The sequence below is a fragment of the Eulemur rufifrons genome, chromosome 6 (genome assembly GCF_041146395.1).
Source record: "Eulemur rufifrons isolate Redbay chromosome 6, OSU_ERuf_1, whole genome shotgun sequence".
Lineage (NCBI taxonomy): Eukaryota > Metazoa > Chordata > Mammalia > Primates > Lemuridae > Eulemur > Eulemur rufifrons.
In genome coordinates, this window is record NC_090988.1 from 59,325,433 (window position 1) to 59,808,931 (window position 483,499).

Sequence of the window (483,499 nt, forward strand, 5' to 3'; positions counted from 1 at the left end):
ACTCTGGAACTTCTTGCCGTTGCTAGCAGAGGAGTCGTGGGGGTCTGTGGTCCCTTGCTCAGGGGGAAGGAAGCCTCTGCTCCCAGGCAGAGGTTGTGGGTGGCTGGCAGAGTCCAGGGCATCTCTCAGAGGACTGTGCCTGAGGTTCTAGTCCAAAGGATCCCAGCCTGTGTGCCACCCCCACCCCCCCCAGGATCCTACTTAACCACCCCCACCAACATCCCAGGGGTGTTACAGAAAACTGCGCCTGCAAGATGTCTGGGCCCCCACTCCTTGATTATATTAATGCCAAAATGTATTAAAGAAGCGTGGTAAAAATGCCATTCTAATTGTTTCGTACACACGCCACTGGGAGGGAACTGATTGGACACAGCTCACAGGCAGTATGTTAATACGCTATTTTCATATGATGATAGCTTTGCATAATCTTCCCTTCTCCCGGCTTTGCAGGGACCTGTTGTTAACCAAGCCCCAGGAGAGAGGGGGAAAGGCAATTTGACTTCAAGTCCACTCCCCGCCACATTAATTAGTCATGTGGCTGGGGAAAGGTGTGCTCACTCAGTACAAAGTAGACTTTATAATTTATACACCAGCTGTTTCCGTCCATTCTCCTCCCCGCCTGCCTCTAATGAAATCGTGTTACCAGAGAACTGACTGGCGTGAATTGAGCTTTTAATCCCATTGACCCTGGCCTGGCTGGTAGGGCCCAGGGGAAGGGGGGTGGGGCCTTTCAGCAAGGGGCTATGATGAGAAGACCCTCCGCCCCCCACCCCAGCCTGTAAGCCCACACAATGGAGCAGCTTGGCAAAGGCAGGGGGTGCTGGGAGCCGGGGGGCCTGCCTGGCTGAGCAGCCCTCTTGGGGATCCCTGGAGGCTGGGATGGCTCACATTTATTGCCTCATCTTCTGAGATCCAGCGAAGCACAACATTCTCATCTAGGTTGTTCCTTTACTTAGAGAACAGGGCAGGCCAGGCGGCACAACCAATGAGCTAATGCTTGCTTTTCTGGCCGTGGGGGTTGCTGGGAAAACAGAGACACGATTCCATGGAGGGAAGTGCTGCCTTAGTCCCCAGCAACAAACCTAAACTCTCCTGAACCACACCAGAGTCTAGGGCCCATTCTTGAGAGGAGGGACAGGGGTGGGGACAGGCCCCAGTTCTGGTTCCAGTCTGTGTCCCTAGAAAGGCAGTGCTGGGAATAAAGGTCAGAAGGATGCTTTTCTCCCACCACCCCCACCCAAAAGAAAAGCAAGCCGGGCCAGGCATCGGGAGCCACTCAGCCACTCAAGCAAATGCCTGCAAAGCAGGGCGCATTTGGTGAGCAGGGATAAACACGGCAATTAGCACCATGGCAGCCTCTTAAACAAACACATGGGACCAAGTCATGGGTGGGGGAGGTTCATGCATCTGTTGGAGGGGCCAGAGGCTAGACACGAGATTCGATTTGAGGGGAGCTGAAAATAAGGGTGATGAGGCTAAGCTGTTGGGGGTGGGCCAGATCTGAGGGTGGTGACAGAGTTGGGGCAGGTGCCTGGAGTATGGCTGGAAGGGGGCTGGAGTAGTGAATGATGGGAAGGTGGCAGTGGGGCATGGGATGTTGATGGGACGGTATGAAGTGGGCACGAGGTAGCTTCCTGGCTGCCATCTTTAACTTACTGGGAACCCCAATATCCTCACATGGATGTGAAGGCCTCTGTCTGGGAAGTCACAGTGAAGTGAGATGTGGCATCCCCAGCCCTCATGTCCCCAGGTGAGAGCCTGAGTGGGCATCCTCTACTCAGGCCCAGGTATACTCCAGGTCTCCTGCTCATTGCTGGGCCTTTGCTCTCACCTCTTCCCCATCTGGAGTGGCGGCCTCCTCTTCTTCCTGCTAAGTCCTAGATCCTTTAAGACTTGGATCCTATGTCACCTCCCCCAGCCAGGCTTTCTTAACTCCCCAGGTTGGTCTGCACTGAGCTCATCACAGCCTACTCCTTGATGTCAGGGATCATCTCTGCATCCCTCGCACCAGGCATGGGGCAGGACAAGGTGACCTTGAGCAGGTCTCCTCCCTTGGCTAGAACTCAGTTTTCTTATCTGTAAAATGGATTTGGTGATCTATTAGAGCCACTCTGGCTACCATAGAGCCCCAACTGGATTCCCTCAGACCTAAAACCACACACTCTGTCCTCATACAAGCAAGGAAACATTTCAAAGCCACTTGAACTGTGTTGTGGGCACCCAAGCTAATTTATTAGCTCTGAAATAGCCAAAGTACTTCTTTTGTTTAATGGCATTAAAAAAAAAAAAAAACTGTGACCAGTCCTCTTTTTAATGAAAGTGTGGGGAACATCAGGGGAACCTATCCAGGGAGAGAAAATGAAGTTGTCATTTTTCAACATAATTAAACTTGGTTTTCAAAAATCTTCTGATCTGAAATGTGAATTACGCTAATTACTTCTGGTGGCTGCCACATTGATTTCAGTGTTAAAGTTAATGGACTTAATGGACGTTGCTCTTCCCTTAGACGTGGCTTGGGGGCCTCTTGCTGAAGGTCCTGTTTGTCCACCATGAGGGGCCTCCTTGGGACCCTCTAAATCCTCTGTCACCAGCTTCTGCTGCCCGAGGACCCCATCAGGTTTGCTGCTCCAAGTCAGGCCCTGGCTCTGGGCCTGAGGCCTCAGGAGGACAATTGCTCTTTCTTCCTTTAGGTGAATGTGGGCCGGGCACCTACCTCACAGATTTAGGTCCCGTGAGGGGACACAGAGAAGGAAAAGGCAGGTGGGCCCTGTTTCCAGAGGGCTCACGGCCTAGAGGAAGCCTGATAGGACCCTGTGGAAGGCCTCAGGGCAGGCAGGGCTGAGGTTTGGAGCTGAGGTTTTCTGTCCTGAGAGGTGTGTGCGTGTGTGTGTGTGTGTGTGTGTGTGTGTGTGTGTGTGTGTTGGGGTAGGGGGATCCATGGGAGCAAAGAGGAGGGAGATGCAGAGACGAGGTCAGGGAGACCCACTCCCAGATGAGGGCTGCAGGGGCTGGCTAGGAAGGTGGAGTGCAGGGGTGAGTGAGGCAGGGAGGTGGGCCCACTGGGACAGGAGCAGGGTAAGGCACCGCCAGGCTACAGGGTTCTCCGTGGGCAGCAGTGGTGATGGCAGGGACCTTGGAGGCCAGGATGAAAAGCGCAGATATGGTCTCATGTCTTGGCCAGCATGAGAGAAAGCCCTGGCGAGACTGCACGCCCCGGCAGCTGGAGGACCCTCTCTCTCATTCAGGGAAGAATGGCTTTGGAGTGCCCTGGGGCGGGCCAGGTGGGCTGCCTCTGCTGGCTGGCCTGGCCACCTCTCCCAGTGCCTGGAGTTCCTCCACTAAAATGTCATCATAACTGAGAATTTGGGGTCCTTTCCTGAAGGTCTTTCTCCACAGAAGAAGCCTTTGTGGTCTCTTGACCAAAGGGTCACAAAGTATGGGGCACTAAGTTATAGTCCTGAGCAACAGCTGACTGTCACAAATGGGCCCTTGCTGGTCCCAGACAGATGCCCCTAGGGCAGAGGGCAGGCTCCCTCCATGATGCAGCCACCTAGGACACTGAGCAGGAGGGGCCCGTCACCCGTGGGGAAGTACCAGCCAGAGAGCCCTTTACTGAGGCAGGAATGCCGATGAATCACGAACCACTGGTGGGGCTTGTGGCCCCAGGAGGCAGCCCCGAGTCGCTGGCAAGAGACGTGGGCCTTGGGGAGCTGCCCCTGGAGGACAGGGGCTGGGGGCGTGGAGCAGGCTGGAATGGAGGCAGGGTCTGTAGGGATGGAGCACGGGGGCTTGAAGGGGGCAGTGGGAGATGCAGCTGGCCAGAGCCAGAGTGGGAAGGGCCTTAACTCCCAAGCTCAGTGTGAACTTGATCTCTAGGGGGTCTCTGCTCAAGCGAAGGACTGATCGGTCTAAGAAGAAAGGGGAACAAGAGGCTTCAGAGGGGAGAGATGAGGAGGCGGCTGCAGGAGCCCATCAGCCACGAGAAGGGCCTGATCTCATTCCTCTACCATCTCCCTCGACTTCCCCCATCAGACCGTCACCAAATTCACCTCACACTTTTCTCTCAAGTCCTCCTAGTTCTCCCCACCCTCGCCTCTCACCCTGACCCTCAGTCCAGGCTACCTCCTCTCTCTCCTGAATGACTAAAAAGCCCCCTCCCTGCCAACAGGCCACCCTCCATCCCTCAGACCCCCTGCCAGCCTGGCCCGGCTTTATGACGGGAGGTCTGATCTGCTCCTACCTTTTTAAAAAGAGTAGTGGCTGACACTCATGTAGCACGTGCTACAGGCCACCATTTAGGTGCATAGTAAATTCACCTAAAATGTTCTCTTTGTGACCACCTCCCACAGCACTCTGCTCTGCAACATTCCCCTGGATGGTTACATTAGAAATATTCTAAGTGACTTCAATATTTTGCACCTTGTAATAATCCTGTGAAATTGACACTATTATCAATCGCCAGGTTGCCGTTAAAAAACTGAGATCCAGATGAGTTAAGTATTCACTTGAGGTTACATGGCTAGTAGGCGGCCAAGCTAGGATGTGAACCCAGACTCTCTCCACTTCCGTCCCTGGCCCCTTCCTATCTGTTCCCAGTGACATAGTCAGAAAGATCCCGATCATGTTCGGGTCCTTACGATCACCTGCCCTGTGCAGCCTGGTGCCCTCTTCTCCTACTGCGTGCCCTCTCACTCCACAATGGCTTCATGGCTGTCCCTCGAATGTGCCTCAGGGCCTTTGCACTGCCTCTTCCTTCTGCCTGGGATGCCCTTCTTCTGTGCATCTGCTTGCCTTGCTCCTCTACCTCTTTCATGTCTTGCCTCAAATACTGCCTTCCCAGGAAGGTCTCTGGCCACTCTATTCAAAATTGTAACTCCTGCCCAACACTCCGTTTCCCTTCCCTGCTTTGTTTTTCTCCATAGCACTTATCGCCTTCTGACATATTGTATAATTTGTGTGTTGTAGTAATTGTTATCTTTCCCTTCCCACTAGAACGGAAACCTCAGGAGGGCAAGGATTTTTGTTAATTTTGTACATTCAAGTATCCCCACTGCCCAGAACAGTACCTGGTACAATAAATACTTTTTGAATGAATGAACCTTTACCCAGGTTGTCCCACCTCCTTAGACTGCCTTTCCCCATGGGTGCCTACAAGACTCAAACTCACTCTCTCTGTGACCACCTCCACAGCATTCTGCCATGAAGCATTCCTCCAGGAGGCCACAGCCCAGGAATCCGATCCTATGTAGCCAGCCACACACACACTGTCTGCCCCATGTGCTGTGACCTCTGCATTTGACTCATCACCAGTTGAGATGGGGGTACTCTGCTGAAGGGCTGGTGGGTGCTTGACTCAATGCTTCCTTGCTTCTCTGGGGACAGGGATGAGATAAACGTCATATAGCAGAGGTATATAGGAAATAGAATCCATCAGTTTCCCTTCCCTGTACCTATGGTTCTAGGCACACCTTTGTAGTTCTCTGGAACTTTGCTCCCTTGGTTTCTAGTTGCATTCCCAGGATCTTCAATTCTTCACTTCAAGTCCTAATCTTCAAACTGTTCTGTTTGTCCAACCTGACCCTGTTATCCCCTATCAATCTAACTCCAGTTTATCTCTTGGCCCAGAGTCTAGGTTAACCATGTTCAGTTGTGGAATTTGTACACTACACAATTCCAAGAGGGGGCATTCATATTGTAATCTGTGTAAATAGCACTCCCTGGTGCTTGTGTAACGCAAAATAAGCACAAGAATCAGACCTGCTGGACCCCCATTCACAGTGCCTTCGTGGACAATGTTTCCACTGAGATAGCAGCAGGGCTTTGACACCAGGCTGTTCCACTGGTGTCAGACTTTACCCAGTTTGCTGCCCACAACCCGAATTGTCTGAAGAGAGAGGAGGACTCTAGAAAGAAAGATCCCCTGGTTCTGAGTCTTTCTGCCCCTCCTGTGTGGAAGAGGCTAAGCCTGCAGGACAACATGGTCCCAGCTGCAACAGCAGCCCCTATGGACCAGGTGTTGAACCAGATGCTAACCAGTTTCTGGGCCCTATAAATTTGATGGAGAGACAAGAAGACCCAAGGGCAGGTACTTTGGGGATCACTCCTGGGCCAGCAAAGACTTCTTGATGTGGTATGATCATTCCTCATCATGCGGGGTAGCAAAAAAGTGCCCCCAGTCATCCCTCACCACCCCCATTTCCCACATCTACCACCCATTGCACTGGCTCAGCTCCATCTAGTGTGCCGCCCACATCAATCAAGATAGCCCATCAATTCCCCCGTCTTCCTCTTTGGACACAGCACAGACTCAGCCGTAATAAATATAATCACTTCCAGTTATGAATGTTAACCATGTACCAGGCACTTACTAATTCAAGTATGAGATGAGTCTATCATTATACCCATTTTACAAACAAATAAATTGAGGCTCATTGAGGTTATATGACTTAGCCCAACTCACAGTAAGTGTTGGAGTTAGGATCTGAACTCAGCTTGTCTGGTACCATGTCCCACCTGCTTAGCCACTCTGCTCTCCTGCCTCCAAGGCCTCTGCCTGCAGCACACCTGGGTGAGTATGTCTCCAAACTGCCCAGCATGCAGAAGCAAGATGTGGATGTTGGACTGTGCCCAAAGTTACAAGCCTGGGCAAAGTGTGGCCCATACGTAGCTGGATTGGGTGGGGGCTGTTCCTATGCGTGTTTGAGGGGCTAAGGAACAGATCATGGAAGCCTGGGCCTCTCTTCTCCCAACAGAAGCAAATGCCTGCATGAGTTTCTCATTGAGTGACTTCTCATTGAAGTCAGGCCAAATCTGCTCCCACACAGGGTTAGGTTGTTCCCCCTGTTGGCTGGAAATTCGACTATGGTTGATTTAAAATCCCAACACCTGTGTCCATCTTCTCAGCCTCTGCCATGATTACTGTCCCTATAAAGTTCCTAATCCCTGTACTTATGCAGTGTCCTTACCCTCTGACGGGCTGGCCCTATGTGAGCAGGGAGATTTGGTTATTATGTAGAAGAGTTATAATAAGAAATATGACTGCAAAAGCCAAGTCAGTTGAAATTGGACTATAATTAAATGCTTAGAAAATTCTATGCTTGGCTCATTTTAAAATCAAGTGCTTCTTTGTAGCAATTTCCTTTCTTTAATTACAATTTCCTGTCTAGTTTGACATTTACAATGCAATCTTGGGGGACATGTTTGTGATTTATTATTCCTGCTCCTATCAGGATATCACTGTGCAGAAATGAGTTTATAAAATAAGAGCTCAAATTATTATGGCCTTTGACCAATAAAGCAGGCTCATAATTTCAGGCCTGAGAGAAGATTACCATTTTTGACAACCCAAGGCAGAAATACTGGAGAGGGGGAGGGCACAGTTTGGGGAATTCGCTCCATGTTCAAAAACACTGCATTGTCTCCTCGGGGAAGGCCAGCTTTGGAGGCAGAAGAACGTATTAATAACCTCTCAAATTTATACAAGTCTTTGCAGCTTTGAAGAACTTCCACTGTCATTGATTCACATCATCCCTGGAAGTAGATAGGCAGGCGTCTCTGTCCCCACCTTACAGATGGGGAACCTGAAGTCCAGAGAAGTTAAGTGATGTGCTCAAGGTTACGCAGCATGAAAACAGGCATCTTAGAAACAACACTCAGGTCCAACCCAGCGAGCCCTTTTCCCATGATACGATAGCTGCTCCCAAAGGCTTGAGAAGCGACTTGAGACACGTAAGATGCCCTCAGTGCATGCCTGGGTAGGGAGCCCTTCTGCTTCCAGTGGCAGGAACTTTGACCAACTGCCAGGGCAGCATGTGGCCCATGACCTATATGTGAGCAGCCAACAGAGGCCACTGGGGCTATTGGCCCCAGCTGAAGAAAGAGGTGCCATCATCTCCTTTTTCCTTTCGTCTCAAGATGCTATCTAGAAATTTGGGAGTATCATTCACTATGGGCCCACATCCTGCTCTTTCACCCTGACCTGCGAAATGGGACTCCAAGGCCAGTGCATGAGGTTTACCTTTGTGTGCACATGTGGATGCACAATTGCTCAGCTATGTCTGTTCCTGATGTCTACCTGTGTTTAGGGGGAGCTGTGTAGGCACCTGTGCACATATGTGGGGGGTGCGTGTGGTGAGTATAGGCAGGTATGTGGGTGCTTGTGCGAAAGTGTGTGTTATCACCCCACCCATTCGGCATAATCTAAAGAGGAGAAGGCCAAAGTGGACACACAAATTAATGTGCACCCAAATCATGGAAGACTCAGTTTTAGTCCCTGGGAAGACCTTGAAGGGAATGAAGGGGAAGAGGGAAGCTGGGTCTCCTGGGGGCTGTCTGTGGACCCTTCATCCTTCCATTCGCTGGCACTGGCTGTGGTGAAGACTCAGTCAGCCCGGTCCCCAGCTGGGGGTGGGTGGTGACTTGTGTTCAGGTGGAGCTCACCTGCCGGCCCCTCTCTGAGGCAGGGGGCTCTCTGGGGAGTGAGCATCCCCTATGCTACTCCCAGGGGCCACCTGGCTCTGCCCCCTTGTCTAGAAGGGGTGATGCCATCTTGACGGGAGGGTACAGGAGGTAGGACAGGTCTGGGGACTGGTAGGAAGTCTGGTTGTGGACACAGAGAATTGGAGGCACCTGTGGGATATCCACGGTGTCCAGGAAGTGGTTGTACGTGTAGGTCTGGCACCTGGGAGAAGGTCTGACCTGGGCTCGTGGTTTCTGGCCCTCTGCCCTGTCCCCTTAACACTTGCTCTGTGGCTTTCAGCTTTACTGTCCCTCCCCAGCCTTGACTGTGATGGCGCAGACCCCTGAGGTAGGCTGGAGCCAGACCCTCCATGAAGACAGCAGGTGCAATAGGGCACGGCCAAGGTGGCACCAGCAGCTTGTTGAAGTGGGGTTTGTGGAGGTTTGTGGAGCCGCTGGCCTGAATTTGTTCATAAACAAGGCTTCTGGGGTGTGGAGCAGGGGCTTCCGGGGTGCTGTCTCCTGCCCCTCTGCTGGTCCCCTTCAGGAGTGGAAGCTGGGCTTCCATTTGTCTCACTTGAAAGGAGTCATTATGGGAGGTAAATCCCCGTCTCTGGGTTTTGGCCTCTGATTAAGTCTGTCCAGAGACTTGTTCGTTGCCTGTGAAAATCTCTTTATTACTTCAAAACAATTTTAAAGCAGAATGCACTAAGACTTTTTGAAGAAAGAGAAAGAATCACATCCCTACACTAGGATGCTGGTTGTGAAATTCAAATGGATGGGCCATGGCAATCCTCTTACAGTGCCTCCCCCACAGCAAACTCTGGGAGGCGGGGAGGGGCTCAGGCCCAGCGCTCGGAGTCCCGAGCAAACACCTGACCACTAAGCAAAGCACTGTTCTCCTGAAGGCCACCAACAGGACTGGCCTTGCCAGGGCAGCTCTGCCCTTGCTCCCCTTCCCTGCACATATGTACACACACTCACGAATTCGTACATGTGCACATGCACACACAAACACACATGCGCACACTGGTCCCTTCCTGTCTACAGTTACTTCCATCATCACATTGTTCAGGACGGGAGCCTGGCTGGCTATTTGATCCCTGCTCTTCACAGGAGAAAATCAAAGCTCAGACGGGGAAAGCAACCCTTCCAAAGTCAAACAGGACCAGATCTGAGGTCTTTGTCTTCCAAGGTCAGGACTTTTCCCTGAGAACTTCCCAGACCCATAGCATGTCTGACAATCCTCCTAGGTTCCTGACTCCATGAGGGAGGCCAACCAGGGCCCAGGTGATCCTGGGACCTTAGTGCCTCCCTACCTGGGACGGTGAGGCCTCCTACCCTACCCTGCCCAAAGAGACAAAGAAGCAGTGCCCAAGTGAAAGGTGCTACCCTAACCCCACCCCATCCCTCTCCTGCACTGGCCCTTTCAAGCCCCAGGACCAAGCAAGGAGAAAGGCAGGAGGAGATGGTTTCAAGAGCCTATAGAGATCATCCCTCCATGCATCCATCTTTCCATCCTTCCAGCAAGTTCAGCTACATGAGGTGACAGCAGAGAGCAAGGAGACCACAGTTCTGCCCTCAAGTTGCTCATGAATCTGAGAAGACAGGAAAACAGTCATTGCATCACAGTGTATTAAGTGTTGTGACAGGAAAATCACAGGGAGCACAGCTAGGGATGAAGACCTCCCGAGCCTTCGCAGGTGGGAAGGAGCCAGCCATGTGAGGAGAGGCGAGGGGTGTTCCAAGGGAGGAAGGAGAGTGGACAATGTGTGATCAGGCTCTTTCAACACGTTTGGTTGTGGGGCTACGGTAGGGAGGCTGGGGCCCAAGAACTGCCTCTGCTGAGTGCCCTCAGAGTCCATGGGAAACCTTTGCCTGCCCTGTCCAGAGCCCACAGCCCTTAATTCCACTGCACGTCCATTGCACTCCCACCACTGCATATGCATCAATGGGGTCTCTTTTCTAAGTGCTGATTAAAATATAACAGTCTCTGGGAAGAACGCTCCAAAGATGTGTGCCACCACACTTTAAAGCTTTAGGGATGTCATTTCCCTTAGAGGTCCTCAAGCAGGTACAAATTGCTCTGTTGCACTTGGGGCTCAAGCCATGGCATGTTTTCTTATTTTTCCGACATAAATTAAATCTGGTGCCAGCTAGGCTTACCAAGATTGGCAAGAGATCCAATACCAGTCATTTGTAGGGGTCTTCCTTTCTCCTCCTTTTTATTTCACAAGAACCTCAGTGGTTACACATCCCAGAAAACCAGAGAGGCCTTCATCCCCAAATATGGCTGCATTTACTCCTCATTTAAAGGCAGGTGGCTCTGCCGGGACCCACTTCCAACATGTTGGAACCTGGTGCTCTGTCTCCCACCTGCTCCCCCGCTGGAGCTAGAAGCATTGTCCCCAAGGCTTTCCCAGGGCCTAAAGGCAGATCCTCTGGACTGGACCACTTGGAGGAACCTCCCATCTGAGGCTCATAAATTGGCCTAGAGGCCTGGGGATCCCCTTTGGCCATCCAAAGTTTTGGGTTGTGGACAAGCCCAGCACTGTGCATCCTTCCACTGGCCCAATGGGAAGGGCCCGGTAGCCCACTGTCCCTTTGCTCTCCTGCCAAAGGCCCCGCTATCCTCTCCATTCTCCATAGGCTGACCCAGCTCTGTGACAATTCAGAAATTGTGCATTCAGTGGGAAGATTAGGCCTGATTAAGAAATTTGTGCTAACGAACTGTGCTTAATTGGATTTGGGAAAGGACATAAAATGGGCTGCTTGACATTCCAGGGTCCCCAGCAAAGTCCTGGGTCCTCCTTGGCTCCTCCCTGCCAGGCCAGCCACAGCCCCACCCCCCTCACCCCCCATGCCTCAGCCTTCGGCCTCTCAGCCTAGTAACAGAGAAGTTATCTGCCTAATCAGACTAATTAGCACTGGGGACACAAAGTCATAATCTACAAAGAATGCAAATGCCAGTTTTACAAAATGAAAACGCCATATGTGCAGTAATTAGCAAACCATGGGCACATTTTATAAATCATATTTATTAGTTTGTAAACAAATCAAGCTCTAAATGAAATGAAAGATGCCATTAACTGGGACTGCAGCAGTGGCAGTACTGAGCAGGCCTTGAACCAGGGGCCTGGGGGTGCAGCATAGAAGCTGACCCAGGAGCCCCATCTGAGAGCCCCCCAATCTTCCCCAAGCTTCCCCCTGCCCAAGACCCCCCGTGTGGGCAGCAGAGGTCTGTGCCTTGTGTGTCTGTGCCAAGACCCGTGGCCCACTTGTCCTCTCACCAGACCCCTGTCCCCCCACCCAGCGTCCCATGACTCTGGGTTGGTCATTCAACCAGGGCTTAAACAAGTGCTTGTTCCTGTGATGAAGACAAGACGGCATCTGGGCCCTCAGCTCAGCTCCAGGCGCCTCTTCCCTTAATTTTGGAACCACTGGTCTCTTTGTCCACTTACATATCTCTGGGGCTTGAGGAAAAGTGAAGAAAATGTCTCAATTGAGGGATCTTTTTCCAATGACTGAGGCTGTTGCCCTGCTTCTCAGCCTCTGTTATCCTTGGAGAAAAGGTTGGGGGTGGGGGCTCTCCCCGGCTGGTTCTCTCCCCTGCTGCACCAATGCTTTCTCCTGTCAGTCCAGCCAAGCTCCTACTTGCACTCGGCCCTCCGATGGGCACTCAGAGTGTTGACATGGAAACAACAGGGTAAGTCTCAGCTTTCCAGGGGCTCCAGATCATGAGAATGGTTCTCGGTGTGGACGGTGGTGGCCATGATTGTGTTCTGCTCAGCCCATAACCCCATCTCCTTTCTTTAGTGAACGGTTTCTCCTTTCCTTTGGAAACCACTCTTTCTGCCCCATGTGGCCATGATGAGGCTATCAGTCCAGGTGCCCTGGGAGCCACCCTCACGACATGACCCAGGGTGAACCAGTCATCATACTGTACACCCTGGACCAGTGACATGAGCTGGACCCATCACACTCTTTATCCACTTTCTCTGAATAGAGATGGGGAATTACCAACTTCAGAATGATACATTTGGTGCACACTTTGATCACCTGATCTGGTCTATACAGGAAACAATGACAGTAAATTATATAAAGAGAAAATGAAAGTTCACAGCCATGTTCAAAAGTAAGATTGATACCACCATGAGCCAGAAATGGAGTAGAAGTTTAAAAAGATAAATGGAACCAAAGTCATAATTTTGCTGGGTTCTGAGTCTAGCACCAAGCAGTCCAGCCCCAGTGGGTTAAAAGGAACTAAGGTGCTCCTAAGCAATGGAAGGAATAAAGACGCAACTGTGTGGTCAGGAACAAAAGCTGGCCGCCTGCTGATTCTGTAACCATGGGTGTGATATCCCCACTATATCCAAGCAAGCAACTTCAAACTACTATTATGAGACCTGGTTCTGGAGAGGAATGAGTGAAAACAGAGAAGAGAGAAGATGAAAAGGAGGAGGAGAATGCAAAGGAGGAGGAAAGGAAGGAGAGGGAGAAAATAAATCCCCACCTAAAATGAGCCTACGAATCAATATTCCAAGATATATGAAGGGATTTATTGCAAAGAAAAAAATCAGCAATCCAAACAGAAATTCATTCTAGATAAAATCAATTTGACAGAAGAGTGTGACAGAGACTTTAAGCATGTTAGGTAGTTCAAAGAGATAAAATGTTAAAAGTCTCATTAAAAGGAAACAAAAAATGTTACAAAATAAAAATTGGCAGAAATAACAAGTGGATATGAAAAAGAATCAATGAAAAATCTGGAAAAGGAATGATATAATCATTGAAATTAAATGTTCAATAGATGGAAGAAGCTCCAGACTGGGCACATTTAAAGAGAAAAACAGAGAATTGAGTTGGAAGGTACTATTGGAGAAATTCCCACAAATTTATTACAAAGAGACCGAGTTTAAGAGTGCGTGTGTGTGTGTGTGTGTGTGTGTGTATACACATATATGCAACTAAAAAACCCGGAAGTTAGATTGAAGAGCTCCAACACGCATCTAATAAAAGTTACAAAAGAAGACAATAAATAGTATAGAAGTGATTTGTAAAGTGATTATTGCCAAGAATTACCCAAAATTGAAGAAAAATGTGAGTTTTCAGATTTAAAAATCTTTCCAGTGTATTGGGTTACAAAAATGACAATAGATCCACATCTAGAAACATTATAGTGCAACTACAGAACCTCAAGAGGTCATTTTAAAAGATTATTTAAAAAGCTACTAGAAGGAAGAGACAGATGACAAGAAAAATAAAATTAGAACCAATTAGCAGGGTTAGCTTTACCAACAGTAGATGCCAGAAGAACATGAAATAATATCTTCAAGGTTCTGAGGAAAAACAACAATCAATCTAGAATTTTATACCCTGCTAATTTATTATCCACAAGTACAGACAAAATAAAGGCCCTTATAGATGTACAAAGACTAAGGTAATATACCTCAGTTACCCCTCACTGAAATAAGAACGTCCCCTTAGTAAGAAGAAAAGTAGACACAAAGAAAGCAAATGGGGTGCAAGAAGATATAGATGACCACAGGAAATGATAAAAACATGTTAGTAAATTCAATTAAATATTAACTATAAAAATAATGATACCTATATTTTACATGTTTAAAAGAATCTAACTTTTTAAAAGAAACTATTAATAACTTCTTTAGTTTAAACTAAACCTCTTGGCCGGGCGCAGTAGCTCATGCCTATAATCCTAGCACTCTGGGAGGCCAAGGCAGGAGGATTGCTTGAGGTCAGGAATTCGAGACCAGCCTGAGCAAGAGCGAAACCCCATCTCTACTAAAAATAAAAAAAATTAGCCGGGCATCGTGATGCGTGCCTGTAGTCCCAGCTACTTGGGAGGCTGAAGCAGGAGGATTGCTTGAGTCCGGGAGTTTGAGGTTGCTGTGAGCTAGGCTGACGCCACTGTACTCTATTCAGGGCAACAGAGTGAGACTCTGTCACTAAATAAACAAACAAACAAACTACATTTCTTAACAAAAATAAAGATAATCAAGTGAATGGGAATTTCCAATTTAGCACCACATGAAAACAAGAAAAGGAAATCCTCAGGACCAGAAACAGAGTGTATTTCTTGCTAGGATGGTAAGCAAAAAGTGATGCTGTAGTGTCCCGTGCTGCTGCTAGTGGACTTACAGGAAGTTCAAACACAAATACTAATATAAGTCACAGGAGCTGGTGGCTGGGGTCTTAAGATCCAAGCAGAGACTGGAGATTTAGCCTCTTGCCCATGAAAAGCACAGAGCTGGAACTAAGTCCCTTGTATGTGTCTGGGAGCACTGAATGCTGCCATCTATATAAAAATGGAACTAGAAAAACTAAACCCACAAACCCAGGGAGCAACAAGAAAACATATTGTATGCCTGGGACAGTAAATGGAGAAAAATAAAAGTCCATGAGAAGTTGAAACCCTGGGAATGGGCAAGAAGCAGGTATGAAATTCAAATGTATAGTACCTGGGTGGCATAGGGTCCACAAGCTGAGAGAATAAAAATTGGTTCAGGGGCCCCAGAAATAGCAGTTATGAAACTGCTCAGAAGGAATGTTTTGACAATTACATCACATGAGACTTCAATATAAACACAACCCTGCTAAAGATGAGCTCAATAAAAAGTTACAAACCGGCTGGGTGTGGTCGCTCACACCTGTAATCCGAGCACTCTGGGAGGCTGAAGCAGGAGGATCACTTGAGGTCAGGAGTTCGAGACCAGCCTGAGCAAGAGCAAGACCCCCATCTCTACTAAAAAATAGAAAAAATTATCCGGGCAACTAAAAATAGAAAAAAAATTAGCCAGGCATGGTGGCACACACCTGTAATCCTAGTTACTAGGGAGGCTGAGGCAGGAGGATTGCTTGAGCCTAGGAGTTTGAGGTCACTCTGAGTTAGGCTGATGCCATGGCACTCTAGCCCAAGCAACAGAGCAAGACTCTGTCTCAAAAAAAAAAAAAAAAAAAGTTTACAAACCACACAAGAAAATGAAGTTCCATGAGGGAGAATCAATAGAAAATAAGATGGTTCAAATATTCCTGATATTAATTTCATAAGAAGAGAGAAAAAAGAATGGGAGAGAACAGACTAGAAGAAAAAAAGCCTCAGAATTTTCTATAACTGAACAAAGAGAGGAGCCTTCAAATGGATTAAATCCCTTAAATCCTGAGGAGGATAAATAAAACAAATCCACACCTAGATACATTATGAGGAATCTTCAAAACATCAAATAAAAGAGAAAAGCAAATAGAGACAGCAGGATATCTAAAAAACTATAACAAAACAAACAAAAAACAGTTGGGCTGGCAGCAGACTTCTCAGTAGCAAAATTGATTCCAGAGGGCAATGGAATAACATCTTCAAAGCACTGAAGGCAAAAAACTGGTAATTTATAATTCATTCAGAGTAAAGGCAAAATAAACATATGAGGAAAATTCAGAAAGTTTACTACTCATGGTTCTCTCTGAACAAACAGCTAACAGGTATACCTTACTAAGAATAAAATCGAAACCAAAAGGAAGGAATGATGAGCAAATAAATTGGAAAACATATTTTGTTAATGTAAATAAGCACTGACTACAAAAAATAAAGACTAATTTTTGGAAGGAGTTAAAAACAGGGTAGAACTAAAATATTTTATTACAATAGCAAGAAGATGGGAAGGGGAATTGGAGTTAAAACATTTAAAGAAGGTTGTGTTATAGGAGGTGAATAGAGATACTGGTTCAACTCAGACTTTTAAAAAAATTATAACATCTAACTGGTAGCAAGAAGAAAAAGGTAATACAAGAACTCAATAAATCCAACTGAATGCAAGAAAGGAAAAGAAATAAAGAAAAAGACGTGATAAAAAAATTTAAAATTTGGTATAAAAAATATCCAATTTTACCAGTAATCACAATAAATTTAAATGGATTAAACCCATTTGTTCTGAGATATTATCATGAAAGATTTTTAAAATCTAGTTATAAGTTGTTTATAACAGACATAATAACTAAAACATAATTATAAGGAAAGCTTAAAAGTAGGATATGGAAAAGATCATAATACTAACCAAAAGAAATGAGATATAAAAACATTAATAGCAAGCAAAAGAGATTTTATGGTAAAAAAAAACCTTGAGATTTAAAGAAGATGAATGTTTACTGACAAGAGGAAAAATTCAGTAGGAATCTATAGCAATGCTAAACCTGATTGTTCATAATAATATAACCTTAAAAATGACAGAATTATGAGGGAAAATTGACAGAGTGTATTAAAATACATAGCAAAAACTGACAGAATTGCAGGAGAAATTGACAAGCCTGAAATCATAATGAGAAATTTTAACACTCCTTTTTCAGAAACTGATGAAACAGATAAAAATTAGTTAGAACATGTAGAGTTGAGTATCCATGCCTAAACTATACAATTAACATTCGTTTAATATACATATAGAAAATCTGTATCCACTAATTAAAGAGTATACTTTATTTTCAAGTACACATGGAACATTTAAAAAGTGGCTATTAATAGTCCACAAAGGAAGTCTTAACAGAGACTAAAAATTTGATATGGTAATAACACATTCTATGACTCCAGCTCCATAAAATGATAAAACAATAAAAAACTAGGTCCAAAAAATTCATTCATTTTCTTCATTGTAGTGAACTATACTATATGTATAAAAGAGTGTGTATAAATATATATGTATGATACACAGAATTTAAAGTGTAATAAAGTGAACATCTATATCTCTATCACCCAGATGACAAAACAGTATATTTCTAGCACTCAGAAACTCTGTGTGTCCCTCTCCAGTTGTATTTTCTTCCTTCTGCCTAAAGGTAACCACCAGCCTGACTTTTACAATACTCACTTTCTTACTTTTGCCTTATTTTGCTACTTATGTATGTATTCCTAAACAATATCAATTAGTTTTGATCTTTATATTAATGGGATTATGTTGTCTGTACTCTGCCTGGTGTCTGACCATGTGCTACGTATGGGGAATATAGGGATGGATTAGACATGGGTCCTGCCAACAAAATGATCCCATTTGGTTGTCAGAATGGGTAATTAAGACACAGTATGAAGCAAGCGATGTTAACACAGAGAAGGGGTGTCATCACAATCAGGTTGTGAAAAAGAGACACTTCTTAGAGGAGCTGAGATTTGAAATGAGTAGTAAAATGAATTTTCTTATTTTCCAATAAGACAACTGAGATGATAATTGCCATCAATGTGAATGCCAGGTGTAAATCCAGCCATTATCTTAGTCAAGATTCAAACGAACTTAGACAATAGAAAAAAAGCTTTAAAAATTTGCATAAAGTCCATGTGATGTGAGTTCAGGCATGGCTGGATCCAGCAGCTTAATCAATTGTCAGGTTCTCTCTCTCTCTCTACATTTCTCAGATAGGCTTTCTCTATATAGTGAATCAGATGGTCCCCAGAAGTCCTAGACTCACTTCCTGTCAGCTTAGCATAATCGATGGGTGGTGGTCTCTTTCATAAGTTCTAGTCAAAATTCCCAGAGAAGATTCTAATAGGCCGTGTTTGGGCCATGTTCACGTTCCTGCATTAATCACTGTGCCTGGAAGAATGGGGTGTTCTTACTGTCCTAGATCATAGACTTAGATCACAGACCTAGATCACTTGCCTATTTTCATTCAAACCACATGGAACTGGTTTCTCACATGAGAGAAGGATTCTGTTCCCAGAAGTGAGGAGAAACCCTAGGAAGGCCAAAACAACTGGAGTCCACCTGGAGTCTGAGAGACCACTCGTGTTTGAAATATACAAGCTGTTTTGTGTGTGTGACTGGAGGGGTCTGGTGAAGGGGAATATGGCCAGAAGCAGGCTGGGGTGTGGGAGATAGACAAGCAGAACACATGAACAACCAAGTTGTATTTCATCCTGAACATTCATTACAGGAGCTACATCGTGGCCAGGGGATTGGAGCAGAGGGTGAGGGGTTCAAATGCTCATGTTAGAAGCATCCTCTGGGGCCTGTGGGAGGGGGTCTGGAGTTCTGAGACTGCTATGATAATCCTGGGGAGAGGAATAAAGTGAGGTAGGGGACAAGGAAGCCCGTGGGACAGGGACAGGGAGTGATCAGGTAGGAAACTAAGAAAGAGGTAGAAACCATAGCATAGGGTAATGAAGGGTGGACGTACTGGAAGTTGGATTGAAATGTAGATGTTAAGGGTGGCTTATGCTTCAAGCTGTAGGCCTCCTTGGGGCCCCATTGCCTATGCCTTGACAGCCCCATTGAAGAGGGCTGGGACCAAGTGTGCGTGAGTGTGTGTGTGTGTGTGTGTGTGTGTTCCTTTTTGTTTTTCTCTATGGGATGATCTTCCACACATACCCCTGACCTCCCCGTCCCTGCTAGCCAGGTTCCCGAGCCCAGACTTCCTACTGGCCGGGACCAGCATAGGCTGATTCTTCCTGACACCCAGCCTGGCATGGGGGACTGTCCTGAGACATTCTCCTCCTCTAACTCCTCCCTTCCCGCCCCTGCCAAACCTTGCAGAGGAAATCCTAGAGAGGCTAGAGTGACAGAACCCATGTCCTGAGCGCCCCCAGAAACCACGCTTCAAAGGTGCTGCCCCCGTGTGTCAGGGGCTCTGCAATGCCTTATCTCCATTCGCCCTCACCACACTCCACGGGGAAGACGGTAGCAACATCCCCAACTTACAGATGGGGAAACCAAAGCCCAGAGAGGCAAATTGAGTTGCCTGAGGCCCCTAATTGGGATCAGAGTTCAGGTATAATCAGGATCTTGGGGGCCTCAGCCTTTCCGGGACTGTGGGGTCAGGAGGTGGGCAGCTGAAGCGGCAGGGCCACGAGTCTACAGAGAAGCAGCTGAGCTCGGATGTTCCTGTGCTCCAGGAGGAGCAGACCAGACGCTCAATTTTCCTGGGAGCTGGGCAGCCTCTCCCCGTGGGCCTGTGCTGCTGGGGGGCCACGCAGCCGATGGTGACAGGCCAGAGAAGGCTGGTGGAGATGAGGGGGAGACTGGAGGCGTCGGCAGCTGGGGTGGGTTAATGCCACTGCCTTATGAAGGACATTTTTCAATTGAGCCAGTAAGTGAAGGCCCTGAGCGTGTGCTCTGTCTCAGCAAGTCTACAGTCGGAGGATATGAACTGGCTGTGAGAAAGCCATCAGGGGCTGGCTATTCCCAAACTCTTGGAAGGCACAGAGCTAGATTTAATAAAAGGGGAAAATGGAACATTTTCATTAGCACCAAATTTTCCATTTAATTTGGACTTTTGCAAAATAAGTGGCCTAATTACTGCCATGATTTGAGCTCCTCGATAGGTTTTTCCTCTAAGAAGTTGCAGATTCCACACAAGCTCCATTCTCCAGAGCTCGCCCTTGTGCCACAGCCTCTCCTGTCCCTTCCCTGGAAGCAGCAAGGTGTCTGAGGCCTGAGCAGGGAGGCAGAGCAAGCCACAGGAGCGGGCATAGGGCTGCTGGTTCCCCTGAGCCCACATGGCCCTCCCTGCCCTCCTCTGCCCCCTGCTGAGCAGCCAGTGGGCAGGATCCATTCTGAGCCCTGTGGACCCTCAGCACTGGCCTTGCCTGAGTCTCAGGGTGGGGCCTGGGGGTTTGCTGAACTGAGGCAAGGTGACGATGGCTGGGGTTTGTCTTGTGCCCTCAGTGGTGCTCAGCCTGGGGTTCTGTCCTTGGCCTCTAGAGATGACTGCAGCCCAGCAGTCTTAGCACACGGACCACTTACACTCACCTCCCAATCTCAGCCCCAGCCCTGGGCTACAGCTCCCGTCCAGACCCTCAAGGGCACTTGCTGTCCCCACCTGCACCAAGCCAGGGTGCCTCATGCTGGAGCCACTTCCTTCATCTCTTCCCACACCTCCCCCATATCCCCCTCCCCCCACCTCAGGCCTTTGGCTTTTTGCTCTTCCCTCTGCGCTTGAAGAGAATCAGGGATTAAAGAAACAGAGCAAGAAATTGCTAAGAACTAGCCTAGCGGACGATCAGATAGAGTGACGGAGGGAAGGGCCCCTCCCCCAAGAGGAGCCTGGGACATCCAGCCTGAAGGGGCCCGAGAGACACGGGGTGTTCCAGCGGGCAGGGGCCATGTCCTGGGTGTGCACAGTGCCAGAAATCTTTCCCCCAGCTCTGGCCTAGACCCCAAGTCCTCTTTTCTTCCAGAGAACCAGTCCCAGTAAAGGTCTCACCACTGCGCCTGTTCTAGCAGCACAGCTCTTCAACCCCACCCCTCCCCCACCAAGGAAAGCAAACGCCTCTCCGGCTCCTCTCTAGCCAGACCCCGCTGCCCAACACCTCCAAGGGCTCCTGGCCCTGCCTCAGCCTCAGCACCCCAGTTATGGTCCCCCCTTTCCAAGGGAGAAAGAGGCAACTCCAAGCCTCTCATGGAAGAGCAGCTGGAGGGATGTGGGGAGATGCCGAAAGGGTCATCACTGGGACGCTGGCAAAACAAAGTAAGATGTTTTCTAGGGGAGCTGTGGGGACCTTCTGACCTACCACCCTCCCAAACACCTGGAGGTGACTCTTCGGCCCCTTAGTAGGGGCCAGGGAGGACACAGGGGAGTCGGGTATGGTTCCTGTTCTCATGGAGGGCTCCAGCTAGTGGGGAAGAAGTAAGAGATGTTCTTCCCATTTGTAGATGAAGAGACAGAGCCTCAGAGATGTTGGGTGATGTGCCTGAAGTCACCCAGCTGGGAAGTGGTAGAGTTGGGATTCGAATTGACGTACTTAAGGGCAGAGCCTATGTTTATCTGCTTTTTATCACCATAATGTTTACTCTACATACAACAGCATGCAACTTGATGGCTTTTTACATATGTGTACACCCATGTAACTATCACCCAGAGCAAGGTCTAGATTTCCAGCATTCCAGAAGGTTCCTCTGTGCCCCCTCCCAGTCAATATACAACCATGAAGGTCATTTCTATTCTGCAAATCCTGGCGCTTTTTTTATGGTGGAGGTTGAGGGATGGAATTTGTTGGCACAGAGGGCACTGGCTGCCCCTGGTGCCTGTGACTCAGCCGTTGCTGGAGGGATGGCATGGCCTAGCACCCGACTGGCACACAGGAGGAAACCCTGGCACTTTGGAGAGGGAAAAGAGGTGTTGTTAATAATATTGGGACAATAGGTATTAACAGGGGCTGTCCCAGTCTCAACTCTCTACCTGGCCTTGCTGTCTCCCAGCCCACAGAGAGAGCTCAGAGGCTGAGCCGAGGTTTTTGGTGGGAGCTGGGGGGTGGTCGCTCATCTGTGGCAGGACACAGGTCTGACCCACCAGCCCCTTCTAAGGGTACACCAGCCTGAGGACTCAGCCGGGGGGTGTGGTAGGTGGGGAGCTAAGATTCTCTGGAGACCTAGAAGAGGCTTCTTTTGCCCGGGGTTCAGGCTGGGCTTTCCTTAAGGGAGGACCTCAGAGACAGCTGGAAGGGATTAGGTGTCTGCTGTACGTAGGCTGTGGGGACTGTCAGGAAGCAGCGCCCCACACCCCTGCCCAGCCAACTGCCCCTAGAGGCCTTTCCAAGCCTGTGGGACCCCCAAACCACCGCCCTCCCACCCCACCCCACCCTGCATCCACTGGCCAGGGGGCAGCACCCAGGCAGGTCCTCCCTGCCCTGTGGCCTTGGCCCCGACCCCAGCTTGGCCTCTTTGTCTCTGAGCCAGGCCAGGCAGCTCAGTGTTAAAGCCGCCGGAGTGTCCAAGGAGACATAAAGAAAGTTTAGAGACTTTTAATTTGCCAGCACGGCTCTCCCGCCGGCCAGCAGGTTGAGCGTTTGTGGAGAAGGGCAGCCGCAATAAAGGCTTATTGTTCCTCCTCTGAACCACTGCTTGGTGACTCCTTTCTTAAGTGAGACAAAGGGAACCCAAGGCCCACAGGCGTCCCGAGGCCTGGAGAGCTGGGTCCACAATTAACTAACGTCCCCCACAGCCGTCCCAGAGCCAGGCCCTGGGGGTGGGGGCCCAACTCTGCCTCCGTCTGGGCTGTGCTCGTGGGAGAGGAGAAGCCTCTGTCCACAGAGAACCACACTCCAACAGGGACCCGGGGGCCCCAGGAGGCAGGACTCTGACAGGGAGGGGCTGCACAGGCGGAGGAGCAGCTGCAGGAGAGGCAGAGAGAGCTTCATTCTCAGGGTCCTCGGGTGGAGGTGTCCCAGGAAAGGGTCCCAACAGCCAGACAGGCAGCTCAGGAAGGAGGGAGTTTCCCGCCATAGGGGGTGTGTCAGCAGAGGCAGAAACCCCCCTGCCAGGACGGTGCCCAGAGTGGAGGCTGAGCAGGTCACTTCCAGGGCCCAAATGGCCACACTTAGGATCCCTGGCAAGCCCCTCTTGGCTGGGCAGGGAGGGGAAGACCTGTGAGAGGGAGAGGAATGTGGTGACCCCTCCAGAGACTCTGCACCTGAGGCAGCCACCTAGTGTTGCACACACCTGGGAGCCAGGTATCGCATGCCCCTGGGGAGTGGAGGCTGAAAGGTGGCACATGTGCCACAGCGCCCCTTTCTGGGAACACCCGACAGCATATCCCATAGGCAGCACAGCTCAGGGCCTAGAAGGGAGCCTGCAGTTTGTCTTTCCCATCCTGTGCTCACCCACCGTGAGGCCCAAGACCTGAGAAATGCATCCTGGTGGATGGTGATGATGGGAATATCCTTTTTTGCTCCCCATGGCCCCCTCTGGAGACTCCCTACTTTCACTGCCTAGGATATTAATGGCTTTGGAGACATGCAGACGATGAGTTCCGAAATAATGATATTTCAGGCCATGAGGCTGCTGGTGGGGGCTAGAGCCATCATGTACAGTTCTACATGGGGAACTGCACAAGGACTAAGGGGGAACACGAAGAATAGAATCCAGACTTTTCTCTGCTCACCAATCCATGGGTGCTCATGGTCTTCCCCTGCCTGTGGGAAGGGTACCTTTTTCTAATTTTAATATACACAGAGGCATTGTTTGTGTGTGTATATATATATATATAAATATGTGTGTATATATATTACTGCATATACTATAATATATAGAGGCACTGTAAGGGCTAGTGGAAGGCCTGAAGGGAGGCAGACATTTTTAGCCAAGAGGCAGATGCCCGGTCCATGAAGACTGGCCTTGCCACTGTTTGACTCTTCCCTCTCCAAGGCACTCTGACCAAGGTCACATTTCTGAAGTTTTTGTGACAGACCCAGCTCTGATGCCCCTGGGTTGGCACTCCTGGCCTTCCATCCCAGGCATGTGGGGCCTTTCTTGGGACTGGCAGCAAGAACAGGTGCCTGAGACTCTGACTGTCTGCACACAAGGCTACAGCCCCAGTTGTACCGAGAGCTGCTACCTTGGCCCTCCAACTTCCTGAAGCCTCTCTGCCTTGGGTAATTGGATTGGGGAAAGGGAGTATTATTTACTAGTCATGCGGACCTATTCTCTCAGGCCACCCCCCTCCCTTTTCTCTGCCTTGCCAAAGAACAAAGATTGGGGATGAAATAAATTTGATAATAACCAATAAGGACCCCCAGAGAAAATAAAACAGCTTTTATTAAACTTCTTCCAAGACCTTTTGTGCTGAGCGTCTGCAGCCTGTCTCAGTGGAGACTTCCAAGGCTTGGCTCCTTTCCCGGCCGGCCGGGGGAGCCCCAGCTGTGGCCCCCGTGGCCACCCTGCAAACACACGCAATCACTAGGGGCCTCGTCCTTCCCATCGCTGTCCTGAGTCAACTCTATTTGAAAGGCAAGTTAGAGCTGCAGAAAAGCCTCTCGGCTGTGTGTTGCCCGGCTCTGAGGTTTTGGTTGAGTGGCCTTCCCAGCCAGGCCAGGGCTCCGGGTGGCCGGTGCCGATGGGCCCCCAGCTCCAGAGGCGGCCGAGGGGAGGCTCGGGGCCTGCCGCCATTCATCCCCCGAGTCATCGCTCCAGGTTGAGTACGGCACGATTTAATGCTCCCATCCCTCCATTCCTGCTCTGCATGACAAATTGTTTTAATAAACATAAACCGGGTAATAATAAAGTCATAATAAGCCCGCGACTCACCTTATATCACTGCAGTTAAATCCTCCCATAAGCCGGCGCTGGTTACAATGACAATTACGGCCGGGCCAATCCGCAGGCAGGCCTGCGTGCGGACAGATTTAATATCGTTTGTAAATATGATTAGTGGGCTGTCATGTTATTGCAGGCTGCTATTTACATTTCTCTCCGGGGTTATACACTCCGCCAAATCAACATTAAGTAGTGGGTCTCCCTTTCCTTCTTAAATCATACATTCCTTCTGCCTGCGCCGGTCCCGCTTAATGAAGAAAGGGAACCTGACGGTGGGCGCTGGGCAGAACCCAGCCTGGCCTCGGCATTTTTCTGAAGACAGATGGGCACGGGGAGCCTCGGGAAAGCTCCGCCCGGAAACTCTGGTGGGTGCAGAGGCCCCGCCGCAGCCCCCTCCCCTCCCACCCACCGCCCCTGCCCCTCTGCCTGCCTGCTCGCTTATGAAAAATGTTCAAATAATGAATGGTTGTTGTTTACAGAAGTAATTTCATGCTACATTTCCATTATTGCCTGGATTTGTTTAGCTTCGCACACTACCCCATTGCCTACGATGAACTTTTAAGGAAATATTGCTTGCGTTTCCCGCTCTGCCGTTCCGCTTCTAATGGAAGCCGCTTGCATTTGAGACATATTGTGACACTTCATAACTGTGTGCAAATAAGCATCCTTAAACTGCCGGGGTCAATTAATCATTGTTGTACAGGCTGATCTGCTCTAGGTGCACCAGAATCTACCACCACCACCACCACCACCACCACCTCCCTCTAGGGGAGCCAGGGTGGGTGGGAAAGGGTGGAGGACTGGTGTGGAGGGTGCAGGGGACAGGGGAGAGCAAGGCCCACGGTAGTGCTTTCCAGATCACCCTAAATCACTGACGACAACACGGGTTTGTTCCTCTCTTGTCTTCGAAATAGTTCAGCGTGGGCCCATAGGCCAGAGTGTGCAGAGTAGCCACCGTGGGGAGCAGCCTGGAGGAATTGAATAAAAAATGAATACCATATGCCCCCTATGCCTTCTTAAGGCAAGCACTCGACAGGATTTAACCTTCTTGTGATGGCCAAGGTCACCGTTATGTTTGAAGGTGAAATATATTGATGCACTTTGAGGCTATTGTGGCTGCAGAATACCCCAGCGCTGTTTTCTGAGCTCCGTAGGTGGATGCATACAGTGTCTCTGTACCCTCTCTTAATGTCAGGCTATAGTTGTTGGGGTGTCTGTCCATGGCATCCTCACTTCCTAATGACATTCCTAATCTTCAGGGAGCTTGGAGATCCGGAAATCAACTTTAGAGCATGAAGAGTAGAAAACCAAACTTCGTGAATTTTTTGTGAAAGAAGATGAAATAGGCACTGGCTGAGAGCATGGGAACTCTCCTCAGAGCAAGGTTTGGGACATGCATTTTATTCAGAGCCCTTTGTTTCCTTCCTGATTCTCAGCTGAGTTGAAGCTAGGAGAGGGTCTAGATAGAAGCTATGAGAAGCTATTCCCTTGGGCAGAAGCGCATTTATTAATTCATTCAACAAACACTATATATGTTAGGCACCTGCTATATACTAGGCACTGTTCTGGGCACTGTGGATCACAGTTCCCAGTTCTTATGGAGTTTACACTTTAATGAAAGAAGGGCTGCTATGTATGGTCACACAGGTTGCACACTGCACAACTCTAGGAGAGTGGTATACCATGTACAAAGACTAAAATGTGAATAGCACTTCCTGAAATTGTGTGTCACAGCCCTGGGAGACAGAAAACAAAGACGTCAGATAATTTCAGAGAGGGACAACTGCTATGAATAAAATAGTATGGGGTATAAAACAGAAATTAATTAGGGTCATGAGATCACCTTCCTTCTTTGAGGTGATACTTGAGCTGAGATCAACACATACTTCCTCTTAGTGCATAGATGCAAATCCTTACAGACCCTATGTGCATGCACACCTGTGTACATTTTCCTCTTCATTAATGACTCCTGAATGAAATGATTTCTCCTTATAATGGCTCACAGTTGCCAAACTTAGTATAATGCACATTTATTATTTTAATAAAAAGAAATAAAGGTGTAGATTTCTTTTTAATGTCAAGGGAGATTTGAAAACATTTGGGGAAGATCTTCCTCCAAAGGGTTAAAATGATAAACTGTTGGTGCCTACATAGCCACATATTCCACTATCTGGAAAACGTGGGTAACTTGAAAAACTCATTCCCAGAGGGTTGAGTGTGTGTCCACGTAAGGAGAGGCAGGGATGGGTGTGTCCACGAGTGAGATGACAGGCACGCAGAGCCCCCCACACCCGGCTTTGGAGGCAGTGAGACACGGACCACAGGTTCTAGAACCGTGTGTTAACCAGGCATATCAGCCAGCTCAGAGATTAGGGATGGGACCACGGCCAGAGAACTGTCTTAGTCCCAGCAGCACAGAGGAAGCGCGAGACATAATAAAGGGAGTTGCAGGGCACTGAAAGTAGAAAATGCTGTTGAGTTTCCAGCACTTGGCTGCTCAGGGGAGCTCACCAGGTACAGCCTCACAGGCGGCTGTGTGCACCCTGGCGGCCCGCAGGGCCTCTGGCGCCCCCTGCCTGCCTTACTTGTCCACTCCCCGGGGCCAGCTCTCCCAGCCCAGCCTCCGCAAATTTGGGAAGTGCCTTGCCCTCTGTGCTAGGGGCCCGGCTCAGAGAGTGGAAGGGAGCCGACAGGGGGGCAGAAAAGTCCTGAGTGGCAGAGCTCTTGGCTCTGATATGTGTGAGCAGAAGTCAGATCACTGCCCACAGGCCGCTGCTACCCCAGTTCTGTGTCCCTACCCTCGCCAATCACTGGCTGCCACCGGGCACCCAGGTGGGCCCCTGTCACTTGAGTTTCCCCTACAGGAACCCAGAGCCATGTGGGAGGAAGGCAAGCTCCACCCAGGAGCAGAGAGCAGAGAATGGAGGCAGAGATGCCAATGAGTAGCCCTGGATACAAGGCCAGGGCAGCCCCACAGAACCACACCCCCCAGGTGGGGCTGCCGTCTGGGGAGGGGATATAATGCGGCTGTCCAGAGGGGGCCGGTGGAGTCGGCCAGGCCTGGACTGGCCTCCTGGCTCTTTCACTTCCCAGTTATGTGAACCCAGGCAAATCATTTACCTTTCTAGAGCCCGGTATTCCCGTCTGTGAAATGGAGATGTAGTTGTCGCCTCAGGGCTTTACTGAGAGGTTTCTATCAGGTAAAGCACTGAGCACCGGCTTGCTCTAGCGTGTGCTCATGGGTGTTGGCTAAAACAACAGGAACAGAGGGCCTGGGACAGGGCTGAGGCCCCGTCTGTTCCCCTGCCCTCGCTTTTCACTTAGTGGCCGGTACCACCCTCCCCTCCCTTGCCTGGAGTCGTGCTAGACCCCGCTCACGCCGCAGCCGCCCGGCCCTGCCCACTCCACCTCCTGAACATCCCTCATTCCCATCGCCTCGCTCAGCCCCGGCTCCACGGCTTCTCACGGGCTCACTGCGGGAGTTCTAGACTCCCCAGATGCACTCCGCCCTCTCCGCTGCACGCCACTCCCCATGTCTAGGCCACTGGGGATTCCATCACACTGGTTTGATGTCCTCAGCAGCAACCTTATTCCATATTTTCCTGTTCTCCTCTCTGTCTCCCCCAGGGGACAGTGAGCTCCTCGGATTTTCACCGGTGTGTCCCCAGTGCCTAGCACAGTGCTTGGGACAAAACAGGCTCAGAAAATGATGGCGGAGTGAATGAATGGATGGAGGCCCTGTGCCCTCCCCAGCCCCATCTCTGCTGCTACGTAAAACCAACACTTGGGACCTAGCACCTCGCCGCAAAGCCACGGAGGCATGAAGTGGTGGCCTGCTGGGGGTGGGGTGGGAATTGTGGAGTAGGGTGATGGGGCCAGGCTACAGAGGTCGGGGTGGCAGAGGAAGAAGAAATCTCGAGCAGGGGCTCCTTTGTGAAGAGCCTGGGCTGTCCTGGAAAGGATTCTTCACTTTATTCTGCAGGCAATGGGAGCTCATCGAAGGTTCCATACAGTTTGAAGACACGATTTGATTTCTGCCTCAGAAAGCTTGCTCTGGATTAGGGGGATGTGGAGAGACAGGAAAACCCGACAGGACATGCTCTGGTCCACCAGTTCCAGATGAGCGTGGAGGGTGGCAGGCCAGGTGGCGATGGTGTGGAGAGGGGAACCAGGGTCACGAGCAGGTTAAGGAGGTAGAATTAACAGGCCTTAACGACTGCTGACTTAGACTGAGGGGAAAAGAGAGAGGCAGAGGGCCTGGCAGACAGCAGTGTGATGGCAATGCCATTAGCCAGGACGCTGAATAGGGGAGGGAGGGCAGATTGGGCCAGGGACAGCGGGCCAGGTGGGAGGAAAGTGAGGGGCTGTGTTTTGAACATGGGTCCTCCACGTGAGGATGGCTGGCACCTGTTGCTGTGAGGGTGTGGCACCCAGGAGACAGCGCAGGGCTGGAGACACGGACGGGGCAAGTGCACAGTTCAGCCGTGGGAGGAGCCAGGGGCGGGACTAGACCGTGGGAGGGGAGTCCTCCCCCCTCCGTCCCCCCCCCCCCCGCCCCAGAGGACAAGGCCTGCATCAGAGCCCTGTGGACCATGCCAGTGGAGGAAGAGGAGAGAGAGGAGCAGAGAGGCAGGAAGGAGAGCGGAAGACCGGGGGTCATGGAAGGCGAGAGGGAAAGGACTCGGACGCCAGGGTAGCCATGCGGCCTGCAGAGACTTGGCAGGAAGGGAGGGGGCTTCATGGTGCATTGTGGGCAGCCAGGGGAAAAGGAAGCCTAAAAAGTGTTTTTTTGGTAATGATGGAGGAGACTTGAGTATACATAGTTGCCTATTAATTTATACCCTGCCTCTTTTCCAAACAATGAAGACAGTGAGGAAGACGGGATCATGTGTAGAGCTGGGAAAGAACACGTGTGTGGGGCCAGGCCCATGTCCTTCATGTCCCCTGAACCACAGGTCACTTCAAAGGAAGGCCTGCACCAAGAATGCTCCAGCATCAGGTACCATGCAAGAGTCCCAGCCACGATCAAAACAGGATAAAGTCAGAGCTCGGTGAGGTCAAGGTGGGGTCAGAGGGTGGGGTGGGGGTTGAGGATTGAGTCTTGAGCAATGGCTGAAGTAAGAAACATCCTGAAGTAAGATCAGAGCCAGCCACGGCTGTTCCTGTCTTAGCCACGTGGTATCCCTGCCTGCAGAGGCAGGTCCCCTCCCAAACATCCCCTGCCTGGGTTATCAGGCAGCAAAGGGCCTTTTTGGTTTGTGCAGGGTGACAGATGAGGCACATGCGGTACCACCCAGGCAGGCCCTTTCCTGGCTGTCCCACCATGTGTTCCGGCTTCTCCTTTGCTGTGTGGCCACCAGGGAGGAAGGAAGAGATAACTGCAGTGTTGCTACGCGCTGCAGATCTCGGGGGCATCCCTGTGGGCTCAGTTTCTGGGATTTGCTCATTGAGAAAGACTTTCATGCCCTACTTGTGGCTTAGGTTGCTATTAGGACCTCCACCCAGTGCCTCCAGGAATTGCAGTGGAGGTTTGGCTCTGCTCCTTACCCCTGTGGGACCTTGGGCAAGTTACTTAACCTCTCTGAACACCAGACTCCTCACCTGTAAAGTGGGGATAGTAGTAGCTCCAACTTCATGGTATCATTGTGAGGATTAAATAAGCCCCAGAATTTGCCTAGTACAGTGCTATTACACTATATAATTATAATAATAGCAGCTGATGCTTGTGTTGTACTTAATTTGTGCCAGGTGTCATTTTCAGTGCTTGACTTATATATCCACTTGTTTAGTTCTCATTGTAACTGTAAGGTAGGTCCCATTCTTATGCCCCTTACACAGATGAAGAAACTGAGGCTCAGAGACAGATCATACAGCTGGCAAGTGAAAGAAGCAGGTTTATGACCCCAGGTAGTCTAGCTTCAAGGTCTGTGTTCATAACCTCTGCGCTATTCTGCCTTTTTTATTAAAACAAGTGCTCAATAAGATGATAGTTATTTTTCTATTTTTAAAAATTATTTTTCCTTCACACACATATACACACTCCTGTACTCATCATCACACACACATCCATCTTTTTGTGAGCTTCCCAGCTGAGAACTTGCCTTCTGAGGCAATGGAAAGTCAGGTCCCTGGGATCATGCTGGGAGGGTCATCTCTGCAGAGCCTGTCCCCTGCAGGGAAATCAGGACAGTTGGGGCCAGGCTGCTGCAGCCCAAGGATGCCCACTCCCCCTATTGGGCCAACGAAGGGCATGAGCAGAAGCCAGAAGACAGAGAAGGCAGCAGAAGCCAAAGCCAGAGCCAGAGGCCTGGCTCTCGGTCAAGCCCATTGCAAGTATCAAGTAGTCCCTGGTGTCATATGAGGCCAGGCGGTGCAGCCTGGTCTCCACCATTGGGAACTGGGTTTCCTAGTTCCAGAGGGTGGATCAAGAAGAACCCAAGCCCTTCGTTACTCTGTGGTATGATTCAGGGGCAAAAGGCCTCAGTGCAGCCTCCTGGGGCAGTAGTAAGAGAAAGTGGATGTACACCCCTCCTCAGGGGCCTGGCCGAGTGGGCCTCTGGCCCTTCTTCTAACCTCTAGGGACAGGGAACTCACAGCCTCCTGGGGTGGCTGTGATCATCTCATTCATCAGCCCAGCACCACAATCCACCTGTCTGCAGCTCCTCCTGTCTGAGCCCACCTGGGCCCCTTGAAGCCTCTCAGGGCTCATGGGACCCTTATGCCTTTTACGTGCCTCCCTCCCAACCAGGTCTGGCCTGCACCAGCCAAGCCCCTGCCTCGCTCTCCCATCTCTCCAGACCACATTGGCCCAGTCACTCCTACAGCAACCAGACCTGGGACAGGAAGACACAGAGGCCTGAAGACCATGGTTTGTTGGAGTCAGCAAGAGCCAATTGGTAAATATTTAGGAATTTTGTAAGTCAGTTATTAAACTCTTAGTAGCTTAAAATCTGCCATGGTGGCTGGGCACGGTGGCTCACGCCTGTAATCTTAGCGCTCTGGGAGGCCGAGGAGGGAGGATCGCTCGAGGTCAGGAGTTCGAGACCAGCCTGAGCAAGAGACCCCATCTCTACTAAAAAAATAGAAAGAAATTATATGGACAGCTAAAAATATATATAGAAAAAAATTATCCGGGCATGGTGGCGCATGCCTGTAGTCCCAGCTACTTGGGAGGCTGAGGCAGAAGGCTGAGGCTGGGCCAGGCTTGCCTGTAATTATGGGCATGGTGTGTCCATGTTGGGGAGAGGTGGTTGGAGCCACCCCCACCCCTCAGGCATGCCTCTCAGAGGCTAAAGGGGAAAAGGGGTGCTCTCTTCATCCCCAAGAGGACAAGGAGTCTTCCCAGCATGACTGGAGCCACAGATATCTCTCTGGTAGACAGGGAGGTGGGGCTCTGGAGAGGGTGGTATTTCCCTTCTAGCCACTTTCTCAGTGCTTTGTGATTCAGAACCTACAGGAATGGGGACCCCTGAGACAAAGGGAGGAAGACGGTCTGCCTTGGAGGAAGCTGTGCTTAAGGTTGGTGCCCGGCCTGGGATTGGGATGCTGAGGGCAGGAACTGGACAGGAGGCCCCGGCCCTCTGTCCTCCTTCCCAGGGCCTATCAGCCTCCCCTGCCCCTCCACACCTGCAGACGCCTCTCCCCATGGTACCTTCTTTCTAGCCTGGGCCCTTGTGTCCCCCCGCCCCCATCCTCTTTGCTCACTCCTGGCCTGTCACAGGGCTTCCTTCCCTGCTCCTTGCACCTGCTCCTGCGCTGGCTCTGCGCACCTGCCTGGGCTGAGCCTGTGCCAGAAGCCCAGGTCCTCCAGGGGGCGACAGAGAGAGCACAGACTGAGCAGCCGGCAGAGCCCTGTTCTAAATTCATTTCTGTCCTTGACTGGGACAGGCCAGTGGCCCCTCTGGACCTCTGTTTCTACATTTGCTTATGAGGCAAGTGACTCACAGGCCTCTCCCTGTCAGGTGCACAGCTGAGCCGCTGCAGAGAATCTAGGGGGCAGGTGGGAAGGAATGTAGGAGGGTAAGCAGTGGCAAAGCCCGGCCAGGTGTGTGTGCCAGGGACAGCAAGGTGCTCTGGAAGCTGAGCTGGGCAGCCATAGCTCAGCTTCCCCACCCCTGGGACAGCAGACCAGTGGCTACAGCCTTGCCAGGAAGGCATGGTGGTGCCTGGTGGCCTGGGACCCTGGGACCCAGCCCTGGGCACTGGGATGTGAGAACCAGATGGTGCTCTGTGCCTGGAGGAGCCCAGCACCCCCGGGGCACCGAGTGCCCATGAATCGCCTCTCCCTCCTCTACCTCAGCTCTGTCTGACTTTAGGACTAATAGATTTGGGATTTGTCTTTGTAAAGGAATACAACCCCAGCCCACCCAGATGTCCGAATCCCGCATCCCCCTCCCCCCTCCCCGGGGAGGGCAGCAGTGTGAGTCCAGGGAGGGGCTGGCCCTGCCCAGGAGGCCTAGGAAGTCAAGGAGGCTGGAGGGCCCGGCTCTGGCCTCTGCCAAGCTGCACCAGGAGGCCCAGAGCGGTTTATTTGGATTTTTTAATTATCATTTTTTACTTTTTTCTCTTCATGAAAAAGTTTTAATATACACAGTAAATTAAGCCCAGAAAAAGGGAGGGGGGCACATTTCATCTTTAATCTATTTACTTCTGAATATTTAACATACAATTCTGGCACCAATCACCAAATTTAACTGGAAAATTACTCACTAATCTGTTTGCTTATTTGGAATAATTGGGTCGGCTGCCAGCGCGAGGATTTCCCCCCCTGTTTAATATCTCAGTTAGTAGTCCAATTTCAGCTTGGCGGCATAATTACTCTGACAGAGCTGTAGCCACGGGGCCTGTGAGTGGGGCTGCTTTTAAACCGTAAATTATGAAGGATTAGCATTTATGAATTTTAAATCAGGGCTGGGGTAGGAGACACTAAAGCTGCTTAACGCTGGGGAACAGCAGCCTCCACTCAGCAGCAGAAGCCGTAACCCTTCCGCTCCCAGGACGGGCCGAGGGACGTGGGCACCCGGGACACAGGGAGTGGTGACCCTGTGGGACATAGAGACCTACGAGTGTGGGACCCAAGGGACATGGGGAGTGAGGGGTACTGAAGCAATGATGAAACCCCCGGGGGTTAGAAAACCTGGGCTGATGTGGGCATGGAGTGGGGCTTCAGCTGCTCCCCTGGTCTGTGGGGTACAGTTTCCATCTGGTAAGCAACAGGGTTCAAATCCTCATTGCCTGAAGCTGGAAGTGATAACCAGGGAGTTGAGGAGGTCAATCCCTGCGGCCCCCAGCCCTCCACCCTCCAACAGGATGGGTCTCTGTTAGGAATCCCTATCTGGCCGTGAGCCAATCTGACCTGGCATCCTCTGCTCTGAGTGTGACTTCCTCATGTGCCCAGCTCTGCTGAGCTGTAGAAGGGCCATCAGTTCCTTCCTAGGTATGTCATCTGAGTTCTCACCTTCCTTCCCACTCTTCCTCCCTCTCCCCAACCCCCACCCCTCTCTGGCACCACAGTGGTGTGGATCTAGCTTTGAAACCAGACAGACCTGGTTTGGAACCTGGCTGTGTTCCTTATTAGCTGTGCACCCTGGGACAAGTTACTTAACCTTTCTGAGTCTTCATCCTAGTTCAGTTCAATGAAAATAGTAATTCCTACCCTGCAGGGCTACTGGGAGACTTTGTGAATTACAGGGGGTGCATGCTGGGAACAGTGCTTGGCACATGGCAGGTGATTATTGGGTCAGCTTCATAATCTTTGAGGTCTCCTCCAAACCTGAGTCAATGCCCTGTGTCCACTGCCCTCCCCCTGTCCCTCATTCCCTCAGCATTCTCAGAGCAGGGGAAACCTCAGCGTCTGGCCTCAAGACCCAACAGGCTCTCCAGGACTGGCTCCTCCCAGGAGAATCCTCTGTCCAGGGTCTGCCCCTCTGCCACTCAGCCTGGCCTAATGGGGGGCAGGGGGTGCCAAGGTTGGATCTCTGGCTTCTGCCAGACTCTGGGCACTGGTGGCCACTAGAGCACCTCCTGTGGCACCAGGCTGGCTGGGTTTGAACTCTCACTCTGTCATCCACTGGCTGGGAGTCCTTCAGCAGGTTATTTAGCCTCTCTGTGCCTCAGTTTCCTAATCTGAAAAATGGGAATAATAACAACAGTATCTCATCGTAGTGCCGATAAGAGGGTTAGTGAGTTAATCAATGTACAGTGTGCAGCAGCTGTGCTAGTTGTTATTATTTATTATCCTTCCAAGGGAGTGGCCCTGTCTGTGGGACCTGCCTGTTCTGAAGCTCCAGGTTGACTTTCCTGGGCTTGAGAGAGCTCCAGGTTGCTACAAAACAGGAAGAAAGGAGACAGGATCTGAGTGGGTGGGACATGGCCTCCTGGAACCCTGCTGAGGACCAACTGGGACCTCATGATGCTGTGTGAGATGCAGCAAGCCCTGCTGAAGCCAGACCTCCATCTGTCCCATATGCTGGCCATGGGGCCTTCCCATGACCTGCAGCTCTGGCAAGGGGCTTCTCTCTCCCTGGTGGAGCAGATCCCCGGGTCCAGGCCAGCTGTGGGGGCAGCAGAGGCTGGAGGGGCGGGAGAGAGAGCACAGGGGTGCCTCAGCCCAGAGAGGCCTCTGCGTGTGCCAGCCTCCTTCCCAAGTTGGCCCAAATCTCTGCCCTCCAGGGTTCCCAGGCCTGAGCTAGGGCAGGGCAGTGGGTGGCCAGGGAGGGAAGGGTGGGGGCCAGTCTGGGAGCCCGGCGTGAGGACGAGCAGCTGGGCCGGTGCTGGGCCTGGATGCCTGTCCCCTGGCCTCGCCCTTCCTGCTGCCCGGGACTGTCATGTGCACAGAGCCACAGGCTGCCACTGCCTTAACGCAAGTCCTCTGGCCATCACTTCCCCTTCTGGGCCTCACAGTGCATATCTGACAGAAGCGCAGGAGGGGCTGGCCCTGCCTATGGGTCTACAATTCAGGTTGGCAGCCTGCTAGCTCAGCAGAGTGGACACAGCACGTCACCTGCTCTCTGTAGAGGGGGTCCCATAGGCCTGTTCACAGGACCAGGCTGAGTGAAGTTTGGCTTCATGTGACATACCGGATGGATCTGGCTGCCCAATGTCATCCATGACCGTAGGCTTAATGACAGATCAAGCCCAGCCTGAGCTCCCCCAGCGCCGGCTGGCAGTCAGAGTCCCGGGGAAATATCGCAGCTACCCAGGGCGCCAGGGGCCCTCACACACGGTATTAATGTGCTTTATAAAAATGGCCTGCATGATAATTTTGCTCCAGTAAATAAATCCTTAAGTATCCCCCTCTCATCTCCACCGGCACCCCACACCATCACCCCAGGTCATCTGGCCCTTACGGACCACGATCGGAACGGAGTGAAAGGAGAAGGAGGCATGTGCCGCGGCCGCCGCGTGCCTGCACGTCCACGCAGAGGAGGGCGTGTTCCCAGGGGCCTCACAAGATTTCTGGCGCTGCTGGTCTTCGACCACGCTAGGATGCTTGATGGATGGGAAGTGCCTGGTTTGTCGAGTCCTTGCTGGGCTTTGTGATAACTCATTATATTTCTTTCTTTACAAATTGCCCCATTAGCACTCCTGAATTGAACGGAATCATAAAGCCAGGAGCATCCCAGCCTGGGCCGAGCTGGGGCCATGAATTACCTGTGGAGCAAAGGCCTGCATTTTGGGGAGGAGGTTGGGGGCAGCTGGCTGGAGCGGGCCCTAAATTCTGCAAGGGAAATGGGTTTGTTTTCTTTAAACTCAAGAGAATAAAAGACGTCTAACCAAGTCCCGCTGGATTTAAATAGCAAGATTTACCTCGCTGCTCATTGGCTTTCAAGGTGGGGGCTCTGATCCCTATTTGAGGGGTTAAACTCTAACCCCATTAAGCCATTTATGGAAAGCTGACCACCAGCGAGGGAGGCGGCCCCTCTTCCTGCAGCCTCCCTAAACCCCACAGATTCTGAAATTGGTTGTCACTCTCAGTCAGAGGATTCTAAACAAGTAGGCGCTAATCCCCTCTGTTAAGGAGATACTTATTTTGTCTGAAAAACTTCAAAGAGCCCATGACAGACACTCAAAATCAAAATTAGCATTCCAATGAGGATTTAAAAAATAATAATTCTTACAGTTCTGCCGAAGAGAGGAGGAGAGGTGAAGTGACTGGCCCGGAGGCTGGGGGAGGGAGGTGAGGACAGCATGCCTTTCATCTGCCCTCCCCAGGAGCTCGGGGGATCTGCCCCTGCCGGCTGAGATATGTGGAACCCCCTCTCCACCAAGGCGCGAAGGCTGGTCCACAGCCTGGACCCTCCAAGGTGGGCAGGAAGTGGCCGCTGCCCCCAGAGGATTGTGAGAGGAGGAGTCCAGGGCTTAGAGAGGACAGTGGTACCCCAGGCATCTGTAACCCAGCTGCAGCCGGAGCCAGGAGTCTGCGCCTGCACGGCAGGGCCTCCGCTCTGCGGTCTGAAGGCTGAAATGGTGCTCTCTGCTCGCAGGGATTGCAGGAGTGCAGGGACACTGACAGGTGTCCCGGGGCAGGCAGGTGGCAGAGGTGGAGCCGGGTGCCTTGCCAACACCCCTGCCCACGTCACAGCTGCGTGTGGGAGCCGCTGCAGGACAGGGTTCTGATACTGCTCTCGAGTTTCAGCAGCTTCTCGCCCAGAACCTGGTGAGACTCCCCCCACCCTCCAGGCCTGCCCTGTCCCTCTGCCTCACCCCACAACTGAGCACACCCCAGGAGGCCTCTCTCACCAGCATCATCTTGGCATTTTCAGCTCTCAAGGGACCCTGCTGCTCCAGATCCCCAGCCTCCAAGGCCAGGAGGAGCCACCATCTCCCGATAGGGAGCTCCTCCCTCCCAGTTTCTGGAGCCCCTTCCTTGCTGGAGTCGCTCAGGTGCCTGCAGGCCTCCCTGGGCCCCTGTGGCTCCTGGGCCAGCTCCCCCATGTGCTCTATTGGCTCCTGCCTGGGCTGCCTCCCGGAGGCAGGACCTATCAGTAGGCACAAGACTCCCTCCTGCCTCCCTTGGCCAGGCTACCCTAAGCTTATTTAGCGTCACCCCTGCAGGGAGGACCTCACACCTCAGAGACTGCCAGCGCAGGGACCATGGAAGTTCCCAGGACCCTCGGTCTGCCCCTTGTTCCCCCAGCACACACTGCTTTTCTGCATCACTCCCAAGATCTATCCTTCCCTCTCATCTGCCTGGTCCCCCACCAGCCCCTCTGCCCCGTCCAAGGCTAATAGGAACCAGATTCTGTCCATGCACTCACACCCTCCTCCAGTGTGTGGACCTGCTCTGCGCCTGGCCCTGTGCTAGGCACACGAGCACACGCCTTGCTTTTGGGATGCCTCTAGACACAGCAGGAGTGCTGGGCCTTTGACAAAGGAGCAGAGAACTCCATGGGGCGGGGACATCCCTGAGCAGGTGCCAGTGAGCTGGGTCTCAGGGCTCAGGAGGAAGTCACCAGGTGGGCAAAGGAGCAAAGGGTCTTGCTGTTGGAGAGAGCAGCCTGCAGATGCAGGGAGGCCAGGAGAGCCTGGGGCTGAGGGAGGACCCAAACCCACACCCTCAGCCCAGACAACTCTGGCACCCCTTCCTGATCCCTAGCTGAGGTCCCCAGGCCCTTTAGGGAGACCAGGCTGTCCTGGTTACCTGTTGTGGTAACAGTGTTGGACAGCACATGAACTTCAGAAGGGGAAAGAAGAGCTAGAAGGATCCCTCCTCTGCTCACCAGCGACACCCCGGTCACCAAAGAGAGAGACCCCTTGAAGGCACTACCTCCCCAGGACCAGGGCCATGGGCTCCTGGCACTAGGAAAGGCAGGAGATTTCCAAAGGTCCAGCTTTTGGCATTAACCATTCTCGAGGCAGATCTGGTCTCTCCTGAATGCCAGTGTCATCCCTGTATAAACGGCTCTGTTCAAAGCACTTGCACACCCACCGTCTCATGTCATAGGTGCCTGGAACATTCACACTCAGAGACCATGGAGAGCAGCATTGTTCAATAGAAATATATTGCAAGCTACACATATGACTTTCAAGTTTCCAGTAATCACATTAAAAAGATTAAGCTAATTTTAATAATATTTTTATTTAACCCAATATCATTGGGTTATTACTGGGTTTATAAAACACAAAACATTATCATTTCAACATGTAATCAACATAAAAATTATAAATGAGATATTTTATATATTTTTTTCATAACAAGTCTTAGAAATCTAGCATGTATGTTACACTCACAGCACACCCAGTTCCCACTAGCCACGTTTCAGGCTCCTGTGGCTGCATGTGGCTGGCGGCTACTGTACGGGACGGCACAGATACACACACACACACACACACACACACACACACTGGGTCTACAGAGGAGGACTCTGGGAAGGAAGGGAATGGGTCAAATGCAAACCAGGCTCTGGGCTGAAGTCCCCTGATGCCAGCTCCCAGCCCTCCCACAGCCCTGCTGGACCCTGAGGTGGCACCGGGCCCTGAGGAGGAAGAGCCCTGGGCTGGAGCTGGAGGTTGGCATCACGTGCTGAGCCTGCTGCTCACCTGGCCTCTCCTGACCTTGGGCAGACCGGGGACCACAGTGAACACAAGGCCTCCACCCGGCCCGGCCCTCCTGTGGAAGAAGGTCCAGTGAAGACATTTATAGCACCTGCTGTGTGCCAGGCACTGTGTTGTGTCTGGGGGCAGAGTGCCCACCCTGGAGGAACCTGCAGTCGGGATAGGTCGATGACAGCACAGCGTGATAAGGCCTTCCGTGGAGAAGGCATAGGGCACTGTGGGGGCATTGAGGACAGGGTATTTGTCATTCGTAGAGAGATAGGAAAGGTGATGCTTGAGCTGGGTCTGTGAACAAAGACAGAAAAATCTGCCCAGGGGCCTCTTTCTGCAGCTGGGACCCACACAGCTTCCTAAAACCCCAGGCCCCAGCTGTTCCTGTCAGGGTCAACAGCCCAGGTGAGGAAAGCCCACTCAGGCGGCACAAAGAGGGTGGCCCAGCCCTGCCCACAGTCCTGCTAGGCAGCCAAAGCCCTGCTTCCTAGAGATGGCTGGCACTGTGGCCTCCTCAGCAGAGCCTCAGGGGACTAAGACTCGGCCCTTCCCCTTTCCCTGCAGGTATTCCCGATTTCTTTGGCAGAAATTCCTGGTATAAGGGCCCAGCTTGGGCGGGAGGGCGTCCTGAGTCCTGCCTGCCACAGCCTGAGGTAGGAGCCGGCCTGCCTCCTGGGCCGAGGTTGTGCGGAGGGCTGTGGGCCTCTGCAGGCAGGGCCTAGCTGCCTCTTGCCCACACCGGGCCACCAAGCCCCGAGGCCGGTAATGAGCCTTTCCTGCACCGCGTGGCTCAGAGGAGGCCTCCCGGCAGCCTGGCCTTGTTCTCATTGTCCCGCTCCAGCCCAAATGCACCAGGCCCAGGCCTCAATCGCGATCAATGGGCCGAGGATGTGCTGACGAGGCACTTTCATCTTTTCTCAGGGCCGGTGTTTGAACTTCTCTGAGCAAGCGGCCTTCCCAAACGGGCTTGTTTTCTAAGAAGGCGGCCAATCTCCTTTTCCCTTGCTTCCTAAGCAGGCTGATCCTGAGAGTTATTGAGGCACAAGAAAGGAGATGTTCAAAGGCAAATCTAAATTACCGTCCTCTTCAAACTGGGGAAAAGTCTTATTAAGTCGCCTGCGTGTGAATCCCGGCCTATTTCTGTCTGCAGACCTTTCTTCCTTTGTGCCACATAAATGGACACATCTTATTGATTTTCTTTCAACCTGGATCACCTCCACGGCTGTGAACATGGACAGGCAAATCCCGCTCCTTCCTTCCCTGTGGGGCTGAGGAAGGACACGGTGGCAGCAGAGGGGCCCAGCCTACTGGGGGCTGCCATGCCCTCCTCCCCACCCGCTTCCCACCGTGCCTGCGTCCCACTGCACTCAGCACTCTGCCTGCTTAGGCACCGTGGGGTCACAGGGCCACAAGGCAGCGTGCAGCACGGAGCCTGGCAGAGCGAGCCAGAAGGCGATGCCTGGGACTGTCCCCTCAGCCTGTTCTCTCACTTCCTGTGCCTCCTGCCCTCTCTTCCTCTGTGACTCCCCCAGCCCTTCCTTCATCACTTTGCTCACTCCCTCCCAGCCCTGACCTCCTTGCTGACTACGCCACAGCCACTCCCACCCAGGGACTTAGCGTTTGTCCTCCCACGCACCAAGCTCTTCCCGAAGACATCTTCCAGGCTCAGTCCCTCACTTCCGTCAAGTCTCCACTCAAATGCCAACTTCTTGGTGAAACTGTCTTGAGCCTCCTCATTTAAAATTGCAGCCCCTCCCCCTGCACTCCCACCCTCCTCCCCCACTTCATTTTTCTGCACAGCACTTACAACCGACATATTGTATACTTTACTTGCTTGGGTTGGTTGTCTGTCTCCCCTCACTAGAATCTAAACTTCGTCAGCAGGGATTTTTGCCCATTTTGTTCACTGCAGTGGCACCAGTACTTAGAATAGCATTTAGTTTACAGAGGTGCTCAATAAATGCATGAAGGACCATCAAGGTGCATGGCAGGCCATAGGGGACCCAGCCAGGGCCAGCATGAAGGACCATGGCAGGCCATAGGGGGCCCAGCCAGGGCCAGCATGAAGGACCATGAAGGTGCATGGCAGGCCATAGGGGGCCCAGCCAGGGAGAGCACCCCTCTTCTGCAATGCAGGCACCAGCCTCCAGAGGGTGCCACACAGGGTGCCCACAGTGGGGTCTTTGCCTGGTCATCATTTCTACTCCAGGTTACCTCAGGCTCCCAGGAAAAGGGTCCAGACCCTTCCCTAGGCCTGTGGGTTGGCCTGGACACTGCCTGCCCTCAGAACAGATAGCTTCTAGGTCCAGGACAATGTCTCTGTCCCATGAGTCTCCTACCAGGGTGTTTCACCCATCGGACCCAGGTGGCCAGGATGGTGCCGCATACATGCTCTGGGCCCTCAGCTCCACAACCCACTCCCAGAGGATGGAGCCTCTTGTGGGGACCCCAGGGCTGCCACTCACCTCCCCTGCTACACCCTAGGCTGGGCAAGTGAGTATAATAATTACTGTATCAATCCCTGGCTGGACAAAGGGATTCCTAGCTCCCTACTTGCTCCCTGGGTGACTCTCTATCTCCTGACCTCGGTTTCCCCATCTGCAACATGGAAGGGGTGACCCAGATAATTGGGGACTCCTTCTTTTGTTCGCCTGACAGGCAATGGCCTTTTTATGTATCCATCGGTCTTGCTTGCTGAGTCATCTTTGAGGGCCAGAACTCTGTCTGATTTTTCCCCTTGTCCGGCCCAGGGCCTGGCTGAGAATAAGTTCTCAGTGCCAATTATGACTGAACGGACGAATTAAGGAAGGAGCAGGCCGCCGTGTGCAGGCCCATAAACGCGCAGCCCTCTAGCCCCATCATGGCGCGCTGGTCCCAGCCCCCAAACCCCAGCATCTGCTTGCCGGGGAGAAGCAGACAGACAGATGGAAGCAAGCGACGCCTGGGAATTCTTTGGGGGAAAGCAGCTCATTTCCAAACGGGAGGCTATAGGCTGTGGGAAGACAAAAAAAATTTCTCAAAATTAAACCAAAGGAGGGGTTTGGGGAGCGATGGGGCTCCGAGGGATTTATTAATGCACGCCTCCGAGTGATTCTTCCTCCTGCAATCCAGGCGCTGGGTTAGCACCGACTTCCAAATTATATTTAATTGGACAATTATTCAAACTGAAAAACCTGCACAGGAAACGAAGGCGGTCCTTAATAAACACCTTGTCTCCTCAGCCCCAAACAGGCAAGTCGTTTACTGACCCAAGAGGCACAATTTTGTCTTTGGTAAATTTATTTTGAAGTAATTGCCGACTCCGGGAGTAACCATTTTTCAAAGGGAAACTTGGCTCTAGCCAGCAGAATAATAAATTGTTCCCTGACCCGTGTGAAGCCTAATCCCATTAGAAAGATGTGCGCTTAGAGGGTGGAGGGCGGCGCGCGCAGGAGAGAGATGGCCCTGCACACCGCAGAGTCGCCGGATTGGTGACCCTGAGGAACCTCCTGGGCTGTCCGGGGCACAGCCAAGGGACCAACCCAGACTTTCGCTACAGGAGGCGCTGCAGGGGCTGGGGCAGGGGCGGGGAGAGAGGGCTAATGCTTCCCCAGCCACCCCGGACGCCTGGAGCCCAGCCTCTCTCGGGTCTCCTCCCCGACCCCGCCCCTCCGCCAGGTTAGTCCTCATTTCCGCTCTCCCAGGTCCCGCCTGGCCCCTGACCCCACCGCCACCTTCTCGCTGGCTCTGGTGAGGTCGCGCGGAACCCGGCCGCACAGGGCCGGCGCGCCTTTTGCGCGGGAGGCGCACCGCGCAGCCAGCACCTTGTTGAGCAGCTGAGGGCCTTGGGGAACCTGCTTTAATGAATAGAAGTGCGTTTATAAATAGCATATCCATATGCAAATGAGCACCTCCAACGGCCTGGAAACAGGCTGGTCTCTGATTGCTTCCATTTAAGCAAATACAGTTTATAAAAGCTGGGGTCTTTTTTTTAGGAGAGCAATGAAGGGGCTTCCCTTGATTTACAAAGAGATCCCAACGTGGTTTCTTCCCACACCACTCTCATGGTTTCCCTGAAACGTTCTTTGTTTTTGCTCCTGGGCTCCCAGATCGCTTCCCCAACTGCCCAGAGTCACATCCCTGAATTCCTTCAGGATTCCAAATAACTGTGACCTCGCCTGTTTAATGGGAGAAGAAAGGCAGGTGGGCAATATTCCCTCCATGTCCTGCTCCTACCTAGAAACAAGGGCAACAGCAGGAAGCGCCTAGAGAAGACCAGAGCCAAGGAACTGGTGTCCAGGGAGGGCTGTGTTGGCCAGGGGTCAGGACGGCAGGTCCTGAAGTCAAACCCAACTGTAGTCCTTGGCCTTCCTTTAGCCAACTGTGGTACTTTCAAAAGGCACACCTTTTGAAAACAATGATAATAGAGCCTAAATTGTTACGTCGTTGTGATGATGACAGCTAACCTTTTTTTTGAACACTTGCTATATGCCAACGACTATTCTAAACACTTCACATCCACTCACTCATTTAACCTGCACTGCAAGTCTCCAAGGTAGGTATTATTTCCCCATTTCACAAATGCGGAAAGTGAGACACAGAGAGGTTAAGTTACTTGGCCAAGAGCACACAGCTAGGAGGTACCCTTTAATGGATATAATAGGCCTGGCACACCATGAGCACTTTATAAATATTATTATGGTTATAATTAAGACCTGACCTTCCCTGTGTCAGTCCAAAGAGCAGAAGGAGGGTGGGCATTGTGTGGTCAAGAGAGCAAGTTGTCCCTGTGGAAAGCATTATGGAGGTATCTTAAACAGATTCAAGTAGACCTGCCATTTGACCCAGCAATCCCATTACTGGGCATATACCCAAAGGAAAAAAGGTCATTCTGTAACAAAGACACATGTACCCAAATGTTTATAGCAGCACAATTCACAATAGCAAAGATGTGGAAACAACCCAAATGCCCATCAATACATGATTGGATTAGTAAACTGTGGTATATGTATACCATGGAATATTACTCAGCTATAAGGAATGATGAAGATACGACATCTCTATGGTTCTCCTGGAGAGAGTTGGAACCCATTATATTAAGTGAAGTATCCCAAGAATGGAAAAACATGCATCACATGTACTCACCAGAAAATTGGTTTCCCTGATCATCACCTAAATACAAATCTGGGAACGACACCAATTGGATGTCAGACTGAGGTGGGGGGTGGGGGAGGGGATGGGGGTATGCCTACCAATGAGTGCATTGCGCACCGTTTGGGGAGTGGTAACACTTGAAGGTGCTGACTTGGGAAAGGGGGGGTGGGGAAAAAATATGAAACTATTGTTTTTAACTTGCACTGTTCACTTAATAATTTATCATGAATTAAAAAAAAAAAAGAACAGCAAAAAAAAAAAAAAAGAGAGAGAGCAAGTTGTGTGTCAGGGAAAGCATAATGAGGCAGGGAGGTGGGCACAAAAGCTCTCTCTGATACTTCTGGTGGGAGCACCAAGGCCTGTCCCCATGCAGCCAATGATTTACATAAGAGCCAAAAAGTATACAGGGAGAAGGACGTGAACTTAGATCACATCCAGTCATCTCCTGTGGGGATCCAGAGACAAAGCCCCAGCTGAGTGCTCTCCTGATGCCATGGAGGACAAACCCAGCCAGGGCACAGCCCCAGTGGGAACGCAGGTCACAGCCACTTAGGTGGAAGGGGAGCACAGCACGTCTGGCCACCCTGGGAGCAGTGCGTGCTGTGCCCCAGGGGAGGAAACCATCACAGATGGAGTCACTACCTGCACCTCTTGAAGCCCAAGCCACCCCGTTGGGTGTCCTCTAAATGGGTACAACATGGAGAGGGGAGCACCCCCTCACTTCACAAGGGAGGGCCAGAAGATGGGGCTGGGGGAGGGCTTCATTTGCCATATGACTGGCAGCAGATGCCTGGCACAGTGAGCTCCAAGGTGACTAGAGTGGTGGCTGTGGCAGTGAAAGCCTGGCAGGATTCTGTCTCAGCTGTCCCAGCAAGCACCAAATCACATAAGGTACTGCTGGAAGTCCCCAGACACACATGGGGAAGGAAAGTCTGCAGAGACCTGAACTGCGGAGGAAGGTGTAGGTGTTTTGTTAATGCCTGACACCCACATGGGTCACACAGGGAAGAACTTGCTAACTTCAGAGTCTAACAGCAAATCATGGCACCTGAGATGGAAATGAGGTTCCCCATCCCTGGAAGGGTGCGAGTGGAGGCTAAACCATTGCCTCCGGGGTAGCTGCAGAGGGCTTCCTGTCTTGTCTGGAGAGGTGTGAGGTGAGCCTTCCTGAGTCACCCTTTCTTTCTCTGCTTTCTCCTCTCTTCCCCTCTCCCCAGGTTTGCCAAATTCCCACCCAATGCTCTTTTGCCCTGAAGGTTCATGCCTCACCCATCGTTGGGCCCCCATATGTCTACAGAGTAGAAAAAAATGACAGTAAAAATAGCTAATATGTTAGGTTTCTATGTGCCACAGCTTTGCAGGTACTGACCCAATCACAGCCTCATGACGATGATCCAGTTATCCCCACTTTACAGATGGGGAAACTGAGCCCCGGAGAGGCTAAGTATACTGCTCAGTATCACGCTACTAGGAAGTGATGGCACCAGGATCAGACACAGCTGGCATGGCCCCGGGTCCCGACACTCAGCCCCACACAGGAGGGCTGCAATTCCTCACTCCTGGGCCCCCGTCCTCACCAAGGCAGGGGTGAGCCTCATAGCCAGCTCTCTCAGCCTGCCCCCTGCTCCCTAACACCCTCTTCCTTTCCACTGCCCCAGACAGATTATTCCAGAACACAGTTCCACCATGCCTTGACACTGGTATCAGCCTTTTGGTGGCTTCTTAACGCCCCAAGGGCAGCACCCCAGGGGTGCCCTTAGCACCCCTCAGCCTGGCCTCATCACTCACCACTTCCCCTCTCCCTCCCCGGACTCACCTCACACCCTTCCGTTCACCGTCAAAGGCAGGGCAATCTCATCACCAACTCAGCTTCGAATGTCCTTCCGTTGTCTTTCCCTCCTCAGGAAATCATGCTAATCCTTCACAGCCCAATCCATGGCTCCTTCGTCCATGCAGTCCATTCCAATCCCCTTTCTTCCTGTTTTGAGTTCCCAGGCAATAATATAAAAATAACACCAAACACTTCTATGGCACTTACTATGTGGCAGCACTATTTCGAGAGCTTTACCATTAATCCCATTCACCCTTACAGAGGTAGTTTCCACATCATCCCATTTTACAGATTAGAAGACTGAGCCCAGAGAGGTTAAGTAATGTGCCCAGGGTCACACAGCTAGTAAGGACTGGAGTTCATATTCAAACCCAGATGGCCTGGCTCAAGAATCTTAGTGGTTATTTCATAGGTTTGAGTGTTAGTTACAGGCCTGGATTCCTTCTAGGGTGTGGAAAGGAGTCCTTGGGCCTATGTCTATGTTCCTGCACACTCCTTTGCCTGAGAGCCAAATCCCCCAGTCGGCTATGCTGTCTCATTCAGAGCAGCTGTTCCCTGCAGGCCCTCACACCGGCTCCACCTTCAGCCTCCATCCCTCTCTCCCAGAGCCTGGGCTTTTCACAGCGTTTCCCATGTGACTCTGCAGCTGCCTCTCCCCTGCCTGGCAAAGGCCTCCAAGTTGGACCTGACAGTCCCCAAATCAGCTCAGGATCCCCAGCAGAAAGGCCACTCCAGAGACCCACCCCAGGACAGCTTGTCTCCCTCCAAATCTCTCCACTTCCCCACCCCCCTTCCCCATCCTGAGCCCCTGGGAGGGGTGAGGTTGGAGTCCCAGGACTCTGAGCATCTCCAGAGCGTCCCCTGAGAGGTCTTGCAGAGCCCAAGTTAAAATCTGTTGTCCTGCCATAGTTAACAGTCCAAATGTTGCTAACCCCAGCCTGCTAATATTAACATCACTTAGAAAGTTCTGGCCATTATTAGTTGTAAAACCACTGTGTCTACATGAGCACCATGAAAGGCCAGACTCCCTTATGCAAACAGAAGAGAATGTACCCAGGGCCTGGCACAGGGAAGATGCTATTAAACTTTCGTCTCCTTTCCTTCCTTCCACAAATATGCATTGAGCACTTGCTGTGGGCCAAGGCCCAGGCTGGATGCTGGGAAATGCTAAGAGACAGAACACTGATCTTCATGGAGTGGAGCTAACACCCTAATGAAGGAGACAGGCAGGAAAACGTGTCCATGGCATGTGGTTTGAGAGCCCTGGCATGGGGAAGCCAGGGAGGTGGGGAACATGGTCCCTCACTGGGAGGGTGTTGAGGGAGGCTCTTTGCCTGTGTGCCTGACGGGTGGGGAGGGTTCGGGAGGACCTTGAGGGCCAGGCTGGGGAGCTTGGCCTCCACCCGGGTGCTGCAGGGCTCTCCACAGGGGAGTGGCGTGGTGGAAGGTGAGCTGCAGCAGTATCCTTTGGTAGAGGAAGAAAGGGGTGAGGCTGGAGGCAGGGAGGCCAAAGAGGCCAATTAAAAGGGGCGGGGAAAAGAAGATAGAGACCTCTCTCCAGATAATGGCAGTGGGGACAGAGGGAAATGATGCTCCCAGCCACATTTAGAAGGCACCAGTCAATTACAGCTTGCATGTATTGAGTGATGACTGTGTACTCGGTGTTTGATCTTTGCGCTTTCTATTCATTATCTCCAATGCTTACAGCAACCCTTCAAGGGAGGTTCTATCAGTGACACGCTGGTGGAAAACAGATGGGCCCTCGAACTGAGTACTGTGAGAAGAGTTTAATCAGTGGACTATTTTTGCAGGTGTGACCAGGGTTAAGAACTATAGAGGACGGTGTTATCCCCTAGAGATGGGAGCAGTGGGAGGGACATTACCACCCCGAGGCCAGAACAGAGGAGGGGGAGAGGCTACAGGAACCCAGAGGGAGGAGCCACATGGTGCCACCTAGGAGGGGCTGCCCTTCAGTTAAGGGACTCAGGGGGCCCACAGTGACCCTGCAGGGCAGGAGTGGTGGGAGGAGAGCAACCATAACAACACGAAGCAGCCCCTGTGGTCAACCTCCTGGGCACAGGGCGGGGTGGGGAAGGGTGGCCCTGGAGGGGCCAGCTCATGGTCAAGGCCAGAGGGCGTGGGGACAAGTGTGGGGGTTGTGAGTGGGAGGAGGAGTCAGGGTGACCCAGGTTTCTAAGACAAAGGACTCACCGGCCACATGAAAGGGCCTCGTCCTGCCCCCACTCCACCCCCAAGCGCATCTTTCTGGGCCAGGCACACGACCCCTGGAGCCCCTTCCTCCATGGGGGATGGCATTTTGGGGACATGAACTGTCTGGGGACAGTGAGATACAGCAAGGCCCAGGCTCTGGAGTCAGATAGAACTGAGTTTGGCAGGCATAAAATTACAAGATTTTATACATTCAGATGTGCAAAATCATAGACCTTTATGTTCTATAATTCATCTCATCTTGCTCTTGAGCTCCTATTCCCACAGATGAGGGGAAATACTTTAACTCACCAATTAAAGATAGCTCAGCCTTTTCCAGTTTAAAAGAGTCTCTTTCAGGTTAACGCCACATCTTTTGCATAAACAGTCTTTCAAAATTCACACTCTGTCAGGACCAGTTCTCTCCTCTTTCAATCTCTCTTCATTCTACTTCCTTCCTCCTAACCCGGCAGCCGCTGCAGGGGAGCTCGCTCCTCTCACGGTGGCACCGGGAAAGGCATCTGGCCCTCCTGCTGCCCCTGGGGCTTCACTGGTCTCAGTGCGGCTGGAGACCGGCTCCTGGTGCCCCCTTGGGTGCAGAGCCCTTGAACCCTGTCCTGGCCCCTGGCGGTGCAGTCTGCACCAGCCGTGTAGAAGCCGGTTGTGCTGTGATAACAAACACTCCCCACATCTCAGTGACGTGCCACACAGCCTGAGTTCCTGCTCATGTCATCACAAGTCAGCTGGGGACTCTTTCCATATCAACACGTCTTTACTCCGGGCCCCAGGCTGATGAAGCAGCCACCGTCAGGGACATCACCTGTGACTACAGCCAGGAGAAAGGAGCATGATAGAGGGTTTCATGTCAGCAGTTGAACGCTCCACCCTGGGAGTGGCGCGTGTCGTTTCTGCTCACAACACTTTGAGCAGAACTAGTCACACGGCCCCACATGGAGCCAGAGCTCAGTCCTGCCCCATGCCGGGAAGGGGAGAGACACCGTAATACTTGGCAAATAGCACTGATGTTCCGCACCCTCCAATACCTGCCCCGACCCCAGGCCTATGTGAATCCACCCTCTCTCCCTGAAACGGGCCCGGGAATTCCAAAGTTCTCTCTCCCCAGTGTGCCTGAGTGTGGGGACACCCTGCGAGGCTGCCCTTCGGCTCACCTGCCTAGACGCCTTCCCCTGCCGTTTCTGAGCCACTGCCTGGGTGGTGCTTCCAGCCTGGCCCCTGTGGAGCTTGGAGCTTTCTGAAGGAGCTGGCCTGTTCCCAGGTTAGGCCCTGAGAGGAGAGGAGACACTGCCCCTTGCTGGGAGGGCCCCAAACCCATCTGGGCAACTGAGTCCCCTTCCCCTGTGCTTCAGCACCAGGGGTAACCAGGACAGCCATCACTGAGCCTTGCCTCTCTGCTTGTCATTCCAGGGGCTCCATCCACCTCCTCTACCTGTGCTGGGGGACTTGCTCTGTGTCATCCTCCACTCTCCTCATGCTGTGGCTTGGAGGAAAACTCTAAGATCCAAGGCTGCCAGGCTTGACTCAGTTGTGTGAAAAGAGCTCTTGGAACTTAGAAAACCTTTTCTCTCTCAATTAAGCTTGACTCTAGAAGGGTCTGGTTGTGGACCCAGAAGCCTGTGTGGAAGTCTGCACCTTGAGTCCACCTCTCTCTCTGCACTCCTGCTTCCGCAACCTGAGCAGCCCTGAAACAGTGGGTGCCTCTGGCTCAACAAAGGGACTGCTCCTGCCCCACCCCACGGTGGCTGAGGCATGCAACAGGTGCACTCAGGGGGTGACAGCTCACAGCTCACATCTCCCCTTCCTTTGGGGGGACTTTGGTCTCCTCCATGCCACTCTCCTGATGCCAGCCACCCTCATCTTGCACTTGAAGACTCGAAGAGTGGCTCTGGCCTTCAGGGAGGAAGGGATGGGCTGGACGGTGGGGGTCTATAGGTGACCAAAGACAGGGGTGGCCAGGCCCGTCACAGAGGAACCTCCACCAGAGCTGGGACAGGGTTTGCAGCCAAGTGGCAGGTGTGGGCTGGTGGCCGTGACTGTTGCAGAGAGAAAAAGAGGGAAGATGAAGAATTACTGTCCTTTGGAGATGGCAGTGCTGCCCACACTGGCAACAATGTAAGTGACAAGGAAAAAGGATGGGACAGAAAGGTCAGAACGCTGGTCTAGAAACAAGGGGAGGAAGCCCTAGGTGATCCCTGAGGAGGAGCTGACCCCAGGGATAGTATGCCTGGTCCTGTCCTCTCTTGGGGTCCCCAGGTGACTAAATAAGGACCCCCTAAGTGAGGAGTCCCCACATCCTGACACACACATAACCCCCAACTCTACCCTCATCTGGGACAAAACACCTTCCCTCCAAAACCAAGCACCAGTTCTATTCCCGAGTCCTGACTCCGCTCCTAAATCCAGCCTTCCCCTAAAACCTACCCCGACTGACCTCAGCCCCAGCCATAAGCCTCACTCTGCCCCTGCCCCTACTTTTAATGCCACCCTTTGACCTCAGTCCTGACTCAGGTCCACACTTGCCTTGACCTACATGTGTCCAGGGCCACGGCTTCACCAGGACCTGAGGGCCGCAGGGGACCCCTTGGAGCCGCCAGGGCTCTGAAGGGTTGAGGCCACCCCTGCGCGGTGATAGATGAGCCCCGGTGTTATCAGCACCGAGCGAGGGAGTCACTAATCTGCCTGCCTGTCACTTCACCATAATTTCTAAAGCACAGGAAACTGATTCCATCTCTCAACACCATTTGACTCTGTCCCTTCCCCAGGGGCTTCCCCAGGGCCAGGCCCCAGCAGGGATGTGGGTGTGGGAATAGTGTGCAGGGCTGCCAGGTACCTGCCAGTCTCCTAGACAGATGCCACTCCTGGTCCACTCGGCCTGGCCTCAGCGCTCCTGGCTCATCTGGCCTGGATGTCACCCTGAGCCCCTCTGTCACCTTGGAACTGAAGGAGCCAGGTGAGGCTCATGCCACGGGGGCTCCCTGCCCATGCTGTGTGTCCAGCCCCTCTGGAAGATGACAGAAATCCTCAGAGCTGCCCAGGGACAGAAGGCCGAGTCCTGCCCGCACAGGCAGGAGGGATGTAAGCAGGGCCTGACGTGGCTTCTGTCCCATCACCTTTCCCACTTGCAACTGTCCCAGCAAACTGAAAAAGAGCTGCCTCTACTGCTGTTAAAAGACCCCACGGACAGTGGGCAAAACTGGCAGGTAGTGGCCGTGTGGCCCATTTTAGAGCTGGGCATTGGTTTGAGGGAAAAGTGGCTCAGAAAGAAGCCTACAGCTAACAGGGAGGTGGGATGCTGTGGCCGGAGCCTGGCAGGATCACCCTCGGGGAACGGAGAAGGCTGAAGGCACAGCCCACCCAGAAGACTGGTGCCACCACGGACAGAGCTCTGGAGTTTCAGGCCCTGGACTTAGAGGCAGACCCTGTGAGAGCATAGGGCTTCCCACGCCTGGGACCTCAGCCTGTGGTGCCGTCAGGGGGTGGCCGCCCCAGGTGCGGGGTGGGCGTTAGAGCCTCCCCCACCCCAGGTCCACAGCCTCGGGACAGGCTCTCCTGGGGGCCAGTGGCAGGGGGACCGGGTGCCCCAGGCTGGCATGACAGAGAGGGAAAGGGGTGTTGACGGGAAGCTATCAGCTCAATAGAAGAAAAAACTTCCTAACCGTGACAGCAGCCAATTTAAAAGAAAATCTAAAAAGAAGACATTACATCAACTCTCTGATTGTTTGTGGGCTTTGAAGACTGCCTGTAAAACCTCCTCGGTAATTAAGTAGAATGACTCCATTTTGCCACATAAGTATGGTTATTGCTCCTGGGTGGCTGCAATTAATATAAAAGCAGATTAAGGAAGCCATCATCAAGGCGTAATGAGTTTTTAAATATTAATTAATATGTTAATAACCATTCTAGGTTAAGGGTGAGGTTCTGGTGCTATTAGAGATGATTTCTGCCAGGGACCCAGGAATACCTGCGTCCTACCCCACACACCACACTAGTGCCGGGTTCCTGAGGGAGCAACAGCGCAGTGGCAGCCGGAGCCCCGTCTCCCCAGCAGCCTCCCCAGCAGCCTCCCCAGCAGCCTCCCCAGCAGCCTCCCCACAGCTGTGCTGTGCCAACGCCGGCGCCCAGTGCAGCATGCTCTTAGCAGACCTGGGGGGGGCGGCGAGCACCTGGAACACGGAGCAGCAGCTCAGCGTCCTAAGCCGGGCCTGTCACTACCCCAGGTCTACATGTGGCTCCAGCACTTCAGAAAGGCCTGGAGGAAAGATAGAGACCCCCCAGGAAAGGCTCCAAGTCCCCTTCTCCTCCCAGCACCATGGAAGCAGAAGGGATGAGCAGAGGAGAGGTGGCCTCAGGACTCAGAGGGTGTGCCCTGCCTGGGCCAGCAAGATGCCATGAACCTGAGTTGGTGCCCACTCAGGCTGTGACCATGGTGCCATCAGTGTTTTGGGTTCTGACCAAGTAGCCTGGCAAAGCTGTCCTTCAGAGGAGCTGGGGGGATGGAGGTCAGAGGACAATCTGGGCCTGGAAAGGGGAGTGAAGCATGTCCTTCGCTAGTCACCCAGTTCTCGTCCCTCTTGACTTTTTGGTCTGTCTGGCAGGGGTGTGGCTGCCTCCTTGGGGTTCAATCAGCACCCCTTGCATACAGCGGTGCTCCTAGCTCCGATACCTACTGGCGCAGCTACAGCCCCCAAAAGCCCCTGAAATGGGTTAGAATAGGACATTAATGGACTCCAAAGTCATCCACATACTTAAGCCAAAAATTCACCACCACCCCCTTCTGTGTCCCCACCTCAAGTTACAACCAGCAGCACTGCTCCCCTAGTTCAGCAGAGGGTTCACAATGCACACCACAGAGAATGTGCCATGAAGCCTAAGCAGCGATGGAAAAATCCCCCCAAATTTGCCCAAATTTGCACCTCACGTGCTTCTCCCATTATTAAGTTCCTCCAGAGAAATGAACAACCAAAATGAAATCTCTTCCCATGTGTTGGTGTCCGAATTTCTCCCTTCCCTATTGTTTTTTGGCTGTCTCAGATAGAGAGGGTCCCCCTCGTAGGACGCCTGGGGGAGAATAGGGTACCTCTCACCCTTGCAGCCTGGATCAAGTTCTTCTGGAGTAATTTTCAAGGTTGTATTGAGCTAACTCAAATGCTCTCAATCTGTACCATTTTCCTAAAACTCCAAATGAGACGTCAGCCACAGCCCCAAATCCAGGCGATTTGGAACCAATTGTGTCCACCCTAGCAGTGGCCCTCCCCGGGAGAAGGGCTGCAAACCCTAGAGTGAGCTGCCAAGATGAGAACGGTGCGTAACTGTGTCCCCCTCAGTGAGGCTCGAGGATCATCCACCTCCCCTCCCACCCTCGTGCCTCCTCTGACTTCCTCATCCCTCCCCCATCCTTGCCTCCCCAGATAAAGTACCCTAAGGTGCAGCCCTAACAGCACCTCTGTGTCCTACTCTGAATGCACAGGCAACACCCAGAGCTAGACGCCTAATTTCTCAGCAGATCACCACTCCGGAGGGAACACACGTCTCTTGACAAATACCTTGTGCAGGTATGCCCCCTCGCAGCCCCCACAGCACGCCCTGCCCCACCCAGCTCAGGCACAGGTCTACAGAAGGACTTGGGAGACAGCTCAAATATTCTGTTCCAGCAACCTGCCGGCGGCATGAAGAAAATCCGGAATGCTGTGAACACAGAGCAGCCACCTTCTGTCCAGATGGCCACAAACTTGCTGGGACAAAGGGCTAAGCTCCTTGCCCAGTAGCCCCTTCCCCAGGAGCAGCAACCGGGGCTGGTGGAAGCAAGGGGAGCGCGGCAAGCCCTGCTGGCCAGCCCGTGTCAGCCAGACCCTGATTAGGGGAAGGGGCCAGGTGGGCTGCTGGCTGGGCACCAGCCCCTCCGCCGCTAGCCATGCTTCCATAATTGGAAGCCCAGCCCATGAGGGCTGGACATAGGCTTCACAACGAGAGGAGCCAGCCAGGCACAGCCTGAATGCTTCTGTTTCTGATCTCTTCTTGCAGAAAAATAGCAAAGCTGCTGGGGGCTGCCCGGCCTCCTGGAGGAGGGGCATGGGAGGTTCAAGCAGCACTTCCGCCTGCTAATTGCAACTTCTGATGCTCCAGTGGGGGCAGCAGAGGCAGGTGTGAGGGTGGGCTCTTCCCCTCCCCCCACTTCCCACAGAGCCCCTTCCCACGCTGCCCCCGCCGGGCACTTAGTGCTCTGAGGCCCCGAGGGTGCTGCAGAGAAGGTTCCTGAGGATTTTGGACTCAAAGTTCTGCCTCAAGCTGGGCAGGCCACATGCATTCAATATGGGGTGACTCATAATTGTGGAGGTTAATAGTCCACATGTGACTATTATACATGGAAATGTCGCTGTGTGACTGAGGAATCGAATTTGTAATTTTCTCTAATTCATTTGAGCAGGCACGTGGGGTCAGTGGCTACAATGTTGCATAGCACAGCTCTAGGCAAAAGTGAGCAAAGTGCTACCCAGAGTCCCCCCAGCCCCAGAGCCGGTTCCCAGCTGACTGAGCCTCTGAGGAGTGACTTGGCTGTTCTCTGACCCTGTCCTCGCAGCCTACCACACAGGGCTTCCTTCCTCTCCTTGTCCAGTCCGAGTAGAAGCCCCAGGCCTGGCCCTCCAGGTGCAGTCAAGGACTGGGGTTAGCAAGAGCAGACTTTGGGGCCAGACTAGAGCTCAAGTCCCTGCTCTGCCATTTACCAACAGCCACCAAGCTTTCCTGAACCTCCACTTCCTCACCTGCAAAATGGGAATAATAAGTAATATCCACTTAGGGTTACTGTGGGGATTGAATGAGTTAATACATGGTGACTTAGACCAGTGCCCAGCACACAGGAAGTGCTCCATAAATGGTAGTTTTTTTTACTATCACTGTCACTGTCATCATCATTAGTTAGCATGCAACCAGCGGTAGCTACCTATAGGAGGAAATATTGACAACTCTCTTCTGTAGGGAAACTAGAGACCTTAAAAATGCAGTTTGAGCCAGGAGTATGGTTTCAGATCTAACAGCTGCTGTGAATTGGGTGGGGGTTGTGGGAGGGATGCACACATTTAATGAGACCTGCCCATCAGTTACAGGAGTGGTTGGGCACAGAGCTCACCCCAGTGGGAACACAGGGGAGCCCACCGGGAGCCCCAACATCCACCTTTGACTGTGAGCCTGGAGCTCTTCCTGCCCACAGCTGTCCTGTGAGACCTGGGTGGCACTGGGCCTTAATGGGGAGGGGGAGGGGAGAAGGGTGCCCCAAGCTGCTCCAGAAGGGCTGATTGAAGAGTGACCCTGCCCTGGGGAGGGCAGAAGGGGGCAGGGCAAGGCATCCTGTCCTGTTGATGGTGGCCAGGCTTTCCTGGGTGAGCGGGATCTCAGACAGGGAGATTTAAAGGAAACCTGTGGCTGGGAGTGGACCTTAGGGCTGGGGGAGGCAGATTAGGAGCAGGAGAGCACCCAGGAGGTGGCACTTCCTATAAAGGAGCTAAGGCTTTTGGTGACACACCTGGGAGGTTCTGGAGAAAGTCTCTAAACTTTTCCTCCGTTCATAGCAATTCCTGTCAGACAGCCTGTGTGTGGGGAGCCTGAAGACCCTCATCTCTGCTGGGTCTGACAAACAGGGGCATCAGCGGTCACACAGCTGGCCCCTGGCTCAGGGTTCTGGGCAGTGGTGACTGTCATGGAGGTCCAGGGCCCTGGGTGAAGCTCGGAGTGCCTGGCATGGCCCTAGGTGCCCAGGGCCGTGACTGAGCAAGAGAGGCAGAAACCAGCCCCAAGCCCAACTGAGACAGAGGAAGCTGTCCCTGAAGGGGGCGGGGCCCACACAGCTGGATCGCATTAAACAAAATAAAGGTGGAGCTGCTGCACCCCCAGTTGTGGCGCCTGGACTGCTGGGTGCCCAGGCCCAGCTGTCACCCTCCTCCCAGCAGGCCTGTCATCAGACCCATTGGCTCCCAAGTTCTGAAATGAACTCTGCTCCAAGTAATTACAGCTCTTCAAGTTTCCCGTCCTCTGTTTAAAGAATTCGTCCTCTCGCCCTCAATGCCCCATCAGCTCCCTAATTAGCAGCGCAGGGCGCGATTACACATTCTCCGCAGCTCGCTGGGCCCAGCCCCCAAATGAGTGTTTGTGGACAGCTGGGAGCCCGCCTGCGGCTGCCGAGCCAGGAGTCAGGGCCCGGGAGTGTGAGCTGTCAGCTCCGTGATGGGGCTGGAGCTGGTCGCAGCCCCGCGGGCCTCCAGGAGGAAAGGCCTTGAAATATAAATGAAGATGAATATTCATATTTGGTTCAATAAGTGCCAACTATTAATATACATGTCTGTCGGGAAGAGGAGGCAGCGCGGAGCCAATTGTGCCGGGCATAATTGGGCTCCTAATTCACAATTAGCCTTGAGCTCCGGGCCTCTGCACAGCCAGAACTTGGGCTCGGAACCTCGGGAGGGGCCGGGGCCGCCTGCCCTGAGACCCCTCCCCATAGGAGAAGGCTGGGGAAAGAAGAGACGGCCTGCAACCCCCTCCAGGAACCCACGGGAATTGCAGCCTTCAGGTGGCCCCAGAATCACATTCAGGCCATGCACACTGCTCCTGAAAGCTGGGGCGCCCCTATGTCTGTCACCAGAGCCCCACACTAGGCAATGCCTGGAGATCCGCCGGAACCGAAGCCAGAAGTTGTAGGTGCTCAGGCCAGCTGCCCTCCACTCTGAAGCCTGGCTTCCCCAGGCCCAGCCCCCTCGCCATGTCGGCTCCTGGTGTCCCTCAGCCTCTCTTCCTCGTACTGGCTCAGAGCAGCTCTCTCTTGTTCCTCCAGACCCTGCCCACATGTGCTCCATTGTGACACAGCTGCCATCAGGCTTTCTCCATCCCCTACTTCCCCAGCAAATCACAGGCTGCCTGCAAGTGGCTGCAGAGCCACACTGAGCATTGCTCTCTCCTGGGACAATAGAGAAGACCCACATAGAAGATGTCAGGGTTTGGGGCCTGGGGCAGTCACAGCCCTAGGAATGAGCCGGGTCCCCCACCCACACCCAGAGAAGCTACATAAACCCCCTTTGAGCCAATAGCCCAGTCCTGCCTCCAGTGCAGGTGGGAGCTCCAGGCGGCCACTGGCTCAGCCCCAATCTGCTTCAACCAGGGCCAGGGGCCGAGGTCTGCCCTCCAGCCAAGGTCCGGCCTGTCAGGTTTCAATCAGCTACAGCGGCCATGGGAAATGTATGCTTAGGATGCAGACCCAGAGCCTTGGAGGTGCTGCTGCAGGAAGCCCGGAGAGTGGAAGGCTAGATGTCAAGGTTATCCAGGCACACTTTTGCCCGAGCAACGGCCAGAAATAGGCTGGAACAGTGTGGGGGAGGCCAGAGCTGTGACAAACCAGCTTGAAGGGGCTCCCACTGGCCAAATCTGGGGCAATCTGAACATCTAAATAAATAATGATAGTAGCAGTTTATAACCCACTGAAAGAAATGGGAAACCATGAATCCATGCTGACATAAGTGAATGAATTGAAAATTTAATGAGGGACGGGATATTTACATAGTCTCATAATACCTTCCCACATAGTTATTAATTACAAAGGACAAGAGTAATTTTACTGTGGAGAAACCGGGCAGACACCACCTTCCTCACCTGGTCAAAGTGAACATCAGTAATAGAACAAATCAAAACTGTGTCCACCTGATAGGGTGCACTGAGAGGGACCCCGCAGTCAGACCCCAGATGCCGGCCTGAATCTAATCTCTAGAAACGTTTGAGGGACATTCTACCAAATACTAGCCTGTCATCTCAAAAGTGACAAGGCCGAGAAAGACCAGAAACTGTCCCATATTGCAGGAAATGTGACAGCCCAGTGAGACGCACGATCCAGAAAACTGGCTCCTTTTGCTATACAGGACGTTGTCTGGTGAAACTGGGGTGGGGTCTAAACACTGGTAGTCTTGGGTCAGTGTTAACGTGCTGATTTTGCTGGCTGTGTAGGAGGACCCATGAATATGAAAGGAAATGCACATCACTTCCAGAGTGATGTGGTGTCATGTAGGCACCTTATTTTCAAACGGCTTAGGGGAGAAAAGTTACATGTATTGCACTTGCCACATTTTGTAAAGTTGAGGTTGTTTCAAAGTAAATTTTAAAAAGGGCAGGGAGAGGTCCTGGCCTGAGCTGAGGCCCAAAGCTAGGAAAAACAGGAGTGCAGACGCTCCTGTCCTCAGGGAAGGACCGGGTGGTCCGGTGAGGCTTGCTAAGTGGGGGCTGCCGTGGGCTCCACACCACTGGCCCAGTCACCTACCTCCAGCTGGTGGGCAAGAGAAGCAAGGATTCCTCTGGAAAGATCACGTAGAGCTGCTCCTCTCCCTTCCACACCCCAGGGGTGGGAAATGGCTGCCAGGCAATTAGAGGGGTTCTTGGGTGGATGTGGCCTGTGTTCCCCGAGTTTGGGGGCAGGTGCCCGACACCTTCCTGGAAAGTCTGAAGGCCAGAGGCCTGCTGGAGCTGCCTGTGCTGCAGAGAGAAGAGAACCCACCACTCTGGGTGGTCTGCACCGGCAGAATTTGGCTGGGCAAAGGCAAGGCCATCCCTAGGAGAGAGGGAACGGCCACAAGGCTCCGGCTTTCTTGGAGGAAGTCTCCCCAAGGAGACTGCCCTACAGGGCATGGTGACTTCAGGAGGTGACTCCAATAGGAAGGGCACACAGACAATGCCCATTTAGTAGTCCACAGTCTGTAGGCCAGAAGTCCAGCATGGTGTGATGGGTTCTCTGCCCAGGGAGAAATCAGGTGTCAGCTGGCTGCATTCTCTGGAGCTGGGGCTACTCTTCCAGCCTCACTCCTGCTCTTGCAGTTGGAGGATCACTCCACAGCCTTGGAGTACTGAGGTCCCTGTTTCCTAGCTGGCTGTCAGCCAGGGGTGCTCCCAGCTTCTGGAATCTGCCCAACACGTGGCCCCTCCATCTTCAAGCTAGCAACCGTGCCAAGCATCCTCCTCGTGCTTCGGCACTTCCTGACTTCCTTTGCTGCTGCTGACCAGAGAGAATGCTCTGCTTTGAAAGGGCTCACCTGACTGGTTCCGGCCCACCTGAACCAGCCTTAAGGGCAGCTGATGTGGGACTTTAATTACATCCACAAAACTCTTCTCCGCAGTGTTTCATTGAATAACTAGGGGTCAGGAATCTTGGGGGCCCACCTTTAGAATTCTGCTTACCACACATGGCCAAGCCCACACCCATGGGAGGGGAAGTATAATCCTGCTTGAGAGAGGGAAGTGAAAAGTGACCGAACCATCTAGCACAGTGTTCCTGGAAAACCTTCTGAAAACTCACTCATCCGTCCACTAGACAATCTTCAGCTGTCCCTGGGCCAGGCCTGGGGAAGGGGGTCAGTGCTTCTGGCCGGTCCTGAAGAAGCTCCTCACTGTCCTCTTCCCAGGGTGGCCCCACCAGGCCCAGGGACCCTCCCTAGGTTCCTTCCTTTGGCTCCCGGCCCAGTCCCACTCAGGTGGTGATCCAGCCTGTGCTTCGCCCCATGGTGTGTCCGTCCTGGCGGCCACAGCCCAGGCCTGATGGGCCCTCCCTGCCCTCAGGACTCCAGGAAGCCGAGGCCCAGCCCTTCACCCCGGCCCCCGCACCCCTGCCCACCCTCCAGCCCTGCCCTCCCCACTGCTCCCCTCATCCCTGACTCTCAACGTGCCAGGGTGGTCCCACCCTCCAGGCCTTCCATCACATGGGTCCCTCCTCCCCCAGAGCTTCGGGGCTCTTCTCTTAAAATTTTTTTCCAGTCCCTCAAGCCTAGGCGGTCTGCTCTGCTTCTTCAGGAGGCCAGGCCAGCCTCTGTCCCTTGAGCCCTATCTTGTCTCTGCTCCAGGGCTGGGTGGATTCCTCTGGAAGGACGAGGACAAGCTGGCAGGGTCCCTGGCCCACTGCAGCACAGTGGTACGTGGGGTGTTCCACCCCCATCAGTGTTGGACACCCTGCCCTGTATGAAGGGGGCATTAGGGCAGCTGCTCCACACCCACGCGGTCCCACGCCCACGCTCTCCTGTGTCTGCTTAGGCCACTCTGCTCTCTTGTACACATGTAGACGCCCACCCATGATGGCTTAGTGTCTGGGCTGCCTCGTTGTCCCGGGTGTGACATCATTTTAGAACAGGTCTGTCCATCCCTGGGGTCCAGAAGCTGGACTCAGTTTGAACAGAGAGGGTCATCTGGCTGCCTGAGCCCCGGCCCTGGCCACTCTCTGGCAGCAGAGGCTCAGGGAGGGAGGGCCGGGCCGGGCGGCTGAGGGGCTTTGAGAACAAGGTCACATCTCGGCAACCGAAAGCCAGTCGAGCTCCTTCCATCAAGTTTTTAACTAGAAAAATAGTGTGCCCATTGCTCTGTAATACACCTCTGGGCTTTTTATTATGACTTCATTTCCCCTTGTAATATTGGAACGTCTCTATAATTGTAAAAGTGTAATAGAATCTAATAGAATTTCATTTGGCGCCCGGAATGCTCCGTACCATGGCCGCTCATTCGGAGTGAAATAATGATGTCTAATGCCCACACACGGCTCCCCGTGACCTTATTCAATCTTGGGGCTGATCGGGAAATATATTGATTCAATTATACACTGATGACAAATGAACTCAAAGAAAGAGGAAAAAAAGGTCAGCATATATTTGAAAATGTAAATCTTAGCAATGTCTTTGGGGTTCGCCCAAAAAAAAAAAAAAAGCCATTTCAAAATGCCATTTGTGGCTAATAGTGTGGAGTTCCAGACTCCATTAGGGAGACGCGTCGGTGGCTGGGAAGGCATTAATGGGGTGTCGCTTCTCTAGAGCTAGGATCAGGCCCAAATCCTCCCAGAGCGGCCCCTGCCCTGCACGGCCTCTCCCCGAAGCTGCCTCTTCCCAGCAGCCAGACTGACCTTCCTTCCTTCTTTTCTTTTTTCCATCCATTCACTTTTCCTTCCTCCCTCTCTCCCTTCCTCCCTTCTCTCCTTCCTCCCTGCCAACAGGGCCAAGCCAGGGACCACATCTGGACAGAGTGAGGGCAGGGAGGGCTGTGGCAGCCTGGGCTCCAGGGAGGAGGGGCCCGCGCAGCAGGAGAGTAACAACGTGGCAGGGGTGAAGGGCAGCCAAGAAGCCAGGCACAGGAGGCCAGGGAGCAGCCAGAGCCAGCGGAGGACAACCGGGAGGGCTGGATCACAGGAGCCAGGCAAGCAAAGAGTTTGAAGAAGGAGGAAAAGTCCAGCCATGTCAAATGCTGTCACATTCTAGAATATGGAGCTGCATAAAATCCCAAGGCACTCACAGAATTTCTCCACTTAAAACAAATTATTTATTTAAGAATATCTTACGTAATAGTAAAGTACACAAATCTTAAGGGTACAGCTGATGATTTTTTTTTTTCTAACAAATGTACACATGCCTGAACTACCACCGGAACCACGATCTGGAATATATCCCACACCCCAGTGGCCTTCCTCGTGACCCGTCAGCACCCTGCACCCCCCAGGTAACCGCTATTCTGGTTTCTGTCCCCGCACATTAATTCCACCTGCTTTTGAACGTCATATAAATGGAACCATAAAGTGTGTACTTTTTTGCATCTGGTTTCCTTTCTCAGCATCGCCTCTGTGAGATGCATCCAGGCCGTTGCATGGTCTGGCAGTCCTCTCTTTGCACAGTGGTAGGAGATGTAAAAACAACCGTGCAGGTTGAATCATGCAAAATGATCTTTATCGGTGGGGAAAATTACGACTGTTCTGTGTCCTTTAAAGATTTTTTGTCAAAACATTAAAAACTCTCTTACTGTTGGTTATACGTATAAGGGGAAATGGAAAAAATAGTAAAACCAATCCTCAATTAGTACGCTGCACTTTAAAACATCAAAGACATTAAGAATTAAAGTGTTTTATTTCTTTGTAAGAGACTTATCTAGAGCAGTTTGAACAGTGCTTGTCATGTAACTTCCAAGTGTCTTTTCTGTGCCTTGGCCAGTTGTCATAGTGTTTTCTAAGTCTGGATCAGCTGCCACCATTTCTCATTTGTTGTTTTCAATGTTGGGAAATCTCTCTGAAAGCTCCTTTAGTGTGAAGTCTTTCCTGAGCGTCACTTTCTCTGGGGCATCTTCTTCCTTTCGTCACAACCATGTGCCTGGTTTACGTCGGGAAGTTCACCTTCGCCGAGTGCCTTTGCAGCATGTCGAGAGTCAGATGGTGGCCACGTCAACACTCCCACAGTCCGCTGCTTCTTCCATTACTCCATTTACTTTGATTTGAATTTCACTTCCAATGTGATCATTTTTCATTTCTGTGTTGCATTTTCACCTCTGTTAACCAATTCCTTCTTTCAGTCAGCGATATTTGTAAAATGCCACGTGGGTTTCTAACCTGGCAATAAGGAGGCAACACAGCTACATACTTTGCTGTCTGTGCGTGACATGAATAGCAGATGCCCAGTGTCTAATCCCCAGCCTTGGAAATAGTGACAGGATCAATCACTGATCGTGCTACATATCTGCTATTTATGGAGCAACCTGTGGACTGAGAGCCAGGAGTAAAGTTTGTACTTTATGCCACTACTTGGTTAACAATATGCCAATAATGTAGTAATTGGAATTTGAACCACCTTGTTGGGAGACTGGTATTATTTAACTGACCACGGTAACTGAAGCCATGTAAAACGCAGAACCATCTAAAACGCAGAGCCATGTAAAATGCAGACTGCCGGTGTAAGTAGTTTGTTCTTTATCATTGCTGCATACAACTTCATTGTATGAATAGGCCACAATTTCTTTTTCCCTCCTTTTGTTGATGGACACTGGGGTTGTGTCCAGTTTTGCTCTATTGTGAACGAGGCTGCTATGAACATTCTTGCACCTGTCTTTGTCAACATATGTACTCATTTCTGTTGGTTAAAGATTTCTCTACTTAGGGCCAGGTATGGTGGCTCATGCCTGTAATCTCAGCACTTTGGGAGGCTAAGGTGGGAGGATCGCTTGAGGTCAGGAGTTCAAGACCAGCCTGAGCAAGAGTGAGACTCTGTCTCTACAAAAAGTAGAAAAATTAGCCAGACGTGGTGGCATGCCCTATAGTCCCAGCTACTTGGGACACTTGAGCCCAAGAGTTTGAGGTTGTAGCGAGCTATGATGATGCCACTGCACTCTAGCTGAGGCAACAGAGTGAGACCCAGTCTCAAAAAAAAAAAAAAAAAAAAAAAAAGATTTTTCTACTTGGGTTCACCAGTGATTTCATGTGACCCCAGGCAGGCTCCTATTCTCAGAGAGCTGGGGCAGCTAAGCCACATCTGTAAAGAGAGAGGGGTCACGACCGGACTGAGATGGGAGGAAGGGCCTGCAGGGATCACCTGGTTTGGCCTGTCCCCTCCGCCTCCAGACCCACTTTACAGACTGGAAGAAAGACTCCAGACCCAGCGGGACTTGCCCGAGGTCACACAGAGACTCATTTCTCTGGAGGCCTGACTGTGCTGCCCTCAGGGGCAGCTGCTCCGGGCTGTGGGGCTGGGGTTGCCTTATTCTGGGGCAGCTGCTCCGGGCTGTGGGGCTGGGGTTGCCTTATTCTGGGGCTGCCGGGGTTCTCCCTCTTCCTCTCCAAGGGCAAATACCTCCACCCCACCCACAAGAGGGCTGAGGCCAAATCAGGTGTGAGGGGCCAGGAGGCTGCCGGGACCTCTCCTCTTCTCCTCTCCAGGATACCCCAGAAGCTGTCAGCAAAACTCAGCTCAGCCCCGCTGCCCCATTTAATTCTCATAATTAGCTGACAGCTCATTAGCAGCTCATTAGAAGCCCTGGAAATGCAGTGACAGTAACAAATTCAGCGCAGCCAGGCAGTCTGGGGGTGTCCCCAAGGGCCTGACCCAGCCTGGGCTTCTGGGGGGCTGCTGGGCAAGAGCTCAGCCTCTGTGCCCATGTCTGAGTCCTCAGAGTCTGAATCTCCTTCCTGGGATCCCATTCAAACGTCCTCCCCAACCCGCCCACTGCCACTTCCCAGCCCAGCTCCCAGCTGCAGAGCCCTCAGCCACCCCGAGGGGTCTCTCCTGAGAGGACCAGATGGAAGGAAGGAGCCTGGCTCCAACTTGGGAAGGGGGACCTCGAAGCCTCTAGGAGGCCCCCGAGAGCCCAGACTCTGCCCATCACTGGGCACCAGGCCACGCACTTAAGGCCCACGTGCCCCCTTCCGGCTGGCTGAATCCTGGAGCTCAGACTCTGACACCCTTCTCTGTCTGTCCCTCCAGCTCTGCTCTCAGCCTTTCTTCTGTGTGTCTGTCTCGGTCTATCTCCATTTATTCAACATTCATTAGGCACCTGCTCAGGGGCAAGTCAGAGGAAGCTGCAAAGATCAGTTAGACAGAGTGTGTAGGCAGAGAGCTCGTGCCACCGTGGGGAAGGAGAAAGTAAACAGACCGTCACAGTCCCAAAGGACAGTGCTGAGGTGGAGTAGACACTTCGGAAGCCTCAGAAGAGGGACCCCAGCTAGGCCGGGCTGGGGCCTGGCAAGGGAGGCTTCCTGGAGGAGGCAACATCTTGGAGGAGGAGCAGGAGTTTGCTGGGCTGTCTGTTCTCCCAAGGTCGCCTCTGTGCCTCGTCCTCCTCGCTGCAGCCCGGCCCTTGCCATCCTACAGCCAAGCCCCTCCACGTCGTGGTCTCAGTGCCACCAAAGGCCCCAGGACAGAGGACAGCGGCTGGGAGCACACCCAGCCCCAGAGACAGTTAGAGCCTGAGGGGCAAGGAAGGACAGAGCAACTTCTAGAGAAGGGGGGAGGCAGCGAGAACAGGAGGGGGAGGGGAGAGGAGGGTCAAATGAAAGAGTCCTGTATACCCAGGTGGCCCCACCTCCAGCAGGCCAGCTGACCCAGGCAAGCAGCTCATCTCCCCGGGATTCCATTTCCCCTCTGTGCTCTGTGAGGTGAGGCCTCACCATGGTCTGAGTGAAGGGACAGGGGCTCCTGGGAGGGCCACCAAAGATCAGGGCTCTGCAAGGGACGCCTGGACCCCAATCCTGAGCTCCCAGTTCCACCTCTGAGTGGCCATACATCTGCCACAGGGATCGATGAGAAGTCATTATCATTGCCACATGTTAATGATACCAATTAATTCTCCATCTGTGGGTCCAATGCAGCCTTCAGTGCTGAAGGTTAAAGGGAGGGGACTAGCTCAGGGTGAGTTTTCCCCTGAGATGACAGTTACAGGCCAGTTTGTGTGGCTTATCGAGTCTGAGGGCTTGCATTTGGGGCTGTACAGCGTGCGTGCGTGCACATGTGGGGAGTGCGTATGTATTCATTCTTCTTGCATTGCCTTGTGTATAAGGAATATGTCTGTCCTTTACTGGTACATGCCATGGGTGCACACAGGTGTGCATTGCGTGTGTACAAAGTGTCAATTTTGTATATATGTATGAACAAAGTACTGTATGTGTGTTCTGTTTGCCTTATATGTGTACAAAGTGTGTGTATACAAATTATGCTTCTATATTATGTTTGTACACAATGGAGGGCATACGCTAGTGTATACCGTGTTTATACAAAGGTTGTGTGTGTGAACACTGAGGACACAAAGTATTTGTACCTCCTGCATCCATGCAGATTGTGTATGGGCATGTGGGTCTGTGCTCTGTGTCTGCATGCCCATGCTGATGTGTGATCACTTGCACATTTGTGTTCTGACGATGAGATGTGAGGTAGGGGACCACGGGCTCCTCTCTGCTTCTTTAAGGACTGAGGTTCTGCCCTTGAGCCCAGGACTCTAAAGGTAGATCTTGCAGTGTGCCGTGGACCTGGTGCTGCCTGACCTTCAGCTGGGTTTTGAAGAATGAGCAGGAGTTCACCAAGCAAATGAAGTAGTAGAGGAGGGAAGGGGGTTCCAGGCTAAAGATGCTGCTCAAGCAAAATAATGGCCCTCAGCGTGTTACACACACTCTTATCGTCTTCACAGCAACCCTGTGAAGCGGGTTCTATCATTCTTGCCATTTTACAGGCAAGGAAAATGGGCTATGGAGATGTTTAGCAGCTTGCCCAAAGACACTAAGCATGAAAGTGGTCCAATCAGGATTGGAACAGACATACACTCACACACACACATCACACACACAATGATATACACAGTGCACATGCATACAAGACAATGGACACACACTTGTCATCACACAGGCATATGAGGCGCACACACACTCAAGTATACACACCCACATGCAGCCTGTCTCCATGTGTCCCCATCTATCTGGAGTGACCTAGGCCAGAGCTCTCGCTCAGCCCAAGCTTATTTGAGGTGGGGGGCAGGCAGGGAGAGGGCAGTGGGCATGAGAGGAAGGGGGACTGGAGGCAGGTGCCCAAGGGTGGTCTCCATCTTGTCATCCTGCCCCTGCAGCCAAGAAGCAGAGGGCAGCATCCTCCCTACCCACCACACCCAAATAAGCTGAACTACTTTGCAGCCCTCAGCTCAGCCTCGTTTTCTCCACCAGCTATGAGGGAAGGATGCTGTCCACCTTGTCCCTGCCAGGCCTATGGAAAGGACTCTCTGGGAAATGGGAGACCCTAAGCCCCCATCCAGGCCTCCTGTGTCCCAGTCTCAATGGCTGCCAGCCACCAAGATTCAAAGAGAAGAAACCTAAAAGCTGAGGCCTGACCCTCCAACAAGGCTGCCTCTTGCCCAGGGAGGCTCCCTGAGGGCCAGGCTGTCCTTGGCCTGTGCCCCAAGGTCGAGCTGCGCCCGGCTGCCCCTCACCCTAGCAGGCCCTGGATGGGCAGCCTGCCCGGCCACCAGCGCCAGGACGCCCGGCTCGCTGCCTCTCCCCTGGGCTCCGTCTCTTCTTAATTAACAGAAAGCCATTGTGAATACTAAAGGAGAAATTAGCACATGTCAGTCATTTCCGGGTGTTTATAGATTTCTCAATCCATCTTTAATTAACCCCTTCAGTTCCGAGGCCCTGCTCGCGTAGCCGGGTTCCTGCCTCCCCCTGGACAGGAGCCTAGTCCCCACCCTCAAGGAGCTCTAGTCTAGGTGGTCTCATGTCCCTGCTCCAAAGGAGCTTCCCATTCATCTCAGGATCAGACAAAACTTATTAGGGCCCCCAAGGAGGGCCCTGCCACCTCGAGAGATCGGGCAGTCAGAACAGGACGTGAAATACACACGCCCTTTCACCTTCAATTCCACATCTGGGAATTTGTGGCAAGGAGCTACTCACACAAACGAGCAATGTGTGGAAGAATACCCATCAAAGAGCTGTTTATCACAGCAAAGAGTACTAAACAGTGTGTGCCCATCAGACCAATGGCCCTGCTGGGCAGCCGCAGAATAACAGTGACATAATCTATATTTATTGACAGGGGAAATGTCCTTCATACATTGTCTTGGCCAAAACTTTAAGTTACTAAAGTGTTTTTGTAATATGACATTTGCATAAAATAATATTCATTGAGAGAGAGAGAGAGAGAAAGAAGGCTCAAGAGACCAAGAGATGAACGATGTCTTGAAGTCACCAAAACATTAAGTTATTATCTTTCAGTAGAAGTCTCAGGTGGGGTTTTTTTTAACTTCCTTTTTGACACTTTTATGTGGTGTTTGAGTTTGTACTCAGTGTGCATATATTTATTTATTTATAATCAGACAGTCCAGAGGGGTGTGGTGATGTGGTGGTCCGGGGGGCTCTGGGAGGGGTTGATGGGACCTTCAGGCCTGAGGGGGCGGAGGGATCCTCCGGAGGGCAGGACGCTGAGGGGTCCTGCTGACGAAGCGGCTTCTTCCCTGGTGTGGCCGAGGAGCATCTGTGCAGATGGTGGGTGGGGGGTGGAAGGGTGCAGAGAGCAGAGAGGGTGCAGCGCAGCACCTTGCCTCTTCCTCTTCCTCCTCCTCCTCCTCCTGGCCTCCTCTATGCACAGCTAGGGCTAGAGCGCCATGGCCTGTGTGTGGAGGAAGAGCTGGGGCTGAGGCTCAGCGGGCCTGGGCTCAATTCCTGTTGACCTCAGTTTCTCAATTTGTCAGAATCTGAACTCCCAGTGCTTGGGAACTTGGGAGAGTACCGGCCCCAGGGCCTGGGTAGCTGCGGGTGCCCTGTGGACAGTGGGGGCTGGTTTTCTTTATTCTGGGGGCCTGAGATTCTGGGGCTTTCACCCGAGGGGCCAGCCCGAGGAGTGCTGTAGCGACCTGCACACTGAGGGCTCAGTCATTGTTGCTCCTGCCTTCTTGAATGAGAACTCAGAGCCCTGGGTGGGGAACCCAAAGAGAGGCGGTAGTTGTCTGCTCTGAGTTTCTGACTCATGCCCCCTCTGGCGCTCCAACGGAGGCAGCCCTGCCCTCAAAGGCTGGCTTGGTGCTGGTTTGGGAGGCCTGGAGCAAAGCTGAGGGGAGCAGGGAAAAGGCTGATTCAGGTCTGGGCCTCAAAACCTGAGACTTCAGAGGCTGCCAGGTGCGTTCCGCATGCAGGGCCATTAGGGAGAAGCGCAGGGCAGCACTGGCCCCAAATGCTGCACTCCCGGGCTGCAGGTGCAGGTACCAGACATCCCAGAGTGGAGTCTCACAGGGGCAAAGGCAATATCCTCAATTTAAGGTCAAAAAATCAACTGCCAAAGCTGGAGACAGAGGAGATGAGGTGGCTCATGTGAAAAACAGGGAGGCGGAGAAAGAATACTGAAGCCACGGCCAAGTGTGACTCGACTTGGGTCCCCAGCGCAGCACAAGCCTAGGCCACTTTGCCAGGAGCACGGCGCCCTGCTGACAAGTGGCAGTGTCACAGTGACACTGGGCACAGTGTCAAGGGCCATGTTTTAAGAGGGACCTTGACAAATCAGGTAGTCCAGAGTGGGATGAGCAGGATAGTGATGAGGTTGGAAACCACGAAGTGGGACGAGCGGTGGAGACAGCCATGGAGAGAGTGGGGCTGTTTGCCCTGAAATGAAGCCGGGGAGCATGGCTGATCTCGGATCCTGGAGTGCTGTCAGGGGCAGAGGAGGGACCGGGGGAGTGTAGTGGGTGAAATAGTGTTCCTTCCCCAAAAAATTCATGTCCACTTATGGTCTCAGATATGACCTTATTTGGAAATAGGGTCTTTGCAGATGTAATCAGTTAAGGTTCTCAAGGATGAAATCATCCTAGATTTAGTGTAGGCCCTCAATCCAGCAAATGGCATCCTTTGTGAAAGTTTTCAGAATCAAAATGGAGTCACTTGTGTCAAACTCTAACAAAAAATAAACAAAACCAGGAGGCTGGGAAGGGAGGGCCCTCATGCACACATGCCTGTGGTAAGAACTATCACAAACATTCTCTGAAGGGCCCTTACACATATGCCTGTAACAAGAACTTTTGCCAAGGACTTCTCAAACTGCAGCTTGCTACATGAGTCACAAGCACAGCCAGCTGTATATACAAGAATACTTGCCTGACACACCATCTCCACTCATGAACTGGTGTCAGCTCCCACAATAAGGCCCTTTAACCAATGTTCTCTTTGTCTCAAAACAAATTATGGGCACTTTTCCCTTTTGCCTTTAAAAGCTTCCCCTAAGCATCAATTTACCAGACTTCAAGCTATACTACAAGGCTATAGTAACTAAAACAGCATGGTACTGTCACAAGAACAGAGACATAGACTAATGGAACAGGACTGAGAAACCAGATATGAAACCATCCTCATATTGCCATCTGATCTTTGACAAATCAGACAAAAACATACACTGGAGAAAAGAACCCTTATTCAATAAACGGTGCTGGGGAAATTGGATAGCCACATGTAGGAAACAGGATCCACGCCACTCTTCTCTCACAAAAATCAACTCACGATGGATAACAGACTTAAACCTAAGGCATGAAACCATAAAAATTCTAGAAGAAATGTTAGAAAAGCTCTTATGGACATCAGCCTAGGCAAAGAATTTATGAAGACCCCCAAAGCAATCACAGCAACAAAAATAAAAAAATGGGATCTGATCAAATTAAAAAGCTTCTGCACAGCCAAGGAAACTATCATTAGAGCAAATAGGCAACCTACAGAATGGGAGAAAATATCTGTACGCTATACATCTGATAAAAGGCTGATAGCTAGAATCTAAATAGAACTCAGAAAAATCAGCAAGAAAAAAATCAAACAACCCCATTAAAAAGTGGGCAAAGGACATGGAAAGAAACCTCTCAAAATATAGACTAATGGCCAACAAACATACGAAAAAATACTCAACATCTCTAATTATCAGGGAAATGCAAATCAAAACCACAATGAGATATCACTTATCTCCAGGGAGAACAGTTCTTATCAAAAAGTCCCCAAACAACAAATGTTGGTGTGGATGTGGAGAGATAGGAACACTCATACACTGCTGGTGGGACTGCAAATTAGTACAACCTCTATGGAAATTAGTATGGAGATACCTCAAAGAACTTAAAAGGAGAACTACCATTTGATCCAGCAATCCCACTACTGGGTATCTACCCGAAGGAACAAAGACATTTTATAAAAAAGACACCTGCACTTGAATGTTTACAGCAGCACAATTCACAGTTGCAAAGATGTGGAAACAACTGAAGTGCCCATCAATACATGAGTGGATTAATAAAATGTGGTACATGTATACCATGGAGTACTATTCAGCCATAAAAAAAAATGGTGAACTACTTATTGTATTATCCTGGATGGAGCTGGAGCCCATTCTTCTCAGTGAAGTATCACAAGAATAGAAAAACAAGCACCACATGTACTCACCAATAAATTGGTATTAACTGATCAACACTTAAGCACACATAACAATAACATTCATCGGTGTTGGGCAGATGGGAGGGGGGAGGAGGGGATGGGTATACACACACCTAATGAGTGCAGTGTGCACCGTCTGGGGATGGGCATGCTTGTAGCTCTGACTTGGGTGGCACAAAGGCGATTTATGTAACCAAAGTATTTGTACCCTCCTAATACTCTGAAATAAAAAACAAAAAGAAATGAAGCATATATACATTTAACCTACCCTTCCACCCAATTTTTATTAAAATAGCTAAATTAATATATAAATAAATAAATAAAAGCTTTCCCTTGCCTCAACCTCTCTGGATACCCTATGCTCTCTGTAGCTTGCATACCCCAAATTTGCAAATCCCCTGTGCATTCCTGAATCAATTCAATATCTTTGGATAATCTCTGTTTGTTATTTAGGTTGACACCTTATAAGAGAAGGAGAGGAGAGGACACATAGAGACACAGGAAGGCCATCTGAAGATGGAGGCAGAGGTTGGGGTTACGCCGCCACAAGACAGGGAACTCCAGGAGCAGCAGCAGGTGGAAGAGGCAAGGGAGGGTCCTGCCCTAGAGGCCTCAGAGGCAGCCCGGCTCTGCAAACACGTCGGTTTGGATGTCTGGACTCCTGAACTGTGAGGGAGTAAATTTCTGTTGTTTAAAGCCACTGAGTTTGTGGGAATTTGTTATGCAGGCCAAGGAGAAAGCATGGGAGGAAGGTTTCAGAGCAGCAGGAAGTCTTTTCTAATAGCTGGAATCACACCATTCCAGAGCAGGTAGCGCTATAAGGAACGAGCTCCCTGTTGCTATCAAGTTCTGGGAACACCCATCAGGCTGCAGAAGTGGCATCTCACTCTGGAAAGCAGGGGGCCTCAGGTGACCCATGAGGGCCTTAGACGAAGATCCCGTGTTTCTACACGGATCCCTGGCTGGGATGGGGCTGGCCAGGGATGGGGGAATCCACTGCATATGTAGGAGTCTCACCCTACGTGGGCTCCAACATGAACACCAGACACCCCAGTCTCTCAAGAAAACTCTTGCAACCCTGCCTTCCCAGGGTTGCCCACCGTAGTCTTTAAGGCAGCGACCGAGGGCCAAGAGCATGTCTTTCCATAGACTGAGTTCATGTCTTGCTGGCATGACGGCCCAGCCACAGCCCTGCCCCCTCCAGGGGCTCTGGACCCTCCCACTGGCCAGGTGCTCTGGGGAGCCCTGCTGGCCCTCAGGAAGGTAGCTAGGCAGGAGGAAGTAGTTAGGTAGGGCTCATTAGGAACCCGAAGGTCAGCTGTGGGAGAAAGGCCCCGTCGAGCAGGGAGAGTTTACACAGCAAGTGCTTCGGGCAGCTGCAGAGTCATGGTCCCCTCCCCACTGTGCACCTTCAGGGCAGACTCACATCCGGAGAGTGCCAGCAGCTGCTGACATCAGGGCTGGCTGGGCCCTCTCACGTGTCTGGGGCCTTGGCTGGGATGACCGGGCTCGGTGCCATGTGTCTCTCATCCTCCAGGAGGCTGAGCTGGGCTTGTTCCCACAGCAAAGGTGGGGACCAAGACAGAGACAGGAAGCTTGCGAGGCTTCTGGAGGTTCAAGCTCAGAACTGGCACATGTCCCTTGCATGGCACTCCACTGGCCAAAGCAAGTCGCAAGGCATTGAGAAACAGACTCCACCTCCTGATGGGGACCTACAAAGTCACACTGCTAGTGATGTGGAGATTGCATGGAGAGAGAAAGCTGCCCAGGCGATTGTGACAAGACACATCACCCTCTACCCGTACTAGGAACCCTGGGTTAAAGGCAGGAGGCAGCACCTGGCAGGGGGCCTGGAGCTGAGAGGAAGAGGGTGGGGTGGTGGTGAGAGGGCAGGGCAGGCATGGAGGATGGAAGAGGAGTAGAAAATGGGCAGGAGGTGGCCTCCACATGGAGCTCAGGATGGTCTCAGGCCCAGAAGGCTCTACCCACCCTCAGCAGCATCACCAGGTGGCACTGGCTCCACTGCCTGTAGGACAGACCCAGCCAGAGGCAGACCCTCTGCACAGGGGGCCCATCCCAGGGACTGAGGCCCAGGCTGCAGGTTAAGGGGCCTATAGGCCCTGGAAGAGCACAGCTAACAGTGAGCTGGAAAAATCCCAGCTGGTGACCTCCTGGGCTACCTCCCAGAACGCCTGCCTTTGAGCAGTGGTTCTCAAAGAGGCAGTTGTGGCTGCAGCTTCAGGGGCGTGGAGGTCCCTCCTGCCTCTGACGCCCAGTCCACATATGCAGGCGCTTTCCTGGGCTCCCAGCCATGACCACATGCAATTCCTGCTCTTCCCTGTCTTCCTTCATCTCAGGCCTCCTTACCACTACCCAGCTATGTAAGCACCAGAGGTTGTTATTAACACACTTACGCCTGTCTCCCAGCTCTCAGCTGAGGTCCCTGCTGCCTCCAAATCCAGTGGCACAGCCTGTGCGGGAGTCCAGAGCTGTGTGGCTCGATGGCGCCGAGTTGCCCAGGCTGACTTTGGTGCTTCTCTCTGCCCCTGAGCTCCCAGCACCTCTCACCTGCCCTCGGGTCCACCTGAGCTCACCCAAGGGCCAGTCAGAGCACAGCGCCCAGCCCCCTCCCTCAGGCCCACCCCCAAGCCGCGTGTGCTCAGGCACTCTGTGAATTGGGAGGTGGGGGTACCGTGGGGGCAGGGGCTTGTCTTCCTCGGCTCGGGCTGCAAAGCAAAATACCACAGACTAGGTGGCTTCAACAACAGAAATTAATTTTCTCACAGTTCTGGAGGCTGGAAAGTCCAAGACCAAGGTCCCACAGGGTTCACGTTCTGGTGAGGGATCTCTTCCTGGCTTGCAGATGGCCACCTGCTCACTATGTCCTACATGGCAGAGAGAGAGAAAGAGAGAGAGAGAGAGATCACATGAGAGTGTGGGAGGGCTGTGGTGCCTCTTCTTAAAGGGACACTAACCCTATTGTATCAGGGCCCCATCCTTATGACCTCCTTTAATCTTAATTACTTCTGTAAAGGCTCTACCTCCAGATGTAGTCACATGGGGGCTGGGGCTTTAACACGTGAATTTTGGGGGGACATAAACATTAGCCCATAACAGGGATGTTCACACAGAGAGGTCACGTTGCAAGTGGAGGGTTTCAGCCATCCCACTGTTCCTCCCTTGCTGTCTCTCCCAGACCGGTAGACACGTACTCTCCACTCACCTCTCGCCCAGCAGCGCCACCCGGATTCAAGCCTGTTGGCCACCTCCTCTTCTAGCCCGAGGACCCATATTTTGCAGGCAAGTCTTGTTCCCTTTCTGGGAGGAATTTTAACAAATAACATTTTCTCCATCATGTAACTTAGACTAAATTTATTAATGTGTTTCCAGAGGATTCTGATGCCAAGCCCTCTTAAACAGTCTGGCAGCACTAATGTTGCAGAGCTCCCACACAAATGCACATTTGCAGAGTTTGAAGAGATGCCATCCTGAGTGATTGTGGTTTTAATTAGCTGCTATTCTTGCCTTTTAACTACAGACTACTGTTAATTCAGCTTCATCATTAGCAATTGAGTTGCTTGTTGGTTAACCCTACAACATGTAGTGACACTTATTTGCAATAATAGGGTTTCTAGTGTATAAATTTCCAACAACCAGCTTTTAAGGTAGGCATTCATGGTGGTTCAAATGTGAAACATTCATATCCCAGGGCTGTCTGAGGATACATGACTTACCACTTCCTCTCCCCATCGCTTGACACAGAGAGATTCATTACTGGTGGTCTGCTCCTAGCATTGGTGTTACTGAAGTAACTAGCAATACATGATCAAGGTAAAAATAACAGAACTACGCGATGATTTTCAAGTTCACAGAGAATTGTTTTAAGTATTTTAGCATGTGTGAACTGCTTATATATTCCTTAATAGTATATAAGCAGTTCACACATGCTACCAGCAATGAATTGTCTGCAACTAACTTATCTGTAAATTCCTTTTCCTTAGAAAGTGGATGCAGATCAGTGAGCCTTGGGGTTCAGGGGTCCTCGTCAGAAGAGTTGGGAAATCCATCCTGGAGAACATAGCCTATTCCCCAGGCACTTGGGCTACTTAGATCTCCAGACTCCCACAGGACAAATTGGTTCCCTTCCTTGCTGAGCCAGCCACCCACGGGGTGTTCCAAGAGGCCCCAGGGGAATGAGCAGGTCAGAGCTGTGGTTCCAACCCAGGCAGCACTGAGCAACAGCCGGCCCGGTAGGGCTCTTGGAAACAGGGGTCTTGGTTGAGCCTTGGGAACCTGGGTCCTGCACAGACAGGGGCAGAAGTGAATGTGACTTACGGTGTGCCTAAGCTTGTCACATGGGCAGGCTCCGCTCTGTCCCCTGCAGATGTTGCACACGCGTGTGTTCACAGCTGCACATTGGGCGGGGCGCATGGGTCGGGTATTTAGAACCTTCAGCCCCAGCCAGGAGAAGGCAGGAAGCTTGAGACAGGATTTGGCTCTCCGAGCTCTCCTTCCTGCCATCCTGCCCGTGTCCTTTCTCCATCAGCTCTGATCTCTGCAAGTGGAGAAGCATTTGCAATAAAGCCTTGTCCCAGCAGCTTTGATTCTGCATTTCTTTTAAACAAGTGAAATCGCATCTTCCAGCTGCCACGTGTTGGCTCCAGCCATCCCAGATGTAGCCTGAAACCCGAAGTTCCCAAAAGTCTGAGCAGGCAGGAAAGGCTCCTCTGTGGCGGCTGCCCCAGCTGCGCGACTTCGGAAGCAGAATCTGAAGCTGTTTTCCTAGTATCAGTTCCCTCCTCCTGGTGTCCTATATCCTGCTTAAGATGGTCCATTAATCAAAACCAGTAACTCGACTGTGCCCCCGTGCACCTTGTAAAATCTTCCACTCTCCTTCAACCGTGTCACAGCCAAAGCACAAACTAGAAGCTAGAGATGATGTCTGCATTAACCTTGACAGTCTCAGAGTTGAAGCTGCTGTCCCCGATGCCCAGGCAGGCGCCACTGCAGACCCTTCAACCTCCATCCTGGTCTCTAACAAATTCTGCCCTAAAAACTGGCCTATTACAACACACCTCATTTTAAATCCCTCACCTCCCAAAGGCAGTGATGGGGACCTCTATGTGACCAATAAGGGATGTTGTGAGAAATCCAGGCTGGCTGAGGACCCCCAGCCTGTCCCTTGTCCCCTTTGTGGTAGCTGAGGATAAGGCTTCTTCTGCTGACCTTGGAGAATGGGGGTGGGACAGCTGCCGGGGTGTGGTGCCTGCCCCACCCCCCAAGGAGGGATCAAGAAGGTTACCCCACAGGGGACATCCAGAATGCAGAGCCCTGAGAGACCACCTGGCACCCAGTGACCACTTCCAGCTGACACCCTGCCTAGCTCTGCCCCAGCCGGTACCAAGCAGCCAGAACACGCCTTTCCCGGGGCCTTGCCGTGCAGTGAGGGGTTGGTCTACATCCTACCCTTTCCACCTCCAGGGATGCCTTTCCTTATTTCTTTTATGGGCTCTGTGTTTTGAAAGATTTTGTCACCCAAAAGCTTTAGGTATGAATGTGGCCTGAGCCAGTTCATCATACGCAGATATGCTTTTCCCAGTATGTTCCTGGGATTTGGAAATAGCCTGCTAATCCCTTTACTTTGGGGCCCAGATAGGAAGCAGTCCCGCTGCACGTCGGGATTACCTGGGTGGCTTCTGACACTGAGGAGTGGGGCCAGGGAAGTCCTCTCTGCGGGGCCCTCCTCACCCACATCGCTCTGTAACCACAGTGCACACCGTGCCTTTCTCACGCCACACCCTTCCCGCACACCCCCGCCTGGCCCCCACATGCACCCAGCACTCCCTCCCCACCCACGTCCTCTCCACTCCAAGGCCAGGCCACGGGAGGGGAGGCCCTGAAGCAAAGAACCCTAGAGGATCCGAGGGCCCGGGCTGATGTGCAGGGCCGTGTCAGGGTGGACACCTGGGATTTGGGCCTGGCTTTCATCGCTTTGGACAAATGGCATCTTGCTGGGCAGCACCCGCCACAGTCCCTGGCTCACCAGAAGCTACACGGTCGTGGGGAAGCAGAAGCCCTGGAAATAAACGTGAGGGACGAGGACATCCGAGCTACACATCCGAGCCTCTGCTCCAGGCAGAGCCGCAGGTGGGCAAGGACATGTGTGAGCACCCCTGGGAATTCTCAGAGATGTTTGGTGGGGGGAGGCCCAGAATCTTCCCCGATAAAGAAGTAGATTCCTGCTAGTAACAAGGGGAGAGGGCTCAGAGCCGTGCAATTCAGGCATAGATGTTAATGTGCTCTCGGGTGGCTGGCAGGGGTTGGGGACATACAGATTATGCAGAAACAGATGACACGACACCCGGTGCTGGTCCTGTTTGGAGGGCCCAGGACAGGCCCAGTCCGAGGTTGCCAAGCTTCTCCTGCTTCCCACCACCCATCCAGCAGTAGCTAAGCCACTAATGCGTTCTCTGGCAAGCCGGCCTGCAATTCGGTTTGTGCCTTCTTCTCTCTCCATATATTTCATTGGGTAATTAGCAAGACAGACACTTAAGGAAAATGAGTCTGTCTTCCTGGGTAATCTCAGGGCTCCGTGACTCAGAGCCGACCAGGCACGTCCACGCGACACTCTCCGTTGCTCCCTGCGGGCATGGCACTGGGAAAGGGCTCTTTAGTGGTCACTGAGAGTCTGCCACAAGGACATGGACAGGAAAATAACTGTGCTTCAGGGATGCATTGTCATTAAAGCCCGTCCTAGTAAACTCAAACCAGATTGCCCACGCATCCCTGTTAACAGGAACACAATGGGCCATGGTGACAGAGGCATGCTGTCCAAGGACTGGGGGTGACGACCGCACGCGGAGGCCTGGTTCAATGTGGAAAAAGACCCAGACGAACTAGGATGAGGGGCGGGAGCAGCCTCTAAATAGTCCCAGAAGGGCCAGTGAACAGCAGGCATCAGTTAAAATGAAGAATTTTCTAGCACTTTGTGTGTTTCCAGAGTGGAATTCATCTGCCTGGGGAGGTGGGGACCCCCTGGGAAGCCAGTCATCAGGAGAGGGAGTGCCTGGAGGCGGCTGGGGACCCCTGTGCTGGGGGAGGGGAGGGTGCTGAAGGAAGAGTCCGGATAGTCTATGATTCCGCAAATTTGGGTTTCGGGAAAGCATCTGGTCCTTTTGTTGATGGGAGGCCATGGAGTTATGATTTAGCTACCAAGGGCTTGTTATCCCTCACTGTTCAGTTCCAATTAATCAAGCTATAGGGGAGTCTGGCCACATTTCCCAGGAGTATTTCTCCAAACAGCATTTCATGTCATTCCACTCCATTCTCATCCTTGTTTTTGCCAAAGTGCGGTCACTGCCCAGTCCTTGAGTGAAGGGGACAGAGTTGCTGCGTGGACCAAGACAGTGCCTCGATAGTGGGGTTTCCCCGGAGCCCTGGGTTCTGCGAGCCCCGTCAGGCATCCAGAAGCCCAGGCACAATTTCACTATTAGCTCATCTCTCTTCACATCTCCCCCGACCCCCACCCAGGCCTCTTTTCTCTTCTCTCCATCCACCTCGATCCACTCCAACCTCTAAATCTATCTCAAGTAGCCAACTCCACTGCGAGCTCCGACAGGCATCTCTCACTTAGTATGACCGGATAGAACTCTTCCCTTCACTGCCACCCCCAACATGGCTTCCCCAGTAAGTGAAGCCACTATCAATTTGGTTACTGAAGCAAAAGTCATTCTTGGCCCCCTCTCCTCACTTTTCGTCACCTGTCACATCAAATCTATCATTGGATCCTATCAATTCTATCTCCAAAACATATTTCATATCAACCCATTGCTCTCTGTCTTCTCTGCCACCATCGTATTCAGTGGTCGCTAACCAATCTCCCTGCCTCCCGTTTTGCTCCACTTTGGGTCATTCATTATACAGGAGACACAGTGATCCTTTAAACACACGAGCACATGTCATTCCCCAGCTGAAACCTGCCGATGACTTTCCATGCATTTAGAATAAATGGGTTTTTTCCTGTGGCCCCCAAGGTCCTGAAGGGCCTGGCCCCTGCTTCTCTCCTTCCCCCACCATTCTGGCCTTTGTACCAAGTCCTGGAAGGCACCAAGCTCTTTCCCTGTCCCTCCGCCCAAAACATTCTTCCCTGGGCTGTTCTCATGGTTGTCTTCTCTTTAGCTTTCAAGCTTCCTCAGAAAGGCTCTCCAAGAGGGTTGCTAATCTATTATTCTCTATTATAACACTCTCTAAAGTTCCTTCCTAGCTCAAATCACAATATATAATTATTTTACATTTTTTTATAGATTGCCATCATCTGTCCCTGTGCCCCCAAGACTACAAGTGCCTTGAGTTGGGCAATGACCTTGACTGTCTTTCACATCATTTATGTCCAGTGCCTACCAGCACCCGTGCAGGGTAGTTGGTCAATAACTATTTCTTGAATGAACGACCAAGTCTCTCAGTCCATTTCTACTTCATGAACTGTCCCCGTGCAACTCTGTGTTCTTCATTCTGGTGCCACAGGTTCTGAGGCTGGTCACCTTGGAGGAAGATTTTGGTAGTGGCCAGACTGTTGTTCCCATCCAAGCAATCAGAACGTACTGTAGGTAAGGCATTTCTGCCAAGATTTCACATGGGCTGGGGTATATAACAATGGTTCATGGTCAGGGACTGTTATAAAAAGTCAGTGAGCAGAAGGTTGATATGAAGCTTAAGTGGCTGAATGGCCAAGGTCTCATGACTAAGTTCTATAGTTTTGCTACACGAATTCTGTAGTTGTGAAGCTACAACCAGGTAACAACTCTTGGAAAAAATTACCCATTTGAATGGGTTGTGGGGAGCTTTCCCACTAGAAGCCTTCTCTTCCAAAGTTCCAAAAATAGCAATGAGGATCCTGCATAGGAACTGCCTGTCTTCTCCTGGGACCACGTAGCAGGCAGATGACTGAGAGGTGGGCAGCCCGGGGGAGGTGGCACCATACTTGGCTGCTGGCTTCATCCCAGAGCAGAAGTCTCCCCTGTCCTGCACCACAGGATGGGTCTAAGCCTACAGAAACATGTGCTCCCTGAACCAGGATGCTGTCGGTACACCAGGGAGAAAACATCCCTGAGCCTAACGTTATCCTAAAGCAGTAAGCAATGGCAAAAGCTAGAGATGTGCAAGAGAGGGAGGCGGAGAACTGCGCCAGCAGCTGACTTCTGAACTCCTCCTGCTCAGCTGCACAGCTACCCACATCACCGACAAAGAAAGATGGGAAATCAAAACATTACAGTGATTCCTAACCCCCAGCTGCCCTGTGAGGGGAATTACAACACTTTCCTCCTGGTAAGCATCAATCTGTCGTCTGCACAGAAAGGACTGTCCACGTGAATTCTCTTTTTGGTCAAAAACATATTCAAAGGCTTCTAAAGACTGCTCCAGATGACGACCAGTCAGAGCACTGAGAATTTATTTTTATCATGCAAAGTCCTTCAGGACGCAGCTTTCTCCGATGTGATGTGGTTGGTCTTACCCACATTTGTCAACATGCAAAATAATCCCACTCCTTTCTGAAACCTCAAGCCCCAAACTTGCCTCAGTTACCACCCTAGTTTCTTGCTGGGAGACAGACGTGTTCATGAGCCACTTAGCCTTTTGAAACTCTGGGATCATACTTTACAGCAATGCAGACCTAAATAGTAGGGAAGCAAAACCACAAATCCATGAGAGGCATGTAGAACCACAGTGCCACACCTGAGCCCAGGGGCTGGGTTCAAATCTTGGGTCTGCTACTTCGTAGTGGTGTGACCTTGGACAAATTTCTTAATCACTCTGTGCCTCACTCAACGTATTCCTCTGTAGAAATAATAATAGTACCAAGCTTCATAGTTCGTTATAAGGATTAAAAGAACTAATACATGTGAAGTGCTTAGAATGGTGCCCGGCACGGGGCGCGTGCTTTGTAAGTGTTGCTATTATCCCATCATGACTCTGAAAAGGGGCTTTAGTTAAAGGCCAGAGATCCCCTCCACTAATACAGTTCAAAGTCCAGCTTCCCAGAGGTCTTTGATTTCAGTAAACTCACTGTACACCAGTGCTTGAGCCAGGACATAGTGGCTGCCACCTCCAAGCACGGCTTCTTCCTCAGGGTCAGGGGAGTATCTCGGTCACTCTCTGTCTTCCATCCCCCATGACTCGTTGATCAGACAGGGAACTCTGACTCCTTAGCCCGGCAACTGCTCCTGGGGATGGAGTCAGCCTTCTGTGCTGATGAGGAGAGGCTTTCCTAAACAGTAGCTTGGTGTCGGGATCTCGCCTGCAAAGAGGTTTCAGTCCCCCAAGGGCAGGAGACTTCCGTGGCCTCTGAGTCAATGCCATGGATATGATCTGCAGATGCTGCGGGAAATAGGAGAGAGCCCGCCAGGAGTCTGGACTCGGGGGAGGGGCTGCGCTGCCTCTGTGGCCGTGTGCTGTGGCCCTACTCTGTGGCCATGCCCTGTGGCCGTGTCCTGTGGCCCTACTCTGTGGCCGTGCCCTGTGGCCATGTCCTGTGGCCCTGACCTGTGGCCCTGTCCCGTGGGCCAGGCCAGGAACCACTGCATGTTTTGGGAAGGAGGTCCTCTTGAGGTCTTCACCCTGTGTTCACAGGTCTCTAAGATTGCAGTGGTGACACTGCAGTGGCCCTATTAATCCCCCAGCGGGCAGTGGCAGGAACCCTCACCGCTCCTCTGAGGGCTGCTCCAGATAATTCAGGGAAATGTGGAGAACTGACACAGTGAGAACGGAGTTGAGTTGATTATAGGCCGGACTGAGGAAGGCAGCCACAAAAAAAGCAAGACAGCCACCGAATACGGCCTTCCTTTGAAGAACAAAGGCAAAGAAAATTGGCTCACCAATGAGAATTAAGTGATAACAATGTACTGAACAGAAATCAAAATCAGTTCTCAGCCAGCTCACCCAGAAAAATACAGGATCCTGAAGAGTAAAACTGAACTATGTGAGACCTTTGAATAGTGAAAATTTTACTTTAAAATGCCTTTGTAAAGTGATTTTCGTGCGTGTAGAGATGAAGTGAGCACAGAGCGTGGGCAGCCGTCTTGCCTTCAGTTGCCGATGCTTCCCGGGCTCCCCGGCCGCCCCAGCCGCCCTGCCGATGCCCTCGCCAGCGGCGAGGGGCAGCTCCCCTCCAGGTCCTCCCGGCTGTTCCAAGTCAGGTTGTTTTCTCTAGGCTCCCAAACCTTCTGAGTCCAGACAATTCCAGATTTCAGATTCAGCTGGGCAATGCTAGCTTTATCTCGCTCGGCCTAGGTCCCAACCCCAGGAACATCTCCCCTGTCACCCGCCCCCTTAACGCCGAGTGACCACCTGGGAGCATCAGTTCTTTTCAGGAAGAACTAACCCATTTAGGCCTCCTGTCCGTCACTTTACTGGACTTTGGTAGGAGATCCGCAACCAGAGACAAAACTGCCCTGGGTCAAAGACAATGCAGAACTGATCAGGAAAGGGTCTGAATCATTTTGTGTCGCACTGGAAGACAGACGGCACACTCAAATGGGGATGTTGACAGTTTAATGAAAAGACTATCTGTAAAGGTGCTGATAGGGTGCGGGGGACCCACAAAGGAAGACATAACGCACCAGGGCCAGAGGCTGGTCTGGGCCTGCAGGGGCAGGGAACACAGCTCTAAGACACGGCCTGGAGGGAGCCGCGGCCCACAGAGGGAGACGGCAGTAACGCTCTGCAGCCTGGCACGGCAGGCACTGGGGAATCCACGTGTGGACCTCGCTCTCCCACCATCTGATCTCCCATCGGGGCATCCGTTGACAGAATCTCAGCAAATCCAGAAGCCAAGGGGCCCTGTTAATGCAGTCCCTGAAAATCATCCTCTCTGGGCACAGGGGGCCGAGTAGGCAAAGTGGTTCTGGAGGGGCAGATGGAAAATACCCAGCCAGGGTCACTTCCCAGAGGCCACAGCTTCTTGGTCTCCAGCCAAGTGAAGCCATTACAAGAAACAACTTCCCTGGCCAATTTCAAAGCTCTGCTTACTGCTGGGGAATGCATGTTTGAACAAAGCCTTTATTCTCTATTCCAAGAGCAGGGCTGGAATTTAAAAAGCTTCATTTTCAAGACTGGCTGCTTTTGATCTGTCCAACCTGGCACTTACATTTTGGAGTCAAATAGAATTATTTAAACATAGCTTTTCAGTGGTAAGCACAAAATGTTTTTATTTTATTTTTTTTTTTGTCCTTCTCCCCTTCCCAACACCACACAAATATTTCTACTCAAAATATAAGGACTATTCTGTGGCCAACTCTTCAAATCACAGCCTCTCTCCGCTTCCATGTCCCTGGGTCTTTGTTTCTGCAGCCTGCGTCTCTATCCAGCCTTGCCAGTGTACAGGCCACGGGAGGGGCCAAATTTTCCCTCGGACAGGCCTGGAGCAGCGTTTCCCTCCTCTGACTCCTGCTTCTGGGTTTGGCAGAATCACATGTTGCCATCCAATTTTCTTTATTAGTTATACTTTGTTTTCATTTTGTTCCATGCACCCCCAACCCATTTTCCGTTCTTCTCTGATTTAAGCCCTCCTCTGACATCATCATCTATTCTTCTCAGCTGAACTTGTCTCCAGCTCCAAGCCCGCATTTACCTCCTTTATCATATTCTGCCTGCCCTGCCTCATCTGTTACTCAAGTGGAAGTGCTCACCGCTATTTGCATGCCTTGGAAGTAAGACATCCTCTGTCCTGTCCTAGACAGAGTATGTCCCTCTGGGTCATAGCAAAGCCCAGCTCTCCATGCCATGGAGCATAGGACGTGTCAGAGTGACTGTCATTGATGCTTGGAGTTGGCCTATTGGTCACTGAAAGTCAATCTGACGTGTGAGAGCTTTCTTCACAGCCGTGAAAGCAAATGGAGACAGCAAGGCCATGTGTCCCCAGACATTAAAGAGGTACAGCAGTTGGAAAACAAAGCTCAGACATGGCCTTGTCCAAGTGTGTTCCACACAAGTAACAAATAAAAATAATATGGAAGTTCTCTCTAGAGGGAGTGAGCTAAATTTCTATCACAATGATTCTATATAAATAAAATGAAGGTCTAGACAGAGGAACACTAATAAAATACACCTTATGGTAGGAAGAACAGTTGGCCTTGTGTGGTGCGGGCTGAGAAAAGGTGCAGACACACTGACATGTTATAAAATGACTTTACGTTTCTGTTCGTGGTTAGTTATGGATCTTTGCTCAAGCTTACAGAGCAGAATCACTACTTTTTAGGGCCAAGAGAAATGTGGATAGTACTCCATTTAAGAACAGAATCTCCTAGTCCCAAAAGATGACATCACTGTGAAAGAACGAACATTTTGAACATAGAGAATATTCCACTTTCAGGTCAGGGAATAGGCAGAATCAAAGCTTCTGTCTTGGTTGACTTTTCTGCACAGACACCAGCAGTCACTAGGCCTCCACCAAGCACTCGTCCCTGCTCTTCCCTGTCAGAGATGACAGAAATGCAGCTCTCACCTCTGACTCCGAGAATACTACTAGGGAAGGGAAACCTCTTGGCTAATGAAGCTAGGATTTTCGTAGGGTGTAGAGAACACACTCTTTAAAGGCTGGCTCACCAAACCCTGGGAGAAAGCTTCAAGCTCAATATATGGTTTATGGGCTCTTGATTTGGACTGGAAATAATAATCAAGAAGCGAGAAAGACCTTGAAGAAGCTATGTCAACTCCAGTGTAAAATAAAATAGACAATTTATACTAGATATGCTTTGGCCAGCAGGTTCCCCCAAGAGAAGCATATTGAAGGTACTAATACTGGCAGAACCATCTAGCCGGGGCAATACAAGCCAGTGTTACTTTGACCCACTCAGAACCACAAGTGTCTTCTAAATTAACTGCAAGAAGCACATGTAGTACATTTAGCCACTGAGTAGACTTAAATGCAACTAGTACGTGCTCAGCTGGCCGGGAGTGGGTCATGTTGGAGCCCCAACTGATATTCCATGGGGGGTTGGAATGCCACTAGGTTACTACTTTGTAAAAGTAAAAGCAATTGCAAATTGTTTCTTTAGAATTTGCTTGTGAAGGCAAGGGAAACACCTATTCACCCAGTTTAACTTTGAATGGCAGGTGGAAAGGAGACCCCTATAATGCTAAGAGTAATGATGCATTTTCCTCTGTAACCAGCCTCATGACCTTCCCCAAAGTGTACCTACCACCTCCGCAGCAGGCCAAGTGCATAATTTGCATAAAGGTTTAGAAGACCTTATTATATTTACCTCTTGTTAATATAAAAATTAATGTGCATGGGTAACATCTGGTTTTTATTGATTTAATCAATACATTGGGAATTCAGCAGCAAGTTAATGGCAAGCAATTACAAAATCTCCTATTTTTCTACGCTTAAAGTTGTCTTAAATAATCTATAGCAACCTAAAATCATAAGAACACATGTGAATGACTGAAGCACTTCTGCTGTAATGCCTATGGCAAGTTTATTAGTAATTAATTTTCTAACAAAGTCTTCTAGTGCAAAATGCACATAATTATTTGGAACCTCCATTACCAAATTTGGCCTCTTGTTTTCCCCTATAAATAACTGTGCCTAAATATAAGAATTTGAAGTAAAACTGAGCAAGTATGCCCACAGCCTTGCATTGAGGGCATCTGTCCCTCTAAACAACATCTTGAGTTGATTTCAGCCGCAGCCTACTGCCAAGCCTCTTGGTGGCTGTCCTTTAATACCATGTGCAGTTTACACTGCTTTGGTGATAACTAGCTTCAATTTTAACCTGCAAACACATGGCAGGGCTCAGCAGAGCTAAAAGGCTACAAGCTCAGCATAGTGCTGTCCTCTTCCCTCTCTCCCCTCACTTTAGTGCTAATAAGAGCAGTCTTGTTTCTGTACTGTCCAGCACTGGAGAGAACCTTAGGGTTTCTTTTTGGTTCTAGCCAGGGCCATGGATTTAGCAATGCCTTTGAGTACTGTTCCTTGGCTTGAAGTCATAGGGGTTTTCTCTATTTCTTCCTTGAGTTTAACTGGAAGGACTCTGGAATAGCACATGTCAACGTTGTCCACATCTGCCTTCTCACTGGTCTCAGGAAATTTTTCAGAAGTGGACTACAAATAAAAGGAAAGTCCTGGATTAATTTTCAGACACCAAGTAACACACATCAGTTCAAAGAAGCAGGAAACCACAAAGTTTTCCAGCATTTGCAAGGTGGGGCACTCTTTAGATATGGGATATAAACGACTCGCATTGTAAAATTATCAAATGCCAAAGAAAGCTCCTTTTGTACTTTCAAGCTAACTGAATTGCTTAGTGTTTGGTGTGGAGCAGACTGCACAGGCCCAATTTAAAAATCTCCGCCATGCAAAATGAAAGTAAATGTCTGGTAACATTTATACAGGGAAGTCCACTTGGACATACTTGTACACATCTCATTTCATCCTTAGAGATTTCTACACCAACTTGCCAAACGTATGGACACCCTGAGAAGTACACTGTGACTATTCTTTCCAAGCTGGGCACAAAGTGGGTGCATATGGCCCACACCCACATTCTCATCATTCTTCTGCATTAATTCCAGAGACTGGCTGCTAATTCCAGTCACACCACTTGGGCAGGTCTATAGACCTCTTCAAGTCTCAATTCCTGTTAAAAATGGGGAAAAATAATATTTGCACATTTACTACGAGGGGTTATCACAAGACTGTACTTCAGGGGTGGCCATGAAATCCTTCACGGGCTTCAAAGTATGAAACGAGCAGATGGGATTTTAACAGTCACTTGCATTTTCTTGGGTCACCTCACTCCACGGTAGAGGAGGAAGTGGTCTCAAATCGCGCTGTCATGAGGAAAGTAGAGTCCATTTTTACCTTTGGCCCATTTTAAAAGTGATCACTCTTAATTAAATGAAGCTGAGCATAGAGTTCCAAAAGAGCAGAGAAAGTCTTAAGATACCTACAAAGGAGGACGGGGGCCAAGACACAGGGTAGAGATACAGCAAGCTCTCATTTACACAGAACGATCTGGGAAAGGGCTCACAAGTGTGATACTTGGGTAAACTGAAAGTTGCAGTACACATGGGTTAATAATCAGGTTAACACTTTTCAAAGAATGTGACAAGATTACATGTAACACAAATGAATCTGGTGTTTCTTTGATCATTCAGGCTCTTGTGATGCAATGACCATGTTTTATACCCAATGGTAAGCACTTAATATATATTACCCAATAAATAAATGATTTCCCGGGGCTGCAGCAAAACTTTCGGTCATTTACACTTTTTGGTACCTGATGTTTGAAAACACCTACCTGATGTTTGCTTATTGCAGACAGCCCTTAAATGTGTGCCTCCTCAGATCATCCCTTGTGTCTGACTTTATAGCAGGGTACGCTGATTCTTGAGCAGGTAATACTTAAAAATCATTTTGAACCTTGAAAAATTAACTTGTATAAAATTTGAAATGTAAAAAGGTTATTTTCTCTAGTTTCCCCACACCCTAAGGAAACTTCTGGGTTGCTTCTCTGTGTAATCTTTTAAGAAGTAGAAAATATTAAAAATTCTTCAGCATTCATTAATATAGTTTGTATTCTCTTATTGAAGACTCCTTATGTTCAGCAGGAAGGTGAGGATGTGACATTTCTGATGTTCTAGTATCTGGCTGAGGACAAGTTGCTTTGCTTAGTACAGTTCTGGTCCCTAAGATACAGGATCTATCTTGAAATTTCAATTCATAAAATTTAATTAACTTTACATACAAATCCTATTAAAAGGTGAATCTAAGTGTAACCTTCTCTCTTTTGACATTTCTACTTGGATTGTGAGTTATCATCCAAGTAGTTAAGGAAATGTTTTTTAACATGTCCACTACAACCAATATTCTATAGACTAGGAACAGAGATTCAGTCATTTTCTTTTTAATGTGCTCATATTCATATCTGGCTTAATGTTTCTATTCTTTCTCACTGTTCCATTTGTTAATGTACTTAAGTCATTAAAATAGACTTAGAAGTTGCAGTCACCAGGATGAAATACTCAGAAACAGTCTCTGTGGACAGGATTAGTGATGTAGGTTTTTTTTTTTTTCTTTTTTCCAAAATCTCTACAGGCTCTGGTATTTTCTTCTTGGATACAGTATTTTGAAGATCATTATCAGAATTTTCTGGCAAAGTGGAAGGAAAAAGAAAACTAAACCAAAACGTTTAGTTGCTTTGGTGTAGAAACATGATTTTTTTCTATTTCATTCTATAGCAAAATGAGAAAATTATATTCCTCAGCCACATTTATTTATAATTTTAGTGATTTCTTAAATAGGTAGTACACCCCCATGATTTAATATTCACAATGTTCAAAATCTCCTCCTTGCCCCCTAGTTAACTCAACTCTGCCCCATCAAAGACAATCAATGTTGTCAGTTTACAGTGTCCACTTCCAGAGAGATCGTATGCATCCTCAAGCAAATATTAGGTGGAATCAAATGAAATTGGTTATCATTCCATTGTCATTTCCTTTGGCTGCAGGTCAAAATCAGTCTAATAATGGCAATTTCAAATGGTTCAATCTAACCCATCTATCAATATGCTTTCTTCCCTGGTTTTTACACAAATGGTAGCCAACTGTAAAAGCTCTTACACCTTGATGTTTTTTCAACTAACAATTATCTTGATCATTCCATGTCAATTCATAAAAACATCCTTATTCTTCTTCCTGGCTGTGCAGTATTCTCTTGTTTAGATATAATTTATTTAGTCAGTCCCTTCACAATGAATATTTAGGTTTTTTTCCAATCTTTTGCTGGTACAAATAGCATTGCCATCAATAGTCTTATACTTGTGTCATTTTGCATACGTGTAAGTATATATACAGGATATATATGTTAAAAGTGGAATTCCTGGGTCAAATTGTATATGGATTTATAATTTTGAAAGATATCACCATATTGCCTTCCACTGAAGTTGTACCAACTTATATTCTTACCAACAGCATATAAAAGTACCTGTTTTCTTATTTCTTTGTCAATTTGGTATGTTTTGTTTTATTTTTGTTTTTAGAGACAGGGTCTCTTTGTGTAGCCCAGGATGGAGTGCAGTGGCATGATCACAGCTCATTGCAATCTCAAACTCCTGGACTCAAGCGATCCTCCTGCCTCAGCCTCCCAAGTAGCTGGGACTACAGGTGTGTGCCACCACACTTGGCTAACTTTTTTTTCAATTTTTTGTAGAGACAGGAAGACAGGGTCTCACTATGTTGCCCAGGCTGGTCTTGAACTCCTGGCCTCAAGCAATTCTCCTGCCTTGGCCTCCCAAAGTGCTGGAATTACAGGTGTGAGCTACTGAAGCTGGCCTCAATTTGGTTTTAACACATGTTAAAACTAATATAGTTGACCATATTTTAATTTAGTTTCCAAATCAGCCTAACACTGGCTGCACTGAAACAAATCATGATATTTGTTCCTTCACTTCCTGTTAACATCAATGCAGATCTACTTCCCTTTAAGCAAATGTTTAGAATGCTTAGAGTTTCTATGTATACGTGTTTACCTTGTAAAATACTGAGTGTGTACCTTACATTTCTCTTAGCTAACTTGTAGTTGCATTAAGTTTAGGATGGCATTGTTTAGGAAGCAGAATACTAACAGTTTTTCTAAAGAGTCTGAGACTCCCCTCTTAAATACCCCCTCATCAAAACTATTCCCTATCAAAAAGATAGAACTATCGAAAAATTAGAACATGGATGCAGAATGGCCACCACTGTACCCTTCAGGCTGAACTATAGTTTCACAAAGAGCCAAGCCTCTCATCTCCTTGGAAAACAAATGGCCAAGGCAAATTCCAGCTTCCAGGCTTTCTGTAGGAACATGAACAAATCTTAATTTTTCGGAGATTTCTTTTGTTAGGTTATAGATTATCTAAGTTTGGGGCTTCTCCTTTTCTTCTCTCATAGCTAGTGGGATTCCTCAGGGATCTATGCTGTCACTGATGCAATTTTATAGTTTTGTAAGTAATAGAACAGAGAAATGAAAAATGAAATTGCCAAGGCTATAAGATCTTCCAGGTCATGAAAAGCAAATAGAAGATGATGAGCTCCCATAAGATTGTACGAAGGGGGAGACAGATGACAGAGGAATTTCAATATTCAGTTCTGGGGGCAAGATTCTAAATCGTCATTACAAGACTGTTGGCCATCCATTTATCAATGCAACAGAGGGCCTAAAAATCATTGTAGACTGTTCTCTGAAGATAAAGGTACTCGTCTAATGTACTGCTGCACAATGGTCAAGAAAACCTGGATATCATCAGAAAGCATCTTAGAAATCAAAGAAAAAATTTTCTATCCTTATACAAAATCGTGACAAGTTCACACCTGAAACATTGCAACCAGCTTGAACAGATATAAAGGGACAGAGATTGTTTACAGACAAGCTATTAATATGATTAAGGGTGGAGGTTTCTTTATAAGAGAGCTCTTCAATCTCAAAAGATAAAGAATAAGAGGATATATATTCTAAATCTATAAAATGAGGAAGGGGGCAGATTTCAGCACTGTGGAGCCAGATGGCATCGCTGAGTGCTGCAGTCAGTCAGGATGGTTAGTTACACCAGGGGCTGCCCCACGCGGCATTTCAATTGTTCTTCATCTTTGACAAATTTGTACCATTTGGGATAGTTGAGGAATAGCCAGTTGTTCTGGAGGCAGAATGATGGAAAAGATAACCTTACAAGGTTCCCTCCAGTTTCACCTTTTTGTAATTCAGTGCCCTTGGCCTGCTTTTTCCAGCTCATATTAATCTTGAAAAGGGGGCTCCATATGTTCAAGGGGAGCTATGTAACAGGAAAACTGGGCTAAATATACATATGTCATTATTCACTAGCACAGCTTTAACCTGATGAACTTATCTGGTGATAATGGATGCAAAACCTGTAAGCTCCAGGCATATCCCTGCAAGTTAATACCAGTGCATGATTACTAGAAACTGTTACCATTTCTCTGAATTTTGAGTAAAATACATGCTATTTAAGTAAAGTGGTTTATCACCATAGCAACCATTTCTAGAGTCACACATTCAAATTATAGGCCTGCACGAGGTCCAAATGACAAAATTCTGAGACAAGTTTTCTGCTATAGTTTTGCGTGTACTGGTCACCCATCTTCTCTCACATTCCTGTGGTTTTCAGAAGAAAAAAGGAAGGGAACAAAAAGCATGCAGAAGAAGAGAAATCAGCTTCCAAATATATAGACTTCTTTTATAAGGTTACACACATAAAGATCTGGGTCTTGAATGGAGTCAATGAAAGTTAAATCTAACTTGAAAATTAGAAAGATGTAAATATCTTTCTTTTCTTTGTAACTAAGGTATAATTTATATAAAGTAGAATATACAAATATCAAGTGTACAGTTTGATGAGTTCTGACAAATGCATACACCTATATTACCAACACCACAATAAAGAAATAGAACAATTCCCCAGAAAGTTCCTTCATCCACAACCCAGTGAACCCTCTTATCCTGGGGGAAGAAACTGTTCTGATTTTTTTTCAGTATAAATGAGTTTTGCCTTTTCTAAAACTTCGTGTAAATGAAAAAGAATATAGTATGTACTCTTTTGTATCTGACTTGTTTTTGCTTAACAGTTTTAATTGAAATTTTTATTGAGATATTTGTAGATTCTCATACTACTGAAACATAGGTTTTTGAGATTCATTCTTATATCAACAACTCATTCCTTTTCTCTTGCCAAGTAGTACTCCATTGTATGGATATGCCGCAATTTGTTTACCCATTCTTCTGGTAATGAACATTAGGGTTGTTTCCAGTTTGGGGCTGCTTATATAGAGAGCTGCTATAAACATATCCTACAAATCTTTTTGTGAATTTGGGACTGCTGAGTAAATGGTAAATGAATGCTTAACTTTATAAGAAAATGCCAAACTATTCTGAAAGAACCATACCATTCTGCATTCTGCAATGCAGGAGAAGTCCAGTTGTTCCATATCCTTGCCAATATTTGAACTTGCCAGTCTTTAATTTTGGCCATTATAGAAAGTGTGTAGTGACACCTCATCATGGCCTTAATTTGCATTATTTGACTAATAATGTTGAGCATCTTTTCATATGCTTATTGACTACTTATATATATTTTCCTATGTGAAGTATCTGTTCAAGTCTAATGACCATTTTAAAAATTGGGTTGCCTTATTGAGTTGTAGGAATTGTCTCCATATTCTGGATACAAGTCCTTTGTCATATATATTAATATCTACAGTAAATATTTTCTCCCTGTGGTTTCCTTATTTCTTTTCTTAATATGCTTTTAATGAGAAAATGTGTTTCATTTTTATGAAGCCCATTGTATCAGTTTTTAAAAGTGTTTTCTGTGTTCTAAGAAATCTTTGACTACCACCTGGATGGGAGACAATCTTTTATGTTTTATCCTAGGAGCTTCACAGTTTAGCTTTTAGATTTAGGTCTACCATCTATGTTGTTATGAGATATATATGTATGAAATATATGTTATATATATGTTTTCACCCATGGTTCCTATGGAATTTTATAAATCCCATAGCTCTTGTTATAATGTTGGGGAACTTTAGGCCTCAGGAGCAGGCCTCAGGAGATAGAATCTCTCTCTCTGACCTTCTGCTATCCTCCTTTCACCTGCCCAAGGCAGGACTCTGATCTGATTGTGGGTCAAAAAACCCTCATTCCAGAGGGGGTCCTGCACATACCCTGGAGGAAGGAATGCTACATAGGGAGGCCAAGAAAAATCTGAAGAGAAAGGCTATGCTGGGTTTAGATCATACGCATCTTGTTCAATCACATTTCTACATGGTTGTCAGTCATGGCTATGTAATGAAGCCTCCACAAAACCCCAAGAGGCCTGGGTTAGGAAATCTTCCAGATAGCTGAACACAAAGAGGTTTCTAGAGGGTGGCATACAACTGCCTCGCTCTTCCCCTCACCTTGGTGGTGATGGAGATCAAGAAACCCCCTGGGAGCTATAGGGTCCCTGCTAAAGCTTGGGGCACTCAAGTACTCCACCTGGGGGAGCAGAATCTACCATGGACACAAAAGAACATCTTGGCAGCTGGCTCAATCACACAAACATTAACCAATGACAGGGAGTACAATGATATAGCCCATAACAGCATCTTCCAACTCAAGCAAATAGGGTTTGGCTGATTCACACTCACAAGTACCACCGCCATTATCAAGAGTAAGCTGGGGGACCTAACTCAGTATACAGTGTTGGGAAGAGATGAAGACAGCAGGTCGGAGGTAACCCGAAATGTATACCAAACCAGCTAGAAAATCCAGTAGGCAACTCAGGACCAGTACTCCTCTCCATGCACGCTCAGGGATCAATACTCAGGGACCTGGAAACAGGCCCATAAGCCAGGCCTACCACCCCCAGGTTTCGATTACAAGCCCAGATGAGAAGGAATCAGCAAAAGAACTCTGGAAAGATCAAAAATCAGAGTGAAAAGAAACCCCCAAAAGAAAACAATTACTCCCTACCAATGGATACAACAAAAATGACAGACGAAGATTTTCGAATACGCATTGTAAGGAAGCTCAATGAAATACAATAGAAAATAGAAAACCAACAGGAAGAAACCACAAAAAAACATGCAGGAAATAAGTGAAAAATTTAGTAAGGAAACCAAATTATTAAAAAAAATCAAACAGAACTTCTGGAAAGGAAACATTCACTCAAGGAAATACAAAACACAGTGGAAATACTTAAGAATAGGCTAGATCAGGCAGAAGAAAGAATCTCAGACTTTGTAGACAACACCTTTAAGTTAAAAAAGTCAGTCAAAGAGAAAGATCTGAGAAACAAGAGGAACAAACAAAACCCACAAGAAGTATGGGACTCTGTAAAGAGGCCCAACATAAGAATCATAGGAATCCCTGAGGGAGGAGAATAAAATACACAAGAATTGGAAAACATATTTGAGGGAATAATCAAAGAAAATTTCCTGTTCCTTGCTAGAAATCTAGATATCCAGGTTCAAGAAGCTCAAAGGACCCCTGGAAGATTCATTGTGAAGAGGCAATCACCACAACACATAGTCATTAGACTGGCCAAAGTAAATATGAAAGAGGGACTCTTATAAGACATAAGGTGAAAGCAGCAGGTAACTTACAAAGGAAAACCCAACAGAGTAACTGTAGACTTTAAGCCAGAAGAGACTAGGGCCCCATTCTCAGTCTTCTCAAACAGAATAATGCCAGCCTAGAATTCTGTATCCTGCAAAACTAAGTTTCTTATATGAGGGAGAAATAAAGTCTTTCTCAGACAAGCAAACACTGAGGGAATTTGTCAAAATCAGACCTGCCTGCAGGAAGTACTTAGAACTGCATTATATGTGTATCAGTACAATAGACATCCAGCAGGGTAAAACCACCCAAAAGCTAAAGGTCAGAGACTGAATACCACAATGGCTCAAGAGGTAAAAACAAAGCAATAAAGTTCTACTCAACAGGATGAACAGAAATCCACCCTGCTTTTGAATTCTTTCAATAAATGTGAATAGCTTGAATTCCCCACTCGAGACATATGCTGGCTAACTGGATCAAAAAAATATAAGCCAAGTATCTGCTGTCTCCAAGAAACACATATAACCCACAAGGACTCATTCAGACTCAAGGTGAAGGGATTTAAAACAATATTGCATGCAAATGAAAAAAAAAAAAAAGCTGGTGTAGCCATTCTTATATCAGATAACATACACTTCAAATCAGCAAACATAAAGAAAGACAAAGATGGTCATTTTATAATGGTGAAGGGAACAATTCAACAAGAAGACATAACAATCCTAAATATTCATGCACCTAACACAGGTGCACCCAGATTCATAAAGCAAACCCTATTTGATCTAAACAAAGTGATAAACAGTAGCATCATAACAGCCAGGGAATTCAACACCCCACTGACAGAACTGGACAGATCCTCCAAGCAGAAAATAAGGAAAGAAATGATGGACTTAAACGGAACTTTAGGACAAATGGGCCTAACAGATGTTTATAGAACATTCTATCCAAAGACCTCTGAATATACATTCTTCTCATCAGCTCATGGAACATTCTCTAAGATCGATCACATCCCAGGCCATAAAACATGCCCCAACAAATTAAAAAACTAGAAATTACAACATGTACCTTCTCAGACCACAGTGGAATAAAATTAGAAATCAATTCCAACAGAAACACTCAACTCTACACAAAGTCATGGAAATTAAACAACCTGCTGCTGAATAGGTCAAGGAGGAAATTAAGGTGGAAATAAAAAGATTCTTTGAACTAAATGACAAAGGGGGCACAAGTTATCAAAATCTGTGGGATTCAGCAAAAGCAGTCATAACAGGAAAATTTATAGTCATAAATGCCTACATCCAAAAGACAGAAAGATCACAAATCAACAATCTAATGAATCATCTCAAGGAATCAGAAAAGGAGGAGCAAACCAATCCCAAACTCAGCAAAAGAAAAGCAATAACTAAGGCCAGAGCAAAACTAAATGAAATGATACAACAAAAAAAGAAAACTACAGACCAATATCCCTTATGAATATAGATGCAAAAATTCTCAATAAAATCCTAGCAAACTGAATTTAGCTGCACATCAAAAAAATAATCCACCATAATCAAGTGGGCTTCATCCCAGAGACGCAAGGATGGTTCAACATACGCACATCTATAAATGTGATTCATCACATAAATAGAAACAGAAACAAAAACCATCTGATCCTCTCAATAGATGCAGAAAAAGCATTTGACAAAATTCAGCACCCTTTTATAAGAGTTTTTAAGAAAATACGCATAGATGGAACATACCTCAATATTATAAAAGCCATATATGACAAACCCACAGCCAACATCATACTGAATGGGGAAAAATTGAAAGCATTCCCACGTAGAACTGGAACCAGACAAGGTTGCCCATTGTCACCACTTCTGTTCAACATACTGATGGAAGTTCTAGCCAGAGCAATTAGGCAAGAGAAGGAAGGAAATCAAGGGTATCCAAGTGGGGAAAGAAGAGGTCAAACTATTTCTCTTTGCAAATGATATGATCTTATATCTAGAAACCCTCCAAAGATTCTGCTGAGAGACTCCTGGAATTGATAGATAAATTCAGCAAAATCAATGTACACAAATCAGTAGCATTCCTATGCACCAACAACAATCAAGCTGAGAATCAAATCAAAGACTCAATACCTTCTACAATAGCAACAAAGAAAATAAAGTACCTAGGAATATATTTAACCAAGGAGGTGAAAGACCTGTACATGGAGAACCATGAAACACTGAGGAAGGAAACTGCAGAGGATGTAAACAAATGGAAAAACATATCATGCTCATGGATCAGCAGAATCAACATTGTTAAATGTCTATACTACCCAAAGTGATTTATAGATTCAATGCAATCCTCATTAAAGTACCAACGTCATTCTTGCAGATCTAGAAAAAATAATTCTGTGCTTCGCATGGAACCAGAAAAGACCCTGAATAGCCAAAGCAACCTTAAGCAAAAAGAACAAATCAGGAGGCATCACTTTACCAGACTTCAAGCTATACTACAAGGCTATAGTAACCAGAACAGCATGGTACTAGCACAAGAACAGAGACACAGATCAATGGAACAGGACTGAGAACCCAGACATAAAACCATCCTCATATTGCCATCTAATCTTTGACAAAGCAGACAAAAAATTCAATAGAAATCAGGCAGGTGGGAGGAAGGAGGAGGGGATGGGTAAATTCACATCTAACAATACACACCATATAGGTGATGGACACACTTATAACTTTGACTCAAACTGTGCAAAAGCACTTCATATAACCAAAACATTTGTACCCCTGTAAAGCTCTGAAATTTAAAAAAAATCCTGCAACTTTGCCTTTTTTAGGTTATTTTGGCTGTTTTAGGTCTTATGTATTTCCAAATAAATTTTGGAATCACCTTGTCAGTTTCTACCAGAAAAGCAAGTGTTCTAGATTTCAATTGAGATTAAAGTTATAAATCAATTTGGGGAGAATTGACATCTCAACAGTACCAAATATTCCAATCCATATGGTTTATCTCTTCATATATATCAGTCTCCTTCAATTTTGCTCAACAATATCTCAAGAGTTTGAGTATAAATATTTTGCACATATTTTGTTAGATTTATTACTAAATATTTTATGTTTTGTGATAATATTATAAGTGGTATTTTAAAATTTTATTCCCAGTTGTTCAGTGCCAGTATATAAAAATACAATAATTTTTTTGTATATATATCTTGCATCCTGCAACCTCCTTAATTCACTTATTGTAGGTTCTTTGAGATTTTCCATACACACAATCATGCCATCTGCAAGTAAAGACAGTTTTATTTCTCCTTGCCAATGTACATAATTTTATGTCTTTTACTTGCCTTGTTCCATCGGCTAGAACCTCTAATGCAATGTTAAAGATAAGTAGTGAGAAAGGAAATCCTTGCCTTTCTCTTATCTTTAGTAGGAAAGCATTCAATATTTCACCATTTAGGAAAGCATTTAACATTTCACCATTAAGAATGATACCAGTTTTAGGGTGGATACAGTAGCTCATGCCTGTAATTCCACCACTTTGGGAGGACAAGGAGGGAGAATTGCTTGAGGTTAGGAGTTCAAGACCAGCCTGGGCAACATAGTGAGACCTTATCTCTACAAATTTTTTTTTTTAATTAGCTGGGCATGGTGTCATGCACCTGTAGTCCCAGCTACTCGAGAGGCTGAGCCAGGACCAGTTGAGCCCAGAAGTTTGAGGCTGCCATGAGCTATGATCAGGCACTTCAGATTGGGTGACAGAGTGAGACCTTGTCCCCCAGCAAAAACAAAGATACTAGTTTGTGGTGTTTTTTTTTTTTTTTTAAATAAAATCCCTTATTATGTAAAAGAAGTTCCCTTCTATTCCTAGTCTGAGGGTTTTTCTCATGTTTTAGTGTTGAATTTTATTAAATGTTTTTTTCCAAATTTACTGAGGTACTGAGGCTTTTCTCCTCTATCTATATGTGGTGAATTACATTGGTGGATTTTTGGATGGTAATCCAAACTGGCATTCTTGGAATATACTGTACACCTGGAATATGATATATTATTTTTATATATATTTCTGGATTTGGTTTACTAATATCAAGTTTGGAATTTCTGTGTCTATATTTATGAGACATATTGGCTAATAATTTTCTTTTCTTGTAACATCCCTGTCATGTTTTGGTATTAATGTTATCCTTGTCTTATAAATGAGTTGGAAAATAGTCTCAAAAGTTTGTATGTTTTTCCTTATTTTTTTAAAACTATTTGGAAGAATTAATCAGTGAAATCACTTGGGAATGAAGCTTTCTTTATAGAAAAGTTCTTTATTACATATTTGATTCTAAAAATAAATATAGAACTAGTCAGATTTTCTATTTTTGTTTATCTGTTTTGTTTTTCAAGGAATTTGACCATTTCATATACATTTTCCAATTTTTGGCATTAAGTCATTCATAAGAGCCAGTAAGCCTGGAGGGAGATCAATAGAAAGTATCTAATGTAAAGAACAGATAGGGAAAAAAAAGATTAAAAATAAATAGGGCCTCAGGAACCTATAGAACAATATCAAACTGGCTAACATATGAGTAATTGGAGTAATTGGAGTCTCAGAAAAAAATAAGGAAAAAATAAATAATGACAAAATTTCCCAAACACGACTAAAGATACAAATTTACAGATTCACGAAGCTCAGCAAGACCCAAGCAGGATAATGTAAAGAAGAACATGCTTTGCAATATCACTGTCAAAGTGCTGAAAATCAAAGATAAAGAGATTTTGAAGGCACCCAGAGAAAATCGACACAATACATATAAGAACATTTTAAATTACCACTGATTCCTCATCAGAAAAATTGATTAAAAAAAAGAGAGTATCAGAAATGGTAAATATCTAGATGAATATAAAAGACAATTTTCCCCTTACTTTAAGCAAAATTCATAACATTGTTTTATGGGGTTTGTAATTATGTAGATGTATTAATAATACATGTAATGATTACAGCATAAAGGTAGGGTAAGAGATGAATGGCCCAAATTAATCCATTTGGAATTAAAGCAATATTTGTTATAACCCAACCCAATACACTTGTTCTCCATAAAGGACATGCACAGCATAGCCAAACAGCTATCAGCCCTAAGGGGAGCCAAGGAAAAGCCAGGCTTGGAAGGGCAGGGAAATGATTTAAAGGATTCGCTAATGTATCCCTTCAACTCTGGGAGTCTGGCTAAGCCTGTGGTGAAATCTAACTTATACAGAAAGCTCTTGTATGGAAGTAAATGTAGGGACAAAAGGTCTCTTTAGAACAAAAGTCTTGTTTATGGGAGCCTATGAATCCAGCAACTCACATTGCAAACATTACATCAAATGACAACAGGTCAAGATTCATGTTAGCACAATTACTTGTTTGTACCTGTATGAGTCAGCTATTGCAATAGTATTTCAACTGTGTTTCAGAGGTCCCCAAGATTGCTCCCAGGTTTGATGATTCACTAGGAGGACTCACAGGACTCAACATATAGTCATATTCATGGCAATGATTTATTACAGTAAAAGGATGCAAAGCACAACCAGCAAAAGGAAAAGGCACTTAGGGCTAAGTCCAAGGGAAACCACAAACAAACTTCCAAGTGTACTCAGTGGAGTCCCACAGGATGCACTTAATTTCCCCTGCAATGAGTTGTTACCACATGTGTGAAATGTTGCCAGCCATAGAAGCTTGTTAGAGACTTGGAAGCCAGGGTTTTTATTGGGGGCTAGTCATGTAGGCTGCCTCTGCCTTGCTCTTACCAAAAATCCCAGAATCCCAGACGGAAAGTAGGTATTTGGCATAAACCATATTGTTTACACAAATAGTTTAGACATAATGAGCTATTCTTATCAATTAATGGTAACAACTGTCTCAAAATCTAAGTTCCCAGATGCCAGCCAAGGGCCAACCTTGCAAATAGGACTTTTGAAGGATAGAAGTTTAGGCCTGCTATGTTAGCTCTTTTCTGCATAGTTACATAACAAACTGCAAAAATCTCAGTATCTTGTAACAACAAATATTTATTTTTCTCAATTGGCTGCACGGCTTGGCTATGCTAGGCTAGACTTCAGGCTTCGGACTGAGTTCAAGTCTGTTACACAAATCATAATCCTGGGACCTGTGGCTCTCTGCAGTCATGTTCTTCTCATGGCAGGTGGCAGAAATATATAGAGCAAGCTAAATAATGCAAAAACATTTAAGGTCTCTGCTTACATCATATCCATTAACATTTCATCAGCCAAAGCAAGTCACATAGATAAGACCAAGACCAATATTTGTGGGGTGAGAAAATAGCCTTCATCTGTTCTAGTAGGGAAAACCACAAAGTCACGTGGCAAAAGTTGTGAATGTACAAATCCCTTATAGGGAGGGATTAAAGAATTAGGAACAATAATCCAATCTACCACAGTATCCTAGGGACCCTAGAAAGCTCACCAAACTCAGAGGGCAAAGGAAAGTAGAAGCATCACATTATCACCTTTGAAAATGATATTTCTTGGTTTATTAGTTTATTCCCAGACCTATACCCCAAGGAGCCTTGATACAGTCAGGAAAATACATTTAATTTTAGTAATATTCTACACAAATTCTTTGGTAATATAATAATGAAAGTAATAATAGCTAATAATACTAATGAGTACTTACCACATGCCAAGAGTGTTTATTACATGCATGATTTCATTTAGCCTTTAGTTCATGATATTATTATTCCTATTTCACAGATGAGAAAATGGAGACCTAGAGACTTGCCCAAGTCATAAAGCTTGTATGTGGGGAAGCCAGGATTTGAATCCCAGCAGCCTAGATCTGGAGCTTATACTTTTAACCATTATGATATTTTAAGTGCTGTGCTTGGGCACATATGAACATTGGTATATGAAAGTGTGCCAAAATTGTGGAAGTACCATCACATTTTCATGTTATAGCTGATTCTTGTGATGTAAAAAGCTAAAATGTAATTTTTCAGGAAAAGAAAATTTGTATCCTACTCAACTAAAATACTAGAAAACTTTTGAGTTTTTCCTCATATTAATAGAAACATTATCAACATATCATAGTTCAAGTGTTTAATTTCAATGTTATTTAAATTTAAATATTTCTTGTCTTCAAAGAAATGCTATGTGAACACATATCCCTTATCAAAATAACTTTTCGAAGTTTCTAAGCCACTTTGTCTTTCTACTTTCAGCCTAAATAAAGTAACTGCTACATGTACTATCTCCTACCATACCATAATGGCCAGGTTTTCAGTCAAGAAAAAATGATAACAAAAGAAAATAATCACAAAAGTCTTCCATTTTCATTAAACAAGTTCATTCAAGACTGTTCAATAACCAATTTAACAACTAGGTTTCTCCATTATGAAGCAAGAATTCTGTAATGCAAACATACTTTTATCTCATCCAGAGATTCTAGCTCCTCCCTCCATGGTTATGGGGATGTGCAATTTAATTACAGACGTTCATTTCTCTCCAATTGTTTTCTGAGCTTATGAATAATGAAAGTATGGTAACATTTATCAGGAATCACTAAGGACCTAATGTTAAAAGTCATGCTACTGCGACAAGCAGTGGTCTGCCAAGTATTTCATCTGAAGATGGGCAAATGCTGTTGTAGAAGTGAAAGTCAGGTCTACCTGATAAAGCAGACAAAGACTTTGTCTTAGGGAATTGAGAAGGTTACTAACAACACAAAACACGATCTAGATGTCCTTGCCTGTAAGAAACAAGATATACATGAGAGATTATTTCTGTCTTCAAAGACATTTGAAGACAGAATTACCTAAAAAAGGTGGAAATGAAAAAGAGGACATTGTCAAGTACCAACTATTTGAAAATAATTTCAAAAAAGTGTAGTGTGATACCCTTAGTCCAAACATGAACAATGAGGAGATGCAGACTGTATTTTTCCACAATGTCCAAGGCATTTAGAACTAAGGGACTGTTACTTAGGGAAAGAGGAAGGTGCTTGGTTCAAGTGTTTTTGTTGTTGTTTTCAACAAACCCGCACTTAACTCTGCTAGTTTTCCAAGAGCTCTGCCACTTATTTAAAAGGTGTCATTACCCTAGCTTGTGAGGAATACAAAATCAGGAACTCTAAAAGGATTTATGAGATTCTCCAGAAAAGAGAACAATGATACAATGGAAAGGAGGAACTGGTGGGAGATTTCCACTTAAGTTAAAGCCAAATTTCAAATATTTAATGGAAAAAGAATCTCCTATATGTTCGTAGTCTAGGTGGTATCAATTATTTATATTATCACATGAAATTGTCCATATAATCTAATTTTAATAAGCAAAACTTTTCCTATGGAAAATATTTCAATATTCATAGAATATTTTTAATAAAATTAAAATTTCACTTTTAAGAGTGACTCAAGAGCACATAGCCAATCCTATTTTCAGTTATCTCTTCAGTATTTTATACTCTGTATTGTTAATAAAGATTGGAAAGAACAGAAGTAATTTCTTAACATAAACTTAGCTTCAATATAATTAACAAAATAATACATTTATTCATAAAAATTCATGAAAAACTTAATATGTTAATACATGATAAATCTGTTTCTTTTAAGGGACAATACTTTTCAGAAAAATTCCCAAACAAGGTCCAGTATTCCTCCGAAGATATCACAGCCCAAACCTAAGCATGGGAAAGTTCTGTAGAGGACATGGAGGGCAAGCTCCTACCCATCTTGCAAGAATTCCTGCTATGGCATTTATAACAAGTAGCTTCCCAGAGTCTGCTTGAATACTTCCTATGATTGGGAGGGGGAGGGTTTACTATCCATAGCCCAGCCTTTTACATTGTTGGTAAACTCTGATTATGGAAAATTTCTTCCTGCTGAAGAAAACTATATTCTTAAAATTCTATATTCTTAAATTTTCAATCTATATTCTTAAACTTTCTATTAATATATTCTTAAAATGTCAACCAACTGGTTATAGTTCCAGCATCCATAAACAACTCAAATTCCAATTCTCCTGTGCCCTAGTTGGAAGTAGCTGAGAATAGCATAATAAGTCTCAATACTTGTGACTTGCAGGGGGAACTGAAGAGGGGAGGGGGAAAGGTGTGACAGAGCAACGGAAAAGGAGATCAAAGACATTTGGTTCACATGGTGATTCAGTGACAAACCTAGATATAATCCAAGACTATAAAAAAAGCATGTACATGCATATGTGTATAAGTATTTGTATACATCTGTTAATGCATACATGTATGTATGTGTAATGTATGTGTATAAACATGTGAGCATATGTGTGTGTACATGTGTATGTGTATGTGTGTGTATATGTGTGTATAAAGTGCCAGGTTAGCCAACAGAAAAATCTTTAAACTATGTTCAATAAGAAATGCAAACGTGGAGTTTTAGGGTATTACTTTTAAGGAGAATATAAAATACACACAGCTGCTAAGCATGAGTTGCAGGAGTTGTTAATAGACTAGAGAAGAAGGAGGGAATTCAATAATCTTATGTTTACATTATGATTCTTTTAAAATATCTGAATCATCATGTTAAGCTTATTGTTTAGGCATCTGCTATCAAGTAACAAAGAAGTTTCCAACTAGTAAATCAAAATCAACCTAGATCACTCCATCAGGTCCCTTTCTGCAAGCATGGAGGGGTGTGGGCCAGCAATGCTGCGCCTCCCTGGGTCTGGGGCAGGGTCCGCCCTGGCAGTCCCTCTCTGCACGCTGCCTCTCTCGAAGCATCAGAGAAGCAAAAAGCAGCAACTCCTCACAAGAAGTCTGGGCTGCCCTGAGGTGAACGGTCCTTGGCAGGATGCTCAATTATTAAACAAGAGCTAAAATATGTTCATTAAACTTCAAGATAAGAAGGAGAATAAACACACAGAAGAAATTTCCACTAACACAGAAACAAAAAAGAAAGTGGGGGTTGGGGAAGGGTAAACATTGTCAGGATATCCAGTTAATATACCACAATCTAGAATTAAAATGTTACTGAATTCTATTCATTAAAAAAAAAAACTCTGTATTCAGAACTAATAAGGTAAAATGATAAACCCATATAAAAATTTTTAGTTATCATAAAATTAGATACAAATAACTGGATAATGTAACAATTATTTTCTAAGTAATACATAGGCCCATTCCAAATTCTGTAACCTGGTAAAGTACAAGAATTATTAATTCGACCCATGGGCCACATCTGTCATACCATCGGTTTTTGTTAAAAAAAAAAAAAAAAAATTGGAACATGGCCATACTCATTCATTTATTGTCTATGGCTGTTTACACGCTATAATATCAGAGCTGAGTAGTTGTGACAGAGACTATTACGGCCTACAAAGCCTAAAATATTTACTGTTTGTTCTCTTACAGAAAAAGTGCGTAGACTCCTGCTCTACATAATCACTGATCTTAAAATAAATATGTAGGCCACATTGTTAAATCATTATAGCCTATAAAGCAGAAAGAACTTCACTTGCTGTATAATGCAGGCCCTTTGTTACAAACTAACAAGAAAACAGAGTTGCAAAAAATATCCCGTGTTGTGAGGGTGTTTTACATTTTGGAGAAATGAAACAATTTGTCTTCCTACTTATTTGGCTGGTTCTTCTTACCTGTTTTTCCTTCTCTTCATGGGAAGTGCTACTGACATCAAGAACATTTTCCCAAGGTTGGTAACTTTCCAACTTCCCTTGAATGGACTGATTATTCTCATCTGTTGTATTTTCCTCATCACTTTCTGGGTTATTTTTCCATTCTTTCATCATTTCTAATACATTGATTGGTCTCACTGAAGAAAGTGTGTTGCCCTATATTAACAATGAATTTTGGATGTTATATAGAGCTTAGACAATTGAAAAGATTCCTATATCTTTTAGTAATATAGTCTCCCAAATTCAGTAACAGTCACATGGAAAAATTACAATGCTGAATACATAAGAAAACTTCTGATGCCCATTGGAGCACACTCCCTGTACTGACATGGCTCACACCTCTTACATATCACTTACAACTGTGGTCCCAAGCCCCTGGGCCACAGACTGCTACATGCCCATGGCCTGTTAGGGACCAGGCTGTACAGCAGGAGGAGAGCAGCAGGTGAGCAAGCAAAGCTTCATCTGTATTTACAGCTGCTCCCCATCATTCACATCACCGCATAAGCCCCGCCTCCTGTCAGATCAGCAGCAGTGCATTAGGTTCTCACAGGAGTGCGAATCTTACTGTAAACCGTGCATACTACGGATCTAGGTTGCACACTCCTTATGAGAATCTAATGTCTGATGATCGGAGGTGGAGCTGAGACAGTGGTGCTAGCTCTGGGGAGTGGCTGCAAATACAGATTATCATTAGCAGAGAGGTTTGACTGCACAACAAATGTAATGCGCTTGAATCATCTCAAAACCATCCCCTCCCACATCCTGTGGAAAAATTGTCTTCCATGAAACCAGTCCCTGGTGCCAAAAAGGTTGGGGACCACTGACTTAACAATATGTCAAAGTTCAGAGGGGGAAATTGTCAGGCTTTTAAGTACAATGCAGTGTGCTTGTGCAAAGAACACTCCATAGATCAATTTCCTGGAACCCAAAGACCCCTTGTAGTGCTGTTCCTAGAAAACTGATAGGGAGGCTGAAAGAATGAAAGAAGTTGCTAGTGGGTCCAACCCTTAGGTAAGTCTATACAACATCAAAATGTCTAGGTAAAAAATCTATATTCAGTTGATTAGTCAAGTGCCTTGTCTGAGAATACAGATATTTGATTGGAAAGCCCTTATCTGTCTGGAAAATTTAGATATAATGTGGTTGATTATAACTGACTCAGTGTACTTTTCTTACCCTACATATGACTATACCAAAATTGACCATATATTAACTATATTTTCCCAAATATAATACCCCATTTTATGTGCTGAAAAATACATGAATGCAGGCTCAAATGACTCCCGCCTTGACTAGGTATGTCTTAAATATTTTTGCCCCAAATTCAAGATTGTTACAGAAAATTTGGACAAGAAGCTTGGATCACATTTAGATGAACATGAGAAATTCAGGTGTGAGCACAGCTATGGAGTGATTTCTAATTAATCTGGTACGTGGATGTACTGAAGTGTTAAGCATTACACAGAAAACTATGAGACAGGGCACTTTAAGGGGAGCTATTTGAATACATTGTTGAGGATTTGGTGAGTTTAATATATTCATGGTTAAATACACAGGCAAATATTAAGGATGGAATTGTAATAACTAAAAATGAGGATCATTATCCAATTAATTCCCTGTGGTTCTCCTATGTCACCCTGTTTTAAGAAGGTCAATACTCTTACCACTTTCATAGCATCCTATTACCCCTTATACTGGTTGCACTCATTCATACTTTACCCACTTATTCCTAGAATGCCCTTGCCATTCCTCTCTGCCAACCTACAGCCTACATTTCCTTCAGGGCTCAATTTAAGATTCATCCCTGTCAGGTATCCCGGAACTTCCAAAGATGTAGTCAACTTAAACCCAGGTGAACCACAGATGGAGGCTCAGAGACAGTAACCATAAAAGAGTTGAAGTCATCTAAGAATGGTAGTTAGTCTCGGAGTTCTCATTAGAATGAGTTCTGATCTCTAGAGCTCTGCCTGATTTCTATGATCCATCTATGCTCTCTTACAAGTACTTGGCCTCATCTTGACCTTTTACCCTAATTTTCATAAAATCACAGTGTCCAGGCTCCTAGAATGCAAGTACACACAATTGTGCTTCAATTTGCTTCTTTGACTCTCAGAGAGTGACAATCTGTCGTATCTATGTCTGTAATTCCAGTCCTTGGTTGCCCTGCCCTAATAAACTCTCCCCAGGTTAACTCTTTGGATACTGTAGTAGTCACTAATGTTGCTCACTCAACATTTCTTCCTTCTAGGAACATGTCAGAATTTCACTCTCTGCCACTTTGGGACATCACCATGTGACTTAGTTTGGCCAGTGAAATGTGATTGGAAATGGTATATATCATTTCTGGGTGGAAACTTCAAGATATAGTATACAATTCATAATGTTCCCAATTCCTGCTCTGGTAACTACAGAAGCACAGAGATGGAGTCTCCTTCAGCCTGGGTCCCTGAGTGAAGGCAAAGTGAAACAAAGCCTCCATCCCCTATTCCCAGCTAATGTGCAACAGAAGTATTAAGAGCACTAAGATTTGGGAATCATTTGTTACCAAGGCATAATTTGGCTTATACTGATACAGACAGCAAAATAAACATTTACATTCTGTAAGTTACCTCCAAGAAACCTTAAAAAGAGTGATCTCAATGTACCACCATCATGCCCAACAAAATTATAATTACTACAGAACTCATATGCAATCAGTATGATGTGATAGCCCATTTATTTAGGCAGTCCTTGCTCTGTACAGTCCTGATACACAAGAATTCCAGTTATCATGATTCAGGTAAATAGGATCAGTTCCCCAATAGCAGAATTCAAATTTCACTCACTGTGGCATATTAACTGTAATTGCATAAAGGTCAAACTTCACTGTAAGCTCTTTAGTCCACAAATCAAACAGATGCACATTATGATCAGTGACTGATTACGTCACTTCTTTAAAAGGCTGCTGGGGACTGAACACTTGGCATCTGCTATTCAGTTTATACACAGACAGCTAAGTGTACAGTTGTGTTACCTCCTGGTTTCCCAGGGAATTAGCCAACAAAGATGAAATTGAGGCAAAGAAAAGAAAAGTGATAATGCTGGCAGTGAAATTCAAATTAAATTTAAATGGAATAATAGAAGAAACAGCTGACTGTGGGAATGTGGACACTGCCACCATTCAAGAGTATTTGCCAAGGCATAAAAAAAGACGATTCCTCTGTAATTATAAATTCTATGACAAAAACAAGGCAAGCACTATTTAAACTAATCTTGATAAGTATTTTCCCACAAAAGATAGTTTAATCTTTAGTATTTCTAATATTCTAAATTACAGAGTACTAAATGAACATTAGTTTTACTTTTGTTTCATTTCCCTATATATCTATAACAGAAAGTTTTCAATGTTTTGACAAAAAATTTTAACAGACATAGAATAATCATAATTTTTCTCATTGTTTATTAAGATAATTGTTCACAATTTCAGCCTGCACTGTCATTTTTACCGTCCTGTGCTACCATGAAAAGCAAAGGTTGCCTGCATTGTCTTGAATCTGCATCTGTAGCAGTCTTTCAAATGCCTGGTTCACATATACATACAACCAAGAGCTTGGCAACTGACACTTTAGGTGTGTAAAGTAGAGTGCCTTTGGACTCAAAGACATGACCTTATTTCTCATTCCAACAGACTGTGGAGAAGAGCAAAGGATCTAGAATAGGAGTATTATCCCTACAAAAACATCTATTATTTAGAAATCTTTAATTCTTTGCCTCCTATATTCACTTGTGATATCAAGCCTGGGCTCAGTGGTATAGAGTCCAGGCTTTCCCTATTGTCTAAAACAAGTCCATCCAATAACTTACTATACCACCCACTTCTTGCCTGCCAGAAGTTGAAAGAGAAATTACATCAGATACTTGGACTAACCAATAAATAAGTGGCCTGTGGCTACATGTCATGAGCCTTCTAGTTCAACAGAAATTATAAATGAACCAACCAACCAACCAACCAACCAACCAAAAATGGGGTAGAATGGTTGGGAAGACACTAGATTTATGTCACCTCACCATCAGAACACTAACCTCTTAACTCCCTTCACTGGCTGCATCCAGGGGGTCAGACATCAAACTATGAAGCAGCAAATGGCAAGAAGGAAGCAGTAATAGTTTGATAATCTGAGGCTATCACAGGTAGAGACCCAGACTTTCAGTTAATAAATTTCCACTTGTTTAACCAACAGATAGTCGGGACTATTAATTTTATTTTGAAAAACCTGGGGAAAAAAAACACTCATGGAGGAGAAGCATTGGTCAAATACCAAGATTTGAGTTTAATGCCTTAGTAGACAGACCCTACAAATGATGACCCAATCATACTTCCTCGTCTAAAAATATTTACCTTTTTAAGGGCAGTGCCTATCAGTGTTCTATAAAAATAAGTATTTTTTTAATGAATGAATGAGTGATGTGACATGACATATACAAGCTGGGGTAAGACAGTATGACACAAAATCGGCAAAGCTAAAGGAAACATTCTGGATCTTTAGCTTATAGTCATCATATTCTATTTTTGCAAATAGCTAGAACACTTCATTTTGTAACGTTCCCAGGAATAAATTTTTTTCAATGGAATAAATGTAACAATTTAAAAACATAAAAGGATAGTCAACTTCAAAAATTAACAAAATCCAAATCAAAATAATAAGGTGCCAATTTTCACCTAATAGATGGATGTAAATTTAGGTTTGATAATACCCTGTGCTGGTAAGGGTGTGGGGAAACAAGCACTCTCATTTACTTGCTTTCTATGGAAGGGTAAATTAGCAATATCCTATCAAAATGCATAATGCATATTCTCTCTGACCAGTAACTCCACTCTTCAGAATTTATGCTACAGATATGCTGACATAGTATGCAAACATATGTTTATGAGAATACTTGTTGTACCACTGATTATAATAGGAAAGATCTGAAAGAAGTTAAATGTTCCATATTCACAGAGGACTATTTCCAAAATAATAATGTATCTGTAGTTTGAGATACAATGTTGTTGGTTTTTTAAGAAATATGAGAAAATCTTTCTAATATATATGAGGGCTGTCTGGAAAATATCCAGCCATTGTATCCATGTATTCATTGTATCTGTGGATGGATACTTTCCAGAAAGCCCTCGTATTAGGTAAAAAATAAGAGTTGCAGAATATGAATCCATTTGTGTAAAGTATGTGCTAAAAATGTATAGAATGTTTTTGAAAGGATACTTAAGAGACTTAACAATGGTTATCTTTAGTGAGAGGGAATAAAGGAATGAGGGGAGAAAGAAAGTTATTTTTCCTGTTTTCTTTACTCATTTCCCATGGGTAATCTCAACTATTACCTTTATATGACTAATAATGTAAATTATAGCAGGAAAAGATATAACATAAATCTGAAACACTCACACAGGACAGAAAATCACCAAGCATGTCCTGATGGTTCTCATGAGTCCAAGGCAGCAGGATACCAAGACAATAGCAACCAGTAAAGTAAGCGACTGTGTACCACTTTCAAGTTTTTCCTAACAAAGTCATCTCAATGACTTGTTTCCACAAATATAGCAGCTATGCGAGTATATAAGGCTAATATTGCTATTCCTATTCTTCAGGAGGAAACAGCTTGAGAAATTAAACAATTTACCCTTGTTCAAGAAGTACATTTCCAACTGCCTGCCAAGAATTTCTAGTTCCAGTTAGAGCGAAGCTTTCCAACTCAGTAACTCAACATATTCCAATCCAACATTCTTCACGCTGGGATATGTGTACACCTGGCCGTACATGAAGAATTTCCAAGGGATGTATGGGCAGAGATAGTTTGCAGGGAATTAATTTTAAGGCCCTCAATTTCCCTCACCTGCTTGAACAAGGATTTGCAGTAGTCCTTTCCATGTTCTTTTTCTTAAGTCAGCTTCTTCCACTTTACAAAAAACAGGCAAAGCTTTCGCCCATCTTGAATCTTACTTAAAATATTTAAAAAAAAATCTCTGGAGCACCAAAAAGATAATTCAAAATTCTTGTGTTGGTATTCAGAAAGCAAACGAACCTAGTGATTTGGCAGAAAATCCTTTTGGAAGTGAGATGCTTTATTTCTTTGCTTCCAACAAAACTGAAGGAAGACTTAATTAAATTTTTTTAGTTGGTACAACATTGAAAATTATTTTTGATTATTTATTTCATCATGCAATTTTAGATATATTTCACTGGACCTTAGGTGCACAGGATTGAATTATTATTATTATGCCCCCTCATGACATATTCTTATCAACCCATGCAAAGTTTTGTTTTTTATTTATCATTCATCTATTTATCATATAATAAACACCTGTAAAATAACTATGCAACAAGAAAACTAGAAAACAGATGATAACTTGCATCTACCTGGTTTTCCTCCATCCTGTCTTCCTGCTTTCTACCACCTGAGGAAACCATTACCCAGAATCTTATGATTATTATTCCTTTGCTTTCCCTTTTATATTTTTTATCATATCTATGTATATTCAAAAATTATTTTTTGTTTCAATCATTTTAACTTGATAAAAAGGGCATCAAGTCTTGGGACTTACTCTTTTTTTCATTCAAAATTACATTGCTGAGACCACTGGATATTCCTGAGGGAAAAAAATGAATCTCGACTCCTACATTACACCATATGTAAAAATTAATTCATGATACAATAAAGACCTAAATATGAGGCATAAAAATATAAAAGCTTTTAGTGGGAAACACAGGTGGTTTCCTCCTTACCTTAGGGTAAGCAAAAAAAATTACTGGGTAGGACACAAAAAGCATTCAGTATAAAAGAAAAAATAATAAATTGATTTTTATCAAAGTTCAAAAGTGTTCATCAAAAGACACCATTAAGAAACTGGAAGGCCGGGCGCGGTGGCTCACGCCTGTAATCCTAGCACTCTGGGAGGCCGAGGCGGGTGGATCGCTCGAGGTCAGGAGTTCAAGACCAGCCTGAGCAAGAGTGAGACCCCGTCTCTACTAAAAATAGAAAGAAATTATATGGACAACTAAAATATATATATACAAAAAATTAGCCGGGCATGGTGGCGCATGCCTGTAGTCCCAGCTACTCGGGAGGCTGAGGCAGTAGGATCGCTTAAGCCCAGGAGTTTGAGGTTGCTGTGAGCTAGGCTGACGCCACGGCACTCACTCTAGCCCGGGCAACAGAATGAGACTCTGTCTCAAAAAAAAAAAAAAAAAAAAGAGAAACTGGAAAGACAAGTAATAGACTGGGAAAAATGTATATGCATATATATGTACATATATGTATTTGCATGTATATTTATATATGTTTATCTGTAAATGACATTTTTATATGACATTAAATATGACACATAGATATATATACACACACAAACAGCAAAAGGCTCAGATACAGAATACACAAAGAACTTCTACAAATCAGTAGGAAAAAGATATAAAACCAAATGGAAAAATGGGGAAAAGACTTGAAATAGGCATTTTACAAAAGAAGACACTCAAAATGCCAATAAGCAACCAACTTATTGGTTAACCAACTTCATTTGTCATTTAGGAAATGCAAATTAAAACCACAATGAGATACCATCACATATCTACCGGAGTAGCTAAATTTAAAATTTACTGACAATAACAAGCATTGGAGAGGATGGAGAGCAAAACCAGAACTGTCACATATTGCCAGTGAGTGGTACAACCACGTTGGAAAACTCTTTGGCAATTTCTAATAAAGTTTAACATAGGCCTACTGTATCATCCACCAATTTCACTCCTAAATATATACCCAAGGGAAATGAGTGCATATGTCCACAAACAGATTTGTACAAGAATGTTCATAACAACTTTATTTACACTAGTATTCATAAAATCTAGAAACATCCATATGTTCAACAGGGAGAACTGATAAATGAATTGTGCTATATTCACACAACAAAATAATATGTAACATTTAAAAACTACCCTTCAAACAACAACTGAATCTCAGAGACATAATATTGAGTGAAAGAAGCCACAAAAACTATATATTGTAGATTCCATTTATATAAAGTACATTAACAGATAAAACTGATCTATGGTGAAAGAGATCAGAATAGTAGTTACCTTTGGGAGGAGGGTAAGGAGAGTCACTGATAAGAAAAGGGAAGAAAGGAACTTTCTAGGGGGATAGAAATGTTCTGTATGTTGTTCTTGGTGGTGGTTATACAAATGTTTACAAATATAAAAAGCCACCAGTCTATATACTTAAAAGCTGTATATTTAACAGTAAGTAAATTTTATTTTCATAAAACTATAATTTAAAATAACATTTCATGACTTTTTAGATATTCTATACAATCATTTTTACTGCTGTATAATATTCTGTTGTTAGATTATATCACAATTTATTCATTCTCTAATCAAAGGGCATTTGGGTTGATTCTGGCTTTTTGCTCTTCTTATATACTCCTGCAAACATTATTGTATCTGCCTTCTGGTATATATGTGTAAGAATTCTTTTGTGTATATTCTTAGGAGTGAAATTTCTTGGCTGTAGAGTATGAGAATGGTTAACATTACAAGATAATGCCAGGCCCTTTTCCCAAAATAGTTGTACCAATTAATATTCTCACCAGCAATGATTAAGAGATACTTTTTATTTACTTATTTTCTAATATCTGGTATTGTCAGATTTTTTTTTTGTTGTTGTTTCCTTCATTGAAGTTTTCATTTGTATTTCCCTGATTACTATAGAGATTGAACATCTTGTCACATATTCATTAGCTAAACGTGTGAAATATCTGGTTCTGTCTTTACCTATTTTGTACTAGGTTGTGTTTGTCTTCTTTGTATTGATTTGTAAGAGTTACCTAAATTTCTTGATATTAATCCTTTGTTGGTAATTCACCTTACAAAAGACTTCTCCCAGTTTATAACCTGTCAACTTTCCCTAAGGTTGTTATGTTATAAACGGAAGGTGGTATGTTATAAACGGAAATTCTTAAGATTAATATAGTCAAGTTAGTCCATCATTTCCTTTATTTAGTACCTTTGGTATCTTATTTATTAAATCCTTTCCTACACACCCTAAGGTGCAAAAGATATTCACCTATATTTTTTACTAAATGTTTCAAAATTTGGTTTTTAATATAAGCCCTTGATTCCTTTGGAGTTGATTGTTGTCTATGGTGTAAAATAGAAATTCAATTTCACTTTTTCCATATGGATAACAATTTATTTCAGCTCCCTTTATTGAGCAATACCTCCTTTTCCCACTGATATTCCATATGACCACTGTCATAAAAGTTCCAGATATACGTGGATATATTTCTGGACCCTCTATTTTATTCTATTTGACAATTCTCACACTGTGTGAATTAACATAGCTGCATGAATCTTAGTATCTGGTAAATCAAGACATTCAGAAATGTCTTGGCTGTTTTTGACCTTTCACTCTTCACATAAATTTTATAGCCAGGAAAGCTTGTGGAATTTTGATTGGATCTGCATTGAACATACATTAATATGGGAAAAATTAATTTTTATATTACATCTCCTGGCCCATGATTATGGTATATGTTTCTTTACATGTAAGCCTTCTTCAATGTTTCTCAATCAAATTTTAAAATTTTTCCCCAAAGAAGTTTTACAAATCTTGCATTTATTCCTAGATAGTCTATAATCTTTGTTACTATTTTACATTAAGTCTTCATTATTATTGTATTTTCTGTTGTTGGTTGCTAGTGAATAGAGATGGAATTGACCTTTGTATATTAATCTTAAATACAGCTACCTTTCTCAGTAAATAAATAAATTCAAACAATTCATTTGTAGATTACTATAAATAAGTTTTATTTCTGCTTTCCAATTCTCACACCTTTAATTTCTTTTCCTTGTCTTAAGTTGACTAAGATCAACAATGTTGGGGAAAAAAATATTGAAAGCTGACTTCCTTGACTACTCTATTTTATTTTATTTATTTATTTATTTTTTTGAGACAGAGTCTCACTCTGTTGCCCGGGCTAGAGTGAGTGCCGTGGCATCAGCCTAGCTCACAGCAACCTCAAACTCCTGGGCTTAAGCGATCCTACTGTCTCAGCCTCCCGAGTAGCTGGGACTACAGGCATGCGCCACCATGCCCGGCTAATTTTTTTTTTTTTGTATATATGTATATATTTTAGTTGTCCATATAATTTCTTTCTATTTTTGGTAGAGACGGGGTCTCACTCTTGCTCAGGCTGATCTCGAACTCCTGACCTCGAGCGATCCACCCGCCTCGGCCTCCCAGAGTGCTAGGATTACAGGCGTGAGCCACCGCGCCCGGCCGACTACTCTATTTTAAAGGACATGCTTCTCACATTTCCTATTCAGAATGATATTTGCTGTACCATTTATCAGGTTAAAGAAGTTTCCTTTTATTCCTAATTAAATTACGAATACATGTTGAGTCTTATTACAAATGTTTTCTCTGAAGTGATCATATGCTTTTTTTCCCTATAATGTGTTAATCTGGGGATTTGTATTTATAGAATATTTCTGAAATTAAATCATGAAAACTCAACTTGGTCATGATGTATCATCTGTTTATACACATAGTTGAACCCAACTTGCTAAAAGTTTGTTTATGGTCATATTAATATATCTATATTAGAAAGTGAAATGGATAACTTTCTTTTCTTGGAATTTTTTGGCCTGGTTTTGTTATACTATAGTATAGAGAGTATATTCTTAGAATAAATTAGGAAACATTTCTTCTTTTGAAGGGTAGGAGAATAGTTAAAAGTTTAAGATGAATGTTTGGTATAATTCATCTGTAGAATTATCTGGGCCCGGTGTTTTCCTTTTGGAAGATTTTAAACTACTGCATCAATTTCTTTAATGATTACAGGACAATTCAAGTTTTCTATTTATTCTTAAGACAGTTTTGTGTAACTACATTTTTCTAGGAAAAGAAATTTTGTTCATTTTGAATAGGTTTTCAGATTTATTAGTACACAGTTGTTGGCAGCATTCTCTTTTTAATCTTTACCCTTTAATCTCTGCCTTATTTGTCACTGGTATTCCCTTTTCCATATGTAATATTATTTTTGTCTTCTCTATTTCTTTCTTGATTAATTTTGCCAAAGAAGAGACTCCTGGAATTGATGAATTCAGCAAAGTCTCAGGATACAAAATCAATACACACAAATCAGAGGCATTCATATACGCCAATAACAGTCAAACGGACCAAATTAAGGACTCAATACCCTTCAAAATAGCAACAAAGAAAATAAAATACCTAGGAATATATTTAACTAAGGAGGTAAAGGACCTCTATAGGGAGAACTATGAAACACTGAGGAAGGAAATCGCAGAACATGTAAATAGGTGGAAAACTATACCATGCTCATGGATCGGTAGAATCAACATTGTTAAAATGTCTATACTGCCCAAAGTTATCTACAGATTCAATGCAATCCCTATTAAATTACCAACATCTTTTTTCACAGACATAGAAAAAATAATTTTACGCTTTGTATGGAACCAGAGAAGACCCCGTTTAGCAAAAGCAATCTTAAACAACAAAAACAAAATGGGAGGTATTAATTTGCCAAACTTCAAACTTTATTACAAGGCTGTGGTTCTTAAAACAGCCTGGTACTGGCACAAGTGCAGGGACACAGACCAGTGGAACAGAACAGAAAATCCAAATATAAAACCATCCTCATATAGGCATCTAATCTTTGACAAAGCAGACAAAAACATACTCTGGGGAAAAGATTCCTTATTTAATAAATGGTGCTGGGAAAACTGGATAGCCACATGTAGAAGACTAAAACAGGACACACAGCTCTCACCCCTCACAAAAATCAAATCACGGTGGTTAACAGACTTAAACCTTAGGTCAGAAACTATTAGAATTCTAGAAGAAAACGTAGGAAAGATTCTTACAGACATTGGCCTAGGCAAAGAATTTATGAAGAAGACCCCTAAGGCAATCACAGCAGCAACAGAAATAAATAAATGGGACCTGATCAAATTAAAAAGCTTCTGCACAGCCAAAGAAACAGTCACGAGAGTAAACAGACAACCTACAGAATGGGAAAAAATTTTTGCATACTACACATCAGATAAAGGACTGACAACAAGAATCTATTTAGAACTCAGGAAAATCAGTAAGAAAAAATTGAACAACCCTATCAAAAAGTGGGCAAAGGACATGAATAGAAATTTTTCAAAAGAAGATATAAAAATGGCTAACAAACATATGAAAAAGTGTTCAACATCTCTAATCATCAGGGAAATGCAAATCAAAACCACAATGAGATATCACTTAACTCCAGTGAGAATGGCCTTTATCAAAAAGTCCCAAAACTATACATGTTGGCATGGGTGTGGAGAGATAGGTACACTCATACACTGCTGGTGGGACTATAAACTAGTGCAGCCCCTGTGGAAAGCAATGTGGAGACACCTTAAACAGATTCAAGTAGACCTACCATTCGATCCAGCAATCCCATTACTGGGCATCTACCCAGAAGAACAAAAGTCATTCTATAAAAAAGACACCTGCATCCGAATGTTTATAGCAGCACAATTCACAATTGCAAAGATGTGGAAACAACCCAAATGCCCATCGATTCATGAATGGATTAGCAAAATATGGTATATGTATACCATGGAATATTACTCAGCTATTAGAAATAATGGCGATATGGCATCTCTTCGGTTCTCCTGGAGAGAGCTGGAACCCATTCTATTAAGTGAAGTATCCCAAGAATGGAAAAATAAGCACCACATGTACTCACCAGCAAACTGGTTTCCCTGAGTGCACATTTGGGATTAACACCAATTGGGTATCAGACAGAGGTCGGGGCTGGGTGGAAGGGATGGGTGTATACCTACTTGATGAGTGCGATGTGCACTGCCTGGGGAATGGACACGATTGAAGTTCTGACTGGGGGGGATGGGGTGGAGGGAGGGGAGGGGTGCACACCTACATGATGAGTGTGATGTGCACTGTCTAGGGAATGGACACAATTGAAGCTCAGACTTGGGGGGACGGGGAGGCATGGGCAATGTATATAGCCTGATCTTTTGTACCCCCTTAATGAGCTGAAAAACAAACAAACAAACAAAAAAAAAAAAAGAAAAAAAAGAAAAGATTATGCAGAATAAAAAAAAAAAAAGAAAGATTTATCTATTTTGTTGGTCTTTTCAAAAAACCAAATGCACCAGGCTGATCCTTGTGTCCTCCATAGCACATGGTAATTATTCAATAAATATTTGTTGAATTGTTGAGTATATATCAATAATTGAATATTGAATAAATCCCCAAGTATCCTGGCTAATTAGACTTTTCCTAACATAATTTTTTATAAAAAGCTTCAATAAATAGGGACTCAAGAGCATATTCATATACATAAGATAATTCAGAATTTAAGATTAACTATATACAGTAAAATAAAGGTAAGAGTTTTAATATATTTAAGATGAAAAAATACAGAAGGAAAAAAATAACAGCCAACAGTCAGGCATCAGAAAATTTCCATCCTCTTATGTAGAGTGTGTATGTTAAGGCTAAAGGTCAAAAGCTAATGAACAAAACTTGAATAACAATATATAAATTAATGAACAAGGGCCTGTTCACACATTAGGAAAGACTGTTCTGAAATTAGATACTACACATTGATTACAAGTGCCTTTGCAAAGTGTGACTATAAAGCAAAGTATAGGCTGTAACTTGTAGTAAATTATTCAAGGGGAGGGAATGTGTTTATTCATCTTTGTAGCTCTATAGTGCCTGATGGATTAAAATCAAAAGATACTTGCTAAAATCAATATAGATATTTAAATGACTGTTATCTCATTTAAAATTACAAGATTGATGCACTTTAACAATGAATTCTTTCATTTCAAAGAGCATACAATTGTTCTTCACTACCAATGGAATGAAGTTAGAACTCTTTAACCTGGGATTTAAGTCCACTCACAATTTTCTCTTCTTTTTTAGTATCACAATTTTCTTTTCTTTTCTAGTCTCATTTTCCACTTCTTTCTTTCAAGCCTCTTATCTGCCAGTCAAATTAAACTTTCTGATTTCACACTTGCTTGCCTCCATACCTCTGGTCATTTGGCAATTTTTTTATGTCATTTATCATTTTCTTCCTTGCATTGTATCTTACATAGGAAAACATGTCTTGTTTTCCTTATTAGATTGTAAGTTTCTCACATCAGAGATGATGTCTTATATGTCTTTAACTGTATTTTATTACCTATCACAGAGCCTGGCCCATGGTAGGCACACTACACACAAAACGTGTTGAAGGAATTACTTAATGTATGAATAATACAAATAAAGCTTGAAATTATGAACTACTTTTTGACAAGTCATAAAAGAAAAATGATTTCCTTAATTTATTGCAGTGGTTTTTAAATATAAATGGGCATAAGAAATACCTGGGAAACATGTTAAAAATGTAAATTCTTGGTGTTAGTTCTTACCAGGGGACTTGAACGAATACCAAGAGGCCACTGCAGTTATCTAATAAGAAGCAAATATAATATCTCCTGAACCATAGTTGACCATAAAAAGGAAAAAACAAAGACATAAATACAAGAGAATAATAGGCACACTCCTGGCCATGGGAGACATCATCAAATTCTTCCTTTGCAGGAAAGTCAATTTTTGGCTGTTTTTTCTTACATCTAACCTTTGGCTTTTGAAATCAGGACGGCAATACGTATGTGTTTATCTGAAATTCCACTCACTTCAGTGTACATAGAGAAATAATCATTATTTTTCTCAGAATATTTTTCAGATATTTATCATATTTCAAAATGTACAATACATAGGCTAAACTACAGAAACATTTTATCCAATAAAGCTCTTTGAAAAAAAAAATGTTACTATGTGTTAAGTCAGCCGCAAGGCACTAAGAGAACTATCATGTTTTCTTTAGATTATTTCAAATAAAGGATATGAATTACAGGAAGTAAAACTTCAAGTGGTTATGAAGAAAAGAGTTTTTGCATTTCAGAAGTTTGTAAAATGCCAGTATTCTAAATTTCATACACTGAACTCCTCAGGATAGTCTGCTATAGTACACAATATCTGTCACTTCTCTATCCATTTGGCAAAGACTTCAGAGACAAATGTTATAGAGGCTCAAAAATGGAGACTTCTAGAAAAATGACCAAAGCCAAAAATAAAGTTGTACTAATTAGAAAACAAATAATTAAATGGCCAAACCCGAATGTGGTGTCATGCTGAAAAGAGATAAATTTCTAAGACACACCATCTGTTTTACAGTTTTTTATTTTGCTGTATTACACATCTACTCAGTACAGCTTTGCAATGATCTAGCTGCTAACTCATTTGCACAATTACTTTAGGCCAGAAATAAGTATTGTACAGAATCCTTTGAGAGATCAACACATTCATAGAAGAGGGAAGTCATAATCTATTCTTGAGTAAAGACTATTTTTTAGCCCTTAAAGAAAAAAAGTGTTATTCAAAGAAATGATTAGAAATTGCCAACAGAAAATTAGAGAATTTAAAAGGAGAGTGATACCACTATGTATTTACTGTATCTAAACTTATCTTGACTTTTCTAAATGTTGTACTGCCTAAAGGCATGTTGCTGGGGCCTGTTTTCTCTATTTGTATTTTCCTCCTAATTCATCCCTTCAGTCCAATGGCTTTACGTGGAATCTATCTACTCAAGATTCTGAAATTTATATTTCCAGCTCAGGCTTCTACAGTTCCAGACTCACATATTCAATATCTATTTGATACCTACATGTGGATATCACATAGACAGTTAAAACTTATCATATCTAATTTAGAACTCTTGATTAACCATCCCTGCCCCAGAAAAGAAATCTATTTCTCCTATAGTCTTCCATATCTCAGTAAATGGCACCACCATCCAACCAGTTGTTAGAGCAAAATCTAGATGTCATCCTTGATTCCTCCCTTATTTTGGGACACCATGTATTATCTCACAGGTACTTTTCTTCATCTCTATTGGTACCACCCTATTCAAGTCACTATCATCTCTCAACAATACTACTTCAGTATCTACCTAATTTCCTATTTCCAAGCCATTTCCTACCCAACAGCCAGAGTGATCTTTAAAGAATATAATCATATATTAATTTACATTTCAATTAATTAATTTCATGTAATCATATCATGTATCCCCAGTACCTAACACAGTGTCTAGAAAATAATAGATCTACAATTTTTTTCATAGATGAATACACCTCAGTAATATTCCCATGTGCTCTAGTTATCACCAATCTCAGTTCTCAGACATTTCCTAATTACAGACCTATTCATTTACTGCATCATTCACTCATTCACCAATTGTTTATTGAGTTTTGTATGAATTGGGATTAGGTTCAGCTGCATATTTTAGAGTGTTTTAAAGATGACACAGTTGTTTCCTGCTCACATAAAAAGTTCTGGAGGTAGGCAGTAATAGGTTGGCAGGGCAGCCCTGACCGCGACTCCTTGCACCTTGTTGCTCCGCCATCCCCAGTTTATGGATTCCACTTTCTGGTCTAAGGTGGCTATTCAAACTGCAGCCATCACATCTGCATGCCAGCCATCAGGAGAGAGAAAGGCCATGGGGAATGCCATATCCTCTCCATTTGAGGCTGCTTCCCAGAAATGGCATCCACTTCCACTTACATCTCATTGACCATCGTGATCACTAGCAAAAACATCTAAGGAGTAAAGTTTTTAACTGGATAGCAATGTTTCCAACTAAAAATCAGGATCCTTATTACCACAGAAAAAAGAAAGAATAAATATTGAGAGGTAGGTAGCAGCCTCTTTCAAAGTTCCTATTGTGACCAGGTAATGTTCTGGGTGTGGGGATACAAAGAGCAGTAGGACACAGGGTCTATCCTTGAGGCATTTAGTCAAATGGTAGAAAGCAATATGTAAATAACTACTTAAAATTTCAAACCAAGTAAGAGCCACTGTTTGGGGACCTTGGCTTTTCTGAGTCTCCAAAGATTTCCTGCATCCAAAGGGCTGAAAGAGAGTTGAGAGGTTCTAGTGCTTTATATCACTGAACCACACAGACTGCTTCAATGGTCCACAGCTTTAATAATGGACATTTCTTGGCTCTGTTCTATTGGACATATCTTCATGAAGCAAAGATCGTTTAAACCTCTATAAATATATATAAACAACTGTGGTAACAGTTTGAAAATGCCCATTTCAGAAATGTGTCAAGACTCAATTTTTTTAACTTGTCAGAATATGAAACTAATTGACTGTTTTAAGAAGACTGTGTACAGAACTACAAGGCAAAATGAAAAGACATGAACAATGGTAGCACGTCAGAAAGAAAGGGGAAAAAAGTAATACTGTAACTTACTGTTAACCACTGGTTGTCTAGTAGTTCCTTAGCTGTGATTCTGTGGGCAGGATCTACTTTCAAAAGTTGTTTCAAAACACTTTTAGCTGCAATAAGGGAAAATTCTGAAAATCTTATTTATCTTCACTACAATTAATATCATATATTTTCTAATTTACTTAGGATTAGGTCTGTATAACATGAAGGAAAGATGCCAAGTATACTGTAAATACCGCCGGTATAAATGCCTAATAAATAAAATTTAAAGCCTACCATGAAGTTTTATTGCCTGGTTTACCTAGTTTAATGGTCATGGTAAAAATTAGTTAGATGATCAGTAAATTTGCTCCTTAATTTTTACTATATATTTTCTGTTTTTGTGGAAGCTTTGACTATGAACAATCACAGTGAAGATATCACTGTTTCCCCAAATAGTATTTACTTCCACATGTAAATTTAATGATTAAACAAACATTGGAATTATCAGCCAACATTCTTACATTAGCTTTGGTAAATAATAACAAGTCTATGCTTACCACTATCACTTATGGAATCCCAGACTGGATTTTCAAAACGTAGTTCTCCTTTTCTTATTAACTCAAAAAGCTTATCTTCTGAGCTTGCCAAAAAGGGTGGTTCTCCACATAATCTACAACAAAGGCAACCACTTTGTTTAATTTTTTAAAAAAATAACAAAATAAGGCTATTAAAAATTAAGTTTCCACAGGACTTGGAAGTAGTGGTGCTTCATATTTAAGGAAGGACAGCAAGAGATGAATACCTCCTTGAATGTGGAAATGGAAACAATAGGGTTTTCTAAGATCAGTGCTAGGCTCTTGTCTCAATATTGAGAGAAATTACCTGGTAGAGGAAGTATACATGTGTACATTGAAACCTCCAGATTTGCAAATTACCCAAAGCTCTTCCAGGTGGGGAAACGCTAAGCTTAACTGGGGTTAAAATACAGGAAAGTGAGTTTAAGTGTACAATAATAGTGGTAGCTAATAGAGGAGATATACTTTGGTGTGAGCAAGGGTAAGGTAATGCTTTAAGGTATATAATGCAAAGTGGACTTAAGGAAAAATGCAATGAGTTATCAGTCTAATGATAGTTATCAGAGTCTAATGACCATGTAAGAATTTTATCCATAATAAAATACCATACAAATGTATATCTATGGCAAAATACTATACAAATATAACAATAAAAATAAACCATGAATAACCCTGGGAATTTTTATAGGCTCTGAGTCAAAGTCAAAAAGCCATTAAAATGGCTACAACTCTCAAAAGTTGCATACAAAATGAAGAAGGTCTGGATGTGGAAAATCAGATGATAATTTGATCCTTCAGTCTGAAAAGGTGAAACCTGAGTATACATAACAACCAACATCAGTAAACCCATGAGCAGTGTGTATAAAGTAAACATGAGCTTGTTTGTACATTCCATAATACAGGAATTATGCATCTTTAGAATCTTTTAACACAACATGGCAAGCCTATAAAAACCACTACTTCTGCAGGTGACCTAGGCCAAAACTACAAGAAAATGCTTAAAAGTTGAGTTCAGTTCTTCATAGTACATTCTCAACAGCTGTCATCCATCATCAATACTGTCAACCCTAACATCTGAGGGTAACCCTGTAGGCAACAGCCAGATTTGACCAACGACGACCATACAGAAGTTAAAGCTAGACTCATTACAAAGGCAACTCTGTATGTCTATTCTTCAATCCTTAGTATTATATTTTCTACTTTATTATTGAAAGAATAAAATGGCATAATTCCATTACACTTCTTAAATTGCAAGTCTATTCTGTACATAATATAATAAATCTCTAAGTTTTTTAATAGTTGTATATTTTACTGCTTTTCTTTAGTTACATTTTTCTTTAAGTTCTCTAAAAATCTGACTCAGGAACATTTTCTGAATAAGTCAAAATTTGATAAACATTGTTCATGATAATAAGGATGATGATCACTTTCCCAGGGAAAAGTGCTTTCATCCTAACAGTTTATCAAACTAGGCTGTACAACAGAGTTTTTCATTTACCAATGGGTTCTTGTTAAGAGATTAGCATTTATCAAATTGTTCTGCAAATTCTTATTTTAATACTTCTTGTTTCTCTAGCTCATTCTGATCCTTCTCTCCCTCATCTTACTCGCCTTGCTATTGTTTAGTTTTAAAAGGAAATTTTAAGAAAAGCAATAGAAAATGAAAAGGCCAGAAACATGGCCTTATGGGCAATTACTATCTATTATAACAAGTAAAGGCCAGAAAAAGCCCAGTTCATTGAGCCTGTTATCAACCAGTGATGTGCACATCCACCAATTTCTTAGCTGTCCCTACATTGCCTGACTAGCATGCAACTATAGCTTAAGGGCTACATTTTAAAAATTCCACTTTTTTCTGTCCTTTGCAATTTTACTTACACAAAAATGTATCTAATGGTTGGTCAATCAGCAGCATATGAAATTTTATGACAGCAATTTTCTACACATCCAGAAAAGGGAATCCAAGACATGAAAAATGCCTCTTAAAGTCTTCCTTTTATTTTCTGTTGCATTCATAGGAATCAAAATAGCAGAGGACAGTAACCATAAAGAATATTTATTTATGTTGATTTCACCTTTAGAAAGTATGCTATCATTGTCCAATTAAGTAGAAATGAATCAGAGGTAATGGATAAACAAGAATATAACACCCCTGGAGAAGGTATGTTTGTGCTCTTGGTGGAGGAAATGATCTGTAACGCCACTGGGTTCAGACAGATTAATGAATAGGCATTGATTAGCTAAGTAAGAGTCTACTATAACGAAAAGAAGACACCACTATGATGATATGCAGCCATGTTCTGTGGAAGAAAAATTAAAATTATATATTTAAGAAATATTTTTTAAGATATGTAATACATTCACCTCCCTTAACACCAAAATCAAACTAAGAAGGCAGCAAACACCACACGAATCATGTAATGTTAGGTTATACATATCATGTTTGACTTGTGTTGTCTAGAAAGTCTTGAGAGTACAAAAGACTAATTTAAAATAGTTATATTTTATTTAAAGACTAAGGCTCAGAGTTTTTGCACTATGATTCTAATCAGCAGAAAACAATGATCAAAAACTTTATGAATACATTTGTACTTTGTTTAATCTAAGCAATGATGTATGTTGACCAGCTAAGCTACAGTTACAATCACATCATCCAATTTCTACTGTCTATGTATTCCATTTCACAGAACTGTGAAAATGTAACTACTGTGATGTCAATATTTAGAAATGATCTGGAAGAGGTAGTACATAGTGAAATCTTCAATATGGCCATAAAACTAATGTTGCATCAACATGAAAATGTTCATATTCACCAAGAGGCAGAACAATGGTTGCTAACTTTTCAGAACACCCCTCAGACAATTCACTTTAATTCAATTTAACAAATATATTGAGCACTGAATATGTGCCTACTACTGTACCAGATACCAGGAATATAAAGATGAATAATCTAAAATCTCTGTCCTTCATGGAATTTTGAATCAGAAAAACAGATCCAACATATCTATGATAATATTACAATATTATAATCTAGTTTTAAAAAGCACTGTGAGAACACATAAAAGTGAACTAATTCCATCAAATTTACATATGCACAAACCTTCCTATTTTATTATTTTTTCTTTCAACATTACTGTTTCGCATGCATTTTTGTATGTGGCCTTAAAATCCTCTGTGGAGTGTGGGAAGTATACACATGATAAATGTAGTAACTCTGCTGGGAGGATAGGGTAGAAGTAGAGAGGATTATAGGAAAGAAACAGAAGACACACACACCCCAGAGACACGCGACACAGGGTGTGTCTGAATAACGGAGAGTGGCCTAGAATCGCCACAGCGTGGGGTAGGTGCACAGGAACACACACCCAGACTGAGACTGGAAAGGCATGCTGGAGTCAGGTCATGAAAGACTTGCTATGCCATGCCATGCCAGGATGCTCAGATATTCTTCTGTAGCAAAAAATAATTATCAGAGGTTTTTAATCAGGAAAGTAGTATGATCAGATTTGTGATTTAGAAGGAAAACCCTGACAGCAGTGTAAAGGGCAAACTGGGAGGGTGACCAGAGGCAGGGAGAACAGTCAGTAAGACCCTGTAATATTCTTGAAAAGGGATCATAAGGAAAAATGATACAGGTGAAGAGAAATCAAAGAATAGGTGAGGATACTTCAAAGTAAAAATGAACAAGACATGGGATTTCACTGAATCTTGAGAGTGAGAGAGAAGGAAGAATAAGAATAACTGAGGTTTTTTGTAGCATTACAAGAATAGGGAACTGCAGAATAGTCCCTAGATCCTGAATGAACTTCCACCTAGTTCCTGCCCACTCCCCACTTACACCCTGTCTGTATGGGCAGATCTAGTACCAGGTTGCAGTATCTCGCTGTACATGGTGGGCCATAAGTCTGGTTTGTGGCAAGGGATCAGAAAGGTATTAAAGACAGTTTTTCATTTTGCTCAGATCGCATAGTGTATTGTTGCATTTATAGATCAATGAACAGTAAAACTGAAAGTTATAAATTTATAGTATTAAAGAAAAACCTAAGGGATGTACCTGACAACTAATAAGAGAGATTTTAGAATGACTTCCCAATTGGTTTTTAAATCACTTTTTAAAAATATATATTATTTAGTTTTAATTTAAAATATTTATCATTCTACTGTTAGAAACTATCCATTCATTTTAAACTGTACATTTAGCAGGCTACTTACAAAATGTACATTATGACACCTATGCTCCAAATGTCACACTGCTGGCTATAGTCATGGGCATTGATAACTTCAGGGGCTGCCAAACAAGCAGAAATAAAATAATATTAATAATACAATAAATGACTTTTAAATGCTTAAACACAAAGTATGAAAAGTGTGCTGATATGTTGTAATTTATTCCCCCACAGGGAAAAAAGAACCAATAGCAGATGTTAAATGAATAATGTACAGGCTTTAACAACTGATGTCACTGTGGAACATGTGACATCGCCTAATGGAACAATAGCATAAACTGGAAAACTGAATGTACTACTCTTTATTCTTTTGAAATTATTAAGAAATGATTTTGCAAAGATTGTGTAGTTATAGTAGAAGACAACAATATCTCAGTCCTTTCCTACAATAAAATTGAATATATACCTTAAGTGCATGTAATATAAAGCAAGCCCAATATGTGGAAATCTAGATTCACAGAAAAACTAAGATAAATGGTTATAAATCACTTTAGTAAAAGAAAATAATAATATCACAGCACCCCTATGACAGAATAGGAATTATTTTCCACATTATTAAATGAGAAAACCAAGACAAAAAGAGAGCTCCTAATAAGACTGGATCCAAAAGCCAATCAGTTGCAGGATATGGACTAAGATCCAGGCAGTCCAGACTCCCCAGTTCTGTGCTCCTTGCTTCCCAAAGGTGTTCACAATAGGGCTCCTTTAAAAAACTTTCTCAGAGAAGCACATTTTTTTTTACTATAATGTAGCACATTTTTTAACAATCATATATTTTTTGTAATGGCTCGTTTTTCAAAAAGTCACAAATGATATTGCAGGAATATGTCTATTGTACCTCTACAAGCTAGGGATCAAATATCTTTCTTCAAAGAAAACAGTTATAAACATAAAGATAAAATATATGTATATATTTCAATAGGACTTTAAAATTTACAAGTGCTTTTTGTAGGTTATTTGTATAAATTATCCTAAGAATTCTGTGAGATGAATATGTAGGCATTTGACCCCCTTAGCCAATGAAGAAACTAAGGTTCAGATACATATTAAGTGACCTGCCTAAAGTTTCACAGCTACACAGCTCCTCCCATGTAAGAGATGTGTTTTTATTTCAGAAAACAGTTTTAGTTTCCTCCACCTACACACACACGCACACACACACATACACATACACCCTGCCCGTTTATCATAATGACTAAAAGCAAATGGAATTTCATTTCTTCTTTTTTCCTCTATTGATAAAAGGAATGAAAAAGCAACCAATAGGGATCAAAAGATAAACAGAAGAAAGAATGAAAAAAGGCTAAATTACAGATAACTAACAAACTGAGTAATTAGTCTCCAAATGATTGAAAATTAACTAATATTTTCCTTTAAGCAACTATTAAATACTTATATTCTTTAACTCTACTTAAAATCTTCGAATATTTAATCATTAAAGTTCAAGTTGTTCTACGGCTATGTGTCCATGACAAGGGCAAATTCTGTGATTAGAGTCAATGAAGGATCTCCATATGGGTGCATCACACAGCAGAGGCCAGGAATTTCTGGTCTTCACTCTTTCAGAGTCGTCTTAATTACCAGGGGCATTTCTACTTGCACTGTCATCCCAGCTCTCACAGGAAGGCAGAGGCCAGAATAACTGCCAAGGAGCTATTTAGGAAGTCAGCAAAGCTCCACAAACCATCTGTCTTTTCTCTTGTTCTCTCACTTGCTATCAGTGTAGACAACTAATAAGCAGGTATAAAACTCAGGGTGCTTGAATATATTTTCCCCATGTAACTACAGACCAGATGTCTTTTGCCACCAGGGGGATATGAACAGAATCCAAATAAGATAAAACAGTTTCAAAACTTTATGCATCAAGTAGGTAAAAAGGCAATGAACTAGATATACTCCTCAGCAATAAAGATGAATAAACACGGATTAGTCTCAAAATCATTATGTGAAACAGAAGAAGGCTGACACAAAAGAGTGGGTACTGTATGATTCAATTTATGTAAACTTCTAGATAAGCAAAACTGAACTGTGGTAATAGAAATCACCAGTGGTTACTGGGATCTCAGCGGGGGTTGACTAAAAGGGACACAAAGGAATTTTCCAGGGTAGTAGAAATACTCTATATCTTGATTGTGGTGGTTACACAAGTATTTGCATTTGTCAAAACTCGAACTTTATACTTAAAATTTGTGAATTTTATTGTATGTAAATTGTATTTCTTTAAAGTAGGGGTTTTTGAATCTACTAAAAAAAAGTGTGTCAAAGCCCCATCTTGGTGAATGACTTTAATAACACTCTCTCTCTCTCTCAGAGAGCAACAGAAGTAGCAAGCAAAAATAAACTAACAATATGGAAAATCTGAATCACAAAGGTATCACATTTGATTCAATAAGCACACACACAAATTTTTAGGCTCAACAAATCATGTATACATACTTTTAAAATATCCAGTACAACATTTACAAAACTGATCTTGTGTTCAATCACAAAGAAAATTCCTAAAAGTTGAAAACCTTTAAGATACAATTGTCTACTACAATGAAGAAAACCAGACAGAAAAACTAAAAAGCTAGGTGCATTCACATGAGCAACAAATACATCCCAAATACCTGGAAAAATTCTAAAAGCACTTCTAAATAATTCTTGGATTAGAGAAGGAAACTAAAATTATAGTATATTACAAGATAAATCATGATTAGAATACTATATGGCAAAACAAATAGTGAAAGAAGTATTCAGAGGAAAATATACAGCCTTAAATGCACTTATTAGAAAATAAGAAGACAGAAAATAAATAAGCATTCAAATTAGGAAGTTACACAATAAACCAAAATAAAGCAGAAAGAAGGAATTCAGAAAGATAAAAGCAGAAGTTAATGAAAAAGCAACCCAAATAACAGTAGATATAAGCTAGTTCCTAAAAAGCCCAAGAAACTGTCCTAACCACTAACAAACTTGATCAAGAAAAAAAAAAAATCAGCATTATTACAAGAGTCAAAATTGAGCACTCAGTGTCAGACACTGTGCTAAGCACTTTACATATATTCTCTCATTTAATTCTCATGTCAACCTGATAAGAAAGATATCATTTTAATCCTCAATACTTCCTATCCCCCTCCCTGTTTTATTTTTTGTCCTTAGCACTTCTCTCTAAAATACTAGATTTTTTAATCTTGTTTAGTGCTTGCACCAAAAGAATTTTAAGCTCCATGGAGACAAAACATTCTTATGTTTTGTTCACTGTTCTATTTGCAATACACCTAGAAAAATGTCTGACACAAAGCAGGTCCTCAAAAAATAAAATTTTCTTTTAGAGATGGGGTCTTGCTATGTTGCCCAGGCTGGTCTTGAACTCCTGGCCTCAAGTGATCCTCTTGCCTCAGCCTCTCAAAGTGCTGGGATTACAGGTATGAGCCACCATGTCTGGCTTTTTTTTCCAAAAAATATTTTATAAATGGGTGACATTATTCCTATTATACAGATGTAGAAACTGTGAAAAAAAAACAGATAATAAATGCAGAGTTGGCTGTGCATGAGCAATACATAGAGTAGATGACAGATACATGCTTCAACAGGAATGTATCTCAAAAACATTACACTAAGTGAAAGTGAGCCAGACAAAACAGACTACATGTTGTATGATTCCATTTATGTGAAATGTCCAGAAAAGGCAAATCTAGAGAGAATCGGCCCAACAAAGGACAAATTTAGAGAGAAAAAAAGGCAAACCTAGAGAGATTAGTAGCTACCTGGGGCTGGGATGGGAATGAGATTGAGTACAAATGGACATGAGGGAACTTTCCACAATCTAGTGTTAAAACTGGATTGTGATGATGGTTACACAACCCTGTGAATGTATGAAAAATCATTGGTATTGTACATCTTTTATGGTATTTAAATTAAACTTTGATACAGCTGTTAAAAATCACTTTTAGAAAAATAGCAAATGTTGCTTTACAAAATATTTTAATCAGTACTCTTTAGGAAAACCTGATGACAATGAAATTGGATAAAAAATACAAAAACCAAAACACACACATGATTTTAGCATTAGTAAACAAAAACAATAATTGAGTTTGGGGTATGATTACCTAAGGTATAATCAACTTTAAGAAGAGCCTAGAGAAGTAACAAAAATTATAAAAATCTTTAAAGGTAGGGACTATGAGTAAAATGCTAAAACAATTAAAATTATTTGACCTAAGAAAAAAATTAGCTCAACCAAGGGCCATTAAGTCATGATGGCAAAATCAAATTATTCAAGTTGTAATTCATATTAGTTGCTCTACTTTTTTACACATAAAAAATCATTTTAAGTCTATGAATTTACCCATGTAGATAGGAGTCCCACAAGTGGTCTGCAGCATGCCTTCACTCCTACCTTGCTTCTTCACTGCTAAGCCAAAATCGGTCACCTAGGAGAAGAAATTCAGCATAGTCACCTGTTTTCCTGCCCCCAGAGCTCACCCATTCTGAAGACAGGACTTTTACTACATTGCACTTGCATTGAATTCAGGGGTTCTTGAGGGTGGGAGGACTTTACGTGCATTACTAACAAGAACCTTGCTTTTCCCTTCCCACCCACATGCCTACATGCAGAAGAAACTTGGTAAAGAGAAGCTTGCTTTCTGAAAGCTTGAGAGAACACCCATGATTTGATTGTTCATGCCTTCTAATTAAATTCACCAGTTTAACATAGGAAGTTGTATCTTGAAAGCAGGCATTTAACTTTTTTCAGATAAAGAAGTTTTTTAAAAAATAGTTATCTCATTGTAAAATACATTCTGGCCTTAGTATATTTATTATCTATTTTCCTGATAATCAAGTTATGTTCCAGGTTAAAGCACTTTTATAAATGCAAATCATTATCCTTGTCAGCACTCACTGAAATTCCCCTTTTAAAAAACTATTTGTAATTGGTAAATGCTATCTTTTCTTTACTATTATTTCCTTTGTGTTTCTAGAGTACACTAATTAAAACAATTACTATACTATTAAAAACTATGAGAAGCAAATTAACAGGGAAAATCTGCAACAACACAGTATTAACTACAAATACACTGGAGACCTGCTGCTGCAACTATAGTCTTTCTGCTCAGTTCTAAATCTTGGTCATTAAACATTTGGTTATTAAATATTCAGTGTGTACTCTTGGAATTATCTCCCAAGTTGGAACAACCTTGGACTAAAAGCAGAAAAACAGGCACATTTATTGATCATACAACCAAATACAGGCTGTTGGTCCACGAATATCGACTACAAAGTTTTCAATGCCTTATGGAGTAAGAAAATGTTTCTATTAACATGTGATATCACTATTTTCCTAAACAGATGAATCAAGAATCAATTTCTCCAGGAGTTTACATAAATATCCCACTTGGAGTATATGATACGTATCTTTCTCTACAGAAAATCTATACAGACATACGAAATACACAAAAGATTTCACAATCCAATTTAATTCTTTGGAGAGCATCTATGTCTTCATTCACCAAATATTAATTGAGCACAGGTACCAGGTGACTAAGATATACATAATTCCTGCCCTCATGGAGTTTACAGTGGGACTATTCAAGAACATTTACTTGGGTAAATGAACAATGATTTTAAACCTATTTATACTTATACAGGGATTTAACTTCTGCAACAGAGCAAGTTATTCACAGACAACATTTTATTCCTAAATTAATTCATTCATGTATTTTGAAAGCAGCCACTATTAAAGTGTTAAATAATAAATAATGTATCCTATCATTTGACATTAAAAAACACTTAATTTGAACAAAATCTTCAAGAATAAACACTTGGTACATTAATTGTGCCTAGAATATAAATATTAATACCTAGGAAAACTTTCAATGAGAAACACAGACTTTAGAATTAACTTTGTATCAAAAGCACAGCCAAAGTGTGTTTTTTTTTAAATCTGTAACACATTTACATCAAATTACCAGGCATAATTTTGAAATTAATTAGAATTCAGAGCATCTGTTTGCTTGCTATTAACTAATGATTTAGAACTATCCAAATGAATATGTACTTTAAAAAACACATTCAATAGCACCACTTAACTTGTAAAATTATTCTTGTCAGTTACAACCTCTTTGTGAAATTTTTACTTTTTAGCACAAGCCACTTATTTTCTGGCTGCTCAAAAGCTACCAAAATGTATCTAACAAGAAGATGTACTTTGCCACTTTGCTATCAAACTGTTTATAGGAAAATAAGTACCACCATTTCTAATATCTTACCTTTATGTTTAAGTTTAATTCATTGTTATCATCAATAAAGCTGCTTTTAACCATTATGTTTTCCAGTTTTAGATCTCTATGTACAATATCTACCAAGAAAATAAACAACAAACCAAATGAAATGAATGATGGAAAAATAATTAGAGGGCACACAAATAGAAAAAAAATGAATATATTTGACAAATTAATATCCACTGTTGGAAAATTTGAGGAGGGATAAAAGCATAATTCTGCCTTGTTCTATCACATTTATAAACCTCTTTCTCCACATTTCTAACCATAAGGAGCCATTTCCTCTGACTCCTTCATCTCTACCCATTCCCCTGCTACTCCAACTGGCTGCTCTTCAAGATGAGTGGCCTGGTGAGTGTGAAGGAAGATCCTATCCAAGCTCTGGTATTTCCAGGAAGAGAAAGATAATCTTAGTCACAAACCGGCAAGGTTTCCCACATGCTTAGGTCTTCAAATAGAGGATTCCTTCTTTACTTCTACGCATATGTTACTGTCAACATAAACATTTTAACACACTGATACTTGGCTATGTACATACAAACTATATTATTTCAGTGTATTTTTCTACATCAACACAATTTTCCTACTCTTTAAATGCTAAGATAAAACCAACCAAACAAAAGCCCCTGAGACACAAAATCTCCAGTTGAACATGTCAGAGCTCAGGTAGGATTTTTATGCACATGCAAATATAATCATGTACCAAACATTTCCTTTACAAATAACTAATTCAGTTCATATCCATAGCAATCATTTCGCTACACTTAAAAAGTTATAGATACAATTGCTAGAAAAATATAGTTGAATGAGCCTTGGATTGGAAATTACACCTAATCATTTATAGTTCCCTTACACAATTCCCAGGCTTTCTTTTCAGAATTTTTATTGTTTTTATTGCTCTTCTTACATAAATACCACACAGTTTTAAATAATATATCTTTATGTTTTGATTTTTGGCAAGGCAAGTCTCCCTGCTGCCTCCATTGTTCTCTCTTTTTTTTTTTTTCATTGTTGTCTTAGCTCTTCTCACCCACTTTAGAATAATCATATCAAGTTTCATGAAAAATGTTGTTAAGATTTTGTTTGGAATTATTGACATTAGCCTAATATTAAGCCCTTGCAATTTTTTTCCCTCTGCCTAGAAAGCCTGCCCATTTTTTTCTGACTTTGTATTCTTCTGATCAAATATTGCTTCCCGTGTGAATTCTTTCCTGACTTTCCAACCAAATGAGGCACTTATACTCCTATACCCCTTGTACTTTATATGGCTTTCCATTAGAGATATTATCATGTTCAATTACATTTTTTTCCATACTCAATCTCCTACCATCCTGAATTCCTTAAGGGGCAGGAGCCTTGTCTTTTAATTTTTATTACTCTAGGACCAATCACAATGCAGTAGATGCTCAGGAAATATCTGCTGAATGAACCACTGGGTTCCAGTACCAGCTCTGCCACACCAAACCATACCACTGCACCTCTCTGGAACAAAGTTTTTTCTCATCTGTAAAATGAGAAGGTTCTAAAGTCACATGTAAGCCAAACCAACCTTGAAGGAAAAAAAGAGAGGAGCCTGAGGAAAAGCAGCAGCAATAATACCAATAAAGCAATTAGAATAATCAGAATATTTTAAATGTGATTTTTAAAGTATTGTGAAACTACTCTGTATAATAGTATAATGGTGGATAAATGTCATTATATATTTGTCAAAACCCATAGAGTGTACAACACCAAGAGAGAATCTTAATGTAAACTATAGTGACGTGTCAATGCAGCTTGATCAATTATAACAAATAACACCACTCTAGTGGTGGGTTTTGATAGTGGGAGAGATTTGATGTGCAGCAGCAGGCAGTATATGGAAAACCTCTGTATGTCTGGCTCAATTTTGCTGTGAGCCTGAAACGGCTCTAAAAATAAAGTCCAAAAAGACCAAAAAACCCTAGAACATATAGATTTTTATGTTATTAATATATAAGTGTTTCAGAAATTTCATCTTTATCATTGATTTGTCTACTTTTGATGTGATAATATTAGCTGCTTTTTAAACTATTAAATAAAAATGTTCATAATTTCAGCCTTGTCCATGTACAATGTATTGTATACCTGCATTGTTTCTAATTAAAACATGTTTACAAAAAAGTTTACAAGGAAAATTTTTTAAATTAAAAATTAAATCTTCTGTTAGCAGGTGTTATTTACGTGACTATGAATCCAGAATACAATTACACTTAAACAAAAGTGATATCTGCATTCATGGAGTCAATGAGTTGAATGATCTCTTCTTACCATTACTATGAAGATATGCTATAGCTGATGCAAGACTTTGAATGATCCACCTTGTCTCATTCTCTGAGAAATGTCCTTTCCTATTCAGAATTTCTTTGAGTTCTCCATCCTCACAAAGCTCCAACACAAGGTACATTTTCTGACATTACATATTTAAAAGAGAGAGAGAAAGTGCAAATTATATACCTGGGAATCTTTAAAATGTTATATATTGCATATATAATCATAATCTCAACTTATTCATTTAACAATATTTGTTATCTATTATGTAGAAGATACTGTAGTGGATACTGGAGAAACAAAGAAGAATAAGACATAGTCTTTTTTTTCTTTTTCTTTGAGACCGGGTCTCACTTCTGTTGCCCAGGCTAGAGTGCAGTGGCATCATCATAGCTCACTGCAACCTACAACTCCTATGCTCAAGTGATCCTCCTACCACAGCCTCTGGAGTAGCTGGGACTAAAACGTGTGCCACCATGCTCAGCTAATTTTTCTAGATTTTTGTAGAGATAAGGTCTCCGCATATTGCTCAGGCTGGTCTCAAACTCCTGGCCTCAAATGAACCCCCTATCTTGGATTCCCAAAGTGCTAGGATTACAGGCATGAGCCACTATGCCCGGCCAAGACATATTTACCCTTAAGAAGCTCACAGATAGTTATACAATATCATGTGGTAAGCACTAATGGCCCAAAATGCCATGGGTTTTACAGAGGAGGGGCAGTCTCTACCTAAAGAATGTTTGCTGAGGAGCAACAATAAAGCCATGTCTGGATGTCTGAATAGGAATATATGGGTAGAAATGTGGGAGAGCACATGGTATTTGCAAAGACTCCAAACATTGAAATAGCACTAGCTGTTAAAAGAATAACAGGTATCTCAGCGTTAACAGCATGGGGAACTTGGTAAGGTAGAGAAGAGTAGAGTGGTGAGAGGTTAGGCTAGAAAGAACAGGTCGATGCCATGTTTTAAAGAGTCTTGGATATCATGCTAAGGCGTATGGATTTTTCCCGTCTGCAATAAGAAGCCACTGAAAATTTTTAAGCTGGTGTCTGGAGCGGGAGGTGTCTGATATTACCCATTGTGCATTTCTAAATGAACACTCTAGCAATAATGCAAAACAGGGCTCAGCAAAGTTTCTCTATAAAGGCCAGACCCAGCGGAAAATATTACTGGCTTTGCAGGCCCTACAGTTTCTTTCACAACTACTCTACTGCTATAGCATGAAAGCAGCCATAAACAACACAACAAAACTTTATTTATAGACTCTGAAATTTGAGTTGCACATAATTTTCACATATCATGAAATATTACTCATTTACATTTTTTGCAACCACTTGAAAATGTAAAAAACGTAGCTTATGGGCCACACAAAAACAGGTAGCAGGCCAGATTTGGCTCGCAGGCTGTAATATGTTGATCTCTGTTTACAGAGGGTGGATGTGAGGCATAGAATAGAGACAAGAAGAGGGTAAGGAAAAAGATGTAAAAAATACCTACAAGGAAGAAACAGTAAGACTCAGTGACTAATTGGGTGTGAGTGGTAAGAAGTCACGGACGAAATGCCTCCTCCATATATGCTGTTTCTGTTTAATAAGATCACTTTAGATATTCCAACAGTCAAATCATCTATTGAGTCAAAAAGACTCACAGTCAACTAAAACACAAGTCTTTTTCACACATCTTGCTATTCAAACACAGAGTACCCTCCACATCTTCATTCTAACCTACTCTGCTAGGCGCTTTTGTTGTTTTTAAATTTTGGGATCTGATTCTGTCCCTATAAGCACTGCTAATGCAACTTGTGTGTTCAATCAGTAAGCATGAAAACAGGCAGGGAAGGTTAACACCCATTCTTTCTAAAGCCACAATTCTGATTCACTGAACTTCAGGCTGCTTTAGAATTTCAAAAGGAACTGCAAAGTCTTATACATAAATAAGCTTTTGAACTGGACCATATTTTTTCCATTGACAGCACTGTATAGACCACCGGTGCATGATATGGTAAGTGAACTATTTGAAAGGAAAAGTTGCATTAGTTGATGTCCATTTTAAACATGTAAGTTGGTCAAAATTATATCAATAAAAGTTACAAAACAAGTCTTTTTATAATTCTTAGAAATAATTGTGTAGACCTGGAGAACATTTAGACTCATAAGAAACCACAGCATAGTCAGCCTGGATGATCAATACCATGGCAAAACCAATCAGCCAGCAATTTGCCTTAATCCTTAAGATGGCTTCAATAGAAGGTCTATATTTTCATGAGTATTTATGGGGCAGAGGGGACAGATCTGATCTACATGAATCAAGGGCTAAGCCATACATTAAAAACAAACGAAAAAATGGATGACAGTTTCTTTTGCTTTTGAACTATTCTAGATTTAGAGACCCACTAGTGCCCACGATGCAGCAGCAGAGTCCAGACTTACTGTCCCACCTGAAACGACTTAAGAACTGGACAAAATATATTTAAAAAAAAAAACAAAACAATTTTTAGACACTAAACATCAGGCAGCATAGGGCAGTGATACCTGAGAGAGAAGAAACACATGATTATCCTAGCTCACTATCTAGAAAGATTTCCAGACAACAGAACAGGGAGGGAGAATCCAAGCAGAGCCCAGCAACTCCATAAATTGAGGAGGTAGATGTGGGAGTCCAGGAAGGCCAAGAGAACTAAAGTTCACAGGACAGAGTATCAAAGAGGAGAAGGGTGTACAGAGAGAAAGCTCCTCAAGTCTTTAGCAGAGTACTAATCAGCACATGTGTATGGGAAAATACCCAAAGCTGGGTAAAGAACCATGCAAAAGGAGAAGATGGAACAATCACTGGCTCTTATACACAGCCAGGAACAGTCTGTGTTCCCATTAGCCAGGGGGAAAACTTTGTGATTCGCCAGACACTAGAGAGAGTACTCACAAGGGTCGTACCTCAGAAGTAGGGAAAAATTAGTCCTAGACTAGGTTGCTCGGATGCCACCTGACAAAGCTGAAAGCAAGCTTCAAAAGTATCAAACTTTCAAAGTGACTCAACTATAGCCTAGAATAAAGCTCAAGAACAGTTATAAGAATATAAAAACATCTACCATGCAACAAGGTAAAATCACAATGTCTGATATCCAATCAAAAATAAACAGGCATACAAAGAAGAAAAATATAACTCATAATGAAGAAAAAAAATCAATCACACCTGACCTGGAGATGACACACATGATAAAATTAGTAGAAAAGGACATTAAAATAGTTATTATAACTATATTCAAGAAGAGCATGTTAAGTAGACACATGGAATATATACATATATATATATATATATATATATATATATATGTATGTATGTTTTTAAGCCAAATCAAATTTCTACCAGAAGAGATTAGCAACATATACAAAGCTACAGAAAAAGAGATTATGGAATCCCAAGACATAGCAATAGAAACTATACAAAATGAAACAAGGAGAGAAAAACAAAGATTGAAAAAACAAATACAGCATCAGTAAACTGCAGACAATATTAAGCAATCTAACTTGGAGTTCCCAAAGGCGGACAGGGGAAGGCAAAAAAAAAATTGAGCAAAGAGTGCCCATAAGTTTCCTAAATTTGATGAAAACCAGAAACTCACAGAACCATGAATCCCAAGCACAAGAAACGTGGAAAAAACTATACCAAGGCACATCATAATCAAATTGCTTAAAATTGATGATAAAGAACAAAACGATTCAAGAAGATTTGGGGTTAAAGGAAATCACAATCTCTAACAATGAAAAGGGTAGAGAAGACTTTTGGCATCATTACCATATATTGCTAATGGATAAATGAATGATAACTGGTCTTTGTTACCAAGCACTTCTCATGAATCAAACGTAATGCGTACGCCAAATTGACTATTACTACCTTAGAAACTGGCAAAGGAAACGAAGAATAGTAGCTAACATTTAATGAGGCAAATGCTTTATATTCATTGTTTCATTTAACCCTTCAACAACCAAATGAGGTTGACACTATTACTAAACCCATTTTATAGATGAGGAAACTGAGGTATAAAGAAGTTAAGTAACTTTTCTATGGTCTCATAACTAATCAGTGGTGGAATCAGGATTCAAATGCATAGGCAATCTGACCCCAGAGTCCACATGCCCAACCACTACACTATTCTGTTTCCAAAAAGAGAAACACTCAAGCCCATAGTACTAAACAATCTGGAGACATAATGTCAAATAACCCAGGCTTCTGAACAACTCTAAATGAAAATTATAGACATTTAAAAAGAAGAATAATAACATCTAAGAGAAGAAGAAGACAAAACACATGGGTAAGACAGAGATAATAAAATATCTTCTATACACTGTCATGCCAAATATATCCATGCCAATTTGATTATGAAGCTAACCTTGCCAAATTATGACAATATTCCAGTAGACTCTACTGGAGAAACTAAGGACTAGAGCAAAAGCAAAGCCACCTCTAAGAGAGCTCTAATCACTATTTGGCTATGTATGAAGTTGCTTTAACTTTAAACATTTGTTTTCAACATGCCACCAAGAACATACTCCTGAAGACAGCAATCTAATCATCAGACACCTAATTACACAAACAATAATAAAATTTCTCCAGAATGTTCTCATCAATCTCCAATGACAGACTCATGCCAAGGACGTGAGCAACTGGCCCAACGGGATTACTTCAGAATAGAATAATATTCATTTTGTAATAACAACTTTTAAAATGCAGCATGTAAGAGAGCTTTACCTTTGGTGTCTCAAATATTTGTTCTAGGTGTATGATGTGTTCATGTTTTACACTTTTTAGGATGTTCACCTCCCGTTCAAGTAACTTCACAGCAGAGCTTCCCGCCTTAATCAATAAAGAAACACAGATTTCACATATGAAAGTCACTCTTGCATTCCTCAAATATAATTTAGTTAGTTTTTATTTTTTCCTACATTTTTTTAGAAGTTTCTGTTTCAAATGATATCATGCTATTTATTCCCATGATCAGAATAAATTAATTATGCCCCTCTCTCCTTTGTCCATCTTAAGTTATATACAATTTGGCCTCGAGCCACATCTGTTTCTTGGACTGTTTCTATAACTTAGCTACAACATGGTATCTGTCCTCTCATAAAATTATTCCAATTTTTAATGTGCTTTTTTATATTTCCTTTAAAATTATGTTGATCCTTTGATACTAGCATAATAAAAACAAAATCTGCTTCCAGAGACATCAATTGGAGAAGATAAAACAAAATGTTTTCCTTTTGTTTTGTTGTCTTGATATATATATATATATATATATATATATGAAATAGGCAATGATATTCTACACTCAGCTCTACATCATGTCACTTCCTGGTCCCCCTGGTTAACTGCGGGACAGAGAGAGAGAGAGAGACAGGAAGAGAGAAAGATCTTGCCTTCAGCCAACCTAACCCCAACTTTATCTCCTAACATCTAACATTTACCATACAGATAGCAAAGGGTAAAGTCGGTAACACTCTAGGGAGCACAAGGACTTCATTCCAGGTGTAGGTAATTGATTGTCTACAATGTCATCTAAGAAACTCTAGAAGGGCTTTCTCCACCCTTACCATTACCACCACCCCCTAGTCATTACCCCTTTTGATATTGAAATTGCCACTATTTGAGGATAAGCATTGTCCTAATTTATGGGTCTTATTTCTGCATTAAAAAACATCCCTGAAAGGGATAACAAAGGTCCTATTTCTCCACACATACCCCCACCCAGTTTGAGCAAGTATATAATGGTTCTTAAAAGAATGGAAAGGGATTGATCATAGGCAAACTGTACCTAGTTCATATTTTACCTCGGGTCATTCCAGCTTCCAATTGCCTTTGCTCTTTAAACTTTAGCATCTCAGGAGTGAGCTGCCCACCCTCTATGCCCCTTCCATATAGGATGAAAGTCACATTTAAAGGTTAACCTTTAAGAGAGTCAAGAGAAATGGTGACTGTAAGGAGTGAATTCTTATCTAGACTAGATGTGGAAATTTCTCCTAATAGTTCTCCACAATTTCTCCTAATATCCATTTCAATTCTGTTTCTCCCCCTTCCCCAAATGGCTTAATCTGTATGGAGTGTAATAATACATAGTTCAATTCATATATTGACCATATAATTTTATTTTACTATCTTAGTGTCCTATAAACTCTCAACAATATGTGCTTGAAAGATTATTCATTCCTAAAGTTGCAAGCAGGTATCCTGTTTATCTAACCCTAAAACCAAACCCCGAACCCTACCTAACACCAAAGGAGCAAAGGAAATAACATCCTAGGTAGCACTTGGGACGCTACCTAGAGTTCTAAAGAATTCTAGAAAGGGTCTTAATCCCTTTATTAAGATTACTATTAATATGATACCTCATTAAACTTTAGGGAGAAATGGTATGTAATTTGCTACAGTTTGATTTAAAGAATACATAAAAACCTACTATTTCATTTCATAAATGTAACATTTATCATCACAAATCCAAGGGGAAGATACCACAATGTTATTGTTTTGTTTTTTCCCAGGCACAGAAATGAAAAAAGTTGATGAAATGATCAGGTGTAAAGTTTGAGGTTTTAGACTCTACCTTAAAGAGAAGCCTAGTCATTCTCTACCCCAAGAGGAAGAGGAATACAATGGATATAAGTAAACAGTATAGTGGCAGACAGTGGAAAAAGTGGTTCAAGCTGAAAGAGGAGGTAGGATGAATAAACAGAGTTAGCTAACAGCAAGGAAATGAAAAGAAAGGATCGGAGAAAAGTATATCAGAACAGTATCAGGAGAGAGTAACGGGACTTACTTCTGGCTAAGACTTCGAGCCCATGGCCCTAAGCCTGCACATACTAAGAACTGGCCTTTACCTTCCGCTCACTCTGGTAAAATGTACCTACATTTGGTTATAATGGTTATGTTAACCCTTTCATGTGTTTTTTCCAGACAGCACTTGCTTACTGGAGTTCAAGAACTAGTCCCTTCCCAGGAGGCTAGAGAAATGCCCACACTTCTCCAGGGCATCAGCCCAGGCCCTGGCACTCAGGATCAGGGGCAGCTGTGTTAGTGTGAAGGCTGTACTGCCCACACCCGCCTGCACTGGCACCGTCCCTCAGTATGATGCTAAGAAGCCTTACCTTTTCTTTGTTCACTTTTTTGATTGCCCACTTAGTTTCTGTTTCCTTGTCTGTAGCTTCAAAGACCATTCCAAAGCTCCCTCGTCCCAATATTCTTCCAAAGGTATAGATTTCCTGGAGAAAAAATTAGAGTTCTTTGACTCTCTCTGCCATTTATCAGGTATTAAAAATGAACATAAAATAGTGACAGATATTCACCCAAGGGAAGAGAGATTCTGCTCCAGGGTAAAGTCAAACAGGAGACACTACATATTTGCTTCATAAACACATCTCAATGAACTAAAAATAAGTTTTGAAAAATTTTATTAAATGTCCTTTAGAGGAAAACCATAAAAATCCCAATGGTAAAATGTGGAAAAGCTCAAAAGTATAAAAATGAATCTCTTCCAAATTGTAATATTGATGAAATATCTTCATGAGAAAAGAGTGAAATGGAATAGCAACACAAATATGTGTGTATGTATGTCTATATAAAATATATTCACCCCCAAAATTTCTACAGCTGTGAGGGCTATACTACAAAATCAACACATACTAACCATTGAGCATTTGTTTCCTTATTTAACATTACTTTTTCTTTATCTTTATTGTTTCTATTAAAAAACTCTTTTGTTATTTTATTCCTTCTGCTTTAGAAAAGCAATATGTGAAATATATTTAGAAAATTTAATATAAATCAACACTGAGAAGAAAATAAACACAGCCACTAATACCACTATCTGGACCAACAATCCTCCCGTTTATCATCTAACTTCTGCTTACAAAGAGAGAATGCAGTAGTTTTGCCAACACCAGCATTCTGGTTCACACTGTAAAATAACAAACAGGTAACTCATTTATACTTTCATTTCTTGTAAATGTGGTTGCGGGAAGTCAAACTCCCAGATCCAAATCAGCTCCAGAGCATTAACAAGAGTTTCTGGATCTATCATGCATAGGGACCAGCACATGGGAGAACAGCTGAGCTAATGCCACTAGGTGACACCTCACGTTGGGTCAGCCAGCTAAAGCCTTCCCTAGAGATGTCTTTCTCTCTCTCTCTGTGACCACTTTCACATTCATCATGCAACAGGTAAATTAGGCGCTTGTCTTCATGTCTTCTAATGCTTATATTCCTTTCTTACTTTTCTAAGAGAAGATTCAAGGCCCAAGTAATTATTCACATCCTTCATGAAGGGCTTCCCTGCTTCCCGTTCACTGTTCCTTTATTTTTATCCCCTTCAGCTTGTACGCATTGGTCCTAAAACACTATTATTACTCTCTTGCTTACGAACATTTTGGCTCACTTTTTTTCTTCCAAGATGGTCTAGAAACTCCTTCAGGAGCTGCTTTTTTGGTATTCCTTAAAAGATCTAGCTCCTCCCTCTTCCTCATTACCCCTTAACAGTAAGAATCAAAATCAGAAACTTTATATGATTAATTAGAAAATAAGACAAAATATAATTTTATTTGTATTATATTTATGTGCAACTCCCAACTATATACAAGCATACCTTGGTGATACTCCAGGTCCAGTTCTAGACCACCACAACAAAGCAAAGCAATAAAACAAGTCACACCAATTTTTTTGGTTTCCCGGTGCATATAAAAGTTGTGTTTACACTATACAATTGTCTATTAAGTGTGCAATAGCATTGTGCCTTAAAAAGCAATGTACCTACCTTCATTTAAAAATATTCAATTGCAAAAAAAAAATGCTAACGATCATCTGAGCCTTCAGCAAGTTGTAATCTTTTTGTTGGTGGAGGTTTTGTTTACATGTTGAAGGCTGCTGGCTGATTAGGGTGGTGTTTGTTGCAAGTTGGCAATTTTTAAAACTAACGCAACCATGAAGTTTGCCGCATCAACTGACTCTTCCTTTCATGAAAGATTTCTCTATAGCATGTGATGCTGTCTGATAGCATTTTACCCACTGCAGAACTTCCTTCAAAATTAGAATCAATCCTCTCAAACTCTGCCACTGCTTTATCAACTATGTTTATGTAATAGTCTAAATTCTTTGTTATCATTTCAACAATGTTCACAGCATCTACACCAGGAGTAGATTCCATCTCAAGAATTCACTTTCTTTGCTATTCCATAAGAAGCAACTCCTCATCCATTCAAGTTTTATTATGAGATGGCAGCAATTCAGTCCCATCTTCAGACTCCACTTCTAATTCTAGCTCTCTTGCTATTTCTCCATATATGCAGTTACTTCCTCCACTGAAGTCTTGAACCTCTTGAAGCCATCCATAAAGGGTGGAATCAACTTTTTTGAAACTCCTGTTAATGTTGATATTTTGACCTCCTCCCATGAATCACAAGGGTCTGTAATGGCATCTAGAATGGTGAATGTTTTCCAAAAGGTTTCAGAGGAATCAGGAATCAGAGGAATCACTATCTATGGCAGATACAGCCTGAGAAATGTATTTCTTAAATAATAAGACTTGAAATTCAAAACTGCTTCATGATCCATGGGGCTGTAGAATGGATGTTGTGTTAGTAGGCATGGAAACAGTATTACTCTCCTTGTACATCTCCGTAAGAGCTCTTGGGTGACCAGATGCATTTGTCAATGAGCAGTAATACACTGAAAGGAATATTTTTTTCTGAGAAGTCTCAAGAGTAGACTTAAAATATTCAGTAAACCATGCCGTAAACAGATATACTGTTATCTAGGCTTTGTTGTTCCATCTATAGAGCCCAGACAGTGTAGATTTAGTATAATTCTTAAGGGCCCTAGGATTTTTGGAATGGTAAATAAGCATTGGCTCCAACTTAGGGCCTTGGCCCCTAAGTCAGCCTGTCCCTTGAAGCTTTGAAGCCAGGCATTGTCTTATTCTCTCTAGCTATGAAAGTCCTAGTTGGCATCTTCCTCCCACAGGAGGCTATAATGTCTGCATTGAAAATCTGTAGCCACTTTCATCAATTATCTCATCTAGATCTTCTGGAGAGCTTGGTGCAGCTTCTACATCAGCACTTGCAGCTTCTCCTTGCACTTTTATGTTTTGGAGACAGCTTCTTTCCTTAAACCTCATGAACCAACCTCTGCTAGCTTAAACTTTTCTTTCAGTTTTCTCACCTCTCTCAGCCTTCATATAATTAGGGCCTTGCTCTGGATTAGGTTTTGGCTTAAGGGAATGTTGTGGCTGGCTTAATCTTCTAGCCAGACCATTAAAACTTTCTCCATATCAGCAATAAGGCTATTTTGCTTTTTCATCATTCATGTGTTCTCTGGAGCATTTTTAATTTCCTTTAAGAACTTTTCCCTTGCATTAGCAATTTGGCTGTTTGGTGCAAGATGCCTAGGCTTTGGCTTATCTTGGTTTTTGACATGCCTTCCTCATTAAGCTTAATCATTTCTAGCTTTTGATTTAAAGTGAGAGATGTGTGACTCTTCCATTCACTTGAACATTTAAAGTCCACTGTAGGATTATTAATTGGCCTAATTTCAATACTGCTATGTCTCAGGGACGAGGGAGGCCCAAGGAGAGGGACAGAGATGAAAGAGCGACCCAGTCAATGGGTCAGAACACAGACACCATTTACTAATTAAGTTTGTCAGCTTATTTGTGACATCCCAAAACAATTACAATAGTAACATCAAAGATATACTGATTACAGAACAATACAACAGATACTTCAAGAATTACCAAAATGTGACACAGAGACACAAAATAAGCACATGCTCTTGGAAAAATGGTGCTAACAGACTTGCTCAATGCAGAGTTGCCAAAACCTCCAATTTGTAAAAAAATGCAGTATCTGTGAAGTGCAATAAAGTGAAGGGCAATAAAATGAGGTATGCCTGTATTATATAAAGCTAGTTAAATGTCAGTTAAAATGGTCATTTACCCTTTTTTCCCCACAGACCAAAATAATCTCTTCATAACCATTTCCCCAATTTTTTGTATCCTTTAAAAGTTAAACTTCCATTATCTCTCTAAATACATAGAACCACAATTTGGACACAGTATCTTAACAAGATTTTTAAAATGAGGAATGGCCAACTAGTTTTTTATAAACTAATCTTTTTCTTCAGCTAACTGCTTTGATATTATCACATAGTGGTGAAAATAAGGAGAAATCCACTTCTTATTTCTAATAAGTTTAGGAGGAAACCATTAAAATGACAATATAGATCTATTTTTATTGACATAGAAGAAGTACATGATATAATGTAGAAGGTGAAAAGCGTACATGATATTATCCCACCAGAAAATGTGTATATTGTGGAGGTGCTTACATCGATGTCTGGAAAAATGTTCATCTAAATATTAAGAGTAGTTATCTATAGAATTGAGGATGATTGTAACTTCCTTCTTTATACTCATCTGAAATGTTCGAAATATCTACAGTGAGCCTGTCCATTTTATGGGAGAAGAGAAGCTTCAATTTCTTTTTTTTGCTGTTGTTTTTCTACGTATTCATCTCTGGAAAGAGAAGCTTCAATCTTCAATTATACCAGTTAAGGTTAGTTCTTTAAAATATGTATATATTTGAAATATTCCATAATTCAAAACAGGAAAAATGCTAACGAAAAATAGAATAAAACTAGTACATGCATAGAAAAACAATGAAGTAAAGCTAATAATTGTTAAATTGGTTATATCTGGCTGATGATTTTTATTTTCTTCACTTTTCTATCTTTATTTTCCTAACTTTTATAACAAATACATTTTGCTTTTACAAAAGCTCTGTGGCTAAATCTAAAACTTGGTAAATTTGTGGGTTCTTTTTTTTTTTAAGCACAGGCCCTTTATTTAAAGGTGAGAGATTTAAACTTTTCAAGTCAGAATTTCTCAGGAAGTTTTTCTGATCATTTCAAGTAAATTCCCAAATATCTTTTAAAACAATTTTTAACAGTTATTTAACATTAATGCAATTTTCTTCTTAATGTAGTTGTTCTCATTGCAGTTCCTTTAATCTGATGTTAAAGAAATACATTTTAATTTTTTAAATTATTCTAATATTTAATCCATACTTTTACATAATAATTTGAATCCTGGGAAGAATATTGGTATTCATCCAACGATAAGCTAGAAAAGATGGAGGGGTTCATGAGGGAGATTATGGCCTCACTACCAGTCACCAAGGAAGTGAACAGCCAAACTATCTAAAATCATCTGGTCTCTCAGCATCTTAAAGCAGTCTAAACAAAGACACCACTATTGCTTTCAGCAACAGTCAAGATCTAAAAACCAAATGCTCTCATTTTGTCTAATAAAAATGCTCTCCACTTTAATTAAAGTCCATTTGGTCCTCCATGAACAGAAAATAATTAGTTTGTATTTTCTTTAGTAAAACTTTAACCTACTTGAAAATGGTAAAATTCCTTTTTTCTTTACTTCCTTTCCTTAGAGACTTATTTTTAAACCATTTTTGCCATTAACCGTTGACTTAGAAGAAGATTGGAGGTTCCTAATAGCTTCAGTTTACTTACTATATACCTCAATAGCAGCTCCATTGTCCATCCTTATATGACGAACTTTTCCTTCTGTAAAGTTCGCCCGACCCCATTGCTGTTGAGATGTTTTTCTCTCTACATATGAGGTTCTTGAGGGCTTGGACCAAAGAGGAATAAACAAAAAAAACTTTAAGATATGATATTCTTGGTTGACAAAGAACTCTAACTTAGATAATCTGGTAAATCTTTAATATGTGCCATGATATCTACTATGTACAAAGTAGTTTACTGTCTTTTCCAAATTCTAAGCCCTATACAATTTCATCGGCTCATTAGGCTAAAGGAGACCTTATGAAATCATTCAATCCAATCTCCTAAATCTAGGCAAGTCTATATTGTAGCAGATACATCAAAACTTAGCTGATGATTCTTTAAAATCACCAAAGAAGGTAACGTCACAATTTTCTCAATCACCCTTGTTTCAAAATATAACAATTATCTCAAATTGTTTATACATAAATTATTGGCCAGACGTTCACAAAATATGCTTTGAGTGAAAATAATATGGTAACACTTCACTCAGAGACACCTATATGGCAGTACCTATACCATAATACAAATCATAAATAATAGTTGAAGGTGAAAATATGAAAAAGATACAGTTTTGGGGGTGGAAACTTGACTTTTCTTAAAGTTACTGCTCTTTGTCTCCAACGTTGTGCTATATCAACTACAATCTTACACACTCCTCTTCTCTATAAAGATGAATACATCCAGACCAGTCCAATTGGATAGCCATAAATTGTAACTAATATAAACTGATTTTGTAAAGTATAGTTAATATTCCATCTAGATAACCAGAAATTGTCTTAAATAATAAAGTCATAGCCACCTTTTATTTAACCACAACCGTAAATCTCATTCTCCTTCAGTTGAAAAAAATACATAAAACTTCAGATTTAATTCAACTTGAAAACCAATCTATTTCTGTATAAACCATTTTAAGAAAAGGAAGCTGGAATAACATCCCTAATTTTTCAGGATTCTGAGAAATAATTAATTTGGGCAGTGGTTGGAAATATCATAAAACAAGTTACTAACAACTTTGCTCACCTCTTCTGTGAGAAAGACATGTTCCTTTAATAGTTAAGAAGGCAATGAATTAGCTGACAAAGACTCATGGGATATGGAAGAAGCTAGGGAAGGGATTAGGGAATAGGATGTCAACTTGTGCTGAGATGTAGAATCTTCGATATTTACCGAATGTTTCCCAGAGGTAATGTCTCTGCTGCTATTTTTTTCCTTTTTTCTCTCCGGTGAAGCTAAAACTTCTGCACTAGCATTGCTTGATGTCTGTGACATTTCCACCACCAAAACTGGAGAAACCTTTGTTTTATAGGAACATACACAAAGTTCATTTTTCTTAGAAGTACTGGAACAGTTGGGGCATTTTGTGGATTTTTTATCGAAGCCACTACCAGCCATTGCTTAACTCTGCAAGAAAAGTAACTTGAAAGAAAGATATTTCCACTGTTTGAGGAAGAAAACCAGACCAAAAAGGATAAGGCAGTTGATGGTGAAATTATAACTTCCAACTGGTGAAGTCCTTAGGTTAATGATGCACTAGGTTTATATTCACACATGAGAGCTGCAGAAAGAAAAGAAATTCACCATTTAGAAAATTCTTATCCTACTACCCTCCTAAAAATCAAAGAAAAACTAGCAACTAGCACTAAAAGCATCCAGCATAAACATAAAAAGTTAATCTTTACAACAAAATTGGACTGTAAAACTGCTAAAACACATGGTCTGAAACAGTGTCTTATCAAACTACAGTAGTGAGTTATAAAATCAGTTTGGTAGGTTGATACCAATTTTTTAAAATAGACGAGAATAGATAGTATCAGTATTTTTCATATATCTTTAGTAAGTTCTGTGAAACTTTTAACTATACAGATATATATGTATTGTGTGTGTGTGTGTGTGTGTGTACACTTGGTCACAGTATAAAATGTATTTCTTAATATAGACTGTGGTAAAAAAAAAAAGGGGGGGGAGCTTAAAAATATTAGTGTAAAACATACATTACTGTGGTTTCAAATTTTAAATCTTAGCCTATTTATTTATTTATTTTTAATTTGAGATAGCGTCTCACTCTGTTACCCTAGGTAGAATGCAGTGGCCTCATGATAGCTCACTGAAATCTCAAACTCCTGGGCTCAAGCAATCCTCCTGCCTCAGCCTCCCAAGTAGCTGACAGTACAGGTGCTCACCACTGCCATCACACCCAGCTAATTTTTCTATTCTTTACAGAGACGGAGTCTTGCTCTTATTTAGGTTGGTCTTGAACTCCTGACCTCAAGCAATCCTTCCATCTGGGCCTCCCAAAGTGCTAGGATTACAGGCATGAGCCGCTACGCCCAGCCCTTAGTCTACTTATTATTAGAGAAAATTCCTATTACACACGTCACAAAGGAGTGGATAATTTGATTTTATACCACTACCTATTAAATAATTCTAAAAGTTCAAAGACAGTATTAGAAGTATCCTCATTTTTATACTCAGCAAAAATAAGTGGGCGCTATTTTCCCCTTAGTCTAAAATAGGTATGCCAGCATTCTATCTAAGTAGGGTCATTGGCAGCTGTATGGTGGCAACTTGGAAAGATCCAAGCTGAGGAGTAAGAGAGGAATATGCTCTGTAGTACGTATAAGGAAGGAGCTTGAGAAACTTCCAGAAGTAATTGGAAACCATTATTATGGTTTTACGTTATACTAGTTCAGATAGTCTTTAAAAGTATATTTTGTAGTCACTGATTGGTAAGTCTGGGGATATATGGAATATCTTTATCTTTAGAACTGGAATAAACTTGACCAGAATAGGAAGTTAGATGTATTTCATTAAAGAAATGTCTTTCTAGTCTTAGTTGCCTAAGATTGGTTTTTTAATCAGAAAAGAGTGCTAACTTTTATCAAATCCTTATCTATTGTGATTATCATATTTTTTTCTTATTGGATCTTTTGAGATATTGTACAGTACTAAAAGCTTTCCTAATATTAAAGCATACTTGCATTTATAGTATGAATCCTATCTGATCATGATGAGTAATTCTTTTAATGTACTAAAAAAATGACATATTTGTATTTTGAGTTTTCATAGCTATATTCATAAGTTATACTGGTCTACAATTTTCCTTTTAAGCAATCTTTGTCAGGTTTTGATACAAGACTCTGGCCCAGTTTCATTAAATAAATGTGGTACCCTTCCATTTTGCAAACTTGGTAACGATCTATACAGCATGGGAATCTTCAGGAAAATCTGCCAGACTCATAGAATTTTTTGAAAGATATTTCTAGTAGTTTATCTAATATTTCTATTAGTTTATTGTCCCAGTCTTCCTTATGCATAGAATTGTGATTTTATTTAGGGCATCAGTGTATGCTTTTCAAATATTTTCTCCTACAATACAAATATTAATAAAGATAATATCATTGCCCTTTTGTCAAACATATACAACATTCATTTTATTCCTCATTTTCTAACATCCTACATTTCTCAGCCTCCCTTTCAGATTAGGGATAGTCATATGACTTATGGCCATTAAGCTGATAGAATGCAGGCAAAGCTGTACTTAAAAGAAAATTTATATTCTTAAACCTTTATTAAAATCAGCAAAAGAAAGGATAAAAATCTATTAAGTGAGCAGTCGAATCAAAGAAAATGGAAAAACGTAATCAAGGAGCAAAATTTAAGGTGAACAGAAATGACAAAGAAATGCAGGTTTTGCTGAATTTTGCCTATGAGTCCCTGTATAAATCTTCACTACCTCTCAGATTTCATATCTTACCCCCAACACACACCCGCTTACCCTCCTTGCTGCTCCTCAGTTATATCAAGCATAATGCCTTCTCAAGGCTTTTGCCCTTCTGTTTCCTCTGCCTAGGAACATTTACATGGCCTGCTCCCTCATTTCATTGTACTCATTTTAGAGGCCATTCCTAACCACCTCATCTAAAACAGCAGGCCCTTTCATCTGTCCCCTCACTTTGCTTTATTTTTCTTTATAACATTTATCACTTCACTCAGAAAGTTTTATAGCAGAGTTCTTTCCTACTTTTAGTGAACAAATGATTCCCAAAAAACTATTCCAGAGCAATGCAAACCCATCCAGCTAATTTTATTCAGTAAGAATAATCAAAATCTGATCATGGCGGTGTTCCCCAAAAGGGGAATCTACAGACCAATCTCATTTGTGAACAGTAGTGGGAAAAAATTCTTCTGCTGTGATTAAAATTCAAAATAGAGGCTGGGTGCGGTGGCTCATGCCTGTAATCCTAGCACTCTGGGAGGCCGAGGCGGGTGGATCGCTCGAGGTCAGGAGTTCGAGACCAGCCTGAGCAAAAGCGAGACCTCGTCTCTACTAAAAATAGAAAGAAATTATCTGGACAACTGAAAATATATATAGAAAAAATTAGCTGGGCATGGTGGCGCATGCCTGTAGTCCCAGCTACTCGGGAGGCTGAGACAGAAGGATCGCTTAAGCCCAGGAGTTTGAAGTTACTGAGAGCTAGGCTGACGCCACGGCACTCACTCCAGCCCGGGCAACAGAGCGAGACTCTGTCTCAAAAAAAAAAAAAAAAAAAAAAATTCAAAATAGAGAGCATATGGACAGGCACATAATAAGTACCTTCCAGACAGGCAGAGGGAGAAAAAAATGCATCTGTTGCCACTAAACTCTCTCTCTCTCTCTCTCTCTCTCTCACACACACACACACACATACACAGACACACACACACCCCTCTCTTACAAATGCTTCACTTTGTTTTTCAAGTATATGTAGCAAGACAAAGACAACTCAGGATATACCTGTATACATTTTGCAAAATGATTTAACTTCAGGCCTAGAAGAAAATGTTCTGCATTTCAGGTTAAATATAAAGCTTCTAACCATCAATGACTTAGAGCAGTGGGGTAGATCTGCAAATAACAGCCTTTCTATTTAGGAAAAATAGTGCTTTCTCTCTACAGGTATAGCAAAGTCCCATGTCAGATATGTAAGTCACCATTTTGTGCATGCATTAAGAATATCTGATTTTATGGTACTTGTTATAAGAAACTATAAGAAGTGTTCATAATGTAAAGGTTTATTTAAACTCTAGCTGAGTTCTTGCATTATAAATAGTACTCCTAAAAGCATGCTTACCATATACTTCAAGTTTTACAAAATATATATATTCAACAAAATATATATACTCAAAACAATTTCACAGAATCTTTAAATATTAAAATTTTCAATTAAGATGGATTTTGGGGTATCTAAAAATAGTTATTCCTTTCTTAGCTTTGTTCAGAAAGCATTTCCTAAAATTTTTCATCAGTTTCTCAATAAATCATTATCATAATATCACTGACATTGTCATAGACTTCTGAGTACTTTCTTACTCCAGTTTTCTGATTCATCAATTGCCTTAGAAGTATTTGGTAGCTATATTAAGAGAGCATAGGAGTTCCTATTACCTACTCAAGAGTTTCATTTTTGCTCTCCAGCCTATCAACCACTACATTTGCCAAAGTAATGTTCTACTTTCTTACCACGGCAATTCTGAAACAATAGGTTGAATGGCTGCATGTAAAATTTCTTGACAAGAATTAGATTTCAAATTTAACTTCTTTTTGGCTGGCTGAATTCTAATTATTTTAGCTTAAACAAAAACCAAAATAGAACAAACATTTACTCACATTTATTTCTTTCTCATTTATGAATTTATCTGAAAGATTTGTCACTAAAATAAATCTACTATCTAACAGGCCAATATGATGTCGTTCATATTTTAGAGGCATAAAATTAATCTAGTATTATAAACCTACCTTTATGTAAACACAAAGATTAATAGCTCTTCTTCTTTTTTTTTTTTTTTTTTTTTGAGACAGAGTCTCACTCTGTTGCCCAGGCTAGAGTGAGTGCCGTGGCATCAGCCTAGCTCACAGCAACCTCAAACTCCTGAGCTCAAGCGATCCTCCTGTCTCAGCCTCCCGAGTAGCTGGGACTACAGGCATGCGCCACCATACCCGGCTAATTTTTTCTATATATATATTTTAGCTGTCCATATAATTTCTTTCTATTTTTAGTAGAGGTGGGGTCTCGCTCTTGCTCAGGCTGGTCTCGAACTCCTGAGCTCAAACGATCCGCCCACCTCGGCCTCCCAGAGTGCTAGGATTACAGGCGTGAGCCACCGCGCCCGGCCGAATAGCTCTTCTTCTATACAATCATGGAATTATGTTTAAACAGGACTTTAGATATAAAAAGGTGTATTTAAAAACCAAAGAAGCTTCTAATATATAATAATGTTTCTTTGTGTCCCCAAAGACTGGACACATATAGGTATTAGACATAATGTAAGCAAATAAAATAAGTTCAAATCATGTCAGTATTTAACTAATGCATAAGTTTCCTTTGGCTAAAGGTTTTCATTTTATTTTCAGAACTAAGGCAAGTCAATAAAACGACTCTTATACTGAAAATCTCTAAGCTTTTATTTAATCACAAAAAGGTCTCTTACATATAGGCCCTAGAAGATACACTTATAGCAATTTCCTCAAGAAAATGAATACAAGAATGGTTTTATGAGATATAACTAGCTACAATTTTCTTCCCCAAAAGCAATTTTTTAGTCTTCTTTGCTAAGACTGTGTCTACAAGGAACCTAAACAGTCAGTCAATTTAGTCAGAAGTGTGTTCTATTCAAGTGAAGGAAAAAAAACTACAGATTGTCTGACATTATGCAGACCAGGCCAAAGGCCTGAATGTTTTTCATAACATGTTTACAGAGCCTAAAGAGGGGTCAAATGAGTTTTCAAGATCATAGTCTTATATTTTAAACCAATACTTACTATTTCCATTAAGGGCAAGCATGATTAGGGAGGGAAATGAGTCTGTATTGTCTTATAAAAGAACTTATAGTATATTTAAAATTTACATTATTTCAGAGATTTTAAAAATGTTTAATGGTTTAGTTTTTTCTATTTTAATATGCATAAATGTTCTTCACTGAATAAGCTGTAATAAGGAGGGACAGTCTTAAATGTGGTCCCCATTTAAGTTTAACACAAGATCAGAACTTTCAGCTTAAAGAGGCTGGCTAAAACCAGGAAACCCTCTCCCTGATTCTTCCCTATTGTTACCAGTCTTTTCTCCCTCTATACATTATAAGCAACCAGAAACCAGGGATCTTTCTGCCAACACAGGCCCTTCTTTGTACATAACAGGCACTCAACAAAAAATTCTGAGTTTGTGAAAAAGAGCCAGAGTCACAAATCACTTAGGTAGAAAAATAGGCAGGCATATAGGAAAAGTCATTAAAGAAAGGGGGAGAACATATGGAGGAGGGATATCTCAAAGGGAATGTGAGACCTCTCTTCATAGATCTGAAGAGGATTAGGCATAAGGGATTACATTTCTGTGTGATTCAAAGAGAGAGTGTATGCCAATTTCAATTTAATATAAAGGGCTTCCAAACATTTACAGCTATCAAAGATAAAAGGGAAGACTATCTCAGTCACTACAAGTGTTCAAGTAGAGGTTGGAAGGTCAGTTGGCAGGGAAGCTGTAGAGAGGATTTAAGCATAGACTAGGATGTATTGAGGCTCCTTCTAGCCCTAAAAGTGTATGAAGATGAATCACTCCTTCTAATGATCATCTGAGATGTAGCAGACATTCAAAGGAACTAAAGTGGCAGTCCCCACCTCCACTATGAAGGTTTCAATATTATAATGGGGGTCCAGACCAGGCCAAATCAGCTGTAGCCCTAAAATTCACCTCAGCCAACCTGAATTTTGCCTGTAACAGAGCAGCATTGTTAGAATTTACCACGGAGCGTAGGGGGAAATAGTGGAAAGGTGGAGGAAGGGGTGAGCTAGAAGGCTAGATGTGCTGAGGTGTAGTGGCCCTGGCTAGAAAATAAGAAGCTGAAGAGTAGAAGAAAAGATATTGTAAGACAAAAGAAATAAGATCTCCTTCCCCCTTATGAAATCAGAGAATAATAGGTTTAAGAGTAAACAAGTGGGCCCACATGTAGCTAAGGCAGACAAAAAATTCAATGATGCCAATGGATTCCAGAAGAGAAGCAGAAACACTCTGGCAATCGTCATGACATGAACATTCAGCTGTCTCCATCCAGGAAGTCTTCAGAAAGAAAATAGTCTTCTCATACTCAGGAATCTTAATCCAATAAGCAAGAGAGAATAAGATCAGGAATTTGATGGCAAATTTGAGAGGTTTTCCAGCTTTGTTTATCAAGCACCAATTAAAATGTTTGCATTAATAAAATGTATTTATATAAAATTCTATGCCTGTCCTCTATGTCAAATACTCCCAGAAATACTGAAAGAGAGGAACTTTCCAAAGCCAGCAACTCTCCATGAAACTACTTAGTTAGCCAAGGAAATGTGTGATATAATGCTCCAACTCAGATGTTTCGTACCCTATGAGAAAAGGCATTCTGACCCTCAAGATCATGTTCAAAGACTGAAAGCACAATTTCCAGTGTCCAGGCAACACTCTCCCTGTAGCCAGACCTCTACAAACTGGACAACTCCAGTCTACAACAGGGGTGGGAAACCTGTGGCCTTAGGCCATATGTGGCCTCCTAGGTCCTTAAGTGCGGCCTTTTGACTGAATCCAAATTTTACAGAACAAATCCTTTTATTTCTATTAATACATTTTTGTTCATCTTTTATATTTTTATTTTATTTTTAAAATGAATGTGTTTAAAATACTAAAGAGTGAGTTTCAACAAAATAATCCTCCCAAATTGACCAGCACAGTGAGAACATTAGTAAGCCATAAGGGCTAAATTGACAGTTGCTATGCTCATGATTTAGTTCTAACTTCCCCCACCTGACTGGTGCCACTACCACACGAGGCTGGTTGGCGAGAGTTTATGGGGGTCGAGTCAAGTATGCCAGTCCATTATCAGCTTTGACAATGGTGCACTGTGTTTCCGTTTGACGTGGAATTTGTGAATAGTTGCACAGCTTGACAGTATTTTTTAATTCTGTCTGCTTAATAGTCCATCATATCAAAGAAGACCAAGACAATGCTGAAGAAAACAGATTTTTTAATTGGGAATTGCAATATTATCTTGTTTCTGCTAAAGATAAGATGATTTACTTGCTTTGTGATACTGCCACATCAACATTAAAGAAATTCAATGCTCATGAACATTATAACACTCATAAGGACCAGAAATATTTTAAATTAGAGGGAGAGGCATGAAAGGTTGTATTGTAGAAATTAAAAGATGAAAAGCAAAACCAAAGACAATTCTTTCAAGCAGCAATGAGACCTGAAAATAATGCCACTGAAGCAACTTATAAAGTAGCTTATGTACTCGGGGAAAAAAGGGAAGCCATTCAGTGATGTAGAAATTGTGAACGAATGCATTGCCAAAGTTGTAGAATGCTTAGACACCGATAACATTTCAAAGTACAAACAACTGCCTCTTTCAAGGAAAACCATAACTGATTGGCAGCATGAATTAGCCTTCAACTTAACAAAACAACTTCATGCAATACTTCAAAAGGAAAATAAATATTATTCAATTGCTTTGGACAAATCCACTGGTACTACTGACCCAGCACAGGTTTTATACTTCATTCAGGTCATAACATAAGATTTTCTTTGCTATGGAGAGTTACTCTCTTTGGGCACTCTCGTGAACAGAACACGGGGTATAGATTATCTTCAACAACTTTCAAGATAAATATCATGAAGCTGGACTAAATTTAATAAATTTAGTGAATATATATAGACAGTGTACCTTCCATGACAGGAAAATATGAAGGGTTTATTGCACAGATAAAAAAGTATTAACAGATCCAGATGCTTTCATTTATTTTCATTGTATCTTGCATAGCAAAATCTCTGGGCTAAAGCTACTATTTTAAGTGACACTTTGCAACAAGTTATAAATACTGTTAACTATATTCCTGCAGATGCAACACAGCATCATCAGTTTCATAACATGTTATAACTGAACAACGAGGTATTCAGTGTGCATTTGCCATATCATTCTAAAGTGTGTTGGCTATTGCAGGAACAGGTGTTGGCCACAATTTTATCTCTGCGAGAACAGATGGATTTTATGAAGAACAAAATCAGCAATGTGAATTATTAAAAGGAGATTTCTATAGGAATGCAGAATTTCTGTGTGCTGTATCAAAGCAAGACAAAGTGAGTATTTCTTTGCAAGGTAAAACTAAGTATATATATGATATGTGGCAAAAAAAAAAAACCCCAGCATTTTGAAAAAAGTTATGTTTTTCAAAATACTTCTTCAAAAGGAAATTTTGGATGAACATTTTCCCCAGTTAGCAAAGGTCATTGATGAGCAGGATGATATATGCAAATCATTTGAAGAATATGCAGCTGTTACAGACCTATTAATTGGAGAATACAATGAAAGGTTCACTGACATCACATTCAAATTAGCATTTCAACCTCACCTACTTGATATCACCAAGGCACCTAAAGAACTACAGATGGAATTGATTGAACTCTGAGCAGATGACATTTTTAAGTCATTGTTTGATGCTAAGAAAGACCCAATTGAAATATGGAAAAATGCAGTAGAATACCCATGTCTTCGGCAACATGCCTGAAAAATGCTTTCTTGCTTTTCAATTGCTTATTGCTGCAAATCTACATTCTCCTACCTAACCCAGATCAAGACACCCTTAAGGGTCACAAATGACTGATACCCATCTAGAGGATCAACTGAAACTGCAGACCTCCATGCTGCAACAAAATATTCAAATGCTTTCCAACAAAATGCAGATACAACAAAGTCATTAAAAGGTTAGCTGACTTTAAAATCAATAGTTTTCATTTTTTGAAAGTCTTCAGTCCATAGTTATTAGATTTTTACAAAATAATGTACACTTTTAAGTATATCTGATAGAAGTTTCTTAAATGCAGCTTTATTTGATTACAGCTAAATTAATGCAGCCTTCCAACATGAAAAGTTTCCCCACCCCTGGTCTACAACAAAACACCAACAACAGATTCTATCATGCCTGCCTTCAAGTTTTAGTAGAATAATATAAATTTAATAAAAGAGAAAACAACAAATTAGCTACTTCTCTGAACTGTGAGCCTCTCCAGGGCAGGAACCATGTCCTATTCACCTTGTCATCTTATGTCCAGCAAAAGGCTTCCATTAAATTAGGATTATTGATTGAAAGTAATTCACTGATTGATGGAAACAGTGCTCTGGAGCTTAGAATATAATATCCAATGCAAGTGCCTAGTGTAAGAGAGCCAATGGCCTGACATATAAACAAAGTCAGAATATATCTGTGAAGTCCCCAGGCCAAAAAAACTGTACCACAGTACAGTCCTCATTCCATCCTGTAGCTTTCATTCCACAGCGAACCAAAATCCCTACACCAAGCCTGACTCCAATCAAGCTAAATTTCCACTTGATTCTGAAAGGTTCCCTATCAGACAAGATGTTACAACTGTACTCCCATCTTTATGTTCTTTATCTTTTTTGGTTTTCAGGAGCCTAGAAGGATATAACATGTACTTATTTTGGTAATAGACCATATGGTGAAACCCAAATGGTTTCTGCTGGCCTCACCTAGTTCCCAAAAACTATAGGCATTGGTCATAATAAGCCTTTTTACTAAGATCTTCATATTCTATAAAAGATCATTATTTTTGGCAGATAGCATAACTAGAAATCATTGGTTCCTTTTTTTTCATGATAAAACATATTAAGTCATAGCCAAGATAAAAAAAATTTATGCAAGACACATGGTAACCTTCCCAGGCTCCCTAGCCACATCATCTCAAGTAAGGATGCTTCTTTTCTAGAAAAGACTGTTTCCCTCAATCCTAGTGATGAGCCATTTATCCACAGCACATGGACCCCAGACTTGTAACCAGAACAAAAGCATTTATCATGGAATGTTATATCTGAGGAATCAGCGCAGCATGGCTGTTAATGTTAGCAAAACAGGAAAGGCAGGGGAAGAGTCTGGGTCTGGCACCAGCACTGAAAGGCACTTAATGGCAAGTTTTCTGTAAGTCTGGTCAATAACAGTATCCAGAGAGTAGTTGGGAGTCAAACAAAGAGCATCAGAGGTCCAAGTATGAGAACAGGCCAACTGAGAATCTAGTCACCTGATAGTTTATGTATGTATTCAGCAAATATTTTAATACCTGCAATACACAGCTATTAAAGGATTGAATTGGGTGATAGGGATAAAGAGATTATCAAGACATAGGCCTTACTAACAATGATTATGATAAGGATAATAAGTATGTACAAAGTACAAAAATGATACAAAAGAGTGAGTGACCAGGGAAATAACATGATCTAGTGGAAAACATATAATGTTTAGAACAAGAGAGATCAGGATTTGAATTCCACCCCTACCACTTCCTAGCTCAGTTCTCCCACACGTAAAGTGGAGGTAACAGTAGTAACTATCTTATGCAATTGTTGTGAGGACCAACTAGAAAACACTTATAAAGTGCCCAGTACTTTGCCTGGCATATATTATTGCTTTAAAAATCATTATTACTCACTTGTCAGGGAAAGGTCACAGAAAGTTTCACCAGGCAGGTAATACTCAAACTAAGGCTTAAAGAATGAGTTGGAGTTCACCTAGTGAACAAGTCAAGGAAAGGCTCCCCAGGCAAAGACACCAGCACATGTGAGGACCCTGAGACTGTGGCTCCAGAGCAATGGAAAAAGGTGGTTTCTATTTGAAGGCAAGAACAGGAGAGAGAAATCCAGGTCTCTTGCCTGGGATAAAATTAGGGAAGAAGCACTTCCAGAAAAGATTAAGGTCAAACAGAAGTGTCTTAACTGAATAATAGTGCTTCCACCAGGCACAAAGGATGAATAGGGTGGAGTGGGACATCAGACCCTTGTTCTGAGAGAGCTGCCAAAAAGAAAGGGCTGCTGCAATGGAATAGTCTTATGTGGGCACTTCCAACACTGACACTAAATTAGTCACAGATTTAAGTAAACAGAGAATGATCCCCAAATGATCAACACTAACTCTTCTGAGCAAGAGTGAGACCCCGTCTCTACTAAAAATAGAAAAAATTAGCCGAGCGTGGTGGCATGCACCTGTAGTCCCAGCTACTCAAGAGGCTGAGGCAAGAGGATCACTTGAGCCCAGGAGTTTGCTGTGAGATAGGCTGACACCACGGCACTCTAGCCCAGACAACAGAGACTCTGTCTCAAAACAAACAAACAGGCCGGGCGCGGTGGCTCACGCCTGTAATCCTAGGACTCTGGGAGGCCGAGGCGGGCGGATCGCTCAAGGTCAGGAGTTCGAGACCAGCCTGAGCAAGAGCGAGACCCCGTCTCTATTAAAAATAGAAAGAAATTATATGGACAACTAAAAATATATATATAGAAAAATTAGCCGGGCATAGTGGCGCATGCCTGTAGTCCCAGCTACTCGGGAGGCTGAGGCAGGAGGATCGCTTGAGCCCAGGAGTTTGAGGTTGCTGTGAGCTAGGCTGACGCCATGGCACTCACTCTAGCCTGGGCAACAAAGTGAGACTCTGTCTCAAAAAACAAACAAACAAACAAACAAAACTAACTCTTCCGCAAACATTTGAAGCTCTGCAGTGGAGGGGCACAGGGCATCAATGTCTATGGAAAATGTAAACTGTGAAGTTCAAAAGTATGAAGAATAGGCTCCAGCCAGTGCAATCAGTACAAATCTACTACAATATGAACATAATAGAATTTCATATGAGGAATTCACTATAGTCAATGTTTCAATGTGGTAGAATACAGTTTACTCCTAATTAGTGCCAAAATAACAAAAAAATACCAAAGGAAGCTATAACTTCCACAATGAAATATTAAGTTCTTTATTTTACACACATACACACACACCACCCTACCCCATACAGACACACAACCCTACCCATTATTGCCAATAAATCTACATCAGTTCTAAGAAATAGAACACTGATGTTCTACCACTTGAGAGTCTAGAGACCCCAAATTTCTAAACAATTTGTGAACATTAAAATCTCAGAAGTCTTCTGAGACAATTTTATGTCATTTAACATGCACAGAAATTTGAAAATTAAATGTGTATGTTCTTGCTAAAGCAGAAAGAATCCAAGCTTTACTGTTAGTCAGACCAAGACTCCAAGGCCTTAATAGTCACTTAACCTATCTGGTCTTAGCTTCCACATATGTAATGGTCTATATACCGTCATAGAAGAATTGTTTTAGGGTTAGGATATAATATATACAAAGTCCTGGTACATTTTAAGCTCCTAATACATGGAGGATTTTATTGTTGTGCAACCCTGCCATACCCAATGAATGGTAGCATCAGAAAAGCATTTTATCAGTCACAATCTCTCCACCTAGTGCTCCAAATATTGTTCTATATGGATTCCAAAACACAAATTGCCATATAATTAGTTCATAGCTAGCTTAAAATACAACCCGATGGAAGCTTGCTAGATGTATGCAGCTGAGTTGTAGAGGGAATGGCTTAAGAGACTAGCACCTAACAACATGTTACATGCTAAATTCTGAATGCTACAAGGCATCCAAATATCACATTTATAAGAATTTTTAATATGTAAATGCTGAACATCAAGAGGAACATTTTAGCTTAGCCAAGATCACAGTCTACCAAATATAAACGATTACTTGTCTATATTATACCTTAACAATTGATTAAAAATAAATAATATTTGAATGATTAGGTTTTCAGAGAAAGGAGGCATCTGTATCCACAGATTTATTTGTTTGGTGAGTTTTTGAAACCTTGTAATGGAACTGTAAAAACAATGTGATTAAAATCGATAGAGCACATCATTTGATGATACTGTTGCCCAAGAAAAGGCAATAAGCCTTAGGCATGTTATTAGTAGATTATACAATTTCACTGGCAGGTTCAAGATTTTTAAAGGCAACTGAGAAGACAGAAAATTTCGCTTTTGGAGCCAAGCGATTTTTTTTCTTCAATTAAAAATAAAATCATGATGTTTCTTTTTTATTATGAAGATTAAAAATATCTTCTGTAACATCTAAAAAACAATGTTAATATTAAATTTTCTTTATTTCCTAAAATAAAATAGATGATGACTCTGATTAAAATTAGGCTGAAAGCTACTTTTGTTTAACAATACTGTATCCAACCACATATCCATTTCACAAATACCAGAATAGTTTGGGGAGTAGTGGTTATAAGTTTATTATTTTGGAAAAGTCCATGAAGAAGAATATGAAAATCTAATATGAGTTTCCAAATCTCTTCTGCAAAAATGATCAATGATTCTCTTTTCATGTCTTAGTGATAAAATGAAAAACTTTTAAACAGGCCTTCAAAATCAGAAAATGCTATGTTTCAAAGTACACTTTTTAACTACATAGCAAAAGTCAGTCATATAGACATGTTTGTTTGATTAAAAAAATGACCAAATCAAACTGAACCCAAAATTAGCAAGACTTTACTCACGTCAAATCTTCCATGATACTACAAACAGAAAATTGCAAAAGTTTTGAATTGGTTGCTTTATTGTGAAAATTCCAGAATAGAAACATCCTTGTATAGCTTGGGAAAGCTAATAGAATCAACTCTGTATAATTTTATGCTTATGATAAGAAAAATGTTGACTAGAAAAGGTGACCAGAGTTAATCACTGAATCTCATAGGAAATACAAGGCTAGGCTCATAGAAATAAAAAATAGGCCTACATTTAGTAGCTTTTACCAAGTGAATGGTAAAGTCTATCTAGGGAAGCTTAGGTCTTTAGACTTATAACAGGCACAGATAATTTCAAAAAGAAAACTACAAAACACTATCTACTTTCTTGTCACTAGTATACATATATACTTATGAACATATATAATAGCTTTATGTAGATAGCTATTAAAATAGTTTTATCAACTAAATAATGCAAACAATTTTCTTTAGTACCTCCCTCTCCCTCAGTCTCCACATTCAACATTGACAAGTCCATTCTATTTCTAAAACATTTCTCAAATGCATCAGCTTTCTCCATTCCAAATGTCACAACCCAGTCCACATCACTAACATCATACTTAATGGTGAAAGACTGAAAGTTTTTCTCTAAGATCAGGAATGAGACAGGATATCTACTCCCACCACTTCTATTTAACATTGCACAGGAAGTTCAAGACTACAAGGCAATTAAACAAGAAAAAAAACTGCATCTAGATTATAATGAAAGAAGTAAAAAATTATCTCTATTTGCAAAATGACATGATCCTGTATACAGAAAATCCTAAGGAATACAGATACACATACACACACACACATGCACACACAAGATAATGAACGAGTTTAGCAAGGTTACAGGATAGAAGATGAATATACAAAAATCGGTTGTATTTATATACATTAGCAATGAACAATCTAAAAATTAAGAAAACAATTCAATCCAATAGTATCAGAAAACCAAGAATAAATTAACAAAATAAGTGTAAGACTTCTACACTGAAAATTTTAAAACTTTGTTGAAAGAAATTAAACAAATGGAAAGACATTTTTGTCTTCATGTATTAGGAGACTTAATACTCCCCAAATTGACCTACCGATTCAATGCAATCCCTATAAAATTCCAACTACTTCTTTTGCAGAAATTGATAATATAATCCTAAAATTCATATGAAATTGCAAGGAAACCAGAACAACCAAAACAATGTTGAAAAAGAACAAAGTTTCAGGACTTATACTTCATGATTTCCAAGCTTACTTAAAAACTGCAGTAATCAAAGCCATTCTTGCTGGAGTTAAGTGATATCTCATTGTGGTTTTGATTTGTATTTCCCTGATGATTAGAGGTGTTGAGCATGTTTTCATGTGTTTGTTGGCCATTAGTGTATCTTCTTTTGAAAATCTTCTGTGGTATATGTATACCACAGAGTATACTCAGCCATAAAGAAGATGGTGAACTAATACTTCTGTATTAACCAGGATGGAACTGGAGACCATTCTTCTAAGCAAAATATCACAAGAATAGAAAGACAAACACCACATGTACCCACCATTAAACTGGAACTAACTGATCAACACTTATGCTCACATATGGAAATAACAATCATTGGAAATCCAGTAGGTGGTGGGGGGGAGGAGGGGATGGGTAAATTCACACCTAACAGGCACAATGCACATTATCTGAGTGATAGACACACTTCTAACTTTGACCCAAATGGTACAAAAGCAATTTAGTTTATATACACATATATATGTATATATATAAAAAATATAGTATATAGTGTGTGTGTATATATACTATAGTAATCAAAACAGTGTGGTACTGGGCTAGGATAAACATATATATCAATGGAATAGAAATGAGAATCCAGAAATAAACCTATACATCTATGGCCAACTGATTTTTGACAAGGGTACCAAGACTATTCAATGAGGAAAGAACAGTCTTTTCAACAAATGGTGCTGGGACAACTGGATATCTACACACAAAAGAATGAATGTGGACTCCTACCTCATACCATATATAAAACTTAACTCAAAATATATCAAAAATCTAAACGTAAGAGCTAAAACTATAACCCTCTTAGCAGAAAACAGAGGTAAATCTTTGTGACCTTGGATTAGGCAATGCTTTCTTAAAAGTGGCACCTAAAGCACAAGGCACCAAAGAAAAATTAGACAAATGGACTTCATCAAAATTAAAAACATTTGTGTTTCAAAGGACACATCTAGAAATGAAAAAAAAACCTACAGACTGGAGAAAATATATGCAAATAATATAGCTTATGAAGGTCTAGTATTCAGAATACACAAAGAACTCTTAAAACTCAACAATAAAAAGACAAACTATCTGATTTTAAAATGGTCAAAGGATTTGAATACAAATTTTTCCAAAGAAGATGTACAAATGGCTAATAAGCACCTGAAAAGATGTTCAACATCATTAGTCATCAGGGAAATGTGAATCAAAACTGCAATGAGATACCACTTCACACTCACTAGGATAGTTATAGTAAAAAACAAACAAATAAAACTGGAAAGTAACAAGTGCCAAGAGAATGTGGAGAAACTGGAATCCCCATAGGCTGTTGGTGGGAATGTAAAATGGTGTAGCCAGAAAGCAGTTTGGCAGTTCCTCAAAAGATGAAACGTGGAATTACCACATGACCCAGCAATTCCACTCCTAGTATAGATCTAAGATAATTGAAAACATATGTTCACACAAAAACTTACACACAAATGTTCATAGCTACATTATTCATGAGAGCCAAAAAGTTGGAAGCCACCCAAATGTCCATCAGCTGATGAATGGATAAACAAAATGTGGTCCATACATACACTGGAATTTATTTGGCCACTGATATACATACAACATGGATTAAACCTTGAAAATATTATGCTAAGTAAAACAAGCCAGATACAACGGCCACATATTGTATGAGTCTATGTATATGAAATGTCCAGAATAGGTAAATCCACAGAGACAGAAAGTAAATTAGTGGATGTGAGGGCCTGCGGCATGACTACTAATAGGTACGAAGTTTCTTTTCAGGGAGATGAAAATGTTCTCAAGTTAGATGGTAGTGATGGTTGTACAATCACAGAGTTGTACACTTTAAAATAGTACATTTTATGGTTTGTAAATTATATCTAAATTTTTAAAAATTAAGTTTTCCCTAAAAATTGGCCAAGATTAATTTAAGTGAAGTGGTAGGGCCAGATATCAGTTGGAGCAGGATAATGACACAATGGGAGATAACTCTGTCAAGCTTAGCTTTAAAGGAAGGAACAGAAGAGTTTTGTATTAGGCTGAATGACAGCTTTTTATTTAATATAAGAAAAACGTGTGTGCTCACAGGCTGACAACTAGTTAGCAGACATAGAGATTTGGAAAAAACAGAAGGGAGGGAGGCAGGGAGAGAATATAAATAAGCATGGATCAAAGGGAAAAAAGGAGGCAAAGGGCATGACAATGCTACCAATTGAAATTTAGTAAATACGGATTCTGTATTCCTTGGGCCCATCACCTTTCAGGTTCATGCATGGCAGAAAGGAACAAGTGCCACTTTCTGGTAGAGCTCCCAGAGTTCCCAGATTCACGCTAACTGGATCAAGTTGGGGGTTGTGCCCTCCCTAAAGCAATTTACTGTGACTCGAAAAAGGAATTATGATGATTTGCCACGTCTTTGTTATTTGTCTATATCTGAACCAATCATATGACTAGATGGTCTCAATACTCAGAATGTAGATACGAGTCACATGTTCTATGTCAGAAGCCATGAGTGGAGTCATTCATTCATAGGGAGAAGGTGGTTGCCACAAAGGAAATTGGGGAACTATTACCAGAAAAAGGGAAATGAATGCTGTGCAAACAAAAATAATAAATGTAGTCTCAATTTTTGTCTGTGTAAACATGAAGAAGTTCTACTACTGGTAGAAGGGAAATTATATGCCATTTTTGGAGGGCAAATGGGAAGTTTCTATACAGACTTTAAATATATATATCCTAAAACCAGCAATTCCATTTATAGGAATCAACACTAGAGAAATGCTCACAAATTTATACAAAGAGGCATATACAAGGATATTTACTGCATGTTGCTTCTAATAGTAAAAAAAAAAAATTGAAAACTAGGTACCCACCTATAGGGAACTGATTAAGTAAATTTTAGTAATTTATTCATACCATAGAATATTATATAGCTGTTACAAAGATAATTATATCAATAGATCTCTAAGACATTAATTTTTTAAAAAAGAAAAAAGAAAAATGGAGTGTGATAATATTTATACTTTATTAAGAACATTTCTGTTTGTAGATATACTGGAAAGTGTCTAATATGATACACACCAAACTGTTAAGAACGGCTACTCTTAGAGAAGGGAATGGACTTTGGGTTATGGGCTATGTGAAGAAGGGATTTCATTTTTTTATTCTGTCACTTATTTATAACTTTTTACAATGAGAAGGTACTCACATATGACTTGTGTTTTTAAATGTTTTTAAAAATAAGAGGATCAATTTGATTCATTTTCCTTGTTATTACTGTGGACAACCAACTCTAGGTGCTCAGTCTATAGTGATGAAGAAGGCAGAGTGCCCATCTTGAATCCATTAACCCTAAATGCCTTCCCAGCTCAGAGGATGTATGTCTTTGAACAGCTTTTTAGTCAGTTCCAGTTACAACTTACTGCTCTTTCTGCCCTGGGTGAAAAAGCCCTCCTTAATTTCTCCCAGTCTATACCTTCAGGCTCTTACCATGATGATTTAGCCTTCTAGGCCTCATTCTTTTACATCTGAGTTGTCAGCAATCTACTTGTCCACAGAATAAAGGAATTCTAAAGCAGTGGTCCCCAGCGTTTTTGGTACCAGGGACTGGTTTCATGGAAGACAATTTTTCCACAGACCCGGACAGGGGGCAGGGAAGGCGGAGCTTAGGCGGTGATGCAAGCAATGGGGAGCGACTGTGAACGCAGATGAAGCTTCACTTGCTTGCCCTCCACTCATCTCTTGCTGTGAGCAGTCCCCCTTCCTAAGTTTCATGGAAGACAAGTTTTCCACCGACGGGGTGGGGGGCGGGGCGGGCAAGGGTAGGAGCCAGGGGGAGGCGAGGCGGAGTTCTGCACCTGGTCCCTGACAACCATGGATGGGTACTAGTCTGCTGCCAGAGGTTGGGGATCACAGCTGTAAAGGAGCTCCCTCTCCTTTCTAACATGTCTCCTGAACTTGAACTAAACTAGACTTCTGTGTTTTAAATAGGGAGAGCCCTCTTTTCCTTCAGCAATTAAAAAACAACAAATGAAACACAATAGCTTTAAACAGAATTACATAGAAATTGATTCACAATAGGCTTTAAAACTAAACTCACTGGGTTCCCACTAGCTAAAAATAGTCATTTGTCTGTTCTGCCAAGAACTCACATAAAATAGGAAAATTTTCCCCACTCCATGTTTTATCGCCTCTACACAATAACAAACAAAATAAGTGCAACATTATTTTAGCCAGACATAAGCCTGGCAGAGCTGGAAAAGGGTTCAGAGGAAAGGGTAGATAGGAATTTTTCTACTCCACTCCTAAGAAGTGCACAGTTACTGCTCTTGTGAACCCACACATCATTATTTACATTAGGTCTCAGACCATGTTAGCTTTGTAAGAAGCACATAGAGCCCTTTGACAACTGGGTCAATTCCCACAATGCCAAAGGGTCTAGGCAGAATTTCTAGGGGTAGCTGCTGTGTTACACCGAAGCTGGCCTGTACTGCAAGAGCCAATTGTTAAAATTTTTAGGTATTTTGAGATCTAGTTGTTAAACACAACTATTATTAAAAATTAAACTATAAAATTTATAATTATATAAAAATATGAAGGGAATAAACATTGAAAACTCATCACTTCCTAATTATTTTATCAGTTTAATGCTATGCTTTTGAGGTTGTTTGTGCCTACTGCGTTTGTATGGTGAAAATACTGTATAACAGTGTGTTTATGCACATCTGTTCTGAACTCCACATCAGTGATGGTAGCTTAAAATTAGCCAAGGTGGGAGTATTTATACATGGAATCAGCAAATGCTACAAATCAGGGCTTTCTTCTGGAAATCTGGCTGTTAAATATTTACCAACACACCCCTGGATAGCCATAAACTGTTGTTTGTTTTTCTCCTGGAATAATCTACTGGTTCTACCTCAAAACTATTGTTCAGTGCTTAGCATCCCAATTTGCAACTATATATGCCTAATATATAATGTAGGCTAATGATAAAAATTCACCAAATGAAGCCATGCAGTACCTACAGAAAATTTTATATTTTTTCATAGATCTATTGAATCTTTAAGTTGGAGGGAGCCTTAGAAGGCATCTACACAATCTCTTAATGAATCCAAGGACTCTCCCCAACAACATTCTTGGACAAACATTAGTCTAGTTTTTCTCCTCTCTGTGCTTCCACGTGTGCTATTCCCTTTGCCTGAGATGTTCTTTCCTGCCATCCTGCCCTTGCCAAGGCTCATCTTTTTCTGGAATACTCCTCCTCATTCTCAAACATCACCTCTCCCAAGAAGCCTTCCCAAACCTCTAAGGATGGCCTTGTATCCCTACTGTGTGTTCTTGGATCCCATTCTACTTCCTTCTGTACAGCATTAGTCACACTATATGAAATTTCCAGTTCTCTTTCCTCAATAGACTGTAGCTCTAAGGATAGAGAATACCTTTATCTTGTTCATTACTTTACTCCTGTTGCCCTAGCCAGGTGCCTGTCATGGGAAGCACTCTGTAAATGTGAAGAAATAAACGAAGGTAGGAATGAATGAGTTAGTGGGAAAAGTATTTGCCTCCAACTTCTAGAACAAGGCTCAATGCACATCTCTGCTCCTTACTAGATGTGGGTCCTTCATTAAGTTATTACACATTAAGCCCTCTTAGCCTCCATTTATTTACATATAAAATGAGAAAATTAAGACTAACTCACCAAACTGTTGATGATTAAATGGGATGATTTACGAATGTAAAGCTTTTGGTAAACTGCAAAATGTTTTTAAAATGCCATGTACTGCATTGTTATTTCAGGACACCTCCAGAGAAGGGGGTTTCATATTTTGCAATACCATCCGGCATGGTTTTGACAGCTATAATTGTCACACTCTCCATAAGTTCAACTCTTGACCTAAATTCTTCCAACTCAATATAATAATCTAATCTCTCTTCCATATGACATCTTTTTAAATATTGAAGACTGGAGTTCAAGTACACTCATTAACTTTGTCTTCTCAAGGCTAAACAGCTTCAGCTTCTTCAAGGAGGTGGAAGAAACCTTACCTTCTAAGAAACACTTCTTGATAACTTGAGATACTAAAGAGCTCTGTATTAGTTTTCTATTGCCACTATAACAAATTACCACAAACTCGGTGGCTTAAACAATACAAACTTATTATCTTACAGTTCTGTAGTTTAGAAGTCTACCAGTCTCCCTGGGCTAAAAAATCAAGGTGTTGGCAGGGCTGCATTCCTTTCTGGAGGATTTAGGAGAGAATCTGTTTCCTTGCCAGATTCTCCACAGCTAGAAAAGATTCACTAATTTTAAGGACTCACGTGATTAGACTGGGCTCCCCTGGATAATCCAGCAAAATCTCCTCATCTCAAGATATTTAACCTCAATCAGTTCTGAAAATTCTCTTTTGCCATTTGGGGTTAACATTTTAACTGGTTCCAGGGATTACGACATGAACATCTTTGGGGAAGTCATTATTCCGCCTTCCACAAGCTCCTTCGTGACCTTCATTGTACCATTTTCCCTCTTACATTTATCAACATAATTTACCCATATCCTTAATTTTACTTAAGAAGACATGGAGATATACACACACACACATATATATGGATATACATACACATGTACATACACATATGGTTGTAAATAAATCATCCCTGTTTTCCCTGCTTACTCTACCTGAATTGTTTAATATTTCAGCTTTTCTATTCCTGTGCTAGTCATGGGCCATCCTGTACAGTGGAATTATACTTCAGATTTCCAATTCTGATCATTGCTTTTCACAATAAATACGGATTTGTCTTAAATGACAAGACATCTAGCCACTTATCTCAAGCTTTGTCCACACAGCATCAAAATATTAAGTGACAAGTGAAAATTTAGTCCATTTTCCAGTTTTACCTAATTTCAGGGACCTGTCATACAAAAAAGACTATGTGAGGCCTTCTGTTTAGCAGCCTTCCCCCATGAAAGAACCTTGATGAAGCAAAACTCCGTGAGCCAACCAGCACTCTAGCATAGCTCTCTGCCCTGGAAAAGTGCTCTGTTCTTTCTTTTATACCCACAGACTGCCTGGGTTCAAATCCAGGCCACTTACTAAGTCTGTGATCTTTTTTTTAAATTTCAAAATATTAAAAGTGTACAATGTTTTTGTTACATTGGATAGCTTCTATAATGCTTAAGTCGGGGCTGTAAGTATGCCCATCACCCAAATAGTGTTCATTGTACCTGTTGGGTAGATTTTTGTCTCTCCCCTTCTCCCCCCTCCGCTTCTTAATTTCCAATGACTTTTACCTCTCTTTGTGCTGATGTATGCTTATCAATTAGTTCCAAATTATTAGAGAGTACATGTGGTGTTTGTTTTTCCATTCTTGAGATACTTCACTTAGGACAATGGTCTCCAATTCCATCCAAATTGTTGCAAAAGGCATTAATTCATTTATTTTTATGCCTGAAGAGTACTCCATAGTGTGTATAGATATATATATCTCTATATAGATATACCCCACATTTTCTTAATCCACTCATGAATTGCTGAGCATTTAGGTTGATCTCACATGTTTACAATTGTGAATTGTGCTCCAATAAACATTTGAGTGCAGGTTTATTTTTGATAAAATGACTTATTTTGCTTTGGGGAGATACCCAGTAGTGGAATTGCTAGATCAAATGCTAGGTCTACTTTTAGTTCTCTGAGAAATCTCCATACTGATTTCCACAGAGGTGGTACTAATATGCAGTCCCACCAACAGTGTGTAAGTGTTCTTTTCTCTTTGTATCTGCATCAGCACCTATTGCTTTGGACTTTTAAATAAGAGTCATTATGACAGGGGTAAGGTGATATCTCATTGAGGTTTTAATTTGCATTTCTCTGATGATGAGTGACATTGAGCATTTTTTCATATGTTTGTTGGCCATTTGTCTATCTTCTTTTGAAAACCTTCTGTTTATGTCTTTGACCCACTTTTTAATGGGGTTTTTCATTTTTTTCTTCCTGATTTGATTTCTTTATAGATTCTGGATATTAACCCTTTATTGGAGGTATAGTTTATGAATATCTTCTCCCATTCTATAGGTTGTCTATTTGCTCTGTTGATTATTTCCTTTGCTATGCAGAAGATTTTAATTTAATCAGATCCCATTTATTTTTGTTGTTCCTGTAATTGCTTTTGAGGTCTTAGTCATTAATTGCTTGCTTAGGATGATACCTAGAAGAGTTTTTCCTAAATTTTCTTCTAGAATGTTTATGGTTTCATACCTTATATTTAAGTCTTTTATCCATCTTGAATTAATTTTGTGAGTGGTAAGAGAGGAGTCCTGTTTCATTCTTCTGCATGACTGCCCAATTTTCCCTGCACCATTTATTGAATAGGGCTTCTTTGCCCCAGGATACATTGTTGTCTGCCTTGTCAAAGATCAGTTGATTGTAGGTAGACGGTTTTATATCTGGGTTCTCTGTTGTGTTCAATTGGTCTATGCACCAACACCATGCTGTTTTGGTTACTATAGCCTTGTAGTATAGTTTGAAGTCTGGTAATGTGATGCCTCCAGATTTATTCTTTTTGCTTAAGATTGCTGTGGCTATTTGGGCTCTTTTTTGGTTCCAAATGAAGCACAGACTTATTTTTTCTAGATCTGTGAAGTATTACAGTATTTTGATGGGGATTTCATTGAATCTGTAAATCACTTCAAGTAGTATACTTGTTCTCCTTTTTACTACTATTTGCCTAGTCTGGGTGGAACACAAGCTGCTAAAATATTTGATACATCAAGTAATAGCAAAGCTCGGGTATTAATTTGGGAGTTATTTGATTTGTTGCTTAGATATTGTTGTTTCTCTTGTCCTTGTCTGCTCTGTCCCTCTGGGATCAGCAGCCAACCCCATGCAATACCCAGTGCCCAGTCATTAAATCTACTCACTGTCCAGAGTGTCTGCCTCTGCCTCTGTTCAGATTCGTAAGCTGTCTGAGTGTTCTCCAGCGTCCAGTTTTGCCCCAAGTCTGGCACACGATTTCCTCACTTTCCCAACACTATATGGCATTGGAAAGCATTATCAAAACTTGGCCAAAATCTGGTTTTTTTTTTTTTTTTTTTGAGACAGAGTCTCACTTTGTTGCCCAGGCTAGAGTGAGTGCCGTGGCGTCAGCTTAGCTCACAGCAACCTCAGACTCCTCGGCTTAAGTGACCCTACTGCCTCAGCCTCCCGAGTAGCTGGGACTACAGGCATGCGCCACTATGCCCGGCTAATTTTTCTATATATATTTTTAGTTGTCCATATAATTTCTTTCTATTTTTTTTTTAGTAGAGACGGGGTCTCGCTCTTGCTCAGGCTGGTCTCGAACTCCTGACCTTGAGCGATCCACCCGCCTCGGCCTCCCAGAGTGCTAGGATTACAGGCGTGAGCCACCGCGCCCGGCCCAAAATCTGTTTTAAATGCTTTGGAGATACAAAAGATGAAGTAGTATTATATCACATACATATGTTTCATCAGCACTCAGTAGGTAAATTACTGCTTAATTCATTGATCTTGCCTTGCCTAGATCTTGCCATTCCTACTAATCTTGCCAGATAGAAAGAACTATCAGGTATATAAAGATTCTGAGATCTACAAATGAATAGGCTTCTAAGAATTTAGCCTTCTATGTACTATGTGCACAATATATTTTTAATATATCCAGAAAACAATTTTGCTTTAACAGAATATTCCATATAATAAAAAAGTTACCATGGTACATTTGTAGAACTGTTACTAAAATTACTTTACTATTATCATGATGGCAGTTATATCTATGTATTCAATAATTTATTTAAAATTTGTCAAGCTCCTACTATGTGTGAGGAATTATGAATCCCATGGAGGAAAGAAAATAATACAATCCTTGATCCTTTCAATCTAAAAGGGAAATATATAGCATATACAAATAATTTCAGTGCAAGGCATAAAACAAATGTATAAAGTACAAAATGGAAAGAGCAAGTTTTTCCAACTTGGGTGATCAAAAAATTCTAGTATATCAATCCCAAAATTTGGTTAACTGATTAAATATTAAATCATGCTTAGCTAACAACAAATAGTTGTTATAACTTAGAAATAAGAAAATAAAATGTCTCAATGGGACACTTAAGCAAAAATATTACTTAAGACATCGGAAACCATTTCAGCTAAAGGTAGCAGGAAAAAAACTCCATAAGAAGGCAGAAGTTTCTGCATAGGAGGATGGGAAATGTGGAGAATGGATTTCCCCCTAAATAGGAGCTTGAAGTGAATGACCATCAAGGTCCCAGTCAATTTTAAAGGCCATTCACTGCAGCATGTTCAGATATTAAATGGCATAGTCTGATCTACATTAAGTATACTTCTCATTTAAAGGATAAGAGTTCAGTTATTAAATCTTACCTTTTTTGGGAAATATATAGAAAGAGACATTTTTAATGAAACCCTTCCATGTAACTGTAGTTGATTTTCATTCTATAACTTTATATGTGTAGCAATGTTTCTTATCAAAATTCCCAATGAAATCACTTCAAACAGAACATTTAGGCCATGAAAATACACCCAAGTAAAATAGGGGTAGAGTTTAAATAAACACATTATTTATTAAATATTTTTCCAGTAGTCCTGAGACTAATAACGAATATGTTTTAATAACCCCATAACCTTCAATTGTTACAGAACAGCAGTATTTCAAATATGGCCCTCAATATAAATGAATCCGTAATAACTCTAAGATATAAAAACGGAAATTCTACAAAATGATCAAGCTACTTATAGAGGATTAAATGTGCACACAATTCCTTCTGCACCAATTATTATTACAAATAAATTTCCAGATTAAAGTGTAGATCTTCTTTCTTTTAAGTAGATGGTGCTCATAGATAAAAACAGACTGATGAATTTCACAATAAAGTAGTCTCCTGTTGGGGTAATAATCTATAGACTAAGTCTCTCTTATTTCTAGTGACTACCCAAAGTTTCATTGCTACTTATGCTTTTCTCTATAAGCGACAGAAATTCACAGAGCAATATATAATTTGTCTCTTCATAGTTCATATTTATTGGGCATCTAATTTATATAAGATCTCTCCTTGGCCTGTGAAAGTAGACAGTAGAGATAAAAGAAAATGTCATCCAGGGTCTCTAGTAAATGCAATCTAAAGTAGAATGTGATAAATGCACAAAGTATACAAAGTGCTAACAGCTCCCAAAGAAGAGAGAGATGATTTGTAGTGAGGTAAAAAGTAAATAGTCCATAAAGAGAGTGCATTTGACCTAAATCTTGAAGGGTGGTATGGTTTTCATTGGCAGAAGTTGGAGGGAAAAGCATTCCTGAAACTTATTAGGTTCCTAAGCACGAGTGTTTGTGGATATAATAGGCCAAATGTTCAGAATTTTGTTGGAATCTCACTTCTTATAAGCTCCTTAAGCTTATATTTTTTAATTTATAATTTTAAATCTAATACATAAGATACTAAAAGCCTGACCCTCCACTTTACTGCCATTCTTAGTTTCTTGCCTATTTCTGCTGATTCAGATTTCTCCTTGCATAACAAGCTTGTTCTCTATCTCCCAGAGTCAGTATGACTTTGCTAGGTAAGTGCCCAACTACTTTGTGATCAAATTTTGACCTTGGACTGCCATGGATACACCACCACCTAGTTCCCTATTTTTCTTTCTTCTTACTGTGTCTCATAACTTACCATTATATTTAATATATTTAGTGTGCTCAAGTTTAGAACTGAGTTGTTTTTCACATCAGATTTCTCAAGGCTATGTTATGTAGCCCAAACTGGAAAAAAAGTAAACAAGTGATATACCTCATATATTATATATTCCTTCATTCTCTAAATGATAATTGATCCTTTAGTTATATACAGCAGTATAATGAATAATGATGCATATAAGTTGCTAACGTATATACTATTTCTTTCTTTGGCCACTTACCCCAAACTACTTACCAAAGTGAACAAGGAGTCCTATGCCATCATAGAGAGTCAGTGGGGCTGACCATCCTACAACTTCTGCTCATCAGGGAAATCAAGAACCTCACGGTTTCATCCCTGCTCACCAAACACTTTACTTCTCTTTCATCATCACAATACTTTTAATCCCACCTAATATAATCCCTTATGCTTGTAAACCCCTTCTTACTACCATGTTACTTCCAAATGTTGACCAGTACCTCAAGAAGCTCCGCCTTTCGAGAAAAGTCTGAGGTGAACAGGAAATAAGATTGCGAAACTCTGTATGTTTCAATTGCAGTTAAAATAAGGCACTATTCATGAATACTGATTTTATCTATAGTGCTACTAATACTGCTGTATCAACCAAAAACAGATCTATAAGTCTGATTGTGAAACTAGACTCCATATAGAACCAGTGCTATCAACCTCTACAGTGCTTGAAGACCCAAACTATCCCTTCAAAATCCTTGCAGCATCTGCATTTACCTTTTCATCCTCCTTAAATCAAGGTTACTTTTTTAAATAAAAGGTATTCAATATTTTTAAATATTTTTTAATGATGGCACTTTTATTTTTTGATTAATGACTGTAATCATTAACACATTTTCTATAATTCGTCTATTTCATTTTAGCACAATGGTGGTTTAAACCTTGTAGGCTAGTCTGGAAACTCAGCCATCATGAGTAAAACTACAGGGGAAAAATTCTGAGTTTTAAAAAATTAGACTGAACCTAATTTATAGATTCTATTTGGAAATGTGGAATTGCCTATAAAGAAATAATGGCCTCATGACCTAGAGGTAAAAAAAAAAAAAGGTATGGAATATCTTTTGAAATATCAAATTCAATTAAGAAGGTTACAATCTTGGGGGTTGTTTCATGGTGGTGGGGGAGTAGAGTGGAAGTATAATTAAAATGTACATCAGATTGTGATAACTGCTATAAATGATCTACACAAAACCATGGTTAGAGCAATTAATTCAGCCTAGTGGTATAACTTTTAGATGGTATACTACTGGGAAATTCAGACCAACCAGGCTACTGAAGACAACTGAAAAAAAATTTTTTAAAAAAATCCGTTTGAAGCCATCAAAGAGCTATTGTAAAAGGAAAGAATCACCAGGCCAGAACAGGGAAAAGAATGGCAATCCAGGGAGGAGAGTGTTTGCCAATTTCTGAGGAAAAAACTGATAGACTGAGTGGGATATTTCTGATAGCCTATTGAGGTTTTAGGTATAAGAATTACAGTCTAAAGCCTACCAAGACTGAGTATCTCAGGAAGCCTCATCACATTGGAGTAGAACTTTGAAGGACTTACAACCTATACAACAGGCATCAAATCCTCAGTCTCTAAATCTGAGTTCATATGACGCTGTACTGGTTGTGCCCCCAGATGCTAGCAGGAACAAACATAATCCTTCTCTTGAGGTAGGTGACATCATCCTGGACCTCAGATTACTTCTATAAACAATTCTGCAGCTATAATGTCTGGCACACAATTTAATTTTTTTTAAACAGGCATATGAGTAGACAAGTAAATATGAATAAAACCATACTTACAAACTTACCAACTGAGGCTCCAGACATTAACATCAAATATAGACCTTAAATAATTATCAAACAGATGAAGATAAGAAAATTCTGGTATGGAATTAGAAACCATAAAAAAAGAACAAAAGAAAATTCAAGACCTGAAAAAATGCAATTACAAAAAATAAAAACTCAAGGGATGGGCAAAACAGCAGATTAAACTCAGCTGAACTGTAAGAGAAGTCAGAAAATGAACAAACAAAAAATGCATCCAGATTAAATCAAGGAGAAAACAAAAGATACCAAAAAGAATATAAGAGACACATGGAATTAACAAAATTGACAAACTCTTAGCTAGACTAAGAAAAATGAACACTCAAATTAATAAAATCAGAAACAAAAGAAGAGATATTACAACTGATGCCACAGAAATAAAAACAATCATAAGAGACTACTATGAACAATTTGATGACGACAAACTAGATAACTTAGAAGAAATGGAAAAATTCATAGAAACATACAGCCTACCAAGATGAAATTATGAATAAGTAGAAAGTCTAAACAAATCTACAACTAGTACTATAATTGAACCAGTAATCAAAAACCTCCCAACAAAGAAAAGCCTAGGACCAGAAGCTTCTCTGATAAATTCCACCAAACATTTAAAGAAGAATTAAAGGCAATCCTTCTCAAACTCTTCCAAAAAATTGAAAAAGAGTAAAGATTTCCAAACTCATCTTAAGAGGTCAGCATTATCCTGATTTCAAAGTCAAACAAAGATACCACAAGATGAATACAGATGCAAAAATCCTCAACAAAATACTACCAAACTGAGTTCAACAGCACATTAAAAGGATCACAAACCATGATCAAGTGTGATTTATCCCTGGGATGCAAGGATGGTTCAAGATAAGAAAATCAATTAATGTGATATACCACATTAACAGAATTAAGGATAAGAATCACACAACTATCTCAATAGATGCAGAAAAAGTATTTGGACAAAAAATTCAACACCTTTTCATGATAAAAACCTCTCAACAAACTAGAAATAGTTTGAGATAGGAAACTATCTCAACATAATAAAGGTCATATATGAAAAGCCCACAGCTAACATCATACTCAGTGGTGAAGAAGTGAAAGCTTTTCCTCTACGATTCGGAACAAAGATGCCCATTCCTACCGCTTCTATTTAATATAGTACTGGAGGTCCTAGCCAGAGCAATTAAGCAAGAAAAAGAAATAAAAAGCATCCAAATTGGAAATGAAGAGGAGAATTTTCCCTGTTTGCAAACAATATGATCTTACATATAGAAAACCCTAAAGACTTAATTAAAAAACTGTTAAAACTAGTAAATGAATTCAGCAAAGTTTCAGGATACAAAATCAACATAAGAAAATTGGTGCATTTTGAAATAATAATAATAAATATCTGAAAAGGAAATTAAGAAAACAATCTCATTTACAATAGCACCAAAAAGAATAAAATACCTAGCAATAGGAATAAACTTAACTAAGAAGGTGAAAGACTTGTGTACTGAAAACTACAAAAGATTGATGAAAAAAATTAACAAAACACAAACAAAAGCAAAGACATCCCATGTTCATGGATTGGGAAATTATTTTTAAAATGTCTATACTGCCTAGAACAATCTACAGATTCAATGAAATCCCTATCAAAATCCTAATACCATTTTTTACAGAAAGAGAAAAAAATAATCCTAAAGTTCATATAGAACCATAAAAGACTGCAAATACATAAGTCAATCTTGAAAAGAAAAACAAAGCTGGAGGCACCACACTTCCTGATTTGAAAGTATACTACAAACCTAAAGTAATCAAAACAGCATGGTACTGATATAAAGACAGACATATAGACCAATGGAACAGAATAGAGAACACAGAAATAAGTCCATGTATATACAGTCAACTGATCTTCAACAAGAGTGCCAAGAATACACCATCGGAAAGTATAGTCCCTTTAACAAATGTATAAAAGAATGACATCAGACCTTTATCTAACACCACACACAAAAATCTAAAATAAATACTTAAACTTAAGACCTGAAACTCTAAAACTGCTAGAACAAAACTTCCATGAAAAGCTTCTTGATACTGGCCATGACAATTATTTCTTGGATGTGGCCACAAAAGCTAAAATAGACAAGTAGGATTACATCAAATTAAAAATCTGTACCACTAAGGAAACAGTCAACAAAACAAAAAGGCAATCTACATAATGGGAACAAATATTTGCAAACTGTATGTCTGATAAAAGTTTAATATCCAAATTATACAAGGAACTCCTAACTCAATAGCAAAAAAAAAAAAAAAAAAAAAAACCCAAGAATTGGATTTCAAAATGGGCAAAAGAACTAAATAGACATTTCTCAAAAAAGACATACAAATGGCCTACAGTATGTAAAAAGGTGTTCAACATCACTAACTATCAGTTAAATGCAAATTAAAACTGCAACTAGATATCACCTTACACTTATTAGAATGGCTATCATCAAAAAACTAAAAGATGACAAGTGTTGGCGAGGATGTGGAGAAAAGAGAACCCCTGTACATTGTTAGTGGTAATGTAAATTGGTACAGTCCCTATGGAAAATAGTATGGAGGTTCCTCAAAAAAGAGAAACAGAACTATCATTTCTGGGCATATACCTAAAGAAACAGAAATCCGTATGTCAAAAAGATATGTTCACTCCCATGGTCATTGCAGCATTAATCACAAGAACCAAGATTAAGTAAACCTAAGTGTCCATTGATGGAGGAATGGATAAAGAAGATGTGGTATATATACACAATGGAATACTATTCAGCCATCAAAAAGGAATCTTGACATTTCTGACAACATGGTTGAACCTGGAGGACATTATGTTAAGTGAAATAAGGCAGGCATAGAAAGACAAATACTGCATGATCTCACCACATATATGGAATCTAAAATAATCAAACTCATAGAGCAGAGAGTAGTATGTTGATTGCCAGGGACTGAGAAGAGGGAGAAATAGGGAGATATGAGTCAAAGGATACAAAATTTCAGTTATACAAGATAACTGAAGATATAAAGATCTGTAGAGCATAGTTCCTCTAGGAAACAATACTGTATTATATACAGCAGGTCTTCAACATCATTTCATTCAATGTCATTTCATTAAAATGTTGATGAGAAAAAATAATAAAAAAAACTGGAGAACAACCCAAATAACCCAACTGTTGATGAATGCATCAACAGTTGGATCAATAAACAAGATAGTATGTTCATTTAATGAAATATTATTCTCCATGTCAAAAAATAACTATACATGACATCATTGATTAATCTCACAAATGATACTGACCAAAAAACCAAGACATAAAGATACATACTGCAGTATTCTGATTATATAAATTTAAAAAACAGGCAAAACTATAGAGTTTAGCGATACCTACTTAGCAAAAACCAAAGACGTGATAGTTATAAAAGTTAAGCTAGAGATTTCCTCTGGTGGGAAAGAAAGATGTAGTGATTTGGTGGGTCCTGAAGCGGGACTTCTGTGATGCTGGTAATGTTCTATTATTGACCTAAGTGATGGTTATATGGGGATTCACTTTGTGCTTTGTACATTTTTCTATTTGGTGCTATGTTTCACAAAAAAAATTTTTCATAGTGTCCCAAAGTATTTCCCCAGGAAGAAAAGAGGGATGGGATGAAGGAGATGGGTATAAGTAGTTCATGAGTAATCTGCTCCCCCTGCAAATATTGGGTTTTTTTGAGTGTTACATTATAAAAAGTGATACATAGTAAAAAGATGGTAGCCCTTAGATCAGAGCAAGATAGCTAGAAATGTTAATATACCTAAGAAGGAGTTTCCATAGACATGAGGCATAGAGAAAAAGCAATAAGAAAGTCACAGAAGCAGCCACAATGGTAATGACCACACAAGGTTTTTCCAGAAGAAAGAGCACATTTACCAAGAGACTTTAACCACTACATTTCCCCTGGCAAGGTAATCCATATGGTGCTACCATACAAATGGATGCAAAAGGCTCTCACAGATGATCCAATTAAATATTCAAATTATATAAATTCTTTCTATTCTGATCTCACATTCAAAACACAATCTTCTGGTTATAATGTGTTTTTCCATGATGTTTGTCTACAGAGAAAGAATCTATTAGTCAGGCCCATCTAAGCATAATGTGCATCAGACAGCCTTATACTTGGATTTCTTATGAACTTTGCTAGCACTGAGAAAGAAAAGTGGCTTAGAGCAGTCTGGGGAATGTAAGGTATGCAAAATTTATCAGGCCCAGAGAGACATGAATGTGGGACTTGAATCACACAGGAGACCACAGACACAAACACACACGCACACACAAACACACATACACCCATGCTGGGGGTAATTGTTTAAAGGCATTTTGTTCTTTCTTTCCTTCCCTGTAGTTTCCAGACTTGCTGACAAACTACCTAATATGTTACCATAATTTGGACAACATGACCCTCACCCTTTATCTTCATATGAGTTCCTGAAATTTATGATACAAAAAATAATGTATAGCCAATCAACTGCATATGTTATTTTAATGAACCAATGTAAATTCTTGGTAAACAACTTAAGAACTTACCCCTTAAAATCCCACTTGTAACTGCTGCTAATCAGAGCATAATTCAGGGCAACTTGAATCTATGACTGCTGGGCTGTAGTCCTCAAACTTGACCCAAATAACCTCCCTACTTACGTTAATTTTGCTTCAGTTTCTTCCTTTAGGTCAACAGTATCTATCAATAATCATGAATACAAAATATTCTGGGATAAAAGACAAGATTATATTCCAGTGTCTTTAAGACTAAAGATCAGAGCCTACATGGTAAGTCAATTCACCAAGGTAACAAACAAGACCTCTTGGCCTTCTTTGGCCATATCCCTTTGTAACACATGCACCACACAGGATTTTCTACTCAAAACTGCTACACATGGCTGGAGTATACAGTGGCAGTAAGTGAGACCAAACAGACACACGGAAGACAAACTAAAGTATTTGCATACAAGCCTATTTTAGTTTACCTGTGGAAATAATACGTGCTGGACAGTGTTCTGAAGACTTGCTATTTAAATTATATTATCTCATTTAATCTTTATGCCATCATTATAATTATGTGAATAGTATTAATATTATCATTATCCCAATTTTAATTATCCCTATTTTTCAGACATAGAAACTATGTAGCTATGTGACTTGTCCAAAGCCACACAGGTAGTAAGCAATGAAACTAGAATTTGAACCCATTAGGTTGATTCCAGGTCTTGTTCTTAACCATTAAATTGTTTTTTTCTGCTACAGTCTAAAAATACTTAGTATAAAAGGCCATCTATTCAATAAATATTTATTTAGGGTATACAGAGAAAGACTCTAGGAAGACAGCAGCCTGAAAACATAATTGCTGCCTCTTCTCCTAACTCCAAACTAACTGTCTCTCTTAGTTGGTGAGGCTAGACAGGTAGGGCCTGGAGAATGTGAGTAGAATCTCTGCTTTTATGGGATCACAAACAAAGAAAGCTAGCATTAGACTTTTTCTTTGCTGAGTCAAAGGATACATTGAGGACCAGTGGCACAGAGCCATGGGACAAGAATCAGAACTCAAGATTCCTAGGAAAAGCTTGGTCTTGAGAAATGTATGGGCCCCTGTGGTAGACAGAATAATGTCCCCTACTGCCCCAAAGATATACACATCCTAATCCATGGAAACTGGGGATATGCTCCCCTTACATGGCAAAAGGACAATTCTGATGTGATTAAGTTGTTGATGTAATTAAGAATCATGAGATGGGATTGTTAACCTAGATTATCTTGGTGGGCCCTAAGAAACCACAAGGGTCCTTGTAAGAAGGAGGCAAGAAGGGCAAAGGCAATAGTAGGAGATGTGATGGCAGGAGTGTCAGAGTGATGCAGCATGAGAAAGACTTGTTGATCATGAAGAAAGGGGCCACAAGCCAAGGAATGCAGGTGGCTTCTGCAGAAAGTAGAAAAGGCAAAGAAATGGATTTTCCCCTAGAGCCTCCAGGAGAAACACATGCCTGCTGACACTTTCATTCTAGCCCAGTGAAACTGATTTCAGACTTCTGACATCCAAAACTGGAAGATAATAAATTTATAGTGTTTTAAGCCACTAAATTTGTAGTAACTAATTACAACAGCAATAGAAAACTATTAATAGTATGTTCCTCAACAAAATAGGCAGAGCTGGATGTTTCTATAGAAACATGCTGGTCTCCCTGGCTTCAGAAAAACTGATGAGAGACAGGCTGAAGAAGTGTGTGACATCCTGCATGCTCCATCGGATGGAAGAGAGCTTGTGCATCTATGGAGATGAGAATTCCAGGGAACATCACACAGGACCTTCTAATGGAATTTGAGAATATCAATGCAAAATAAGGAATAAAAACCTAATAGTCTGAAGCAAAAAATTACTACACTTTTTCTTTTTAAACTTAGGTATTAGGGAAGGGGGTAGTCAGTATTAAGGTCAGACATTGGGAAATAGCAGAAGAAAAAGCATTTAAAGGTCTCATGGTGGGGAATCAAGAAGTAAAAGCACTCTAAAGTAAAAGCAAATTTACTGGTAAGGGAAGAAGAGAGGGTCTTGGTGGGAAAAATAATTGGAATTTTATTTTCTTGTAGTAGTAGAGAAATGTGTATTTATTATACATATTGGAAAAATGGAAAAACTCCACCACCACCAACAAGAAAAAAAGAAAAACTTAACTATTTGAAATTTTAGAAACACTTTCCAACATGCTTTGATAAAAAGAAAATAAAAACTGAAATTATAAACTCTCCAGAAAACAATGAAGAGGAAAATATTTCATAGTAAACTTAATGGGACACAGTGAAAGCTGAACTCAGAGGAAACCTTGTAAGTTCAAAAGCATTTATTATAAAGGAATAAAGATGAAAAGTGAAATTAACCTAGTGTTCCCTTTAGCAACTAGGAAAAGAGCAATTAAATACACAGAAAGTAGGAGGAAAAAATGATTAAAGGCAAAGCTTCAATTAATGAAACCTACACATTTCAAATAGTAAAATGAACAAATCTAAAAACTGATTCTTTGAAATGATTAATAAAAGAAATAAACCTCCCTTCACTCTGATTAAAGAAAAATGAGAGCAAAATATATAAAAGATTAGACATATGAAAAAAATCATAACCACAGATAAGAAAGACATTAAGACAATCATAAAACACCAGTACTTGCAAATTTGGGGTCCCAGTTACAACTGCTGCATAACAAACTACCTCAAAATTTAGTGGCTTAAAACAACAATTATATTATAATATTATGCTCACAGATTTTATAGGTCAGGAATTCAGGAAGGGTTCAGCTAGGCTAGGGTTTTACATGTGGATATATTGAGATGACAAGCGGGTTGCAGTTATGTGAAGTTTCAAATTAAACCGTCCAAGATAGCTAACTCAACTGGCTGGCAACAGATGCTAACTGATGGCTGGAAGCTTGGCTGGGAGCTCAGCTTGGGCTAACAAGGGAGATGCTTACACATGGCCTCTCCAGCATGGAAGACCCAGAGTAATAAAACTTCTTACATGGCAGAGTTCCCCAGAGTAAGCCTACCTGAGAATTGGAAAAAGCTGCATAGCCTCTTCTGAACTAGCCATGAAAGTTACATAGCCTCACTTCTCGTATAGTCTGTTGGCTGAAATAGTGATAAGCCCGCCTAGATCCAGGGAGAGTGGACATAAACCCACATCTTGATAGAAGTGTCAAAAATTTTGTAGAAATGTTTTAAAATCACCACAGCAGCAAATTGAAGCCTACAGGAAACAGAAACATGACCCAAGAAGAATTAAAAAACTTGAATAGATCAAATGCCATAGAAAAGATAGGAAAAGTGATTAAAGATCAGCCATTAAATAAATGCATCTGGTAGTTACACAGCTGAATTCTATGACACTTAAAGAAGAGAAGTGTAATGTTATTTAAACCATGGGCTCTTAAATTTTAGTGAGCATCAGAATAACCTCACCAGCTAGTAAACATGTAGATTCTGGGGCTCCATCCCCAGATTCTGAGTCCAGTAAGTTTAAAGCGTGGAATGAGGATCTACATTTCTAACAAGCATACAAGTGATGCTGATACCACTTACCCACAGAATACACTTTGAGTAGCAGTGATTTATACCAGGAGCTAGCAAACTATGGTTAGTGGTCAAATCTGGCTGTCACCTGTTTTTATAAATAAAGTTTTATTGGAATACAGACATGTTCATTCATTTGCATATCATCTATGTTTGCTTTTGCACTATAATGGCAGACTTGAGTAGGTGTGACAGAGACGATATGCCCCACAAGGCCTAAAAGACTTACCATCTGGCCCTTTACGAAAAACGTTTCCCACCCCCTGCCCAAACCACTACCTTATTTTACCTCATTCTACCTCAATATATTTTCCCTTTTCCAAACTTCAGACTTTTTGGACCTTCAGCTGACATAATCATTCTTAAGGTTAAGGTGCAAAACTAGTAAGACAAATAGCTTTCATCTCATATGCTATCTGAGCTCAGTTAGCAATAACCTGGATCACTACACTGAAGAGGAAGTGAGACTGCCCAAGCTCAGTGGGAAAGAATGTTGCGATTGATTGGAGATGTCCACCATGGGCACTGAAAGGGTAACTTGCAGCATGCATGCTGTACAGTTGCTGAGCCTGACTGTAAAATATATAAAGTTTAAGGCTCTTCAAAAAACTGTTGAATAACTGCAACAAAATATGGACATAATGCACACATTTTTAACTGCACCATTAAAAATACATCATATTTTGCTCCAAAGGCTGTGGAAGTTATTGTAATAATATGCAAATGCTTCACATTCATAAAAAAGTAGAGAAAATAAAATCATTCTGTGATTTTATCAGAGTATAATACAGGCCAATTTTGTCATGTTTGTACACAAGATTTCTGAGATTGATGTCTGCTCTTGAAAGAATACTAATAATGTTTCAAATGCTATGAGCCTATATTTTATCAGTTGAAAATGTCTCTATTATTAAGATATCTTTCAAAGATCCTAACTCTAATCTTTGGGGTATTGTTTGCACATTAACACCATTTTCCCATAATGTTAGTTCCAAAACAGTAGCCCAGGACATATCAATAATAGAAATTATTAATATATTTTAAGATTTGCATATTTACATTATTATTTAAAAGAAAAAAATGTTTGTTATTCTAGGCAAAAGAAAAATGGCACAAGAAAATATATGTATATGTTTGTTATCCTAGGCAGACGAAAAACTGCAGATGAAAATTTCTGATGTAAGAAATAAATACCAAAACCCAGTAAAGCCAGACATAAGCAGCAGGGCTGCCAAAGAGAGCACTGCTGCTGGAGGCACGAGAGAATTAACCCTAGAGAAAGATCCTAGAAGAATGAGGCAAGGATCGGCCAGGTATACCCAGATGTGGAGTTTTTCTCACCATTGTAGTCCTCACATGAACCAAGCCTGGCACATAGAAAAATATTTATGGAAGGAAGGATAGAAAGCATGCAAGATAAAAGTGAGGGAAGGCAGAAGTTCACACCAAAAAACCAGAGCTTTCTAAACCATTCCAACAAAGCTGTGGCTCCATTCTAATTACCAGATGGTGGTTGTACGTAACAGTTGGGGATGGTGACTGGTAGTAAATAAGTTTTTCCATCAAAAATGAAGATGACTGAGGAATCAGCCTGCAGCTGCCAAAGGACTGACTTGCTAAGGACTGGAGCAGCTTTGCAAAGGACACACAGGCTCTTAACACAGGAGAAGCAAGTGTTTGTCTCCTCCAGTTTCATATGCACTGGCTCTAAATATTATAAAGACAACCATACACCCAGGAAAAATAAAGATCCCTGAGACTTTTAACCTTGATAAGCAAGATGAAGTTTTAGTTATTATATGGTTTTGTTTATGGTTTTATTTATTTATTATGGTTTCAATTATTAAATGTTTTCTCTGGTAACCCTGTATCAATAATACTTAGTAAGAGGCAAGGAGGATGGGCAGAATAGCTGCTGTACAGCTGATGATATTTATCCAGGCATGCTGGGTGAAATGTATCAACAAAGCAAGATAATTCCAAATCTAACACAGAATCTTTCAGAATTAGGGAGTGTATGTTTATGACCCAAAACTGTAAATCTCCTGAAAATATAGGCCAAAAATGTGTACATGTGGCATTTTTCTGAGAAGAGATTCCAGTACTTTTATCAGAGTCCCAAAAGGATTCAAAACCCATTCCATTCTCCCAAAATATTAAGAACCACACTGCATTGTTTTTATAAACTATAGGTCATTTGTAGGGCATACATTTTAAAATTAAATAAAATAGAAAGTATAAGACAGTAACACTGGTCATAAGGGTATTATTTCTTCAAACTTGCTCCATCAGCTGTGTGTGTGTGCATGTATAGCAAGGTAAATTTTTTCATACTGAGGTCTGGGTCAAAAAAATTGGAAAGTCACTGTTCTAAGGCATTCAAAATAGTAGATTCAGTGAGTTGTCAAGAATTCAACTTTGTAAAAACAATTAAGTCATCTGCATTACCATTACGTGATCCGTGGTTCCAGTGGGCATTATACTGTCTCGAGTGTCATATGATCCACCAAAATGAAACTGCTATTATTACAAAACCACGATCTACAATACTCAGAAATGAAAGTGTATCTCTACAAGGCCCTATTGATCTTAAGGAGTCCAGGGACTACGCAGAGGTTGCCACTGAAAGAACTCTGCACACCAGGTGTCTCTGAGAAAATATTAAATATTGAGTGAAATGTTTAGGAATGAAAAGAGTGCAAATATTTCCCTGAGATAATGGAGTCCTCTAAGTACCTTGGAAAGTTATCAGAAAAGAAAAGTCATCCCTGAACCCAGGAGTTCAAGGCTGTGGTGAACTATAATCATGCCACCGTATTCTAGCCTAGGGCACAGACAAGACCCTAATCCTTAAAAAAAAAAAAAAAAAAAAAGTCATCCCTAAACCTGGTCTAAACCTGGCATAGCAACAATGAGTTTTAGAAAAATGATTTTCTTTACACAAAAGAAATAAAAGAGCATAGACATTCTGCCCTGACTGCTTGGGTATAGGAGTGTCACTCTAGTTCAATTACAACAGTGTCTGATAGTATCTTCTGTTCTCTTCTAAGCTTCAATATAAGAAACGTAAATGGTCCAGGTGTTGAGATACTGGGCTTATTGTCTAAAATATTACTAAAGCACTTTACAGGTTTGAGTAGTCCCAGTCAACACAAAAATTTGAAAAGTTATTAGGCTCTACACCAGACCACGACCCAACCTACAAAAGAGTAGAAGTTATCCTCTCAAATAGGTTCCGACTTGGGGTTCAAGTATACCTGAGATCAAAGCAAAGTACCATACTGAGATTCCCCATTCCTCTTCCCCTCCTTGGCTCTCAGAATGCTCACTGCAGAAACTGCCTAACACAGGAAAAAAGATATACAGATACTGACACACAGGGATTCCTTCCCCACAACCCCCAGAAAAAAAGCTTAGATCCTCACCAGGTCACTTTCACTATTTGACACAGAGCTTCTGATAGAATTTTTTAAACATCTCATTCTTAAATAGGAAAAGACAGGCAAAGATAGCAAGACAAGACTCAAAAGTGAAAGAGAACAAAACAGATGCAAGAAAAAGAACTCAAAGAATACAGAAAGAGGGCCAAGAGCAGAATTATACACATGTATAAAATATCCTCTGAGAGTTAAAAGAAGATATCAAATCCATGAATTAAGAAGCTACATAAAAGAACATTCAGAAACTAGAAAATTAAACTTAAAATTTTAAAATAAAAAATTAAGCAAAGGCGTTAGAAGAAAAATTGGGGGATGTCTTGGAAAATAGACAAAAACGATAAAAAGATAGAAAATGGGAGTGAATAGATGAGAAAATTAAAGAATTGGTCCAAAAGGTCTAATATTTGTATAACAGGAGTTCATGCAAAAAAAAGGGGGGGGGGAGGCGGATAAAGAAAATAAAAAGGAAGAAATTAGAAAAAAATACAAATAAACCTTCCTAGTAGTTAGGAACATGAATTTACAAATTGAAAGGGCCCACAAATTTCACAGCAAAATTAATTTTTTAAAAAATCTGCATCAATAATCATAGTAAAAGTTCAAAACACCAAGAATAAAGAGAAGAAAGATTGGTGGGGGGACTTCACAATGGAGGGATTAGTCTGATGTCATCTCAACCTATTAATTAACATTAGCTTCATCAAAAAAGGTAGGACAACCAAGGGCCGCGTGCAGTGTCTCACACCTGTAATCCTAGCCCTTTGGGAGACTAAGGTGGGAGTACGGTTTGAAGCTAGGAGTTCAAGACCAGCCTAAGCAAGAGCAAGACCTGTCTCTACAAAAAATAGAAAAACTAGCCAGGCATGGTGGCGTGCACCTGTGGTCCCAGCTACTCGGGAGGTTGAGGCAGGAAGATCGCTTGAGCCCAGGAATTTAAGATTGCAATGAGCTATGATGAGGCCACTATACTCTAGCCCAGGTGACAGAGTGAGACCCTGTCTCAAAAAAAAAAAAAAAGTAGGATAATCAGACACAGTTATGTGCTCATAATGTGATACAATAGGAAATACACAACACCAGCTAAGAGGTATTATTGTTTAACAATTTAACTAGAATTTAATCTAAATACCAGTACATTTTTTATCTTTCAGTATAAAATTTTTGTTTGGCTCTTCTTTATATCTTCTATTTCTACACTGAGATGTTCCATTTTTTTCTTTTGTTTCAAGTGTGTTCATAATTGCTCACTGAAGCATATTCACCATGGCTGCTTTAAAAGTCTTGCCAGGTAATTCTAACACCTGTGTCATCTCAGTATTGGTGTCTGTTATTATCTTTTCTCATTCAAGTTGAAATTTTCCTGGTTCTTGGTATGAAGAGTGATTTTCTATTGTATGCTGAACATTATTATTCAGACTAACATGAGGGGGAAAATGGGCATGCAACTGATGAGTCAGGGGTAGTTTCCTTGAGTAAAAAAAATTATTAGGGTAATAATAACAAAATATAGTACTTATATAGCACTTATTATGTGTCAGGCACTATACTGAGTATTTTATACATATTAACTCATTTAATACTTACAACAACCCTATGAAGTAAGCACTATAATTGTCTGCATTTTACTAACGAAGAAACCAAGGTTTAGTAACTTGCCTACCGTCACACAACTAGCAAGTAGCCAAACTAGAATACAAATCCAAACAAAATCTTCCTCCAAAGTCCATGCTCTTGAAATCACGATGCCATAATGCCCCTACTGTACTTTTATTTATTACTGTATTTCTATTTGTGTAAACATGTCATTGTTTTCCTATACACACAGATGGAAACTTTTAAGAGTGAATCTTGTCATTTGGTAGTCATAAATATCATTTTTATAGATTACTTTGTTGCCACTAACTAAAGAAAAAAATCAACAGGAGGAATTTTCCTAGAAAAACAAAGGGCTAGGTAGTTTCCCATAAATTTTGCAGAGTGATCCAACCTGACAAAATGTGTTCTCTCCTACACTAGTGTTTGGTGCTCAATGAATGCTTATTGAATGAATGAATGAATGAATGAACACACATGTATGCATGTCTCTACAGATTGAAAGAGGAACAGGATGTCTACTCCTTTTAAAAGATGCTAAAAAGGAACATATAGAGAACTATAATGTCCTAATAGAGTTCTTCAAAGTCAAGGGTCAGGAACTCGCTGTTTCAGGCGATTATTATAGGCCAATGAACCACTGCTGTCTGGCAAACTAACCATTCTGACAACAGGAGGGTATCTTAAAACTAAGAGGAATATTTGCTAATATAATGATATATACCAGGGTGTGTACGTTTAAGAGTTGTCCAGAATCTCTTCTTCTCTTAAAGTGCAACCTATCCAAGAAACATCAGACCTCGCCAGTAAGATTTTACTATTGTATGACTTGGAAAGTTTACAGAAAAGGAATTCTGGGGAAAAATATCAGTAATGACTTTCTAAAAAAATACAATTTTAGATAGTTTTGTTTAAAAAACAAAAATGCAAATACAGGTAAAAAATTAAGATTCTCGCCTGGGCGTGGTGGCTGACACCTGTAATCCTAGTACTCTGGGAGGTCAAGATGGGAGGATCACTTGAGGTCAGGAATTTGAGACCAGCCTGAGCAAGAGTGAGGCCCTGTATCTACTAAAAATAGAAAAATTAGCTGGGTGTGGTGGTTCATGCCTGTAGTCCCAGCTACTCAGAGGGCTGAGGCAGGAGGATCGCTTGAGCCCAGGAGTTTGAGGTTGCTGTGAGCTAGGCTGACACCATGATACTCTAACCCAAGTGACAGAGCAAGACTCTGTCTCAGAAAAAGAAAAAAAAATTAAGATTCTCCACTAGCTCATTATCATAGAGACTTACATTGCTATCGAGCCCAGCCCTCCAGGGACTTGATGGCAATCTCTGGACACTATGCTGTATCTCAAAAGTTGTTCTCACAGCAGAGGTGATGGATCTTGCCCTGGTCTGATGAAGCCATGAGTGATCATTTGGGAGGAGAGTGTATCAGTGAATAAAACGAGGGAGTAAGCCAGTTGGCCAACATGAAGATTAAATACTGACCTGGAAACTCACTGTAACTAAATTCTCAGCAAAAACAGCTTATATTCTAAAAACAGGTAGCAATCTTTTCACCTTCAGGCTGAAGCAATGGAACACCCCAAAGCATCAAAACCAAAAAGAGTAAACTACCCAATAGTTTTGGAATGCAACAGGACAACAAAAGATTTGGAGTATCTACTGTAACTCCTTCTTTATGTTAAAGAATGATCCTTTGCAACTAACGCAATAATTACTCAGCATTAAGATAGTTATGTGATCTATTTGGCATTTAACTATCATGAGATAGCTAATTCACAACTAAACTGTAATACACAAATAGAGGCCAATATAAATTTTAAGCTTCTATAAATTAATAATCTTTGCTGTATCATCTTTCAGTGAGCCACAAACTAAAGGATAGATTATATGTTCAATTTAGGTCCAAAATCCCTAGTATACTGTTGGTGGGAATGTAGATTGGTAGAGCCATTATGGAAAACAGTATGGAGAGTACTGAAGAAATTAAAAATAGAACTATCATATGACCCAGAATCCATCTTCTGGGTATGTATCAAAAAGAGATGACATCACCACCTTGTAAAAATATCTGCACTTTCATGTTCGTTGCAGCATTATTCAAAAGATCCAAGACATGGAAACAACCTAAATATCCACCAACAAATGAATAGATAAAGAAACTGTAGTATATATATACAATGGAGTATTATTCAGCCTTAAAAAGTAAGGAAATCCTGCCATTTGCCACAACATGGATGGACATAGAGGACATTATACTAAGTGAAATAAGCCAGATGCAGAAAGAAAAATATTGCATGATTTCACTTACACGTAATTAAAAAAAAAAGAGCCAAAATACACAGAGACAGAGAATGAAACAGTGATTACCACCAGCAGGCTGTGGGCAGGGGTGCGGGGGTGGTGGCAGTGGTGGGAGAAGAAATTAAGAGATATGGGTCAAAGGATAGAAAATAGCAGATTTGTAGGGAGAACAAATTTAGAGATCTAATGTACAACATGAAGACTAAAGTTAATAAAATTGTATTACGGATTTTTGTTAAATAAGTAGGTTTTAGCTGCTCTTATCACAAAAAAAGTAATTATGTGAGATGGTAGATATATGAATCTGCTTCACTATAGTAACCATTTTACTATCTATATATATCCCATTATACTATCTATATGTTATAAGCATCAAATATACACAATAAAATTTATTTTTTTAAAAATTTAGGTTCAAAACAACATTTCACAATGGAACATAGATGAAGCAATTAAGGGTCTCTAAAGAATTCAGTTATTGTATCTTTAAAATATGAATTGGATTAAATTATATCAATTACTTGAGAAATGTGTACATTTCAATGAGCGTATTATTTAAAAACTGACCTAATTTACTAATGAAAGAACAAGAGGCTTTTCAAATCTTTCCTTCTCCATAGAGGGTTTTTAAAAAATAGTTATCGGTTTCTTGACTCAGTACTATAATACAGTTTTACATTCCTTGCTTTATCTGCAGAAGCAAGATAACTCAGTAGCTATTGTCCAGGTAGATTTTCATTTCACCCAGACCATAGTTTTACACAAAGTAAATTTCCTAACTTCAGAGAACTTAACAACTAATCCTAATCAGAAACTCTCAGACAATGCCAAGAAAAAAAACCTAATGAATGAAATTCTGTTTAAGTACAGTATGAACAACTCCTTACAAAATAGCTTTTTTCATCAACTCCAGTGCATTAAGTACATTCCTTGCATATCTTTATATCACTGTATATTTTGAAATAAAAATATATGAAACTATACAGTCCTAAATTAGTTGCTATTTTACTTTTCATTTGTTTCAAATGTTTCACAACTTAAGACCGATATTACAAGCCCCTCCAAAAGACTCAAATAGTATTAAAATACTACTTTCAATTTAAAGGGTAAGATATCTGGAAAATTAAGGTCACAATGTTAGAGAGTCTAATGGAGTATGGATTTCTGCTTGAAGTACTTCAACCAGAAACCTCAGCAATCTTAAATTTGTCTCTCCTGGATACAATAAGTTTTAAAGCTTTGAATGAATTTTCAGACTATGTTTCACGTCTCTCATAACTTCAGAAAAGGATGCAGCAGAGAAGCAAAGAGAACAGTCTCTAATAATGGAATTTTTACACAGTACCAATAAGTTATAGAGCCTTTAAAACAAAAGATGAAGAAGATCATTCTTAAAGGAGCAAAAATAACAGGTCTTAGGTTTCTTTGTAAGAATTTGTTCTTAATACAAAGTACCTTTCAAAAGATCAAGAAATAGTGTAGGTTCTTTGATTCAAGATATCATAAATGTTACAGAATTATGATTAAATCAACTTCTAATTTTTTTAAATGTAAGTGTTTTCAGTATTTCTATGATAAATACAGCTGTTCCATATACCATTACAAAACCTATGTTAATTTTCAGATAAGGCACCACCCAGGAAATATTGACAGACAAAATCACATGAAATATATACAAATTTGAAATAGAGAAACAACATAAAATACATTTTTTTAATGTGCTTTCAAAATGTTTGTCATCTAAACCAGTGTTTCTCGAACAGGAGCGATTTTGCCTCCCAGGGGACATTTGGCAACGTCTGGGGACATTTTTAGTTGCCACAACTGGGGGAGTGCTACTGGCATCTAGAGGGTAAGAAATGAGGGATGCTGCAAAACATCTACAATGCAGAGCAACCCCACAAAAAAGAATCATCCAGTCCAAAATGTCAATAGTGCCAGTGTTGAGAAATCCTGAACTAAAACAATCCCAAGCACATGATCAAGTATGCTTGAATTATGAAAAAATACTTGCTGAATGAATGAATTTTAATAAATGAAAAGATTTAGTTTCTACTTTTTATAGCTTATTATCTCCATCAGTTTGATGCTGTCCAATACAGACTCTGTTTCTGTTCTCAAGATCTTTATCTACTCATTCATCAGATTCTTCTATGGTGCCAAACATAACCAAACAGATGAAAAATCACATATCCATTAAAGATCTTGCCATATGATACTGTTCTAAGGAATCTAAAAGAGGGACATATATTGGCCATTTAATTGCCATTCAAATTAGCAAGTCAAATCATTTCAAATGTCTTCAGTGATTAAGAGCTTAAAAATATGTTTTAACTATAGAAATTAAAACACTATTATTCTATTTAGCCACATTTGTTGATTAACCAAGATATTTCAATTTGCAAGTCAAGACCAAATAACTAAAACGGAAATACTCTTTAGAAATACTGCTTGTGTGAACAATGCATCTAGAAAAGGTTAAAAGGCCCACATGATGTTTCTAAATAGCAATTCACAATTTATAATTCAAAATAATCTTAAAGAAATTTTTAAAACTATGGTGTTCCTTATTTAATATGAAAACTGCCCCCCAGAATGGAAGTCAGGGTTTTATTAAGATGTCTAATTTTATCCAGATTTACATGTATCCTTAATTATTATCTAGTTATTGATTTTATTAATAATACTTAGAATGATGATTGTCTCTCAAAGGAAAAATTATGGATAATTTTTATTTTTGCTTTGTAGCTTTTAAAATTTTTTTCAGTTGTTTTACTACATAAATAATAATTTTGTAAATAAAGGGAATGATATATTCAAAGAAAAAGAGCCTCTGATAACTCATATATACTCATTAATTTATATAGATTCATTATTACAAGGTTAAATTTCAAGAACAATAGTTAATCATAAAGATATGGAACACCCAGATGAGTTCCCTTTAAAGAACCTACCATTTATATAACGGGGAAAAGTGAATATAACTAAAAGAGACTGATAAAGAAATGCTTCTAGCCAAAACAATAATATTAAATGAATTACAAATACTAAGTCAATCATAAATGTTTACACATTATTCTGCTACTGTACTTTGTTATAGTTGTCCTTGGAGACAAATGTTTCTACAAGAAATATATCATTGCCTCTTATATTTAAATATTGCCCTGAGAAAATGTTATTCCAATATGAAATACTCTAAGAATTGCATCAGCTAAAGCCATGACATAGTCCTACTTACAGTCATAGATTGAAGAGCAATCTAAAAAGGTGTTCAAATGTTTATTCAGAGAGAAGTGAAGGGCACAACTTCTCAAAGAAAAATGGTTTTTAATAAAAACTTATAAATAGGAAGTTGTCTGCCAGAAGTATAAGTCGAAATGAACCAATGAATAAGGAAATTCTTTGTGGGATTATTCTAAACTCATCAGAAGCCACATGCACTTGGAAACTCAAAACAATCAAAATAAGTACATTACTTAGACAAGCTTTCAAATCTATTTCTCCCCACTAGGAATCGACAACCAGAGAGGGTGTTGATTTGTTCTTTTCATTCTTTTTTACAGCTAAATGAGCATGCAAACCTTCAAAAGAGAGGCAAAAATAGAAATGACAGCAGTATTTATGAATCTAAAATAATCTCAGTCTTGCTGAAATGGGCAAAAAGACATAAATATCTCAATTGAGTAGTACTCTTTTATAAGAAAATATGTATTTAGGATTACTAACATTACAAAGGATTTATGTACATATCAGTCCCCTGATGCATTTGTGTAAAGATCATCAATTACTCTTTCACTAGCCACCTACAATTAACTTATAAATTCCTTTAACATATTTTTATTGAGAGCCTACCATGTGCAAGGGACTGTATTAGGCACAGTGAAAGAAGCAAAGACTCATTCTTCACAGGCTCTGGCCTCAAGAAGCTTATAAGCCTAGTTAGGAAGATAAGACATGCCCAGAAATAACTTCAAAACAAGGGAGACGAATAGTCAACACGATCTTGAGCAAAAAGAACAAGCCTAGAAGAATCACACTTCCTAATTTCAAAATACAGTCAATGTGTCACTTAAAATGGGGATACATTCTGAGAAATGCATCATTAGGTGATTTAATCATTATGTGAACATCATAGAGTTATACAAAACTGGATGGTCCAGCCTACTACATACCTAGGCTATATGGTAGAGCCTATAGCTCCTAGGCTACAAACCTGTACAGCATGTTACTGTACTGAACATTGTAGACAATTGTAACACAATGGTAAATATTTGTGAATTTAAACACATCTAAACATAGAAATGGTCTAATAAAAATACAGTACAGGTGATAAAAAATGGTATACCTGTGTAGGGCACTTATCCATGAATGCAGCTTGCAGGACTGGAAGTTGCTCTGAGGGTGTCAGTGAGTAAGTGGTGAGCAAATGTGAAGGGCTAGGACATTACTGTATACTACTATAGACTTTACAAGCACTCTACATTGAGGCAACAATAAACTTATTAGAAAAATCTCCTTCAGTAATAAGTTAACCTTCACTTACTGTAACTTTTTAAAACATACAATAGGATACAAGGTATCCACAGCAAAAGCATTCCTCAGGGAAAAATTCATAGCCTTAAACGCCTACATCAAACAGACAGAAAGATCACAAATTAACAACCTAATGTCACACTTCAAGGAACTAGAAAAAGAAGAATGGACCAAACCCAAATCCAGTAGAAGAAAAGAAATAAAGGTCAGAGCATAACTAAATGAATTGGAAAACAAAAAAAATACAAAGGATTAACAAAACAAAAAGTTTGTTCTTTGAAAAGATAAACAAAATCAACAGATTTCTTGCTAGATTAACCAAGAACAGAAAACAAGCGCCCAAATAAATAAGCTCAATTAAAAATGAAAAAGGTGACATTACAATTGATACCACAGAAATACAAAACATCATCCATAAATACTACATAAATCTCTACACACATAAACTAGAGAATATAGAGGAAATGGACAAGCTCCTGGAAACCCACAACCTCTCAAGACTTACCCAGGAAGAAAGAGAATTCCTGAACAGACCAATAACAAACAGTGAGACCAAAATAGTAATAAAAAACATCCCAACAATAAAAAAGCCCTGGATCAGGAAGATTCATAGCCAAATTCTATCATTCCTACAAAGACGACCTGGTTCACATAATATAGAAATTATTCCATAATATGGAGAAAGAAGGAATCCTCCCCAACTCAATCTATGAAGCCAGTATCACCTTGATACAAAAGCCAGGGGAGGACATAATAAAAAGAGAAAACTACAGACCAATATTCCTTATGAATATAGATGTAAAAATCCTCAGTAAAATACTAACAAACTGAATTCAATAGCACATAAAAAAATAATCCACCAGGACCAAGTGGACTTCATCCCAGTGATACAAGGATGGTTCAACATATGTAAATCGATAAACATGATTCACCACATAAACAAAAGCAAAAACAAAGATCATATGATCATCTTAATAGATGGAGAAAAAGGAAAGACATTGGCCTAGGCAAAGAATTTATGAAGACCCCTAAGGCAATCACAGCAACAACAAAAATAAATGGGACCTGATTAAATTAAAAAGCTTCTGCACAGCCAAAGAAACAGTCATGAAATAGCTTTTTTTTTTTTAATGAATATTCAGTTTTGGACTGTGTTTTGGCACTTCATATTTATCCAACCATTGTGCCAAATGCTTGAGATTGTAAAAAAGAATTTTCCATCACACATACAATATGGTATAGATATAGTTCACCTTTATGTTGTAACAGCAAAGAAAAGCAAACTTCAAGATGATTTCTCTTAAGACGCTTGTTTAATTTATGTGGTACCCATCTATCCAGCTTCTTTACCTTTCCAATTTGTTTCAAATGGTCCAATATTGTTGGAATAGTAATGTCAGACCTTGATGCTAATTCACACAGGTTGAGATGGATTCGCTTTCACTATAGATTTAACTCATCATTATACATCTTGGTCCAGGTCATCCACGTGGCTTATTTTCAATATTAAAATCACCAGAACAGAACTTCTCAAACCATCAATGTACTGTGCGTTCATTAGCCACATCCTTCCCAAACACTTCGTTGATATTTACAGCTGTATGCACTGCATTGGGTCCACGATGGAACTCATATTCAAAAATAACACGAATTTTTGACTTATCCATAGTTTCACAAAAATTGCTCTAAAAAAAATTTGCAAGATAACACAAGCCAAAATGTGCATTTGAAGGACTAAGGATGTGCCTTCACAATAAAAATAAAATGTGAAATGTCAAAGATATCAACTGTCAAACCTAGTACTTAAGGAAATCAGATATTTCATACTTAATAAACTAATATAATCAAAACAGCATGCTACTGGCATAAAAAGAGACACATTGACCCATGTAACAAGATGGAAAGCCCAGAAATCAACCCACACATTTATAGTCAACTGACTTTTGACAAAGGTGCCACGAACATACAGTGGGGAAAGCACAACCTCTTCAATAAATTGTGTTGTTAAAACTGGAAATCCACATGCAGAAGAATGAAACTGGATCTTTATCTCATGCTATATACAAAAATTAACTCAAAATGGATTAAAATATAAGACCTGAAACTATAAAACTACTAGAAGAAAACATAAGGGGACAGCTCCACAACATTAGACTGGGCAATGATTTTTTTATATGATCCTGAAAGCACAAGAAACAAAAGCAAAAATAGACAATTGGGATTGTATCAAATTGAAAACCTCCTGCACAGCAAAGGAAATAATTAGCAAAATGAAAAAGCAACCCACAGCATGGGAGAAAATATTTGCAAACCACACATCTGACAAGGGTTTAACATACAAAATTATAAGGAATTCAAACAATTCAATACCAAGAAAATAAATAACCCAATTTAACAATGAACAAAGGACCCAAATAGACATTTCTAAAAAGAAGACATACAAATGGTCAACAGGTCTATGAGAAAATGGTCAACATCACTAATCATCAGGTAAACGTAAATTAAAACCACAATGAGATATCACCTCACACCTGTTAGAATGGCTATTAAAAAAAAGATAAAAGATAAGTGTTGGCAAGGATGCAAAGAAAAGAGAACCCTTATACACTGTTGGTGAGAATGTCAGTTAGTATGTCACTATGGAAAACACTATGGAGGTTCCTCACAAAGCTAAAGATAGAACTACCATATGATCCAATCCCACTCCTAGGTATGTATCCAAAGGAATTGAAATCAATATGTCAAAGGGATACCTGCACTCCCATGTTCACTGAGGCATTATTCACAATTGTCAAGATATGGAAACAACTTTAGTGCTCATCAGCAGATGAATGGATAAAAAATGTTGTATATATACACAATGGAATACTATTCAGCCTTAAAAAAGAAGGAAATCCTGTCATTTCTGATGATGTGGATAAACCTGGAGGACATTACATTAAGTAAAATAAGGCAGACCCAGAAAGACAAACACCAGGGCCTGTCTCCCAGGGGATTGTTGGGGTCCCTCTTCTCCTAAGCCAGGTGAGAGACCAAGCCCAGTTCTTGAGGGTCATCAGGACTGTCATGAGCTGGACAGCCTTGTTTTCCTACCTCAGATATTTGGGGGAAAAAATACAAATGCCACATGATCTCACTTATATGTGGAATCTTAAAAAGTCAAAATCATGGAGTAGAGAGTAGAATAATGGTTACCAGAGGCAGCAATGGAGAATAGGTAGTTGTTAGTCAAAGGATACAAAGTTTCAGTGAAACAGGAAGAATAGGTTTTGAGATCTATTGCACTGCAGGGCAACTATAGTCAATAATAATGAACTGTACATTTTGAAATAACTAAGAGTAAATTTCAAATATCTCACCACAAAAAATAAATCAAGTGCTGAATATAACTAGATTGTTCTAATCATTCCACACTGTATACATGTATCAAAACATCACATTGTGCCCCATAAATATATATAATTATGATTTATCAATTTAAAATAATATTGTTTTTTTTTAAAAAAAAAAAAAAGAAGAAGGGATAAGTGCCTAAAGAACAGTGAAAATAAAATGCCATAAGAAGACAGAAGAAAAAGAAGTTAATTCCACCTGGGCAATCAGAAAAGACATTGAGATTGAATGATAACATTTGAACTAGGCCTGGAGAAAGAAAGAGAGATGAACAGGAAATTTTTACAAAGAGGTAAAGGATTGTAAGGGAATAGAAACAATGCAAACAAAAGTGGGCATTTGAGAAAGCACCGATGCTCATCCAGAAGTTCTGTTGACTAACAGAGAGTACTGTAGAAAGAGGAGCAATTAAAGTTGAAGTAGGATATTGAAACTAGGGAGGGCCAACCTAGTTTGGGAGGGCTTCACCATGAGGCTGAGAAGTCTGGATTTTATTGGGTAATTCGAGGGCTGGTAAAGATTTCTGAGCAGGAAAAAGCATTATCAAAGTTGTGCTTTGGAAAGATCAATCTAGCAGTAATTGAAGTAACTGAACATCAATCAAATGCAGATGATATAGCACAGTGAATATAATGTAAGCCTGCAGGAATTCAGGAATTCATTTATAAAAATGTAATTTATATGTATCTTTTCAGTAACACAGCTCTATAAACTGTCTTGCTCATAGACTAGTACCTAATTATATAAGCATCTAAAAAGGTCATAAGTACTATAAAATGATATCACAAAACCTCTTGCCTCTGCCTGGAAATCCTTCCACCCCCTTTCCCTTCTGGTAAACTCCTATCCTGCAGGTTTCATTTAAATGTCACTTCCTCAGAAAGGCCTTTTTTAAATCACTTTTCCAAATTGGGTCCCCCTGTTTCTCTCTTCCAAAGGAACTTGTACTTTTTCTTCATAGCACTTACTACAATTTATAATTATATATTTTGGTCACTAGTTAACTAAAGTCTATCTCCCCAACTAGATTGTAAGAGGAAGGACTGTGTTTTTCCTCATCATTGTAGTCTCCAGAGCCTAAAATGATATACCACATAGTAGGCACCTAAAAAATATTTATTCTATGAAGAATGAATGGTGCTCACTTCAGCAGCACATATACTATTGATAAAATTGGAATGATACGGAGAAGATTAGCAAGACCCCTGCACAAGGTCGTGCAAATTCGTGAAGCATTCCATATTTTAAGAAAAGGAATTAATGAATGAAGAAGAAATGAACAGATTTTTAAGGTCACCACTGTAATGCCCCTCTTTGTTAAATGTACTTACTATTGGCTAAGATACTTTCTTTCAAAGAGAAAATTAAAAGAAACCTTAAATTTCAAATTAAAGCCAAATTCCTATGTGCTAAAATCATAATAAAAGTCTATACTTCTACAAAGAAAACTTTAAAGCAAATATTCAAGTCAAAATATACATTCCTGTATCTCCTATTTACAGAAATAATTCATGGTGCAACTACTAAGTGAACTAGAATAAGGAACAGAATCTGAGTACAAGAAAAGCATTCTAAGATGTAAAGAAGGCAATTATAGACTTGTAACTCCTTGATCCATGCATATCTTATTAGAAACTCAAAAACAAACTTCAACATTCAATGAGAAAGATTTTACTTTAAATTAAATCATAACTGGAGTATATAAAAACCCTCAATGAAAGATAACTAAGGGTTTTTGGGCAAATAATTCATTTCCAAATACTAAATAATTGATTTTCAGTCACATGCTATTTGTACCTATGTCCTTCACACCACAAACTTGACGCAAGGTTTTCTTCATATAATAATAAACATATAGAACATTAGCAATATAATGGGCCTAAGTCATAGAAGTCCAAAGGAGTTCAACATGAGGCATTTGGGACCTTATCTCAAGATGCAGCCCTTTGCAAAATTTTAATTTAGAAAATCACCCAATTCACTAGTGTGCATGAACTCAGAAGGCCTAAACAACTACCAGTAAGGAACTAAAGAAGTTGATTTAAAACTAGAAATGTTAAGCTAACTTGGTACAATGGAAAAACTGCAACAAAAGGACAAATATGATTCCGATCATTCATTTGGGGGGTATTTGTGCAACTGAATTTTGCAAATCAGATGCATTACATAAACTTAAAATGAAAGGAAAAGAAAGACCAGCATAAATCTGTTCAAGGAGGCAGTTAGTTTTACCACAAGGAAACACCTATGTTCCTAAAAATCACTACAGTATGCAAAAATAACACAGTAGAAAACATAGGGCATATGGGGGAAATGTAGTTAGGGACACAACACTCCAAACCTTAGGCAGTGACACACACACACAACACAGGAATGAAATAAAAGCTGCAGCACAGTTTTATACATGTTAAATTGTTAGGAAATTTAAATATGGCACCTTACCTTGAAAAAGACCTGAAGTTTGCTTGTGGGTATGAGTGTTGGAAAGGTTGTAGCTTGCGAGTTAATTGTGACGTGGTGGAAGGAAGGTTATCTGAAATCAGAGAGAAAGCTGTGACACCAGTTGAGGGTGGGTGTGGCTCATAATACACTGTGAACTGAGGCAGCTGGTAGATATTCTAGGTGTGTGCATGTGTCCGTTGTGTGTGTTCCTACACAGCTCGGTTCAAATGGGCATGGTATTCTGTGTTCACCTGGTGTTTCTCACGGACAAAATCGTGCAAGGGTGAACACAAAATTTATTTATGCTCAAATTGTTTCCTAATATATGAATGATGTTGCAACAAATTCACATTTTCAAGACAGTTCTGTTAATAGCAGAACTGACTATGTAGATATTCAAATTCAAATGGCTAAGGCCAACTGGATACTGCAATCATCTCCCATTGGTCAAATGTCTTGAGCACAATGGAATCATAAGATTTTGAAGAATCACAGACTCTCCAATAAAAAAAAGTCACAATTTCTAAATAGATTTGTATAAATCATATGCCAAACTGAGTGGTCTGCTTGCCTCCATGAAAGTACAATCTTCTTCATAAAATCACTGCCCTTTCGGCAATAAGTATATGGTGACACAAAATCTAAACATCACTGGTAAATATAGCATTTGATCAAATCTAGTTTTTGTCTGGAATACGGGATCTTCTTTTCCTGCCATCATCAGCATTGTCATTAACACACCTTCTCACGTATTCCCAACACCTTCAGCAGCCATTGTGACAAGCAAAATGCAAAGCCAACAAACTGGCATAACCGAATTCACAAAGCTTAGCAAAGCATTTCTTCCTGACCTTGGTGACAGTTTCTAGATTGGTATCACAACAATGGCCATGTGGTAAAAATAGTACTCACTAACAGATTTTGTTTCATTTGTTTTTCATTAAGAAAATTCAACCTTAAGGAGAAATATCTGAACATCTATTTATAGCATTCATCAAGCATTATCTGTTCCATAGGCTGATAAGCATCAAGAGCTCTCAGTTCAGTACTTCATGCAAAGTAGGAGCTGACTAAATTTTTGTTGAAAAAACATTATTTGAACTTACTTGATTTGTTTTATTATTTGCCCAAAATACTTTTCTTCCCAAAACATTAAATTCCATTTTCAAAAGCAATATAGTCACCACCAGTGAAAAGATTATTTTTGTTTTTAATTACTATAAAGTTAGAAAATAATTGCTGTAATAAAAACTGGAAGAGTCCAGAGGGTATAAAATAAAAATAAAAGTCTACAGCATCTCCATTCTCCACCTCAGAGAAAAACTACTTTCAATGGTTCTTGTGTAACATTCTAAATGCACATATATAAATATAAATTATGTATTTTTTTAGTAAATAAGGTCATACTGTACCTATTCCCATGTAACTTACTTTTTCCTAAATATTATAGCCTGAGCATTTTTCCATTATATATACACACAAAAAATATATATATATTTATACATCTTTTGTTTTAATGGCTATATAATATTCCAAGGTATATAACCACTCTAAATTATTTAACAAGTTCATATCAATAGTCAAGTTAATTGTTTCCATTTTGTTTATGTCATAAATAATGCTAGAAGCAACAACCTTTTGCATCTATTATTGTATACTAAGATGAATATATTCATAGAATATATTTTTAGCAGTACTATTACAAAGATAAAGGTGTAAGCATTTACAATTTTGATAAATACCAACTTGACCTCAAGAAAGGAGATATGAGAATGCCTATTGTATCACATCCTTTGTATTAGATATTTTCAAACTTTTTCATCTTCGTCAGTTTGGTAAATGAAAAATAGCATCTCATTTTAATTTCTACTTCCTTAATTATAAGTGAGGCTAAGTATGTTTGCAAAGTTTTACTACTTTCATTTTTCTATAACATGTCTGTTCATATTGATTTTTCCTCATCTTTTTCTTGTTGACTTATCATTGATCTCTGAATATTAATGACATCAATCCTTCTTCTGTCAAATACATTGCAATTATTCTTCCCCACTTGGGTTTTTGTTCATTGATTCTTATCATGATGATTTTGCCATGCAAAACAAAAGCTTTTAGTTTTTATAAAGTCAAATTATTAATGTTTTCCTTTATGGTCACTGGGTTTATAGTTATGCTTAGAAAGACTTTCTCTATCACAAGATTATAAAACTACCCATGTTTTCTCCTTAAAATAATAATAATAAATAATAGGTAGTTTTTATTGAATGCTTACTCTGGGCCAGGTACTATTCTAAGCATCTCAAATACATTATTGCATTTAATCTTCACAACAACCCTAGTAGGTGGGTAGTATCATTATCTCCATGATACAGATGAAGATTCTGTAACTACATATGAGATTTAAACTTATCTGAGGTTGCACAGCTGGTATGTGGCACTGCCAAGATTTCAACGCAGACCAGCAAATTCATCAATGTTAGCAAATATCTGCAGACTCTCTCTCCACTAAGATAAATGAAGAGTTAATGTGCTTTTATATACCTCTACTTATTCTATCTTCCCCACTTTTTGTCTGTCATATAAATCCTTCATTCATTATTAATTTTACATTTTTGTCTCATAGTATGCACAGATATTTAGACTTGACTTAGCCTATATTTAAATAGACTCCATGTGCCCTGCCAATCCTCTCATACCTCTGCTTCTCCATTCTCAAGTTCTTTTTCTGTACTTTATCACTTAGATGATTTATTTTATTCATGAGGCAATTTAGGGGGGACTATAGGTCCTTGAATGTTTGAGAATATTGTTTGTTACATTTATGCATAAATAACAGCTTGACCAGATATCAAGTCTGTGACACTCTTTCCTACCCACACACACCCCACCAAAGCTCTAGAGACACTGTTCTACTGCCTCCTGGCTTTAGCTATTATCATGATATTTGGGGCTAGGCTGATTTGCCCCCTTTTGGGTGACTTGCTTTTTTTGCCTGATGCCTATGGGATTCTTTTTTTAATTGTGAAACACAAATAACTTCACTGTTACATGCGTACTCGGTATTGATTATCCTGTTTCAGTTTTTCTAGAACTCTGTGTCCTTTTAATCTAAAGATTACTAGTTCCTTTAATCTCTAAAGGTTTTTTCTCCATTATATATCTGAAATGTTTCTGTTCATTTGCTCTGCTCTTTTTTATTAGGCACACCGATAACACGTGTTGGATATTCTCTGCCTGTCTTTATTATATACATATTATTTTAGATAGAACTCTTAGTTTCAAGCTTATGAAAGAAGCCTACTTAAACTAGCTCAGATAAAATGAATTTATTGGAAGGACACTGGAGTACCTCATAAAACTCTAGGAAATGCATAAAGTGCAACTAGGCCTCAGGGATAAGCAGAACCATCAAGACTGTTTATCTCAACGAGGACTATTTATCTCTTGTCTCTTTTTTCTGCTGCTGTGTGTTGGCTTGGCTCCCTCTATCACAGACAGACCAACTTCCTCCACAAGGCATGGAATATGGCTGCCAACAGCTCACATCCCATGATTCTCACCGCCAGAGAGAGATTGCCTTTCTTTCCTTAATTCTAATGTTTAAAAACTCTGTATTCCCCCTTCAATTTCTTTGAGTGATATAGATGTATTTTTTTGGAAATTCTGTTTCCCAAAATAATTCTGAATCTGAAATGTACTTTATCTGTATGCCTAAAGTAATTTAGCCAACTTTGCTTTGCCAATTTTTTGCTTATTCGTTTCTGTTCATTTGCTTCTGGTCAACTGCTACAAAGCTCATTGTCATTTCTTCTTTCTTCCTCTCCACTTCACTGTAGGTTAGAAGTCAAAAGATACTGCCCCCTTAGCCTCACCCTTACCTACCTCTCTCTCTCTCTACCCTGAGATACATAGCACTGGCTCCCTTGGGGATTTTCTAGTTTCTCCCATAGCCTGTCCCAATTCTTAAACCTCATAGGATCAAGCACTTAGGGCCACCTCACTTACTTTCAGTGAAATGTGCACTCTGTTTACAATCTAAAGAGGTATGTATCAGCTTCTAGCATCCTCCTTTGATTTGATCCATATTTTACTATACTCCTTAGATACCAGTCCATAGCTTGGAACTGAGCCGTTTCCTAGTTTCATAGAATTTTATTTTTTGTTTTTCATTCTACTTGTTGATTTTGAATTAGTTTCTTGATAGGGAATATGGTTAACATGGCTTTACTTTTCTAAATATCTTCTGAATTCTTAGAAATAATAGTTACTATTAAAATTCTACTTTATGAAACTTAAAATTCATTCACTCAGCAAATATGCATGGAATGTTAACTATGTGCTAGGCACTTTGAGAGGCACTAAAGATACAGCAATGAGGGAGAAAGAAATAGTTTCTACCCTCTTGGAGCTTATGTTATATTAGGGAAGACAGACTATTATTGTAAACAAATAATCACAAGCATAATAGATCAATAAGTAAAAGATGGTTGTTTAAGCAGAGATTAGAATATCCAAGAGGTACGGATTAGATTGTTTCAGCTAGAGAATCTCTGAGCTGCTTCTCAGTTCAAGGAGAGGCAAAGACTCCTTGAAGCTCTTTTCTTTATTTTGTAAAGAGTCATAAGTTGCCTCCCATAGTGACAGATTGCAAAATGAGTAAGTACCCTGTATCTGATTAGAATAGGACCTTTCTTGGATGTATGACCCAGCAATAACTACCTTTTTTCTTAGAATAAAAAGCCCACAGGCCTTCTGGGAGTACTCCTTGGTATTCAAAGTTAGTTACTGGAGTAAATCTAACATTGCCCTAATCAAAGTCTTCTGGCAAGAATGGATATAAATGTCACCAAAAGAGTACTCACTAGGCAGGAGCAGTCTAGGTTGGTGAACCAAGCTCAGTCCAGCCCAAGTGAGCATGAGGAAGGGTGACTCCAGCCCAACCTATAAGCATGATGACAGAAGAGTATCTTTGAGGAACAATGACTAAACATATAAACACAAATTTGTACATATATGAATGTAAAATGCACATTCTGCATCTTGGGCATGTCATCACAAATACAGTTGGTAATCTGTCCCTTTGGCCTGTGCAGGACCATTCTTCAAAAGCAACAGTCTTTATCAATAACAGCTACATTATACTTATCGGATTTCCAGTTCACTCTCCACATGGTACATGGAACTTACCTTTTAGTACTCCCAGGTTCTCAGACAACACACAACATAAAGGGAGAGTCCTCAAGAAGCAGATACTGAAACTTCCTGGCAATAAAAGCACCTAGAAAATAATGTAACTAACTTGATCTAATATTAAAAGAGCTATGACTGTATCAGTATTTCCCAGAAAGAACGGCACCAGCAGAGATCTAAAGGACAGATCAGTTAGCTGGGGAAAGCAAAGAATGTATTCCAAAAAGAGGATCCACTGAGGAACTTGGCAGATTTGAAGAAATTAAATAGGACCAGTATGGCTGGACTGTGAAGTAGAAGGGCTATACTGTTGTCAGTCAAAGATGGTGAGGTAGGCCAGGGGCCATATCCTAAAGGACATAATTAGCTATTAATATATTAAAGATCTGAGGCTCTATCATACAAGCAATGCAAAGTAACAAATAAGTTCTAAGTGAACAAACAGCAGGATCATATTTTTATTTGTAAAATATGACTTTAGTTTCAGGATATAATAGAGTCTAGAATGGAAACTAGTAGGAAGGCCAATTGGAAAGCTATCTGAGAAGTAGGTATATAGATTTGGTTGTAGGGAATTTGGGGAATTCCTGTCAAATGGCTTCCTTCCCTATGAAATAGTAAGTAGGAGAGAGAGATAATTTTGAGCATTGATAGATTAAAAACAAGGATAAAGAAATTTAATCCCAAAAATCTTGTGGAAGAAAGTAGGCACTCTGGTCTTAGAGAATTCTGCTGAGACTTCTCTGCCCAGAAGGGAGTCTGGCACTTGTGGATCCAGTGTTACATTATACTGCTAGGTTAAAAATTCTGTATTATTTTGTCAAAATAAATCAAAGTTTTACCCAAGAGATTCAAAGCTATATAAAGAGAAGAACTTTCCATTTGCTTGCCCTTGTACAGTGTGTGGATGTACTCTTCCTAAGTATCACCTTCAAGCAACTTCAGAAGAAAAGAGTGAAGAAACTTGGGAAATACTTTTTGCAGTTGACCACAGATAGACCCTGGCAAGACCACAAAAGAGAGGGCCTTATTAAAAGCATTCTTAGCTGATGGACCTTTCACCATTAACCAGTCACTTAGGTCAAAAAACAAAAGATAAATGCTATTCCCCAGGTCTAGCGCCACCATCAACATGGAAGAAATGATGAAAGTCCCAGATTATAGGGGAAATTCAGCAACGGGTGCCTTTGGGAGAAGAAAGCTGACATTCTGTCCTCATCCCTTCAAAAACATATCCCAAGCAGAAAGAGATCTAGGATCAAAGCTATCTTTAAAGGACTAAAAGGTCTCAGAAGCACTGCTGCCTGCAGGTATAAAAATAAAGTGACAAAAGTATACTGACAGACCAAATTAGTGATCCCTAAACTTCCTTTTAGGTTTGCCCAGTACTCTTCCTATTAAGACTCTAGAAAGCCCTTGAAAGGGCACCTCTAGGAGTGTCATTTATGAAAAACCAAGCCAACAGAGTGAACACCTAGTAAGATAATTAGTGGATTTTAGGAAGGAAAAAAAAAAAACAACAAAGTAGTAAGAAGTACAAGAGATAGATTCACTACCATCTAATCAGTGCCACCTGGAGAATATAGGTTTTCACTGTGATTTGTAGGCAAAGGGTAAGATACTTCATATTTTTTAACAAAAATATCTCCACCCTAACCTCCCTGGAAGTTATAACCTTCTGCTTTTGTTGTCATTGAGGTTTACTGAGGGCATTAATTTCCCATTGGATATAAGCCTATGGCTATCCCTACACTGCAGGTAGCATAAAACTGGGACCAAAAAAGTACCTTCTGCATCAGAAAGCGGAGTTTCATGACTGGAGTCACAAAGCCCTGTGTTCAAATCTCAGTTCTGCCATTTACAAGCTCATTGAGCCTCAGTCATCTTGTCTGTGAAGAGGGATTAGAACCTGCCCCATAAAATTATTATAAGGAAAAAATGAGATAATGCACAAAAAGCTCTTAGCACAGTACCTCGCACATAAACAAGTACACAATAAGGGACAGGTACCATTAGAAATCATTAACTCTTATCTTTGTGTTCATTTGTTCTCTGCTGCCTTTGAAGGCTTCTTGGGTCTTAGATGCAACTTGTTTACCCAGAACCCCAACATCCTGTCTGCTTCTGCCTATCTCTATCTACAGGACTCCCTTGTCCCTCACTCTACCAACAATCCCCTGGATTTAATTGATTACTTGTCCAGATTTACAAACTCTGTTGACCCACCCCTCCCTGTCCTGACCTCTTCTGCATGTTGCCACTCATTTCCAGTGTGACCAATCTGAAGCCAAGTCAGATTGTTTCAGTTAGTTTGAAGGCTGCCTAAAAGGCTTTATTTAACCTACAGTAGCCAGAACCATCACTTACATATAACTAACATCACTGGTCAACTGATTAATTCCTCTGTACTCAGGACCCTGCTAGACTCTCCAAATATATTTAATCCCTCCAAAATATGACTTTCCTCCTTTACAAGCACAGAAATTACCTCAAAATGTTGCTTCTAAATAAAAACTCTTAGTTTCTGTATGTTAATTCAGTACCTTTTTATTTCTAAAGCTTTAGAGCTAAGAAATAAAAGTCTGTAGGTTACTTTTTTAAAAAAATTCTTAGACCCATATTGCCTTAAAATTATCACAGTATCTCTTAGTGGACACTAAATCATTTCACTGTTTCATTACTCTCTGGGTGTATTTTAAGTCCTTGACCAAATTAAGTGAGTCAAGAAAAGAAATTTGAGGCCAGGTGCAGTGTCTCACACCTATGATCCTTGCACTTTGGGATGCCGAGGTAGGAGAATCACTGGAGGCCAGGAGTTCAAGAACCTGAGCAACATAGTGAAACCCTGTCTCTACAGAAAATAGAAAAATTATCCAGGCATGGTGGCACATGCCTATAATCCCAGCTACTTGGCAGGATTGCTTAAGCCCAGGAGTTTGAGGTTACACTGAACTAGGATGAAGGCACCACTCTCTTAGCCCAGGCAACAGAGCGAAACTCTGTCTCAAGAAAGAAAGAAAGTAAGAAGAAAGAAGAAAAGAAATTTGGACCACTAGTAACCCAAAACTGGTTTAATGTTTAACATGTGGTTAATTTAGAGGCAACAAATAAAGATCAAGGTCACTATGCCAGAAATCTCACAGGATATCTTGATTACATTCTGCAAATAGAATCTATTGAGCTATTATTGCCTTATAATAGTCATATATGCTTTTCTTACTATAAATGTCTCATTATGTTTCTTTTTTTTTTTTTTTTCTTTTTTTTTTTTTTTTGAGACAGAGTCTCACCCTGTTGCCCAGGCTAGAGTGAGTGCCGTGGCGTCAGCCTAGCTCACAGCAACCTCAAACTCCTGAGCTCAAGCGATCCTCCTGTCTCAGCCTCCCGAGTAGCTGGGACTACAGGCATGCGCCACCATGCCCGGCTAATTTTTTTCTATATATATTTTTAGCTGTCCATATAATTTCTTTCTATTTTTAGTAGAGGTGGGGTCTCGCTCTTGCTCAGGCTGGTCTCGAACTCCTGAGCTCAAACGATCCGCCCACCTCGGCCTCCCAGAGTGCTAGGTCATTATGTTTCTGATTCAAAATTTATTCTGCTACCCAAGTCTCTTTCATAACACACTACTTACTTTAATGCAGTCAACTTGAAATTTTGCACTTCTAAGAGAGAAAGCAGACAATATTTATATTACCAGGTGATAGACTGACCTCTAGTGGCAATTCTTAAAATTACTAAACAAGCTTGGCAAGATCTTTAATACAAACAGCTGTCTAACCTACAACATTGTTAAAATAATGTTTAAAACACTGATAATAAAATGTACTTCTTAGTCATTTCAAGCTAGGCAACATGGAATAAGGTTAAGAGCAGAGACTCTGGTTCATGGCTCGCCTCTGTCATTTTCGTGCCGTGTAATATTTACCTGTTTCCTCATCTGTAAAATGGGAAAACCTACTTCATGGGGTTAACGTGAAGATCAAATAAGTCAAAATATGAAAAGTATCTAGAACACTGGTACATAACTCAGTGATATAAAATTATTTGTTATTATTTGTGGCTGGAAAAAATTATAGCTAGAGGCAAATCATAATTTCAGAAGATATAAAGAAAAGTAAAAGAGTCCTTATAGGAATACATTTCTTTAGAGATTTCACTATAAGCCAATTCACTATAGCACCGATTCAGTTGGCCCTCGCATTTCCAGATATGAGCTATTCCTGTGTATAACAGAACAATGGGGAAAATCAGAAGCAAGTAACTACACCTGGATAACATTTTGTGGGAAATATTAAGAAGTCTTTTTTTTGTCCCAATATGGGGATGATGAACAACAACAGATACTATCTTTTAAACCAAAAGCAAACTTAAAGCTCCAGCCACCTGGATCTTTCTAGGCTTTGAACTCCTGTTATATTTAATGTCTACAGCACATACAATTAGCACCTCGCTACACACTAAATCAGTCATCAGTCTCAGAGTACCTAAATCGTACAAGGTAGCACTTTTCTACAATTAACTTATTCTTTAATTGGGCGTATATTACAGGATTCTAAACTTTTTTAAAACAATATCCAACTGCTTCTAGAGCAATATATCTGGTTGATGACTAAAAAAATGCCACTCTACAAAGTTAGTAATATAATTTCCACCTCTTTTCAAGGAAAGTCCAAATCAGCAATTAATTTCAGCTGACAGGAATGCACATCTAATTGAAAAATGATCTATTATTCCCAGGTATTTCTTTACTACAAAATAATTGCTATCCAGAGTAAAATAGCCTATTCTATCATAAAGTAATATGATCACTAAATAAAATATAGTATTTAGTTTTTTCCATCACTATTCTGAGGTGCCCTAATTCATTTTAGTAATTCACATTTTTTATTCTGGGAACACTCCAAGTTGAAATTAAAAGTTGCTATTCAGTTATTCAATACAACTATGAACCCATTAAAATGACATAAGAGTTCCTCTAAAAGCTTATTCATAATATTTACATATATTTGCTACAAGAGACTAAAATGAACTTATTTATGTAACTGGAATCATAAATTGTGGCTAATGTATTATATAGGCAAAGCCACAACTCAAAAATAATTATAAAATGAATACCACAACACAGACAAATTCTAGAAAATATACATATTGTAATATAATTCTCTCTGCTATTAAAAGTTACTAACATATGCAATACTATTAAGACAGCAAAAATTAGGCTATTTGAAGTTTTTAGAAAACTCAAGTTTATTTGGAAATATAAAAGAAATAAAGCTGTTTATTATAGCATTATAGTATTTGATATTTCACTAAGTACAGTTCCATAAAACTGTGCCCCTGAATATTTCCCTAATACCTGTCTAGGAAATATAATGCAGCAGAAGAAAGACTAATTCTGAGAAGAAAAATCTCATTCTCTTACACATCCTTTGTAGACAGACCTTAATCCATTATATAATATATTATCTTCTTGTTTTTCTTGTACTAAAGCAATACTTATATTCTTAAGATTGAAAAAAAATAACAATTCAGTTTTATCAAAGATACTAAAGCAGACAAGGAAATTATGTATCCAGGCAAAGAACAAAAAAAAAGTATTTATTCTAAAAATTTACTTTTTAGAAGTTGTAAGATCTAGACATTCAAACAGAATGAAGATCAGTACTCCTAAGGAATACTATCTGGAGAAGGCCCCCAAGATCACTTCTAAGAAACATCACAAGGTATGAATTTATTAAGGTCTATTCTGTGATTTTCAACCTGGCTGCACAGTTTATAGAAATTGACAAACTGATTCCAGAATGTACTGGTAGAGGCAAAGGTCCCAGAAAATCCAAAACAATCTTGAAAAAAACTGGATGACTCACACTTTGAAGTGACTTCAAGACTAACTAATTTCAGGCTTTCTGGGTGTGTTTTGTAATTAAGCAATGTCAACAATATTTTTTGGGGGGGTGGAATCCTTTGTTTTTCTTTTAAAGACAGGGCGTCTTACTCTGTTGCCCAGGCTGGAGTGCAGTAGCACAATCATAGCTCATTGCAGCCTCAAAATCCTGGGCTCAAGCTAGCCTACTACCTGAGCTTTCCAAGTGGCTAGGACTACAGGATGCACCACCATCCCGGCTAATTTTTTTATTCTTTGTAGGGACACAGTCTCACTGTATTTCCCGGGGTGGTATTGAACTCCTGGCCTCAAGTAGTTCTCCCACCTCAGCCACCCAAAGTGTTGAGATTACAGGCATGAGCCATGGTACCCAACTTGGAAAATACATTTTTGAAACTAGAAATTAAAGGTAATAATTTAACTTTAAAGCAGAAATATCTCTCAAGTTTCAGAATATAAAAGCTATTACTCTGTATTCTTTTTAAAGTACAAAAGAAAAATTATTGGGGGGAAAAAACAAATTAAAAAAAAAATTAAGCCCAGAATCTCCTTTTTTTTAAAGAATTCTATCATACAAATTTGACAAATGTATGAGAAACAAACAAACTAGAATGTACTATGCAGTATAACTTTAAATAAATAATCAACTATTTTTATACAAATCACTATGGTTCATTCCCACTCCTTGATTAAAAATAAAAGACCAAGAACAAAGAAGAGACTGATGTAGTGTTCCCTGGAGCTACTTAATCAAAGAGACTCCGAGAAGTATAGTCCTATGGGTGGAATAATGGTCAGATCCCATTCCTACTGTACTATTGAACATTCAGTGTTCCTGAGCAAGCTATTTAAGCTTTGCATCCTAATCTTCTGAGCTGTAAGATGAGAATCATGATACCTACCAAGTAGCGTATGGGGATGAGGAAACTTAATGTAAGATGCTGCATTTATGCTACCCCAACCCAATAGATCCAGCAGTTCTTGCTCAAGCAAAACTTCCCTAAGTACCAAAGTGAACCCCAAACTCTTGTTGCTCTACATTCCATTTCCAAATACCTGGATAAACATTATCAGAATCTAAATTATTACTAAAACATTTAAAAACTAATACCTGACTCAGAGACATGGTAACTTTATAACAAGAGTTGATTTAATGATGTTTTTATAAATGGATTAATTTTTATCAGAAAAAATATAAATGTAAACATTACATAAGAACATCACAGCCAATAAAAGAATGAAGTAGTAATAAGCTATATGTATGATCACATTCTAAAAATAAATGTATGTTAACTCCTATTTTGTTTCTTCCTTTTCCAGAAAAGAGAACATGAAGAACATAAAAAGTGAAAAGTACAAATAGACAAAGCAAAAGGAAAAAAGACATAGACATTCTAGGCCCAGCTAAAGTAAACGCTAAATAAAGTTTCAGACATAACATTGAAGCCAAAAACCAGTAAACTTTGAGAAATTGTGGCAAATAAGAATAGATCTAGGACATTGATAAGCGAAGTGTTATACAAATCAGTGTATCTACTCATTTCATTTTATAAACCAAGCAACATGAGTCATAAACTGCTGGAAGCCTGTGTATCAGTTAGCCAACCCTGGTCTAATCAAGACTTTGAGAGTGGGCAGTTAGCAGTGACAAGAACTCAGATGTGGTGGAAAAGAAGCCATGGGACAGGAAAATTCATTCAGAAGAAAACTTGGGAGGATAAGAACCCTGAAAGGTGTCTAGCAAAGAGTTAGGGGAGAGTATATTATAATAGCTCATGTGATACAGTTACCAAAATATGATATTACTCTTTTACATTCAATTATGTCTTAAGTACTATACAATCTGGATAAAAGATTTTAAAATCTTCATCAATCAAAATGACTTCAGTCTGAATTCTGAGTTCATTATAGATTCTAGAGCTAATAACTAAGAAACAGAAAATAGCCAGAAAGAAAAGTCAACAAAGATACTTCATGAATTCATCATTAATAAATTAGAATATTAGGAGAGCAAATCAAAGTCAGTTGTAACTCAAGTTTCAGAAGTCTAGATGACTTTTCACAAACTTCATTTATTATTTACTATTTATGCTACATGCTATAAGCAAAATAATTTTAGATATGTTTCTTGATTTTGCCATGTCACCCTCCTTGCGCTTATTTTTCTGGGCATATAAATATTTTCTACACTACACATGCTCTTCTTAAAATATCTAGAACTACTCCTGGACATAGTAATTGCCCACTCAATAACACAGAAAAATGTAAAGTACTGTGTAATATTAACATTTACCTTTACATTCACTTTGGAGTCTACTAATGCAGAAGCTATGAAGATGTAAGTATACATACCACTTGCACTCCATGCTATCTTACAACTCTGCCACTCTTTACACACAGGCTTACTTTGGCTTTCTTCATTTTACACACAAATATCAAAAATTCCCTTTTGCCCATTTTCTGGATATACTCAATGGCAACAGAGCTATTATAACCATTTTTATATGGTAACTTTCTTGAGCAAGAATCATACCGTAATCCTAATAAAGGTCAAATGCATCAGTGCCTCTTGAGGAAAGTCCTTCCATGCAGCAGTGAGTTATTTTTCTTTAGGAATGAAAGTTTCACTCTGTTGGGTAACTGTCTGCTCATATGCAGACATCTCTCACTCCAAGGCAGTCAACTATGCCATAACCTTCTCTTTTCTCATTTTTGAAATCTACAAGCCCTTACATATATATGATTACAGTGCCTGATATGCAGCCCTGCTGATAGAAAAGCACTCAAATATGTATGATTTATTACACACCTGTACTTAGAATAAAAAACTTCTGTATTGGTAATAAAACATAACTCTTCCTTAAGTGAATTTTACCATACTCATAGCAATCCCCTAGTTTTTTGTTTACCATATACAGTGAATACATACATGTAAAAAATAACTTAAATTCAAAGTTATTCATTACTATGTTGTTTGTAATAGCAAAGTATTAGAAAACATTCAAGTACTCTTCAACAGGGGACAAGTTAAGTAAATTGTGGTACATCCATACAGCAGAATAGTATGTAACAATTTTAAAAATGAAGAGGCTTTTTTTTTAACTGGAACAATCCCCAAGATATTTTTAGGCAAAAAAAAATCAAGGTGCAAGACAGTACCTATAGTATATTATCATTTGTATAAAACAGAGGTAAAATTTTATTTTTATATAACATACCATATGTGTACTATATACATATATTTTATATATTTAATTTAAACACACATACAGAACATCTCTGAAAGGAACTCATTGTTCTTTGGCTCCAGGGAAGTGAAATGGGTGTCAAGAGGACAGGGACAAAAGGAAGACTTTTCCACTAGATACCCTTCTATTTTTAAATTATGTACCAAGTGCAACTATTATATATCCAAAAAATAATTAAACTTTAAAAGAATATATCTGGTAATTGTTATTTGCAGATGCTTTGTGGAGAAGAAGATTCGGGTTTAAGTCCCAGCTCTGCCATTTACTAGAATGTGACGTTAGGCAAGTTCTCCAAGCCCCAGTTTCCTTATCTGTAAAATGGGAGTAATGACACTTACTATGAGAATTAAATCAAATCAAGTATATAAAACAATTAGCAGAATGCTTAGCAATTATTATTATCATTTAATGCTGTCTTCTAAAATGGTACTGCAGGCTTGGAAATCACAAAATTACAGCCATTGCCAGTCCCTTTTTCTCTTTCTTCTTATTCTCAGTGAGCAAATTTTGCTAGTTCTTTCAAAACTGTGTGTCATTCAGCCATTTCTGTCCATTTTATAACCTCTAGAGATTGGCACAGACCCCAAAGAATCAGCTAGAGTATGAATTGTGTGAGTGAGGCAATTAGGAGCCATCACACACTTGGTATACGTTTTATATCAAATCTAAACCTTTCAGTCCACCTTTTCTTGCCATTATATAGAGACATATCTACATAGTCTCTACTGCACTAAATACCAAATGTCACCAATTTATATTTGTAGTCCTACTTTACCATTTATAAGGCATTTTCAAACACTTTAGTTCAATTCCTGGAATAAGAATTTCATAAATGGAAGGTCCCTTAAAGGACACTGTAATTTTTTCAACAACTATGAGGGAAGCAAAGCATGTATTTTTATCCCTCTTTTGTAGATGAACATTTTTAATTTAAGAGCAACCTATTAAATATGAATTTAATGATTTTAAAATAATGAAACAAATAAATAAAAGGCAAAGAAGAGAAGTGATTTGCCAGAGGCCACACGCTTTATAAGAAAAAAAAAGCTTCCTAGAATTCAAATCTCATTTCACTGCTCATTTCCTCACATTCTCACCAGGAAGTGTCCATTCTTACTAGGAAATCATGCTATTCTTCCCTCATTTAGAGAGCTCTTGCTTATGTAACCCAAAACCTGGTTCACAGAAGCTGTCCTGGATCTGGTAGCTACAAGTCCTTCCCCTCTGAATTCCAGCTCCTAGCACTTCATCACAGGTTATCTGCTATCATCTGTTACCATTTCATGTTGGTTTTGTCTCCCCAGCTGTAAGCGACCTGGGAGCCAATTGGTCTGGTGGAAAAGGCACTGTAATCCCCGTCATCTACACTATTTCCCCTCACCCCATTATCCCTGACATTTCCCTCCACTTTGAAGTTCAGACTTGCACCCTCAGCTAAGCAATGGTATCTGCTGCTTCATTCATTCCTCCCTCTAAGTTCCTCCTTAGATGCCTTTTCCTTCCTCACCACCAAGTCACATTCCTCACATTGAGCCAAACCTTAACCCAACACTCCTCACACAGGAAGCCTTAACTCAGCTCATTTCCCTAGAAAGCTTTCTGCAAGTGATGTACACAATGTCGTACAATTTTCTTGTTCACATCTCATGATATTTCCACATATAAGATAACTTGTATCTTTGTCACCAGGGAAATTCTCCCAGCATGATGACTTTCTTTTTCACAATACCAAATCAAAGGTTTAATATACCCACATTGAGCTAAGGTCATCTCCATTGACTTAAGAGACCATTTCAGAAGAAAGTCTGTCCTGAATGAGAACTCTCTGTCCCTGAAGGATGGGTATATTTCAAAGAGAAGATATGTAACTTCCCCTATTTTATTAATTTATCATCATGATAACTTTCATCAATTTAAAGGTATTTTATCCACAATGAGCAAACTGTTTGAAAGCTAAATGCACTAAATCTTCTTTCATGGGACCTGTAAGTATTTTTTGAACTCTTAGTGGTTTGCACTTAATGTTTTATTTTAAAATCAGATTTCATCATTTCATATAACTAGTAGTTCTTCGGGAAGATGGATTTCATTTTACTCTACATCTATTACCCCAGGTCAGAATTGCAATGAATTGTAATGCCATTTGAAACCACTAATACACCACTCAATAATCCAATTAGTAAGTGAGTCTGAAAACACAATTTTCCAAAATGACTATAGTGCTCCCACTTCCTACTCTTAAATATCTAAGACACTAATTGAATGTCCATACTATTTTATTTATAGATCTTTCTCAAATAATCTCATAATAAAACCACCAATTTTTAATTCCTTACTTCCACAAAAGCTCTTTGTTGGCTCTATTTTGAAGACTTAACAGAGCTATATTTTTAAAAAGTCAATTTGATAAATAAAAATAAAAATAATTTTCTTATACTCAGAGATCTCTACAGCATATAGATTGATATTTTATAACAATAGGAACAGAAGACAAAACTAAAAAGATATAACTCTCAATTATATAAAACAAATGAGTATATATATGTATAAGTATATATGTGCACATGGTATATATCTGCTTTATGAATTATCTAAAAAAAACTAATGTCAGACATTTTCATCCACCACATCATAGCCTTCTGGGCTACTGTATGTTTAGGAATATAAAAACCAATCATATAAATCACTAAAGCGAAACCTAGAATGGAGAAATAGCGCATCCTAGCATCAGTAGTAGCAAGGCTACCACAGAATCAAAAATTGCAGAGTACCTGAGGATATCCGGTAAAGCATGGAATTTCTTTCACAGAAGATCTGACAGATGCTGATATGGATATGTTTATTGATATATTCTATATTTTTTCCTTCATTTACTCTTTTGTTTTTCTATTTTAGAAACTTTTTATTTCAAGACATTATAGGGGTACAAATGTTTTTGGTTATATGGATCACTTTTGTAATGCTTGAGTCATGGCTATAAGTGTGCCCATCACCCAGATAGTGCTCATTGTACCCCTTAGGTAGGTTTTCACCCATCCCCTCCTCTTCCTCCCTCCTGCTTGATTTCCACTTCCACCTGTGCACCTGTGTGCTCACTAGTTAGCTCCAATTTAATTGCAAGTACATGTGGTATTTGTTTCTCCATTCTTTAGATACTTCACTTAGGATAATGATCTCCAGTTCCATCCAAATTGTTGCAAAAGGCATTAATGAAACCTTTTTATGGCTTAGTAGTATTCCATGGTATACACATACCATATTTTGTTAATCTGCTCACAAATTGATGGTCACTTGGGTTGATTCCACATCTTTGCAATTGTGAATTGTGCTGCAATAAACATTCTAGTGCAGGTTTCTTTTTGATAAAATGACTTCTTTTCCTTTGGGTAAATACCCAGCAGTGGGATTGCTGGATTGAATGGTAGGTCTACTCTTAGTTCTTTGAGGAATCTCCATACTGTTTTCCATAGTAGTTCTACTTTTAGTTCTTTGAGGTATCTCCATATTACTTTCCATAGAGGCTGTACTAATTTGCAGTCTGACCGACAGTGTATAAGCGTTCCTTTTTCTCGACATCCACACCAGCATCTATTGTTTTTGAACTTTTTAATAAAAGCCATTCTAACTGGGATAAGGTGATATCTCATTGTGGTTTTAATTTGCATTTCCCTGATGATTAGTGAAGTTGAACATTTTTTCATATGTTTATTGGCCATTTATCTATCCTCTCTTGAAAAGCTCTGTTCATGTCTTTCGCCCACTTTTTTTCTTAATTTCAGAATATTATAGGGGTACAAACATTTTGGTTATATATAATGCCTTTGCCTTGCCCAAGCCAGAGCTAAAAGCGTGCCCTTCCCCCCTACAGTGTGCTCCACGCCCATTAGTTGTGAGTTTACCCACCCCCACCACCCCCCTCCCACCTGACCGGCACCTGATGAATATTACTTCCAGGTGAGCACCTTCGTGTTGATCAGTTAGTACCAATTCTATGGTGAGTAGATGTGGCGCTTGTTTTTCCATTCTTGTGATACTTCACTTTGAAGAATGCTTTTGCCCACTTTTTAATGCGGTTGTTTACTTTTTTTCTTGCTGATTTGCTTGAGTTCTTTGCAGATTCTGGTTATTAGCCCTTTATCAGATGTATAGCTTGCGAATATTTTCTCCCATTCTATAAGTTGTCTATTTGCCCTATTGATTATTTCCTTAGCTGTGAAGGAGCTTTTTAATTTAATCAAGTCCCATTTATTTATTTATTTATTTATTTTTGTGGCTATAATTGCTATTGGTGTCTTAGTCATAAAATTCTTTGCCTAAGCTAATACCTAGAAGAGTTTTTCCTACATTTTCTTTTAGAATCCTTATGGTTTCCTGCCTTACATTTAAGTCTTTTATCCATCTTGAATTAGTTTTTATAACTAGTCAGAGATATGGATCCTGTTTCATTCTTCTGCATCTGCATGTGGCTATACAATTTTCCCAGCACCATTTATTGAATAGGGATTCTTTTCCCCAGAGTATATTGTTGTCTGCCTTGTCAAAGGTCAGTTGGCTGTATAGGAATGGTCTTACATCTGGGTTCTCTGTTCTATTCCATTTTTGTGCCAATACCATTCTGTTTTGTCTACTACAGCCTTGTACTATAGTTTGAAGTCTAGTAATATGGTGCCTGCAAATTTGTTCTTTTTGTTTAAGATTTCTATTCGGGCTATTCAGGCTCTTTTCTGGTTCCAAATGAAGCATAGAATTATTAGAAAGTTTTCTAATGATGAGGAGCCCATTCCTTACTTTCCCCAAGAAGCTCATTTAACTGGACACCAACAATGGAATGTTTCTCCTCATAGTAAGCCAAAATTATTTCCTTATAAATCTTCTTACAGGTCATGCCTAGTTATGTCCTTAAAGACATGCCTAGTCCTCTACAACAGGTCACAGGTCTCAGCATTCTAGATATGAAGAAAATGAGCATGTGTCCCCTTGGTCATATTTCCTAGAGGCTAGCCATCTTTTCTACATCCCCAACACCCTCAGATGTTCTTCATATTATTTAAGGATCTTCACCATCCCAGTCCCTTTACCTTCTGTGTGAAATTCAATTTGCCAATATCTCTACTGAAAAAAATGGAATCTAGAACTAAAAGACATACTCCACCAACTATTACCAACATTTACTCACTAGGAAGCAGATATTTGGGAAAGGATTAAACTCAAGAACCCTCTGCTTCCTAGGGAGAAAGTCTTGACATGCACTATGAAAATGATTAGATGAACAGAAAATATAAATCAATGCTATCCAAAGACAATTATAAGAAAAATGAGGGAAGGGTAGTAAAAAATAGTATCATCAAGCTATTCATTCTGGAAAAAATTAACCCCTCTCTATGCTAGTCCATAACCTAATTACCTGAGATAATGCTAATGCTAATGTAATATGACCAAAACTTTCTAAATTTATAATAAGCACAGTTATATAGGGAGTAGTCATATCCTTCAAAATAATTTACTTTTAATCTCATCTAAAGAATCAAATGAAATAAAAAATACTAGATGTAATTAAGACTGTTTAGTTTCCCTGGAGATTATAGCAATCAGACATTTTAAGCATTCTAAGAATGAAACATTTGATACAATTAAGGAAATCCTATTGAAAAAAATTAGTCTGTAAAACAGAGATAATATGGGACTAAGGAATGGCTTATTAATAACTCATTCAATTCTGAGTATAATGAATACAGCTATTACAATTTCAATTCACTCGTGGCTGAGCTCAAAAGCTAAAATGCTGCCACTCAATCTGCCTCAAGGATCCAGATCTAATCAGTGCAGTCACCGCCTGTTACATTTATTGAATCACAGAATTATTTTAGACTGAAAGGAATTTAGATGGAAAAATAAAAAACAACACAAAGCTAGTAAGTGGCAGGGCCAGAACTCAAGACCAAAATCTGGACTTTGTCTACTATATTTGAACAACTCTTCGAATATTCATATCTTCCCTTCCCACTTCTAACCAATCTTCTTTACAAAGCCAGTTCCTTCAATGATTCATAAGGTAGGTAGGATTCCAGAACAAAGGCCTACATGAGTGTCATCTGGAATTTCAGACATGTTCTTTCATGTCTGAAGGGTTAGCAGAGGCTGTGTCTTGAGAGGATGAATACAGTAACTGGATACATGAAGAATGGCTGCCCTCAACAAGACTAAAACCCCTGAGCTGCTGGGCCACTCCTTAACCCTCAGTTACTATAAATAAGGCAAGGCCAAAGAGGCCGGAGAGACACAGCCTCAGAGCAAAGCCAACCAGTGAGTGACTACAGGAGATGAGGAGGAAGACTATATAACTATACCAACATCAGAAGCATCAGGACAAAAACCTCTGGTTCGGGGGCCTTCCCCCATATACCTGGCCCTTCTCCAATAGCTCTGTCTCTCCACCAGGTCTCAGCCAAACTGATAGGTCTTTCCTTTTACTGACTAAGTCCTGGGGCAAACAGGAGATAGACCCTTTCAGACAAAGTATATGGCCACAGAGGGAGCTCTCCATGAGCTAAGAGGTCATAGCTCCAAAGTATATAGGCAAGTAACCCAGAATGACGTTAAAGTGGCAGGATGTTATATGAAGAGAATCAGGAAGGCAACAGCCCAAAATAGCAGATGCTTAGGGGAATGCTAAAGACAAAAGACAAAGAAAAGAATTTTTTTAAAGCCAGACTTAGAATAAGAAGAAAACCAAGACAGACGTTAGTTAATTCTTAACTACAAATTGTGTTTCTGTCTTCTTCATCAAAACTGACCTCAAATCCAACCCTAGCATAATAGGCTTTTTGTAAACTGGCCCCACTAGCCTGTGTAGTCATTGTCTCCCATTATTATGTCTCCTGAATATCAGCTTCTTCAAAGACCTACGGGTCTTCCCACCTCCAGGCCTTTGAGCCTGCTGCGCCTTCTGCTGCAGATTCCTTTCCCCTTTTGATCGTCCTTCCCTGACTTCCCCAAGCAGACATGGAAGTGCTCTCCTCCAGCTCCCCTAGCACCTATCTATGTGTCTGCCTAGCACCTCCCATAAGATATTATAATTTCTTGGCTTGCTTCCACAATAGCTTATGAGCTCCACAGGGATTATATCTTTTTATCTTTGTATCCCAAAAACTTACCGTAGTATCTGGCTCATAATTTAGTAAATGAATCAATCAAATGAAGGCAGTGAGGATGAGTGAAAAAACAACTATGCACCAGGCTCTGTATCATGTATATCTGTCATCTCTCCCCCAATGGCTTGTGATAGACGTACAGAGAACAGTGTCTGAAACATAGTAAGTGATCAATAAAAACTGATTGAATAAATCAAGTGAACAAAGAGCTTTGAAAGATCCAGCAAAGTGTCATTTGCGGCCATGATTATAAAGAACACTTCCAACTCTAAGATTCTGTAGACTTGTTTAAAAAGTTCATTTATACAAATTTATAGAGATTTTCCTGAATATTTTGGAAAGGAAAGAAGGGAAACTAGCACTTATTGAATGGCTACAAATGTGGTAGACACTTTACATATGATATTTGATTTGTTTTTCATAATCCTGGGAAATTGGAATTATAAGTCCCATTTTATAAATAAAGGAACCAAAGCTAGAGATGCAGGGCCAAAATTTGAACCCAGGTGAGCCTGACCCCAATCCTAAGTTTTTTCCGCACTGCACACTTGAACCTCTGGGAAGAGCACAAGGCATGCCTCCCTAGTGGTCCACTCCAGGATAAGGAGTTCTGAACCAGCCAAGGTTGGTTCAGGATCCAGAGGGAGGAGTTTTCAATAGAAGCAAAAGAAGGTACAAAACGGTGAAAAGCTTGGCCTTCCCGTGAGAAATATCACTTTTTCTTTTGTGGAAAGGTTTACATGGTTCTTCCTTTTCCACCCATGAGACTGCAAGGAAAATCTTATGGACTCTTTACCTTGGAAGAAAGCAATCCCTCCTTTGCTCTTCCCTTTCCCCAAAAGGCCAAGTAATGGTCAATCAGGTTATGATCCAGAGAAAGATGGCAAGGAGGCATCCATGTGGGCCTATTTAGAGGCCTTAAGTTAAATTAGAGAGGAGAGCAGCCCTGAAGCTTACATCCCCTACAGGCCAATTGTTTAGTCAGCTCAGGCTGCTATAACAGAATGCCATAGACTGGATGGCTGACACAACAAACATTTATTTCTCACAGCTCTGGGTGCTGAGAAGCCTAAGACCAAAGTGCCGGCAGATCTGGTGTCTGGTAAGGATATTCTTCCGGTTTGCAGATGGCCATCTTCTTGTTGTGTCCTCACACAGAGAGCAGAAAGAGCTCTGGCCTTTTCACGCCCTTATAAGGGCAGTAACGCAAAGACCCACCTAATTATCTCACAAATGCCCCAAATACCATCATACTGGGGATTGAGACTCAACACATGAATTTTGAGAGGACACAAGCATTCAATCCATATTACTAATTCACCAAATTATAAACCTACATAGAAATTTGGAGCCAAAGTCCTGTTAGCAATATGGAATTTTCCTTTGCCTGGAATGTCCTCTGTGTAGGATGGTGGCATCTAATTGGGGTGACAAGGAATCAGCCAAACTTTTCCCCCTGAAACATGACTGACAAGTTGACTTTAATGAGCACAGTAAAGAGTACAACAAATGGTGCTAGGACATCCAGATTATCTACATGTAAAAGAATGGATCTGGACATCTACCTCATATCATATAGAAAAATTAACTCAAAATGGATCAAAAACCTAAATTCAAGAGCCACAATTACAAAACTCTTATAAGAAAACATAGGGGTAAATCTCTGCGACCATGTATTATGCAATAGTTTTTTTAGATATGGCACTTAAAGCCAAGCAACCAAAGAAAAAATATACTGGACTTCATAAAATTAAAAAAATTTGTGCTTTAAAAAATACTACCAAGAAAATAAAAAGGCAACCTACAGAATGAAAGAAAATATTTGCAAATCAAATATCTGAGAAAGGTCTAGTATCCAGAATACATAAAAAACCCTTACAAGTGAGTAATAAAAGACAACTCAAATAAAAAATAGACAAAAGATCTGAATAGGTATTTCTCCAAAGAAGATATACCAGTGGCCAATTAATACATGAAAGGACACCTACATCATTAGTTATCAGGAAAGTGTAAATCAAAACCATAATGAGATATTACTTCATACATCTTAAGATGGCTATAATAAAAAAGACAAGTTTTGGTGAAGATGTGGAGAAATGAGCAGCCTCATACATTGTTGGGAATGTTTTACAGCCACTTTGGAAAACACTTTGGCAGTTACTCAAAAAGTTAAGCAGAGTTACCACATGACCAGCAATTCTACTCCTAGAGAATCCAAGAGAACTAAAAATACATGTTCACACAAAAACTTATACACAATTATTTACAGCACCATTATCCATAAGACCCAAAAAAGGAAACAACCCAAATGGCCATTAACTGATAAAAGGATTAACAAAATGTACCATACAATGGAATTTTATTTGGTCATAAAAAGGAATGAAGTACTGATACAACAACAGAAATAAACTTTGAAAATATCATGCTAAATGAAAGAAGCCAGATGCAAAAGGCCACATGGTGTATGACTCCATTTATATGAAATTTCCTTAACAGACAAATCTACAAAGAGAGAAAGTAGATTCATGTTTGCCAAGGGCTGAGGGTGGTGGGTAGTAGAAAGGGAGAACAAGGAGTGACTGCTAATGGGTGCTGGGTTCCTTTTCTGGTGTGATGAAAATATTCTGAAATTAAATAGTGGTGATGTTTGCACAATTATTGTACACTTTCAAAGGGTGAACTGTATGATGTGTAAATTATATCCCAATAAAAACAGTGAGGTGCAACTATAAAATGAAGCTAAGTGTACACATTATAACATATGTACCATCAAAAAGATACGACAGAAAAGCAATAAAGTTAACTTGAAAATCACTGCTGGACATTGGTGTTTACTTTCACAATAACCAATATGAAAAATATAGAATTTTATTGCCATAAACTGAACTCCAAAGTAAGAAAGACTGAGAGAAAAATTAATTGGATTTCCATGAAAAATATCCAAGGATAAATATTTGCTTTCTTCCCAATATCTTAGCTGTTTGGAAGCTGAGCTCCCTAGAGCAGATATAAGAGCCTCTGTGTTAGATTTGCTAACAGCAAACAAACTTGAAAGAACTCAAGTATAAGAACCTGAGCTTCAGATGCTCTGCCTTTGGTAAATGGTAAATGGATTCTCTCCCAGTGAGCGCTGTCACTGCAGAGGAGCATTCCACCGTGAGAACGACAAAGTAACAGAGTAGAACTTTCAATTACCAACCTCTCAACCTTGGAGATGGGGTGAACCTTTCATATAAGGCTTTTTTATAAATCCCTGAATTAATATGCGTGAGTCCAAATGACCAGTTTTTCTAAATAACCATCAGCTCATGTTAAGAATACTGAATCACAAGCAAACTTTTTACACATACAATGTAGAAGTGAAGATACAATGCAATATTCTAGAACTGTGCCTGGCATATCAGAAGCACCCAATAAATATTTGTTGAATGAATGTTTATAAGAGTTACTATTGTTTACTAAATAATTTGATCAAAAATAAGGCAATCAGTATTTCTAAATCAACTGATCTTTATGAATAGAAAATTGATATGTATTCCTATTATGGTATTCCTAATGTAATACCACACCTCATTGATATTCAAACTGACAAGTCAATGATTAGTAAGAAAGATAATTAGTCCATTATATGTAGGAAGGATATTGTAATTAATTATTAAAATTATTCCCCTCACCTAGTAAACCTTTCTTAAGACAACTTGAGGTCAATAAAACTGCCAGGATTTGTGAGGTGATGAGTTTCTTACACACTCTACAATTTATTTTAGTTAATAAACTAAGAAAAGATATATTAATACAGTTTAACAATATGGCGTCCATTCTTCACATTCTAAAACCCCAAGACAAATCCAAGCAAAACACAATTAGCCTCACTAATATTTATTGGAGATAAGCATGAAGGGAAATTCTAAAACACATCTTAAGGCATACCAATTTATCAATGCCAAGAAAGTCAGCAATTAATTTTATATTATATTTTCCATTTTTTAAGCCTCTTTATAAAATCAGGGAAGTTATTTCTCAGTATCTAATAAATATGGGTGCTCGAAATACTATATAGGATCATAGAATGGCTAAAAGTAGAAAATATGTCTAGAGATCAGATCTTATTCTTTCAAAAGGACACTCCTGTAAGTCTGTTAGGATAAGACTCTACAAGTTCACAATGTGTGGCAGACAACTATCAGAAACAGCCTTCTTCAATCTCCCTTACCATAGTGTAAGTTCTTTTCTTCTTCTATCTTCAAGGACACATGAAGATGACATGTGTATCACCCTTTGTATCACCATCTTTTAGCTTTTTTATTAGAATTCACACTACCCAACTGTCTTTTACTTACTTTCTTTACCTCTTGATTTGCTGACATTACAAAATAACATTTTCACAGAAAATGTGGATAGTTATCTGGTCTCTGCATGGGAAGGACTTTCTAAGCATAAAAGCAATGAATCATAAAGCAAAAGATTAATTGGTAGACAACAAAATTGTTTTAATTTCTATAAATCAAAAGACATCATAAATTAAATGAAAAGGCAACTGTGGGGGAAATGCCCCATATGACAAGCAAAGGGCTAATATCCTTAACTGTATCAAGAGTTCACACAAATCAAGCCTGAGCAACGTAGAGAGACCCCATCGCTCAAAAAAAAAATAAATAAATAAATAGCTAGGCATGGTGGCGCATGCCTGTAGTCCCAGCTACTCAGGAGGCTGAGGCAGGAGAATCACTTGAGCCCAGGAGTTTGAGGTTACAGTGGTCTAGGATGATGCCACTTCACTCTAGCCCAGGCAACAGAGTGAGACCCTGTCTCAAAAAAAAAAAAAAAAGAGTTCACACAAATCAGTGTGTGGCCAAGAGAGTGCCCTAGCATTTCCCTCTTACTCCATTCAAGAAACTGCAATGTGCCTACAAAAAAAAGGTTATAGCTTCTTTCTCCCAGCTTTGAGGATTACTCTGCCTCTCGTCATCTGCCTTGGTCCTTTGCCTCCTATCTGGATGCCCTCTTTCTTCTGAGCTCTGTTTGACTGAAGGATCACATAAAAAGGCAGTCAAGCCTCATCTTGATTCCAGATTTTCCCCAAGACCCAGCCTCTGAAACATTGTTTTCTACCCTTCTCTGTGGCCTGCAGACAAGTAACAACTCGTCCCAGGCTCCAGGGATACCTAATCTGACTAATTCCAGCCAAAGCCCAGCATACTGGCTCCTAGCTGGGCTGGGGAAAACAGAAATCAAACAATTAAACAATTGATAAGAAAAAATTGAGACTCTAATAGAAAAACCATCAAAAAATTTGTGCAGGCAATTCACAGAAAAGAAATATCTAATAACTAACAATAAGATTTTTTTAGCACTTAAACACATTCTTAATGACAATGTGAGTTAAAGTAAGGAGGTGCCATTATCTGTGAAATTAGCAAAAATTTTTTTCAAATAATAATGCTAACATGAGTGTCATAAAACGGATAGTGGGATTGTAAATTGGTATAATTTTTTGGAAGAACAGTACAGCAGTATGTCTCAAGAACATTCACAATGTTCCTGCCCTGTGACTATGCAATTTCATTTTTAGGAATTAATCTTAAGTCAAAAATGTAGTGAAAAGATTTAAGTATAAAGACTTTCATCCCTACATTTTGTACTTGAAATATAAATATACAACAATAAGTAAATTATAAATAAATCATGTTTCATCCATAGTGTGGATTATGACAGAGCTAATAAAAATTATATAAAAGCTGATCCTTTTAGAGCACTGACTAAGGACCAGTCCTTGTTCTACGCAGTTAACATGTATTAACTCATTTACTCCTCAAAACAACATGACATGGAACCTGTGAGACAGGCAGGTGCTACTATCATCTCCATTTTACAGTGGAGGAATCTGAGGCCAGAGAAATTGGCTCAAGGTTACACTGAGACAGAGTTGTACATTCTTATCTAAAATTCTAAAATCTAAAATGCTCAGAAAACCAAATGTTTTATGAAAATTTGTGGTACTCATTTTTTGGCAAAACCTGACCTGAACTGACGTGAAACTGTACATTGTCTTTATCCCACTGAATTCATTTTACTAAAGAAAAGTTAATGTGTTTGATTACAGGGTGCTGCCCCAGGCCCCACTAGAAGTGATACAGTATCTATACCATGTTGTCTTTCTATAAACTGAAAAATTCTCAATTTTAAAACACAAATAACCTCACAAGTTTCAGATAAGGAATTGTGGCAGAGCTGGAATTCAAATCTAAGCTATCTCTTTGGCTCCTGGAGTCTGTGCTCCTAATGATATTTTCAGAGACTGTTTAATGACATGGGAAAATGCTTATAATTCAAACATGTAAGCATTTATTAACTACATACTATGTGCCAGAAACACAGACAAATTTTAAATTGCAATTGTGACAAGTGCTACTAAGGACAAACAACTGGGTCGGAAGAGCCTTTATTAAGGAGGTTTGTCCTAGACAGAGTAGTCAGAGGCAGTTTTCCTGAGAAAACATTTGATCTGAGATGTGAAGGATGAGCAAGAGCCAATCAGACTAAAGAAAAGAGGGGAGAGCATACGTGGTAGGGAGAAGAACATATGCAAAGGCCCTGTAGTAGGAGGGAAAATGGTGACCAAGGAGTAAAAAAGAACCAATATAGAATAACCATATACCTCAGTTTGTCTGAGAGTCCCAGGTTAAACCTTTTGTCCCAGTATAAATAACAACACTCTGTTTTACTCTAAAAATACCTTGGTCTGGATGACAAAGTATATGGTCACCCAACTTTTAGGCCACATTAGAGTTGTATCTTTACCCCAAGAATAATGAGAAGCTATGATGGATTTTAAGCCGGAAGGGTGGTGGGGGTAAGTAGCATAATCAAATTTTAATTGTTAAAACATTACTTTTGCTGTAGTACAAAGAATGGATGGGAATATTGAAAGGATAGACTGAATACCTTTAGATCAGTTAGGATGCTATTACAGGAGACTGAGCAAGAGATAATAGTAGCTTGGTCTAGGGTGATAGTGTTAGGGACAGAAATAAGTGGATGGATTTGAGATTTGGTTTGAAGATAAAATGAACAGAATTTGACGATTATGTAGATATGGAAGGAGAGGGAGTGCCAGGTGTCAAGGATGAGGCCAAGATTTCTAACTTGTAAACTAGAGGGTGGCATGATTCACTGAGGTAGGAACACTAGAGATTTACGTGGGCTAAAAAGTTAAATGTGTGATATATCTGCATGTGGGTCACAATTTGAAGGTGTGGACCTGGAGAGCAACGAGAGAAAATACAGGTTCAAAACCTGTTGATATTTTCTTACATTCACAGAGCCCTCCTCCAACACATGACCATTCTATTTTCTGGGTGAATATTCGAGTTGTTTGGCGGTCAGACAAAAAAGAAGATCCTCCTCAGCTGGTGATGTGGGACCAGGAGTATCAGATCACTGTTAGCACCCAAACAGCCCTTACAACTAATTCTCAAGTGCTTTACATTTACCATTCACAAAAGTTTCGCATATAGGTTCATTTAAACCCACGATTTTGTGAGAAATTATAATCTGCATTTAGGAAACTGAGGCAGAGTGCTTAAATTACCTGCCCGCAGAGCCAGTAAGGCGCTGCTCCCACGTCATCCTATCTCTTCCTATGTGCATCCACTGTGTGCAAAGGACTATATTAGGCGCTATAAGAAAGCTACCATATAATGAGGTCTAGGAGATTAAAAACGAGAGAAAGGAAAAAACGCAATTTTAGAATTTTGTAAGGATGTTTTACTTTTCCCACACACTTACCCTACAGTAAATTCGCTTTAAACTTTCAAAGAGGTTCACGTCCCAAGATGGGGTGGAGGTAAACGGTGTAGATGAACGGGGGCAGCCAGGGATCACCCCAAACACCGGACCCGGGGGAAGTGGGGTCCCAACGGCTCGGCCCCTGGAGACACACCAGCGATCCCCCAGCAGCTGGGGCCGCCAGCCGACCGGCAGCGGGAGGCCCAGAGGCCGGTTTGCCCCGCGCGTTGCCATAGCAACGGCCGCGGCCGGCGACCGCTCTAGGCCGCCCGCCCCCTCCATGGGACCTGCCCTGCGCCACGACCCCAGTGGCCACTCACCCCGGCCCGCGGACGGGCTGGTCTCCGACAGGCGCGCACACTTCGCGCCGGTTGTCTCCGAGCCCGGAATTCTGCACCTGGAGAAACTTTTTGGCCCGCAGAGCAGCCTCACGGAGGTGGACGGGGGCCGCGCGGGGACAAAGCGCGTTGGCGGGTGCGTAGCCCCTTCTCCCCGCCGCGGGGCTGGCGAGGAGGTGCCGGCCGCACAAGGGCGCCTACGTGCCTGGCACGTCCCAGGTGTCCCCGCCAGCAGCTCCTCTCAGGGACTGACCCGAGAATTCTGTCTCGGACACAGAGAAGCAGCCACATGTTAGATAAAATTAAAGCTTTCTAACAGTAATATCACGGTACTGAAGGGATGCCCACACCAACATTCTCACCCCACAGCTGGGGCTGCAAGCCTTTCACTGCGGTGGGTGTGGAGCTGGCCTAAAAGGACACGAGAGTGCTGGGGGGAGGGTGTGTGTCCCCACAGGAGCGGGCTGAGAAGACTCCTGATGTATCAAATAACAATCCCCAGTAACATGTTTAGGCACAAATCTCTGTGGGACCATGCAATAGAGGCTAGAAATACAGGCTCCAGCTGTATGCTAATGAGTTTATAGTCCTGAACAAGGAATGGCTTCTGTGGTGGTGAGTCCTGTTCTCTAGCAGCTGTGGGGAAGAAATTCACCTCTCCTAATAGTAGCCTAATTATTTGATGATGTTCTCTAAAATTGATTGATAGCCAATAACTGTTAGGGTGGGAACTTGCAGCGCCAATAACTATCTGTAATACCTGTACAGCAGGACAATACAATTCATTGCTTGGAGGTAGGGGTTCATCCTGTCCTGTCTATCAAAAAGCTCAAAATGGACCAGGGGACTTTGGGAGGCCAAGGTGGGAGGATCACTTGAGGCCAGAAATTGGAGACCAGCCAGGCAACATAGTGAAACCTTCTTTCAGAAAAAGCTCAAAATGACGATGGTGGACCAGTGGTAACTTGAAACTTCAGACCACTGGACTAGGTTTTATCCTGGATTGAGTGAGACCATCAAAAAGCTCTGTTTGTACCATTTGTCTTCACCCTTGCAACATTACCTGTACCAAGTCATGCTTTAGCCTTATGCCATTTGCTTATATTAAGAGATACCGTGTGTGTATATGTATATGTTCATGACACCTTTGCATTTACTAGAGGGATTATTTTAAGAATTTTTATTATATCCTTGTAGCAGAATCCTACCAGCTTGTCCAGCTCAGGGTTTTTCAAACATTTTGGTCCATAATCCACCAAAAGAAATATGTCTTACAGTCTCACCCAGGACACATGTACGTGTATATTTAATAACCGAAACAAGTTTTATAAAACATTACCCATATCCCATGTTATGCACCATGATACTTTTTGTCTCTTTTTAATGCTGGTTTCTACCTACTAATGGTTCCTTGACCTCCAGATAAGCTGCAATTTGCATTTTAAAAACAGTATAGCCAGATGGTTTTTTTCTAGAAACTAGCCCTGGATCCTCCACCTGGCTAGTTGATTGCTCTAATATCAGGTACCTCACTCAAGCTGAGCCAATCATATTCCTCTCCCAGGAATTTGGAATTACGACTGAGAGATTTCAATCTTTCTCTAGCTAAAATAGAAACAGAACATCATTAACATAGAAAATCAGAAACTGTCTATAGACATACCTTACTTTCCTACCATATGGCCTAGAGAAATGCAGAACAACAGACTATAAGGAAAATGGAGAAAGAACAGGGAAGGATGAAAAAGATCCACAAAGAGAAGAGAGAAGAGACAAAAAAGTTCTGATGGTTTTCCATCCCCGGTCATAGTATTTCCTGAAATGAGTTGCATTCCTACCTTTGAATTTTGTGTAATATTTCCAACTCTTTATAATAAACTGCAATCTTTTGCTTAGCTAGTTCGAGTGGGTGAATTTCTGTTATTGCAATCACAATGAATCTAACTATATCAGTTTTATATGGCTGCAGTAACAAATTACCAAAACTTGGTAACTTAAACAATAAAAATGTATTATCTTGCAATTCTATAGGTCAGAGGCCCTACACAGGTCTCCCTGGGCTGCAATCTGGCAGCAGGGATATGTTCCTTTCTAGAGGCTCTAGGGGAGAATCTTTCTTTGCCTTTCTAGCTTCTAGAGGCTACCCACATTCCTTGGCTAGTGGCCCTCTTCCTCCATCTTCCAAGCCAGCGACATTGGGCTGAGAATGGTGGCTCATGCCTGTAATCCTAGCACTCTGGGAGGCCGAGGCGGGAGGATCGCTTGAGCTCAGGAGTTCAAGACCAGCATGAGCAAGAGCGAGACCCCATCTCTACTATAAATAAAAATAAATAAATTAGATGGGCAACTAAAAATAGGGAAAAAAATTAGCTGGGCATGGTGGTACGCGCCTGTAGTCCCAGCTACTCGGGAGGCTGAGGCGGGAGGATCACTTGAGCCCAGGAGTTTGAGGTTGCTGTGAGCTAGGCTGATGCCACAGCACTCTATCCCAGGCAACAAAGCGAGACTCTGTCTCAAAAAAAAAAAAAAAAAAAGCCAGCAACATTGCATCTTTCAGACTATGTTTCTCAGGTCACATCTTCCTCTGGTTCTAGCTGGGAAAGGTTCTTGGTTTTTAAGGATGCATGTGATTAGACTGGGCCCACCCCAAAAATGCAGGATAATCTCCGCATCTCAAAGTCCTTAACTTAATCACATCTGTAAAGTGCCTTTTGCATATAAAGTAACATGTCCACAGGTTCCAGGGATTTGGACATCTGTGGGGAGAGGCACCTACCACACTAATACAATCACTCTAAGCCCTGTGTAGAAAGGTCCATGGAAGAAATGTATTTCAATCCTGAGCAGCAAAAAAAAAAAAAAACATTTTTCCCCTTGAGAAACTGGCATACCTTTTTTAAATGAAGAAAGCAAGCCATGAGATTGATCACATTTCCCTTTTCCCCTTGATTTCCAGGAAAATAGGACCCAAATTTGCAACTCAACTTTAGTAACTTTGTCAAACTCTACAGTTTACATATCTATATTACAGCTTTCTCCTGTTCTCCCTCTTTCGTTTTCCATCATTCCTACTTTTATCTTGTCAGGGGTTTTTTGTTGTACTAACAATTATTTTAAGCTGCTTCAAATATTTCAAATTTGCTGTTTCTTTTGCCTATAAGCCTCTGCCCCCAGTGCTCCACAAGGCTGGTTCCTTCTCATTTTTCAGATCTCAGCTCACTTGCCACCTCCTCAGCGAAGCCTTCCCTGAGCTCCCTATCTAACGTAGCCTCACCTCACAGTCTATATTACCCTGCTTTGTCTCAGAGCAAGTAACATCATCTAAAACAATCTGTTTTCTTTCTTCCCTCACCAGAAGTTAAGCTCCAAGACAGTAGGGACCTGGCCTCTTTTTTAATTGCTTATTTCTAATGCCTGGGACAGTGCCCCACCCTTTAGTAGCTATTTAATAAAAATGGTAGCACCAGTAAATGAAAGAATTAATGGAAGAAAGGAAAGGAGGGAGGAAAGAAGGAAGGGAGGCAGGAAGGAAGGAAAAGAAAGGAAAGAAAGAAGATAAAAAGAGACTTTGTAGAACATGTAAGATAAAGAAGCATAAGTAAATAGGTGGACAGACTGATAAATAGAAAAATATTCCATTTCCGGTGTGCAAATGTCACTAACATTTATAGAGAGGAGCCAAAGGAACTACACAAGAAAGTAAAACATACTCAACTCACTAAAATATATACATAGAGATCCTGAGTTTCCTTGGGTAACTCTTGATGTAATGCCTTAGACAAAAATTTTGTTTTAAGTGGTTCAAGGGAGCTACATTAAATATTATGGCTAGTTACCATAGCTGAAGTCATCAATTTTCAGTGAGATAATGGATCGCAGCACCATGACCACTAACATGACAAACTCTTGACACTGCCAAGGAACTCAATCTATTCCAGGAGTCTTTACTACACAATAACCTGCTCTCATTCTATTCCTATAATTATTAACGTCACCACTGGCAACAAGTGTTATGTTATTTACTTAAATACTCTATGGTACCGTCATTGTTACAAAGTAATATCAAATTCCTTGACATTTAAGGAAGAGAAGTCAGAATTGAAGTTTGTTGATATAAAAAAACAGAAGAAATTAGTACAGTTTATTCCAGAGTTTGTTGACGCTGTTGGTAAAAATACCAGAGTTTGGACAAAGGGGGAGGACTTCAGTTTTCTTAAGTAAAGAAGCAGTTGATTTATACATTTATTAACTTTTATCTCTGCTATTCAAAAGATTTTTAAGAGATTCCACATCACAAAAAAACATAATTTTTCTGTCTCATAAGACAAATTAAGAGATATTTAGGTTATTATGTGTTATATTAAGATTTCTTAAATGGGAACATGTGTTTGAAAAGTAAATAATGCAAAATTTAACTTTTTCCTAATGTGGTCTGTGTTTGATTACTAGTAGGTCTTACCAATTTATACAAATCTTTCCATTTTTCTCTTTTCCTACCTTGACAAAATAAAGGTGCACCTTATCCCACAGCTCAAAAATGAAATAAACATTTGGCAGTTAACTCAGTTTGATCCATTTTGGATGTCTGACCTAGCCTCCTTGTCAGAAAAAACTAATTACAGTTCAGGTTAGTGCATACCGAAAGTTCATGAATTGGAAGATTTACATTGTTATTAATAATATGGTAGTGCTCCTCCAAATTGATTGACAAATTCATTGCAATCTTTATCAAAATTTTAGCTATCTTTTTTGCAGAAATTGATAACTTGATCCTGAAATGCATATGGAAATGAAAGGGCCCAAAGCAGGCAAAACAATCTTAAAAAGAAGAGCAAAGTTGGAGGCCTCTCACTTCCTTATTTCAAAACTTAATTACAAAGCTACAGTAATCAAGACTGGGTCATACTGGTATAAGGACAGACATGCAGATCTATGAAATAGAATTGAGAGTCCAGAAATAAACCCACTCATCTATGGTCAGTTGACAAGGGTGCCAAGACAATGCATGGGGGACAGAGTTTCAACAAATGGTCCTGGGAAAACTGGATATCCACAAGCAAAGAAATAAATCTGGACCTGTACCTCACACCATATACAAAAGTTAACTCAAAATGGGTCAAAGAGCTAAAACTATGAAACTCTTAGAAGAAACATATGTATAAATTTTCATGACCTTGGGTTAGGCAATGGTTCTCAGATACAGCAAAACAAAAGCAACAAAAGGAAAAAAAATAGGTAAGTTGAACTTCATCAAGATTAAAACTTTTGTACTTCAAAGAACACTATCAAGAGGATGAAAAGAGAATCCACAGAAAAGGATAAAATATTTGCAAGTCATATATCTGATAATGGTTTAGTATCAACTATATTTAAAAAATACCTCTTACAACTCAAAGACAACTCAATTCAAAAATGGGCAAAGAATTTCAATAGACGTTTTTCCAAAAAAGATATATAAACGGCCAATAAGCACATGGAAAAATGCTCAACATCATTAATCATTAAAGAAATGCAAATCAAAACCACAATGAGATACCAGCCGGAAGCAGTGGTATGTGCTTGTAGACCCAGCTACTTGGGAGGCTGAGACAGAAGGACTGATCAAGCCCAGGACATCAAGTCCAGCCTGGGCAAGACAGCAAGACCCTGTCTCTAAAAAAATAAATAAATTTTATTTCTTTAAAAAGCATAATGAGATATAACTTCACACTCAATAGCTTGGCTATAATCAAAAAGACAATAACAAATGTTGGTGAGAATATGGAGAAGTTGAAACCTTACAGTACAGCTGCTTTGGAAAGCAATCTGGCAGTTCCTGGGAAGATTGGAAGGACTCCTGAGGATTTGGGGTAGGGGAGCAGGATCCAGCATGCTCAGGCTCAGGAGTGAAGATGGACTGTGTCACTTCCAAGAAACTATACGCAGAGGGAAAGGAAAGTGAAGCCCTCCCTGTCCCCCCAGTGCCAAGGCTCTTGCCACACCCAGCCCTGCTGAGTCCCCTCAGACAGCAGGTGCCTGTTCAGAATGGCTGGACAAACCAGCCTGACCCTGATTGCTTCCAACAAGCTGGCCTCAGTTCCCTGAGGCCAGAATTGAGGTGAAGGCTAGACTCAGAGGCCGACCCTGCCTCTCCAGATCCTCCTGTGAGGGCTTCAGTAGCATTGCCCAGCCATGGATGATAGTAGCTCCACCCTCTCCGGGCTAGGCCTTGGAGCCAAACACAATCCTTTTAGAAGAGAAATGATTGAAGCAAAAGGGACATCATAAGAGGCACACTGGTAAGGCAGGACACTGGCTCTGGATTGCTGTACAACAGAAAGACAGGTAGACAGAGAGGGTACCTGGAATCATCATCCTTTAATTCTTTTCTTCTTCCTAAATTTTTATGTGGAAATAATTTCAAACTTACAGAAAGTTGCAAAAATAAAAATAGTAAAAAGAATGCCCATATATCCTTTACCCAGCTTCACCTATAACTATTAAGGATGGCATTAATAGTGAAATAACAGAAAAATTATTTAACCCAGAGTCAGGGCTAAAATCAAGCATACGAGCTCCTTCCATTCTCTCTGTCTCTCTCTCACCCTAGCTGACAGGCACCCTGAGGCGCTCTGTTTTTTTTACAACATTTAAAAGGAGCCCATGAGCACCCACTAAGTTTTCCACCCTAACAATTTTACCGCATTTGCTTTATTCCTAGCTATCTATATATTTATGTGTGTGTATTTCTTAATTAAAAACATATACATCTATAGTTTCTTTTTCTGTACCATTTGAGAGTAAGTTATATGAAGGCCTTTTACTCCTATCCTAAATATTCTAGTGCATATTTCCTAAAAATAAGGATATTCTATTACATAACCACAGTAAAGTTATCAACTTCACACTTAACATTGATATAATAAAGTAATCTGTTCATATCCCAATTTTGTCAGTTGACCCAATAATGTCCTTTATAGCATTTTTAACTTTGCTACAGGACTCAGTATGGGATCAGGTATTACATTTACTTCCCTCTCTAGTCTTCTTTAACCTAGACATTTTCCCAGCTTTTATTTGCCTTTAATGACAGGGACATCTTAAAATAATCCAGTCTGCTATCCTCTGCCCTTAATATAACATTTCTCATTTTGGGCTTATCTGATGTTTCTCTGTGATTAAACTCAGGTTATGTATTATTGGCCGCAACAGTCACTCACTGTATAGGTGATGGGCGATGTTATGTCCTTCTCCAGGTATCACCTCTGGATGCACAGCATGTCTATCTGTCCCTTACTGGTGATGTTATTTTGATCACACAATCAAGGTTTATCTGATTTCTCCACTGTATAATTGCTGTATATATTTTTTCTTGCTCACAACTAATGAGCAGTCAGTGGAAAGACAATTTAAGACTATACAAATATCCTGCTCCTCATCAAAATGTCCCCATAGAGTTACCCCTTATCAAGCTTTTGTAACTTTCTTTGGAGCTACATGAGTGCCACTGGCGCCACCTGTGGGGCTGCCAGCACACTGCAACAAATTGAAAGATCTGTGGACCTTCTCACTCCTGCCATTTATCTGGTGCCCAGGAGCTATTTCAGCCTCAGACATTTTGAAAGGCAAGTCTGACTCACAAGGCCTGAGTTCTTGTCCGAACATTGCCACTAACTCATGAGGAACCCTGCACAAGTTCTTCTCAAGACTGCAAAATCCCCAGTAAAATGGGAGACTGGATGACAAAGACCTGAGTTATACATTCATTAGTTACACATTTCAACTAATATTCCCTGAGCAACCACAGGAACTGTTCTAGGATCTAGTCAAGATTTCTGCTCTCAGGGAAGCTTACACCCTATGAGAGGTGATCCAGACAATGAACAACACAACAAATAAAGGAAAAAGGTAAATATACATAGTAGTAAGTGCTATGATGACAATACAACAGGATTGTCAGAAATGGTGCCTGGGGTCCACTTTAGATTGTGTGGTTAGGAAAAGCTCTCTGAGGAGAGAGTTTGAGCTAAGACATAAAGGATGCTATGGAGCCAACCCGAACCTTGAGTTTGGGGGAAAGAGCCTCCCAGGCAGAAGGAAAGGATTCAAGGATGATTAGGTGTTTGGCACTTTCTACTTCCATATCTGTGGTTCTTTGGGGGAGTGAGCACAGCGACAGGAGACTTCCAGGTGTCTCTGAAGCAGAGCAAAAGAAGGATGAGAGACAGGTATGTTCTCTGGCACAACATGGAGGCGTAGTAGCAAGTGAAGTGACTTTTAAAAGATGAGTTGAGATTTTGAAAAGTCGGTTATAGAACAGAGAAAGACATTCCACGTAGCAAAGGGGAATAATAGGAGGCACACAGGACTCATTGGCTATGGCAATTCTGAAATACAACCAGGTAAATATTTCGAGGACCTCTTAGTCTGGAGAGGGAATTATTCATTATTTTCTGATTCTGGTACCTGGAGGTAGCACCCTTGTCCATTGTTCTCCTCATCCTTTGGTTGTGCCCTCTAAGAGGTTCTTCCTTTTTCAGTGTTCCAGCTGTTATGGCGGTTGAGGAATAAAACTCTTTGGGGACTGAGCAGCCTTCTCAACCCATTCTCTACCATAGATGCTTGGAAGCACAAGAGTCATTTAAAGTCTTGAACAGTTACTGTTTCTGTTAGTTTAGCTAATAGTTCCTCTAGCAGTAAAACTCTCTTTAAAAAAACCCTTTATGTTTTTATTTGAAAATAGGCAGCATCATTTGTCAAAAGCTATACCCACAGTCATTTCTGAGTGTCCACGGAAAAATCCAAACTCTAAAATAATTTAAAGAGGTTTATTCTGAGCCAAATGTGTGCAATCATAGCCTGGGGGACAAGTTCTCAAGAGGTCTTGAGAAAATGCACCTGAGGCAGCCGGATTGCAGTTTGGTTTTACACATTCATGGGGACAGGAATTACAGGTAAAATCATAAATGAATACATGAAAGGTATGCATTGGTTCAGCCTGAAAAGGTGGGACATCTCAAAGCAGGAACTTACAAGTCATAGGTGGGTCTTAGGGATTCTTTAGTTGACAATTGCTTGAAAGAGTTAACATTTGCCTAAAGACCTCGAGTCAGTGGAAAGGAATGCTCGAGTTAAGATAGGGATCTGCTAGGATGCTTGAGTTAAGATAAGGGGGGTCTTCTATCTCTCACGTGATGCTATACCATAACCAGGTTGGGGCGTAAACCACATTATACTGCTTTAACAAAACCTGTGTAGGGAGATTTTATCGTTTGTACCTATGACACACCAAGGCCTCTTGGAAGGGAATTTGGACAAAAGGGAAAAGTCGGAGTTCAATCCTCATGAAAATTACAGTAGTCCTCTCTTATCCATAGGAGATACATTCCCAGACACTCAGTGGATGCCTGAAACCAGGATGGTACTGAACCCAATATACTGTATACCGTTTTTTCCTATACATACAAACCTATCATAAAGTTTAATTTACAGATTAGGCACAATAAGAGAATAACAACGATAATAATAAAATAGAATATACTGTAATAAAGCTTATGTGAATGTGGTATCTCTCTCTTTCTCAAAGTATCTTATTGTACAGTACTCGCCCTTCCTCTTCTTGTGATCTGTTGATGTGATAACCCAGAAGGCTACTAAGTGACTAAGGGCCGGTAATGTATGTGGCGTAGATACACTGGACAAAGAAATTATTCACATCCCTATTGGGATGGAGCAGGACAGCATGAGATTTCATCACACTATTCAGAATGGCGTACAATTTAAAACTTGTGAATTTTTTATTTCTGGAATTTTCCACTTAAAATAATATTTTTGGACTGCAGAAAGCAAAACTATGGATAAAGGGAGACTACTGCAGACATGCCCATGCCTCTCTCTCTTCTCTTTCTCTCTCCCCTCAGGCTTTGGTGAAAAAGCCACATCCTTAGAATTTTTTCCCAGAATCTCATCCAGCTGAAAGATTTTACTGGGCATTATACTCTTAATTTGATATTTTCCCTAAAGTACTTTAATCCATTCAAAGGTTTTAACAATGAATACTGTGGCCATAATTTTAATTTGATCCTTGCTTCAAGGCCGAATTTTAATGGGCCTTCAGTATTCAAATTCTCAATTTTATCTTTTAGTCTTCAGGGTCAAGAAGCAATTACCTCTTCAAAACCCTAAATCCTTGAATTTTTGGATATTCTCCATTTTCCATCACTCCTGCTTAAAAGCAAAGCAATTCTTCTCTGAATTCATGTCTTTCTTGAAATATCTTGATAAACAGAATATCAACCAACATATGCTACCAATGTTCTATTTTCCGACCTCTTCCCCACTACTGAAATTCATTAAGTATTTGATCTGCCTTTCAAGTTATCACAGACTATAGTTTCACCAAATGTTTCTCCACTGCATAACATGAACTGCCATCTTTCTATTCACCAGTATCAGTTCCCTTACTATCTACATGCTAAGCCCAATGCCTTGGATCTTAGTGTTTTGTTATTGTTTGATTTTTTTTTCCCCAAAGAAAACCAAGGTACTTTGTACTATAGGCTAGCTTATACTGCAATAATGAATAACCCACAATTTTCAGTGGCTAAACAAAACAAAAGTTAAGTTCTCATTAATGCAAAATCTGCTGCAGATATGAGTAATATGCCAAGGCATATGTTCTACATGCAAAGGCACAGCATATCAGACTGCTTAAATCTTAAGCACCTTTGTGTCAATATGTACTCTCAGAATGACCTCAACAAGAAAAGAAAGGAAATGAAGAATCAGGAAATCAAGCACCAGCTCTTAACATTTTCAACCTAGAAATGACCCACATCACTCCCACTCACATTTCATTGGCCAAATCAAGTCTTACAAAGACACCTAAAATAAAGGGTGTCAGATAGTGCAGTCTCTCCATGCACTTAGAAGGCGAAAAGCACTAGAAACATTGGAAAGCATTCACATTCACATATGCCCCTCTGCTGTTTGTAGGATCTTCTCTTTGCCTTTGGTGTTCCGCATTTTTACTATAATATATTTCAGTTTCCTTTTTCCTGTATTTTGTTCTATATCTCGTATCTATAATGCATATCATTCATCATTTCTGGGTAGTTCTCAGTTATTATCTCTTCAAATGTTCTCAACTGTCTCATGATATTTTTAGTTTGTTTAAACTGGGATGCAAATAAGTTTCATACATTGCAATTGGTTTATATGCTTTTCAAGTCTCTTTATAGGTTTCTCCTCCATTTCACTTTTTTAACCCTTGCAAAGTAAACCATGTCATTTGTCATAGACTGGATTTGCTGATTGGATCCTTGTGATGTCATTTAAGGGGTTCCTCTATTCTCTGCATTTCCTGTCAATTGGGAGTTAATCTGTAAATTGGTAGATGTAGAGACTTGATTAGATTCAGATTCTATTTGTTTATAAACAATTCATAGGTGAGGTGTTCTTCAATCAGGAGCCATGTAATGTCTGGTTGTCTCTATTTTGGTGATGTGAGCAGCCATGGATGGTCATTGCCTAGATTCGTTAATTCATTAGGGGTTGAAAAATGGTGATATTCCAAATTTATCCATCCTTCGTCAATTATTGTGGAATATTTCTAAAAGAAAAACTTCCCCTCATCAGTTATTTGGTTACTGAGAAATTCAGTTCATATAGAAAAGAAAGAATGAATGCTTCATTAATCTAAATAATAAATTTTAAAAGTCACAGAAGCACTGTCCTGGCAGAACCTTTGCCAAGAAATGACACTCTCAGTGGGCCACACCACATCTAGGAATCACTGGAACAAAAGGGGAGCCCTAGATAAGAACAACTGCTTCCACCTGCATCAGGCCTTAGCCCTTAGGCTGGGACAAGACTGAGGCTGTGGTGTTCACGTTCACAAGCATGGAGCAGATCCTTATTTTCTCCGTGAATGCTAAGTAAGCTTGGCCTCAGCAGATCTTACACCTCTGACAGAGCTGGAGGCCAGGGGCACAGCAATTTCCAAAAAATCTTAGGAACATCCTCTCAACCCTGTGGGCAAATAAAGCACTGCTTTTGGAATATTGGTTACAGTATAGGCTCAACTGCTGTAAACAAAAAAAGACCCTCCTATTCAGTGGCTTTAAAAAATAGAAATGTAGGCCGGGCACGGTGGCTCATGCCTGTAATCCTAGCACTCTGGGAGACCGAGGCGGGAGGATCACTCAAAGTCAGGAGTTCGAGACCAGCCTGAGCAAGAGCGAGACCCCCGTCTCTACTAAAAATAGAAAGAAATTAACTGGACAACTAAAAATATATACAAAAAATTAGCTGGGCATGGTGGCACATGCCTGTAGCTACTCAGGAAGCTGAGGCAGAAGGATTGCTTGAGGGCAAGAGTTTGAAGTTGCTGTGAGTTAAGCTGACGCCACGGCACTTTAGCCCAGGAAACAGAGCGAGACTCTGTCTCCAAAAAAGAAAAAAAAATAGAAATTTCTTTCTTTCTCAGGTAATAGTCCAAAGAAGTAAGCAGGCAGTTCAAGGCAGGTAGATGGCTCTGCTCCATGAGATTGTCAAAGAACCTAGGTTCTTTCTAACTTCTTGTTTCGCCATTCTCTGGGATGTCACCCATATCTGCATGATTGAAGCTTGATGACCAATGGCGTAACTGTGTTCCTATCCGGAGAAAAGGGTAGAGAGGGAGGACCTGGAGGACAAGCATTTTCATATAAAACTTGTCCAGGAAGTTGTATACGTGACCACTTGTCGTAATTGACTGGCTAGAACTTATTCAAAAAACAACATCCAGGTGGAGAGAGGAGGCTGGGAAAAGTGGGAGAAGGAGGTTATTACTAAAATTATTGTAAAAATAGATACTGGCAACAACTTGCAGTCTGTGATACAATTGAAAAGCTGCCCCTAGGGACTGGTTACACCCTCTCATTTCCCAAACCATATTCTGTGTAAGGCCTTTAGGAGTGATGTCTGTAGGACAAGATTCTCCCCCACTACCCTCGCAGAGCTCCAGGGCCCATGAACGAGGGTTCTCCCCAGAGATCAGGCATTTTTACTCTAGGAGGCTCTACATCAAACATGAAAATGCACCTACAGCCTGCAGTAAATATAGTTTTTACCATAAAATTTTGAAATAGTTTTTTATAATCTTGCTTTTTAAATTATTTGGCTAGCAGCAATTCATTTAATTTACAATGAGCTCAGGTTTCTTGATAATCATCTCATATATACAGAATTTCTTGTGAAGTGAGAAACTATATTCTCAAGTATAACAAAGTTTTTATGAAACTTTATAAAATTATTATAAAATTAACAATTAATGGGTTTAACATAATGGTACAGTTTATAGACATTTAATTAGACATTTTTTATGTATGTTTTGTCACTTTTAAGTTTTTTCAGGACTATTTTTATAGGCCCTTGTAAAGCTCTCAAACCCCAGATATCATTATTCTATGCCTATACTGCCTCGTGGATAAAATAATCCATAGACCAGGTGTGGAGCAAGAATAGATCTAGATGCAGACCTACCTATGAGGGCAGGACTTGCTCTGGGGAATGGGCCCAGCTGGCAGCTTGCCATGGAACCTGAGGAGTGGGAGGAGAGAGGTTCTGTGTCCTGGGGACCTGCAGAAGGATTAGTACTAATAAAATTAATAAGGACAAAACACAGCCAAAAGTCAGAGCAAGCAGGGAAAAGGTTCAGGTTCTTGGGCCATTCTGGGAAGGGGTGGGAGGTCAGAGAAGATTTCCAGGTCTCATCATAAACATTAAAATTGACAAATATCCTTCCTTGAAACACAAACTTCCTTGGCTTCTCTGATACCACATCCCCCTAGTTTTCTTCCCGCGTCCCTGGCTGTTGAGATGGGGAGTATGAGAGGAAGAATATGTTAACGGGGCCTGGGAGTGTCAGGTGACATTGAGACATCCAAGTGGGAGGTGTCCAATAGACCACAGGATATGTGGGTCTGGAGCTCAGAAGAATGAGTCCATGACTTTTACCAGATTCTTCAAACATCAGAGTGTTTAGTTTTAATGTTTAGAAACCAATTCTGGCTAATTGAAGCAGAAAATGAATTTATTAAAAGGTTTAAATTGATTTTTAGAGACAGGGTCTTGTTCTATCACCTGGGCTAAAGTGCAGTGGCATAATCATTGCTCACTGTAGCTTCAAACTTCTGGGCTCAAGCAATCACCCACTTTAGCCTCCCAAAGTGCTGGGATTACAGGTGTGAGCCACTGCTCCCAGCCTATTAAAACGTTTTTAAGGTAGTTCACAGCATTGTCGGGAAGGCTGGAGAATTAAACTCAGCACTGTGCAGCCAGGAACAATTCCTGAAATCATGTGTGGAATTGGTCTGCTGAAGAAACTATCACTGCCATCAGGCACCAGGTGCTCCAACTTGCACTGCTGCTCCTGCTGCCATGGAAACCCCACGGCCCTACAACCAACGCTGCCACCAGAGAAAAGTCTGTGTTTTTTCCTTTTCTTTTTTCTTTTTTTTTAATCACTACCACTAGTCCTGTACCCTGGCTTTAAAGGATGCTGGAAAATCAAGACTGAAGTATATCTAGTTTCTGTAGTGAAGAGTAAGCTGTGCCTCCCAGGCTTCCTGAGGTGAGGAATTCACCAAAAATAGGGAAGGGGTTCAGACTTTATGCAGCCTAAATGAATGACAAATATTCATTACAATGTCCTTGATGCCCTAAAATGGCTAGAAACCTTACTGGTGTAGAGTGAGCAGAGAGGACAGCTAACAATAGGTAATTGGGGATCATCATGATGTAAAGCACATTCTGGAAGTGTTTAGTGCCTGGAAGTGGTAGGCATTCATAAGATGCCTTTTCCCTAACTCCACCTCAGACTTGCTGCCTGCATGCTGAAGAACAAACAGCCTATGTGCATGCTCTAAGAAGGAGAGAGCGGAGTTCTTTCCCAGAGAGAAAGGCTTCCCAGTCTGTTCTTCCTCACTTTGGGTTCTTAATGATGTTGGAGTCTAGGGGCAACAAGGTTCAACCATCTTCACTGAAAAACACTCCAGGACACAACTGTTGTTAAGGAAAAGTGCTAGTTTTTATTTGTTCATGAATGTGTAGGTCCTTTTAAAATCAGTGACACTTCCCCTTACAACATTCCTCCCTCATGCCCCTAACCACTCTGGATCCAATAACCACTTCTAGAAAAGGCCTAGGAGGAACTCATACTAGATATCCAAGAAAGGGGTGCAGCTTGAGGAATGGGCATATGGCTCGAGAAGCAGCACCAGCTGGTAAGAACTTTCCTCAAAGCAGCTCAGTTTGGCCTATGAGTCCCTTTTCCCTGCCCTGGCCAGGACACCCCCAGCTGTGCCCCACCCCCAGAGTTCCCTTATTCCTTATGTGGCTTGAGCTTTAGAGTTAGAATCACAAGTATCATCTTTAGAGCTGGAGAGCTTCTGAGAGATCACTGTTCTCAGCCATTCCCATAGCCCAACTTTATAGATGAGGAAACTGTACCCAAGATCACAAAGCTCATAATTGGCAAAGCCAAAATTTAGGTGTTCTGACTCTCAAATCAGATGTCTTCCTACTGCACCTCCTTACCTCCAAGAGAGCAACCAGCATCTGCCCCCAGCTCCAGGAACGACTGGAGCAAGCAGGTGGTGATGATCAGCACAGGGGGGAAAGACCCTGCTACAGGGAGTCCCGCTGACTCCAGTGAGCCCAAGTGAGGAACCACAGCACTTCCCACTTCCCCGTCTCCCCACCAGAAGAATATTGCCAGTGGCAGACACCCAGCCCTGCCAGGATTCTCCTCCTGGTTAGCAGCCCTGAACCATATATGGAAACATGTCTTACTGCGATCGCAGGCTCCTTAACGACTGTGGCAGGCTCTAACTGGTATGGGATCATGGTGATGAACTGCTAATCCAGTCTAGCCAAACTGCTGCCTGGATGCCATAAAACCTAATCCACACTCTTGGGCTGATTTAGATGGGGCCTCTTAGCAAATGTGGCTAAAATCTGTCTCCGCACTATACTGGGAGAGATAGAGGGAAAGACTCACAGATGCTGTCCTCCCAGCAGGAGCTCATAAACCTGCTTGGCATGAGGAGAACTGAGTCCAGAAGAAGGAATGGACTCAAAACAGACACACAGAAGTGGGAAGAGGAGCAGCTGTGAATCTTCCTGCCTAGCCAAATCCTGAAGAGGAGTGACCGCAGACAGCCACAGAGACGTCCCCCTGTCCAGGTTTCAGGAAAGGCTCAGCCTGTGTGGCTGAGAGATAAGATAAGAATCCAGAGACTTGTGGTGTCATAAAAGCCAAGTGAAGAGGGTGTTTCAGGGAGAGGGTGGTGGATGCTGTGGTGAAATGCTGTGGAGAATTCAAGACAGTGGAGGACTGAAAAATATTAATTTGATTTGGCAACTGTGTAGTCACTGGTGACGTTTATGAAAAACTACAGAGGCCTGAAGAGTAACTGAGAAGAATCAATAAAAAAAAGTTTCTTTTTAAGAGAAACCTGGCTGACAAGGGAAAAGAGTAAGGGGTAGCAGACTTTAAGATATTTTGTTTTAATCTTGGGGAGAATTCTGCTTGTTTGCAGGCTATGTGGAGGTAACCAACAGAGAGGGAGGCTGGCAGCCCCAGGAAGTGGGAGCAATGGGGTAAGTGAGGGAGCAAAGTTTTGGAGGACATAAGACAGAATCCAGAAACAGAGAACTGAATGGGAGCAGGAGGGAAGGAGATGAGGAGGGATTCAGACACAGATAAACGACAGGGGGAGGAGCAGCCAGCAGGGAAGTTCTCGCGTTAGGGGCTCTCTTCTGTGCAGCAGACAATGGGGTCAGTCATTTGCTGAGAGCAGAGATGAAGGGCATGGATGGGAAAGAAGAGTAACAAGTTAAAGAATCTACAATCAATACTGAAAGCCCATCTGAGGTTGTTAACTATGAATCTGTCATGCTCAGCAGCCCAGGAAGAGGGAGCAGAAAATAGGATGATGTAGAAAATACAGAATGGTTGATAGTTTCAGCAAAAGCTGGAGGGGATGAGAAAGTTTAGGATGCTGACAAAAATGTCAGCGTGTGATGGGCCGTGGGTTCAGGCTGGGGAGGGAAAGAAATCCAGGAGAAGGATGAAAGACTGGGAGAGGAGGACGAGGGCTGAAGTCATGGAAATGGACTAAAGGCGCAGGGCAACTTTGGCAGCAGTGAGGGAGGAAGAAGAAGAGGAGGCAGAGGAGGTGGCAATCCAGAAGGAGCAAAGGCTCAGTTCAGGAGTTCAGTAGAGAAGACAACAGGTGACCCCTTGGAATGAGAGAGGGAGCAGAGCAGAGCCCAGGGACAAACAGGAAGGGCCTAGGTCTTAGGAGTCAGGTAAAGACCTATCACCAGAAATGGGTACAGGGAGCCAGAGTCCTCCAGGGGGAAGGCAGGGCCGGCCATGGAGCACAGCCTATGGAGGGTGTGGTGGCTGCCACTCAGGGAGGCAGGCAGGGTGTGTAGTTAGCAATTGCTAGGAGTTAGGCAGGGCCAACCTACCTATGTTCTGTGGAAGAGTGCTCTGAAAATTCACCCTGAATCAATTTTTGCACTAAAATCCCCTTACATCAACAGAAGCCACTCTACTGTCCTGTCTCTCAGCACACCAAGAAGCCAGTTTCTCCTCTGCATGCTACAGGACTGCATGCTGTACCATCACAATCCAGAACTCACTGTGTTTCCATTGCATGACTTTGTCAAGGGCCAAAGGACTTGACTGACCCCAAAATGGGGCCATTATGAGAACAAGTCAAATGGAAGATTGGCCCAAATGTTAGGAAAGAGCCTCTGAAGGCAGTCACTCGGCTAGCAAGATTTTTTTTTTTTTTAATTTCTAAAGAGTCATGTTCTGCTTTCTGCATGCAAAAACAAAACTAAACAAAACATGACTCAAAATGTTGGCAACTAGGTACATAGGGAAAGCCAAGGAGAGGGTAGTGACATGGGATAACCAGAGTAGGGATGGTGTCATAGGCTAGGACCTCACACTCTTGGAGGAAAGGACACCCTACCTCCCACCTATCCCTGCCTAAAGGGAGCCTCTCAGCATGCAGGTCTCTATGATGGAAACAGAATATGTGACTCTTCACCACATTACTAAGATCCCCTGGCCCAGCAAATGAACCCTCGGGCCTAGCAGGCCACACCCAAGCAGGGAGCTTCATTGATGTAAGGGAAGCCAGGCTTTTAGTGGGCATTTCTGCTTCGTATTTGTGGTCTCCAGTTGGTCCTGAAGAAGGATCTCAATCAGGTTTGTCACAACCCTCACTGGCTGCCCAACACCAAATACAATGGAGCTTACCCAGAGGTGGCAGGAATGTGGGCCACACAAAGGAAAAATGACCAAGCGCAGGAATTAATGAGGCAAGTACAAAGGGAACCTTGCCAAGCCAACTAAACAGAGAAAAATACTCAAAAATTGAAAGGGAAATGGCCAGAGCCCAAGCCAGAAAATTATGTGAGCCCCAAGGAGCAGAGGCCTAAGTCCAAAGATTGCCTGACCAGTAAAGTATTAAAGACTCTGTTATCCCAAACTGGAAAACAGGGTTATGAAAAGCCCCTCTTCTTAGGAGAACTGGGCATGTGCTGCTGAAAGAATGGCAAGTCAATAGACACAGTTTGCTTTGAAGTAAAGATGATCTCTCAGCTTGGGTAGAGAAGGAAATGTGCAATACCATCAACTTACAAGGAGAGAAGAAATGTTTTCTGATTAAAAAAAAAATGTGCACTAGCAAAGGCCCTATAAACAAGAACTTCCTTAAACTGCATCTCTTACCAAAAACAAAGCCATGACCTCAGACTTGCCTGAACTTAGCCATGCCATGACAGGACCTCCAGGGAGAGCGGTCTCAGGGCCAGGCCACTGCAATGCCAAGTCCAGGGCTCCCCCAACAACATCAGCAACAGGTTCCTTCTCAACCAAGCCCTTGCTTGGGAGTTAGTCTGACCCTCAGTATCTTTCTATGCCACTTCCTCACAAACACTCTCGTGGACCATGAAGATCCACTGGAGATGCAGCCTGGAGCTCCTGTTCCCATGGCTTCCAGAATGCTTCTCTCTGCATTCTAGGAGAACTCCGGTCCGGATGTTGCTTCAGGGTCACCAAAGAACAGTGGCTTCTCACCTCTTGACTTTCCCCTTCTCCGCCCTAGACAGAACTTCCCCCAGGAATGCCCAGGTCTGGTTCCTGCCAGTCCCTGAGGCCTTCCCCAACCTCCAACAAAAAAAGGCTGCCAGTAGAGCATCGATTTTTTTCAGGGCTGTGGACAGCCTGGAGGAAGGCTAGCCAGAGGACTCACTTCTGATCTCTGGCTCTGCCAACTTGGAGATGTTGAGAACTAGAATCTCTGAGCAGAAGAAGAGGCCCAGCAGAATTAGCTGGTTGTGAGTCACTCTCCCTGCCTAGAAACTCTGGACTTGAAGCAGACAGCAGCTACCTCATAATTTTTCCAAGCAGAACGCAAGATCCAGACCTCTGAACAGGGATGATGAAGGCATGGCCACTGACAAGCACCAATAACCACTTCTAGGAAGGCAGGGTCTGATACCAAAGAAGTGCTATTAGCCCAAAGTAAGGGGCACAAAGGGCAGACTCTGAAGTTGACATCTTTTTAAGCCTTCCAGTGAAATATAAGCTGGAAGATGTAAATGCTCCCTGCCTAGCCACCCATGTGAGTCAAGAATTCCATACCATCCAGAGCACCTTCACAGCAGCCACCTTAGTCAACGTCAGGAAAGGGGGAATGTAAAACAAATACCCTGAAAACCGTTAGAACCCGAATAGGCACCAATTTAGATCTACGGCCTCTATAAGCCTCCATTATTCTGCCCAGGGCAGGTGCCTCTGTCCAGACAGGACAAGCAAAGGCAAACAGTGACAGTCTTTGGCTGTGCTGGGCCAGGGATCACAGGCCTGCCACATGTCCAAACCTCTCTCCCTTCTTTTACCCACTTCTGAGCCCAGGAGGAATTCAGATGTAGACACTGCTCCTGAGCCCAACATGGAAAGGTGAGAAAGGTTTATTTTCCTCAGCAGAAAGAGTTCACCAAGGAAGTTAGGGCCTTCCAAGCCTGACCAGCTGTGGTTTTGTCAAGTGGACCCTATACATCTGATTACTCTGGAAATAAGGAACACCTCCCTCTTTCCTGTTTATTACTGAAATCTCTGTAGTGGATGCACTATGGCTCCCAAATAAATGCTATAGATGCAAATGGCAAAGAAGAGCACTACACAGCTCAACAAGACTCATCTCACATCCACATTCTGAAGAGCATAAGCGGAAAGATGGGGAGGAATGGTCAACAGGATGGGACACCAGCTGCCACAGCACTCAGTCTCCTCCCAGCTCTCACACCTGGGAAACACTGTTGGCCAGGCGGAAAGACATTCTCTTTGCTCTTTCATTCTCCTGAAAGAAAAAATATACATATTTGGAATTAAAATAGCCAAATGTAGGATTTATTAACATGAAAAAGCTAAGTATCAAGACTGGGATTCTACAGAGTCGAAGGAATGCAGGAATGCAACAGCAAAACTTACTGAAGCCACTAAACATGGTGTGCTAAGAATTATAAACAACTGGGGATGACTGGTCAGACCCTGGCACATAGTAGGCAGGTAATACATTTCAGAGGAATTAAACAGCATCAAATTTATGTTTCAGGTCTACACAGGTGGGACCAGCCAAAGGTCAAAGGAGGTCTCTCTGCTGCAAGCAATACCCTACACCAAGGAGCTGAGAAAGATCCCTCAAACCCAGGTAAAGATCAGCACTGATACCATGTTACTTCTCTTCTTATGGGCATCCCAATCGCAGTGTAGTATAATCAGCACTGAGTTGGGAATCAGGACACCTGGTTTGTCACCCTGGTTCTGCTGCTAATTTGCTAGGTGACCCTGGACAGGTGCCTACACCTCTCTGAATTTCAAGCCTCAGGGGTAACCGGAGTTGATGAGCCCTATACTGCCCTGCCTTCCTTACAGGCTAAGGGCTTGCAAGTGAGGGTTTGCGTCACCACTGTCTCTTGTGCCACCTGAGCGGCTGCACTTCGGGTTGCTCTATGAATGCTGCTTGGGCGCCCCCTGCTTGCCCAGTCACCCACCCACCTGCTGCCAGCTGGCAGCAACTCTTTACCACATGTCGTCGCCGCCTCTTGGGTTGGATGCCCTCCTGCACGTAGGGGGGCCACGGGAAGCCCTGGGGAGTGGAACATCCACTCTCACTGGATGCCTCCTCGGAGTCTGAGTCCTCCTGCCTGGGCTGGGCAAACCGTTTCTCTGGGTAGATCTCCTTCAACCAGCCCTCAAAGAACACTTCCAGGCAGCGGCCGGCCTCGGCGACCTCTGAGTCAGGCTGATGAGGGAGGAGAGCAGTGACGGTCTAGCCGGTTTCTACCAGCCCATCTTTCCCAGGTCCCTCAAAAGCTATACAGAGCACGAAGCTTGGTTGGGTCTCCTGGGATGTCTGGACTTGCCATTTTCTTCTAGGACTTAGGCTAACCAGTTTAGTAACAGCTCTTAAAGCAGAAGTGACCCTGACAGGTATCCAGCCACAGATGGCTAGTCACTAGTGCCTCCCCATCTTCCTCCTGAGGCCATGCTGAGGCCCGAGAGTGGACGAAGCTCTCACTCACCACAGCAGGCCCCAGGAGTCTGCTCCCAGGTCTTCATGGCAGCCCAGAACCAAACCTGCTCCCTGCCCCCACCCAGCCTTGACAGTCTTGGGGTTACTGGGAAACAGGAGAGAGGGAAAACAGGCAAGACATACGTAATTGAACATCGCACAGTTCCAGAACATGAGGCGCACATCTGACACCACCTCCTCTGGGGTGGTATAGTGAGCTCGATCCTTCTTTTGCAGCTTCCTCCGGATGATCGACAGGTCCATGGGCCTCTTGATAATCTGGTAATAATGCCGTGCCTCGGGGGAGGAGAGACACGAGAAGAGGCAAAGAAAGAAGAGAGAGGAAGTGGAGGTATAGATAAAAAAGAGAAAGAGATGGAGAATGAGTTGGAATATCAGTGAAGAAACAGAAGAAAGAGAAAGAGGAGGAGCAGCAGGAAGAAAAGTATGGTGAAAGAAGACAAAGAAAAAGGAAAAAGGAGGAATGTGTCACCTGTCAAGTCACATCTGATGCAGTAGCAGCTGTGGAGTGGCCATGGCCCCCCAGTCCCCTGGACCATCCACAAATTAATATTGTCACTACTTCCAGTGGCCATGCTCTGTGCCCACCCTGGGTACCACAGTGCTCCTGCTTCATGGCCTAGGCCCTCTGTGCAGAAAGGACAGTAGCAGGCAGAAACAGTGAGGCCTTCCTTACCAGGGGGCTGACAGGTTCATGGAAAGGCAGGCTGAGGCTATTGCAGCACAAGGACAGTACCAGCTTCTCACACTTCTGCAAAATCAGAATTAGCAACAGTGTTACTCTGTTCTGGCCTCACCTCAATAAGAACTAAAGATGGTAACTAAAGAGTTACCCTGATAACTCTCTGGCTCTGTCCCATAGGGTGCCAGCCATCGTACTAAGGCACAGTTCAGGCCTCTAAGCCAGAGGAAAACTGCTGAGAGAAGGAAAATCATCCAAACCCCCATGGGCCAAGCTGTCAGGCACAGCCCAAAAGAAAAGTACTCACAAAGGCCTCTCAACCCCTCTGAAAGGCCTCAGACTCTGCAGGCATAGGGGGGCTGCCCCAGGCAGGCAGCCTTGTTCCCAGAGACCCCTCCCTACCTTCTGGTCATATATGCTCAGGCCAGGAGGCACCCGCATTCCAGGCTGGCTATAGCGGGCATTCTCACAGTCGTACTCCATCTCGGGCTGGGTCAGGCTGCGGCACAAGGTACACACCCACTCTCCCCTGCACAGGCAGGTGAGGCCATGTTAGATGCACATTTCCCAGAACACCCTTCCCTGTCCCTCTGCCCCAAGACAGGTGTGGGAGCAATGGCTTGGGAAACTGAGTCCCTGGCCCTGCCCTATAAGGAATGGCTTCCTATCCTCAGGCTTGAAAGAAATTTAGGGACTCAGAATTTAGTGAATCCAGAAAGATAGGAGTTAGGGGAGGCTGAGGAAGTAATGTAGGCACAAATCGGTGTGCAGGAAGATGCTGAGAACAGAGGAGGACTGGAAGTCAATCAAATTTCCAATATCTGCCTGCCTATGTACAGAAGGCGCCAGCTGTAGGGACCACGAACTCACAGACACAAATTCATGCAGGTCCAGAAGAGAGGGGTAAACCCATCCTGGGGAGCTCTGTGGGCCTGGCCTGGAATAATAACCCCTGGAAGATAACCCTGCTAGCCAGGTGATGGCCCTGGACTGGCATGACTCACCCTGGGAAGCTGAGCAAGGCTGGCACGTGGCAGGAAAGGTGGTACACTTTGGGGCAGCGGTCACAGCACAGCAACTCTCCCCCATTGAGGCAAACAGCACAGAAGTCCTCATTCTCTATTGGGGCCGGAGGGCCCTTTTTGGCTCCAGGAGTTCGAGGCATGAGTCTGTGTTCTTCAAGAGATGCATCCTCCACCTCTGGTGGCCGCTGCCCAGCCAGAGAAGTGACAGTGACCTTTCTTCCCCCTAGACCTGGGGCCTGGATGGCATCAGGCACGCTGCCCTGGCTGACCTTGGGGAAGAAGTAAGTCTGAGCAGTCAGAGCAGCACTGACAAGTTGTTGAGGAAGGGTGGGAAGGAACAGGCAGGTCCTGAGCACCTATTGTGATAACTACTTTTTCCAGGACCCCATGCCAACCAAGCTCCATGAATGCTGGGACAGCTCACATCTAATGTGCATCTCATAGGCCCCTTGCAGCAGGGGACAACATCTGGCCAAGCTACAGCCCCACTCAGAGACTCAGGGAAGGCCCCAGAGCCAGAATTCTGGCAGTAGCAGAGAGAAAGAATAGGCTCCTAGGCTTGGCCATGGTTCAAGGCCAAGGCAGAGCAAAGTGGTACCTTAATGGACATGCTGGAGGACTCGGTGCCACACTCAATGATCAGCAGGAAGCTCCCATCCTGATCATTCTTCTGTGGTTTCAGCTTGAACACAGGCATTTCTCCCGAGGAGGCAGCACAGATCTTGAGCCTCTCCAGTCGCACATAGGGAATCTTGCACTCACTGTTGAAGGCTCTGTGGCAAGAGAGACACCCCTGGGTCTTGGTGGGAGCCTCCTCTGGCCCCAACCTCTAAGTCAGGCTCATCTATGATTGCCCCAACTGAACTGCTACTCAACATCTTCTCAGTATGATCCTCTACATTCTGCTCTCCTGTCCATCTCTGCCTCACCAGGCCCTGTCAGCCACTGGGAAGCCCTTTTGTGCAGTCCCTGGTCAAAGAAGGGGGCTCCCTGAAGAGCAAGGATTGTACACACAGAGTAGGCCTCCCAGTGCAGGAGCCAGGACATCCTCCCACAACCATCCCAGACATCCAACCACACACACTCCACTTGAGGGTCTGGGGGTTGAAGAAGACAGTTACAGGCAAACTTCTGCTTCAAGTTAAGTCATTGAAAATGCTTACTTCCTGTGCCAACCTTACAGGACATGAAGTTGGGGGTGGGAGGGGGAGGTCAGCCAAAAGTCTGTTACCTGATGCTCTGGTTCTTTTTTGTATCCAGCTCTAAGGCTCCTTGTTCAAAATTTTCATACTCTAAGGCAAAAGATAAATAAATAATTGTGACATACATTTGTGACAACATACCCTGTCACCCACACCTTCCATTCATACCTGCTATTCTTATCTTTGGCCACATACCTGTCAGGCAATTGTTAACCTACACTGTAATCACTCAGTGGTGACAATCCTACCATGAATCTCCTTCCTCAGAGAGAAGGAAGGCCACCTTCTTTTAAAAAGATAAACACAGATAACCTTCAGAGGCTGCCTGCCAGTGAGTGTTGGGTCAGGCACTGAGGGGCCAGCTTCTCACCTTCAAGGTGAGCTCAGAAATCACTTCTTCCCAGAACACGGGTGCCTGCTCTGGGGAGTCATTCCATCCAGCCTCTGCCTTTTCAGCCAAGTGCTGAGATTCTAGCACTGCCTGAGAACCTAGCTTACACTCCATGGGCAAGAGGTTCCAGGGAGTCCTTCCCTGAGTAGTACAGTCTGTACAGATGGACAGGAGGTCACGGTGGGGCAAAAGGAGGGAACTAGCATCTTCTGAGCAGCCACTCAGCACCAGGCACTGTCCTAGGCACTTCACATGAGCAAGCAGGGTCCAAACAATTTAATTTAATTGTGTAAAATGCAGGGTTACATTATTGTATGTAATAAGAACCAATAATTTTTCAGTTGGTTTTTCAGTCAGTATGAGAAAAATTATTTTTTTTGTTTTCATTTATTAAGTGTATAGGAAACAGACTGATCATTACAAATTAAACGCACATCACACTTGGAACTGAAAAAGTCCCAGATGATCACTAGGTAGTTTCTTCCTAACTTCCCAACTAGCCCTCACCTTCCATGAAGAACAAACCTTGGCCTAGCTGGGACTGAGAAGGGGCATGGGTAGCTGAGAAGATAATCAGAATTAATCACCAATGGTCCAAATTCCCTTTACTATGAGGCACAACACAAATTCACATTACCGGCAGGTATAAGGAAAAGTCTTGCTACCACGGAGTAAGTTATCAAATGATTTCACTGTAGTTATTTGTCCCAGTAGCCTAGGAAGTAGGTATGTAGTTATTTGTCCCAGTAGCCTAGGAAGTAGCCATTTACAGAGAAAAAAGTCAGTTCAGGGGGGTTAGGTGTCTTAACCAGGATCAAATACAAAGAGACAGAGCTGGTTTTCTAACTTAGATCTATCTGACTCCGAAGGCAGGCATACTCTTTTCCTGATAATATTTTGTGAAGGCTCGCCCTCCTGGGGTGAGTTCTTCCTGTTTCCCATAAATATAACCCGGACCCCCCCGGGACGTTTTGCATGGGGAATGCTGCAAGGAGGCTAAGTCCCAGCCATGCCTGGATCAGCCGAACAGGTGTCAGTGAGTCAGTCTGGAGAGAAGTGAATTCAGCTTCAGATAGAAACACTGCTCTCCCAGGCTTAGAGCCTGTCTGCTGACCTGTGTCTCACCTGGAAGTGCTGAGTCCATCTGCTCAAGTCTGTGGCCAACATGGCAGGCAGGCTGCCTACCTTGAGTCTCACCTTTTGGGCTGTGGTACTGCTGAAGACTTGTAGATGTGCTGACCACTGGCACCAGTGGAGGTTTTTTCACAGAGAGGTTAATTGGCTCCTCCAGTTCTGAGGGGATAGCCAAGTCCTTGGGAGCATCCAGGCCAGGGGCTGTGGGGCCTTGTCCCAGTGAGTCAGTGAAGCGTGCGGTATCCTCACTTTCCATCTTTCAAAAGTGAAATGTCAACAAAAATCACAGAAATCAGACATTTTTGCCATTAGTGGTCTCAGAGCTGTTAAGCTAAGGCCAGGATAAGGCTTTCAGTGGCCAACCTTTTGCCCAGTGATGGGCAGAAGTTGAATGGCATTTCCCCAAGACTTACCTTACACAGGGCATTCCCCAGGGAGGGGTCAGCCCCATCCCTGGGGCACAGGCTTCCTGTACTTTGGCCAGAGCCAGGACTGGAGCTGGAACGAGTTTCCAGCTGTCTTTCAGAGACCGGAGGCATGCTCTGCAGAGGACAAGTCGTCAAACTCGGCACAGCTTGGGCACGGACAGACATTAGGCTGGGCCTGGCCTGAGAGTGATCACTTGCTAGGCCTGCTATGGCCTGAGGCGAATCACTCATCAGGTTGGGCATAGACTGTAATGTGCTACGCACAAGGCTAGGCATGGTCTGTAGGTGACTGCTTGTCAGGCTGGTCATGGCCTGGTTTTGAACACTTGTCAGGCTGGACACAGTTTGTGGGGGGCCACTCATCAAGCTTGGTGCCGCTTGAGCGGGGGCAGCTGTCAGGCTGCTCACACTCTGCATCTGTGGCTCTAGGGTCCTTGCCAGCCTGGTAGATGACAACTCCATCTCCAGAGTGTTGGAAAAGCCCATGATGCTCACTGAGGTGGAGTGCTGTGGGAATAGAGACAAGGGTAGGGACAGGCTGTCAGCTGGGAGTGGTGGGAGGGCGAGGGGAGACGCAGCCCACAAGAACTCCCATGCTCAGATTCCATTCAGCCCCAGAGTCTGGTAGTCGATGGGAACTCAGGCAGTACATGAAGCCCTGTTCCCATTCCCTACACCAAGGAGGTGACACACAGAGAAGGGCACAGGCTGAGGACACTGTGTGTGTGGGGGGGGGGGAGGCAGAGAGCAAGAGTGAAAGAGAGAACCTATCACCTGACCTAAGGTACATGTATACAGACACACACACACACCATCAGCCACGTCCCCATCCCCAGTCCTATATCTAAGCAAAGGATTGGTTTGTGACACTGCCCACCAGTTTCACATTCCCCTCTGACTATACCATTAGTGGCTTCTCTTCCCTTCAAGGGGTCTTACAGGACAGTTTTTGCTACATAAAAGTGGCAGGGGGTTAAGAAGGCTGAAACATATCACCCTCAGACTTTCTGCCAAGGCTCAGTAAGTCCCATCAGCCCTGGAGAACCTGAGTCAACTCCAGGGCATTCTTAAAGGCTTGTTCAGATCAACTCCAAGCACCACCAGCATTTGATGAAGGCTTTAACGAAGTATTTGAAGCCCTAGTATACCCACCAAAGACATTCCAAACCAGAGACAGAGAACTTCAGAGCAGCTAAATCTTAATATGCCCCAGTCTGTATAATCATTGGATAAGGCCATAATGCTCCAACTCCAAAAATTCTTTTCTCACATCTAACTACTTGGTGACCTAAGAAGAGACTTAAAAGGTTGATAAAAAGAAGCTGAAGACACAGATTTCTGCACTGAATCTGTTCAGTTTTTCAGACTGAAGAAATAGACTTGGGAAGAGAGTGGGAGACTGGTTCTAACTGTAACCTTCAGGAATTTGTAAGTTTGATATCCGTGCCCTTTTTAAAGAAAGACTAAATACATAACAATCTGACATTTTTTGAAAGACAAAGGGAAAACAAGCAGCGAGCATCTGTATACTTCCAAAATCAGTGTCCCAAACCTGTCATTCCTTTCCCCATGTGTGAGAGATTCAAATTTCCACAGGAAGATAAATACTTCAAATACATTCTTAAGTTTCAATATAAAGTTGATAAAGATATTTCATCATGAAAAAAGACTGCCCTCATCTCAGTGAATGTCACTACTAGTCACCCAGTTCTGCAAATCAGACTCTATGTGGGAGGCATCAGTGGGGCGTCCCTCCTCCCTCACCCAAGCTAACACCAAGCCCCATCAATTCCACCCCTTAAACATCCCTCAAATATACCCACTAATTCCTTTCACTACTGATGGTGCCTTAGCCTACACAACAATAGCCTTAGTGCAGAAATAGTTTCAAAACACAAATCTGATCTTATCATTCCTTTAAATGAGAACCCCACAGTGTATTCCTTTCTTCTTAGAATAACTGCAAATATGCTTAACAAGGCTCCCAAGGCCCTGAGGACCTGTCCCCTGTCCTCCTTTGTAGCCATAGCTCATACAACAACCCTCTCCCTCATTCTCTGAGCTCATCACTCAGACATTTTTTCAGTTCCCGATACATGCCAAGCTCCCCCTTCACCCATAACCCTCACCCACTTCAGACAGACTGCTTCCTTTGAGTAGAACATTCTCCTACCCTTGCCCCTGTTCCACTTATCCTTCAGAACACAGCTCAACTGTCATTCTTGCAACAAAGCCTTATTTCACTCTCTACTCCAAACCAGGTTCCCCCCAATTTATGTTCCTATAATGCCTTGTACTTGTACTTTTAGTCTCATAGCACAATCTGTGATATCATTTGATTAATGTGTTTCCCTTACCAAATTGTAAGCTCCATTAAGGCATGGATTTTATCTATTTTGCTTACCCACTGTATTCCTAGACCCAAGAGCGGTGCCTGGATGAATAAATGAATTAATGAGCTATTTAAAATTTCAAAACAACCATAATATGTGACTGTTTATTCTACAAATCTTAAGCCAAATGAACATCAGCTTAGTTCTACTAACAACTGAGTCTATGAGTTTCTCTAAAATAATTATTTTTACATAGCTAAAATTTATTGAGAATTTAAATATGCAAGGCAATTTGCTAAGTGTTTTACATATATTATGTCATTTAATCCTCACACTAACCATTAAAGGGCTGTTGTAAAGGTTAAAAGAAATAATCCATGTAAACATTTGGAACAATGTCCGGCATACTGTAGGGACTCAGTAAACCCCAACTGCTTCTACTGTTGCTGCTACTACTGTTGCTGCTACTACTGTTATTATTGTTGCTGTACCCCCAATTTTACACGCTAGAAAAATGAGGCTCAGAAAGGCATCTTAAGTTTTTTTATGTTATTGTAAAACATAACTTTGTAAATTTCCATTTCTCTTTATTGGTGCTTATATATAGAAATACCATTGATTTCTGAATATTGACCTTGTACCCAGAGACCTTGCTAAAGTCACTTTGGGATTTTCTTTTGGATTTTCTGTGCACACCAATAATGTCATCTATGCATATTAAGTTTTGCTTTTTTTTTCTTTATATTTGTTTTTCTTGCCTTACTCTACTAGCTAAAACCTCCAATACGAAGTTAAATAGAAGTAATAATAGTAGCCACCATCATAGTCTCATTCCTGATCTCAGAGAATCCTTTTAATATTCCATCACTAAGTATATTTGACATAGGTTTTTTGTAGATTTAGAACCCAGATCTTTGGTACCAAGGCCACAATCTTAATTTTGGCTCCTCTACTTCTACTCCTTTCTGGGCTTACTCCCCTTCACTATCCCTCCCAGTCTCTGTTCTTCAATATCTTTATCCTTCCCTCACCTGCTCTCCTTTTCTCTCTCTCTCTTAATCTTCTTCTCTCTCTTCCTCTCCTGTTTTTCTTTTTTCTTATCATCTCTTTCTTTTCTCTCCCTATCCCTTTCTTTTATTGTTTTACTGCTTTGGTAAAGCTTATATTTTTCGTTCTTAATTCTCTACTTGAAAAGTAGACGAGTTAAACACCTTTTGTTTATCTGTCCAAAGAAAAGTTTGCTTTTCATATTTTCCTAGGTAGTTCAGTAGTCTTCAATTAAAAAGCTTCAATTTGCTCTATAGTCTAAGTTCCAAGATAAGAAAGATTGAAGAGAAGGGGAGGGAGGAATGCTCAAACCAAATTGGGTAAACTAGGAATGGAGCCCAGCTTAAGGGACCAAGGCCAGAAACCAATGGCTGTCTCCAACATGCCCAGGCTGGCATCTCCTGGTATCCCTTTGTTGTCCTGGTTATGCACTACCATAGCTTTCTAATAGTCTATATCTCCTTATCTATGGACAAGAATATCCAATCATTAGTGTATTCCCACTTGCAATATATGACTGGCTAATCCTTTGCACTGGATTCGTTCACCTTTTCCCTATCTGACATATATATTTAATGCAGTTCTGGCATTCATTTCATCTACCCATGCTGGACATTGAGAATACATAGATAGCTGTCAGTGAGATCCTTGCAGCCAAGCATTAAGAGCAGCAAAATCCATCTGGGACCACCCAGGTAATAACGGTCAGATGCCATATGTCACAAGACATGTACAAGATAAAATCTTCAAGGACAAAACTTCCCAAATTAGGGGCTGAGATCACATTTGTAGGATATTAGCTCTCCTGTTCTTGATTACTTATTGCATATAATGAGATGCGAGTTAATATAAGGACTGGGGAGAGGAAGACATGCAGACTGAGCCTTGGAAGAATCTTTGTGGAAACTCTGTTGCAGTTTATTTTGAGGTAAGCCTACTGGACCTGCTCCCAGACACCCAGAAGACAGTATGAGGTCAGTAATATGTCCCAAGATACTGCAGATTAGACTGATTTCTTTCATCTGCTCATCTACAGCCAATCTCAAGGAGGCCAGTGCTATCAGGTAGGGTGAAGCTCTGGTAATGGTAGCAAGAATCTGGGAAGCTTCCATCAGAGAAGGGACTCAAAGAAAGTGCTACGAGAAAGCCAGCTCCAACTCTATTTCTATAGACTCTATAAACACAGTAACATTTCTAGAACCCGTATATGCTGTGTGTTAGTTATTTTTGAGACTTCATCTGGCTCTATGGAGTGAAGAGTTACAAAATACTAAAACAAAAGGTACTTATTTCATGTACAAGAAGAAAGAGGACAGTTGAAAGCCTGCATCCTACTCTGTTGCCAGTGCTACCACATGATTGGGGGCAAGGGTAGGGCCAACTTCCAGGGCAAGGAAAGCAGGCTGAGTCTCTAGGGCCTGGAAGGGAGGAAAGGGCTTCTGGAAAGCATGCTAGGATTGGAGAAGAGCTTGGGAATGTGGCCACATTGTCTGACACTTAGCGCCTCACAGACACAAGGAGCTCATCTGTCAATGGAGATGATACCACCTTCCCTCTAGCACCCAGGATTGTTCAGAGGTCAAATGAAAGAAGGTGAAAATGTAAAGTCTGTATAGGGTTATCACTGACACTTCCATGCTAGCAACTATTTAACTGATGCCTTTACTTCACCTTCACATACAAAACCTTCAGATTTCATGAGGGAAAGTACGTATTTTGAAGTTTGCAAGCAAATATCACCTATTTTCTAGTTCAGAGAGGAAGAGTCAAAATGCCAAAAACATTCACTCTGCTAATCAGCTCAAGTCATCTTTGGGGGATGAAGGGAGACAACCCAGAGCCCAAAAAGCCTCCTCTTACATCCCTTAACTAGCATCTCCTCACTTGCCCCTCATTTTCTCTTCTTCTCCCAAACCGTATGTTCCCATCCCTGTCCCTTCCCTCTTCTTGTCTCTTATCTCTTTATCTGTCTCCTTATCTGTCTGCCACCTGCCTGACTTGTCTGAAATTACCCCATCTATAACCTATTTAACCTACCTGTCTTTACCACTTGACTCAGCAACTTGCCTGACCAATGACCTCCCTGATTTTCACCCTCTTCTGTTAGTCACCTATGCAACCATGCACCCACCCATCTAATCTTCTACTTCAGCAGTCCCCAACCTTTTTGGCACCAGGGACCAGTTTCATGGAAGACAATTTTTCCATGGACCAGGGGTCAGGGGAAGGTGTTCGGGGGTACAGAGCTCAGGAATGATGTGCAGCCCATTTCCTAACAAGCCAGGAACCGGACCTGCGGTCCAGGGCTTGAGGACCACAGTTCTACTTGAGAAGTGTGTTCTGTTATGTGCTGCCTCCTTCTCCTCACCCTCACTGCCCAGATCCCTTTCTGGAGTTCAATGTGTTTACATTATTATTCTAATGATTACCACATAGTGTTGTCAAAATTCAGAGAAAACATTGTTCTTTCGTTTTAACAGGAAGGGAAATTGAGACACAGAGTGATTCAACAGATTTCCCAAGCTCATACAGGCCAAGACTAGAAATGTGGGCCTATCCTTGAAAATCTGCTGGCTGCTCTTGATTCCGTGCCATTAGTTAGAAAGCGAGTGTCCTACTCAGAAGTGATTGAGAAGTCAACAAACAGACACTTAGTACACATGCCCTGAGTTTAATATAAATTTCAAGTTCTTACAGCAAGATAATATTGCTGGAGGTAAATTAGTGAAGATAGGGTGGTATTCCATATAAATTAATTTTCCAGATATCTGAAACATACCTCTTTCAATAACAAAATGCAATTGCCTTAAAAACATTATTTTGCATGGGAGTATTTCTAAAACACTTTACACACCACTCTGTCTTACTAAGCAGAGTACAAGGAGCCTAATGAGATAATTTCTTAGCTATGTCAAGGAACTTTGGTGAACTGCTAAGTAGTTCAGTGATGCTTTCGGGAACTTCTAAGAACATAGGGCTTAGCTTGTCCTTTCAGTGAATGACCTCATACTGTGACACTTTTCCAGGTGATGTTTCTTGTCTTCTCCCTTGTTATTAGCTGCCATGATAGAAGTCCTGACTCCCTGTTTGTTTCTTTCTTCTTCTTCTTTTTCTTTTTTTTTTTTGGTAGAGATGGGATTTCACCATGTTTCTCAGGCTGGTCTTGAACTCCTGCCTCAGTGATCCTCCCACCTTAGCCTCCCAAAGTGCTAGTATTACAGGGGTCAGCCACCATGCCTGGCCCTGACTCCCTGTTTCTAATCTGCTAAATGCTATAATACAGGAAAACTAAAAATTTCTAAAGAAAACCATATACCTAAGCTTGCTAGATCAAGGACATCGACTAGATAACTGTGTGGGTTTATGATCATGTACAGAATATAATACATGGGTTTTGGAATGCCTGTTTTTTTGTTGCTGCTTCAAAGCGTTGCCTGGGCTCACTTCTGGTTTCAGGTTTTTGTTCCAGTGGTTAAAATCGTCAAAGACTGACCACCGTGTAAATGTGCAGTAGGAAAAGGGACCAAAGACTTGGGAGCTGTGTCTTGAAAACATACTGAAGGCCTTCACTCTGGCTGAGGAAACAGATAAGGAGACAAGGAGAGAGATAAATAGATTTGTGAATTAAATCCTTGAAATATTTGAGTGCTTCAACAGCTTCAAGGTTAAGTAGGCTGGATTAACAGTAGTAGTTCTTGAAATAATGGAATCAGATGGCTGAGGAAGAGACTGGCTTTTCCAGTAAGTGGTTTCACATGTTGATTGATTTTTTTTTTTTTTTTTGAGATGGGGTCTTACTATATTGCCCAGGCGGGTCTCAAACTCCTGGGCTCAAGCGATCCTCCCGCCTCACCCTCTGAAGTAGCTGGGATTTTTAATAGTTGCTGCTCTTGTTGACAGCGAGTGCTCCTCCATCTCCATGAAAAGGTCTTGTACTAATATTAAGGCTATTCCCATGGATGTCACTATGCTGATATATGCTAACTTACCAAAGTCAAAGGGAAAAAGGTTCATGTGTGGTGAACAGGGAAGAAATGAAAAGTGCCCACTGTCCTGATAATCCAGGGAAGACAGAAAACCAAAGAGGATCCCAGAGTCTGAAGTGGAAGGAAGAGGAAAGGAATATGGGGATTCCAGTAAGTCCAAAACGAAAGCCAGATGAGTGGAACCCTCAAAACCTAAGCCTTGGAAACTCAGGAGAATTAGGTCAGAGGCATTTTGCCCAGGCCAGTGTAGGAAACTTAAGGTCTAGGAACAAGGACCTGTTTTCTCATGGGCCAAGAGACCCAGACAAAGATCATAGGTTTGGTCTGTGAATGAAATCAGTATAGAACTAAGGAGACAGGCTTCATAGAGGATGCTAAATTCAGAAAGCCAGATCCAGGAGTATTTGGCTTGATTCCTGAGTAGAACAAGAGTGTATCATTCTGGAGATGCTAACCAGGACACAAGCTGTGCCCTCAGAAAGCCTCACCAGGCCAGGCACCATGGCTCACACAAATAATCCTAGCACTCTGGGAGGCAGAGATGGGAAGATAGCTTAAGGTCAGGAGTTCAAGACCAGCCTGAGCAACATAGTGATACCCATTTCTACAAAAAATAAAACAATAGCTGGGCATGGTGGTGTGCACATGTAGTCCCAGCTACTTGGGAGGCTGAGGCAGGAGGATTGCTTGAGTCTAGCAGTTTGAGGCTGCAGTGAGCTATGATGATGCCACTGCACTCTAGACCCTGTCAAAAAAAAAAAAAGAAAAAGAAAAAAGAAAGAAAGAAAGCAAACCAGCTCCACCAGGCCCTGGGAACGTTCTGAACAAAACTGTTATAATGCTATCAAGGCCAGGGCCAGGGCCAGGCTATGAGGAAAAGATCGTTGCTGAGGTTGAGCGCCCATGATCTAGTCCACAGCAGTGGATTTGGAGACTGTTAAGGCAGGATACTTCCTCACATATGCCAGGGTTTAGAGTATGAGTTTAAGCAAGTCATTTCTCATCTCTAAGCTTTAATTTCCTCCTGCACAGGTTAATGTTAATCTCACTGAGTTGTTATATGACTCAAGTTAAGAGTTTTGGCATCAAAGTACTTTGATAATGGTATAAATGCTATCCACCTGAGTCGTTTACTCCTCTGCATCACTGTTAATAATCTGGATCACAGGAATGCCCACGGCTCTGTATCGTTTACCAGAAATACATCCGAGACTCCTCTTAAGCCATGAGCAGCATCCTGGTGGCCTCAAAGTCCTCTCTTGAAGACCTGGGGCTACATTCTGAGCAGCAGAAGAGAGCTCCCTCTTGCAGGTGAACTGGGACTTGAACAGGGCTTTCTGTCATGCCTGTATCTTTGACTCCATGAGAGCTTTGAGGAAAGTATTTTTCAGCAGTTGACTAGTTCAGAAGTATGAAACGAAACCATAAAATGTCTTCCAGTTTCACTTGGGACGTAAGGGTGGTTGTCACAGAGCTGTAACCACAGTCATTCTTCAAAGTGGCTGAATCAAGTTAGGCAGCTTAGTCAACAGCTAGTGGCAGACAAATGTCAAAATTCATTCAAAAATGTCCTGCTGGATGCATGGAAGGTGATGGGATAAACTGCTCCTGAGAGTTCAGGCCACTAGAAAATCAGTTCTAAACCTTTTACATCTCATTTTCAGCAGCAACACATTTTCACCATCAGCTCATTTAGCAGCAACTCCAAGGTGTGTGTGCACAGATGCTCTGCTTTACCAAAACTCCTCCTTGTGGTGATCTAGAGTCAGCGTGGAACACACACACAGTTACCTGGAGCCCCAGTGTCCTCTGTTCTGTGACCCTCAGATAGACTTTTGACTTTCCTGGCACTCACAGGCCAGCACAGGCTGAGTGGGCTGGAAGCCAAGACACATTTACCAGATAAAGGTAATCCAGACCAAACTGGGCTGGGTTCTAGGACCTCTCTCCAGCAAGGCCTCAGGCTACGTCAGGAAAATCCAGCAGGTGAGAGGCCAAATGGAGTTCTATTTCTCCCATTGCAGTGCAGACAGAGAGGCAATTTAACCTAGTCAGTGAACACAGGGTTGAGCCAAGGACCTGGGTTCTGGTCCTAACATTGCCCATGGTCAGTTGTGTATAACTCTTAGGTGGTCACTTAACCTCTCTGTGTCTCAGTTTCCACATCTTTCAAAGGGGAATAAGAAAGTGGCTTCCTCATAGTACTGCTAGGATAAACAAAGAGATAAAATGGAATTATCCATGTAAAATTCTTTGAAAAAAAGTAGAAAAATACCATACAAAATATTATCATTCAATGGCAAGATGCTCAAAATGTTGTTTGGTATCCTCAGGCTGCACACACTCACCCTGACCAACCACAGCTCCAAGACAACAGATTCCCTCAAAAAGAAAGCCCTTTTTCTCACTGCAGTGGTTTTGAGTATAACTAGTGCCTCTCTCTATCAGGGTTGACCTATCTCTGTCAACCCAAAGGTTCCTCTCAGCCAGGATAACAACCTTGAGGATCCTTTTAATGGGAGCCCAAGCCATGAAGAAGCTTACAAAACACGTGATCAATGCCAGGCCATCTGCCCCTCCAAACCTCTGCATGAGTCCCAGTTAATAAAGGGCCAGGAGCAGCTCAAAATGACAAGTTAGAGTTCCTAGGACCTTTGCCAACCCCACTGCCAACCTGCAGTTGCACAGAAGGCAGCATCCTCTTGCTGCACAGAGAGCCCCGTGGGCCACTCACACAGGTGGCACAGACTCCATGCTCATGTGTGGCTCACCTCCTTTCCTCTGTACTGTACATAGGAACAGAACAGAGCCTCATCAAATGAGCAACAGCGTTTTCTGCATGGCTTCCACTGACACTTGAGCACTGTCAATTCATTTGTTCCTTCTGATCAACTGACATCTAGAGCTAGCTGCCTTCCAGTCATCTTCTAATGTATCTTCCACAGGAGAACATCAATAATTTAAAACTTAACTTCTTCCTCCCCCTAGATATGTTCTTTTTCCCATGCTCTCATCCCAGTGGGCCAAGACAAACCTGGGTGTTAAGCAAAAGGACTTTCTCTGCCTCACCTCCTATCATCAATCAGGCACTGAGGCCAAAACTCCTGCGATCTGGTATCTCTTGAAATCCTTGCTTCCTCTTCATCCCCATCATTACTAATTTCACTCAACCTCCTGTTTCTCCTCTGTACTGTTCTGGTATCCCTTACAACAGCTAAAGTGACTGTTCAAATTAATCAAACCATGTCCCTTCTTGCTGGAAATCCTTCCTTCATTCCTCACAGCCCAAAAGACTGAATCCAGCTCCAGAGCATATTTGAAAGGCCTTCCAACCTCTCTGGTTTCAATGACTCCCAGGATCTCATGTTCCTATCAAGTCAAATTATCTGATGCCCCCTAAGTGCCCCAGGCTTTCTCTCACTTCTGGACCTTTCTAGTTGCCATCCCCTCTATTTACTCTCCTCCTTCCCCGTCTTCAATAGCCCAATTTCTCCTCCTTCATATCTCAGCTTAAAATCATGTCCCCTAGGACACTGACATTGGGGTACCCTCCAATGACTATCACAGACTTTATCACAATTTATTGTTGTCACTTGTTACTATCTCTTCTACCAGAATGTGAGCTCCAGCGTGGGACTATCTTATCCACCAATGTGTGCCTGGGACCCAGCAGAATATGTGGCACATAGGAAGAGATTAATAAATATATTTTTTAATATTGAATGAATAAATAAGTTGATGGACAGACAGGTGGGTGGCATGAATATAAGAAGCAAAACACCTAAGAGCCACAAAGGGCCCTTTACAGTCCCTCTAGGGCCTCTAGGCCTAACCATTTTTAACAAGGTAGGACAGGCCAGGTATACAAAAAAAGCTTCAAGAGTCACCAGGAATTTCCAAGTTAACATTTCATTTTTGCCATCCCTTCCTTTTCTAAATTCTTCTCAAGTATCAGCGAGACTGATTGATCTAAGATATACATGGCAATGGTACTGCTGGGGGAACTTGGTGAGGTTTAAGTACACTGAGCAACTAGCACAGCTGGGGCTGCAGGGCCGGAGGGATGTTGTAGGGCTGAGGGTACAGGTTGGGAGGGAACAAAATATCTGACAGAGCTTCCAGTCCAGGCCTGGGTGGAGGCACCAGCAGGGCTGAGGGCACCAGGCCAGAGAAGGCAATAGAGTAAGTAGAACAAGGCCAAGGGACACAGGAAGGGGTGGGTGGAGGACATGGCACAGTACTGAGGCTCTGGCTAGAAGGGCAGAAGTAAGACTAGACAGCTGAGGATTTGTGGCGTTCTGGGTTATTTCCAGTGTAAACAAGTATTTTCAGCAAGCTAGTAGGTGGGTAGAGAGGAAGGCCTCTAATAGCTCATCTTTGAGAGATCTCAGTCCCCAGACGCTCAGCTGCCTCTGTACGACATCCCTACTGACCACTCGCCCAACAAATTCCATTGATTCAAATTCTAAGGCCAACCAACTTTGGGTTGTGGGGGCCACCTAAAATATGTTCCCCATATTCATTGTGGAGGAAGAAGTTCAAGCTTTGGACTCTAACAGATCTCTCAGCTCTCTCTTCTACTAGCTGTAGGGCTCTGGACTTCAGTTTCCTTAGTTATACATAATGGATGCCCACCTCACACAATTGTTGGGAGGGTTAAGTGAGATAATGCTTGTGAAGCACACACCCGGTTCCAAGAACAGAGAAAGTTTTCATTAAATTGGCTTTCTTCCCCTTTCAAGTGAAGCCCAGTGGGCCCCGTTTTAAGTGTGTACATGGGAATGGGCATGCGGATTGAAGAGGATCTATGTTGCCGACCCATTAGGACAGGAGGCATGAGTCAGGGCTGTGTAGCATCCAAGGATGGAACAGGGACACACCTCCCCCCGCCCTATCATTCTCATCCAGGTGGCTGGGGTCTTGGCTGGCAGTGGGTCCCATGTGGTCAGGGAAAACAGGCTCCATTAGTACCTTTCTCACCACATTCGGAGAGGAGTGCTGGATGGTGCTGTCCACTGGGGGGACGCTGAGAGGGGATTCTTCCCCAGATGCCTGGGGCAAGGCAGCAGCAGTATTCTTGTCAAGAGGGAGAGCTGGCTTCGGGCCCTCAGATGCTGGGGGCTCATCTGTAGCCTGGAGAAGAAAGTAAGAACTTGATTTTCTTACGCAGAGAGTAGCAGCAGCAACAGCAGCAGCCAAGAGGTGGTGCCCACCCTGCCCACTGTCACCACCTACACAGTGTGAGTTGCTTAAAAATTTTTCAAAAAGAAAAATACTTTTATTTAAACTCTTCCTAAGACTACATCCTAATTTAACAGTCAGGATAGAACCCAAATTGAGAATCCTGAGCTAATTCTGTCTTATTCGTTTTAACAATCATAACACAGTTTTGACTTACATTTAGCTTGTGGTCCTCTATGAACCCTAGACCCTTAAACCCTTCTCTGCCATCCCAGGGAATATTCTATACATCCTCAAAGGAACTGAACCTCAGGGGAAGACATTTGAAGTATGATCTGAAATTGTCAGTGCTGAAGTACAAATGTGAGGCCTTATATTTTATAATAGAAGTTTATGGAGCTGCTTTGAAGATATAAATGTGATTAGAGATTTAAAGGAGATGGCATTATGGAAAAAGTGAGAAAGGATAGGGAGAAGAGGCTAGAACAGGAGGTTCTGGAAAAAAAGAGAACCAGGAGCTAAGAATGAAGATGTGGAATGCAGTAAACATCCCAGAGGTACAAACTGCCCCTCTTGACTGTCTTTTAGCTAAGAAAAAGAGCAGCATTCAATATACCCTAAGGAGAGAACAAGACCTCTTCTGTGTCATTACACAAACGTCAGCCTATCTGGATCCAAGTCTTAGCTCTACCTCTCAACGTTGTATGATCTGTAGGCAAACTGCTTGCCCTCTCTAACCCCACTTCTGTACCTACAAAATACAGATGGTAACACCTACCAAACAACATTGTTGGTAGGATGATGATATAATGCATATAGAACACACCCAGCTTAGATGTAAAATAAAGTTTAAGTCTATGTCTGTGCAGTGTGATAAAAGTGCTGCCCTGTAGTATCTAATGCATACCCTCCTCACCACTCCTTAAGTTCTGCCCTTCCCCATGTCTGGGATTCATAAGTATCCAGCAAGGGAGTTGGAGAGGTTACAAAAATAAGAGATAGCTTCCCCTCTGCCCTAGCACTGGCAGGAGTCCAGCATAGCTAGAAAGTACCATCTATGGACAAGGTCCCCAGTATCATTCAGGAAGGGAGGGCTAAGCCAGGCTACTCTGGAGAGTACAGAGCCTAGATCTTCGCTAGGACGAGGTATTGTGTTCTCTGGAGCTTTCCTGAGATGGGAGGTTGAGCCCAGGGTAGTTTTGAAATGTGGGGTCTAAGCTAAGCCACTCTAAGATGAAGAGACTGTATTTCTATGCCACCTTGTGACTGCAGAGGCTGTGTTTCCTGAGCAATCCTATGATGGGCAGAATACATCCCCAAGCCACTCCCAGGCTTACCTGCAGGGTCTCCTCCTGGCTCTGGGACTGGACAGGTGCTGGCTGCCTCACAATGTAGTTGATCTGCCCCACAATGGTTTGCTGAAGATGCTGAGGAGATTTCGTCTGACTCAGTTGCAGGCTGGGCTGTTGTGCCTGAAGGAGAAGCTCCAAGTCCTTCTGCATTTCCTCCAGCTCAAACTTATGGTACATTATATCCACATTCTGGGAACAGGCAGGCGCAGGAGAGCTCTCATGCTGACTGGAAGCCGGATGCTGGGATGGAGGTAGAGGTGGGGACGACTGCTGTGGGGGAGGAGGTGGTGGAGGTGGTGGAGGTGGCAGCTGCTGTTGAGGCTGCTGCTGAAAGTGACTGAGCTTCAGCTTCTGCTGGTGGCCGAACTGAACTTGGATAGAGGGTGTTGGTAAGGTGGGCTGGGTGTGGGATCCCTGCTGAGCATCCTGTGGGGGGACGATGCACACAGGCTGGGAAGTCAGCTGCTGCCCCAGCCGCTGGGATGTGCTCTCCTGCTGCACGGGCGGTGGCGTTTCCAGCCAGGGCTGCAGCAGCTTCGGTGGATGAGGACTGCAGGCCAACTCTTTCTCCCTGGGCAGCAGGGGGGAGCACTGCAGTGACCCTGGCTGTTGGGGCACCATCTCAGAGGGCTGCCTAAAGCTGTGGGCTGGGTGTATGCTGGGTGGGGGGACCTGGCCTTTGAGGGAAGGTGACACTGGGGAGCAGTGGGAGCAGCACACAGATGAGGAGCACAGTGCTGGAGACTGGAACTTGTGTGAGGGGTGGCTAAGAGCCTCTTGCTGAGCCACTGGGGACTGGTGGCACTGATAAAAAGATGATGGTCCCTGTAAGACTCCATAAGCAGGAGTATCTGCCCGGGACAGCTGTCCACCTTCAGTAGTTATGCAGCCTGGAAATTCAGAACAGAGTTTTTCAAAAAGCAATCTGTAGGTGCTCCCCCCTTGCTACTTCCTGCTCCTGCGACCAAAGGACACAGGCATTAAGAAATTCAACTCCTGACCTCCAAGACTTAGTCTAGGATGCTTCCAGTAATAGCACCTGTATGGACCTGCTTTGGGGGCCTGGGATATTTGAGAAATTAGCCTAGCTTTTACCAGATGCTCAGCCCTGACTCTGTTTCTGTACCACTAGGGGAACCATGGACTCCCTCAAATAGTACCCACTCGTTTTTTAACAGAAAAGCCCAATCAGACTCTCACAAAAAGAATCAACATTGGGGAGGGAGTGTGCTAGAAAGCAGCAAACAGTAGAGAGTCATCCCTGAGCAAGTCTCCAGATACAGGTGTGTGGAATTGTGTGTTGAGCAAGCAGGATGGAAGAGAGTGGGGAGCCCTGATACCAGGCCAGCGCCAGGCACCAGCACTGCCCTCTGAGGTCTCTGGGCCCCTTGTGCATGAGTAGATCTACTGCTAACTCAGCCTAGTGGCCCCTTCATCTCCTTGTTTTGACGAGGCATACTTAGAGGAAGACTGAGCTGCTCAAGGCAAGGAGTGTGTTTTATTCACCTTTGGTCCTTTAGTGCCCAGCATGGGGCCTAACCCAGAGCAGGTGGTCACCAAAGGTCTGCTGAATTAAATGAAAGGGGAGGGGGGAGCAAAAATTAAACCTATCACTGATAATTTTGCCAAGATTAACTGAAAGTTGAAAACTTTCAACAAGATTAACAGCCCAAAGGAGGACAGCAGTTGGCCATTAATTTAACAAACTCATTAGGCTGTCAACACAGTCACAACTTCAAGTTGTCCGCAGTGTGCCTAAAGACTGAATGCCAGCAAATTGCAGCAGGGAAGAAAAATGCATACGGTCATGAATTATCTGCTTACATCTCAATTCTGAAGGATATGTATATAATCCACACATACATAAACACACACACACACAGTCTCACTGTTGCTGACATACCCCAGCTTGTGCCCATACACGCATACCCTGGGTATCTACAGAGACACACATTTGCCTGCAGTGCCAGCATTCTGGAGAGCAGGGCCACTGTCTTGTCTCCTCTCCAGCAATGAAACCAAGGTAGCAGGGACATTTGTGCAGAATGGTTAAACTCAGATTTCAACTGGCCCTAACACAAAGTCCTATGTTGCCATTGTTATTTAACTTCCCCATCCTCCCCAGCCCCCACAAAAAAGGTCTGCTGAATGACTCCATGACCACTGGCAGTCTCAGGGAGTACTTTCTCTTGAGCAAATGCTGCCCTACCCAGTAAGCTAAGCACACGGTCTATATTCATTCCTAGCAATTAGGTCAAAGCCCACAGGGTGGGCCCTGGCTCACCAAGGGAAGCCAGCTGCTTGGTCCAGAAGTTAGGCTCCCAGGTGAATCTGATACTCCAAGGGGAGCCAGGATCTGTGTTACAACTTGTCTCCAGCAATCGCTGCATCTGAAACACAATCTGACAACAGCATCAAAGGTAATTTGTTTGGGCATCTTGTGTCCAAGTGACAACTTCCTCTCCCTCACTCTTTGGACAGGTTGAAAGGCTCAAAGTCGTGGCTCTTTAGCCTCTGGTCATCCCCCCATAGTCTCATTCCCTTGCACCTTAGCACCTTCCCATCCACCCAGTTGATCTGCTTCCTCTTATCAAGGCTTCTGGAACCCTTCCATTCTTATCTCTTCCAGGCCTCAAGTGATTTTAATTCTCCCTCACAACATTATTACCTGGCAGTTCCATCCATTCTACCATCACCTCGATGTAAAAGCCTACAGGGGGCAGACATTCTCTGAGCTCCCACTGTTGTCCTTCCATCTGCATGTAAAACACCCTTCCATCCTACTCAATTGCACTCTTCCTCTCTCATCTCTTTCATCTATTTCCCATCACTTCCTTTTGTCTAGGACTTTGTCAAGAGTCCAACTTACCCTGCCATCCTCTAGTGAACTAATGTCCCAGCCAACATCTTAGCCTCTTACTTCCCTGATCTCTTTAATGTCAATCACCTTCACCTCTACTTTCAGTTCAGTCATCATACCTTGACCCATTCTACCTATGAGACCCTTAAACTCCAACAACCTACGCGCTGATCATAATGAGCTCTTGCTCTTTCAGAGCACGCTCTTCAACCTCAGTGAACTTTCCAAGCCCTGCTCTTTCAGTCCACAGGATCTCCTGGCTTCCCATCGTTTTCAGTAACAGTATCACTAGTGTCTTAATTTCCTCCCCACCACCAATTCCTAACCTTAGGTCAATCCAGCCATCCCAAAGCCATGTTTTTGGAGCTGCTTCAGTAATCATTAATTTCAGGAGCACCGCTCAGCCCTTTTTCTTGTCACTTCTTTTCTTGTCACCTTCCTCTTCTACTGTCCTCAATAACTATTTAAAATCTTTACTTTGATGCCACTTACCAATACTTAACCCTCTTATAATCACCTCCTACTTCACAGAGAAAAAAAAAGATTATAAAGGATAAACTGCCCTAAACTTGTATCCCTCCTGCCTTCAAATTTAATTACATTATACTGCCCCTGTCCTGTTCTCCCATCTCAGAGGAAGGGAGCATCCTTGTGTTTAAAGTCAACCAGTTCACTCTAGATCCTACCTGTTCCTGCCTTCTCAGTGCACTAAATTCCACCACACATCCCTCCTCTTTATCTTCAACCTCTTCTCCCATAGAAATGTGTGCAAATGTTTTTGAAACTTAAAAAAAAAAAAAAAAAAAATTCCCCCAACTCCGCCTCCTTCTCAGTTACTTTCTTATTTTCCTTCTTTTCACTTCTGTCTCTACCTCCTCACCTCTCATCCTCAGTCTCCTTAATCCGGCTTTTAACCCTTCTACTTTGCTGGAACTTCTTTCAAAAGTTCACCTGATTCCCAGATCTCAAGGCTTCTCTTCACTAGTCATCCTCTTTCACCTATGCAGCATTGACAATGACCACTTAAAATCTGAAACTCTCTGTTAGTTTCTGTGTACCACATTCTATTTCTCCTTCAACCTCAGGCCATTGCTTCTCTCCCTCTCCTTCACTCATTCTCCTCCTCTGTCTATGCTGAAAATCATGGTATTCCCTGGGTTCCAGATTTACTCCCCTCTTCTTCCTCCACACACTCTTCCAAGGTGACACCGCTGATATCCCAGTGACTCCTATATCTCCATCTCCAACCTTGATTTTTCTTCTGACTTCCAGACCCATATATCAAAACAGCTTTCACTGTATCCAAATACAAACCCCATCAACTTCTCTCAAAATTCTTGCTCCTCCTCCTGGGCATCACCATCTTCCTAAGCCTAACACTTCAATATCATCTTTGACTTCTCCTTTCTCTTAGCTTCCCATTTAGACTCCAGTAACATTCTATGGGATGAACAGCACACTGTTCACATGCAGGATAATATCTGAATCCATGACCTAAGACAAAGAACTGCAGACTTTCCCAGCTGAGTTACCTGGGTCCTTTGTACTGTGGGGTCTGATAAAAGATGGTATTTATTTACTAACCCAAAAGTAGTGATTGAATTTGAAAGATGGATGGAGCTGCTATCTTACTCCTCCTTCCATCCTAAAAAAAAAAAAAAGCACTTCCGAGAGCCTCCCTGCCCCTGTGACAAAGGTGGTGGTACTCTGATCAGCTTCAAGGACGGGCTGAGGAATTGGTGGTTGCTCTTACCAGCTCTTTGCTGAAAAGGAAAGGGATGCTGGTTTTGCTGCAGACAGCCCAACTGATGAAATTCTGCACATGCTCAAATTGACGGTTGAGAACCATGATGCTCTGTAACTGCTGTTCCAGCTTCCGCTTTCTCTCATTAGTAATGCCCTGGGTATAAAGAGAGAAGATAGAGTCCCTGATTCTGTTCTTGGACTGCAGTCTGCCTGCTTGGGAAATCTGGTGGCCTGTGTATGTCAGTGTGAACACTGATGGAATCAGATGAGACTACACCCCTGAGAGGAGGACAGCAGGACAGAGTGCTACCATGGGCTACTGATGGATGGAGGAGTGGAAGGAGAGACAGTAGATTTTATAGTGCAATATGGAATGGGTGATACATAAATGAGGAAATGAATGAATGTCGACATCTCGGGCATAACTTGCTGGAGAAGGTGGGTTGTTTTGTGACTCTCTCTTCCTAGACTATTACCCTGCACAGTCAAGGATGGTAACTGCCTAAGAGCCATAGCATTGATGAGAATTTGAACTGATTTTCCAGCCCTTAATGAGCCACCCTCCCAAAATTAGGTTGGACATTTTAAGATACAGGGAGCAGCAGAGAGTCATGAAAACTATGTATCTGAATTCTAACCCCTCTGGCCCCTGGGACTGTTTGATATGTGCCTGGCTTCTGACCCAATGAGAGAACAGAACCCATTCATCTGATCCATCTGTCCACATATACCTCCAACTCTTCTATGAGCCCATTGGCCTGTTTGTTCAGCTCATTCATCAGAACCATCTTGGCCATTTTGATCTGGTTTTCCACCTTCCTATGCTGATGCTTCACTTCAAAAATCCTGTAAACAAAATGGGACAAAAAACATGGTAAGCCCTTCCCTCATGGCCAAAGACCGAAAGACAGAAAATGTAAGAGGCCAAACTTGGAGGCTACCTATTAGTATATTAGGGCCCAGCAGACACCAAATATAAAGAAAAGAGAACCTTCCTCTACCACCCTGCCCTTTGTACAACCCAGCCCACTTGATTTAAGCTGGCCAATGGCCCAAAGTTCAACTTGGTTTTCTCTAGGTAAACCTAGCAGCTCACCAGTTGACACAGCACTAGAGGTAGGACCAAGAGAAAGAGTATGGGTATGATTTCACATAATTTGCTGTCTTAAAAAGGAGGACACTCCAATAAATGGCACCCTGAGATAAAAAGGATGGGCACAGACAGAAAACAGACTAGTGGTTTCTGAGGAGTGGGGAGTATCAGGGGGAATGAGGAGTGACTAATACTGTGTATGGGGTTTCTTTTTGGGGTGATGAAAATGTTCTAAAAGTAGATAGTGATTATGTATGGTTGTACAATTCTGTGAAAACACTAAAAGCCACTGAATTATACATTTTAAAAGGGTGATTGTATGGTATGTAAATTATAACTCAGTGAAGTTGTTTTTTTAAAAAAGAGCATGGGCTTTGAAGTCACTACAGGCCTAGCTTCCCAACCCAGCTCAGTCACTGACTAGCTGTGTGACCTCATGTGAGTCACCTAACCTCTCTGAACCTCAATCTCCTCAACAGTAAAATGGAGATAATCCCTGCCTGAAAGAATTGTAAGAATTGAACAAAATAATGCATGTATGATGCCCAACCCAGTGCCTGACACATGATGAGCTCTCACTACCTACTAATTCCTCTTCCTATGTAAAATACCAATGATTTCATATCATTTATAAGTTTGCATAGAAAACACTAGGAAAAGGGTAAGAAAGGGCATATTGCCACTGACTTGTTACACCCTCATAATAAACAGCACTCTCTTCGCCAGTATCTACTCTATACCCTTATTCTCAAGCACCTACTTCTAGCTAGTTCATAAGTTCACACTTTGGCCCAGACTCACTCTGATCATCCTGCCCTAGCTTGGCCTCAGTCCCAAAGGTGATGACCCAAAGACCCCTCACTGTCCCTGAAACCTCTAATGCCAGGACATATGCCCACATCTGCTCAGTCGCATGCCTTCTTCATAGGCACTACATCGGACAGCCTCGTACTGGAACCCAGGATGGGAGAGAACAGAGCATTTCCAGCACTAGCAAGGCTCTAGCCTGTGCTACCTGTCCTCAATTTGCTTTGCAGATGTCTGTAGACTGGATTTCTTGTGTGCCACCTGTGTTGTCACACTTTCCAGAAGCATCCTCTGGTTGTGCAAAACTTCTTCAACATGTCTGCACCTAGGGGAAGAGGCAGAGAAAAAGCTGAGGAGGGCCGAGTTCTATCCTGAACACGCCAGCCAAGCAGCAGTCCCCACAGTACATTGTCTCAGCCAGGCCCATGAAGGCTGTGATTACATCTAGAAAAGTCCAAGGCACTGCAGGTTCTTGGCCCATTAGGCCTTTTCCAAAGAAGCCCCCTAGCAACAGCAGGGAAAAACTTCAGCCCAGGGGCTGCAGGTTGGCTTGGGCAGGGAGAGGATTTTGATGCACTGGGAGCCCAGAGCCCTCACAAGTAAGGAATCCAGAGCCCTCCCAAGTCCACTTCAGGCAGCCCGCCAGCCCCACCTGTGTTCTTTGTGTTCCACCATTAGGCAGCTATGGCATGTGAGCACGTCACAGGTCTCACAGAATAGCTTGAGCACTTCCTGTGTGTGTAGAGGACAGTACAAGGTGAAGTCCCCGGAACCACCATTCACTCCTGCCAGAGAAGATGGAGAAAGTGGGCTTCTCTTGCTCAGGTAGACCTCTAGGTTAAGTTTTGCTGAGCATCCCTTGGCCTTCAGTGGGCACCACAGAGATACAGAGCTTAGGGGAGGGTGGTGCAAACAAGGCCACAAGGAGGAATTCAGGCTTAGCCTGGCTGGATTTGCCCAGCTGTCTAGAAATAGCACACCATCAAGCCCCAGCATCCCACCACTTGCCAGAGGCTGAGGATGATACTTGCTATTGCTGCACATGGATCTCTTGCAGAATAATGAATCCTCCAAAATTAACCTAAACCCCTTCATTAATCAGGGTTCTATTACTATAGGGCTGAAACGAGCTACCCAGCCTTGTTGGTTTCAGGCTAGATCACATGGATCATGAACTCTGGTTCCTACGGGTTTGACAAATGTAAAACCCCTCCCACAATTCAAGGGCCTTGGGAAAAGACTTTCAAGAAGACTGCATTTAAAACAAATGATGTGGGATGAACAAACGGATAACCTCTGATCCACACTATCAAGTTAATCATGTAACTAAGTAGAAGTGAGGTGTGATTGTTCCAAATAGAGGTGAAATGTAGGGAACTCAGCTAACTTCCATGATAATTCAAGACTATTCCACCCTTCACCATCTCACCCACATTCACCCACACCCACCTCCAACAGGGAGAGACCAGAGTGAGTCACCCCTTTGACTCTGAAGGAGACTTTTTTCCTTTAGTAAAGGCTCTGAGACTACCCCTACCCTCTCCCCCAGCAAGGAAACAAGGTCAAAGAGCTACTTCTCCAGGGATTTTAGGGTTCAGTACTGCTTTGTGGCAAGGGAGTGGGTGGGGAGAGCGGTGATTGGTACCTGGAGATCCCTTTTGGGCCCGGGGAAAGAGCGGGCCACCAGGGACAGGGCCATGCCGGTGCTCCTCTGTGCAAGAGCTGCACAGCCAGCGATTGCAGTAGGTGCAGAGGATGTGTGCTGCCCTTTTCTCCTTGCACTCGGAGCAGTTCTGGAAGTAGAGAGTTCTGGAGTTACTGACAATATCTTCATTGGGACCTGCCTTACAAGTGGCAAATGCTCTAAGAACTGCAGTCCTGTATGGCCGTTCCTCCACTATTTTGGAGTGTAATCTATTCTGGAGAGATGCCTGGTGACATGTGGGGGCTTGTGAAGGAAAGTACCCTTTGTGATTAAAGAAACAGTGGCTGCTTCAGGGGCTGTTCACACTAGTCCTGTGCTGAGGCTGAGGACACCCAGATGAATAAGCCAAGGACCTGACCTCATGATATGCACAGTCGGGACAGGATGGTACCTACTGGATGGGTAATGCTGTGATAAAAGGATGCATCTAGTACTAAGGAAGCATAGGGAGGTTTCCAGGAACTCGGTTTAGGAGTGGCCAGGAAAGTTTTCACAAAAAGGTTTAACATTTGAGTTGGAAACTGAATGACAAGTACGTTCACCAGGCAGACAAGGGAGAAAACTGTCATAATAAAGAGAAAGCACAAGCAAAAGCAGAAAAGTCAACATGTCTTCAAAGAGTTTGAGAAAGCCCCAAATGTGGGAGTACACAGAAAGATGATCAAATACAGTGAAGAAAGAGCAAGTACAGACCAACTTTCAGAGCTGTGTTTCCACATCTGGGGTTTGTCTGGTCTGAGAGTACCTAGGCATCTCCTAGTCCAAATGTTCATGTATCTGGTCAGCAAATATCTTTCTAGGGATGATATAAAATATCAAAAGAAGAGGAGATTTGGGAAAACTTGGCCTGTGGTGTGCCTGGATCATACAGGCCACCAAACTGCTGTGGATTCTGGAAGTTTTCCTAGTTAAACTATGAACTCCTTGAAGGTAGAGTACATGAATCTATCTCCCTAGCACACAGCACAGGGCCTGACACATGTCAGACATTCAATAAGAATTAGATACAGGAATAAGGAAGTAAATTAGTGAGTGAATAAAATGTAGTCGTAAGGCTACTCTAGTGGAGAAAGGAACAGAAGGGGTATCAGTCAGTAAATGATGTAAAATTTAAGAAATTCAGGAAAAAGGTCATAGTTGTTAAATACTGGCAAGATTAATGAGTCCATTTAATCCAGGCTGGTGTATTAATTTCAACTCAGTGGTATAGAAAAGGAAATAAAAGCCCAGTGCTAATATTTTTCAGTAAAAGCTATAAGAGAGAGAAAAATACCTAGATATATTAGGCAATTCTTAATGTACTTTAAGATAGCATTCACCTTCTGTTCAAAGCATTAACACACACACACACAAAAAAAAAAAAAACCTGTAATTTTCACTTAATAGAAAACCCCCTCTTTGCTTTCCCCAACTAAAACATTTTTCTTTTTTTCTAGATAGAAGGATGGATGGATGGTCGATGATTGGGCAAATTGACAAAGGAATAACAAGTCAGATGGAGTGATGAATGAATCGACAGACTTATGGACACAGGACTCACAGATTTCTGAAAAAGATCAACTGCTTCTTTCCTTGTCCTGACTTACCCTGGCCATCTTGGGTTGCCCAGCAGGAACGCACTGCAGAAAAAAATGTTCAGTTACATCCCTGGTAAGATACACTCGCTTACACCCAGGACAGGAGATGAGCTCTAGGGAGGGGGAGGGAAAGAAAGACAGCAGAGTCAGAGCAACATGGTGGATTATACATGAGGCCTAGACACAAAGCTTTCTAATACACTAAGATATGTGACAATACCCACTTGTGCCAAAATGAGCTATGTGTGATGCCATAGCCTGCATTTACCATGTAAGTACCCTGAACATGACCACCCCATTAGTGGCCTGCCCTACAAACCATCTGGTCTCCTCACGTCCTTGTATTTATCTGGTCCCATTTTCTTCCCATCCCCATAAATCATGCCACTAAAGGCCCAACCCTGCTCTGGTTCTGAAAATTAGGGGCCTTCTAGCTGCTCCCATTCCTCATACCATATCCAAGAGCCCAGCTCCCATCACTGGTGAAGAGCCACAGAGTCAGTTTAGCCAGGACATAGCTCCAGTCATTAAGGTTACCATGTGGCAGGATTAATAAAAATCTCAAAGCTAGAGCCTCCTAGAAAAGCAAAGTTCCATGCCTGCTCATCTAGGAGGTATTTTCCTCTTGTTATAGCCAATACTGATCAGTCTGTCCCCAGGGCTCAGAGGTCTACTGCTGGGCTATCTCCACCTAGTTCCTGTTGGGTGCACCATATATATGTATGTTTCACCTAAGAACAGCTTGACCTATTCTCTCGCTCTAGAGAAATGCAACATTCTCTAACACATTCCTCAGCATAGTGGGCTTCCAAACTATATAAGCGACATGAGACTGCCATCTTGGAGACTATAGTGACTCTCCAGGCCCACCCCAAGAGCAGTCATCCCGCTGGGAACAAGGAAGTGAGCCCCTTGAGCAGAGCAAGACCCCTGTGTCCAGGGATGAGGATGACCTGGAAAGGGGTTGGCTATGGCAATGAATGCAACAGTACCACCACAGTTTCTCTGCTTTATCTCATGTAATGTGGAGATACCTCAAAGAGCTACAAGTAGAACTACCATTTGATTCAGCAATCCCATTACTTGGCATCTACCCAAAGGAAAAAAAGACATTCTATAAAAAAGACATCTGCACTCAAATGTTTATAGCATCACAATTCACAATTGCAAAGAGGTGGAAACAACCCAAGTGCCCATCAATACATGAGTGGATTAGTAAAATGTGGTATATGTATACCATGGAGTACCATTCAGCCACAAAAAACAATGGTGATCTAGCACCTCTTTTATCTTGGCTAGAACTGGAACCCATTCTACTAAGTGAAGTATCACAAGAACAGAAAAACAAGCACCACATGTACTCACCATCAAATTGGTATTAATTGAGCAACACTTACGTGCACATATAGCAGTAACATTCATCGGTGTCGGGCAGGTAGGATGGGGGAGGAGGGGATGGGTATAGTCACACCTCATGGGTGCAGTGTGCACCATCTGGGGGATGGACACACTTGAAGCTCTGACTCGGGCGGGGCAAAGGCAATATATATAACCTAAACATTTGTACCCCCATAACATGCTGAAATTAAAAAAAAAAATAGAAAAGAATGATATAATGGCAGTTGCTCTAGACTTGCACTCAGACAAATGTAAGTCTAAATACCAGATTTACCACCCAATGACCCCAGGCAAGTCACTTAATCTAATTTAATTCCTCTGTGCTCCAGTTTCTTCATATGTAAAATAGAAAGGGAAATTAAGAGTTGCTGTGAAGATTAAATTAGATAATATTTGAGAAAGCACATGGTCCTCTATGAACATAGACTTTGAATTCAAAAGATTTCTCATGTATCATTCATAGTAAGGCAACAACTTCAATCATCAACTCTCCCCTGTGAAAAAAGTTAGATAGTCTGAGTAGCTGATTGAAAAAATGGCCACAAATTCTCCCCCTTCCCTGTAACCATACCCTTGCAATCCTACAATCAAAAGAGAGGACTCTCCACCCTTTAAATCTAGGCTGGCCTTGTGACTTGCTTTGGCCAACAGAATGCAGCAAAAGTGACAATCAACAAGTTCCAAGCCTAGGCATCAAGTGGCTTTATATAATTTTGCTCTTGCTCTAAGAACTCTAAGACTCATGTGAAAAATCTAACCTGGGATTCAGATTGCTGGAAGAGGAGAGAGCATGCAGAGAAAGGCCTCAGTTGTCTCAGGCATCCCACCTGAGGCCATCATAAACCAGCTAGCCCCAACTAACCCACTAGTTGAACACAGACACAGTACTGAACACAGCCAAGATTGGCTAAGCCCAACTCAAACCAGAACCACCCCAAGGATCCTAGACCAAACTGCCAACCTGTAGAATCATGAACTAAATAAAGTTTAATTTTATTAACTACTAAGTTTTAGGATGGTTTATTATGCAGTAAAAGCTAACTGATACACCCTAGAAAAATCAAAATCCACAAAATCATTTAAAATAACAGTTTAGGGCAGGCACAGTGGCTCACACCTATAATCCCAGTACTTTTTGAGGCCAAGGTGGGAGGATCGCCTGAGGCGAGGAGTTGGAGACCAACCTGGGCAACACAGCAAGACCCTATCTCTACAAAAAACTTAAAAATTAGCCAGGCGTGGTGATGTGTGCCAGTAGTCCCAGCTACTTGGGAGGCTCAGGTGGGAGGATCACTTGAACCCAGAAGTTCAAGGTCACAGTTAGCTATGATCATGCCACTGCACTCCAGCTGGGGCAACACAGTAAGACTCTGTCTCTAAAAAAAAAATAAAATAAAAAATAAAATAAAATGATATTTTAATACTCTTCCCATCCCACCCCCTTGGGCAAAAAAAAGAAAAACCCATGAGTCTTTGCAGAGCCATGGGTGTTAACGACAGAACTGCATCTGGAATCTCCTGGATATTCTCTTGCCTGTCAAGAACAGTGGCCAGAAGTGAAGAAAGATGCCCTCCACAAGTGACATCATCCAGGGGAATAAAGTTACAGTCCCTTCCTTCTATTTGGCTCACCCTGGGGAGACCCTCCTCATCTACCCCAGGATAGAAAAGCTGCTCTAATTGTTGAAAGTGATTTCCACAAGGCTTTAAACTCCCTGGTACCAAATGTGCAAATTTAACTAAACATAGCCTCATTAGCAAAATGAAAAAAAGAGAAAAAAAAAACTGAATAGGTCAGATAAGGCGTCAGCACACATCCTTTACCTCCCTTGGCCTTAAAGCCAAAATCCTCAGCTTGGCGTTCAAGGCCCTTTCCAAATTGGTCTTATCTTTCTCTATTCTCATTCTAGTCCCAAACCCAATACACCAAACCTTTGCATGACTCTTTGCCTATGAAAATGCTGTTTCCTTTTCCTGAAATACTCTTTCTTGCTCCTCTCCTTTTCATATAAACTCCTATTCATCCTTTCAAACCTGTTCAAATGTTCCACCTTTGAGAAGCAGGGTTAATTTCCCCCAGGATAAGCTAATTAGTCCCTCTTCTCAGTTTCCACAGCACTCTGAACATCCTTCTAGTATAACAAATATCACATTGCATTTTAACTATCTGTTCATGTCTGCATACAAAAATAATCCACAATTGGTATTAAAGAATATTGTCTGAGTTTTAGCAGATCAGACAATAATATAGTTAAGTCCCCGTTTAACATCATCAATAGATTCTTAGAAACTGCAACATTAAGTGAAACAACATGAAATCAATTTTTTTCTCATAAATGTTTTATTATTTTTATTTTATTTTATTTTATATTTTATTTTTTTTTTTTGAGACAGAGTCTCACTTTGTTGCCCGGGCTAGAGTGAGTGCCATGGCGTCAGCCTAGCTCACAGCAACCTCAAACTCCTGGGCTCAAGCGATCCTTACTGCCTCAGCCTCCCGAGTAGCTAGGACTACAGGCATGCTCCACCATGCCCGGCTAATTTTTTCTATATGTATTTTAGTTGTCCATATAATTTCTTTCTATTTTTAGTAGAGACGGGGTCTCACTCTTGCTCAGGCTGGTCTCGAACTCCTGACCTTGAGCGATCCACCCGCCTCGGCCTCCCAGAGTGCTAGGATTACAGGCGTGAGCCACCGCGCCCGGCCCTCATAAATGTTATAACTAAACCATGTTATTCGAAGAGCTATTATGTCATTTCACTTAAAGTCACAGTTTCTAAGAACCTACTGACAATGTTAAGTGAGGACTTACGGTATTTCTTTTGGGCTTACGTGCTCCATGTGTATTCCTTGCACTCACAGCCACTGAAAGTAGTAAGAAGTCACCTGGAAGTTTTCTGGGTGATAGACTAAAGCCAGCCCAAGACGGTAAAAGAAAGCAGAGGTATGGTGGTTGGGAAAGGCTGTGAATTAGGAAGTGTGGATTCCAGGCCCAGGGCTGGCACTATCTGACTGTGTAACCTTGAGCCAGTGACCCCCTTCCATTGCTCCTTACTTTCTACATTATTAAAATAAGGGGACTAGGAATAGCAAGGAAATATGGATTATACAACCCTTTTACTCTGCCTATAGCAACCAGGTTTCATAAGTATTCCCCTGGGCAAGATGGGAAGGAACAGAGCCAAACAGCAACCCAGTTATCATCCTTGTCAGAAAGTCAGGAGACAAGCTTGTAGCTGGGGGCGGGGGCTGAATTTAAAAGATCACCCCTCTGAAGAGGGGCTGCTGCAGCAGAGGGTAAAGATGCGGAATCATTACAGTGGTGCAAGTATTGTCCCAGGGAGGTTACAGGTCCCAGAGTGGACACAGAGGACATTACTCTCTTTGTGTCACAACACCTTTGTCCAGCAATTCTTCCCTTCCCTCAGAAGATCCCTAACTCCCATCAAGCTGTGTCAACCTTGAGCTTTTATTTTTTTAAGGGGATTCCCCATCTTCAATGAGGATACCAAAACAAAGTTTTATTTTAGACAATTCGAATATATCAGCTCTTACAGCTATATATAAAATAACCAAACATCTAATTACAATATTTAATATTAATTTAGTTATAAATACATATTTAAATTGCATTGTACATAAAATATTATTTAGATTTAGTGCTTTTTTGCTGTTTGAATTACTCAAGCAACAGCCTTGCACTTTTATTTCACATACAGGAACATTAATTCTGAAGACTAAAGAGCCAGGACCCAAGGCCACATGATTATCCCCAGCAGAGGTGGGGCTTCTGCTTCTGGAATGAGGAAGTGACAGGCACCAGTGGTGCTCCTGGGAGCCTAGGGGCCTAGGAGAGCAGCTCTGAAAACTGAGGACACTCAGCCCACCTGTCACAAGAGCAAACACTTGTCCCCAAGAGGCGTGGGACAAATTTACAACTTTACCACTACTCTCTGAACCAGGCACTTTATATGTGTTATCTCATTTAATCATCAAACTATCTCTCAGAGATAGGCATTGTCCCTATTTTATAGTTGGAGAGACTGAGGCTTCAAGAAGTTGTCACCTGTCAAAGATCACACAAGGCAGGGGCAGAAGTACAATTGGAACCCAAGTCTGTCCACCTCTAAAACCCATGCCCTTTCCACTAAGCTATACTTCTCTATAATTCAATTATAAATAAATAATTTTATTTTAATTAACTAGATAATCTGATTACAAATAAAATATTCCATAATAATTATCAGACTCTAATAATGACCTGGACTCAGCTCTGGACTCCAGAGGAGCTGGGAACAAAGTTTTAAGAAATATGATCTTTTGAGAAAAAGCAAGTGAAATGGAGATTTTCTGCCTGGAGAAAATAAATCTGGAGGCAGTTTCATTCTATAGAGCAGTGGTTCTCAAACTTCGCTACAAATTTAAATCATAAGGGGAACTTTTAAATATCCTGATATCCAGTTTACATTCATACCAATTAAATCAAAGTTTCATTAGGTAGGGTCCAAGTATCAGTTTTTAAAAAATTCCCCAGGTAGCCGTGTGGAGTAGCACACACCTGCAGTCCCAGCTACTCGGAAGCCTGAAGCAGGAGGATTGCTTGAGCCCAGGAGTTCAAAGCTGCAGTGCACCATGATAACACCTGTAAATAGACACTGCACTCTAACCTGGGCAATGTATCAAGACCCTGTCTCTTAAAAAAAAAAAAAATTCCCCAGGTGATTACCATGTACAACCAAGTTTGAAAACCAGCACCTTAGAGAGAGCACCCGTTTCCCCTGTGGCCCAGACTGATAGTTCTGTTCCCTATATCATGCAGCTGAGAAAGGCAGGCTCCCCTAGTTTTTAAAAGAAGCTCCAAGAAGTTAAGAAAGATTCTGAATGCAGCTGTGATATATTTCTCTTCTGGCAGAGAAAAGGGCAGATTCCCAACAGACAGTGACCTGATACCCAGGTACCCTGGCGGGGTTGGTGCAGAGTTGGAAGACACATTTTGCCTCCCTGGACTCCCAGCTCAACTGAAGGACCCATGAGCAAGCTTAGAGGCAGCCTGAGGTTTGGCACTACAGTAACTGCTGCTGGGGCCTAGAGAGTGTGCTGAGCCCAGGACTTAGTGAGGCAGCAAGGGGGACTTACACTGGGTAGTCTACCCTTCAGATATGAACACAGGGCCAGCATATGGGCACCAGGGGGCTAGGGTAGGAGAAAAATCTAAAAGAGGTCTCAGAAACCTGATATTGAGTCAGCTAAGGCCACCAAATGAGGACGTCTACACCCCAGGTGCATAAGCCTGAGCCCAACGCTAAGCAACCATCTGAGGGATAGGAAGCCCTCCATTCCACAGCTCTTGTCCAGGACCCTAGGACACTTGGTAGCTGAGGTCTAAGCTCTGATCCCAATAGAACAACGGCACCCTCTGGAGCAGCCTGGTGCTCCTCTGCCACTTCCCACCTGTAGAACCAAAGCTAGACAGACTTTGACTGCTCCTCTAGCCAATTGCCTACCACACAGACTGACAAGGAGGCCCTGAGAGGGGGAAGGACTTAGCTAAAAATCACATAGCCCTTCTAGAACACAGGTAATACCCAGAACCACTGAGCAGTCCCCGATAACCTCTGTAGCCACAGATAAAACACTTTACCTTCCTATGCCTCTGTCAGGTACTACGCGAGGAGAAAAAAATACTCTGGTTTTATCCTCTGGCAGGTTGGCCATCCTCACTAACAGTTCCTGCCCTCCCACCCCCAGGCAGTCCCAGTATACTGAGCATCAGCTAAGGCCCCCACCACACAGCCTCTGAAGCCTTCCTCTAGCCCCTAACTCAGAGCAGCACCACCTTCGAGAAACACATTGCACACACTCCCCAGATACCCAATCCCTGATAGAAAGACAGATTTTGATCTAAATCACCCCTGAGGTGACTGCTGTTTCTGCCCCTGGCTGCCAGCAGGCTTACCTGTGGCCCTGTTGCCCTGCGATTAGAGCAACACCTGGGAGAAAAGTCACAGGAGCGACAGGTGAGACCACCACAGGTCCCAGAGGATGGTGCTTACCAAGCGCCCAGGAACACCCACCCTGCATGCTGCAGCAAGCCGGACTAGAGGGCCTAAGCCTCAGGAAATGGGTACTGGGTAGGGTAGGGGGAGCAGCCTCCATCCTCTCCTCCCTTCTCTGATGCATCCTCAGCCGGGGCTGCATTTCTCTAGCTCACCTGAGATACTCCTGCAAGAAAGGGCTTGGTTGACTCCTCCTGTTCCTGTTATCTTGAAGGCTCTGCAGCAATTTTCCCAAACTGAACAGCAAGAGGGAGACCTCAAAGAGGCGACTCTCTTCCTAGCTGCATCTCCTTCCTAATCCTCTGGGTGCCTTGGAATAGAAGCTCAGAAGGAAGAAAACGAGATTTTCAACTTTCAGGAACTAGCTCTGTCGCCCTCTGCACAGCTCGGGAGGCCATCATTCTCAGCCTTTTAGGACTCGATCCAAAAATCCTTCAGCCCTCCATGTTCCCCAAAATGATAGTGCTCATGTGTGGCTGGAACCTGCCCCGATCCGGCAGCTCATTTAAATAGAGCTCATCACAACAACAGTGTTGGTGGAGAAGTGAGTAGCTGCAGGGCCCTGGGGACCCCCTGTTTATACGTAGGAAGAATGATGCAATCTGGGTATGAAAATAGCAATCCAGAATGGAATAACAGGCTCACGCAGCAGCGGTGCCTGCACAGCCAGAGCTCAAGTTGACACACTCTGTCAGCCCTACACTGCTGCAGCACGCAGAAGCCAGGCACACACTCTCACCGCATCATTTTAAAAAACAGCAGGAGCCCGAGATAGCCCTCCATGCCCCCAGCATTGAAGGAGGGTGTTTGCGGGGGGGCCTTCAACGGACATTAAAATCTGTCTCCTACACACTCACCTGCTCCTGCCACTTCACCTGAAGTCCTTATCCTGTGACGTCACAGTCTGTTGCCATAGTGACCAACTGTCCGTCACAGGCAGAGGATTAGGACTTGAGACAGAGAAGACACACATTTATGATACACAAAGGTCCTGGGAGGTGTCTCTTGGCAGCTAACTCTACCCCCCAGGGAGATACATTACACACAAGTAGGCAGGAAATAGGGGAAGGAAAAACAGGGTTGAATTGGAGGAAAGGCATTAAGATGGGGCAAGACTATAAGTAACAGCATAAATTTAAAAGCGCAGAGCAATCAGATGAGGGGGCATAGCAGCAAATGAGCTTGGAAAGATTGGCAGGAGAGTAAGCCCCTGAAGGGCCCTAAATGCTAAGGTAAAGAGCTTGATCTTTATCCTAAAAGAAAAGGCAACCCAAAAAGGTTCTGGAGAGAGACCGAGCTGGGCTTTATGATTGTCCTGATGGATGGGACACAGGGAGGTCAGGGAAGAGGTTTGTCCAGTTGAGCATTAATGGGATCCTGAATGAGGACAGAAATGGGAAAAAAAAAAAAAGGAACAGAAGAGTCATTTCAAAGAGAACTGATAGGACATGACCAAATTTGGATGTTGGGGAGTGGTGGTGTGTGAAGAACAGGAATCAAGGGGATGGGCTGCCATGAACAGAGACAGGTACCAGGAGGAGGAAGAGAATAGCTGCCAAATCTCATTTTATTTACGTCCTCCTTTCTCTGGCATCCATACCCTCTTAAGATCAGGCTTCATCCTGCCTCGCCTGGACCAGTGATTCCTAAATCTAGAAGATTCTAGAAATCCTGAATTTACCAAATTCAGATCTCTTGGATGTGGGTGTGGGACCAGGAATCTGTATTTTTAGCAAGTTTCCCAAATAATTCTTAGGTACCCAGACCAGCACTGGTTCAAGGACCAGCAATCAGAAACCAATGGCCTGGGCCGGGCACGGTGGCTCACGCCTGTAATCCTAGCACTCTCGGAGGCCGAGGTGGGCAGATCGTTTGAGCTCAGGAGTTCGAGACCAACCTGAGCAAGAGCGAGACCCCATCTCTACTAAAAATAGAAAGAAATTATATGGACAACTAAAAAAAAAAATATATATATATATATATATATATATATATATAGAAAAAATTAGCCGGGCATGGTGGTGCATGCCTGTAGTCCCAGCTACTCGGGAGGCTGAGACAGGAGGATCGCTTGAGCCCAGGAGTTTGAGGTTGCTGTGAGCTAGGCTGACGCCACGGCACTCACTCTAGCCTGGGCAACAGAGTGAGACTCTGTCTCAAAAAAAAAAAAAAAAAAAGAAACCAATGGCCTGGATAATTGCAGTAGCCTAGCAGGTCTTCCTGTATCCAGTCCTGTTTCCTCCAATAGTCCTTCTCACTGAACCAGGATGACTTTATAACATACAGATTTGATCACGATCTACTGACCAAAACCTTCAATGTCTCCCCACTGTCCATAGAATAGCTTAAATTAATCAAGATCATTTACAATTTGGCCCTAAATTTCCTTTCTGAACAGAGTTACCACTTCTCTCCTTCAAGCATCCCATATTCCAGCCAAAATTAGCTCCCTCCCGTTCTTAGTATCTGCCCTGCCTTTTCCCCATGCCTCATCTTAACACTATTCTCTGAGATTCTCTTCCATATTTTTCTGACCTTGCCTGGTTCCTGTACAGCTATTCCTACTTGGTGTCACCTACAGATTCAAACCCACCCAATTTTCCCAGATGGAGCCTAAAACAGGGGTCAGAAAACCATAGCCTGCCTGTCTTTGTAAATAAAGAACATGGTCATGTCCATTCATTTCCATATTGTCTATGGTTGCTTTTGTGCTTCAATAGTAGATTTGAGTAATTGTAACAGAGACTGTATGATATACAAGGCCAAAAATATTTACTATCTAGCCCTGTGCAGAAAAAGTTTACCTACTCCTGGCCTAAAGCTCCTTAAATTGTTCCAGCCTCACCCTTTGGGGTAAAATTCTGATTGTGGGGCTTCTGCTTGTTCTCAAGCCCACTCCCACCCCTATGAACTCTAGTTCTTATAACTGGATCACAACTGAGCTGGACCTTCATGTTTGGATAGGATGTTACGAACAAGAAAAAGACTTTCAGGAGGAAGGAACACCATAAACAGAGAAATATAGATGTCTAAGTATGAAGCCTCGTTGGGAAGACTGGTAAGGCTAAAAGATGTAGAGAAATGGCAGGAGGTAAGGCTACAAAATTAGTTTGGTACCAAACTGGGAAAAGCCTGGAAGGCCATGCTAAGTTTCTGTTCCGAACTTCAAGCAACTGGGAGGCTTTAGGTAGCTAAAAGTGCAGGCCCAGAGTCAGAAGAATTGATCAGGGTCAAAGCTAGAGGATTTAGGAGCATAACCACAGTGGCAATAAGTAAAGTGAGGTTAGAAAAAATATCACTATAGAAAGAATAGAGAATAAACTGAGGTCAGGCAGGGGTATCCCAGGGACTGTGGGGGCAGAGCCAGGCAGCAGATCTGAGCCAAGAGTCAGAATCTGGGCATGAAAGCCAGGTGACTGGCTGAGGCTGGAGATAGATACATGGTCTACATCTTTCAGAGCCCATGCTCCTAGGAACCACCTGGCTGTGAAATAGACTTTCTGTGCCAAGAAAGTACTCACAGTGGAATACAGAAGATACAGACAGGATGACTACCTGCTTATCTCATTTGATCGACCCTCACTGACCCAGGTAGCACCTCTATCTCTTCTCACCCCAAATCTTAAGAGTCAATACAAAAACTGCTACACTGACACATTCCATGCAAAGCCACTGATCCCATTTCCAAGTGGCCCTGGAAAGACAGTAGGGGAACCAAGGGCAACATCCTACTCTAGGTCTGCAGTTTCTACTGGCCCTCAAAGTTCAGACAAGTTCTGGACTATTAGGCAAGGGAACTGGACTTTTTTCCTGGCTCTCCAAGTGATCAATTATGGGACCTTCAGTAGGGTTCTAGCCCTTTCTGGACTCCTGATGCCCCGTCTATGCAGTGAGGGGCTGGAGATTAACTCTAAGGGCTTTTCGTGCTCTCTGGCCTCCACAGCACTCAACCATGACTGGTCCTTCCTGAATGAGAGAGTTCCAGCAGACAAGAGGCCTCTCCAAGATCTCGTCCATCAATCACATTCACCTTAAACTCCCCCCCTCAGCAAATCTTTTCTAGCTATAGCCTCCTAAGCAGTACTGGCAGCAGCAAGCACATCCCCCAAAACACAGCCTTCCTTCTTTCCATTACCTAGGGAATTGCTCTCCCAGTAACAAGTACTGTTCTGAGGTGCCAGTGCTACTCCCAGGGCCCTTGAGAGCCAATTAAGGTGAGGAAACTGTTCATGAACTAAAAAGCCACCCTACTGACAGGACTCCAGAGCTCCAGCTTCTGCACCTGCTGTACACCCAGCTCAGCCCAGCTCAGCAGCCTGCCCTCCACCTAGGAGACTTGGGTTACTGCCCACAACACACCGCATGAGGTTGGACACAGTGTTCAGCACCTGGAACAAGCAAACAGAAGTCACCTGCCTCCCAGGCTCCTGTAGCTGAGATCTCACCCCCTGCCTCTGCCTCCTATCCTAGCCCAAGACTATTAGAATCCCTCCAGCTGAGCTGCTCATTAAGATAAGAGTTATTTCCCTCTCTGACTCTAAGGTTGTAGCATCTTGCATCAGTTCCCTCTCTTTGGATCTTCCTAAAGCCCCAAGGCCTGCCCACTGAGGGATGGTGATCGCTCTCCCTTTCAGCATTAGCAGTGTACAAGGGACATGCTGTCACCTTTCGCTAGCTTCAGGAAGCATGAGCTATGGTGGTTATTTGGTATTCTTAGAGCTCATCAAGTAGAGCCTTAAAAGCCAAAGAAGGCCTAGGGTTGCCCAGTCAATTAGTACTAGAGACTCCAGACAAACTCCAAGGGCTGTGACTTCCAGATCAGGGTTTTTCCCGTATCTCAATTGCATCTCCCTCTTGAAAATGGGAAAAGTAAGATACTAAATAAGTAGATTCTGAAATTTGCATCTCAGAATCAAAGTCTCCTAGCCACGATTTGTCTTTTAGGTGATTTGAAGAGAAAAAATAAATAATGTTCCTTTTACTCACATGGGGGAGGACATATACAATTAATTGCCATCTCTCCTCCCTAAAACAACTAATAAAACCACAGCAACCCTGAGGATCTTGCCCACAGAGCCAGCACATGGTACATGTCAGTTTCAGGGATTCTAGCTCCCTTCAAATCTTGCTACATTTATTTAAAGTACTACTTTGGTAATCATGCCAACTTTCCAGATAGAATTTTAGCTGGGACTATTAGGCTTAAAAGCAAATAGCCCCAAGTAGACATTCTCACTGGCTGAGTAGATCCATTTCCAATATCCAGCACAGTCTGTAGCTCTGGAAGCCATTCCAGTACATGGCTAAGTCATTAAGTACTCAGCACACTCCTACCTTTACTCTGGTCCCCATCACTAGCTTTCAAAGATAATGCCCAGCTGGTCTCCTCAAAGCCTGAGATGTGATGCAGACCCATTTTCCTAGTTTCTGGGAGACTCTCAACTAGACTATGGCTATAGGAATTAAAGATCTGCCTTTGGTCCAGCAATCTTACAGTAGTCCCCTTTATCCATGAAGGATATCTTTGAAGACCCCCAGCAGATGCCCCAATCTGTGGATAGCACCGAACCCTATATGTACTATGCTCATATATATACACGTATGACAAAGTTTAATTGACAAGTACAGTAAGAGGTACAATTACAAGTACAATTACAGGTACAGTAAGAGATTAACAACAATAACAATAAAATAGAATAATTATAACAATATACTACAATAAAAGTTACATGAATGTGGTCTCTCTCTCTCTCTCTCTCAAAGTATGTTAATATTTTGGGACCATGGTTGACCGCAGATAACTGAAAACTTGAAAAGCAAAACCTCAGATAAGGGGGCCCTACTGTATATCCAAAGGAAATGAAATCAGTCTATCAAAGAGATATCTGCACTTCCATGTCCACTGCAGCATTATTCACAATAGCCAAGATATGGAATCTACCTAAGTGTCCATCAATGAATGAATGGAGATAATGTGGTATATATGCACAATGGAATATTTCCAGCCTTTCAAAAAGGAAATCCTGTCATTTGTGACAACATGAATGAACCTGGAGCACATTATATTAAGTGAAATAATCTGTGCCCAGAAAGACAAATACCACATGATCTCACTTGTGGAATCTAAAAAAGTGGATCTCATAGAAGTAGAGACTAGAAGGGTGGTTACCAAGGGCTGAGTGGTTGGGGGTGGACTGGCTGGGGAGATGTTAGTCAAAGAATACAAAATTTCAGTTAGATAGGAGGAATAAGTTCAAGAGATCCATTGTACAGCATGACAACTATGGTTAATATATAGCATATTCTTGAAAGATGCTAAGATAACAGATGCAAAGTATTCTCACCACACAAATAATAACTATATGTATGAGGCGATGAATATGTTAATTGGCTGGATTGAGTCATTCCACAATGTACTTATACTTTCAAAACATCATGTTGTATACTATATATGTAATTTTATGTGTCAATTTAAAAATTTTTAATTAAACATATAAATAAAGAGTTGCACTTGATGGCTAAGGCTTGGCTGTTCTGTCCTCAAAGATTCTCCATAGAATCTCCCCATCAGTTCAGAATTCTAAGTGAGTGTGGATTCACTCCTGAGCAAAGTGCTACGATGTAGATCACAAGCTTGGAAGACAGCTGGGTATATTACCACCCAATGAAAAAATATATTTCAGCATGTGTTTTTTCTAACTATTTAGTACCAAGAAAAGTAGACATGTTTATCACAAAGAGACACAGATAAAGTGGAAGAAAGAAAATGAGACCTGGAGCGAGGGGGCATAGGACCTGTCTCACACTGTCACTTACCAAAGGGTTCTCACACTTCCTATTTCACAGTGTTATTAGATTGGAATGAGGCAAAATGTGTAAACTGTAAAGCAAAATTTATTTGTGATTTGCTTATAAATCATCAGGAACCTCTGAATAAGTGACATTTATTTAATATTTCATTGTTATTTCCCATAATATAACTGTGAAACATTAATGTAATCTTTTCAGGCTAAATCAGAGGATACTTTGGAATCCTGTAGCATCTTCCTATTTATTTATTTTTAGGTACAGCTGCTTGCTGGACTGGGAACTCAATGTCCATTGTTTTTCTTTTCTTTTTTTTAATTTTTGTAGAGATAGAGTCTCACTATGCTGCCCAGGGTGGTCCTGAACTCCTGGCCTCAAGCAATCCTCCTGCCTCAGCCTCCCAAAGTACTAGGATTACAGGCACAAGCCACCGGGCCTGGCCTGTGGCACCTTACTTTTATTTATCACCTCATACCAATTATTACTGTATAACTTGCAAATGAATTAACTGCCAATGAATGAACTGTGTTTGAATTGCTATGCCCTAGTAGCTGAATTTTCTGAATAGCTATCAGTTTCCTTAATAATAACCACTAACAGAATTTTCCAGGTAGTAGGCACTATACTAAGCACAAATGTATCATCTAATTTAATCCTCACAGTAATATTACGAGGCAAGCACTATATTTTGCCACTCATCACATAAGCAAACTGGGGCTTAGAAGTTTAAATAACTTGCCACAGGTCACATGGCCTAGCTGATGTATTCTTAACCACAACTTCACATTTGTCACATATATTTCCTCACTGAACAGTGATGCGTTTGTACTGAGGAACAGAATAAAGCAGTCTTTTTGCAAATAAAGTTATAAAAGAACCCGATGGCCCGCTTCCTCTATTAGCATGTTCCCCTTACTTACTTTTCAGTGTCTTTTGACTTTTCAGCCTCCAAATAACCAGAATACATTATTGCATCAGCGGCAATATGGATTATCTCCCCTTCCTTCTTCAGTGAAGACCACTGACTTTACTAAACTTATAGACAAGCGATTTCACAATTTCAATTATATGGTCTTACAGGGGTATGTTCTAAAGCCCTCTCCTTAATGGTATTTAATGACAAGGATTAGCTACCCTGAACAGCTAGAGGAGGGGGAGTGTGGCATACTATACAGTGGGATATGTGTATCCAGCAATTACTATGAAAGTTTGGTACTTTGTCCAAAATATTTGAGAACAGCAGTTTTTGAATAAACCCACTAGCAATGTGCTACCATTTGTCTGCTGATGCCAAATGGTATGGACCTAAACCTGCTGAGCTGTAGGATACCAGAATTCTCTCGATCATGGTTGTCCCTCTGGATGACTTAAAAGTTGCTGTGGAGGTTTAGATTTAGAACCAAAGTTATTCCAAGTGACACAAACTGGCAAATACTCCAGAAAATATATGGCAATCTTATATTTTTTTCAGGTCTGCATCTGTTACTTTGATGTTAATATGCAAAGATTTTTCTGTGGGTTTCCTTGGTCATCTTTCTGTGTGATGATCTCCACATCAGAAACGTCTCCAAATCTGCTAAACTGATTTTATGGGTCTGTCTCAGAAATGGCCTGGCCAAGGCCACCCACAAAAGGGCACTTTGTTTCTCTGTTGGCTTTCATGAAGGTTGGGCATATACTCAGTGTATTCACCGCATTTCCTACAGCCAGTGCTGCAGCAGCCCCTAACCTGTAGTCACATGTCCCAATGGGAGTCTTCTCTTCCTCCTTGATTTCCAACCCAGCCTCTTAAGGTTCCATTGCCACACTCAGTTCCCGAGGCATCTTTATTTTGTTTCCTGGTCTCTTGACTACCGTGATGCCTCCATCACCTTACCCTTAATGGCCGCCAAAGAGCCTAAACCAAAATCCCCTAGTTTCTACTGGAGAAGCTTATCGCCATGGGTACACTGATTCCTAGTCTAGCAAAAGCCCACTCTTAACTGCAATGCCATAATTCCTTAAAGAGAGCTAGATTTGTGCTACAAATCACTTTTGAAATACTGCAGAGAACAAAACAAACAGAAAAGATCAACAATGATGTTCCTAAGTGTTGCCATCTTATTTGACTTTTTCATTGTATGATTGCATTCTACGGATACTCCCTGTAGCTCTGTTATATGCCCTGTGCTAAAACACTGAAATGAAGGGACCTGGTTCCTGTCTCCAAGGACTTCACAGTTCTCAATGCGATTGTTTCCTAGGAAACCTGACATTCAGGAGCAAGACACAGGCTCCTCCCTGCTGGGCAGCAGCTTAAATAGTGAACGGTTCACTAGTCAGTGTGATTCTGTTCAAAATCTGTTTCTGACCAACCCTACGAGGCAGCCATTCCCCCTCTGCCTTGGAGTTTTAGTGAGGCAGAACACATCCTCTTCATCTGGGGAGTCAGCCAAACCTTGAATCAAAACCTTCCCAGGCTTCTTAGTAAGAAAATCCTAAACATGAAAAGTTCCTGCTTACACAACAGATATACTAGGCATCAAGAGGATTTGCTTTGTCTCAGAGATTCCCCAAAGAATTGCTTTCAGCCATGAGTGTCCCCTGGGTGTTTAAATTCTGATTCCTTCTCCACCTGAAATTCACTTCCTACAAAACAGGAAAAGACCCGTTATGTCGAAGGAGGTGAACCTGTGATGCGTTTGTACTTACCATCTGGGACAGTCCCGTGAGCCTTGGCAATCTGCCCTAGTTCCTGGATCAAGCCCTGGAAGCAGTCCTTACAGAGCAAATGCTGGCAGGGTAGAAGCCAAGAGCCCACACTTGACAGGTACTGATGGCACAACGAGCATGTCAGTACCACAGCCTCCATCTGTCCATTCCTAGAACAGTGTTTCTGGTCAGCTAGTGGCAGTTCCATAAAGCTCATGCCCATGTCCACGCCCATGCCCCTGCCCATGCCCGGGGCTTTTCCACTGATATCCTCAAGTGTGAAGCAACGCGTACAGCGAGCAAGCTCCACTCCCTGTAAATGAAACACAAAGCAGAGTAATTTATTTCTTTGGGGCAGAAGCTCCTGGATAGGCCAGAGAGGCCTCAGAGAAAACAAGGGCTCAGAAGTTTAGGCATCTCCCTCCCTAGAGCTGGAGGCTCATGCCTCAGCTTAACTGCTCATGTGGGCCCAAAAAGATAGTACAGCATCTCTACCATGGAAAACAAAGCCTGGAGGTGTCTGCTAGGTTGTGTGTTTCTTACAGAGTTTCTTTGCCCTCAAAAGCATCCCAGACCTGTGCCTCTCCTTATTGGTAGACAAGCTTGATCCAAGTTTTAATCTTGGAAAAGGGAAGGAAATTTATTAAGTGCCAAGTTTATGCCAGGTGCTTTATATACTTTATTTTAATCCTTACAACCACCCTTGGAAATAGGGATTATGATACTTTTACTAATTAAATAAAAACATGAAGGACAGGTTGAGGAAACCGAGCTCAGAGAGGTTGGGTCATGCACAAAGACAGATGGTAAATGGCACAGTTCAAATTCAAATCCAGGGCAGTCTGATTCCAAACTCCACACTCTTACTTAACTACTGAAATGTTCTCAAGCGGAGGTCTATACTCATATTTTCATGAGTTCTCCCAGTAATTTTTTTAAATTAGTGCCTCATTATAACAATAGAGTTTTTGTTGTTTGTTTTTGTTTGTTTTTGTTTTTTTTTTTTTGTATTTTTGAGACAGGGTATCACTACGTTGCCCAGGATGGACTCAAACTCCTGGGCTCAAGTGATCCTCCTGCCTCAGCCTCCTGAATAGCTGGGACTACAAGCCCATGGCACCATGCTCTAGAATGGACCATCTACATAGCCATTACAACAAGATTTTAGGGGCAGTGTTCAGAGTTTAGGATCTAGTTCACACCAAGCAGTATTACTTGTCTCAGGTTAATGAGTAGAGAGAGGGGCAGACTTAATACATAAATAATGGATTCTTACCAGGTGAAGTCTGAATGACGTTGTGGCACATAATGATGAATGTTTTATGGTACTTGTAACAGAGAAAGGAGTTGGGGAAATTAAGCTATCATCGTTGTGGCATATGTTTGCTGAACTAAGCCATAAAAGTGAGCACCAAATTTAAGTTGCGGTGGCAATTTTGTTTAGCAAGACATCATCTACACATTAATATTGTTAAAATTAAATAAAATTAATATTGTTAATTTGATGATTTTGGTTTTGTAGCTTTTTTATAATTTGTAAACTATACTTGGTTTTATAATTGTATTAGAACTCAAAGCAAAAGGAAGTTGTACCCAGTTTTATATTTATACTTATTTAAGAAACAAAATGAAAAATTTAATTTAAATCTGGGGCTCTGTAATTATGCAAGTTTGAGAAAAAAGTTTCACTATAGTCTAAAGTCTTTGGGAGCCAAGCCTATTAACAAGGAAGGGTAATGGGGCTGGGAGAGGGCAGGCTGCTTGGGGCCCAGATAGGTGCCACTATGTAAAGCAATGGATGGACTTTCATCTCTAATTCCTTCCAGGGCTCTAGGGGCAATTATTTGGCAGAAAGCCGCTATAGAAGCAGTCCCAGCAGAGGTGAGGGTAGTCTCTATTAGAAGGTTTAAGTATGGCTGAGTTTATTTCATTAGACCACTGGTTCTCAAACTTTTGGTCTTCGAACCCGTTTACATTTTTTAGTTACTGAAGACCCCAAAGAGATTTTGTTTATGCAGGTAATGTCTATTGCTCTTCTTCACATTAGAAATTCAAACTGAGAACATTTAACAATATTAATTAATTTTTACATGTTAACATGAATAACATACTTTTGGGAAAAATTAACTATTTAAAAAAATTAATTTAGTGAGAAGAGTCACACATTCTTTTTTCATATTTGCAAATCTCTTTAATGTCTGGTTTAATAGAAGACAGCTGGATTTCCATAACTGCTTAGTTAATCTATGTTGTTTAGTTTACAGTATATGAAGAAAATAGAGCCTCACACAGATGTACAGTTGGAAAAAATAGGAGTATTCTCATAGCCTTATCAGATAATTGTGAATATTCTTCTTTGATACCACACCAAAATTCAACAAGTGGCAGTTTCTTAAATGTTAGTTGTAAGGTGGAACCTGAAACTACATCAATGAACTTTTCCTACTCTGTTTCATTGAAATCCACTTACCTGTCTTGCACTTTGAACTGTTCTTTTACCCAGGCATAATTTTATAATACCAAGCATTGGTCATCTGGAAAATATCGGTTCAATGACTTATGCAGATGTTCCAAATATGGACACATTTCATTACATAACCAAAAAATGATACTCTTCAATATCACCTCTAATCACATCAGAAAATTCTTTAAGTATTGAGAAGCTGTCAAACTCCATGAGAGTTTACCAGAATTCTAATTTTTGTTTGAAAGCTTAAATTTTATTATTGGCAATAAATACTATCACTTTGAGAAAATACCTGCCAAATTCCCAAGCCTGAATAGCCACAGTACATCTGTCAGTGGTTCTATCATGTAAAACTGGTGTTCCATGAAAAAGTAAAAAGGCTAGTTGAGCTTACAACTCAATAGCACAAGCGCAGTTTCTCACTTTGATACACAGCAGAAGTACTTTTTGCATATTTCCAATTTCTTCACACAGAATATAAAAAAATGTATTCAAGAATTGAGATTTAATAAAAATTTTTACTGCTTCATCATGAACATTCTGAAGTTAAAGCAAATTCTTTTTTTTTTTTTTTTAACTGCAAATGACTAGTAGTGAAGAATACAATGACTTGTACCAGTTTGGTGCTCAAAGCAACAGCAGTTTTACACACCATTGCTTTGGCACCATCAGTACAAATGTCAACCTAGCGAAAAGATCAAATAACACATTAGCATTTATGAAAATTGTTTTGACCTTGTAGACTCCTTGAAAAGGTCTCAGGGACTCCCACAGTGTATACAGACCACCTTCCAGAACTGCTGCATTAGATGTTGCATAACAACTATCCTGGGAATTCAGAGAGGTGGCATGGCTTTCTACCACCAGTAAGCACTACACAAGGTAAGAACACAGAGAAATAGGTATTTCACATCTGTCTTAGAAGAATAACTGTTTGCAGCAACGTGGATGGAATTGGAGACTATTATCCTAAGTTAAGAATCTCAGGAATGGAAAACCAAACACCGTATGTTCTCATTAATAAGTGGGAGCTAATAGATGGGTATACACAGTCACAAAGCAATATAAAGGACATGAGAAACTAAGATGGAGGGAGAGTGGGATGGTGGGATAAAAACTTACCTATTGAGCACAATGAACACTATTCTGGTGATGGTTATACCAAAAGCCCTGACTTAAGCAATATACAAGATATCCATGTATTAAAAACACTTGTACCCCTTAATTAATATTTTGAAATTAAAAAAAAGAAAAGCAACTGAAGTAACTCCAAGAGAGTAAAATGTTAAATAAAAGGCACATCCAAGTAAGGAGCATCTGTTCTAAGAACAAGGGGGAAGGTCAAATGATCCCATTTCTACCCCTCTTCCTCTGGCTGTTTCTCACCATAATTTAGCTCTTCCTTCTTCCTATCTCCCGAGACCTGAGAGAATGTACAGGGTAGAGTCTGGAAAACTGTACTGAAGCCAGGGGTAGTAAATTCAAATGTCTACAAGGGCCAAGCAGTCTATATGTGAAGGGCTCCACTTAAAAGAATGTGGGCCCAGTGTTTCCAAATCTTAGTTTTTCAAAATACCAAAAATTCAGATTTTTATTTAAATTTAAAAATGCTGACAACTATTAATAATTAAATTTAAAAAAATATATGAAAACACCATGAGTCAAACAACATATACCAGCAGCAACCAGCTTGTAACCTCTGTTTTATTTTTTATCTATTTTTAAAATTTTTTTAGAGACAGGGTCTCTTGCTCTGTCTACCAGGCTAGAGTGCAGTGGCGTGATCATAGCTCACTGTAACCTTGAATTCCTGGGTTCAAGTGATCCTCCTACCTCAGCCTCTAGAATAGCTGGGACTACAGGCCTGTGCCACCATGCCTGGCTAATTTTTCTTATTTTTTTGTAGAGACATGGTCTCACTATGTTGCTTAGGCTGGTCTCAAACTCCTGGCCTCAAGCAATCCTCGCACCTCCACCTCCCAAAGTACTGACATTACAGGCGTGAGCAACCATGCCTGGCCACGACCTGTTTTAAGTCATGGAAAAGCTTAGACTAAATGAAGTATCAACTGAAAGTATGGAAGGGCAGAAATCCTCACATATAACACTACCTTGCCACAAACCACCCTCTTTTAACATCTTACCACATCTGGATCTGAGGAAAAGGAAATATTTACAGGACTTCCTTTTTTTTTTTTTTTAATTGCTTTTAGAGACAGGGTCTCACTCTGTTGCCCAGGCTGGAGTACAGTGGCATGATTATAGCTCACTGCAGCCTTGAACTCCTGGGCTCAAGGGATCCTCCTGCCTCAGCCTCCCGCATAGCTGGGATTATAGACATGAGTCACCATGGCTGGCACTTTACTGGATTTCTTTAACCTTGCCAAGGAATGACGGAACAAGTCATTCTATATATCACACTGGGAGTAAGAATTTCAAAGATTGTTTACATGGGTAGTACAGAACAAATTATCATCAAAAATATTGCTCACTTTAAGGAGACAATGTGAGGGAGAAACACTAAGTAATAAGAGAACACCTGTTCTTTGCTAGACTGTGCTGTATGTGATATATTATTGGTTTGCTTGTTTACAGTCCTAGGGTAGATCTTTCTCTTTCTTGTTCACAATCTTACCTACCCTCACTTGCCTGGCACCTATGTATAGTGTTGGAACATACTACGCACTCAACAAATGTTTGTAAAATAAGTGAATGAATCTCATTTTTTTTTCATTATACAGACAAGAAAATTGAGATTCAAAGAGAATATGTTGTCTGTTCAATATAATTCAGCTAATGAAAATAGAGCTAGGAAACTAACCCAAGTTTCTGTGTTCTTTCCACTAATTTTATCCACTGAAATTAAATTAACACCCAAATATTTAAGTGCCTCTTTTTTCTGTTATTGGATAAAATACTCTCAAAGATCCTAGCATTCCTCTCTTCACGTTTTGCTTTTCTGAGTTTAACGGCAGCACAGTTTTCCATCCTAGCTTCCTTCCATCAAAGCTTTAAGGAATACAATTGCCATGTAGTATAATGATATTTTTAAAAAATCTATCATACACAGGAAAGAGACTCCTAAAAGTCCCTATTCCTCAAATTAAATTATTTTTACTTTGTGTTGAAGAAAACCCCCGTTGTGATCCTGTGGATTTCTCCCTAAATGCCATATATCAAAAACTACTGATAAAAGCAAACAAAAAAAAAAAGCCCAAGCCTGGGGAAGGTGAAATAAAATTGGCAACTGTACATATTGCTGGTGTATAAATTGATACAAGTCATTTGGGAAAAAAACAGCACCACAAAATGGATCATAATGTTCATAGGCTATAATCCCGCAATCTCACTCCTGAGAATTTGTCTTAGACAACGTTATTCATCAGAAGAAAAAATTATATATATACACAAACGTTCACTGCATCATTGTCTCTAACAGCAAAGAATACAATAAGAATAAAAACTGAAAACAAAATATATAAGAAAATGGCTTAAAAATTACAGTATATGCTGAAGATAAATTACTCTTCAGCTGTCAAAAATAATCACGAAGACTGGGTAATGACACAGAAAAATGCTGTGTTAATAAATTAAAAGCAAAATACAAAAGGATTTGTATACTATGATCATCAACTTTGCAGACAGCTATGTTTCTATGTAGACAAGAGCTGAAAGGGGATATTATTTCGAAATGAAAGTACCATTATAGGTTGGAATGATTTCAGGTGTTTATACTTACATTTTTTCAGTTTTCTTTAATATTGTACTCTTTCCTTTTTTTCTGATGGCATGCTAATTTCTTAAATTCATATACCTGAAATTTAATCTCTACTGAATTAACTGTGATGAAATATCAGGCTTTTCCTTCCAAAGAATCAAGAAGTCATAGCTACTACAAAAAAATCCCAGGGGAGGGGGAAGATGCAAAACTGATCTCAGTGGCAGAAAATTGTCAGTGCTTTCTAATCAATTTAGTGATTTTCTGTTTGCCTACTATGCGCATGTTACATGGAAAAATATAATGGAGGAAATATTAAAATTTCTACATGATCTCTAAAGTTATACTTTTTTATTTCAGAGTATTATGGGGGTACAAATGTTTTGATTACATGGATTGCTTTTCTACTGCTTGAGTCAAAGTTGTAAGTGTTCCCCTCACCCAGATAGTGTATGTTATACTCATTAGGTATGATTTCACCCATCCCTTCCTCCCTCCTCCCATCTGATTTCTGTTGAACTTTACTTTCATACGTGCACATGAGTTCTGGTCAATTAGCTCCAATTTAATAGTGAGTACATGTGGTATTTGTTTTTCCATTCTTTAGATATTTCACTTAGGAGAATGTTCTCCAGTTCCATCCAGATTGTTGCAAAAGGTATTAATTCATTTTTTATGGCTGAGTAGTACTCCATGATATATATATATATATATATATATATATCACATTTTATTAATCCACTCATGAATTGATGAGCACTTGGGTTGATTCCACATCTTTGTGATTGTGAATTGTGCTGCAATGAACATTCTAGTACGGGTGTCTTTTTGATTAAATGACTTTTTTTCGTTTGGGTAAATACCCAGCAGTGGGATTGCTGGATCAAACAGTAAGTCTACTTTTAGTTCTTGGAGTAATCTCCATACTATTTTCCATACAGGTTATACTAGTTTACAGTCCCACCAACAGTGTTTAAGTGTTCCTATCTCTCTGCACCCACGTCAGCATCTATTGTTTTGGGACTTTTTGATAAAAGCCATTCTCACTGGGGTTAGGTGATATCTCTCTGTGGTTTTGATTTGCATTTCCCTGATGATTAGTGATATTATGTTTAGCATTTTTTCATATGTTTATAGACTAATGGCCTATACTATCTTTTCAATTATATATACTTTTTCAACTTTCTGAAATAAATTTGTATTTATGAGTTTCTAATTCTCACTTAGAAAAGAGCAGAAACTCTAGCTCTTTCCATTGTGAACTAATAGTCCTCTACTTGAAAAACAAAAGCAACATACTATTTCCAAATGTCCACATCTAGATGGAGAGCAAGAAAACATGACTGAATCTGTCCATGCTGTTGTTGTTGTCTGAAGGACTACTGACAAATACAGGAACCCAGAGAAGAGAGAAAGGGAGAGGGACAACCAAGGTCCTCTGCAGGGTGGTAGTGTGTTCCCAAGGCCACCTGGAGAAAGGCTTGGGGAAGCACAAGAGTCAGCACCCCATTTACCTGCCTCACCAGGCTGCTGCCTGGCATCATCTCCCTTCCATTCATTTCACAGGTATTTTCTGAGGCCCTGACTCTCTGAGGGAGCCCAAATGCCTAAGATGTCACAAGGCCATGCTCTACTTCAGAAGAGATGTCACAGAGAAAGACACCACACCTCAGTGGTCATGTCCAAGGTCATGCCCTATGTGCCAGTGTGGAGGGAGAGGTCACTTAATGCCGAACATCTGGCTGCTACTCATCTCTGCAGATATAAAACTCAGCTTTGTCTGCTCTCTCAGAGTTTATCAACCTCAGGAAACTGACCCACACTGAACAAACCCCACATGAGCTGTATGTTTAAGTCACATGGTTGCCTTATGAAGGAGGGATCTGGTTAGAAAACCAGAGCAGAGCCAGGCAACTATCCAGGGCATTCCCCCTACCCTGGAGATAAAACCATTGATGAGAAGAATGTTAGGTGTGCACAGACCCCAACATGGAGTTCTGGGTCCACTCAGGGAGACTTCTGGTGGACTGAAGGACAGGATGTAGCTCCTCTATAACCAAGCAACCTGGCGAACTATCCAGAAGGGGTGTCCTAGCAGAAGGGATGTACCAGAACCCTACCTCCACCCCTTGCACAGTCTTTGTCCTCACTTCAGGCCCCAGTTACAACACACCTGGTGGTTACCTCCCATTCCCAAGGCTCTGCCCACCTTACCTCCATTGACAGATTATCTTCCCAAGGGTAGTTTCCAGGCAACTCGGCTCATCTCCTGTGCATCTAGTAGCCAGTTCTGATGTCAAATAGAGGATGGTCTCTTCTTAGACCTTGCCTACCCCTCTCAAGACCCCTCTTTCTGCTGATAACATGCAGAAATGATTGTGAAACATGTGATTAAGCCTGAAGGAGTGATGAAGACCACAGTGCTGTGAGGTCAGAGAGGGAGTGGCCACTGAGGCAAAAGCAGAGAGAATAAAGGCCCAGGCTCCGTACCTTACCAGCTATGTACCCTCTGGAAAGTCACTCAGCTCCTCTGTGCTTCAGTTTTCTCATGCATAAAATGAGGCCGGTACTGCTGAATTCTCAGGCAGATGCATTTTGTAAACTGCAAGGTACTCTGAAAATGTTGTCTGTTATCATTGTGGACTGGAGTATTCTGGGAAGCAGAATATAAGATGGACCTTAAACACTGAGGAATATTCAATATATGGGGTCAGGAAGAGGATGGGCACTCAGGCAAGAGAAATGGCACTAGCAAAGACAAAAATGCAGAAGGGATGTACCAACATGGCTGCAATAGAAAGCAGGGGAGAAGCTGAGGTAAGGCTAGAGAGGAAGGCAGGCTGTATTCTGTCGGTAATAAGGAACTATTGAACTTTTTGATCAAGTAAGTAAAAGAATGAAAGTCATGTTTTGGGAATACTAACATGGTGGAGCTGTGAAGGACAGGGAAACTGGAGGAGGATTAGAATGCAGGCAAAGTGATCACAAGAGGATGTCAAAAACTCCAGATAAGAGATATGATGACGCTCTGAATGAAGGCATGGCACTAAGGCTTAAAAGGAGGGAGCAGATTTGACAGGTATAGAAACAAAAAGATATGATGACAGTCTATTAGAAGAGAGGGCTTGGGGACAATTTTCATTATCTTGGTGGACAACAGTGCCACTCACCAAACTATAGAATAAAGAAGGCAACAGTGAACAGGAAAGATTGAGTTCTTTGGATATGTTTGTCTGTAGAATGTTCAAGGGATAATAACCAGTAATTAAGTAACTATATGGGTGTGGAGCTCAGCACATAGAGATCTGAATGTGAATTGAAACCACCTAAGCCCATGTACTGTGAAAAGATAAGAGGGACACAAGGCTCAGGAACATCAACATCTAGATAGTGGGCAAAGAACCTGAAAAGAAGACTGAGAAGTGGCTAGAGAAGTAGGAGGAAGGCAAGAGTTTCTCTAGTAAAAGATGCCGAAGGATTAAAATACAACAGAAAGAACAAGTGGTATGAAGAATAGGAAGAGTCCATTCAGTTTGCAAACTGGTTCATTGATGACCTCAGTAAGAACAATTTCATTGAAGTAGTGGGGCTGAGAGCTAGATTGCAGTAAACAATGAACAGGAAGGTGCAAACACAGAGGATTTGTAGACTACTCTTTTGGGAAACAGCTGTAAAGGAAAGAGCAAGGGCAGTAGAGACAATGAGAAGTTAGGATATTTTAGTCAAAATATATTTTAGCTGAAGGGAGCAAGGCAGAGAAAAATACAGACACATAGAATTGAGTGGATGGGATCTTGAACACTGAAGAAGCAACTTAAGACTGCAGGGATGCCTCTTCCACTATTAGTGAAGAAAACTGAATGCATGCCAAGAACTAGGAGTTCATGGATAAAAGAAAACAATCCTTGAGCACATAAGGAATTTGGTCTAGTTGGGAAGACAAATGTATATCAGTAATTACGTAAGAGCTATCTATATACTAGGTTTTGTGGTAGCAAACGCGGGGAAGTGAGCAACGATGACCGCATGGGTCAGAGAAGCGTCACATAAAAAATTCTTGAATCAGGTCCAGGTTAGGCAGGGGTTGTCTGGTACAGGAGAGGAAAAGGTCACAATCGTGTTAAACAGATTCCGGAGAAAATTTCAATGTGGCGTTTAGAAAAAGCATTTACAGTGTCTGGATTAAAAGGACCATATAGCAAACAGGCACATAGGCCCCAGAAGCATAGCAGGTTGTTCAAACTTGAGAGGCCGCCCAAGACGATAGCACAAGGGCAAAGGACAAAGAAAAACGAAGGGCCCACTCCAGGCGTGCAGGTCCATAAGGACAGCATTTCAGGAGACGCCCAAGAGCGTCAAACCGAGCAGAGCGAGACGCCAGGTGGCCACAGAGGGTTTAACAGTGCCTCGTGCTCCTCGCTAAGGCCGGCAGACAAACGAGCAGACCACTAACAGGGGAGGTGCGTGGGACCGCCCAGAACTGGGTCATTTTGGGAAGAGCTAAGAGATACCGAGGCCCTTTGGGTGGGCCCGGGCAGTTCCAGGGCCCAGCCCATTTAGGGCTTGGCAGCGTGCAGCACAGCGCCCCAAGCTCCGCATTTCTCAACAGTTTTCAGTCTCCAAGCATGTTACAATCGTCTGTATCGATAAGAACTCGCCGGCATTACGCCAACCGCTCCCGGATGTGAGGGCGACGACTACAAGCAGGAAGAGGAAGCTGCCGGCGGCCACACAAAAATCCGCGAGACCAAAGAGGCTCCGCCCTTTGGACCGGAAGTGAGGCACATTTGCTCCGCCCCCATGCTTGAAATCTCGCGAGACTTCGCGAAAGCTTCCCTTTTCCGTCTCAGCCGCCGCCATGGTAGGTGTTTCTTTTCTTGCCTCCGCTTACGTGTTGGCCGAGGCCTCGCGCTGTACTGCAGTTGCCCCCAAGCGACCTACCCCAGGCCTTGGCCAGACTTTCCAGGCCTCACAGGGTCGATCGTAGGGCAGGATGGCCGGCGTGGGTCCGGGGCGTGGCGGGGAGCCTCGGGCCGCGTGTGTTCGGCCCGGCGTTCGGATGTCTTAAGCCACGCGGGCCCGAGTGCCACCCTGATGAAACCACAGGGCCCTGGACTAGTCCGTATTTTCAGTTTTACCGAATGCGCCAGAAGGTAGTTTTTGGGCCTACAGACCCACCTCAGGCTGGCAAGCATCTCCCTTTTCCCGTTTTCCTTAGGCCTTACCACTAAGCTCCTTTTTCCACGCAGCCATCCAGACTGAGGAAGACCCGGAAGCTTCGAGGCCATGTAAGCCACGGCCACGGCCGCATCGGTAAGTGCCGGCTTCCCCTCCTGGTCGGCCTAGCGCTCTCTCTTTCGAGTGCTTAGCTAGTCAGGATGTTTAGAAGTGGATTAGAGTAAGACCTTTTTGCAGTCAAGACAGATTGAGTTGGGCCGCTGTTGATTTTTTTTCGCTTTGAGGATTCTCTAGTATTCCAGTTATAGAGAATTTCATACCGGTGGAGGGATAAAAATTGAGCGGGATAGAGTATTGAATTAGTTGAAGATAAGGAGTGTTGTGACGTGGAACGCTGAAAAGATGTTTAACCCGAAGTCTTGACGGAATAGCAGTATTGAAAGAGGTAGTCTGGGAACAGTATAAGCAAGGGCACAGACAAGTGGGGATATTCTCTGCTTTTGCGTGAGATGGTATTGAGAAGGCTATTTTAGCCATGTAGCTCTGTATTCCTGCAGGCAAGCACCGGAAGCACCCAGGAGGCCGGGGTAATGCTGGTGGCATGCATCACCACAGGATCAACTTTGATAAATAGTGAGTATTCTTGGACTGCTTTTACTGACACTGATGGCTTGCTTGGGGGAGGTATAGGCAGAGGGGGCAGGATTAGAACATCTAAAGTCTGGAAGCAAGCCGCTTACTTTCGCCTATTGCTAGTTTTTACCAAGTTAACACTTGATGTGAATTGAGAACCTGCCATCGAGGCTAGAGTCACGCTTGGGTATTGGTTATTGCCTTAGTGTGCTAGAGTCCTCGAAGAGTAACTGCTGACCTTATTCACTGGCTGCAGTCCTCATGGCACAGTCAGTCACCAGGTTAGTAACATCCTTCAGGTTGACCTAAGCAACTGTTAGACTCACTTATATCCACAAATTAAGGAATGATATATTTTAACTAGTTCTTTAGAAGATCTTTATTATAAGAATGTGTAGATTTTCCATAGAATGCTGTCCAGTGACTTGAATTTTACTCTGGGCATTGCCTTTTTCTTCCTTAGTGATTGATCCTGGTTCTGTGAAATAAAGCTAACCTTTTTCCTCCTGATGGTGTTTGTTGGTTTGCAAAGACTTGTTCAATACGACAAATGAATTCACTGCTTGCTATGTGGTACTTGCTGTTCTGCACCAGTGAACAATTTACACTGTAATGGGGGAGATAACTATAAAGATGGTAAACATAGCTTCTTCGCTGGAGTGAGTTTACAAGGGTGGTTTCTTATTCTTCCCAGTCACCCAGGTTACTTTGGGAAAGTTGGTATGAGGCATTACCACTTAAAGAGGAACCAGAGTTTTTGCCCAACTGTCAACCTTGATAAATTGTGGACATTGGTCAGTGAGCAGACACGGGTAAATGCTGCCAAAAACAAGACTGGAGCTGCTCCTATTATTGATGTGGTGCGATCGGTGAGTGAATTGGGTATTCCTTTACAAAAGTCTGGTTTAGTCTAATCCATTTAATTTCCTTCCTGAAGTCTGTCTTATACTTACCAAGTTACATACCAGACATTTCCGCCCTTTGGTAGAATTATAGGTCACTGTGATCAAAATATAACTCTTCTCTGCTTTGCTCCCATTTTCCATCAGTAATCAGTACCTATTGTCATTGCCCAGGTTGTAACTAACAGGTTTGCATTTCTTGACTTGAGCTAGATAGCTACTTCTGGTCTTGAGGTACAGCTCTTGGCCTTCTGTTCCTCACAGAATAAAATCCTAATATGTTCAATTGTTATTCAAGGCCCTATGTTAACTGAAAAGATTTCTTCCACAGACATTTTTTTCGTGTATCATTGGGGTTCTGGTGCTTGTGTTAGTGTTGCCTCCTATGAATATGGAGGTAGTCTTTTTAAAGGCCAAAACCCTAGAGAGGATTTCAGTGTCCTTTGAGTAATTTTGGCCATCAGAACTTAAAGCATTGCTGGGAATATAGTTGTCCATTTTTGTTTATCAGGGGTAATTGAGGAGAGGGAAGTTTGTGCATTGCCGAGACTAGAGTCACATCTTGACACTGTGCTCTTGTCCTGGTGTGCTAGAGTTCTCGAAGAGAATCTGCTGGTCTTGATTCACTGGCGGGGGCAGTCAGTGCCCCCGTTAGTGCCCAGATCAGTAACATACCCTACCTGGGTTTTACTAAGTGGGTTGACAGGCATCTTTCTTCATACCATTAGGGAGCTGGTACCTGCTGTGGTATACTATAAATTCTTTTCTCTTTTTTTTCTAGGGCTATTACAAAGTTCTGGGGAAGGGAAAGCTCCCAAAGCAGCCGGTCATTGTGAAGGCCAAGTTTTTCAGCAGAAGAGCTGAAGAGAAGATTAAGGGTGTTGGGGGAGCTTGTGTCTTGGTGGCTTGAAGCCACATGAAGGGAGGTTCATTAAATGCTGACAAATGCTTTTTCCTTATGGTCTGAATAGGTTCTTTGGTGGCATCTCTGCCTTACCTATACATTGGGAACCCACCTAACAGGTTGTAGGAGTTAAGGATATGCGGGTATGGGCTCTTATACTTACCCCCCTCAGAAAGTACATAGTAAGATAGGACCAATACTTAGAGGCATTGTCCGGTTAAACATTTTCATTTATAAAGTGAAAATGATACCTGTTTATAATTGAAAGACCTAATGTGAAAGGACTATTTACATAGTGCTTTGAATTTTACAGTGAATGGGAGGATGTATTCTTAACTGTTCCATGTGGCTCAAAAGGGAACAGTGACAGGATTGAGGCAGTTCCCAATCTGAATTTTAAACATACCAGGGCATTCATATATGTCGAGTGGGCTAGATTCTGGAAAGCAGTTGACAGATTCATAGGTCCCTAAGCATCAGGGTCTTGTTCAAGGAGATAATCTTGAAACTGTTTTTTTTCTAGTCTGAAATATATCTTGTGGAAAAGATTGGGAAATCCTGAAGGCTAGAAACTGGAATTGGGTTTGATGATCAGTGTTTGCTTACAAATAGTATCCTCATAGATCATAAAGCAAATTATTATAATTTGCTCCTCCTGAGATTTTGAACTTTTTTTGACCCAAAATGACAGTCTAGAATCTGGGCAAAGCATAAATCACAAAGCAAATTATAATTTGCTCCTCCTGAGATTTTGAACCTTTTTTTACCCAAAATGACAGTCTAGAATCTGGGCAAAGAAATAATTAAGATGGCACTTATACTACTACTAGGTTTCAGTTGGTGGTTTCTTTAGTGTTCTGTGGGGTCATGCACGTGAAATTGTCTTCCATGAAAGTTGGAGGGCAGCACAGGAGGTGAGCAGCAGGCAAGGAAGCAAAGCTTCATCTGTATTATAGCTCATCCCCATCACATCAGCGCTGAGCTCTGCACCCTCCTACCCATGGAAAAATGGTCTTCCATGAAACTGATCCCTGGTGCCAAAAAGGTTGGGGACTGCTGCTTTAGGGAATGTTGGGGATTAAACAAGGAAGTACACAAGGGAGAAACTTAAGTTGACTTGGATAAGAATAGGAAAGAATTACAAGGAGTCAGGAAACCTTTATACAGTTGGGGCAATATTAAGTGGACTGTTTGGGTTTGCAGCTTCCATTATGGCATTGATGGAGAAAGGTAAAAAGGGCTCTCCATTAGAGCTTTTTGAAAGACTTACAAATAAGGAAGCTTGAGTCCAAGGATCTTCAACAGGTGGTCAGTAGTTAATAAGGAAGAGGCCCAATTTAATATTTGATTTCTACGTAGCAGCTGTGTGGCTTAGGCTTAGTGCGATTTCTGCATCTTTAAAATTTAGGCAAAAACGCCTGTTTGAGGATTGTGTGGAAAGTATGCGCTTGACTATCATGTTTGACTAGGTGACAAAGTGTAAATTTAAGGGAGCAGATTGAGTCAATTAACTATGTGATTGTCAAGGGAAATTGGTTCAAGCAGAGGGAATGGCAAAATGATGAGTTTCAGGAAACCCGCTTGGAAAGGTTATTAGGCAAATGGGAAGTGCTGTGGTGGCAGATGAGCCTGGAGAGAGATTACTTTGGCTGAGCTGTGACTGGGTTACAGTGGGAGGCTGGAGGCAGGACCAAGGAAATGGGATTTTATATGTCAGTTTGCAATGGGGCAACACAATGTTGTTGAAACAGACTGTTCCGTGTTATGAGCTTACCAAAATGGCTTTGAGTCTCAAGCCCACCCTGATGCCAGTGCTTGCTTGAGCCTACATTCACCAACATTTTTTCATGATACTGCCAAGCTTTGGCTTGTGCATGAGCTTCTCCCGAATGTGGGGAGCAGAGCTGTCACGCGCCCTCCAACTCGGTGGCATTCAATCTTTTACCGTTATAAGTTATGAAAAATGGTACCACTTAGCACGTAAGGTTGGCACCTGATTTTTTAAAAGCTTGAATTGCAAAGGATATAATTTCTGGCCTAATACGTGCTTTAAATACATTTTCGTTCAAATCTCGGGGCTGCAAATACAACTCGATTTATAGGAAATGTCTGCCGCATGATTTGCAAAAGCGGTCCTCATCAAAATCAGGTAAGTCAGATTTTAAGTTTTTAATGCAAATAAATGCATTAATCCCTATTCAGTGGCAAACTGGCCCAAGAGCAGTCAGCTGAAACCAGCCGAAAGTGCCCCATAGGCGGACGATGTGCGGCGCCCGCCAGCACTAAGAGTCAGGGATTCTAGCGGTGCTCGGCGCCCCCGCGGCATGTTCACCTTCCTGCACTGCCAGACCTTCAGCAGCGTCCTCCCCATACCCACCACGACTCACGTCTCCTCACCTCGTCCCCCAAAGCCACTTCCGGGTCACGCGACGTTCTGGTTCCGGGAGCATATTGATCTTTCCTCTACCCCCTCCCTCCCTTCGACCGGAAGCACAGTCAACACCATCTCCAGCCTCTCTCTCGGCTATTTCCGGCAGGCGGCTGGGCGGCCCGGCCCGCGGTGAGGGCGGTGAGGGCGGTGAGGGCGAGGCGGGAGTTTCAACTAGTTTCATCACCCCTAGTAAGAATATAGGGTAAGGTGTATATTTAATTCGTGGCTCTACTTTACATCCCAATTTTTAACTGTCATTCCCACTTTGTTTTTTGAAATACCCCGTTTGTGTATCACTGTAAGTCATTCTGGGTACAAGGTAGGGAGGTTATAAGTCTACATGTGAAATATAGAGTATTTTTAACAAAAATTTAACAGAGCTGTGACTGTAATTAGACTTACTTTCTTGGGCCCTGCAGTGGTTGGGATGTGGTTTGTCCCTGACAAGCTGATGTTGAAATCTGAACCCCAATGTGGCAGTGCTGGGCGCTGGGCCTCGTGGGAGGCATTTGGGTCATGGGGGAGATCACTCACCAATAGATTAATTTCCTCCCTGCAGGGTGAATGAGTTCTGCCTCACTCACCCTGGAGTGGATTAGTGGAGAGTGGGTTGTTAAAAAGAAGTCTGGTTTCCTAGGTTTCTCCCTTGCTTCCTTCTTTTGCCATGTGATTTTGCACACACCGGGCTGCCCTTCTTACCTTTCTGCTTTCCATCGTGAGTTGAAGCAGCCTGAGGCCCTCTCCAGATGCAGCTGCCTAGTCTTAAACTTTCCAGCCACCAGAATTGTGAGCCAAATAAACCTCTTTTTAAAGAGAAATCTAGCTTAGAATCTAACTCTATTTACAGATAATCAAAAAGGTTTGTTTTTTTTCTTCAGTTTTCATATACTTCTCAATTTTCTAGGATTCCAACTATTATTTAAATCAGGGGAAGCTCATACTTTGTTTTGTTCACATTATCAAAAATTGTTCATTTCAGAAAACTCCCTCATCACTGATATAACTACTCAGTGGTATCTGAGTTGCTAATACAACACACTTAGCATGCGTAGCTATAGCATTCACAGTTCTGTGTACAGGTAGGTGTAGGCATCTGACTTCATGATATCTTCTAGTACAGTTGTGCCTGAACATTACATATTTATTTAAACATGTTATTTTATAACAAAATACTTCCCTTTTATTTCTCCCCTTTTATATTACAGTTAAGGTATGTTTAAGCAGGTTATATTATCTATGAAGTTCATTTCAGGGTGGTAAAGGGGAGAGTTATAGTATTTGCTAAAAAAAAAAAAAAAAAAAAGAGAGAATCAACTGATAGGGTTGAGAATCATTGGTTTAGGGGTCCAGAGATCATGAGAAAGCAGAACTTGGAAAAAAGCCCTGAACACTTTTTGTCAACCCCAAACCATGCCCACTGTACATACACTCTCCTCTCCCCCATAAGGCTGCTGTGCCTTGGCCACAGCAATCACTGTATGGGCCCTTGCAGCCCATTCCAAGCCATTATGTGCCAGCATCAATTTTCTGAATTGGGATAAGAGCTGCAGCCATAGTAGGAGGTAGGAGACATACTCCTCTGGGATTCACTCAAGGGTTCAGATGTACTATATTTTATAGATAAATAAAAATGTCAAAATTTACAAGAAAAGGATTGACACCTATACATCTTGTGATCTGATCACATGAACCACATTAAAACGAGGGCGGGAGGGGCAGGGGATGAGGCGGGGAGAGAGAAAGAGAGAGAACCTTTGGGGAACTTAAATTTTTTTATTATTGAGGAGTCTACTTCTATGACTGTCATGAAGCCCAGGCCGAGTTAACAGCGATGAGTTCTGGAGGTAAAAACGTCCCACTCTGAATTTTCTGGTTATAATTCCTGTCTTCTCTCTTGATCTCAACTGAAAACCCAGACTCATGAGACATCAATCCCTGCTCTTCTATTCCTGGCAAATGGCAAAGCCAGCTATGCAGGAGGATTTTTCAGAGGAGAAAATGACTGTCTTCCCAGAAGACAAGCCCTCCACTTTGCTTTATGAGGCAGAGAACAGCCCCAAAGCATGAACAGGGATAGGCTGGGGCCTGTGCAAGTCTCAGTGGAGATGTGGGGGAGGGAGAGAAGAAAACTCAGGATGGGATCATCTCCTGTTTAAATTGGTTAGGGTGGTAGGACAGGAAAACTTTACTCCAAGGTTCAACTCCTGTCAGCCCTAAACCCAATACCAATGAAAACAGTCGCAGCTTAATGGCTCATCCTGGGAGTTTTCAAGGTCTCTGGTCTACCAAGGCCTTGCTGGGTAGAAAGCTGAAGCCATCCTTATTCCCCACCTTGCTTCTCTCCTTGCTATTCCATGGAAGGTAGCAGAACTTTCTGTATAAAAACCTAAGGTTCCAATGGAGAAAATCATTCACAAAGTGACATGGAAAAATCATAGGTAATGGGTCAATGTATGACCAAGCCCTGGGCTGGCATTAGCTTAGCTTCTTCACTCCACCAACATCAGGATACCCAGGGATGTCTCAGGGGCCTCAGACTGAATAGGGAAATGTTAATACTCACCTAGTAATGAAGCCAAAAGGCAGACAACATTCTTTCCATCACTGAAAATATTTAAGTGGAGTCTGAACAGTTGGCTACTAGAGTGGGAAGCTGAACTAGAACAACGATGAGGTATCTTCTCTTAAAACCAGTCATATAAACTCAGACCAGAGAACTCAATTTCAGGGGCAGTCAGTGACTCATGCTGAAGCCAACCCCTTAAATAACTCAATTCCCTGCATGATGGTGTTTCATCCCTGAGTGGCCAGTCTCAGCTCATTCACAGGAGAGAGAACTCTAAATAATGAAGCCAAGGAACACATGAGGCTCTGGGCCCAAACAACTGTACACTGTTTATTGAGAACACCCGTAGATGGTGGGAAGGAGGGATCCCCTGTACCGCATCATGGCCACCACTGACTGCGAGCCGGGCCCAGAGAGCACTGGCAGGGCTGTGGGGTGGGCTTCCCATGACTCACTGACCATCTCAGAGGGTAGGAGGAGTAAGAAGACCAGGCTCAAGAGCCTGGTACCATGCTGCAAATGGGGACTGATTGGCCTTTGCCTTTCAAAAACAGAGGGCTGGGAGGGGGACTGCCAGAAAAAAATAGAAACTCTAAGATTTAAAAAAAAAATAATAGTCCTCCTGTACATAACAAGACTAGCATCTGCTCTCCAGGGCCCGAGACTGGCAGCAGGGGCCGCAGGCAGGGAGGCAGGCCGAAAGCCTCCAGGGAAGATCAGTGGTTGGGCTGAGACAGTCAGCTGCACATAGTTGGCCAGTCACAAGCACCCAGCAAAACTTCATCCATGCTCCGGCAGGACAGGAAAGCACCCGGCCCCTTGGGAATATACAAATATTTACCATATTCTCTTTGCTTGTTACAAAAACAGTTAAGAAAGCTTACAGCAGATTATTTACAAACAGTATCCTGGGATATTGTGAAGGCAGAGATGGGCTGGCTTGGAGGATGGGATCTGCGGGGGCAGAGCAGCCACAGGGTCCCAGGCTGGGCCCTCTCCTCAGGCTCCAGGCTCTGCAGGGCACTGGACTCTGCTACTGAGAAAGGGGGTTAATTCTTCTTGTGGAGGAACTTCATTTTGTTGCCTGTGGGCCAGAGAGGACAAGAGTGAGAATATTTCAGTGTCATCTCTTCCAACCTCCATCCCTTCTCCTTCTTGCAGCCCTAACCCTCTCAGTGGGAGAGAAGGGATTAGAAAGACTGCATTATAGCTCTGACAGGTCTGATCCAGGGTGGTGAAAACACTGGAGAGCTCTAATTAGGGGCACTGGTATTAAGCACTGTGCCTTTGGGTAAGCCACTTAACCTTTTTGGCCTCCATATCCCTTCAAACGGAGATGCTATGATTCTATGATCTCGCTGGCTGAGCACCCTGAAGGGAGTGGAGCTTTGCAGGAAGGGCACTCTGGCACTACTTTTGTAGACCTCGTATGGCCTAGATGAAGAAAGCTCACTGGCTCTAATGGCCCTCATATTCACTCAGGAAGGAGTGGCACACAGAAAGACCTGCCTTATGGGAGAACCTGTGGTTCTCTTTGTTCTGCAGTTTGATAAGTACAGGAGACCCTCTCTGTGGGTCCTGCATTCATGGATTCAACCAACCGCAGATCAGAAATACTTGGGGAAAAAAATGGATGGTTGCGTCTGTACTGAACATGTACAGACTTTTCTTGTCATTAATCCCTAAACAATACAGAGTAACAACTATTTACATTGTAGTAGGTATTATACATGATCTAGAGATAATTAAATATACAGGAGAACATGCTTAGGTTATATGCAAATACTACCCCATTTTATATCAGGGACTTGAGCATCCATGGATTTTGATATCTGGGGGAGTCCTGGAACCAAGCCCCCACAGATAGGGAGAGATGACTTTACTATGCTAAATGCCCTTGGAGCACTGGCTGGGAACCTTCTCTTCACCAAGGGATCCCATCCTGTTCTGTCTACAGCCCCGATATAAACACCTGTCTGCAGTGGGTTAGAATATTCTGGGGCACAGATCCCCAGCCCCTCCCTTCTTGCTGAACATCTGTCTCATCAGTAACAAGGCTACTTACCCAAACCTCGGAGAAACTTATTCATGCCACTCTGTTCAGTGTCCGGGAGTTCCTCTAAATACTGCTCTACTCGCTGCTCAAACAGGCCTAGGCGAGAAGAGAAACAGTAACAGGGAAGAGAACAGTCACTGCAGGGAGGGAAGGAGACCATGGGCACAGATGCCACAAAAGAAGAAACCAAGCATCTGGGATTGTAATTTGTATCAAAACTCTCTTTAGTGACATCTCACAGGTGTTCGCTGCTAATAGCAAAAAGACCCAACTTGATACCCTGCCTCAAAATGCTCATTCCTGAGCTACACTATGTGAGGATGCCACCCCTTATGGCAGAGCTGGCCTGAGTGGACACCGCTAGCTTCTTCTAGACCACTCTACCATGTTGTCCCAAAAAGGTTTGTTACACTAAGTGGACAGCATTAATGAACAGAAGAAATAATAACCTTGAGGTTAGACAGAAAAAACTTGAGATAAGATAACCACCTGCCTTAAATGGGGACTGCTACCAACCTAAGACAGCTAGCCCAATTCTAAGAGATCTCCCAAACCCTAGGTTCTCAGAACACACCGAATTGCTCAGTCTGGTTCTTTTTTCTGAATAAGAAGGGCACCTAAGGAGATGGGCAACCACCAGCATGCTGCTCTTAGGTAGGGACTAGTGCCACTCTAGCCACATGGCTCCAGCCTGTGCACAGCCTTGTGAAGGCATCGACTGGGACAGAAGGAGAAGAAAGCTCCCTTGGAAGTTTCTAACAGAAGAATATGGGCATTAACAGGCCTGGCCCCAGCTGATGCCCAAGACCTTCCATCACAGCGCCTAGTTATGCTGCCCTGCTAGTGGCAGAAGCGTTAGAGAAGAGGGCCCACAGCTCCCAACCCCAGGCTCTTCTGGCCTTACCCTTTGCCCGACACTTTCTTAGCTCTCTGTCTTGGATGAAGCCAGCAAACATCTGAGATTCCATAAAAACCTCCAGAAAACGGCGGATGCTTTTGGAAGCCACAGACTTGCGGAAGGCCTCTCGCTGAAAGGCCCTCTCCCCCTTCTCACTCTGTGTCAGGAAGAGGGAGTAGTGCCCAACAGTCTCCACAAAGAACCGGATAAACACCTCTGACACCAGCCCATTGAGGGTATTACATTCTGCAAGGGAAAAGAAAATCTTTGAGGTTCAGGTCAAGAGCCTACAAGGCCTTCCCCCAGTCTCCAGCCGGTGTAGTGTTCCTCTCCCATTAAAACTTCCAGCCAGTACCCCTCTCCTGTTCTTGAAACTGTATCTCCTGTGCTCATGGGCTTATAGTATAACTAGCCCATGAGCTCCTGGAGGTCAGAAACTGTGCTCTGAACGTGGAAGTTGGCAAATAATTGCTGGATGAATGAAAGTAGAAGTCAGAGACCAGAGCTCCACTTTCCTCACATCCCTCACCCTGTGTGATCTTCCTGGCCTCCCAGGAAGTTCCCTCCATCTCCTGCAATGGCTTAAGGGAAAGCCTGAGAGACAGGAATAATTAGTTTCCTGTCAACAAGAAAAGTCTCTGTAGTTATCACGTCTTTGGGTTTTCCTTCCCAACTCTCCTGGGGTAGAGAAGACACTAGAGGGAGACCAAGGTCCTGCAGCTGGAGCCTCATCAATCAGAAAGGGTCTGTGCACAGAAACATAGTCCCCGCCTGTGAGGCCCAGACCCCGAGCAGAGCTGATTCTGCCCCAGCAAGCCTTCCTTACCATCATCGGAGTCACTGTCAGAGTCCTGGGAGATCAGTTCATTCTTCCTCTCTAGAGCCTGCTCCAGAGCTGCCTGTAACTTCCTAGGTAACAATGTGTCCTCATCATCCATCTGCAGGAGAAGGAAAAACCACCGCGATGATAATCGTAGCCAACACTGACTGAGCACTTACTTGCTGTGTGCTGAGCCCTGTTCAAAGAGCTTACATATATAATCTTGTTTAATTCTCCCCATAGCCCTGATAACTATTATCAACCTTCGTTTTAAGATGAGGAACTGAGGCACAGAAAGGTTAAGAAACTTGCCCAAGGTTACATAGATAAAAAGTGGTAGAACCGGTGGCATTCACTGCCCATTGTGATCAGGACCAGCCAGGGGTTCCTACCCCAACACCCCAACTCCCTAAATTCCTTGATCTTCAGCTCCAGGTGGGAAGTACAGCTGGCTCAGGGCAAGAAGATGGTGGCCCACCCTGTGTCTCAGGGATGAGGTCAGTCTGTCATTCCTGTCACCATACTCTGGTCCAGTGCCTTGCACCCAGGAGTCCTTAGCACTGTGAGTGGCATGTAACAGTAATTTCCCAGAGAGGACGGCACGGGGGTGGGCTCCTCTGTAGAATGCCAGGAGGATTTCTATGACTAACAAAGGCTTTTTGCGGCCGATGACAGTGATTGCAAGCCTGTACATTACGCAGCACTCAATGCTTATTTGTGTGATCCCCCAGCAACATTTAAGGCAGGTGTTATCACCATCCCTGCTGTACAGATGAGAACACTGGCTCAGAGAAGTTCGGAGGCCTGTCCGAGACCACGTGGCTCAAAGGTGGTGGAGCCCAGTGATCAAGTCTTTGGACGTCCAGGCCATGTTCTTCAAATTCACACACTGTCTTCCAGAACCTGACGATGCCAACTAGAAAGGCAGATCCTGCTGAGGTCAAGGCTCCTAAGATCAGCTTCTCCCCACCCCTGTCTGTTCCGTGAGTGGGGAACCCAGAGAGCTCAACAAGCAGGCTGTGAAGGTTGAGCAGTATTCATGACAGTGGGGTAGTAGGGAGCCTGGGTCTACCAAAGGCCCACCCTAGGGCAGGCCAAGGTTCTACGGCGTGCTGCTCTCACCTGTCGGATGAATCGGTCAGATCCCAGATTCACCATCAGCGCCTGGGAAAAGGAGTCATTAGTGACAGTGGTTCAGGGTATGAGTCCTACAATGCCCTCTGCCAGGCCTCCAGACCTCCCAGGTTCCCAGGGTCAGATAACAGAAATAACTCCAGCAAGGGATAGAACTCCCAGGGAGAAAGGATGAGAGCTGGGTAGAGAGGCCCAGAGACCACAACTAAGAAGATTCCCAACAGCCTCTCTTCCCTTTCCCTCTTCCCTCCCCTCAACCTCCCTTCCCTCAGCTGGCTCCCCAGGTGGCTCACCTCCTCCACAGGCAGCTCCTTCAGTTTGGGGAGGGAGCTGGAGAGCAGGCCAACCAGGAAGGGTGTAGGACAGCAGACGATGTCAATCATGGAGGCCGGGAGGACAGGAATGAAGGTGTGCTGCCAGGAGAAGGGGTAGAGCAAGGCCACCACTGCATGGGAACAGCTGGAGAGGGTACTGATGGGCGGACAGACAGAGAGACAGAGCACCTGAGTCCAGGCCCAGCACCTTAGAGAGCTACTGGAGGCTCAGGACATCCTTGGGATCCTTGGGTAGTAAACCCCCCAGTGCAACAAAAATGCCAATGGGGCTTGGTGGCCTGGGTTGGACCCTGCAGACTGGTGAAGCCCCCACTTTCCCATTGCTTAGGGCCTCAAGGACACTGGTGCAATCCTCTTTGGGGACTCTACTTACAAATAACCCTGAAGGTATATAGCAACACTTGAGCACACAAAGGACTCACACTCACACGTAACCAAGGGCCACCCAGATGCACAGGTGGGCTTGACCTGGTGTGGGAGTATCAGCTCAGGCCGGGAAGTACGAAGGGTAGGATGAGCAAGAGTTGCTCACAAATCCACAACATGTAAGAGCAGGAAGGGCCTCAGAGGTCATCTTATCAATTCTGCATCTCACAGCCGGGGCCAGCAATACCAAGGGTCAGCTTGGTCAAGTGTCAGAGCTGGGACACAGGCGGTTTTGCTGCCTCCCAGCCCAGCATTACTTGTACTGCTCTCACCCTCTTGCCTTCTATTCCTTTCTCCCCTTAACTGGAAACAGTGGTCTGACAAAGGAGCACTGAGTGCAGAGAAATCAGAAGGCGAGGCAGCTGGCACCATTCTTAGCAGGCCGAGAGGGCCCACTCCCACTTTCCCTCCCAAGCTCCAGAGCAGCCACAAGTCCCAGTGGGGTCACCCTTCTCACGACTGAGGAGCCCGAGAGGGCTGGCTGCCTGAGCTGACCAACAGATGGGAGACGGAAGGACAAGCCCTAGGGTGGCAGCTGGAATGTACAGAAGTGAGCACACACTCCCCACGTATGCTGAGGGCTGGTGTGGGGCACCAGGGAACACAGGAGACACACTGGCCTGAAGGACCCCCGTCTGTCAGGAGGAGAGTCAAACTGGAGCCCATATCACAGATGAGGAGACAGAGGCCCGGAGCCCAGCCCATTTCCAAGCCTGACTTTCCCTCTGCACCCACTGGCTGCACCTGTCAGCCGTAAGAGCCCTGAGCTCTACCTAAGCAGCTCCAGCATGGATTCTTACCCTCTCACACCCACCGCTGAGAGAACACGGGCCCCACCTCTGACAGAAACAAACTCCCTTTGCTAGAAGGACCTCTGGATGCTCACAAGTGCTTGTCAGCTTTGCCTGGCTGTCCTGCCACCCTGTGCACACCTAAAATACTGCTGGGCCTTGAGACAGAGATGTAGGGGTCCTGGCCCTGGTAGCCCCTCCCCTGGGATGGCAGCTCCCCACCCCCCGAGAAGAGTCATCTGAAACAGATCTGGGAAAGGCCTGGGGCAGGATCAGGGGCCTGATCTCCACAATCCCCTCCAATGGACCTGGGGTTTGGGGGGCAGAAGGTTTTGTACAACCCTTACAGCCAATGAATGCGGAGCCTGGGCACCCTTCTCACCACCCCCACATCAGAGTTAGGCAAGAGGGACAAAGAACTTTAGGAAACCTAAAACATGAGCAGTGGAACATGAGCTGGCTGGACCTACCTCTCCCGTCTCCAGTCAGGGGCAGACTCTGAGTGTACAGTAGAAAGGACATCTTTTCTAAGACCCAAGACTGGTAGAACTTGAATACTGAGCCAGGCCAAAAACAGGACCCTGGGATGTTTCCTCCCAGAATGGTCCTGGAATGTGAGAGGCAGCTGCAAGCACAGGAAACAACAGCTGTATTCATAGCCCTGGAGAGGCTGTGCTGGGGGTGGTGGCAAAGAGGAGGCTCAGCACTGAGTGAGGGGTGAATCCTTCAAGACAGGAAATTTCAGGGGCTGTTAGGAGCCACTACGGCCAGGCCAGGCCAGCACACCATAGCTAGGCAGTCAGGGACTTTGCTGGCAGAATTCAGTAGGTGGGGGCCTCTTAGAGCTGCCATGCTCAGCTACTTCCAGCTGCTGGGCTGGGTCCCTTCATAAGGGCCTGATGGGCCCCATGAAACACCTAGAACTGCGGGTAACAGAAGCACCGAGGCTGTGATGAGAACAAGTGAGTGATGGTTTTCATTTCTAAATGCTGGCACTCTCTGGAAAAGTCAGCAGCTCTGGTTTTTCCTTCTCCTTTCTTCTGGGCTGAAGGTGGGCCTGGGTTCCTGCCCCATGAGGGCAATCGGGAGTCTATTTCTCCTGTTCCTCCCAACTACCCCTCATATATACAGAAGGAGACACCTCTGGGATTTGGTGCTCAATGGGGAACAAACCAAAAAGAGGATTTTTCTTACATATGCTAAGGCACATAGCAGGTGGCTTAATTAATGTCTAAATGACTGAATTAATTCCACCACTCCAGAGAAACCACTGCTTGGGATGGACTCTTTGAGAAAAAGAAGGTACAATGTATTGTCAAGATCCCATTCTCTCCTGCCTGTCTTACCCCTAACATATACTTTTAAAAACTCAATTAATTAATTTATTTTTTATAAAGATGGGGTCTCACTATGTTGCCCAGCCTGGTCTTGAACTCCTGGCCTCAGGTGATCCTCTCTGCCTCAGCCTCCCAAAGTGCTGGGATTAGAGGTGTGAGCCACCACACCTAGCCACTTTTTTTGTTTTTTTAAACCTCAGCTGCCTAGAAGGTCTTCCTCCCTGGAATACCTTATATCCAGTGACCACCTCTTCTGCACCCTTCCCATGGCCACAACCAGACCGGCTAGGCACCTCTACCTCTAAAAACCACAAACGCCAACATTTTAGACCAAAGCCTGAGATCTATCCAGCTCTTTTCTATTCCTCCTAAAGTGGCTCCCCCCTCCCTCCCTCCCTGGCCCCTCCAGGCCCCGGACACCCTCTTTTCCCTGGATTGACTGTCCCACCTTCCTGCCACCACTCTACTCCCCACATCCTCTCATCCACCTTCACAACTTCCTGAGCACCCAGCGCTGTCACTCCACTCAGCTGCCTTCTCCAGGGGACACCTCAGTTGGCCCCTCACTAATGGCTCAGCGCTCCTCATGCTGTCCCCAGTTAGTGCCCTGGCCCCTTCCTCACTGTGGCTCTTCTGAGAGCTCATCACTTTCCTCAAAGTCAGCATCCCACAAAGAGGGCCTCACCTCCCCCTCCAGAAGAAATGCCGCCATAAGCTGGAAATCTCCTTAGTTTCTTAGCTTTCTCCATATAGATATGTCTGCACCTGTACAATCTTGGCTACTGCAAAGGAAGAAAAGTCCCCCCTCTTTTCTCAGGCCAAGTCCTCCATAGGGCTCTCAATCCTGCCATCTGTGAGCTCCTGAACTATGCCCCTCAACTATCCTCTCTTCCTTGGTTTGCTAACCTTTCACCTTTCCATTCGGTCTTGATCTCACCACACACACGCGTACACAGACACACCCGTGCCGATACCACAGTCTCTGGTATACTAGGTCTCATCAACACTTGTTGAATTAGTTAGTGGGTGTGTCACCCCCTCTTCTTCCTTGCCCTGGGGGGCCCTACCTGAGCTTATCTGCCACAAAAATGACCCGGCGCTCCAGCAGCAGCGAGGCAAAGATGCGGATGAGCTGGCGCACGCTGAGGCAGGTAAAAAGGCACTCAAAGTCCACATGCTCCAGCCGCGAGTCCATGGGCCGCCGCAGCTCTAACACCTGCAGGAGAGCAACGGAAAGTGGTGCCACCCTGGGCCCCGACACAAAGCAACTGGAGGCTGGTTTCCCCTTCCTGCTCTCTTGCCAAGTGTCTCCAACCTACCCCACTATGCAACAAGACCCAGTGTCCCCTCCCTACGGACCACAGCTCTGCCCCATAGCACTCAGACACCCAGACTGCGGCTGGGAGGACCATGAACCAGAAGGAAGGAGTTGAGGAGCTATGCACCAGATCTCAGGCAGGGAAGAGCTGGCTGCTCCAGCAGATAATGAAAAGGAGGGAACCACACAGCCTCAACTGTAGGGTCCTTCCCGCCCTTTTGCCCATCTCCCCAGACAAAGGATCGGCCCCCATGATGATCAGACCCCACAAGCTATCACTGCTCTCCAGGCCACGGTAAGAGCGACATCTGCACATCCCAGGACTCTATTCTCAGCCATCTCTGGAAAGGCAATGCTGGTGTCCTTGTGGCCACTCCCTTTCCTGCTAGAAGGAGTTTCCTTCCAGAGTCTATGTTTGTCCTGCCATCCTGGCCTTTATCTTCATCATCCTAACTCCCATGCCAGGCACAAGGAAAACACAAAGAAAGGGCTGGCCATTCTACAACCCTGCCAGGAAGCAGGACTGTCTTATCAGGGCCAGGCCTAGCTCTCTTCCCTCCAAAGGCTGCTCCCAAGGTCAGTGCTATGGCATGAGCTGTCACTTCTCTGGGGACAGTCACAGGGGTGGAGGGTAGCAGCTGACCCAAGCAGTGCAAGCAAGAGGAATCCTCAGGCTGTGCCGAAGCAGCTGTCACTGGGGCCTGCCCAGTCTCATCCTTGGTCCCTGAGTGTCTGTGTGCAGCAGGGACACGCAGGCCTCCTGAGAACTAGAGTGAGAAACCAGTTCTCTCTTATAGCCCTATGGTATCAGAGCTAATGTTCTGTAAGGGTTTTTTACCCTACATCATCTCATTTGTTCCTCAGCGTTCAAGTGAGTGAAGGAGCTCTAACTCCTAGCTCAGCCTTCATCCTTCTGGGCCCCAGAGAGACCGCACAATGGGCAGAGGTTGCTGTACCAATCTGTTTACACTGCCTCTCCTGACGGACAGGGAGCTCCCAGAAGGCCCGGATTAGCACAGTGCGGGGTACGCTCCAGATGCTCGGTGAATGTGGGCTGAAGGAATGCCACACCACAACTATACCTGCTCCAGTCCCTGTCCCCACCTGGGAAGATGTCACAAGCTCCCTGTACACAACCCAGCAGGCCCTGCTCTCCAGCACCCGGCCTGCACTCCCACTGCCCCAGGGTCCAGTGCTCCCAGGATCAGGAGTTCCCACAGGCTGCTCCCATGCCCTGGGCCTCTTCATTCATCCCTGCCCTCAAGGAGACCAAGCCCAGTGGGGCTGAATGAGCCTAAACAATCACAGCTCGGGGGTTGTGGAGGGTAGGCCTGGGAGGGGTGGCAGCAAAAATAAAAAAAAAGAAACACAACAAACAACCACAGCCGAGACTGCTGTCAGGACAGAGGAAGGGTATGATTAACATCTAACAAGGGGTGGGCAGGACAACAAATAATTTGTTTCTCTTCCCTCTCTTAAGAATCAACATCAACCTCCTACTCTCAGAGGATAACATTTTCTACTTGGAGAAAATCTAAGCCATCAGATGAAAATTCAAAATCTACCAACTGCCGCCCTTCCCTTCTCTCCTAACAAGAGCCAATCCCTCTGTGGAGCCCAACACTGTGCCTTCCCATCTTTAACCTCGTCCTCTCACAGCCACTCCCACCAGCATCTGAACCACCACCAACAGAGGCTGCCTGGGCTCCACATTTCCTTTCAACCACTGCCGCTTCCCTGTTTCTCTTCACAGCCAAGTCTCTTGCAAAGGTGTCTACACAGCCGGTTTTCTCTTCCTCAGCCCATTTACTCTCATCACTCCACCCTGGCTTCTGGGTCCCTGCCGCAGTTCTGAAACCTGCCCCTGTCAAACAACTTGCCAGTCTCATCCTGACCCCTCCCTCCTTTCCTCAGCTTCCAAGCTGTGGCCTCTCCGGCTGCTCCCTTCTCCCCCAACTTCGGGGCTCCACTAGTGCGGGACTTCCTCATGGTGGCGTTTCTCAGGACTGATGGGGACCCAGGCCTGGGCTCTCTTCTCTTCTCTAGCCACACTCTTTGCTACTCAGTATCTTCTCTTGGGTGCCTCAAACTTAACATGTACAAAATGAAACTCCTCCTCCTCTTCCTCATCACCTGCTTCTCCTTTAGGTGCTCCCAGCTCAGTATAGGCTCCACCATCTACCCTGTTGCTCAAGCCAGAAAACTGGGAGTTGCCCTTCAAGTCTCCATAACACTTATTCCCTATTTACAACCAAACGCAAAGTGCTACTGATCCCAATTCTATTTTTTTTTTTTTTATTTTACTTGCGTGGGGAAATCCCAATGGATTTCAATTCCCTAATTCTAAAGTATATCTCAACTCCATCTATTTTTCTGCCACACCTTAATCCAAGCTGCTATCCTCTCTTGTCTGTACTGCTGCAATAGTATCCTAGCTGATCTCCCTGTTTTCACTCCAACCCAGTATCTGCACAGCAGCCACAGTGAGTTTCTAAAAACATTTATCAGATCTCACTATAATTCTGCTTTAGATAAAATCCCAAACCTCTAACTTGGCCTAGCAGCAACATTGTGATTAGGTCCTCAGTTGCCAATCCACCCCTGCTCACTACCCTTTCAACCATCGTGGCCCTTTCTCAGTCCCCTGACCAGCACGGGAACTTCTCAACTTTTGCCTTTGCGTATGCTGTTCCCTCTGCCTGGAATAATCCCTCCCATCTTGTACCTTTTCTTTTTCAGTCTCCCTTCCCCCACTGCATTTAGGTGCCTCCTACTCACAGCTTAGGTCTCTGGTAAAACGTCACTTTCTCAGAGAAGGCCTTCCCTGGCCCCCCGAATCTAAAGCACACCCCTTCTTACACACTCTCATAGGATCCTGTGCTTTCAGCCGGCTCTTAACACATTCAGGAATCATCTATTTATATTCAGAAGTATTTAGTTACTATCAGCATCTCCCACTAGACTATGAACTCCATGAGGACAGAGCTGTGTCTCTCTCACTTTATGACCCTTGCCCCACAGTCTGCACAATCCCTGATGTGCTATTCAGTAAATATTTAATGAATGAACAAGAGGAGGGCAGGTAGAATGCAGTTTAGTCCAAATAGGTCAGGGAAGTCCCCGGGGAGGAGCAAAGAGCTGGGCAACATTTCAAGTCCCATTGTCCGTTTTTTTGGTCCCTATGGATGAGATAGATGAACATGGTTGGGGGAGGGGGCTGTGCTCTGTACTTCCCAGAGACTGCAACCTTGGCGAGCCAGGGCCTACTCCAGTCCCAGCCCCAAGCCTGAGCGAAGAGGCAACAGAGATCCCTACCTCATTGCCAGCACCTGGCAGGAATGTCTTCACCTTGATGGTCTTCCCTGGGGCTGGGAAGGGTGACTCCATGAGACTTCTCATGAAGGGATAGACCAATGCGGCAGAGATCCCACGCCGGCGCTCCACCTCATCTAGGACCTGTGCCCACCACCAGCAGTCCAAAGAGGAAGGGTGTCAGGGCGCCGCCTTCCCCACCTCCTGGGCAGAGAAGAGGGCAACCTGGCTTCTGACCAGGCTGGGCCAGAAGCTGGGAGACAGGAGGACTGTCTTGCCAGGATCTGCACACCCTACCCTTCCCGTTTTCCTTGGCACTCTTGACTACTCTGTTCCCTAATGGGCTTTGCTTCAGTTCCCAAGAGTGGAGTAGCCAGGCAAAGAGTTGGCTCCCTGGGCACTCCCAGCTTCCCCAAGGCCTCCAGCTCTGCCCATGGCCCAGGGTGGGCTGTGACAGGGCAGGCGCTGCCAGCACAGGAGCTGGGGAAATGCCAGCCAGCTTGATAGGGAGCCAGGCTTGTGACTAAGAAGGGAGTCGGACAGCTTGCTGTTGCACTCTCACTCCCTCGTTCACGCGCACAGGTGGTTTTCTCATCTAAGCTGGCTGCAGATACTCCTTGGGGAGCTGTCAGCTGGAGGGAGGGAGGGAAGCAAGCCAGGGCCTCTTACCTTGGAAAACAAGCCGAAGCAGCCAAGGCGGCTGATGACACAGTACACCTCTGGCAACCGGGGCCCCTTCCCACTTGGCTGGGCCGGGATGAGGAGGAAGAGAGAGACACAGACACAGAGAATGCATGATTACCATATCTGGCTCTTTTTCCTTGGGAACTGAGGACTAAGGACTGTCCTTATAGTGGAGGAAGACTCCAAGCTACTTCTAAACTTCTACCCAGCCGGGTCTTCAAAGGAAAGGCCACCATTCTGCAGGGCAGGTCTCAGCCTCTGCTGGGTCTTCCAGCCTGAGGTGCCAGGCTCCTGCCAAGCTCTACCTAGGCTCCACCCTTCCTCCCAGGACACTAGCGGGGCTGGCAAAGGACAAAGCAATTTGGCAGAGGCTACAGGGTGATTTGTGGATTAACATCCCTAAGGATGGGACCCCAGCAGATGCAATGGTAACAAGAAGGACTCGTGTACATTCTTAGGAGCAAGCCATGTAACCTTCTGCCCCACAGGGACATTCCGCAAAACATCCCTTTTTTTGGTTGCTCTTTTCTCCCTTCCTTGATCCACCCCCATTCTAAAAGAGCAAACTGAAAAGAGACAAGGGAAGGGAGCTACTATTTACTGAATGCTTACTCTATCTGCATCCTGGGTTTGGTACCTTACACAAAACTTGTGAGAGAGGGAATATTATCCCTTTTTTTTTTTTTTTTTTTTTTTGAGATAGAATCTTGCTCTCTCACTCTGGGTAGGGTGCAGTGGTGTCATCATTAGCTCACAGCAACCTCAAACTCCTGGGCTCAAGCGATCCCTCTTGCCTCAGCCTCCCAAGTAGCTGGGACTACAGGTGTGTGTCATGATGCCTAGATAATTTTTCTATTTTTAGTGGAGATAGGGTCTCACTCTTGCTCAGGCTTGTCTCAAACTCCTGAACTCAAGCAATCCTCCTGCCTCGGCCTCCCAGAGTGCTAGGATTACAGGCATGAGCCACCGCGCCCAGCCTATCCCCATCTTACGAATGAGGCAACTGAGTTCAATCAGATTAAGCCATTGCCTAAGGTCACGTATCTAGAAGTTGTGGAGCCAGAAGTCTGTTTTGGCCTCTGTTTCTGCTGTCTTACCTCTAAAATATGCAGCTTTCTGGTAGGAAGGAAGAGAGAGGGAACAAAGACACAGGACAGAGGTATGCTATGGAATAAAGGAGAACAAAGAAAAAAGAAACTTAAAAGGTGGGCAGCTGGAGAAGGAGACATGTACCGGAGCCCCCACATGTAGGCTGGGGTCCCTTCTCCAGCCAAGGGCTGGCAGGGCTCTGTGGCTATGCCTGGGCTCAGAGGCCTGGAGCACCCCACAAGGCCAAGCGGAGAGGGAGCAGAGCAGCAGGTGCTGGCCCCTCATGCAGACTGCTAAGCAAATGCAGATGGGGCTATTTCAGTCTCCAAACCTGCTGGCCACACGTCACACATCTAAAGAGAAGGCAGATCTGTTTTTGTCCATATTAGGCCTGAAACTCACTCCTCTCTCTTTCCCTCTCCCCTGCCTCCCCTAAAGCCCCAAGTGATTAAATCAAGTATGTGGGATTTGGGTTAGAATCATTGTGTCCAATCTGCAGGAATGCCGAGCTAGTGCCAGCCCCCTTGGCAGGGACCCAGCCCAGGCCCTCTCTGAGCACGCCAGGACAAACACACTCTTCCCTGGGGGCAGAAGGCCCACTGTAGAGGAGCAGCTCTGCTCTGTGTCTGCTCCAGCCAAGGCAGCCTGTGGAACACTGCTCTCCAGGCCCAGGAGGCCCAGGGGAGCCAGGGGCATGCTGGCCTCTGCCTGGCTCTCCACCTGACGTCTCAACTGCTCCACATGCCCTTAGCCCCTCACTGGGCATTCTACATCCAAACATTCCTTCTCCCCAGACCATCCTTTGCAGTGACCCCAGAGTATCAGATTGGCGATAAAGGACTTGGAGTCAATTCTGGCTCTGTGTGACCTTGGGCAAGTCATTCTACCTCCGAATCTCAATTTCTTAATTTACGGATCAGGAATAATAATACCCATGGGCTATTGTGAGAATTCTTAAGAAGACATATTTAAAGCATCTAGCTTGGAACATGACAGGTCCTAACCAAAAAGTTTATTCCCTTGGCCCTTCCCTTCTGTGCTACAAGTCCAACCTCCAATAAAGTTCCTTGAGAGTAGGCTCTGTGTCAAACTCATCTTTATGTGCCTTCAGCACGTGGCCTGACCCTCAACAGGGTCAGTGTTTTTGATAAGTATTTCTGAATGAACCAGTGATTAAATGAATTGCCTGGAATCCTTCCTTTAGGGTTCCTGCTATACATTACTCGTGCCTAGGATCCCTCCCCCATCTACCCCTAGACTGGTATCTGGTGAGGCCTTCTCTCATTAAGGCCTGGAAACCCAAAACATTGTCAACAACCCAATGTCCCCCAGGGGAGAGTGCAACAGGGCCAGGTCTCCCCCTGGCTCTCTGTGCCTCTACCTCAATCTATTCCCCAGGACTAATGGAAGGGAGACGGGGAAGGGTTTCTCTCTACAAAATGGCTTATATTTTCAAAACCCAATCCCCTTCTCCTAAGTTCCAGGTATCTCTCCCAGAATTCCAGAGAAGGTACTTCTCTGTACCTGCTCAATCTCCAGCTGTACCAGACCACTGGCAGGACTCCTCCCCACTTCATGCTGGCCAGGTTTCAGAGTGAGGAAGGTTTTCCCTCACCCAGTCTGATGAATATACACATACTGTCGGGGTTGGTATGATTGTGCAACTAGAGATCAGCAATCAGAGCCCACAGTCCCAAAGAAAATGAATGAAAAGAAAATGTGCAGAAAAGCTAAAAAGAAATGACAACCCAGTAGAAGGTGATCCACTTCCTCCCTTATTGTAGATATCCTGGGGCTCAAGGACCACTCTGAGCCCTGCTATCCCAGAAGCACCTCATCTGTGAAAGTGTATGCTGGCAGGGGATGGGGAGTGGCCTCAAGGAGCAGAACATAGGATTTCACACAAGCCAGGTTGCAGAAGGGCACACACACACCCACACCCACACTCTGGCCCATCCCCAGCCTGCCAGCCCCTGAGAATTGACTGGCCCTACTCACCAATAAGCGCCTGCAATAGCCAAAGCGTCTGCTGCCATCTTCCCCAGTCAGCATGAAAGAAAAGGTCTCACTGGAACAGGGAGAGGTCTGGCATCAGGGAGGTATCAGAGGACCCAAGAAACAGCCCCCAAGAACAGGGACTCATGTCAGGGATGCGATGAAGAGCCAGGCTGCTGCAGGAGAGTAGGCTGCGACCAGGGCAGGCCCCAATCAGTTGCCCACTGCCATGGGGTAGAGGAGGCTATGCTCCCTTCCTCCCTCCGGCCAGGCTGGGCCGGGCCTCACCTGCTGTATTCTGACACAGGGAGCCAGTCCTTGGCATCAGGGAAGCAAAACTGGGGGATAGCCTTGAGCCTTTCCTCTGCCTCCCGCATTTGCTTGGTGGGTCGGTCCAGCTGCAGGGAAGAGGAATACGGGAAAAGGTAACCAGGAGATGATGGAGACCCTGCAGGGGAAGGGGCTGAGACACTCTCCTCCCCTGAGAGCCATAATGCCATCCTGCCAACCGGCATGCTTCTTAGCAACCCTTGTCCTACTCCTTATTCTTACAGAGGTCAGAGTGTGAGCTGAGGCATCATTCATTCATTCATTCCGTAAATGTCATCAGAGCACTTTCTATGTGGCATCTGACACTGTGCTGTGTGACGAGGCTATTGATGGGAAACAAAGTAGACAAGATGCCTGACCTTGCACATTCTGGTCAGGAGAGTGAGATAATCGACCGCAACATTTCAGAGGGTACAACAAAGGAAATAAGCAGGGTGATGTGACAGAGAGAACTGGGCAGGGGTGTCTGGACAGACCTCCTGAAAGACGTACTGCTTGGGCAGAGACTGAGAAATGACAACAGGCTGGCAGCTGTGGGAGGAGGTGGAGAAAGCACATTCCTGGGAGAGGCCACGGCAAAGAGAAAGGGCTTGAGTGTTAAAGGAAGAGAAAGGAGGCCAGGCTGGCTGGCTGGAGACAGCAGAGGAGGGCTAAGAGAGACGGTATGCGCAGAGAAATGGGGAGTGACTACTAGTGGGTACAGTGTTTCTCTTCGGGGTGATAAAAAATGTTATAAAATTGATTGTGGTGATGACGCTAGAACTCTGTGAATATACTAAAAACCACTGAATTATATACATTAAGTGGGTGAATTACATGATATTCAATGGTTTGGGATTCTATTCTAAGCACCATGAGAGGTGCTCTCTCAGCCCTCATCCTCCAAATAAGCACTGGTCCACACCCACCACCTCTGAAGCCCTGTCTTCCCTCCTGGCTGTAAGGGCAGCTAGGTGAGTAGCTATAATGACAAGCCCTGTCTTCTTCCCCAGATGGACCAGGCAGACAGAAAATGGTAGGGGGAGATGGCCTCACCTTAGGAAACTGGTAGGAGACTTCAGGGAGGTAGGTGTTTCGGGATGGCTTCTTCTTGAGGGACACCACCACAAAGTACTCAAAAAGCTCCCGCTCCTGCCACTCAAGCAGCTCCAGCTCCAGGGTCCGATAGCTCGGTGCACGCTTCAGCATCGACTGGATATGGACTAGGCGCTGCGTGTGGGCTGGGGGCAGGTCACACATCAGGGGACAGCAGGCTGGACCCTCACAGGCCTCACATTAGCCCCTCTACCCCTGGCTCAAGCGCCATCTCTGCAGATCACCTCTATGCACATGAACCTAGTCTGACTTCCTCCCTCAGCTAGGCCTGGGGGAGAAGTGGTAGGCATGAGGTGTCTACACCTGCATGGAGAGTCTGCCCTAACACAGGGGAAGGTGCTGGCCTGGTCCTCCTGGAGCCTCTGGAGGCCGAGCTGGGGCCAGGAGGACTGCCTAGGCCAGGCAAACCCGGGGATGTATCATTGGCACCCACCCCACCCTGCTCCTCTGCCAAAAGGACCAGAAGATAGCAACATTCACGAAGTCTTCATCCTTGGGCCCTATCAGAGTCCGTGGGCTTGGGCCATTTGTCCCTGTCCCTAGGTCCAAAGTGCACTTGCCCACTTGCCTGGGGGTTCTGTGGAGGAAAGGAAGAAGGAGCGAGCTCCCACATACTTTAATCCTCCAGGAAGACCTAGGCAAGGTTTCCCAGTAAAGAACGCGCAGATATTTATCCAAGGCCCCTGGAATGTGAAGGGGAAGTGGTAGTCTCCTCTCAGGGGACAGGGGAGATAGGTGTGGCCTCAGGGCTCCGGAGGACCAGTTTCCTCAGTCCGTGGCATATTTTTCTTGCCAGCAGAGGTACTTGTGGTACTTGTAATCTTTTGAACCCGTCTCTGACCCTCCAGATTTATAAGATTTACCAGACAAATCTAGCACCCAGTTCCCAGGGACAATGGCTTGGGAAACTGGGCAGGGTCACCAGCCTTAAATTTGGCAAAGGGAGACACCTGGATTTAATCTTGCAGGGCTGAGCTCACACATCTGTAAGAATGGACATGGTTCCCACCCTTCGGCCTGGTATCTTGCCTGCAGGTTGCCTCTCCACACCAGGCCAGTTTGGGACACTGGAACCACACATGCAGAGGACGGGAAGGCTAATTCCCTGCAGCCAGGGTTGGGAAGGGGTTCTGTGCTCTTGGGGAGCCAGGCCTCACCTTTGAACCTGTCGTCAGAGTCGCTCTCGCTCTCACTATTCTCATCTGGAAAAATAACAGCAGGAGTGCATGCTTGCTCAGCCACTGGCCCAGTAAATGTTCTCTGTGCCCCCTCCCACTCCTCACCGGGGATGGAGCTGTAGCGAGTCTGGGCCACTGTGGGCTCAGGGTCAGGCATCTGTGGGCAGGAGTTGATTGGCCCGGGGCCAGGGTCTCCCAGAGCACAGCTTGTGGGTGCCAATCTATATACAAACCCCTATCCATGCTTGATCTGAGAGAAGCTGAGGGCCTGAGTTAGAGGCTGAGCCAGCAGAGAGGCCCACAGGCCTGGAACATAAGGGCCCTGCCTCCAGGAGGCCAAGATTTGAAATGGGAAACAGACCAGAATGCTCAGTGAAGTCTGGCCTTTCCTTTTGCCAGAAGCAGATTCCCACACCCACCTTCCTACTGAGGGCCTCACAGCCCAAAGCCTGAAAGAACCCATCCCAGGGCTTCTTCCCTCTCTGGCTCTCCCTCCTGTGTGGCCATTTCCTGGCAGGGCTTTACCCTCCTAGGAGGCAGGACCCCAAAAAGGGTAAACTGATGCTTCTCTCTGTTTCTAATGCCCAAGGGCCCCAAACACCGGAACCAGCTCAGGCATCACGGCCTACCTCTCAGTGACGCTGTCTCAATGCTGGACATAGACAGCTTTTTTAACCTCTTCTTTCCCCTCTTGGCATTGTAGATGGAGTTAATTCTTTGGACAAGCTGGGTGAAAAAAGCAGGGAGAGTGAGGTAACCCTAACACCAGCTGCTCCTAATTCCAAGAAGGCCAAGTGGGAGCCCATCCCTGCCCTTACTGGTGCAAGCTTTCTGTACCCCACCCACGGGGCCCAGGACTGGTCTCGCTACTGAACTGGCCCCATGTGGACACTCACCAGCCATGCCTGGTAGCTTTCCATGTCCCTAGTCCCTAGGAGTGGTCTCTTGCCCCAAGACAAGGACACTAAACTTAGCTCCCCAGAGGAAGGAACTGTGATCAAACTAGACAGGATGGGAGCCCCTGGGTCCCAAGAGTCATTGAACCAACTGAGACAAAGAGCTTCTCAAATGTAATAACAGGAACAAGGATTCTAGCCTTTCCCCTCTGGGCCATAACCTGGGGCCCTGACAGGAAGAAGCTAAATTCCCAATATACCCAAGCATTGTTTTCAGGCTAAAAATACCATTTGGCTAAATCCTGCAGCTTTGGGCTGGGGATTTGGGCCTGGCTGTCTATGTGCAAAAATCATTGCTGAAAACTCTTCAATTCCAAGAGGTACAGAAAGGAAGACCCATGGTTGAGTCCTAGGTCCTTCAAAGACTGGATATGTTTACATGTTTACAGAGACCCCAAAATTCATATACCACACTCACTAATGGGGAGCCTCTAATAGCCCTTCCTTCCTCTAACATCTGAGCATCTAATCAGTTAATGCATCTTTACTGATAAGAAAATGGAATTAACCATATGAAAAAAAGGTCAGTGTATAGACTCAGAATTTATTCAGAGGGAATTGAAGAAGCAGCCCAGATTAGGGAAGGAAGGAGAGAGAAGGGCTGGCTGTCCCCTGCCCACCTGCCCACCTGCCCACTCCATCTGGGGAGGATACCTTGGGAATGCGGCGGGCCCGGCGGCTGGACAGCAGCTCACTCGTGGTGCTGAGGCTGTCTTCGTTGAGGCTGGAGGGTGAAGACGGCAGGCTCAACTGAGCCAGCAGCAGCATGTCGTCATGGCTGTGCCTCTTGGGTAATCGTGGCAGCCGGTGGCTCTTCCTTTCTGACCAGTTCCCACTGCGCAGGGACTGGGTGCTGGGTTTCAGGGAGAGCTGGCATGGGGAGAAGACATGGGACAGGGGCTCATCACAGATGCCTTGGCTAGTACCCATCTGCTGGGACCTGGACGTAGAAGCCACGGCCTAGCATCCCTAGCTCCCCCCAGTCTCACCTTGGAATTTCCATCCCTCTTTTAAGACCTTAGCTGCTAATCAGCCAGGTCAGGGCAGGATTAGATATTTGCTTCCCCAAAGAAAGCTTTACTGCTACTGCCAGGAAAAAAGAGCAGAGACTAGAAATCCTGTGTTCTCATCTGACTGCAAAAAGAAGGCAAAGTGGGAATTCTGGGGGTTTCTCCTGAGCTTTGGGACAAGGATTACTGAGCCTGGATGATGTAACCAGTCTTGCCCACCATAACCCCTGAGCTAGTCCTAAAAGGCTTCTGCCAGCAGAGGCCACAACCTACATGCCAGCCTGCTCTGCTGAGTGATACCGGCAGCCTGGCCCTGCTCACGTCTTCTAGGGACAACACAAGGGCTCTGGGGTCTGACCACCAAGGCTGGGCCAGGCAGGCCTCACACTCAATTGGCTTGTGCACCCATGAGGTCCTGGGCTGCCGCCTCCTTCTGTGCAGACACCTTGCAGCACAGGACACCTTCCTCGCAGTAGGTCCTGCTCAGTCCGGAGAAGACAGGCACCCCCGCAGACTCCCACTGTTGTCTGGATCTAGAACCGCCTCTCCTCACTCTTTAGCAGCTCCTCCTTCCTCCACAGCCCCCAGTTTCTTCTTCCCACCCCATCAGTCTGGCAATACAAATTCAATGGAAGCCTGTATGAACTGAGCACATTCGGGTAAATCTTTTATAGAAAGATTTTCCATAAAAATCTCACATTATTCCAAAGCCAGAAGAGATCACTTTGATATTCTCTGGCCAATGTTACCTGGGTAGGTCAGAGAAAGCCTGTCCACCGTCCTGCCTCCTGTCACCCTGGACAAGACCAGCATGAGTATAAGTCTAAGAGCTTCCTTTGACCTTTCACCTTTCCTCTCGTTCTACCTTCTCTCAGTCTATGCCTCCAAGATTCGTTCTCAATCCCTCCAGCAGGAGTGGCTCCAGGTGTCACAGACACTTGTCTGGCTTTCCAAATCTGGGTTTTGGGCTTACGCTTGGCCCCTTGATGCCAGTACAGAGATAATTTCTGGCAGAGTTGCAGAATACCAAGACTCTAACCAGGGCCCTGTCTTCCTGTTTCCCACAGAAGGGAAGGAGAAATAATAAGACAGGAGACTGCAGGGGCACCTGGCTTAGTTTTGCAGCTCAGAGCTCAGGTAGTGTGGAAAAGGTAGGAGGGGGCCCTCAGAGACCATCCTAATTATCCACAGGGGTTTCAACATAGTAGTAGACCCTGAGGGCAGAGCTCTTTGCTGAGGTGATCTCCTTTGCCAAGTACTGGTGAGGGAGAAAGCCTGAGTGGAAGCTGGGTGCAAGCCTCGAGAGGACAGCCTCCACTGTGGCCCTCACACTGACCCTACAGGCCCATGTCGGGGCTGCATTACCTGCGTGGGTGGGTTGTTGTACTTCCTGTCCTGAGGACTCCACATCCTGTGCAAAGAGTCCAGGGAGTTCTCAGACAGTTGCTGGGATTTTCGTCCTGCTCGTCGGCTCTTTAAGTCCACATCCTCATATGGATTCTCCTTAGGCAGATCTCCTGCAGAGGAGGCAAAGTTAGAGAAGGGGGAGAAGGGAAGAAGGAAACACACGGACGGACACACACACACACACACACACACACAAATAAACAAGCAGAATTCCTGTGAACCAAAGAGAATGGCTTCTGCCTGGCCCCTCCAGCTCATGAGTCATGCAGCTGCCCGTCTGCAGTGGGGAGGCTACAAGCAGATCCTGGCTCCGAGTCCAGAAGCTGAGTCCCCCCACCCCACTCCCTGTTCAGCTCAGCTCAGCCTTGTCTGGCCTCTGCTTTATAAATTCAGGGATTGCACAAGACTGGCTCAGCCACCCCTGCCTGTGCCCAGCCAGAGGACAAAGCCAACACCAGGAGTCTTTTCTTGGCTCCAGTCCCTCTGCTGCTAAAGCCCCAGATACACAGTTCAAGGTAGGAGAGGCTTTCGGAGGTCACTCAGCTGTCCCTTTACCCAACTCTCAGTGGGTCTCCCTGGGGACTCACTTCTGGGGTGGGCACGGAGGAACTCAAAGCACACTAGAGAGCAGGGCTTTACCAGGCACCTATTACACTGTTCAACAAGTCTTTTAGGGCAGCGATTTTGTCTTATTTTGCCTTATTCAGGCCACCCCAGAAACAGAACCATGATTAGTAGTAAGTGTTCAGTAATTATTTGTTCAATGAATCTCTCTTACTGCTGCTGATCTCAGCAAAAAGTGAACTATCATCACTCCCCTTTTCGAATAAACTCTCCCGCTGTGACACAAAGGAAGTGTGAAGGGCTTGGAAGGAATCTGGGCCAAAGGGTAGGGGTGGGAGAGTTCTTGCTTCTCCAGACTAGTTTTTAAATCCCTGGCAGTGAGTACTATATTGGCACTAACAGAAAATCTCAGAAAAGTCCAAAACATCACCCCTGCCATTGAAGATTTTGAGAGATACCCCTTTCCACAAACTATACCTCCTGCCCCTTCCCATCCAACTCATACCTAGTCTTTTCTAAAACACAATACCATGAGCCAAGTCATTCCTGGCTCAATCCTGACAGCAGAATTACAGTGGTGACAAGGTCCATGGGGACTCTGAGTAAGTAAGAGCCCTCTCTGCTCCCCTTTCCTTTGTCCCAGCACCAATATTTGGGACTTGGGACCTAGGAACCACTGGCCAGATTAAGGCTTTGCCAAGGTAAGGACACACAGTGAGAGCAGGGCTCACTCCAGCAACTCTCTGCTCAGCAGGATTGAGCCTGGGTCACCACTCAGTCCCACACCTGTCCCACAGATGCCTGGATGTCCCTTACACCCCGGGGGAGCTCAGATCCCACTCCTCAGGGAGACGGCAGAACACGGAGCTGTAGGACTAAAAATAAAGGCAGCTGAGAGTGCAAGCTTTCCTGGGCAGGGCACAGGAGAAAAACCAACCCCTACCTGCTTATAGATACCTCACCAAAGCTGAGGTTCTCCCAAATCGTGGCATCTACTCATTACCATCAGGAAAAGCCACAATGAATTTAGGAAATGGCTGTACAGAGATTGGGGCAGGGTAGAGGGGCCAGTAAAGGGAGGATTTCAGTCAGAGCTAAATGGACTGCAGTGGGAGCAATACAGATCTCTGCAAACTTATGAGTCAAAGATGGGTCAAGAAAGGATTTGGGACAGGATTAAGTGATTCCTAACTCCAAGCAGAGTCCCCAGCAATTGAGCAGACCTTTTCCTGTAACACAGTCATGCTATTAAAATGACTTGTCCCCATTCCAGAGCCCTGACTAAGCAAAGCTGGCCCAGCAGCCCTGCCTCAAGAAGCCAAATCAAACCCGGCATCCCCTGAATGTTTTCTCCTGCCTACCCTACTGTGGAGCCCTTGGGGAGGAGTCGGGATGGCATCTCTATTTCTTGGTCCCCCCGCCCCCAACATATATCCTGTAGGGTTGGGTGGTGAGGGGGATTAAGAATGGAAGAATGCCAGGACACAGTCTTCCTGATCCCATGAAACAAGAGCAAAGCATCACTGTCCAGACTGGGGCAGGGAGAACATTTATTCCAAGTTCATCCAGTGCAAACTGCCTTGGGCTGGATGACCAGCCAGAGTCCTTATCTCACATTCCTCAACCTGTGGGAAGATCCGTCTCAATACCTTTAGATCAGGGTTTCTCCAAGGTGTTGATATTTTGGTTTGGATAATTCTTATTGTAGTAGACTGTCCTGCCCATTTGTAGGATGTTTAGTGGCAACCCGGGCCTCTATCCACCAAATGACATTAGCATCCCCTCTATGTAACAACTGAAAATGTCTCCACATACTAACAAATGCTCCCTGGGGGTGGATGGATGGATGGAAGGGAGGGTGGAAGGAAGGGAGGGAGAGAGGCAGGGAAGGTGGAAGGAAGGGAAAGAAGAAGAGGTGAAATTGCCCCCTATGAGGACTACTGCTTTAGATAGATCTTTTTAAAGTTCCTTATGATGCCTGAGTTCCATGACATGAGTCCCAAGACTAATCTAATCCTCTTTTTCTCCATCCTTCCCTCTTTCCCTTCTTCTCCTTACTCCCTCCTTCCTTCCTTTTCCCCCATAATCACAGCTTTGATATGGATACAAATCTAGCACACCAAGAAAAAGACATAGGATACTGAGGCCCAGGGAAGTAAGAGATGTATAGTGCTGGTACACATCAGTGACAACCCAGGGCAACACAGTTAGCAACAGCAGGTTCTCAAGGCTAGCACTGCCTCTGGAAACTAGAGTTCAGGAAGGCCTCAAAGGCCTGCTCCTCCTGCCCAGCCCTAATGCCAGCCTTTCTTCTCCAGCAATGTTTAACATCCTCTCTGATGTAACCGAGCCACTAATCACTCCTCCAGGAAATGACTGCTGGCCCCATCCCAAGCCCTGCCTCCCCAGCCTCAGCTTGGTTCCTTCACAGCCCTAATTCACCTGCTACGTCCAACATCCTAGCCCATTTCTGACCACTCCTTTGGAGCTGTCTTACAGATACTCCCAGTCCTCTCTCCAGGATGCAAGGCGGCCCAGGGGATGGGAGACCAGGCAGATCCTGTGTCCTAGAGCCACTAACCTGAATCTACTGATAGCAAATAAAACACCAAAGCAATGGCTCAGAGCAGGGAGAGAAGGCAGGCTTGGGAATAGTGCTCAGAGCTTCCTACAGAGGACAGAGCTAAAGAAGCCAGAGCTGGAGAGGCTTGAGCTGAGTAGGAGATTCAGCAGGGACATGGATAGGAGACAGAAGCCTGGCAGACTGCACACTTTCACCTGCATTCCGGCCCAGTCCACACTGCCCTTGGAGAGGAGTGGAGATGCAGGCCCCTCTTCCCGGAAGGCCTGGCCCTGAGTAGCTCCAGCCCATCAAGCCCAGCTGGGGAAGCCAGAGGTCTTATCCTTTCCCAGCTTTGATGAGGAAATAAGGGGCAAGGGCATCACAAAGAATTTTTGCTTTGCACTCCTCTGAAAGGGGATTGCCAGAGCGCAGACTGATCACACTGATCCTGTTGAAGGAAGAATCCAGACCCACAGGGCCCTCCCCACAGCTCCTTTGGTCATTAACCACATGTACAACCCCTCCTCCCCCGCCCCCCCCCCCCCAAACAACTGGAAGAACCAGTTAGGGAACGGGTGTGTGTATGTGCACAGGCACTGAGAATTTCTCCAGGGTACTAAGCCTCCTGGACCACACCCATGGCTAGGGCCCTGGGTCTGCAGCTTCCCTCCCAACCCTCCTCTGGTTCCAACCAGCTGTTTCTCCTGGTTCTCAGCATTTTCCCCTTTCTCACACAGCAAAGGGCCAGGCTTACAGTCCAGCTTCTCTGGCAACAGATCAGACTGGGACCTCCAAGGGGCCAGCTGTTACCCACCATCCAAGCCTGGACACTATTTCCCAACAGCACGGCACCTTTCCCAGGGCTGCACCTCTTGGCTGCTACAACCTCCGTCCTGGTAGGCAAATGAGAGAAGAAGCCAGAGGGAGTAGAAGCTCAAACAGCTTTGTGGTACAGGCTGAATGGCCCTGTCCCCAGCTTGCTCCCCACTGAAGTTCCTGGAAACTCTCCCTCAGCCCGAGCTAGCTGATGGGAGTGGGAATCTCTGCAGGAATGCAGCTCAGGCTCCTTGGTCAGGCGCCGAGGCCACTCCACATAACTCCCTAACAAGCTGCTTCCTTGGGTTCATTTTTAAGTGTCAGGCTCAGAATGCAAACATAAGGCTTTGTAGAATAGCAGCATCTTCCAGGGGCAGATGTCAAATTGGACAGGCGAGAAATAACAGCTCCGGGAAGCGGCAACATAGCAACTTTCTTTTTGAACCCCTTTACTGCAAATTAGCAGGATAAACCTCAGCCTGTTTGAGAGTATCCCACCCCAGCTCCCCAGGCATCATGCCTGGTATGGGCAGGAAGCCAGAAAACTCCTCAAGGCCCCTCGTTCAAGCCACTGCTCACAGAGAAGACATATTAGTCTCGGGGCCAGCTGGCCTTCAGCCTCTAACAGACCAGGACTCTAGGCCAATCGCTAGTACCCAAGATGGAGATTTAGCATCGGTGCTCTCTGCCTCCCCACACTCCGACATTATATGCCCAAAACAAGCTCTGCTCAGTCCCTTCGGAATTAAGGCAACACAGGAGCTGGATAATCTGGCTGGAATCAAAATCAACCTGAATCTCCCAGAGCATAGGCTGGGCTCCAGGTGAGTAAGAGCCACTGATTAATCTGAGGCAAAAAGTGAAACTGACATTCAGGGTTCAGCCACAAGACACCCCCCGAAGCCTCTAGGGAAACTCCGAATTCTTGGACCTGTCCCTAGAGAAGGAGAAAGGGATAAATTGACCAGAATCTAATAGAAAGAGAATATTCTCACTATTCTCGCTTGTATTTCCCTCTAGCCACCCGGGTCAGGTCCTAGAAATTCACACTGGGCTGCTGTGGGGGACACAAAGGAGAAAACATGTCCAGGGCACTGTTCTAACTGCACATTCTGGAAACCAACCCCCACTTCACAAGGCCAAAGCAAAACCAAACATCCCCTGCCCTTTCTTCTACACCCTCCCTCTCTTCTCCTTCCCCTACTCTACACTGCTCCAAACATCCAGAAGCCAGGTGAGCAGTTAAGGAAGATGCCCCAACTACACCTCTCCCTGGTACAGCCTTACCCCCAGCTCTAGCTCAGCCAACCAAGAGGCAGCCAAGCTGCTCCTGTATCTCTGTGCCTCCTCGTGCAGCATCCCACAGTGGCAGAGAATCTTCTTTAACGAGTGAGGAGACAAAGGCCCAGACACACTTGCCTCCCTTCTCTCTCGAACCTGACCTAAAAAGTCCCAGGGAACAGCTCTGTTGCCCAGAACAGTGCCTCCAAAATTTTCCGCCCCCACTCCCACCGCTCCCCCAACACTGCCCCAAACAATCCTAAACAGAGCCCTGGATCATGGAACTCTGGACAGGGAGAAATGGTTGAGGCAGTCCCTTTCTCTTGTTTCAATTCAGTTGATGCAAGACATACCTCTGCTGGAAATCCCTGGGCAGCACAGAGAGGCTGCCCAAGCCTTGTCAGAGAATAGAGAACAGTGAGGACCACAGTATTGCCAGGGCCTGGTATACTGGAGGGACAGCAGAAAGCTACAGCCCTCTGCCCACTGCAGCAGCCGCTCTGGGTTCTCCCAGGGCCTCCGGCAGCAGTGACACATTACAGTCTCTGCCAACTAGAGGAAATTGGAATGTACCCTGCAATAGGAGGAGGAGAGTGGGATGGGGCAACATAGCTGCCCCCTGTTGTCCCATCCCCCCCCATTAGAGAGGACTTTCTTCCACTGTGGGATGTTGCATGAGGAGGCAAGAAAATGTAGGAGCAAAAAAAAAGAAAGAAAAAGAAAGAGAAAAAGAAAAAATGTAGGAACAGCTTGGCTGCCTCTTGGATGGCTGAGCTACAGCTAGGCGCAGGGGTAAGGGCTGTACAGGGGAAAGCTGGAGTTGGGGCATTTTCCTTAACTGCTCACCTAGCTTCTGGATCTTTGGCTCTGATGCCCACAGTTCTTGATTTCAGCTCTGGGTGACCTGTGGGTACAAAGCTGTCTTTTCTCTAGTGGTTAAAGATGTCCCTCCCCTAACTCTTATACTGTTCCAGGGATTTCACTCTCCCAGTCTTCCTGCTATGCCCCAGTTTTGCACGGCTACATACTACACACTGTGTTCCTGGGAAAGCAGTGTCTCTGTGGGTCTGAGGTACAGCTGCTATCTCCCCAGAAATGCTAGCCCAGCAAGTTGTAAGGAGAAAACTATGAAACTGATGGCTCAGATCAAATGAGGAAATAGATGGCCTTCTCTTCATAAGATTCCAGTCTTCTGAGAATCTGGAGGGTTCTCTCTACTGGGGCCACTTCTCTCTCCAATGTGTTAACTAAGACTATGTTCTCCAGCTGCAAGGTATAAGAAAGAGAGAGAGAAAGGGCAGCGACAGAGAGAGGGAGTAAGCAAGCACACAAGCACACTGCCTCTCTCCTCTTCACTGACCTACACTGAGACACACACTTTATCTGAACAGAATCAAAGCTCCCCACTAATTCAAGTTTGCCAACACCATGCCCGCCCACTTGTTGGAAGACAATTCTCTTTGGAGTCTTAGATTTCTATCCTTCTGAGCAAGAGAAATTGACAGTTCTAGACAATATTTGAAAGGATGTTTATACAGCAAAGAGCCTTGGAGGACAGAGACAGTGTCTCCCTGCAGGGCAGAGGCAGATTTGTTTCCTGACCCGAATGACAAAGAAAATGTCTCCTTGTGGGGAAAGGGTTGGGTGGGTTTGCTAGCAGCCCCTGAAAAGACTGGGGCTTCCTAAGCTTGGGCTCCTCAGCTGGAACACAGACCCTCAGTGTATGCAGCTTCTACTGGGGCCTCCTTCCATATCCCATGTGACTTGTGAACAAGCAGAACATGTGGGACATGAAGCTCATGCTGCCTGCTGTGCCGTAAGTAATAAAGTTCTTGGTCTGTGACTCAGGAGTCTTGTGTTTTCAGCCAGGATCTATGCAAGCAGGGCTATGAAACTCATTAGCTTGTGCTGTAGACAATGTCTGTGTTCCCCCAACACTCACATGTTGAAACTTAATCCCCGATGTGCTGGTATTTGTAGGTGAGGCCTTTGGGAGGTAATTAGGTTATGAAGGCAGGACTCTCATAAATGGGATTAATGCCATAATACAAGGGACCACAGAGAACTCCCTCACCCCTTCTGCCATATGAGGACACAGTGAGAAGACAGCAGTCTTTGACCAGGAAGCAGGCCCTCACCAGACACTGAATCTGCTAGCATCTTATTTTTATCTCATTTAATCCGAACGATAACCTTATAAAATATTATTACCATTATTATTGTTGCTGCTGTTAATATCATCACATTGTCATTTTATAGGAGAAAAACACGGTCCTCACAAAAGTTAAGTGATTTACCTAAGGACACACAGCTAAAGCCTTCCAAAAATAAAAGAAAGGAATGATGTAGTTTTCGCCTTCTTGTGGTCGCAAAGGCCCTTTGGATTTCAGTTCACAGGGCCAGGCTTTAATCACTTAGCTGCTCTGTCTTTCCTAAGGAGCTTCCTCTGACACTCATTTCCAGCAGGAGATCCAAAAGGTGGGACCACGTCTGCCCACAGTGCATGAGGCGAACCTGTGTCTCCTCCTGTTCCTGTTCTTCTAAAGCCCCCAGAGATGACCGACCTCGGCCACTGCTTACCCACAATATCTTCATAGGCATTCTCTTCTAAAGTGCTTTTGGATCCAAACTTGGGTTGGCTCTCAGTACCATTCTCAGTGGGAGAAGAGGGGTACAGGGACTGGAGACTAGATGCATCCTCAAACTCAAAGGATTTTCTGTGGACAACAAGAGCAAGAGTCATTCCAGTCAATCAGATCTCTGCTGCCTTGGCCACAGCAGGGACCAGAGGCCGCCCTCCTCATAAAACTGGCTACTGAGAAGAAAAAGCATCAAGGTGGATCTGAACTTACCATCCAAATGAAGAGACATGATCTGAAAGGCCCCAGCCTGAGTGCCTGCAACATGCTTTATCCCTAGTAACACCAACATTAGGTAAAAACAATTACCCCAGCTTCAAAGCATGCTGTGTCAAGCGCTATGGCAAATGCACCTCTACGTGTGTTACCTCATATATCACAATAGTGCTACCAGGTACTGTGCCACTGTACAAGTGCAGAGGTCAAAGTGACAGAGGCAGGATTCTCCCAGGCTGTCTGACTCCAGGGCCTGAGCTCTTAACCACTTTGGTGTCCCAGCCCTAGAGAATATCCTCCTGGAGAAGTGTATGCTACCACCACAGGGATCAAGTACCTGATCGGCCTCTGGAGCCTCACGTCCACATCTGCATCCTAGCCAGGACTCCTGCCGCTGCACTGAGCAGGTGGGAAGCCTGGACACTGGAAGAGTCCTGCTCAGGGTTGTCAGGGGCTTGGAGAAGCAGTTGGTGCTGGGTGGCTTGTTGAAACAGGAAGGGCTGAGCCCTCCAAACAAATCATACAACTTCCAAGGTGGAGCTGAGAGGACATTTTGCAGCTAGAAGCTCCATCCGAGACCCAGCGTTCCTTCAGCTAGTAGCCTGCTCCTCTCCATCCCCCAAATAACCTTCCCCTCCTAAGATGCCTCGAGCCCAAAGCACTCTCTACTCCCCTCCTTCATTGGAGAGGTATTGCCTCATCTAAAGCAATGATCGAATCCCTCTTCTCACCCTCTTCTTTGGGGAGCCACCAATAAAGTCCTTTCCCTCTTCATTTACTTTATTAGACAACTCCTCCCAAGAGTCCTGCAGTGCAAGTCAAGGGCCAAAAGTACCTAAGGGCAAGAACTGAATACTCTTTGCATTGGCACTCTCCTCCCTGTGCCTCCCTGGGCCTCTGTGACACATTCCCTCCTAGTTTTCAACCACCTCTCTGGTCATTACTTTTCAGGCTCTTGTGAGGGATTCTCCTTTTCCACTCGCCTTTTCAATGCTGGGGTCTCTCCGAGTTCTGTCTTCGGGACTCTTTTTCTTGCTCTGCATTTTCTAGAGGCCAAATACCCATGGGCCATCACCGTATCTACCATTTGTACAACGATGACTCCCAGCTTTCTGTCTCTGGCCTAGACTTCTCAATTAGTTAAATATACAATGGCTAAGTACAACGATTCCCACATTTTGGCCCATGGATCACTACTGCTGTGAGACCAAGTTTTCACTGGCATATACAGTAGAGTCAGCATCTTAGGTAGATCCCAAGTCAGCAACTAAGGCACAAATCATGTTCTGCCAAATCACCCTTGAAAATCCTCCAGGAAGGTACCACCTGAGGACCAACAGAAGGTCTCTCCTTAAGACACATAATCAGTTTCTCCTCCAGATTTTTTAACAGATTTTTCTTTGGTTGAATACCAGAAGAAATATTTCACTTGTATTTTTTTTAATAAAAAAGTATATTAAATATAAGAATCACACCTGTCATAACAGATACAAACTTACCATCTCAAACTGCTCAGGGGAATATGCTCACTCTGGGTGAAGGCAAATGGAACAGACGGCACTTTTGGAACAGGTTCTCTTTTTCCAAGAGCACAGATTTAAGTTTGCTAAGTTAATTCTTATATGAAGTGACTCCACCATATATGGTATATGTGTGTATATATTATACACAGACGTAGTGGGTGCGAATATGTGTAAAACCTTCAGGCTGATGAACTCTCCCCCCACTCCCTTCTGTCACCTAGTTAACTGATTTTTGCTCCTCTAAAGTTAGTCCAGCAACTCTCTCTCTCTCTGAGGAACCTTCCCTTACTCCCCAGTCTAATTTAGATGCCTCCCCTCTGGGTCTCTGCAGTGTCCTGCACCGATGCGGGTCATGACGCATATGACAGTATAAACGATTTATCTGCGCACCAGACCATAAAGTCCTTGAATGGAAGAACCATGTCTTATTCGCCTCTGTGTCCCCTGGACCAGCACAAGGCTTGGTGCACAGCAGGCTCTGGGTGGATGTTTACAGAAATGGATGAATAAGGACAAAGTAAACGCTCTTGGCAGGCTGCTAAAGAATTAAAGAGCCAGTGAGCATTTTGGGGTGGGCCAAAACATGGGATTACCCTTAGCCAAGGGCTGTTCTGGCTCAGGGGTCTGAAACTTTGTGCTTTCTTCCTTTGCACGTGGCAGGAAAGTTTACACGTGAGATGGGAGACGCTGGATGAAACCTGAAGTGTACGAGAACAGACTGAAGAATCCCCAAAAGTAAAACAAACCTGAATAACTAGGTTAGATGAGGAAGGCAGAGGGGGCAGAAGGACAGCTCTTCCCAAGGAAGCTGACTCCTGGCCTACCCCAATTCAGAGAACAAGACGTCTGTCAACTTTCACCATCTCCAGCAGCCCCAGCTCCCAGGTCACTCTGGGGAGATGGCCCTGGCAGTCCAGGGTCAGAAATGCCAAGAATGACCAGGAAACCAATGTGAGCCTTGAAAGAGGTCATTCTGGGACATGGCCAAGAAGTAGGGGAAATGTTCTTTCAACTCCTTTTTCCATCAGTCTCCTCCCCTTTCAGGACCTAAGAATCCCTGCTTGATATAGGCCCAGGGTTCCTGTGTGGTCAGGAGGCCCTCAGGAGAGAGAAAATTGTGTTAAATTTGCTGACCCTACTATGTTAATGACAAAATGCAGCATTCAGATAATGTTTCACTTGAAATAAATTTCTAATGTTGGCACTTCAGGTGGTAGGGAGGCTAAGATCCTACTAGTCCTAAAGGGACTGCCTACTTCACCTGAAAGTAAGGTGGCTCTGACCGTCCCATGGAGGACTGAGGAAGCTCCAAAAGGGCTTGGAACACAATCCAGCTCTACCCTAAAGGTAAACCCAGCCAACACCTTCAGTGCACAGCATGGGGAAGAAGTGCTTTCACCCTCACACTCATGTTCAAGTATCCTGTAAGAGCAGAACAATCTCAGTTTTCACTACCACTACTACCACTTAACAATTATTCAGTGCTTCAGAGCTTATAAAGCACTACTGACTATGACCCACAAAACCATCACTTTTGCATCCTCCATTTCAAAGCAAGCCACTGTGCCCAGCTACAAGACACTGGAGCATTACCTGCTCTGGGACTTGTGGTGACCACGCATGTCCTTCTTGGGTCTCCGGGTAACTGGTGGGGCTGGGGTGGAGGGCAAGGGGGGTGGAGCAGCAGGTGTGGGCGAAGGAGGTAGACCATTGCTTGGCTTACTCTTGGGGTTCCTGTCAGCCTCATATTCAAAGGTGCGCTTGGGTTTGGGAACAGGGTTCACAGCGGGATCAGGGGAGCTCTTCGATGGCAGTGGTTGGGAGCTAGAGCTATTTCCAGGGGTCCCTGGCTTAGTGGAACCACTGCCTTCCCTCTCCAGGGGTGGGCCCGCCTCCCCGCCAACTCCAGCCACTCCTACTGCCCGGCTGCCAGCACTCAGACCAGCACTGCCTGTTGGCTCCTCCAAGGTACCCAAGGTCCCAGTCTTTCTTTTCCCTCGGTCTACACTGTAGCAGCTGCTTGGGAGCTGGGGGAGTCCCCGGCCTGGCTGCTCCTTCAGGGCTTGTTCAATTTTCTGGATCCGGCTCAGCACTGCTGAGCTTTCTTTCCTGCTGCCATGCCCCCTGAGGAAGGCACTGGGCTCACTCCGGCCTGGCCGCTTCTCCAGCCGGTAGAGAGAGTCCCGGACAGGGAGTGCCTCTCCCTCCTCCTCGGTCTCAGGGTAGGAACACTCAGAGAAGGTCCTGCTCATCCTCCGGAGGCCCTTGAAATCAAAGGTCTTTTCTGAGCTGCAGGGGGACGGGACCACACTGGGACAGCCCACACTGGGGCAGCCCTCACTGGCTGCCCACTCACCCCCAGAGCCCTCCCGCTTCTCTCCACACATGCTCATCCTGGGCAAGGCCTCTCGGCGACCTTCCCATGCTGAAATCTTCTCCCGGATGCCCAGGCTGTGGGCACGGGTGCCAGTGCGGGTCAGCAAGACGCTCCGTGGGCCAGCCGCTGGCCCCAGTAATGGTGTGCTCTGGGCAAGGGGGAGGCAAGCAGCCACACCCTCTACATCCCGGGCTGCGCCTTGGACATTCTCCTTCTGGTCCTCTCTCTTGCACACTGAAGGGCTTTTGTCCAAATAAGCAAAGCTGGTAGCCTTGAGGGAACAGATGGGTGGTGAAGTATCTGGGGAGGGGTCTTGAGGATTCTGGGGTGAAGGATCACGGGGGTGCCAGTCCTTGAGGAGCACCCGGGAGCTGGAGTGGCTGGTGTACCTGCAGGCTGAGGTTTCACTATCACTGAGGGGGTAGATGGGACTCCTCGGCGGGGAGAGAACTGGAGGTGGAGAGACTGACTGAGACCTAGGGGCAAAAAGAAAAAAAGGAAAAAAGAAAATGACAGTGAGTAGCCTAACAACCAGAGGCATCATGTTTTATTCTTAGAGAGCTCAGCATCTCTCTCCTGTAGGATTCTCAAGCTAAAAAATACTCTCTTAAAGTAATATACCCTCAAAAGGCTGTCCTCAAGGAGAGAAATAGCTCCTTAACCACAGCGGGCCAAACTCAATGGGCCTCTCTGCCCAGCTCACCCCCTGAATAATGTCTGGAACAGAAGCCTGTTCTGTGACTCTGTTCCAAGAGTCTAAAACCAGTAGAGTGCTGCAAAATGCTTAACAACCAGCTCTCTCAGGGAGATGGCACAGATTGGTAGCACTTGCCAATTTCCATAGCATAAATATTCCTACTACAGCTGAGCTGCCAATGTGACATCACTGAATGAGGAGTTGAGAAGATGCTAATGACCAACTCTTGTGAGCTGATACAGGTAGTGCCAGTACCTTACTTCCTCAAGTAGCCCCACATATGTATATTCAAACCCTTTGATCTTTCCCCTTAACAAGGCCCTAACTCCCCTGAAACTTCTGCTACTGAACACAAGATCTTGCTTCCTCAGCTTAGGTCCTGACCAGAATTAGGATCCTTGAGGGCCTCAAGAAGGTCAGAAGGGCCCCTCAGCAAAGAGTCCTCTCCACTCTCTCCATGAGGAGTCTAATGGCGAGGAGACCAACTCCTCAGGTGGCTCTGCCCTCCAGCAGAGTATGACATCCAATGAGCATCAGCCCTTTCCCAGCTCTAAATCCATAAACAGATCTTAGCAAATACAGGAACAGTTCTAAATAAATGTTTTTACGTATATTAACTCATTTAACCTTCACAAAAATTCTGTAAGGTTATTATCATTTTTCTATGACATGTATTTTACAAATGAAAAACACTAAGGCAAAGAGAGGTTAAATATCTCATCCCAGGTCACTCAGCTGGTAAGTGACACAAGGACATGAACTTACACTACGATGGGTTGCCTTTCTAAAGAGGAAGCAGTGCCTCTGCTATCTTTATGAAACACCCAGACCCCAGACAGGAATCTCCACAGCACTGGGCACATCCCTGTCTAGAATTCAGCATTTAAAAGTATGAAGGACCTCTTAGTCTTCCCTACTAGACCATGATTTCTTTTTAGGTCAAGGGACACACAGCCAGCATCTGGAAGATGCTCAGAGAACAATGAGCAAAAAAAGGAAAAGGTACAGGTGAGTTTACTGAAGAGAACCATAAGCATAACTCCTCTTCAGCACACTTTTTTAGTGGTCTACTAAGCTAATCACTCTCGACTTTCAGAATTCTTTCCAAACAGTTTTAGTTCAAAGACAGCAGATTTTTCCCAACACTGCTTGCTACAAAGGCCTACCTGACCCTAATGCCATGGCCCTCAATGCTGGGCTGTTCAGCCTTGCAGGCTCCAGAGTGCCATGCCATCCCCAGGAAGGCAGCCAGCTGCCCCCGAGCCAGGCTGCTGTCACCGCTTGATCACACACAGAAAACTGGAGCTCGGGTGAGTCAGGGATTGGCCAACAATTCCCTGTTGGGTCACAGGCTTCTGGCTGCCCCCGATCAACAGGAAACCTCAACATGCTTAAGTTGTTTTTAAAAGGGCAAGTCAAACAAGAGCCATCCCATGTGTACAAGGGCACAGATGAGAGAAATTCAGTACCCAGCCAAGCCAATGACCAAAGAGACTCTGCTCAGTGAGGAGGTGTGAACAGAATAAGCCTTAGCCCTCCCTAGGGTAGGCAGCAGCAGGGCAATGTGCCAGGTTTGAGCCTGGGGAGATCCCAACCTACTCACAATTGACAGAGGCCCTAGGTCTCTCTTATTTATTTTACAGAACCATAGAAGCAAAAGGTTGTCAGCCTAGCCCCCTAAGCAAATGAGTACCTGGGCTACACTAAGGACTCTCAGCTATTCTCAACTGGAGGTACGAAAAGATGCATTTAATAAAGGAGCATATCATTGGTTTATACATTCAACACTTAGTGAGCACCTACTATGTGCTAGGCCCTGTTCTGGGTGCTAGATACAAGGGTAAGGAAAACAGACAAAAATTCATGCCTTCATGAAATGTTTAAATTCTAGTGGGCGATGACAGGTACCTAATGAGATTATTCAAAATCTCTTGTGAAGCCTTTTGAAACCACACATGCTTCACCCGCTCCAGACATTTTGATATATGCTCCCCTAAGGATGTGTCTCCCAGTCCCCAAGGTAAAAATTCACTGGTTCATGGAACCACTGTTATTTACGGTGGTATGGGCATGGCTCCCACAGGTGGGACAGAAAAATGGTTGAGCATCTCTGGTCCATCTGATTCCAGCACGCTTTCAGAAAGAATGATTCTATTACTTCCCATAGTGGTTCCAGCATGAATAAATCCCTGCAGGTTAAGAAATTTCTCTCAATGCCTAGGCTGCTTTAACTGAGGTTTTGTTTCTCTCCTCCTGTGAAACATAAAACAGAGAGCAGACTGGCCCTTTCCTTTTAAGGTCCTGTCTTTGGCATCACTGCTGATGTGGGCCCATGGCTGCAAGTGCTGCCGCCCAGCCTCCCCACAGCGGGAGGCCCTGCCCAAGAAGGGCCTGCCTATGCCGACCTGGAGCCCAGGCACCCCGGGGCTCATCACAGAGACGGCGGCACTCGTTCACTTGCTCTACAGTCTTGGGGATAAGCTGGTGAACAGTATAGATAAGGGGTTGACAGTCTCACTTGAGGGTAGAATTCACTGCTATCTCTCTGTATGTTCCCGATTCTATCTCTTATTAGGAATGTACTCACTCTGAGCATCCCAGTTTCATTTCCTCAAAATCGTTCTACATTTTACATCACACGGTTGTCATAACGGATAAACTAGACCATGGATGTAAAATGCTAATTATCGTTAGTATTGTTTTTTTACCAGGTTATGCTAGGCTAGTCGTTCTCAATAGAGGGTTAAGAACACCACAACCTTAGCTTCAAGTTTCAGTGTAGACACGTACAAACTACATGACTTTAAGCAAGTAACTTTCTCTCTCTAAGCCTGTGTTTCCTTAACTATAAAATGGAGGTTAAAAGACTACATATCTCAGAGGATTGTTGTGAGAAACAGAAATAATACACATCAAGTGTCGAGCTTGGTGTCTAACACATAGTACTGAATCTTAACTTCATAATTGCTAATATTAACAATGGGATGGCTATTCAGAATCATCACCTGGGAAACCTTGTCAGTTTATCTCTGTCCTTGGATTCTAAACGGCAGGGGTAATAAATTAAATATGGCCATGAATTCTTTGCAGCCCATGCTATGGAAAGGTGGAAGAAGTCTATTTCCCTGCCCCTTGAATCTGAGTTGACCTTGTGATTTGCTTTGACCAATAGAATATGGTGGTAGAAATTAAAAGTTATCTGAATTCCAAACTTGAGGTCTCAAGAGGCCTTGCAGTTTCTCCCTTTAACACCTGGAATGCTTCCCTGAGACTGTCACATAAGGAAGCCATTGTAGTCTTTTAGAGGATGAGAGGTCACGTGGACCATGCTGAGGCACCTCAGTCAACAGCCAGCCTCCAACTGCCTGACCTGTGAGTGAGGCCGTCTTGGAGACAGCTGAACCCAGCTACATGAGTGAGCCCAGGGGAAACCAGCAGATGAACTGCCCAGAAAACCCACAGAAATGTGAGAAATAATAACTTGTTTTAAGCCACTAAATTTTAGGGTGGTTTGCTATATTGCAGTAGTAAAATGACGCAAGTGGGAAAGGCCAGGGTTGCGTATAATTAGCCCACCTCATCCCAGTGCAGAAGCACTGCCTGGGCCTTGCATCTCCACACCTCTCTCCTCCACTTCCCCACAGACCAGCTTCCATGACGTTTGGACTGGATCTCTCTCACTACAACAGGCTCTGACGCTCTACTGGGGATATTCCCTGAAAATGGAGCCAGTTGTATAATCCTAAGAATAAGCCTCCATCAGACTTTGCTCCCAAGTGGAGGGAGGACTCAAGAGAACTGTCACCTAGAGAGCAGGGAAGCTTCAGGTGGGACACAATAGGGACCAGGTGTCAGGATGCTTGGATCTTTGTGATAATGAGTTTACATAGCACCTGGTGTCTCCTGGCATGGATGGGAGAGAAGACTCACTCTTGGGCTTCACGTTCACTCTCTCTAGTTGTTCCCTAGTTCTTCAAACAGACTGGGAGTGAAAATAAGATAATTCTCCCCCATTAGACGAGAGGAAACCATGGCCAAGAAAATGGCAGTGCCTGGATCCCAGCTGCCTCAGGAAGCCACCACCTAAGCAAAGCCTTCTTTTGGGTCTGGGCACCCAACTCTGCACTGACAGTCTCTAGTTTCATGTCTTCTGGGTTCCCAGGACAGCTCCTTGCTAACCTTCTCTGAACCTGAACAAAGGAAGCCACCTATCACCCAGACCCCAGTGTGCCAGCCCCAGCAGGCTTGAAACACTCCTTGGCTCTTTATCTATTCAACCAGTATATACTGAGCACCAAATATATTCCAGACACTATTTTAGGCATTAAGGATCAGCAGAGACTAAAAATAGATGTCTCTTTTTCTATAGGTTACATTCTACTGGAAGACACAGTGTTGCTTTATTTGTTTTAGAGTGAGCAGACAATTAATCAACCCTGTGAGACTGTTATGGGGCCAAGACAAAGTAATAAAGGAGGGCAAAAGGATAAGAGATTAACAGTGGGGATGAGTTGCTGTTGTACATAGGGAGATCAGGGAAGGCCCCTCTGCCAGGGTAACATGTGCCTTTAGCCTGAAGGAAGTGAGCAATGTGTTTATCCAGGGGAAGGATGTTCTAGGCAGAAAGAGCAGTAGGGCAAAGGCTTGAAACAACTGTATACCTACCTACTGCATTCCAGGGATAACAAGGAGGCCAATGTGGCCAGAGTGGAGGGAGAAGAGGAAGAGTGGGGTGGAGATGAGTCCGACAGACAACAGAGGCCACATCACGGAAGACTCCATGGGCCAATGGTAAGACTTGGGCTTGTACTCTGAAAGAGAAGGAAGCTCTCAAAGTGGTATGAGTAGAAGAGTGACATGATCTGACTTCACATCAGAGGACAAAGTATAGGAGTGTAAGGCTGGCAGCAAGGAGACTAGTTAGAAGGCCACTGCAACAACAATCCAAACATGAGATTATGGTGGTTTGGATTAGAATGCTAGCAGTACAAATGGATTTTCTCTTTTTAAGAGACAGGTTCTTGCTCTGTTGCCCAGGCTAGAGTGCAGTGGTGGGATCATATCTCACTGTAACCTCAAACTCCTGGGCTGAAGTGATTCTCCTGCCTCAGCCTCCCAAGTAGCTGGGGCTATACGTATGCACCACCATACCTGGCTAATTCTTTTATTTTTTGTAGAGATGGGGGTCTCGATATGTTGCCCAGGCTAGTCATGAACTCCTGGCCTCAAGCAATCTTCCCACCTTTGCCTCCCAAAGTGCTGAGATTACAGATGTGTGCCACCATGCACAGCCAGAGATGGATCAATTCTGAGGGCTGGGCCAATAGGATTTGTTGATAAACCAGATGACAGGTGGGAGAGACAAAAAGAAGACAAAGATGGCATCAAGATTTTTGGCCTCAGCACCTAGTAGAAGGGAGTTCAGGTTATAAATTTCAATTTGGGAGTTAGTAGTGGTATATGAATATTATTTAAAACCATGTGACCAAATGAGATCATCTAGGGCCTAAGTGTAGCTAGAGAAGTCCAGGGACTGAGCTGTGGGACAGTCCAGTGCTTCAAGGTCCAGACAAGGAGAAGAAACTAGTCACGAAGACTGACTGAGAAGAGCATTCAGTGAGGAAAGAAGAAAACATGAAGAGTGATGTCTTGAGACCTCCAAGAAACAGGGAGTGATGAACTGAGTTAAATCTGCCAACAACTGAGTAAGAGAAGGACTGAAAAATGATCATTAGATTTGGCAACATGGAGGTCACTGTGACCTTATGAAGAGAGGTTTTGGTGGAGAGGTAGGAAGAGAAGCCTGACTGGAAGAAATTTAAGAAAATGGGAGAAGAAGTAGAGACAGAGAGTTCAGACAACTCTTTCAAAGAGTTTCCCTAAAAAAGGGAACAAAGAAATGGGATGATATTGAGGTAAATGTGGAATAGAAGCATATTCCTTGTTAATTTGAGCTACGAGATATCACTGCATGCTTGAATGATCCAGTGGAGGGAAAAGTTGTCAATACAGGACACAGAGGGCACAAATGCAGAAGCGATGCCTTTAGCAGGCAGCAAGGGAAGTGAGGACCTAATGCCCATCTAAAAAGGTTGGCCTGAGGCTGGAGAAACATCTTCCCCACCCACCTGAGCTGAGCTGGGTGCCTTCTCACACAGTCTCATCCCTGTGCTGCCTTATGCTTCCATCACCCCTGGCTTTGACTGCTGCATGTTTCCCAACCCATTACATTGAGAGAGAAAAGGTTTTTATTTCCCCCCCTTCAAGCATCAGGATCCAGCCCTCTCCCCACCACACTGATCTACTTGATGACTAAGTCCTTCCCATTCTACTCCTAACGTCTCTCAGATCTGCCCCCTGCTCCCCATCCCCACTGCTACTGCTACTTCCTTGGTTCAGATCTTATCTTTCACCAGGACTATTAAAAGTCTCTTAACTTCTCTCTCCACCTTCATTCTTAACCCAGTTCTGGTTTAACCACTCATCTAAAATGCAAGACTGATCATGCTTGAAACTCCCTACCATCTACAGAATAAAACGCAAATTCACCAGCACTGCTGACAAAGTCCTCCTATTTTTCCTTTCATCATCTCATACTATTTCTCCCTCCATACCAGTTCTGTATCCCACCCTTAGGCACATCAAACTCCTAGCTTTTTCACACCCTATGCCCTTTACCCAGGTGGAGATGACCAATTTTGGTTTTGATGCCTCCACTGTGCCTGGAAAAATGTCTGTTACGGCATATATAACACATCGTTGTACCATAATGCTTCCTCTCCCCTACTTGATCGTGAGTGGACCTACTTCAAGGTAGTGACTGTAGCTTGTAAAACTCAATATCCCTTGCATTTTGCACCATACCTAGAATTTAGTAGGAATTAATATATTTGTGTTGAATGACTAAATGAATGAATGAAAAAATAGTTAAAACCCAGGTCTCCCGTATATCTGCCCAGGACATTGTCTACAGACTTCCTTGCCTCTCTGTTTGTGCTTTACGACCTGAAGAATGACACAGAAAGGTACACAAAGCACTTAATGTAGCCCAGCATGGCTGTCAGCCCCCAAAGCCCCTCTCCCGTAAGGCAAAAATTATACACTTGACCAAGAGTCTAGAGACCTGGGCCCTGGTTCCATCACATCCTGGGCGTGCTCATGGGCAAGTCACCTAAATTCTCTGAGCCTCAGGTTCTTTTCCCATAAAATGGGGAAAACACTTACTTTGAGTATCCTTACATACTACATACGTGACTAAAATGATAGAATTTTGTTAGAAGTGTTTGAACACTATAAATAATTCCATAAAGGTAAAAGAAGTATTTTTAAAAAGCAAATATAAAGCAGCCAACAGACACCCAAGACTCTGCTCTTACCATCTCTGATTCTGTTACTCGACAATCCCAGAGTATGCCCCCGGGGAGGCAGACACTGTGGAACTGGGCACTTGTGCCGTGGCCTTGCCAGCAAGCAGCCGGTTCTGCTGCTCAGCACGGGCATGGATGCCAACACAGCATGCAACTGGCCAAAACCAACATTTTCAGGAGAGATGGGGTAAGATAAACAGATAAAAGAAAGGGGAAGAGAATGTAAAGTAAAATTTAAAAGAAAACAGAGAACCATGAACACACATACACACAGAAACAAATATATGTAAGACAAGTGTAAGTAGGATAGAAAGAATAGGAACTAAGGTATGGAAGGAGAAATTTAAAGAGAAAGCATCATGTGTATGTACACACACATGCACACACATAGACAGAAAGTGAGAGTTAAAGTGCAAAATATTCCCTCTGGTACTCTCTCATATGAACATGACCCAACCCTTGGGTTAGACACACAGGCCCTCTCAAGTGACACAGCAGGAAGCATTTGTGCTGAGGAATGCCCCACATATTGTCAAGTGCACCAAGGGACATTTCTGGAGGGAAGGCTGTCTTTAGTCCTTGATGACAAGGCAGTTCTGAACTCAGCATGTTTGAAGTTGCTTTTTTTTTTCGGGTCACAGGACTACTACAAGTGTTAGTAATAGGAAGGGACCAAGTTGGAGCCAGTTGGGGGAAAGCCCTAGGAGTCCAGGAAATAGCCCCAGAGGAACCAGGATATGCTATGAATGTCAAGAAGTGAGCCTGCCTGTCTGGAGGTTAAGGTCACACAGGGCCCAGCTTCCAATATACTTCCATCCCTCCTAAGCAGGTATCCAACCTGCTTCAAATGAAACTGCTCAGGAGGTGGCCATTCACCATGCTGGAGCTTCCAAGCAAGGGCCCTGTTGGCTCAGCTGGCATCAGCATCCTCCCACCACTCAGCAATTGCCCCAACTTGGGGGACAGCATTCTCATTGTGCTACTCCAAGGCCATACTCTGAGTACAGAGAAGGAGAAAAAGGAGAAAGGTTGCCTGAGTCCTGTTAGCAAGTCCAGGTGTTTGTTCCCCAGCCCAGAGCAGAGGCTTGTCTGCTAACTCCCACTGACATCCGTTTCCAGAAAAGTCCCAATAAAAAGACAAAAGACAGGGTGACACTCACAACTTGGCCTTCCTGCTCCCAAAGCAATCTCATCACTAATGGCTGGGAGGATCCAGGATCCAGGGTAGCCTCAGCCTCCAACTGGGGCTATGTCTAGGCCACCATCTACAGAGACTCTTGAGGGCCCTCACAGCTTGTCAGGGTAAGTAGAAAGGTAGCTAGGGTCACAGCACAAACTGAGCTGTCTTTTCACACCCAGAAAGCACATCTAAGAATCTACCAAAGCCGTACATGTCTGTCCCCCAGCTGATTTCTAAGGATGCACAAAGAGGATCGGTGAGCTCTTCTCTGAGTAGAAACTCCAAGCCTTCTAAGTAGTAGCAGCAGTGAACACAGAGAATACTTACAATGGAGAAGCCCTCTCTGAGGCTACTGATGCCTGACAAGAAAATCCCTCCCGCCCTACTCCAGTAAAAACTGGGCTTCTGTATAAAGCAGAGCCTGAAATTATACAAAGCCAAGAGAAAGAGAAACCCAGTTCTAGGAAACCATGCCAACAGCACTTGTAGTGGTTTTAAAAATTGGTCCCCAAATTCTTTGACAAGCCTTCTGTCAAAATAACCCTTCCTCTCAAATCTGGGCTCTGTGACTACTTAACCAATAGAATACAGTAGAAATGACACCATGCTACTTTTCAGGCCCAGGACTCAAGAAACTAGCAGCTTCTAAATCCCGTCTCCCATGCTAGGAGCAAGCCAGGCCAGGTGGACAGGGCACACGTAGGTGTTCCAGCTGACAGTCCCAGGAACAGACCCAGCAACAGCCAGCATCAACCCCCAGACATGAAAGGTAAGGCACCTCTAGGTGATACTAGCCCCTAGCCATTGAGCCATCCTAAGCCACGAGGTCTTTTTAGCCAGGGCAGACATGGCGAGGCAGGGGCAAGCCATCCCTGCAGTGCTCTGGCTGAATTCCTAATCCGTGGAGTCCGGGAGCATAAGTGGTTGTCATTTGGCAGTAGATAACTGGAACAGATTTTGGTACCTGTAAGTGGGGTGGCTACTGAAACAAAATCTTAAAACATTGGCTTTTGGGCTGTCAGCAGGGGATTAATGGAAAGTAAGGAAAATGTTATTAGAAGCTGAAAGAAAGGGCACCCTTATAGTGTTGAAAAGTTTGGTGATTCTGTTGCCTGCGGTAACAGAAAATAGGAAATACAGCTAATAAATTTGATAAACTAGTGAAGGAGATTTACAAGCAAAGTGCTAAAGATGCCGTCTAACTTCTTCTAGCTGCCTACAGTAAAAAAGAGAAAAGAGATGAGCTAAAAAGGAACTGTTCAATTTTTAAGCAAAATTTAAAGAAACATAAATGAGAAAGGGCTTGCTGGGTCAAAAAATAAAACTGTTTTTCATTGTCAGTCTCTTTAGACAAGAAAAAAATTCTCAAATTAAGGAATGGCTTCCAGATTATAGTGATGGTTTTATTGTGTGTGAAAACTCAAACTCTATGCTTTATTGATTTATTTATTTTTTAGAGACAGGGTCTTGCTCTGTCACCCAGGTAGGAGTACAATGGCACAATCATAGCTTACTGCAGCCTTAAACTCCTGGGCTCAAGAGATCCTCTTGCCTCAGCCTCCCAAGTAGCTAGGATTACAAGTGCATGCCACCATGCCCAGCTAATTTTTTTTTTATTTGTAGAGAATGAGTCTTGCTATGTTGCCCAAGCTGGTCTCAAGCTCCTAGCTTCAAGCAATCCTCCTGGCTCAGCCTCCCAAAGTGCTGGGATTACAGGCATGAGCTACCCAGCCTAGCCCCATGAAGTTTTTAAAGGAAGTGATTAGCTTAGACTAAAAAGAACAGACAGAGTACAAAATGAAGGGACAGCTTTGGACCCTTAACATGTTAAGGCACAAAGAAGATGGAGAAAACTACTTACCTACAATAACGAGCTACTTTTTATGGAAAAGAAAGGATGACCCAGAGGGCAGAACCAAAAGCCCAGAGGGTGGAGCTAGAGGCAAGGTAAATGAATTGAGGCAGTAGAACCAAGATCCAACCAAGGAATTAGCAACAGATGCCTCACTGAATATAAGAATGACAAAGAACCAGTCCCTGCTAGGTGCATATTGTCTGCACCTTTTGGAAAAGAAGCATCTACAGTGGTTATCTTAGGCCTGTCCCACCAGTGTATTTTGGGCGGCAGATATATATTCTCTTTAATTTACAGGTCTTCAGAACAAGACAAACAGTACTCAAGGAGCTGCACCCAATGAACAGAACTGTACCCAGAAAGTCTCATCTATACCTGGACCTGATTTTGATGACAAGATTCTAGACTATGAGCTGATGCCATTAATAGGATGAGACCTATGATTTTAGGGGAGAGGCTGAGTATATTTTGCATCTGGGAAGGATGTGAATTGTGATCAGAGGGCAGACTGTGGCACACTGTATTTTCCAAAGACAGGTATCACAACTTATCCCATAGGTAGTTTGTATTTATCTTCCCTTTCCCTGAACTTAGGCAACCCTTTGTTATTCTCGTATAATTAATACAATATAACAGAAAATACACTATTTGATTTCTGAAGCTAGGTCATTAAAATGCCATGCATTTTTGCCTTGTTCTCTTGGGATGTGTACTCTTGGAACCCAGATATGCTGTGAAAACATGTAACCACGTGTAAAGGCAATATGAATTGTTTCCCAGCTGCGGTCCCAGGTGACTGCCAGCATCAACTCTCAGACATGTAAGCCTTCAGAGGACTCCAGTCCCTAGCACTGAGTCACCACCAACCTTAAAGCCACAGCAACTGATGCTGGAAGGAACAGAGACAAGATTTCCCTGCTAAGCCCTATCCAAATTGCAATTTACAAGCAAAACAAATGACTGTTATTGTTTTAAGCCACTAAGTTTGGGGTCATTTGTTATACAGCAATAAATAACCAGAACAGTAATGATGGCATCATGGTTGGGTTCTAGCAAGCATCTTGGGTAACGGGCTGAGGCTGCAGGTCCTCCCGAGCGGTTGCCTGCCATGGCCAGGACAAGCTATGCAATACTATCTTTTACCCACAGCTCTTACTCTCAGAAGATTTTTCTTTTCTGTAAGCTCTTACCCTGTTCCTGAAATCTAAGGCACAGGGACCAAATCTGTACCCACTCTGGCAGTGGGACTTCAAGCCATCTTCAATTTCACCATATCACAAACTGAAGCCACCCTTTGCACAGAAACCTGCAAATATGATTTGAAAGTATGGCTCCGCTGCCAATTAGCTGTGTGGGCTTTAGCTTCCTCGTATGTAATGGAAGTAACTGAGCTAGATGTGTCCCAAGATCCCTCCCAACTCTAACACTCCAACAGAGTATATGCTGGGCCTCCAGAGTTCCAACTGAGTAGGGGAAATAAGACCAACACAAATATTCCCCCTATGAGGTATTGCATGATAACTGCCATTTGGAGGCTCCAAACCAAGGATTCTAAAGTAAGTACAGGGGGGTCGGGCATCCATCCTAACTGCGTGTTCAACAAAAGCACTGGGAGAGAAGTAATATTTGCATCCAGACTGGCAGAAATTTAAGATTTGCATTAGAGATCAGGGAAAGATAAGGGCAGAAAGAAAGGTCACAGCCAGATCATGGAAAGCCTTGTAAACCAGACTCAGTTAGACATTATCATGGATAGCAGGAGCAGGGAGGTCCCATAACAGCAATATTTATAGGGAAGTGAATGTAGTGACATAATAAAATAATAGAAGGATCAAGAGAGGTAGGCTTCAGCTTTTCCTCTCATTAGTTTTATATCCTTAGGGAGTACTTCCTCTTCTCTATGCCTCCGTTTCCCAATATGGAAATAAAGTGGGTTAGAGTGAATGAGCTCTAAAGCCCCTTTTCAAAAAGCTGTGCCTTCCTAACAATCTAGACTGGATAGATAGAGAGTCCAAAGCTAAGAAGACCCACTGGAAGGTACTACAAGGACTCGAATAGCACAACAGCCTATGCTCTAAGAGGTTGCTCTCCCAGCCATCTAGTCAACTGATCAAGAAATAGTGACTGTCTTCTATGTGTCAGGCATTGTTCCAGGCTCTGGGAACACAGAAAGAAGTCCTTGCCTCAGTTAGTCTATATTCTCACAGATATCCAGATTTCCTGCTTCTACAATCGGAAGCAAGGTTCCCAAATACAAGACTGACAGTCTGTATTTCCAAGCTGCGATGACCCAAGTGCTGGAGTTTCACAGTGAAGAAGCTGTGGAGGAAATCAGCAGGCACAGCAGGTCTTCTGAGAAGAGCACCCCCCCATCCCCCATCTGCCAGGTCTTACTGCAAATAAGTGAAATCTGAGAATAGCAAGTGGCAAAGGTCTCCATCCAGGCAGCTGAATTAGCTCTAAACATAATACTTCCTTGTTTGCAAGTCACCAAGCTGTTTCTAGTCCCACCCCAGGTCATAGACACCAACACAATAAAGTCTGACCTCTGGAATTCAGAGGAGCTTTGAGACTCCCACCTCTCACCCCAAGAGCTGGATGCAACCATATCCTGCGAGCTGAAGTGGGAACAGCCTGTTGGGAAGGTGTATCTGGCAGGTAAGGAGGAAACAGTATGCCCATTCAGCCTCACCAACAAAGAGAAAAGGAAACCTGCTCTAGGAGACCAAGACACCACAGACAACAAAACTTAGGCAGTTAAATGCAAAGGCTTAGATTTCCCCCTCCTACATAATTCCTGCCAAATCAAGACTGGGCTGCAAAGGTAAAGAAAGGGAATAAATGAGCAAAACTCCTGTGAAAAGCTAGGGACTGGAATCCAGGATCTTTAACCCAGACTGAGTTGGTGGTAGCACCAGGTGACGTCTTAGGCAAATTAAAGATATAGCACTGCAAATATGTACCTTGACAGTTCTGCTGGGTTCTGTCTGCCTATCCCTGTCAGTTTTCTATGCCCAGAGCTCTCTTTTCCATCAAAACTAGATACACATGTCTCAGCCAGAGTGTCAAAGGCCCAGCTTTCCAAGGCCTTGGCACCCCTCCACTCCCCAACCAAAGCCCTGGCTGAACCAAGAAGTCTCCTCCTCCTTGGACTCCTCGGCTAGCAATGATAAAAGGGCCCCAGGTCACAGCCAAACAGCTATTGAAAGGTCAGACTAAGAAATCCAGGTGCCAACATCATAGATCCAAGTTATAAATACCTTAGAGAAGGAGAATGGATCATCCCTCTTTGTCCCTCATTGTCTAGCACAGAGCCTGGCACCCAGGAGAACCCTCAGAGTTCACTGACAATGCCTTCCAGTGACTCAAACCAGTAATTTACTGGATTTACTGCCTTACTCAGCCCAAAGAACACACCCAGATGTGGCCAGGGAGAAGGCAGCCAAAGAAACCACCAGATCACAATGTCTAAACAACACCTACAGCCCAGGGGTAGCCTCTAAGAGAAGGGTGTAGTTAGCTACAGAGGCCTATGACTCCCCAACAAAAGCCAGGTTCCCAGGAAAGGAGGGAGGGGAGAAGAGAAGTGGAAATGTGGCAGGAAGGAAGCGAAGACTTAGAAGGGAGGCTGGAAAGATGCTTTGTTTAGGCACATCTGAGGCTCAGATATTTTCATACATCATCCAGTATGTTACGATGGCAAGCATGCTGGGAAGCTAAATGAAGAGTGATTTCTGAAAACATTTAGAAACACGTAGGCATGTATTCCAAATAGGAACTGGGGCACCTGTCAGCAGTCTTGGTTCTGCTTTGAAACTTGGTATAAATACTGCATCTCCAAACCCTTCAACCCACCCCTATATGGCGGAAATTAGAAAAAAAATGAATCCCCAAAGGAGTTTGGGGTTGCTGGGTAGGGTAATCTCCAAGTCAGGTTCTAAATATACCATTTCTTTAAAATTAAGAATAAAAATATATAACCACAAATGTTTGTTTTACCTCTACAGTAGTCTGATATTAAAAAAAAGAAAGGGAACCTTAATTCCCATCTCCATGGCCAACTCAACCATGGTAAAGGCTGATACCAGGCTAGTAGGAGCCCAGAAAAGTGGTTCCTAGGAGCAGACAATGGGAGACAAAGACTCCGAGATCTCAACCTGTTTCTGCCTTGGCCACCAACACGCTGTGGAAGATGTCAGTTTCTCCACCTGTCTTATCCAAGAAGTTGTGGGCCCCTGCCATTCCCAGCCTTACACAGTTCAGGGAAGCAGGTATGCCAGCAACACCAGTCTAGGTTAGAGGGGTCAAATGGGCAGGGGCAGGGAGTGTTCTTATTGGTCTTGCTGCCACAAAGTGGATACTCAATTTGTTTGGCGAAGTCCCAAGCTCTTAGGTACTTAACAAGTCAGAGCTCACCAATCCCTGTTTGGTTGGCACAGTCTATCCAGACCGTTTCCACTTGGAAACAAGCCCTGCATGTACGGTGTGGAGAACCTTCGCCTCCTTCACACCAATCACTTCCCAGGGACTACAGGTGGTGCCCTATTGTAGTAACTATATCTGGACTCCAGTTCTGAATGAACCAAACATCTACCACTACCCTCTGACCAAAGACCTGAGTGTGCCACACCACAGTGGACTCAGCCTAGCACTGCACAGCGCAGACATCCAGGAAGGAACTAGCCCTGAGCATCACCAAAGCTGAGCATCCTTCTCATAGCAATTCATTCTAGTGGCTTAGGTCCCAAAAGCCAAATTTTTCCACCAGAGATTCAGGAAAAGAGGCTATCAAAAGTATGTGGCTTTAATAAAAGAAACTAAAGGTTCTTCTAGGACCTCAGCATCCAGCCTAGGCCAACACCTGAGAAGCCCTGGTGAGAGCACTATACATCTATCTGCGAGTTCTGGAAGCTTTGATTTCATCATAAGGAGGGAGTTCATGCTTATTGAGTGGCTTTATGCCAGTCACTATGCTAAGCACAGACATATATTATCTCATTTAATTCTCACAACTCTGTGAGATAAGTACTATTATCATTATTTCACAGATGAGGTAACTAAGATTTTAAAAGGCATAGGAAAACATTCTGGGAGCTCACTATTTGGTAAGTAGAGCTTGGATCTGAACCCAATTCTATATGATTCCAAAATCTGTGGTTTGTCTGAACTCCTATAAAGCCTGGACTTCTGCTTAGAACTTGTGCTAATGTGCGTAACTGCCTACCCACCCCCACCCCAGTGTGGTCAGCCTCGCTCACTACAGTGCATCTTAGCTCAGGCACAGGTCCCAAACTGCCCCCACCCTGAGAAACGGTTATGGCCAGAAGAACAGTTACTTCCTGCCAGCTCTGTCCCTGAACACCAGCCATCGCCAACAGCATAAGCAAAGCTTATTTTAGAGTTACTGACTGCTACCTCCTAGGAAAACTTACAGAACTAGAAAATGTCTTCTGCCTAGTGGTCCATGAGCTGGCCTAGACCAGTCACCTGGATGATTGTCAGAGTCATGATGGTAATTATGTACATCTGGCTGTCCCCTGATGCCATCCCCCAGCAGTGCTCCCCTACCCACCTGCTCAGAGTCCCCCGAGGGGCTTTAGTGCCTCCGGCTCCATGGGTGATGCTGGAATTCTTGTTGGCAGTCATGGTCATTTCGGCTCTCTGCAAACCCAGAGCCCTGAAAAGAAGACAAGGCTTGTAAGCCAAGTTTCCGCGGGCAGCCAAAAGCACCTGAAACATCTTCCAGAGGACCTCTAAAACTGCCAAGAGGGTTTCTGTGACAGGTGGTAGAAACCACTTTCCCACATATGTTTAACTCCATATGTTACAGCTTAAGAGCCTCAAGAGACCACTGGTAGGGACAAGTCTATGAGCTAACAGATAACTTATCACTTCACAGAAAATGAAAAAAATAAATAAATAAAACTCCACCTCAATCCCACCTCTCCTCATTTCTTAAGGAAGTTCTCCAAACTTTTATCACTCCACATAGCCTTTATGATTTCTGCCATATTTGTATACCTCCTTATTTGTATACCTCCTTATTTTTCTGGAATAAACTTGAAACTGATTTCCTTTTCTTAAAAAAAAATTTAACCTTGTTCTAAACAATAAACATTCATTCATTCAACCAATATTTACTGAGTACCCACATCCAAGGCAAATGCAATCCAGCAAGGATAAAACAGTCTCTGCCCTCATGGAGCTTACACCCCAGTGGGGAGAAACAGACAATAAGCATGCACGCATCACATCTGTGTAACACTTAAGTGTAAATTTGTGTATAAAATGTAAGGTGATGATAAGTGGCATAAAGGGGGAAAAAATGACACTAGGTAGAGGAAAAGAGAGAAGAGGGTGTGTTATTTTAATACGATATTCAGGGAACACCATTCTGATAAAGGGACATTTGAGCAGATACCATCAAATTGTGAGCTAGAAATACTAACCATATTTTTTCTAATACCCATTAAAATAAAATATACATTAAAGAATTTAAATATTTACAAAGCAAAAAATGTCCATTCATATACTGTTAGCTAATTAAATACGAAATGTCCAATTTTGAATCAAAAGTTTAGTTTATTATATCTCAAAAAGAAGCAGTACAATTAATCAAAGTATGCACCTAAACTATCAACACAGTTTTGCCATCTTAATGGTAGCTTGTTTATGCCAGCAGCGAAGAAGCCTGGAGAGTTAGTGGCAATGAAATAGTGAACAGCATTTTCCACAGCTTGCTGAGAATTGAGTATTTTTCCTTGCCAGTAGTCCAAAGCCTGGAAGAAGTGGTAGTCAGTTGGTGCAAGGTCTTGTGAATACGGTGGATGACATGGAGAGTTTCTAAGTCCAGCCTCCGTAGTTTGAGCAACATTGTTTATGTGACATGTGGTCGAGCGTTGTCTTGCAAGAGGATTGGCCTGTCTCTATTGACCAATCTCGGCTGCTTAATCACAAACATCCTCATCATTTCATCCAATTCGTTGCAGCAGACATTCACTGTAATAGATTGGCCAGGTTTCATGAAGCTGTAGTGGATAATACTAGCACTGGACCAAACAAACAGCATTAGTTTTTTTCGGATGAATATTCGGTTTCGGACTGTGTTCCGGCACTTCATCTTTATCCAGCCATTGTGCCAAATGCTTTCAATTGTCAAAAAGAATCCATTTTTCATCACATGTAACAATATGGTGTAGAAACAGTTTGTTTTATGTCATGACAGCAAAGAAAGGCAAGCTTAGAGATAATTTCTCTTCTGACACTTGTTTTATTGATGTGGTACCCATCTATCCATCTATTAGCTACTGGTACCCTTGCCAATTTGTTTCAAAGGGTCCAATATTGTTGGAATAGTAATGTCAAACCTTGCTGCTAATTCACACACAGGTTGAGATGGATTTAATTCCAGTACAGCTCTCAGCTCATCATTACCCATCTTGATCTCAGGTCACCTATGTGGCTCCTTTTTAAGATTAAAATCACTGGAACAGAATTCAAACCATCGTCGTACTGTGCATTCATTAACCACATTCTTCCCAAACACTTCACTGATATTTCAAGTTGTCTGTGCTGCATTGGTTCCACAACAGAACTCATATTTGAAAATAAAATGAATTTTCAACTTATCCACAGTTTCACAAAAATTGCTCTAAAAAAACATTTGAAAGATAATCAGAAACCAAAGCCTGCATTTGAAAGAATGAGGATGTACGTTCACAATAAAAATAAAACAAAAAGTGTCAAAGTGAAATGTCAGAGATGTCAACTGTCAAACTTAGTACTTAAGGAAATCAGACATTTCATACTTAATAACCTAATATATCACCAATGGTAAAAGCACCATCCTTTAGGGAATACTATTTTATGCCAAATAATGAAAGGAAGAAAAAGGTTAAAATTTAAGAGTACCTCCATATTAGAAAGGAAAAAGCAAAATTATCTCTATTTGAAGATGGCAAGATTTTGTACGTAGAAAATCCTAAGGATTCCACTAAAAAAACTATTAGGCTAGTAAGTGAGTTCAAGAAAGTCTGCAGGATATAAAATCAATATAAAAATCAATTTTATTTCCAGACAGTAGCAATGAGCAATCTAAAAACAATTCCATTAATAATAGCAGCAAAAAGAATAAAACACTCAGAAACATTTAATAAATTTAAGAAAAGTATAAGACATGTATACTGTAAACTATAAAATATCACTGAAAGAAATTAAAGACATTAAAAAATGGAAAGATACAACATGTTCATGACTCAGAAAACTGAATATTAAGATGATAAAACTCCCCAAATTGATCTTCAAGTTCAACAGAATACTCATCAAAATCCTAGCTGGCTTCTTTGCAGAAACTGACAAGCTGTTCCTAAAATTTTATGGAAATGTGAGGGACCCAGAGCTGCCAAAACAAACTCGAAAAAGAGGAATAAAGTTTGAGGGCTGAGACTTGTCAATTTTAAAACATATTACAAAGCTACAGTAATCAACAAAGTATGGTACTGACATAAGAATAGAAACAGAGATCAATGGAATAGAGTCCAGAGTCCAGAAATAAACCCTTAGACTTATGGTCAAATAATTTTCAGCAAGGATGCCAAGACAATTCAATGGGGGAAAGAAGAGTCTTCAACAAACGGTGCTGGGGAAACTGGATATTCATATACAAAAGAATAAAGTAGGACTCCTACATCATACCATATATAAAAATTAAGTAAAAATGGCTTATCGACTTAAATGTAAGAGCTACAATCACAAAAGCCAAGCTTAAAAGAAAACATAGATGTAAATAAACCTTTGTGACATGGACACTGGCAATGGTTTCCTAGATATGACACCAAAAGCACAAGCAACAACAACAAAAAAACCCACTAAACTGCATTATACCAAAATAAAAAACTGTGCTGTAAGCAATACCATCAAGAAAGTAAAAAAGACAACCTACAGAATGGGAGAAAGTATTTGCAGATCATGTATTTGCTAAGAAACATGTGTCCAGAATATATAAAGAATTCTTACAATCCAATAATAAAAAGACAAATAACCCAATTAAATAGTAGGCAAAGGATTTGAATAGAAATTTTCCAAAGATATAAATTTGGCTAATAAACATATGAAACAATGCTCAATATCACTAGTCATTGGGGAAATACAAATCAAAACCACAATGAAATACTACTTCACATCCACTAGAATGGCTATAATGAAAAAAGACAGACAAAAATAAGTGCTAGTGAGACTGTAGAAAAATTGAAACCCTCATTTATTGCAGGTGGGAATGTAAAATAGTACAGCCACTTTGGAACACAACTTGGCAGTTCTTCAAAACATTATACCCAGAGTTACCATATGAACCAGTATGACCCACTCCTAGGTATATAACCAACAGAAATGAAAACGTATGTCCACACAAACACCTGTACACAAATGTTCATAACAGTATTACTCAGAATAACCAAAAAGTGAAACAACCCAAATGTTCATCAACTGATGAATACACATATACAAAATGTGGTATATCTATCTATACAATGGAATATTATTTGGACATAAAAAGGAATAAAGTACTGACACATTCTAAAACATGGATAAACCTTGATTCCATTTTTATAAAATGTCCAGAATAGGCAAATCTATAGAGACAGAAAGTAAATTAGTGATTCTATAGGGCTGGGTTGAGGGTGGCAGAATGGGGCATGACTGATATGAGTATGAGATTTCTTTCTGGGGAGATAAAAATGCCCTGGAATTAGATAGTGGTAATGGTTACACAACTCTCTGAATATATTAAAACCACTGAATTATATAGATCAATTTTATGGTACACGAATTATATCTTAATATAGATGTTAAAATAAAACTGAAGAGCTAAAAAAACCTGTTTAAGTACTTTGGTGAGAGGGTATGAGACAACACAATCAATTTATCAAGCATATTTCCAATGTGAATGTGCACTATGGCCTGTGTAACACCATCATGGAAGCTGAGCAGTTCATGAACATAGTTCTCTCTCTCTCTGGTTAGAATCCTCATACCACATTGATCAAAATAAAAGGTACCTGGATATGAAAGTTAAATATATTTATTTATGGCCACTAAAGATCTTAATCCTGGAGGCCATCTTATTTATTATATTGGTGCAAATAAGTGGTTTCAATGATAAAAATAGGTCAAACCCTACTTCTTGATATCATTTATAGTTCTTTTCTCATTTCAGCATGAAATGCATTAGCTCAAACTTCTTTAACTTCATGTAAGCTCTCAGAGTTTTGGTTTTCGTTTTGGTGATAGTGGAAGTGGGTGGAGTGGTACAGTTGGAATGGGAGGAAGCAGCCAGCAGGCACATGTACGATTATCTGATGGTGACAGCAATGAAACATCCCTCCAAGGTGAATAATGTAGTTGCTTTTGGAAAAAGGAAACCAACCTTGAGCCTCACTTTTATTCTTCATAAAATGGAGAAAAGCCTTCCCTATCTGTTGTGGGGAAAAGTTTTTATAAACTTAAGTATATAGTATAACGTTGGTGATAACGATGATCAGTGAATCTTGCCACCAGGGCACCTATGCATGGTGGCTCTGGTGAGATATTATCTACCTGCACCAGTTGTGCCAAGTTAAGTGCTTGGTGTACAGCTGTGTGTGCAACAGAAAAAAAGGAGAGAAGAGGCAGCCAGCCTCTGGAAGCTTTCTCAGGCCAGCTCTCAGGGTCCGCAGGGAACACAGTGCTACATGAATCAACTTGCTAAGCATCAACTTTCAACTGCAGCAACAGTAGCCATGGGCACAATAACCATCACCACCCATCAAAACAACACTTGACATGCTCTATCAGCTCCAGGGCAAGGCCCTCAGGGAAAGGGCAAAAGAATTGTGGAAAGACCAGAAACTGAAATATATTAAAAGAACATGATATAAAACATATTCTTTCTTTCCCTGAATTTCCAATTTTAGAAGGGTGGACTCGCTGCTCTGAAATGCTATTATGTGTGTGAGAACACAGAGCTAACTTAGTAAGAAGGAAAAATGTAGCTGACTCTGACATTTGGGTGGAGTCAAGAAGAAAAAATCCTGTGAAGATTTAACTAAGAGAGAAGCAGAACAAAATTGCTCCCAGTCCCATGGCAGGGACCCTTAAGTCACATTTCTGCAAGAGTGCAAACGCCACTCTCAAAAGCAGACTAAGAATTCAGGCATCTTGGGCAGACACTGCTGAGAACCCCAGAAGGACCCACTAGTTTAGGAGACTATAGATGCCAATCCACCAGCCTCCCCAAATGCTCTCTCTGGGCCAAGTCCATCAGGGTCAGAGAATACTTTGGGGGCTTGAGGAGCTGAAGGTCAAGCTAACCCTTTATACCTGAAGCTCAGGCTGGAGCACTCTCAGCATGCTGGCTTCCTGGGCCATATTGCTTCTCCCAACCTCCTAAAGGCAGCTCCAGGCTCTCATCTATGCTGTCAGCCTGATTCCTTGGCTAGTCAGCCTGTAGGAGGGAAGACACTCCTAAAGCAGAGGAAATACCCACTGGGAACAGAGCAGAGAAGAAGGCAGATGAGAGGCTGTTTCACTAGTTCCCAGGCCCATCGATGGCAAAGTCCAGGCAGCAACTACGTGTTTGGAAAATGAAATTGTTCAATTAGCATCTACCACCAATCACAAGTTCCTTAAAAACCCAACTTTGACAAATTAAAGACAACTATCTAAAAAGTTACAGTCCAGAAAAAGGAACACAGTATGGTCCCTCTGGAACTTTTCTACAAACTCTGCATTCAGACAAAAAGACCACAGTCCCAGGAACTTGAGGGGCAGTAGGAAGAACACCTGACTTAGAGTCAGATAACTGGCTCCAATCCTGCCTCTGTCGACTGCTTGTTAATGACTTCACACATGGGAGTTTCAAAGACTCACTTTCTCACTGTAACAGCAATAATAATGAAATGACCTACTCCCATGATAGCTTCCCTGGATATTTTGGAAGACAACTTCTCCATTTCTGAGCCGGGGTCATTTTTCAGACTCCCTGGTACTGCCATTCAATCTATTTACTCTGTCAGGCACTGTGCAAGGTGTTAGGATATAAAAAACAGGAAGACACAGTCTCTGCCTTGGAAGAGCTGTGAAGGGAGAAAAGTCAAGTAAAAAGTGGACTCCAGGAAGCCCTCCTCAGAAAGTGACATTTGAATTAAGTCTTAATTTATTTGTTACCCACAGTAAGAGGAGCTAAGGAAAAGCAAAGGTACAACATATTATGAGACATGCTGCTAGATTTTTTTTTTTTTTTTTTTTTTTGAGACAGAGTCTCACTCTGTCACCCGGGTTAGAGTGCAGTGGCATCATCACGACTCACTGCAACCTCAAAGTCCTGGGCTTAAGCGATCCTCCTGCCTCAGCCTCCCAGGTAGCTAGGACTATAAGTGCAAGCCACCATGCCCAGCTAATTTTTTCTATTTTTAGTAGAGATGGCGTCTCGCTCTTGCTCAGGCTGGTCTAGAACTCCTGAGCTCAAGCAATCCTCCTGCCTTGGCCTTCCAGAGTGCTAGGATTACAGGTGTGAGCCACCACACCCAGCCTAGTTTTTTATATACGTAATTATAACAGCTAAAGTATATATCAGCGTTTCACATGTATTAAATCATTTAATCCTCTTAACAACCTATGAAGCAAGTATTATCATTATCATTTACACTTTACCAAGGAAACCGAAACACACAGCAATGAATTCGCTTGCCCCAAGTCACATAGCTAGAAAGTGGCAAGGCAGGGATTTGAGCCCAGGTGGCCTACACCTGTGCCCCAGCTCTGAGGCAGGACTTTGTATGGCCTCCAATCATCTTCCAATTTAGTTCTCATCATGCTACAAGGTAGTGATAATACAGCCTGGTTTTTCCGATTAGGAAATTTAGGTTCAGAGAAATTAAATGACTGTCCCATGATCACTCACCTAGTGAGGGGACAGAACAGGAACATGGATCCAGCTCTATCTTACTACACTGTCCACTTACTTTCCTTAACATCGAAGGAGTGCTAGTTAAAAATGCATAGTCCCAGGCCCCACCTCCACCTCCTATTTGGGAATCTGTGAGGATAGGGTCTAGGAATTTGCATTTTCAGTAAGCTTGTGTCCTGCAGCACACCCTCTAAAGACTCGGAAAGCTATGAGGGGTCACTACTCACCATCTTCCCAAGAGTTTGCCCAGCCGCGATCACATAAAAGACGGACACTCAGTCCCACCACCTCCTCCCCCACCTATTAGCTTCTTCCACCCTGCAGAGAACCAGTGGCCCTCAACCACAAAGAAACTGGTACATCACTGGATTCAGTGAAAGCATTTTCAATGTCTCATCTAAACAGTTTCCTCAGTCTTCAGATGTACTCAGCACTTCTGTATCTCAAAACATCCCTTCCTGCCACCCACCTTGGTAGCTAACAGTCTCTTTCCTCACTTTCTCCTTCCTTCCAAACTCCTGGGAAAAAGAATTTACACTGGAAGTCATAAACTTGTGGTCTGCAAGAGCAAAGACATGGCTCATTTGGCCTTCCCTTTATTTTTACATAATTTGAAATAGCTGTCAAACATTTAAGAAACTGAGTACAAATAAAAGTTCAGATTCTAGCTTCTCCTGAAAAATTAGAAAATCTGCCATCACTGCATTTCTGGATGACAACAGCTGGCCAGCGCTGAGTACAAGTGGCCAGTTAGGTGCAGCGAGCCCTCTAGAGTTCCGCACCGTTCCTCCCCTCTCAGCACTGCTTCCTGGCCAGCTTCACTCAGCTGCCACCTGGCTGCCCTAGTCAGCAGGTAAGTGCCAGCTCTCCAGTCTGCATCCCAGCAGGGAGGATCAGGAGGCATGGCAGCACTAGGAGCAGTTGCACAAACCTTCCAGATGGCTGGGAATGAGCAGTGCAGGAAGGGGAGCCAGCTGTGGTAGAGGGCACAGTCATCTATTCCCCTCACTGCCACCAGAAAGAAAGCCCTCGGAAAGGCTGCCTGCTTTTGCTCAGGACAGCCTTCAACCAGCAACTCTCCCACCTCCAATCCTTGTCCCCTCACCCGATCCAAGGGTACGCTTCCAAAGGTCCAAGAGGGGACCAGTTAGAGGTCAGTCTCCAAAGGGACTTCTTTCTGAGGGGTGCCCAGCCTCTAAGAATGAACCTTCCTGTCCTAGAGCAAAAAACCTATTTGTCCTTGTTTAGGTGACATTTCTAAACATCCATTTGGCACTTCTCCGCAGGCATAATTGTGCGTGTGACAGTATGCCTTGCTCCAAAAGGAAAAACTTGAGCCCTCAGAGTAATGAGGAACAGGAACAGGCATTTGGAGGAAAGCCGCCCTTTCTGGTGAAGTTAAAGTCACCACTGAGAGGAAACATAAACACTGCCCGGCACTCTGTTTTACTAGCTCAGATAAGAAGTCAAGACACTGGCAAAAGAAACGTCTCAACCACCTAAGAGAATTTCTGCTGACACCTCTGTTCCACTAACTTCCTAAGCAATCCGCTCATGTGGAAGTTATGGCTTAGGAATCAGCCCCCAAGGGACAGAAAAGGTGGGAAAGGGAACTGAGCGCTTGTGTGTGCTATGAGAACGTGGTTACAGCCAGGAGACCGCAAGCAGTAGCATGACGGCACAGCTACAGTACAGTGTGCAGCTGCCGTCTGACTGCACCAGCACCAACCTGCCTGCTCATCCTGCCCAGCAAACACCCACTCGGACCCTCCTTACCTCCGTACCAACTCCTTCCTGCACCTTTCCTTATCCACAAGCCCTGGCCAAGGAGATAAGGAACAGACCCGGCAGCTCCCCAGAGGCAGGCCTACATCTTTAATTTCTTCCTCCAAAAGTCTCAGCAAACAATATTGTCCCTCATATTCCAAGAGGCTTAACAAATGCAACTAAATCAAGATGATCCTTCTCTCCCTGGGACTTTACCCTCACCCTCAGCACTCATGTGTCTTCTGGATCCTTTCAGCAGCCCCTGTTCTTCCTAAAGCAGGGAAGGTCCCCTGCTAAATTCCCCATGGAAAAGCTTCCCTGCTCTCCAAGGGGAGTTAAGCCCACCAATGCTACAGGCAGGAGGGACAGCCCCTTTCTGCCTACACTTCTGACCAACCATTTGCCTAGTTCTCAAAGGGATGCAAGAGCTCCTAGAAAGGGGCTAAGAAAAGAACTTGAGAAATATTAATAGCTGTGGCCCCTTTCTTTCTATTTTCTTGGTGCTGCTTCCTTCATTCTCTCCCTGCCACACTTCTCTGCCCCAACCTACACACACAACCCACTTCAGGGAGGTCATCATTAAAATAAGTTCCCTTTAAGTATCCAAACCCGAGTTCTCAAAAGTATGAGCTTTCAATTCTTCCTTGCTCTCCTGCAGTTGTGCTAAGGTGGGAAGGCTTTGCTTACCTCTCATAGCTCTGCATGAACTAACAGCTCTGTGCCTTGCTGCAGCAGCTTGCCTATACAGTTTCTCTGTTCTCTGGCATTCCTAGGAAGCTCAGCTATCCCACTGGTCTCCTGACATCCTATCCTAGCCCCCCGACCCCACATGGCTGAGAAAATCATAGGGCAGTACTAGTTCTTCTCAGTTTTCTGAATGACTCTCAGTACTTATCAGAGTTCTGCACATAAAAGGTGCTCAAATAAATGCTGGCTAATGTGTTAACTCGTGACAACAGAGGGCCCCAAGAGCCAAAGGCAGGGATGTCAAAAGGTCCTAGAAGTTCTAGCACTGGCTACATCCTCTAAAATGCACTCTTTCTCTTCCCAAGTTACAGCTGCTATAAAACTGGTGAAAGAGTCTTCTGGCTGTAGCTGCCACCTAGCCAGATCGTCAATGGCAGGCCTTTTCCTCCACCTTTTGGCCGTTGGCTTCCAATCTCCTCACACATGTCCCCACTGTCTCTAAGTCCCTGCTGCAATAACAGGGTCTCATCCAATACTCCCGTGAGGAAAGGCCATTCCTGGGAAACTTACTGTGCCCTCATTCATGTTGCCTTTCTCCTCCCTCATCCCTCTTCTTCACTCCTCTTTTCCTGATGCATTTCTCACTGGTTATCTATCCACAACCTTGTCTTTGGCTCTGTTATGCCTAAAAATTCGGGACTACCAGGAAAAGGGAGAGAGTGGGCTCACAGGTTTGGCTGAGTGGGCATCAAAAGCTTTAGAAAGGGCGCCAGGAAGGATTTTCTCAAGTCTATCCTGCTTCCTCCAAAATGCCAAACCCCTTTTCTCCTTTACTATTTCATATACCTTGTGCCTTGGATCTTTTCCATTCCAGCTCCAGGCTCTGCATTTCTAGCTCTAGCAAGCCCTTCAAACAAAAATGTTGAGGGGATAATTAGCCTGGTCAAGTGGAGAGGAACCAAGATTTGTTTTGCTTGGAGGTCAGAAGGATTGCCGGGTGCTCTTACAGGTCCCTATGAGGTTGAAATCTCCCTCAACCAGCCTCAGAAAAAGATGATTTTGTTGTTGTTGTTGAATAATAATCAGAAAAAGATTAAGAACTCTTTCCATCTCTTCACTGTCCACTTATCACTCCCACACCCTCTTTCCCAATCCTCCTCCTTAAAGAAAGCCCTTAAAGTTTAGATTTTCAACCCCAATCATTTTTCAATCCCTTTTCTTGCCAAATGGTCCTTCTCCGCTTCAGCACAGATTCTGCAGAGGTTTTAAGCAGGGTTTAAATATTTCCTGAAAGCTTGACTTGGGATAAGGGCTTGTTAGGCAATTCCAGGCCAAAGGAAATCTGCTTGTTTCCAAGACAGTTTAAATAACCTAGACACGGCTGTTTCTGCCAGTCTGCAAACTCAGCCTCTCGGCAAATGGCTTAACCTAGCTCTGCCAGGGTGGTGGAGCACACACTGCCCGAGACCTGTCACCACTTTGAAAAAGAAGGCAAAATGGAGGCTTGTCCCACAAAGAACCCTGCTCCTGGGGGCGAACCACTGCCCTTTCACTTCGGCAAGAAGAATGTGGTGGGTCCCAACATCATGACGATGATCCAAAGGCCACAGTCCTATCTCACATCAGCGCCCTCCCTCTGGCCAGCCGCAACAGACTGGTTGCTGGTTGCTATTTCCTGCACATGTTAGGAATGTTTATGCCTCCAAGCTTTTGTTCAACCAATTCCTTCTATCTTGAATGTCCTCCGCCCCCATTCTTTCTTAAATATCCAGTTCAAATGTCAACTTCTTTCTGAAGCCTTTCCTGACTCTAAGTCCTGACCTCATTCTCACCCTTCCCATGCTCTCTGATCTAACTGAATTCAACCTGACTGATGGCAAGATGCCTCCTCTGCTCTAGAAAAACACTCCACTTACAAGCTGTACTTTCTTGGAGGAGGACTAGGAAACAATAAGGGCTAAGGGTAAGTCTCAATACCCCCACCCTCCCACTTGCAGCATAGGGAAACTGCCCACCTCTACAATGAGAATATGCATACCAATGAGAAGGCATCTACAAAGAAGAGAGGATACTCAGAACCCAGAGGGAACACACAGGAAGTCTCTGGGCCAAGCAAGGTCTTAGCTTTCCCCCCACTCTCAACTTCAACAACTCCCCCAACCCATCCTTACCCTTTCAGCTCACTTCGCTTCCTATTTCATTAAAAAAATAGAAACAATCAAAACAGACTCTCAATAAATTATAACCAACTCATTTACCCACCACCAGCATCAGTGTGGATTTTGCTCTCTGCTCAAAACCCTCAGAAACACAGCTCCCATTCACTCAAAGGAAAAGCCAAAATCTTTACAGTGACTTACAAGGCCCTCCTTCATCTGGGTCCCTACTCCATCTTTGGCCTCATTTCCACTACTCTTTCCCCCTTACTTTCTCCACTCCAGCCACACTGTCTCCTTATTATATCCTCAAAGACACCAGGCTCATTCCAACCCCAGGGCCTTTACACCTGCTGTACACCTTGTAACTGGAGCACACTCCCCAGAGAGCTGATCTCTCATCTCCTTCAGGTATTCCAGTCAGATGTCATCTTCTTAGTGAGGTCTTCCTTGACTACGCTAGAAACAATCAGAACCTGTCCCGACTCTGCTCCCCCTCAGCACTCACTTTTATTTTCTATTTATTATGTTTATGTAAGCTCCATGAGACTAGGCATTTTTGTCTGTTTTGTTCATTGCTGTATCTTCACTGCCTACTGAAGTGTGTCCCTGGCATAAAGTTGACCCTCAGTACACATTTTTAAAATGAAAAAAACCTTTGCTGCCGGCTCAGAGTGGTGCCCCCTGGACAGGGGGCGCAGCTTAGACTCCACTTTCTAGGCCTGGTCTTCAGTCCCCACCAGCCTCCCCAGTGAAGGGTCTCACCTGCTTGCAGCAACCATGCCCATGCAGAAAAGTCAAAAGGGGGCCACCCCCTCTGAGTACCCAAAAGATTCTGGGCAGAAGTGGCTTCAGCCCAAGAACTCAACTAAAATTATACTCTGAAAAGATTACAATGACAAATGCAAAAGTCCTTTCCCTGAGTTTAAGGAATCATAGGACCTTCCTTTCCTGATGTCTACTGTTTTGGACACTACTGATCAGCCCTCCCTGAAGCACGTAGTTAACTCTCAATCTGGAGCACACCCCTGAATGCGAAAGACCTTTATGCTCATCAAAACAGAGTACAGGTTAAGAAAGGCTAGGAAGTAGTGTAGGAAAAGTAGAGAAAGAGAGATAGATGTGGGCATCTAAGGCTTTCATTTACTTACTTACTCGAACCCTTTGAGGGTGTCTTCCCAGCCAGGCCCCCATGCTACTGTGCTATGCTCTGGCCCTGGCCTTTGCCCTTGAGCAGCTCCCCATCCTGCCTGGGATAGGCATGGAAAGATTCTGGTACAGTGTAACAGAGCTGTGATAAAAGGAGGAACACAGAGCTCTGAGAGCAAGGAGAAAGACACCTAATAAGGTGGACAGGATGGATGTCGGGAAGGACTTCTAGAGGAGACAGGAAATGTCACTGAGCTGAGTCTTGCAGAACTTGGAGGAGACAAAGAAGGTATAAGAAAAACACTGCAAGTGGAAGAAAATCCATGAGCAAAAGCAAAAGAGATCTTGGAGCAAGCAGAGATTATTTAAACAGGACATAAAAAGTGATCATTATAATGGAAAATATTGATAAATTAGACTATATTAAATATGATACGTGAGCAAAATTTACTCATTTTCTAAAATGCCATTTAGAGAGTGAAAGGAAACCTACAGAGTGGGAGAAAATATTCCCAGTAGATCTATCCAACAAAGGACTCATATCCAGGATATATAAAGAACTTCTAAGTATCAGTAAGAAAAGGACAACAGAAGAAAAATGGCAAAAGACTAGAACAGATACTTCACCAGAGAGGATATCCAAATGGCCAAAAGATACATAAAAAGGTATCCAACTTCACTAGTCATCAAGGAAATGCAAATTATGCAATCTCAATGTGATAACACTAACGTACTCACTGGAATGGAAAAAAAAACCAAAAAGAAAATACCTGGTGTTGGCAAGGATGTGAAGCAAGTGGAACTCTCAAACACTGATAGAGAAGGTGTAAATTAATACTACCACTTTGGAAGAATGTTGGGTATCATATTCTAAAGCTGAACATATGTATACCCTATGACCCAGCAATTCCTTTCCTGGATGTATATCCAACAGAAATGCATACCCATGTGTACCAAAAGACAAATATCAGACTGTTCATAGCAACACTATTCATAATGACTACAAACTAAAAACTACCCAAATGCTCATTATCAGAAGAATAGAAAGGAATTATGGTGTATTTACATCATGAATTACTACACAGCAATGAAAATGAATACTCTATGACTACATACGACAACATGAATAAATCTCTCACATACTATGTTGAACAAAACAGCCAGACACCAAGAGTACATACTACATGATCCCATTTATAGAAAATATAAAAACAGAAGAATAAGTTTATGCTATTAGAAGTCAGGATAGTGGTTACCCATGGTGGGGGTTTCCCAGAGGGAGACTGGAGGGGGATTCTCAGATTTTGATAATATTCTGTTTCTTGATCTGGGTGTTGGTTACATGGGCTTGACCGTAAAAATCTGTTGTGCTAGATACAAACATACTTTCATGTTTGTACAATATACTTCAATCAAAAGTTTTAAAATAAGCTGGGCGCGATGGCTCATGCCTGTAATCCCAGCAACTTGAGAGGCTAAAGGCAGGAAGATCTCTTAAGCCCAGGAGTTCAAGGCCAGCCTGGGCAACATAGCAAGACTCCATATTTAAAGAAAAAAACCTTTTTTTTTTAAAGTTTCAAAAAGGCACACAGAATGCACAACTCAGCAGATCTGGGAACATAAGATCGATCCATGGAGCAAGCTTATCAAGTAGTAGAGGTAGGCCAACACTGGAGGATCGCTTGAGGCCAGGAGTTAGAGGCCTGAGCAATATAGTGAGACCCCATCTCTTTGGGAAAAAAAAAAAAAAAACATAGCCAGGGAGTGGTGGGGTGCACCTGTAGTCCCAGCTACTCGGGAGGCTAAGGTGGGAGAATCACCTGAGCTCAGGAGTTTGAGGCTGCTATGAGCTGCAATGATACTACCGTACTGTAGCCCAGGCAACAGAGCAAAACCTTGTGTTTAAAAAAAAAAAAAAAAAGTAGTAGCAGCAGCAGCAGCAAAAATCTCAAGCTGCACATCTTAGATCATTAGGGCTCAATTTTCCATTAGAGGTAAGTCCTTTGTTCCTCAATTTTGAAAGTTAATACATGAAAGTACACCTATGTGGCCAGACTCTGCTGGCTCTACACATGCATTTATCTCATTTAATCTTTGTAACAACTATATGAAATAGTTTTCATTATCTCTATTTTATGGATGAAGAAACTGAGGCTCCAGGAAGTTAAGTAATTTGCTCAGAATTTCACAGTAAGTGGCAAACCCTAGAGTCTGGACACGCTGGCACCAGGCTTTCTATAAATGCTCCCAGGGCACATTAGTCCTATGGTCTCTGTCATACCTTGTGGCAGGAAGCCACCTTCCATCCCAAATACACCCCTGCAGCCCAGCTCTGTCTGGGTGGAGTTAGAAAATGACTGGCAAAAGGTTCAATGCCTGGCCCCCAAATCTTGGTGTTAAAATCCCATTCTTTTTTTAAGCCATCTAGCTCAGAAGGCTCTGTGTCAACACAAAATAAACATGAGAGATGCTCAACATCATTCTTCCCCATCTAGGGATAGAGGAGCTCACAAATACGGACCCTGGTCAAAGAAACGCCTTCCCCTAACAATGCAGTCCTGCTGGAGCTAAGACTGCAGATAAGTGGAACGTGTCCATCCACAATTTGTCTCTTATTCCTCCTTCAAACAGAGCAAGTGTTAGTAGGCAAATGCAGGTATGTGCTTCTCAAATTGTGTGCTGAGATGCCCCAGAGCACTGTGGTGAACTCACAGGGATGCTGTAAAATATTTTAAATTTTTGAGGGAAACAAAGCAATACTCAACATTTGTCAGATTCCCCATGAGTTCACTGTTTTAACATTAGATTGTACTATATTCTTTTCAGTGATGTCATTTCTTTATGAAGCTGGGTTTTTCACAGTTGCTATGATAAAAAGCAAGTACCATGTGAAAAGCAATGTGGAACAGGAAACGAGGATGGCAGTAATCAATCTGATTCTCAGGTCTGAGATGTCTATGTAGTGCCCAGTATATCCCATTAGTAAGTGTTTTCATTTAAGAATGAAACAAAAATACGTTTCCTTTCAATGTACATGTATCATTTTTTTCAGATGGCTACTTTAGTTTTTAGGATATATTAATAAATACTTACTAAATTGTGTAAACCTAACTACTTAAATAAAACTTAGTTATTTCTTTTGGCCTATAGCCACAATAAAAAAATTACTGAAAAACTAAGGCCCATGAACTAAGAAAGTTTGGGAGCCTCTGCAGCAAGTGTTTTTAAGTCTCTGTTCATAGAGCCAAGAGAAGAGTTTCCAGGGCAGACCCAACCCTTCCCCAGAAGCAAGTGGGCAGCAATACTCAGGCCCACAGGCAGCATGCTCAGACTTCCCAGAGAACAGCTCCTTTGCCTGAACAGAAGTGGCTGCACATCAGCTTCCTCTTGGCCCAGAGGTCCTGCACATCTGTGTCAGCCTCACCCCAGGCTCCCAGGCTCCCCTGTGAACTCCCTCCCTGAAAAGCTCTATTCAGCACCAACCTCATGGATAAAACCCAAAGCCAACCCAGAAGCCAGCCGGCCAGCAGGGGACTTCCACACATGTTCAGACTTGGGCAATGTCCACAAGCCAAACTATTAATCCACAGAGAGAGGGAGCTATGAGAACCAAGGAGAGGGCTTCCACTGACAGCTCATCCACTGAGAGGCCAGCTCAGGCTTTTTGGGTGAAGATTTGCATGAAAATACCTTTTTTGTTCTCAAGGAGTTTCTGGCCAGCTACACTCCCTCCTTCCATTCTTCCTTTAAGTTGTAATCCTCTGTTGGTGACATCATAGCTGTTGAAACAATAGCCAACTGTTGTGATGTCACAGGACTCAACTTTTGTCACTTTAGGTGGGGGGTTGGGGTGGAGAATGTGACAAAGGACAAGGATAGAATACAGTTATAGAACTAGAATTTGCTTTTTCATGCTAATTTCCCTGGTAATGAAGGAAAGGAAAGGCAAGTCACTGGCAGCAAGGCTGTGTATAGATTCCTCTATACCAAGTGGGGACAGAGAGGAGACAAAGGAAAGGGATTTTCAATTCCAGGACCAGCCAAATATGAAGCTGTTCTCTGTCTAGCCAAGTTCAGGACCTTCTCTTTCCATCATCTCTCACCTGGGCACACAGTAAGTAGAGAAAAGCAGAAAAGTAGGAGAGGCTCCAGGCTGGAATGCTCCCTGGAAATTAATGTCTGGGATATTGTATTGTGTATGGACTCCACACTGGCAGAGAAACAGACTTTGTCATTTGGACTGCGTCCTAAGGATAGTGACCAGGATGGAGAGGGCACTCAGAGGCATGTCACAGGAGAAATGACTAAAGGAATGGAGAATGTTTACCCTGGAGAAGAGAAGGCTGTGGAGGGGGAGAGTAATAATTGCCTTGAGAATTCAGAAAGGCTCTCATGTGAAAAAGGGATAAGATGTGTTTTTTATGGTCCCCAAAGAGACCTCAGACAATGAGAAGATCCAGAGAGGCTGAAATGAGGAAGAAGTTTTTATTCTTAAATTCCAGTTAGAGGCTATAAATTCTTTTTAATTTCCCAATCACAGACTATGCTGTTGCGCTGCGGTTCCCAACCCGTGGACCACAGAGGTCCGGTCAGCGGCCAGTTAGGAACGGGGCTGCAGAGCAGGAGGTGAGCGGCCGGCCGGTGGGCCAGGGAAGTTTAATCTGTATTTATAGCCACTGCCCATCGCTTGCATCACTGCATAAACTCCGCCTCCTGTCAGATCACCCTCCTGTCAGATCATATCATAGGAACCTAAACCCTACTGGAAACTGTGCATGCAAGGGATCTAGGTTGCACGCTCCTTATGAGAATCTAATGCCTGATGACCTGAGGTGGAGCTGAGGCAGTGATGCTAGCATTGAGGAGCATCTGCAAATACAGATTATGATTAGCAGAGAGGTTTGACTGCACAATAAATGCAATGTGCTTGAATCATCCTGAAACCATCCCCTCCCACCTCCTGTCCATGGAAAAATTGTCTTCCATGAAACCGGTCCCTGGTGCCAAAAATGCTGGGGACTGCTGGTCCTTGAGGATAAGGACTATCTTGTTCATTATGGTATCCCAGAACTTAAAGTAACTGGCACATAATGGGAGCTTATTAGTACTTGTCAAAGAAATCAAAGAATGAAGCAATGACAATGGTCTACTGAAGTTATTGATGTTTACAGGGACTTATTCATTCCCTAAGTATTTTTTGAACCCCCTACCACATACCACTCACTCAGTTGCATGCTGGGAATACAACAGTGAAGAAGGCAGACAAGGTTTATCCATCCTTTCCCCTTTGAGATGGGCACAGATAACACCTAAAGTCCCCTTCCAATGCTGAGATTCCTTGATTCTTAGAGTTGGCTAAAAAAAATTAAAATTGAGAGGAAAAAGGACCCCAAGGGCCACAGATAAACCCTCCCTCCCACCATCACACCTACTCACAAGCCTAAAGATCTAGATCAAGCTATAGCTTCCTTCTCAGGTGGGAGAGGCCTCTTGGTGAGGTAGCACTGCCAGGCCAGACCAGAGCAACCATCTATCAAAGCACCCACTCCTTACCATGAGACAAAGTTGGCTCCTATGTGAACCTGGGCTCCCTTAACTCAGCAATAAAATAAGTATGGCCCAGCTAGGTAACATAAGGTATTGCAGATACCCTCACTTCCCTCAAGCATCTTAAAATTTCCTCATCAGCCTCAGGCATTTACCCTATTAGAGGCCATATGAGTGACAACCTAATTACTATAGAGCAATTTTCAAAGAAGTAATTCCACAATGATCTTTAGCCTAGGTTATGTTAGAGCTATACGACCAAAAAAAAAAAAAGGTACAAACTAGAGAATACCGTCTTAGGTCAGAATAAGCCATAATCGTCAAGTATACTGCAGAGGCTTGATATATCTATGGGGTGCATACTGACACTGTCTCAAATCTCCAATACAGCAGTGGTTATTCACTTTGAGCTCACAGAGCTCTCTGAGTATCTAATAAACACAAAAACCTCCACAGAAAATTTATATGCACATAAAATATAATGTCTACCATTTTAAGGGGTTCACAAGTTCCCAAAGTTCCTCCATAGACTCATTTTAAGAATCCCTGTCCTGGCCGGGCGCAGTGGCTCATGCCTGTAATCCTAGCACTCTGGGAGGCCGAGGTGGGCGGATCCTTTGAGCTCAGGAGTTCGAGACCAGCCTGCAAGAGCGAGACCCCACCTCTACTAAAAATAGAAAGAAATTATATGGACAGCTAAAAATATATATAGAAAAAATTAGCCGGGCATGGTGGCACATGCCTGTAGTCCCAGCTACTCGGGAGGCTGAGACAGGAGGATCGCTTGAGCTCAGGAGTTTGAGGTTGCTGTGAGCTAGGCTGACGCCACGGCACTCACTCTAGCCTGGGCAACAGAGTGAGACTCTGTCTCAAAAAAAAAAAAAAAAAAAAAAAAAGAATCCCTGTCCTAACCCATTTTACCTTCCCCATAAATGTACAGGTGATTGTGGATGAAGGTCTACAGAGCTCCGCAGATATGCCAATGCTGGGCAATGAGAGGTTCACTTGCAAGAAGGCACCCTGCTTCCCCAAAGTTCTTGAGCACTGTGTCTCAAACTTGGATGCCAATAATTTATAAACTACTTCATTTTACAGGCCTTCACAGGAATGTTTGAAATAGTTAAATCCAAAAATATTAGATGCCAAATGTCCACTCAAATGTGATGTTTTCTAATGTGGTTTATAAACTGGTTCTGGAGACAACTCCCCAAGAGGAGTCAAACCTGCCTTCAGGTAACCAGAGTCGCTGAGCTGTGTCTGACCAGCAGGCTACAGTCACAGCTTGTATTTTCTCCCCTTTCCCAAAGTTCCCAGGCTCCCTGTGGGAAGCCTGGGGAATGTGCCTCCTGCCCTCTTCTGGGCCAGCCAGCATGCTCACCAAGTGGCTCCCAGCACTCTAAAGCCACCCAAGTCACAGCTGACTCATGCCATTGCTCTTTGTAATGAGGTATGACATGTATCTAAGCTCTTGTATATTTTCATATTTGTAGCCTACAATTAGGCATTTTTGAGGGATGTAGCTGACTAGTGGTTCTGTTTAGTGACCTATAATTACTCACACAGGCATCATGGCCAATCCCGGCAGCTATCAGGCCTAGAGGCACCATGAGCTCAGACCTCACGGAGGAGGCTACTCAGTTCGAGGAAGGTCCAGAGAGTAGTACTACTGGCAATGTGCCTCAGAAGGGCCATACTGCCTCTCCTTGACTGCTCATGGAGAGGGTCTCCTCCCTCTCCCTGCCTGCCTAGCCCAAGTGCTGGCACATTTGTGTGTCCAGTGCTAGCATTGGACCACCTTGTGGGACACAGTCTCCATTATCAAGGCAACAGCAATATAAAGCAATTTCTAGAACTCCCCACAAGTTTCTCACTCCCCACAAGGATTATACCCCCAAGCCCACGGGACCCTGCAGTCAGCTACATGGGGCTGGGCTCTAGGATTGGACATGGCTTCCTCTCTGAGCCAGCCTTTCTGCCACCAGTTGCAGTGGCCTCACTGATCCTAATCCTCCCCCATGCGAATGCCCATCACCCCGCTTCCCCACTACTTCCCTGGCTAGGAGGGAAGCGCTTGTTTAACATAAAGCTCTGCCCCTTGCCATATTTCACATACACATTTGGCTCCAATAAAAACTGGTTTATTGATTTTTTTTTTTAATGGCAGCTCAAATCCCGATTCTAAATATTAATGCAAGCAAAGACACTGCCACCAGCCAGCCCGTGCAGCTATGAAATACAACTGTGGCCCATACTGGGACAAGCATACACATTAAATATAAGCCCAGTATCTAAACCAGAATTACTCTGCAAGTTTCCCTTCCTGCCCAATACTGCCTCCCAAGTACTTTAGAGTGCTTTATACTTTTCAAAAACACTTTCATATATTATCTTATTTCAGTCTACCAACAAGCCCAGGAGGTTAAACGCAATAGGTATTACCTCCATTTCACAAAGGAGGAGGCTAGGGCTCAGAGAGGCTACATGTCTTGCACCAAGTTCACTCAACTAGTAAGTGCAGAACCAGGTCTAGAACTGCTTTGTAGCAGTGTGAACTCAGTTTCTTCATATGTCAGCAATTAATAGTAGCTACCTCATAGAGTTATTGTAAGAATAAATGAACTAATATTTAGTACATGTAAAGTGCTTAGAATGGCATCTGGTTCATAGCTGATGATGTTATTGTCATTATTATTAAGAATGTTATCACCACCACACCTACCCAGAATCCTCAATGCCAAATCTAGAGTTCTTCCCCTTCCATCCTGCCACAGCTTTACAAAGATTGCTCATAAGACGGTTTCATCTAACCGTTAGTGACTCCAGACCCAATCCCTATAATTTTTGTCTGTGGAACCTAGAACTCACCGGGCTCTCTATCCTACCACTCCACAAACTTCTCCCTACTATGTACATGGAGAAATACACACACACACACACACACACACACACACACACACACACACAAAACCTTTCCTGCAAGTCTGACTCTAAACTCCTGGCCTATGATGGCACTTACCCTATGTGAGCCACCATTCTGTGGCTTGCCCTGCCCATAGTACATGACTCTCACTTATCTCCAACTCTTCATTTAGTTTCTTTCCTGAACAATCATTTCATGAGCACCTACTCTTTACCTACCCCTGTACTAAGTACTGGGAAAAATATTCTTTGCCCTTCAAAACATACCACATGAGAAATGCAAGAACAGCGGGATGTACAAGGGGCAGTGATTAGCACAAAGGTACCAGAAAATAATTCTGATGGCAGCACAAAAGATTTCAAAGAAGGCAATGCTGAAGTGAGTTTTAGAGTGGCTGGAGTTCTCCCGGAAAACAAGGGGAGAAAAGGACATCCCAAGCTAAGGGAACAGCGTGTACAAGGCAGAATCATACAGAGTATGGAGTATGATCATCTCACACTGCCAGCATGCAGGGGGTGGGGGTGTGGGGGGGGGATGTCATTGTGATACAATAAAGGAATATATCTATATATATTTGGTTTTCTTCCAGTTCTTGGCATAGAGCTTCAAAAATCCTTGGCATTTCCTGAATGATGGGGTGAGAGGAGCTGTTTCGTTATTCCTAACAAGTACCTCAACCATACCTGAGTTTATACTAATGAAGTGACTCTTGGTGAGCCCTAGACTGGTAGCCAGAAAGACCAAGACATGACTAGAGGGTTGGAATTTTCAGCCTCAACCCCCTGACCTCCTTCAGGAAGAAGAAAGGGGCTTGGAGATTGAGTCAATCACTAACGGCCAATGATTTAATCAATCATACCTTGTCTTAGTCTGTTCTGTATTGCCATAACAGACTACCACAGACTGGCTAATTTATGAAGAACGGAGATTTATTTCTTACCATTCTGAAGGCTGTGTCGAAGACAAAAGGGCTGCATCTGGTAAGGGCCTTCTTCCTGCATGGTCCCACAGAGGAAGGGTGGAAGGGCAAGAGAACACACACAAAAGACAGAGGGCAAGAGGGGGCTGAACTTGTTTTTATCAGGAACCCATTCCCAAGATAAGGGCATTAATCCATTCATGAGGATGGAGCCCTCACAGCCAAATCACCTCTTAGTCCCACCTCTTAATACCCTCACAATGGCAAATTGTGAGGGGACATTCAAACCATAACATGCCTACATAATGAGACCTCCATGAAAACCCTGAAACTTCAGAGTTCAGAGAGCTTGCAGGGTGGTGAATACGTCAGGGCACTGGGAAGGTGGTGCAACCCAAGAGGGCATGGAAGCTCTCTCTACACGTGCACACACCAGCCTCCAATACCTTGTTCCATGCATCTTTTCCATTTGGCCATTCCTGAGCTGTATCCTTAATAATAAACTAATAGTAATAGTAAGTAAGACTAATGTTAATAGTAAGTAAACTGCTTATCTGAGTTCTGTGAGCCATTCTAGCAAATCCAGGGAGTGGGAGGGGTTGCGGGAACTACCCCCTCCAACATTATAGCTAGTCGGTCAGAAGTATGGGTGGCCTGGACTTGAGAATGGTATCTAAAGTGGGAGCAGTCTTGTGGGACTAATCCTTTAAATTGTGGGGATTGTGCTAATTCCAGGTAGTTAGTGTGGAAATTGAATTAAATAGTAAGACACTCAGTTGATGTCCAGAGAGTTGGAGAAATGACCTTTGTGGGGGAAAAAAACTACACATTTACTGTTAGGAGTGTTACGAGTAGAAATACATCAAAGCAATAACAGAGTAAGACTGAGTGTGTGTGTGAGAGAGAGAGACAGAGACAGAGAGATTAGATGAGGGAGGGTGGGCAAAATGAGGCTAGAGACACAGGGATGGGCCTTGAATGCCATGACAAGGAGATACCTGGGCTTCTCTAGCTTTCCAGCAACCTTAGACACTAAAGCCTCAAGGACATCTCCCTCCACTGGCTCCTCTTGAGCCCATACTGCCTGGGGGTGGCAGGCAGCTGGGACAACAAACGTCAAGTCTGCCTTTCCATGGGCCGAGTGGCGATCCTGACTCCCTGGGTATGCTGATAGCACACAAATTTTAAATGTAAAATCCTTTAACAACTGTTTTCTCTCTCCTTCCGTCTTTTTCCTCCTTCTAAAGAAGAGCTGTTTATCCCTATTCTCATTTCTGCCCCGCTCTGAGCCCTGAGTTTAGTGCCAATGCTTTTACACAAATCCAGCTTCACATCTTGAGTGAAATATAATTTCACAGGAATGTAATTCTGGAATGATCTCATTGAAAAAGCACATCCAGCAAAGGCCATGAGCAAACTTCAGGCCAGCCCATTCACACCCAGAGCCAAGAAGATCGCAGACCCCTTTCCCTTAAATGGAGAATGTGCCTGGACCCAAAGCAAAGCACACCAGCTGCCCACGGATATCATCCTGCCCACGGCCAGCCAGCCTGCCTGCAGACCAAGGCCTGGGCCCAGAGCAGCGACCACCATGCACCACTCTGGCACCATACAAGGCGAGACTGGAGAGAGCACCCAAGCAAACAGGCCTCACCACATAGATGCTTCCTCTGTCCCTCAGGAGGACCCTGGCTCCAGGCCATCAAACCTCAGCTGAAAATATTAACACTCCCCTGCATAGCCCCATCAGACAGAAGAGTGTCTGGAAGGCAAGCTGCTAAAAGATCCTCCCCACAGCTACCTGCCTTCCCTAACTCTATGAAACCTGGTTACCATCCGATCCTATTGAGCAAGTCAGAAAGTAGGGTATTCAACTCTGAAATTAGAAGTCAGAGCCAGGTCTAGCCCAGTCCAGCAGATCTGAGACAGACTGGAACTGGGGAAGAAATAATATACTCTGATGGACTCTCAAAAAAATCCTAGCTGAAAAATCTTCCAAATCTTTGGAAAAAATGTCCTCATTCCAAATCTGTTTCCCACCCCCAATGAATCCTCATAAAATGGATGAGGAAAAAAAAAAAAATCTAATGGCTTACAGGGTCTACAAGAACTCTCTGTACTATCTCTGCAACTATTCTGTAAATGTAAAACTATTCTAAAACAAAAAGCTTATTAAAAATAACAGTTTGTCATGGTTTCCTCTACAAGAAATAATGGGAAAAGAGTAGTATTTGGATATGAAACTCTGCCTCCACTAGCTAGGAAGCTTTGGGTGAGTTACCCAAGTTTGTTTCCTCACCTGTAAAACGGAGATGACAATCACAGCCAAGAAGTGTTGTTGTGCAGATTAAGTAAGACAGTGCATGGAAAGGACTTACCACTCACTGCTAAAAGTGCTTTCCTTCTGGTAGTTTCTCCGTTCAGTCAGCCTTCACCTTGAGTTCCTGACAACTGCAGCCGGAGGCCCTACCTCTACTCCCCAGCCCAGCCTGTCTTTACGTCTTGCAGCTTCTTCCACATACACCAATGACAATTGAAGCCCAAAGCACAATAATCACCCAAAAGGCTGAAGACTGCCTTACAGCAAGTTTCAACTAGTGAAAGCACACCTTTGTTGACAGAAACATGTTCTCCTTCCTGTTTTCCCTTCCTCCATTAGAATTCAATGTCACTGCCATCAGCTGAATTACTTTCCTGAGGTTTGCGGGGTCAATCAGAAGGAAAGGCTGATTGAGTTGGGCTCTGATCAGAGGCTGACAGAGTTGGGCTTCTGGTAGGATTAGTTGTCCACAGAGAGGGTATGAGCACAGGAAGTATACTCTCAAAATTGCCACAAAAGATTCTTCACTCTTGGTAGCATCACCACCCCTACCCCCTCTGCGAGCCGCATTCCCCATCTTGGCCCCACAAGAAGCTGGACTTATGAACTGCAAACCCACCAAGTCAGTGGGCGCAGCAAGTTCCCCAACACCAAGAGATAAGTCCCAAGGCTGGGCATGAAGTTGCTACCAACCCCTGGAGCCAGACTCTTGAGTCTCAGCCGCCCTGCCACTTGGCTCCACAATAATATTATCCACTCCTTCCCTAAGGAGACTTAGGTGAGTGGACAGGCCACCAATCCCATCCTGGTCCTATTCAGTGGATGGGCTGGAGACCTAGCAAAAAATCAGGTAAAGAAAGGTATAGATCTGACATCATCTTATTTCCTTGAAAATCACTCACAAGGATGTCAGATACTTTAAAAAACTCTCCCAAAACAAAGGAGAAGTCCAATCTCACCCTGAAAATTTAGTGTCCAAATAAGGGAGCAGTCAGGGCTAGAACACTCAGCCTGTTCCAACTTTGAAAAGCCTTGTGAGAGAAGCAGTTCCCAGGCTTAGGATTCCACTGACAGGTTGTAACCCCTGGAAACACTAATGGGCACATTCTAGTGGCTAATTTCTCTGACCTTCCAGATGGCTGGATTGGGGACACACCCCAGCTGAGGCCCAAGGACATTAGTTCCTGGCAGAGAGTATACAAAAGCTTAGCAGCCCCAACCAAGCCAGATAACAGCCCCAGCGCTTTCAAGGACAAGTTATAGGAAGCAGAGCCCAGGAAGAAGATGTCCTTGGAGCCAATTCTTATTTAACCAAGTAAGAGCCAAATATAAACAAATATGAAGCAGCTAATTAACTACATTTCGTTGTCTTTGCAACTTTTTCTCAGCTTATCACCTCATACCTAGTTTACTGCAGTGGTCTCTGATGATACAGAGAGCCAGCCCATAGGAGGAACTAAATAAATGTTAAGCATTACTACTGTATTACTGGTCCCTCTTTGTTCTTTCATCCCCAGTCCTCCTTGCTCATAAATGGCAGACTAAGCATCCTGGAACATCAATATCATCATATCATTCTTTTGGGCTCCTTAACTGCCAATCACACCAGACCCAGATTCCTCCAGTCCTCTCTTCAACCGTTTCCCACCCTAGACCCACCAAACACACATCCACACAGAGAGACACAGATTTGCACAGACAGAAATACACACACACACACACACACACACACACAAATGTATTTCTCTCTCCAGGGAGGACTCCTTCAGCTCCAAACATGTCCATTTCTCCCTCCATGTTTTTGTGCTCAAACCACCGCCAGCCTGGAGTGCTCACCTTCCTCTCTGCTTATCCAATTCCTAGTCATACTCCAAGGTCCACTTAAGCTTAGGCTGGGAAACCATTCAATCTGCAAACAATGACCAAGCACCTGCTCTGTGCCGGGCACTAGGCCAGTCACTGAGGACACAGTAAAGAAAACAACACAGTCCTACAGGTTCCGGACTGGGAGGGGCCTCAGTAGGAACCGTCCTGCTCACCTGAACCCCGCAGGCAGGGAAGTCAACCACCAGACCTCACGGGATATTTGTGGGGGCTGAGGTGGGGGCAGGACATGAAATCCAGTTGGATGAGATCTTCTTGCCTCTCCTTCAGTTTTTCCAACAAGCCACCTGGGCCTGGTGGTTTAGAATATATACTATTACAAGAACCATCATTCTCTCTGACAGTGGGTAGCACTGCCCCTTGTCCTACTCTGGAGTTTCATCAGCTAAGCTAGGTCCAACCCCATTCAATAGCAGCCCTAGTCAATCACCTCACCTTAGGGCAGGTACGGGGGCTCATACCCAGGCCCTAAGCCAGGAGACAGAGAGAGATTGACCAGTGCTCTCCTCAAGGGTTCCCAACCTTTGTGCCATTTGACTACAGAGGTGGTGGTCACATGGGAGGAAACTCCCTTGGGCCTCTTCAGGGTAACGTGCAATTCTCAGACCCCAACAATAACTCCACCCTTCTCTCTCCTATTCAGGAAAGTTTACGAGAATATGAGTCAGACTGCTATTATTATAGGTATATCTTCCATACCTTCTAAATTATAAAAATAGGTAACTCATTCACATGTTCCTTGGTCCTTTAAGTCCTGCAGTAACAAATGCCACATCATACATGTCTCACACCTAGTCCCAAACCAGTTACAATCCCTGGATTAAAGCAGCTGCTGTAGGCTTTCAGTGGGCCACCATGCCCAGGCTCCCTACCTTGGAGAGCCAAGAGGACTGCCAGGATAAAAATGAGACCTTAAGACAGATTTTTAAGCCCAAACGCAGAGGACAATCCTAATTCATTTTCCCTGCCCAGGGGAGACAAATGCTACTACATTTGCCTGGGAGAAAAAGGCCCACACATTTCCATGTCTCACCCTCAGACTCGAGTGAAGTCTAACTGCCTCTGAAAGACAGAAACCATTATTGACTTGATACTGATATGGACCAAAGGGACTTCCTGTTGGACATTCCTTAGACCTGCCACCGGTGGCCCAAGAAAGCAGTAAGATGGCAAAGAGAGCCCAGCCAAATAAGAGCTTCTTTAAATACCTACACCTCAGAAATACCTACACCTTAGATAATCACCCCAAGTGTCAGAGAATCTGTGAAGCAAGTGCTCAAAGCTACCGCATGTTGGAAGTGCTCTAAAATTCACATCAGTACAGTTACTCTTTTCCCCCAGAATCACAGAACCAGAAAAGACTCTCTAGATATAATCTTAGATACCAGTTTGACCCAGGGAGGAAGAGAGAACACCTAACCCATCCCTAGTTATATTTTCAGCAATGGAGACTGATAGTCTTCCTCATCACCCATCCTCATAATCTACCTGAACCAGTCTCTGAATAAGCTTATCTCACATGAGATTCAACTGTTACTTTTTAGAGTACTAAGACCACCCTTTCCAGAGAGGCCGAATCAGTCTTAGTCCATGCTAAAGAAGCTCACATCTTTCAGGAGCTTATCCAAAACACGAGTCACATGTTTAGATGTGCAGACCTGTATGGCTTTTGTAGGTCAGGTCAGCCAGAAAGGTTGCAGCTACTGTTGATCAATGTACACCATATGTGAGTACTAACAGGAATCAATGGGTCAAGCCTTAAAGAAAGGGCAGAACAGAAGGAAAGAAGCTGCCATCGGCCCTCAGAGCACCAGCAACTGGCTCAGAGGAGTGTCTGCCTGAGCAAAGACTGAATCCAACTATAACAAGCACCTAGTCTCTGAAACCTATGGCACCCAGACAGTATCACCTCCTATTTGACTGCCTCCAGAGGGTCCTCCCACACAGCCACTCCTCACGCTATGCCCACCACCAAGGCTGGAGAGAGGACATGGGGCATACTCAGTATCTTCAAAGACTTAGCCACACATTTTCAGTTTCTCCACCTCAGCCCCTCCTCCTGCCCCTGACAACTCAAATTTCCAGTCTCCACATATGTATCTATGTGCCTGTGTGTCTATGTTTTATTTATACTACCCATGTCTGTTGTTAGCAACAGAAATAAAGTACTTTAAGGCAGAAAAGGCAAGTCTGCCAACTGGCTTGCTGCTCCCCGTCTTGCTTTCAGCTCAGAGAAGAGGCCGGTAAAGGATCTTTCTAGCTCTAATCCACCATTGTGCCTACAGCTCCCATGTACTAGGAGGCTGGGAGGCATGGTACCAGTTCACCCCATGTCGGTCACTATTGCGTGGGGCGTCACCCATCACTTCTCCCTCTTCTTCCCTGGAAGCCACTCCCTGAACACCTCATTCCCTCACCTGCCTGGATGCTGACTGCAGCTGGAAGGCAGAACTTCAAAAGCCAGAATTCGAGAAACCCACTCTCCTCCCTTGGACACCAGGAGATTGTAAAGATGAATGGCACTGCCTCCCCAGATCCAGGCTCTGGAGAACCAGCCAAGGCTGTTTTACTTTCATGCCCTTTCCCATCTTCAGTTCTTCTGCTACTGATAATTTTCCAAGTTTCAACATCAGTCTCCTCAATAAAAATCAACAGTAATTACTGATCATTACTTTGTTGTGAGCAAGAAGAAAAAAAAAACATGAGATGGGAATCTTGCACGCAGGGAGCTCACAGACTAACGTAGGGAAATGAGACGCAACAGCAAGCAATCCAAGTGTGGGCCAAAAGCTCTCTAAAGGACAATGGGTGAGGTTGGAGAGGCTAGAGCAGCTCGGGACAGGGTCTCTGTGGGAGAGGAAATGTGAGCCAGGCCATATAGGACCAACAGTAGTTGGAAGACTGAGACAGAAGGCTGCTTGAGATGAAGAGTTAGACTATTACACAAGGTCCTGAGGCAGGGAAAGCATCAAAGATCACACCCGCAGTGTTTTTCCCATATTCAACTGAGGCTCAGCCTAGGGAGGTAAGGAGGAAAGAAAGAGGCTTGACTTGGTAAAAATAAAACCCTCACCTCAGGGTCACCATGCTCCCTAGCCGTTCTGATCCTACCTCTGCCAAGAGCATGCTCAGTGTTTCCTTTTTCTGTATCACTTTGAAATCCTCTCCCCTACAGTGCATAGAATGTAGCCCGCCTAACTCCCTAAACCCAAAACACCCTGATGAAACTCTCAGTACTCCTGCTCCTGCTCCCACAGCCAGACAAGCTTCAGGCTCCCCCAGCTGAATGTGGGTCAGGAGACTGAACTATTCCTCTGCTGGCCCAGGTCAAGCTATGAATCTGATTCTTTATCCACTAGAGCAGGAAAAGGGAGGCATTATGAAATTTTAAGTACAGTTCCTGGTAAGCCAGGACAACAGTCTTTCCTCCTTCCATTCATACTTAACAATCATATGTGCAATTCAACTAATACATAGCAAACACCAAGCAGGTGTTAGCCAATATGTTAAGTGCTGGTCAAGATACCAAAATGTATCAGACATGGTCCATCCTCAAGGTCCTTATACATAAATCTAATAAATACCAGGAGGACTACTTTTAGTGCCATTAGAATGATGAAATTAAGTGCCACTACTAAAGAGATGCCATTAGAGAGATGAAATGCTGTGAATTGAAGTAGAGGGGGATTACTTCCAACTAAAGGATGAGGAAGGCTTCATAGAGAGGGTGGCCCTTGCACTGGGCCTGTAAGATAAAATGGCAATAGACGAAAGCGGCATTCCTGGGCAAATGAAACCATAAGAACGAAGGCCTGGAGGCAAGAAAGCAAAAGACATACGAAGAACAACAAGATGTTCACTTCAATGAGACTTTAACTGAAAGTAGACTGGGACAAAGAGTTTGAAAGACAGAGACAGGTCAGCTCGAAAGCCTCTGAGAGGCAAATTTGGGATCTTAGCTTTTCTCTGGGCAAAGGAATGATGGGTCATGTTGATGAAGCAGTACTCAGAAGTCTAGGAGTGGCCACATGCAGTGGCTCACGCCTGTAATCCTAGCACTCTGGGAGGCCGAGGTGGGAAGATCACTTGACCTCAGGAGTTCAAGACCAGCCTGAATAAGAACAAAACCCCCGATTCTACTAAAAATAGAAAAAAATTAGCCAGGCGTGGTGATGCACGCCTGTAGTCTCGGCTACTCAGGAGGCTGAGGCAGGAGGATCACTTGAGCCCAGGAATTGGAGGTTGCAGTGAGCTAGGCTGACGCCACTGCACTCTAGCCCAGGCAACAGAGCAATACTCTGTCTCAAAAAAAAAAAAAAAAAAAGGGAAGTCTAGGGGGTATGGCAGAAAACTCTGATCACATAGGCCACTAGGACTAAAGATCGCAAAAAGGATAAGGGAGAGAGGGAACTGAGGTAGGCAGCAAGTATACAATGGGAATTTTTGCCTTCAAGCTTGGGGCTGAACAGAAAATAAGTAGGCAGTCCCCAGGGTGGCCAAGAGTCTGTACAAGCAGGGAAGGGCTGGAGAAGCAGCTGCTGGGAGAAGGCAATGAAGGAGTGGGAAGTGTAAACAGGCAGGAGATTAAGAAGGGAAGGGAATTTCAGAGTTTAGGATCTTGGAAGTGGAAATGTTCCAAGTGATGACGCCAAAGGTGTGACTGTGCTATGATCACCTTAAGAGGAAGGTGAAGTCCTTGGAGTTGACAGGACTGAGGGACTGAGAAGCCAGAGCACTGAAGGAATCTTGGTATGAATCCTCAAGTCCTAATTATGCCAGAAAGGGGACATATGAAGAAGGTTGTAAGCAATTAGCCTGAAGTCAAAAGGCAGGTAATAGCACCAAGAATGAGGAAGGAGACCTAAGTGGAGGAAGGGACTAACTTCTAATGGGAAAGGTGGCCAGGCAGGGCTTGGAAGCAACGCGGGAGTACAGGGGAGTCAGGGGAGGAAGTGAGTGGCTTCATCAGAGAGGGTCACAAGAAAAGTAAGATCTTCAGGGAAAAGCCAGCTTTCCACAATAATAAAGAGGTAGGAATGTTCAAGAAAAAGGTACAAAACAAGGGGCAATACCACTTTATGTCTATTACACGGAACAAGATGATAAAGAAAACTATTCCCAGATTCCCAAAGTCAGGCAAACTGGGCACTCTGGGACACTGTTGGATGCATTATAAACCAGAACAATTTTTCTGAAGGATAATTTAGGGAGGAGAAACAAATATATATACACACACACACATCTCAAAAGCTCTGAAAAATACATCCTCACAATGATATCCTATACAAGGTTAAAAGACAAGCTACAGGCAGGAAGAAAATAACTACAAAGCACATAACTGACAAATGATTAAAAATCGGAATATATTAAGAACTCCTAAAATCCAACTGAACAACAGGTGAAAGAAATGAACAATTTTTTAAAAATGAAATATTGCTAAACCTCTTTGATGAATGGGGAAATGCAAATTACAGCAGTGAGATATGACTTTATACTCATCAGATTGGAAAATACTGAGAAGCATGTTATCTCCAAGTGTTAGCAAAAATATGTGGAGATGAAAACTCAGTGTATATTGCTGGTAAACACATACAACCACTATAGAAAGCAATCTGGAATTATCTAGTAAAGCTGAAGAATCACACACCCCACTACAATTCCATTTCTAGGTAGTGAGCACACATAAACTTTTATACAGTCCTTATACAAGGATGTTCATTATAGTAATGTCTGTAATACCCAAAAAAGATTTAAACCATCTCTCACTGTCATACAATGGTGCATTACACATCAATTAAATTGAATGATTTTATACATGGATACTTTTCAAAAAAGATTTTAACCATCTCTCACTGTCATACAATGGTGCATTACACATCAACTAAATTGAATGATTTTATACATGGATACTTTTCAAAAATGACACTGAATAAAAAAATATCAAACTGCAGAAGGCTGAATGAAGGAATGGTACATGTGTATAAAATTATAAAATACAATACAGTATACATTTATCATGAATGTATACATGTAAAAAGATAAGATATGCACGCTAATGATGCTTATATCAACTCCAGGAAGAGGAAAGGACAAGGGAAAGCTTTAGTTATCTGTCAAATTTTTAAAAATTTTAAACAATAGATCTGAAGCAAATATGGGAAAATGGTAAAATATTAATATTTATTAAATTTGAGGGATGGGTACATAGTTTATTATATTTTATTATATTAATATTTAATTTTTTCCATATACTTTTCCAAGTTTTAAAAGTTATTGTTAAATAATTTAAATATGTTATGTACCCTTTGAACCAGCAATTCCAGTTTTAGAAACTTCTGGAAGTAACTATCCTGACATTATACAAGTAAGCACAGCTATGTAGGTACATAGACATTTACCACCACATAGCCTTAATAACAAAATAACAGAAACAATCCAAAAGTCCATCCTCACATTAGTTAAATAATGATTCAACCATACAATGGAATTCTATGAAGCATTAAACATTGCAAAGTAGCTCTCTATGTACTGTCCAGGGAAGATATTCAAGTAACATTACCAGTCAAAAAAGAAGGTTACAAAACAGTTAAGTGCAAAATGATACCATGTTTGGGTAAAAAAGTATATAATGCACATGAAAAAGATCCAGAAGGACAATACATACAAAAAAATCAGTATTAATTATGCTATAGAGAGATTATGTGGGGTTTTTTACTTTCTTCTTAATTTTTTTGTTATTGTCCAAATATTCTTCAATGAGCATGTATTTCTTTTGTTATTAGAAAAATCAATGAAGTTAGTTAATTTTGTACAAAAAGACAGAAAAAGGAAAAGAAAATATGGACAAGTTGGTCTGCCAATAGCAGATGGGTTTTAACCTGGAATAATGGAAAAAGTTAGCAGAAAAAGAGGGAGATGCTGTAGACAGAAGTATAAGAAAAGAGTTGGAAGGAAGAGCAAGGCTTAGAGGTTTTATCTAGGTAGAGAATTTTCAGCAACAAGAATGAAGAAAGCAAGGAGGAGGAGGGTCAGCTGAGAGAGCTGTTCATGACTGAAGGGCACAGAGTACGGACAGACCACACAGTTCCCAAATTCCATACAAAATTTTAATAATAATTCATTCTCCACCTCACAGATCCCGAACCTGCCACGTGACCAGCTCCTTTTGGCATAGCTTGAGTGATGGAAGGAAGACTCTGAGATGCCTTGGGTGTCCACTGAAATTAACCCACACTTTTACATCCAACAAGCCGACTGCCTGAGTTTCCACAGTCAGCTTCATCCCCAGGCCCCAAAGCCTGAATTTGCCCTGTATCAATGAAAAACCCTCACCAGCTTTTCTTCACATTAAAAACTGATTGTGTAGGTGCAAAAACATAGTTAGATAGTTAGACAGAATAAACAATATCTGATAGCAAAACAAAGTGGCCATAATCAACAATAAGTTAGGGTATATTTTAAAATAACCAAAAGAATGGAATTGGAATGTTCCTAACACAAAGAAATAATAAATACTTGAGGTAATGGATACTCCAATTACCCTAATTTGATTAATACACATTGTATGCTTGTATCAAAACACCACACCTACCCTATAAATATATACAACTATTATGTACCCATAATAATTAGAAATAAAATTTTTAAAAACCTGACTGTGATGACAGTAGTTTTTCCTACTTTCTAGGATCACTGCCACAGAGGAAAAGGCACAAGAGGATAAAAGGACACACATGCAAATTTTTCTGTGGCTCAAACTCCACTCATTTTACCTGCCTCAGACCAAGGAACACTTCATGCGCTTAGAAGGTAGTCACCTGCCTGCCCTGCTGCTTCATCTTCCGAATAATCACCTCTTCCCAACTAGGACCTCTCCCTGGTCACTATAATCCCATGATTTATTTGTGATGTGGGCTTCATTCAGCAAAAGACCAGAGCTGGTGTTATCTAGAAGTGATGACAGTCACTTCCAGATCAGAAACAATTACACAGATAAACTAAAGGGCAATCCCTGCCTATAATATTTATATCCCAAGACATGGTAAAGAAGACAGGGGAGGAATGCAAAGTGCTTGTTCACCTGATCTCTTGGTACTAACCCAGCCTCCCATTTGTAAATGAAGAAAAGGCCAACACCTGATACTTAAGAGAGAATTAAATGTTAGGTCAGTCCCCCTCCCTCCCAGGGCTATTACAAGGATTAAACAAAACAATATTTTAATACAAGCAAGAACAGAAGCTACACGACAGCTCTAACTTGCCAATAGGAAGGCAATCCTTTCATCTGTTTTTGAAAGTCTATGGATTTGCTTTTAGTTGGAAATATGGAAAACAAAGCCTACAATACAGAACTCAGAGCCTTGAGTTACTGTTCAACTCTTAACAAAATTCCAAATGAAAAAAGTGATATTTAACAAAGGCCATCTAAGGGGTACAGTATATATCCATGCCTCTGGGCATTTTAAGCTCTATTTTTCTATCAGTTAGATCACCAGAAAACTACATAAATGCCATTAGCTCAGCTCTTCAGAGTGGTTTTCACTGAGTTGCAATTTCATGTAACACATTTGTATTGTATTAGCAGTCTCTATAAGAGAGCTATAGGAAACCAAGATTACATAAGCATTTGTTGTCAAAATGGTAAGGAAACTGTTGTGGTTGTAAAACCAAAGGAAAAAAACACACTTATTGGTTGAAAAAAAAAGTATGAATTACTATATCATTCAACATCACCTTAGATATCCATATAAATTTCATTAAAATATAAAACTTTAAGAAGAAAAAAAAACTTTGTCCGCCTTGAGAAACTGATATGTAGACTGCCTAGGAACTCAGAAGTTGAAAGCCATCCATAGCAATCACATTAATTAATAAGATTAGAACATCTCCATGCTCTTTGCTTTGGTTCTGATTATGTTTCTATGTTACTAACATGATGAAGGTTTCCCTTTACCAGTCATCTACTGTGTGCCAAGCATTGTTCACGTGTTCATTATGTTAATTCATTTAATACTCTAAAACAATCCTTTGAGGTAAATGTTACCAATTCTATTTTACCAAATAAGAAAACCAAAGCCCAAGTCATACCTAGTAAAAGGAAGAGCCTGAATTCAAACCAGGTCTAATTTCAAAATCCTTCCACTATCCCATGGAAAATACAGTGGGGTGTTGTTTCTATTTTGTCTTCTGTAGCCAGCCACATCAATTTTTCTTCTGAAAAGACAGACTATAAATCCAAAGAAAAAATATATGTAGAAATGTTTTAAATGCTGTAAGGTAGTATTCATATGTAAATAACTATCATAATCCTCCAGGACAAGATGCATGGAGCAGAGCTGACATTTCTACTACACACACAGAGAAAAGTCAGCAGGAAATGAACTCCAAACACAGCCTAACAGAAAAACTTTTCTCTCAACATTAAAACTCATAAAACCATGTAAGCGTGTGGGTTAATTACACCCTTAAACTAAGTGTTTGACAAAATAGTGAGAAATTATCCCACGTCTAGCCTCCCCTGGGTATAGACTCTTTTGCTTCAGAATCATGGAGATGCTGGTATTTAGCCAGGTAGGCTTTCTTTTCTACTTACTCACTTTTAATCTCTTCTCAGTGCTGATCATCCTCAAAGCATTATTTCAAAAGATACTATCTTTGAGAGGAGAAATTATCATCTCAAGTTTTCGTTTCTAGCTTATCCACAATCCCATGACTATAGACCAAAATTCTCCCAAACTCTGAAACCTACAATATGCTTCTTTCCAATAAGCTTGATGGCTATTTCCTAGGAAACGTGTGCTTTCCCTGGTATTTTAGAGACAAAGTTCAGAATAGGAGGTGCTCAGAAAGGGGGTCACTCCACCTCCAGTCCTGGGCATCAATGGCTTTCTAGATGTTTAAGAGGCAAGTGGTACCAGCAGCAAGAAAACACCGGGAGTTCTCTGGACCACTGCTTCATCCAGGGACAAGCACTCCCTCTGCCTGCCCCCATTCAAACCCTGTAAGCAAAGTATAAAGAATGCAACACAAATCCTCACAAAGACTGGCTAACAAAACAAACCCCAATCAAAAAAGCATCAGGAGCTACTACACAAAGGGATCCCTCCGGAATAAAAGAGTGAAGGGAGCTCACTGGCCAACTTCCCTAACACTGGCACTACTTAAGTGACCAAGTGTGTCTCCTCTAAAGGGCTCCTGCTCCAATCCCCACCTACATATAACAACTCTTTTCCTTTTCAGTATTAATCCCCTACCCCATTAGTGTCCCTACACCCCAACCAGTGGACAGCAATGCCTAATAGAGCGCAACAGGCTTAAAAGCTGTTTAAAATGGATGTCTTGCATTTTCTCTCCTACCACTGACTAAGCTTCCAACCTACTCCACAGTGCCCCAGCTCTACTGTAAAGCAACTACCCCACATCTTCAAACTTCTCACAGAATCATGCACCGTCTCCCACCCTAATGTACACCACTCCCTGAGAGCTCTCTCTTCACCCTTGCAACTTCAATAGTGGTATGGATGGATCCACTCAAAACCCTTATCTCACGACTGAGTCCCTGACGTCAATGCCACTTCCACTTTAGTCACCCACACCTCTGGACAAACCTTGGACCTTGGACTACACATTTCAAAATCTTATCCTCTAAAATTCTACTGTCTGACCACAATTTCCCTTCCTGAACCTCTTGACCTTTTTACTACCCAAGAGCTCTTCTTGGTCAGCTCTCTGTTCCCTGAAGCCGTTCCCCTTTTTCCTACCTTACATCAGCCGTGTCTTGGCCCTTCCTTTCTGCCCAGCTACTGGAATCCATGATCCATCACACTCAAATCCACAGCCCCTTTCTCCTTCCACTGTACCTACCTAGAAAGCCCTAACTCTGGTATTCTCCATTGCTTTGTCAGGACAATTAAAAATTGCCGGTCAGATATCAACACATCTAGGACATGTCTGAAAGGTCTTTTAGAGACACATTCTGAAGTTTTTATGGATAAAGTGGTATGATGCCTGGAATTTGCTTCAAAAAAATCCAGAGGAGATGGAGGAAGAGTAGTGAACAAGAATAGAAATAAAATGAGCTAGTTCAAGTGTTGATAATAAAGCTGGATGAGGCCGGGCGCGGTGGCTCACGCCTGTAATCCTAGCACTCTGGGAGGCCGAGGTGGGCGGATCGTTTGAGCTCAGGAGTTCGAGACCAGCCTGAGCAAGAGCGAGACCCCATCTCTACTAAAAATAGAAAGAAATTATATGGACAGCTAAAAATATATATAGAAAAAAAAAATTAGCCGGGCATGGTGGTGCATGCCTGTAGTCCCAGCTACTCGGGAGGCTGAGACAGGAGGATCGCTTGAGCTCAGGAGTTTGAGGTTGCTGTGAGCTAGGCTGACGCCACGGCACTCACTCTAGCCTGGGCAACAGAGTGAGACTCTGTCTCAAAAAAAAAAAAAAAAAAGCTGGATGATGGATATACGGGAGGTTATCTTCTATTCTTTCTACTTTTGTTATGTTTGACATTTTCCATAATACAAAGTTTAAAAAAACCCACTTAAGTGAAAGATTAATGGGGAATAGTGCCAAGGGTCACCCACAGATAACCTGCTAATCACAAAATGAAAACTATAATTTTATAATCAAGAAATTTGGCTGGTCCTGTCCTACCCTAACCAGTAACCAAATTTAGCATCAATAATAGTGGGACAACCAGACATTATATGTCTCTGATATGCTGTGGCATTTATAAAGGGTTTTTCCCTCAGAATGCTTAACCTAAATTTAATCAAGCCTCAGTATCTAATTTACTGTTTACAGAAAATACAGGACAGAGAAGAACAATCTGAACAATACCCCAAAGAAACAACTGAACAAATCCATAAAGTGAAATGTGAATTCATGTTAAGGAGCGTCTAAAACGGAATTCATCATTTCCTACCCTCCCGTCTCCTCTACTTTTAGTTCCTGCAAGTCATCCTTTACTGTTCATTCTCCTCCTCACTCTAGTTCAATCTATCACCAAGTCCTGCCTCCTTCTTGTCCTATGTATCACCTCCTCCATTCCCTGCCACTCTACCTCAGACTTGATCATCAATTGCTTGACTTACTATAAAAATCTTCTAAAAATCATCTCCTTGCTCCAGTTTTACTTTTTTCAGATCTACTCTCTACATTTTCTTTGCATCTTTCTAAAATGCAAATCTGACCATATCACTCTAGTGCTCACACTCTTTTAGCAGCTCCATTGCCCACAGCAGTGCTTCGCAAAATGTGTTAAGCAACTATACGACACTCAACTTACTACATGGTACTCCAACACAGTGGCAAATGGCACAAGATGGTAAGTCATTCTCATTTCAATTCTCTCTAACCTTCTCATTAGATTAAGGAACTAGTCTCCACTTGCTGCTGTCTTTACCTCTCAAACACTTGATAATCTCTTTATGAGAGAAGACTTTCACAGGCAGCAGTATTTGGCTAAAATTTTAAACATTATTTTCTATTTTCATTGTATTTACTTTAAAAGTTACCTTCTGTGTTTGGCAAGTAATATTGATTTTCCACATTAAGAAAGTAGATAAAGTTTACTTTTAAAATACATTTAAGTTCAAAAGTGAGGTGATTTAAACATTATGTAACTAATAGCTCGGGCATTAAGTATGGTATTACTATTAAGTATTAAGTATTATTAAGTATGGTAATACTGTGAAGATGGTAAGCAACAAATTAAGTCTGGGAAAAACTGCCCTGTTCTTTAAAATTCAAGTTTCTCTGTGTGGTTGTAGTAATTTAAAAGTAAGTCTACAATCGGGTATTTCTCTCTCCTTGAATCAGATGGGCCTTTGTGACTACCTTGGGAACAGAGTGTGGCTTACGTGAGGGTACATAACTTCCAAGGCTAGGGTAGATAAAGGCCATGCAACCTCTGCCAGTCTCGATATGGGCCTTTGCTTTTGGGTCCTGAGCCACCTTACAAGGAGGCTGCCATGCTGGAGGGACCACACGGAGCAATAATTAGAGGAGGCAGAGAGTGAGAGAGCACAGGAGCCCAGCTGCTTAAGTTTTCCCAGTCCAGGTATCACACATGAGGGCGAGTGAGCCTTCAGATGATTCCAGATCATTCTTCTACATGAGAAGACCCCAAGCAAGATCCAGAACCATGACAGATAATGTAAGAGTATTGTTTGAAGCCACTATGTTTTAGGGTAGTTTGGTAGGCAGGACACTGGCAGATCTAGCCTTTCAAGAGCCACTCCCAACCCCCACCAGACCTGTCTCTGGTGTCTCATCTCAACACTCCTCACTCTACCCTGCCAAGTACAGCAAATGACCAACTGGGAGTTCCCTGCATACTTTGAACTTACAGCTTCACTCCCCTCTGCCTTTTTGCACTCTAATCCTTCCACCTGGAATGCCCCTCCCTGCCTTGTCTACTTACAAAAGAACTAGGCATCCTTCAAAATCTGTACCAATACCGTTTCCTCTGTGAAATCATGCCCTTCTCTTTCCTGCTCTCCTCCCACCAGTGACTAAATGAATCCTTTCCTCCCAATGCTACCTCTAGGGTTGCAAAAATCACAATGCAGTACACTGGCCTTTTATATGTCTTGTCCACTAAACTATTAAGTTCCTTGAGGGAAGGGACTGCATGTCTATATGCAGCTGGTCCTGCAGGGGCCTAACAAATGTTTGTTGATTGTATTTTCTCTTTCTGCTTCCTTATGTAGCCTATTTCCACTAAAAACACTTTTGTCTAAGACCCTGGCTGGCAGAGTAGGAATGATGCCAGCTCAACCCTGCTCTTTCCAGTCCCCCAAACCCTAACATCCAGTTCCAGGATTTTACTTACACTCTGACCCTTGAACAAGGCTTTCTTTTCTGGGTTCACGAGTTCATGACTGTTAAGAACAGCAACCCTAGGTCGATCCAGCACCAAAAGCTATCTTTTAATACAGTTAGGTGGGACCTGACTAGCTTAGTGTCTGGGACATAAGTGAGTACTCAATAAACATTATTCCTCCTCCTTCTCTCAATTCAAAAGTTCCTGAATCTGTCTTCTAAGTAGCTACTTTGTTTCACACTTCTTCCTGCTACTGCCCTCCTCAAGTCACTCTCTCTGGGTCTTACCGCCCCTTTAGCCTTTGATGCATCTTTAACACTGTACTTGCCCTCTCTGCTTGCACCTCAGCCAGGGTGAGTTCATCAAAGCAGGGAGAGAATTCTGCATGCAGCACAGTATCTAGGTCTAGTGTGTTAATACAGTTGCATATGGGATTCACTTTAAAGTTTTTCAAAGGGGACTGATGCAATTATCCTCAAACATCAAGAAATGTGATCTGGCTATATCATGCATAGGACAATAGAAAACAAGTAAACAAAAACCAGAATTAGGAATCAAAAGATTTGGGTACAATTTTTGATCTTCCTCTCTCACTAAAGGCTTCTTTTTTTGAAAACTGGATCAGAAATATTCCTCTAAAATGTTGCAGAAAATGTTTTTAATGGTTATGGTACATTCTAAGTAAGAAATATAAGAATATAAAATGTAGGTAGCCTCAACTCACTACAAACACTAAAGGGAAGTTTACAAATTTTACATGAACAAATTTAATAGAAAAAAAGGTTATTTTAGGTTTTTTAATCAATAAAATTTAATTCCTACTTTGCTCCTTAAAACAAAATTAATTACAGTTCAAATGTAACGTTTTTTGGAACCATAAAAACTCATATGAATTATCTTTATAATTCTGATGAGTAAGCAAAAATTTTCAAATTATGACACAAAAGCCATAACAGGGGAGGAAAGCACCTTGAAGGAAAATATTATACATTCACCTACATAAAAATTTAAAGCACATAAAAGGCAAATAACTAGCATAAACAAAGTAAAAAAATTTCTTTAAATACTGGGGGAAAAACCATCAGCAACATGTACAACAAAGAGTCCTAAAGTAATGTGTATATAAAAACTCTTATAAAAATAACCAAACAGAAAAATGAACAACGTATTTGAGCAGAAAATTCATAACTGCCAGTGAGCATAAAAAGGTGTTAATTTCACTAATAACTAAAAAAATCCTAAATAAAGTAAGAAATCCTTTTTCACCTATCTGATTGGCAAAGATTAAAAAGATTTATGGCCAGGCCAGTGGCTCACACCTGTAATCCTAGCACTTTGGGAGGCTGAGGCAGAAGGATCACTTGAGCTCAGGAGTTCGAGACCAGCCTGAGCAAGAGCGAGACCCCATCAGTACAAAAAACAGAAAAATTAGCCAGGTGTGGTGGCACACACCTGTAGTCCCAGCTACATGGGAGGCTGAGGCAGGAGGGTCCCTCAAACCCAGGAGTCTGAGGTTGTAGTGAGCTATTATGACACCACTACATGCTAGCCCAGGAGACAGAACAAGATCCTGTTTCAAAAAAAAAAAAAAGAGAGAGATTTATAACACTCATGTTGGCAAGGGTGTGGTAGAAACCGGCACCTTTACATACTGTTGATGAGAAGTAAATTGATGCAACTTCTTTGGAAAGTAGTTTGGCAATATTTATTAACATTTTAAATGAGTATACCCTTTGATCGGCAAATCTTCCCTTCTAGGAATTTTGCCTAAGGAAATGTAAGTACTAGAACACATGGGCAAAGACAGCTGTGTACTGCTCTTTATTGCAGCACTGTTTATAATGGGAAAAATTGGAAACAACTCAAATGTCCATCAACAGGGGCTTCGTTAAATAAATTACAATACCTCCATCTGAAGAAACACAATGCTGCTGTTACCAGTAATATACTGAGATAGAAAAATACCCTAGGTAAATTATAAGTGAGAAATTTTTTGGTGCAGTATAATTTTTTATTGCAGTAAAATATATATCTATACAATTCACCATTTTAATCATTTTAAAGTGTACAATTCAGTGGCATCAACTACATTCACAATGTTGTACGACCATCACCATTATTTTCAAAACTTTTCCTCACCCCAAACAGAAATTCGCAACCATTAAGCAATAACTCTCCATTCTCCTCTCTCCTCAAGTTCCTGGTAACCTCTAATCTACTTTCTGTCTCTATGAATTTTACCTTTTCTAGATATTTTATATAAATGAAATCACACAGTATCTGTGGTTTTGTGTATGGCTTATCTCAGCCCAATGTTTTCAAGGTTCATCCATGTTGTAGCATGTATGAGAATTTCATCCCTTTTTATGGCTGAATAATATTCCATGGTATATATAGTACCACATTTTGTTTACCCATTGATCTGACAGTGAGCATTTGGATTCTTTCTGCCTTTGGGCTACTGTGAATAATGCTGTAATGAACATTGGCATGCAAGTATCTGAGTCGCCGTTTTCAATTCTTTTAGGTCTATACCTAGAAGTGGAATTGCTAGGTCATATGGCAATTTTGGCTTTTTGAGGAAGAATCTTCACCAATGACATTCTCACTAGCAATGTATGAGGGCTCTAACTTCTCTACATCGTCACTGACACATTTCATTTTCCTTTTTTTTATTAGCATATAATTTTTGTGTAAAAAATAGAATGTATATATTAATGTATCACTTAAAAAAATCTATTGAGGCTGGGAATGGTGGCTCACACCTGTAATCCCAGCACTCTGGGAGGCTGAGGCAGGAGGATCACTTGAGGTTAAAAGTTTGAGACCAGCCTGAGCAAGAGCAAGATCCTGTCTCTACTAAAAATAGAGAAAAAATTCGCTGGGCATAGTGGTGTGTGTCTATAGTCCCAGCTACTTGGGAGGCTGACATAGGAGGATTGCTTGAACCCAGGAGTTTGAGGTTGCATGAGCTATGAGGATGCCACTGCACTCTAGCCAGGGGTGACAGAGGGAGACTCTTTCTCAAAACAAAAATCTGTTGTTATCCAATTGTTAACAGTGACTATATTTCTGGGGTATGAGAATATAGGAGATGATCATATTCTGCCTTACATATTCTCCATTTTGTACAAGTTTTTAGAACACATCTGTTACTTTTGCTAGTTACAACTGTTAGGAAAACAAATCTTAAAAATTAGCCTGAGACAGTTTGATGCATGTTTGCTAATCTGAAACACAGTTTCAGTGGGTTATGTACACAGCAAGGCCCTAAATCAGCAGAAGTGAAAAGACCTGAGTCCCAGTCCTAACTCTGTCACCTTGCACACTCAGTAGTCTCACCTCTGAACTGCGAGGTACCTGGGAATGGATCCGAGTTCCCAGCCAGTATTCCAGGAATGGGTTACAGCTGTGTAGACACAGTGACTCCTTTGACCCTGGGGGCAGCACTGAAGCTACAGGAGCCCCAGGTTGGTTGCCTCAGGCTACCAGCAGCCACCTCCTTTCATCCCAGTGTGCCGTACACAGATTAGGTTGGGCAGCACTGGTCAGGTAACCTTTAAGACCCCTTCCCACACTGAAACAGAATTCTACGGTTGTGCTGTACTCATGCGGGAGCTAAAGAAAAGGAGAGCCATGGGGAAAACCTGAGAGCCACTGACCTTGAAGGAAAATGAAGACCTTTCTCACAGTGGGAGAAGCAGCCCAGAAAAGGATTCAAGAAGCAGTAATGCCAAGGAAGAGAGGGCGGCTTATATTACTAAGGTGTCTTACCTGAAGCCACAGGTGCTGAAGGAGACAGCAAGGGGCAATGCCTGGAGCCTGCTTCTCTGAGAGAGGCATCCCAAGGTCACCTGCTTGGGCAGCAACAAGCAGCAAACCTGACCTCTGTGGGAAGAGGCACTGAGGCCTGGGGAAGTGAAAGTCAAGTGAAATCCTCTCTTCCAGGTGTTCTCAGCTTTTCAACTGCCAACTGTGGACTTTGCCCTTGAAATTCAACTCCTGGGCTAAAGAGATAATCTCCCAGGCATGTCCTGTGTAAACGTGGCTAATCAACAGAACACACTCAGCCCCAAGCCTGCTAGCAGTCCCTGAAATAGCCCTGCGAAGCAGGAGGCTGTGCTGAAGGGCAGGGGGAAGCTATTCCTAGCATAAATGTCAGCCATCCTACTGAAATCAAGCGCCCAGGATGGGCTTTTTCAAAAAATCAGACGAACGACTCTTTAGACATAAGCACATACCTGAAAGTCTCATCCAGACGTGTTATGGACATCATGAGAAATGTCATTGAGAAAAGGGCTCGGACCTTTACCAGGCTTTATTGATGTTATAGGGTAAACTACCCAAGAACGTCTAACGTATAGACTTGTAGATATGAAATTCCAGGTTAGTAAAAGAAAACACGCCCATTCACAACTGGCCCTCATGTCATTATTGGCACCTCAGCTGCCACGCCTCTTAAGCAGTGGTTCTCAAAGCTGGGTTCCCAAACACCAGCAGCAGCTTCACTTCCAAACTTGTTAAAAATGCAAATTCTCAGAACTACTGAACTGGAAACAAGCTCTCCGGCTGAGTATGGTACACCTTCAAGTCTGAAAAGCACTGCTCCAACAAGGCTCCAGAAAGCTCGGCAATCTGGAATTCAGAAACTGCCCCGGCCCTGAACAACTTCCCTTATTTTCTGCTCTAAATGAATTTCGAGGGGCTAGAATATCACCTCTCTAGTTCCACCCATAAGACAGGCAAGTTTCCTCCCACTCCAATTCCACCTTCCACATGGTCTCATAGGTTCTTTTCTGCAAACCAAATCCAATTGTGTTCCTTTCCTGCTTTCAAAAGAACAGCGATTCCCCAATTCCTGGGTGGTTCAAGTCCTTCAAAATCTGACCTCAGCCAGTCTTTTCAGTGTCCTCTCTAACCCATTTGTGTGTCCCTGCTCGTGGCAAGTGACCATTTAATGTCTGCTCAGTGAATCACTGCTCAGTGAATCACTGCTGAAGATAATCTGAAAAACACCCTCTAAAAGAATCTCTCCCCACCACATATCTTTTCCTTCAGAAACAAAGTAGTTACTGAAACAGACAGGGATAGAGGAGACAGGAAAGCAAAATCCAATTACTTAACCAAAGCAATTTTTCTGGGTGTCAGGCATCTACGCTCAATCTGAAATTCAGTCTCACCCTGCTCTGCCCTTCACAAACTATTCCATCTAAGCAGGCTGCCTAGGCTGAACACAGATCTCGTGAACACTGAGGAATAAGAGTTTATAAACACCCTACGTATTTTCATTTCAGAATCCTCGACTTGTAAAATCCAAACAGGATCAGTCCCTTTAGAAAAAGAAGTAGCTACCAATAGAAACCAGTCAATGTTCTATTTCCACAAAGTGGAAGTTGTAGCCTTATCAATTTCTATCCTCAAACGTTTCCAACAAACTTGGAAACTCTAGGAGAGATCTGTACACTAGTGGTTACAAACAATAGTTTACTGACAAATTACTTAATTTTTCCAAAAGCAAATTCCATCTTCTTACTATAAAATAAGAGGAGTCACAAACTAAGACATCCAAGTACTTGTGCAGTATTAAGGAGAAAGGCCACTGCTCTTCTTGCCCAGCTGAAAAGAGGTAATTCAGGCTGTTTCCAAGTCTTGCCACATACCTTATCATCGCCATTTTTTATGTGGACTGGCATTCTCAGTATTTAACCAGGTACCCCTTTCAGAAAAAGCTGAAGAAAACTCATTCAACTCCACAAACATTCAAAATCTATTCTAGTTTCCAACTGATAGAAAGGAGAACATGACAATAAATAACATACAACAATTGTGAGAGGCCAGGCGCGGTGGCTCACGCCTGTAATCCTAGCACTCTGGGAGGCCGAGGTGGGCGGATCATTTGAGCTCAGGAGTTCGAGACTAGCCTGAGCAAGAGCGAGACCCCATCTCTACTAAAAATAGAAAGAAATTATATGGACAGCTAAAAATATATATAGAAAAAATTAGCCGGGCATGGTGGTGCATGCCTGTAGTCCCAACTACTCGGGAGGCTGAGACAGGAGGATCCCTTGAGCTCAGGAGTTTGAGGTTGCTGTGAGCTAGGCTGACGCCATGGCACTCACTCTAGCCTGGGCAACAAAGTGAGACTCTGTCTCAAAAAAAAAAAAAAAAAAAAAAAAAACAATTGTGAGAAAAAAAAATTCATTAAATAGTCTAGATAACTGAGGAGCTGCATTTGATATGCCAATCAGAATGGGGGTGGAGAAAGAGCACATGCTGTGGAATCACATAAAGACTTAGATTTGGATTTTAAGCAAGTTAGCCACTCTGAGATTTCCTATAGATGTCAGGACATCAATAAATCAACTTACAGATTGTTGAGAGGATTTACTAAAATGATACAAATAAAAATGCCTGGTATAACGCAATGCTGGGAATAAAGCATTATACTAACGATATGCCATAAACGTAGACTCTGCAGAAAATTCTGAAACACATATTGCTTGACCCCAAGAATCACACAGAATCTATTCATTCAACTTCCTTTAGCTAAGCAGCTACTGCCCATCCTTACTCCAGATCCCTTCTGTTTCCCCATATTCTTTTTTTTTTTTTTTTTTTTTTTTTTGAGACAGAGTCTCACTCTGTTGCCCGGGCTAGAGTGAGTGCCGTGGCGTCAGCCTAGCTCACAGCAACCTCAAACTCCTGGGCTCAAGCGATCCTCCTGTCTCAGCCTCCCGAGTAGCTGGGACTACAGGCATGCACCACCATGCCCGGCTAATTTTTTCTATATATTTTTAGCTGTCCATATAATTTCTTTCTATTTTTTTAGTAGAGATGGGGTCTCGCTCTTGCTCAGGCTGGTCTCGAACTCCTGAGCTCAAACGATCCGCCCACCTCGGCCTCCCAGAGAGCTAGGATTACAGGCGTGAGCCACCGCGCCCGGCCTCTTTTTCTTGATTATTCTCAATTAGATTCAATGTTCCTCTCAGCTAGCCATCGCTCTCAAGCGTCTACACCTTATTCCAAGGTGTGCCACATCTTATACCCTGACATCCACTTGCTCTCTGTATTGTACAAATGATGACTTCCTTTATGTCCTTTCAACATGTCAAGTTCTTTCCTACCCCGTGGGCTTTGCCTCTGCTGGTCCCTCATCCAGGAACTGTTCCCTCTTCCAGCACTTTCCACAAATCTGCACATTCACAGCTTCTTCTTGTCCTTGAGATCACAGTTTGAATGTCATATACTCGGAGAGGCCTTCTCTAACCTCTCAAATCCTGTTACTCTCTCTCTTTTACATCACCATTGGTTTCTTCAAAGCTCATATCATTATTTTTATCTCATCTACTGATTTATTTACTTGTTTACTGAAATGCTTCCCAATCATGCCCTAAGCTCCATGAAAGCTTACTGTCTTGGCTATCTCTATATCCCCAGAACACAGAACAGAACCTAGAACAGAATGGATACTCGATATCAATATTTATTGAACAAATAAATTAATTTTCTGAAACAAGAGAGGCAGAATTGGATCCCCTCCCCGCTTCTTTCTGCAAGTAACTAGTGACAGTAGAAGATGGGATCCCAGGGAAAGACTATAAATTAAAAAGAGAAAAGGGCCAGGCATGGTGGCTTACACCTATAATCCTAGCACTCTGGGAGGCCAAGATGGGAGGATTGATCCCTTGAGGCCAGGAGACTAGCCTAAGCAAAAGCAAGGCCCCATCTCTACAAAAAATAGAAAAATTAGCCGGGCAAGGTGGCACACACCTGTAGTCCCAGCTACTCAGGAGGCTAATGCAGGAGAATTGCTGGAGCCCAGGAGTGTGAGGCTGCAGTGAGCTATGCTGAGGCCACTGCACTCTAGCCCAGGGCAACAGAGCAAGAATCTGTCTCAAAGAGAGAGAGAGAGCCCTGGGGAATACCAACAAAGAAGGCCATCCTAACTGCCCCAATGACAAAACATTAACTGCTTTCAGGGACCTGGGAAAGACTGCACAGGTGTTGCAGCTCCATGGTCTTCTGCTCTCACATCCCAGAAGCAGCTCAACTTCCTCCAGCAAGGCCATGAAAGCATCTGGCCTCAGGTGTTTTTCAGGTGAAAAGAAGTCTGGATAGCATTGCTTTCAAAACCCCACCTGGGTTTACCAAACAGTTGTGGGTTCTGAGACTGGGGGGAGAAAAGGTTTTCTATTTCCATTTAATGAGATTTAAATAAAACAAAAATTTCCAGTTGTTTTCTTTTTAACTTGATCCCTGCCACTTCCCCTTGGGCACTTACTCAGAATTGAGTTAACAAAACCCACAGCCCCTCTCACCACCAGCGTCCTTACAACTGGCTCTCCCAGCGCAGCTGGGTTGTAACTCAACCCCGAGCATCAGTGATGACTCAAACCAAGAGAGATGGGGACTCAGAGAGAACAATGTTGCCCGTTCCATTTATGTCTGAACCCAAAAGGGTGAGTCAATCAGAGGGTAACAGGGAGGCAAAGAAAATAAGGAACTTCAGTACTTTCTTTCCTTTCCAGAATCCAAAGCCTCAATTCTCTGAACACAGCAGCTAGTCAAGCCACAGACTGCAAACCAAGCTCAGTTCCACTGCCAAGCTCATCTCAGCTGTCCTAGCTATTTTCCTCTTGCACTCACATGTCACACTTTTTTTTTTTTTTTAAGAGAAAGGGTCTTTCTATGTTGCCCAGGCCGGAGTGCAGTGGCTATTCATAGGTGCAATCATGGCTCACTACAGCCTCCAACTCCTGGGCTCAAGTAATCCTCCTACCTTGGCCTCCCCAACAGGTGGGACTACAGGCACACACCACAGCACCCAGCCCACAGTTCTTTACAATTGCTGGGGTTGGCCGGGCACCGTGGCTCACGCCTGTAATCCTAGCACTCCGGGAGGCCAAGGCGGGCGGAGCATTTGAGCTCAGGAGTTCGAGACCAGCCTGAGCAAGAGTGAGACCCCGTCTCTACTAAAAATAGAAAGAAATTAGCTGGACAACTAAAAATATATATTTAAAAAAATTAGCCAGGCATGGTGGCGCATGCCTGTAGTCCCAGCTACTCGGGAGGCTGAGGCAGTAGGATCGCTTAAGCCCAGGAGTTTGAGGTTGCTGTGAGCTAGGCTGACACCACGGCACTCTAGCCCGTGCAACACAGCAAGACTCTGTCTCAAAAAAAAATATATATATATATATGAATAATTGCTGGGGTCAGTCAGGTTCTTTGTTTCCTTTCCCTATTTCCATTCCTTTTCGCCAAGTGACAAAGTATATATACACACGGGTCAAACCTTCTTTTCCTCAGATCTTTGAAAATGAGAACAAAGCTACAAGGGTCTTTCCAATGTCCCTTGGTCTTTACCATCTTTCAATTACTCCAGAATACATGATAGGTCATAAATTGCTAATAAACTAAGTAGGAGGAAGATTCTAGCATAAATCTGTGCCAATGAAATTTACCTCCAATAAGGAGTACAGGGCACAGTTTTGTGTGTACCATCAAGTCTGAGCTTCTCCTGATTATATAGGGAGATACTGTAGAATCTAAGCCCCTGCCATGGGAGCCTACAAAAGTAAAAATGCAGAAAAATGTAGAATGTTTGACCCTAATTTGTACAGTTTGGTATGGTAAAGCAAAAATAACCTTAAATTATGAACAGCCTTACTCAAAGAGAAAATCTGTGAAGCATCTACTCCCAGGAGCTCCCTATTCTGCCCTAGGCCTGCCTGGGCTAAGTAGGCCCATAAATTGGCACTGTTGATATGACCTTTCCAGGCTATATTTCAACAAGAGATAACAACAAAGCTGAGAGCTTTGGTAGCACTCAAAGGAGATTTGAAGGACTTAAAACACACTGCTAAATTTGGCAGCAAAAGTTCCTGTTTCTTGTAGTTGGAAAAGGAAATCTCTTTATAATTACACTTGTAGATAAGGAACTACTCATTCTCTTTAGAAACAGATTAGAACCTCTTCATCCCAATCCACCACTCTTCTGGGAGGGGTCTGAGCAATCACTGCTGGGTAAGTCTCACTTGGGGCTGGGATCAAGCTATGTCTTGGGAAGATAAAGTACCAGGAGCTTATCTTGATGCCTCTTACTGCTTTAGCCACAACCAATTGCCCAGAGATATTCACCACTCTTCATTACCGAGAGCCCTCTGTCTCCCTCAGCCTCCCATCAGGCCTCCCACTTCTCATCTTGCTCTTTGACACAGAGTCTGCCATGTTCCTATCCCAGTGCCAGACAACGTACTTACTCCACAGAGAAGGTCCTCTCGGCCTACTAGACGCTCCTTTGATTTGGCCAGATCTCCCCCCTGCCCCCCGCCCGGTTTACATATTTCTTTACAAAAGCAAGGTATAGGAGCTCTGATCTATATGCTGATTGGAGGACACTTACCACTGCTCTGCTGATACTAGATATCTGCTCCAGACAAAGAGGAAGGAGACATTGCCTCACAGTTCTCAGCAGAATAAACCCAAAAGACTAGCCACAAGAAACAAACATTGCTTGGTTTACAAGGGAGTAATAAATATAACAGTAATTTCTAACATTTTATTCAGCAACAATGTAGGAGGCACTATTTTAGAGACTTTACATTTAGGCTTCACTACAACCCTACAAGATAACACCATTACTGCCTCAATTTTACAGAAGGGGAACTGGGGCGTGGGCAACCTAAGTAACTTGTCCAAGGTTACAGACCTATTAAGTGGCAGAGCCAGAATTTGAAGCCAGTCTGCCTCCAGAGCCCAGGCTCTAAACATTACTCTCTTATTGGATGGCTCTTCCCCAACACACAGATCTGTGTCTGGGCACTAACTGGCTCACTCCAAACTGCCACTTTTCCCCACTGAGAGACAGAAACAGCAATGGCAGTATTTATTCACAGAGCTGGTCTAAGTCTATAGAGCAGAACATAGTACCCCAAACATCTGCTCACCAAATTTTCCTAAGGGCACCAAGTGAAATCCACCTTTTTTCTTACTGACTTGCCAGCCCTTTTGGCTTCCTAAGGGCGGAGACCTCCCCGCAGTTGTTGCAACCATGCCCTATGCATCTGAGAACAAGTTTCCAGTCTCCAAGTTCTGGGAACCACGTCAAAATGCTTCCTAGAATCCAACGGATAGGGTTAAAAAAAGTCACTCAAATATTTCTTAAGCACCAACTACACATGTTGGCCATTTGGGGAGATAAAAAATATACAATATTATACTTAATTTCATACAACTTCAGGAAATCTGGTTGGAAAAACAAGATATATACATTTGAAAAGTCGAGTCAGAATGTCAATGAGAACACTCAATCCATACGTTCTATTTCCAGAAGAGGAAACTGAAGTCTAGAGAAGCCAAATTTCTTCCCCAAGGTCAGCCAGCAAGTCAGAGATAGAGCCAGAACCAAAACTCAGATCTGCTGATAACCTGGCCAGGGCTTTCTACAGCTGTATGGAGCAAAGCATATGTATATGTGTTGAGGGCATACTGGTGTCCAGAACTAAGCTGAATGCTTTACATAAATTAACTCATTTAACCCTTACAACAACCCTTTGAGATAGGTAATATGATTATCCCCAGTTTACAGATGAAGACACTGAGGTTTACAGAGATTAACTGGCCAGAGGTCCACAGATAGAGGAAAAGCCAGATTAGGTGCCCACAGAGCTGGTTACAAAGCCGATGCTCTAAGGTGGGTCTTAAAGGGTACAAGGATAGCATTCACAGAGTGGAGGTGAGGACGGCAAGGATGGAAGCCTGTGTCCAGAGCACGGACAGCAGCTTATGAAGGGCCTCCAATGCCAGGTTGAGGACCTCAGAGGCTCTACCTGGGCCAGCCAGCAGGAAAGGGGCAGGCAAGAAGCAGTTCTGGATGGCTGGGTCTCCCCTGCCTATGGGGGGCAAGGATCCTACAACTGGTGGATGAAGCTGAACCTGTGAAGCTGGGTTGAGAAGGACCACCTCAGAGACTCTCCTGGGGTCTTGACAGAAAGATGAACAAAATGCAAAGTGTAAGCTATTCTAAAAGAAGAATCTGGTTTGTTTCTAGCATAGTTAACACCAACCTGATGGAGAGACACCAGCCCTACTCTCTTCAAAAGGCTGTTCTAAGTTGAGGATAATAATGGAAAGCACTGAACATTCACTGTGTTCCAAGCACTGGACTATTTACATGTATCACTTACAGCTTTACACGTATCATTTCATTCAGTCCTCATCACAACTCTAACAAGCTAAATACTATTAGCATACCCATTTTACAGATGCCTCCAAGAAAACTGAGGCACAGAGAGATTAAATAACTTGCCCAAGGTCACACAGCCAGGTCAGGTTCTCAATCTAGGCCCATGAGACCCTGGGGGCTAGCTCTTAATCACTGCACTACACTGCATACAAGATACTCATATTAAGTGCAAATGGTTCCATCAGAACTGCTCTAAAGCAGCACCATGCACTCACTGAGTACCTAAGAGTCACTGATAGTTGAACAAACACACTCCAGGTTAATACATGTAAAAATGATCCGTTGTCAGAACTGCCTAAGGTAGCCTGTGTTCCAAGACACAAGTAAGCACACTAAAATTCAGTTCCTTGAATGAAGCTACAGAGTTCTAAAAATAACTGACTTTACAGGTTTTTCCCCCCAACTTTCCCATTTCCTTTTTCCTACCCCGACCCACCCCATACTTGGACACTCTCAGAGAAGCTTTGACACAGGCCTAGAACCCTCAGCCTCCCCATACTCCCAGTCCTTTATTGGCTCTCTTCCATCATCCCAACAGTGCTTTACATCAGTCTGCTGGACCCTCCTTTTTCCCAGCCTAAGAGCATGAGATGGTCATTAACCCTACCATCGAAACTCCAAACTTCAGCAGGTCTGTTTCCTCTCTCTCAATCACACCGACAGAGGCTCACATGGGAAGGGGGTGGGAGGAAATAATGACAATACATCTAAGACAACATAGATGGGAGTAAGTCCCATACTTGATACTTCTGGGGATCCTCCCCCACTCTTGGCCACGCCACTCTGTATTCACTGACTAAATGAGTGGACAGACCAAGAGAGCATATACACACATATCATTTCATTTAGTCCTCACCACAACACTAACAAGCTAAGTACTATTAGTATACCCATTTTACAGATGCCTCAGAGAAAACCAAGGCACAAAGAATTAAATATGAGCACCAGAGGTGCCTTTGAGCCCAAGAGCAGATGAACAGTGGTGTCAACCCCAATGCCAGCCACCCCCACCACCCCAGTGCTTGTGAGGACCTGAGCACCCTGGGGTCAGATCAGCCTTCTGCTAAATTGCGAGGGCCTCCTAGGTCAGCCCTTCTATGGATCACCACCTGCTGCTCCGAGCACTACCTTCTCCCTAGCCCCCTTGCCCAGGGCCTCTCTCATGTTTCCGTCTAGTAGTCGTCTTCCTGTTTCAGATCTTGTCTCCCACAGCCCTCAGTTTACCTCATTTTCCTTAATTTCAAACAGTCCTCTTTCCACTGAGCTGCTGCCTATCAGTCAATCTCCAGTTCACATACAATCCCTTCAGTGACAACAGGTCACCCAGAGGAGGATCTCTGGATCTTTGAAAAACTGGGGTAGTTTCATGACAAACCCTCAGGAACAGGTCTGCTTTGGTTAAGAAGGCTTCATACCCTAATTGTATACAATTCACCCTTTTATAGAGACAGTGACATCTAACATTCAGGCGGTTTTTAGATGAGAAGAGTATTGTGATAGTTTCAACAGCCTCCCCAGCAATAGTATATTCATTGTATCAGAGCCAAAGAAAATAAAAGAAGGGATCTTTGGAGAAATTCTTCTATAAGGTGGTCTAGATTCATTTAACACCCTCCTCTCCCCTCAAAACATACACACACACACCCCCAGGACAGTTTTCTAGGGCCTATGACTCGAAATACAGACCCCAGGCTTTTTCTATCAGCACAACATTATGTGGCATGTTCCCCTAAGACACATGCACCCAGTATTCCACCCACCCACCCACTGAGACAGATGCACACAGCACCTCCCATGCAGCATAAAATAGATGCACAGTCTCCCTCCCCACCCCCAGAAGAAGGCACACATTAATGCAAGTTTTCCCACGGGCTTTAAAGAGAAATCTCTGCAGACTATGCCAGATGGTCTTTTTTTTTTTTTTCCTTTCATGCCCTCCTGGCCCCTTCTCCACTTTCCATGGTCCCTCTAACTCAAAGAACTCGATTATCTGCCTGCAGATTTCCCCTTCCCCTCCCTGCAGCTTGCCCTAAACATACCCCCCTCCCAAGCCAATGCTGAGACACAGAAGGAGGGCCAAGCCAGAGCTCTGAAGGGCTGCTGCCTGACCTCCTCCAGGCTCAGATATGTATTCCCTTTGCTGGGCTGCCTCAGCAGCTCTCTCTGGCCCAACAGTGGAAATGAGGAGTCACTGGGGCACTGAGAGCTAACAGCTAAGAAAAGCAACAGGAAGGAAGACATATTCTTTGATCCCTCAGTCCCACCTGCCTACAGGGAGGTGCTTTGAAAGGCCCAGGACTCAAACCTTCTGATCTCCTTCAGGTGCCAGCAGACCTCCCCAAAGCAGTTCTTAGAATCAGACAATATGGGGAATGGGGCACGGCCTCTGTTAATTCTATGCCAGCAGTGTGGCCCTCACAGTTGGGAGTCTGGGGTGCCCCCCTGAAACTGTGGGCCTAGCCCTTCATTCCAGGGAAAGGGGCCAAGCCAGCAGAATTGAGGGTGCCCTTGGCCTGTTCTCCAAAGTATTTCAAAGTTTCAACTTCCTTGGGTGTTTTAGAGAGAGGAAGGCCAAGGGGAGAGTGTGCAGAAAGGGGAGCAGAGGATGGGGGAGAGAAGGAGTGAGAACAGCAATGTTACTTTTTAATCCTCAAGGAACATGGAAGGATCCAATCTGTGACTCAGCTCTGAGAAGCTGGACTGATGGGGAATAGGGAAACAGCTGCAGTCCCAATCTATGCTGTGGACAACTTCTCCTTCAGGCCTCAGGGGCTGCTATGACATGATTCACCTGGAAGGGGAGCTCTGCTGTTTCAGGGGGAAAAAAATAAAATAAACCTCCCTACTCTGGGTCTGCTCAAGGGCTTCTTCCCAGACACCATTCTGGGGCAAGGCTGGCAGGTTTTCCCCTGTCCTACAGTAAGGCTGAGGCTGTGGGTGGGGTGCCCTGGTATGCCACACACCCCACAGACTCACTGAGGACAGATCTGGGACGTCCTTGCCTAGAGTCTCCCCTCCCCTGCTATGCCATTCCTTGGCACAGTCCCACGGCATATCAAGTATCTCTGCCCTTGGAATTCCCACTTCCTTGTTTCTTTCTTTTTTGTTTCCTCCTAAGCGATAGCCTTGTGAGTTCCTGAAAGAGCTGCCCAGCCTCCAACAACGCTTTCAGAGCATAACACTTCCTACCAGTTAGAAGAACCCTGCCTTCCAAAGCAGCACTGAGGAGAAAGGCCCCTGTGCCCACTCAAAAGTTTCCCCAGCAGAACCCAACAGGATGGGGGAACCAGGCCTGGCACTCACTAGCCTCTTTTCCAGCTTAGGAAATGTATGACACCATAACTACCAGGTAGCTGTGGGACACTGGAAAAGCGATGGGTCTCTTGGAATCCCTCTCCTCTATACTTTACAAAACACATCAGTCAGGTGACCTAAGGAAAGCTTGATTTCTGAAGGATCATTTATGAGGCTCAAAGACTATAATCAACATTACTCATATTAAACTTCCCAACCCAAAGAAAGCATTATTTGTTTCCCTAAACATTTTTTTTTTTTTTTTGAGACAGAGTCTCACTCTGTTGCCCGGGCTAGAGTGAGTGCCGTGGCGTCAGCCTAGCTCACAGCAACCTCAAACTCCTGGGCTCAAGCGATCCTCCTGCCTCAGCCTCCCGAGTAGCTGGGACTACAGGCATGCGCCACCATGCCCGGCTAATTTTTTCTATATATATATTTTAGTTGGCCATATAATTTCTTTCTATTTTTAGTAGAGACGGGGTCTCGCTCTTGCTCAGGCTGGTCTCGAACTCCTGACCTCGAGCTATCCACCCGCCTCGGCCTCCCAGAGTGCTAGGATTACAGGCGTGAGCCACCGCGCCCGGCCTGTTTCCCTAAACATTTTGAAGAAGTCTTTAAAGGTTTATCTCATTTTTCTTTATAAATGCAGAAGAGAAGAAGGCACTTCACAAATGGGAGAACCAGGACAGAGAGACACAGTAACTTTCCAGAGAGAGTTGGGCCATTCCTCTAGCTTCAATTCATAACATGTTACATTATATAGGACATGACTTGTTTAAAACTTTCATAGAAATTATCTCATTTGCTCCTCCCAACAGTCCTGTGAAGTTGTTATTATCATTATCTCCATCTCACAGCTAATAACCTGAAGTTCCTATTAGTTAAGGGACTTGCCCGCGGCCACCCAGCTGGCCAAGTAGCAGAATCTGGCCACGGATGCAAGTCTACCAAGCCCAAATCCATTATTCTTTCTGCTACGGCAAAAGAAAGAGCATCAGCTCCTGAAACTGGGTCTCTGCTGGCCCTCTCCACACGTGTAGGGATGGTAAAATTGGAGAAGCCCCAACCATACGTGAGTAGAGGAGAAGACCTGAGATTCTGACTTCACTTGGCCCACCAGCTCAGAGAGTCTGCCTCCTTACATCCCCCACCTTTAATCCCAACCAACAGTGCTAGACCACATCCGTCCAGTAAAGCACAGTTTCAACCCAACAGAGGATCTCTGGAGTGTAGGAAAAGGAGGAATAACTTCAGAAGTGGTCCATCGGAGGTCCAGGGCCACTGAGTTCACCCTTGTGGACCCTCAGGCCACAACACTGATGCATACATATACGTACTCAGGGAGAGCCAGCATCAGGGACATGGCCAATGCTTGCATTGGCAAGCTGACCCGAAGTTAATCAGAATGCCCCCTCATTGTTTGCCAGAATACAAAAGACATTCTGTTCAGAAAGTTCAAGAAGAAAAACCGAAGAGCCAGGACAGCAGCTGTTCTCTCATCCCACAGAGAAACCAAAGGCATTCACAAAGTTCCCTGAGGCCAACAAGTAAATTTAAGATATAACACGGGCTCAAGCAGAAGCACATCTCCCGATGGGTCTCCCCCATAGGGAGTGTCTGCTGCATTCATCTTCCTAACAATACTACTGACAACCTAGCTAACCTATAACCTACAGAACTGCCTTTCTGGGAGGGTCTCCTTTCCTAGGCCACACCGGGCTCACCACATACCACTCCTCTAGGTCAGAGCAAGTTTTACCAAAACTTAGCAGAATCCAAGCAGAAAGAGTGCCACAGCACGGACACCGCATGGCCTGAGATTTGGTTAAAGTATTAACCAAAAGAATCCACCCAGCATAGCCAAAGTGCCTCATGGCCCCTGGCTCCTAGCAGCTGCCGCTGAGAGCTCACTCTGAGACATCTGGATAAGAAACCTCTTTGCAGTTCCCCTCCCAAGACAGCTCCCTCCCCCACGTCTTAGGAAAGCCTGGGATTGACCTTAATGAGGGAGGACAGCTTGCTTCTTCTCAAGCTACCTGGTAGGGAGAAAGTGCAAGACCCCAGCTCAGACATCCCTATGACAGTCCCTCCATCCTAATAAATGCTGCAGAGGGATCTGGAACTCACTGCAGGCTCCTCGCTGAGCTTAATTAGCCTTCCTTTTTTCCATTACAGGTCAGACATACCACCACCAAGAGACAAAACAGTGTTCACTAGGACGAACCAAGCTACTCAAAAGACACTGGAGTTTCCCTGTAAGACCTTCAAAACACTGCTGGAGTGATGGTAACACGTTACTTTTCCACATATAAGATTATTCCTGTAAAAATATCCTGTGCCTTTGTGCTAAATAAAAGTAAAACGATGCTTTTTAGAGTGAAGCCTAAACACCTCAGATTCAGCCAGAGTGAGATCAGCTAGATTTGCAAAGTCAAGAAAATTGGCTGTTTCCCTCCTCCTTAAGCTAATAGAATCCAACTGTTGGAGCATGACATCATTCCTGAGCCCCAAACCCGGAGCAGAGAGTACAGACACTCGCCTGCCTCCCAGAAAACAGCCTAAGACCAGAGCCAGGAAAGGAGGCAAAACAATCCAAGCCCTGAGCTGCCCTTACCTGAAAGTCCTGGTGCTTTCCTGCCCACTCCATTCTCAGCAGAGGCTGGCTCACCCCACAGTCGGTTTGGGAGCCCAGGGCCCCAAGATCCACTCGCTTAAGCTCCAATACCTGCTGCGAGCTTCCCACAGCTCCTTCCTCTGACCTTTCGTGGCGCTCCTTCCAGCCAAATGAGCAGAGCACTGCTAGCTGGCCAGGCCAGTTGTCATGGAGACTCTGTCCTGCCAGGCGGCGCGCACAGCACAGCGGCTCCTGGCTTGCTCCAGGCTCTCACTCCAGCACCCGCGCACGCTCTCTGGAGCCCACTCTCTCTCCCTCTCTCCCAACCCCCTACTGTCTGCCTCTCAGTGTCTGTCTGTCTGTCTGTCTCTCTCTCTCTTTCTCTCAATTCTGGGAGGCTTTCATGAAACAGCACTGTCTTTTGATCAGCTCAGTTTCCGCAGGCATTCCACTCCTCCTACCTCCCTTCCAGTCAAACAGGGCTCTGGACTGCTCCTGGGAACTTGCTTGAACAGCTCAGAGGAGAGAAGGGAGAAGTCAGTAAGTGGACTTGTTTTCCTCCCCTCCAGTGTCTCATTTTTGTAACTTGGAAGAATCACTGCCAGGGGGAAGGGAGCTAGCTGGAGGCTTGGAGGGGAAGCAAGCCCTTCCTCTAGGTCCTGGAGGTAGGAGGGACCCTGATGCACTGCCTTGACTTGTTTGTGCACTTGGGATTTTCCGGGCAGCAATTGGGGCGGAAACGCACTCACATCCCAGGAGCTCGCCTGGACTGGCTCTCTGCTTACCTTGCTGCCTGTCCAGGTTGTGGTGATGGCTTTACCCAGTACAGGGATTCATGATACTAGTGCTGGTGCCTAAGCAGTCTCTCATCTTCCTGCAATGGAAAGGAAAGACACTAGGTCAGGATCAGTAAGAGTCCTGGGAAATTTCTGAGTAACAGCCCAGGCAACAAACATGACACAAGCACAACCTTGTCTCTCTGCCTTGCTCAGGGGCTGCAGCTGAAGCCCAGGCTTTGTGTGAGTTGCTGTTACAGTCAGTAATAATATTGCTCCTGTCTGAAAGCTAGCACAGTGTCTAGGATACAGCAGGCCCTTTAAGTTTAGTCCCCGGCCCCTACTGTGTGCGTTTCTGCTTTGTAACTTTTCTTTACATGTATTATTTTGTTTGATCCTCATAACATTTTGAAATACACTAGACATATTTTTACAACCATTTTATAGATGGGAAAACTGAGGCTCAGAGACATCAAACATTTGATCCACACTTACACAGTTAATCAGGCAAAGAACTAAGAGATCAGTCAAGTGCCCTCTAGTCCAGTGCATGTTCCACTAAAGTACACTGCCACCTGATCTCAAAAACTGGAAGCTTTTTGATAACCAGTTATGAGATACAAGGCTGGGTTCCCAGAAGAAGACAGAGAATCTTTATGAGTTATGGTAAGGTAGATGTGACCATCTTTTTAGCCTAAAGACTTTATGATAACATCTGTGAGATGTACCATGTCCTGATGCACAGATTGGAGAAGAGTCCACTCTACAGCTATATGTTTTCCCAAAATATTCTCACAAATCTTGGCTCATCTGTGCAATAAATCAGTCCTGAAAGTTAGAACTGGTATTATTACACTAATTTAACAAATTTTAAAAAAATCTAAAACAAAGGTAAAATTACTTGCCCTAAGTCATAGAACCAGGAAATAACAGATCTAGAAACAGTACCCATGCCATGCCTTTCAACTCTCTTGAGTACATTAAACAGAGTAGTTGCAAGAGCACCAGGTGGAGCAGGGGTTAGAAGACCTTGGCAGTGCCTGACTCCACCACTATCTGACCATGTGCCATCGGGCAAGTCACCTGACGTCCCACTTTCCACCTGCAGAGCTTTTGGACAGGGCAGGGACAAGCATCAGGAGAGACTATATGTGAAAGCACTCTTGAGTCAAGCAATGAACAAGGAACTTCACTCATCTCAGCAGCTCCTCACCAAAAACAAACAAAAACAATGTGACAGCTGACCTCTCCTCCTCCAATCCCCAAGATGAGGACACTGAGGCTCAAGGAGAACATTTCCCAATGTTGACCCCCAAAATAGGGCTAGAGAGGTCCTAATGGAATCTTTAATGCAGCAATCCCTTGCAGAATCTTTGTGCTCTTGATTAACCTCCAACATATTGCAAAATTCTCAACACAAGATTTTGATCGGCTTGAGTTTAAAAGGTAAATATATGCCATAAACTAAGGTAGGAGAAATGCTACAAAATCTAACAGGAAATGACAGGATGGCACAAATCCTAAGCGGTGGGCATTATTGCTCTAGTGAAGCAATTAGAGCGTCGAAAGGGGCATACCCAATCACCCACTAGAAATGCCCAGCCTCACCCAAGCCCCAGCTCAGGAACCCCTGCTAGGGCCTAGTGTGCCAATGGGACAACACCATCAAATCACCAAACTTCTCTCTCTTCTGTGCCCAACAGGCATGCCTCTGCCCTTCTCCTGGTCCTCAAAATGCACATTCCACTTGCCTAGTCTCCAAACTGAGAAAGAAGTGATCCCATCCTTCCTACAATAAGGTAATATTTATAGTATAACAGCAACACCAACTAACATTTATCGAGGACCTATCATATGCCAGGCATTCTGTTAAGCAGTATGAGGGGCCAGGGGTCAGGGCTGAGTCTTAAAGCTGATACTACTGAGTCACTAAAGTAATCCAAACTTAAAAAGCCTTCAAGACCAGATACAGAATGCAGGCCATGCTCCCCCTAGTGGCATGCTGGAGTTACACAGATTCCTTAGGGCCTTGTCCTGGGGGAAAGGGGTGCAAAGAAAGAACCCCATGAGTGGGAGATCTGGAATCCCTGCTTGGGTGATGCTAATATTAATATATACCAGCTCCCTGAACTGGGCAGAACCAGAGGACTGCTGAATCTCACCACTGCCTCTGCAAGGCTGGATTTAGAACAATCTTACTTGACATTTCCTGAAGGATAAGGATTTTACAGCCTGATGCTATTTACTATCTGTTGAGAGGACCACATGCATACTTGTGCCAGAAACCTGGGAGACATTCTTGAATCTCCTTATTTCTTTCTCTCCACATCCAATCTATTTCCTAAGTCCAAACAATTTTACTTCTAAAATATATCTTTTGGGCTAGACGTGATGGCTCACACCTGTAATCCTAGCATTTGGGGAGGCCAAGGCAGGAGGATTGCTTGAGGCCAGAAGCTTGAAACCAGCCTAGGCAACATAGCAAGACACTGTCTCTACAAAAAAATTTTTTAATTAGCCAGGCATGGTGGCACATGCCTATTATCCTAGCTATTCAGGAGGCTGAGGCGGGAGGATCACTTGAGCCCAGGGGTTTTAGATAGCAGTGAGCTATGATCATACCACTTCACTCCAGCCTGGGTGACAGAGTGAGACCCTATCTCTAAAAATAAATAAATGAAATGTATCTTTTATCTGTCCATTTTTCTCCACCTCTATTGCTACCCACCTTTCACCTTAATTATTGCAAACACCTCATTGCCCCAGCTGCTCTTGCCGTCACAAATCCATTCTCCAGAGTTGTCTGAATCACCTTTTAACACCAGATCATGTCATTTCCTGCTTAACACACTTCAGTGGCTTCCCAATGCACGCAGGATAGAAACTAAGTTCTTACCACGACCTACAAGGCCCAGCATGATTCTCCTCCTGCTTCCTTTCGGCACACTTCCTGCCCCTTCCCGTCTGCCAGCCAAAACAGAAGTTCTTTTAGTTTTCCCAAAGTGCCAGATTTTTCCCAGGCTGTTTCCCCTTGCCTGGGACACGCCCCCACTCCACAGTCTTTGCCTTACTCATCTTGCCTCAACTTGACTCTCCCCTCTCCTGTCTTCCACAATCCTCCAGTTTAAGTGAAGCTCCCCACACGTACTCTTCATAGCACTCACCATGATGTGGAATTATGCATTTGTCAATTATTGGCTTAATCTCAGCCTTCCCCTGTGAGTTCCTTAGAACTAGGAACCTAGACTATTTTGCTAACCACCATATTCCCTACACGTAATATAAAGCCCAGCTCACAGATGACACTCCATAAACATTTGCTGAATGAATGCATAAAAACCCATTTCCTCCTGTCCTACAGGAAGAAGAAACTTTGAACAGCTATTTCATGTCACTCATTGCATCTTTTCATAGACTTACAAACTATAATTACATCTCTTTTCCTCATGTGCTTTGCCTGTGGGCTCAACCAAAAATTCCTGTAAAGTCTCCCTGTGGTTTGTTTCCCAGAACTTTCCTCATAAGGTCACTCTCCTGGGGGACGCACTCCAGGGTTTTACAGCGTCTCCCATTACTGGTGCCCACTCACAGGCCGTCCAGCACCACCATGTCATTGCCAAACCCAGCAGGGCTGCAGGAATGGTCCAGCTCCCACGGTGACAAGGTTCTCTCAGGCCAGCAGCTACGTTCAGGGACAAAAACACCTTCTCCCACCTCTACCGTACAGGCCACTGTGCTTGCAAAAAACACATTTCTACTAAAAATTATCTCATATTTTATAATTTGGAGATGGGTATAAAATGTCTGGCAAAAAAAAAAAAAAAGGTTCTATTACTAGAAAAAAAAAATTGAAACCGCTGTCTGGGGGAAAAATAATGAAGGCCTAAATAACAGCAACAGCAATGTGACTAAGTCCAAACCCCTCTCACAACCTACATTACCACCAAAATCTGAAATCGTTCTGGCTTCACTTCCTGCCCACATATCCCCCGCTACCACCGCCCCATTACAGGCACAACCACAGCACACTGCCTGGTGCTTTGGAAACTGCCCGCATTTTTCTCTCCTTCCCTCCACTGCTCATGCTGTTATATGTATCTGAACGCCTCTCCTTCCCCCACTAACAAAATCTTACTGCCTTCAAGGCCTAACTCAATTACCACCTCCTCTATAAAATATTTCTTGATTCCCTGGCAGAAACTGTTTCTTCTGCAAACAAACGGCACTTTAAAGATGCCTTTATTCTGGTGTTTGTATCACTTTATCACTGTTACTTACACACCTGTTTCCCCCATCAACCTGAGCTCCTTGAGGTGTACCCACTTTAGGATATTCAGCGTGGGCAATCAGTGTGTGTGAGATAAATGCATCATTGAAAAGAGCTATTCCCCCCATACGGTGAAGGAATTTGAGTGGATGGGCGCGGTGGCTCACGCCTGTAATCCTAGCACTCTGGGACGCCGAGGCGGGTGGATCACTGGAGGTCAGGAGTTCGACACCAGCCTGAGCAAGAGCGAGACCCCCGTCTCTACTAAAAATAGAAAGAAATTATCTGGCCAACTAAAAATATATATAGGAAAAAATTAGCCAGGCATGGTGGCACATGCCTATAGTCCCAGCTACTCGGGAGGCTGAGGTGGAAGGATTGCTTAAGCCCAGGAGTTTGAGGTTGCTGTGAGCTAGACTGACGCCACGGCACTCACTCTAGCCCGGGCAACAGAGTGAGACTCTGTCTCAAAAAAAAAAAAAAAAGAAAGAAATGAAACGAAAAGAGAAAAAAAGGAATTTGAGTGGATGGACTTACACTGTACCAAAAGAATATATATATATATATATATGACTGTCAGATTCTAGATTAAGTCACTAGAGGAGTTTATAGTACAAGAGGAGTTTCTTGTCTCTTTAAAGACAACTGAAATTCTGAACCTGAAAACACAGAAGCCAAGTAAATCTTTTAAAATCTCTCCTTACTGTAGGATCAAAGGAATTCAAGAAAAGTGAATGGTTGTTTTAAAATTGCTGGTTGGATCCTAGAATGCCTAAGAGATGTGGCCCTAACTACCGATGCCTCCAGGAACCCTAGCTCCCAATGCCCACCAGATTGGGATCCAGTTCTACTTGAGTTCCCCCCTAATTCTCCTACACTGGGCTCTAGCAGCCACTTACGGAAGAGCTCCTAAAAGCTTTGGAATTTTTCTTTTCTGCTTGTCAGTAGCAATGTGAAAGAAGAGAAAAATTAAAAACCTAGGAGTAGATAGTAAGCCAGGCTGGCACTTAGTCCTGGCTTCCAGCTTGCTGGGTGGTAAGATCCTGAGCAAGTCCCTGTCTCCTTTAGGGCCTCTGTTTTTTATTCCACAACATGAGAGGGTTGGACAAGCTATTCTCCAAGGGTACCGCAAGCATTGGTTTGTTGAAGTCACCCAGTCCTACTGCTTTATGAATAAGTCCAAAACAGCAGAAAGACCTCTTGCTTTCAGGGGTTACAGAGTCTATACCCAACCCTTTCTGCAGAGCTCCTGGCCTGGGGCTCTGGAGTCATCTGCCTGGCAGCCTTTCTGGAGGAAAAGATGGAGATTCAGGCTTCTAGCCTAAGGACAGCAGGAGAGAAAATGCCAAATACAGAATGGGAAATGGCCTGGGAAGTGCCTGGAAGGGCACTGAGGCCTGCCAGGGACTCACAACTAGCCATCAGTCAGAGACAAAGCAGAATTGGCAATATCTAACCAAGTACTCTTGAAAGATAATCTGTCTACGGCAAATCAAGCAGTATCTACCTGAGCTCTACTAGGGTCTTCAGATTAACAAAACAAATTCTCCCTCTAGATGGCAATCCCAGCCTTCCTCTGCCTGGGAGCCACATGTGGCAGGACCTCCGGTGTATTGGCCACCACTACACGTAACTTCATTTGCACCGCCTTCCTAGGAAAACAGAGAAATACCCATTCTGTGCTCAAGTCCTAGCATTTTATGATAGGATATTCTCCCAGGTCCTTACTCCTGCCCTAATCCCCTCTACCTCTCCCCACCACCTCCAACCCTAAGGCTCTGAACTAGAGAAGTGTGGAATTTGGCCTGTAATTCTCTGATCCCACAGCCCTGTGGTGAAGCAGCCACTGGACACCTTCACGCTGGGTTGAGCCCAGTCTGCCAATCTTCATGCACTTCACTTCCACTCAGCTCACAACCCTCAGTACGAAGCCTGAGGTTCAGATCCCCCGGACGGAAAGTACTCAGTGGCTTGTTCCAGTTTTTTGGAGTATCTGTCAACAATGTTCATATATAAGCTAATTTCCTGAAATCTCTCAAATCCACAGGCCCCGTCCACTGTCCCTCATTTTAACACTGAAACTCATAAACACAGGCTTGGGACCAGGGAAGCCGGAACCAAGGAGGCAATATCCCAGACACCCACTAAAAGCACCATTTTACCTTTCCAGAATGGACCTTCCAGGCTTACTGGGCTTAGAAGTCTGAGTTCAACCAAGATCTTAACCTATCATGACTGACTGAGGCTTTAGGACTAGAGTGGATAGGGTACAAAGTGGGGGGAAAAGGACGAGATTGGGGAGTAAGAGAAATGTGGACTCGCACTGCTTTTCTATGGTTAACCAAGGAAATACCTTGAGCCTGAGAAAGAAGTACCCCTCAGAGTAAGATCTGTGCAGGGCTGTGGGAATTAAGACCAGACTGCGTCAGCTCATCCATCCTAGCGCCCCTGATTTTCCCTGGCTAGACTGATTCTCTACCTTTACCCCAGCTCTCCTCAGAACAGTCTACCATTCCAGCATCATTCCAGCGTCAACCATGCCTCACTGCCTTGTGTTTTAGTGCACCAAGGCTTATTCACTCCTGCTAGCCTGTAATATTCTTACTCTGAATCTTAGTTTAGAGCTCTGTATCAAGTATAATTAATAAACTTTTAATGAATGAACTAGTAAAACCAACCAACTATTCAGTTCAACTAATAAGGCCATCAACAATGTCACCACAGAACCTAAACCATTTGGTACTTAACACTTCAGAGTAATCCAGAGTGTCCAAGGTGTGGTGTGTATATAAGATAATTGTAAGTGGTATAAGGACAAACTTTTTTTTTTGGAGACAGAGTCTCGTTCTGTCACCCTGGCTAGAGTGCAGTGGCATCATCACAGCTCACCGCAACCTCAAACTCCTGGCTCAAGTGATCCTTCTGCCTCAGCCTCCCAATTACCTGGGACTACAGGGATTTGCCACCACGCCCAGCTAATTTTTTCTATTTTTAATAGAGAGGTCTCACTCTTGCTGAGGCTGGTCTCGAACTCCTGACCTCAAGCGATCCTCCCATCTCAGCCTCCCAGAGTGCTAGGATTACAGGCATGAGCTATTATATTGCACCCGCCCTCAACAAACATTTTTTTAAATTTTAATGCTTCTATATTTATCTTAATGTACATAAGAACAAAGACAACCAGCTATTAACTTGATTATCACAGATCTCACTGATGAGACCAATAATAAAGTACGTATGTTTTTTGTTTGCTTTTAGTTTTGTTTTGTAGTAGGTAAAAGTTTAAGGAGAGATAGGATATTTGCATAGCTTCAAAATATCTCTCCCAAAATATTTATTAATCACAAAAGCAGAAATAGTTAACTTGACAGCAGAGAAACTGGGAGATCTTAACCAAGTGATCAACATTAACACCACTTGCAAGACGACATATTGGCATCACGTGCCCCTGATATGATGCACTAAGAAGGGCATTTCACCTCTGTGGTGCTCTTTCCAAAAACACACGACCTCAATATAATTACAAGAAAACATCAAGTAAACCCAACTTGAGGGACATTTTACAAAATACCCGACCTGCACTCCTTAAAAGTGTCAAGGTCATAAATGGACAGACTGATGAATTGTCACAGACTGGAGGAGACTAAGGAGACACAACAACTAAATGCAATGGGGGATCCTGGATTAGATCCTGGAATAGCAAAGGAGTTTAATGGGAAAAACTGGTGAACTCCAAATTAAGTCTATCTATAGTTTACACTGTATCAATATTAATCTGTTAGTTTTGATAACTGTACCATAGTTATATGAGATTAGAGGAACTTGTACTGTCTTTGCAACTTTTCTGTAAGTCTAAAATTATTTCAAAATAAGAAGTTTTTACAAAGTCAATTTAAAGATAAATAAAAGTATATGTAGTACATGGTTATGGCAAAAAAAAAAAAATCATAAAGGTAGGTAAGAATGATTCAAATTTGGGAAGCACTAGAGTAGTCACCCTGAACAACCTATACCCAAGAAAAATTGTCCCCAGACTGAGAATCACTGCTGTAGAAGAATATTTGATAAAATAGGAAAATGTTCACTTTTACATTACTTGGGTGGGAGGGAGTAACCAATCATCCCTTTTTGTTAAAAATATATATTATATATATATAACCCATAGGAAAAAGTCTGTGATAACCTATGCCGCAAACAAGGCACAGATGACATTTATTAAATAGTAAATGGGATATAGCTTTTGGAAAGTAACTTATCGATTAAAATGCTCATATCCTTTGATTCTGTCCCCTCACTTTGAGAGAGTATTCTGAAAGAAAATTCCTAAGCATGAGAAATAAACGTATGTTCCCAGCATTATTTACAATAAAAATATGGCTGGGCGTGGTGATTCACACCTGTAATCCCAGCAGTTTGGGAGGCTGAGGCAGGAGGATCACTTGAGGCCAGGAGTTCAAAACCAGCCTTAGCAAGAGTGAGACCCCATCTCTACAAAAAGTAAAAAATTATCCAATGGCGGTGGCACATGTCTGTAGTTCCTGCTAGTAGGGAGGCTGAGGCAGGAGGATTACTTGACCCCAGGAGTTTGAGGTTGCAGTGAGCTATGGTGATGCCACTGCACTCTAGCTGGGATGACAAAGTAAGACCCTGCCTCAAAAAAAAAAAAAAAAAAATTAGAAACCTCCATATCAATCATTACTAGATTAGTAATTTTGAAGTTATGTTTTTACAACAACCGATAGTAAAAAAAAATTTTTTATATTGTAATCCACTATTTGCCTGTGTGAGAGCATGTGCATATGTGAAAAACTAAACCAAAAAAGATTCTCAAATACTTACCTTTACTATGTATGATGCTCTCTGCTATTTTCAATTCTATTCTATTTCATTAAGAAAACAAATAAAGCTTGTAGAGCCCCACTAAACTGATTTCCTGACCCACTACTGGATTACAATCTGTAGTCTGAAAATTGCACTAGATGGGCATTGTGCAGCCATTATATATGGGCAACAGTGAGACCCCCATCTCTACAAAAAATAAAAAAAAAATTAGCCAGGTGCGATGGTGCACACCTATAGTCCTATAGCCTCAGGAGGCTGAGGCAGGAGGATTGCTTGAGCCCAGGAGTTGGTGGTTGCAGTGAGCAATGATGACGCTACTACATTCTAGCCTGGGCAACTGAACAAGACCCTGCCTCAAAAAAAAAAAATTAGCTGGGTGTGGTGGAGCATGTCTGTAGTCTCAGCTACTTGGGAGGCTGAGGTGGGAGGATCACTTGAACCCAGGAATTCCAGGCTGCAGTGAGCTGTGACCACCACTGCACTCTAGCCTGGGTTATAGATCGAGACCCCGTCTCTAAAAAAATAACATAACATAACATAAAATAAAATAAGCAGTATCATAGGCAAAACTCCAGAACAGAATATATAAAAAGTGACAAGGACTTGGAGAAAGAAACAGTGATAACAGGAGATTAAGTACAAGTCATGCCAAAAAACATCATTACTTTTATTTAATGAGGTTTTTATATAATTATTATAGAGAATAAAGGAGATAATACATGTAAAACACTCAGCAATAGCTGGTAAGTGATCCATAAATAAATAGTTTAGGGACGTTAATAATATGCATACATATTTACACAATATATATTTGTGTATGATATATTAAATGTCATATAAATAAACACACACATATGCATATAGCAAAGAATGTCAGGGAAATAATTTATCTGGACTTCACAAAAATCTCTCCTGATCTTGTGGATAAAACAGAGATACACAGGCAGCTGGATGAACTGGTAACTCTGGAAAACTGGCCCTGAACATTGTTGCAAATGGATAAATAACCAGGAACAGCAGCTCTGGAATGCTTAGAAGTTTGGGGACTTCCCATCTATTTTACCACATTTATCGATTTGCATATATTGAACTATCCTTGCATTCCAGGGATAAATCCTACTTGATCATGGTGCATGATCCTTTTAATGTGTTGTTGAATTTAGTTTGCTAGTATTTTGTTGAGGATTTTTGTATCTATGTTCAGCAGAGATTCTGGCCTATAATACTCTTTTCTTTCTCCATTTGTTCTAGATCACATCATGGTCACCCTTTATCAATGACTTCTATAAGGCATGCTTATCAAATATGCATATGATAAATTAATTGAGAGAGAGAATTAATATACAACAGATAATCAGAGAGGCTACCACAAACTGGAACCATAGGTTAAATACAGCAAGATGAAATTTTTAAAGGGCAAAATAAATAATTTTACACTTAGGTTTAGAAAAAAACTGCATGACAACAGGATGAAGATGGTACAAGTGAAAAAGACCTAAGGAAAGGTCCAATATAAGTCAAGTGATGAGTCAATGTAATTTTAACTGACGAAATACAGAGCCCATATCAAATGAGGTCCACGTCCTACTCTGCTCCACTCTACTTAGAACAAAAGTGCTTCCAGGGGACACACACTGTATTTGCAGACCTAGGGGTAAATAGAATTTGAATAACATTTCATTCAAGTATACTGAAACAAAAGAAAGAAAATCAAGTCTGTGGAACCCCTTAAACTGAGATATAAGACAGCATATCTGATTTATGAGGCTGTAAGTCCTCCTGCAGAACAGGAGGATAGAAAACTACCACCTTCATCCCCATGGAGTTATCTCTGGGGAAACTCATGGCACAGAAGAGACAGCAGGGCCCTGCCTGATCTGCCCTTTGCCTCTCCTGCTACTCACATCAAAACCTCCCAACTGGGGCTCTGACCATCCAAGCTCTAGCAAAGACACAGAACAGCTCAAGAATCCGAACAATTTTTCCTCATCATCTCCCCACACTATGGTTAACCATGATCAGAATCAAAATGTCATAGTTTTAACTATCAGAGTGAATTCTGGTGGATCTTCAACCTTCTATACTAAGATGTCATCTGATAGCTGTTTGTAAGCAAGGACGCGGGTTTTAATGCTATAACTGAAACATTAGATGGTAGGAATGCAGCATTTCAGCTTCCTCAGGCATTGCTGGAATATATACAGAGCAGCTTATCTCCCATATGGAAGATTATAATGCTTTTTCCAAGGACTTACGAAAAGAGAAAAGCAGTGGCCTCTCAAAATCCAGTTCCTATCCTAGGAACGTGGAAGGTGGCCCTAGTTTCATACTAAATAAACTTCACCATCCAACAGTGCCATTTTTAAAAACATCCTCTTTTTCTCCAAGGTTAAGAACCTAGAAGTTTCTAATCTGTGCGATGATTTGCCCTTTCTTAACAATACATGCACTGGGTACGTCTTATTTTTATGCAAAAGTCAGCTAGTTTGCCTTTGTATAAAGAAGTACTTATAAATGTTCATTCACTTAGAAATACTGAGGAACCTATGAAATAGAGGAAAAATCAGAACCGTCTCCCCCTCCATGCAAGGAAGGGAAGATGGCTGAGATGATGAGGAAAAACAGAGGAACACGTAGGGAGAAGGGAGAGGAGAGAGCAATTTAAGATCCTGAAGAGCGGAAACAGGAGCAAGCTTGTCTGAGGATAGCAAATTTGGGGGAATTCCTGAGCATTAGTCCCAGGGATGTCAAGGAACATACTTGACCACCACTTAGCCTTTTGAATTTGAAGGAAAGAAAGAATTCAGCAAGCCCTTTATCCCCTCGGTGTCTGGGGCTCCTTTATCCTGGGGCAGCACAATTGCCTACACCCCATCTAACTGGGTGGCTAACACTGCTAATGACTGGGAGGAGAAGGACAGAAGGAAAAGAACAAAGGGTCAAGGACTCCTGTACCCAGCACAGTGAATGCCAGCAGAAGACTTCCTTTCACAAGGCCATGGGACTCCAGAGACTAAAACTGGGAGAAACCATGCGTACCTCAAACCGGAACAAACCAAGGAAGTCAACCATTTCACAGTCCTCTTGAAGGTGGTGAAAGATTGTAACCACTCATCATCAATGCAGATAACATCTGCCATCAGTAATGCATGACACACCTCTTCCAAGGAAAACGCCCACAAGAGATGAAGAGGGGAAAATTCCGGAAGGTGAGGCTTGACTCTGTCTGTGTATTCCCAAGACAGTTACTGAGTTACCACTGCTTTAATTAAATGATCTGTTTCCTTTCAGATTCACGATTTCTCCAAACACACTCAGCAAAAGCATAGCCACCAGCCAATCACAGGGGGTCAGAGACCCAGAGAGAGATGTGGAAGTTATCAGAGGCAAAGACGGAGACTCGTGGTGGGGATTTGGAGGTTTAAAGGGGTTTCTGTTTTGCTGTTATTGTTTTAATAAATGAGACTATCTCAGCAAGCTTCTGACAGACCTTTCAGATAAGATGATTTACCAGCCCACAAACATCCTTCCTCTGCTTTTCAGGTAGTCCATTTCCTCCTTAAATCCCTGGTGCACCACAGTGGCAGCAGGGAAGGGGAGATGGGGTGGACTGCAGCAATGTTATCTAGAGAAGGAAAAGGAAAATGTGAGAAATGGACCCCACCAGATGGCTGTGGAATTCGGGATAGAAACCAAGGACAAGGCTATTCAGCCTCAACTAAGAGCACTATGAAGTTTATCACCATGAGAACCTTTAGGAAGAGAGCTGCTTCCACCAACAGTGGCTGGGTCAGAGACCGAAAGCAAGTGAAGGAGCACATGGAGCCTCACTTCGGCCTCATTCCTTTTACTTCCACTTCTAGAAGTGCCTGGACACAGAGCTGCCTACCTTCAACAAAACTCAGCAGTTATGGCTGCACCTTAGACTCACACAGGAGCCCAGCCCCCAGACAAAGCAAAGATTTCCTACTCCCCAGGATGCTGCACTTCTCTGGTTTGTCTCCAGGGGCTCCTGGGCAGCTGTATCCGTGGGCAAGCTGAGGGTCAGGACACAGACCACAAGAGCAGACTATATGAGGGGCACACTCCTCAAAATGGTTCCGAGGACACTGAAGGTGACTTTCATCTCTGTTTTTCTTTCTTCAATCGTGATCCCTCTTCTGCTGCCTCTCCTGTGGTATGGGACAGTGAGAATGGAAACAAGGAGGGAGAATCGAGAACTCTTTTAGTAGAAAACAAGAACTTAGAGGATAATTGGCTGTGGAGGTGAGGAAGGGTCCAGGATGACTCCCAGGTTCTGCCTTGGATCACTGAGTGCCAGTCACCACATCAGGAAACAGACAAAAGAAAATATTCCAAGGCGCCCTGCTGTAGTCATGTCTGAATTTAACCAAGAGGGGAAGTTGCTCCAACAGAGGAAGTTAATTAGACAACAGGAAAGACAAGAGCAGAGAGGATAGAGATGGAAGACAGGGAATGAGACAAGAAAAACAGTGAAGGAGAAAAAACAAAAAAGGAAAGGAGGGAGGCAAAGGGGAAGGGAGGAGAGAGTGTGCGTGTTTGTGTGTGCGCAGGTGCGCACACGCAGGAGCACATCTTAAGAGAAGGTGGGGAGAGAAAGTGGAAAACCCAAACTGAGCCCCAAGTCTACAAATACCGAGTCCTTGGCGCTGACAATTGCTGCCCAAAGTCTACTGCAGCAGAGTTTTGTCCTCCTTGGCAATTAGGTTCTGTGGTCAGCACGTAAGGTGAAAATCACGTGGAGTCAAATTATTCTTAAAATTCCCTTGGAAAGGCACCATACTGGAGACCAGCCACAGTCTCTCAGGAAGCCCAGTTCAGTACGTTTCATATGTTATTTTTGTACACTCTTAAGAATCTCAGAACTAAACGGACCTCGTCTGTGGTTCTCAAAAACAATTCTTAGTAATGGAACCACTGATATGGTCTGCATACTTCTGAATAAATTTCCTTGAGCTCAAAGAGATTGGTAATCACCTAATGTTACCCAGCGAGACAGATCTTCCTCTGACCCCACAACCTCCCTACTGCTCTTGTCTTAAAACTGCCCTGGGAGGGAGAAGACCTAGATCGAAGGTCCTGCTCTACCACTAAACAGCTGTGTGAGCTGGGAAGAGTCCCTGCCCTCTCTTGGCTCCAATCTCCCCTTCTGTAAAATGAAGCCAGACTAGATGAACTGTAAGAGCCCAGACAACTCCAAACTACCTGCTGAATGAAAAGTGCTTTGAAAAGTGCAAAGTACTTCACAAATCTATCAGTACTGGTCAACTCTCACAGGTCAGAAATTGTGGTGAGCTCTGCCTCTCTCCTCAACTTCATCCATAATATTCCATTCTAGGTCCTGTCTATTCTTCATTGGAATATTCTCTAGGATTCACCCCCTTCCTCTCTATTCCTGTTGCTGAGCTCTCATGTCCTTTAACAGGTCTCCTTACTACCAGTCTGTCCTTTCCAAAATTACCCCACTTTCTTCTACAAGAGAGATTTCCACAAAATTCCACTTTCACTGCATCACATCCCATGTCCTATGTCCCGCGGCAAGACATCCAGAGTTCAAATTTCTGGCTCTGCTCTGCCACACCTGCCACTCCAAGGCAGACATCACAATGACCCTGGAGGGCCGCATTCTGGTTGTGAGCCCTTGAGGTCCTCCACTTTTAGGGCACACCCCACCTCTCCTTTGCTTACAAAGTCAACCCAACTTCCAAAGACCAGAAAAATTCTGCCTCCTCCAAGAAAACTTTTCTCTGGTTTTAAGACATAACTTTCTTGTTCTGAACCATAAATATATTCGTGGTTGGTAAACCAACATAGTTGAGATCTTCAATATTCTCTGATTATTTAACAAATACTGTCTCTCCCAACAGATTATAAATTCTCTCAGGTCAGAAAATAAGCTTTATATAAAATGTGCATCACAATGTTGGTTAAGCTGAAAAATTCAGTGAGGGCTGAACTGCCTGACTGCTGGAGAGCAAGATCTTGCTGTTGTCTCCCGCCCATGACAATCCATAGGGAATGCTGGGGGTGCAGGGGGAGGAGGAGAGAGCCCTCTCAACCCCCTCTTCAGATGCTCAAACCAACCTCTTCTCTAAGGATGAGGCTGAGCACAACAGAGCAGCGTGCTGACAGTTACATTTAGCCCCATTCTTAATGTCCTGATCAGCCTGTGTGATAGCAGCGGCTGCTCACAATGCCTGACAGTGATGAGAAGATAAAAGAAAGAAAGAGGCACAGAGGGAAGAAGAGCCAAGACTAGTAGTAATCTTCTAATATACATTTCAGATCTGGGCCCTTGAGGGAGGTCTGCTTCAAATTAAGCCCCATCTGCTCTCAAGCTGCACAGAGGTAGGGCACCCATGAGAAAGCATCTATACCCTGCCAGGGCACAGACACCTCAAGGCCAAGCCAGCAAGGACTGGCAGCTGCAAAGAAGCTTCTCATCCTAAGAGCAGCCAACAAACTGGGAGCTGGAGACTCTGGCTGACCTCCTCTCAGACCCAGTGCCTCTGCCCCAGAACACCCCATACCAGGACCTCCCTGATAGGCAAGCATCACACAGGTATATTATGAACATAGGGTGGGGAGGGCTGTTGGGAGACCAGCCCAATTCCCGGAGGAAAGTATCCTGGCCCTCATACCCAAGGTACTCAGCAATGTAAGTACAACCAAGCATGCCCAAACCTACCCTCCAACTACTCTGGCCTCTAGCCACTCTGCAAAAATCCCCAGCTTTCATGCCCTCCACAGCCAGTCTCTGTGATCCCCTTTCCAGATTTACTATCCTTTCCTGTTTATTAGAAGTGTTCATTCCCACTCTCCACTTGCCGCTCCCCACCCCCCGCCCCCACACACACCCTTGGACAGACTCAGGGCAAGGTCCTCCCCCTCAGGCTCAACTTCTACCCAGTGTGTTCATGTTTTACGGTGCGTTCTTGGGCCCTTTCTACTCTATAGGAGCTGCTGATGCTGCCCTCAGAAAGATTTTAAGCCAAGTAAGAATGGCAACTGCATTCAGGGGCCAGGGGAGTCCCACAAACCATTCAGAGTATCAACACAGCCAGACTGGGGAGACACCCAATTACAGGGAGCAGATTCTCTCACCTGCTTCTAAGCTCCTTCCTCACAAAAGACATCTGCTGCATCCACCTCCAGTGCCAAAGATGGATCACAGGACACTGAGCACTGATCTTTCTCCTCACACTCTCCTCTTCCAGAGTGGCAGGGAGACAGGAAAGCAAGCTGGAAAAAGTTTTTAAAGGACTCAGTACCACACCACATCCCATGAAAAGCTAGCTCCTGGCTCCAGGATTGCAAAAAAAGGCAATTCCACCTTCAAACTCCTGGTTACCTTCAGTAGCTAGTCTCAGCATACCAGCTTTAGCATTCCTCCTCACAGAGGCTTGCAGCAACCGCACCCCACACAGCCCCTGAGGCAGAGAGTTGGGCAGAAAGGAATGCAGACAGCTTCCCAGAAGTGCCCCGCTGAGGAGGAAACCAACAGCTTACCCACAGCTTCCTGGGCCCAGAAGGGGAGGCACTGGGCTCTCAGAAAAAGGACTTTGGCAGCTCAGAGACTGTGAAGGTTCTCATCTGTGAAAGCCCAAAGGAGGGGAAAACACAGCGGTGGGAAGACGCCCCGACAGAACAAGCCTGAGCTGGCCCCAGATGGTGTCGACTGAGTAGTGGATATGCGTGAATGTGAGCAAGGGTCTTACAGACACCCCTAGCTATCCAGTCACAAAGAAGCCCAAAGCAGGCCTGAGGATGGGGATGTCTGATCCTCTTAGTATAAGCTTTGGCATCACCTGCTTTCCAGGCAGCAGGCTTCATTTTCTAACACATCTTGGGGGAAGAGGGTGGAACCTGAGGGAAGCCCAACTTCTGACAGAAAAACAAAGCTGGGAAGCAGATGGGCTGAGCTGGCTCCAGTGCCTCCCAGCTCTATTCTCTCTGTCATGCTTCAGAGGTCATAAAGCTTTTTCCAGCCCTACTGTCAGTTGTGGGCTTCCCAAGAAGCCCCACCGCCGTTCCCAGAAGAATACACACAGGTGAGGCTGAGCAAAGGGGAGATCTTCCCCACAGAAGTGCTTTCTCCTATTTGTCACGCAAATTTTGACTTTGTTGAGGCTCTGTTCTAGGATAAGCATAGCATAGAAAGAAAGTTGTTAGAAATGCCTTCCTGTTGTACACTAAGTGTCCATATTAAGGGTATCAAAAGAAAATAAAAAAATAATCTTAATTTAAAAGGATTTAAATTATAAACTGCTTTCCTTTCCAAGGGCAATTTCTAAGACAGATTCCATAAAACCCAGACAAGACTTCCCCATCTTACCTCATATACACCCCCCTCTTTGCAAACCTTAATCAGTTGTTAGCATTAACACAAAATACACACACAGACACACATATGTGTCTGTTCATTCTTCAAAGCTTTGTTTCCACAGCCAAGGATGCAAGATCTCTTCCAATTACAGGTCCCTGTGGGGACAGCAGGAGGCAGAGAGTCAGACAAGGCTTTTCCCAAGCAAAGGCCTTGGCTGCCAATAGGACTGGGGGTGGCTCCAGACACCCCCCCACGCAGGAAGAAGGCTAAGCACCTGGAATCTCCCCGTCTTCCACAGCACCAGTAAACCAGCTGATGTCATCTCTCTGGTAGCCACATGTCTGTCTCCCAGTCCCTGAGATTTCACCCATCCTTACCTCAAATTGCACAACAAGGGTCTGCAGCTGGTCAGTCCAGTTATTTACAGCCTGGTGGCTGATGAAGCCAAGGTCAAAGGTTTACTACTTATAAAAACCATTAGTTTCATCCTGCCCTGTGGTCACAGATTTTACTTCCAAACCGAGATCAAAATGCATGCTGCTTTTTACAAAGAGACAGGACCAAAGATAAACTCAAAACGAGCATCCCTGGGCACCACAGAAAGAAGGACAAAGAAAGATAAAATCAGCTATGGCTGTATTTTGGGAACAGTATGACACACACTGATCCCCAGGCAAGAACATCTGGATAAGTTTTCCCACCCTAACAGGAAATTTTCAGTAACCTGGAAGCTAGTACAGCTTGAAATTTTATTCAAAAAGTTGTTCCATTTTCCTGAATTGTTCATTCCACAAGGAGATACTGCAGTTTACACACACAGCACTGGGATGTCTTCGGTTTTCATAAATTAGCAGCATATGTATCCTACAGGAAATATACACAGCTTCAAACTAAAAGCTTTCCATTTAAGACCTGATACAGCATGGCAACAAGTATCTATTATTTTCTAGTCAAAAATGGGAGGTGGTACCTCCATTAACCGCACTAAACAACGTGTTTAAACAATGTGGTCCTGTCATAGTTAGATCATGATTTTCAAAGTGGGGGAAGCTCATCAGGCTTTAAGCTCAAGCACTTCCTGAAGTGATACACAGTTAAGAAGAAGAAAAGTGCTTTGGCAAAGTTGGGGATACCACACTCCAGCACCTCTCGCCTAGAGACTCAGGCACAGGAGGAAGCATCACGCTTTCCTGACCTAACTCCGGGCACCCCTTAGAAGTACTTTTCTTCCTCTCCACACGATGGGAATAGCCCCTTTTATAGCAACATCACCAGTAGGGGTCAGAGGGTGAACAGACTGTGTTTCCACTGAACACTCCTTTATCAATTAGTCATTTTTTTTAATTATTTATTTTTTTAGAGACAGTGTCTCACTCTGTTACCCATGCTGGAGTGCAGTGGTGCCATCATAGCTCACTATAACCTCAAACTCCTGGGCTCAGGTGATCCTTCCACCTCAGTCTCCCAAGTAGCTGAGACTACAAATACATGGCACCACCCCCAGCTATTTTTCTACTTTTTGTAGAGACAAGGTCTCGCCCTTGCTCAGGCTGGTCTTGAACTCCTGGCTTCAAGAGACCCTTCCAAAGTGCTAGGATTACAGGTGTGGGCCACCACACTCTGCCTATTTTGGGGGATTTTAAAAGGTCTCAAGAACAAGCCTGATGGCACTGATTCTTCACCTGTCTACTTTCATTCCCAATGCCTGCTTTCCTTTCAGAAGTATTCTTGGTGTCATGCTTACCAGCTATGATTAAGGCTAGCTTTTACCCCACAATCAAAGAGGAAAGGCGACAAGGAGAGTGTTTCCTGAGCTAACTAAGCAAAATAGGTAAGAGAGAAAGGGAAGGAAGATGAAGGGTAAAGAGGATGTAAGTAGGATTTTAAAAATTGCTACCAGAGGGGGAAGTGAATTACCTATGATCAGTGGGAGATATAGAAGCCAGTGGGTTCATGAGTACCTAGAACTGGAGTAGCAGGAAGGACACTTCAGGCACTATGTGACAGTTACCAGTTGGGTCACCTGCCTAGGACAACTTGGCTTAAGATTAAATGAGGTATGGGCAAGTACCAAATGCCAGACATAGGCTTGCAACTCCTATCAAGCCCAAATCAAACCAATAGTTCAACCTGATGGTGTTGGCATTCACAATGAACAGGTCTACAGAGCCCACAAGGAATGCTCACTGCCTGTTCTCTTGGAGCTAGCTGGGTACCTATCTATCTATCTTAAGAAAAGGAACTATCCCAGAGTTCTATGTCACTCAGCTCTAACAGTAAAGTAGTAAAGTAGAAGATACCCTCATTGGTGATATACACTCAGCATAGAGTCAGGGCTTATAGAATACAAAAAACTATGGGATGAGCACTGTGGTCAATGTCACAGGGACTTAGAGATAAAGAAAGAATTGCAGAATAGCAGAGAAGGCCTACTTGAAAGCATACAGAGCCAATTACAGAGCTCTTCTCTCCAAAACCATTCTACCTAGTTCAGTGACTTCCTCTAGCAAATATCAGCAGCCTGAGAGCCTCTCAAGGTCAAGGCACAGCAATAGTGAGCAGGTGTCCTCATCACTAACCCTGCAAAGACAAGTATCCCTCTGCACTTATTTATGAAAGTTTTGGGTTTTTTTTTTAAATTTTCTTTCTTTTATTTTTATTGTCTTCTAGCCCCCAGAATTGGGAAGGAAAGTTTCTACCCTACAAACGACCACAGGGCAGTTTCAAAAAACTTTGGAGATTGTCTTTGTCCAACTCATTCTGCACTAGAGGAAACCAACACAAATCTTTAACTGGAAAGAAAAAAAGCATAAACTAGGCAAGATCTGATTTAAATCCTCGAAGTCATTTCAGAAGGCGACAGGAGTAAGGAAGAAATGAAGCTCTGCCTGGGTTAAGTATGTGTATGCTGGGGAGGAAGGCTGTGGCTTACAGAGGCAAAAGTTAAACCATTTTGTTTCTTCTTTAAAGACCTGCTTCTCAGGGAACGCCAAGGGGGCATTTCTCAGTTCTTCTGTCTCCTTTTATTTCCTAGTTTCTGGTGATAGGATCCCCCAAATACCCTCCTCTTCCCTGCTGGAACCACATCATACCACCTTCAGGGCACAAGAATTGGAACACAGCCATGAACAGAAAGAGCAATCAACAAATGCAGAATTTTGACATGTTAGCAAACATTTAAGGTTTCTGGAAGCTACAGCTTTCAAGGGTCAATCTCTACATGATGGGGAAATCAAAGCCAGGTGAAGATCTGGGCTGAGTTTCAAATATTCCTGGGTTTATAAAGGAGGTGGAAGGTGGGAGGAAGAATTCTGGAATTGAACTTGCAGAAGGCCAGGCCTCCCACATCCCAAGGGTGACAGCAAACAGGTGTGGACCCAGAGCAAGCCCAGGGATGGACAAAGCAGTTATCTCCTGGAGTGAGACCCTTATCAGAAAATTTCCATTTTTTTTTTACATTTTATATTTTTTCAAAGTGACTACATATAGTAATTTTATCTGTTTTGGGGTCATTTGAGTTCCCTTCCAGTTCCACTAAGGATGCTCATGGTAAGGGTTCCCTGCCTCTTGCCCACTTAGTCTCTCCTTGGATCCCTCCCACCCAGGCTTACTCTGTAGGTTCTCATGTCACACCCATAGAGTCCTGTCTTCTTTATCATGAAATAAGGTCCCTTTTGACAAAAGGAAATTGAGAATAGAAATGTGCCTCGCGCAAGATCACACTGCAAATTAGTAGCACAGCAGGTATTAGAATCCAATTCTCTAAAGTCTAGTCCAGTGCTCTTTCCAACTGACCACAATACCTCTGTTATAGGAGAAACATCTGCCCTAGAGCACCAAGACCAAGAATCAAAACAGTTTACTGCATGTCTTTTAAAGCAAAACAACATAGCCAGAATGTTTGGCAGAAACTAACTAAATATTTCCTCTGTGACCTATGCCAGAAGGGAAAACTGTGGGAGTGGGGTAGGCACAGCACTCACGGAAACTGGGAAGACCACCGCAAAGGCCAGCAGATGGGTGATAAGAGAGGAAAAATGCAATCTTAAACTGAAGACAAGCAGGGGGCAAAGGAATCAGAGTTTACAAAAAACAAAAAGGTGGCTGAGATTTTTAAAAAAGGATTCTAGATCTAAATGGGAATGTGAATAGACTGTCATCTAAGAGGGAAATCATTCACAAGAAAACTTAGGAGGACTATCTTTATAAACTTGAGGTGGAAGGAGAATTCTTAAAGAGGACACAAAAAGTGCTAACCAAGGAAAAAATTGATAAAAAGGATATGGAACTAAAATCTCAGGGCAACACAGAAGCAATGACCATTCTTAGGCCTATAACATAGACCTATGTAGAAGCAACACAATGTAGAAAACCAAGCACCAAACTCTTAACACCAAGGTCTGAACTGAAACAAGAAAGGAAAGAGAATGTACACTATTCTGTCCAAACAGAAGCTGGAATAAAGCTTATGATACGATAAAGTAGACAGGAACCTACAGGTGTGAGATGGACACCTGGGAAACCAAGGAGAGTGGATAGGCTAAAGACAGAGCACCATTACCACGGAGCGCCATTAGTGAAACTGGAAGGAAATTCAAGGGACCCAAACAAAGATCTTTGCTGGGAGAATTGAAGAGGTCACTACATAGAAGAACTAGGTCCAATGCTTAAAAAAAAAAAACAAAAAAAACCTACCTGAATTATCCAAGAGAGAAATTCTCCAAAGGGTGTGAAATCTGTGAAGAGAGTAGAGAAGTTGTTACCACCAATAAAATTCCCTTAAGCTTTCCAGTGACCTTTAAGAAAGCAAAATCTTCAAAAGGCAGACAGGATCACTCAATTGTGTCAGAGGATCTGGTATCAAGACTGCTCAAATGAACAAGAGGCACAGGCGCAGTGGTGCGCACCTGTGGTCCCAGGTACTCAGGAGATTGAGGCAGGAGGATCAATTCAGCCCAGGAGTTCGGGCATATAGTGCACTGTATTGCACCTGTAAATAACCACTGCACTCTAACCTCAGCAACACAATGAGGCCCTGTCCCTAAAACAAATAAAAATAAAAGGGGGGCTTCCACAAAGAACAAAGAGGCAGGCCTTCTAGCAGTGCTCCCAGGGGCAGTGGGTTTCCCTTGCCTCTACCGTGAGCCACAGTGAGAAGTAACACACAATGAAGGCTGTGCCTGCACTCTAGGTGGACAGGCTGACATTGGGAGAAAGAGTGAGATGACCATACCAGCAAATTGGGCCACTCGTGGTCACCCCTTCACAGGGTCCACCTCTCTTCTCACATGCCATACATACAGACTGGGGAAAGGGAAGGAAAAGAACCTGGAGCTCTCAACCTCAGAGGGTTCACACTCTACTTGAAGAGCCAGGACACACATTCCGAGAACCAGGAACCCCTGCATCAACACCTCAGGTTAACAAGCACCAATAAGCAGTCCAGACTCTAGGCTTGGAAGACTACTCTTTTTCTTAGTGCTGACAACTATGGCAGTGACAGGCAAATGAGAAAAGGTCTAATTTCAGGAGTGGAAGGGAATTTCAGCAGACAGATGAACTGCTTCCTAATTATGAACTGATTCATTTACTGGGCAAAGCCCATGAGACAAGGAGTTAATCCAAGGAGTGTATCGTTTTTTAAAAGGCAGCTCTTCCCCAGGTGGAAAAATTGAGAATGAAGACAAAAGGAAGGAGGGACCTCCATGGAAGCAGGGAAATCCCCCACCCAAGGCCTCATTTATAATCAAGGGCAGAAAGGATCAGACTAACATAAACAGGCCAGGGAAGCTAGTGTGCCCTTCTCCAGAGAGGCCAAAACACACACTTCCCCCAGCGTGGCCCCTGGAAAGGCAGAGGTAGGTGTTCCCTTGGACAAAGAGGTAGGCTAGAAGAGTTGGGGAATTCCCAAGATGCTTTCGGGCTCTCTTTCTGTTCCCAGGCACTCACAGCATTCACCAAAACTCCAGGGCACTGAGACCAGGTGGAAGGTGAAGCTAAGATTTTGCTGCTTGGAGAAAAATACAGTTTTTCTCCCCACAAGAAAGACTCAGAAGAAAATAACCAGACACAGCAACAGGACTACCCCCACATCTGAGCACCTAGGCCAGAGTCCTGCAGGCTCCCCACACCGATCCTTAGCACCAACGCAATAAACAGCTGTCCTAGAGCAAACAATGGCCCTTTGTCTGTGCCTCCTCCTTTAGATTATCTTGGAGCACCAAACAGGATAATTCCTTTGCAAGAGCAGTTCTAAATACTGGTCTAGGCCAAGATAAAAGTGTTTACCATCCATAGCATCCCTCTCAAATAAATCCCTACCTGTTCCATTCTGGGTAGTAGGGGTCTCATGCAGCCCCTGTCACCAGCCCAGTCCCCACCACACATAGGAAGCAAAGGCAGACAGGTCCTTGCAGGCCCTTCCTGGAGCCTTCACCAGTCAGACACCAGAGCTGCTACTCCTGCTTTCTTCCTGGCCTGGCCACAGAACTGAAAGCCTAAGAACTGTTCTTACTCCCTTCTTACCATCCACCAGAATATTCTATGTGGAGCGAAATGACATTGCTTATCAATACTGTTTTTATCAAAATACCTGTCAAAATGGACCCTCAACCATAACTGTGATTAAAAAAAAAATAAAGCATCAAACAAGCTGGACAGTCAAGCTTCTCCTGATGTTGTACCACCAAATAAAAATTTCCAAATGACAAACATCAAGCAATTTATGCTGTTAACTTTTCTTGATTCGAAATATTTTAAACCTAACCTAAGTCTGTAATAGATAAGTAGAAGGTTCTTTCTCAGCTGTCCTATTAACCAATTTTATTTACTCATTTATTTATTATTTTGGTTTACAAATATTTTTTCTTATATGATGTGAAGATGATAATAGGTTTGGGGTTTTTGCTTATTTTTAGTCCCTTTCCCTGGGAAAAAATAAAAAACTGGGAATCCTATCCTATGTTGGTTCTAAATCAAGAAACAAACAAACACTGTTTTGTGAAATCCCATATCCCTACAATGTCCCATGCTTCTCCCATTTTCCTTCACTGGGATAACTGGTGGCAGATAGATTCAGAGCCCACTTCTTCTAAACCATCACCAAGGACTAGATGCCATGGCACAAAATTCCCTTTCCATGAAACAGCAACACTCTGAAGAATTCTCAGTACCTTTCCCCTGATTCCTCTCCTGCAGCCAGCATTATTCCTCTCCCCAAATGCCTCCAGATCAAGGGTATTCAGAGTTTTTCAGAACAGTTAGCTGGATACCATGAGTTCCCTAACTCAATCCAGAAGACCCCTCATTTTCCATGATTACAACACAAGGAGACATCACAAAGTAGTGGAAAGGGCTTTGGAATAAATGAACCAGGATTCAAATTCTGGATCTTGGACAAGTTACTTGATCTGAGTCATGATTTCTTCCTCTCGCAGACAATTAATCAGATATATGAAAGTATCAAGTCATGAACGGCACACACAGTAGGCCCCCCTGTGCCGACTCAGTACTTCCCTGACAGCATTCTCTCCCCCCACAAAAGCTAGGCTTTTCAGAGATCTTTTTAAAAACAGAGAGCTGGAAATAATGATACAAAATACATTTTCCCACAAGAAATCAAAGCCATGCAGTGTTCTTTACCTTGCCTTGCTGGTCATATTCCCATAGCTGCCCTCAGTTGCTTTCCAGGCTCTTGGGAAAGGCCCAGACCATTTAATGGTCTATACCTCTCATTTCACCCTCTCAAGAGCCTGAAATTATGAATTATTAGGTGGCTCAGGGTTCTCTAAGGGCAAGGCTTTCAGTGTCATCCTGGAAAATATTAAAATATGGAAAAACCACTCATCCCACCACCTCGTGTTTCTGTGTATTATCGAATCAACCCTTAGATGGTTTCCTTTCGGAGTTCGTTCAATCTGCTCTACATGAACACTGCATCAGGTCTCTATCACTGTGCTGAACAAGTGTTCCAAAAGGGCAAAAAAAGTTTCATCAATTTTTTCAGGACCACGCAGTCTTATTTCACAACACGTCTTTTTATCATGAAAGCAAAAGATTTCCCTGTACCAGATGGGACAGAAGAGTGCCATGAGTGCTACCTTTTCCGGGACCACAGAGAGTTTACACAGGTGAATTCTTTACAACAAGGGTGATTTAGTAAATGCACATGTTAAATTTGATTCAATGTTTAGAACTTTGTAAAAGCTTCTCATAAAAAACAATTCAAAAATCAGGACAAAAATCCTGTACTGGCCCAAGGATCCCAAGTTTTGGTTCCAAAATTGTAGTCACCCTTTTTAATGACAAGCTGAGGGCCCCAACCAAGCATGTGGCCAGTGTGTGGAAAGAACCCTTGGATTGTAGCACAAATCTGTCTGCTCACTGCTATTGAGATACAAACTCTGCCAAAGGCCTCATTTTCCTTCCTTAGTCAAATGTAAATAAGAATCTCTATATTTGTAAGAATGTCCAGAAGATTATTAATATGGAAAACAGTCACTAGGAAGGAAGCACCTTTAAGGATCACTCTTGGACTGACTTACTCATGCTTAGCCCTCGACAACAGCTATCTCCACAGACCTCCAGCCCCACTGTCTCTCCTTTCTGGGCCATCCTGTCATATGGAATGCATAGATCCTGCCATAAATAATATACTGTCAGGATGTCATAAATTACCATCCTGTTCCCGCCACTCCTGCCCTTTCCCCCAAGGTTTTCCCGTTCTCTACCTCCAGGCCTTTTGCACATACTGCTCCCTCTTCTTGAAATGCCTTCCCACTTCCATTTGCTCAGCCAATCCCAACAATCCCTCAAGAGGCAGCTCCCACAGCACCTCCTCTGGTTGCTTCCCCTGACCCTGGGGCTTCCTTTGCATCTTTTCCTTGACATTCTTTGCTTTCCTCCAGTCAAGTACATGTATCATAGTACATGCTGGTTTATCATATGTGCCCCAAAATAATTTTATAAAACACATTATTCCCCATATATTTAATTTAATATTTAAATGTTTGCATCATAAACAGAAGATGTACTCTCTGGCATATTATAAATATTGGCATTTTATATATATATATTCACATTTTAAAACAGAACTACTACATTTCTTCCTCTTTACCTGCCAACCTTCCAAGGGCCAAGATTATGCCCTCTGTTCTCCATGCAGCCTCCTCACACCCTTTTGCTCATAGTTCTTATACCTCTAAACCCTGTCATTCTGTGTTTATATCACATGCATGCCATAAGGCTTCTAAGGTGCCCCATGAATCCACTTTTATTTTAGTATTAATCGTTGGCTCTTTATTGTAGGTGTTTTATGCCTCTCTGAGGACAGGGTCTGTGACTTATAAGTCTTCCTATATCACAGAGTCAGCCCTCGATGCGTTTACTGTGCAAGATAGCTACTTGCTTAGAGTTCCAATGGACATGCTGACTCCTGCCACTCATCCCAAATGTCTACCTCTTTTAGGTAATTAAACGTTCACTATGCACATCTGAACTCTTGGATCATTCATAGTCTCCAGCTTAGGGCTTCAAACTTGCTAAGCACTCAGTGAAGCTTTGACAAATCACTCACTCAGGTGCTGTTCTACTCGGAAGCTGCAGCACCAATTAGCCAGCTCTCCAGAGACGAGCCCTAATGATGTGTCTCACAGATACAAACCACATCCTAGCAGAGCATTCTCTCATCATGGGAGGGCTCTCCCTTCAAGCTAATCTTAACAAGAATGAAATCTGGAATTTCATTTCCCTCATACAAAGTCATTTCCCAAAATGGGGGTGGGGGAGAGGGTATACAATTAGGCGATCATTAATTAAACTCACCATTGCAAAATAAAAATGCCTCAATTCTTTAACCCTTTATAGTGAGCCTGAAATGGGATCTCAACAGTACATTTAAAAGGACTTCTCACAAATGTCAGTAAAGACAGTACAAACAAAATAGTCTGAAACTATGAAAGGAGTTTCAGAAGAATACATAAATAGGAAAAAGGTATAAGCAGTCAAAGAAAAAAGCTTATGGTAGAAAAGAAAAGCTAGTCCCTGTAATGGAATGCCTTCCTCACAGTAAGCACTCATTAAATATTTGTTATCAAATTTATACAATGGTTGATGTTGATTCTCAAGGAGATGAAACAGGCCATCATAACGACTGTAAGTATAAGTTGCGAAAGAAATAGTAGAAACATAAGTTCCACACTAAATCAATGAACAGATGAATGCAATAACAGAAGTGATGCTACAGAAAGAGCTAATCAGAAAAAGACATAAAATACAAGAATATATTTTTTAATGAAAGAAATAGACTCAAAGAATGCACAAGATGATAACCATAAGAAGGAATGCACCTCAGAGAACCACCCTGCAAATAATGGAAGTCTTTGAACAGATGGTCTCAAATCTTATATAATTAAAAGTTTAATAGGAAAAAAAAACTACCCAGAAACAATAGAAGGGTTTGATCCAAATACAAAAGATTTTCAGAATCCTGAATAAAAATCAACAACCAGGAACTACTACTGTGACATTCTTGTATTTTTTAAGTATTAATATATGAAAATTTTTAAAAACTCTGCATGTAGAGAAGACCCAAATCCAAATTTCTTCCAATTTTGCAGAGGATACAAGGCCAGATAGGCATATATAACTCTCAGAGAAAGTATTTTTACCTCAAATTATTTAACAAGATGAGTAGACAGACTCCTTGAACAAATAAAAAAGAAATATCTCTTAAAGCTTTGATCTTATCTTGAAAAATGTACCCATTATATACCTCACTCCAAAATGTGGCTGAAAGAACAAGTTTAAATGAGACTTAAGTGTTCTAAGTTTTAAAAATAAGACCAAATAACCAAAATCAATGGTTTCTCATTAAAATGATAAATAAAATGTTAAGTAGCGAAAGAATAATTGTCAAAACTGAATTATTAGTAAATAGATAACAAAAGTAAGAAGGAACAGAGAAAGTGGAGGAAGAGTAATATCAGCACATGAAAATAAATTAACAAGTAACTTTCACAGAGCTTCGTCACACAGTTCTCCCAACGTTTGTGCATATTTAAAAATAAGAAGTTTTAAAAATTAGTATTTAGTGGGAATCTACTAAGTACCTACTAAGTATAGGCACTGCCTATAAATGTGACACAAAGATAAAATGGCCACAAGAAAGAAACACAGTAAAGCAGAGGTTCTTAACCTAGGGTTCATCCAGGGAAATATCCATGATTTCTATTGATGACAATGTCACAGGTACTGCTACTACTGTGTTTTATTGTCTATATTCAGAACTAAAAGAAATACCAAATTTCAGTCGGGGTAAGTGAAAATTATGATGTAATTTTTTTTCCTACCCAAGCTGCAGACCCTTTGAAATCTATCCATGGCACTCCAAGGGTTACATCATTCTGCAAATATTCATTAAACGCCTAAAAGGAGACAGTCACTAGGCACTAAGGATACAAAAGTGAGAAGAATACTACAATCCCTAAGCTACACAAATTACAACAGTGTGGCACTAACAACTAACACCAGAACAGATGGAGAGCTCAATGGAACAAAAGTCTAGAAACATCCCTAAGAGTCTGTGTGTGTACACGCACATATACATATATATGAGTTTAGCATATGACTAGAGTTGTCATTTTCAAAACAGTGGGGAAAGAATAGATTCCTTAACAAATGATATTACAACTTTTTAGAAAAATTAGGTTAGCAGAGTAATTAAGGGCATGGACTCTGAGACTCAACTACCTGAATCTGAATCTTTGCCACTTCTTGCTAGGCAACCTTCAGCAAGTCAATTTATAGTAATACTAACAGGGATAATAACAGTGCCTACCATCACAGGGTTGTTCAAAGTACTAAATGAATCGGTATATACAGTATATACAGTTTTGTTTTGTTTTTGAGATAGGGTTTTACTGTTGCCCAGGCTGGAGTACAGTGGTGTAATCCTAACTCACTGTAGCCTCAATCTCGTGGACTCAAGCAAACCTCGTCTCAGCCCCCTGAGTAGCTAGGACTACAGGCATACACCACCACACCTGGCTAACTTTTAAATATTTTTGTAGAGATGGGATCTTATTATGTTGCCTAGGCTCATATGGAACTCCTGGCCTCAAGCCATCCTCCTGCCTCAGCCTCCCAAAGCACTGGGATTAAAGGTGTGAGCCACCACACCCAGCCAATACATGTAAAGCCTTTAGATTAGTGCCTGGCATATAGCATGCGCTCAAAAATATTAGCTACTATTATTATCACCATTACTTTACATCAGAATAAATTCCAGATTGAGTAAAGATTTAAATGCAAAAAATAACATCATACAGCCTGAGCAAGAGCGAGACCCCATCTCTACTAAAAATAGAAAGAAATTATATGGACAACTAAAAAATATATATATAGAAAAAATTAGCCGGGCATGGTGGCGCATGCCTGTAGTCCCAGCTACTCGGGAGGCTGAGACAGTAGGATCGCTTGAGCTCAGGAGTTTGAGGTTGCTGTGAGCTAGGCTGACGCCACGGCACTCACTCTAGCCTGGGCAACAGAGTGAGACTCTGTCTCAAAAAAAAAAATAAATAAAAAATAACATCATAGAAAAGCTAGAAGAATATACAATAGATATTTATCTAATCTTGGTGAGGGAAAACTTTTCTAAGAATGACACCACAGACAAAATGTTTTTAAAAGACCAATTAATTTCAATACATTAAATTATTAAAAATTTTATATATGGAAAATGATAAAAGACAAATGACAAACTGTAGAAAATATACATAGTATAGATGATAGGAGTTAATATCCTTAATATTAAAAGTGCTTGCAAAATCAGTAAAATAAAATAATGTCACATTTTGATAATCCATTCATGAATTGATAGGCACTTAGGCTGATTCTACATCTTTGCGATTGTGACCTGTGCTGCCATAAACATCCGAGTATGGGTGTCTTTTTGATAAAACAAGTTATTTTCCTTTGGTAGATACCCAGTAGTGGGACTCTTGGATAGAATGGTAGGTCTTTTAGTTCTCTGAGGAATCTCCATACTGTTTTACATAAAGGTTGTATTAATCTGCAGTCCCACCAACAGTGTATAATAAGCATTCCTTTCTCTCGGCATCCATGCCAGCACGTATTGTTTTTTTGACTCTCTAATTATAGCCATTCTGACAGGGGTAGGGTAATATTTCATTGTAAATATGTATATATGTAAATAATGATTATCTCTGTATAGTGGGATTATGGGTGAGTTCTTTTTTTTTTTTTTTCCTATTTTCTAATTTTTCTAGAAAGAACATGAATTACTTGTATAAAATTCAAATAACCAATTAAGGGGGAAATGTCTCATCATGGGCTCATGAAAGCAATACATAGAGGAGAAAGATGAGTAAACAGGCAACTACCTGTAACAATCAGTTCCTCCTGAGTGCAAGGGAAGGCTTGATTCTGCCTGGAGCTGAGTTGTGAAGGATGAATTTGTCAGGGAATGAAATCAGAAGGGCAAGAGAGTATCAAGCACAAAAAAATGGAATGGAAGAGGAGCCCATTATGTTGGTAAGCTACGTACAATTTCAGCACAGTAGGAATAGCAGGGCATGGGTGGGTGACCTGAACGGAAAATCAGATCACAAAGACTTCTGAACATCATATCAAAGGGGGAAACTATCCTGTCAAAGAAGAACCAACAGAGAGCTTGTGTGATTCATTCACATGAGATCAAGGCAAAACAAATGATAACAGAAGAGTGACTGGGGTAGGAACATGGATACTATCCGAGAACAGGCATATGGCAACCTTCTAGGGTGCAGGAAATGCTCTGTATCTTGATCTGAGTGGTGGTTACATAGATGTATGCAAACGTCAAAATCCATTAAGCTATACGCTTACTATCTGTGCACTTTACTGTGCTATTTCTCCACAAAAAAGCAAACAGCTTTTAACAAGGAAGTATCAAAATTAAACTGTATTGTAGAAAGCTCACTCTTGGAGCAGCCTGGGAGACTGAACACCAGACACAGCACTCGAGACACTGAAGCTGCATTCCAGCAAAAGATGGCCAAGGCTTTCTCCGGGTAGGACGCAACAAGACAGTAAGGAGAAGGTCGATTCACGACACATCTGGCAAGTGGAACTGATAAGACTTTATGAGTGTTATGGCTGAGAAAGGAGGAGAAATCAGAGGTGACTCTGGTAATCACTAAAGGAGTCAGTGAATACAAGAGGAGGAAGAACAGCTTTATAGAGATAAGTATTGAATGTGGAAAGTTTGCGGTGCCTGCAGATCATCCAGCTGTCTAACTGCAATAGTTTATACACTAGCTATCTGCCAGAAGGCCATCTTCTAAGCACTTCACAATTTAGCCTCACAACCACCTTATGAGGTAGGTACTAATACTTCATTTTACAGATAAGGAAACTGAGGCACAGAGAGATTAAGTGACTTACCGAAGATCACATGTAAGTAGTAGAAAAGGGATTTGAACCAGACCATTTGGCGTAAGAATCCATGCTCTTAAGATGATCATTGAGACATAAAGGAAACAGTTGAAGCCCCCGGGATAGCTGAGATCCAAAAGGAAAAGAGTATACAAAATTAAGGAATAATAAAACATGCCCCTCTATGATGTTGCAAGGGTTAAATGCAATGACATTTATAAAGCCCTCAGCACTGCACAGCTCACAGAACACCCCGTAACCAAAGATACCCATTAAGGATAATTCTTCAACAAGACAGTATTATACAAAAGGAACTAGATTAAATTTTAAAAAGTTTACGGGACATAATACCCAGATATAGTATGTGGTTACAGGTTTGATATTGCTATGCAAAAACAATGACAAGGACATCTGAGGGTCAATGAGTGCTATGGTTTGAATGTTTGTGCCCCCTCAAAATTCATCCATTAAAACCCATTGACTCGGGGGGGGGGGGGTAAGGGCAATATACGTAACCTAAACTTTTGTACCCCCACAATATGTTGAAATAAAAAAAAAAAAAAAAAACCCACCCCCAGGGTGATTGTAGAAGAAGTGGGGCCTTTGGGAGGTGATTGCGTCCTAAGGGCAAAGCACTCATGAATGGGATTGGTGTTCCTATAAAAGAGGCTTGAGGGAGCCTGTTTGCTCCCTCTGCCGTGTGAGGACACAGCTAGAAGTTACCATCTATGAAGAACAGGCCCTCACCAGACACTGAATCTGCTGGCCCCCTTACCTTGGAATTCCCAGCCTCAAGAACTGTGAGCAATAAATTTATGCTGTTTATAAACTACCTGAGGTTTTTGTTATAGCAGCCTGAATGGATTAAGACAATCTGAGTATGGTCTGGGTATTAGTTAATATAAAAATTTACTGAATTAGAAAACTGGAGATAACTGAAAAATAGAATGAAAAACTATGGATAATGTGATCTTACTTTGGTAGAAAATGAATACAAATATGTATATATTTTGTATTTCTCTGTATGCCTAGAGAAAGACCTAGAAGGGGATGCACTAAGAGTTTAACAGCAGTGATCTATGGGTGTTGGTAAAGTGAAGCTTTTTATTTTTTTAGAATGTACGACAATGCATATATTTTTAAAAGAACCAATTTAAAGTTGAAGTTGATAATTTTCTAATTTGTAGTTTTCTATTAACAGAGCTCACAGACGCAAACCTCAAAACAGTGCACAAGCTGGCTCCAGATGCTAAGCAAAGAAAAGGGAAACAATCTCACTGCAGTCGGCAATCCAAAGGCTCAGTCAAACACTCTTCTGTATCCATCTTCTTGTTCCTCTCTTTTGTTCTGAGCAGCTGCCTTTCCAAATGATGGGAAGTGAAATTTTAGCATGACTGCCTCCCTCTCATCTGTGTCATTCATTCTGAGAAGACAAAATGCCATGCTCTGCTAGCATCTCTAAAGGAAGCAGGCAGAAGTGAAGAAGAACCTGAGAAATACCAAGCACTGTGCGCCCTTATCCTACTGTAGGCAAAAGCAACTTTCATAGGAAGGAGGAAAGATCGCATGGAGAAGGTGCTCCTTTAGGATTACACAGGCAGCAGAGATTCTCCTGGAAAGATTTCTAACTTTACGGTTTCATTCGGGAAGTGCTGCCCTAATGGAGTTTCCCAAGCTTAACGTGAAGGAACTAATTTTCATTTCTCTAAAATTTAAAGAAGGAGGTTAGGGAGCAGGGGGAAAAGAGGAAAGGTAAAAGGAGCAGGTCCACTGTGGACAAGGAACTGGGGACACATCACTGCTGACTGTACTCTCCTCTTGGCTGCGAATCCCAGCAAACTGAAAAACTGCCACATCTACCTGGTAAATTCCAGTCAACCAGCTGAGAACCCTTACCAATTCTAACTCATCTTCAAAAGTGCCTCAGCATCCAGCATATTGCCTGTTACACATTAAACATTCAGCAAGTGAATACAAATGTAAGTGAACAGTCTGAACCAACTGAGGGTTTATGGACCAAGCTATATAATCTGTGGCGCTTAAAGAACTTAACGTGAAACAGAATCACGTGTTACTGTCCTATTACTAACATTTGATGCAGTATGATCAAAAGATTGAAGCTCCAGTACTCAGCGCAGTATCTGGTGTTTAGGAAGAGCTGCTCAATAGATATTTGTTGAATGCTAAATGCTCCAGGATTTTTTTCTGCACCCCAAGCATTCAGATCCAGTATGAGATATTATTTAAAGGTCTGTGTTCTCAATTTCATGCTGACTTTCAAAGTTTTTCACGAGAGATGGAAAAAGATTACTGAAGATGGAAAAACTTTTAGAGTATCACACACTGTGCCAATTCACTGGCCTGGTAAGGGCTATATTGATCTATACTCATCAGTTCTACTTGAAACCTATGTGGACGACGTGAGTGGGCCTAGGCTTTAGCACAACCACCCATGCAAAGCATTTGTGGGCCAGGAGACAGGTTTTACTTCCACTGGGCACCTGTGTCCCAGAAAAAAACAGTGCAAGGTTGGGGTCCTGGATGCCTGACTTCCCAGCCACAACGCAGCTTCTCTGACAGGCCCTCTCTCAGAAGCTGCTCCCACTCATTTTTCCGTCTGTTCCCTCTGTTCCTCCTCACCCCTCCATCACTATTTTCACACCAGCATAATGTAACTTTCTAACACTGCCCTAACCTGGTCCAGGTTTCTTAGGGGAAGTAATAACATTTCCATATTAAAATATCATTTATAACCACATACAGAATTAAGGCAAAATACCAGGTCTCCTGCTTCTTACCCCCAAACTCTCTTAGAAAGCTGAGTATATACATCTTACCTGAGAATTATATGAGATGACAATTGTATGTCATCTTCTCCAAAAGCAACCACAAATTTCAAAAACAGAAAAAAAACAAACACTAGTAGGTCCCTAGCTATACCAATACTGGGTTGTTGCAAGGGCCTCCTAACTCCTCTGAGCCTCCACTTTCTTCCTCAATCCCAGTGCATTTTTTTTTTTTTTTTTTTTGAGACAGAGTCTCACTCTGTTGCCCGAGCTAGAGTGCAGTGTCATCAAGCTCACAGCAACCTCAAACTCCTGGGCTTAAGCAATCCTTCTGCCTTAGCCTCTCGAGTAGCTGGGGCTACAGGCATGCGCCACCAAGCCTGGCTAATTTTTTTTCTATATATATATAATTTTAGCTGTCCAGATCATTTCTTTCTATTTTTAGTAGACACGGGGTCTTGCTCTTGCTCAGAGCTGGTCTCGAACTCCTGACCTCGAGCGATCCTCCCGCCTCGGCCTCCCAGAGTGCTAGGATTATAGGCGTGAGCCACCGCGCCCGGCCAATGCATTTTCTATATTACTGATTATATGTCACTATCACTGGAGAAAAATACAAAACAATATTTAAAGCATGTTCACATGCTTCCCTCTCATTCCGAATTTAAAGTCTTCAATACGACATCAAGAGACAAGCACGGTGCCTCACACCTATAATCCTAGCACTCTGGGAGGCCAAGGCAGGAGGATCCCTTGAGATTAGGAGTTCCAGACCAGCCTGAGCAAGAGTGAGACCCCATCTTTATAAAAAAATTTAAAAAATAAAAATAAATGGTAAATTTAAAAAAAGATGATATCAAGATTCTGCATATAACATCCACAATTTTCAGCTTACAACAACAAAAAAAGATTCTGCAAGATCTGATTCACCTTATCCAGCCTATTCATGGACCTCTTTCATAAGCCTGGTAATTCAATTAAGACAACCTAATTCCCATCCCACACAAGCCAACATTTTTTCTGCCTCCAGGCCTTTGCTCACGCTACACCCAGTCACTCACCACCTCCCACCCCCAAAGTGTCCTCCTAGATCCTGAAGGCAGCACTGTACTAGGAAACTGAACTCTAGAATCCAGACATGGTTCTGACATAAAATAGCTGTGTGCCTTTGGACAAGTCCTTCACCTCTCTGGGCTCAGTTTTCCCATCTATAAACAGAAAGGTCAAAACAGTTCACTTTAATAGTCTTTATAACTTTAAAAAAAAAATGCTTCTGATTGGAATATGCCCAACCAAATCCAATCTGTCCTTCAAAGTCTACAGGTTCTCCAAGAATTTTCTCTAAGCACTCCAGCCTATATACTATTCTCTCTCCTCTGAGCTCCTATGCCTGGAATCCAGAACATATCACACAGTGCTTTCATTCAAACAAGATTTTCTCAGTATTTTCATGGCCACATATTATAGCAAAGCCTTGGTATTATTACATAAAGCCAATTAGGATCCAGACCTGTATCTATCGCCTGTATAACCCTTTCCTCTCCACTATTTTTATCCAAGGGAAGTCATGTTAAACATGAACATCAAATACAAAAGACACCATTTATTCATTTAACAAATATTTAAAGAAAACCTTCCATGTACTGTTCTAAGAAGTAAAGATACCAGTAAACAAATGGATCAAGTCCCTAACCTCATGGAGTTTATTTATTTGGGAAAGCAGGCAGGAAAAACACAAAAATATGTAGTATAATTTTAGGAAGAGAAACAAGGCAGGGATTAAAGAGCAACTCAGAGCAGTTTTACATAGGATGGTCTGGGAAGGCCTCCCTGAGGTGGTGCATTCGAGCTCACACTCAAGTGAACTGAGAGTATAAACTAGCGATACCAAGAAGAGCACCCCAGACATAGGGCAAAGGCCCTGAGACAGAAGAGATGGGAGGAAGGTAGAGAGCAAGAAGCAAGGCCAGGGATTAGATCACATAATGACTTGTGGTAAATGAGGATTCTATTTCTGAGTGTGATGGGATTCCACATGAGGGTTAAATGATACTCTCTGGTTGCTGCACAGAGAAGAGATTATAAAGAGATGGGCGCAGAGGCGCCAAGACCAGTTAGACAGCTACACAGAGCCAGTTAAGGGTTTGGTATCCAGTGTCCCACTGCCTAGGTCACTGCATCCTGGCTCTCCAACTTAGGAGCTGTGTGAGCTCAAGAAAGTTCATCTCTCTATTGCCCAGTTTCTATACCTTGAAATTAGGATGATAACAGTACCTACGTTATAAGGTTGTCTGGAAGGTTAAATTAGTACACATAAAACTCTCAGAACAGAGTCTGGCACAGAGTTAACATTCCTTGAATGCTAGTACTTTCAAGCCATGGGATCACCTAAGTAAAGTACAGAGAGAGACAAGAAGGGGACTGAAAACTGAGCCCTGGGCCACTCCAACATCTCCACAGGACTCTATTCGGCCCAAGATTTGCCATAAACCTGCATGTCACAAGCCCTGTCTGGGGCTCCAAACCACTTGTATGTAATTCACAATTTAGAGCTTGATAACTTAATACTTTATATAGTTCTTTGGGTAACAATTGTATGTTCTAAATTCAGGGGTTTTCTTCTCACAGTGGTCTTATATATCTACTACCATGCTTGGTGTAGGGTTATAGACATATTCAGGTGTTTATATACACTCATTCATAGATTATGTCATGTAAATTTCAAAGACATCAGGTAAGGCACTATGCTTTCTTTTAAGGAAAAAATAATCATCTTCCCCTTCCAGGAATTGTGTGGAATTATAAGTCATATTCTCAGTACCACCCCACCACCAGTCCCATCTTGGCAGAGACAGTCACACTGGCCAAGGCAGTGACACCATCTGCCATGCCATTTTCCTACTTGACTTCCCAATCCTCATGCTTTCTGTATAAACTTTTCTCTTTTTTCCTGGTGATTTGTCTAGGTGTAAAAACTTCCCATACTTGGCAATGTGTCACACTCGCATCACCACCCAACCTTCACGGCCCTAGAAGGATCTAAACCCTGAAGCCAAAATGTCCCCTGAAAAACAGGAGCACCAAATCTTAGGAAGAATAAAGGGAAAGAAAATGGGCATAATCCAAAAACACATCCAGAGAATCATCCAGCAGGGTTCTTCTCACCAGCGTATAGCAGTCACAGTGCCTTCAAATAGTTACTATGAATATTTATAAAATGACCTCAAGTGATAAGAGTTTCCAACAGAACAAAGGTCCAAGTCAGAAAGGGGAAAAAAGATGTTTACTTTTTCACTTCTTTATTTACTTCCATAGGACCATATGCCCTTCTATTTTTCTTCCCTGTCCCACCCACCCATCACCCCACAACCCTAGCCAAGGTGACAAACCATAGAAAACAATGATGAGCCACCAGGACTAGCTCTTGATGTGGCTTCAAACAAGTCAGAGCCTCATATCCTGAGATCTACCACTGGCCCTCCAGGGACTAGTAATAGTGACAAAGACGTGGGAACTATGTAGGCGACTCAAACGCGTGCAGAGCTAGGCAATGACATTGCTTCCAAATTGGCTTTCTCGTGCAAATCTAAACCTGGAATAGACAAAGGCTGCTAGATGTCATTTTACCAATACCTTCCAGAAGAGCTATTTCTAACTAATTATGACCACTGAGCTACTTATGGGAGTTTTAAAAATGGTCCTTCTGAAAAAAGGTATAAAGTGGCCTCTGCCTATGTCCCATGACTCTTATGGCACTTTCTGTACAAACACTGTGGTCCTAAATACTATTCTAATTCAAGGCAGTGACCTGTCAAAACACAGATATGGCGGGGGGCGGGGGGGGGGCACGACAAAATAGCAAAACAGAACCCTTGCAACCGATATCTCTGATTAATTAGACATCAAGGATTCAAATAAACACTTTGACCTTCAGCTAACCCTAACCCCACAGCACAAAATATTCATTTGCAAGTTAGGTTTTCTTTTTCTCTAGGTCTCTACGTACAGATTCCAGTGTCCACTAAGAAGCAAAAAAGTTTTGATTCCCCTCCTATACAAATGCAGAATTTTCAAGATAACTTGCATTCCCCTTGGACTTGGTCCCAGTGCACAGAAGCCTTTTGGGTCTACTAAGCACTTAGAATCCAGCCTTGGATGAAGAGGTAAGACCAGCTTTCAGGAAAAGCTTCTCCAGCCAGGCTTAACCACTGCCCACTGAGTGGTACTTCCTAATGCAAGAGGATATTATGCTAACCAGAGTTCCCAGCAACAGTAAATGTAAATTAACGTGACTAATAGGAAAAATAACTGACTAGGCCCTGTTTACTCATTAGAAAATACATCCCACGTTGAGCCTTATCAGGGGTCAGCTCAGCACCCAGAGCAGAGGCCAGAGTGATGTGTAAACAGCCACTTCCCAACAGCAGTATTTGAATCAGGAGGTACCCAACACTCAATCCAAAAATAATTTCCCATCTAATTTCTTAACTTCACCCATTTGTTGATTCCTCAAACCCTTAATACAAAGCATGTCCACTCAGGAAAAGTAATAAGAGAATAAACAGCTGCTTAGAAGCACCAGCCTAGTGCTTTTTCCATAGCAGATATTCAGAAACTGTCGGACACAAGAAAGGAAAAGTGTATGAATGAGAGTAATACATAGAGCTTCCCCAGAGACCAGTGTCTGACAAATCTCTCAGTACACGGACTCCTTGATTGGCACTTTCTACCCCATTCCAGTTAGCCTCCTCCAAAAGGAAGAACAGGGGAAGGGGAAGGGGCGGAATTCACAAATACCTAGATTCAAACTTGTCCTTAGCTAAATTAACATACATGATCCTAACTTCACATCAAAGAAAGATAAAAAGCTACCAAAATTGACTCTTGCTCACTCAGAGTAGTTTCCAGAACACTAACAAACAGTGACATATTCTAATCACTATGGCCTTTTATCACAAAAGGTCCATAAAAAGGAGTTTATTTCTTATGCTGTTAACAAAGGGTTAAGCAGATTATTTCTACCATATTTGCCTGAGGATCCTAAATTCCAGTTTAAACAAATGATTCCCACACTTCTAGAAAGGCCTTAATTGGGCTAATCTGTTACTTTTAGTACAATCTTGCAAACGCTGGATTCTTTTTAAGCCCTTAAAGGACTTGTGCAAAATTCTTTTGATGATAATTTCTCTAAAAGATCATCTCCAGAGTTTATACATATTCCACAATAACTTATACTAATGGGGGGGGAGCACATTTTACCCCAAAAGGCTCTTTCCAATCTGAAAGCTCTAATTGCCAACATATCTGATACTGACTTCCTGCATAAAACAAAACACAAAGCAACAAGTATAATCATAGCTCTGAAAAGTAAGGCTTACATAGGAAAACAGAGAAAGCTTGTTTAGTCAGAGGAAGGGAGGGAAAAGATGGGTACATATGGGACAATCTGTACATTTGGTAGCTGCCGTTAGAGTCCAGAAAAGGCAATTTGATCACTCTGTGAACATCTGTGCATTGAAGAGGGACAGGAAAACAGTAAAAGTAAAAAAACACTACAAAAAAAATATTTAGGGTAACTACAAGGAGATAATCTGTGATCATCAATCTGGAAATCTTCCTTAGAAAGCATTTCCTATGGAGGTTGTGAAAACTCCTGAGAGAGATCAAATCTCATTCACAAGAAAGATTTAAGGATGCTTGGAGGTGAAATAGGTTAAAATAGTCAAAGTTCTACTACCCTAGGAGATGACATCTGAGTATCAAAAGGCTATTCCAGTCATAGAGAATTGTCCAGATGCCATTCCCAACAAAAAATGATTTAGACTATTTTCAAAACGGATGTTCCAGTTCTATTCTTCTAAGCTTTTTAGCTATCTCAGAAAATGTAAATCAAGCCAGGCAAGGTGGTTCACACCTATGATCCCAGCAAGTTGGTAGGTTGAAATGGGAAGATTGCTTGAGGCCAGGAATTCAAGACCATCCTGAACAGTATAGCAAGACCCTTGTCCCTTAAAAACAAAAAAAAAAGAAAAAACATAAATCATTCCTTTAATAAATTATAAAAATAACAAATAATTACCACATATAAAAACATTAACAACTGTGTAAGCAATGAATCAAAAATCCAACCAAACATTCTGAACATTTATTTATTTATTTATTTTGAGACAGAGTCTCACTCTGTTCCCTGGACTAGAGTGCCGTGGCATCAGGCTAGCTCATAGCAACCTCAAACTCCTGGGCTCAACCAATCCTACTGCATCAGCCTCCCGAGTAGCTGGGACTACAGGCATGTGTCACCATACCTGGCTAACTTTTTCTATATATTTTTAGTTGTCCAGTTAATTTCTTTCGATTTTTTAGTAGAGATGGGGGTCTCGCTCTTGCTCAGGCTGGTCTCGAACTCCTGACCTTGAGCGATCCTCCCACCTCGGCCTCCCCGAGTGCTAGGATTACAGGCGTGAGCCGCTGCGCCCAGCCTGAACATTTAAATAAGAGCACTGCCAAGTCTGTTTTTGAGGTCCCAACTTTCAAAACTAAACTAAAGAAGGAAACTCACAGGAATGCATACCAAAAGATCAGCAAATGACTAACAATGATCTCTGTCATTCTTTGGAGGAATGACCAGATAACCTATAACCAGAGGCTATTGATAAAACAAAATGACTTTCAGGTGAAACAAGATACAAATGGGAGAAGGAACCAAGGGACTAATCAGGTCATGATCTCCTATGTCTGGTCCTAACGGATTACCCTGGTCAAGAAGAACTTTAAAAAAACCGAGCTAAGAGATCCCTCAAACTCCAGAAACTTTTGAATAAATGGCAACCCTGGAACTTTAACTCATGTTTTTGGACTCCAAATACCATACACTAAGAGAGGTCACATTCCCCAGAGGTCCAAAACCCAAACTGAGTCATATCCTGACACATTTAGAGGTACTGGTGTTAATTTCACACATCAAAGCCCTACTGAATAGGGCAAACTCTCCAGGTAAAAATGGGTATGGAGAACCAAGAACACAGTTTGGTTTCACATTTTTTATACTGTAAAAAACCATGGTTGGCCAGGCACGGTGGCTCACACCTGTAATCCTAGCACTCTGGGAGGCTGAGGCGGGTGGATCATTTGAGCTCAGGAGTTCAAGACCAGCCTGAGAAAGAGCGAGACCCCATCTCTACTAAAAATAGAAAGAAATTAGCTGGACAACTAAAAAAATATATAGAAAAACTTAGCCGGGCATGGTGGCGCATGCCTATAGTCCCAGCTACTTGGGAGACTGAGGCAGAAGGATTGCTTGAGCCCAGGAGTTTGAAGTTGCTGTGAGATAGGCTGATGTCACGGCACTCTAGCCTGGGCAACAGAGTGAGACTCTGTCCCAAAAACAAACAAACAAAAAAAACATGGTTGACTTGTAACAGTTAAAATAAACTTCTGTAGTTGGCAAATTTAATTTTTCTGCCCATCAGCTCCTCTTTCTTTGTGCAAGCTCCTGCTATCTGATATTCCTCAGCCTAAGAACCAAGCCTTCAAAGCCCTGACAGGTTAGGAGGAAAAGGCCCAGAGGATGCACAAGGAACAGCAAGTAATCCAGACTGCATTCAAAGAGGCACGCAACTCTAGTAAAATGGCTCCACCCACTGTGGCCCTTCCTGAGTCCCTACAACAAAAAGTGAAATAAATGCACATTTTTATCTTAATTGGTCTATTAAGAAAGGTAATCTCAATTTGTTTTTACCTTACCAGTACCAAATTTTAAAATTCATCATTTTTAAGAAACAAGAGAATTGGGGATTGCGGGGGGGGGGGGGGGGGGGGGGGGAAGGCACATCAACTTAAATAAGGTGTTTAGGTCAAGGAAAGGCTTTTAAACAAATTACATTGATCCACCTCTCAGGGTAGGGATGAAAGAAAAAACTTTGCACCAAAACATTGTGAAACATGGGAAACATAAAGGACAAACCACCAGAGGCGTCATTCCACATACACATTCCACTTCTGTGTCTACCTGGTAAGCTTCAGCTCTTTTCTGACCCCAGCAACCCTGTGGTCACTGCAACTACTTCCTACCCAGTGAACCAAGCTATTTATTGCAGGGTACTTTAAGGCAGGAATGGAAACACCCAGATATTGTCTTCAAGGCATAGGGGTTAAAAAAAAAACAGAAAGAAACACCCAGATATCTTGGCTATATTTGCTTTTTTAAAACCCCTAATTAAGAACTAAGACTTATACATGACTTGTGATAAGCATGCCACACTCCTGTACACAGATGACATGTTAATCTTCTAAAAAACTGCTTTGCCCATCACTCCTTTTCTCAAAAATCTTTAAAAGCTAGACGATGTCTACAGGATAAAGTTCCAGCCCCTGAGCCAGAATTCAAGCTGACCACAGTCAGCCTCAACTGGACCTCCCACTGCTCGCTGTAGAAGGCAGCTGTGAAAGCACATGCTTTGGTCAGACAGCCAGGCATTGGAATTCCAGCTCTACCACTTACTACTTGTGTCATCTTGAGCAGGTTACTTATCTTTCTGATCTCCCTTTACAATAAGAATTCCCTCCTCTTTAAAGCAAGAGCAACAATACCTACTTCACAACGCTAACTGATGAAAGAGAGAATAGCATGTGGCATGGTTGAGGCTCAGTATTATTTTTCTCCCTAGTTCCAACCCAAATGGCCTGCTCTCTGTTCCCTTGAAAACTTTCCCCAGCAACTCTCTACCAGTTTCAGAACCATGCTGTGCTTCAAGGCCCAGCTGACATCTCCTCTCTTCTATGAAGTTACCCCCCTCCCTAAGGATCATTTTCTCCTTGAGCTTTATAATTCCTTTTTTTTTTTTTTTTTTTTTTGAGACAGGGTCTCTTACTGTTGCCCCAGCTAGAGTGCAGTGGCCTTATCTCCTAAACTCAAGTGATCCTCCTGCCTTGGCCTCCCAGAGTGCTAGGATTACTGGCATGAGCCACCACACCTGGCTGAGCTTTATAATTTTTATATTCTAAACCAATCGATCTGAAATTATTCTTCTCTTACACGTCACTCCTCTTTCCCCAATGAGTCCACAAACTCAAGAGCAAGGATCTTACTAGTTATCAAGCCAATCACAATCTAAGTTCCATAAAAAACACTTTGAAGGTAAAAGTTGCCTTGGTGTACCAAAAATGGGTACCCTTCTGGCCCAATCAGGGGATAATAACACTTTCCATATACACTCGAACAATTCTCTTCCCCTTAGGATATCTCAGGGAGTTTTTCCAAAGGTAAATATTTGCTGGATAAATAAAAAGGAAGACTAAATCTATGTTAGTCACCTGGGAATTCTCTGCCAGGCCAGCAGAATCCAGGAAGTATTCAACAGGCTCTTCTTAAGTTCTTGCTTTATGCTGTCTTTGATTCAGCATGGGACATAGACTATGAGCAATTCAGTCTCTAGCTCTGATTAGCTTTCTTGATCCTAAACTATTTCTGATCCTTTAGAAACCTCTATTTCTGGAAAAAAAAAATCAATGAAGGGATTCACCTTCTGAAAAATATTACTAAAACAAAACAAAGCAATAAATCAGCCACTTGAATTTTAAATTGTGGCCCTATCCTAAGAGAGCCAGTTGAAGTGTGTGCATCTAAGACGTAGCTCAAAACAGTCTGGGAGACAGGATAATGACCTCTTCACGATTCCCAAAACCCTACTGTCCAAACAGCAGAAACACCTGGTTGGGGATAAAAGCAAGAGCTGGACTAAGGCAGCATTAAGGCAAATTCTCTCACCTAGGGAAGAAGCTGTTTTATTCATATTCAAGTAATTATAAACTACACGTGTGTAAATATCCCAGGAAAATGCAATTAACCCTCTTTAGAAACACGAAAACATTCAGTCTCTCAGTTATTAAATACTTGGACAAGGTGGTATAAACGCTGGCTAAACTGTGTTCCTTTACTCTTGGGTCACTTAAGGAAAAAAACCTTTATTATTAGTGCACATCAGAACAAAGGCAAAAAATGGAAGGTAACCATCCACAAACAAACAGTTTTACTTGTTGAAGAGATAGAATGCAAAGTTAATTTCCCTTTGTTTGAGTTCCGTGAGTGTGCGTGCGTGTGTGTGTGTGTGTGTGTGTGCACGCGCGCGCTACAACAGCTCCAGGTAAGAGCTCCATAGCCGCTGCAGAGCAGCTTGGGCTGCGGCGTCGAGGGGACCAGGCGGCCCGCAGAGCCCACTCCCAGAGCGGCCAGAGTCCGGTCTCCGCTCCGCACACAGCGGCTTTTCACTGCCCCGGACCCTCGCCTCGATGTTCCCCACCCCCAACGCGCGGCCCCAGCCGGCCGGAAAGCAGAGCCGGCCACGACCGCCCGCCTGGGAGGGCAGTCCCCACCCGCCCCGGGAGCTGCCCGCCGCCCTGCTCCTCTGCGCCCGCTCCTCCACGGCCCCAACGCGAATACTCCCAGAGCCGGCAAACTGCCGCCGGGGCAAGGAGTCGGGAATAGCGGGAAAATGGCTAGGAGGGCAGGGGCAGGACCCGGCGCGGCAGAGCCGGAGCCGGTGCTCCCTCCAACCCGCCACCAGCTGGGAGCTAGGGCACCAAGGCAAGCAGGCCACCTCTCGGCGGCGGGCCCGAGGCACTTACCTCTGCGATCCGCAGAAGGCCGGTTGCTCCGCACCGACGGGGGCTCGCCGGGAGCCGCACAGCCCGGAGGAGGAGCCGCTCCTGCCGAGAGGGCGGGCGGCGGGCAGGCATCTGCGCCCGGGGCAGCGGCCGGGCTGGAGGGAGAGAGAAGGGAGGGAGCGCAGATTTGAGTGGAGGGGGGCGTGGAGGATATGTGCCTCCACCCAAGACTGGGAGGGTGGGCTGCCGGAGCCCGGCGGAGGGGAATGCTCAGAGGCTCTGGAGGGAGCAAGGAAGCCACACGGAGAGTGCGCGGGGATGGGGGGGAGGGGGGAAGCGGGAGTGAGGAAGGTGGGGGGCAGGGGAGGCCAGGATGGGAAGTTGGCCCTCAAACTGTACGGCCCTCACCTCGACACCATCCGACCTAGAATTGTCTGGGTCTGCAGCAAAGCACAAGGGGGTCTGAAACTTTATGTCATTTTCTCATACACACGTGACCCCCTTGCAGTCCAGATGGTTTCAATCACTGGAGGAAAAAAGCGGCTCTTCTGGTATGCATGAAAAGCCAGAGCTGGGAGAGTCTGGGAAAAGAGAGTCTGCCTGTACAGCCCTCCTGCCTTCAAACAAACCGGTGAACTCTTTCCGTTCTCCCAGCTCTCGGCCTGGGGGAGCCCTACAAAACCCAAAGGACATTAAAAGAAGCTACATTTGGTACTGCAGCAGTAGCAGAACTTCGAAAGCACTAGGGCTCCTAAGGGGATTCTGAGAATTTGTTTTAAATACTCCACGGGCTTGCAAAACCAAAAACTAGAAAAGGGTGTCATTTGTTTAATGATAATAAAGCAGTGGAATACTAACACTGAGAATCTGTGATTTATTAGCGGAATTCTGAAGGAAATTGTTTCCCCAGTATGACAATCCACTTGAAAAAGAATAATGTAAATCACTTAAGATCCAAACCCGTACATGCTTGGGGTGTTCAAGGAAGCCATGTAACACAATTTCTCCTCCCATAAATCACTATAAATAAAACTTGAGATGCAAAAATCTGAGCAGCAATGAAAATTGACTTTAAAGTTTACAATTTCAAATTTACAATTTTACATTAACTAGGTACATTTTGAAGAAACCAATATGTATGAACATAAGTAGGTTCTGAGGCCAAGACATGTTTCAAAACCCAAGCCAAGTCAATTGTGATATATCCTAAAGAGGTATTTACTCAGCTGCAGGGCAAGCATCAAAAATAATGAGGAGTTTAAGATACATCCTGGAAATAATTTAACTTGTCCAGGATTGAACACAAATAATGGCAGGAACCAAACTGATAAAAGTCTATTATTCCTTTGCCAAAAAAGGGTATTGCATATGAATTACTAGCATTAACTCTTCATCTCCAAAATATTGATGCCAAAGGATATATTTGGCCTCTCTAGCAGAAGGCCTTGTATGCAGTGTGCCACAATTGCCTGTGTGTGCAAAATCAATTCCTGGTAAGTTGAACTGGTTCCACATTAAGAAAGCCCAAAATTTCAGCTGTCATTGAGGCACACTGGAAAACACAGGGGCCAACTTGAAACTAGGCAAATCAGAACAAGTTTTACTTCAAACTCAAAATCTAACAGTGACCTTCTACTATAATTCACTGAAGTGCTTGAACTCTTCAGGTGACCTTGGCCCTATTTTGGTGGACTTAGCCCTCTCCAATCTTCTCCCATTTCATATGAGGGTGGTTCTGCCCCCAGCATGGAACAAGCAAACTCATGAATGTGAAGGCAAGTCAGAATTCAACAACACTTCACACTAATTCCACCTACAGCTCTCTGAGCTCTGTGAGGTGCTCAAGTCTCCCACTTTCAAAACTATTAGAACTTCAACTATTAAAGTCCCGTTTTTCTTGTGAGTGACATCTATAAAGAAGGTTAACTCAACAGAAGGCACCAAGATCTTCTCTTTTTGGACGCAGGATGGTAATTATTTTCATCTTTGGCAGCTGCTGCTGCCGCCTCTTATGTGTGCTGAAGTAATGTAAGAGGACAATAATGAGATGCAAATAGTTTTTGTTTGCCAATTCCATTGCAAATTATGCATGGAACTTTTTTAATTCTTAAGAAAAAGCTTCACTAGACCTGCTGTTTCAGAAAGAAAATTAACATTCCTTAAGTTTTCTAAATATAGTCTTGAGTCTAAACTCCCCATATGTGATTACTGGTTCATTTTAATGCTGGCCAAATATTTATTAGAGACACTGACATCTAAAATGTTGTTAATTTCTACGGCCATACCACCCTGAATGCGCCCTATCTCGTCTGAAATGTTGTTAATGCTATCTTAAATGGTGCTCATTTAGTAATTTGCATAAACCTAATGTTCACATCATTTGACAAAGGTCAACTAAGTATAAGGTGCTAAGGGTAATGGTACGCCCTTTAAGAACAGGAACCAAGTCTGTCTTGCTAATAATTATATCCTATGTGCCTAGCAGAGTCCAGCATGAAATAGTGTACAACGAATACATGCTGTCTGAATAAATGAAAGATAAATAAAAACATTCTTCTTGAGGTTACAATCCTGTTGTAGAGGCATGTGACTTGTAAACAACAGAATGAAATGACAGCCATAGGAAGGACACAAGCAACAAAAAAGAGGAAAGGATAATTAGCATTAGCCGGCCTTGGATTTTAATCGCAACGTATATTCAGAAATGCACAGAGAATGCTGAAAATATGAAGCACTCGTAGAAGGAATTTGGTGTACTTACTGCCTAATTCAGGGATCTCAGAGATATACTTTCCCATGTCCCCATTATTCAGTCCTCTCAACACACAGCCAAGACAAGATTTGAGCATAAACATCCTGACTCTAATTTGGATAGTATGAATACTGTTCCTTTCATCCTCTCTCATACATCTCCTCCACCCCCAAGCCATTTCCTCTGTACTGTCTTCTGTCAGTCTAATGAAAGTTTCCTAATCTTTAGAAGCAGTAGCTTTGGTTCTCTTTGTGTGGAGAAGTACAATACACCCTGATTACATGGTTATATTCCATACAGATGCCTGGCAACACATCTTATAGCTAAGGGTCTGTTTAATATTTTAACTTTGAGAGACTTATAATTCAACTATTTTGTTATATACCAAAATAGAACTTGACGTCACAAAGATGGGCTTTACTTCCTTTTGCTATTTTAAATACTGCACTTAAGCATGGTGAGTTGTTTGGGTTTTCTAGCTCATGGATTTTGCTTTGGCATGTTTTATTGTTTTCCTTTGAGGGACAGAGGGGTTCAGATCTTCTAGGAAGACTTTCAGGTTTGCAGGTCTAATACTTATGAAACAATAATTTCCTACTAGGCACTCTGCCTGTGATATTATATTTGTTCATTAAAGGGGCAATGGGGGCTTATTTATGCTTCATGATCCAAATAACCAAGTTTCTCTAACGCAGGCAACTGGGAAAGGTGGTTGGCCTAGATGACTTTTAAGTTTTCTAGGCCATACTTTTCCACACATCCTTTCCTTTTTTTAATAAAAACAGTATGTTTTGTTTAAACAGCTAAATGTAAATGCTAAAGATTGAAATCATCCCAAGACAATTTTCAAAGAAAAAATTAAACACTATAATGTATATTACAAAAAGAATTATTAATTGCTAATCTATAACCTCAACAACTGTTTAATCTAATCTTGCTTTCCATTCTCCCAGATTTGAGTAGAACTTCATTTCTAAAGCACTCCATATTAACCCTTGAGCCTTTTCTATAAGCTTTAAGACTTTGGGCCAGTTTGGGCATCAGAGGCCTCTGATCTGTAGTCTCTAGGAGTGCAGCGTACCCCAGAACTAAGAAGTGCAAAGGGATAGCCTTATCATCCTTTGGTTTTTTTACTTTCTTCTTTTCTAAGCCCTTTAAAAGGCAAATAAGGCTTACATTCACACAGATTCAACTAAGTCAATAATATGGAGCCCCATGATTAGTTTTGTAATCAGTATAGCGTAATGTTATATATAAGATTACTGGTTCCCTGGTTCCTAAATCTGATAGCTCTTCATAATCATCTAAGAAGTTGTCAGAAACATAGCTCTTGGGCTCCAGTCCTAAACCAACTGAATTAGAATCTCTAAAGTTAAGAAATGCTAGACTAAATTAATTTTAAGATCTTTGTCAGTTCTACATAGAGCAATGCCCCACCATCACCACACATTCATACAGACTTCCCAAAAAGGAATCAAACAAGATATTATATGAATTGCAATATACTATAGCTCTTTCCTTCACAATAGGTAACTTACTTGGACACAACTACCTTTACAGCCTACCTCTAAAAGAAGAATAAAATCCTTAAACTTGAATGTTTTTAAAAAAATTATTCCTGGCGGGGCGCAGTGGCTTATGCCTATAATCCTAGCACTCTGGGAGGCTGCGGCAGGAGGATCGCTTAAGCTCAGGAGTTCAAGATCAGGCCTGAGTAAGAGCGAAACCCCATCTCTAATAAAAATTGAAAAATTTGGCCGGGCGCGGTGGCTCACGCCTGTAATCCTAGCACTCTGGGAGGCCGAGGCGGGTGGATCGCTCAAGGTCAGGAGTTCGAGACCAGCCTGAGGGAGACCCCGTCTCTACTAAAAATAGAAAGAAATTATATGGACAACTAAAATACATATAGAAAAAATTAGCCGGGCATGGTGGCGCGTGCCTGTAGTCCCAGCTACTCGGGAGGCTGAGGCAGTAGGATCGCTTGAGCCCAGGAGTTTGAGGTTGCTGTGAGCTAGGCTGACGCCATGGCACTCACTCTAGCCCGGGCAACAAAGTGAGACTCTGTCTCAAAAAAAAAAAAATTGAAAAATTAGCTAGGTGTACTGGCATGCACCGATAGTCCTAGCTACTCAGGAGGCTGAGGCAGGAGGATCGCTTGAGCCCAGGAGTTTGAGGTTTCTGTGAGTTAGGCTGATGCCACGGCACTCTACTCCAGGCAACAGAGTGAGACTCTGTCTCAAAAATAAAAGATAAATAAAAATAAAAAATTATTCCTATCTAATAAAGTTTAAACAAAGTTTAACAAGGTTTTAGAATGGATCATTGAGGAATCAGCAATGTTTTGTTATACAAACCTAATAGCATTAATAGACCATTGAAACTACTGATTACATTTCTACCTTTTGTAAGCACGTAAACTAATCCATGGTAACAACTGACTAAATGTGTCCCCAGTTAAAAGCTACTTCGTTTTTTAAATTGTAGGGGGTAAGAAGCCCAGAACACAAAATTGTATCCAAAAATTTTTCACATTGTGACTTTAAAAATTTTTTTAAATATATAGGTGGCTCACACCTATAATCCTAGCACTTTGGGAAGCCAAGGCAAGAGGATTGCTGGAGGCCAGGAATTCGAGACCAGCCTGAGCAACCTAGGAAAACCTCATCTCTACAAAAAATAGAAAAACTAGCCAGGCATAGTGGCATACACCTCTAGTCCCAGTTAATTGGGAGGCTGAGGCAGGAGGATCACTTAAGCCCAGGAGTTCAAGGCTGCAGTAAGCTACATTTGGGCTACTGCACTCCAGCCTGGGCAAGACAATGAGACCCCGTCTCAAGAAAAATAATTAATAAAAAATAAATAAATAAATATAGAGGTAAGATATATACCTGGTTAAACACTTCGAAAACAGTTTAAAAGAATATATAGATGGTCCCCAACTTACAATGCTTCAACTTACGATTTTTCAACTTTACAATGGTACAAAAGCAATACACATTCAGTAGAAAGTGTACTTTGAACCCATAGAACCATTCTGTTTTTCACTTTCAGTACGTTAGTCAATAAATTACATTAAATTACATGAGATATTCAACACTTTATTATAAATTTGGCTTTGTGTTGGATGATTCTGCCCAACTGTAGGCTAATACAGGTGTTCTGAGCACATTTAAGGTAAGCTAGTCTAAGCTATGATGTTCAGTAGGTTACCTGTATTAAATGAATTTTTGACTTATGATATTTTCAACTTAAGGTGGGTTTACTAGGACATAACCCCATCCTAAGTCAAGGGGCATCTGTATAGAGAAAAATAAGTCGTCCCCCACCAACTCTTGTTCTCCAATTCCCCTCTCTTCAGGAAATCACTGCAGTTTTTTATATATTCTTCCAGAGATATTCAATGAAAATGCAAAATTATTTATGTGTATAGAATGCATTCTGGGGAAGAGAGAGCCATAGCTTATAACAGATGCTCAAAGAGGCTCATAATCTCAAAAAAAAGTCAAGAACCACCATTCTAGAGCAAAGCTAAGGATTTGTGCTCTGCCCCAGTCTATTGGTAGGATTAGCAGAATTACAACCTGCAGTTTGCTTATTAATATTACTATGTACAATTCTAGACAACAAAATAGCTTCAGCAAGCAATGTTGGTTAACATGCAGATGTGGTGATAAAATACCAAATCTATTTATAAATAACTTCCTGATTTTTATTTTTTTCTCAAACAATCCCTCCAAAGAATAGTTGCTTCTGTTACTATGTTGACTGACAAACAATGAAAATCTTAGGAAATTTTTCATATATGGACATACACAAAGACAGACATTTTTCTCTCCCAACCTGAAAAATCTGAATGAGATAAAGAAAAGATTTTTAGATCTATACAGAATTGAAGGGAACAAATTCACTTAGTACTCCTGGTTAACATAATTAACATAAGTTGTAGGATTATTAATAAAGATCATAAGAGAAGAACTGTATCTTTTGAGATATACATTAATTTTATATCAAACTTGTAAATCTCATTGGATTTCTGTGATTATCATGTTCTTAAGTGTTATCATTGAAATATTAATATAAAATTAAAAATAAGTTATTAGTTTTCTTAAACTATGTAAGGAATACCTGAACTAATTGCTTATCTCCTTTTTTGTAGAATATATTTCCTTGCTTAGATACTACACAGTGCCTTTCACTCCTTTTTACCAAAGTGTACAAAAGATATAATACATAAAATCAAAGTTCTTTTTCTAGAATCAGCTCACAAAAAGGTTCACTCATACATAGGTCCATTTATTTTTGTTTTATAATGTTGTTTGGGGTTTTATTCCAAATACCAGGTTATTATTCATTTACAGAAAGTATTAGGGCAGCTTGACTGATGATGCTGGGCAAGCTGCATCTGAGAGTAATTGAGATGCCAAGTGCTCTTTACATGGAGAGGAGACAAGAACAAGCTCATAAAAGCTCACCAAACTGAATGGCCTCAGCACTCATCTGTCTTGCTGAGTGGTCCTATTTCTTTCTCTCAGGGGCTTGAAGAGAATTTTTAATTGGAATAAAGTCTAAAACTGTAGTCTTTTGAAACACTAATTATCAATATTTGTTCTGATCAGAGATTAAAGGAATAGTATTCAGGAGATATGAACAGTTGAAATCCATGTAGAGTTTTTTAAAAAGACTACTTTATTGAGATATAATGTACATATCATAAAATTCACCTAAGTGTATAATTCAGTAACTTTTAGTAAATTTCAAGAATTGTGTCAACATCACGAAAAGCCAATTTTGGAACATTTTCATAACCTGAAAAAAATTCTTAGTGCCCACGATATGCAGTCAGTTTTCAGCTCCAGCTCTAGACCTAGGTAACCACTATTCTGCTTCCTATCTCTATCAATTTGCCTTTTCTGGACATGTCATATAGAAAGAATCTTATAATATTATACATGGCCTTTTTAGTCTAGCTTCTTAGCACAATGAGTTTTTCATGACCTCTCTCTTCACAAGAGTAAATTCACCATGAAGGACAGATAAAAGTTACTTGTCTAGGTTATACAGGTTAGGCAGTAGATGATGTAAACTGTAGCATAATGTTTTTGAGGCTCATACACATTCTAGCATATATCAATACTTCATTCTTTTTTAAGGCTAATGAATATTCTATTATGTGAATGTTAGGTTATTAAGTATGAAATGTCTGATTTCCTTAAGTACTAAGTTTGACAGTTGACATCTCTGACATTTCACTTTGATACTTCTTATTTTATTTTTATTGTGAAAGTATATCCTCAGTCTTGCAATCGCATGGTCTGGCTTGTGATTATCTGTCAATTTTTTTTTAGAGCAATTTTTGTGAAAACATGGATAAGTCAAAAATGTGTGTTATTTTCAAATACGAGTTCCCTCATGGAACCAGCGCAGATAGCTAGAAATATTAACAAAGTGTTTGGGAAGGATGTGACTAATGAACACACAGTACGTGGATGGTTTGAGAAGTTCCTTTCTGGTGATTTTAATCTTGAAAATGAGCCCCGTGGGTCACCTGAGACCAAGGTGGATAATGATGAGCTAAAAGCTGTAGTGGAAGCGAATCCATCTTAACCTATGTGTGAATTACCAGCAAGGTTTGACGTTACTATTCCAACAATATTGACCATTTGAAATAAATTGGCAAGGTAAAGAAGCTGGATAGATGGGTTCCAC

At 43.0% G+C, this 483,499-nt stretch overlaps 5 protein-coding genes and 4 non-coding genes across 32 annotated transcripts in view; 5 read left to right on the top strand and 4 right to left on the bottom strand.

Annotated features, from left to right (window-relative positions):
- The window catches only part of LMO1 (LIM domain only 1), a 91,828-nt gene extending 56,240 nt beyond the window's left edge, over positions 1-35,588 (bottom strand). Inside the window, 4 exon segments of the mRNA XM_069470558.1 lie at positions 3,581-3,766; positions 8,511-8,680; positions 34,972-35,050; positions 35,558-35,588. Of these exon segments, the coding sequence (XP_069326659.1) occupies positions 3,581-3,766; positions 8,511-8,680; positions 34,972-35,050; positions 35,558-35,588 (466 nt within the window).
- Positions 35,589-85,180: 49,592 nt separating this feature from the next.
- Positions 85,181-233,646, bottom strand: STK33 (serine/threonine kinase 33). 9 transcript variants are annotated; one of them, XM_069469528.1, is made up of 16 exons: positions 233,505-233,646; positions 155,537-155,743; positions 152,660-152,694; positions 151,838-151,902; positions 149,053-149,440; positions 147,836-147,949; positions 142,404-142,517; positions 140,017-140,121; positions 135,270-135,408; positions 132,969-133,057; positions 131,048-131,132; positions 126,704-126,779; positions 122,474-122,586; positions 121,959-122,044; positions 104,564-104,758; positions 85,181-85,994 (listed from the first exon to the last, which is right to left on the bottom strand). In XM_069469528.1, the coding sequence occupies exons 5-16, from the start codon at positions 149,275-149,277 to the stop codon at positions 85,803-85,805; spliced, it is 1,533 nt and encodes a 510-aa protein (XP_069325629.1). In that variant the 5' UTR covers positions 149,278-149,440; positions 151,838-151,902; positions 152,660-152,694; positions 155,537-155,743; positions 233,505-233,646; the 3' UTR covers positions 85,181-85,802. The 9 variants fall into 9 exon arrangements, with proteins under 9 accessions (XP_069325629.1, XP_069325631.1, XP_069325630.1 ...); XM_069469530.1 differs by lacking the exon at positions 155,537-155,743; XM_069469529.1 differs by lacking the exon at positions 151,838-151,902.
- Positions 201,069-201,195, top strand: LOC138385628 (small Cajal body-specific RNA 20). Its single transcript, XR_011233848.1, has one exon. It is a non-coding gene; the product is annotated as a small Cajal body-specific RNA 20 (non-coding RNA).
- On the top strand, positions 202,622-202,731 carry LOC138385557 (U6 spliceosomal RNA). Its single transcript, XR_011233787.1, has one exon. It is a non-coding gene; the product is annotated as a U6 spliceosomal RNA (small nuclear RNA).
- Positions 233,647-248,605: 14,959 nt separating the features above from the next.
- TRIM66 (tripartite motif containing 66) lies at positions 248,606-310,331 on the bottom strand. Its single transcript, XM_069471130.1, has 22 exons — positions 309,349-310,331; positions 309,068-309,250; positions 300,669-300,981; positions 283,725-283,828; positions 282,079-282,226; positions 281,086-281,218; positions 280,642-280,758; positions 279,265-279,379; positions 278,541-278,687; positions 276,212-276,329; positions 273,913-274,817; positions 272,366-272,527; positions 260,014-260,535; positions 259,664-259,856; positions 258,105-258,165; positions 257,472-257,646; positions 256,853-257,142; positions 256,251-256,377; positions 255,843-255,917; positions 255,290-255,442; positions 254,657-254,875; positions 248,606-253,930 (listed from the first exon to the last, which is right to left on the bottom strand). The coding sequence occupies exons 2-22, from the start codon at positions 309,071-309,073 to the stop codon at positions 253,871-253,873; spliced, it is 4,143 nt and encodes a 1,380-aa protein (XP_069327231.1). The 5' UTR covers positions 309,074-309,250; positions 309,349-310,331; the 3' UTR covers positions 248,606-253,870.
- Positions 310,332-311,696: 1,365 nt separating this feature from the next.
- Positions 311,697-314,525, top strand: RPL27A (ribosomal protein L27a). The gene is made up of 5 exons (XM_069469537.1): positions 311,697-311,714; positions 312,103-312,166; positions 312,589-312,664; positions 313,359-313,533; positions 314,348-314,525. Exons 1-5 carry the CDS (start codon positions 311,712-311,714, stop codon positions 314,474-314,476), a joined length of 447 nt encoding a protein of 148 aa, XP_069325638.1. The 5' UTR covers positions 311,697-311,711; the 3' UTR covers positions 314,477-314,525.
- LOC138385603 (small nucleolar RNA SNORA3/SNORA45 family) lies at positions 312,829-312,958 on the top strand. Its single transcript, XR_011233823.1, has one exon. It is a non-coding gene; the product is annotated as a small nucleolar RNA SNORA3/SNORA45 family (small nucleolar RNA).
- LOC138385602 (small nucleolar RNA SNORA3/SNORA45 family) lies at positions 314,109-314,241 on the top strand. Its single transcript, XR_011233822.1, has one exon. It is a non-coding gene; the product is annotated as a small nucleolar RNA SNORA3/SNORA45 family (small nucleolar RNA).
- Positions 314,526-319,771: 5,246 nt separating the features above from the next.
- On the bottom strand, positions 319,772-475,484 carry DENND2B (DENN domain containing 2B). Of its 16 annotated transcripts, none has more exons than XM_069471132.1 (22): positions 475,450-475,484; positions 475,063-475,196; positions 429,777-429,865; positions 370,289-370,393; positions 352,834-354,093; positions 349,443-349,579; positions 341,597-341,748; positions 339,876-340,091; positions 338,895-338,991; positions 338,245-338,289; positions 337,028-337,212; positions 335,951-336,060; positions 335,666-335,735; positions 332,564-332,641; positions 331,898-332,038; positions 328,332-328,480; positions 324,669-324,846; positions 324,364-324,405; positions 323,248-323,359; positions 322,428-322,667; positions 321,533-321,619; positions 319,772-320,551 (listed from the first exon to the last, which is right to left on the bottom strand). In XM_069471132.1, the coding sequence occupies exons 4-22, from the start codon at positions 370,366-370,368 to the stop codon at positions 320,517-320,519; spliced, it is 3,414 nt and encodes a 1,137-aa protein (XP_069327233.1). In that variant the 5' UTR covers positions 370,369-370,393; positions 429,777-429,865; positions 475,063-475,196; positions 475,450-475,484; the 3' UTR covers positions 319,772-320,516. The 16 variants fall into 16 exon arrangements, with proteins under 16 accessions (XP_069327233.1, XP_069327246.1, XP_069327234.1 ...); XM_069471145.1 differs by lacking the exon at positions 352,834-354,093 and adding an exon at positions 451,919-451,959; XM_069471133.1 differs by lacking the exons at positions 475,063-475,196; positions 475,450-475,484 and adding an exon at positions 451,919-451,966.
- Between the last annotated feature and the right edge of the window lie 8,015 nt (positions 475,485-483,499).

Coding starts and splice junctions, on each gene's coding strand:
- DENND2B (XM_069471132.1), bottom strand. CDS start 370,368: ATGACCATGACTGCCAACAAGAATTCCAGCATCACCCATGGAGCCGGA. Junction 328,481..331,897: donor TGCCAGGTGCTGGCAATGAG/GTAGGGATCTCT, acceptor GCTCTCCTGCAG/GTGTTAGAGCTGCGGCGGCC. Junction 324,847..328,331: donor TTTGTGGCAGATAAGCTCAG/GTAGGGCCCCCC, acceptor TCCGCCCATCAG/TACCCTCTCCAGCTGTTCCC.
- RPL27A (XM_069469537.1), top strand. Junction 312,167..312,588: donor CCACGGCCACGGCCGCATCG/GTAAGTGCCGGC, acceptor GTATTCCTGCAG/GCAAGCACCGGAAGCACCCA. Junction 313,534..314,347: donor TTATTGATGTGGTGCGATCG/GTGAGTGAATTG, acceptor TTTTTTTTCTAG/GGCTATTACAAAGTTCTGGG.
- TRIM66 (XM_069471130.1), bottom strand. Junction 259,857..260,013: donor TGGGGAATGCCCTGTGTAAG/GTAAGTCTTGGG, acceptor CACTTTTGAAAG/ATGGAAAGTGAGGATACCGC. Junction 258,166..259,663: donor GCAGTACCACAGCCCAAAAG/GTGAGACTCAAG, acceptor CTTTTGCCTTAG/AGTATGAAAATTTTGAACAA.
- STK33 (XM_069469534.1), bottom strand. CDS start 149,277: ATGGCTGGTAGTGGCTTCGATAAAAAATCCACAAAATGCCCCAACTGT. Junction 147,950..149,052: donor TTACCTCTGGGAAACATTCG/GTAAATATCGAA, acceptor CTTTGGTCCAAG/CCCTCAAGAACCTCATATGT. Junction 133,058..135,269: donor AGCATATCTTCATAGTAATG/GTAAGAAGAGAT, acceptor TTTTCTTGGTAG/ATATTGTACATAGAGATCTA.